We start from the raw sequence: 506,535 nt of genomic DNA on the forward strand, positions 1-506,535 counted from the left end.
CGAAAGAGACCGGCATAGTAGCAGCCGTAGCATCGGCCAAGAGCTGGGCATGAGTCATCAAACCGTTATAAACCATTTGAAAAAGCTTGGATTCAAAAAGAAGCTCGACGTATAGGTGCCACACGACTTGACGCAAAAAAACATTTTTGCCCGTATGGATGCATGCGAATCGCTTTTGAGTCGCAACAAAATCGACCCGTTTTTGAAGCGGATGGTGACTGGCGATGAAAAGTGGGTCACTTACGACAACGTGAAGCGCAAACGGTCGTGGTCGAAAAGCGGTGAAGCTGCCCAGAAGGTGGCCAAGCCTGGATTGACGGCCAGGAAGGTTCTTCTGTGTGTTTGGTGGGATTGGCAGGGAATCATCCACTATGAGCTGCTCCCCTATGACCAAACGCTCAATTCGGACCTGTACTGCCAACAACTGGACCGCTTAAATGCAGCACTAATGCAGAAGAGGCCATCTTTGATCAACAGAGGCCGTATTGTCTTCCATCAGGACAACGCCAGGCCACACACATCTTTGGTGACGCGCCAGAAGCTCCGGGAGCTCGGATTCGAGGTTCTTTTGCATCCACCGTATAGTCCGGATCTCGCACCAAGTAATTACCACCTATTTCTGTCCATGGCGAACGAGCTTGGTAGTCGGAAGTTGTCCTCAAGAGAGTCCTGTGAAAATTGGCTCTCCGAGTTTTTTGACAATAGGGAAGCGAGCTTCTATAAGAGGGGCATTATGAAGTTGGCATCTCGTTGGGAACTCGTCATCGAACAAAACGGCGCATATTTGACTTAAATCGCATTATTATAACCAATTTTATGAACAATTGAAAATTCAATAAAAATACCGCAAGACTTTTTTGACAACCTTATACTTCAACAAAGACAACAATATGATGCTCATACTAATCCATTGAATTCAAGAACTCAGCAAAAAATGCTGTCACAAATTCACCAAAAGTTCGTTTCTTAACAAAAGCGGTGTATGTATAGGGTTGTTCAATAGGTGCGCTTCAACTTTTTTCCGATAGGAAGGGCGAACGACGCAATATTTTTCTATTTTTCGCTTGTCATTTGTTAACTTCATTAGTATACATTTCATCATGGAACGCTACACACTTGAGCAACGATTGCAAATCGTGCAAATTTTTTATGAAAATAATCGTTCTGTTGCTGCTACTTTAAGAGCACTACGGCCATTTTACGGTCCATTTAACAAGCCGTCCCGTTTTGGGGTTATGTAAAGCCATTGGTCTACAGTAACAAGCCGGCGACGATTTGTGAGCTCAGAGCCAATATTGAACGCGAAATTGCTGGAATTTCGGCCGATTTATGCAAAAGAGTGGTCGAAAATTCGGTTCAACGATTGGACTTCGTAAAACGTGCACGCAGTGGTCACGCAAAAGCAATCGAATTTCATACTTAAATGTATATGTTCAAACTCGATAATAAAAAAAAAATTAGTTAAAAAAGTCAAACCGTTTGTGTTTTATTCAAAAAAGTTCAAAAGTTGAAGCGCTCTTACTGAAAAACCCCGTATGAAAATCAAGCAATTTTTTTCACAAATTTACTGGCATACTAAATATTGGCATGTAGATTTTTTTTTTTAATTTTTTTTCATTTTTTTCTTTATTTTTATTTTTTTTTTAGCTTTCTCAATTTGTACACATAAATGAGTTAATGCCGGCATTTCTATAGTTTATGCACTTAATCAGCCATGAAATTATCAGCATGGAACATATTTAGGCATTTGTTGTGGTTGATTGGCGTCAAACAATTTGGTAAATGCCACTTTTAATTACATTCACAAATATGCATTTATGACATACAATTATGTGCATACATACATACACACAAATGTACATTCATTTACTCTTAATCGTCTATTGGTCTGCTATGTTGATCAACACGGTCTCACATACCTACACACATACAAAGCCACATATAAGCCAGTTTGGCTTCAGAAAAGGAAGGTCCACCGTTGACGCGGTGAATACCGCCAAAAAAATTGCACAACAGGCAATAAGTGGTACCCGATGGCTCGAAGGTGCCAAAGAGTACTGCTTAATAGTAACATTGGATGTAAGAAATGCATTCAACACCGCAAACTGGGCCAAAATATTGGACGCACTGGACGATTCCGAGGTTCCCCCTATCTGCGTGCAATGATACGAACCTACTTCGAAGACCGCGTACTGGATTACGACACAGCAGTAGGCAGAAAAAGTTATAAGGTTTCAGGTGGGGTCCCTCAAGGTTCAGTCCTTGGACCACTGCTCTGGAACATCATGTACGATGGTGTTTTGCGCCTCAAAATACCCAATGGTGCCAACATTATCGGATTTGCGGACGATATAGCAGTAGTTATTACGGCGAAGAAACTGAGCGACATCTGCGAAAAAGCAAATCGAACCATAGCGTCCGTTAATTCATGGCTGATGCAAAACGGCCTTCAACTCGCCGAGCAAAAAACGGAGTCCGTTCTCATATCAAGCCGGAAAAAAGTAGAAGTGGCAACTATACAAGTTGGCAATCACAGCATCACGGCAGTACCAGAAGTTAAATATCTGGGAATAATGATAGATAGGAGATTATCCTTTAAAACTCACCTGGAGTATACGACCAAAAAAGCATCAGTAACAGTAGCAGCCTTATCGCGAATAATGCTAAACGCCCGCGGGCCAAAACAACGGCGACGTCAACTCCTAGCAAGCGTGGTGAAGAACCAAATATTATATGGTGCTCCGGTTTGGCACATGGCTACGCAACATCCTTCCTATTTCCGCGGTATAAAGGCAGCGTATCGTTTATGTGCGCTTCGAGTCTGTTCCGCATTTAAAACGGTTTCAGAAGAAGCAGCGCTGGTTATAGCTGGGATGTATCCAATAGAGATATTGGCAAACGAAGCTGCAGTATTGGCTGACCGTGAAACGCAACGCATCGTAGCACGGGAAACCAGTACCCAAACTTGGCAGCAAAAGTGGAATAATACAACGAAAGGCCGCTGGACACATCGCTGCATTCCAGACTTGCGAAGCTGGATTGAAAGAAAACACGGAGAAGTGGATTTCTATCTGGCGCAATTCTTAACCGGGCATGGATGCTTCAAAGCATACCTGCATCGGTTCAAACATGAATCGGATCCCATTTGCGATTACTGTGGCGTAAACGCGATAGAAGACGTTCACCACGTATTCTTCGAATGTAAGCGTTTTTATGGCTCTAGAACGAAGCTTCGGCGCATATTTGATGGAAACTACGATCCAGATACATTCGTGCAATCCATGCTACAAAGCAGGGAGAAATGGACGGCAGCATGCGATGTCATAGCAGAGACCATGAAAAAATTAAGGACCCTCGAAAGATTTCGACGTATGACCGGCGACTAATTTGCCTTTCCCCCCCACGAAGTAATGCTTGACAGTTGTCCCGTGGGGTGTGGAGTTTCGACGAAACAACAGGCTTGTCCTGGTTTCAAAGGGCCACTTGAGGGTACCGCGCTACCACAACGCCCGTGAATATAAAAAAAAAAAAAAAACATATAAGCCTGTGTGTGTACAGATACATTTATACTTAAGAGCTCTATAAAAATTGAGGTATGCTCGTTGTTTTTTATTAATTTCGCAGTTAACTGTGAATAATAGCACTTACACACACACACAAACACACTCACATGGCAGAAGGTCACAGCGATCATTTCATTATTATTTATAGTAGGTGTTTCCTATATGATTTCCATAAATTTTTCATAACCTTTTCGAACTAATCTAGGCAGGCGCGCAACCAAGGGGGTTTAGAGGTGCCAGAACATGTTTTTTTTCTTTTCTTTTATGTGCATGTGAATTTTCGTTTCTATTCGCCTGACTATTCCTGTATTTGTCTCTAAATTTATTTAAATTTCAAGTATAGTTTACTCTAATGAGAAGATTTCATACAAACCCCCCTCGAAAAAAATCCAGGTACCGGCGCCTGAACATATCCGCATACCTACGAGTATAAGTCTGTGCTTAAGTATGCCACATCCAGCAATTCTTATGGACATCACACATTCGAAGGTCGAAATTTGAATGGTTTTTTATTCCTCTTGTTTTAATCAATGCACCGCAATCTCTATTTTGTATACTTGGCAAATTTTCTATACTTTTAATGAATTTCAGTTGCGTCGCATAAAGCGATTTGTCTCATTAAATCATTGTGCGCTGCAATTAAAGGTTGGGCGCCTCTAGTGATTTTTTTTCGTATGTATGTATGTGTGTATGTATGTTTAACATAAGTAATATCGAACGTGTGGAAAAGCGTGGCCAATGAAATACAAAGCACGTATTTGTTGCACGACACATGTGGCAGACGCGTTACGAACGCAAAATGTAAATGCACACAATTACATATATGTGTAGTTGTTGTTGTATGGAGCAATGGAACAGCTCCCCATATGCCTGCTTGATTTACAAATGTGTAACAATTTTTCATTATTTTCATTTTTCACACGTTGATTTTATTAATGAGCGCGAAGAAACACGAAAAGCCAAACAGGCGCACACATACATACCCACATACATACGTACATTTGGGGTGCGGCCTGGGGGCAAACAACAGATCGCAAATCGCAGACTTCAGACTGTTCGTCCGCTCGAAGCCTGCAGCTGTTACCCCAACTGATGTGAGATTCTCCTATATCCATTACATATTCATTAATATGCATTCGCACTTATGCACATACACACACACACATGCATACATATGCGCGTATACGAGAACAGCGGCGATGTGTGCTTGCATTGTTGGATTGATATACATGCGAGTGCGCATTTCAGTTCATTTCAATTCCAATTCCATTAAATCCAATTCAATTCAAATTGTGCGCAGTTCTATGACGAATGCACGCCTTAGAATACGAAATGTGGCGACTCACGCGCCTTTTGGTCTGTCTGAGGTGTATGCAAATAATCGGTAGCATTTGTGTAATAAAAATGTCTACACGTAATTTCACACTTACAGGCAATTACGAGTGCTGAAATACTAAATTAAAATGTATTGATGTACCCGGCCTAAATATGCAGATGTTAAGGAAAAAAGGGGAAACTAGGGAAACTGGGCGAGTGGAGCGACGAATACGAGCAGTATTAAGAGCTGAAAATTGTGTGGATGTATGTTTGTATTCCAGTACTCGTGAAAATACGAAAATTAGCAGCTACATTAACCGCTAAATTGGCAATTCATGTTGCACCTTAAACTTGGTATTTGGACATTTTCTGCTGAAGCCACTGCAACAACATGGCAAGCATATGTATGTAAATGTACCTAATGCATGTGAAGGGAGTTTCTTAACTGTAGCACAGTGACTTATTAGCAAATTGGGGCCGTTTATGTGTTTTTTTTAATGATTGTTCGATTTTTTGTTTGTTTTATATGAAAAAATTAAAAAATTGTCAAAAACCAATGCGAATTTTGAGCCACTTGAAACTTGCCTGTGATAGCACTAAATTCAAGGGCCTATAAAACTGCATACTCTAAATTTTTATGAAAATTTTCTTATAAAAAGTTTTGAAATTTTGAAATTTTGATTTTTGTTTGTCAATTTGCACAAGGTTTGAAACTTGAATTTATATGGTTTTATAGTGGAATTATAATACATATCTTTTTAGTAAAAAATTAAATAATGAATAGATAAAAAAGTTTAAATTTTAATGAGAATTCGTTGCATTTTTTCTGTGTTATTAAAATTTTGATTTTTGTTGCGAAGAGCAATGTGATTTTTGAGCCACCAAACTTTCACTGTGTTATACCAAAATTCCGCAGGCTGCTCGAAATGCTTATAAAAATTCTAATTAAATATTTAATATTTTTTCCAATATTCACAAGGTTTGAAACTTGGATTTATATGGTTTTTATAGTAGAATTAACTCAGAAGAAAATTAAATAAGAAATAAGTAAAAAAGTTACAAGTTTGATGAAATTTTTATTTACGGCAAAATTAAAACTAAATTAACTGAAATTGATTATATTTCCCATTAAAAAAATTTCAAATTAAATTCGAAATAATTTAAGAAGATAAAATTTTGATCAAAATTTGCGTTTTTTTCGTGTTTTTGCAATTTGGGTGAAACTTAAACTAAATTAACTGAAATTAATTATATTTTTCATAAAAAAAGTATAAAAAATTAAATACAAAAATGCGGCTATAATATCACTTAAGTGGGAAGGGGGCAAAAGACGGCATATGATGGCATCACCGGAGCATGTGGAACTCAGCCCCGTGCTGCCCTGAATCTCTTTTGCACTTACTTCCCATTGACTTTTACGTTATTTCCAACGCTGCTCAAAATGCAATCAAGTTAAACGAGGTTGGGCTTTGAAGGCAATCTCTCAAGGGGCACGGTATCATTTTCAAGCAGTTAACACCAAATTTCTCTGAATTTCGGACCGATCTCTCTGTCGGCAAACTCAAGTTTGAGGGTCGTGACAGAGGAATCTTTCCAAGTACGCAGGATTGGAACGAAGGCAAAATCTGCATCGAAGCGGGTAACTCCGTCTTCACTGATGGAATCGGGAGTCGGACCAGGAGTTTCCTCTAAGTCAGCCAATTTATGTAAATAAAAAATAAAAATAAATAATTGGCGCGTACACTTCTGTTAGGTGTTTGGCCGAGCTCCGAGGATCTTTTTCATGGCAGAAATACGCTCGGAGGTTTGCCATTGCCTGCCGAGGGGCGACCGCTATTAGAAATGTTTTTTTTATTAATTTTGCTTTCACCGATATTCGAACCAACGACCTCTCTGTGAATTCCGAATGGTAATCACGCACCAACGAATTCGGCTACGGCGGCTGCCAATTTATGTATTTCCCTAAAATTCCAGAATGCTACATACAAAATGCTTAGGGGACGGTGGGAGCGAGGGAGATGTTGACATTTTTTCCGATAGTCAAGCCGCGATCGAGGCGCTGACGACGCCATGATGCAGATCCTAACTAGTCAACTCCTGTAAGGCGGAGATCAGGGGGAGAGATGGGGCTGCATTTATGTACTATTTCGAAAGCTCTTTGGCTTCAGTACAATAGACGTCGGACGCAGAAAGTCTCAGGGGCTTCGTGCCATTCAATTTCCAAACTCGTAGTGTTTACCGGCAAAAGCTAGGTTTACCATTTACTCCTCAGTGCAGAATCTTTTGGGACTTTTCAGAGAGGAAGACTATTGAGCACTTTTTCTATAAATGTCCGGGTTTGGTAGCATTGAATCCAACCTAAATTTCCTCAACCTTCTCGATTAAATCAACAGCTCTGGCTAGTTGTAAATATTGCTTGTTGGAATTCTTTAGTGCTACTTGGGATTACCAGAAAGGTACTTCAACCATTTCACTTACCTACCCACATCATTAATATCCTAGAAGAAATCAAGTACCCAAATGAATGGCAAATCAATGCCGAAACAAAAAGCGAATGGCGTTATGTCATGAAAGTATCCAGCACCGTGAGCAATAAACATAGAAAGACTCCACCACCAAAAATGCCAAGAAATAACTCTTATACCTTTATTAATGCAAGGGATAAATCAAGCACTATTATTGATTGTACGAAAAAACATATATATACTTATATATCATATGCCTTCGTTCATGTCATGGAATATATCGAATATCATAATCGCTATCATAGCAGAAATCACGCACCACCATTAATGGCTCGAAAGGAATCATAAAATAAATCACACCTTATCCCTTACTCGCATTAATATCATGGGAGAAAGTATGGGCCATAATTAATATCATGGGAGATATTATACTCATGCCATATAGCATAATCCATGTCATGAAAAATTACGTACCGTTAGTGTCAAGCATGGAAAAAATCATATGTGATCATAAATGTCTGGAAAGAAATATCTAATATGTCATCAATAATTTCGGGAAGAAATCACCTACCATTATTGATCCCGGCAAACTCAGAAGCCTATATTGGTTACTACATCGAAATTCTCGTATTTCTCTCGGAAGTAAGCTCACTTTCTTTAATTTAGAGAGAGAGTAAACACTCGCCTTTCCTCTCAGTCACACTAACTTCCCCAGCATCACTAATCATGAAACGTCTTCCATTCAAATAAGCTATGCATAAATTATTGCTCACACAAAGCACCGATTAACTGCTAGTGACCACTTATGTATGCATGAATATGATGATACGATTAGCAGAGGTTTTCAGCAATCTCACATATTTCAATTAACAAAATTCTCTGCTAATGCCACAGAAGAATTCCTGAAATATTTTAGATTAATTATAAATAAATATTTACTAATTCGAGCACACATTTTGAGTAAACAAACAGCGTTCACACAAATTTTGATTAAGTACTTTATTTTCGGACAATCAAAAATTTTGTATTATCCCACCGCATATGCATTTTTCACAGAATCGTTGCTCAACCCCATACGAATTCTACAAATAATTAACAATGAACCACATTTACATTGAAGTGTACTCGTTAGACTCGCAATCAAGTCCACACAAATACATACATACATATGTATGTGCATGTGTATATAGTAGACGGAGCTTCGGGTACGCCCTTATTAGCTATCAGCATGCTTAAGGGGATGTGCATGTGTGAGAGTGTGTGGACGATCGCGGCATGCAACCACAGAATCCTAATTAAGCCAGCAGCATAATTAGCGAAATTACTCTTTCATAACTGTGGACTCACCAACATCTATGTTTATACGTATATGTGTGTGTGCATACGTTGGTGGACCGTTGAACGCCCAACAAAAAACAAAAACTATTCAAACAAATGCAAAATGCAAGCTTCCCACTTCCCCACTGTAGCTACATAAATGCAAAGGTTCCAGAGTCTATACATGGAAATGTATGCGAAAGTATAGGTAGGGTGGGATACACACTGTTAACTAGATGGCATTGTTCGCTTAGTACTTACATATGTACATGATAGATACATACGGTTGCATGTACATATGCATGTGTGCAAGTGTACAAGCACCCGTTGCAATGGTGTTTAGGGACGAATAATTGTAATTTCCGATTGCATTTACTGACAAACCCACCACAGCACCACAGGCTTAACAACCCCCTCTCTAACTTATTCACTCACGACATCTGTCACCATCCACCTGCGTAAATGCGCACAGACACACCGGCGAGCCGTTATTGCGCGGATTATGTTTGTGTGTATAAGTAGTCGTTTGTATATTTCCCCTAAATTCCTAAAGAATGAGAGTGTTTGAATTTTTAAATATTTTACGAAGCAGTGGCAAGCCGTGGGGAACCTCAACAGTATAACGAGACTCATATGGGTGCAGTAAGCTCACCGAATGCACCCAGTGTTGGGCTGCTCATACACACACTCACATGCCTTCGTTCTCATATTGTAAATTGCAAAGTATCAATTCCAAATTGTTTTAATGGCATCATTAGTAAACGTAAGCCGCATAGGCGATCAGATAGACAATTAAACAAACCGACAATTAAACAAATAAGGAGGTATTTATGTGAGGTACTGTGTGGGAGAGGCAACAACTATGGTAGGAAAGCTTTTAGCACACTGTTAGTATTGTATCCATGTGATTGAAGCTAACAAATAGTACTTAATGAAGGTGCTTATAGATTTTCATACGCGCATACATAAATGTGAATGTATGTGCATATACACGGGAATGAGTATATTTGCGCTGAAATATTTTTACATAGTTTTCAAAAAATTAAATAAGCGAAAATAGTTTCATCAGGAAATTTGTCTGGCGTTTGGTGTTTGCACTGCGATTAAAAGTTTTGTAACAACAATTTATTGGGGAAATTCATGTTGAGTAAAGAATTTGTGAATGATTTGGTATGTGAGTGCACATACATGCATACATAGATATGCAACTAATTCATCGAAACGGGTCTCGGTAGAAATATTTTTATGCCGCATGGAAATGCAAACAAATTTCGTTAATTTTTTCCTTATTTTTTTAATGCACTTTAAAATCCACCATTTTTCCTAATAAATTTCAATATTTTTACTTCCTTGCTCTATCGTGTAAAATTGTACATCTATCTACTACCAAATGTCAATGGTGGCATACAAAACAGGTGCCGTCTAGGTTTTCCTTCAACACCAAGGCGTCACTTTTGAAAGGCCCTTTACCTGTGTTTTGAAGTTTCGCGCAGCCAATCTCAGTTCACTGCACTTCGCACCGAAAAATGTAAACGCGTTCTTCTCAAAACTACACTACATTACAAGCCAGCCAGGCTCATAACTCGAAAAAATAGAGGCCCATTAATTTGAAATTTTATCCGTAAATATACGTATGAAATACTAATTTTTGACAAAATATTTTGTTACAAACAAAAAGTTAAATACCTAGTAAAACAAAATATTTAAATATATAATTAAAAAAGTGTTTAAATAATAGTATAAAATATTTTTCATAAAAAACATATTAAACAATTTTATGGAAATTTTAACTTTCTGTTTTCAAAATCGATATGAGGTATTTTTGTTTTTGCCAAAATATTCTTTATAAAAAAATTTTAAATAATAATACAAACTATTTTTTATAAAAAAAAATACTAAAACACCAAATTTTTATTATAAAAAATATTAAAAAGAAATGTTTTTTGTAGAAATTTAATTTGATTAATTTTTTATAAAAAAAATTTTTAAAATAATACCAAATATTTTTTATAAAAATTTTTTAAAACAATAATACATAAAAAAATAAAAATATTAAAAAAATTACTGATTATACAACTTTTTGGAAAAATATTTTGATAGGAAAACTTTTAAATAATAATACAAAATTTATAAAAAAAAAATACTGATTATACTACTACTATTTTTATAAAAAATATTTAAAAACAATTTTAATTTTTTTTTTCAAAGCCAATATGTAAAAATTCCACGTACTTCTACAGCCATTCAGCTTCATAATTGAAAAAATATTTTATTTATTCACTGTCAATTAAAAACTACAGATGCAATTAAATAGTCCGGCCGCGTGCCGTTCCAAAAACAAACTTCGTGAAAGGAAACCTGTGCAGCCACAATAATTTAATGATAAAAGGTTTGCTCAGTAAGCAGCTTTCTCGTTCTCTCTTGACAAATCGGCTCCCTTAGCAAGACACTGGGTTGCTTGCTCTAGAAATTTTGAGTAAAAGTGGAGGAAAAGTAAAATTTGTAGAAAACACATTTCATTTTCAAAATGGGCTGCTTACGAGCAACAGCTCGCCAAAGAGTTTTCATCGGTATGTTCAGGACTTTGGTAGTATGACATGGAATACATACCACTAAAGTCAGGACATGATAGAGTAATTGACGTAATCCGAGATCGATGAGTGGTGAGTTTACAAAGTTGTATTTCTTATGATGTGGTGATTTAGACGGTATTCATGTTTTGCAAAGAGCTCGCATTTCCCAAAGAGTTACGACAGGGAGAATAATTGGATAGTCCCGACGCGATGATCGATAACATTGCATACCACATTATAAAAAGTTGGGATTAACGGAACTTATTTCCAATGCACCCACCTTCCCACGGATGGATGAAGTGTCCAGAGGAGACTTAGCAAAGCACAGTACCAACATGAAAAAGCTTCTCACAAAAAACCATCTACCGGAATCGGCTTAAAAGTGTAGGTCCTTCCATTTGTGGAACGCGCTACGAATAGGAGGTGGATCTCGGCTTAACACCTAACAGAATTGTGCGTGCAAATTATTTTTAACAAAATAGTTTCATATTGGCGAAACTTCTATTTGTACCATTACTTACATTCAAATATTAATTAAAATTGATTTTTTCAATCAGCAGTTTTTTCCATTTAAGTAAGAAAATACTTTTTTGCTACCATTTTTGCCAAAATGGATTTAATATTTTCCACTTTATTTACCTTCTTAAACACAACCTTTTGTAAGGGAGTGTCAAAAATTGAATGTCACTAGTGAGCAAACCTTTAATGATTGAATCATGTGCAGCCACCATAATTTTTGAAAAGAAAAACAATAATAATAATGTAAAAAGTTTATGACAAGTAAAGCAAAGTACCTTTTTCAGAATTTCGATTTATTTTATTGTTCCGCTGAAAAAAGGCCATATATGCTTCTTCTTTCCGCCACTACAGTGGCTTAATAACTTGGAACATTTTTTATAACTTTGACATTTACCTATAAACTCGAGTTCTGTTTTGTGTCCCATTTTGTTATCACAATTGTAGGCCTGATGGAGGTAAAATCATCTCAGCACCTTCTTCTCAGCTTCCTGCACGGATATTGCGGTTTTAAACCCAAAGTACGACAGACAAATCCAAATCCCAGTAAGTACGACAAGAAACCTCACAACGTATAGCCTGGACCTCGCTAGCAGATCGGATGTTACCTCGATTATACATATTTGGGAACAAGAAATCTGGTGGCTCTGCCGTTTGACGACATATGCCCTTGATTAGCAGAGAAAGTGGCCTGACAATAGAGCCTTATTGGGGTGGAACCGATTCGATTGAAGTCGTCAATGAACTCCTTTGTTTCTCAGTGTTGGATTGATACTCAAAAGGTGTGCACATAGCTTAGTGTAACCACAACTAAATATTTGGCGACCATCCTGCGATTGGCGTTACCAAATACTTCTGTCCGATCTCGACAGTCCTCCTTGGGGTCGCCAACGTGTAAGAAATGAATCTAGACAGACATATCAAAGCCCCGTTCCAATGAAATCCGGATGGAGTAAGGATCCTCTGTTGGAGCGAAATGAGTCAGTAGCGATTGAAGAGTCGAAGGAGACGGTGTAAATTAAGGAGAGTCGAAGTTAATAATAAAACAAACTTTAACTGAATATAATCTAACTGGCGGTAAACATGTGGACCTTCGAGCCAGATGGCTGAATGATTTACATCCTCCAGGCACAGAATTGCATATCTATGCAAAATAGTAAATATTTTATAATCACAGGAAATTTCAGTGATCTTTAGATTCCATCGCATTTTAGTTACGTTTTCGATGCACTCCTTTCTTTAAACGGCAAGGAAAATTCGTAATCGGTATTTCGTATAATTAACACGAGCCCAAGCGGAAATTGCATATCGCAACAAAAGCGCCTTTTCTGTTGCCCATTTGTTATTTCTTGCAGTAAAAATTCAGTATATGCAAGCATATTTAGAGCCGCGCCAACATAGAATTTCCTGCCGCCCTGAAACTACATCCTGCGGCCATCCGCGGTGGCTCTAGGCACTCGCGCATAGGTTTTTGTAAACTCATTTCATGTGAATGGAGAAAAATTCAAATTGAATCGCCGTGCGGAGGGCAGTAGACGCACGGAATGGGGCAGGTGTGATGGAAAACGTGTGCGATTTTTTTGTTATGCAGGAGGACCATATACCTATATACAAGTATAGTACATATGTACGTATGTTAGCAGCTTTATCACCTTACCGCATAAAAAGGGTGTGTTGCATGCAACATAGCGCCCGGGTGCGCACACAATTCAGCGTCATAAATGCTTGATAATCTCATCGTTACATGGAAAAAATGGCGTGGCACGTGAGCGGTGTGCAGCACACACTTGCCACCGTTGTTGCTGTCAACGCCAAAATGTTTTTGTATGTAAACAAAGCACACAACAAAGCGCTGCCATTGTTGTTGCAACTGTGCAATTGTTAATGTAACAACGATGGCTGCTGTTGGTGTTGTTATTGTTGCGGCTGTGGTGGTTGTTGCTTGCCGCAATAGCAGAATTTAAATTATGTTGCACGAACGTGCTGCGACAAGCACTGTTGCGTTGTTGTGGTGAGCAGCGCTGCGCTACGCGGTCACTGAGTTAACCGATATAAGTATGTATGAGTTTGTGTGCACTTGCGCCGCGTATTCAGCTTGCAACATATCCTGCCAACGACGCTGTGTGCGTGTGCGCATTGACTTGTGCCACTTTTGTGACGTTGCTACGCGTTGCACAGCCACACATGTTGGTGGTGGTTAGCTTGCTTCGATGTTGTAGGCTCGCTCGTTTGTGCGCTTAGTTGACTGACTCACTTCTCGACTGGCTAACTGTCGCTTTCACCGGCGCCCTAGCGTTCACCTCGTTCGGCTCGTCCTTGCACGCGAATGTAAACTGGAGCGCTCCAATTTGCTTTTTCCATTTTCTGCTTTCCAGCCGAGTTTTTGGTTTGTAGTCTCTTTGGCTTTTATTGTTTTGACGTTTTTGTGGCATGCACCTCACCACCATGCCACACCATGCAGCGTTGTTGTCGACATTACTTTCACAGCGAATGCGCCTTTCCACTGCTGCTGGTTTTTTAGTTTTTTTGTTTTGCTGTTATTCTTCGTGCCATAAACGTGCAACGTGCAACGCGTAACGCGGAACGTGTTCAATTGAATAGCTGCCAACTAAATACTTATTTCTACTGCCACGGACCGAACGCTGATGTATGAAAGTATATGGACAAAACCACGCACAAACAGACATGCTTCATTCTCTCCTTTATGTGCATTTGTATGTATGGATGAGCCCAAACGTGCAACATTGTACTTTTATGTGCATTGGAGGCAGATTTATAATTGCAACGCGAATCACAGCCGCGGTTGTCTTTGGGATATTTACGTTGCTATTGCGCCGGCGATAAAAGCTGTGGGTTTTACATACAAACACTCGCATCGCCACATGTTGTATGCAACAAATTAGCTGTGGAAACCTTAGAACAACTTGTCTCGCGATAAATATCCAACTAGCATGTGTATGTACATATTTATGTATGTGTTATGTGATCTACGTGTGCGTATGTATGTGTTTGTGTTTATAACGATTTCTTATTTTCCTTGCATGGGTCACATTTTATGCGACAATGGCAGCTTTTTCGCACCCAATTACTCGGCGGCACCTTCATTGGCACATAGACACTTGCCTGCACACATACATACATACCATCAGAAGTGACCCTGCAAAAATTTCCCCGACTAATCTCTAAAAAAATATCCGGAGACTGGCGGCCGCCGTAGCCGAATGGGTTGGTGCTTGATTGCCATTCGGAATTCACAGAGAGGTTGTTGGTTCGAATCTCGGTGAAAGCAAAATTAATAAAAACATTTTTTCTAATAGCGGTCGCCCCTCGGCAGGCAATGGCAAACCTCCGAGTGTATTTCTGCCATGAAAAAGCTCCTCATAAAAATATCTGCCGTTCGGAGTCGGCTTGAAATTGTAGGTCCCTCCATTTGTGGAGCAACATCAAGACGCACACCACAAAGGAGGAGGAGCTCGGCCAAACACCTAACAGAAGTGTATGCGCCAATTATTTATTTTTTTTTTTAGTTTCCATAAGGTACAGATTTCCAGATCTCCAGACCAGTACAGGTTGCCAGATTTGGTCCAAGGTTGATAGATTTACAAGGTTTTTCCAATCTGCTATGGTTAAAAACCAAAATTGTGTTAGCAACTTCGGCCCCCACATCACCGGATGCTCGGCAGCCGAAGAATGATGGAATAAGAGGTTGCGCCTTTCGAATTCGCTGTATTGTCTGACTCCGAGAATATACTAGGTTGCCCAATAAATTTTGTGGTGCGATAATAAAAATACAATTTTTATAGTTTGAACCAGATTCCGATTTTTCAATTCCATCCCTGATGTGAGAATCTTGAAGGGCTACAAAATATGTTTCCGCAGCTGTTATGACCTCATCATTTGATAAAAATCGCTTTCCGTATATGAATTTTTTAAGGTGATGGCAGATGGAAGTCGCTGAGAGTCAAATCTGGTGAATTCAGGCGATGCTCCAACAATTCGAACTTTAAATTATGGATTTTAGCCATTATCAAAATGCTCTTGTGATGATGGAAAAGATGACTTTTCTTTTACAAACTGTGTCTCCCCTCACGAATTTTTTCTTTCAGCTGATCTAAAAGGTTGCAATAATATTCAGAATTTGTTGTTTTACAAGTTTCAAGGTAACCCACCCAGAAAATTCCTTTCGCATCCCCAAAAAAACTGATGTTAACAACTTCTTGGCCGATTTTTGGACACGAACCGCAGAACCAGATTCCCACCATACTTTTTCCTCTTGTTTTTATTTAGAATCATGGTGATAGACCCAGGTCTCATCCATAGTGATTAATAGACGCAAAAACTTTACTTTATCCTTTCGAAAATGCTCTAAATGTTGCCCAATGAAATGCTTATCGCTTCTACCACATCTCTTTCACTCGGTCGACGATTTTCCAATACGATATTCTGGGTTCTTTTCTACGATTTCTGGTGTTGTTGCTATTTTGGGCGTCCTTGACGTGGATAATTGATATCAAAAAGTCCTTATACGCTTTCAATATTCGTTCATAAATTCCCTCTGCTTTTAAACCGTCCTAAAATTCAAATTCTATCACTGCACGATATTTGCAGAAATTATACACACTTTCCTGCCACGCATCATTCGCATAAAAACACACAAAAACAAACAACTTTTCCGCCTCCTTTTGTTTATTGGTAAGGGACCTGACGTCGAACTGGTCAAAATGCGAAAAATAAAGTAACAGTTTTGTGAAGACACCACCTTCTGCATTTAATTCGCCTTGCGGCAGCCGAATTCTGCCCGCTCATTTCAAAGGTATTCATTGTACAAAAACAATAGTAAAAATACTCTTCTTCTTCCAATTTTTTGACAGGAACTCTTTGTGTGAGTGTAACAGGCAGTCAAGAGTTTCATGGGGTGAAGGCTTGGTCTTTTCGCTTGAACATATTGGTGGGGTTGCTGCAAGGTAAATATATTAAAGGTGGTATCGGTAAGTCAGCTGATTTGTTTTTTTTTTTATTTCGCCGTGTCCATTTGGCTGTTAGCCCAGAATGAAACAAGGCGAATTCATTCTTTGTTTTCTACGTTGCCAATACTTTTCGTTGACAATCAAAGGTACAAAATATTATTGTTGGTCTAGTGCCACCATCTGAAATGAATTTGCCTTCGGTTGCTGGTTGTTACATGAAATTAGAAATTTTATGGTAACATTAAAAACAATGAAATATCCCTTAAAATACAAAATAATATCTTTGACTTTGAAAAATTACTATAACAAATATTTTTAATATGTTGCTTAGCTGTAATAATGTTTTTTTTTAATGGGAAATATCTAAATTTGCACGAAACTTTTTCGACTCTTTGATACGATTTTCTATGAAGTATAATCATTTGTTACGCAACCATATTACATAAAATAGCGTTTTGAAATCGGGTGACCTCAGCAGTGGGCATTTTTTGACAACCAGTTGAGAGTGGTTTGACTTATGGATCTGTACAATGGACGCATTCACACACTCGTCCAATCAGTCGTTTTTCAGACGGCAACGAAGCAACTGGAGCGGGAGCTGTGTTAATATTTTTCGTATAACACCAACATAATCTCATTTGTTTCTTATACAAACCGCTGTCATGACCCCGATGACGTCAACTATAAACAGCCACTCCACTCGCACATGACGGCCATAGCATAGAGTGAAGACTGCAGCTGGCGATTCTGAAGGCTAGAACCATCGCCTTGTGGATGTTGATTTTTAAAATTAAATAAATACAAAGTTATTTGGTAATATTTAAATTAAAAGTAAAAAATTAAAATTTATTAAACACTTAGAACGAAAAAATAATTAATGCAATTTGTTTCGCCTGTGCCAAGATTTGAGTTCTGCTGCGTCAATGATCTACTCTAACGGCTATCGCGTTGCCAATAATTTCAATTTTGTTTAGCCAAAGAAAATGTTCGAAAACCACTAGTCTCAGGACATGCCCATTCGGGTACAGAAATGTACAATTGGTCCCTTTATAGGACATGCGCTAACAAAAGGAAACAATTCATTCCATTTGCAAAGGTCAAAAGTGGCAGTAGTCGCATGTTCCTTTGCGACTAGTCCGCATTTTTTGGTGGGCAGTGCAATGTGTCTGTGTGTGTGTGTTTTGTTTTGATTTTCTTTCTGTTTTTTTCTTTTTTTTTTGTGTTTTGCTGCTGCGCTCAGTGACACAGTTCAGCGACGCAGTGTCAAGTGTCGCATGCGCGCGCCAAGTGCACTCGCCGCTTGTAATCCAATTAACAAATGTGCTGTGACAGGTGGCAACACTTGGCGATATTTGAAACTTTAAAAGCAATTAAATTTGCATTTCAAGCGGCTGAATATAATATATTCACGAGTACATAGTATATATATTAGTATGTGTGTGAGTATTTTTATATAGCAGGAATCTCATATGGACGCATAAAAAAACTTAAATATTAGGCTTAGAAATATAAAACCATTCTAAAGTCAAAGGCTCTACTTGCTTTTTTATGCGACATTTCATTTCAAAATTTATTGATCCACACAACCTAAACCTGTTATATGTCATCTCTCTTGTGCGTTCTCAGCTAGAAAACCTTGCATCAACTGGATAAAATTTGTTCCTCATTGCATAGCTTTTACATTAGGAAATAAATAAAAGTCACATAGCGCATAATTTGGGTCATAAGATGTACCTTACTTATCTAGAAACCTCTTGAGAGACCAGGTGGAAAGAGTTGACGCATTACTTTAGAGGAGTATACCCAGGACTTTTATTCACTCTTTCAGGAACCCCAGTAAAGCTGCAAGATCCCATGAATGTCGAAAAGAAGCCTTTGAGCCGGAACGTAATGTACTGACCTTGGCGTGGATCCTCTTCAACGCCTTCTTGGACATTTTGAAGAAATAGTCTTGAGCTAACTCGTCATATCTCGGCTGCTGTCTGCGCGCAATCGTCACTTTCCTCGTTTCATAGAGAACCCATCCATGAATAATAAATGAAAATGAAATTAACTTCGATGAAAATAAATTAACTTCGAAAAGTTCTGAAATACTAAATTATAAATGAAATTAACTAAAAACGTGGTACCACAGCGCAAACTTGGCATGATCATCATTGTTGGGTCGGTTTCTTCGCCTGCTGCAGCATAAACCTTGCATTCTCCACGCCCGAAATCCCAAAAAACTTGTGTCTTCAACTCACCGTCAAACTATAGTATCTGAGCGTCATTCTTCTACCCAACTTGGCATATTCACGTAAATATTTTCCGAAGAATTCACATCATCAAACTTCTCTATTGTTTCGTTGCACTTTTGGCTAACTGATTTCACTTCACTCAACAATTATTTTATTACAGAGTTTTCTTTTCCAAAATATGCGGCATGAAAGGGAAAGACGTGCACGCTCCGTATATGTATAAAAGTGTGTGTGTGCGAAGGTTTAAAGTTGCCGCGCTGCTACCTCTAGAATTTATTTTTGATACAAAAATATAAGCTTTGCATGTATTCATTACCCTTATGTTCCCCGCCCTGCTTTGTCAGCACTTTTTAGCATCAGTGAGCGCTTCGCTGTGCCCTCGAAACTTTACCAAATGCCTAACCTCAAAGAGAGAAGCGATTACTTCAACGAACGAATGCACAAATAACCGCAAACGATTGCAATAAAGTTGATAAAGAAAATGAAATTAGGAAGCCACGAACAATTCGATCTCCGATGCGTTGCATTGATCCAAATCGCTCCCCTTCACCACTACTCCAGCGCTCTTGTACTGCCTGCATTGGCTTTCACTAGCCGTTGCAAAGGATAAAACAGCAGGCAACTCACTAGCAACATTAGCCAAGTTTCCACAAAAGTAGACAGAGAAAAAAACTATGTCGTGCCTGCCCCTAAATTCCTCAGTTCCTCTGCTCTCACATCTTTGCAGCACGATTGTCCTTGTTCATCGGCTGCCCGCACGCTTGCACGTTTGCACGTTTCCACTTTGCAACGTTGCACATGATTTTGCTTTCTATTGGCGACCGAATGTCTGAAATAGTAGTCGAATAAAGAAATGCGCATAAAAAGTGCAAAGAATGAAAAGAAGAAAAAAAACAGGATTCCTACTTCGACCACAAAATACTTGCATTTTTCATATGTTGTACTCGCAACAATAGCAACAACTATAATCAAATTGAAAGCAGATTCAGATACAGATGCCAATGTCATTACTGTTGTTGCTGGTGCTGGTGCTGGTGCTGCTGTAGTTGCTGTAACCGATATATTCGATAGAGTATAGCAGGTAGAAGCGAATTGAGTTATAAAACACAAACTACAGATCCGATTGCAAATGGCAATTGCAAAGAAATTTCGAAATTCAATTCAAATGTCATGTTTTATGTGGCGACGATTGCTAAATGTCGACCCTGACACGCCGGACCAACGAAATAGCCAAGCTACCACAGCAAATAGCCAAATAGTCAGTGTTGGTGTATAGCCTCCACACACACACACGCACACTCACAGATATGTGCTGCACGTGACAGCCAGTGTGTCGCATGAACGTCCCACGACTTCGTTTCTCCCAGCGTACGAGCTTTCAATTCACATGGGCTGACAAGCGAAAGAGACTTTCACATGAGCTGGACAGCTTCACTGGCTCCTCAATAATGTAGTAAATGCAAATCCTCGTATCCCACAAAAAATGCATGTTGCGGCAGACATGCCACAAATGCTGAAAACAGGCTGTACTTGAAAAGGTAAAATGTACGTCGTACAGAGCAGAGGACAGGTTGGCATAGACATCTAAAACTCATTGATCGTCGTATCAAATTTGAAGTAGAATTTACAATTGGCAAGCTCTTCGGTCTTGTTTTCTGAGATTCTAGGACATTTGAAAAACTCGTGAGAAATCAAGCAGCCTTACCAAAGTTGTGTCATGCGGCGCTACTATTGGTCGCCTCTCACTTTGATGGCATTATGCACACAGGTGGTATTTCAAAAAGAAGAACAAGCAATACTTAAAGACATAGCCGAGAATGTGGAGGCATTGTTGAAGTACCATGGACAACCAAGTTGTCCCAAAATAATTGGTGGGTACTCTAATTGTGGCTTCTCAACTGGTTGTCAGTGTTTTCGTCGCTGAAGACTTCACCCACCACACATCAAATGCAAATAGGTTCATCTATCTGGCACCCTCGCTGAGTCCACAATATCATTTTTCACAATAACAACTCCTTCGCATGGTCTAAAGCTAGTCATTTTTGATGGTATCACTGCAGGTTTATAAGTAGACAAAGTCTTTCGCAACTTCAAAGTTAAGCCTGCCAAAAGCAACTTGTGTTTCAAAACGTGGGAGCTCTTTGTGTTTGCGCTTACCGCAAGATCAACCTCTTTCACCTCCTCTTAACTGAATAAAGCGACTCCTTCTGCTGTGCTCATGAAATAAGTGATGCTGATAACGAAACGAAATTGAGCCGTCTTGTCTAAAATTAGGCCTCGGGAAAGCGCGCCATGTAAGGTGAGAAAAATGCTCACGCGCCCTTAAACGAGTTTCATATCCTGACGTTCTTTCTGAAAGACTAAAAACTGCAAATATATTGTAAAATATAAAGGTCCTGTTCTACTCTGGATCCCAAATAGTAAATCAAAGTAATGAGACATTCTAAAAAAAGTGGGTTCTGCTCCATTTTTGTTTCTGATAAAAGTTTCTGAGGTGAACCAGGCAGAGGTATGACTTAGGCGCGTATGGCTTGCTAACACATACTCGTAAGTCAACCATTATTTTCGTAATTCCGATGATAATTGTAGATATAAAAGCAGACTCAAGAAACGCTATCGCAGGGTGAGGTACTCATAAGCTATTAAAATCTGCTAAACTGCATAGGTAAATTCGCAAGCCGGCAAACAAAAAGCTATTGCCCTTACTTGACTATATTTGGTGAAATAACACATAGTTCGGCAACACCAACGACTAACGGATCGGTTAGATCGCTTAACGGATTCTTTATATGTTATAAATTTTTATAGTCTACCTTTTTTTCTTTAATACAAACCCGTTATTTGGCGATATCTATCCTACATGACAGACAAAATATTTTAAGGAGAAACTGTCCTATACGCCAACAGCAACAGGGGACGGTGGCGGGAAAGGGAGCAAGCCTCTCATCTCTCACTCCGATGAGAGGACATAAGCTGCCATTTTCAAAAATGTGACTCAACCATCGATTTCCTTTTTGAGTCCCTAGGCGGATACTTAGAAAAAGTACCATGAAGCACAATTTTTTTACCTTCGCTTGTTTTGAGTAAATGAAGGCACCGAATTTAATGAATTCCTATCGGAAACTTGCAATTTAGCTAAAATATATCGTTTTATTTAATATAAAAAAACTATTTTTAATCTCTACAAAACTCAAACTCAATATCGCTATTAATATGTTCGTAAAGAAAGATTCAATCGCTTAGACGTCACCCCAGACGATTTGGTTACGTCAGATTCACATTTTTTAATAAAATTAGGTAGTATTAAATAACTAAGTTATTTTTAAATAAAAGTGTGATCTTTTGGCAAGGTGAAAATGTGAAAAACTTTCATTTCCACTCACCCATTTCGACTCAATAAGCGAAACACAATCGGCCATATAGGAAGGCCAACCCGATTTATGGACTCAGCGAACAATTTTATAGGTAACAAATTTCTTGGGTAAAAAATCATTACTTGTTTTTAAACCCATGTTATTAAAAAATTAAAAATATATGTATGTAAATTGGATTCCTGCCCCTATTGCAAACTTAAATTCACTTAAATGAAATGAAATGAAGCCTTAATCCACTGACGCAAACGTGCGAACTCGCATTCCTCAGTCATTCTCCCGGCCAAGGTTAAGTGCTTGCTGCCATTTATTATTTACGCCTCTCCGACTTTTCATTCAGTGTTGTTTTTCTTTTTTGCACTTTGCTCTGAATTTACCGAAAATTGCAACGTGATGGTCATGTTGCAACACAAGTGGGCGCAGCCTTGCATGTAGAGACACTTTTGAGCAAATCATGCAAATCTCACAAAGGACTCTACAGCAATTCGATGTCATTTGGGCTATTTTTGTTGTTCCTTTCCTTATTGTCGTGCATGGCATTAGGAAACCAGCCTATGCGCCTTTATATATGCCAGAGTAGTGAAAAGCAGCGCCTTGTGTCACATACTGCAGTGACATTTGGAAATACTCCAAAAAATTGTGGCAACTCATAAGTTAAAAGCGTTGCAGTTGAAGTGACGCCACATGTGCCAAGCACACACATGCACATGCACTTCTGACAACTACGCGCATCACCTCATAAATGGAAAAACACTCGCCCACAAGCGCACAACAGTCGCATAAACGCACCTTGACACCGATTGGCGCCAGGCAGCAGACACTTTTGCGCGCCACTTTTCCCATTTTTCAACTTTTTTCTTAAAAACTTAAATCTTTCCCTTGTCGGGGTGTGTGTGTTCTTGTATGTATATGCAGTTTATTTGAACGCTGTTTCATGAATTTTTCAATTTGCGAACAAATAGTTGAGTCGCCCTACGCCCCCTTCGAACCAGCAGCACCCAAATGGGAGAGTGATGAAGGTTACATTTTGTTATTTTTGCTGGATTTTAATGTGCAACACGGCTTGCCATCGTCTGGCTGTCATTGGAGCGTAAAACATATCATTTTGCCTCAGATTTTATTTTTGTTCCTGTGCGCACGAAATTTATGCCCCACTCACACTTTGGTGGGAAATTAGGGGCTGCGCTTCTTTTTGCGCTAAAGTTAGTGATTTTTTTATTTAATCAGATTTAATCTACGAATGTGAAAAGAGCTCTAATGTGACACATTCGTCATTCAGCGCTAAATACTTCACGAGGTGAAGAACCTCTCTAATTTTTCCGATTTTCCCACTTTTATTACGTTTTTAAAGAAGTCACTTATGGCTTATTAGGCCACTAAAACCAGTAATAACCACCTCAAGAACTTATACAGTCTCATCAAAAAGCTCAGAGGAAATCGCTCTATGGTTTGAACTTTTCATTTTATAAAATTTTTATTTCATAAGCCAATTGAGAATTGCCTGACGTAGGCAGTACGCGAATGAAACACGAAGCATACTCTTAGGACGGCTAGCCCAAGCACTACCTCTTCTTTTCTGACCTAACTTTACAATTACAGTGTAATATATAAGTATAACGGGTGTTTTTAGAGGCACAAAGCTTTTCTTTTTTAGTAAATCGAGAAATTACCATTGCTTTGATTTTAAAAGTTTGTAAATTTTATAACCGTTTAAGCGATTTTGGCCGAGTGTAACAACGCACGCCAATCGTTTCTTTCTCGTCTTCCTCTCTTGTGCTACCACAAGTTGGCACCGCATCGAATACTTTCAGAGTCGGAGCGTTTGGATCCAATCGGACGACATGAACCAGCCGAGGTAGCCGCTGGTTCTTTATTCGTTACATTATGTCTATGTCGACGTAAAGCTTATAGAGCTCACTGTTCCATCGGTAACGTGCAAAGGTCCAAAAATCTTGCGCAGAATCTTTTTCTCCAAGGAATGCTTCATCGAATGTTGCCAACGTTCAAGCTTCTGCGCCATATAATAGCGCGGGCATGATGAGAGCCTTGTAGAGAGAGGACTTTACTTCTCACTCGGGTGTTTAGTCACCTCAAATGCAACTCGCGAAAACCATCCAGTCATATTTTATTCCACGAAACTTTCCTTCTAGGTTATCACTCGTAGTTGCTTTAAAGGCCCAATCCAGTGAATTTAGTTCAGTTTTATTGGGTAATAGTGCATTGCGTCCTATAAGAGGAGGCTTCTAGTCAATTTAAGCACCTCTTCAGGGCTTTTGTTTTTTATCATCAATGGATTTAGGGTCACCCGATCTATATGAGTGAATATTCGTCTTGCGAGGGCTAGTGAGTATATAAATATTGGCGCTTACACCCGTTTTTGGGTGTTTAGTCGAGCTCCTCCCTCTATTTGTAGTGTGCGTCTTGATGTTGTTCCACAAATGGAGAGCCCTACAGTTTTAATCGACTCCGAATACCGAATGGCAGATATTTGCAGGGGTTTTCCATTGCATGCCGAGGAGCGACCTCTATTAGAAAAACCATTTTCTTTCTTTAGGTGCTCCATTCCAAGGGTCTCGAACTTGGACTCTACCGAATGGTGGTCATCCACCCCAACAAATTCATCAATGGTGGCCGCCCCATCAAAAATTAGTCCATAGGAGTCACTTCCGAAGAAAGTAAAACTAAATCCATTAAGAGTAAAATTTTTGCACATCGGATTTTCAAGGCTCTCAGTGGTCATGGATCAATTGGGTGATCCAAACGTGAAAAATGAGTTTTACTTGGCCAGCTGCTTTCACAGATATATATTTTAAGCAATTTTTTTACTTTTAAAGAAAAGCACCCGTTACACATAGTAGTCCGCCAGAGATGTGTAAACATCTTTCCAACTTCAACGCATTGCAGGCATGAATTCTGCAAATCAAGCAAATTCCATATTTTCGTTTTTTTGTAAGCACTTCAGTTGTAAATTGAAGTGTGCGAGTGCGCAGTTCGGCGAAAGGGAGTTACGACTAGGCATTGCACTCAATGGCATTGCCTCGTGAATTCCAAAAGTGTGTAGCATTGAATGCATATCAATTAGAGAGGAGCGCACGCAAGAATTTCATTTAAAATTTTGGAAATTTAACCAATTTAGGCAATTATTTATTGCGTCCAATAGCTCTGCGAATTTGGTTATATAAAATTGCTTGTTTATGATTTTGATTCACAACTAATCAATTCTTATTGTCATTTCATTTCCAGGTCATATTTGTGGCGGCCAGTGCTGCACGAACGCGACTGAATTGGAGCTGAGACAGAAGTCCACCGCCGTATTTGAACGTCTGTTGCATCACCACACCAAAAGTCTAAGCGGCATACTCGTCTCCACGGCGAATTTGTTTCAAAGTGAGTGTTTTTTCCTTTTTGTCAATACTTGCACATGTAAATTGTTTTAACAACATAGAGTATTTTTTGGATGAATTAAAATTCATGTCAGCTGCCGTTTTTATAAATCAGAATCTTTACGAACACACAAAACCTCAAATACCTTCTGTTTAAGCAGTAACCGAAATTTGTCAATTAAATTAAAAATGCTCAGCTACACATACGAGGATACGAAGTAGTCCCCCTAGGTATAATATACATACAATACTTGTGGCAATACTTTTGACTATTCTCGAACCACCTCTGACTAGAAAACGCTTTGGTATGGCCTGAGCTCCTCCAGTTTGTAACCTGATCTGCACGAGATTTGCAATTTTCCGTCTTTTCATAAGTATTTACGATTTCCAAGAAATCCAAAAAATCCTTCAATTGAAAAAATTTCAAATTTTATTACAATTTTTTTTTTTTTGGAAGTAGCAAATTACAAATCTTTTTGATTATGCCAAATAGTGCCAACTCAATAAAAAATAAAACAATACGTTGGCCGAGAAGTTTTAAGTCGCCTTACCTTTGAACGCTCTTCGTATATTGATATTTATTTCACTCTCTTTAAAGGAATCTTCATGGTAACCCTGGTAACATATATTTCAACACATTTTCCAGTCTACCTTTCAATTCTCTTTTAACGCTTCGAAGCACTTTCTATGTACGAAGTATTAACTCGGGTCGTTAGAACAAAAAAATTCAAACGGACCCATCTCAGCTAAAAAATAGCTTCTGATAGCTTGAATAGGTTGTTTTCGTAAAACCACGACTTCAAGTAGCCCCAAAGAAAGAAGTCTGGGTTGGTTAAATCGGGTCGCCAAAATGGGAGATGGCGCGATCAGGAAACATTTCTTTCACAATATCCATTGTGGCCCGTGTTGTGCGTGCTGTTGCACCGTCTTGTTAAAACCACATATTCACCAAACCTCGCTCATCCAATTCTAACAGCAAAAAGTCGTTTTTCATGGTGCTGTAGCGTCAGTAACAGTGGTCGCATTGCCGATGTCGTCCTGCGTCACACGCGTATTTTCAGTACCCCAAAAGTGAAGATATTGGCGTAACCGCTTAAGTGGAAATGGACCTTGTGCCTCTTGATGATTTTTGACTCAAAATCGCCTTCATCGTTGTTGAGGTCGAGGGTGGCTTGACTGCAATTCACACACACTGGCGGTTAACAGACGTTAACTGATGCACCGTTTACACCTAGTACGTGAACAAGTGTAAGTCTTTCACTACAATTCGCTGTTGAGTCCGTCCGCTGATGCCCCTTTCTGTGGCCTGTCGTCTAGTTGATATTTCTTCGTTCTCAGCGACATCGGTAAACACAGCTGCGTTATTCTCAGCCGAACTACCATTCTGCTGACAGTCACGTCCTGCAAGGTCTCACGTACTTATAGTTCCAGTCTGTTTGAGTTGAGCAGCTAAGAGCCGGACTGTTTATTCACGCTGCGCTAAAACCACCGAACCACTGTGTAGTTCACAAATATCAAATATAACACCATTTGCAAAATTACAACATCTTCCAATAGGGTGATTAATTTTATGCCACCGTGTGCTCATACAATATTCAAACTTGTATGATTTTACAAAATCTCAAGCACAGTTCAGCTACTTTTTGAACACAGTTTAAAAACCAAATAAATTCCCATAAGAAACATAGTGAAAAAAGAGTCAAGTTTTGGTTAGTTATGCAAACTTTAAGCGCAAAATTCTGGGCAATAAATCAATTCAACCAATGCCAGCAAAACGTAAAATTATGACTTCCTTTCCTGGATATGCGCGCTTTGAATAGCGCATTCGACACCCCTCGCCACAATTCCCCGCAGAGTTGGTGAACTTTTTTTTTTAAATATATGCAATGTTCGCACTTGCCATACAAATTCAAATAATTATGCTAATTTTGTGCGTCTGGCCTCTTTTAGTGTTTTTTTTTTTGATTTTCTGTTTGCAAAAATATTAAATCATAATATATTATGGTAATGCTAAACAAAAACAACATTGAAAATAAAACATTCGCATTTTATTTTCTACTTAAAAAAGAGTTATGAAGCGAAATGCAACGCTTTGTCCGGTTTGTGATTTGAATAAATAAAAAGTTTGTGATTTGCTTTGATGAATAGAGATTTTCGCTGCAATCGCCGATATTTATAGCATTTTGGCCGAATTATCATAGCCATTAACATTTTGCTCACTACGACTTGATTGCATACATACATACATACATACATACCTACATACACTTACACTCAATCTTATGGACGCAATAATTCCATAAATAAATAATTTTGGTCTTGCTTTCGCCATAAAGCAGTCATTAGATGTTTTAAAAACCCATTTGGAATAAGAACTGAGGGGGAAGAAGAATGTGAATATGAGTAATTGAATGAAGCCGTAGCAGAAGTTATTGAGTGAATTTCAAAACAAAAAGTATACTGGGCACGTTGAATGAACAAAATGAATGAAAATAAAAAATTTTGGTAACAACTTTCAGGCTATAAGAATTCATGGAGTTGACTGTAGAACAGAGGCTTACTTACTGTGCGATGCAACACCGTGAATTCCAATTGGCTATTGATATAATTTCAACACTACCCATTTTGATAAAAAGAATCTTGGCACAGCACCTCCGCTGTGAATGTCCTGCACTTCAAAGAAGCCGTGCTAAATATGATATGTTGGCGATTATTTCTTTAAAGACCTGGGAAATTTTCACAATGTCTCACTAGAAAGTCTAGTTACCTTCTTAAAAAGATCCAGGTGGTTTAAAAAACTTAGTTAGGAGATGAAAAACAAATGCAGGTATCACTACAGAGCTTAAGGCCACCGAGTGTCTTGTCTTAAACAAGCAACCTAACCTACCGCTTATCAGAGTCTGTAACTGGCTTTTCTGCAGTTGTAGTAATCAAGTCAAGCCCAACATTTTTTTTAAAGTAGCATATACTTCGGTATCGGAAAACTTACTCAAACTTACTTTCTGGATCTGGTGATGAACGAGGACTAAACTTCTGTTATCAAACAAACAGGCGGCGCTCTTCCCTATCGGCACCCTTGTCACTGCTGACAGTTATGATTTCGAGGTTCTCTCTTGCCAACAAGTACTACTTTGAACTAAGAAGGCAATTGATTGGTAAAGTCCTCTTTCGGCAAACGAAACTAACACTTTATAGGGCTCTCATCATGCACGTCCTGTCGTATGGCGAGTTTCAAACTGGCGCCGATTAGCACGAGAAAAAAACTATTGGCGCGCTTTGTTAAACTCGGCCAAAAACGCGTAAGCATTTATCGTGCCAATCAAGAAGAAAAAAAAATTACATGTCGTGAAACATGGGAAACCCACGATATTCTTTCATTACTTACTCTGTGTTTGTTGTGCTCCCTTTACCAATTCCCGAGCACTTTTCGACACTATCAAGCCATTGATACTAAATGGTTTCGAAATCATGCAATATTTAAAAATAGGTTTGTGTGAGAGGTGCCGCGCCCTATTTACCTTCTTATTAAGGCATTGATATTTTATGCATCACTGCAAAATCATAATACTCTGCCATGAGTGGTATACAATAACAAGGAATCGGTTTATATGGGGACTTCCACGCCTGCTTTACCGATTCCCCCCACTTGTCTGAATTGTCAAGGTATTATAATAATATTTCATGCTCTTGTACCAAATTTCAGTACTCAGGCATGAACGGTTCCGAAAATATGTAATATTCAAAAATCGACTTGTATGTCAGGTGCCACGCCCCCTTACTTTAAATTAATTTTACTATGCCTATAACCTTCTGGAAATTGTACGTAATAAGTTGACGAAGTTTCAGTGCAATCCGATGATTGGTTTGGCAGCTTTTAAAATACGAACAAACAAACAAATATTCATTTTTATGTATTAAAATATATAAGATATGCCCATACGAACATGTGTAGACACATACATACATACTTTCCTATAAAATCTCTTTCGCGCATTAGAATGTGCCGAGGCTTTCTCGGTATTGAAGCTAGAGTTGTGTTTTTAAGAAGTACATTTTTACACCCATTGCCAGCTAATATTCATAGTTTTATATGTATGTATGTATGTATGAGAGTCGCGCATTGTTTCGAGGCTTTGATACAAAAAATGCTTTGTCAGCCCAAAGTTCCACGAATTCTGAGGCGTGCACACAGAAATATTAACAGTCATGCATCTGTTGTGAACTGTACACCGCTCTTACTGTGCGCTGAAAGTATACTCCGCCTCAATCCGTTTATTAGTCGTAATACATGAAAATAATATATTTCAATTGACTTCTTTGCATTTTAGATTCTTAAGTTTATTTCCCAAAGAAGATAAATTCCACTATGCGAGTGCTTCCAAGTCTTTAAACTCAAAAAGTGATACAAACTTTAGACTTATCTAGAAGTTGCTACTATAAAATAAAAAAAACGCTATTTGATTGTTTTTACTTTTACTTTTTTTATTTTTTTTTTTTTGGCTTTGTCAAAAATTGATTTCGCACTGGCCTCTGTCGATTACTCCACATAATTGAACACTTAATCATACTGCTACTCCTCCAATTACCACATCTGTGTGCATAAATATTACGCTGCTGGCAGCACTCACATACATAGAAGATATAGAAGTATAGTATTTGCCTCACAGCCATCTGCTCATCTGCTGTTTGTTGTCTTTTATTGCAGGCATTGCTATTTTAGGTAACCGTCTTCTATTTTGAGTGCGCTCGCATACATAAATATCTACGGGCATGTATGTATGTGTATATACATTGGCGGACATACAATTGTTAACACCTGATCGCATTTTTTGTAGTTTTTCTAGAATTTCCCAAACGAAAGCTCTTTTTATATGAAAATCAGTGGGAATATAAAAATAAAGGCAGATAAAAATATTTTTAATAAAACAGAAATTTTTTAAATGGTATAGATTATAAAAAATGGGTTTTATTACTTTAGTTGCATAGTCATGATTTATTTTATAATAACTGCATTTATTACAGAAATTATTAATTTTGTCAATTGTGTTTATATATATATATAGTAAATAATGACTCAGTATTTCAATACTAGCTCCGAATGGTAGTCACGCACCAACCCATTCGGCTACAGCGGTCGTATTTCAGCCAGTATTTACCTCTTTTAATTTTTACGACCGCCCAAATTTTAGACTACTACACTTTGTCCAATTCAAAAACAGTTTTGGGTTTCTGATTCTTACCTACTGCGTACCTATATATTTGTGATAACGAAAATTTTTCACTAGCGTTCATATCATAACTGTTTCCAGGCCGATCCATCTTAGGAATACCAACTTCTGCGAAGCAGTCTTTTACCCACAAAATGCAAAATAAATACTCGTATTAGACTTTTTGTAACTTTTTTTGATTATCTAATAAATAAAAAATAAATAGAAACAAATCAACACATATACTGCAGGGTGCTTACGCTATTTGAGGATAACTTGAGAGTAAAACTAATTAGCTTTTATTTTCAACAAAATTTAATGAAACTTCACCAATCCGGATGCCGAAACGATTGCATGCCCGAATCAAATTCTCCTTATACATTTTGACCATAAAGGTATTCATTGCAGCCTTCAGAGAAGAAATGGATGTTTTTTGGTTTTACGCTCAACTACGCCCTATACGTACTCATCCAGAGAATTAAAATATGGAGGTCAAGGAAATTTTCAGGATCATTTAAAGGATCAGAGGCGTCATGAAAGATGTATGGATTGTCACCGCATACACTTTCAACCTAGTTGTTCAGAACCTGTCTCTAGAACCTGGATATATGCAACAGATCCCCTCGGAACTCGAAATTCTAGGGTAAAAAAGTGTGATGGCATGATCATCCTTTGTTGCTCACAACACCTAAAATCACAACAGTGACTGGAAGCTTCATGTGCATGGCAGGAACTTGAAGATTCTGTCATTCTCCTCATTTTACGGTTGGTCTTTTGGTTTTTGTTGAACTTTTTTTCCTCAAAAAAACATCTCAGACGCTTCAGGGTGTTTAATTTTGCTTAGAATGCGTTTTAATCGGATGACTCGGTAGTCTCGTGTTTGCTCCGCCGTAACCTGTCTTCTGCGCATAACTGAGGACTTATACCGAAGATCTTCATGGACAACTCGACAGATAAGTCTTTCAGAAACATTAAGCTCTCTCACAAGGGTCCTTACTTGCAAATTGACTGCTTGCACTGATTGTCCGGTAAAAAAACCATTAATTATTTATAAACCTGTGATATCAGCTTAAAATTTGTATGACATATTCATATTTTGATGGTCGTCACTGTACGTAGTGGAATGGGTCGTGCTTCAATTGTAATCATCATCTCAGATGATGTCATTCTTAAATAAATTAATTAATGGAATTGAAAACTGATTGATGCCTTATATGACAACACACATACAAATCTCTTTACTCCCCCTTCACCAATTTAAGGCAGCGGTTTTGTAATGTAAAATGTGCTGAGCGCGTGAATTGTCTTATTTCAAATCCACTTCAACAGAATTCTAAGGCAACACATTTCTTTAAGTCATTGATGCCATTATTTTGTTTTTGTAACAGATTGTTTTCAAGCAGTTTTTGTTCGTTTTAGTAATAGAGAAGACTAAAGCGGATTATTTGCAAAATACGTGGCAACGGCAAATTTAAAAGTTCCACATAGAATTTCAGTAGAAGAATTGCTTTGAGATGGCAAATAATTTCACAAAGTCGAGGCTTGAGATACAACTGCCGGCCGAGCAGGCGCAAGCAGCGGTGGGTTAAAATGTTATGGCTGTCTTTGTTTGTAAAGAAGTGGTTAATGTGCTGAGATAGTGGAAGAAAGAATGTTTACGCTCTACTTATGCCATCCCCGGAAAACTGTGATGTTCGCTGCACTGACCAATCCTACATGGCATCACTAATTTCCACTTACAGCAACTGTAAATGGAAATGAGAAAATGAGAAAAAACTCGGGCAGATATTCTGTAGTTATTTGATGAGTTCTTGCCCGCATGTTCAGTTCTTCTGATACTTTCATTCAGAATATACCTTAAACAGTAGATTTCTGCATTTTGTAAAACAAAAGTTAACTCGTAAAATTTTAAACAAAAACGCAGATATTGCGGTATTTTTGGGTTCGCTAATCTATACATTTAAATTATTTTCTACCTCTTGTGCTGCATATATTTGATTTGCATTTTGTTGTTTTGCAACCAACGCAGAATCCTAAAACATTCGTGGAAGAGATGCACTCCGTTGCTCATCTCCTTGGAGAGAACTTTGCCATTATGAAACGCCATGTACGATTACATAAATATAAAAAATATGGTGTCTGTGGTTTTTGTAGAAAAGACTTTAGGTAATAGCACATTAACCGTCCTCAGACGGAGCATTACACCAAGCAGCTTCCAGCCGATGTAAGAGTGGGAGAGAATTCTCACTTTCCTCATTTTGCAGCTACTAAGTTGCAAGTACAGGCTCGCGCTTCAAGGCTAAGCCAAACACCTTTCGCCGCCCATAAGTCTTACGCTTGTTAACAATAACTCCATGGTATGCGCCGCATAACTTGCAAAGCTGCAGCCACAAAGAAATGTTTGGTCAGCCAAACTCTACTATAATACGGTAAAGCTAATCTTTTAATACCTCAAAAGCAACTAAAATATAAAAAAAGTAAGTAAGCGTATAGGAGAATGCAACATAGAGTGTGTGCTAACCCTGTAGGGAAAATTGTACTTGTGATTAAAATTTTTGTCACTATTTTGTAAGCGCATAAATTTTTCAATTCCTTAGATGTCCGCTTAAGAGGAAGTACAATGAATAAGCCAAAACACTCAGAATGATGGGAACAGTCGATTTAGCCAAATCTGTTCGTCTATCCGTCCGTCCGTTCAAGCAATAACTGGAGCAAAAATGTTTACATTTCAATAAAACTCGGCACTCGGATGTCTGGTATTGAAAACCAGCCAATCGACCAATAGCCACGCCTAGCGCTTTTTTAATGATAATTTTCAAAAAAGGGAACTAATGTGAAATGTCTGGGATAGATAAAGCAAAATTACCCAAATTTGTCACAAGTGATGAGTCTGAGAAATACAAGGCAAGTAAATTTTTGAAAAATTGACAACATCACGCTATCTTTTGCGATTATTGCTATTGAAACTCGCCAAAACCTGGTACACGTATTGCGCCCTACCTCATTTACATTAGACCAAAAAATGATTGAGATTAACGAAAAACCACGCCCATTTTTTGTATGTTAATACAAAACCTCCGTCCATTCCTCTTTAGTTACAAGCTATAACTATCACTGTCAACGACTTTGGTTCGTTCCAAAAATTAACAGCCAGCTCAAATTAAATTTTACTAAAAAGTGGGCTCACGCGGGTATATGCAGTTCGGTCCGGACAGAAGTTAGCTCTCTCTTAATTTTTTCCAGCTATCCGCGGTCGACTCTGATTTGATACCCTTCAGCTCGGCACCAATCGATTTTCCTGCAGAACTCTTTTGCGTCCACAGCAGGCACACATACGTGCGCACATATGTTCTGCTCGCACTAGCAAAAACTAAATCCATTTGAAAATGTTAACAATATTTACTAAAATATTTGCTTTACTGAAAGATTTTAACAAATACTTGGCTATAAAAGACCCACAAACGGCATACGAACTTACGCTGGAGAACACTCTGTAAACTGGATGCTGGAGCATAAAAATGAAAGCCCACAAATAAATGCAAACTCAAGTGGCAGCAGCAAAAGGTAGCCAGAACACATCGTATGGCATCAACTCAGGCGGCAATCGAGTTGGCTGGAAAGGCTACGCGCACAGCATCTGTACGCGTATAGAGCCTGGGTGGGACAATAGTTTTAGAATAATTTGTATTTTATTGCAATTGTTACACATTCACCCATCACACCATTAAATAATTGGTGTGCATGGATGGCTGTATGTATGTTTGGGTTTGTGGCAGTAAGTCCAGCAACGACGCATAAAAAAATGTATTACAAAACTGAGAAAAACGAAAACTGGTTGTATGGCGAGACTTAAGTTGAAGTTGCATGTGTAAGTATGTGTGTGTATGTATGTATGTATGCGTGCACACGCATATATAAGAGTTGCGTACTACTACACCCTCTCCCACGCCTCCTCTTACGCTCTATGTGCAACTTTCCACGCATAAAATATGCAACGAAATGGTACAGTCAAAGATGAGAATACAATGCTGACACACGCCTATTTTAGTACTCAAATACATACATAATACATATATACGAGTATATAAGTACCTAAGTAGTAAAAAGCCTTGCTTTTGCTTTAAAGCTTTTTCTTTGTGTCCCCATACAAAGTGAAACTTTTTTATAAACTCCGCGTGAGGCTTCCATAGGGGCATTCAACAACTCTTTCGTGCACTCACTTTAAACCGAAAAGCCGAAAGCGGAACAGAAAAAGAAGGAAAAACAAAATAATAGTAAAGGCGTGGAAAACTTTTGCAAATGTTGCCTTCCGCTTAAGCCGCGAAACGTGTTGGAAAGCTAAAACTTCTGCTTTAAGCGCCTCCATCGCTCACTCACACTCGACCGCCATCCATATTTCGCGCACTTAATGTGCAATTCTCTGAGTACAAGAATAATAATAATCATTACAAAGTGTGCGTACAGCTGCAGTGTGGCAAAAAACAAAACGAAGTCAGAAATGCAAAACGAGAATTATGCAAAACCGGAAACACTTTGTACCAAAAGGCTCCGCTACTGTTGAGTAACGTAATCCAATGCTTGCTAGCAAATATAGGCGACCCTTTGTAATCTTCAAAAAAAAATTATAATGCAAGTATACCAATAAGCGGGAAAAATAATAAGGCAACTTTGGATGCTAACGCATATACAAAACACTTACATACCTACATACATTTACAGTTATACCTACACTTACATACTAATGTACATTTGAATAATTTAAGAATTTGCGAACTACACACCCACTTACACATTCTGCTCATGTATTTAACTTGTAACGCTTGTACTTTATGTGGCTGCTTTGGCGCGCCAGGCGTGTGTATGTAAGGGAAGTCCCGCAATGATTTTTGCTGCAACGTAAAATATGCAAAAATATTAGCATTAAGTGTATGAAATGTGCAATTTCCTGCTTGAATTTAGTATACATTTCTCGACTTGCTACTGTTTAGACGCGTGTGTATGTGGAGGTAGTTGTGTGCATCGCTCAATATTGTTGGTACTTTATTCCACATGGCATTACGTATACGCCGTGAAGACCCATTTATTTACTACTTGTAATACTTATTTGCATCTGAAATTGCAGTGCTTTGAAATCTTCACTGCATTGGATTAGTGTGCATTTGAGATTTTTTACTGAAAAGTTTGTAGTTTTTTTATACTAAGGGAACATATACTATTACGAGTATAATCATATCCTGTATGTGTGTGCGCCCGACCGATTACCAGCAAAGTGTGAGATTTTTTCAGGCACAAAAGTAATTATATTTCTGACTGGAATATGATTTTTAAGTTTTGTAATAACCTTCGCGTCAATAGGGGTTTTCGTTGTTTTTATTGTTCTTCTTATATCAGAATTTTTCAAAGCTTAAAGCTGTTGCATATTACCATTGAAGTCAACGGAAGATATGCTATAAAATTTTTATGTAAGAGAGAGTGAGAGGGAGTGTTCGATAAGTTGCATGGTGAAAAGATTTTTAGTGGTATTCTCTTTTACATACCGTTATTCTTATTTCACTGAATCAGCTGATGGCCCGACGTCACTTGGGATGTGTTTACAAAAAAACTAAGATTGTGTTGGTGATATAAGAAAAAAATCAACCAATGACACTTCGTTGCCGTTTGAACAGCGACTGATTGCACGCGTGTGTGAATATATGTTAAATAATCGTGCAGAATTCAGTTGCCAAATCTCCCAAGTGACGTGGCAGCCGAAAGCTCCCCTCACAACTTGCTTGGCCGCCATAATTAAAAAGCAAACCTTGTAAAATATTTATTCCATCATTTGGTGTTTCATGTCTCTAGTTCGGAACGCGAGCAAGCACCAACCTATTCGGCTACGACGGTCGCAACAACAATTCCTCGCTTAGAAATTCATACTCTAAAAAGTTCACATATAATCTCCATGTGTTCACATTGATATGTATGTATGGGTGCGTATTCTCTCATTTGCATTCATTTCCAAATATCTACTGGCCTTAGTCGAGTGGAAATTGGCTATTCAAAATATAATAATCCACAAGTGTAAGTTCTCTTTCCACAATTTAATTATATCTGATTGCCAGGACCCATCTTGACTTAATCCTATTTAAGCAAACTGTGCGAAATATGCAAATGTCGATTAGAACATTTGGTGCGGCAATTCGGGGCCCATAGCAGACACAGCTATGGCGATATTTGTGTTCATGTTGTTTTTGTGGCACTTCACAAGTGTTTAGCTTATTAAATTTTTAATGGCGACGCTGTATGTGCCTATGTACTATGAAACACTTGGAATTAGGGTGAAAGTGTGTGTGCTCACTCCTTACACATACATTTGTATATTCAAATGCATGTGATATTAACGGTGCTTACCCTAAGCGCTATTCGTTTGTACCCCTTCGATTTCCTTTCATTTGCACCTATCTGCAAAATTTTAAAAACGTCACTCTTTCTTTATAAAATATAGTTCTTAGGGCCACGTCTTTTATTCCATACAAAGTACTGTCTGGAATATTTTTACATGGAAGCAAATATTCAACTCCGTCAACAAAAAAAAATTATCAAAAATCAATGAAAATTTTTAACACTTCAAAAAAGCGCTTTATTGTACTAGAATTTAATGAAATATAGGTAAAACTGTATGCCCAAATTTTTTTTAAACTCTCCATAAAAAACTTTGGAATTTTAATGAAAATTTGTTGGATTATTTAAACATTTGTTGGATTATTTAAAACTTTGTAATTTACATGTTTTGTGTTATTTAAAAATTTTCAAAAATTGATGTACAGTGTATTCTCTGTTAAGCGGTCACCTAAGGGACTGAAAAATTTGTCCACTTATAAGAAAAGTGTAAAAAATTTGATAGTATATTCCGGGAGGGTTGTCTGCTCAAGGGAAAGACATTTAAAAAAATTCTTAAGGACTTGTAGTATGCACTGTATATAGTTTTGGTTGCGGAATAAACTATTTTTTCATAAAGAACTACTTAATATATATATATATTATATATATATATATATATATAATTGGCGCGTACACCCTTTTTGGGTACACCTATTTTTTTTTAAATAATTGTACATAATGGTATACAAATTTTCACCGCCAGGGGCTTCACATTACTATGTAACATAAAACAGCCAGAGATTTTTATAAATGGTTTTGAAGTTGTAATTTGTATGAGAGACTTCTTAAGAAATTGGAAAATAAATATGTGTTTGGCGGCTCCTCTAATTTGTGATGCGCGTTTTGATGTTGTGCTAGAAATAGAGAGGCCTACAGTTTTATGCTACTTCAGGACTGCGAAACCTTTTCGGAGAAGTTTTTTCAAGGCAGAGATATGGTCAAAAGGCTGTCATTACAATTTTAAATGTCCTCACATCGATAGATGATTTCAGTGAGAAACTTTACCACAACAGCAATGCGCCATAGAGTAATTATGGCCGGATAAGATGCCATTTTTGTGTTGGAGTACCATAACCAGCGATGGGATAAGAAATTGCAATGTACGCCAAACTTAATGTTATTCCTCAAATTAATGTTACCGTTAATAAAGCCAGAGATAATTTTTACGGCATTATTACGACTGATAGTCTTAACAGGTTTATTCAGGTAGACTAGGACATATTTTAAAACAGTTTTTACTTTCCTCCAGAAGAAATTTTAGATGGGATTCTCTGCATTCTGGGATTCTCTGCCCGTTAAAGTAATCTTTTGAAACCTACTCAATCATGCCTTGTAGAGAAATTCTGGATAATATAGGTGAACTGTACGGAAGACTGATTTCTAGCCCGATTCTTCCGACCTTAATGAACCCTCTCGCGCATTTATCACTTTAGGACTGTACTTTTTAAATAAAATTAAGTAAATTACGAACTAAATTAACTCTTTTGATTCTTGTAACAAGACTTTAACTCTCATTCGAAAGCTTTTAATTATCGAACTCGTTTTTCTCGATGGTCGTTCATGTCCGGCCCGTTTTTTATGAAACTACTGCATGTTGCATGTTTGTTTTGTAAAATATTATTGTTTGTTAAAATATTATTGTATTAAAATAAAAAATGTGAAAAAAATCTCTTTGGATATGTTTAGTTAAAGCTTAGAAGATACCTTATGAATTTTTTCTAATTCTCTGTTGGCGCCATATAGTAGAAATAAACGCCGATCCATCGACAAGATATTAGGGTTGAGAAAATGGTACTATTTTCTTTCTATAAACGATTCACAATTGCATTCCTCTAACTTTTTTACTCAGTTGACAAATTATTTCTTTAGCTAAACAATTTTAGATATCACCACTTAAAATTTCTTTCTTAAATCAGAATTTGCGAATCGAAATCAGAGTTCTTGTGTCGGTTGCGCGCTAATAGTGTCCGAAGCCGGTATTAGTCTGGATGGTTGAAGTTTTGTTTACGAATGGTTAAAATTTTGAAATTTTAGAAGGAAGTGCAAATAGTTTATAGAAAATATTATACATATATAAAACGACTTCAAATACGATACAGACTTTCTATGTAAGAAATATTTTTGTTCATTTCAATGAGTGTTGTGAGTAAAAAAATGTACTATTACATATGTAAGTATGAGGGTAATTTTATTTCAAAAAAGATACGTAATCTCTCTCTTTGACATCTTTCTTTATTTTAGTAAGCAGCCAGATTTTATCTTTATAATTTTTTATTTTACTTGCTTTTATAAAATAAAAGAGCTTTTCAGGTGATACATAAATACATATGTATTTCAAATTTATTTGAAAATGTCTCCATAATTTGCTAATAGTATATAGACACACACACATACATGCTTACAAACATCCATACTTTATATACCACAGCCTAATGAGTGACAACATTCCAAATGGATTTTGCCATTAATTACTGCAACACAAACAAAAGACAAAAACATAGATGCTAATTATGATTATTTTCCCATATTCGTACGTAATCTATTTATATTATTATGTAATTATAGATTGGGGAATTTCAAATATGATAATATCACGTTTGTTGTTTTTGCATCAGAATCACTTGCATCTATGTGAATGTTTGTAGTGTAAAAACAAATCCAATTATTCACACACATACACACACACTAATGAATATACATAAATATGTTTCTCTGATAATACCCTGCAGGAACAAAATACTAGTTGTGAACAAAAAAGCTACCAGTTCCCCTCGCAGCTCAATCAGTTTGCATTCCTTTTTTTTCTATGTTACTAGGTGGTAATTGTATCACGGCGTTGTCGTACGAAATTTCAATTGTGCGGTCATGCATCAGTAAAATATCACTTGAAATATCAGAAAACCCACAAAAACATGTTTAGTCTAACGTTTTTTTATACCAGTTAAAATACAAAAACTAAACATCCATTCCATTTCATTTCAACACTTTAAAATATTCTACATATTTCAAATTAAAAGGGTATACAGAATTTGTGTTTTCTTAAAATTAAATTAAGCTTGAGAAACCTATACTAGTTTGGCTTTGCTCTGCAGGGTAATTATTTCGCACCAAATGTTTTTATTTTGACAGCTGTGTTTTCCTATGGTGTACTTTGATTTAAATCCGCGCATATGGCGTGGGCATGAAAATCGTCACACCTCTTTAATGCAATTGGCCTTCGTTTTTATGATGAATCAGTGAATTTTAGTTTTGTCATTTATTTTTAAATTGCTTTTTAGACATCCATCCCTGGCAGTTCTGAACCAGTTGGCGTTATCAATCATATTACATTTTTTTAAGAATAAAGTTCATGCTAACAAACCAAAGACTATAGAAGAGCCGAAATGGCAGCGATACCTTTCGATGGAAAATATTAAAAAAGTGCTCGTGGCCACCTAATTCAGGTTGTTTTTTAAAATTGGGTGGGATGACTCGAAAAAGCGTAAGCGGAATAATGAAAAAGCATAACTTATCCTAATCTATTGAGCTTTGCGAAAAATATTCAATAATTTCATTCCCCAGATTAACATCTCGCACCCATATGTGGGTGTGTGCATGTATGCTATTGTGCACAAGTTTTTTTGAGAGCGTACGTGCGTATCTTTAATACTTCCACATACATAAAATCAATTGTTTTGTCTAGTTTTCTGTAATTTAGGTCGCTTTTGCGCACAATTAGTTTTGACCAGTGATATGCATCGCTAAAAGTTGCTTACTTAAATTGTATTCCACTAAAATGAAGCGACAGTATGTATATGGCACTTTTTTTATACTTTCATTAAGAGTGCATACTTACTTGAATGACATGAAAAGCTTTACGCTGTTGCATTTAGAGAAATCAAAAGCAAATTGGGATCTATATTAAAAACTGTAATTCTTCGAAAATGTTATGCGTATTAGAAATTATACGTATGAGAAATAATATGAAACATCGAAGCTTTCTGAAAACACAAACACTTTTCTTTGAATGCAGCTCTAAGCAACTCCAAATTTAAATTTGATATTATTTCTTCGCATTCATAATCAACGTTCATATGATGAGCGTCAAATATTTATGCGTTTGAAAATTTGAAAATTTTGATTGAAATTTGTTAGTAGTTATCATCAGAGTGAGCAGACTGAAGGATTACTTATGTAAAAAAAAAAGATTATTCTTAATTGAAATTCGTTTAATTGTGCATATTTGTGTTCCAAGAAAATCTCTTTAAAAGCAGGTCTGCCAAAAGTTAGTTGGAAAAAGTCCACTCCATCCTAATATATACTATGTACGAGATGTGTTCAAAAAGTATCGCGAATTTTTAATTTTCGCAGGTTACGTATATTCGAATTTCGATTTTTTTGTGGCGATATGTTGGTACTCATGTTTCTCACTCCTGCCGACGAGTTCGGTCATTTTGAGTGTTCAGTTTATTGTTGACAGCTGCTTTGCTTGCACGTGTTTCGGCTCGTCTTCGATTTTTACCTATTCAAAAAGATGGATCAAAGAACTTGTATCAAATTTTGTGTGAAAAACGAAATTACGTGCGTGCATGCATCCCGGATGTTGACTGTGTCATACGGAGAAACTACTTTGGACCAAAGCAACGTTTATCGATGGTACAAAATGTTCTCAGACCGCCGAGAAGATGTGAACGACGAAAAGCGTGCCGGACGCCCCAGCACTTCAACAACAGACAAAAAAATTGATGAGGTGAAGAAAATGGTATTGGCCAATCGCGAAATCACCATTAGAGAAGTTGTTGAGGACCTAGACATATCGATTGGCTCGTGCCATTCGATTTTTTTAATGATTTTCGCATGAGATGGGTCGCCGCGAAATTCGTACCAAAACTGCTCGATTGACGAAATAAAGATGGCATCGAAGGAGGAGCTGAACAAGATAAAAAAAAAATTATTTTTTGAACTGCTTCTCATGGGAATTACTTTGAAGGGGACAAAATAGATATAAATGAATAAATAAACAGTTTTTGAAAAAACACAAAATCCGCGATACTTTTTGAACACACCTCGTATGTACCATATATTTATATAGTTTAGTTTAAGTAATGGAAATCGTTAAAGGAACTACCTCAGATACTGAAAATTTATTGATTTCAATAATTTTCCGCATGGAATTCTGCTCACCTTTTACCTCTGAACATTGCAAGCATTTTAAAAATTTACGTTTTGAAAACTTTTTGTGTCTGATTTGAACAAGTTCTAAATCAATCCAATTTCTCTAAGAATATGCAGTTGTAATATTCCACATTAGTGCACGTGATTACCGATTCTATATAAGATTGCAATTTTTTCTATGAATCCAGCTTTAGAGAAGGGCAGTAGACAGAGAAGTAAATAGAAAAATGAAAGAAAAGGACAAATAGAAAAAGATAGAGAAAGAGGAAGAGAATTAGAAGGGGGGCAAAAGAAAAATAAAACAGGATACGACAAAAAAAGAAAAACGGAATCGAAAAAATGATTACAAAGTAAAAAAAAAATTAAATAAAAACCACAGAAAAATAAATAAAAATAAAAAGGAAAAGGAAAAGGAAAAGAAGATCCAGCTTAGGAGGAGATGATGAGGTGATTCCAGCCAAAGTTAGGTTAGGTTAGGTATTCTGGCTGATCTGAATAGTGCTCACACAGGCCACAAGGATCCGTAGTGTTACCAGTATTGTTGGGGTCGTGTTAAACACAGTCTCGTGATACATGTCTTGGCGATTTTTAAAAAACAGCTTAAACGTTTGTCAGCAATACCCTTCAGAAATGAAAAGTATCCCAGGCAGTTGTAACGAGTTAGCTTAGAGCATAGCAGTGGCAAAGGAGGTGTTCTGACGTACCCCTTTCTTCTTCGCATAAGTTACACCCGTCGTTCTGGACCACTCCCATTTTATCTGCGTGGTATAGAGTGAGACAATGTCCCGTCAGTACTCCAGGCAATATTTTACATTCCTTTCTTGGGAGTGATAAAATAAAATTGGTAGTTTTCGTGTTGCAAGTTTTTAGCATTATTTTGGCAATCCTGTGGGAGGTCGAGGCTTCCGATATAGACTGTGCTCCCGTCTTCAAAACTGAGAGTGAGTGAACTACGTTCGACGTACTCATCCTAGGCAAGCGGGTACCTGCCTTAGCAAGCTCAACTCGCTCATTTCCTTCTCTTCCCTTGTGTCCTGGTACCCAGTAAATTGTGATCTGTCTATTTTCGCAGAGCTCGTCCATTTCGGATCTGCACTGTTGCACGCATTCCGAGCTATTCATAACAGCCATTACGGCCATTATTGATTTAATAGCAGGTTGACTATCCATGAAGATGTTTGTGCGGGTGTCGAGAGGAATTAATTCCAACGCTAATTCAGCTGCTTTGGTTACGGCATACCTGTAGATCTCAACTTGAAATATGCTGCAGTGCTTACTCCTTCCGTCATTTGCATACATCTCTCAAGAAATTGTATGCGTGGTGATCGGATTCTAAACCCCTCTGTCATCCATTCTGTTCTATGATATTACAAAACCAGGCCTAGCTCTTTATGAAATTCGTTAAAAAGTCAGATCACAACTCATTTAGGCATTCTCTAACTTGATTTCTAGAATAAAAGAATATACAAATCCTATTCAGAGGGAAGCACTCACATTTCGCTTACCTGAAATGAATTCTTATATTTAAATTGGTGATGTGACTAATTTCAAAACGATTGCCAATTAAAAGCCATAATTACATGAGCAGTGGAAAATACAAAGGAAATAAGCAAGAAATAGGGGATTGGCATCGAAGCAAAATATTTTAATATTGAAAACACTACACCACGCACATACACACACATGCGCGCATAAAGAGCATCATCAACGGCATTCATTCTTTTGACGACTGGCGAAAATTCAATTAATTTCACTATTCTAAATGTACGCTCAACTTGATTTGCATCCATAAAATCCATGCCGACTCACTTAAATGGAATATAGAATAGAAGTAGCGCAGCTGTAAGATGCTCTTCAGCCGCTTCTTGGTGCGCTCGGGGTGTTGCAAACTTGCCTGCCGCCGCGGACAATGCCACACAGCTGCCTTTTGCACAACGTCTTTTGCCACAATGGCATTTCCACGCTTTTGTGCACTCAAAGAGTCAATGCCGACTACTTAACTTGGCTAACAATATGCAATGAGTAGCAACTGGACTTGCACCATGGAAAGACGGATAGGAGGATAACAGGTTGGGAGCAGCAGTCAGAGCGGCATTAGTATTTGTAAGAGTACGTGTGCTTGTGTTGCAAATTCATTTTGAATTGTGGAATTTTTATGAGAATCGCAAAACGGAATTGGTTGCAGAAAACTCGCGAAGAGAAGAACGAAAGAAGCTGTAGTGGTGGGGTGGCAAACGGCAAAGAAGAGTAACTCTAAAAAGTAAAAATGTAGTTACTAGTTCCAAATAGACCACTGGACGACTCAAATGAATACCTGCATACATACGTACGTAGATTTGTATTGTATATTGCAACACTGGTGAGTCAAAGGTTTGACTGGTTTTGAATGCGGGTAAAGGCACATAGAATGGACTGTCTAAGGAAGCACTTATGATGGGAATCCCAAATACCTCACTGTACACCAGCGCGCAGCGCATCGAAAGTAACGTGCAGCTATAGAAAATTCGAATGAAAGAAAACGAGAACAAAGCAACATTTCGAAAATTTAATATCAGCGGCGCAGTGAGAAATACGATTGCATACCAGTAAGTGAGTCTTTGGCGTGGGCGATGGAGCGCAGGAGTTGGAGTGGAGCATGTACGAAGACACATATCAAGTGTGCAAGTCTGTGTGGCAAAGGAGTGCCTCGCGCACAGCTACGGCTTTAGTAACTCGACATGCATGGGTTGGGGCTGTGCAAAGAATGCAAAAACCTATGGGTCGCCTGCGAATCGATGCTCCTGCGCGTACTTGTGTCTGAGCTGGACAGCCAGTTGGTCGGCCGCCGATCGGTCATTATAGCGTGGGAATCAGAAAATATTCTTGCACATATTCGACTAAGAGCGTAAGCGGCGGACGGCAGAAGGAAGGGCTTCGTAGGAGCTGAGTTTGTGGCAGTGCCCGTTCATGTGAAGCTAAACACTGAAGCGTTCAAGTTTTTCGTTGAATGACTAAACTTCCATTACCAAACAAACACCGCAAATAAACAAAAACGAGGAGAAGAGAAATAAATAAAGAATACTCTTCGAACAGACAAGAAGTGCTGCAGCCAAGGAAAATGAAGAAATTACGAAAAAAAATTCCAGAACAAGCGCACAACCAAGAACACTGCAACACAAAAAGTCAAGAAAAAAGGCAATATTAAAAGTAAGGAAGCAAAAGGAAACAAAAAACAAGAGCAACGCAGAAATAAAAGCGGCCAAATGAAATTGAAATGCGAATAATGAAGTTGAGATGCCTCGCACGAATTCTAATCCGCTGCAGCAGAAGTAGGCACTTTACGCCGCTACGGTAATACAACGAGCGCGACAGAGTGCCACGGTGCCTTTGTTGCATGCCACACAGCCGCCTAACTGGCGGACTTGACAGGCAATGGCTGGCGCAGCACCAGGCAGGCTCTCCAGGCTCCAGGCTACAGCGCTGGCTCCGCTGTCGGTAAGGTTCTTCAAAGCACAACTATTTTTTTTGTGCCCTTTTTCTTCGTTTTCCTCTCTACTATAATATTTGTTTTTCTCCTTTTCGGAAAGATGTGGCAGCGTCAATGGTGTTGCATATATTGTTGTAGTTCACATCTTAGACGCTGTGGCATTTTGGCCTTCTCAGCGCTATATTTATTTTTATTCCTGTTGTATTCTTTTGTGTCCATGCCATCGACATAAGTGCGCTTGCATGTGTGTGTATGGGTGAGTGGTGTTGCTTGTAAAACTGGTTTAGGTATTTAAATTTGTAGGCTGTCCAGACATTCCATAGGGGGCATTTGCACTTCGTACTTGATAGTTGGTAGCTCGGTCGCCTGGTGGCTTGGTGGCAAGCAGTTGTGGCAGGCACTTTGCTGTTTTAGCTGCGCTATGTGTTTGCCATTGAAATTGCTTGGCTGTGGTGAAATTTCTCAGCAATTCAATTAGATTTTATGTTTAATACTGCCAAGCAAGCACCGTGTGTTAGTGGCACCAGCAACAACAAAACATGGCACTATTCGGAATTGTGCACAGGCGCTTTGCATTTGCAGCACACGTTGCACCGCAGCTCACTCAACAAGCCCATCTTAGCTGCATGCGACCACCAGTGCAGCGTCGCTTCGTTGAACGGTGTACTTGTTCTATGTGCAAATGATTGGTAGTTGAATGGAAATTCCATGCCATTAAATTTTACACTGTGCGGAATTCCGGCTTAGCCTAAGTTTTTCCACAGCTCCATTTCTTTTTTTCGCACTTGCGTCATGGGCTATCGCCGTTGTCATATGCTGGGCATAGTTAAGAACAGTTAGCAAATAAATATAAATTCTTCTTAGTGTTCATTATGTTTTATCACCACAGCTCAGAAATCTTTTAATAGGCACCCACAACAGGCTAAATCCCCCCACAGACAGTTCAAAGTTTATTGGAATTTATCTCCTTGTCAGCTCACCCACTTTAATCCATTATTTATTTATTATTTATTTTAGTGTGGGTATTGTAAATTTCTATGTTTTCGTTGAAAATTGAAAATTTTCCCATTTTGGCTAAAACAATATTTAAGTGTGTTAAGTAAAAGCGCCACAAAGCTGGCCATTTCTGCTGCAAGGCTGATGGTGCTTTGGTGGCAAGCGCCTGCTTCTTTATATGTGTGTGTGCGCATATACATGCATGTGTAAGTGTAGATTGGAGAGCCACGTATGCTTGTACAAATAACATACGCTTAATTGGTCGTTCATTTTGTGGCATTTTGACCCGAAAGATTGCGGATTTTACTGTTCTTTGTGGACTCAGTAAATTTTAATGATACCTGGAGGTGTACGAGCAGAGATGCTTAGTTGGTAACGATATTTCAATATTGCTAAACAAATGTCTGCATTTCAAAAAATTTTAATAGGTCAGCATAAACCGTCAGCATTTGAAGGACTAAGATTTTTTCATTGCACTAAAGTAAATTATGATGGAAAGTAGTTTAGTTCATGTAGAATATAATTTACAATGGTTGTTGTTGTAATAACATCAAATATTTTCTATACACTTTTGAAAAATGCTGCGACAATGACCGCCCTTTATGGGCTTAAAATTGAGTTAGTTTCGATATTGGTGTTGTTGTTGTAGCAGCATAAACATTCCTCATACATTTACGGAGAATACTGCTTAGGTGACAGTCCTTCCCCGGATATAAATCCGGGTCGTTCCACTTGCGGAGAATCAACTGCAATAGTGACATCTTTACTCTTCTTTAGTTCCTTTAACCATTTGCTTGGTTGGGGTTCGAATGCCCAAATTTAAATACATGGGCATAATGCATCAAATAGTTGATAAAGTCTATTCAGGCATTGCCTACCCTCAGAGTGCATTGCTGTCATGTAGAAGCTTTCATAAAAAACCATCTGCCAACAAGAAATAATCTGCAGGTATCGACATTATAGACCAACTTAAATTGGAAGGGAAAATCAGTCAAATACCTAACAAAAATGTGCATGCCGTTTATGTATCGGCTTTTTTTTATGACTTTAGAACTTAAAATCATAATGCAAAACAGAAATATTGTTGGAATGATTTTTTTTCATAATCTTGTAGATAATTTCATTCCATGTATTTTCTATCTATCGGCGCGGCTACGAGTTACATAGTCAATTCGATCAGCCCAATTTTTGACTACTTTTTCCAATAAATCTGGCCGTATGGTCAATGGTGGCAACCGAATGTCGTCGATGTTTTTCAGATTAATTTTTGGCAAATTCAGTCAGCATGGCGTTCCCCATTCAATGAAGAATAAAAATATAAAAATAAATAAGAATATGAGTATGAATGGGAAAATGTATGAAAGTGAATTATTAGGTGGGGGAATAAGTTCGTAGCGTTTTTAACGATGTCTTTTGCTTAAACAAGAAACAATGATTATATCAATAAGTTAATAAATCATATATTCGACATTGCTATTTACAACCTCTTCCCACCTCTCGCCTGGTCTGGTGTCAAAGAAGTTGTTGAGCCAGTTTTTAAGGACCTCTTTGTTATCCAAGGTAACGCCCTTTATATGGCTTGACAGGGAGCGGAAAAAATGTTAATCGGTTGGTGCAAAATAGGGACCTTCTTGGAGTGCGGCTTTAACGACTTGTGCAACAGGGAGTCTGACGTTGTCGTGAAGGCGTATGGTTTGACCATGTCGATCAGGTCTTTCCAGTCGACTAGCCTCATTCACGCGGTGTAGCAGGACAATTTAGATCTCCTTGTTGAGCGTGACATTCTTTTCGAGCATTTCCCAGTGCATCATGCCCTCCCAGTCCCACCAAATACTTATCACGATATTCTTTCGATGAAGATCGGGCTTGCATATCGGCTTTGGCGTATCTCCTGGAGACACCCACTCCTTTCTTTGCTTCGTATTGATGTATAGGCACCATTTCTCATCTCCTGTGACGACGGTACAAAATACTTTGTTTATGCCCGCGTCTTTCTTTGTTCTTTTCGTTGAGCTCGTGAGGCACCCAGGCTCCTATTGAATGAAGGTGATTGCGAATCGTTTTAAGATCGCAGTTCATTTTTTCAGCCACAAACGACTGGTTTTCCAACCATTCTCCTTCAAAAGTGATTTGAGACGTTCTTCATCGAATTCGGAAGACCTTCCGCTGCGAGGCGTATCATCGACGTCAAAGTCACCATTTTTGAACTTTGCAAACAATTTCCATGTTGTAAACTCGCCCACGACACCTTCTCCATACACGTTGCAAATCTCCATCGGCAACTTTTTGACCTCGACGAAAAGCAAAGAAGGGCAGGTGTCGAAAATGTTGATTTTCGAATTCTGGGTATTCCATTTCTAAACCACAATTAACCTAGTTTTTTAGAGCAGAAAGAGTTCTTTCTAAAAGAAAAGAAAATATAAAAATAAATATGAACAAAAATACGAATATGAATATGAATATGAATATGAATATGAATATGAATATGAATATGAATATGAATATGAATATGAATATGAATATGAATATGAATATGAATATGAATATGAATATGAATATGAATATAGATATGAAAATGAATATGAATATGATATTTGAATTTTGAATTTTGCAAAAAATATACTCAAAGTTTCAGTGAATTATACCAGTGCCTTCCCTGTCAAAAAAACTTATTTCTGAACTAACCTTACTATCCTAGGGGAGACCCAGGAAGAAGTAAGCGAATGTTAATTCAGGATTATGTGCTTTAGAGACTCCGGCGGTAGTTATATACTCAAAATCATTTTCTATCGTAAATATCAAGGAGCTTTCTGTCTTTGTATACAAATTTTCTGTTCAGATTCTCTTGAAAATTCTCATTTGGTGGCACGCCGATTTGAATCTTACTTATAAAAAAAACCTAAGTATGCATATAATAAAAAAAATAAATAGAATATAAAAATACAAATATATCTACTACGCACACACGTGAACGTATGTATGCACAAATACATATAAAAATGTCAGAAGTTTTAAAATATCATAAATTAACATGTCCAAATTCATTAAATTTTATCTTTGCGCCAAATATTTGTCAATCTTTATTATGTATATAAATAAAAGTATAGAAGTACTCATAAAAATTCCTGTATACTACCACCGAACCGATTTTCCTCTCTCTCTCCACATGCATTTTTATATCCTCAAGTTGCACGTTAATTAATTAATTTACACGAAACGGTTTCCACTCGTCCGCAATGTAATTTAAATATTTTTGTATAGATGCTATGGAAACGTCATAACCATGGAATTGGCCACTTCATTGGCAACACTAATGCATGGACAGCATAAAAGCCTGAACAAGTTACTCTACATGCAAATGGCAACAACAACCAATGGCCATATCATTTCATTTCATGTCATGGCTCACAGAATTGAAAAGGAAGTAACAAAGTGAAAAGACTGCAAATTAAAGCATAAAAATAAAACGAATTACCAGCATCGTCAGAGCGCTGCGAAATGTTGCTGTTGGCGTTGCCGCTGCTATTGCTTTTGCTTTCACGCTTCATATTCTTGTTGTTGCTTTTGCTATCTTAGTACATTATCTGTTAGAATTTTTTCAACCGTTTCGAGCAATCCTCAAAACAGAATTTGTTTCTACGGCAACAAAACCAAGTACGATGTATTGCAACGACCAGTTCGGCGATGGTTTGCATGTTGCATAAGCAGATGCATTTGCAAGGCTAACAGCAAATGCACAGATGGGCTCTACACTACTAACTATGACAGTGTTGCCATACGAAATTATTGGTTGTCTAACAAATTTGCGAAAAGTGTTTACGGTATTCAGGCTTTGCACATTCCACAGTTAAAAACAAAAAGAGCATCTTGAACTGGCCGCAACCAACCCTTGAATCGAAACAGTTGCCGCAAGGCTCTCTAACGCCTCTTTTATGTGATGTTTTCCAAATTTCATGAACCCAAAAACTGTTCTGCCGGACCTCTTTAATAGCTATTTTCTGTTAGGAAAATCGAAGTAAAAGTTAATAACAGGGCAGTGGAGCCCCATGGCTCCTCCTCTGCGACCATTACTACATCTCCGTCTACAGATTCTTATATAAGAATTATATTTTATACTAAGAATCGAGTGTACAATAGACATTGAATTTCCAAACTCGTATCTGTGTTTACGGGCGATTGGACGATCGACACACACGCGAAAAAGCTAGATTCACAATTTAACCCCCATTGCAGAAGCTGTGGGGCTCCTTCAGAAAAGGCGACGGGTGGGCACTTTCTCTGTAAACGTCCGGGTTTGGCAGCTAGCCAATTAAGGTGACTAGTACTATTTTTTTCGACAGCCTGAGGCACTGCGCCAACCTAAATCCCATCAATCTTCGCAGTTACATCAACAGCTCTGGCTTCCTGTAGATATCGGCTTGTTGGAGGCCTTTCATGGTTCCAAAAACTTTAGGGGGCAGCAAAAAAAGCTGGCGTAAATATTTTAATTTTTTATATTGTAAAATCTCACTCTTTCATTTGAAACTACCATTTAAACCACCACTCAACCAAGCGGAAAAAATTGGCAACACAGAACAACGGCAAAGCCATTCTAAGCACACACACATACGCACGCACTACCTCTGCATTCATTGGCCACCTCACTGTCAATGGCCAGCGTACTCCCTCTTGGCGTACATTAGTCGGAGCACTCGCAAATCGGCTGTATGCATCACTGCTCGTCTCTGGTCCATACTCGACTTTGCTCGAGTGGCTATCACCGCTGAACAAAACACGGAATCCAGAACACGGAGCGCAGAGTACTCGTTCAGCTCATAATCATTGGCAATTTGAATTTGCATTTAATTTGCAGTTGAAAGCAATGCCATAGAATTCCATAGAAAATTGGCCAAACACACACAGGCACACTCGCATTTCCCACTCATTTCCCCTGGTTATTGTAATAAAATTTATATTTTAATACAATTTTCAACTTATGAACCATCATGAAATTGCAAATAAATGAGCTGGCCTGATTTGGCTCTGCTGCTCTGTCGCTAAGCGGGCAGCACGTACTTGACGGCTAAAAGCTTTCTGTGTTTATTACAAGTGCACATCTGTAGATATTCGTGTGTGTGGATAAGTTTAATGGTATTTCTCATGTAAGTATTCGTTAGTGCAACCAATTTCATTAGATGCGTGGCAATGTCTTCATTTAAAAACTAATTTATCGCGATTTTTCATATCTCTGAATGGCTTTATAATAAATTTTTATTAAAAGATACTTAACCTAGGCACGAGACTCTAGCCGCCGGTCATTAATGTCTATTGTATCTTTCCCATCATGGATTCAATTGTCATGAGCAAGGGATGTACGTAATGGAAGCTGAATGATCTCCAAGGAAAACTTAGAGCGAGACAAACTACGTAGCTTTCGGAAATTCCACCGGACAGCCGTCAATCATTATAGGGTGGCTAGTCTGTCCGTCTTCGCTTTCATGTCAGTGAATTTGTAAGAGCGGAGCCAGATGTCATTGGCAAATTCCGGGTCCTCAAGATGTCTGGTGAAACTCCATACGATGCCTCTTTTGTGCAGGGCCAATTGTCTCATAACGTCGCCTAAAACGGTGGCGAAGAGAAAAAGTGACAAGGGACAACGGCATGTAAAGCGGGAAGCGCCCCTCAACTGATTATTCTACTATGAGGCGAAGAGTGTTTGCTTGGTCAACATATCTTCGGTGAGGGCGAAATCTAGCTTATTCGTCCCTTAAGGAGCGTTCGATACATTGGAAAATGTACGTCACTGGCAGTAGCATACGTTCTCTTCCTCTCAAGTCCTCTTCATCTTCATCTAAACAGCTTCTGCAGCCCTGGGCGTGTCTACATAGTAGACAGTGGACCACAATAAACTTCCTCCATTCACTTATAACAGACGTCAGCCACTTCAATTCGTTCCAACTTTTGACTCCAAGGCTCTGGTTTGTAATGGCATTCCTCTGCGTCGGCTTCCATGCGGTTTCAAATTGATTGAATTACGGGTGATGTCGTTCGGCTCTTTTCTTAAAATTTGACCAAACGACCCCCACTTTCTTTTGAATATTTCCATTTGTATTGGGCTTTGTGCTAACCCATACGTTTTGGTTGGATACGGTGTTGGGCCAAAAGGTGCAATTTGGCGTTACAAAAGAGCCTTCAGCCTACGCTTGAAGATGTAATACTATGCAAGCTTGTAGCCAATTCTCCCTCTGCTCCAGTCATCGCTCCAGGGATTTTATCACGAAACGCTAATAAACCTGAAGTTTCGTACGTTTTGGTTTCCCTCCTTTGGGAATGAAAACTTACCTGAGCCCAATTTCTTCGGGATATAATTAAGTAGGATTGCTGCCTCAATGGTTTAACAGTTAATAAAGAAAGAAAGTATTGATTTTCCTTTCTAGAATATCCTTGTACTGAAAATCCAAAACTACTTCCAGTTCATGAACTGGTGTTTTGATGGAAGCAGTCAAACTAGTTCGAGAGTGACTAGATTTGTACCAGTTGTAATGCACCAGTTGTAATGCAAAAGAAATAGTACGTATTTAATTGGCTCTTATACCTTTTTGGGCAATTGGCCGAGCTCGTCCTATAATTTATGGTGTTCAACTTGATGTTTTAACCCAAATAGAGAGACCTATAGTTTAAAGCCGTAGTTACGCCCTGGCTACAGCGGACGCCAATAATAAAATATGCTTGCATTAAATAACAATGATTCAAATGTTAAAGATGCAAATAAATGTTGATGAAGTCAATTTAATACCCTTTTTGTCCATTATGGACTAGTTCACTGGCAATTGATATTTCATAGGGCATCTCCATTCAAAAAATACCATTTGCAAGCTTTGAAAAAATTTAGAAGTCATGACACTTCAGCTACAAAGTAAACTGGTCCTCAGGTGCATCTACCAAAGTGGGTTTGACTGCAGGGACTTTGCCTATATTACATATATGTATGTATGTGTGTGTATGTGTCTATATGAAAGAAGAATATTGCAAATAAATACAAAATTGCATCACTTACTGAAATGATGCGCATAATTATTGTAGAAACATTCCCTCGCCCCACTGGTTTACGCACAAGGCATCGGTGTGATTCAAAGCGAGCACGAATGGAAAAACTTGTAAATGTGTGTAAACGCACTGCAAATATACTTCTGTATGGGAAAAGCGAGTTTCTCACATTTTACTGCAATAATTTGTGGTGTCGTTTGCTTCTAACTAATTAATCGCTTCCGCCAAATGTTAATAATCCATTTAAGAGCGCAACAACAAAAGCCATCGATGCTATGTTTGCATGTGTGTACTATTATTCGTAGCCTTTCATTGAGTGTAACATTAATTTAACGCGATTGAACGATTAGTTAGAAATTCCTTTGCAACCATTTATGAGAAAAAACTAATAATTGCAATTATTTGCACTTCCGTTGCAGCGGAACGCATCTTTTCATTGAGCAAACCATCGGTAATTCTCCTAATGCATTCTGCAAAACTAGTAAAGCAGCATCTGCAAATTGATTGCTTCTGCTACACAATTTTTTATTTTTTTTTATTTTTTTTGATTTGAAAATCTCGTTTCAATTAAGCGCAGTTCTGGTTTATCTTCACAGGCCAGGTGATGACATCATTAGAACGCGTTCAGCATGACAATTTCATGTATAGAGACTCATTAACTGATTGAAATGCGTGAATGTCAATATTTGATTTCGAAATCGATTTCTAATATGCAAAGGCATATGTATTATATAAATACTTACAAATATAGTGTGTGTGCATGTGGGTATAATAGAAACATTTCAGTTCTCTAAAGTGTTTTTGTGATGAGCTTTTATTTCTCTTTAAAGAGCGTTAGCAATTTTTTCCACATGAGTCATCGCTGTCATAGCTTCAACACTGATAATTGGCCTTATAATAACTCGGCCTGTCTCTAGACTATTGTGAAACTAACCCATTTGGAGATGGTACCAGTCCGTGTTTTCAACCTTCAACTTTTACACGACTAATGGGTACAGTTTCACGCACCAACCCATTCGGCTACGGCGGCCGCCGTTCGGAATTCACAGAGAGAACGTAGGTTCGAATCTCGGTGAAACACCAAAATGAAGAAAAGGTTTTTTCTAATAGCGGTCACCCCACGGCAGGCAATGGCAAGTCTCCGAGTGCATTTCTGTCATGGAAAAGCTCCTCATAAAAATCATTTGCCGTTCGCAGTCGGCTTTAAACTGTAGGTCCTTTGCTTTGTGGAACAACATCAAGACGCATTAGCAAAATTTAAAAAAAAAAAATAATAATAATTGTAATATTTCGATCTGTTTGTGTGGAGCCCGTTTCTCCAGAACTCCCTTGCGGTGATCATCACAAGCTCTTGGAGATTCATCGAAAATCAATCGGACAAGAGAAATTATTATAGTTTTATTAATATTATAGATAATCTTGTGCCTGATCGAAGCTTTTTTTCAAAATTAACAATTTGGAAATCCGGAAATATTTTTCAGATTTTCGTGGAAAAACCAACAATTAATTATTTAAAAAAATCGAAATTTTTGAAAAAAAAAATCCTTCGATTAGGCACGAGCTTTTATTGTTTTTCAAAAGCAGTTTTTCAAAAGTAAGTTACCGTGATCACCAGTTCAAAAAACATAGTTTTGGGAAAAACGCATTTAAAGTTTTGCTATCGATTTATGTACTCCGTTTGTTAATTGTTGAATAACTCAAAAAGTTCTAGTCGGACTTACTTCAAATTTTCACACAATATTTTTAGGATATTATACTTTAAGAAAATGCAAAAATCCTATGTTTTAAAAATTCTGACTACTTCTAACCTCTTAAAGAGCGGAACAAGAAAAATTCAACACTTCCGCAAGTTATATATTTAATACAATAATGAGATAGAGCCATTTACTTCCAATTTTTTACAACTATTTTGACGAATTTTTGTACACAGATAAACTAAAATCCGCTGAATAATACTCACCCTGCCTTTTCGTAGATAAAAAAACGAAAATTTGACTACTCTGGCACAAGCCGAAATGAATGCGGTATTATTGCAAGAAAATAAAACAATGTATGTATGTCTTTCGAAGAGTCCGAGCAAAAAAAAAACTACTTAATTGCTTGGGGTAAACCCCTTTTTATTTTTAAACGCCATCTCCTTTTAGGCTTATACACTTCGTTCCACACTGTTCTAGTTTTTTTTTTAACTCTTCCCAATAATAGGATTTGTCCAAGTCTGAAAAATATCCATTCGTTTCTACAGTCACCTCCTCGTTTGAATAAAATCTTATTCCCACCAGCCAGTTCTTCAAATTGGGGTCAAATAGTAGTCCCAGAAAACCACGTCTGGATAATAGGCAGGATATGCAACGAGCTGGCATCCCATTTCCACAGCTACTGCGACGTGAGCTGGTGCGTTGTCGTGATGGAGAAATAGCATCACCCGACTTCCCCGATTGAAACGAATGCGAAAGACAAAGATTTCTTCACCGACCTGGCTGAACTTGGTGTGTGTTTTTCCAAGAGATGCTACTAACTAAATATAGCCTCGATACACGCCAGTAGTGCCATTTCTCTGACTTTTGCACGCACTTTTCAAACGGCCCTCGTATGCATACACCCTCGTACATGCATACATACATATGTACGTATCGACAAATTCTCTTAAAGAGCCTATTTTGCATTAACTAGCAAGAACACAATACAAACTGAAATTGCCAATACCACAAACCCCCACAGCCATTCGCGGCCGCTGAGTGTGCATAGGCCATCGTTAAAAATAGCATCTGCAGCTGATCAACTGCACGAATCGCGCGAAACGCGGGGGAAAAGAAAAAAATCTGGGCGTAAGTAAAGTGAAAACATTGATTTTCACATGTAAATTGACTAAAGACAAGCCTTACAACTGCATACATACATGCATACATACATATGTACATCCCAGTATAGTATAAATAGAAGTGCTGCCTATTCACTTAAGCCCAACGCCAGTTCAACAGGCAACATTTATCATGCAAAAATGGCTCAGCATCCAGTCGTTGCTTGTCGATCAGTAGCGATCACCGAGCAAATTCAACAGATGATCAACAGTCCAGGCGGTGTAGATTGGCAATTTTATAAATATACAAAACTGGTTGGCTGCGATCGATCACCGCATGCTCGCGCACAGCTGACATGAAGCCCGTAACAAGGCGACTGGCGCATTTGAGGGACGAATTGACGGCACATCGATCGTGCCGCACACATTTGTTTAATTAAGTGCTGCAAAACTGCTGGCGTATTTTTGTATGTATGCATGTTTTGATTTGTTTATTATGCCAGGCGTAAGCCGATAAATCGACGATAAGCAAATATAGGAGGTGCATACATACACACTTACATACTCATTTGAGATTTCATATTCATTTGAGATGTGCGAGCATGAGCAAATCAGTCGCATTTCTAACTTCGTCATTTACATATACATATATATATATATATATATGTTGTATATATATATATGTATGTATGTATGTATTTCGCAATTGCTTTTATGTGCCACACAAAGTAATAAAGTAAACAGTCATTTCAAAGAATTCACATAAATATTTAGCAAAATAACTTTTCAAACGCATAAACTAAGTGCGAATGAGTCATTTGAGCCGCCAAAGCCTCCAAAGCGACCGAATCTTTAAGTACGCTTTAACACCCGTCATTCATGTTAAAAAGGTTGCCATTCCAAATGAAGCCGTGATTCCGCATAAATCACACGGCATTCATTCACAAACTGACACTCATACATACACACCTAATCTGCATATCCCAAATTGGGTTCGACATTCTTGTCGTTCTCATATCTCTACCTAATTTACCTCCATCACCCAATTAGCATTTTCAATATACCGCAGCGTAACGGAAATCGTTCACAAGCTTTGTGGCGCTTTACTGGAAATAAACTCAGATTTGTCGTCTTTGGATACCTGAAAAGTTACGACTCGGCTCAGGAGGGTTTAACGGATTCAAGGTGTTGAAAATTGCCGTGGAATGCCAAAGTTGGAGCTTTTTTACATTTTAATACTTAATTAGTCGCAAGGGATTTGCAGTGCACAAATTCTTAAGAAACAAGCTGACAGCAGGAAGCTGACTGATGGCCATGATCGCTACTTAGCAGCCTGATTGGCAAGACCTTTTTGAAGCGTTATCGGCGATGATGTCATATCTGTGGCTTACCAGCTCAGCACGCTCCCAAAAAAACATATACATAAATTTCTGAAGCACCGGAACGTCTTCGGACACTAATTTCCGTATTTTACTTGTGTAAGTGTACATACATAACACATGGCCTGGAAAAAGCTGGTCGTAACAACAATGATGCACAACGCTGTGGACGTCTAAATGAGGCGATAACACCAGAAAACTTCAAAAAAATCCACAAAATCGTTTTGAATGAACCAAAAGTGAAGTTGCGTGGGTTAGCTGGCATCGTAAAGATATCAAAAGAACAATCTGGCTTTATATTGTATGAACATTTGACTATGAGAAAGCTCTGTTCAAAGTGGGTGCCGCGTTTGATCGCTGTTGACCAAAACCAAGTCAGTCACAAGTCGATCAAAACTACATGAATTGAACATCGAATTGCTCCCACATCCTCCGTATTCGCCGGTAAGAAATTTCGCTCAAATAAGGAGATTATCGCTGAAACTGAAGTCTATTTTTCTACAAAAGGGGTATTGAAATGTTAGAGCGGCGCTGGAATGATTGCGTTGATCTTGATGGAAATTACGTCGATGAATAAAGCTAATTTTGAACAAAAAAACGTGCAGTCTGTTTCATCCCATCTATTATGTATGTATGTACTTATATACTAATATATAATATATGTAATACATTAAAATAAGCTGGATGCATTTTTGATAAAGTATCAATTATTATATGGTAATGGGTGGACAGAAATTTCAGCTACTTTTATAACAATTTTCCTCGCGTTCGTCAAGATTTTGTGTTTTTTTGCGTATGCTGTATCAGATTGGTTAATCTGGGTGGCTGTGCAAAAACTTCTACTAAGCGAGGAAATCAAGTGTCCAGAATAAGTGCTTATCAAATGTTTTTCGACAAGATCAGGCATTTTGTAACCTTTGATTGCACTCTACATGGGTTTAAAGCATCTCTACATGGGTTTAAAGCATCTCGGTTGACAGCATCTCTTGAAAAATTTGCAGACGTGCAAAAGTTTTCAGAGGATTATCGACTATCGCTGGACCATTACAAATTTGCTTAACCGCGATGTAAGGATCTCTAATGCGAACGAAGGCTATGGCTACAGAAACTATGCTTACAGAAACTGGAGTTACTACGTTCAAATTCTACATTCAAATGATATTGTGGAATTGGATGAATGACATATGGGATTTCCATCATGTCCAACGTGACCATGGCTCCCATTCAACCTGTCATCTAAAACAGTCAAACGACTAATAAGTTTTACTTAGAGCTCTTAGTTAGTCCTATAATTGATGACTACCATTCGGGAGTACGGAGATTCGAATCTTTTTTGGACAAAACAGCAAAATGATACAAAAAGTTTTTTCTAAAAGCTGTTCCCCCTCGACAGGCAGTGGCAAGCCTACGAGTGTAATTTTGGCTTGAAAAAGTTCCTCATAAAGAACCATTTACCGTTCGAGGTTGGCTTGCAACTGTAGGCGCCTCAATTTATCGAATATCGTCAAGACACACACCACAAATAGGCGGAGCAGCTCGGCCAAATACCTAACAGAAATGGCGCGTACAATCATTTATTTTATATTTATTTTACAACTACATTCAATTTCAACAAAATGGTGCCGAAGTGCTAGTTGGATTCTGGAAGAATCACCACTCAAACCAATATTCAATTTTTCTCTCCTACTAACGCAATAAGCCTTTTGCTGTCACAAGCATTTAATTGATTTTTATTTTAATTTCGTTTTCAGGTCATGTGCTTGAGCTTGCGGAGCAGTCTGAAAACAAAACGTTGGCGGTATTTTCTCAAGTGTACCGACGTATGGTGCCTCAATCAAGCGAATTAATCCACCAGCTTTATTCCGAAATCATGAAGTAAGTCGATTAGAATAAATTTTAATCTCCAATAAGAAATCTCGCAAAACACTTATTCCATAACACTCTATCTTTTTTTATAAAATTATAATCCACTACAATGCCTTCTGTACATTTATAGCCACCTGAGGAATGCTAACAACAATAACCTCAATACCGGCAGCAACCTAAGCGATCTGGAAGATGCCATACAGAAATTCTTTGTAAATCTCTTTCCGGTCGCCTATCACCAGGCGGTGCACTTGAGCAAGGACAATTACGGCGAGTTACACGAGGATTACATCAATTGCTTGAAGCACACATTCGACGATCTACTACCATTTGGCAGCATACCCAAAGAGATCAAACAGAATCTGCTACAAAGCGTGCAAACGGCGACAATCTTCTTAAATTCGCTACAGCAAAGTGCCGAAGTGCTTAGCGAGACTGATGATTTGTATGCAATGTATCTGACCAATACCTGTCAAAACCATTTACTCAAAATGAATTTCTGTCCGAGTTGTATGGGACTGCAGAAGAGCCACGTGAAGACGTGCTACAGCTTCTGCATGAATGTACTGCGGTAAGTAGAAAGGGAGAAGTGCATAATGGCATATACAGGGTGTCTTATTACCGAGTTTGTTAAGGTTATATTCTGTGTATTTTCGGCCAGCCATATATTTTTCTTTCTTTTTGCAAAGTGATAAATAATTTATTTTCAAGTCCTACTCGATTGTCTCGCTGATAAAAACCACAAATCTCAAGGAACTTTGCAAAGCAAATTTTTGGTGCTGTTCTTAAGACTATGTAACTGACTGTCGATAAATGTCAAAATAATTGCTGGTTAAAACTTTGGGGTTTTCAATAAACAGCCTAACAGGAATATTTTATTTTTATTTTTTATTTTTTGCTTTGCTTGGTCGTTTTAAGTTTTTGATGAAAAAAATTAAAAACAGCTTTGATCGTTATCTCATTGATAATCTTATTGGGCTTCGAATGAACCTAATTACGTAAGTATAAGATTTATATACAGTGTACTCTCTCTTAAGCAGACACCTAAGGGACTGAAAAATATGCTTTCTTATAGGAGGCGCCCGCTTATGAGAAAAGTGTAAAAAAAAGTTGAAATGGAAGTCAACTGATCGTCGCTCTCGTTTTCTAGCTCATCTTCAGAAGATTTGACCAGCGAGAGTTGCCACTTCAGTTTGATATTTTTTGTGTCTTGATCATTTACGGAGACTTGATTATCTAAATTAAGACACTTTTTACGTTAATTTCAATTTTTTTCTGAGCTATATTAATAATGTTAGTGAATGGAGCAACTGCTGATATTAGAAGCTCATCCTCTGCGGTATAACCGTCCTGTCGTCATAACGGAAGTTTATCTTCTCATAATCAGCTTTCTCTAAATAAAATTTCATTGCGGACTCACTTGCTCCCACTCTTTGTGAATGAAATAAACAACATTTAAGAAATTTATTGATTTTGACAACTCCAACTTGAGAGAACTAAAATGGTACTGAGTCCGTTATGGGAGGGGTCCATTGGAGAAGTCCGAGATGTTAGGAGAGAGATGTCCAGTAGGAGGGAGTTCACTGTACTTTTAGAAGTGTTTGTAAATGTAAATGAGATCGATTTATTTATTTGAACTCAAGCGAAGTTTGTACGGATATATTTTATTCAATTAAGTTCATAGTTAATGGAACTGTTCGACGTTAATAGTTTTCCACTTAAAAAAAATTAGTCTTTTTAGACATACCTTCATGGTGAGGTAAGATACAAGTGAAAATTGCTGCCCATCCTAGATCGTTTAAGTTGAACTCCAACTTTTAGGTGTCTTTCCTCATGAAATTACCACAAAATGTAGCCTTAAAATATTTATAGTCGGTAACAAAACATCCCACATACATGCATACATAAATACACATACATCCATAAATGTGTCAATACTCATGCATTGCCTTTATCTAATCACAGCGGCTGTTCGGCTCAATACGCTGGCGTATTGGATAGCCCTTGGTCGAATGTCGTGGATGCCATTCAAAACCTAGTTACGACGCACATACGTTCGGACAGCGGCATTGTAACAACAATCAAGCAACTGGATATCAAATTATCTGAAACAATCATGCGGGCTATGGAAAATGGACCTGACCTAGAAATGAAGGTGAGTTAGAAGTTACGGAAATAGCTGGTATTAGAGATCGTTGAATATGTACATATATAAATATTATTTAGGGAAAACAGTAATGTCACGAGTGCGCGGTTACATAAAAATGCACTGCATACATAAATACATACATACATGCATACATATATGAATGTGCGTTTAGTATTGGTCATAAAAAACTATTCAGTAATCGCATACAGTTATTTATTCCAAGCCCAAAATTGTAAAAAAATACATATATACACGCGTGCATATATATGAGTATGTGCCCTGATCGCTTGCCTCACGCGCTGCCAGCTTTCATAAAATATTCACTGCCACATTTTAATTGCTGCAATTCCTCGTTTCCACGTTGAGCGCTACTCGGCATTTTGTACCTGAATTCCATCTTCCTACTGCATCTCCATATCTGAAGAACCATCAAGTTTTGTAAGCGCTTATGCGCTGGCAAAAAAATGCATAAATCTACATTAGGGTAAGCACATTTTTAGTGAACTTTTTTTAAATGGCAGCTAGTTTACGGAAGAGTTGTACAAGTAGGAGTATTACGCCAGCAGACAAATTTGTGATAGGTAGAATGTAAAATCAAAAAAAATAAAAAGTGAAATATAATATACAAAACATACAACATCCATTCACTAAATGTTGCTGCAGTGATATTCCGTATAATTATAATTATATTAATAGGGAAATCCGCGGGAGTTGCAGTCTGCGCTCTGCATATAAATGTATGGAAATCTGGGTCGTTCCCATAATGTAAGCTCTATTGCCATGGAAGAGGGTAACACAAACCATTCAGCTTGGCTGCGCAATATCGACTGCCTTACCTCGTCGCTAAAATCTCGCTCTTCCCTTGCACATTTGGCATATGAAATGTCAGTTTGCAAAAATTAAGGATTTAAAAATTAGTTTATTCTGCAAAATTACATGAATAATAATATTTTCCGACTTTTCCACTTTTCAAATATAAAGAAAAGTATGTACTAAATGGCTTCAGCCCATGCGCACTAATATACGAAGGCATCATAATTTTTTTCACTTTACATTTATTTGTAAAAGGATAATGAAATCGAATTAGATACAGATATATGTCCTAAAACTCGTTCGGATTTAGTTTTAAATAAATTAAAGAATAGCTGTAGCCTACTCTATCATCAATGGCTCGAAAAAGTAAAAATTAAAATACTTTCTTACAGTCAATCAAAGTCACAGTCCTCAAAGCCTTAAATAGCTTTATATTCAATTCAAAAGTCCTTATAGAGTATAAGAATGCACTCAACAAGCCGGCGACTCTGAATCAGGTTTCCCTGATTGGGGTAGCAGGACATGAGGGATACGAAGGAAACGATAAGGCAGACTTTTATGCCAAAAAAGGGTCGGAAGAGCCATTTATTGGACCAATCTCATTTTTCAGCTTTAACAAAAACTACCTAAGAGGAGAAACCAAAGAATGGGCTCAAATAAAAACCAAGTTCTTAAATTTAATAATACCAACAGAGCCAAATCTGCTCTAACCCTTGACAGAAAGGAACACTCTGTGGAGCACTTACAGGCCATTTTGCCTCTAATAAACATTTCAATACAATACAACTGTCTAACACTAGTTTATGCGGGTTCTGCTGTGATGAAGACGAGTCCATAGAACACTTAATCGCCAATTGTGTGACCTAATATGAGACACAGAATTCTGGGTTCCTACCTACTGTAGGATGAAGACTTACAAACGATTCCTTCTAAGGAGCTGATTCGATTCCTCGCAACTCTAAATAATTCAAATTAAGTACTTAAGAGCGCGCAATAGATCAAACTGGTCGCAGTATAAATATCCAAAATATAGGCACTTTGGATAAATATGTTGGGAATATCTGATGTAACGTTCGTGAGGCGATGAGATGCCGAGGAATACCATCCAGGTTTTGTGGCGCCCAGTGTTAAGCATGGGGGTGGCAGCATTATGATCTGAGCCTGTATGCTTACTTAGAGCACGTGTGGGCTATTTTAAAACATAAGAAAAATGACCATAGCATAACATCGCAAACAGCCCTCAAAAATGTTTTAATTCTCGAGCGGAGTGCCATAAGGACAGCCGAATGGGCAAAGCTTGCACACAGCATGCCCCACAGGACTGCTGCTGCTGTTATCAAAGCAAAAGGGAAACTCACTAAAAATTTATGTTTTTATCGCTAATTCCATTTATTTGTACTGATTTATTAATAAAAGATAATTACTTCACTTTTTAAAACGAAAAATTCAGTAATTAATACTTTTGTTCAAGCCTAAATTTATTTGATATTTCAGTTTCATTGAATGCTAAATATTTAGTGTTCATTGACCATTTACCGTTAATTGTTTGGCAGCAAGAAATGTATTTTTAAATATATTTAGAGTTCAGTACCGTCCGAATTTAGACACTTCTCGATATGTTTGTATCCAGTTAAACACTTGGAAGAGCGCATCAAATTTGTAAACTACTTATAGATGGATCACCCTAGTCGACGCACACATTCACATACTCACCTTTGTATTTTTCGCCTTTCTACATTCACAGAGTGGCGACCAGCATGCGGAATTGTCGTTTCTTGCTTTAATTAAATCTCCAGCTTTGCCAATATTATCATTCGATAATGTAGTTGAAAGTGCAGGGAATGCAGAAAAAAGTGGTCGCCCCAGTTCCTTTTTGTCTTCGGATTTTTTCGTTCCCGCTTTAGCCTTGCCGAAATTGCAAATATAGAAATGGAGCAAATGCTTCAGTTTTTATCTCTCATTCGATTGTTGATTTTTCAATGCAAGTATTTTACACATAAAAAGCGAAAAGCCGTCGGCCGGCAGAGAGGAATAAGAAGAGAGGCATACGGGCGGAATACTTTTAGAAGTGCTTGTAAATGTAAATGAGATCGATTTAATTATTTGAACCCAAGCGAAGGTTGTAAGGGAATATTTTATTCAAGCCAGTTCGACGTAAATGTAAAAAATAATTTGTATAATGGGTCAACAGATTTTTTTATAATGCGAATGTACTAATTCGAGTGTTTAGCCGCTAACAGTTAAAGAATACACATAACTATTTACATATATATATACAGGGCCCGCCATCTATCGTTACGGATTTGAACTAGGTATTATTTCAAGAATGAAGAACGAAAATGTGTATACGCTCAAAGAACGCTGGGAAATATTGCGACATTACTTTGAAAATAATGGCAATGTTGCAGAATGTGTACGAAAATTACGTACGGCAATGGGAAGAAGAAAAGCACCGAATTGATACACAGCAACAATTAATGCACTGAAGACCAACATACGTGATGTCATAGCTGAAATACAGCCGCATACAATCGAAAATGTGTTGAAAAATTGGACCGATCGTATGGGTTGGTGCATGGCTAGCTGCGGCAGCCATATGAATGAAGTTGTGTTCCATCATTAACCGAAAGGATTGTACTTCAAAATAAAAAAAAAATTGGAAAAATATTCAGTAGTTTCTTTTTTATAGCATTTTTAATTCCGTAAAGTTATATGGCGGACCCTATATGTATGTAAAAGTTTGAGTAGTGAAAAATTAGTGATTGTCCAGGAGGTCGATTCCCGTTTTGTGTAAACGTGAAATGAAAAGTTTTTTCCTCCGTCTTCATTATATTTTCGATTCGCGTTGCGTGAAAAAATGAAAAGAAGCGTTAAAATATTTTCATGTGAAAATTTTCTTTGTGTGTGAAAGAATGAAGGAGTGCAAGTACGAGTATAGTTGCGTGGCTACAAACATTTTGTTTAAAAAATGTAATAATTTTATTAAAATTTGAGATGTTTTTTTAACTTGCGCAAAATTTATAACTAAACTTCTTGTGTTTGCGACTTGACTTGCAAAAGTTTCATGGCCACAGTAGAAACGGAACACTTTTATCTTGGCGAAACGAGAATCGCCAAATAATCGCAAAGAACGTTAATGTATGATGTATTAATGTTCTCTGATATTCGTTTGTGAAAAGACAACGTGAAAAGTGTCTGTGAAAACGAAAATGAAATACTTTTTTACAATTCACGTTTACACAAAACGAGAGTTGACCCCAACACTAGGAATCGTTTCCAAATTTTGGTTTAGGAATTCAACATTGGGTAATGAGTAGCAATGGAGTTTATATGCATACGTATGTATGTATGTAAATGTGTATATGGTTCGATAGGAATCGTCAGCCCATTTTCAGCGCGGCGTTCCTGAAACATTTTTTTACTATTTTTAAGTGAGAGAAAACGTGGTTCTCTCGTAAGATAATTGAATATTTCTTAATTGATTCACATTCATTTTTGTCAAGCCCATCTAATTTTCTTTCAACTTCATAAAAGCAAGCAATTAAGCGCGCTGCTATGCATAATTCCTCACATATTTACATAACATTTCATACAAGCCTCCCATTTAATTTTTATAAATACGCATTAAAAAATCTCAATAATTGCTTTAGTTTTCGCCGTAGGCAAATTAAGGCGCCCGTTGCTGGGGGAGCAAAAGGCGTTTATAAGTATATGTAGGTGTGTATCGATATGCATACATATGTACTTATCTTCGCCAGCCCTCTCAAAAACGCCTGCGGGTTGCGGATTTATTGCCACTTTGATAAATTATGAAAGCGCCTCGACAATGATGGATTAGTGCACATTAATTTGACCTTTCGTCATTCGGGCATGTCGTTCGTGTTGCAAGTAAACTGCTTGTAAATATTATATGTACTAGGTGCATACAAACTAATCCTCAAACCTGGTACCACATTGTGTCACTACTTTTTGACGCCGGCGAAAAATGTTGCCGTAAATTGCAAAAGAGAGAAAAGTGGAGGCACATCGCGGAATTGTTGCATTTCGTTACCCATTTGATTTTTTGATGTAATTGAAAATAATTGCACCAAACTGTGTGTATTTCTTCAGCGGCATGAGAAATAGAATTGCACGGCTAAATTGTTTGCATGTTTGCCGGTTTAGTTCATCTATTGTACATAACTCAGCTTTATTAAAGTGGCACCCACTGGGTTGCATGTGGCATGGTGTCTTTTTCATGAGTTGTAGTGGGGCTCTGATTGCCAGCAATGCAATGTATAAGTAGTATATTTTATTGTCTTTTAGTTTCCCACTACTAATGTACATTAGGTTGGGTCCACAGTCTTTTAATTCGCCAATAGAATTGGAATAATGCATATTTGGCACTGCTGAGAATCAAAACTAAACTAAATCAAATCAAATGAAAATAAATACAAAATTCGAATAAAATTTTGGAAAATAAAATTAATGTATTAGGATTAAAATATCAGTCGTCGTATGTCTAAATTGAAATTTCAAAGGTCGAGCCAGCAAACACCGAGGGATTTGTTAACTCCTAAAACACTCGGGCTAAAGCACCCATTGTATTTAAAGCTCTGGAAAGTGAAATGTTATATGGTCAAACAGGAAAGGAGAGATGAAAAAAGATAGGCCAGAATAGAGAAATAGAGGTTGTTAGACCTGAGAGAAATTTTCCAGATTCTTTTGTAAATCTGAAAATATCCTCCAGTTTGAGAGAACGAATTTTACTCGTTCTCACGACATCAGAACTCAAACTTCGCAGCCTCGCTCTAGACACTCGCAGAGAAAATGCTCAATGCTATCCGCCTCCTCTAAGCAAGACAGGCAAATCGGGTTCTCAATGATTCCAATGGTGGTCATTTGCTGACCCCATGGATTGTGTCCACCAGGCCTGATTTAAATATCCATCATAAATGATGCATTTTTTACTCTTGAAATTATTGAACACTCTGAATGGCGATTAGAAAAAAATCTCTTAGCATGTGTGTGGAATTTAAACGTGTAAACATACATTCACGGTCGCCGTAGCCGAATGGGTTGGTGCTTGACTACCATTCGGAATTCAGAGAGAACGTAGGTTCGAATCTCGGTGAAAGACCAAAAATGAAAAAAAAGTTTTTTCCAATAGCGGTCGCCCTTCGGCAGGCAATGGCAAACCTCCGAGTGTATTTCTGCCATGAAAAAGCTCCTCATAAAAAATATCTGCCGTTCGGAATCGGCTTAAAACTGTAGGCCCCTTCATTTGTGGAACAACATCAATAGGAAGGAGGAGAAAAACAGGAGGAGAAGCTCGACCAAACACCCAAAAAGGGATGTTCGCACCAATTACATATACATAGATATATATAAACGTACATTTATTCAGGCAAATAACACATGCATACATACAGACATACACAGAGACACATATGTGCACTGGTATATACTCGTATTTGGTAAGCGAGACCGATGGGGGTGTGGTAAACTTAACTGCATTGCAGACAGCTTAAACTTGTGGCACGTTGCACCGAAAGTGCATCCAATTTACTCGTAAGTTGCATGAGCAAACGATCTAGAGTGTTTCCTGTTCTTATAAGCTTTTAAGTATGCTTTAGTGTTGAGTAGATCGTATTGTTGAAATTATTTGTTTTCATTTCTTTTTCATTGTCTGAATGTCAAGTTTGAATTAAATTTATAATGTTTATTGTCAGTCATCGCTTTAATGCCGGAAAGTGTGCTTAATCATAAACTTGAGTGCTTTTGTGGTGCTCATGCACGTATGTATGTATGTATATATGTGCATTCAAAAGTGCTTGTGGGGTACTGTAATGATTGCATTTACTTGATAATACTTAATAAAATAGTTTTTGTAATGCATTTAATTGTGCCTCGCAGAGAAATGCAAGCTTCAAAGATTTGCACGAGTACCTAATAGCATGTTTACATAGTGCTATTGAATGGGCGCAACTCTGAGATTACGAGGATCGTTTGAAAAAATCGTGCAAAACATAAACTAAAGGGTTTTCCAATAAGAGATGTTATTTTGATAAAAGATCAATGGTTTCGTTGCTTGTGTGGCACGTAGCGCCGTCTTGTTGAAAATAAACGTTGCTCAGATCAATACCATCCAAATCCGGCCATTAAAAATCGTTAATTATATCTCTATAGCGCAATCCATTCACCGTAACTGTTGTTCCAGCTTCATTTTCGAAAAAGTAAGGTTCAATGACTCCGCCGGACCATAAACCGCACCAAACAGTCACACGTTGAGGATAGAGAGGCTTTTCAACAATAACTCTTGGATTTTCTGAGCCCCAGATCCGACAATTTTGCTTGTTGACTAAGCCACCGAGATGGAAATGGGCCTCATCACTCAAGATGATTTTTCGATGGAATTCCGGATAATTTTCATGCATTTCAACGACCCAATCCGAAAATACACGACGATGTTGGTGATCGGCCGGCTTGAGTTCTTATGTTAACTGGATTTAGGATAAGCCTTAAGACCCAAATCTTTGTGCAAAATACGGTGTAATGACGTTTGGGGAATGCCTAGTACCAAAGAACGACGAGGAATGGACAAACCTGGGTTTTCTTCAACACTTTCGGCTACAACAGCAATATTTTCGGCTGTTCTTGAGCGACGTGCACGAGTTTTATTCTTCACATCACTAACTTGTCCCAACGGCTCGAATTTTTTCACCAATTTCTGTATTGCGGTCCGACAAGGTGCTTCACGATGACTCAAAAATGTTTGAGTTTTACGAACCGTCTCTGCCAAATTTTCAAAATTTGTATAGTGAATTTTAATAATTTCAATGCGTTGTTTAAGCGTGTATCATTCCATTTTTATTAATGGCGTAGTTTGTACTTTTCAAATATCAAAAAATGACAGCGTCAAAAGTGACATCTACCGAAATAGCGGGCTATTCAAAATAACACCTGTTATTGGAAAACCCTTTATTTAATTGTTCGGAGTAAACCTTTTTTATTCTTCAACATAGTCTCCTTTTAGGCCTATGCTCTTCATCCAATGCTATTCTAATTTGTTGATCCCTTCCGTATAAAATCTTATTCCTGCCAGCCATTTCTTCACTTTTTAAACAAAGTTTGTGAGTAGTCCCTCAATCAACCGACCTGAGCGCTAATCGTCTTCAGTTGACTTTTTTGCTTGTTTAAATAGACTTTAGCACTTTTTTGTTATTGTATTTGATAGGCAAAGAGGCTCTGGCATCTATTACATAATAATAATTTTTGATATTTTCTTCTTCCTGCTTGATATATCTGAGTGTTTTCAATGTCCGATATTTCTTTTACATGCAGACGTTGTAAAAATTGTTTTTAAGTATTTATATATCCAACTCGTATTAGCTCCAGTTAGGTCTCAGTAATATCGTCGCCTTCACTTAAATTTTAGGAATTGTTTTTAGCAATCCATGTGGATTTTTGCCTTATTAACAGTGCCCCTATATGTGCCTCGTTACTGGGTTCTTTATTACTATCTTTCATGGTATTTTTGTTTGCAAAGCTTTAATTTAGTAATGTCTTCCAAATTTGCTATGATTTTTTTAGGTTCTAGAAAGATTAATATCTTAAATATTATCAATTATGATAACAGAAACCATGCCGAAATAAATTTGCCAGAAAAAAGAAATTTTGCTTATTCTCAGAAGACCTATGATAATCCATGTATGAGTTAGCCATATCTGCTCAAGCCCAATGAATTGTTTTGGTTGCATTTTCCAACTTTTTAAGCTGCTCCTCAGAAAGTATTTGACTGGCATTGGATGTGAATTTATCCAGCCTCACAAGTCGGGCCATAGACAGACCAATTTTTTCCAAGTTAAACATACCATAATCAGTATATGCTCTAAATCAGAATTCGTTTAAATAAAACTTCACTTTTTAAATAAACAAGGATTTACTCTGTTTGGGTAGTCAACCAAATGATGGGCCGTCTCGAGCTCAATCCAGCAATGCAAAATTTCGATAGGCATCGGAAGAGCATCGCTAGACAACTTCGCCTTCTTCCGATCTCGAAATTCGTTGCCAAAAAATTGTATACGCAATTTTTTCTTTTCATTTTGTCTTTTGGGACATAAAGAAACTCGACGCCCCCTATTTTGGCACAACAAAAACAGCATTACCTACTAAATTTTTCAACAAAAGTTTTCATTTCCATGCTTTTGAGTACTTTTTCTTTAGAATTTGCTCAGAAATAAAAAGCTGTTTTTCCGAGAACACATCAGGGATTTATTAAGCAAGGTAAAATTAGACATCTTACATCATCTTTAATTATTCCTGCAAGGAGTATGAACTATTTTCGATAAGGATACTAAGAATAAGTAATAATAAAAATAAAAATATCTCAAAGGCTAGTGAACCGATGTGACTGAAAGTTTGTGTTTATAGTTATATTGAGACTTAATGTAGTACCAAGCGAAAACAATTCCCCCCTGCCCACTTCGGTGCATTCTTGGGCTTGGTACGAAGTAAGCTTCCTTTACTCTAAATGAACTAATTAACATCATACATATTTGTGGGTATACCTACGTACATACATACAATTTAGAAAGCATTCCCTATTATTCACCCGTGATTTTTGAATGAAACTATTCCCTTGTACAATAAGATTTCATTACCTTGCTTTCTGTGAAGCTTCACAAACCATTGTAAAAGCTCATAATTTTTTGCATTTATGAGGCATTGCTCTTCATTCCCTCAGTTGCTGAAGCCTGTGCGTACTCGTTCTTACTTACATATTCGTATATGCAACAATGGACATTTCATACTTAGAAGCAGTCAATTACAAGGAAAGTAAGAGAACGCCGTATGCGTTCGAATCTGAAAGAGCATATGTTTCCATTACATCTACTCATAAGTTCGTTTGCATACACACACACACACACAAGTCTATGTACTCATGCACGAATGTAACGAGTAATTGTTATGCACCAGACATCGTCATTACCCGTACCTGGGCGATGTTTACTTTTTTGTAAATTACACCAAACTACAGCAATCACTGCAGCCGGACCAGCCTTCGTACGAATTCACCAAATGCTGTTCGTCTAACTTCACTAGTGCCCATAGGATTTTCATATTATAAAGGGTATTTCAAAAGGCACGCTTAGATGTTGTTTTAAAGTAAAAGATGTAAAAATTTGAATTCACAATTTTTTTTTTTATTCAAAATACGGCGTTTAACAATTGCATTACGAAAAATGGCATTATTTAAATGTCCACCAGGAGTACGTCTACAGGCTGTCATACGCGAAATAAAATTGTCAAGGACTCGCTCATACATTAGCTCCAGTCACATGAAATAACCAATCTCAATCCGAATGTTGTGTTTCAGCTCTGGAATTATTATTAACTTATCCACATAGGCTTAACTTTTTGACGAAAAACCTCAAAAATAGTAGTCTAGTGGAGTTAGATCACATAATCTAGGCGGCCATATATGTCACCATTACATGAAATTAATCGAACTGGAAACTTAGATCTCAATAATGCAATATTTCGCCGTGCTCGGTGACCTGTGACTTCATCCTGCTGAAATAAATATCATCTATGACTGTTCCTTCAAGTTCAGGCCACAAAAAATCTTCAATCAGTTGTCTATAGCCCCTTGACAGTAAGACGTCCTTCATTTTCATCTTCGAAGAAAAACCGACCAATTATTCCATCACGGCCCAAAAACCACACAAAACAGTATATTTTATTAGTGGATGCAATGATTTCTCTGAAATTACACGAATGTTTTCTTTCCTCCAGATACTGCAACTTTGTTTGTTGAAACTACTCGGGGGATTTCTTTTCTCCAAATGCGGCAGATTTGTTTGTTAACATATGCAACCAGTGTGAAATGAGCTTCATCATTAAAGATGATTTTGCGTGTAACACCAGCATCATATTTAAAGAGCCAATTCACGAAATATCTGAGTTGCTAATTATCTGTTGGCTTTAACTTATTTTAATTTAGTAAGGATCCAGTTGCAAATTCGTATGTAAAATCCGTCGATGTAAAAACAGTCGATTCATGGATGCCTAATTGGCTAATTGTTGCGAACGTTGAGATTTCGACGGTAGACATAATAGCCTGATGCAACCGCGGGTAGCGAGATCTCTAACTCTTTAGCCAGAATGAGCAACTTTCTTGGCCCGGAGCCCGTTCTGCCACTCCCTTCTGCAGCCATCAAGGTCCCGATTAGCAAACGGGTTACTCTAACCCACAAGCGAGCTTGACAGACTGAGATGGATGACTGCAGATGGACAAAACTAATTTTACCTGTCATGCTCCACCGACTGTCGCGTTTCCTCCTGTCACTAAGCAGAGAGGACTCTTGGAGGCTGGTTAGACTGATGACGGGCGCCTTTCTATGGGCAAAGCACATGGAAAAAGTGGGCATCTCAGACAGTGCACTCTGCCCATCATGCGGAGAGGAGGATGAGACGGCGGACCACTTTCTGTGCATCTGCCTCGCCTTCGCTCGAATCAGGCTTGAGATCTTTGGCACTGATGTGTTAAGAAGCGCCAACCTTGGCTCCTTGGCCCCACAAGTTCTACTCAGATTTCTTCGGAGGTCGAGTAGATTTAAAGAAAATTAAAAAGGGAATGCGAGTGCAGTACAATGGATTTAATTGTATCTGAGTGCTGTACTTGCTAGTAACACTTTGCGCTACAGCAACAATATTCTACATATAACGTTCAGTTTTTGGTCTGCTAGTCCTTTTTCTATCCTCGACAGAGCCAGTTTCTAGACATTTTTTTACCAACTTTTGAATTGTTGGCTCTTTCGGATGATTATTTCCACTAATAAAATCACGAATTTTGCGATATGTTGTTCTTACAGATCTACCATTTTCATAATGATTTTCAATGATTTTGACGCGTTCTTCTATCGAGTAAAACTGTATGCCTAATTGTCTGTGCAGCTTAGTCAACTTATTGACTTATTCTAATATTAAGACAAAAAATATTTAAAATAATTTGACGGCAATGTCATGAGCCGTCTGTCGCTTTATTTTTCATGCAAAACAATTATCCAATTTTCGGTTTTTAAAACCTCTTAAAATCTTTTATTAACCAGTTCAGACCTGAATTATTGTTAATGGATAATAAAATTATTTTTTTACTAATTATTAGTAAGAAGGACATCATAAAAACAAATGTGTGAAAAATCATACATATTTATTAAGTTTTCCGAATTTTGCGGCAATTCTGCACATGAGGTCCGAAGGGATTAAGCAATCTCTGTATCTAAAACGCGAAAGTGTATGTCAACCATTATTTGCCCCATTGGGGATCTCAATCAGTTGTGAACCATTTAATGTATAATAAATTTTCCGAAAAAGGTGTTGGACACAGAAAATAAAACTTGCTCAAGGTTAGGCCTAATAATCGCCTAAATTACACCTTGAGCAAGTTTTGTTTTCTGTGTCCAACCTGTTACTATTTAAAATTATCATATCACCTCTTGCCCTCATTATCCATATGCTGGATTCTAAATCATATTTTTTAAATAAACCAGGCCTTTTGACCAGTCTAATTCTTAAGGTTTTTTGTATGTGCTCAGGGCCGTAGAGAGCATATCCGGGCCCTGGGGGAAAATTGCAAATGCGGGCCCTTTCCAATTATGTCTAATTCATATAATTCGAATTACTCTGGAGCCCGGGTCCCTCTGAGAACTCCGGGCCCCCAGAAAAAGTCCTAAGCTTCAGAATTCGCTTGACAAAATAATTTTGCTGCATGTCAACCCGAAACCCGAAACCCCACACCTGTGTTGCATATAACTGTATTGAACGACAAACTGCATGAAAAAGTTGTCATTTAAATAGCTTCAATTGAAGTTTCTTTCATTTATTAAAAGACAAATCCATGAAGCATTAATACCATTTTTGCTGCAACTGTTATTTTCACTGAATTATTCACCTCTGATATCTAGACGTCCCTTTTGAAAGACCCTTCATATTTAAGAATGACCGTACGTTGCACATCCATACAATCACATGCACATGCATGAATGTACCAAAAACCGATTGAAAACTATCCCATTCCACTCGAAGAGTTCGTTTATGATCTGCTGCTGGCGTTCGAATGTCATTGCTTGCATTCATATTTATTAGATTTTAATTGTCTGCGTGTTGAATACCAATGCTTCGACCTGTGAATTTTCATTACAACAATACAAGGCCATGCCATAGGTTTCCACAAGCACTTTGACTACCATTATTCTCTACAATGTATTCATACATGCAGGCATGTGTATGTACGTATAGTATGTGCGTATGGACTCATGTTCGAATGTCGCCAGAACTCCCTTATTGCACGTGCTGGCAGAGCTTGAAAGTGGCAATTTTCTCAAATTAAACATGTGAAGCCATTATTCGGTTGTCGCCTCTCCCCTTGTTCATAGTTGCGCTTTCGAGTTATTAGATCAACGACATTGAAGTTGAGAACATTCACACGTAGTACGATGAGTAGGAGCACGGCGTACATCGTTTAGCATGAAAACTCATCAGCTTTGCGGGTACCTTGTAAATTTTATTAAAATATTTGAATGCTTTTGTAGCAATTCTATTTGTAAGTATGCAACTTTGTAGGTAAGACAAAGTTTGGTTAAATTTGTTGTCAATCGACTTTGGCTATCTTGGTGTCTATTTACAATATTCACGTAAAATTTTTATATTTATTGTATACCAATTAGTGGCTGGCGTACTTCCGCCAAGAACTTAACTGCAGTTAAGAGCTCAAAAATAAGAAGAATTTCGAGATGGGGGAATAGTAAAAGTAAAAGTCTGATCTTCAGTTATTTCTTCGCCAGTAATTATTCTAGAGTCGAATCATTCAGTTAACTCAGTGATATGGCTTGCAGTAGCGCATTTTTCTTCTCCAAGCAGCAAACTCCCTTGTGGATATTTTTTAATCAGACCAATAATATAGTTTATGCTTACAAACTTACATTTTTCTTAATTTTTCTTTCAGGTTAAGAAAACATGTGGCACACCCAAATTATTGCCCTCACTGACCGCAGACAACGAGCTGCGTTCTCCGCAACCGCACAACATTAAATGGGCCACCCCACCGGATGCGGAAATCCTGCACTTCCAATCCACCATAGACAAATCCAAAGAATTCTACTCAAACATCATCAACAAGTGAGTACCGCCATAAGAATTTAAAGAACTAACGTCGTAATTAAAAGATAATCCATATTTTACAAAAACAAATTACACTACTTTCGCATGTGAAGAAAATTAAACCAAATGAGAGATTTACTAAACTTAGAACCTTATTAGACCGGTGTAGCCGAATGGATTTGTGCGAGATTACCATTTGGTAGGGCACGGGCTTAAAACCCAATGTACGGAAGAAGCATCAAAGGAAAGAAAAGGTTTTTTCTAATAGAAAGTGCAGATAAGGAGTTGAAAAAATTCACAAAAAAAAGTATTAGCCAATTAACGTACATAAATGAAAATTAAAAAAAAAAAACAATGTGTAAAATATTTCTGATTTTTTACAAAAACAAAAAAAATATAATGGCGTCGTGCACTTCTATTAGGTGTATGGCCAAGCTCCTCCTCCTATTTACGACGTGCGTCTTCATGTTGCAAAGCAAAGGACCTACAGTTTAAAGCCGACTCCGAACGGCAATGATTTTTATGAGAAGCTTTTTCATGGCAGAAATACACTCGGAGGTTTGCCATTGCCTGCCGAGGGGTGGCCGCCATTAGAAAAAAAACGTGAAATTAAAAACAAAAATATCTAGTTATAGCTTTTACATCACACTTCTGTGTCTTCCGTCGCATGTGAGTCAGTATGGATGTAACGCTTAGGTAGATAGGTAGGTATATAAAAGCGCCATTCGGTCTCTAAACTATTTCACATAGAGCTTTGGCGATCTATTGTGATACCACAGTAGCAGTTTATCCGCCACTCCTCGTTAAACCATTTTGTTTTCAATGTGAACCCATTTATCTGGATGGCACATATATCCCTATCATCAGTAGCGTTGAAGAACCCTGAGCTAAACTATCTAAACCTACTGGCGTGCCACGCAGAACAAAGACAGAGAAGATGTCTGCTAGACTCTACCTCCTCTTCATTCTTCAGCTTCTGCAATATTCGAAATGGGGTACATTCAAATTTTGAGCATGTCCACCTAGGAGACAGTAGCATGTGACCAAAGCAACTAACACAGAGACGTTTTTCCTTGACTGACTATCAACCCATCTCGTGTTGGCTAAAGTGAAAATGCTACTTGTACCATGCAGTTTGTAGGCTGAGAGGGGTATTCCTAAGATCTCCATACCAAAAGGGAGGCCTTACAATATCCCTTGCACTCATATCCAATATATCGGCAAATATTCCGCCATCTCGTTAAGAGATGCCCGGCATTTGCGAGCAATGATGGAAGAGACTTGTTCGCCACCAAGAGATTTAATTGCCGCTTGGTTATCAAAATAAAAATGGATTTCTCTAAAGCTGGTCACATTTTTGCCTAACCAGACAACTTCCTCATTAGTGGCTAGAATTTCAGTCTGAAAAATGCTACAGTGATTAGGAAGACAACCCGAAACGTACGGATGTAACGCTTACGGTGAACAGTTTTTCTCGAAGGAAAATAATATGAAGTTGAAAAAGCGTAAAACTCCCGAATGAAGGTACTTTTTTGCCACTGCCGCGATAAAAAATACTGGCTGAGAATAAATAAATAAAACACAAAAGTTATATAGCTTTTTTTTGTTACAAATCCATTACTGCTCACTTTTTATTACTGTTGCGAGCCATGGATTTGTGAACCGAGTATCGAAACTTAATTTTGTACACGGACTATTTTGTAATTTACATTCTGAATCTTTCGAAGAATATCGCGCAATATTGTGTAGTAGAGGGGCGCTAAAATAGCCGCACTGAAAAATATGACGTTACAGATCATCTCCTTGTTGGACATGGATAGGCATGGCTGCATCGTAGTAGCACAGAGGAGCGAAGTGCACAGAGAAATGGCCAGGCGTTGATGCAACGATGATGGACATGAAATTATTAAATCACAGTTCTAGTTTTAGATTATTAATGCATACAGCAATAATTTCCATACATACACGCGGCTTTGTATGCTTGTATGTGTGTACTTACCACTTTCATGGGGGGCGACGGTTTGGGCCGAAACACGCTGTGTACCGCCTCGCGGGTGCCGCGGACAAAAGATGTTAACATTTGGGCTTTAGGATTTTGTGCTTCTGGCAGAATTTTGACGAAATATAACTATGAGCGATATTTATTTAGAAAGCTATGAAAACCATAAATGACAACGAAGAAAATTTCTGACTTACATTTCAATGTAAATGTATATAAATGTATACACACGAATTTCATTTTCTATTTTGTTATTTTTCTTTTACTTTCTTCGTTTTCCACTTGTTATGTTTTGGGTACAGTGTTTGCGAAGATGAAGATATCCAACGGAGTGATCATAACTGCTGGACAGGCGATCGTGTCGGCGACTACACCCAACTGGTAATGGCTCAAGGTTCGGATACGCAACGTTACAATCCTGAAGTGCCGCTGGTGTCTAATTCGCATTCAACGAAATTGAATGAACTGGCGGACAAATTGATAAAAGTGCGCAAAAACATTGGAACAGCGGTGAGTTCATGAGTTGGAAGAAGAAAATTTAAAATTTATTTTAATAATGCACCGTTATTTTCTACACCTTAGATACCATCCACAACACGTTCATACTCAGACATACAAAGCGACATGGCGCGCCATGATGAGGAAGGTTCGGGTCACATGCCTGACGACATGGATGATGAGGAATACGGTAACCAGAATGGCTCCGGCGACGGCTCTGGCGATGGTAGGCCACACCATTACAAAATCGAAAATCTGTTATTGTTTGCTTATTTCTTGCGTTTCACTACGTTTTTCAGGTGCAACTTCATCGCCATTCGATCCGTTGGGTCCAACCGAAATCATCAACAATGAGATTGAAACACGTCAAGACTCGGCGGCGACGGCGCTCACAGCCGCGTGCCCCAGTCGCATCAGCACACTGATTGCCGGCGCAGCAGTACTAGTCACATACGCAGCCCTTTTGCGAAGCAGAAGCTAAACACAAGCAATGCACCACAGCGCAGCTCGCCAGCAATAAACGTATGGGGAATGCAAACTAATTTTGTTGCACTTTAGAAATACTATGTATAATTAATTGATATATGTATGTATGTATGTGAACGACAAAGTAAAATGGAAAAAATTACTTATATAAAAATTTAATTTAAGTATACATATGTATGTGTATAAGATACTTGGTGGACACACAAAGGTGTCATAAGTGTTGTATTGTTGTATGTTGTAAATTTTTAAGCGGCTAAAAGTGTATTTGAAGGATACGCAAGGCATCGCACAAGTCATATTATGAATTTTTTCAAAGTAAAAAAATAGCTGGTTTGGGTTTCTAGGCCTTTAAACCGTTATTTAAACGTTAAGAACTTTAGGATATACGAGAATATGACACTTACGACACCTTGTGAATCTCCCAACTGCATGCACTTGTGTATGAGTATACGTGCATGAGGTGTAATTAGTGATCGAACATAGCAAGCATGTAAGTGTGTGCGAATGCATAACAATTGTATGTGGAGTGCAACTGTAACTAACAACATTGTACACATACATATACACATATATTGCGCACTTACACTAAGTTTTATACACATACATATCTATACATAAATTTACTGAAAGCCACACGCATGACACACAGGTGCAAGGTAGACAAGAAGAGCGAGTGAGAGAGAGAAAGCAGGCAAAGCATTAAGCCTTGGCGCAGCACACTTTCAGGCGCATAGTTGCGCGCGCATTCAATTCAACTCAACTTAAGGAATTTACTGCTTTACAAATACTGTTCTGCTTTCGAAGGAAAAAATGTGTACGCAAAAGTTAACTAAAGAGGCCAAAATTATTGAGAGTGTAGTTTATGCAACGGCAAAGTGTGGGCGCTGTTTTATAAATTGTTTTATGTAAGTAGTAATTAAATTTTGCAGCTACCACAATTCGTATATGTGTAGGTAATAGTTTGCGAAAGTATTTGTGAATTGGTGCCTGTGACGAAATATTTGTAAAGATATCCTTTTGGAGAAAATTATGAAATATTTATATTAAGAAAAACTAAAAAAAAAATTAATTATTGGTCGACAGAATTTTGCGAATAACGGTCAGTTTTTCAATGTGAGTTTGACTTGCTGCACTGTGGTGAAGTTTCTAATTAACCATGGCGCTGCGTTTTACTAAACAGCAGTTAAACTTGCACCAAATGGCTGATGCTAAGGATTTCAAACTCCAATTCTCCATTTCTCCATTTCTTGAAAATGTAAAATAATTTCAAAAAAATGTTGAATCTTTGCGTACGCCTTAGCCAACATTTAGTGCAGCAGAACATAGACTAATATATCAAAAGTGTGTTTCTTTGGTATCTAGAAGAAAAAAATATTACAGCAACTAAAATAGACTAACCAACATCATTAACTTCCTAGCAGCTATACATAATGACAAAACAATGTTTCTATAGTTCAGCAACTTATGTACATGTAAACTTAGAGTAAATGGCAGATATTAGCACTTAAAAGCTATGTAAAAACTAAACAAGCAAATATGGAAGAGTTATTGAACTCACCGAGCGTTTTGATTGCAGCGCGCGCCTACTTATCTACTTATCTATTATTGGGCTGCTGAAAGTTAGTCACTATAAATGATTTACTAAGCACCGTTGTGACTTTGAACTGTAAATATTAAGTTTAATTAAGGCATAAATATTTGTGGAATGATTGTCTGTTCATGTATTTGAGGAGGTGAGGAAATGTTTCAATTGGCTTTAACTTGAAATGCGTGTGGACAAACTATTGCCGTAAATTGCATTGCACAACAAGAACAAAGTGTCACAAAACACTGAAACTTTTTTTTGCTGTATTGTACAATAATTTATGTAATTTAAAGCAATTAGTTATTTGCCCGAAGTGCAGGAATAGGTTGAACTTTTACGTTGAATGTTAACCGTCAACGAAATTAGGAATCACTTTTTAATTTAAAGAAATTGTATATTTAACTTTTCTATTTTTACATATTTGTTTATGATTTTTAGAAATTATTAGAATTAACTTTTTCCGTAAAAAATGCTATATTTAACTTTTCTATCATTTAATATTTATTTATGGCTTCCAGAATTTTTTTAGAATTTATAAATTACTTTTACGATATTAGAAATCACTTTTTCAATAAGAAAAAAAGTATATTTAACTTATCTATTTTTTACATATTTGTTTATGATTTTTAAAATTTTTTAAAAAGCACTTTTTCTGTAAAAAATGTGTATTTATGACTTTGTGTATATCAAAAATTATTAAACACAAATATTTATGACTAAATGAAGTTTACTTGAATAATAACGGTGCTGGCTCGCTGCCACGACCGTCAGTTCTGCATTACCGTAAAGAGCCGGATTTATATCCGGTCAAGGACTGTCACTCCAGCAACATTCTCCAAACATTTAAGCGGAATTTGTATGCTGTTCTAACAACAGCAGCGGAGCTAGCTAATAAGCATTAATTATGACTACTAACTGTTATTTCAATACCGTTATAAATTCTCGTTTTTATCTCTTATTCTATTATTTATCGTTAAATATGGAAATTGAGCGTTGCAAGCATTAACAAACTATTTTTAATCCGTTACTGGTATTTTCGTAAGTTTAAGTTTTCACTCCAATTTGCCCAAATTTTTTAAGAAAAAAAACTTCTTTTTCTTTCAAATAGTACAGCTCAATTAATTTAATTTTGAATGCGCGGCATGCTCTAGCAGCATTTGATGCACAAACAATATGACTAAAAATCAGTGCTAATATTTGCAACAAATAAATTCGGACATAAAATAACTGTATTTAATCAGGTAACAACCATCACAATAAAATGGCCAGAATTAAGAAGAAAATTTCACTTCTTACAAACATAACTGCATATCTACATGCATTAAAACTTACATAACTACATCATGCACGCATACTTAGTCACCTTTTTTATATACATAAATAGTACTGCTTAACCAACAAACTTGAATGTGCCATAGAATTTAAATGCTACAGCCAACTGTTAATAAATATTCACACCTACGAGTACGAGTGTGTCGTTAAGCGCTTTTCATGTGCATGCACGTCATCTTAAGCGGCAACATGCGCACACATACATGCACATACACAGATTTGTAATTCTTTGCTCAACCAGCTTTTTGCATAAAAGCCGAAAACACAAAATTTACTATCAGAGACAGGGAGCTGCTACGCATTTGTACAACACGCGAAACAAAATATACCAGCTCAACATTTTGACAAGTTTTGGCTATTTATTTAATTTTTTTCAATTTAAATTATTTTCTTATAAAAATATAGCTCATTATGCAATAAATACCATAATTTCAAATCTTGCACAAAATTTTAAAAAATTCGACAAATATGTCATAAAAATTTTCAAATTTTTCAATCAAAATTTCCAGAAAATCTTCTAATACCCAGTTTTATATCCTAATCAATTTTCGTATAACAAAAGGCAACTTTGAACGACTCAAAATTCTTATAAGTGTTTAATAATTTCTTCTTCTTTGTAATAAAACTTAATGTGATATAAAACTTTTTCTATACATCCTAATTGAAAATGCTGAAGTTTTAATGAGAATTTGTCCAATTTATTATCTTTGTACTTTTTTAAAGAATGAATGAATGAGTGACTCAAAATTCTTATTGAATTTTGATAAATTTTCCTTCAGACGTTACTGCGTATTTTCTTCATATCAAAAATGCTCATAGATTTGCTATATGGAAAAAATGCGCAACCTTCTCATAAAAAAGCTACAAAAATTTTCTAACAACTTAAAATTTTTGGTTTATTATAATAAAATTTAATGGGATATGAAACTAGATTCGAAAATTTTCGAAAAATTCTGATTAAAATTTTATTGATTATTTTATTTTATTTATTTTTTTATTAAAATTTTTATTTTATTATTAAAAATTTTTTATTTGAAGTTTCTATGAATATTTCTCGAATTTTTTATCAACTTTGTACGAAGTGTGAAACTTAGTTTAATATGGTATTTATTAAAGGATGAAGTATGTTTTTATAAAAAATAATTTTAACTAAAAAGTAATTAAATAAATAGGCTGCGCTCAAAATTTGGAGGTGCTATATTTTTGTGCGAACTCCATGTAAATATGTACGATTTAAAATAAAATCAGTTTTCTAATTTACTACTTTCGCTTTAACTAAAGACTTTCCGAAAAATTTCTTATTCGAAAAAATTTCTTTTTCTACATAAAAAAATTTTCTCTAAAAAATGTATTTTTCTGAAAAATTTATTTTTCTAAAAAATTTATTTTTTCCAAAAAGTTTATTTTTCTAAAAACATTTTCTAAAAAACTTCTTTTTCTAAAAAATTTATTTTTCTACAAAATTTAATTGTTTTTAAGTTTATTTTTCTCAAAAATTTCTTTTTCTGAAAAATTTCTTTTTCTAAAAAAATTATTTTTCTGAAAAATTTCTTTTTCTAAAAAATTTATTTTTCTGAAAAATTTCTTTTAAAATTTCTAAATTTCTAAAAATGTATTTCCTGAAATATTTCATTTTCTAAAAAATGTATTTTTCTGAAAAATTTCTTTTTCTAAAAAATTTATTTTTCTACAAAATTTAATTGTTTTTAAGTTTATTTTTCTCAAAAATTTCTTTTTCTAAAAAAATTATTTTTCTGAAAAATTTCTTTTTCTAAAAAATTTATTTTTCTGAAAAATTTCTCTTAAAATTTCTAAATTTCTAAAAATGTATTTCCTGAAATATTTCATTTTCTAAAAAATTTATTTTTCTGAAAAATTTCATTTTCTAAAAAATTTATTTTTCTGAAAAATTTCTTTTTCTAAAAAATTTAGTTTTCTAAAAAATTTATTTTTCTGAAAAATTTATTTCTCTAAAAAAATTTTTTTCTGAAAAATTTATTTCTCTAAAAAACTATTTTTCTGAAAAATTTCTTTTTCTAAAAAGTTTATTTTCCCGAAAAATTTCTTTTTCTCAAAAATTTATTTTTTTCAAAATTTTATTTTTCTGAAAATACTTATTCAAAATGCTTATTTAGCATTAATTTTCAAAGCAATATCCGTTACTGACATTATTCAGGAAAATACTCAACGCCCGAATACTCACACACTCGTATCTGCATAAACACAGCGCGTACTTGCACAACACATTGCATACTCGTATACGCACATACATCATATAACATTTACATATATAACATCCATCATTTGGCTAGCCAAGATCGTTAACGATAAAAGTACATGTTGTGCTCACCTAATGCCTAGGGAATTAAAAAACGTATACATATTTCTTCCAAAAAATGAGAATTAAAAATAAACCCTAGTATACTTATTCCAACACTTGTATATGAAAAGCAAAAATACTTAGCTAACCTCGAAGTCTCAAAATGATGCTACCTAAGTTACATATACCGTTTTGTGTAAGGATATAAGTGTCAACTGAATAGATATGTAAACACATACGCACACCGGAACCTTAGATGTTGTACCCATAATTTAAGCAGGCGCACAATCAGTGTTCGAAATACAGTAACTTGTTCCTTTTATGTGGTTTGCGTACTAGCAATATTTAATAGGCAGGCATGCAAGCATACTTACAAGTGCATACATAAGTGTTAACATATGTGTGTATTTCCGTAAAGCCTGTCCAATGCCCATTAAACAAACACAACTCGCACTAATAGGCTTTAATCGAAGCTTGAACACGAAAATAGTTAAAAAAACATTTTGTATGTAGTTAAAATCGTTGTAAACGTTAGAAAAGTAGTTAAAATGCACATCGTTTTTTACAAAAATTAAAAATCCAAAAACTAAATTTAAAAGTGGCGGAACATAAGAAGAATGAAACTATCTACTTTACTTCGAGCAGAGAAAATGTAATTATTATTGAAATTTTATTACATTTTAACACAAAAATCTAGACTCTGTATGCTTCTGGGCACTTTTGCCCGCATATTTTACTACCGGATGTTGTTACTCGTAACCTTTCTATTAAACGATATTCTGGCGCACTCTTTCGTGTCGAAATATTGGTTTTGATCTTTGTATTAATAACGGATATCAAGTTTTTCAGTGCCAGTGAAATTGTGGTGAACTCGTAAGCTGGGTTTAGCTCTAAGCTTGCACTGAAAAACTGGGCCTCGAAACTTGTAGAACTCTAGAAAAGTGCAATTTATGCGAAACGGTTAAAATTTGAATATATTTGCAAATAAAAAATATGCAGTTGGCGGCGCAATAAGGCTATCAATTCACCTAAAGCCTAAATGCAAACACAGTATTTATATTCATCTTCTTGATTTGGGCGCTAGCCGCCTAAGCGATCTGGGCCACCAGCATCAATAGAAATCACATATTGATAGATGAGGTTAGGTTGATCTGGCTGGCTGACATACATATTTGACGACATATTGATAAGTTTTGACTATTTATTAGTTTATTTTGTAATTTCAATCATTTTTTTATAAAAATATAATTCATACTGCAGCAAGAAACATATAAAGCAAAGTTTCGAACTTTGTATAGAATTTGTAAGTATTCGGCAAGTTTTCAACAATTTCAAATTTATTACTCAGCATTTTTATAAAAATTGCGGGTATGTAGTTTTATAGCTCATTGAATTTTGGTACAATAAAATGCAAGTTTCAAGTGGTTCAAAAGACGCATTGATTTATGACAATTGTTTCTGCTGATGGTATTGGATATTTTCTTCCATGTAAAAAAATGTGGAGTAGGGGTAAAATGGAGAGAATGCGCAAGAATGCGACCGAAAAAAATTCTCAAAATATGTGTGATTTTTAGCCTACTTGAAACTTGCACTTTACCAACATTTAATGCGCTGCTATAAAATTGCATACTTCAAATTTTTTCAGAAATTCTGCGTAAAAAGTTTGAAATCTTACTGAAAATTTGCCGAATTCTTACAAATTGGGCACAAAGTTTGATAATTTGCTTCATTTGATTGGTATTCTAGTATAAACTGTGTTTTTACCTATAAAGCATAATTGATATTAAAGAGTAAATAAAAAATAGTCAAAACTTGTCAGTATAAGGCGCACACTTTCGATTGACGTTGATTGCATATTCGATTTCCAAAATACCGTTGTTAAGTGAATTCATCACTGTGCGCAGTATACGAAAGTTACAGAGCTTTTATTTACCGTTAAGAAAATTTGCAGAATTTACCTAACTATTTTGTTTTCGTTTTTAAGAATAGAGTCTCTCTGCAATTATGGAAATTTATGCGCAAAATAAACTATTTATGTTGAAAATTTTTGTAGATCAAGAAACACACTGCGCGAAAAAAGCAAAAAAAAGTTAAGCTATAAATACTAAAATGGGAAGTAAGCTTTTAAAAGTATGAAATACACACAAACCAAGTAGGAAACGCAAAATGTAAAATTAAAATAAGCAAAGCAATTCTTTTTGCATAAATTACAAATTACGTTCGGAGATATGCTACCAAACTACAAATACACACATGAATATGTATATATAAATGTTTTGCATAAATGATGCGCATATTTATGGTAATTGTAATTGTAATATGTAGTGAACACAATTCAAATGTTACACACATACATACATACATACCCGTATATGTATAGCAGCCTGTATGCATAGGTACATGCAAGCGTAAGGGCAACCCTATTTGTGTTAGGTTAGTGACCAAATACTGCGTAGCTATAGAAGAAGAAGCAAACGATTATTAAATAAATTTAATGTAATTCAAATTATAAATATATTTACTTGTACAATAAGTCAACTAATAAACAACAACAATAATAATATGAATATAAATAAATAATACAAAAAAATGAAAAAAATGAATTATAGCAAAACACACTAATTTAGTTAGTAGCAAATTAACAATTAGTAACTAGTAATTGTAATAAAATTCTATGCATATATTAAGCGTTTTTTTAATATTATTTTTTTTTTTTAATTTTTTATTATTTCCCCCTACATATTTTTATGAAAAAATTTGTGTGTGAAATATATTTATAAGAGTTTTTGTTTATTACTAACGCCTACATATAACTACAACTACTTGATTGCAAATAAGCCTATTTTTATTTACCTACATACACACACACACAAATACATATGTATATGTACATACATATTTACGCAAATAAATATGAATGAAATAATGAGTTTTGAAAGCAATTGTGAAGTACGTTTATCAAAGTTAATTATTCGAATAAATATTTTGTATATTTACAAGCACACGCACATACATGCATATATGGATGCATGAAAGCTGAGAGCCATAACGGCCGCAAAGTGCATAAAAGAGATGTAAAGAGTTTGTGTTGAAACTTGGTGCACATACATTCATACATGCATACACACACATATGTGCGCATTGCAAAAGTACGGCAGCGCTCAGATTCCGCAAAGAACTTTTAAATACAGTTTGGATGTGTTTCACGTGCGTTAATTGTTGTGTAGAGTGCAACACCCATACAAGTGACTTTACTCTTGAGCGCCGCTGTGTTATGCACACCTATTTACATATATACATATATACATTTACTGAGATGTGTGTATTTAGTATGTGTGCCAAGCATCGCTCTCAAACTCTTATTTAACTTTGCATGTGATTAATAATATTTAAGTTGCATATGTGTACCCATATACATATGTACATACATACATATGCGTATATGTAATTGCAAGTGTTTAAGGATTTGTATATTCGCTTAAAACATATAATTATTTTTATTTATGTACAATATTAAATTTAAAAATACGATTGGTTAAAATTATTGGAGAAGAAAGCAAGTTAAATTTAAAAATAACCTTACAAATATATAATCCATATAAACTAAATACTTATATATAAAAAAACAAGCGAATGCAAAAACAAATAAAACAATTACAATCTATGAATACCGACTACAGAAATAGACAGAAAAATAAAGAAAAACGTATACCCAACTTGCCCATATATGTACGTGGAAGCAAGCATTGTAAAGCCAAGTTGCATACCAGCCTAAATGTATGTTACAAAAATCGAAGTAGAGAAAGTGTTTAATTTTACTTTACTTTTTAGATGTTACAAAAAGCACAAAATAATTTTTTAAATTCGTTATTTCTTTTCAGTTAAAAAAAAAATGGTTTGGTTTAAATTCTGTAAATTTCGTTTTAGTTTTTTCAATAATAAATGCAATTTATGTAAAATGAATGCAAATAAATAAAACATTATATTTTAAACCCAAAATATACAAAAATCAAAATGTGAAGATATTTGGTGCGGTTTGCGAGGTGAGTAGCGTACAAAAATAAATAAACTGCTATACTTTTAAAGCAAAGGATCTTTTGAAAGTAGACGTTACCGTTTTTATATGCATTTATATACAAGATGAAGTCCAAAATAAACAAGACTGGTGTCATAAAAAAGTTTTTGTTGGCGCCATCTTTTTAATGCATTAGTGCGTTGGTAGCTACTTCCCTAGCTGACTTCCAGTGAAAGCTTGGTGACATTCGGTTCAGTGGAAGCGAAGTTATTGCGTCTAAAGAGTCAGTATGTTTGTGTCATCGGTACAAAAATGATTTTCAAACAAAGAGCTAATATCAATTTTTTTTTTAATCGATAAAACGTTTACCGAAACATTTGAATTGATGAAAAAGTTTATGGCGATGGTTGTACATCTCGTGCCAGAGTTCATGAGTGATTCACACGTTTCAGAGATGGTTGTGAGGACATAAATGGCAATGAACATATGGATCCATACGCCCTAAATCAGTAATCACCGAAAACTCCATCGAAATTGTTCGTAGATTTATCAAAAACGAACCGAAATCATAGTTGAAATTCAAGCCCAAAATAAACAAGACAGAGCTAAAATAGAAACATATGGTAATCCGAAGGTGTAATGTCTAGGGAATACGACGGGGGGGGGGCTGGATTTTCCAATTCCGTCACTCTAAATATTTGTGGACCGATTCAGCAACGTGTGGCCTGGCGGTGTTGTCGGCAGCAAAATCAGTTTGTCATGTCTACCGTCCCATTCCGGCCGCTTTTCTTTGAGAACTCGATTCAAACGCATTAGCTGTAGTTGGTAACGATCGCCAGTGGTGGTTTCAGATGGTTTAAACATGAATATTTTTTTTTCGCTGTCGATGGTTCACCTGGCAGGATCCCACATTTTCGCTCCACGCTTTGGGTTATCTTAATAGATCCATTTTGCTTCGCCAGTGATGATGCGATGTAGAAAACCTTTTCTTTTCTGCCGTTCTGCTGTTCAAGAAGCATATTACACGTCACCAAACTTCTCTCGATATTCCTCTCCTTCAGTTGATGTGGCACCCAGTTACCTGCTTTCTGGACCATTCCCATCGCATGCAAACGTTTACCGACGGTTGATCTGGCAACATCCAACTCTTTAGGCATATTATTGTATCAAGCGCTCGACATGCGGCTTCATCCAATAATTTTTGCAGACTAGTATCAATTTTTTTGGGACGAAAGTGGACACTTTTGAAAATCTCAAGAAACTGCTTTTGTCGAGGATAGAAAAAGAACTGGCAGACCAAAAACTGAAACTTAAATACTGCTGCTGCAACATACAACATCGATGTCTCGACGTTCTAAACAATTAGGCATTCAGGAATCAACAATTTGGTGGCTTTTAACTATAGACGTGCTCTTGGTGGACGTTTGGATTATGTCATTATTCACATATAAATGCTAAAAGCCTTGAATAAAAATGATCATTAAAAATTCTAAAACCTGAAAGAGCCTAATTTTGTACATGTTTTATTTTAAAACAACATTTAGGCAGCCTTTTGAAAGACTCTTTATAAGTAGAGATGCAATACAATCGGGATTGATTCTTTTGTACTGGGTAGAGTGAATAAATATTCCTACGAAATTTTTTCGCTTTTATCCAAAGAAAACGTCTCGCAATAATTCCCCTCAATTCGATCACTGGATTGTTAAGTAAAAACTCACAAACTAATAGCAACAAAAGTTGCTTTATTAAATTTCAACACTTATTCGCTTTACTTTACGTTTACACGTTCACATGCTTAACTTACGACTGAATGCCTTCTCATATAAAGGGTGATCAGATTAGAGGTACTTTTTCCAATAAGATTTTCTGACAGATCTCGTGCGGCTACTGTCAAAGTAAATATATAATTTTTTCAGTATTCATTGACATTTCATCATGGAAAGACTTATGTCTCAACAACCTTTACAAATCGTGCATTTAATCGTACGTATTACGAAAACCGAAGCTCTGTAAAAAGTGTGCATCGCGCGCCCAGGTCAACTTTATGGTGTACAACAATGAGGCCCATTTTTGGCTTAATGACTACTTCAATAAGCAAAGTTGCCGTATTTGAGGTGAATAGTTGAAGCCATTCAAAAACAGCCTTTACATCCATTGAAAACAACTGTTTGGTGCGGCCTATGGGCTGGATGAATCATCATTGCCCACATTTCTTCAAAGACAGGGCCATTGTAGCAGTGAACGCTATCGCGCCATAATACGCGACTTTTTGATGCCGCAAAATGAAGTCCGTGATCTTAACGACATTTGGTTCCAACAAGACGGTGCTACTTGCCATAGAACCCGTGAAGCAAATGATTTACTGGCTTGTCGTTTCATGAGCAATTTACCTCTCGTTTCGGACCAGTAGATTGGCCACCAAGATCGAGTGGTATCACACCTTTGGACTTTTATTTGTGTAAATTTCGACCGAAGTCCTCCAGCGGGGTTTACCGATGGCCGAACAGTTGCGGCCAACATTTGAGAGGGATAATTTTTAAAATATGAATGGCATGATTGGTTCTACACAAAAATAATAAAGACTACCCAATCAATAAGAATTTTCGTTGTTTTATTTTAATTTAAAATCCGATACCTCTAAATTGATCACTCTTTGTATTGTGAAACTTTAATATTTACAACGATAATATTTGCTTTAAAATAGCAGTCAACTCAGTTTTTTGTGCTCCTGATAAATTGCTTTTTTGTAGGGGAAAGGTATCGAATATAAGCCCTCGCTATGTTCTATCGTTTGCGAAAAACAACATCGTAAACAATAAAAAAGCATTTGAAGTCTTGGCGGAAGCTTACATTGGCATTTTTAAGCTTACAGTGCTAACGACTTTCATGTTTTGTTCTCATCAGCAACATTTCAAATATGTTCTTTGATGCTTTGATTCCCAATTTCTTATTAATCATTACCGCTCTCATTTTTAATTATTTCAACAAACAATCTACGAATAGTAACGCAATTTACTGCAAGAAACGTAATTCGGAAAAACCCAGAAGTATTTAATATTCCAATGCATTGTCGACCTCCCATTACTTTCGGAATTTGTAAATGCAACTCTACGAGTTCTAACATCATAGATGCCAACTCACAGATGTCGCTTAGGCATATTGTCATAGGTGCATGAGCGGCTTTTGGCGCCAAATAAACAAACCAATTGGACAAAAAGTGTGTTTGGCTGGCGAAGAATATATTTGATTACACCGATTCGTTTTATTTAATTATAAACAGCAAAAATATAACTGAAAAATATGCCACGACGTGATTATGCACAAGATAAGGGTGAGTACACTGGAAATTCCTTTAAACACAATTTTTAGACATCCAAACAAATTTACAGAATCGGTCAAGACTTTTCTGTCTGAGTTTTGCAAGGAAGACAATACGGGCAAGAAACACTTTGTTTACGCAAATCAGCTTGTAAAGATTGCTCATCGCGAACAGATACTCATTACCATAGATCTTGATCATATATCGGAGTTCAATGAAGAGCTTGCAGAAGCCATCATTTCCAATAGTCGTCGCTATGCGGCCATGTTCAGCGACGCCATAGCCGAATTGCTGCCCAGCTTCAAAGAGCGCGAGGTTACTGCCAAAGATGCATTGGATGTGTACATTGAGCATCGTTTGCTGATGGAGTCGCGCACACGCAATCCAATGGAACAACATGATCAACGTAACAACTTTCCACCTGAGTTGATGAAGCGATTGTAAGCGGGGAATTAGTTAATTTAAGCGCGCACATATTCTGATGTTATTGTTAATTCATATTTGCAGTGAAGTGGCGTTTAAGCCACACTCCAATGAGAAGGCGCAATCCATACGGGAAATTAAAGCGGAACATATCGGTAGATTGGTAACGGTACGTGGCATTGTGACTCGCTGCACTGAAGTCAAGCCAATGATGGTTGTGGCTACGTACACTTGTGATCGTTGCGGCTCGGAGACCTACCAGCCTGTGAATTCACTTTCTTTCATTCCTGTGCAAGATTGCCCCTCTGATGATTGCCGGGTGAACAAAGCTGGCGGTCGTTTGTATTTGCAAACTCGAGGTTCAAAATTTGTCAAGTTTCAAGAAATAAAAATACAAGAGCATAGCGATCAAGTGCCCGTTGGGCACATACCACGCACCATGACTATTATGTGCCGTGGAGAAGTGACGCGCATGGCACAACCTGGTGATCATGTTTTGATTTCGGGAGTTTTTTTGCCATTAATTCGATCTGGATTCCGACAAATAATTCAAGGCCTCCTATCGGAGACCTTCCTACAGGCTTATGTAAGTATATTGCGTTGTTATATGTACAGGGTATTCCATCTATACGTGACACATAAGACTACAGATAATTTAGTGAAAATGCATGAGTTTCGATTTCGATTAAATATAATAGAAATCATTGGGTCAATGACGGGAAGCAAGATCGGAAAACTGGTCACCATTTCCAGTGACGCACGTATCTGCTCTTTTTTCTGCGATTTTCATGACATTTTGAAGCCTTTTTGGAGTAGTGGCGTCCATTTCCTCGCGAATATTGCCATTAAAAAGAGTCGAGTGTTTAAGGTTTAGTAGTGTACAGCTTTCCCTTTGAGAAGCCTAATAGGAATAAGTCTGGCGTTGTCGAGGAGTCAATCGAAACTAATGAGGGGCATTAAAAAATAAAAAAATAAATAATTGGCGCGTACACTTCTGTTAGGTGTTTGGCCGAGCTCCTCCTCCTATTTGTGGTGTGCGTTTTGATGTTGGTCCACAAATGGAGGGACCTACAGTTTCAAACCGACTCCGAACGGCAAATATTTTTATGAGGAGCTTTTTCATGGCAGGAATACACTCGGAGGTTTGCCATTGCCTGCCGAGGGGCGACCGCTATTAAAAAAATGTTTTTATAAATTTTGCTTTCACCGAGATTCGAACCAACGACCTCTCTGTGAATTCCGAATGGTAGCCACGCACCAACCCATTCGGCTACGGCGGCCGACATTATCTCGAGTAAATTCATCGTGCGTACGCCGTACGACATTGTGTGGCATCCTACGAAAACCTGTAATCTTGCCAACTGGTTTTCTTCGATTAATGGCTGCAAAAATTCTGTGATCATTGTTAGAAATCATACCATTGATAGTTACATTATGGCCTTCAACATCCTCACACTCCAAATATTAGGGCAATGGGTAAATTCGTAGCGCACACAAAACACCAACAAACAGTGACTTAAACATCATGCAGAGGTTGTATTTCGCCGGTGCATAGAATAAAATTTCACGATTTGTGCACTTCTGCGGCTGTGTACCGCTCCATGGTTAAAATGTTATTGCGGAGACGTTTCTAAAATAAACCAAATTTGTTCAATATTCTGTTGTTATTGTTGTAGCATCATAAACATTCCCCATACATATACATATATGGGGAATACTGCTCAAGTGACAGTCCTTGACCGAATATAAATCCGGGTCGTTCTGGTTACGTAGAACCGACTGTCGCGGAAACGAAAATTCTCGTGTCACAAGTTTGATGGAGTATCCTGAATATACGTATATATTTCCTTATATTTATACAGATAATTTTTTATATAGCGCATTGTTTCCATAAATAAAAATGACGAGGAAAGTGACCAAGAATCTGAACTTACGGCTGAAGAGATGCAAGAGCTGGCTCAGGATGATTTCTATGAGCGTCTCGCTACCAGTTTAGCGCCTGAAATCTATGGTCATTTGGATGTGAAGAAGGCGTTGCTGCTACTTTTAGTAGGCGGTGTTGATAAGCGTCCAGATGGTATGCGTATACGTGGTAATATAAACATCTGCCTAATGGGCGACCCCGGTGTGGCCAAATCACAACTTCTCAGCTATATAAGTCGTCTTGCAATACGATCGCAATACACCACCGGCCGTGGGTCGTCCGGTGTTGGTTTGACGGCTGCCGTTATGAAAGATCCACTAACGGGCGAAATGATGCTCGAGGGAGGCGCACTCGTACTTGCCGATCAAGGTGTGTGCTGCATCGACGAGTTCGACAAAATGGCAGACCACGACCGGACAGCTATACACGAAGTCATGGAACAACAAACGATTTCTATTGCCAAAGCTGGCATTATGACTACATTGAATGCGCGCGTCTCAATATTGGCAGCTGCCAATCCAGCTTTTGGTCGCTACAATCCACGTCGCACAGTTGAACAAAACATACAATTGCCAGCCGCGCTTTTATCGCGTTTCGACTTGCTTTGGCTAATGCAGGATAAACCGGACCGGGACAATGATTTACGTTTAGCTAAGCACATAACTTACGTGCATAGCCACAATAAGCAGCCACCGACACGTGTCAAAGCGCTCGACATGAATCTTATGCGTCGTTACATTAATCTTTGCAAGCGCAAAAATCCCACTATACCCGATGAGTTGACAGAATACATTGTTGGTGCGTATGTGGAATTGCGTCGTGAAGCGAGAAATCAAAAGGATATGACCTTTACATCGGCTCGTAATCTGTTGGGAATTTTACGTCTGTCTACTGCACTGGCACGCCTACGTTTATCGGATAAGGTGGAGAAGGATGACGTGGCAGAAGCGCTACGCCTCTTGGAAATGTCAAAGGATTCTTTGAATCAGTTACATGAGCACCAAAAAGGACAGTAAGTATTGAAAAAAATTGGTGCCTGTGAAATTCACACCAAAAATAGGCATATCACTAATATGTATAGTGTCATTGTTAAAAACATTTTGAGTGGGGTTGCAATTTTAAATGCATTTTTGTGGGATTGATATTCCCAGGTGCTATAACGTCTTCAAACCCTTTGTACATATTTGTGTACCCTTTTGCTCTGTAAAAGCGTAGTGTAGATAAAATAAAAGTTTGATAGGCAATGATTTATAATTTAACTACAGGCAACCACTTCAGTTCAGTAAAAACCTTTCAAGTATTGCGTATTTTCGGAACTACCTTGAAATTAATAGTTGGAAGTTAACTTATTGTGTGGTTAACACAATACATAACTGGGATATTAGCAAAGGTGAGGAACGTGTTGTTGTTATATGTATATGGTAAACTTTAAACGGCTCAATACTTAGGGTGTTCACAAGGTATCATCCAATCATTTTATTAGTTCTCACATAGTTAAAAAAAGAAGGTTGTGATTTCAGGTTCTCTAATCATTCATTTAGCCGACTTGCGACTTAAAATAACGTGACAGCGCACAGTGCGGCCGATTCCCGAAAAGCTGGCCAAAACTCAAAAAATTAAGTAATTGATTCAAAATTTCTTACTCGGGGGTTGTCGGGGTCGCTGATTACGAATTTGATCTTAAAATTTTGAAAATCCACCCCCTTGCACCCCTATTGGCCACCCCCTCACGTGAAATAGCGTATATTCAAGAACACAATCAAGATGCATGTAAATTTATATGTTTTCGGGGTCGCAAGGTAGCAAGTGGTAGCAGCTGAATCTTGTTTTATTCAGTAACCATTACTTTTTTGAGTAACCTTTAATAGGTTTCAAAGCAGCATATGACGGCGTTGTATTACTATACAGTTTGAAAACTCAAATTTTATAAAAAAAATTGCAAAAACTGTATCTACGTATTGCTGCAGCTAAAAATTTTGTGTCGAGGATTGATATGTACTAAAGATTTCTCGTATTTTACTAACCTTCCGAAGATGATTCCATTTGGTTTTGTTCAATTTACTCCATTACAAAATCTTTCAAATGTGTACAACTTTCACTATTCATCGACAGTAATACGATGCTCAAACGAAGGTCACGTTGCGACTGAAAATACAGAGGATACTTAGGGTGCAGGACGTTGCTATGAACGGTTTTCACTACTCAAGGCATAACTGTAGCCAACCCAAAGACCAAAAAAACTCTATCTAGAAACTTTTTTTTTTCGACTTTTGGCCAGCTTTTTGGGAATCGGCCGCACTGTGCAGCGGCACCTTTATGATCCATCTAAATATAATTTTCATACTACTTGAATCATAATTCAAACGTTCTCTCTCTGCAGTGTCCCTAACACGTCGGACAAAATATTCGCTGTTGTACGTGAGCTGGCCGGCTCTAATAATACCGTTAAAATCGCAGATGTCATTGATCGCTGCACAACCAAAGGCTTCAAACCGGATCAAGTGGACAAATGCATTGGGGACTACGAGGAGCTGAACGTGTGGCAAGTCAACATGGCGCGCACTAAAATCACCTTCATGTAATAACAATGGCGCGCAATTCGCAAGCCAGTCGCACCTGGAGTACACACATAGTTCGATTTGCATATATCCAATTCGCTTACCATCTTCATTACTTGTATTACATGTTTCTTTCTTTGATTTCAACGTTCGTATATTGTTTTCTATAACATATGGAAGTGTTATTTTTGTAATTTTAAATAAATAAATATTGTGAAACAACGGACGGGTATTATTTATTTCCAATATATTTATTTGAAATAAACGCTCAGTGCTTGTAATTACGTTCACAATACACACTCATATAGATAATAGTAAAAACAATTATGTTGATTGTATTTGGTTTGTGGAACAGATATAGAGTGGACACTAGAAATTTATTAATCAACTATATAATCGCAAAGGTTACAAAACGTTTAAAGTAAAATTCTTATAAAATGGCATCTTAAGTACCTCCAGTGCTAAAATACTACTACCAATTGTGAGGAAATGCAGACAACACGAAGGCGTCTGCTTTCGTTATAATTATTTTCTGCTGCTCGTGCGTGTACAAAAACTGATTTACAAAAATACGATCCATAATTTTTGTAATTTCTGCGTTAGAAGCGATAAATTAATTTCCTTTTCTCAAGACTTCAGAAGGTGCGCGTTTTTAAAACATTTACCTGCGTTGCATAGTAAAATTTCAAACGAAATGTTGGATAAAAAAAATTGCCAAATATTTATATTTTTCGCGTGCAATTTCGACTCTCATATCTCTATGCAAAACTCTACATATGCATATTTTTGACAACGTCTCTAACCTATAAACATATAACCCCATTATTATTAATTTTTTTTATATTATATACAAATATTCTACGTTGCAAAAAGAACAAAAACAAGCTAATTGAAAGTAAGCAAAAAAAAAAGAGTAAACGTCTTTGCATGCTTTATTGCAAGCACCACAAATGTATTGCACCATTGACGCCCTCCTTCTAATAGAAGAAAAGCAAACGCTCCTGCGCCGAAGTCGAGAGCAATCGCCAAGTGCGTTTGATGGACACGTACTGAATAAGCGCGCGCACACAAATTAAGAAGCCAAACGCCATGATAAGCCACCACAGCCAGGAGTTCTCATGCGATGCCAGTTCGGTGGAGTTCTTAACAATGAGCGTCCACTTAGCCAGCGACAAGCCGAACCCGGATAGTGCACCATATCGTGCAGCGATAGTGTGACAAAAGCAGGTGAGCATCAAGAAGCCGATCCAGTTGAAGAGAAATGCCACCATAAAGGCCATTATAAACATAATATCGGTGCCAAGCAGACTGTTGTCGGTGGTGCTAGTCAAATTCTCAGCCTCAGACGCATCGATGGCGATGAATGTAAGAGCTGGCGATGTGCCAACAGAGTTTGTGCCGGCACCCGGCATATTGCCAACGCCGTCACGTATATGAGCCAGCAGCGGATTTGGTGGAGGCAAAGGCGGTGGTTGCAGCACGTGTGCGTTCATAAATGGGGGTGGCAGCTCCCCATTCAGCGATTTCTCCATCTGCACCTCTTCATATGTGGGCAGTTTTGCCGCGTGCTGCATTATTGGCACATCGCTAGTGACCATCATTACGCCACCTGGCGTTGATGCGTTGATTGGCGGTAGCGACACCTGTAGCACGGGCGGTGGCTGCTGTGGTGATGAATTTTGCTGTTGTAATTGCTGTTGTGGAGTGCCGATGACCGTACCCCCATTGTTGGTAAGCTCATAGGGAGGAGGGGCGCTAAAGTCTGCTTTAGGCGGGCCAAGCTCCTCTCCGTGCGACGAAGGTGGGGCCTGTTGATTATCCGGCATCCTGTCGACCGATTGCGTGAGTCGGATGGATGTTGACGAATTCAAGCTGCAAGGAAATTTCGTAGTGAGTGCAAGGAAATATAATCAACTATGAAGAAACAGTTTTAAACTATTTAAGAATTTTGCAAAAAGCCAAAGTAAATATTTATGCGACCATTTCAGTTGCATAAATTGAAAATAATGAAACAATCAAACTACTCTATTTTAAGTGTTTATCTAATATTTATTACAATTTAATACTTTTTATGTGATACGTCAGTAGAATTAATAATAAATAGTAGTCGTTGTAAATTATTAAAATAGCAATTTTTGCTTTTCGTAAACTAACTGTTTGATGTCAACAATGCATGTCAATTTCCATGTTCATTTACAATAAGTCTTCTATTAATCGGTTGTAATCGGGTTTTTCTTTAAACATTAAAAAGGCAACATTTGGCGAGTAAACTACGCGCGTATACTTAACACTTGATTGAGATATTTTTTACTTAGCATACATTAATATAAGTTTACTTATCAGCGATAATTAGACGCAAACTTTTCCTCAGAGGATTTGTGCATACTGTGACGAAGTCATTTTTCTATTCTATTATTTCTAATATTTGATGGTCATATTTAGTAATTACATGCACATACATACATATATGTATTGACATTTTGACATATGGAGATTTATGTATGTATGTATATGAAACATTGCGTCAGCATGTATATACATAGGTATATTAGGGCACACCCGAAACAAAATTGGGATTTTTCGACCGGAATTTGGAGATTTATTATATTTTAATATTTTTGCCAAAATATATCGAAAAAAAATACTTAAATATTTTATTTAAAAAAGATTTACGTGAACTAAACCGATTTGAAAATAGCTCAAAATAACGCATTTTATTAATAAAATTAGTTTTTAAAAATATTTTTGCCAAAAAAATAATTTAGATAATAGAAACTTACACAGCTTTAAGCATAAAAATCCTAAAAAGTGTTAAATTAAAAAACGTTAGCAAAATAATAGGACTTTTGTAGGTACATATGCTCCTGCGACGGTCGGTTCTACGTAATCGGAACAACACGGATTTATATCCGGTCAAGGACTGTCACTTCAGCAGCATTCCCCGTAAATGTAGGGGGAATGTTTATGTTGTTACAACAACAACAACAACAACCACTTTTGTAGGTACTCGCAGCTCAGTCCAGCTCACGTGAATCTTAACATTTTTCGGCATTTTTTGGCAGAAGTCTTAAAATATAATACAATACATTTTATAGTTCCGGTGGAAAAATAGTACCAATTTTTTCGTATGGATAGTAAAGCACCCTAATGTACATATACGTATTTTCAGTCAATGCAACCTCTTTATTATCGATGTGTGTGCAAGTTCATTAAAATCTGGTACACAAATCTTCTGAGGAATTTGTGGTTGCCATCGGTTTGATTATAAAAGAAACAAACATATAACTAGATTTGGGTGAATCAAAGGGTATTAAAAAGCGGCGCAATGTCTTTCATTGTATTTCTCTGTCTTTTTTGCGCTTGTCGTCATTATTCTTAGTAATCCTAGTAGCCATTAGCGTAGTAATCTGGAATTTGAATTTCCAACAATTCGTTGAGACGCCAGTTTTCCAGTTAGCTGCCCATCATATTTGGACTATACTTCATCCTTAATCGACTATTTATGTAAGTTATCGTTTAAAGGCAGCCGCCAGTGGAAGCGTTTTGTAGTGATGTTCACCGAAGGGTCGACGTTCCGGCAAACGCGTCATACCATCCACTTCGTCCAGGCCTTCGTTGTCGTGAGCCATCTCGGCGCTCTCATTCAGCTTTTGGCGTTGTTTGTCGTAGCGAATATACCACATCAGACACAGTATAACAACCACGAGCAAAGCCAATGTGGCACCACTCGCAATGCTGGCGGTTTCGAGCATGGCACGCTGCCTTGTCGGCAAATATGAACCGTCGATTTCTTTGTACTCACAACGTGGACCCATAAAGCCAGCTGCGCACTCGCAGTTGTAGAGAATTTCATTGTGGATTTCAACGGTAAAGCAGGTGGCGTCATTCAAGCAGTACCAGGCGGCATAGGTGGGCGGGCAACTGTAAATGGGGAATGTGATGTTGGGGCGTGATGTGGTGGGAACTTCAACTGCTCCTGCAGTTGGCAAAGGCGGCGAAGGTGGCTTCTGTATGGCACGGCTGGAGCAGGCTGCCGCAAAAGGTGCGAGCACGATAAGCGCTAGAAAAATGCCGAGCAGTCGCTCCGCATCCAACGGATGTAGACTTGTTGGCCGTCGATCGGGCATTCTAACACTAAATGCTTTCGGGTGCATCCACTTATTGACGTTTGTTGACGGTACTCTTACGGATAACAGTTGTTCATGCAACACGTGCTAGCAGCATTTCAACCGCGATGTCTGACAAAATAGTCGGAGCGCTGAAAATTAACGCAATGCCATTAATTAAGAATATAAAGAAAACTAATGAAAATTATTAGCAAAAGCAACCGAACTTTATTATAAAAGAAAAATTACAGAGCAAAATAACGTTTTTTTTTTGTTTTGATTTTTTTGTTTTCAATTTTGGCGCTTATGGTGAGCAATGTGGACAAAACTTTCGAGACGATGCATTTAAGGTGTGTTTAAGAAACAAAATGTAAATACGAAAAAAACATAGACATATAAACAAATTAATTAAGCAAAAATCAATACAGTAGTACAAGAGTGAAAAGTGCTTTAAATAAGACAGACAAATATGAGGCACCAGGGGCAGCAAGCAGCGCTTTGTGTGGCCCCCCTCCACTTGATTTGTCCTTTAGCTAAGCATTGTTCGTTGTACTAGAGTTCTCTTCTTGCGTTGGTTAATGGTGGCGCTCCTTAAAGCTTAAGAAAGGCGAGCGTGTGAGTGCATTAAGTTTGATTTTTAAAGCCCGAGTTGAGTGCGAAAGAGTGTATGCGAGCGTCCTATAGCGAAAGATAAGCAACTTATTGATTAGTTAAGATAGTTGAAAAAAAATTATATATTCACAGGCAAACACATAAAAAATAATTGTCACTGACTTACTTAATTACCTCTTTTTTACTAAAATTCACATTCCAGTATTCGTTCCCACTAAACTTAATTTTGAAACTGATATAAAAATGTTCTTTAATTTCACAACTTTTTGTAATCACTACAAACTTTCACTTCTTGGCACTTCTTTTGTATTTTTGGGATGGCACTCACACGTCTATAATTTTGGTCTTCACATACATAAATACACGCGCGGTTCCCTCTACTCGTTTAGGGCTTCCACACTCTCAATGCGCGTCACACTTTAATGTTAGTTCCGCTGGCGCTTAGTTCATACACCAGTTTGTACGAGCAAATAAAAGTTAAATAAATAAAAGTCAACGACGAATTGAAGAGGCAGCGGTCGCTGCTGAAAAACGACAACGCCTACAACGCTCACAAATATTAGACTCGATTTAGTTAACTCGTCTAGTTACAAGCGCAAATATTTGAATAATGGAATAGATACTTAAATTTCTTAAGTCAAGACGCAGACACACAAACGCGCAAACACTTACAAATATGCATGTATGTATGTGAATGATGCTATGCAGCGCTTGATGCTATGATGTAACTTCCTGCTGATGCGCATTTGTCTTTAAATTCAGTTACGAGGTGTAGCTCCTCAAGATCTGCATCTGAAAGATCTTTGCCCATACCCTACGCCTGCATATTTTAATTGTACCCATCCAAATGCATGGCCACATCTGGGAAAAGGTGCTTAACGAACAAGATAAACTTTTCTCATCAAAGTTCGCTAGATTTCCTGAAACGTTTTTTATTTAAAATTAACCACATAAATATTTTCAAAAATAAATCATTCGAAATATTTTTTTTTAATTTCTTTGAGCAATTGCAAATAAGTTTTCTTCACCTGAGACTGATGGCATTACAGTTTTAGGATCTGAAACTATGTGAAGCCGTCAAAAACTCATAATCGTTTGTTTAGTCATTAACCAACTTTCCCCAGACGTGGTCATTATATACTCGTATGCGATTAGGTATCTAATGTTGCTACATCACAACGCAATAAAGTCAGTCGAAAATTTTAGTTCGATATTTTTTACTTAAATAAAAATAATATTTATTAAAACGATCACGATCGACAGATTTGAGACTGATGACGATGTGGAACACTTTATTTTGATTTCTTGTTAAACTATGGGGTGTTTTTTAAGAGCTTGAGAACTGAAAATGATAATAGAAAAGAGAAATTTTATCGGAATGACTTTTTTATTATAATCTGGTTGATAATTTCATGACATTTATTTTTTGAATATTATATCCGGCATATGTCCGAGTTGCATGGCCCTTCGGTCAATCCAATTTTTGACTACTTTTTCCAATAAATCGATTTTTAAGCGCGCTAGTTGCGCCGTCTTTTTGGAACCAAATGTCGTCGTTGTTTAGCCGATTCATTTTTGGAAACAAAAATTCGATTGCGTTCACCTTTCACCGTAACGGCAGCTACTTCCTCATTTCGAAAGAAATCAGGACCGATGATACCGCCAGAGATCTATAAACTTCGCGAACAGATTTTTTTTTTTTCAAAGTCAATTTCCGCAATTTGGAAGCGAAGCGAATTATGCGGGCAACGGCCCACACAAAAATTAAAGATACTGCTTTTGGTTTGGAAGGTTTTACGCGAAACAACTGGCGGCCGCGATTGCGTACTCCTATAGCAGCTCAATCTGCTTATTTAATAGACATACCTCGTCCACAAAGCGTTACTTGAATATAGAAAAGTTTAAGCAAATTCTCTGAAAACATCAAATGATAGAAATAGTTTTTTCTAATAGTGGAAACTTCTCAGTAGGCAATAATGGCAAATCTGCATCCGAGTGCATTTTTACCAAATAACTGTTGATCACTGAATTTATGGGGATTGAAGATTCACACGGCAAATTATTATTTGCTGATGAACCACAAACCCCATCGAGCCATTTTCGTATGTAAGAATCGAGAGAGTGGCTGCTCTGAACTCTGCGTGTTCTATCGATAAAAAAAATCTGGTAATTAGATGGAACTAGGCCTGACGAATAAGCCGCATGAAGCAGCACTTGCCAACTTACTGTCACTAGCGCATCCTTAGTACACTTTGCTCGGTAGGATTATGCATTGCTATCAATAATAACCACTTCGCGTTCCCTTTTTTGGTATTCCCTAGGGCAACACACAATCCAATCAGATTATTCTGGCACATAACAAATAGTTTATAACCAATATATACGGCTTCATAGCTAGCACAATTTGGGGTTATTCCTATATTGGCCTTAGACACACATACTTATCATTTTTTACCTCTTTCGAATGCTTTTTATATGACACTACTGGTTGAGCTTTTCCCGATGCCATCATTAATTTTCAAACAATACTTAGATGATGCCAAAGAAAAAGTTGGTACAAGCTTTGCTCTGCTTAATTATACAAAAGCGCAAAAACAATTAAAAATCTGCTGTATAATTGGAACAATGAGGACAATTTTTTAAACATTGGAAAGTCGGAAAGGTCATATCCACCCTTACGTAAATGGGCGTATCATTAAAATCAGGTTACCAACTCTATCAGGTATCCAAATGTACCAAATTTACCAAGCATGAATTTAGAAAATACTGCAATCGAGCGAAAAAACCGCTCCCACTTCCGATATTATCAACTATTGACTTCCACTGCTGCATTTTCTAGTAAAACTTATAGAAACGAGTTCGACGTTTAAATGTATATATGAATTAAACAGAGCCGCTTTGTGGACTAGACTTGGAATCTGCCACGGGAAAATCCTTTCCAATGAAAACAAAACCAAAGGCTTCGGATGAGAGTAGTCTGCAGCACCGGATTCCAGCTGCAAAAAGATTCATCAAGCTACGTGGCAGTATCCTGATCGAAAAACCCGAAACCAAATTCATCGTAGAAGACAACATCAGCTCATCATCTTATTGCAGCTAACGTATAGCGAAACCCGTACAACTGCACAAGAAAAGCTCGACAAGATTCGCAACTCGACTTTCTCTCCGGCTTTCAGAGAATAGTGGTGCCTATAGGGCCACGCTGCGATCGGGAGCAACGATCGAAACTGAAATAAGTACAGCGAATAAAAATCTGAAGGATCAATAAATCAAAATATTCGATACGATGCCTGCTGGTGGTCGTAGCGGAAAGAGAAAAACAAGGTCAAGTTGGATATATCAGGTGGAGAAAGACTTGGCTTCACTTGGTGTGCCCAAGTATCGCCGGTTAGTACAAGGAAAAAACGACTGGCGCGTTTTGTTAAATTTGGTCCAAATCGCTTAAGCGGAGGGAAGTTAAATTACAAATGTTTAGCTTTTGTGAAAATAAGTCGCCCTAAAAGCAAGTCCCATTTGCGTGATGATATGAATACGTTTTTTCATTAAAATAGTACCTACACCGACAAGTTGTTTCAGAAAAATAATTAAGATCAGCGACCTTGAATTCAACTCGCAAGTGAGCGCACGTCGTGAAAGTGTGTCGCCGTGAGTTGCACAGTTAGCGTTGGAAAGTAAGAATTATATGAAGTGCAATATCATGAAATCCATACATACTCGTATGTATGTGCATACGTAAGTACATTTGTAAACCCAAAGGGGATTTCACTTGTAATCTAACAGTAAATTACACACTACTTACATGAGAAAAGCACCAAAAACTTCTCTGTGTGTTGTCTATATTCAAATGAATAATAAACTCTGTTTTGTTTTCGCTTTCTAATTACCTACTAGAGTACATATGGGCATTTTCACAAAAAGGTCAACCACGAGTGCAAAACTCAAACTGTTCCTGAAAACTTTTTGTTGATGAATAATAAATCTCAAATGTGTTTACTTTATAAATATAAAAGAATTTTTCTTTTCTTTTAATTTTGAGCCGAAATATACAACAAATATACAAAATTTACAAAAATCTAGCTCTTTTGACCGAATATACCAACTTTTTTCCTGGTAATATTCCCTTATTCAAAACAATACTATGATGTTTTTATAATTTTAAAATCTTCTACTGATAGTAACATAATGTTTAACAAGCAGAGAGACTTAGTGGAGATCGATTAACGGTAGTTTTTTTTTTTGATTACTTCTGCTTATATTCGTATGTCGCGTCCGCTACCGAAAAATAGCATTTATTGTTCTCATTAGTGCAAAAAGTGTTGAAGTATAAATTGCTTTCAGACTTTAAGCAAATAACTTATTTCACTTAAGAAAAGTAGCCATTGACCCTCGACAAAACCGATTAATAAAATTTATTGGTGTTTGAAATTTGTCGCGTCCGTTACCGCGAACCTTAAATTTTAAATAAAGTCGTAGAAATTGCACAAGATTAAAATTTTATAGATGGCAAAAACGACAAAAGAAACAAGAAAAGCAATAACAACGAAATATAGAGAGAAAATGAAAGAAGACGTCGAGAAATGGCAGGAATACAAGAAGAAAGAAGCTAAACGAAAGCAAGAGTATCGAAAAAGATTATCGCAAAAAATTAAAAGTGATAGCAATTTATTAGAAAAGAAGAAAGAAAAGGACCGTGTTAGGCAGCAAGTTTTGCGTCAAAAAAAGTTGAGCGTGCGTTACCTAAAAACCTGAATAGAAAAATAGCTATCCTCAAATCTTAATGCAATAAATATCTTAGGCCAACAGAAACGATGGATGAAAATACTACCAAGTCATCAAAAAGCCTGATGCGTGAAAAATTAATTGAAAAATTCTTTTTGTAAGATGGAATCAGCGTTCAAGCTCCTGGGAGAACGGATACAATGCTAATCTATGGGAAAGTAGTCTCAAAACGTTTTATGCTTATGACCTTAACAGAAGCATATCAACTCTTCAAAGCCGAATATACCGAGGAAAAAGTCTGCAAAACTATTTTTAGTTTCGTTCTAAGCCGACTTACATTCAGTTAATCAATAATTTACGACACAATATGTGTATCTGTAAGTACCATGCAAATTTTATTTTCTTACTAGAAGGCTGTGCAAAGATTATACCGCAGATTCCTGCCAAAGCTGATTTATTTCTTACAAGAGTTTGCTGCGACGTTATGAATGAAAAGTGCATGGCTAATACTTGTGACAGCTGTGTACGCGATATTAAAGACGATCTAGTTCCAATACAGTTTATTAATCAATTTGATACGCAAATCAAATGGAAACAGTGGAGAAAAGTAGACGATCGCATAACTTTAAACTACACTATAGGTCCTTTAAGCGACTTAATTCATGATGTAGAGATGCAGCTACCAGCTTTTAAAATGCATTGTTTTATTAAACGCCACCAACAAAATTACTTTGAAATTAAAAAGAAAAATTTAGCAGCTAATGAAACTGTTATTCAAGTTGATTTTGCTCAAAATGATCGCTTGACATGCCAAAACGAAATTCAAGATGCCCACTTTAGCTATTCCCAAGTAACAGTGTTTACGTGCGTAGCTTGGGTTCTTGGTGAAACCAACTCCTATGCTGCAATCAGTGATAGATTGACTCACAGTAAATTCGACGTTTACTGCTTTATTTCCAAAATGATCAATATCTTACAAAACCAGTACAAAGGAGTTACCAGCATTTATATTTTCTCTGATGAAAGCACTTCCCAATTCAAAAATAAATTTATTCTTTCTAGTATTCCAAGACTTGCAGCTGAATTTCATTGCGGAATCTTAGAGTGGAATTTTTTCGCCACTTCACATGGCAAAGGTGCTGTAGACGGAATAGGTGCCGTAGTTAAACGAAAAGTCTAGCAAATCGTTAAAGCAAGAAATATCATTCTCGGTGATGCCTTATGCTTCTACGAATGTGCTAAGAACAACATTGATGGAGTTAAAATTTTGTATATCTCTGGAACACAAATTGATAGTTTTTCTAATCAACTGTCAGAGTTATGGCAAAATGTTCCAAATATCAAAGGAGTTAAAAGTATGCATTGGTTTTCATATTTCGACAGTAAATGTATTGAAGTTGCTCGGACGGCCTATTCATTAAAGAAAATAATTAAAATAGACCATCCTAAAAACTAATAACTTTCTTCTTAATTTTTTAAGTCGTTTTTACTGTAATATTACTTAAGTTTTTATTTTCAATAAAATTGAAGTGTTATAATGAAAAAAATTTTATTTCTTAGCTCTTGGAAAATTTTGTCGCGTCCGCTATGTCGCGTCCGTATTTCTTCTATACTCAATTAAAAAAAACGAAGAGAAAATTATCATATTTCATAAACATACGAATAACAGTCAACTGTTTGCATTTACTAACATATATATTGTATATATATAAAAATCCTTAATTTGCTGAATTTTGTATATTTCTGAATGCGCCTCAAAAAAACTTCTATTTTTTGTCGCGTCCGTATCACTTTATAATTGCTTATAACTACGTACTTATTTGTAAAAGATCTTTCCCGTATATATTAAAATCTAGCACTCCGTCAGCCCTTTAAAACAATATCAATATATATAAACTTTTACTTTGCCTTCATTGTTTTGGACGCACTTAAAAGCGTACAAATATCGCGTCCGTTACCGTGAAAATGCCCATATGTATGGATATATTTACACACATATGTATGTAGTATGAAAAGAGACTAGATAAAAGCTTTGCATAAAAAATAATAAAAACATTGTTTTAAGTTTGCTTTCGAGATAAACACATTATGCAATTACTATACTTATCTCGATTTATGCATACGTATGAATGTATGTTTGGTTGAACACATGTTTGTAGGTATGTATGAATAAAATAATATCTTTTGACAAAACAACAGAAGTCGGCTTTGCACTTTTTCTCTGTTAGGGGTCCCGGTGGTCTATAATTTTCAAAAACATCGATATTCCTAGTATTTTCGATTCTTCAGCCGTTTTAGAGTCAGACCGTTTTCTACAGGTAAAGTCAGATTCGTCATACGGCCACTCTCAAAACTTTAAACTCAATTATGTCGAAGCTACTTTTTTCGGCCGGGTGTTGTCAAAAAACAAAAAACAAAAAAAAAACGATTCAACCGAATCGTCTGAAATTTTAATATGTTGTTCACAACATCAATCGCCCGTACTAGAATCGTATTATTATTTCAATTATTTCGTATTTTTTTGAATAAAAATCTAAAAAACAAAAGATTTTTAGAGTGTCAAATTTGTTTTTTCTAGTACGGGACATAGCTACAGACATACCGGTTTTTGGTTTCAGATAAATAGAAGAGCCAAAATGGACAACGCCATCCATATCCAATTTTTTGGGAGGGTCAACTTCAACGTCATTTTTTAAATTATTAAAATTTTTTTCTTTTGTATATAAAAGAAGTTAAATGAAAGCCTAAATAATTTAAATATCGTTTTTCATTTTTTACTGTAAAAAATTCTTGAAAATCCCCTAAATTTTCGCCTTAAGCAGTAAAAAGCTGAGTTCCAATGCAATAAGTATTTATAAGTTAAGTAATAATTATTTAGAATCCACTTTGTTAAAATTTCTCTGTGAAAGATTGCCTCTATCATTTTTAGCGCTAAGATACTCAATTCGCCTTGCTAAGTAATCAACAAAGCAGCAATTGTCAACATTGCACCACACATCTCACGGTCAAACATTCATACCTCGCATGTCCGCTGGTTCACAGAATTAGAATATACTTCTTAAACCACCACCATATAAACTTCTATTTTTACACTATCGACACAGCCAATAGCACTGGTAGCTAGCGCTGTAACTTAGCTATTAAATTTTATAATTGATTATACTCGTAGATTTAATTCAATAAATAAATAATTCCACATAACATTTTAGGTGTCTGCAACTGCAAATAGGTATATGCGAACAACTGTTAAATCAACCTAATTGGGTTCACTTACAACGCTTACTTGTCATTCTCAAGGAAAGAGTTACTTTGCAACCTTGACCATAAGACGTTTTACGCTTAAAGAGAATTGCTATTACATACCTACATACAGTTTTTAAATAATAATATTGCATGCTTCTGTTTCCTAGGCAACTGAATTCATTATCAATAAATCAAGACTATAATTAAATTCACATAAATCTGTTTGTATGTATTCAAAAATATTTGTGTGTACGTAAATTAAACGAGTTAAGTGTACAAAGAACAAATACACATTTAATACGAACCTTATCAACCTTTAATTGCTTATGAGCTTGCCAGGGAGGGGACTGAATTTTCCTCAGAGACTTCCTACCCGGTCATTGGCATCCCCCCGACAGTTATTAAAGGGGAACTGCACAACGTATTTCTCAGGTAAGCGCAGAAAAGACGGAGCTCCATTTCTTCATATGCTTTTTCGAAAACCCTTTAGCCCAGTACAATATATGGAGGACTCAGAAAGTCCTTTGTACTCCTCGCTATTCAATTTCCAAACTCGTAGCTGTGTTTACCGGTCACTGGACGATCGGCACATACCCGGAAAAGCTAGCCATTTAATCCCCATTGCAGAAGCTGTGGGAGCCTTTCAGAGAAGAGACTATTGAGCATGACTATATGTCCGGGTTTGGCAGCTAGACGATTAAGGTCACTGGGTGCTCCTGCGGATAGCGTGGGGCAGTGCGCCAACCTAAATCCCATCAATCTTCTCCATTATATCAACAGTTCTGGCTGGCTGTAGATATCTTCCTGTTGGAGATATAATGGTATCAAAACGGCGTTTTAGCGCTACTTGGGAGGGCCTGGCACTTCAACTATTTCACCTACCTAACCTTACATCGATTCTGCGCAAGATTTTTGGACCTTTGTACGTGACAACGGCGAATATCGCAAGCGATGGAACGATGAGCTGTATGAGCTTTGCGACAACATAGACATAGCGCAGCGAATAAAGATCCAGCGGCTACGTTGGCTGGGTCATGCCGTCCGAATGGATATAAACGCTCCGGCTCTGAAAGTATTCGATGCGGTACCAACTGGTGGTAGCACAGGAAGACGAAGGCCTCCTCTGCGTTGAAATCGCGTAAGCGGTTATCGCGCCAATTAAGAAAAAGAGCCTTATATCTATAGAACGTAAATTTCTAAAGAAAAAGCAAGTAATGAAGTTGTAATTTCTGTCAAGACCGAACTTAATATATTTGCGCACATTTTAGTGAAATTGAATTTGGGCTGGCTGTAAATTTCTGGTATCAAACTCATAAACAATGAGAGTTTTAGCTTGTATATTAACATCAAACGGAAGGGCGGAAATTAGACTTCACATACAAAAAGTTGGCATACAAAGTTGTTGTCCGATTTTATTAATATTTAAGTCGAATCTAACTGAGTGTGAAGGAATGTATGTACAAAGTTTGGGCGAGTTTTTTCCAAGTCCCGCCGTAAATTTTTATAATTTTTCTCTCATCGTTTATCGCTTTTAGATTTATGACATTTACTGAATTTAAATAATTTTACTTCAATTATAACAGAGATATCAGGTTTTTTTTATTAGAATTATAAGTAAGGCATGGGTTATTGACTAATTTCGCTCATATTGAATCTAAAATTAGCTTGTGTCGAATTTCGTAAATATCTGTACGCCAAGTTGCATTGGAATGCAATAATTTTTTCTCAAGTTAACGTAAAGTCGGACAAATCGATTCCTCCCATCATTCTGACATTTTTGGTTTATATACAGTTATGGCCAGAGAAATAGCACCCTTATAGTGGCTTCTATACGAATTGTTGTTTCTTAGAAGATTAACTGATATTCGTACATATTTTAAGGCTAATGTTATGCTGTGAATCACTTCCCTCTAACGGAACTTAACTTTTTTAATACTTCTTTTTGTCATGTTTCCCTGCATATTTTTGCGATGGTCAACGAAATAGCAAGGTTCTATTTCAATCATTAGTTAGGATCATTATTATTTTTTGTACACTGTAGTTTGTTATAATTGTAAATATAATTGTTTCCTTTAAAATTGTTATTGGGCACGAAAATGGGAAGTGGACCTCACGCTCACTTGCAGAAAAACATTATTTGGAGACCTTTACGAAAAAGATATAAAACAAATAAAATTGCAGAAATAACGAGTTCTTGACGTAAAGTAAAGACGAAATATGTTTAAAAGAGAAACACGCCAGCGCGAAAAAACACAATTCAGAAGGGCAAGGCCACCGTCAAAAAAAGTAGGACTTACCTTTTTTACCGATACCGCTGAAAATAAAAGAGGAATATTGCCTAAAAATATCAAGCAGACTTGTCCGAAGACGCCTTAATGAAAATAAATTGTATTGGCGTGTCAGAAGCAATAGAAGCAAATACGTTAAATTCTGGAAACGAATACTTTTTGCGGACGAAACTAAAATTAATATAATTGGCCCTGATGCGAGGATTTTTGTTTAACGTAAACAAAGACTAAGAGTTCAATCCTGGTACACAACGAAGGCCGTAAATCATGGGGGAGGTAACTTGAAAGTATGGGGTTCATTTTCTGGGAATGAGTTTCTTGGAACCGGTTATTCATACATGTTAATCTCAAGCATACAGTAAAAGTAGTGGAAAATTGGTTTTCCAAAATAAAGTTGCAATTCTAGATTGGCCAGCACATAGCCCCGAACTTAACCCCATTGAAAATACGCAGAACGATATTAAGGTTAATGTCGGGCAAAAAAATATATGTATATAAATGCCAATAAACTGCGGCAAGGAGTACAGGAAGTGATGGACTCTATTCCACTGGAGAGATGCCAAAAGTTAATGGAAAGTTTACCTCGCAGGTGTGAAGCAGTTTTAAAAAATAATGGATACTCAACAAAATACTAAACACGTAAGAAATAAATAAACAAATTTAATCTATTTGAAATAACTAATTTCTATTTTTCTTGCAGATCGATAAAAGTGCGCTATTTCAGTATCCAGTTCGAAATGAGATAAATTCCCATTTTTCGCACTACATATAATTTTAAATATGTATTTATTTTTATTTATTTTGCGTTTTTTTTTCTGTTTTGAGATAATCTTAAATAACTGAATAGATTGGCGCAAAAATAACTGATTCACAGGTCCTCCAGTAAAAATAATCATCATTACATGTTATTGTGAGGAAGTGGCTATTTCTCTGTCTATATCTATCCCGATTCCTTTGTGCTGTTACATACAACCGTTAAATTAACTAAATTATAATACCCTCGTGCATAACTGTGCGGGTAAAAAAAGGTTAGATTTAAACATGGAACAAAAAGATCCTTTGTTGAACTTCACAAAACTCACTTATAACGCAGAAAATTCCCCATGAGTAGAATATGTAAACAAATATAGGTACATATGCACTATGTACATACAAACATTCACAGGTGAATGCTTTCGAGTTCATTATAACGGCAAGAAAGTCATTCTTATGCCTACTACTCGGTATCTTTTATCTGTAAACGTATGGACTTACAGTACGTAAGACTAAAACAACCGTTATTTGAACAATTATCTGAGACAAGAATTACCTGAAATAGCAAATAATTTGCTGTTTTCACAATGTTTTTTTCAAACTACATATGTACATACCTACAAGTGCGAAAACTGGTTATTTAACGACAAGTAAATAGCAGGCACTTTCCTAGTAAAAGCCGCAAAACAGTTGTTAAGAAATACAAATTCGATAAGGTAAGCTTTCGGTAAATCCCATGAGTGAACAATTGATACACATACATGTGCACAAGTCTAAAATTGAAAAACAAAAACTAGATATTACAAAAACAAATTTTTACTTACAGATAAAAATACCAACTCGAATTATTTATTCAAATAAAATCTAAAATTATCTAATCTAAAGTTAAAACGTGAAAAAATAAAAGCAATGACCAATCAATATTGATTTTCCCATTACATGGCACAAGAATTGAGGTGTTCCATTCAAGTAGACAACTTGATATTCTAACTACCGGCCGATCAATACTTGAAAGCAACATGCACTGAAAAGTTAAAGCAAATATTTCGAGTGCGAGAACTTGTACTCGTGCTAATCATTTATTAAGGGTACGAGTATGGCTGCTCAAAGAACACTCGTACTACTTCACCCTCAAGACTACTTATAAGCCCGTCACAATAGGACCGTTGCGTCTGCTACGGCAATGAATTTGACTGAGAGCAAAATAGTTATGTGTATTTGAATCGAAGGCACCACATACCTACCGTGCGCCATGCCGGAATACACAAAAACTGGCAACTTTCTACTTTTGCCATACGGCAGATGTGTCGAAAATGACAACTGTTTAAAGAATAACAACTTTGCAACGCGCACATTTTTATGGATGGTGTTTTTTTATTATATCAAATAAAATGCATTAAATTAAATCAAATAAATGGAATTTAAATGAATTGAGTCAATTCAACGACACCTTTATCCTTCCAATAAAAGCTTGAAAAGGTAGAGAAAAGGCCAGGCTTAACCTATTGTATTTGTCCTGAAAAATGATTGTCCGTTCCGATCTCGAAGTTATGGTGCCTTCCAACGTCTACGACTATTATAAATTCTAATAAAACCCTCTTCGCTTCAATAAGCATTAATTTTATAATATATAATTCACAACCAACAAACACCTGTTTATACACATCGAAATATAATACTTGCTTTCACGCAGATACATCTGTTTTTTGTTTATATACGACAGTGCTTTGGCACCACAGCACGTTTTGCACGTCCCGTCAGTCAAATTCGTTGGCGCTACGGACGCTTTGTGATATCCCTATTAAACAGCGCTTTTTATTGCACTTGTATATACAATGTGTAAATACATACATACATAAGCCATGAATAGAATTGTAATTTAAACACATGCCAATTGGCGTTTCTGTTTTAAGAAATTCTGTCCGGAGTCTAAAATATTAAGCAGAGGCCAATATACGGTTACTCATACAAACATACAAATTACCAGTCTATTTGCTATAAATTATTGCAGAGGCCAATATACGGTTACTCATACAAACATACAAATTACCAGTCTATTTGCTATAAATTATTGCTCAAGGTTCCCATTATAAGCTCTATTTTTGCGTTCAATAAATTTTATGAGTTCATAAAAATGTAAATGGGTCAGCAATTATCCTTCTAATTTACCTGTACCTTGAGACGTTATACTTATTTGTGCCGTAAAGAGACGAAAGTACATCCTACCCGTCAGAAACTGTTGTATGTTTGCATACACTATACCTGGTTCGCCCCGTAATTGACACACGCAGTTATAAACTGTTGCATGATATTTAAGTCTGGAAAATATTTAAATTATTTTTGGAAAACTGGTATTATTGAAATGATATATACCACGGCATTTCAACCCTTAAAGAAAAACATTGCAAAATTTGTGAATATACATATGTCAGTATATGTATGTATATATAACTATGTAGTGTATATAAAAGTACACATGCGTACGTGCAGCTGTTCTGCGCATCCATGACGTGCAGCTTTACACAAATGCGCTCCTTTCCACATTTGTGCATTGGTAGTAGCCGCATAGTGACATACATACATACATATGTATGTACATAGTATGGCGCGCACTTGTGTCCAAGGGTATTCTAATTTTATCCACATAACGTCTGTCCGTCCGTCTGGCTGATCTCAGCAGCTATAACTCGAGAAAAAATTTAGATGTTTTTGCAAAACTCTGCAAGGATATTGTTCTTGTTACAAGATAAGGTTAATTTGAAAACTGTAACTGTACATACCCCCCACATAACGGTAATTTTTAAGTAAGTAAAAATTGCTTAAATTCGGAAGGAGACAAACATTATACATACATACATACATACATACAACTCGAATAGTATTTTTCAAGCAGAAGTTTTCGGGATAAGAGAGAAGCTTGCAGAATGATTAAAAACCATCCGCAACATCTATGGGATGTACGTATATTTTCGGATAGTCAAGTAGCCATCTTAGCTTTAAAGTCACCTATAACCAATTCAAAAATCGTCAGATAATGCAAAGAAGAACTTAATGCTTTATCACACACGATAGACATCACTCTCATCTGGGTACCTGGCCATAGGAACATAGAAGGAAATGAGAAAGCTGATCTTATAACGAATCAGAAGCAGTAGAAATAGGCTGTCCCCAAGGAGTGCGCAGAAGGTAGAACTTCTCTCTATTCCAAAAGCAGGCCGTTAACAGGTGGGCTTACACCGATACCTGCAAAATAGCTTAACAAACGTGGCCCAATTTCAAGAAATCGAGAACTGACGAATTGTTAAGAAAGCCACGGGCAGACATTTTCAAAATTACGTCAACAATAACTGGTCACTGGCCTTTTAGAGACCATGCCAGGAAGTTGGGGTGATCGTTCCACAACAAATGTAAAAGCTGCAATCAAGAACAATCTAGAGAAACAATTTTTCACTATCTATGTGAGTGTCCAAGTCTGGGTGCTCTACGACATAGAACGCTGGGGTATTCTCTATGGCCAACTTGAAAGAAATTGCAGAAAAAAAAAAAAATTGACGGCATGGACAGATTTATAGTATATTCAAATCAAGACTAATAAAAAAAAACAGTGATTCTACAAGTGGTGCATCAAAATGGCATCTTTTATGCTACTTGGGTCTGGACAGTGTCGCTCAGACAACACCTACACCAACCAACCATACATATACCCATGCACTTACATCCGTTGTTCGGTGCTTAGATAAATTTCGAACAAAAAAAGATACAAGAGATGAAAATAACAAAACAGGCTACTTAACCTGTTAACCGTGGGGGACGTATAAATACGTCCAACGTAAACAGAAAACGTCCTCGAAATACATACATATATGTATGTTGTGCCCTGGGACTGGTGGGGACACTATTCATACATATGTGTGTATATATAAATAAATAAAAAATGGGTTGGTGTCGAAATTCTGTATGTACAAAATTCTAAAAACAAAATTCTGCTTTTTAAAAGTCTGCTTTTTAAAATTCTGTTTTTTTAAAATTCTGCTTTTTTAAAATTCTGCTTTCTAAAATTCTGCTTTCAAAATTCTGTATTACAAAATTCTGTATTGCAAAATTCTGTATTAAAATATTATGTTAACAATGTGAAAGAGGTAATGTAATTATTTAATTTATTATTATTATTTTTTTTTATTATTATTCGAGATATTAAATAAAAAATAATAATAATAATAATAATAATAATTTTTTCTTCAGTTTCGATAGAATCCACAGTATTTTTGTGTAGAACTTCTTTTCGCGTGGGCGGCCTTCGGCCGCGCTTCAAAAAAATAACCCTCATCAGTCCGACTCCGGCTACGCAATCCACAGTATTTTTGCGTAGAACTCCTTTCGGTGTTAAAACCATTGAGGCCTTCCATCCTTTTTTTTTATTCAATATCTCGAAAACTAAGCGAGATATCAAAAAATTTTACTCTTTCGTTTCGTTTTCTTTTGTCGAGTTCTATAAGAATCCGCCATAAGATTGCGGCGCCACGGAAACAGCAGAATCCCCTCGTACATATGTACATACCTACATTAATTATAGTTAATAACAGTTATACATTGGTATGTACATATGTTTGCAATCAAATATTACCTGGAGATGAGAACTTTGACTCTCTTCTTGTATGACGTAAATCACAAAACTTGAATAAAGCAGAATTTTTCGCATTAAACATGCAGAATTTTGAAAAAGCAGAATTTTAGAAGCAGAATTTTAAAAAGCAGAATTTAAAAAAAACAGAATTTTTTTGCAATTTACAGAATTTTGTCACCCAGAATTTTGTAATACAGAATAATGACACGCTCCCATAAAAAATTATAATATGAAGTCAAATTACTCCGGGCGTGACACGTCCTAGTGTAAGAGTTTGCGTCCGTTGTATGCTGCGTACTTAAAAAGGCAACTTCCCGGTTAACAGATTAATATGTTCCGAGTCGAACAGCAAACCAAAAGGTTAAATTGGCTGATTCCCATGGCAGCCGATTCTACATTAGCGGAATGACTCGGGATTTTCCCGACCAAGCGCTGCCGCCCCAGTAAACTAGCCCTGTCTAGTATGCCGTATCCCCTGTTATATTGGCTGACACAATAGCTTCTTTTAAGTGTGAAAACTGAATAATATAACAGTTTAACCTCAATTATTATCAAAAAACTAAAAAAATAGTAGCTCTTCTTCTGGAGCTTACCAAATGTTCTGCTAATTTTCATGTGGAATAGTCGATTAAAAAGGATCGATATTCTTTCTATAATTCACTGCTTAACATATAGAATAGTGCTGTTTTATTACATTAGAACATATCGCGTATGTTTTTTCTTTCAAATTTAAATTTTAAAATTTAAACCACCATTTTATGAAATATTATAGATATTATATATACTATGTATATATATATATATGGTTGTATAAAAAAAATTGGGTATTATAACTTCCAATAGAAATCTCTATATATATGAAGTACATATCTACGCCTTCATATTAAAACTAATTATTATTGGTGGGCATTTAAAAACACATCAATCAAAAAACTTTTAACCCAATTTGTGCAAGAACGTAACACCTTTGCGTTTTTTGTTTAATTATTTTGAATATTTATATTTCAATACCTAAATGCGCTATGTTTGCTCTTTTCCCTTTTTTGCTTGTGTGTATGTATGTACATACATATATTCGTAAACGATCATAAATTTTAAACGTGAAGATAAGAAAATGTCTAAATTGTTTACTTTAATACATACACATGTATATTTAATTAGTGGGCATTCGCAATATTTGCGAATGCTTGTATATTTGCGCCACAGCTTCATACATACACATACATTAGTAACACTAATTTATTAGTTATTGAAAAGAGCTACATTTTTGTTTTCTTCTAAATACTCTGTATTTGAATACGTGCATACATATGTATGTATATACAAATGTGAGTAAAAATGCATAGCATCAATGGGAACTTTCATAACGGAACCGGATAGATAGTCCTTTTTCCCAATACCGATTTCTTTGCGTAGAATAAGGAAAAGTCAATAAAAAAAAACTACAAAACATGGAGCGCAATGATTCATTCACAATTACCCCACACAAGGATATTTCTATTTTTATCATTTAATTTGTGACTATGTAGCACTGTATTGATAAATCAATTAACTTTACTGTACCACAGCGGTACTATTACAATTGACTAAACATTAACAGAAATTGGAACAGCTGCTGACTTACACCAGCTTATACATAAAACTAATGTTTCCCATTTTCAAACAAAATAGTTTTCATAATTTGTCCTTCCGTACAATTCTTACAATTTGTACAGATATTTGTAGCATCAGTTTACGTAAGAATAAATAATCAAGAATCACAGTCACAGCCACAATCATTAGCTTAAGTCGTTGAACGAAAGCTTAACGCGAACCCATGATTTTTTTATACACTGGCTGCGTTGGCCATTTTTCTTCCATCGATCAATTAGATTTCTAATATGACTTCATAGTTTTCATTTACCTTTATAAACAGTTTTTCCAAAATTTCCGCACAATTTCTCTTCACCCACTTTTATTAAATGTTTCACTGCTTGATCTAAAAATTATTCTACTTTTTTATAATCAAACGAATTTATTAATGAACAAAAACAATTGCCAATCAACTTTTTTTCGTTCCTCTTTCGTTGCCAATCATCAATGAAGTAAATCTTTTTCAGTTCCTTCTTTCCAAAACTTTCAAATGTCAAAAATTCATTGAGTAAAATGTCAAAAGATGAGGTTTCAAACCTAACATGAAAAGGTTTGCAACTTTGCTTGCCACTTTACAGTGGCACAAAAATATAAAATTACCGGTGCATTTAGGATGTGTATAAAATAATCGACTTGTAAGGTATATATGTCTAGAATGCAGGAGCACCACGGGTTCGCTACAAGTAGAATGTACATACATATGTCTAGCGCGGCTTCTTTATTTTTATTATAATAGTAACATAACTCCGATTGCGAAGAGTCGTAAGTAAACGAACAGAAGAAGGAGACTTACAGCATTAATTGCATTCCGCGTAGTTGAATTTCAATTTAGAATGTATGTATGTATATACATACGTATATGTAGTTTTGCTGAATTCATTTGTGCATACGCAAATATTAATCCTCTAATAAATAAATTAGACGCATTTGTTTCTCTTCGGGCATGTAAGCAATTTTTCCAAAGAATCAAAGCGATTTACGGTGATTGAAACGTTCTCTCGACAGTCGGTTCTACGTATCTATCCACTACCAGAATGACATGGATTTATATACGGTCAAAACCTATCACTCCAGCAGCACTCCCTATTCCTGTGTATGGAATGTTTATGGTGCTACAACAACAAAAACAACGACAATTCAAATAGTTCAAAATAATTTATTTTAATATCATTTTGTAGGAATTCCATTTGCTAAATACTTACATAATTCATGAGTTTCACTCGAACATGAATTCCTCAACCAATATTGGATCGTTAACTTTTACGCTTTCTGATGTTGAAGATGGAATTCGGCAACTCAAAACATCAACAAAATCTGATGTAGGTGGGCTATCTTCGTATCTTTTTAAAAACTGTGCACAACCATTAATCCAGTATTCAAAAGTGGGAATAAAAACAATATTGCTAATTATAGACCAATTGCCAAATTATGCACGGTTTCAAAATTATTTGAATTAATAGTGAAAGAAAAAATTTATTTCACAGTTAATCGTTATATTTGAGCAGACCAACACGGCTTCATGAAAGGTAGATCTACTGTTTCAAATCTTCATGTGTTCTCTGAATATTGTATATCATCGTTTAAAAAAAACTCAAGCTGATGCTGTTTACACAGACTTTTCAAAAGGTTAAACACAGGGTTTTAATTTCCAAATTGAGTGCTATAGGATTCCATTTCACTCTTTTAAAATGGATTAAATCTTATCTCTCCTCTCGGAAATGTGTTGTTAATGCTGATGGAGCGTCATCTATTTATTTTATTGCGTCCTCTGGTGTTCCTCAGGGAAGTATACTGGGTCCCCTACTTTTTATACTTTTTGTTAATGACATTTCTAGTTCTTTTAATTACGCAAATTTTCTCTTGCATGCCGATGATTTAAAGAAATACTCGGGGATTGCAAGTACAGTGGACTCTTTAAACCTTCAATCTGATTTAGATAACGTTGTTGCTTGGTGTAAAATAGATAAGTTAGATTTAAATATAAGCAATTGTTTTTATATTTCTTATTCTAAATCTTGTTCTCTTTTACCCACTTTCTACCACATTTATGGTTCTAGTTTATCCAATCGAAGTGAAATTACTGATCTTGGTGTGGTATTTGTTCCAAAGTGAACAACTACCTCACCGACCTTTCTCGCTTTTTCACTGCGAGGAATCTCCAACTTCCCCCCACCAAGTCCACGGCGACCCTTTTCACCACCTGGACAAAGGAGGTCAAGCTGTCCCTTAAGGTAAAAGTCGACGACACACCAATACCGACTGTGAATAACCCCAAAATTTTGGGTGTAACCTTTGACAGCTTGCTCTCCTTCTCTGCGCATACAACCGCAATTGCCACTAAAGTCCAAAATCGCAACAAGGTCCTCAAATCGCTGGCCGGCAGCACTTGGGGCAAAGACAAAGAACTGTTGCTTTCGACATTTAAGGCAATTGGCCGGCCGGTTCTAAACTATGATTCGCCTGGTACTAGTGATTCGCAGTGGACAAAGCTTCAGACATGTCAGAATACCGCCATTCGGACAGCGACCGGGTGCCTCCTGATGTCACCTATACAACACCTGCACAACGAGGCACAAATGCTCCCAGTCGCGGAGCACAACAAATTGCTCAGCAAGCAGTTCCTGCTGGGGTGTTACCGCAGGTTTCACCCCTGCAGACACCTGCTTGAGCCTGAGCCGCCTCCCAGGCACGTCAGGAGACACCTCCTCGACTACGCTGACGAACTCCAGGACAAAACTGACCGAAACCAACTGGACCGGACAGTATTCAGACAGTCAATAAACGACATTCACCGGGAGACCGTTACCACCTTCATGAACTCCCGTACTGTGAATGCCGTAATCGGAGTCCAACCACCACCTATCGCAGATGAAGAGCTCCAGCTTCCTCGTGAGACTCGTGTAACATTGGCACAATTACGTTCTGGATATTGTAGCAGGTTAAACTCCTACTTATCCAGAATTGACCCCGACATACCAAACACATGTCCGGCATGTGAAGGTACCCCGCACGACACTAACCACCTCTTCACATGCCCCCTTAATCAGACTCATCTAACCCCCCTCTCCCTCTGGACCCAACCCGTCGAAACAGCATGTTTCCTGGGCCTACCCCTAGATGAGCTAGACGAAGACGACCGATGATATACCTACACTGACAGGACTAACTATGCTGTTAAAACAACAACAAGTAGGCTTGAACGTGCCCAAAAAGCTTTTGTGCGTTATGCTTTGCGTTCTTTAAATTTCACTGATCCAATTCCATCCTATAAAAGTCGGTGCTAGCTCATAAATCTAAACTCACTAGATATTAGAAGGACTATTCTCTCCATTACTTTCCTTTTCGATTTGATAAATGGGGTTATTGACTCCCCATCGCTACTCGAGAAAATCAATTTCAATATTCCATAGCGAAGTTTACGGAATCATAATTTTTTCTGGTAAGAGATGGTAAGAACTAATTATGCTTCCAATGCTCCGATTTCTAGAACTCTGGGAGAATTTAATTCGCTTTCAAATCATACTGTCCTGGATTTCTCTTCCACAAAGAACCACTTCAAATTGGTACTAAATGAATTGTTGAACTAAATTCTTAGTATTATCTAATAATCTTCCTCTGGAAATTATAAGAAATGTTATCTTTTCCTTTCACTCATTACAATTGAAACTAGTTTACTTTTACTTTGATTAATTTATTTAGCGTTAATTTGTTTTCATAGTCTGTACGAAATACTGTATTTTTTAGACTATTAATTAAATAAATACATTTGAATTTTTATTAGTAATAAGCCATAATCAATCATTTTTAAGTCCATATGTAATAACCTTTTTCCCCTAGTGTAGGATGAGTGTTACTGGAGTCTCTCGGATTTATATACGGCCAAAGTTTCTACATAGATCGGTGGGTTCAAGTCGGTTTCTAACCCAACTCATTTAGAACATTGGCGATCCATTGTGATGCCCAGTAGCAGTTTATCTATACTCCTTGTTGAACAATTTTGTTTTAACAGTAAACCTATTGATCTGCCTGGCACTTATATCCCAACGGCCGTATCATACAAATACGAAGAGCCAAACTATCTAAGCCTATTGACATGCCACGCGGGACATTAACAAAGAAGTTGTCTGCAATTGTCGAGGGAGGTACGTGCAATCTTTGAGCATTTCGACCTAGGAGACTACGGCCTGCAATCAAAGCAACTTACATAGAGACGTTTTTCCTTAACTGATTAAGCAACACCTTTCAGTTTCTATATATAATAGTCGGTTTTAGATTACTAGTTGTTAACTGACAAGACTGTTACTTCATCTCCTCCATCCTCAAAAATGTATGGGAAAAGTTACTTTCACAGCAGAACTACGTGTCCGAAAGACAATGTTAATAACTTCGAAATATTGATTGTAACCAACTAATCATTAAGAATACAAAATAATTAATTTTTTAGAATAAAAATTATTTTTATTTTTACTGTGTAAAGGTGATTCCGTCCCAATTTGTTTAAATTCACCAGCATAAACACAAACTCTTCAATTCTACAATATTTGCTCCCTACAACAATGCACACATTGTGATCATCTTTCAGCTTATTTGTCCTTGGTGTCACCCTTGCCACCACGTATTCTACCGGTACGACGGGCAGCGATAAGACCGACCTTACGACCAGCTGATGTACCACGCTTAACGGTCGAAGCTTTACCAATATGTTGATGGTTACCACCACCGTGAGGATGCTCAACGGGGTTCATAGCCACACCACGAACCTTGGGCCAGCTGTTACGTTTCACCTTGTACTTATGGTATGCACGACCTGCCTTCAAGATAGGCTTATCAATACGACCACCACCGGCAACAATACCGACCATAGCACGATTGGCAGAGGGCACCACCTTTTTGGCGCCAGACGGCAGTTTAACACGGGTCTTTTTGGTGTCGGGATTGTGGGCAATTACTGTAGCATAGTTACCAGATGTACGCGCCAAACGGCCACGATCACCAGTTTTCTCCTCCAAATTGCAAATGATGGTACCTTCAGGCATGACTGATAAGGGCATCACATTGCCGATTTGCAAAGTAGCTTTACGGCCACAGTACACGAATTGGCCGGTATGCATACCTTCAGGTGCGATAAACAACTCCTTGCGTACCTTGTAGCGGTAGGGGTCACGGAAGTGTACAACAGCCAGAGGAGCACCACGGCCAGGATCATGGATGACTTCCTACAAACAAAACATGGAGTATTTAATACAAATTGCATATAGTTAACTTTAAACAAAATACCTTAACCACACCACGAATGTATCCATTACGTTCAGAAAAATCTAGAGGCCTCAATTTAGCGGCTCCCTTACGCCTCTTCACATGGGCCTTGAAGACGGACCCAGCGCCCTTACGTTGTGCACGAATAACACGACCCATTTTTGGCTTTCAATACCTAGATAGAATAAAAATCACAACATTATTTGCTATAGTTATCTATGCGTGGCAGTGTGCATCTACAATGAAAAAACCGTCGCCATCACAAAAACTTCGTGTGGTTTAAAAATATTTAAGACGCTACAAAATGACAAAATATTTTATTCTCCACAGATTTAATCATTTTCATTTCACTTTATGATCGAAATTTTTTGGCGATGGTTTAAAGAAATTAAAATATTTGAAGATAATATTGCAACGCAAACACCCACCGAGCCAGAAAAATTACAAAAGAAAGAGGAAAGGAATAAGAAACAAGGAACATGGAAGAGGAAGAAAAGTGCAAAACACAAGAATTTGACATTTGACAGTCAATGCCGCCAACTTAAGTGTAAGAACGTGAGCAGTCCGCTATTGTGAACGAAGCGCACTTCCTTTCGTTACTGTTATTCACAATCACGCTATTCTAAAAAGTTATGTAAATAAGGTTCAGAATAACGAAGTTTTATTATATAAACGGGGTTCGTTTTTTCTATTTTGTTTTTTAACTTGTTTTCTTACTCAATCATTTATTTCTTCAAAAGGGTTAGAAGGAGAGGGTTCAGTATTTGTTAGCCGCTTTAAGCTGCTGATGAAGTTCATCAGATTTTTGATATCAAGGCCTGCTATATCAGCAGGCGTAGGAAAGAAGTGAATACCAAGATGTTTAAATCTTAGTCCCGCGAGAGTAGCGCAGCTAAGGAGAAAGTGCTGAGATGATTCCACCTCAACCTCCATACAACTGGCGCAAAAAGGACTCGAAGTAATACCAAGGCCCACGGTATGCATACCTCGCGGATAGTGCGCGTAAGGACCCTCAGAATATCCCTCGAACGCCTCGATCTTCGCGTGGCCAGAACGTTTCGTGACCCTAGAAGTTTGTGTACTTTCCCAGCGCTCGCTGAGTTGACGCGAAGCTCATCGTTCCAGGAGTAGAGCGCAGGTCGTCAAGTGGATCCCAGTCCTCTCCTTGCGCGGGGAAATTACCTCACAGGCTACTTGTCTGGCCGCTTCGCAGTTTCCCGCAATGGCGCTATATCTCGGTACCCAGATTAGACTTATGTCAAAGAATTTGGATGCAATCGACAGTGAAACCACGCAATGATGAAAGGACAAGCGAGGTTTTTAAGGGGTTATTACAGTATAGAGTTTTGACCGAAAAAAAGGGAATTTTCCAGAATTTTTTCTGAGAAAACTTTTAAATCTATTAATCTAAGAATTTGTACACATATTATGTTACCGTTTAACTTTATTTTATGATTTAGTATAAGTAAAAATATTTATTTGGAAAGGGGCTGCAGCTGATCTCCGGGAGCTCCTCTCAAAAATAAAACGTTTTGCGGTGACCACTAAATCTCTGAACTGGATCGTCTGAAATTAAAAAACCAAAGAAGTTTCGTTAAAGTAATGTTAAATCTAGTAATTAAACGAAGGAATATGCAAAATAAATTTGTTTGACAAAATGGCGGTTTCTCAAAAAATAAAATTGATTTTTTACCAAAATTTCGACCTTAATTTCTTTATAAAAAAAAGGATATTTATCGATGCGAAAAAATCTTCGATTATGTACTAAAAAATATGTTTTAGAAGCTCGTGTTAAAATTTGAGACTAATCGGTGTAGCCGACTTTGAAAAAACCATTTTGAGAAAAACGCGTTTAAAGTTTGAAAAGCTCTTTAGAAGCACTCTGAAACGCCTTTTCAAATTTCCGTGTAACTTCGAAAATATTCACCGGTACGATATTATTCTTAAATAAAGGGTGGTTAAGTTTCAAGGGCCGGTGTTGATTTTGAATAAAATACAATTTTTTAGGAAATCATTGTCATTGTCTCTTTATTATGATAATATTGGTATGGCTCAATTATATATGGAACAAAATAACGGCCAAATGGCCGCCGCGGCCTCGGCGGCACACCTCCATCAATTTGATGGTCCAAATTTTCGATGACGTTGAGGCATAATTGAGGTTCTATGCGGTTAAAGTTCCGAATTATCTCATCCTTTAGCTCGCGAATTGTTGCTGGCTTATCGACGTACACCTTTTCTTTCAAATAACCCCAAAGAAAGAAGTCCAACGGTGTCGTTGACGTTTAGGTGTGGTTCACATTCAACATCGGCCCTTGAACTTTAACCACCGTTTACATGAACATTAAGAAAATAAAATTAAAAATAACGATTTCTTGAAAATTCTAACTGTCTATAACCCCTTAAAGTATTATGTACATACTTAAGTACTTACTTCTGGTGCCACAGGATAGCATTTTCCCAAACCATTCCATTGAAATCGAAAGCATTACCTTACTAATAAAATTGAATTTGCCAAACACAAGAATTTATACACACCTACAGCCTTGGCTAAAAATATTAGGCACCACACTAAAATACAAGTATGTAATTCAAATGTGGCAGCTGTTTTTTGTAAATGTGTCACTGGTGTGTTTAACCTTTGATTGCAACAATAAATTAAATTATGGGCACATTTGGTGCGTGAATACTAAGAAGTTGAATTTTTAAAGGTATACTTAAAATATTTTGGAATTATAAATTTTGTAATCAATATATGAATAACCTTTAGTGCAAAATTATCAAGCGGATATAATAATTTCTTTTTATCGAAATGCCTAAACGAGAGGTTGAGTCTGTCAATTTGATGGGATGTTTACGGTGCACAGTGGAAGAAAACGCCTCACTAGTGTAGGGGAAGACCGAAAGCTTATAAGCGAGTCTTTAAAGAATCGTAAAAAGTCCTCTTCTGCCCTTGCAGCTGACTTGTCGGAAGAAATTGGAAAATCCATTAGTGCTGGAATAGCTAGAAGACTACTTCTGGAAACAGATTTAAAAGGATGCAAGCCCTAAGAGTACATGTAGGCTATTTTGTAACGCAAGATAAAGGAACACAGCATAGTAACAGCCCTGAAAAATGCTTCAATTCACGAGTGTAGCGCCGTAAGTAAAACCGAAAGTATTAAGTTTACTATCCAAGTAAAGAGTGAAACTACTAAATATTATTTGTATCACTATCTCCTTTTATTTGTACTGATTTATTAATAAAAGATCATTACCTCACTTTATAAAACAAAAATTTAGTAATTAATGGGGTGCCAAATACTTTTGGCTAAGGCTGTACATACACTTTCTTTCCACGGCGTCATCGGCAAGAAATGCAAAAACACTGCATTTGGAGGTGTTTTTATAATTCGTGACTTTATAATTTAAAACGGGGCATTTTATATTTATTAGTTTGTTTCATTTAAAAATCACAAATCTTACATTCATAATATTACCGAGGCATTCACCCGCAGACTCCAGGACACCTTCTGTGATGAGTAGAGGACATAGAAGGCCATGAGGTCGCAGTGCAAATCTTATTTTCATTCGAGTCCAGTAATTTCTAGACCTTTTGCTTGTTCATCTGCACCGCTGTCAAAATCACGAAAAATAAAGTAGCGGCTTTCGGAACGCGCCACCTTCTCTGCTTCTGTATATATGTATTTATGTGCTCATACGCTTGCAACTTAAACCAGCTACAATATCTACTCAAGGACCATTCTTGCTCAAGGACGATATTTCGTGTTGTTGTTTTCCACGTAATTCGTTGTTGTTTTTCAATTAAATAAAAATTAATAAATCCATTTAACACATCATCATGCAAGGGAGCGAAAACGCACTAAAATATACAAAATATGAGTTAAGGCCTATTGATGAGATGGTTCTAGAAAAAGTTAATAAATTTGTGAAGAAAAACCGGGTTAAAAAAATGTAATAAAATATCATTACACCCAAAGAGGTCGTACCTTTAGCCCCACTCAAGGCATATTGATTCAGTAGTAGCAATAGAGCAAAAACAAGGGGCATGTAATTTGTTCTTGTTTTGGGTTCCTAAAACGTCAAAACCTGTATGCGTATTGACAGTTTAGAGTAAAATTTGGAAATTAAAAAAAAAAAAAATAGAAAAAAATTAAATCAAACGTTTTTTATGCTACCTGTTCAATGTGGCTTGGCGTGTAGAAGGCCCAAGACATTAGTGATCCCGTTTTTGTTTAGCGAATTATTAATCGCTTGCCCTTCAAATAAATAATAATATAACCTAAAGCATCTCAAAAGCAAGCAAAATCCATTTCATTGGTCGTAGAACTATTTGTCAGTTATCCTATACAAAAATGCAGTTTATGTGATTTTTAGGGGTTATGAGAAATTTGTTCACAAAAGGATTGCACCAACCTTATTTTGGGTATATACAGTTACGGTAATACGAGAGGAGTGCCTATATCAGCATACAATGAATGCCACCTTTAGCAACTTGTTTCCTATAAATTTTATGGTGTGTGGCATCAATTTGTAGACCGACAATTCACTTTGAATTTATCCTCAAAATTTAAAATCATATCAAAAGTATTAAACTCTTCCGATCCGGGAGAAAGGTCGAAAGCCTTCGATAAATCTAAGTACTAAGAAAGTCCCCTCGAAGGTACGGTTTTGGATAATTCTTAATGCCCTGTGTTTATTTCGGTAAGTGCTGTGGTGGTACAGTGGACTTCGCGGTGTTTCGTAAAGAGAGAGAGTTAGAGGGGTTCGAATGTTTTCAGTATTGGGGAAATTAGAGTTATTGGACGATCCCTCACTCTCCCTGTTTTCCACTTGTCAAGTATGATGAGAGTGATCAAGGACAAATTGAAGACCCTTGGGAGAGGGGCCCGAATAATTCAGCATCAACATGTTGATACCGGCGGGGCAATGGCTTTGGAAGTTTTAACTTTCTTGATGGCTACCTGCACTTCATCTCTGGATAAAGCAAGCGGCGCACTGTCATCGGCAATTCATACAACCGCCTGGTGGCATGAGTCTAGGAAATGTCGCCCGGACAAAATAAATTGTCAACTAAAGTACCTCACGCATATCTTCAGTGTGCTTCGTAGAGTTTGACAAGCACCTTACGGTGCGCCAGAACCTGCTCACACCAGAGGTGAAGTTGCAGTTCTTTAGGTACTCTACCCATCAAGTCCGCTCATGTGGGATTACAAGTTGCCGAATCTCCAAATTAGGATCCTCTATCCGAGCATCACCGAGATCTGATAAGTGCACCAACCTCAGGGTGATATTAAACGGGGCAGCAGCTGACAGAGGGTATATTAATTTTTAATATTTCGAGCTCGACATTGGCTAACCTATCTATTCATTGACATTCTAAGGTGTTGTCCCTGCGGTCGAGAGGAACTACCATAAAGTTTTGCTTTTTGCACTGCACCGTTGCTTTTAAATGTAGAAGCTTAGAGTTTCTCGGAATAAGAGTCGCGTTTCGGGATGTGAGAGACACGTGGCGTCGTCTGCGTTGGTCCTGAGATGTCTCAAAATTTCTGCAACAATGCCAATGTCACGCGTTCTGTCAAATGTAGATAATCTGATGCTCATCTCTAGCTAATCAAGTGCAAATAGAAGTTTTTACTGCGGTATCGAAATGGAATTCCAAATTAAGTTTTTATCTATTATATAAAAATGTTTACTTATTGCTTTTAGCACAAAATTAAGTTCAAATCGAATGAAGTTATTTAACCATATTTCCATATTTTCAGACAACAGATACGACCCCTGTAATATTACTGTAGCTAATCGAATACACTCATACTCACGGTATAAGTGAAGATTTTTGCCAGGGCGAATTCATAAAAGGTGATTTCGCTAAAGCAACTACACTTAAATTTTTTTTTTGCACTTTGGTTAAGTTGTCAAAATTTTAATGAATGAGAATAAGGCAACAAGAGAGAAGCAGGGCACTTTGACATTCAAAATAACAAATCGCAAGAAAAACAAATCAACTGCGAAGTCACCTTACAGGTATGCGCATTTGCCTTGGCTCTAGCGTAATTGCATTCAAGGCTCTCTACGCCTTTCTAAAAGTTTCGTATAATACAAAAAGTGAAAATAGTTCATGAAGCAGATAATTTGTAACAAATAATTTAAATTATCAAGTTTTGGTGTTGATGCATCCAAAAAACTCAGGGAGGTTGCAAGTTTTTATAGGATATATTTTTACTTGTAAGAATTTGCAAGTGAGAAAAACAGCTGATCGCAAATTAAAAATAAATACGAATTGAAATTTGCGAATTGAGTCAAAATTCCAAATTTAAATAAAAGTGGTGATTAAAATGGAGAATGTTAGTAAATATAATTTAGATAAAATTTACAAAGCTTATTGAAGTCATAGGTATATGATGTAGAGGTGTCCTTCTAACCACAGCTTCCAGCCACCGTTGCTGCAATTTCCGATACACAAATTGAAAGCACTGAAGTTATATTTCGAGTTTAATGCTTGCGCTTCTTGTTTATTAACTTATTTTGCGGTATATAAATGTACATTAGACTGGGCCGAAAAAAACGTTTCGATATTTGAGGCCTCTGCTGGCGACAGAAAATATCGTTCGATTGGGTTGAAATTTGGCACACACTTTATTATTATTATGCAATTTTCGCACTATTAGAATTCGATCCTAAAAAAAATTTTTTTCGGCCCACTCTAATGTATGTACATTCATGCATAGATGGAAGCAAGGAAAATATGAAGAAAGCTGTGATTGCCACAACAATAAAATTGCTAATGGAATGCTGTTCATCTGCAGCGATGATAAATGGAACAAATTATTGTGGACAAAATAAAATCATGTGACGCTAAGCTCTTTATTTTGTTTATTTTTTTTAATTGAATACGAGGTAGCTTAACTAAAAAAATGTTAACTTTTTGCGATTGCAACTTAAACAGCTGTGCGTAAAACTTGCAAATTGTTACTGGTTTTGCGTTCATTTTTTTTTTATATTTTTCTCTTTGTGAGCGAACTCTCTGAAACTAAGTTACTGGATAATTTTCACATGAACAAGACTAATGTGTGATCCTATACTGACGTATGCATGTATACCTATATGTATGTATGTTCCAACTAAAGAATAAATGAGTGGATTAGGGAAAAAGCTATCAAGCAACAATTATAGCAGTTATTTGAAAAATTAAAATTTTTTTTTAAAGAAAATTAACATTGTGTGAAAAATCTGAACGTTATTTCTTTTTATTGTGTGCAATTTTTGAATTTTCGCTCAACAGAATAATCCAGCTAAAGCATTCGTCGTCTGTAAGTAGCATTTGGTAAAGTTAACGCACTAGAAAAAATACACAATTTTTTATTTTTGCCATTTTAAGTTTGAGATTATATATATATATATTTCATATTTATTTCAATTAATATTAAAGATATATGCGCTTTACAGGTTACTGATAAGACGATAAACTGTTCAAATCAATATCGGTCTATCAATTTAAACTGACAAATAATATATCAATAGGGAAAATGAAGAAGAAGGGATTCATAGGGTAGGGATTGGCATTTTAAGGGTATCCAGTAGACTTTATCAATACGCCAAATAACACAAATCCAAATATTAATAATAATAATAACTTATGCGTTAAACGAACAAACAAACAATTATACATCGATTGAAGTAACTTCCAATGCTTCTTAAAATTTATAAATTTTTATTAACTTTTGTTGACTTTATTAAAAACACGAAAAAGCAAAAACAGCTAATTAAAAATCTGCAAATATTGTATTTGAAAATGTTTCAGCTAAAAAACAAAGATTATCAAGTGTTGCACACATACAAATACATAAAAGTTGACTTGGCCACCTTAATATGAAGATCCAACTTTGTACGTCGACAAGAGAAAATTTAGTAAATCAGCATTTTACATAAGCGCCGTAATAGGAAAAACAGCATTTAAAAAAAAGTAAAAACAATCGGCCATAAAATGACGATTGGCTAGACTGATTTGACTCTGCATTCTCTGCTAATCGAGCTACAAATTGGATGCGTATTTAAGCGTACATTGAAAATGTTGTACTCGACATTCATTTAGGGGACACGTAAGAGAGTGAGGTGAAGTACGAACACATTTATCTATCATTTATTCCAGCGATCATTGAAAAAGAAAAAAAACAAAAACCAAAAACACATTACAAACAAAAATTACAAAATTCAACTTTTGCAGATCCTTTTTCTTATTTGATTTTTTTATGATTGCATGTGTTAACTCTTAATTTGTTGCTTTGCTTTCTTTTTTAATTAATACACCGCCAACGCATATACATATCTACATACATATATGTATATGTATTAAATTTTTAACTCATTTGTGTGAGTGTATGCATTTGTTTTTATCGCGAGAGCCCTCTTCAAGACTCCTTATAAAAAGTTCAGTAAAAAATGCTTAACTAGGCCGTTTAGTATTCTTATGTATGTATATAAACAGCTTTCTTTTGTTTATTTCATATAAATTATTTACTTTCAATGTTTATTTTTGTTTAAATGTGTCTATTTGTGTGTGGGTGCGCGTGTGTGTGTTTATCTGGCTATATGAATCTCTTAAATTTCTTTTCTTTTCACGCTATGTTTATGTATTTATAATAATATTTCCTCAATGAACGACACCCCACTTCACTCCTTGATGGATTATTTCATATGCACAGTTCGAATTCCATACAATTTCTATGCATTCATTACACTTTCAAAGATTTTTCCACTCAATTTTATATTCCTTGTTATATATATACTTTTTCATTTGTATTTATGTACTATCACTTATATTTTTACAAATGGCGATTCAATTTTTATAGAAAAAAAAAACAAAAAAAAACAAGAGTAAACTAAAAATTTTACAACATTCAACAAAACTAAGACAAACTAAAGTATGCCCAAGAAATGGTGGTGCATCGATAGGGGTGTCATTTGCACCGCATCGACTGGGCCAGCAAAATGTAAACTACATATTTTTTTATGTAAAGAGTAAATGTATTTGTGTATATATTTAATAGTATGTAATAAATTCATTACCGAAAAAAATTATATTCCAGCATATAAGATAAATAAAAAATAATACGACAGCTTTCGTATAATTTTTTGTTATTTGTGGCTTTTGAATATTGCAAGGACATATTGGCTTAGCTTAAAAATACGATTTTAATATAAAATACAAAAAAGAAAAAAAAAAATAGAAGAAATAGCAAATATAAGTGGAGCTAGCGCCGATTGCAGCGACCCAAGGCAAGTCGCATTTGCAATTGAAACGTTACAAGTTGAGCTCTCCAAATGTAAAATGTGCGCTTTCACAGCACAAAACGAGCACCCAAGTATAAAAGCTAGAATATTACTCGAAATTTGTTGCCAAATTATCAATTTATGTGCATTTACGCGCAGGCATTCCTTCAATTAATGTTAAAACACACCGTTCAAGTTAATATTTTGCAGTTTTCGAAAGTTTACTTATAAAGAAATTAAGTCAAATACAAACTATTTGATCAAATAAAAAAGTTGGCACTCATTGTGAGTAAAGCTCACATACGTTTTGTTTTAGCAAAAATCAGATTGATCGAATTACCGAATCTCTTAAATCAGATTTGGCAAAGATAAGAGACGTTGGTGCAGTGAAATGCAGCAAAAAGTTCCAACGGAAATTGTTAAATAATGATCTACATCGTAATGGAACGTAAATAGACGACTTTCAAAAAATTATATACACAAGCAGTTGCCCACACTTAAAATCAGCCACAACGTATGCGAACATAAAATTCGAATTTAAAGTTTACCTACTCATGCAAATATTACAAAAATTTAAAACGACAGTAAAGAGAGAATGCATTGGAATGCAACTATTGACATGTCGGAAGCACAAAATAAATATTCACTTTTCAATTCGTGAACTCCTCTCGTCAAAGGTCTAATGAAATTAGGAGTCATAACAGAGTTTTTCAACTTTAAATTCCATAGTAGAAAGAGAATGCTTTCGAATGCAACTATTGACTTATCGGAAGCCCAAAATTGATATTTAATTTTCAATTCGTGAACTGCTCTCGTCAAAGGTCTAATGAAATTAGGAGTCATAACATAATTTTGTAACTTTAAATCCGAAATATATGCCCGCAAGGGAGGTGAGTGTAGCTGTGCATAAGTATGTATGATATATTGAAATTTCGTCTGTATACGATGTCTATGCTTTGTTTCAACTGAATTTTCCTTCAATTTCCTTTTCTATATAAATTATCAATAACACAACTAAGTAATAACATTAATTTAAACTCATGTTTTCAACTCGATTCACTATTGCTTCTCTGCCTGTGCAAATTCAATTTTGCGTATCCCGCATCAACATATTTTTAGATATACTTTAGTACCGTTCTAGGGTACAAAACTCTCAATTTGATTCTCATTCGTGTGTCGGTATATATATCTCCAATTAAATGGCTGATATTCCATTTCATTGCTTCTTCTTCTTCTTCTTCTTTGTATCGTAAGTCTGCTAATGCTTAATGTAATACGGGTTTTCAGCAGTATCAAGCAGCAACTTAGCGTTTTATTTTTTGTATTCTATTTTTGTTTTTTTATCTCTCGTTATTGGGTTTATAATATACTTTAATTTAAAATTCACTTATAATTACGAGAAACAAACTGTCGTCGATTGCGTCGTAATCAATCAGCATTTCTATTTGTTTCGTTTCAATATTTTCTACGCTCATTATAATCGTACGTTGCTACGTTGCGCATTTATCACTTCGAATTCCATGAATTCACTGACTGATTACCAATTGGCCATGCCTGGCTTGTTGAGTGTCATAAAATATATTTGACACGATGAAGCACCTTTGGCACTGCTAAAGAACACCTTGTCATTACGCTCGCACAGGAATTTCAAGCGCTGAGCTTTTTTGTGCATAAACACGCCATCCAAATGACCACTTTCCACCGAACGAATCTGCATAAAAACAAATATTTATACATATAGACGATACTTTTGGTCCGATTTAAGACATTCGATTCTTACTTCTATTGCTTTGTTACCCCAGCCCATGATTTGTCCAGTGCCGATGTAGGCCACGGATGTCGGCATTTCACCCCACTGCAAAAGCGCACCGATAACAGAATTAAAAATTAACGAATAAACAAATTACTGAATTTGCGACAATATACCTGCAAGACAATATTCTTGGAAACTCGTCCAACCGTATTTACATAGACACCTTCGTTATCGTAACAGAGCAAGAGTTGCATACCATTCGAATTCGGAAGCGCCACTATACAATGCGGAATGATTGCATCATGAGTCTGTATATGGAAGAGAAGCAGAAATTTATAAACAAAATATTACATAAAAAGGCACATGCACTTACATGTTTAGGAAGATAAATATCGTATACTTCAGCGGAGTCCAAGTCGACCGCGTGGAAACCTTCTGCAGAACCATAAATCACTTTAAGACGTGACTGATCCTCTATGGTGAGATCTACTAAAAGCGGGCGATGTTCCAAATCGCCGAAATTCTAAGAAAGCGCAAAAAACAACGTTAACTCATGTCAGGGTTGATGGTATCGGTCAACATTACCTTAAATGCCATAAATTTGTGGTATGGCTTGGGGGCCCATGCATAAATTTCAATTGAGTCTTTTAATGCGATCACTAGGAACTTAATCCTTTCGTATTTCACAATCTTAAAATGTACAGCACCTTGTAAATCACCCACATTTATCCAGCCATTGCGACGCTCCACTTGCTGCAGAAAGGAAAATTATATAACTCAAACAAAAGGCTCCATTTTAGGCGCAATTTAGTTTTACTTACATCAGAAAGTCCATCAGTTCGTAGGATTTTCGATTTTAGCCATGACAAATAGTAAACGCGCACACGATTCTTCTTTCCAGATATGGTAACTAAGATATTTTGACCTTCTAGCACCTCCATTTGCTGGAAACGACGGCGCGAGATCAACTGATACACCTGGAAGCAACACACATCCCAGAGGTACATTAAAAATAATGAATTAAAAAATTGTATATGCTATTTTGAGAACTTTCTACCACATACTTTTCCTTGTCCAGAGCGATCCAGCAACATTAGGCCATTTTCGGTGCCAATCAATAGGTTAACACCCCATAAAGCCGCACATAGAATCTCCGAGTTGAAGCGTTTCTTATATTTTCGTATTTCCGGTGTGTCGCTGGTCGCCTCGTGCGACGTTGGCGTCACATTCACATTTATGTGCGACTCACGACGTGTCGGTCCCGAGCCACCAGCACCAAAGCCAAACGTGAGGAAACTACGCTGTTTCTGTTGTAGCGCATACGCATGCGGCGGCAAATTGGCAGACAATTGCGGCGATGAGATATTGGAAGATGAAATATTGTGCAATAGATTAGTAATACTGCTGGTAGACCTAGTTTTGCTAATTGAATTTTTCGGACTATTCTGTCGCGATGACGACGACAATGAAATTGTCGACTGCGGCGAATTGTTCGAACTAATAAACGACTTTGACGGCGTGGAATGCACTGATGAGTTGATGGCCGCTTGATACTGAAGAGCAACAAAGTCGAAGGTCAATAGCGCGGATAAAATTAACGATGAGATTTATTACAGATTTTTTTTGTTTTTTGTTTTTTAAGAGAGAAGAGAATAAAAATACTTCGTTAATTTTCTTGCTGACTCGATGAATTGGTATGATAACATTTTTATGAATATTTACACATATGAGTTTCAAAAGCTTAGTTTTAGTTTCAAGAAGAAATATTCACCAGTTGCTTGTATGCTTAACATGCCAGAGAATAGGGAAACAAGTGTTTTACGAGTACTTATTATATAGAACTTATCACCAGCGAAGAAAGTTGAATGAAATGTAAGAGTAAATTGACACAGTTACCCCTTTGGCTTTGCGAGATAGCAAAAGGCACAAATGACAACATAAAATGATTTTGTGTTAGTTACAAAGAAAAAGAAGCTATTTTTTATAGTTATAGACACTAACAGCTAATAGGTGCAGCAAAAGAATTGTAGGTATAATGATAGAATGTGTTAAGTCTTTCCCAGACGCCATGGAAACCGCGGTACAAAAGAAAACAAACGGGTCGAACATATTTGCATTCATTTAGAAGCTGTGGTCGTATTTATTGTGAGTGTATAATCTGTGTATGTATATATGTATGCATGTATGATTTTGGTGATTTGCTTTTATTTAAATATTACTTAATGGCGTATTGTAATAAATTTCCGAAACAAGGAATATGAAAGTGAACGGATTTTGGTTTTGAAAGCTGCGAGTCCATACATACGCACACGTGAGAGTTATATTGTAAGTTAAATTTATATGGAAAGTTTAGAAGAAATGGGAGTTGGCTTAATTTCGGAATATTAAAAAATCGTTATTGATGTTAACGATATTTCGCTCTTACGTTTCTATATATTTCTGAAGATTTTCTATGAACTCCATACATAATCCTAATCGAACTTATTGAGAAATCTAACAATTACATATTTTTCACACCGACATTTGCTACCGCTTTGACATAAGGTGCGTGGGTATACGAAAAAAAACTGGTTGTACAGGAAGTTCGCAGAGAAAACTGAACTCAGTATAAAGTCCCATTGGGCCTGAATAACCAACAAAGCCAATGAACACAAAATTGCAATAACCTGCAAAAACAGTTAGAAGACAAATCAGCTGATTTTGTTTTTGGTTTGCTATTATGTAAATATAGGTCTCTTCTTTTCGCCAAGCGTTAGCAACTGGCTAATAGATGTAGCAAATGGTATACATGAAAATATCTCGGCAGGAATATCATAGCTAGAATAGAGCTATCTAAAATAGCATTTGTTTGTAAAATAGTGAGTTATACCAGTTTTATGAGCTACATAAAGAGTACGCGCTAGCGGCGAATCTTGCTCGATAACTTTGTTCTTGCTTTCACATGCCCATTTTTCGTCAAGTTAGGCGAATAGAAAAGGCCTTATATTTAAAAGTATCGCCATGGAAGGAAAAATGCCACGACGTTGAAAATGATAAGCGCCGAAAGGGCCGATTATTATATTAAGGGGACCGAAAAGTAATGTCGTTTCTTCGCATCCCAATGCTCTTAGTTTATGAGTTCATTGCCTAATTGAAGATCGCGCCAAAGAGAGACATTTCAAAGTTATAGTGACTTGTTTAGTTGAGAAAACTACAACTCTTAATTTTCTGTCGCTATTTTGAGTGAAATGGCTAGCCAAATACCAGAACATATTCATATCCATATCCGCCGTTGCACTCTGTTTGGCACTCCTCAAGTAGCACTAAAGCGGCGTTTTGATACCATTATGAGACCTCCAACAGTTAGATATCTACAGCCAGCCAGAGCTTGATGGGACTTAGGTTGGAACACTGCCTCAGGCTGTCGAAGAAAGGAGCGCCCAGTGACCTTAATCGTCTAGCTGCCAAACCCGGACATTTGCAGAGAAAGTGCTCAACAGTTTCCTTCTCTGAAAGGTCCCCACAGTTTCTGCAATGGGGGTTAAATGATAACATTAGTTTTTCCACGCCTGTGCCGATCGTCCAGTGACCGGTAAACACAGCTACGAGTTTGGGAATTGAATGACGAGGAGTTCTGAGTTCTTCGTATATCGAATTGGGGCCAAAGGGTTTTCGAAATAGCACATGAAGAAATGGAGCTCCATATTTTCAGCGCTTTCCTGAGAAATAATTTGTGCAATTCCCCTTTAACAACTGTCAGGGGGATTCCGATGTCCGAGTAAGAGGTCTCTGAGGCCAATTTAGTCCCCTTCCTGGCAAGCTCATCAGCGATTTCATTTCCCTCTATGTTCCTATGTCATGGAACCCAGATCAGAGAAATGTTACCTGCACACCCAAGAGATTTGTTCTCCTCCTTACAGGAGTTTACTAATTTCGTTCTGCACCATAGCAGCGTGAGAGCCTTGATCGCCGCTGGAAAATGTTAATAGCTCCCTCGCTCCCGCGTTCCCTAAGCATTTTGTATGCCTGCAAGATCGCAAAAACTTCTGCTTGAAAAACACTAGCAGTATTCGGCAGTTTAAAGGTGATAGATATTTTGGCTGATTTAAAGAAAATCCCTGCCCTGACTCCCGTTTCTATCTTGGAACCACAAGGGTAGTTATGCAACAAAAACATTCGCGATGTTACCCGAGTGCCGTAGATGCTCGGTGGTTTTCTAAGTTCCGATTCGGCAATTTCGATCTCTCCGACTCACATCGATCAGGAAGACCAACAGAGCTTTAGTTTTGCTTCAATTTGTAAATGATTTTTTTTTTTCGAAAATCAGAACTTTATTATTTTACTTATTTGTTTTTGAGACAACTGATTTTTGTCAGTGTACCGAATTCTGTGTTGTATACGAGGGTGAAATATTTCTGAGAGTCGAAATGCACCTACATACTATATGTATGTGTATTAAAACAAAATATAACGCGAAATCTGTGCTTCGTTTAGTAATTTAAAAACTCGTGTTAGTCACAATTTGTAAAAATTCCTTTTATGTAATGAATAGATGTATGTATTGATTTCGTTTTTTGCGTTTTTTTTAAGTCAACCTTGCTTAGATAACAGTCTCTAACATGCCACACAGACTATAGCAAACATATGAAAGATGTACAAGAAGTAAAAATATAAGAAAATTCCACTCAAAACAAAACATATTTTCTACAAGAGAATTTTGTTTGAAGATGTTATTCATAATTTACATATTTTGTTTTAATTGCATGTACAAACATACATCCACATATATCTTCATAAATTGTGTATACTATCCGTTTGAAATAAGAAGATCGGTAGAGACCTGGCGGCAGCAACTAAGACTTTGTACACATAAATTTGCTAATCTCAATCGGAAAACTATTTCGATGCAACTATGTAACTATGCAATAAAACATAATACATACATACATATGATACAAAAGGGGTGTAATAAAAGGTAGGAGAAAAAATTAAAATTATTGTGCTAATACGTTAAAAAAAGTATGTAGTTCAAAGTAGAAAGAAAACATTTAGAAACTTGCGAGTGGTTTTTACTTATAGATTTTAATGTATATATATTTTTCTATATTTGCATAAATGTATAAACATCATATAGTATTTTGTTTTTTTTTACAGACACTATCAACTTTGTTACTCATATTGTTATTTATTTGCGAATGCTTGCTAATTTAAAACTGCTATTATTGTGGTTTGTATGTTTTTATTGGTTGTTGTTGTATGGAAATACTTACTATTTGTTTTAATTGCAATTTGGCATATTGATAATTTGTTAAAAATTTCGTTGTGGCCATCAGCTCAAACACAAACGTCGCGGAAAGACAAAGCACAATGAAGAAAAATTTTATTTTGTTATAATCATAATAAAAAACGTTTATTTGTATTTGGTTGGTAAAGGAAAATCTATCAAGCATGCCAACAGAAATTTTTTTAATCAATTACGCTAGCCACAATTCGAAATTTCATCATCGTCGCCGTCATCATCATCATCATCGTCATTATCAACAAAACATTAACTAATCTACGTATCTGCTAAATTAACTAGAAAAGCTTGGTTAACTACACTGAGATGCCCACAAATCAACAAATCAAAACAAACAAACGAAATTTGTCAGATTTGTCCGAAATTGATCAGTGTTGGCGAGCAGGCCAGTCGTTTTGGTTTTTGTTTTTCTAAATGTATTGTTGTTCTTATTGTTGTGGTTGTTGTTGCTGTTTATTTGCATGTTAATAAAAATGTATGTAAAACGTAAAGGGAGTTTTAGTTGTATGAAATTGTAAACAGTACACGCCACGCCAAACAAATGATTTTCATTGCCATCAACTCGTAGGTATTAGTCACACATAAGAAGAGAGATCTATTAATTTATTTGTTTAGATTGAGTTCCACACCTACACAAATACGTGTTTTATGATATTAGTGAGCCAAACATAGACTACAAACAAATCAATTCTAATGGATTTCGCTAGTTTATAAGCCCCAACGGAAGAATGAAAAGCTCTAAGCACGGCAGCTTAAAAGCTCTAGGCTACTAAGCCTCATAAAAATTTAACTACTTTTTTGAGCCACTGTTTTAAAAAGCGGAACTAGTAGAATTTCATCTGAAATAAGTTTCGTTTTTTGCTCTCACAGCTGGGAAATAATCCATATATTTTATAATCTAAATTTATTTACGATACACTGCAGCTATCATCGTCAACTGAATAATACAAGTCAACTGCAAGTCAAAGAAAATTTAATTTTGTTAAAAACAATTTATCGAATTCAAATGTATACTCTTGAAACCATTTTTTACACAAATGGTTTAGGTGGATCATCGGTTAGTTTCTTTTCGAATCAGATGCTATTTTGGCACTGCAGACACCCAGCATCACATCATTGCGGTACGAAATAGAAGATCGCTTTGGGCTTGAAAATTTTGAAATATTAAAAAATTGCTTTCAAAAAAAGTTTTGTGTTGCCCAAAATGTAGGTATTAAATGAGAGCTAAGCGGAGGTTCTGGAGGTTAGGTTAGAATGTAACGGTTAGAGTGTAGCGGTCCCATAGTGTCCCAATGGACACACTTAGGCTCGTAGCCTATTGTGATTCCGCATGGAGAGTTTGTCCTAATCTCTGCTAAAATCAATGTGTGCTGATCAAGAAGTTTAGAAGATTCCCGATTTCTACAGAGTTTAGAATTCTCAACTTGTTGAAGAATTTTTCACCTAGAATGCCGAACCTTCGTATAGACTGAGCAGGAGAGCGGCACAGAAGGAGCGAAATCGTATCTTCCTTCTTTTCATCTAGACATCTTCATGTGTTTGCGGGTGTTGCCCCTGGGCGTGTCTGCCAATTAGACAGCGACGCATTGTAACATAAATTAGTGCGCTAAGACTCTGTCTATTTTACCCAAACAGGGAACCTGCACGTTTAACATTGAGCGAAAGCCACAATTGCCTGGCGATTCTGTAGGTGGATTCGCTACGCCATTTTCTGACCGCAATTTTTGCGAACTTCTGAAAAATAGGTAACTTGCCTGTTTGTAAGAAAATACCATATCATTGTTTGTGTATTCGTTAGGAAGTTTTGTTGATCTTGTTGTAACAGGTCTTGCCAGTGCGGCGTAGTCACCGATCGTAATCGGCTAATTCATCTAACGGTACGTCCAGGAAACGTGCTGTTTCAATTGGTTGGGTTCGGCGAAGAGGTGTGTTAGGTTAGTGAGTTTAAGAGGGCTGGTGAATAAGTAGTTAATATCAAGTGGGGCACCTTCATATTCAGGCGCCTTACTATGGCAGCCGGCTCTTCGTTTCTGGCTGACTCGAGCTTTTACCGACCAAGGGCTGCCGCCGCAGCAAAGTAGCCATAACTAGTGCGCTAAACCTCACCCCTCGTTTAGGAAGTTTGGTGCTGAATCTCGCTAGTTTATCTGCCTAAAATTTCCTCGATGTCGCAATCGCCAAGAGCCCATGTTGTATCTGGGCGAAATTAATCTCAGCCATTTCGTTCAGAGACGTGGTGCATTTCATGGCTACCTTGCAGGTTGTCGACTACTTTGTGTGGGATTTTGTTGCTGTCAGTGAAAATGTGGTATGGCATCTCAATGCACAAAAGCCAAAACTTAATTATGAACATTCGCGCCGAAAACATTACAATATCAGGGGAGCTGAAAGCTGAATGAGATCCTCAAATGTGCCCTTGAGGGTGGGAAATCGCACATTTTGGTGGTAAATAAATGGAGTTCACCAGGGCGGGAAGCTCCGAAGCACCAAATAGGATCTCCGAAATACCGGTTAATATCCTAACCGTGAACGTAACTCATATTTTACCACTTTCTTAACGAACTCAATCTTATTGCCGCACTGCTCACGACATATTTTTCAGGGTTGGGTATTTTTTAATTAGTGGTAGTTAAAATAAGGATTTCATGATCAATAATCTTCAATGCGGTGTTTTAACTATCCGCTTATTGCATTAATTATTTAGTGCACTATTCCAACCCTGATATTTTATCTGCGGTTGTACTGAAAGATTCAGTGTCACATATAATGCTTTTGATGGCATGGTTGACATTGCACTTGGCACGTTATGAAAACACATGCGAACCTTAGAACCTTGTCAACTACGAGTACATATGTATATTAATGTCCACACACTTTGCAAGGCGGTTCCCCGCACTACAATGCCATAGTAGACAATTGGCCTGACTAACTCTGTAAAGATTGCCTGCAGTTCAAAGCTGTCGCTTCTTTGCGCACCCTACTATGAACTATGAGTTTCCAATTTAGCTTCCTCAGCTATGACAAGAAACAAAGTTACAGCAACTGGCAGTTAAAAAACCAGGTGCGAGGACAAGATGGGCCATCACTGCAGGCACAAACAAGGTAGACATTTAAATAAAGTTACATTCCACAATTCATTTGAAGCTTCGCAATTTCCTGAAGCAAATATCCTTGAAAAACTTTCTACGTCGATTTAGTTTATAGCATTTTCTTAAAGAAACCAACTAACGATCCACCCTATGTAAAACATTATACTCGTTTATTCAAGTAAGCTGCTTTAATGCACAAGAGATTAGCGATCGAAGCGGACTATGAAATAATTAATAAAGAAATTTGGTGGGATAACATTCAACAGGCATTTCCTTTAGAATTGTCAAGATATATAAATTTAAACTCAATTTGTAAGTACAATATTTGCAACAGGAAAGCAGTCAGTTTAATTAAATGAAATAATTTGTATGTAAGCATAGGAAGTGGGCCTTTCTCAAGAAACTAGATTTCCTTTGTAGAAGCAATAACGCAATGAGTTCCGTTTAAAGAAAATAGTTTTGCGCGAGTATTTCACTGCTACAACTAAATCTCCGATTTCGGAGCTGAAAATTATATTCGAAATTTGTTGTTGTTATATCATGAAATATTTCTCCTCCCTCCATTTGACAAACACTATTTCACGTGCCTGGTCAACTAAAGTTCTTTATCATTTATCTGTCAAGCTTTCAGTGATAGGTATTTCGGCCAGCCAATACATCCATTGCAAACAACCGTCTCATGCAGCGCCTATGGGCTGGATGAATCATCGGCCCATTTTTCTTGAAAGACGTGAGACAATGGATTTACGGCGTCGTCGTTTCGGTGAGCAATTTACCTCTCGTCTCGGACCAGAGGATTGGGCACCAAGATCGTGTGATATCACACCTTTGGACTTTTATTTGTAAAGTCTTAATGCTTTGTGGATAAACCAGCTTCGATTGAGGTATAGAAAGCCAACATTACTAAAGTTATTCACGAGACACCGACCGAAGTCCTCCAGCGAGTCATTCAAAATTGGTGCTTAGGGATGGCCAAATTACAGCGCAGTTGTGGCCAACTTTCGAAAGCGATTATCTTTAAAAAGTAAATTATATGAATGGTTCAACACAAAAATAAAAGAATTGATTTTCCAATCAATTTGAGTTTTCGTTGTTTCTCAATTTCAATTTAAAATCCGATACCTGTAAATTGATCACCTTTTATATCGGAACAATTTAGGGGTGAAGAACAAAGATTTGATAATTCCTATCATAATTGAATAGCAGCTTCACAGCCAAAATAGACCGCCAAGGAACGTCTGGCACTAACTGATAAGTGGTTCAGATCAGAAAGTTGCGATTGGGTGTTCGAGAAGGCAACGATTCTTTTGAAACTACAAGAAAAAAATATAAAAAATCGCAGGATCCACTGCTCCTCCTCCTATTTGTGGCTTGCATCTTGATGTTGTTCCACAAATGGAAGGACCTACAGTTCCAAGCCGACTCCGAACGGCAGATATTTTATGAGGAGCTTTTTCATGACAGAAATACACTCGGAGGTTTGCCATTGCCTGCCGAGGGGCGACCACTATTAGAAAAATGTTTTTTTTAATTTTGGTGTTGCACCGAGATTCGAACCTACGCTCTCACGCACCAACCCATTCGGCTACGGTGGCCGCCTATACTGCTAAGCAATTGTGTACTACCCCAAATCGATATTATTTTGCAATAAATTAAAGGATCCTCAAGAATGTTGACTTTTTAAAAAATATTGTTTTTTTAAGAATTCAAGCCGACTGCTTTCTTGTTGCCACTGTTGTACATTTGTATGCCTAAATTTACAATTAATCAAGGCAAAACTAAGCAAATTTTAAAAGGGACCTAGAATTCTATGCTAGAATCAGCTGGACGAGTTCCAATTCTTGGGTTCGGCGGAGTTGATGCCTTCAAAATTCAAAGTATGAGTTTGTTACGTATATATGTACCTACATACATACTATCTATATGCACATAAATATATTTTGTTATCGCAATTAGAGAAATAAATGAGGACAACAAAACGCAACTATAGCTAACAACAATAATTTCAATAAATTGACATAACTTACAATAAATTAAATGAACGCTCGTAAAAATTCAAATTAAAACTGATATACGTATGTACGAACATAAGATGTGACGGAAAACAAATCGCACAACAAATGGATAGACTCGGTTCGAGTATAGAACGTATGACTCACCTCCTCGCTGGATGATTTATCATGGCGCGGTGGCGTTGCCGGTGAAGCTTGACTAAGCAAATCGGGTAAGACGCTGCTTGTGCGAGTTCCTGGAGTGCCGAGACCGCTATTCTCACTGCTACGATTCTGTATAATGCGATGGTAGAAGAAATGGAGAGTACAAAAATGTTTAGTAGTTCGCACCCAGCCACAGGCAATATTCATACAAAAAACAAGTATGTAGACAAATATGTAAAATTATAAACGCAATACAACACATAATAGAGTACGAGTATAAGTTCTGAATTTATAGTATGAATCTCACACAGATCGTTTCTTGTCTGCAAAAGGTATGTATATGAATGCCAATGAGTTACAAATTAATTATAAATACATACATACATACACATGTACTTACAAGCGAATATTAATGAAATTTTTTCTTAACGATTTTTATTTTATTTTTCACATGAAATTGAGACCAATAAGCTACCATGACAGGCGTATGAATACAATAAATGTATAATAATTTATGGCTTTGAATTGCAGCATTTTTTACAATATTTTGAATGTTTTATACTTTTTTATAGAAAATTTTCAAAATTGTCTTAAAGCAGATAAAATACATAAATTACTTTTTTATATTTAATTGAGGGTAAAGAGCCATATCCCCCTACAGCAGCAGGTAAGTATCACATTTCACTTTTTTTTTTTGTTTCTTCTTTTGTTTTGTTTTTATATAATAAAAAACATTTTAATTAACCAGAAAAGCGTGTCTGCACGCAGTCTCAAATACAGCCTTAAAACAATTTTGATAATGCCTATGAAACCCTATGGGCGTATAAAAAAAGTATCTGTTTTTCATGTTTCATGTGGATTCCAGTAAACGTAGTGTGGCAAGGGCAAGCTAAAACGGATATTATGAGCATTCAGACTTTGTTTAAGTTTACTTAACTAAGACAGACTATACAAAAGTTTTAAAGATTTTACCACAACCAGCAAGAGAAAACTTTCGACTTCACTTCATTGTTTTACCGTAACCTCATTAGCATTCAGATACAACATCGAACTGCAGTTCAAATAACTGTGAGATTTTGATTGAGAAAAAAAATAGCGATAGCTCAACAATAAACCATACAAATTAATATAAATATTTAATAAATAAGTTAGTAAAAGTAAGCGTTTGGTTAGAGTGGCAGGAGGCTGCAACCATTCGTGAGAAATTACTTTTTATTTTGTTAATTTTTTTTTAGTCTTGGTAAGCTTTTTTAGTAACTAATAAACCAGACAGATGGCGGCGTTAATCGGGATTAACGACTTAATTCGAAATTATCTCAGGTATTAAGTGCAACTAATGCGTATTGACAAGTAAACTCATTCCCATAACTTAAGCCGATTAGGGGAATTTGCGATGGCAACATTGCCGAAAAGTGACTGTTAAAAACTATGGTGAATCAAAAATTATCCAACTTTTTATAGAGAAAGACTGGATGCAATGCTGGTTTGCACTAACTCGTTCGAAATTACATTAAAGGGACAGATACATGTAAAATTTCGAATTTTTTTTCATAAAATGTTAATATAATCCTTTAAGAATGTGCCACAAAAAATTTTTAGAACGTAAATTTAAGTATTTCTTATATTATAGATCGTCAACCGTAGCGACTCTATTCTTTGCGTTCGAGCGCTGGGAGAGGTACAGTTACGTTGCCGACTTTAGACGCGTTTTTCTCAAAACTATGTTTTTCGAATTGGCATACACGATAACTCGAAAAGTTATTGACCGATCTCCCCGAAATTTTGCACACATATTTTTTATGATATTACTTTCTATGTGAATTTACAAGTTTTCGAAAATTTTTCGAAAAAATAATTTTTTCGTAGCAAAAATAGTAGGAAAATTCGCCCCAAAGTAATTTTTTTCAGGCATTTTAATCCGCGAATTTTTTTTTTTTTTTTTTTTATTCATATAAAAATTATGACATTAATAAACAAAAAAAATGTTGGTTTTTTGTATTCAGGTGACTGACGCCAATGCTACAATGCCTGCCGATTGAGAAGCCCCGCTGCGACCTTCCTGAAAGAATTGAGTATACATCCGCCATTTTAAATGATTCCAACAAATAATTTTTTTTTTATATTATTTTAATGTATAAATAAACTGTATGCCAATTCTGAAAAAAATATGTCTACTTCTTCATTTTAAATAATTTTTATGAAAATCAGGGAAAATATGGCTGTTTACAGTATCTGTCCCCTTAATTGTTTTGATATTTCGGAGCAGTTTGAGAAATTGCAACTTAAGCTTTTTTTAAATTAATTATTATTTTTTAGTATCAGGGCAGCTAACACCCGTATTTGTTGCCGGAGGTCCATATTTTACTGGCAGAACTATTCAATAAACAAATCAGTTATTTCGTGTAACAACCGTCTGTCAGCAATAAATTTTAATCAGTATTAACTGCGCCGCACATCTCCATTAACACCGCCGTCTGTCTAGGCTTTAAGCCACTTGAAGCAATCTGTGGACTTTTAATGAAACAACCAATTCGATGCTAGCAATTTTTGCCTTCGGATAAATAAATTCTGATCTCTCACGGAATTGTCTCATATTTTCGTAAAACTTTTTTATATTTTGAAAACGACAATTGTGATTCACTGATAGTTTGAATATACATAGTAAATTAGCACTTGACAGTTAAACAATGCAATAAGCCGATTTGAGTTGTTTCGCCAAAAGTTCACAAATATGAAATCATAGATTCATTTATTGGTTTGTTACTTAAGGGGAAAAGCGTTAGGGTAAATTTAAGGCAAAAATGATTGTATGTAGAATAAGAGCTGTTTTGAGATTATGCTGACTGAAGATTACCACAAACTTTCGAAATAGCGAATTTAAATATTATACAAGTGCACTCATAAGTAAGTAAAGCGAGTTTTGTTAGAAATTTGATTTGGATCTCTAAATTATTTTCAAATTTGATTGGCAAAAAATTTTTCTTGAATAAAGCTTTATTAAAAAAAATTTCCTTTTAGAGAGTTTAGCTTTTTAATTGTTGAATTTTTTTTCGAAAAACTGTTTCTATCTGCTTAATTATTTTTCAGCCAAGAAGAGTTTAAGCGACGGAAAGAAAATTAAATATTATATTTGCGCTCTAAAATTAACTAATAATTAATAATCATGCCATTTGGTTTTGTAAAAAATTCAGTTTTTTTTTTTTCGAATTAAGAAATCAAATTTATTTTACTGATAAAAAATTTAGCATTTTATATGCTATAAGTTTATAATAAATAACTTTATGTCAGTGTAGAAATGAAAAAAAGATTAAATAAAATTTTAAGCAAATCAAATTATAAAATGAATTAATTGAAAAATTTACATTACCAAGGCGAATCTATAAGAGGTTATATAGCAGAGCAGCTGCATTTGTTTGGCTTCGTACACAAATGTCAAAAATATGTATTTTGTGTACATATTTCATGGCTTCGTGAAATTTGTGAATCGAAGTGAAAATATTATTAGTTTGGAGAAAAAGAAATCCGTTAATTTTACATAAAATTTTTGCGCAAATGGCTTAAAACTGTTTTATAGTCGATCTTTTGCTCCTGGGCCCAATTCGATTATTTCTGTGATTTTATCGACATTTTCGACTATTTCTTTAACATCAAAAATGCCTGATTGCCTTCGAATTGCAAAATTGCACCTAATTAACTGTTACTCGCTACCATAAGCACCATTCAAACTTCAGCGGCGTGGCTTACATTCTCGCCTTTTTGAAAGAAAAATACTGTAAAATGTACAGAATTTTCCCTTTGTTTACTTCCATTGTTAACACCCTGTAACTCACAACTGAAGCACACAGAAAACACCAAAGGAATTTTTTTAGTGTGAAATGTCACCTTGGCAATAAGCATAAACTTTAAATAGTTTGATCGATACTTTACAAGATATCGATCACTACAGCCATCTACCGAGAAAATAGTGGATTTATTTTTCCCCAAACTAATATTTTGAATAAACTTTAAAATAAAGCTGAAAACAATGGCAAATTTTGATTTGGCTGGAAAAGGAAAAGGTTGAAATGCGTTTAGTGTGGGACCAGTAGAGCTGGTTGTATGGCGTAAGACATTTGTGTACTAAAAGCAAAAAAATACATGTAACTTTTGGTTTTTTACCACCGCTACCACCCTGAATGAATTAGTTTTGTAAGTTCCCAGAACAAACGCCAGGTGACGCTCTAAGTGAACTGATTTGTACTGTGTTTTTTTTTGCTGTTTGCTAGGTTGCCACATCTGTGATTAAATTTAATCGCTATGGCTTGACATTTAGAAAAGTTACACTGTCTTGTGAAAATCTGCTTCTACAAGCGTTTTCGATTTTTTACAGCTTTAAAAATGGTTTTGAATTTGCAACAAGTTTGTATTCAATTTTGGTGCGGAAACCTTAGAAATGTTGGGAAACTATTTCGGTACTGATACTCTAAAGAAAACAGCCCTTTACGAGTGGCATGAACGCTTCAGAAGATATCGTGAGTCCATCGAGGATGAGGAATGTAGTGACAGGCCGTCAACATCGAAAACTGATGAAAACATGAATAAAGTGAAAGAAAAGTTCATCAATAAGCGCAGATTAACCATCAGAGAGCTGGCCACAGACAGAGTATTTGAACATTGCTTATGGATCCGTTCAGGACATTGTAGTTAATGATTTGGGTTGGCGCAGTGTTGCTGCATAGTTGGTCCCAGCAGTTGGTTGGATCTGAATTTAATGCTTTGATATCACCAACGGCAAGATTTCCAAGGCCGTATCCGACGCAACATTCGTCAAAAACACATCATTACTGGAGACAAGCCGTGGGTTTATGAGTACAACATGCAATCCAGACATTAGCCGAGTGAGCGGAGAGCTCCAAATGAACCAAGAACAAAAAAGGAAGTCGTTTTCAGTCAAAAAAAGAAAGCGATGCTCACGGTATTGTACACCACGAATTTTTGTCAGAAGGTCAGACAGTTAGTAAGTACTATTATTTGGGCTTTTTGAGAAGTTAACGTGAAGCAGTTCCCAAAAAAAAAAAGGATTTGTGGGAAAACAACTCGTGGATTTTGCAACGCCGCACAGAGCCATCATTAATCGTGAATGTTTGAGCAAGAACGAAACGAGTACCATCTAAAAGTCATAGGATTGTCCTGATATGGCTCCCAGCGATTGCTGTTTTTTGGTTTAGCCAAAAAACCACTATGGGGAATTTGTTGAACAGTTGAAAGGAAGTAATGGAAAAAGCGGAGACGGCTCTGTTGGCTATACCGAAAATGGAGTTCCAGAAAATTTTCAAGAGTTGGATTAAACGAGTGGCTTAAGTGCGTTGCAGTTTATAGGGAGTATTTCCTCACTATAGAGGAATAAAGGAATAAACTTTTATTTTGAATTTTCTGTTAAATTCCGCGAACTTTTTGATCAAGATGGTATTCCTAAAAACAAAAAACAATTTTTATTTGCTCTTTTTCAGAAAAAAAAAACCACGTTGTCAAGTGTTGATTGATTATACGGATGTATTTTTTTATGTCGAATGTGCTCGACTATAAGCGAAAACTGTGTCATAATCCATAATCCGTTAAAGGGTTAATGGACACAGATGATGTTCTGCCTTAAATGGATACCCTTTAAATTCGTGGACGATATAGTTATTACTGTTCAAAAACTAGCACAAATGGTGGAGGCTCTTTATGCCGTAGTTTTTAAGGCTATTTTAATCTAATTCAAAACAAGGATTAATAGCAAATAGCATAGGCTGGGCAAGCAAACAGTAGAAATTAGTTTTAGTAAGAGGAAAAACGACATGCGTATCTAAATAAGTTAAGTTAAAAACGGAATATTGGCGCAAGAGTTTTTATTTTGGGTTTGTTTTACTAAAGAAAGTATGTTTTTCGACAGAGCGCTTGAACTCTTAATAGCTTTGTACATACATAAACACTTGCAACAAGAAAAAAAACTTTGCTTGGTTTTATATACAGTTACATATTAGAAAAACTCTTTATACAAAATTAACATTCACATAAAGTATAACATATTTTTATGACTATGATTAAATATTATATTGTATATTAAAACATACATACATACACACATACATATAAGCGTGCAATTCGCGTCTATTTTCTTTCAATTGGTGATTTTTGATTTATATATTTTTAATGAATTTTCAATCCAAAGCAAAAGTGTTAATTACTTTTGAATGTATTTGCTTATTAAATACTTATAATTATTATTGGAATTAATGCGGCGGTAGTAGGCGCTAGGGCAGCGTTATTTACTTTCGAAGCAATACGAGTATGAAATGATTTTGGTTACCTTGTTGTTAGCGGTTATTTACATACATATTTACAATTAGTTCAAGTCAGTAGTTAAGCTGGTTAATTTCGCTGAGCGTACGCAGTTACATTTTTTTATTTTTAAATAAGCATTAGGCCTTTAATTGGTCTATTTATTTCAATGACTTCAACCAAAGTTCAACAAATTTTTACACGTTGCGATTTGCTATATGAACTGAGTTGGAATAGAGTTTCATGTGCGCAAACTTTCATTTTAATCGCAAGTGATCGACAGTTTATCGTTTTTTAACTACAAGAAATTTCATCCAAACCAGACAGTACCAGAAAAATGCAGTCAAGTTCTAGTTAAAAATGGCACGTGATTGTTAGCAATACAAGTCCCACAGTCCCTTCGATTCAAGCATTTAGGTAATAAAGCAAATAAATGAACACAAAAATGTACTTCAAACCACATCCAAAAAAGCATTTAAAACATAAATAATGATTAATTAAAAACTTACTAAAATGTGAAAGCAAATATGAATACTCGTAAAAGCAAATTGACAAAATGTTTGTTTTTTAGCAGAGAGCCGAGAAGATTAAAAATACGCAGCGAGAAAAATAGTGAGAATAGACGGAGCGGGAGAGCTTAGAAAGAAAATGCTTTAGTTTGTGTTTTTCAATTCATATAGAAATGCGAGTCAATTTACGACGCAATCAAAGTAGTTGCACGATGGTGGAATATGGTTTCATTGTTAAATGAGGAAAATAGATTTCAGCTTGATCAGCACTTTCGATTTCTCAACCGTTGCGCATTCAAAATGGTTACTTTCAAAACTGGACAACAAGTGGACAATAGACAGATGAAGGACTGCTTTTATTTTATTATATTCAATTTTCATACTCTTTAACAATTTTGAGCAATAGTTCAAAATATGTGATTGACTATGTTATGTGAGTGTGTGTATGTGTGTTTACCTGCTGCTGTAGTAGTTGTTGCGCCAGGAATGACTGCTGTCTAGCTGCGGAGTTTTGCAACACAATTACCGATTCAGTCTTTTCGCGTCTAGGCCGTAGGAAATCTAATTTACCCGGAGTCAAATTATTTGTCCAGCTTGTTTTGGTTTGTGGCTGCGCCGTTATTGCCGGCGTGCTCGCTTTGCTAGCACTTGGAGTGCTGATTGGCTTTGGCGTCGTCGTTTGTTGCTGCTCCGATGGCGTTTGCTGCTTGGCAGCATTGGAAGCACTAGTCGCTGTTGTGGCTGTAGAAGTAGTGGTCGCACTACATGTTTTCATTTCCTTTGGCTTATTGTCGGTGGCAGCTATATCGCCCTTGTTGTTGTACATGCTGCTGCGAGGTAGCATGACGCTCGCCCGCTGCGCCTGCACTAATTGCGGCGAGCTTAGATTGCTGCTATTGCTGCTCAGCACGGCAGAGTAGCGCTTCATTTGTGGGAAGAAGTCCGAGTTTTCACGCCTAAAGCTGCGCATGAAATTGGGCAACTTCGAATCGGACTCCTGGCGTTTGTGCACTTGCTGCTGGGGCTGTGCTTTTTGTGCGCCGGCGGAGCTGCTGACACTGAGCGCGTTAGTGCAACTGCTGCTGATGCGGTTAGAGCCGCTCGACTTTTGTGCACCTGCACTGGTGGTGCTCGCATTGCTACTGCTGCTGCTGCTGTTGCTGCTAGCGTTACCGCCAGCGGTGTGACTTGGCCGAACCGGAAGTTGCTGTTGTGTTTTTTGTGACGTTTCTTTGGGTCCTTTTAGAGGCTGGAAGCCTTGTGGCACGGGTGGTGGCTGTTGTTGTTGTTGTAATTGTTGTCGCGTCGTTGGCGAATTATGATGGGAATTGCGACGCGACATCTCGGAAACACTGCTGCGTTGCAGCTTTTGTTCAACCTTCAGTGTGCTCGAATTGGAGATTGCAGCGGCATTACTGTTGGCGTTGCCATTACTGCCGCCTTCGCGGTTCGGAAAGAATTTCTCGATGTCCCATTCGCGCATGAGTACAACTTCATCTCGGGATGGGCGATTGGCACAGGTTGTGGAGGCAGACTTTTGGATTTTGTTTTGGTTTTCGAGTTTCTGTGTGAAATTTTAGTTGTGGCACATAAAATCTCATTCTCAACGACTTAAGAAAGACTGATGAAATATAGCGATAGATAGTGGGGAATTTGGAAAACGGAAATCGGGAGTGTGTGACGGTTTGGCTAAGTATTGCAAACGTTTTCATGAATTTTCGCTTCTTTCTGAATTTCCTATTGCGCTTTTTTGCGCTCATTTGAAAAATGAAAATGTTGCTGTTTCGAGCATTCGACTGTTATTTGCAATGGAATGATGAGATTGTGTTTGCTTGTATGCACGTAAATGATACATACCGAGTATTTACAGATTTACAGAGGTGTGTGCATTTGTTTGTACGAGCATTTATGTATATCGGATATATATATATATATATGCGTGCATAGAATATGCATTTGGATTAAGACAGTGCGCGTTTAACACACAAAATATGCACCAGCGTGTTTGGCAGTTCTAACACATATTTTTCAGTTATAAAAATAATAAAACGGAAAGATAAGACGGAAATTTGCTATAATTTCTGATTTGATTTGTTTCTGATTTTTGAACCGATTTTCGTACGAAGATATATAAATAATAATGCAATAAATTATCAGATAAGATGTAGTAAAGTGTAAAAATGCAAAGTTAAATAGAAAAATAAAAAGATTTTTGTTTTGTTCCAAAGAAAAATTCACGAAAAATATTTGCACAGTTCATAGAATAAATGTATAAGTAATTGTAAATTAGGCAGACACTGCATAGCTTTCCCATTGCGCACGTAAAAGCAGCAACAGGTTACTTGCATTTGAAAATTAACTTATAGTTTAAAGTAAGTATATATGTATATGATTAAGGCGTTAAAATTATAAAACTATTACAACTAATTACAAACTATAATAAAAGAATTTGTTAAACAGAAAATATATATTTACGCATTTGTAAAGAAGGTGTGACACGTCTACGGCACGTTTAGGATGCGACGCACGCGTTGGGTCAGTTACTTGAAAAAATTTGAATTTATCCTACAATTTTACAGTAAGAACCACAACCACTCGTTTATTGCTTTTTCTGTTTTTTCGTTTTTTTTGTTTTGATTTTTGTTGTGAAATGCAAAATTAATAAGTACGAATAGTCAATCAATATTGTATTAGGTCTTCGTCAACGTTGTTATTAATAATCTATATAAATAATATTGTAAATATTTACTATCACAGTTTACACACCATCAACCCTAAGCGATTTACCATGAAATATTTAGATAATTTACAATAATAATTACAATAGTCGTAAAACGGTTTTAGTTCAAAATCCAGCTTGGAATTCGCTGCGGCTTAGTCCTTAACTAAACTTTAATTAACCTAACCCAGCTAAGCGATTTTTTAACATACTTTGTTGTTCCTTTACTCAATTTTCATCAAATTTTCAATTCAAAAAATCACCAATTTTCTTCAATTTTTCTTTTGAACTTATTTATAAACTAAACATACGATATGAAAAAAATAAAATAAAATTCTAGACGCACTTGGGTTTAGATTCTCACTTACCCTCTTCATGATTAATGTGCGATCGCCAGCCTGATCTTCGTCGTCCGGTGTGGGAGGCAATGGACGATTTGGTGGTCCGCCGCCGCTGCTGCTGCCATGGCTGATGGGAGTGGTCGTTGTGTCCTCGGAAACGGGTCCAAGCCCAGGCCTATATGAAAATTCAGGACTGTACCATAAAAACATACACAAAAACAAAAGAGCAGGGAGCGAAACGGGGGTAAATAATACGCGATGATTGTAAAAAAAAGGCGCATTAAATTAAAAAAAAAAAAAAAAAAAAAAAACACAAAAAAACATGAATTTAAGAATGGCGAAGAAGAAATAGAAGAAAATATAACAAAATGTTGATTAGTTTGCAACGTAACGGTTTGCGTGATATTAAATACATGAATATGTGGATTAAAAACTAAATCTTTAGAAATTCAAACGGCAGTAGAACAGTATTCAAGTTCAGATCTAATAATTTTTTTATCGAGAAAATAAAACTTTATATTTGGCTACAAATTAGCTTTGTGAATAGACAAATTTAAATAATTTTAATGATAATAATGATATGTGTGGTCATAAGACTTTAAGCAATGAAATGACGAAACGCTCATTCAACAAATAATGCATATATCGGGTGTTTTTTTAGCTGCATGAGAACTATCCATATAGATAACTATGGTTTGACAGCTGAGTATGGCAAACTGTGTTGACATTTATGGTAAGTAAAGTTTGGCAAGTCATCATGAATCGTTTAATAACGATCTATGCTTCCAAATTGTGGAAATTTAATTTGCAAATAAAAAAAAAAAATATTGTTTGGGGGAAAAAGAAATGCATTATTTTCTCGGTAGATAACTGCCGTAAAGTTTCGATCAAACAATTTAAAATGTATGCTCGTTGTCAAGGAGACATTTCACACTCAAAAAATTATTTTGCGGCGTTTTGTTTGTTCCATACATTTGTGAGTTACAGGGTGTTAACAATGGATGTCAACAAAGAGCAAATTCGGTACATTTTACAGTTTTTCTTTGATAAAGGATGAGAATGCAAGCCATGCCGCTGAAGTTGGGAATGGTGTTTATGGTGCCAATACTGTAAAAGCTAATTACGTGCAATTTTGGTGTCGTTGATTCCGTTCAGGCATTTTTGATGTTAAAGAAATTGTCGAAAATGTCGATCAAATGACAGAAATAATCGGAGTTGACCGGCACGTTAGTAGTCGTAGCAGTCGCCCAGGAGCTAAAGATCGACCATGAAACAGTCTTAAACCATTTGCTCAAAAATTACTGGACTTTTTTCCCTTTCATACAGCACGGGCGGCATCATCGATCCTTATTTCATTCGAAATGAGGAAGAAGCGCTATCGAACCAATTTGAATTGAATTTTTGTTTCCAAAAACTTATCAGCTAAAGATCGAAGACATTTTGTTCCAAAAACGGCGCAATTTGCTTAATAATAGATTTATTGCCATATATATATTGCCTCCATTGACGCCATACGGCCCGATTTATTGAAAAAAAAAAAATTGTCAAAAATTGGACTGATCGAATGGGCCATGTAATTCGTAGCCGCGGCGGACATATGACAGAGGTCATATTGAGTGCGCTTTTGCTCCCTCGCAAAACCATAGAAAATGATTTACATATATACATATATTCAAAAAATAAATCCCATGACATTATCTTCTTTTTCTAGAAGCAGATATCTACCAGATTATAATAAAAAAATAAAAAAAATCATTCAAACAATATTTCTGTTTTATATTATCATTTTAAGTTCTCAAGCTCTTAAAAAATCACCCGATATGTATGTACATTTTATCCATCATCATTGTTACCCTCGCAATCAGTTTTTATTTTTTATTTTCTACTTACAGTGGCTTCGGTGGATCACTAGCTAACAAGGTGCCATCATTGCGTCCACGTTCGTTGGGCTCATCGGGCTCACTATCTGTATCGCTGCTATCCAGCGGGTCTAATGGATTTATTGGCTGCGCATGATGATGATTGTTCGATATCGGTGGTACAGCTGGAGCCGATTTCATCTGCGATGAAGAAGGTGGCACCGATTGGCGATTATTACGTGGTGGCGCCTCCGGTTGGGCCTGCTGCTGCAATTGTGATTGTGGCTGTCCGAAAGTGGTCTGCGGTTGCGACTGCGGCTGCGGCTGTTGAGAGACGCCCAATTCATTAAGTTGTGCTGCTATCATGTCCAAATCCTAGTTTTTGTTTTTTGGTTTTTTTTTTATTTGTATGGTGGATTTGGGTATATGGTGGTGCAGATATTTTGATTTTAAAGAGGTGGTGGTTTGGTGATGTGGTAATATATTTTTGGAGGATGTTTCGGTACGATTACGATTGTTCACGTGTACGGGTGATGTAGATTTTTTTGTTTTTGATTTTTAACGGTGATGAAACGTCAATTTACCAATTCAATTGATAGATTTCATTTTTGGTGAAAAAATTGTGAAAAATAGTAAAAGTAGAATTAGAGTGGTTATATGAAATACTTTACTATTCTCAGCATATCTGGGGATGCAGTTACAAGCAAGCAGTTAAAAAAATAATAAAGGCAAAGCTGGATAAAGCTATGGCATTATTCCGATTATTTAAATTTTCTTATTGAGGTGTTGCTAGAAATAACGGTATGCATGCCAATTGTAGTAATGAAATGTCATTGGAAATTGTATGGAGTCCTACGAAATCGTCTTCAATATCGCGGTAAGATAAAAACTTAAATTGATAGACTGACGCATACAGATTTGATGAGGTTTCCACTGAGCTTCTCCTTCAATTCTTGGTAGCAGGTTTTACGAAAATATTTTGAAGGTAGAAATACATTTTCATTACGCTCTGAGAGGTGACTCTTAGAAAAAACATTTTTGATGACTTTGTTTTCTCTGCATATCGCGGCACAGCTCTTAACCCTCCGTGGGACGCCCGGGTCTGGCCAAACTGGCTCTTTCGACTTTGGACGTGAATTTAACATATTTCTATCTTAGCTAACGCCTTGAGCTTTATTTTCTATCGAAGGTTTAAAAAAAGGTGTCCAACGTAGGGTTAAAATCTAACGTATCAGGTGTATTTTTTTATTATTAAAATAGATTGTGAGAAACTGTTTATTTCATACAGTCCGGTTCACTTGATTAGATGAAATCATTTTTATGGAATGAAAGAGTTATTAAAGCAACCGTTGGTTCACTTGAATAGTGGAACTCAGTTAGCCTACATTATTTGCGCATTAAAGCTGTGAAAAGGGATCGTTTTTTCAGCATTCATGGTGTTCGGTCACAAACTCTTAATAAAAAGTAAAAAAGAACAAATCGATGTCCTGACTTCAGAGGGGCTTACAAATCGCCAATTTGCCAAAAAGATTGGTCAAAGTCCAAATGTTTTGGATATTTATATGAAACAATGTGCCTCCTATGGTAAGACCTGCAAAGGCAGATCTGCGTTGGCTTTAACACCGAAGTAAACCAGCAAAATCCTTAAGAATGCATCAAATTTCCCCCTTTCAATAGCGAAAATTCAAGATATGACAAATGCTGCAGCCAGCCAAAGTTCGAAGGGCTATTCTAAAAGCGCCATATCTGAAGCATAAAAAATTAAAGAAAAAAAAAACACCTTGCAAAAATTCTCACAAGAACGCCGCCACGATTTTGCAAGCGACCACATGGCTTGGACTTCTGTTACAAATAACGATCTCGGTGAATGGAAAAAGGTAGTATTAAAAGACAAAAAGAAGTTCAATTTGGAAGGGCGGGATGAATTACAATTATATTCCATAATTTAAGAAAGCCGTCAAGTACCTTGACTCGACATAGCATCCACCGTGAAGGTGGTTTTATGGTATGGGGAGTAATATCGAGCTATGGCCCGTTCGAATTGAAAATTGTAGACTACAAAATAACGTCAAACAGCCAAAAAGCTCTGTTGAAATCATCTTTTCCCGAGATGCAAGAAAAATTTGGACCAATTAATTAGATCTTTCAACAGGATAATGCACCTGTACACACTTCAAATACGCCAATTATTTCTGCGATTGGTGTATTGTTCAAAACTACCTCTTTCGGAATAAATAGTTTCACTTTTTGGGCGATGCTTAAATCGTCCGAGCAGATAACTTATAGCCTCTCTAGTCTGCTTCAATATACTACGTCAATATTATAAATTCTTGTTTCTTCTGGGCAAGAGTCCCTACAGGCAGGTTAGGTTAGGTTATAGTGGTAGTCGGTCTGTAAGACTAACTCATTTAGACCTTTAAGGTCCATGGTGATGCTACTGTGCGACGCGGGGGCCGCATTTATTTTTCTTCGTGAAACCATTTTGTGGCTCTTATGAGACGCACACAGTTCCGTAAAAGAATTGAAAATATATTTACCTAGAAAACCTGCTCTGATTTTAGGTAAGGCTGGACAATTGCAAAGGAAGCCTATTGCAACAGCTTCTTTCTCTTCCCTATCTCATTTTTTCCCATAAGCAATCAAGGAAAATATTTCCGTAATTGTCTGCGAAGTATTTCTTTTCTTAGTGCGAAATTTTATCCATCCCCCACCTCCTAATTCAGAAACCTTTTGAACTTCCCTCAGATATATAAATTGATCCGACTTTTATAGTTGAAGTTTGCTCGACCTAATTTTTGGGTTTTCTTTGCTCTCACAAACTATACTAAAATCCTTAAATGGCATTTACGTTTCAGCCTTAAAAGCATATGGTTCCCTATACAGCAGTTCTGCATATTAATTTAGTCTACTAAAAGCCATAAGCAGCGCTATAAAAAAAAGCGGTTGCATTTAAAAAAAAAAATCGTTAATTGTTGGTGAAATTGTAAGCTTTTTAAAAAGTAAGCAAATTTTTGTTAGCATAGAGAATCTGTTGGTCTATTAACCGCCTACTACGAAGGAATTGGAGCGCTTGAATGCAACCATCCATCCTACATAAATCGTACATAAATGCATTTAATCAGACGGAGGTAACCACTCTAATAATCTACTAATACCAAGCAATTCCAAATTAATAGTGTTAAGCCCTTTCATGCAGCGTTAACGGAATTACAGATAAAGAGGTTATTGCGATAAAACTAAGACATTTTGTGGCACCTCCAACGGTAATATTTTATAGGAATGAACATATAAATACGATATCACTTACAGTTAAAATATGAATATTAAAAAAAAAAAAATTAACGGTATATGAAGGCATACAAAAAGTGAGTGTGCTTATGTGTGTGTGCGTATTTAATTTGGTGAATTTTGTGTATGAAATAAACGAAAATGGGGAAACATACCTCAGGTCTCCTTGGTGGCAACTGTTTGGTGTTTCATGATGGATGACGGTAATGAAATGCGTGTTCGTTGTGTTCATAGTTTTCATGTGAAGTGTGTGGTATGAGTTTCCAATGTTGCAGAGATAATAAGTTTGGGCGTCGTTGAATGTAGAGGACGGGCAACAAACATTTAATGTGGTACCAAAACAATTATTTGTTATTGGTTTTATGTTCCGTATCCAAAGCAAAAAACAAACATGTATGACGGGGACAACGGAAAACATGAAAATAAAAATTCGAACGTCAATTCAAAAACAGTATAATTTAGTACATTCTTTGGAAATCACTATTTACAGTACATTTCATTTTTTTTGCTAGTTTTTTTTTTGTTTTTTTTTTGGTTTTTGGTATGAACATCAAAGACACACTTTTCGATATAAGCTTTTGGGTATCTATATAAACATAACAGCAACAACTATTTTACTGGCATATACATATACATAAACAGAGTGGCATGCACTACACACATACGTACCGATGGTTTGAAATTGTTTTGAGAATTGCGCTGCTGTTGCTGTGGCGTTTGAGCAGTGGGTTCTGAGCTTTTCGGAGTCGGTGGCAACGGGCGATTGGCATGTGGTGGATTTGCAAGTGGTGGATCGGGAACCACAATAACGCGTTGAGGCAAGGCCGGACGTGATGGCGGTCCTGGTTCTTCGATTTGTTGCCTTTGTTCGCGCTTTAAATAGTTCAAAATACATAGTGCAATTTAATTATATTTCAAGTTCTCACTTTTTGATACATACCGATTGCGGTTTCTGGTTGCGATTAGCTTGCGGCTGTTGGGCTTGTGCCTGCACCTGTGCTTGGGCTTGTGCAGCTGCAGCAGCCGCTGCAATTTGTTGCTGCTGCTGTTGCTCGGCAGCAATACGTCCTTCCTGAATCTGTTGAAAGTTGCGACGCAAAGTATCCCCGCCCGGTGCCTGTATGATGGAGCTTGGCTCACCAGCAATCTGCGGCTCATCGTCATCATTATCTGAACCGGAATAGTGAAAGTCATCACGATCCTTCTCCTGCTTCCGCTTCTTGCAACGATCGATGTGATCCTTCAGCTGTATCCGCACCTGACGATCTGTGGGCTGATCCTTAATGAATGCGTGCTTTAATAATTGCTCTGTGTAAGGCCGCTGGTGGTAGTCTTTCACTGGATAGCGCGAAATTTCGATGGAATAAAATTTTAAATTTAGTTCATACTGCGGCCAATTTAATAAATACTAAGAGTTTACCAAGAACTGTGTCAATGAATCCGTGGAATTTCTTTGACCACTTCTTCGATTTTAGACGTGGCGGAGAATTGCGTGGAATCAAAAATAATGCACGCATCGGATGCAGATCACACAGCGGTGGCTGAGATTCAGCCATTTCCAGTGCTGTTATACCCAACGACCACAAGTCCGAGCGGTTATCGTATGTGGCTTCCGGATTTTCATCGCAGGCAATCACTTCCGGTGCCATCCAATATGGAGTGCCTGCAACATAAAAAACAAATCGATTACAATTTCTTAGTGAAGCTTAAAATTCGGCTGCAAATCTATGTATGCGTGTAGTTGCAGTGCGTACCTATGAATGTGTTTCGCCGACCTATCGTGCGATCCAGTTGTGCGGACACACCAAAGTCAACTAGTTTCACTTCGGCATTATCTGTGAGCAACACATTTTGCCCCTTGATATCACGATGTATAACTTTGTTTGAGTGCAAGTAGCTGAGACCACGCAATATTTCGCGACAAATGTACGCAATCCATTCCTCCTTAAGGCTCTGACCCTTTGTCGACTTGACGAGGTCGGTCACAGACCCGGCACCACAATACTCCATTACCAGCCATAATTGATCGTCTTTACCAGGGGGAGATTTCTTTATGAAAGCTCCATAATAAGTTGCAATATTACGATGATTTGAGTATTTCTTAAGCACATTGATTTCTAATTTAATTTCCTCCTCCTCGTCCTCGGTGACATCCATCACCTTTATGGCAGCCAATTGACCAGTCTTCGTATGGCGACCCTAAAACGAAACACACCGTTAAATCTATGTAAAATCTATTCAGTTCAGTTAAAAATTAGGTCTTAAATGTATTTAGGTAAATGCTAAACTTATAGATAAAAGCATATTTGTTCAGGTTTGTCCCCAAATGCGTGCTGTGCGTTTTGATTTGCTCTGGAAGCGCAGTCGATATGAGAACACTCAACCTCGTACAAAACTGCCAAAATTATGCTAAGGAATTGGAATACAAAAACTGCAAACTTTTTTTTTTATTTATCTTTTTACTGTCTAGGGAAAACTGCAAAGTATTGGTTGGAGTACTGATGGGACACTGCCTCACCCGGAGCGTTGCGTGAACACATGCAATGAACGAATGCTGGGGTTACTTGGAACACCCACTTTGCCACTGCCTTACTCCTTGTAGGACTTGACAAACGTGCCTGGGATCAACATATTTTTCATCCTTTAAGGATATTGCTTACGAAAGGCTGGAGGGTTTGCTAAAACTCGCGAAGACGTGTATTGATAATTATTGAGTTGGGGAAAAAGTTAATAGCGAACACGTCTCGCATTGGAAGGTCTTCTGAATTCGATGAAGAACGTCTCAAATCACTTTTGAAGGAGAACGGTCGGGAAACCAGTCGTTCGTATCAGAAAACATGAACTGCGATCATAAAACGATTCTCACCTTCATTCAACGGGATTTACTAAAAAATTGGGAGCCTGGGTGCCTCACGAACTTAACGCAAAAAACAAAGAAAGTCGCCTTCAAGTTGCTTCTCAGCATCTCGCCCGCCATCGAGCAACACGCGGCCACAAACAGCACTTTTTGTGTTGAATTGTCACAGGAGATGAGAAATGGCGCCTCTACATCAATATGATGTAAAGAGAGGAGTGAGTGGCTACAGGAAATACGCCAAAGCCAAGAGTTACGCCGGATCTTCAACCAAAGAAGATCGATATATGTATTTGGTGGGACTGGGAGGGGAAGGTGCGCTGGGGAGTGGTCGAAAGGAATGACACGTGAACAAGAAGCTCTACATTGCCCAGCTACACCGCGTGAATGAGGCTATTCGACTCAAAAGACCTGATCGACATGGTCAAACCATACGCCTTCACGACAACGCCAGACTTAATGTTGCACAAGTCGTCAAAGCCGCACTCCAAGAGCTCGAATGAGGGGTCCTTCAGTATCCTCCATCCTCCGTTTTCTCCGGACCTTGCACCGACCGACTACCATCTTTTCCGTTCCCTGTCAAACCATATGGATGGCGTTACCTTCGATAACAAAGAGGTCCTTAAGAACTGGCTCAACAACTTCTTTGACACTAGACCAGGCGATTTTTGGCGGAACGGCATCAACAAACTGGTCGAGAGGTGGCAAGAGGTTGTAAACAACGGCGAATATATAATTGATTAGCTTATTGATATAACTATTGGTGTTTGTTTAAATAAAAGTCTTCGGCAAAAACGCTACAAACTTATTCCCCAAGCTAATAATTTTATTGTATACTCGGTTTTGGTTTATATAAATATATAATTGGCGTGTACACCCTTTTTGGGTGTTTGGTCGAGCTCCTCCTCCTATTTGTGGCGTGCGTCTTGATGTTGCTCCACAAATGGAGAGGCCTACAGTTTCAAGCCGACTCCGAACGGCAGATATTTTTATGAGGAGCTTTTTCATGGCAGAAATACACTTGGAGGTTTGCCATTGCCTGCCGAGGGGCGACCACTATTAGAAAAAATGTTTTTCTTAATTTTGGTGGTTCACCGAGATTCGAACCTACGTTCTCTCTGTGAATTACGAATGGCAGTTGTTAACTATTTTTATGAAAGTTATAATATAAAAAATTAAAGATAATCTGCTTTAACTTATTCTGTTCGTTGTTTCAAATAATTTTTTGTTTTTTTTTTTGTACCCTCTTTTTATGCTATAATATATTAAAAAATGCAACATTTTATGTGTTTATTTATATGGGGTTTTCCAATAACAGGTGTTATTTAAATTTATAAAAGGCTATCGAGAGATGATTAACGATTTTTTATGGCCGGAATTGGATGGTACGTGCCACACAAGCAACGAAACCATTGATCTTTTACGGGAAAAGTTTCCGGGTCTCTCGAAGAGGTGATCACAATTGGCCACGGAGATCTTGTGATTTAACACCTTGTGACTTTTTTCTTTGGAGCCACGTGAAAGAGAAGGTCTACGCCAACAGCCAAGGGTCGATTCAAGACCTCAAAGATGGCATTCGTGAGGCTATCGAGGACATGGGGCAGCCACATTGCAATTTGTTTATGGAAAATTTCATGAAAAGGATATTGTCCTGTAAGCTTGGCCGTGGTGGTTATTTGCCTGATGTTAATTTTCACTATTAACGGCATACCTTCCTCTTTATAATGAAATAAACATCCTATCATTTATAAATGATAAAATAACCCCTCTTATTGGAAAACCGTTGACTTATGCTTTTCTGTTCATCAGTTTATTACTTTTGTATGTCAATTTTGATAAATTTCATATGAATATTTTTTTTTATTTATGTACATATTTTATACTGGTTGTGCTTATTTTCATTATATGTTGGTCTATACGGGCGATACAAACCTACTGAACAACCGCGCACTAAATACTAATCTCAATGGTGGTGTGGAAATTGAAAATTCCCAATTTTTGTTTAAAAAATACCCATTCAATATTTCTTCCGGTGTGGCAATACTGACAAATTTTCTAAAAAATGCACATCTTACAGCGCTCTCACTAGAACAAGAGTTTCGCATCTAGCCATCGGTGGCGTAGATTGCATCAGACTGAAGGCCGTCAGCACCACGTTCCCATGACAGTCAGTTCTACGTTACGGGAACGATATTACATCAAAAACTAATCTGTTCCAAACTTTGCAATGCAGAACCAAATCTAAATCTGAATTTTGATGCGATTTCTTTAATCTTAATATAAATTAGAAGGTCAATCATGCATGCATGCATACGCGTAGGTATGTGTAAGTGGCGGTTGGTTATTTAGAAATGAATTGATATGTTTTTATCAGTCAGCCATTCACTTAAGAGCAATCTCCTTTTATTTAAGGACACTGTTGTTGTCGACTGTTTTCATCATCTGCCAGTCAGAGTCATTGAATCTCGTCTCAGTGTCTCGTTTCAAAGACTATTCACGCTAAATCTGTAAGCGCGTGTGCAAGCATCTATGCACACATAGCCGCACACATGCATTTTCTGTACATGTGCATGTGGGTATGTATGTGTGTGCGTATGGCTGAGTGTATGCCAGTGTGACTGCTGCTTTGTATTATCTTGAACTTTTACAAGGAGTGCAAGTACGCTGGGGTGCCGACACCCTGTCAGTTTTTTTATAGCACGAAACAGGCCATACACTGACAAAGGTGCATACACACATAAATAGGTATGTATTAGAGTTAGTAATAGTACAAGTCGGTGCAATCGCATTGAGGAGATTCTTTCAGTTCCGTCATGGAGACGCAGGCAAAAAGTCGACAAGCTTCGAATAAATGACTGAGTGATTAAATAAACAAAGCAAAGTTGAGAAAGAGCAAGAAGCAAACAAAACAACAACAACAACAACCAAAAACAATGTGTAACAGAAAGAAGGCAAAAAATGTGCATAAGCGCTAAATAATCGAACTGCTATGTGCCCATATGCAGTTGATGCTGACGCCGACGTAGACGCTGCAGCGGCAGAGGTGAACGGGTGTGGCTGGGCATGCTCGCTGGTGGCAATAAATACCCCGACGTTTGCTTCGAATGATTTTTGAATAATATAGTGTGCGTGTGTGTGCGTGTGTTTGTGCGCAATCACACACATGAAAAAAAAACACATTCATACTCCTTACATATCTACATACAAAGTGGCTGATATGCTCTTTAAGCGCGCGTATATGTATGTGTGTTTGTATGTCAACCTTGATATGCGGTTACCAGAAATAATATTTACGTTTCAGACAGAATTATTACGCTGCCACCGTTCAGTTTGGAGCTTTTAAAGTCACTGCACTCGCATGCCTCCAACTACGGGCAACGCATGGCCGTTTAAGTTTAAGTGCGTCTTCCAGCTATTCCTGCATTGAATTGTATCTTTGCAATCGGCTGTGATTATGTATTATTTCGATATCCGGTTTGATTATTAAGCGAAAATTGTCAGCAATCGCACCGCCACTATTGTCTTTGCACGCTTCATTGTGCACTTACAGCGCAGACTCGACGCTAACTGCGGAGATTAGCGTCAAAATCAGCAATGCCGTTGGGGTATTACCGGCAGCAGCTAGCCGATGAAAAACAATACCTCTTAATATATTATAAATATTTATACCGTTGGCACTACGATCAAGTGGCTGGAAATTGTATAAACATAATCACATTTAAAAGTCATTCAGATTCCATTCCATTACCATAAAGTTAGCCTAAAATCGCTAGCGAGTTGATAGTTTATCTCTCCTAAACGAAGGCAAGGAACGTCGAGACAGCGAACTTTCTCAAAGCCAGTGTCAGGTAGGCTGGCTGATCATTTTCCTCCTCTGCGATGCATCTGCAAAAACTAATCGCTTGGCTAATTAAGCAGTAACTTCTAATGCAGGTCGCATTTCACTTTATGGGCCGCATCAGCCAGTCTCCATTCCCTTCTCGTGTCATATCACCCTAGGAACCATTTTCTATGCGGATATGTGAAGCACCTGGTCTACGTCGATAAACCAAGGGTGTTACAGATCCTGAGCACCGTATTATTATCGAATATGTGGCCGAGAAATGGGTTTTCAGATAAAGATTCTTTGTAGCCAACCGCGATGCTAATCATAGGCCAGATATTTCCCATGTGTGAGATCAAACTGAACATCCTTGTCGGCTTTAGAAGCTCTTTCTTTCGATAAAGAGCGGGCCCGTAGCCGAATGGGTTGGTGCGTGACTACCATTTCGAAGTGCAGAGGTTCCAATATCCTTGCATGAAACACCAAAATAACAGAAAAAGCAGTTCTAATAGCAGTGACCCCTCGACAGGCAATGACGAATACCCGAGTGTATTCCTGAGATGAAAATCTCCTTATAAAAAACCATTTGCCATTTGAAGGCAGCATAAAGCTGTAAGTGCCTCCATTTGCGGAGGACAAACAACCCCTAAAAGTGCAAAGGAATTGATTGCTTCTTAAATTCTTAGAAGTAATTTTAATGTATAATAATTTTTTTCTGGAAGTAATTGAGAATGTAATCATTTTTTTTAACTCCGTAGAATTGAATTGAAAAATATATTTTTTGTTTCCAATTCCATTTACGATCCTTCAAAGTAATTTAAAATGTAATCGAAAAAATTCATTAAAAAAATTTGTTAACTGAAATCGCTTTCCTCAAATTCTTAGTTATAAACACGAATGGAACTGTCACGCTAGAATTTATATATTTATTTTATTGCAACTACGAGTAAATAGGTCATTGCAGACTGCGCAGTCGTCTGCACAAGATCAGGGTATGATCCGCTGACTCTTGTCATTTCTGCGACCAATCCCTGCAGACTCCAATGCACCTTCTTAGCTGGGACGGTATAGCGTGGAGAAGATTGAGATATCTCGGCCATTTGCAACCAGTCCAACCGAGGACTGCCTAAATTTAATAAGGGAACTGGGTCTGGATGAGGTACTGTGATGAGTAAAGAGCACAAAAGACCATGAGGTCGTGCAAATGGTTTGGGGGCTCCAAGACGAGCTTAGGTTAGGTTAGGTTGAAGCGATTGTCCTGTGGGACACTCTCTGGCTCATAGCCTATTGTGAAGACGCGTGGGGGCTTGTCCCTATCTCTCATAAAACCAGTGCGTGCTTTTCAAAAATTTTAGAATATCTCTGATTTATGCAGAACTTCAAACTCCTTAAAAAAAATATTTACCCAGAATAGTAAGCCCAGGATAGAGCACAGTAGGTGCGAGATTGTTTCTTTCTCGTCCTCATCTGGACAAATTCCAAAAAAGTCATGTGTTTGCACACCCATCCTTTGGGCGTGCCTACCTATTAGGCAGTGCCCCGTTATAACTGAGATCAGTGTGCTAAGACTGTGTTTATTTTGGCTTAGCGGAGATTCTGTGCGTTAGCATTTAGAGTCGGCCACAAGCCGCCTCATTACGCCATATTTCCTTGCTTTCCTTACGATTTCTTCAAGGATGCGTAGCTTACATGTTTGTAAAGGTATCCCTATGTCATTGTCTATGTACTAATCGGTCAATTTGGTGCCGAGTCTCGCTAGTTAATCAGCTCTACAGTTACCCTCAATGTCGCGATAGCCAGGAAAATAAGTTACCTTTAGGTGGTGAGCTTAATCAAACAAAAGTTGTTCGCGGAAGAAGCACTTCACAGCAAATGTTTTTCAGAAATTCTGGCCATGTCGCAACCGTATCACTAGAGAAACTTAAAACAGTAAATTCGCAGTGTCTCTCAACCAAACTAAAGAAAACCTAACGTCGAAGACGCATAAACACTCAACAAGATTATACGGGCTCTCACGTATCGAGCGTTTTTGAGCATTCAAGAGATCGAATTAATGGACCATCCGCTTTACAGCTCTGAGTTGCTACCTAATGATTTCTTTTTGTTCCCGAACATCAAAAACCGAATGCGAGGTCAACGCCTTTCAACGCCTGAAGAAGCCTGTTGAAGGCTTTAACCGTTTGAGTGCTAAGCGATTTTCTTTAATATATACGAAAATTGCGAAGCAAAATTTGGTCTAAGAAAACTGAAATATGATGGCTTTACAAATATAAGCATAGAGAACACAAAAAATTACATATTTCAATAATTTTATTTTTATTTTGTAGACTAAACTATTAGTTATGATTATAAGAAAAACTTATTTACATTTTTTTAATATCATCTTCTTTTTTTTTTTACAACAAGTTCCGGCATTATTATTCAAATTTTGGCACATTTGTGGTTCCCCACACATGTACCATATGCACACCTTTTTTGCAAATGTTGCATATTAGCCGGGAACGCTTTGGATTTTTAGATCCTTTTACACTACATACTACACATTTGCGCAATTTATTTTCAAAATATCGATATTGAACGAAAAATAAAAATTGTTTTTAACGGTCTCAACTAATTTATACTTTCATATGACATAAATTTTTTATAAATATCGCAAAATAATATTCAACACGTTCCTAGCCGAACGCCAAATGCACAGTGATGCAATCGTCGCTATAGCAACGCGCCGCAAATTTGGAGTAATTAGTTATCGTCGCTATATCGACGAATCGCACTCAAACGGTTAAACAGCTCGTTTCGGAGTTATCCAATTTCGATTGGCAAAAGTGCTTTGAAAATTGGTTCAAGCCAGTGCCAAGTGTATTGACAGCCCAGGAGAATATTTCGAAAAACAACAAAGCAATAAATCCATTATTATTTTAGTGTGCTTTCATTATTGGGAGCAAAGTACAAAAGGCCACCCTCGTAATTGTCTTCATTTTTATTAAAATAATAGCCAGTGAGGAAGTGTTCGAAACAAATGCACCTGGATATGTGGTTAGTTTAAAGGCATTTAATGCAAAGGGTGAAAAACAATGATCATTTTAAAAAGGTGAGCACGTATTCGTAAAAGAACTTTCAGCTTTTCAATTGCTTTTACAATTCCTTAGATAAATTGAAAGAGTAAAATTACTTTTGCAATTCCTTTACAAAGTATACTTGGAAAAAAATTTCATTAAATATAAGTAATATAACTCCTTTACTAAAATTAATTACTTACTTAAAATTAATAAGTAATCCCTTACTCAATATTACTAAAAAAGATATACATAAGTAATTCCTTGTAATGGAAATGACAAAAATAGCTCTTGAAGTTAATAATAAAGGGTGTTTTTTTTAGAGGTTAAGTTTTCAAGATGAAATAAAACATATATAATTTAATGTTATGGCCGAGAATTTAGCTTTATTATAAAGATAAGGGTTTGCCATTATGTTTTAAAAATGATTTCGGGCAAGTGGCCGCCGCGGCTGGCTCGAATAAATTCCAGCCGAGAGGCCTAATTTTCGACCACTTTTTGCAGCAATTGGGGCCGTCAGCAATAACGCGCCGAATATTCTCTTCCAAGACGTCAATCGTCTCGGGCTTATCTGCGTAGACAAGCGACTTCACATAGCCCCACAAGAAATAGTCCAGCGGTGTTATATCGCACGATCTTGGAGGCCACGCCACAGGTCCACGGCGCGAGATAATGCGCTCACCAAAAGTTTCCTTCAATAAACCGATTGTTGCGTTGGCTGTATGACATGTAGCGCCGTCTTGTTGGAACCAAAGGTCGTCCATATCAACATCGTCCAATTCAGGCACGAAAAAGTCATTAATCATGGCTCTATAGCGCTCTCCATTGACTGTAACATTATGGCCGGCTTCATTTTTAAGGAAATATGGACCAATGATTCCTTCTGCCCATAGAGCACACCAAACAGTGACTTTTTGAGGATGTAACGGCGTCTCAGCAATGGCTTGTGGATTATGTTCACTCCAAATGCGACAATTTTGCTTATGGACATACCCATTCAACCAAAAGTGAGCTTCATCGCTGAACAAAATTTTCTTATGATGCGTCGCGCGAACCGAACCATTATTTTCGTAATAAATTTGCACGATTTGCAAACGTTGTTCAGGTGTAAGTCTATTCATTATGAAATGGCAAATCAAACTGAGCATAAATCAAGTGACAGCTGTCAAAAAGACCATCTACGAAAAAAGTAGTGCCAACTTGAAAACCTAACCTCTAAAAAAAACACCCTTTAATTTCGAATCTGTAGTGTACCCGATGGCCGACACTTCGACCTAAAAAATCTTGTGTCCTGCTTTTGAAGTTGCTTCTATAGAATTGAGAAAGTAATCAAACCTTTTGCTGTGGACTGAACGAATTGATTAACAACTACAACTACTGAGAAACTAATTGACATTGCATTCACCCAGCTCTGTTTGTGCCGCCCTTGCAGAATTTAATATAACTTCTATAACTCAATAGCGGCAGGCTATTCACCTACCCTGCTAGAAAGCAAAATAGATTAACGAAACCAACGCAAGACTGAGGGAAAAACAAAAATTAAAATAAAAACTCAATTGCTTTATCAAACTTGAAAAAGACCTCCCAGAGTTGTTTGGCAAAAAACTTGACATTTTAAGAGAGATAATTTCGAGATGCTTAACTGAACAATAAATAAGGAAGAGAATGGCGTGAGGATATTATTTCACATACATACATATGTCTGTATGTATGCATATACTGATGACGCATTAGTCGAGCATACGAACGTAATTTATGCTACAGAAATTGTTCTAATATGTAAATGAAATATGAAAGTAATTTATTTTGCAAATAATCCTATACAAATTTACCCAGACAGAATTGAATCACACGGACTTATTTGTAGTAAATATCCACACACATACGTACAGGCAAACATATGCCCATATATGTATGTATGTAAGTGTTTTAAGCATTCATGCGTGTGTAGAGAAAGTGCGTGCAATAACAACAAATAAGGCATCAATTGCTTGCTTAATCATCGTTTCTCAATGACAAATGAGATAAAGAAAATACACAAACAATTATTATTTAAGTACATATTAATTCACACATACACACATCCATATGCACGTATGTGTGTACGCAGCAGCTAAGCGAATGAATGTGAAATAACAAATCAAATACAACCGTCATTTTATATAATCTTTTCCCGTTATGAGTGTAAAACGAAATAAGGCATAAAAAACGCCCACAAACGAAAGCGCGTACTTGTTTTGGCAATTAGGAAATCGAGCACTGAAACATATACACACCTGCTCAGAAACCAATAAGAGGCCTGATTTCCAATTCGTAATAAAATGTTGTAGCAAATGTGTAGCCACACATACACACATGCATACCACATTGTATTATATCGGGTGTTTTTTAGCTGCATGAGAACTACCGATATCGATAACTATGGTTTGACAGATGAGCATGGCAAACTGTGTTGACATTTCTGCTCAGTAAAGTTTGGCAAATCACGAATTGCTAACGCCAGAACAACGCTTCCAAATTGTGGAAATTTACTTTGAAAAAAAAAAAATAATAATAAATTTAAAAAAATAATAATAAATTAAAAAAAATAATAATAAATAAATAAATCTGTTCGCCCTTATTTCTTTCGAAATGAGGAAGGAGTTGGCGTTACGGTGTATTGGCGAGCGCCATCGAGCCATGCGACTGAATTTTTGTTTTCAAAAATTACTCAGCTAGACATCGACGACATTTGGTTCGAACAACACGCGGCAACAACTGGTCATACAGCGCGCTTAACAATCGATTTATTGAAATTTTCACGCCACCATTGACGCCATACGGCCAGATTTATTGGAAAAAGTAGTCAAAAATTGGACAAATTGGTGCGTGGATCATGTAACTCGTAGCCACGGTGAACATATGCCGGATATCATATTTAGGAAATATATGGAATAAAATGACCTACCAAATTATAATACAAAAAAAAAGCACCAACAATATTTTTGTTTTGCTCTTAAAAAAACACCCGATATATTACACCAATAGGCATTTGTTTTTTCTACTTTTAGCCTGATAATTAAAAAAACGGCAACTCCATATATTCAAAATTTGTGCATATTTATTAATTGTAGAAAATGTTCTAGATTTCAGTTTGTACTGGCAGGCAATAATCATTGCACAAGCTTGGAAGTATATATTATCCACGAAATTTTTGGCACGTATACTGCGAAAACGTGGTTGGTGAGGCCCTATACACCAATTGGTGGTAAAGGAAACTATGATGATGATAGTTGGAACACAAGATCGCTGATAAGGTTGAAAACAGGGACATAGGCCATAGGATGACATGATAATTCAAGAAATTCACAATTTCGACAAAGCGGGCATATTTACATACATACATCTGTTTAAAAAATAGTTTTGCGCCGCCTTTGATAATATGCCCCTTCACCAGAGCACTACCGCTATTCGCTCTACCTATATTCCCCTGCGCTGCCCCCAAAACTGTTACGCTCTGACACAATTCATTCCTGTAACTGTTCAACTCATTCAATTGTCAATTGTGAGCAAATGGAAGCAAAATTCCACGGACACTTTTTTATTTTTTCTTAAAAAAGTAAGTTACTGCATATGGCATTCTGACTAGTGATCAGGTGTTCAGTTAAACACAAGTGTAAGATTTGGATTGTTAACCTATTAATTATACAATTTTTTTAACCAAAAGGGAAAATTCATTTTAGTGAATTTCGCACAATAAGTACATTAAAGTGCGGTTTTTCATTTCGCACGCGCCTTCACAATTATCAAAACTATTGAATTTTGTGGAAATGATTTTAATAACTTTTTAATTTTAATTTCAAAATGCTTAATGCAAATAATTCCATAACTTATTTCTAAGATTTTTAGTTTGCGTGGTATTTTTTTTTTTCAACATTGCAGCAGACAGTGCCCGCTTAAGGGGTTAGGGGTAGTCAGAATTTTCAAAAAATCGATTTTTTTTTTTGCATTTTCTTAAAGTATAATGTTTTAAAAATATTGTGTAAAAATTTGAAGTGAATCCGACAAATACTTTTCAAGTTATTCAACAATTAACAAAGGGCGCTCGGCCGCTCCGGAGCCGATAGCAAAACTTTAAATGCCTTTTTCTCAAAACTATGTTTTTCAAACTGGTGAACACTGTAACTTAAAAACCGCTACGTAGATTTCAATAAAATTTATACAGCTTTTGAAAAACATAAAAAACTTGTGCCTGATCGAAGGATTTTTTTTTTTTTTTTCAAAAATTTCGATTTTTTTTTAACAATTAACTCTTGGTTTTTTCCCGAAAATCTGAAAAATATTTCCTGAGGCCGCCATTTTGTTCATTTTGAAAAAAAAAAAAAGCTTCGATCCGGCTCGAGATTATCTATCAATAAAAATAATTTTTCTCATCCGATTGGTTTTAGATGAATCTGCAAGGACTTGTGATGTTCACCGCAAGGGACTTCTGGAGAAACGGGCTTCACACAAACAGCGATAACTTTTGCAATTATTAATTTTTTTTTTTTTTGAAATTTTGGTGAAGGCAAGTTAAAACATGATGTTTTTATGCTATGTTTTTATTTTTGTTAAATAAATTAATTAAGTAGCAAAAAAAAATTCGTGAAAATCATCATTTTTTCGGGCCTCTGACTACCCCTAACCCCTTAAGAACCGCACCACTAATGGGAGCTTGGCTTTGTTAGACCCAGCATCCGATCCGGACCGCCAGTGGCCAGAAGAAATTTTCAGTTTTTAAACTTAAAATTTATTGATGAAGTTTTACTCTTTTATTATGTAAATATTTCACTGTTTTTAGCTTCTCTGAATTTTAAGCAAAATTTTGTTTCATAAAAAAATTCAGCCCTTTCATTTTACTTTCTGGCAAATTAATACGATTTAAGGTAACATTTGAGCTCCAGAAAAATTAGTATGAAATGTGGCTTAATTATAATTTCTTCCGACTTTTGACAAAGGCTTCGTAGCATCAAAACTAATATTTCTCGTTTAGCTATGCAATTGCATTTTCGGTCTACTTACATTATATTTTAAAGACATTTCGTAAGAAATATCCATTAAAAGACCTTTTAGACTAATGCCTTCATCCAACGCAGTCGAACATAATTGCCACGTTCTACGTTACCGCAGCGACCCGAATTTGTACCTGGTCACACACTGCCACCCCAGGCAGTATTCCGCGTTCATGTATGGGGAATGTTTATGATGCTACAACATCAACAACAACAACAGAATTGTCAAGTGAGACCCGCAAGTATTGGCGCTATTGGTATACTGTAACACTGCTAACTTTTATTTATCTAAAATACATCCTGACACACCAAACATTTGTTCGGCATAATACACCTCTCCTCATGCCCCTGAGGTTGAATCATCTAACAACCATCAGCATTGCCATCAACATCAGTAAGTTTCCTGGACCCACTGCACATGCGCGAGATGACAACACTAAACGTGCTCAGGCAAGGCTTAGTAAAGCGGTCACAATAACAACCACATTATAAGATATCTGTTATTGACGGAAGTTGAAATAATCGCACTTCAATTAATGATACACAAAGACTATAAAATGAGCCGCAGTTCTTTGTTCATTTTGTCTAGAATATTTAGATACTGCGGTTAACACATTCAGTAGGCAGTAAAATTTTCAGCAAAATTTTGCTTTATTGGTGTATTATTCGATGTATGATTTAGACATACTTTGTAAAAAATAATCAGAATTTCTAATATTTACCGTTATCTAAAATATAAAAATGAACGTTTGCTTGCCTGTCCAGTAAACTCTTCTATACCACTCAATTTGGTGTGGCGGAATGCTTATAAGTCTGTAGTGAGTCAAAAAAGTATTGGCACACTCGAAAAATCAAACTTTTCACTGCTATAACCTCTCTTCTAATGAAAGCATAAAAAATAGAAAATGGCATTTTCTGAAAGTACATATTTATTTATAACGTATCTGAACAAAAAAAAAAATTCATATCGACATAGGTATACAAGCTCAACCTTGAAAGGTAAAATAAGGCACAAATTCACATCAAAAAAAGTATTGGCACATTCTTTATGCTTTAGCTTATGCTTTTGGCGTCATAACGGTAAACTCCCGTTATTTTCACTCTTGCTTTTTACTTATTCGTACGATTTAGGAATTGCCTACCGTCGCAATCATTTTTGATCGCGATTTCAACGGACATAGACCAAAATGGGTTGTGGTGTTGAAATTTCCCTAGAACTACGTCAATTAATGATAAGACTGTATTTTGAAAAAAAAAAAAAAAAAAAAAAAAAAAAAAACCTATCGCGAAATTGGCAAACTTGCCGATAAATCATGGTCCAGCGTTCGAAACATCGTGCATTATTGCAATACTGGAAAAATAGCTCCGGAGAGCAGATTAACTGAACGACGGGAGCGAACTGTGGTGCCCACGGTGGCACAAAAACCAAAAAATTCGGCTGTCAAATTGTGCGAGACCCTGCGAAATTCATTTGAAATCAATTTCAACCCCCAAACTGTTCGGAATACCCTGTATAAGGCTGTGTATCATGGCCGAATTCCTCGACGCAAGCCCTTCATTTCGAAGGTAAATAAGAAAAGGAGGCTAGAATTTGCTAAAATAAGCCCGACGCTTTTTGGAACACCACCATATTTAGTGATGAATCAAAATTCAATTTATTTGGGTCAGATGGAGCACAAAAGATTTGCCGAAAGCCAAATAAAGAGCTTCAATAGAACAACCTGCTCAAAACAGTTAAACACGGTGGAGGAAATGTGATGGCTTCGGGGTGTTTCGCGGCCTTTGGTGTCCGAAAGGTTATGTTCATATATGAGACAATGGATAAGCATGTGCATCGCGACATTCTTAAAGAAAATTTAAGTCCAAGTGTCGAAAAACTGGGCCTTAATGGGATCACTTGGCCATTTCAACAAGATTATGACTAAAACATTCGTCTTATCTTGTGTAGAAGTGGTTGATATACCATTGCAAACAGCTTAAAACGTTCGTCCATACAAATGTTGCACTAACGCATTAAGTAAATGGGAATGCAGTACTTGTGGTATATGAGGAAGTCACAAATTTGGCAAAGTGAAGTTTAGAAGAAAATTTAGTAAAAGGTGCTAAACTATCGTGAAGTTACTAAAGGCACTTTGAAGGCAAATAATTGCAAAACTATCATTTTCGGAATGTTGGGAGTTATAAACGTTGTTCAGGAACCCTACCCAACATCTTCTCCAAGTTTCATTTAACAAATCACTAAACTTTGCCTAAAATTGCTCATGCGGCATTACACTAAACCCAAATTTCACGGCAACATTTCATTCAAGCCTTTTTTATTTTTTTGGTAAAAGCTCTGCATAATTGAAAACCTTACTTTCATGGGCAGTTTTGCGCCCTCAGGTCTCAAGAGAGAAGTCCAGAAATAAAACAAAAAAAAACTTTATAAAAAAAGTACGGTCTAGGAAATATTCACCACTGACATCGTGACGTCACTTTTGAAAGACCATAGTGAACTGCTACAACAACAACAACAAAATTCCAGACTGACGGTTTCAAATTCGAAATCTGCATGGATGTTATGCCACTTTGCTTCGCATTGAAAATCTAAATTCTAGCATCCACGGCTGCGAACGGGTTAAGTAGAGAACATTATGAGTGCAACTATTTCTCCATGTTTTAATATCTAATGCCAGTCACACATACACACTCGTATATGATTTGAAAAGTGCAGTTATAGGCGAGAAATTATATCTTTATAACGTAGAATTTGTATGTAAGCGAGTAAATGTTGAGAGATAAAATAAATAACACTTTTTTCCCCTATTTGTATATGTACACACTCACATTCAAACATACATAGTACATAAAGAGCACTACCTGATATATACATACACACATATACATGCACACATTTAGTATTAACACTCGCATGGACCCTCCCCCAAATGACTGTTAGCTGCTGATAAATTCAAATTCTTGAAATTATAACTCCCTTGTGAAATTTCCGAAATACGTATGTATGTATATGCTCGTACTTGATTAAGTTAATGACATTCTGTAGTTCCCGCTACCGTATGAATCACAAAAATTGATTTTGAATAATTTAAAGCGTCTAAAATACGCTGAGAATTGAAAAACCAGTTTAAGGTGAAATCAACACAAACAAAAAGTCAAACTGCGAATGGCAGCAAAAAAGGCACAAAAGTATGAGGAGACAGTCAAACAGATGTTATGACAATGCGCCATATCGCAGCAAACAATTCAGCTGACGTTTTTTAATTTGACTTTGTGCAGAAACTATGTAAAATGCATTGTTTTGAAGTGCAAGCACACATACCTACACACACACAAGTATGCAGTAAAATTACTTTGCACGGCGTTGGGCCACAGCCAACGCAAAGTCAGCAAACCGGAGCGATAATAGCAGGTGGAAGTTTTATCTGGCGAAGCAAGCAAAAACATCATTTAAAATTTGTAAAAATTTGTGAATTTAATTTATTAATAATAGATGCACATATCATCCTGCGCTTAATTAGTGTTAACTCAAAAAATAGAAATGTGAAAACTATGAAGAGGCCGCCCAACCAACCTAAATCGCAATGTTGTTTATCCGAATGGCGGTTGGGCAGAGGTGGCAATTTTTATACTATATATTCACATATGTACGTATATATTCCTATACAGTTAAGATTAGTTGCATTGGCAGTACGCTTTTTGCCTGATTGTCGTTGGTTTTGAGGTTTAACAACATCTTTGCCGCCGAGGCTGTTTAATTTCAATGCAAACAATGGAAATGCATAATCAGTCAATTATTTTTTTATTTATATTTTGTTGTTGTTGTTGTTGTGTGCATACATACCATACCCTCTGCGCTGCTGAGTTGATGAACAAAAATAAAAATATTAAAAAGAAAATAAAATAATGCTGACAATGGGCAAATCAGCCACAAAGCCACAACGCAGGCAGCAGCGTGTCTTTTGAAACCAGCAAAAATATTCCGAGTTGCATAAGACAAGTTGTTGCAGGTGCAACTGGAGAATTATAAATATGAGGCAAAAAAACAAAAAAAAGAAAAAAGAAGACAAGGTAAGCAACGCAATAGCCATCTAAGCATCTCAACTATTTCTGTGAAAATGCAAAAAAAAACTAAATATGGTACGTTACACATGGGCTGAAAAGTCACGGGCCTAACACGTAGACGGTACTAATTTTATTGCATTCACCTCTTTGTCAGTTAGTACAAACCTTAAAAAGACAGCTGTTTAAATTTCATGATATTCTATTCATTAGTTCGTGAGTTATTGTGCTAAGAGCGGCGCCACTTCTGCTATTTTCAAAACAAGGGATCAAAAAGAATTTCATGTTTAAATTTTACCCTGCTTCTTGATGGGAAAAAATCCCGTACAAGCGAAGCAATGGCTTAAAAAATGTTATGGGGGACTCCGCTCCAGCAGAAACAACAATAAAGCGATGATTTGCTGACTTCAAACATGGTCGTAGAGACACCGATGATGCACAACGCAGTGGACCTCCAAATGAGGTGGTAACACCAGAAAACATCAAAAAATCTACAAAATCGTTTTGAATGATCGAAAAGTGAAGTTGCGTGAATTAGCAGACATCGTAAATATATCAAAACAACGAGCTGGCGGCTTTATATTGCATGAGCATTTGACTATGAAAAAGCTCTGTTCAAGGTGCGTGCCGTGGTTGATCAAAAACAAGAACGTGTTGATGATTCTGAGCAGTGTTTGGCCATGTTTAAATGTAATAAGCCGCAGTTTTGGCGTCGATGTGTGACAACGGATGAAACATGGATCCATCAAAACGATCATCCTCTGAGTGAACAACAACTGGTGAGCCTCGTCTAAAGCGCTTGAAAGCACAACAATCGGCTTGAAAGGTTATGGCCTCGGTATTTTGGGATGTGCGTAGTGTAATATTCATCGACTATCTTGAGAAGGGAAATACCATCAACAATGAATATTATAAAGGGTTTTCCAATAAGAGGTGTTATTTTAATATTCAATCAATGGTTTCGTTGCTTGTGTGGCACGTAGCGCCGTCTTGTTGAAAATAATCAGATCAATACTATCCAATTCCGGCCATAAAAAATGGTTAATCATCTCTCGATACGGAAAGAAAAAAAAATGTGTTTCATCAAGGCAACGCACCGCACCACAAGTCAATCAAAACTACGGCAAAACTACATGAATTGAACTTCGAATCGCTCCCATATGCGCTGTATTCGCCAGATTTGAATCCGAATTTTTCGACCCGACTACTGGCTGTTCGCAGACCTAAAAAACTGCTCGCCGGAAAGAAATTTCGCTCGAGTGAAGAGGTTATAGTTGAAACTGAGGCCTATTTTGGGGCAAAAGATAAATCTTTCTACAAAAGTGGTATTGAAATGTTAGAGCGGCGCTGGAATGATTGCGTTGTTCTTGATAGAAATTAAATAAAAAAACTGTTTTCTTTCTTAGGCCCGGATCTTTTTAGCACATGTGTTATGTATATATGCTTTAATGTATTTGCGTGTATGCATATATAATATGTATATACGGGTATGTTTATATAGAATGCGGACAACTTTCTGGCTGATGTAGCTCCCCAATTGCCACCCTCGTTCTTGGTAGAGCACCGCTCAAAGGTGGTGTTAAAGGTAATAGGTAATAAAAGTATCAACTACAAAGCGTGTCCAAAAAACTAGCAATGAAGAGTGAATACTCGTATATTGTCGTGACTTGTCACATCCAATTCAAATATTTCCTTTGTTATTTATTATTATTATTTTATTTTTTATTATTATTCTTTTATCATTTTTTTATTATTATTTTTGTTTTTATTATTATTTTATGTTTTTATTATTAATTTTGTTTTTATAATTTTTTTTTTATTATTATTATCGGTTCTACGAGATCGGAACGACCCGGATTTATATTCGGCCAAGGAATGTCGCTTCAGTATACGTTTGGGGAATAGTTATGTTGCTACAACAACAACTAGTTACTCTCATCCTGACACGAAACTTTATGCTTAATGTTTATTTCAACCAACAGGGTGCCAAGCTTAAGGTCATTTTATTTGCTCATTCCTAGCGCTACGGGTCGTTTCATTGTGTCGGCGATGAATTTTCAAGTCAAAAAGCGTTTCCGAAATAATCGGACCAATATATTTTTAGTTATGCTTAATCTAACTATCTTCTAGATCAGATATGCCTTCTGCCGGTCTCTCTGTTTTAGTCAAAAATTAAATAAATAATAATTTAAAATACAGATTTTATTGGACACCATACATTACACCCAAAAGAGTGCTAATTTTCAATATTTGGTTTGCCTTCAATACGACTTTTGCACTTCATTCAATCTTCTGGGCATTGATTTCAGAAGATTGCCCGTTATGTTTGAAGAGATCTTGTCCTATTCTTGAATTAAAGGCTTTTTAGGTAGTCCTTGTTGGAAATGGTTCGCTTTTTAATTTTTCTAACAAAGCGTTCCCAAAGATTTAAGCTGACTTTGAACGGCAAATGTTTTTTTTTGTTCATGGGGAGCTTTTTCATGGCAAAAATACACTCGGAGGTTTGTCATTGCTGGCCGAACAAATTATTATGAATTCGCACCAAAAAGTAAGAAAAAAATATAGGGTGCCCCGTGACGAGGTCATATTTTGAGACTTCAACACAAAAAAAAAGTTGAACAGATCCCTACCTAAGTCCCTTATTATTTCGAAAGTAAATTTGCAATTTCTATGTTCAAAAAAAAAAAAAAAACAGCGCTAAACTAAAAATACTAAATAAAGTTTAACCCTCCGTTGGACACTCTGGTGTGGCCAGACTTTTTCGACTTTAGACGTGAATTAAACATATTTCTATTTTAGCTAACGATTTGAGTTTCCAGGGAGCTTCCTAAAATTAAATTTTTTATCGATTGTTGGAAATAACCTTTAAAAAGAGTCCTCGAACAGGACGAAAAAAGGCCAGAAAGTGTGTTAAAAAAGGTGTCCTACGGAGGGTTAATTAAAATCGAAAAGAAAAACAAAATTAAAGCAGTAGGAACAGGTGGGGAATAATTATTTGGCCAAATTCATGAAACCAAAATTTTGATGGTTGGAAAACTTTAGGGAAACTTTGAATTTGTTTTCATTGCCAGAAATCGATTAGAGTTGTATTCTATATAATGCAAACAATAAGCGAAAAGTGTGCTTACCTCACAATAAGGTGTTTAGAAATATAATAATAATAATAATAAAATATTATAATAATACTAAAAAAATATAATTTTATTATTTATTAGAACTAATTTTAAATTACTTAATAGAAAAAATAAAGCGAAACAAAATTTTGCTTATTCTGGAATTCAATTTTTATGTTAACACTACTTTTGAAAACTATCTGGCCACCCTAATTCCCATAAGTCCCACATCGGCAACTGTTGCATTTACCAATCAACTGCCAACAGGCCACACACTGAATATGCGTCATACGCATGCACATACACACACACATTTAAGTAAAAGTAGGCACATGCAACGACAGACGGCACAGCCGATAGATGTCATAGCGGGTCAATGGATCATTAAAAAATTGTGGACAAAGACCTACCACTTGCACAAATACAAAATTAGACTTCCAACTTTAAAGCAAATTTAACTCGCATACACATGTACATATGTGTATATGTATGTATGTACGTTCGATGCCCCTTAGCCTTTGCAAGGGAATGGCTTAGAATAGCAGCGGGTAAATGCAATAAAACAACGAAAAAGTGAAATTATGCTCATTAAAATGTAACTTTTACGAGTGAGTGCACACATACATACAAACATATTTGTTTTAAATAGTCAGAATGTCGTGAATTCAATTAAAAATCCATCGATATTAGCCTAAAATAACCGCACCCTGCTCGCGTTACGAAACTGAATCTCTTGCTGCGTTTTTGGATTTGTTTTAATTCTTCTTTCTAAATTAAGAATGTTAATTATGCCAGTTAAATGACGCCCGTGGTGTTACGTAAAAAACGAAACGACCGAACCCGAAAAAATCCAACCCCAATCAAATGCCACAGAGCAGTCATGTTAATGCGCCCGAATTAAAGCCACACAACTCATCAGCTTTTACTTTCTCCTCTATTGTAACTGCGAAATTCCAATAAATCGTTTAGTGTGGGGGCAAAATATCTAAAACAAAAAACATAAAAAAGAAACCCGAAAAAAGATATGCCAAATGTTATCGAGAAGCGTCGCAAATGCAATGAAAAAAAAAACGCATAACAACCAAATGTGATATCTAAAAATAAAATAAACAACAAATACAAAAAAAAAAAAAAAAACAGATAAATAAACCAGTGCTACACAGCCGCGTCTCAATAACAAAAAAAAATCCATAAGGCAATAAATGTGCGCGTAACGCATATGCAAATAAACATCGGCCCGATATCAACGATATGCATATTTTTACCTAGTGCGACCGCTGTTGCACGGCAAGCGCTATTTAGTCAGTCCACTCCGACCATTCGTCGATCTGTCGCGTGGCAGCCACTCACACTCTCACTTATATTCAAATAAACGAAATTATCGCATGAATTGTGATATTTTTTGTCGCTTATCAAATACTCCGCATGAATTTATGCCAACATACACGCATACACACATACCGACGCATATGTAAATATGTAAATTGTTTAGCGCCGAGTACAACCCTGCGCCGCCACTGACTCATTTCCAATTCACGCTAATCATTGGCCACAAAAAACTCGGCTCTCCAGCGTGCCAATAAATATCTCGCGAGCATAGCGGACGGAGACGAGCGGCGGCAGATCGAACGAATGAGTTCTTTTTTTTATTTTTCAAGCATGATAAATCATTTCAGAAAAATATGCAAATTGAGTTTCATTTAATACCACGTAAATATCTGAGAAACTTATCTGTAAATATTTTAGTCTCTTTCATTGGGAAACTCCGATTACAAGGTAAAAAAACATTTCGCCTCAGAGGGGAAACTTTTTTAATACCACTATAGTGGATAGTTTATGTGCACATGAAAGGTCAGTTTACTAACTAACAAAAGTAACGTAAGTTTATTCGCTGCCTGTTCAGATGTCCACAACTGACTGCGTTGAGCACATTTTATGTGAATAACCGGCCTTGGCCATCCAAAGATTAATACGCTTTAAATCTGATATAGTCGACCCCTTAGCAATTATAAATTCGGCTGCCTAGGAGCTTCTGGCCTTAATTGGGTGGTCTGAATGAAGCACGGGAATTCATATTTAAGGACTTATGACGGGAATATAAAAGGTATTGTTGTTGCTGTAGCAGCATAAACATTTCTCATACAATTACGGGGAATGCTGGTTGAGTGACAGTCGTTGGTCGGATGTAAATCGGGGCCGGTCCAGTAACGTAGCACCGACTGCCGTGGGAACGAGATGTTTTAGGTTGAAAACATGCATTTTTGCACCTACATATGTGACTATACTTTGAAATTGCAGACAACAAGAAAATGAAAAGGCTCGGATCCAAGATTTTTGCCTATAAATCTTTAAATGTACGCCACTAATGAAGAAGGAAGATATGACTTTTCAAAACCTTAGCTGCATTTAGATTCTGTTGTTTCCGTGGTAAATTTAAGAAGTTCTGCCTAGGTGGATGTTTTCCTACATGTTGACATTGAAGACATTTAACAATAGACCTAGGAAACCTTTTTTTTCGACGCGATGGGACCGAATGGCGATGAGCGGTTGGTGTTGGTTTGGATGAGCCCGTGAAAAGATGGTTAATATCGTGTGCGAATTCCTCACATATAGAACATACCATCTATCGAGGTATATCCTTGGTATGTAGGTGCTTTATGCCGGTATTCACTAAGCAGTCTCTAGTCACAAGTAGAGACTTTCAGCAAGCGAACTTTTGGCAGGCCCCAAAAAGAAAAATATGAAGGAAGAACTTATTTCATAAAAAAACGCGAAAATGAAGCAAGGTAATGTTTTGCTGAATACGAATAAAAATAATTTCGAAAGTTTTTATAGATCCCCATTGTGGGGGAAACCGATTCTTCTTACTATCAGCAAAGGTAGCCAGGTTCAAGCGTGTTGCTATATAAAAAGATGCCAGTATAAAAAAAGAAGAGAAAATAGAAAGAATCTATTTCTAAATGTATGTATCTCTTCAAGATCTATTTTTTAGTCTAGAAGCTAATTCTTCGGATACCTATAAACCATTAAGGGTATACGATGACGAGTTTTGCAGACCATCGATCGATTGATAAGCAACAAGAGGCTGCCTGTGACAAATCTAAAAGTAATGAGGCAATGAATCGCGGAGTAGCAATACAATTCAGAAACTTCAACACTTCAAAAAATGTTCTGAGAGCGCTTAAGTACTTTTATTTTTGTATTGGCAGCTGCATTCTATACGTATATTTAAAAAAGAATCCTATGTGTGCGATCGGTCAGCCGAAATAGGTCAAAGTGTTCAGTTTTTTCGCTCCAAAATTAGTTTTATTACAAAGAGAGCTTGTGTAAACATGCAACACACAACCACACAAATACATGTTGCCTATGTATGTGTGCAAGCGAACGTTCTTGCGATCGCTTTCAGTGAGCTGCCCACAGTAGAAAACTGGGGCAGTCTCTTACAGCGCTGGTCCCGTACAACACACCCCGTGACTAGCTTCAAACTAGTGCAAAATGGCTGCAGAGTGGGGCAGTTAGTGCTCGATTTGGTGCGAACGACGCCCTAGTCTGCATGCAGGACTCATTTTGTGCCTGTGAAAACCGAATAGTAAAAGGAGAAAATCGCGGTCGTATGAATGCATTCGAAATTGATTTAGCCTTTGATGCGCAAAGTTGCTAGTCTAATGGTGGTGAAGAAAGGTATGCTGTGGTTCAAAATTGATAAATTCTCAAACATAAAATGCACGTATATAACGCGCATTGGTTGTCAAAAAATTATTAAAAATTGTGCGAAGAATCGACTAATTATGCAACGACGCAGCAAGGATGTAAAATCGAATGTAAAGATTTAAAACGGAACCAGTTCAGAAGCTGTTCCAAGACTCTGCAGCGGCCGACCATTGCTCACTCTCTTACTGCTCACCACGAGGCCGTAGACAATTTAAAGTATTGCGTGGGAATAAAGTGAGAGCCACTATCAGTCGTTGATGAGTTAGTTCCGTACTAATTCTATACTCGTTCGATTGACTGCAGGGCCTATTTACCAATGTTACCAATGCTTGTGTAAAAGCATATTTATATACAAATGTTTGTATGTGCATACGTTTTATGTATGTATGTATGTAGGTACGCGTCCGCATTCCAAGGCACTGAAATTTGGTAAGCGAAGAAGAATGACTGATACGACGGACATAAAAGATTAAAAAAGTGCATATTGATGACTCACACTCCGTATCTTGGAAGTTCAGCTGTAAAATAATACTGCCATTTTATTCACAAAAGAAAATTCCCATTTATTGAATTCATCGATTCATATTTAAATGCAAAAGATAATCAATAATAAACAATTCTACAGAACTAAATGATGGAAAGGCGATATTTGGACCAGTTTTTACTACTTTTCTTCTGTTTTATTAATTTTCATAAATTTTCTATAAAAATATAGCACAAATTCTAAATAAATAAAAGCTTTAAACTTTGTAAACGGATTATAAAAATTCGACAAATTTATGCAACAGCAGTGCAATGAACCCAACCATCCCAGTAAGAGAGCCAAGAATCTTTTTTTACTTTAACCCTTGTGTTGCCACTTGGGTACTCGGGAGCCCATCGGCGTACATTTTGTTGAATAACTTTTTTCCTATGAGTAAATAAACCATTGTTTATGGAATGTATACAACTATTTCGGGATATAGAGGACTTATACCTATCGGGATACCCGGGTACCCGGGTGGCAGAGTATGTAGATTTTTTGGGTGCCAACATAAGGGTTAACACTAATAAATATTAGTTGAGTATAACTAAATTTCTAAGTACATTCGTAGGTATGTTTATTATATGCGAATACTTCTTTTAGGAGTGGCATGAACTATTTGGTGCACTTGGCAAGCTCTCTCGGTTTACTTAACAAAAAGCCTATTTTTAAAATGCACATGGCAAACGACAATTTATTATATGAATACTAAAGATAGGATTTTTTTTACGATCCCGGGACTGTTATAAAGAGATCACGAAAATTCTGGGGTCCCTCGATTTACTATAGATATTAATAATTTTACAAACAACTTAATTCGAAAATAAGTATTTTTTGAGAAGCCCCCTACCATGTGATAGGTACTAAATAAAGTATTGAAAGTATATAAATACATTTTTTATTTAAAGTCAAAACTATTTCATTAATCACAAAACAAAAGGCAAATGTTAAATTTATGTCCACTTAATCATACTTTTTCGTGTGCAAAAAACGCTTTATGCAAAAAAAAACAACAAAAACTTAATTAGTAAACAAATGTATTTTGTGGTTGAAGAAGCTCCAGCCAGCGTGCAAATCCACGTTAAAATAAAAAGCTAAGCAAGACAATCTAACTTTTTACAACAGAAACACACAAATAACAGGTGGCGCTAAAGTAATCATCCTATCAGAAAATGCTATAAATTTTGCGATTGGCCCCTAATGTCAGTTCTGTTTTGACATTTGTGTAGTAAACACATGCGAAATACATGCTAATAAACAATGTTATGCTACACTGCTCCAGAACGCGGAATATTGCTGACTATTTATTTGACCAATAATCGGTAGGTGACTTTGGCACAACGTGAATTTCGTCGCAGATTTCCTCCCCGTCCAACGCCTACTGGTGAAACACTGCGACGTTTAGCCGCTCGCCTCGAAGAGACTGGCATAACACGAGATGCTGCCAGGCGTGGCAGACCCCGGAGTAGCCGTTCTGCAGAAAATATTGCTGCTGTAGCCGAGGATGTCATGGAAGCGCCGTCGACATCGACCAGACGACGTGCCACGCAAATGGGTATCAGTCGACGGTCTTTACAGCGAATTTTGGTACAAGATTTGAAGATGTTTCCGTACAAAGTCCAGACGGTGCATCAGCTGTTAGCTGCTGACCGCCAATCGCGTCTAACATACGCTCAAGCCATCCTTAATCACCACCAAGAGAAAGATGATTTTTCATCAAGCATAGTCATGAGTGATGAGGTCCATTTCCATCTTAGCGGGTACGTAAATAAGCAAAATTTAAGGTTCTGGGGCACTGAAAATCCGCGTGTAACCCACGAAGACCCATTACACCCGCTCAAAGTCACTGTATGGTGTGCTGTTTTCGCTGGAGGAGTCATCGGACCTTTTTTCTTCGAAGACGTCGCGGGCCAAACGGTTACTGTGAATGGTGAGCGCTACAGAGCAATGATCAACGAGTTCTTTTTGCCGCAACTTGATGAATTGGGATTGGAAAACATGTGGTTCCAACAGGACGGTGCAACGGCACACACTGCACGTGCCACAACCGATATGCTGAAGGATGCATTTCCCGGGCGCTTAATCTCCCGTTTTGGCGATTTGCACTGGCCAGCAAGATCGCCTGATTTGACCGCTCCAGACTTCTTTTTGTGGGGCTTTTTGAAGTCGCGGGTTTATGTCAACAAGCCTCAGACTCTTGCAGCTCTTAAAGACAGTATCCGTCAAGAATGTGAGGACCTATCGCCGGAAGTTTTGGCCAAAGTGATGGAAAATGCCATAAAAACGGCTCAAATGGCAATCAACTGTGGCGGCGGCCCATTTACATGACATCATATTCTCGACTTGATGTAAAAAAAATTAAAAGACCAAATAAAAATAATCCACAAGAAGAATCAAAGTTTTTCTTTTTTTTTTTTAAATTACAGCCAAAAAACATCGCTAGGTTACTTTTGCGCCACCTTGTACGTAGGTTTTACTTGTTCCATAAAAAAAAAAGCGAAAACAAAAACAAAAAATATATCAATATTTGCTAAAAAGTAAAAGTTATTTTTGCTATAAAGGGGATGTTTTTTGTCTTAGTGCCACATGATTCGTAAGATATTCCAAATCGCGAAAATCTTACGACTGTTGGCCACTAATCCCAAGATGTTTTGGCTTTAAAAAGACCGTGATTGGCATCTCTAATATATTTTAATTTATATGTATTGTATACTATGGTGAAAAGATTTTTAAAGTTGTGCTATTTAGCAGACCGTTATTGGGCTCTCAGCGAATTTTACAGAATCAGCTGATGGGCTGGCGTCACTCGGGATGTGTTTATAAAAAACTGAGTTTGTGTTGGTGATATGCGAAAAAAATCAACCAATGACATTTCGTTGCCGTTTGAACAACGACTGATTGGACGAGTGTGTGAATATGTGAGAAATGATTGTGCAAAGTCCGCCTGGCGATCCGATTGAGTTAGTGATATATGAAAAAAAAAATCAACACAGTCTTCGCTAATGTTGCTTCGTTACCATCTGAACAACGAGTATGAAAGACCGAGTGCTTGTGAAATGATCGTGCAGAATAGGGCTGCCAAATCCCCAAGTGACGTGGCAACCAAAGCTACCCTCACAATTTTGTTTTCCACTATAGTTAAATAGCAAACCTGATAAAACTATCATCCTTGCGTCTGACATAAGTAGGCAGGCGAAGAAAATATGAAATGTAGATAAAGTTCAGAAAATATGAATTAAAATTATAAAGTATAAAAGAAATTATAAAATTTTGGAAACATTTATAAAATGTAACAAATGTATGGTTAAATGTAAACATTTATAAGTATTTAAAAATTACACAAACACACAACAAATAAAAATTATATAAGACCATATAACTAAAACTTTTAAGGAAAAAAGACAAAAAAAAAAATAAAAATGAAAAAAATACGCAAATCAAAACAAAAAATATAAATAAAGATTATAAAATATAAATAAAACAATACAAATAAATAAAAAATTATTAATGTGTGAAAAATTATGAAATATAAATAAAAATGATGACAAATTAAAAAATCTAAAAAAATATATGAAAAATTAGAAAATCTAAATAAAAAATACTAAAAGAAAAAAAAAAATTAATAAACAAAGTACAAATAAAAATTATCAAATATAAATAAAAATTGTAAAATATAAAGAAAAATTAGAAAATCTAAATAAAACAAAACAAAATGAAATAAAAAGAAAAAAAATAAATAAAAATAATAAAACATAAATAAAAATTATGAAAAATTGCAAAATCTAAATAAGAAATCCCATATTCAAAAAAAAAAAAATAAAAAAGTACAAATAAAAATTATAAATAAATATAAATGAAAATTAGAAAGAAAATTATAGAAAGTAAATAAAGAAAAAATGTACAAATAAGTACATGAAACATTTAAAAATCTAAATAAAAAAGTACAAACAAAAATTATAAAATACAAATAAAAATTACGAAAATTTGCAAATTTAAATAAAAATACGATACGAAAAAAAAAATAAATAAAAAAAGTACAAACAAAAATTATAAAATATAATAAAAATTATAGAATATAATAAAAATTATAACATTTAAATAAAATGATGAAAAATTGTGATATTATGATAAATATGATAGATGAAATTATGAAAAATATGATAGAAATTGTGAATATGATGTTGGTAATGGAAACTTTGAACAAAAAAATAATAAATAAATAAATAAATGGAAAACAGGGGGTCAGAAATTTCTCGTATCACTTGCACACTAATTAGTAAGTTAAAAGTGAGAGCCTGCCAAGTGAATTTGTCAGTGAGTTCTATTGCTAGCCCCCCATCAAGAAATCAGTGGTGCAATGATGCATAGGACACGAGTACATTTTCGTTATTAATACTTGAAAATCATTCTATTTGTATATAGGAAAAGAGTATCAAGTACAATTAAAATTAAAGGAGCGGCTGTTTATCAGGGCTGTAGTTGCCACTACTTGATTATAATTCAATTAAACTACTACAAGCCGTGTGATAAAATACTTAAGAGAACGTGCCACTTTTTACCGGAATATTTGACGACGTTTCAAGGCTTAACACCATTGAAACGACAGACTTGAGGTTTAAGATTCTAATCGCAAAAATTTAAAAAAATAACAGTCAAATTACAGTTTAAAATATTCGAAAATTTATATGTTTGTATGTACATAATAAATAAAACAAGTTTTGGAGGTCTACAGAAAATTAGTACATAAATAACTCCAGGCCTGAAAACGTGATTTGAATGAGAAAATTGTACAATACAGCAAACTAATTATTTTAATGCCTAATAAGCCTACTGCATACATACATACACTGTACGTACGCACTTATATACATATAAGTATGTATCATACACAAATAAACGTAATTTGCGCGTACATCCTTTGTTAGGTGTTTGGACGCACTTTTCATCTAATTTATTTCTTGTATATTGAAGTTTTCCTACAAATTGAGAATCCGGCATTTTAATATCGTCTTCGAACGGCAGATAGTTTTTTACGGAAAGCTTTTTCATGGCAAAAATAGAGAGAGAGAGAGAAAGAGAGAAGGGGAGTTGCCATTCCTGCTGAGGGGCGACCGCTATTATCAACTGGTTCATAATTTTATGACCACAGTGGGATTCGAACCCAGGCAGTGATGTATAAACGCTCTTGACTTTCTATAGTTAGCAGAATTTCCATAGCATTTTCGAAAAAGCACCAGAATATAATTAACTCCCATGATACGAGAGAGCGTCCGGTACATCTTTATTTCATGCGTGCGTATGTGTGTATGTTGTTGAGTGCTGTGTGCCGCCGAATGACACACAATGGAGCCGTGAGTAATGCATAACAAACGGCAAACCTCTCAGTTAGGCAGGCCTAGTTAGTTATGCCATTTGATAAACGCATTGAATTGAAAATATATTTAAAAGGAATGAATGAGTCGAGACAAGAAGTGGCAACAAAAAGTTTAATTTGTATTTACGACTAGAGCGAGTGAGTATCTTACAGCTATGGCGCGGCGACACATGATTCTGTTTGACTGTTTATATGCATGTGTGAATGTGTGCGATAGTGCGTTCATGTATTTGTCAATTTTCACTTTGGCGAGTGTCGAATGCCTTAAAGTTGATAGTCATGTACAAAAATACTCGCTATGTACAAAAGCAAATTATGACCATGCCTGGGTATGCGTATATGTGTGTGTGTACTTGCAAGGGGTACAACACACATGTCAATGACTCTTTATGAATTGTTATTTGCCATTTATTTTTGTACTATTGTGAATAATTTGCGTAATAATTGTTGTGCGCGAGTGTGTCAGCGCTAATGCGACCAAGAGTACGTACACACACACATACTCGTATTTACATGCATATAAACATTGGTACAAGCAAGTGTATGGTGCAAGCGGGTGCAACTATGCGTATGATTTTTAAAAAACATGTTTTTGTGTGATCCAACTAATTTGCTCGGCAGCTGCGGCCAAAATGGTTTTGACATTGGCAATGCTATGCAAAAACAAAAGTAAAAACATTCCACATCACATCACAACAATACACCGCCAATTACAGTTGAGCGTTAAGCCGAACAACTGAATCTATTAAATCAAGTCGTTGATTTTAATTTCTGACAATCACGTAATGAACTTCAATTTACCTTTTACGCGGTCCAACAGTCAACCAGCGCAAATACTCGTATGTATGTATGTGTTTGTGTACAGTGAATGGCTGTTAGAGGAATGGAAAGAGGTTCGAGTTTTTATTATTTACAACTGAGTCAATATTCAATACTTTTCAAGTGGGTTTTAAACTGGACGGCCACGTGAGTTGATGAAGATGAAAGATTTAGAACAGGTTGAACAAAAGGTAGCTAAGAGTAAACAAAATGAAACTGGAAATTTTAAATATTTTCGAAAAAAAAATGTCTGTCCTTTGACTTATTAACCAAATTTTATTTGTAACCACACCTTTATTATCTTCCTCCTTGTTTATTCTATTCTAGTGCTTATTTCTCTACTCACTGCGAATTGACACGACCTACAAGTCATATTGATGCAATTTCTAATCCAATTTTGAGCAGGACGATTCAAGGGTGATGCAGATCTTTGACAGCAATTATTTGTGGTATGTAATTTTTTTTTTTATCACCTGCAATTTTCAATTCTGTATTTCCTACATGCCTGCCTGTGTTAGCAATCAATCATGTGGTGTATTATAGCAGTACTATAGGTGCATACAGGGTGGACAGACCATATGGTGTATTTTTTGTGCTGTCACAAAGTATGAGATCAGATATGAGACATCTCACCTCCCTCCTTGAATCTCCCCCAATCTTCTTACATGGAACTGTTAACCTAATCCGAGATTGGGTACCCAACCCCAGTGGAAATAAAAGGGACTAACTGGAAAGAGTGATCTTGTCCTCCTCCAACCCTCTGGGTAGGCACGATGATGGCAACCTTGTCCCAAAAAAAAACTTGTCACGGAAGCCCAGCAAGCCAACATCCGGACCGGGATTTCTTCCCAATGAAAATAAAAAGAACTAACTGGAAAAGGCGATCTGGCCCTTCTAGAGGGGGTAGGCACGAGGATGGCAATCTCTCAAACAATTAACTTGTCATGGAAGCCCAGCAAGCTAAGATCCAGACCGGGTTATTGAGCTTACAGTGAAGATGATGTTATTTTGACAATGACAATTTTCCCCCAGTTGAAAATCAGTATTAATCTACGCTGAACGAAATAAATTACTTCACAGTGGAACAACGTTCGGAAATGTTGCAAATTTAGTCAATGTTGTGAAGCTACAACCGTGGGTTCATATAAAAGAAGTCAAAATCAGAATTTCTATCGGGGGATCGGAAAACCGGCACATGCTCGTCGAGGAGCCAAGGTATCTTAAGAGAGTGACAGTTTGGTGCTGATTTAGGAGCGGTGGCAACATTGACTATTTTTTCTTTGAAAATGCTGCCATTTCGGTAAAATGTGAGCGCTACGGAGGCATGATAAAGGATTTTTTGTGTGCGGAAATCGAAGAAATGGGCTTGCACGATCTTCGGTTTCAGCAGAATTGTGCTTCATACCACGGAAGGGAAAATTTTCACTGTTGAAGAATTTTTGTAATAACAAAAACGACAAAATCTATGCTAAAACTTCTAACTTCTAAAGATGCAATAAATGTTGGGTTCTGCGTGGCCAGCATCCAGCCTCCGTAATTGTTTGGTGGGGAGTGTCTTGTAAGGCGTTACATTTCTTCATTTGTGCGAAAAAGGGATTAAGACCGAGACAAAAGTGTACCAGGAGGATGTTTTAGAAGGCGTGGAAAGCAGTTGAGCAGTGCTCTCTTCAATGGAGTGCGTTGGATCTTTCAGCAAGATTACGCTCCAGCCAATAAACAAAAACCATCCAACAAAAAATATTTCTCGGTTCATAGCCGCAAAAGATTGACCGTCTGAATCCTTTATACAACAGTTTGTGGTCAGAATTGGGGAACTTCGACAGGCAAGACCTCGCAGGAATTTAGAGAGGCTCAAACAATCTTTGGTTCGAGCAGCGACGTCAATATCTATGGAAGCTGTGCGTGCTGCAATAGCTGAATGGCTTGTGTAAAAGCAAATGGTGACTATTACGCATGGAAATTTAAAATTTCGTTTTTGCTAAATATTTATATGGTTAAATAAAACTAACTTCATTAAAAAAAAGTATTATAATTTCATATGTATAAACGGACTTAACTTGTAACACAACATATGGCAGGACTATGTATAAACCCAAAGAAGCCTAAGAGAATTTCTCCAGGAATTGAAATAAATAAATAAATGCATTTTACGTTCAGATTTTTGTTTGCTCTGGTGTCCATTTATGGTTTTGTAATCTTCTGGCCCCTACTGGTCAGTGGTCAGCTCGGGCATTTTCATGTCCAAGCCTTACTTGCTATCGTACACTATATTTCTTAAATTACACCCCACACAAGAAGTGACATTTAAAACTTATCTAAAACTAAAAGCCTTACTTTGTTCTTCAAATATATTATAAACTAGGTATCTACTAAGAAAAAAAAGTTGAAATAAAAAAATTGATTTTTTTTAAGAATCCACTAAGGACCCCACCCTGTATGATTTTAGCTATGTATGCAGCTCGAACTTGAGCTCGCTTAGAAATTTTAATATAATTTAACCACACAATAAACGAGCTCATTTGGCTTTTATTATTATAACTATTAAAATTTGGTACACAATACAAAGTTTTTTCTAAAAATAGTTAAGTAGTAGAACAAATATTGCGCAGAGCAGCTGACTTATGGTTTGCGTCATGACGACCATTGTGATGCTACTGGCGATGAATGAATGCCGAAGCACTTCTGATTACCAAACAAAAACAAATACAGCAAATAGTTAAAAATAAATTCACAATATATTTGATGTATATGAATTTGAATTCTAACGCGCAATGAAGCAGCCACAATGGTGAAGTTAGCTAACCAAACCCACCGCCACTGGTTGAGAGCACCAGTAGCACTCATCGAAAAATGCTCAGCTCTGGCGCTTATCTGTATCGGATATGTAAAATGAAGTGCTTTCAATGGCTGCTCAGATATATTTAAGTTTTTTTGTTTGCTTTTGGACATTCTTTGTTTGCTTACTCAGAAGTTACGGAAATAAATTTGCAGGTAGACAAGTATTGTACCTTAAGTGGACCTTCGTCAAATGAGTAAAAAATAATTCATATGCTCGAGGCGATTCACTGCCCTATTGTGCATGTAGGAAGTATGCAATATACCATATTGAATAATTTTTTTCGTTATCGGTAAATTTTTGTGCCAGGCAACTGTAGCTGATAAAAAATTGTTTTAGTATATGAAATTTTTGTTTATCAGTAACAGCAAAGAATTCGAAATAAATGAAAATAAGAGGCATGACGAATTCCATAAATGAATCAGATGTGATTTTGTGATTCTTTGCTATTTTCATTTGATGGTTGAATGCAAGGCATTTGCTTGTTTTAAACGTTTTCTTCATACGCAAAGTTTTAAACGGATTTTTGTGAGCAAAATTAGATGCACACACATACATATGTACGCTTATACAATATCTGAGGGGAGATGTATACCTACATATTAAGAAATAAAATTCCAAAAAATTTTAAACTTTTTAGTCAGAATTTTGAAAAAACAAAAAAAATAATTGAAAAAAATTTGGAGATGCAGTTCTATAATACATGACATTTTTAGCGCAATTACAGTGTCTATTAAAAGTGGATAAATATTTGCGTTGAATTTTTAATTTTTTTTTATATTTTTGAATTTTTTTATTTTATTTTCATTAATTTTTTAATTTTTTCTTTATTTTTATTTTATTACTATTATTTTTTTTTTTTAATTTTTTACTTTTGTTTTAATTTTTGTTTTTCGAAATTTGTGTCTACTCCAGCATTGCGTGAATGTATTAGCACAGGTTTTAACATATATTTTTAAGATAAGTCTGGAGTTAGGCAGAGTGCCTAAAAATAGGGTAGCTTTCATTCCGAAAGCTTGCAAAAAGGCAGGCCATACCACAAAAGCCCTTCGACCCATAAGCCCAACTTCTTTCCTACTCAAAGCCATGGAAAAAATAATTGATCAATACATCATATATACATATATAAGTGGCGCGTACACCCTTTTTTGGTGTTTGGCCGAGCTCCTCCTCGTATTTGTGGCGTGCGTCTTGATGTTCCACAAATGGAGGGACCTATAGTTTCAAGCCGACTCCGAACGGCAGATATTTTATGAGGAGCTTTTTCATGGCAGAAATACACTCGGAGGTTTGCCATTGCCTGCCGAGGAGCGACCGCTATTAGAAAAAATGTTTTTCATAATTTTGGTGTTTTCACCGAGATTCGAACCAACGTTCTCTCTGTGAATTCCCAATGGTAGTCATGCACCAACCCATTCGGCTACGGCGGCCGCGATCAATACATTAGAGATGCTTATATTAGAGATTCGCCCCTCCATGTTGAACGCTTACCATTCAGGCAAGTCGACTGAGATTGCTATACATAGCCGTTCGCCTGAGACCCAAAAGGCGTCGGCTGGCAAAGAAATTACCCTCTGTACGTCGGTTGATTTTACGCATTATGGCATTATGCTTCTTTTAGCTCAATTGAGGAAGGGATGGTTAGGAAGAAAATAGGTAAGACTACTCATAACGTAAGTTCTCAACATGCTGAAGAATAGGACAATTTTTAAAACTGGGCCGAAAAGATTACGGATACCCCAAGGAGGCGTTTTATCACCACTCCTTTGGTTATTGGTCATTGATGAATAAACTGAAAGGCTACACTGCTATTATTTTGATCGCCACTGTGTGGAGAAGTTATCACCAGCTCTAGGTTCATGCTGCGTAAAAAATTCATGGCGAACCCTATAAAAAAATTTGTGTTTGCTTTTACTTAGGGAGGCATAGTAAATTGAGAATTTCCAAGACTTTTTCTCCGATTTTTCGATTTTCTACAAAGCGCGCCATATATGTATGTATGCCCATGCATACATATGACATATGTATACCAAAGATGCGTCAAAGATGACCTCATAAAATAACTCGCAAACGGGGGGATGCTGTTTAATTGCCTGTTGATTCATATCTCCTTTTCAAAGTAGATGACAATCCAATTAGACGCTAATCAATTACTAATGTTTTGACTTGCCACAGATTCACAACCAATTAGCGGCTTCATTCGCGCTCGCAACACAGGTTTTTTGTAACAAACAGTTATAAAAATGTCATTAGCAAGTCTAAATTGGAAAAGCGCAAATACAAACAGCTAATCAGAAAGTAGTGCCACAATTTTATTCTCCACCGTCTGGTTTGCTCATATCCATACACTTACAAACCCACACACATACGTACGCATATTTGTAGTAGTGAGTATTTAAATACAGTCTTGTGACCCCATTATAAAACTGGTCCTTCCCACTAACCAGCAATAGCTGTTGCGTGTGTATGTGTGTGTGGGTGAGTAAACATGTCGCCAACATTATCAGTAGCCGATGGTAATTATCATGTCAGCCAATATCGTTCGCCTCGTGCCCACCATTATGCATCGCTCGAGCAAAATACAATATTTGCAACAGCACATGCGCCATTCCGTGTGCCAGCTACTGAGCAACTGTAACTGCAACTGCGACTACGTCAAATTATGTGACCAACGATAAATGGGCAAAAAACACGAGTGGACGAGCTGGTATAACTACTCAATTGATGCATGGTTGAGCTAACAAAAAACTGTAAAATTTTTAATGAGAAAATGTATTAAAATTCCTGGAAGCAGACGATGACGCTGAAGACCACGATGACTGCAGGACGATGCCGCTCACAGCGCCAAATGAAAATGTTGAGTCACTTGCGTCAAAAAAACAAAAGCTTTTGGATTTATCGAAACCGGATTTCAGCAAGACTCTACGAATGTGCAACGGTTATTTGTCTACTGCGCAGGGTATGAATGATGTGGCACGCAATACAAAACTATGCTGGAGATGGCAACTCTTGCAAATATTTCAATGTTAATCAAGTTTTCAGATAGTGTTCAAATAGCGAACATTTTTAAGCAAATTGAAAAGTTAGGTTAGATCAATGTAAACAAGGAAGATAATGGAAATAGAAATATTAGAAGGGAAAAAATTTCTTACATGTAAACATTTTTTAATAAAACTCTAGAATTAAGTAGATACGTCAGCTCAACAGCCGATTTTGCCAAATTCGCAGAGAGCCGAGTAGCAGAAGCGCCTGTATTCTCTCAATAATGTCTGAGATTACTATTTTTCCATTGCCACTGTGATTACGATGAATTCAACGAATTAGTTTTTCTGATGAACTTCAACCCTTTGGGGTCGAGTTTGGGCATATAGCCGCCAAGCCGTTTTACCATTCCGGGCGAGTGTCGGAATAAAACTCATCGGATGTTGTCATCGTCCATCGTCCATGCCCAACTGTGCTTCCTAAATCCGGCAGTGGCCAGTGGAATACTGCAGTATACTTCCTTAGGAAAACGGATCCTTATTTTTCTCAACATGGCTTTCAGATTCAAGCATTTTTAGGGATAACCTCCTTAAGGTATAGAAAATAACTACATTTTGAAATTATCTGCGCTTTCAGGGGTAGAACCTCTGTTAAAAAATGGTGACAATCAATATTTATGAATTTTACGGCTCTTCTACCGCTCACTTGCACGCTAACAATAAATATTCATGAATTAAGTGAATGCTTTTTTTTTTTTACTTTTACCTTTGCCCACATCGAAGATGAATCGACGACATCTTTGCGGAAACTTTCAGTTGTGCATACAAGCCGTTGATGTGACTGTGACACTTTATCGACTTTCGTAAAGTCTTGTCTTTGTCTGGCTGTGTTAATAGATTTTTTCCTTTCTTTTTTTTTTTTGGAGAAAAAACTAAACAATTTTCCGCAGTGTTTTTCTTGACCACCGTGTTAGGCCGAAGAGATTAGCACCGCACTGTTGTTGCTGTTGCTGTAGCACACTCTGTTTACCTGCTTATTTTTCTTCATACTTGTTGTTGCGCTCAATTTGTGAAGAAAGTCCAAAATATTGTGGCCATTTTCTGTGCGCACAGCACAACGCAGATTCCTGAATCATCATTGGCCATGACAGGCAAACTGCAAATGCGCCACCGACATCGGTTATTTGTCGAACTTCAGCACTGCTGGCGAACAAATACACATTAACTGTGAATTCGTCGCATAGCAAATGCGATGATACGCTTTCGGACTGCTTAGCAGAAGAATGCTAACGCCAGATTGACAGCCAATTTCCCGTCTAAAAACATGAATAAGCTAGTTATTAAAAATTACCCCTGCAGCCGCGCGCCTCCCCATCGCCTTATTCGTCTATTCATCGCCACTCCTTTCTTAGCTTTTATTTCTTTTCTTTTCTTTTCTTTTCTTTACTTTATACAACTTTATACGTTAATTGTTATCTTTCGAATTGGAAGTATCTCTTTAGTCTGTTTGGTCTGCTTCATTGTGTCGCAGTTGAATATTATTTTATTATACTTATTATTTACGTTTTACTATGATAAGAATACAAACCAGTTTTTCTTTTCATGACAATGGAGCAATGGATCGTGCGCACGGTGCGCGACGAAGCGGGTGATCGCTGTACCCCGACCGCGAATGCGCGTGCGCCTTTTGTGGTTTCCTACAAGTCCAATCAAGTGCGCCACATTAATGCAACCACTTTCGCAAGCCAGCCAATGCATCTAACACTAGTCAACAACACCAGCCAACCAGCCAGCCACTCAGCCGTTTACTTTGTTACAATTTGCTCTGTCGTATAATACTCGTACGCTTGTACAGCCAGCAGCAGCAGCAGGCACCTCCAACACTGAATGCCGCGGCTGAACGTGCACACGCCGCCGATACGTCTTTGGATGCTTGTGGATTATTGCAGCTTGGTTGTTCGGCGTTTGTGTGTACACATTTTGTTGTACGTGACGGAGGCAGCAGCCAGTTGAAACAGCTGGGTATTAACGCGAACAAGTCAACTGCAGCTGGCTTACTTGTAAATGGGGTCGTTGTGGCGGACGAAGGCGTGAAGTGCTCGTACATTTGCTGGCTGCCTGGCTGGCTAGCTTACGCCTGTACTTTGATGGCTGGTTTGTTTGTACTCTTCGTACTCGTGTACCTATTCGCCTAAATTACTGATGCTAATTTTTGTGTGGGCTTCTGCGGAATTGTCCCACAACCACAGATAGCGGAGCGCACGAGAACGGGCGCTGGAGCGGTGTAGCAGCAACAAGAACACGCGAAAAATGACAACGGAACGAAATCATGAACTAGTTAAGGTGAAACAATGCAAAAAAACATAGAAAACTTGGCGCAGCGGTGTGTGCACCTCCGTCACTTGCCCGACAGAGTTTTTCTCGTCTTGCCGTTTGTCGGTTATTTTTGTAGCTTTATGCAAATACTTCATTTTCATAATAAAGTTTTATACCCAAATATTAGTTTGCGAAAAGAAACCCACTATTTTAGCTTAAAATTTTTGCGCAAATGGTTTTAAACGGCTTTATGATCGGTCTCTAGCTCCTGGGCCATGTTACGACTACTAACATGGCGGTCAACTGCGGTTATTTCTTTTTACTTTTGACGTGATAACGTCTTATAATTCGATTTAGCCGGCTGCACGCACGAAAAAATGTGTCGTTACCTTGCTCATTAGTGTTACCTTGCTCATTTGTCGTTACCTTGCTCATTGCCGTTACCTTGAATGAACTGCAAGCGAAAGCGCGGAACGAACAAAGCAAACGAACGGCAACGTTCGACATCTTGCTCTCTCCTACTTAAGTGAGCGTATATATGTATGTATATGCGCATATGTACATATATAAATTCACGTATTTGTATTTGCATATGCCTTCTTATTGATTATTATTAATTTGATTCACTTGAAGAATTTAAAATAAAACCAAGTTTGTTAATAATACCTGTTGTTTTAATGTTATTATTATTAATTTTTTTATTATATATGAAGGAAAAAATGTATGGTAATATTTACCATATACCTTATAAGATATGTTGTATACTAATATATGTGCATATATAAACATGCATATACATATACAATTTCGCGCAATTTTCAAAAAGAACAAATCTATATGTAAAGATGCATACAAATCATATGGACATATCAAATATACGAATCTATTCCGTACGCAAGCAAATGTAAGCTAATGTGCTTGAACTGCAAGCGAGAGCGCGGAACGAACGACAAAGAGCACAATCGGCCCCCGCGTTCGGCAACGTTCGACATCTGGCTCTGTCCTACTTGAGTGAGCATATATATGTATGTATATGCGCATATGTAGGTATATAAATTCACATACTTGTATTTGCATATGCCTTCTTCCTGTGTGCATGGTAATGAACCATTTCTCTGTTGAGAATAGGACTGATAGAAAAAGTAGGAAATGAAAGGGAGTGTTTCAAGTGAAAAGTGTTTTGAAAAAGGCAAATCGATGATGGTGCCTCTTAGTGTTGTTGACTTATTAACGTCTGATGCACAATCGAAATTGAAGATATCTTTCATGAATTTGATAAATGTTTCGTCATTTTTCACGTTTGTGTAAATGTAACTTGACCTTTTCCATTGCAATTCCATTTACCTCCTCCTCTATATCCATACAAAATATCTATCAAACAAATAAAATTAAAATTTTGTTTTGAAAATTGCAACGATTCCATCAATATTTTCTTATGACGTTGTCACGTTAAACTATCGTCAGTAAACCGACTTTACAGACAACCTCTTTTTTTAGTCAGAATTTTTGGGAGTATATGGTTATATGTTATATATATTGAATTTTTTTGTAAAAAGGTGCAAGTTTCAGAATACCGCTAATTTTTAATTTGTTTTTGTACAAAGCTATTACGCCTTTTCTTTTTCCACACAAAGTACACGCGCGAATTTCTGTTTGATGTCGTCGCACAAATGCTAGAGTAACTCTTATAAAGGGTGGTTAAATTACAAGGGCCGATGTTGAATGTGAACCACACCTAAACGTCAAGTTTCTTTCTGCATTTCATTTCCCATTTTTCAATTTCAGACTAACTCAATTTGAACCAGGGAAAAATACATAATCGATCAACGCGTTAAAGTTATTCAGGCTTATTATGAAATCGGGCGTTCAAATCAAAATGCACATCGCGCACTTCGTGAAGAAAATCATCTTCAGTGATGAGACACATTTTCACCTCAGTGGCTTCGTCAATAAGCAGAATTGCCGCATTTGGGCGAATGATAATCCAAGAGTGATTGCCGAAAAACCAATGCACCCACAAAGAGTGCCTGTTTGGTGCGGTTTATAGGCTGGCGGCATCACTGGGCCGTATTTTTTCCAAAATGAGGCCGGTCAAGCAGTTACTGTGAATAGTGTTCGCTATCGTGAGATGATAACAAACTTTTTATGGCTCGTATTGGAAGATATGGATGTGGACGACATGTGGTTTCAACAGGACGGTGCCACTTGTCACACAGCTAACAAAACAATGGCCCTTTTGTGCGAAAAATTTGATGGCCGAATAATCTCACGTCGCGGCGATGTCAATTGGCCGCCAAGATAATGTGATTTGACACTGTTGAATTTTTTTCTTTGGGGTTACTTGAAAGAAAAGGTGGACGTCGATTAGCCAGCAACACTTCAAGAGCTAAAGGATGAGATAATTCGGCACATTAACGGCATAGAACCTCAAATATGCCTCAGCGTCATCGAAAATTTGAACCATCGGATCTATGTGTGCCCCCGAGGCGGCGGCGGCCATTTGGCCGATATTTTGTTCCATACGTAATTGAGCCATACCAATATTATCATAATAAAGAGAAATGACAATGATTTCCTAAAAAATTGTATTTTATTCAAAATCAACACCGGCCCTTGAAACTTAACCACCCCTTAGTTTATATGAGAAGCTTATTTCGGGCAAAAATACACTCGCTGGTTTGCCATAGGCTGGAAAAACGTGTTCGCTATTAAATAAAATATTTTTTGTAGTATATAATTTGACATTTCATATCCATAGAGCAGCTAACACCGAATGATCTGCTACGGCAGGAGGCCATACTTTTTATGAAGAAGCCATAATTCACCGAAAAAAGAATGATTTTTGTTCATTTTATGTTTAAGAAATAACATTTAATGGACTCTCGTCTGTTTAACAAGCTTTAAAGATTCCTGCAACCTCCGCTTGCAGTGCGTATTTAAATTTATGTAGTTTGCATATTAAAAGATTATAAAAATGATTGTTATTTCTTGTAGATCTTAAATAAAGATGCGAATTAAACATGGTTTAATAAAAGCTGCAGAAAGTACCAACAGCGACTAAAAATTCCATACGCATACTTCAATATGTACAGGGTCCTTCAAGTTTCTTTTTAGCAGAGTCTTGTTTTGACACAAGGCGAATAGAATACAGCAGGTGGCGCCTTCCGAAAACCGTTACTTTATTTTTCGCGCTTTCGACAACCGGCCGACGTAATCCTCTATAATAATAAAAAACAAATAAACAAAGCAAAAAAAAGGAAGAAACATTGCATGTTTGTAAAACTGCAGTGAATGTCATATTGTGATATCTAACATTTAAACTAAATAAACTAATGGAAACGAGGTGTCGCGTATTTAATTATGAAGGAAAGGCGCATCATTCTTGATTTTGACAGTTGTTACAATTCGGTGGATTCTCTTTTTTAACAAATGCTAAGAATAAAACAAGAATCTACAAAGAATCTTCTAAAACGTTTTAATTTCGATTAACAACCAACCACTGAAAAATCTATTAACGGTGGTCGTTTTTGGGCATTGGAAAATCTGCTTCACTATTTATGAGAACGTTGCACAATACTATTGCGGTTTGGTGATGTCATTCGATATACTCATGTTTCTCTTTAAATTAAAAAAAAATGTATTCAAGCCAGTTACTCTAAATCTCGTGATATTCAACAATCCTCATATAATACCTCTAATAATGTCCTCCAATCGGTGGGTGATATCAAAGATCTTGGAGTCATTTTTCTTTTTTTGACTCTTAATTCTTTTTTCTCAAGTCATATCACTTATATTGTTTCAAAATCATATACGTCCTTGGGCTTTGTTGGAGAAGTTTGCATTGTTCCCAGTTTGCATTATTCCAAGTTTTCACTGTTCTTAGATCGTTACACGATTAAATTACTGTTTACAGCATTTTTTCGGTATATATTATCACCAATTTGCTCTCACAAGAATAGAACGGGCATAAAAGGCGTTTCTTAAATTTGCCCTAAGATCTTTAAGATTTTCTGTTCCTTTTCCCTCTTATGGCTCCCGTTTATTATTAATTAAATTAAAGTCGCTTGGCTGCAGAAGGTTGCTGTTGTTTTAGCACTTCACTAAACTCGATTCGTCTAATTCATCTAACGGAACGCACTGAAAACGTGCTATTTCGGCAGGTTGGGTTCAGAAGAGGGAGATAAGTGTTAGGTGAGTGAGTTTAAGAGGGCATGTGAATAGGCGGTTAGTATCGTGCGATGTGTTATATTCTGTCCGATCCAGTAGTCGCAGTTGTGTTTTGCCCTGGATCTCGCCAGTATTGTTAAAGAGATGTCTTCTAATTCACCAGGCGGTGGCTCACGCTCTAGTAAATGTTTTCTGGGGTTTCCTACAGTAACACCCAAACTTGCTGCGCATTTTGTTGTGGTCCTTGACCGCGAGCATGGAAGCCGCGTTCTGAAGGTGAATTAGGCGGAACATTAGGATGCGTCCCGTGACGGTCCCATGGCAGCCGGTTTTACGTACCAGAATGACTTGGGTTTTTTTCTCGACCAATGGCTGGTCGCCCCAGTAAACTAGCCCTGTATAGTGCGCTGAATCTCACGAGTGCAGATGATTATTCTATTTACTCTTTTTATCTCAAGATATTCAAAACGCATTTCGAGTCCAATTCACCTATTGCTCATTTCGTTACATTTTATAATTTCTAAAATTAAATTCTCTTATTTGTTGAAGGCAATTCATTTAATTCGCTAATATAATTGTTGCTGTATCGATCAAGTGATATTTTAGTTTTAGCTGTTTTTATTTGTTGTTTTATTATTCAATGGTTTGTATTAGCACTAAGTCAACAGTTAGTAAGAACTTTTGTGTTTTTGACTAAAACTTAAATAAAAAAATAAACAAACATGTCACGCAACCAGCGGGCAATCAATTTATTCCAAACATTTTATTCCAAAAAGCAATAATTAGCAACCATTTAGCCCCCAGCTTTAAAAGAAAATTAATGTGAGAGCCTCGGGCCAAATATACAAGCTAGTATACATCTGCTTGTCACAACGTGCATGGTGAGGTGTATTTGAAAAATATCTTCTACCATTCGTATATTTTATACTTCTCCTAAATATAAACATTTAGTCCCGATTTATACACAGAGACATCTGGAAGGAAGACACTGGAGATTCTCTTTTGATGTTTCATTCGCGGTCACACGATCAAAATTGCTTTCGGCAACATTCGTTGCTTTTGACGTTCACTTCTTTAAGTTTAAAAATACGAGTAAGGAGCACAAATCGTGTACGAGAAAAAAACCGCTCTCTCTTCCCCGTCCGTCCTTCTCCCACGAAAAAAAAAGTTTATCTATATAAATCAGGATATAGAGAATTCCCCATCAAAATATATGTTTAATTTGAATTTAAAATAAGAAGAAACTCGAGCTTGGAAGACCCTGCTGACAAGCAAGTACATACGGGTTCGCTTGCCAACTTTTAAGATTGCGCAGCAAATAACTCAGGTATTTTAAAACCCTAAGGCACTAGGCAAAGACTAGCCTACCATCCTAAGCTCTGTAATATTTTGACGAAAATTAAAAGACGCTAAACCATTTGGCTCTTTATTTATGTTTATTCTTCACATCTGCATATCTTCATACGTATGACTGTTTGCTTATAGACCCTGCAGGGAAGAACTAGTGAACCATTTCACTAAAATCTAGTTCACAACTGGTACAATTTTGACCAATACTAACTAATTTTGTACCATTCCAATTATTGTTCTCCTGGGGGGAGAATACAACGGACTTTAATCAAATAATAATACAAAAAATGTTATGGCTCGATTTATTTTGATTAAACCTCGTTTTTATGAATTTCTGACTAACTAAGTGTTGAGGGGAAACGAAATCTAATTTGACGAATATAGTCACTTACCCGTTATGTACTCAGAGATTGACCGAACGTTTATAGGGGTTTTAAACGTCTTAGTTAGTTAGTTAGGAAGCAGTCGATTTCTCTACAGGGAATATCTACTCACTAAACGCACACGAACCAGATACAAATGCATACATACATATGTACATATGTAAATATAATTGTACTCGTATGCATATTAAAAAAATAATTGAGTTCATAAGGCCAAGGGGCCGTTGATGATGCTGCTGGAAGGAGACGAACAGGGGCAATTGGCATAAGACAGCAACAAACATTAGGCTGAATAGTTCGTAGGTTTTTTTGTCAGTTCAATATTGAGAATATTAAGAGCGGTACAAAAACAAAATTGCGTTTGTAAGCGCAAGATTTTCTTTCGTGTTCGCAACGGTTTAGGCGCGTACCTGTACACGAGTGAGTGTGCGTGTGTATGCGAGTGTAAACGATGCGAAGGTTGCGCTCAAAGTTCTCACCACGGCTGTAGGCAATAATAAAAATTAACTACAACTCGAGGCGAAGCAAGGTAAAGTGTATTTATGTATGTATGTATGTATGTATATGTATGTCAAATTGTTTATTGACAAAATGTGGTGCTGTTCCAAGCCATTTTATTGCCAAATTACTTACAAGGCGTGTACTAAAAGTTAAATAAGTTTAAATGAAACTACCAGGAAGCGATTTAGCTGACTTTAACTATAAGCTGATATATGGCTGTACGTGAAGCAAGTGTATACATACATACACGCATTCATATGGAATATGAAACTCCGATTCCTTGCGCGCGTAAAGCTATTGTCAATTTTGGATTTAAATATTGGGTTGGGGAACAAGAAATGTCGTATTTGTGATCGAAATTTGACGCTTTATTTAACGACTTAGAATTATCCGATTGAAGTCAAATATGCCCCGTTTTGCTCGCAAACTTGTTGTCGTTTAGAAGGCAACTTCATTATCCCCCCTTTAACCCCCTTTTTATTTGCAAAAAACTTAGACAACCAGTTTTCGCAAGCCCCCCAACTTGGTATCACCAAGAGCGTTTTGCATGGACCGGAAGAGATGATAGTCACTTGGTGGCAGGTCTGGACTATATGGTGGGTGCGATAGGACATCCCATCCGAACTCCCGTAGCTTCTGGGGGGGGTCATCAAAGATGTGTGAGGACGAGCGTTGTCCTGGTGGAACACAACACCATTCCTATTGACCAGTTCTGGTCGCTTCTGGTCAATCGCCTGCTTCAAACGGTCAAGTTGCTCACAGTAGAGGACCGAATTAAGGGTCTGTCCATAATTGAGCAGCTCATAGTGGATAATTCCCTTCCAATCTCACCAAACACACAGCAAAACCTTCCTGGCGGTCAATCCGGGCTTGGCGATGGTTTGGGCCGGCTCGACGCTTCTCGACGACGATATTTTTTGCTTGGCGTTGTCGTACGTGATCCACTTTTCATCGCCAGTCACCATCCGCTTCAAAAATGGGTCAAGTTCGTTCCGTTTTAGCAGAGAATCGCAAGCGTTGATTCGGTCCAAGAGATGTTTTTGCGTCAACACGTGTGGCACCCTAACATCCAGCTTTTTTTGGAATCCAATCTTCTGCAAATGGTACCAAACGGTTTTGTGGTCTACACCTAGTTTCTGAATAATCGAGCGAATGCCCACATGCCGGTCTCTTTGGATAATTTCAACGATTTTATCAGTCTCTACGTCGATTGGCCTACCGTACGGGGTGCATCTTCGACATCTACTACACCAGAACGAAATCGATCGAACCAACGCTGTGCTCTGCGAATCGTTACAGTATCAGACCCATAAACTTCACAAATTTTTGCCGCCGCCTTCGTTGAATTGTTACCTCTAACGCGCTATAACTTAAGACTGAAACGTACGATCACAACACTGTCAAAGAGACACTTGTAGTATAGATTGTCGTCTTCAAATCGCCGTTTAGTGTGCCCCAATGCAATAAGTACAACGCAAGATATGTTTAAATGTCGCGCTCAATTGACAAAATACGACATTACTTTTTCCCCAACCCAATATAAATTCAATGCCCTTCCGAAACCAGTAAGGAAAATTAAGAAGATTATTAAGAACTTTAAGCACTAGTAGTTTGTGAATGAAGGAATTCTTTGTAAAAACTAGCGAAGAGCGCAAAGATAACTTCAACGTGTTTGGAATAATAGGGGCGCGACGAACTAACAAGTTTTAACTTTTTTCCTACAAAATTTGTTTTTGATGTTTTTGTAGGAGCATAGTGCACTCCACAAAAAAAAAATTGCATATTTTGGTACAAAAGCCAGAAAAAATTTAACAATTTTCAAAAAAAAAAAGGAATGCATCACACACAATACATTTTTATTCAGAATTAAAAAACAATGTCGGTGTGCAAGTTTGAAGTGGCTCAAAATTCTTTTTGATTTTCGACAATTTTTTTTTGCTGATGTGTTGAGCATTTGCTCTCATATAGTACATATCGCCGCATCTTGCTGACAGAAGAACATATCCAACAATATTTCGTACAGTGAAAGAAACGAATGGAACATTCAGAGGTTAAAGGAGGGGTGTAAATAAGTTGAGAATTTTCGTCCATATAAAGAATAAATTCGCAAGTCTTTTATAAGAAAAAATTTTAAAAGGCATATAAAACAAATTGCGAAAAATAAATGCGATTTTGAGCGACTTCAAATTTATATTTTATTATACCAGAATTGAAGTGGCTATACCTTAAAGTTGTTAAAGGTTCTAATTGAAGAGTTGAAAACTTTGAGAAAATTTTGTATTTAAGGCTTTGCGGCATAAGGGTTTTATTGTGCTGCTTTTCTAAAAAAGTTAAAAAAAAAATTGTGAGATAAAAGTTAAAATCTCGTCGCGCTCCTATTATTTCGAACACAGCTGTATGTAGCATCAACAGCAGAATTTTTGGCAGTTGACGCATCATCAACGAAATAAGAGTAATTAATGCTTTAGCCCTTTGCACTGAAGGCCTCACCACAAATCGAAACGTTTCGTAGCGCTTTTGGTAACACATAGAACTTTTATATTTTAATATCTAACGTATGTTTACATCTTTACGAAGATAAATTCTTCAACATTTTCTTTGTATGATATTTGACGAACAACTGCCTAGATGTATTCCGCTCCAAACAAAGTGGTGAGCGAGACTCACCTCTCGAGTTGAAAGGGTTAATACAAAAGCAATTTTTTGTAAGAAAATTCTACCCCACGAAACTCAACTTACATAACCTCTACGTAGAATATCTTTCTAGTCTGGTATTGGTGAATATAATAAAAAATATTTGCCATATACCTATTTTCCCAAACGCTTATCATCTGCTGGTGTGAAGCTTAAAATTTATTTCTCCCTCTAAACTCTGTACAGAAATTTTTAACATTGAATAAATCCTTTTTTTTATTTTTTTTTTTAATTATATTATATATATTTTTTATTATTAAATGCGTTTTTTTAAATTATAGTTATAATTTTTTTTATTTGAAATATATTTTTTTGAGTATATTGTCTTAAAAAATTAAGATAAATCTACCACTTTAAAAAGCTCTATACCAAAATTTTTAACATTGAATAAATCTCAAAATTATAATTTTTTTCAATTTACTTCTTATAATACTCAAGTCTACAAATAAACCAATTTTTATCAGAATTTACGACAATATCCAAAATGCTTTATTCACTTAATTCTCCATGACTCATCTTATGTTCTTAAGAGTATATGAGAGCTGCGCCTGGGGTGCTATAGGAACACCACAAAAAATTACGCTAACTTCCAAATAAGCACTCTTAATGGGACACCCTATAGTTCACTGCTTTTAAAAAGCTAAGTCTCCACTCTTAAATAGATTCTTAAATACATTTTATTGCTTATTAGGTAGGTATAAAATAGTTATTTACCTTGTAGACTTGCCCATAGGTGCCATTGCCGACGACCTCGATTAGCTCGAAGATACCAGCGGGATCCTGAAATATGAAATAGACAAATAAACGTTAAGTTACTGAAATCCTCTTGTAATATAAAATATTATAAATTCGAAAAAAGTTCAAAATAGGCGAAAAATATCCTGACGAAGCACACATGCCAATCACTTTGTTTACAAATCACTTCAAAGATACACAGGTCAATGACATGGAGAAAAAATAAACAAATACAAAAATAAAGAGGTAAGAATGAGGGCGAGCGAAAAATTCTCTAGAAAAAAACACTAAACAGAATTGAACAATAGATTTATTCTATGTATTTGAATCTTGTTTACTACAATCTCACTATTTTCGGATATTCTGGACGAGTACACACTCGTCCAACCAATTTCAACAGGTACACTTCGATTACAACAATTACAAAACAAAGTACAAACAAACAACAAATGAGGCTACAGATGGATATCAAAGGCAGGCATACGAATAAAAATGTGTGCTTTACTATTGTTATTGTGCAGTAAACACACAACTGCCGCACCCACACAGTCAAGTCGTCAATGGAGGAAAGCAAAGGTAAAAACAATTAGAACGCCTGCACCAGAAGCCAAAGGAAGGATGCAAAACAATGATATGGCATGTAATCCGACAAGCAAAACAACAAAAATGCACAATGAGGTGGTGAGTAGTGTAAAGTAGCACGAAGAGGTTTAAAAAAGAAATGAGGCGAGCAAAAATAGTGTTGAAAAATCCGGCAGAAGTGCCAATGAATGCAAATGGCTAGCGGAATGACGGAGGAGGGGTATAGTGTGGAAAGCGGTAACTGCCTCCCACTCGCGACGTCAATGTGAAGGAATCGAACGATTCGGAAAACCCGAATGATAGGCGTGCATGCTTATACACGTTTACTTTTCTATCACACTTTTCTTGCACATATAATATAATATGTACGTATGTATATGAACGTACACAAATATTTTGGGCTTTGGCTTTGTTTTACCTTTTTGTCACTTTGATTGGGTGTTGTTTTCATTTTGCGGTAAGTACTTTTTTTTGCGGTTTGCGGTTTAAGTCAACGAAGAAAATATGTGTCATATGCACACAAACACTCACAAATGCGCACACAAATATACGCACGCATTCCTGCAACTACTACTACCCAGCAGGGAAAGCCCTTCGGTCGAACGAATGCGATTCCAGAGAAATGGAAACCATGACTAGCTTACGCTGATTCTTTCGCTGGGCAATTTTACAAAATGAAATACTAGGGTGGACCAATTTTACTACCGACGGCGTACAGAATGGCGCGAAGACGCCTTAATGAAAATAAGTTCTATGGGCGTGTCATAAGAAAAAAACCATTACTGTTGAGAAAAGCAAATACGTAAAATTGTGGAAACGAACACTTTTTACGGACAAAACTAAAATTAATATGTTTGATCGTGATGCGAATATTTTTGTTTATCGTAAAACAAAAAGCAAAAAGTTCAATCCCCGGTTTACAACAACGCCCTTAAAGCATTGTGGGGGCAACTTGAAAATTTTAGGATCATTCCATTGGAACGGAGTTAGCCTAATAGTGAGATTGAAAGGCAATTTTTAGCTTAGCTCAAAAATGCGATGTAGACATATTCCTTTGAGTTCAAACCACTAAACTAGTTATTCATGCATGATAACGAACCCAATTATTCAGCAAAAGTGATGAAATATTGGTTTTCCAAGGAAAAAATTGACGATAAATGTTTGGGGAATGCTGCTGGAGTGACAGTCCCTGGACTGGATATAAATCCATGTTGTTTCGGTAATGTAGAAACGACTGTCGTGATGGTATAGTCAGTTTAGTAGCGACATATTGGATAGTAGTTTTTCCTAGTTACATATAAATTTTTTCTAGTATCAACGAATAGTAATGTTTTTTGACAATAAGCATCTTCTTCATGGCGAAACGAAAAATCTTGGTCGAATTCCGCTGATGGAGCTGGCAAGTTGCTTCACGTGATTGCCTAAGGACGTTGTGGAAGCAGAAGACTGCATCACAAGTGGAACAAGTAACTTGGCTACAGGCGGAATTTAAAAAAATCCTCAACTCAACTCACTTTTTTTCTGCGCATTTTAAAAATTTATAAATTGAAATACCGCAAGTAACTAACGCTACGATCAGACTTTCGAATTATAACAAGTATTCGATTATTCGAGTAATTGAAAAGCTGCAACTATTCGAATAGTAGCATTCGATTGAAGATCGGCCGTTCCAACATTTTTAAGAGCCATAGTAAATAGCATTGGCGTCGAGCAAGAAATTTTTTCCACTAGTTCAGAGTTTCCTACAGGGTCATAAGTATAAGTACATAGTTGTTCTCTCTTTTTAGTGTTGAAGTAACAACGGTCATTTAACCAACAACAAACAATGAACACTTCCACACTCGGCCAATTCTGCCGCACTAGTACGGTGAAGTGTGAGCGTGTGTGGGTGGGTGTAGATGTAGAAACGCTTGGAGCGTGCATTTGCAGATATGTATGTATGTATGTATGGAAGAGCGTCAGCTCGTATATGTGTATGTGCAATTAGAAATATTTATGGTGATTACTTCATCAGTTTCACCGGACTCAGGTGTTAGATTCTCCAACACCGTTGTTTACCGACGTTCCGCATAAAACATATGTATGTACAAATGTAGATGTAGAACTAATCTCCAACAGCTTGTACGTACCCTGAATTCTCCATAACTCCATGCGCAGTCCCAAAAAAAAAGACCAAAACACAGATAAAGTTCAAATGAAAAGTATTTAACAATTATGGGACGCTATATGAATTTTCGAGCTCTGGTAATCTGAGCATACGTTTGTGTTTGTGCTGTTCCCTTTTTACCGACAGTCGAACAGCTGGAGACAGACCGATAATGCTAATGTTTAAAGTAACAAAAACTATAAAAAGAATCGAAAACAGAAGACAGACGAGCAGCACAAAAGTAGAAATAGAAGAAGGAAACAATCGAGCAAAGGCGTGGAAGCCGTAGATAATGCAGTGTATATTATAAAACAAAGAGAAGGTGGAGTTTTTAAGTTGCACGAGTTAGAAGATGAAGACCCAGCAAAAAGTGTTCGATAGTTTAGTTATATGTATACGTAGTATGTACATACATACATACATACATACGTGTATATATATATGTTCACATGTGTGTATGTATGAATGAAAGAACTCGAATTCCCAACCGTATTTGGAAAAAATATGTCGCCAATAATAAATTTGTATAAAACAAAATATTCCGTTAGATCGCTCACTGCACTGCACTGCACCTTATTTTGTGCAGAATTGACTTAAAATATAAATATAAACGTATTTTTATATGTTAATTTTTTTACAAAATAAAAAATTTTGTAAATATCAAATCGTCATTAAGAAAAGTATCCCAAACAGACATACTCAGAGAATCTTAAATTTTTAACAGAAGCATGAAATAGTATTTGAAGCAATTCATAGGCGAAAATTTAGCGAATGTACATTCATAATACTTCACCCATCTAACACCCGGCCCACCCAATCGAAACAGCATGTTCCTTGCGTCTACCGCTAAGCTCTATACTAAACAGCTACAAAAACAACAACCTTATCATGGAAACTTACTTCCAAAGTTGAGTGTTGTGTCGCTCAAATGGTGCGCTTTATTTAACCCTTTTGCATCACCGCTCGAAATGCGCGATGTACCCAAAATACTTTGCGCCAATAAGACTTTTACTGTTTGTTCTAATGAAAAATAATGTTACAGGATTACCGAAATTATTCATTTCTCTAACTTTAAAAAAAACGTAATTTATTGCGGATTATTCCGCTCTTGGTGATAAGAGACTTTTTCTTCGCGTGGACTATTTCGATCTTGGTGATAAGAGGAATTTTTTGTTGAGGGATTATTCCGTTAAATGATTCAAAAACAGTGCGCTCTGGAACAAGTTTTTTTTTAGTTTGGCGGCTATATTGACAAACAAAATTGTCAAGAAACCAATGTAACCGATGAAAATGGCAATTTGACAGTTATCTTAAATTTCAAGTTGAAAACATTGCCGGAATTCTGGAGTTTAACAACAAAAAAGTTGTTTCATAAGTGGTTGCGGCGGTTTTTTCTGCTTTGAAGGCACTTAAATTCACAATTAAATCCGTTGAAAGAAAAACTAAAATTTATTTAATACAATGATTTATTTAGATAGAGAGTTGACATCCGAGTTGACTGACGAACAATGCGTAAGAGAGATAAAAGAATAATGAAATGCAAATATGTATAGCGATGAAAAAGGTATATCGATGTTGTTGAAGTGAACTCAACAAGAGGTATATCGATGTTGTCGAAATGAACCCAACAATAAGAGTTGTTAGATGGGCAATATTTTTTTCGTTGCCTGATAACTAACATAATACACAAGAGTAATATAATTTTTATATTTAAATTAAAGCTTAGATCACAATGAAATGACTGAATTATTTAGTTTTTGAGCAACAAATAAAAAGTGAAAGGAGTTTCTGATATTTTATAACCGGGAAAAAATATTTCCGAATTCTTTTGTGATACACTGTATACATACAGTGGCGGACAGAAGTCTACATACGGGAGGGGTGTATTTTCGTTGTTTACAAAGTACAAACACTTTGCTTAAAAAAGTGTTTATGCAATTTCATTTGAAATCTTTTTCTAATCGACTTAACTAAAACAAATCCATTCTTTAACATAAAACAACACATTTATCTGTTTGTCTATTTCTTTCCTTTTCTTATGTTTGTTGCTTTGCTAATGTTGATTTTAGTTGCAATTTGAATACTTAAGCATCTACAATGGCTTCTCGAAAAGAAATATCAGGTGACGTTAGTAACCTAGTTATTCAGCACAAGAAAGAAAAAAATCATACGGTGAAATTTCAAAAATCTTAAACTTAAGTCGTGCAGACCATTGAAAAAAACTTTAAAAATAGTGGTTTCACCGAAAATAAGCCGCGCAGTGGCCGCCCGAGCAAACTACTTCGCAGAGATTGATTCTAAAAGAAGTGGGCAAAAATCCAAAAGTTTCTGCTCCGAAGTTGGCCGAGGATATAGCAAGCTCATCCAACAACTGTGTTCATCCAAGAGCAATTCAAAGAGCTCAGAACAAAAACGGCTTTCATAGTAGAACACCACGAAAAAAGCCTCTTATTTCTGAAAAAACCCGTAAACTTCGCCTGCAGTTCGCCAAAGCAAAAAGTTTTGTTTACAGACGAGTCGAAGTTTAAAATATTCGGTAGCGATGGAAGAGCAAAAGTGTGGAGGAAAAAAATACTGCATTGAGTCCGAAGAATTTGGTATAAACAGTGAAGCATGGTGGCGGCAATGTAATGGTTTGGGGAGCTGTTGCTGCATCTGGAGTTTGGAAGATTAGTATTTATTGGAGGTAATATGGATCGTTATAAATACAAATCACTATTGGAAGTCAATCTGAAATCTTCGGTGGATGATTTGGAGGTTTGGTTGGTTCTTTCAACAGGATAACGATCCAAAGCACACAGCACACATTGCTAAGGATTGGCTGCTTTACCATGTTCCAAGGCAATTAATACACCACCGCAAAACCCAGATTTGAATATTATTGAATATGTCTGGGAAATTTTAGATCGAAAAATTAGAAAAAAACGAATTTCAAGCGCTTCAGTACTCAAAGAACGACCAATTGAAGTTTGGAACAATATAACTTCTGCAGGCTTCAAGCTGTAATTGATGCTAATGCAGGACCAACTAAATACTAAGAAGCAATATTACTTAGAGTTAAGTGAAGTTTTCCACACTGAAGTGAGATATTTGTGTACTGTATGTAGACTTTTGTCAACGTTGGTTTTAGGTTTTCTTGCCATAGCTTTGCTATTTTATGTTAATGTATGGATTTTTTTAAGTTTATAATGATTAGAAAAAGCTTTCAAATAAAACTGTGTAAACACATTTTTCAGTAAAGTTTTTGAACTTTCAATCCAGTGGAAATAGGGGGTGTATGTAGACTTTTGTCGGTCACGGTACATATGTGCATATCTGGCAAGGATTGTTATTTCAGCAACATTCCTCTAACATTTATGCTGTTACAACAAGAACAATAATAAAAATAATTCGCTGCCGATTTAGTGGCATAATCGAAACTCCATTTTAATTACTAAGCTACAATTACCTACTTTTTGTGAGCTGAAAATGAAAGGCTCATTTTGGACAATCTACACCCTCAGCAGTCTACCAAAAATGCAAAATCGCTATTTCATCCGCTAAGCACGACAACCACGTTTTGAGCCGTCTTGATGATGTGAACTGGCCGACCACAAGTTACTATTAGACCCTACTAGACTCTTGTTTGTAGATCAATGTTATATGAATAGTCCAGAAGTAAAATATTTTCTTGTTTTAAATATTTTTGCGATACATTTTCTTCTCTTCAGCATTATGCTTCTTGTTAATCGAAGCCAATCGGAAATACCCAGTGAGTAGTCGCCAAACAAATCTTATAACAGCTTCTTTCGATTCACCAACCACCCAGCGAGTAGTGAATAAAGCCAAAAAAAAAAGTCGTTTTAGTACAACGTCGCAGATGAAATGGCTACTGCATTATTATCGTTTTGACAAACACTTAAGTAATCTCGTTCTTTTTCCTGCTTTGCATGCTTTAAAATTGTAAAAAATGAAATATCTCTACTTATACTTGGAAGCACTGGCCGGCTATAAACAGAGTCCAAGCACTGCTTGTGCTTTCACATACTAATTTTTCACTTAGCGAGCAGAAAAATGGTGAATCGGAAACAACTAATCTCGCCTAGCTTTCCAAGCACTTAGCGCTATTTTTTGGTGTTCGGGTCGAGGCGATCAGTGTTGGTGGTAGAATATGAAATATGTTGTCGCTGAATTCAATCCTGTAATTTAAATTCCCACCAAACTTTGTTCTTTACAAAATGTCCAGATTTGTATTGTAAAACCCAATTTCCATCGGTGGATTGATAGTCAGTTGGGTGTTTTCCGTTCAAAAATGTCGACCTCAAAAACTGTCGCACCATATGCCTTTGGTGTTTACATACTTATTAGTCGAGCATTTATGTATAAATATGTGCATATGATGGATAAACGTTTATACTTTTTTGCATTGATATAATACTTCCTCGACTCCAACAGCGATAGCACCAACATACCCAAGCCTCTCTCCAGCTGAACGCATTTACTTATAATACTAAACTCATAAACAGACCGAAACATTTGATGTCGTCACCGTTGCTGTTACTCCTGCGCGACGTTGTGGAAGCGAGCATGCACACATACATATGTAAATAGCAACCCGCAGACTGTGTATGGCCAGCAAATCTGTTTACTCGGGCCATTTCATGCCAGAGGTAGATATCAAAACCCTGTAGGGGGATTTGATGCAGTTTGTTCGGGCGGTAACACTGCCACACGACTACATACATACATATGTACATATACGCGTATCTCGTCGCCACTGCGCTGTTGTATTATAGCTGTAGATTTCTAGTATTTTCACTATTGCCACTGTTCGAATTTGTGGTGGGCGAACGTGTTTACCTTACTGCCAAAAAATATTAACAAATTGAGGCGAGTGAATGTGGGTTAATATGAAAATTAAATAAAGTAAAACGACACAATGCATACAATTCAATTTCAAGTAATTCGAAAGCAACTAGCAAAATATTCAACAAATATAACGGTTGTTTTTATATACAAAAATGTGTATCTAAATTCGCATTAAATCAACTTCACTGGTTATCCAAACTAAAGTGTAACCGTAACCGTAGCAATCAGCTGTTCTGATCGAACACATGGGCATCAATGTAAACGTAAGCGTAACCGTAAGCAACTGTGAAATACTTTATATTTGTTTTGTCATTTGAGATAAAAACATTTAATATTAGAAATAAACGACGAAAAATTAATTGATTTAGCGGAAAATTCTCCCTGTTTTTATGGCAAAATGCAAATGTTGTCATTAATTCTACTTCAACATCAGCTGTTTACGGTTACGGCATGACTAATCGACAAATGCTGTAATGTTGGGTCTATGGTGATGGTTTGGGCTATGGCGTATGGCTATACGGCACCACTAAAATCAAACAGCCATACATAGTTTATTTTATAAAATTCAACAAGTAAACATTTCATTTTTGTTTTAGTTAATCGATTCAAGCCAATTTTTCTATTAAGATCAGTGAACAGTTTCTTGGTGGAACCGTACTTTGCCAGGACCTATGCTTTCTGTGCACTCAAACACAAATAAAGGGTCCTTCCAAAGTGACGCCTAGATATCAGTAGGGAATAATTCCTAGACGGCAGATGAATAATTTTACACGAAAGAATAACTCGTTAAAATTATTGAAACTGATTGAGGAAATAATCGATCTTTCAGAACATATCGCAAAATTGGTGATTTTTTAAGTGGAAATAATCGTTCGTTGAATTAGTCGATAATTCAAAGTCTGGTGAAAAAATTTCAACAATAGAAAAGGGAGTGGCATACCGAAAACTGGATGTTCTGTTGAGAATATTGCTGCTGTAATGCAAAGTGTTGCTGAAAAATCTTCAACGTCGATATCACGACGTTCTCCACAAGTAGGCATTGATGAATCGACTTTGTGGCGGATTCACCTCTAGACGTGCCATGGAGAACGTTTAAATCATTTCATTTTTCATATATATGTTGTTTGAATAACAATAGAGAAACCTGAAAGAACCTACATTTGTAATGTTTTATTTTAAAACAACATCTAGACACATCTTTTGGAAGACCCTTTAAGGAGAAATTATGATATTCATCGAATATTTACTTAAAAATTCAACCTGTAATTAATCATTTCCAAAGTAAATTAAATATTTTGAATCGCTTTTCTTTCACAATTCAGAAAAAAATAGAACTGAATTTTTAATTGTTTTAAATTTTTTTTTTTTTAATCCTTATTTTTTTTAATTTTTAATGAGTTGTGTTTTAATTTTAAATTTTTTTAATTCCAAGGAACAAATTTCATTCAATAACCGTATTTCTTAAAAAAGGAAACAAGTTTTATAATTATTTCGGAATATTTTTTTTTTTGTTTGTAAATATGAATTTGTTGTAATTTTTGTTTAAGAAATGAGTAACAAATGAAATTTTTATTTTTTTTTTTCATTTAATGATAAAATTTGTAAGTGAGAAATAATGAAATTTTTTATAAAAAAAATTTGTATACGAAAATGTAATTAAAAAATGTTAAATATAAAAGTTTTAATTATACAAAAAAAAATGTTTTTTCTATAAAAAATTTCATTAGTTACTCATTTCTTAAAAAAAAAATTTAAGTAAATTCATATTTATAAGTACAAACGAAAAAAAATATTCAGAATCTGAGCTAGCAGATCACTTTCCAGCTACCTTTTTAAAGTCAAGCGCATATTTCTTGCAGAGCAAGGACTGTTAGAAGGGCTATAAGACAATAAAAAGTGCGTTTAGGGTACCCTCCTGGAATTTCTTCATATGCTGTCTTCGGGTAAGTATCGATAATTCTCGTTACTAACTTCAAGCGTTTCCTCATACATCATACCAATTTGAGCAGAAATGTGGACTATAGTGTCTGTTCCATGAAACGGCAGACTGTGCATAGATACTAAATACAAGGGGGCACTTTATCTACTTGGTGGTTACTAGAAAGCTCTGAAAGATCTCTTTCTGTACGTCCGACTTTTACAGTGGTTTAATTTTAATGAACTGCAGTGGGCTTTTCAGCGCTGCGCCGTGCCAAAACAGCTTGTTTACTTTACATACCGTTAGACGAGATTGACGACAACGATGATATGAGCACTCATTTATTTTTTTCTTTTTTTCGTTACTCAGAACCAATTTGGTGCATCAATTTTCGTAAAAATCGAATAAAGCTGGCAAAAATTTATATAAATTAATTCCCTCACACTTTGGCCCGTTTTGTACTCCGGACAAGTGCAAGATTTGAAAAAACTCACTTGTCTCCTTTAATTATTTTCATATTCTCGCACATTTTGTTTCACCTTCTTTGTGTGCCACAGCGACGGCAACTTTTGTTTCTTGACCTTTGGAGCACATTACCCTCTGCGTGCGCCATCTCAGTGTGAACATTTGAACGCACATCAAAAGCCGTAAAGTACCTACTTATGTGCGTATTAAATACAGTATTGATAAGCCCAGCAGCTGTCGAGACGATTTTACATGGAGGTTGTTGCCACACAGTCATTGCTCTCCGAGGCTTCACCACTCCGCACACCAAGAGTTGACAAAATTTGGTCTTTTGTGGCACATTAATGGAGCTTACTTAAACGCGTGCAATTCGATTTTTTTGCTTTTCGTTATTTTTTTTCTCAGGCTAGGCAAACATTCCTAATTTCCAGCTCTGTTTGGTTTTCACTCTCCCAACGCCTCCAGCAGTGGTACAATGCCATTCGGACAGCGCAGACGCAGCAAATGTTAAGAGTTACGAATAGCATAAAGCCGAAAAAGCTTAACGACACCGGCTGGGCTAATGCCATGTGATGGGCACACATCCCCTCCCCTTCTGACCGATTTCGTATTCTTACGCGCACTGGCACGCACTGTCGCGCGCTTTACAGACAGATTGTTAAAGAGAACAAACAGCCCACCATGCTGAAACATGCCGGGTCATGTGTTTTTTTTTTGTCAATTCTTTCAGACATTTTGATGCCGTGTAGGTGAGTATGTTGTGGGGATAGAGCCGATATGCAATGAAATAAAACATTTAGTGTAACACTGTGGATTGTCTGCACATACTTAAGTGGTAATAATTATTGACAAAAAATAAATTGGATGTATCTTCCAAAAATTTGCGATGTTTTTTGTTTTTTTGGGTATTGGAGTAATTGAGATTTCAGCAAACAAAAAAGAAAAAAAAAATCCTAAATTAAGTTGTTGCTGAGTGACAGTCCTTGGCCGGATGTCGGCTCGTTTCGGTAACGTGGAACAGACTGTCGTGGGAACGCCCAAAATTTAGTAAAATTCTTTGACGAGCACTACTGCAATTAATTTCAGCAACTTAACCTCTAAACCTCCGTACCCAGGATTTATTTGACAAAATATTTGCATGTGGTTCGCATTTAATTTTTGGTTGCTCGGAGTAGTATGTAAAGCAGTACATTTTACGTATGAATTCATTTATTTCTAAAATATTAGGGAAATATGTAGTATTACGATGACTTCAGGTTATTAGATTTGCAAAACAAAAATAAATTAATAAATTCTGAGAGCAACTCACTTCTCTACCGCCTCATATGAGTATTAACATTGTTAATGTTATGTCACAGCATAAAATATTTCTGAACTGCAAAGTCTTAGTCGGAGTTTTTCGATGGCACTATCATAACCATTAAATATGTTTGACTAACGGAAAACCATCGACAAATATCTTTATAATTTATACTCTCCAAATTAACAATGGGAACATTGTATTGTTGTTTTGTTAGTTCTTTACAGATCTTAAAATATTTAACATAAATATTAAACTAAGCCATACTTGCATAACTGCAAAGGTGCATTATGTCAATGTCAACATAAGGTATAGTGGGAGCGTATAAGAGAACATAGCTATGTTATGTTTACAGTTTGCATGTAATGCACAAGTACACTAGTAGGCCCGCGCAGATGTTAACCTCTCAGGCAGTCGCTTTTTTTGTAGTTCATATTTTATTTCGTTTCATTATTATCGGATATTTGACGTATTTGAGATGCAGCGGGCACATGAGCAGCTCACTTGCATCGTTGTTATTGTTTGAACTTCACCTTTTTTTATCACACTTTACAAAAGATATGTACAATACATATAATTTAATTTTATTAAGATCAAGCCTAGTCTTTGCAAACGTTTTATTTTTTATTTTTTGGCTTACAGTTTTTAGTTTCTAGTTTACAGCTTTTAAAGAGTCTCAGGCTCTCTACTCTTTCTAAAGGGTGATTTTTTAGCTATTATCTTTTTAAACACTTGGTTTAAACAGCTGACGCACGTTTCGTGTTTTGTTCCACTGTCAAACATCTTCAGTTTGGTCTATAATTTAACCATAATCGTCTTACAAACGAACAACGCTTGCAAATCATTGCATTTTATTATAAAAATGCGTGTTCTGTTAAGAAAGTTTAAAGTCGAAAAATTGTGTTCAGCGACGAAGCTCATTTTTGGATCAATGGGTACGTAAATAAGCAGAATTGTCGATTGGAGTGAAGATCAGCCAGAAGAATTGCAAGAGCAACCAATGTATCCAGAAAAGGCCACAGTTTGGTGTGGTTTTCGGGCTGGAGGTATCATCGGACCGTACTTCTTCAAAGATGCTGCGAATCGTAACGTAACTGTGAATGTCAACTTTTTTTTTGCCCAAAATACAAGTGCTTGACTTGCATGACATGTGGTTTCAGCAAGACGGTGCCACATGCCACACAGCACGCGTAACAATGAGAGAGGCGAGTGCGGTGAACATTTTATTTCACGTTCGGGACCTGTCAATTGGCCACCCAGGTCGTGCGATATAACACCTTTAGACTAGATTTTTGTGGGGCTATGTTAAAGCTCATGTCTATTCAGACAAACTTGCTTCAATTAACGCATTGGAAGACAACATTAAGGGGTTATACGCAGTTATGACTTTCAAAAAAATCGATTTTTTTTATTGCATTTTTGTAATGTACATATGGGCATTTCTCCAATGTCGAATGCGACATTCGTACGCATTCAAACTGAAAAAAAACATATACCAATACATTATTTTTTTTCTTTGACAAAAGGCGAAAGCTATAGCACTTGATTAGCACTATGATTGGTGCCAAGGTTGATTTTGGGAAATTGTTCGTTTTCAAGATAATTACTAAAAATCAAGCCATTCGCATGCGACAAAAACAGAAGTCGCTTTCAAAGCAAAAAAATCAAACAGTTTTTTCAGCGAAACCTGAAGAAATATATTAATGTGACTAATTTTTAAATGTTATGCATTGATGTATCTTAATAATGCTTTTTATTTTATTCAAAAATATTAAGTAGTTTATTTTTTATTTAATTTTAATCACTGTCGCACGCGACATATCCATCATACTTTTTATATTTATTTTTTTACTTTTTATGTAATTAGACATGCAAAAGATGATTATAAATGATTTTTAATATATTCAATATATTTATTTTAACAACCAAAATTATAAACTTAACAAAATATCTTCAATAAAGAAAAACAAAAATAAGTATATTAATCTTATATACTATGTAAAAGCAAAGAACGGAAACTAACTTAACTGAGAATAGTATTACTAATGTCAAATAAAGTTCTTTTAATGGAATATGCAGTCCTAGCTGCTTCTAACTGTTGGCCATCGCAACAAAACGAATGCAACTAGGATATACCTGGAATATTTTTCACTTCCTTCCATTTTTCGTCCAACTTATAATGAAGAGACAAATTTTCAATTTGAGCAGATGGCATAAAATACATTTTAATTCCATTTGTGTTGTTTTGTGCACATTGATAAAACGATAGTGCATCCGGTAAAACAACGTTTTTAGATTTTGTTATTTGCCACACTTTTCTTTTAATGACGGCTCCAACTCCATCAACGGCTCCCTTTCCGTGAGAACTGGCATTACTAGTCATTAACATAAAGCGCTTAGCTACTAATTTGCCTTCAATTATAATGGCGTCTTTCTTTCCTGAAGCTTGCACACTAATATTATAATTCTGATAAAAAGCATTGAGGCATTAATTAGGCTTTCTGGTACGGTTCTGTTGGATTGGTTAACGTTTTTCTTTTCTTCAAACTGCTTATATTTTTTTACCAGGACTTCAAGAACTTTTAGCCTTCTGTGCATGTCTTTTGGCATCGCTTTCTCCACTTTTTTAACAGCTTTCGCCAAGGTTTGTCTACATTCGTAAGGTGCGTTTCGGCTTTGACGTGCATATGACATTCCATTTTCTAAGAGTTTTTGGCGCCTCTCTCGTTGTCGTATGCGATTATACTTCCGTTTTTCTTGAATTATATCTTCTTTGCCTTCAGCCAGTGCTCTCCACGTTTGTCTAGCTTTCCGCATTCTTTCCTTGTTTCTTAATTTATAGTTTTGTAATTTTGTTTCATCATCCTTTAACCTTTCTCTCCACCGTTTACAGTTCGCCTTATTTTTCTCGCCACCGTTTTTACTCATCTACATTCAAAAATTTTATATTCTGTATTTACATATACTAATAAAGATATTTTCGAACGAAAATTTATTTTGAATCTGTACATTTTACACTTACGATGTCGCACGCTACAAGTTTGAAATAAGTTAAAAGAGCAAAGGGCTGATTATTTTCCAGCAAAGTTTTGTTTATTAAATTAGCAATAAAAATATCTATTTGCTACTAATATTTGATGCAAATTGTACAACTACCTTCGACTCACTGATAACAAATGTTCTTTTTCAATGTCGCACGCGACATCGAGTTATACGGTAAATCAAAGAAAAATTTACCATAATTGGCAATCGCATCGTTCCTTTTACATTTTTCTTACATTCTTTACATATAAACCGAGATTTAGAAAAGTAAATGTCACGGCATAATATATCTTATCAAGATCATTAATCAAAACAAAACATGCAACAGAAATGTTTAAAATGGAACTTTTGCACTGGTTCGACTTTGCATTCGAATATTTCAAAATGTGGTTTGTACAAATGTAAAATTTGTTTACATTAGTTACATTTGATAGATTCCCTATAAAAATATGTTAAAACAACATAATTTTATAGACTTTGAATTTTTTGGCTTCGGTTGACATTTCTGTGGAAATGCCCATATGTATATTCAAAAGTATACGCACGAAATTTGAAGTAGGTCTAAGCAATACTTTCGGAGTTATACCTAAATATGTAGAGATGCCTCGGCACGTTTTAAGGTAGGTATTGAAACTTTAAACGTGTTTTTTCAAAACGGCATTTTTCAAGTCGGTGTACACGATATCTCGAAAACGGCTTGTTTGATCGGTCAACCGTTTTAACTCAATCTTTAAAGATACATTTTCTAGTAATTAATCGTTCCTTTTGTAAATCTGATACTTATTTTCCATTTTATAATAAATTTACGGTCAAATTTTAACGTAAAAATCGAAATCATTTCTTTTAAAAGCTGCCATTTTGTGAAAATTCACTATTTTGATTAGCCGAACGATTAATTACTAGATAATCTAATATATTTACAAAATTTGTTTGGTTTTTTGATCTCAGATAATCCAATCCTGAGTTACGATGTACACCGTAAATCGCCTTTTTTTTAAAGGAGGTTCCAGAAATCACCTGCACCGCGCTCTATAATCAACATTTTCATAAATAAAAAATTTTGTTACGTTCTTGAAGGATGCTTTTATAACCGCCAAAAATTTTCAAATTAAAATATTCTGAAGTTTCTTCAGGATAAATCCTTGACAACCCGTCTTTTATTTGCTTCATAACTGCGTATAACCCCTTAAAGCATTTATATCTGAGATACCGGCCGAAACATTGGAAAGAGTATGCCAGAATTGGACCAAGCGCATGGAAAGAAAGTACAACTTCTGATTTCGGTTGGAACATCAACCAGGGCAATGGATAACATTGAATGGTGTCAAATTGATCACATATCTGTTGACGTCACTTTACCGTAAAGATGTAAACTGAATATATAGAGTATGTGTGATTGTTTAATACGGAGGCAGAAAAACATTTTCTTAACACTTTTCCCTTGAGGAAGTCTGAGAGATTTCCGTATGAATACAATCCAGAGACAACACTTTTGATATACCATTTTTATTTCATATTTCATTCTTATCATATTCTGGTGTTAAAACTGAAATAAAATTGTTTAAATTAAAATAAATTTCATAAAAGAATAGCCATTTCCTTCATATAGTTCACGTTGAAAGCAAAAACAGCAGGCATGTGAAAAGGTGGTTAGCATCGTGCGGAGTGCCTTCACATGCTGGATATACAGTTGTGGTCAGAATCTTAGTAGTGCTTATGTCTCGTTATATTTAAGTGGCCACGTTTTTTTTTTTTTTTTATTACAACAATTTTTCGCCATCCACTGTAAAATCGAATAGAATAAGAAGTCGACTTCAAGTTATGCAATCACTTGTTAAACTTAACCTATTGGTTTCGTTAATTTTGCCTGAAATTTTAGTTGCAACGGCTTTTTAGTCAGTCAAAATCTTAGTGGTGCGTGAAAAAATGTGTGAAGAATTAATATTATCGTGACTATTTTTTGAGAAAATTAAAAAAAAACGGTGAGATAAGATTATTTAATTGATATTCTGTAGCTAATGGTCAAATTTTTATTATTATCATTCAATAAAGTCCAGAAGGAAAAATTGCACACCCGAGAAACGCGCCCTCATAAAAAAATTGATTGCTGATGGAAAAACTTATATGGATGTGCAAAATATCATTGGTTGCTCACCAACAATGGTACGTAATACAAAACAAGTGGCAAAAAGTGTGGAAGAAAGCTAGCAATGTCGGCAAGAGAAGTTAAGTCTATCGTGAAATACTTAAAGCAGTTTCCATTTGCGGCTGCCACTGAGATAAAAGATGCCTTAAAAGTGTTTTCGAGCGTTGAGACTGTTCGTCGGCGTTTGCGTGAGCACGACCTGGGTGCCCACAGTCCAAGAAAAGTACCGTTGTTGACAAAAACGCATGTAGAAAAGAAGCTTCGATTCACCAAAGAACATAAAAATTCGCCTTCGACCGAATGGCGCAACATTTTATGATCGGACGAGTCGAAAATTGTCTTGTATGGTGGAAAGGGATCGCGCCAATATGTAAGACGACCACCTAACACCGAATACCAGCCAAAGTATACAACAAAAACAATAAAGCATGGTGGTTCTAAATTTATGGTCTGGGCATTCTTTTCTTGACTAGGCGTGGGACCCATTCATTGGGTTAAGGAAATGATGACTGGCGTTTCATATGTTGATATACTCAAGGACATATGCCATATGCCAGAGACGAAATGCCGCTTGTTTGGACGTTCCAGCAAGACAACGACCCCAAACACACGTGCAGAGTTGCTAAAAGATGGTTTGAGGAGAGTCAGATCAACGATGGATGTAATGACTACCACAGTCACCAGACACAAGCCCCATTGAAAATTTCTGTTGATGATGATGGGAAGCCAACATCTAATACGCAACTATGGGAAGCTGTAAAGGGCGCATGGGAGTCGATTTCGATTGAAAGATGCCAAAAACTTGTTGACTCAATGCAACGCCGTTGTGCTGCAATTCTAAAGAGTTTGACCGCAGCTGTATGTCGGGTATGTCGAGGTTGATTCTGCATATGTAGGAGTTTAGACTGCTACAGCATCCACAATGTAATTGTGCCAAAGTTACGCGGAACTCGCGGGGTAGCTGAAGCTCTTCGTCTGCAATAGGTGGTGGTTGGACTCCGATGAAGGCGTTCAGAGGTAGTGATACTATGTGGTGGTTTTCAAAACGTGTGACCTATCCATCGGCACTTTCTGCGTTTGATTTGCCAAAGGATGGCTTCCTTATTCTTTGATCTTCAAAGCGCGTCGTTGCTGATAGTGTGCAACCAGATAATTCTGCAGATGAAGTGGAGACGAAAAATTGTAGTTTCTATGTGGTGGTGTTAGACACCTGCCATGTTTCACTTCCGTACGATAAAACTGACTTCATAAGACATAGCTTATTTAAATACTATTGCTGTACAAAATACTAATTTTTCATTCGCGTCGCTTTGCAGAGTAAACTGCCATCTACTTACTATATTAATTGAATTTAATTTAATATTTTACTACTTCGTTTTCATCCACCCTCAGTGTCGATTTATTTGAAATAAATCAGCATCAGGAAGTTTTCTCTTCAACATCAACATTTTCGTTGCGAAAATAGCACGTTGACAGAGGCAATTAGCTTGTAGCTCATAAAAAGTGGGCATTGTTTAGTCAGATGAAGTTTCCTTTTTCCATGGACAAAACGTAATACATACAGATGTGTACCAAGTTTCATTAAAAAAAAATAATAATAATTGGCGAGTACACTTCTGTTAGGTGTTTGGCCGAGCTCCTCCTCCTATTTGTGGTGTGCGTCTTGATGTTGTTCCACAAATGGAGGGACCTACAGTTTCAAACCGACTCCGAACGGCAGATATTTTTATGAGGAGCTTTTTCATGGCAGAAATACACTCGGAGGTTTGCCATTGCCTGCCGAGGGCGACCACTATTAGAAAAATGTTTTTATTAATTTTGCTTTCACCGAGATTCGAACCAACGACCTCTCTGTGAATTCCGAATGGTAATCACGCACCAACCCATTCGGCTACGGCGGCCGCACCAAGTTTCATTGGCATATATAAATATTTGCTTGAGTTTTCGTGAGCACGGACAGATAAGATTATATCGACTCCTCTCATTACTCTGAGCCGTTTGCTGCATATATGTACATATGTATGTCTACATACATATATTTCGATTCTTTTATGATGTTACATGCAAGCGGTATGTGAACAAAACTATAATTGTGCGCAGGTACAAAAAGTGGCGGAATCTTCCAAAGACTATGGCAAACGCATTTGCCTGCATTGCCTCTGCTAACCACAAAGATGCAGCTAATAACATAAATTTGAGTTTCAATAACTTAAATCATCTTCTTCCTCCTCTTGGTCGACGAATCCATGCTGGATGTTCGCGATTACATACTAATGTTATTTGGATCTCAGTCATACGTTGGCAGGTCAATGATATCATTGAATTTGTGTATGTTTCTCGCTACCTCGGTTAGTTCGCAAATTGTTTGAAGACCTGCCCACTTACTCTTCGTCCTTCGATTTTTCCTTATATCGGCCGTTTCAAAACATCGCATTTGTTGCCTGATTTTAAATGTCCGAAATAAGCGACTTTTCTTCTTTTTATGTCCATCAGCATGTTCTTAGAAGTTTGCATCCAATTTAGCGTGATGTCATTTGATTCTTTATCAATCCATTCCATAATTTTTCTATAGCACCACATTGCAAAGGCTTTTAGTCGGTCTATGATTACATATTTCATCATTCAAATCTTAAGAAATTTAAAATTTAGGCTGAAATATTTAGATTCCATGAATAAATAAACGACCCTAAATTTTAAGGTTATAGTACAGCTGCAGAACTAATCACTGAATTATAGTACAAATCGCGCTGTACAAACACCAATGCGCGCACTATGTTTGAGCCAATTTAGTTGTAGCAGCATAAACATTTCCCGTACATGTCTGGGGATTGCTGCTGGAGTTTGAGTGCTTAGGCGGATATATCTAAATGCGGCTAGTTCCGATAACTTATAACAGACTGTCGTGACGTCGACTCTATTTTGAGTTGTTTATTCAAATTCAAGAGTTTGTTCGAAGAAAGTCGTCCAGTAAATTCAGTAACATTTCAACTTTAATGTATTTTACATTCGTAAAGGAAATAAAAATAGTTTAAAAATTAAAAAAGACGAACGTTCGATGATTTCATATTTACATGATTTTATTTTAAATCTTACAGCTAAGTTAGTAACAGCCGAACAAACAACTTTTTGCAGCGATTTCCGGACCGCTGACACGGCTTACTGACGACGTTATATTTAAATAAATACTTAATTAAGTTATTTCTGCGTAATTAATGAAAAAAAACGCACACTGGTGTATTTTACAATTCAAAATAAAGTTTGTAAAACAGAATCTTGTACAGCCTTTGGCAAAAACCGCTACCACCAGACATCGTTTGGGCATGGATGCGGGTACACAACATCTTTCAACCCTAATTGCCAATTGCAGCCGCTTCAGTATGAAGCACCAATAACAAGAGTAGTGTCACTCAGCCAGTGGGTGGAGGAGGAGGGGTCGACAGTTCACTTCAACCAGTCTAGCTGCATTATTAACATGTGCATGTGTGTGTACATTCGCGTGCGCGTAATTGAAAGTGAATTTGTCAATTTGATGGATTCGGCTCCAATTGAAATGCAACCGAATGAAGTGCCGAAGTGGAAAACAAAAGGGTGCATACCCAGAAAATGTAAGTAAAAGAGGAAACAAAATGTGGAAGGTAGGTATATAATTGGCTATTCGCCACTGTGCACAAAGTGCATTAGTAATTATACACTATGCAAAAGTGTGTAGACCAGCAGGAAACAATAATTACGAAGGAAGAAGAGACGTGAATGTGAAAAACAAAAACAAAGAGAAAAGGAAGTTGTAGGAGAAGCCAACAAACCAGAATATGATTGCAATAAGACAGCCAGCGAAGATGACGGCAACTGCAGTGTGCAGTGTCAGCAAAACCAACCAGGCAGCAAGACAGCCGGCCACACCTATTCCAGCAGAGCAATCACACGAAAAATTATTGAGCTGCAATGTGCAGCAAGCTCGCAGTGACACAATAGGCAATAGGCGAGATGTGTGAGAGCGGGTGAAGGCAGTTGCAGCTAAAAAGGTGGAATCTCATAAACTTTGAATATAATTTTTCGATATATTGAAGAGTCATGCTTGCACAGTCACAAAGAATTCTTTGGATTTCGAAGAGCTCAACTGCTTACATATAATTACATTTATACATCTGTACATTTGTACGTTCTTTCAACAAGTCAATTTTAAATCCCATCAAAGCGGTCCAATTCGTTTTTCATTAAACTTCAATAAATATGTAGCTGATAAGTTTTTGTAAACATATATCGAGAAGAAAATACCAGTGAATACTGGTTACTAACCTTCAATGCATTCAAATCGATATCATCCAATGAACAGTTCACAGATGGGGCAAGTTGCTGCTGGTGCGCCATTTTGATTTGCTATTTTCTGCTATTTCCTTTCGTTTTGTTCACTATATACCTTCTAAAGAAATAATTCTCGTTTATTTTTATTTTATGTTTGTCTTTTATTACTGTTATTCACTTCTTCTATTTAGTTTAATTCTATTCTTTTGTAATTTACTCCAGTCTCCCACTTTGCACTTTTCGCTTCACTTCATTATCTGTTCTTCTCTTCTTATTCATTTATGATATTCATCGTTAGTTTAATCACTTCATGACATCTACTTCTCCTTATTATCTTTGTTGTATTTGTGTTTGGAATTTTTCTCAAGTTTCTAAATGCAAAAATGTGGAATTATTTTAATTGAATCGAATTACATGCATACACACACATATATTTGAACTTTTACGTTAATAAATTTATGAAACTTGATTGTTACATTTATAAATTCTATTTCGAATTCACACCTATTTTTGCTGTGAGGAACAACACCAACAGCGGCTTCTCTCTTTTTCGCTTTCGTGTACTCCTTTTCTTTTGCTGCTTTCACTATTCTCCTAATCTTCTCACGAATTTTTCATTTTTCACCGAACTTTTTTTCTTTGTTTTATGCTTGAGTAAAATTTTCTTTTAAAAATTAGCGATTTTCCACGTCTCAGCCATTTGGGAGGCGGCACTAACTCTGATGGCGACGATGACGGCAGCACCCAACAACCACACAGGTCGAATGGAGTTTGGAGCAGATATGTTGTTGTTGCTCGCGCTACCGCTAAAGTATTTATTGGTGCTCTTGTTGTTGCCGCCGTTATTGGTAGCGGCTGCGGCAGGTAGACAACTGAAAACTGCCACAAGAAAATATCTCTAATTTTCTACTTCATCCGACGCGACGAATACCAGTACACCGTTTTTATTAATTTCCGCTGCGACATTTAACTGCACTCAGTAAATTAAAACTTTTCCACCGCCTGCACTTTTCCTCATAAGTTCCGGTTTGTAATTTTTTCTTTCACTGAAGAAAAAACCAATTTGAAAAAGACTTTTTCTCCACGCCCGATCCAATTATTACACCTCTCATATGAACTAATGAAGAATGAATGAAAATTTCGTTGGTCAAATTCGGTGGTGCACAAGGCGAAGTTGGTAATGACGGCGAAGAATCAGAAGATGTAAGGAATGCTCAAAACCTACAGCGGTGACATCTACAAGTGAAGTCTATGGCGCGTGAAAGCCGGATGAGTCAAAGTTGGCATTATTGTAAGTACTCGGCGCACAAAGAATACCAAAAACAGTGCTGCCAGGCAATTTCTGTAAAATCCTTATTTGAGCACATTTCAGTTTTTTGCCGTTTTTCATTGCAATTTTTAGGTGATGGCTATGACTACCGTTACGATATGGTAACACTAATCGTATATGGTGTTGCCCAGAAGGCTGGTTGGATCAGCTGTTTCATATGGTAATGGTTATGTCACCTCTACTTTGAGCTTTTCAGGTTTAGCTAATTTTTAAAAATTTGTGAAACTATTTACCACACTGTCTGTAGTTGCCGCATTTTAATAATTGTTTTAATAATTGTCAGTATTATAATAACATCGCTTTAAAGAGGATAATTATTAACCCGATAAAATAGAAAGTTTGTTCGGTTAGTCTATTATTCAGTAGGGGAATTTTGGCGAATCGCAAACTCCCTCAAAGAGGACGGTTTTGAAAAAGAAATAAACGAAAAGAAACCAGTTAAAACTTTCAAAGTTCATGATCAGTTTGTTTAAATTAAAAATTAAAAGGAAAATTTGAAAATAGAAAATTCAAAAAAGTTGGACGTTGTGTGTTCTTCAAGCACATTCCATAGATGTACTCCAAAGAAGATTTACTTATAATACGTTCACATATCCATTAATCTCCTAAAAAATCCACCAAATTAATCTACCCGTTCACATATGGCAATTTACCTGCAAAATTGACAATCAGCTGTCAAGGCTGCTTTGAGAGGTTTTTCTTCATAGAAATTATTTTGATGGAACATTTCGGTGTTTTTGGTTTCTTTCATTATTATTAACGTTATGAAGAAAATACAAGGAGAAGGAATAGCTAATTTAATTGGAAATTGGCTGCTAATAATAAACAGTTGGAGGAAATCCGTATGCGACGTTTACTGAGGTTGCAAAAAATTATGGCACCAATACGTATGGGAAATTCTATATTACATTTTATAATAAGTAATAAGAGGACAAAACGTTTATGGGCACACGCTTTTTTCTGTAAAATGAATCCTATTAATAATATTTAACAACAATTTTATTAGAATTATGTTTGCAGGCCTATTTTCATTGCCGGCATCCAGTTCATTCAGTTTTTATTTTTATGTTTCTCCTTACATTCGTAATAATAATTATCGATAAAACAGAAAACACAGGGTTGTATGTCAAAAGTATCGTTATTATCTAGGATTATTTTATAATCTCAGATTTTGGGAGAGAAATTTTGTATGGGAAATCGCGCTTTTTAATTACGGATTTTGACTTAAGCGCGAAAAATTAGATCATCTACTTATATGTGAACGTATTATTACTTATTCTTCAATATTAAAATTTTGCATATTTACCGCCTCCAAATTAAATTTTCAGATTTGAATATATTGTAACCAGCTGCTTTTCTATGCTAATAAAAATCTTTCGAGCAAAAATTATCAGTGCCCGCTCAACATGAAATGTCATATTGCTCTCTTAATTTTCTCTAATGTTGCTAGAGTTTTGCGCAGGCCCACACCAATAGCTGATAGTTTTTGGTAATCATTCGTGAATATCTATGTTTTTTTTTTAACAAATCGGAAAATTTAAAAAGGATCTGCTTATTATTCTCATTTTTTAGATTTAATAAAAACTTGTTTAGGACTTTCATCTACCACTTTAACGAATTATGGCTTAACATATGTATGTATGTACGCACACTTGTGGATATAAAAATTTATGATTAACTTTTTAGTTTAATTTTAACTAATTTCCAATAAAAAATATAGTTCGTTCTTAATAAATATTGTATACAACTAAATCTTTGAAAAAATTGTTGAAACTGAAATATTTTTTTTTTAAAGTATAATTGATGCATTCCTGAGAACTTCACATGTCAGCGTCGCCGAAGAGCCTAGTAAGTCAAAGGCGATCTTCTGCACTATTAAGCCTTACGTGCACAAAGGAGCCTCTGTGCGAGTAGACCTTCGCTTGCTCTACACTCGTGGGACCAAAAATGAAATACTTTTTTAAAAACACTAAAAGTGCAGCGTCCGGTTGTCTTAAAACCTAGAAGGAGGTAACCCTTCCAGTTCAGCTGAGCAGTCAAAAGCGTCAGGGTCGACTACTTCTGCTCTTAGTTTTAACAGACCGACTTTAGTTCTGCCATGACAGCAGAGACCGAAGAGGCACATTTTGCTAAACAAAGGTCTATATAAATAAGCGGTCAGCCGCTTACATTTTAGCCAGATCTTTGGTTGAATGGTTGAAGTAGTGATTCATCCACAGTCCAACTCGCGCTTCCGCACCATTTTGTTGCCACATCCTCATTAACAACTAGTTGCATGGTTATTTACCGCATGAATATATCCAGTCTGTGCGGTTTAAAAACCTTTTTAGATTGTTGCCACCTAAGCCAGACAGTTGTTCGAGACTCTCGAACAGCGGTTTGCCCAGGGTTGACATTCTCTCCTTCCATAAGGCAGGGCATTCACAGCGGAAGTAGAAAATCGTTTCCTTTTTCTTCGGTTGTGACAGAGTCTGTTGTGAGAGTATCCATTTTAGCTGCTTGTTCTTCTCGAGACCAAAAACCAGTTGCGACTACCAGGCGTCTCGTCGTTTCCTGTTTATTAATGTTGACGTTGGTTTGAGGTTCTGCTAATTTTTAATGCCGTTTGGTCTCTCCATCTACAGTCCACCATTCGAAGGTATTGTGAGAAAATTGTGTTCTTGATTGCACCAAGTGGTTTGAACGTTATTCATGGCAGATTCCCCTCTTGTCAGATCTACTCTTGATATGTATATCCATTTTATCAAATCTTAGTAAAAGCGATCTGGTAGGAGCTAGCCTTGAGCTCAACAATTCTAGTTGCTGGTGATGCCAAACCATGTTGAATGACCGCAAAACATTTTTAAACAAGGAAAACAAGAAGCTAATAGCCTTAAATTGGGGCGGCTTGCAGCATGAGGCGCTACCGCTCACCACTTTTTGTGGGAAGTAGCGCTATAAATTAATGATGAAGGGGTGAATTACCTACAAAATGTGTCCTGGGTACTAGGTACTCTTTGCTATTTAACTATGGTGAAAAACAATCTTGTGAGGGGAACTTCCGCTGCCACGTCACTTGAAAGAATCAGCAGCCTACGATCATTTTACATGTATTCGCACACTCGTCCAATCAGTCTTCGTTCGGACGACAAAAAAGTGTCATTGGTTCACATCTAAAAATATCTAAAAATATTTTCACCATGCATTTGCCATATAGGTCAGCAACCGACTTTTGCCACGCGAGAGAGCTTTTCCTTTTTAGGTTTTAGATATCACATTGACCTCAGATGTTATCTTCACCTTAATATCTAGATTGTTAGAGAGTTAGTGAAGAGAATTCCCTCTCAGATCATAGGTATATTAGGTTTTAATCGGATCTTCTATTAGATACTCGCTTTCCTGGCAGCTCAGACGGCAGATCCAGTATCTGTCAGCCCAGCGTCACGTCATAACGAGCAGAATAACGATGAATATCGGAACAGACGCTTTGAGGAAATCGTATTTGAAACTAATATTACAAAGGTGGTTAATAGTTTCACGTCTTATAAATAGCCTTGCTCCGACGGTTTAAATCTAATAGAGCTTCAACGAATGCTTGATCCAGCGATATCATGGCTCTTGGTAGGTTTTTAATTGTGTCTGAGCGATTAAGTTCTGCGGCTCGTACGATCCTCTCCAACATCAGGTTAAAAAAGTCACACGCAATGGAGTCACCCTGTCTGAAACCTCGTTTGGTATCAAACGGCTCGGAGAGATCCTTCCCAATTCTGACGGCGCTGCTCGTATTGAGCAACGTCATCTTGCATAGCCGTATTAGTTTTGCGGGGATACCAAATTCAGGCATCGCGACATATAGGCAATTCCTTTCCGTACTGTCGAATACTGCTTTGAAGTCGACGAAAAGATGGTGTTGTTGATTCTTCTTTTAATGGGTATTTTCCAAGATTTGGCGTATTGTGAATATTTGGTCGATGGATTTTTAAGTGGCGGTTCCCAAACCCAGTGCACAACCAGATATCCACGTTGTGAGAATGGCGATCAGTAACTTTCCCCACTTGCGCGGACTTCTACATATGGAACCATCCTCCAATTGGAGGAAGCATTTTGGAATGCAATTGGAATAATACATAAGGACGAGGTGTGTTCCAAAAGTATCGCGAATTTTCAATTTTCGCAGGTTACGTGGCAAAATGTTTCTCACTCCTGCCGACGACTTCGGCCATTTTGAATTCTCAGTTAATTGCTGACAGCTGCTTTGCTTGCACGTGTTTCGGTTCGTTTTTGATTTTTACCTATTCAAAAAGATGGATCGAAAAACCTGTATCAAATTTTGTGTGAAACGAAATTAAGTGCGCGGATGCATTACGCAGAAGCTACTTTGGACCAAAGCAACGTTTATCGGTGGTACAAAATGTTCTCAGAAGGCCGAGAAGATGTGAACGAGGAAAAGCGTGCCGTACGCCCGAGCGCTTCAACAACAGACGGAAAAGTGGATGAAGTGAAGAAAATGGTATTGGCCAATCGCCGAATCACCTTTAGAGAAGTTGCTGAGGCCCTAGACATATCGATTGGCTCGTGCCATTTGATTTTTTTCGTACCAAAACTGGTTATGACGTGGAAAGCAAAGCTCTATCATCTCATTGGAAGCTGCCGCACGAACCAATACCGAAAAAAGCGAGCCAAGTTCGGTCAAATGTAAAAGTTTTGCTTACCGTTTTCTTCGATTGCAGGAACGTTCTACATCATGAAGGTAAAGGATTACATATTCGTCCTTTTTAAAGTGAGATGTATGCAAATTGATACTTAGACTTTTTAATAAATAATATAGCAATTGTATAAGCGTTTTCGTTGCATACAATATCGAAATTTCTATGATCGGCGTCGTTTCGCCGCATTGTTTAAAATATTTGCTATTACAAATTTAATTTAGAAATATACGAAAATAATTAAAAATGGGATTATACCAAATAAGTGTACTTTATTGAAAATTATGCCACGTTTTTTGGATATGCAAAATTATTAATTTAGCGCAAAATATGCTGAAATATGTTCTAAGAATTAGAAATATTCTTTTTGGCTATTCGGCTCGACTTAAAACGCCAATATATATTGACGATCTCAAAGATAACCACATTTTCACCCCACGAACACACTTAAACTCACTGATGTAAATACAAATATATTTACTTTAAACATTCAATCGAACCTTGAAAAGTGACTCATTCACAGTTTTGTCTGGATGGCCCTGTTCGCATAAGATAGATAGGCAACACTTCAATTTTAAATTTCATTAAGTCGGACGTTATTTTTGAATTCTTTTTTCATTTAGCTGTGAGATATTTTTTGTGCCCGTTTGCGCCAACCCATTGTGTGGTGATGTTTGGAGCGGTGTAACGCAGAGATCAATGCTGGCAAAAGTACTGCTCTCCATCAAAATCCGGTCGCAGTTTCAGTTTTCATTTCAGTTACAAGTTGATTTCCGTCGCGAACAAACGTGCATTTAGTGGATTACGGACAGCGCGATTATCAATTCGACACTTTAGAGAATTCAAGAAGTATAGTGATGAAAGAGAGGCAAATTTAAATGATTTTAGGAAACCAAAAGCAAGTTGATTATTTTCGCGAAAAGCAAGTAAAAAACAAAGATTGAGCTGAAAACAAACACTTCTAACATTAGCACAAGTAAAAACGTAGGCTAATTGGAATACTGAGAGTAGTGAGAGAGCTTTAAGTGAGAATTTGTGAAGTGTATTCGACTTGCTAAATTTGAATAGCATGGATATTTTCAATTACCTGCATGTGAGCGTTTCTCTAAAACTAGTTTTATGCGCACACGACACAAAGCAGCAGGAACTGAGCGAGAATTCAGCGAGGAGCTCTACGTATTGGAATTTGTTGTTGACGCAGTCACCGACTTGCCGGCATGCTCTGCGTCTGCTAGCGTAGCTGGTGTGCTGCTGCGACTTTTGTTGTGGTATTGGCTTAGTAAACACAATACAACGCAAAGCAATGTGTAAAAGAATGTCCATAACACAGAAGAGCAAACCAAATAACGCTGCTGTCAGCAAAAAATAAGGTAACTGCGCAGCAACACTGAGCTATATTGGCTTTAACAGCGGCGCAGCGCCGAATCAACAAGCCAAAAACTCATACAGAGGCAGATACAGAAACAGAGACCGTCAGTAGCAGCGTAGAGGCAGCAACAACGCCATAGACAACATTCTCTTCTTTGCCGTCGTGAAGCCAACAACGAAGTTTTTATAAGAGCGCAGCGTTGAAAAATTCCAAATTTACACAGTATTCTTTCGGGTTCAGAGTTAAATTATTATGTTAAAATAAATATTTTTCAATGTTAAAACTGCAAATTATTATAAACAAGTGTGAGTCATAGAGTAAATTGCTTGTGAAGGTACTTATTTACACAAATATAAATATTTGTGATTAAGTGAAATTCATATTTACCGCCATCTTGCATTTCCGCCGCGTCGTGCCATTACCAGTTGCTTGCTATTTTTGCGGCTGAATGTATTCAATGACAAAAAGTAGATCGCCGAAAAGTCTTTGCCAACGAAGCGATGCGCTAAGGAAAACTATATAAAAAAACAGACTAAGTGAAATTCGAGTCGAAATCGGTAAAATGCATTTTTATTGCATCGATTTTAAGTGAGATTTATTTATACAATCATGCACATATTACCCTTTTCTCAGTAATTTCTTGAGCATTAGCAAATTAGCAAAAATTAATTACAAAAAATATGTCAACATTCAGCTGTTTAATTTTTAAAGGTCTCTGAGCTTTACTATTAATTCGTACCTATTTTAATTATTACTTAGGCAGATTATAAAATATCAACAAAGCGTGGAAGGAATAACCTCTGTTTTCGCAAGTCGTGCTTACACCTATGGGTACACATACATTCGTACATATAGGTACTTTTACTCCGCTTTTGGAGGAGTAGCTTAGAAATTCCTCAAGCTATCGACTTGTTCACTGGCTTGTTGGCTGATTCGCTCGCTGCTATGTGGCAATGGCAATGTTCAGAAGCAAAAATAGCAACGTCGCGTTTAAATTATCGTTCGCGTGTTTATAAAATTTACTCCATGTTGTGCCACTTTCGTTTAAAAACATAGCAAATTGCAAAACTCAACTTTCGATTCAAATCTTACTGAATCGCGATCTAACTACAAGAAATTGGTGAACTGAAACTTCTATGTAAAGTAGTTTTTGCCCCGAAATGAAAGCTGTGCAATAAAAAATTGTTAATCGTTATTTTGTGAATTGATTGCTATTGTTGTGTAGAATTACAGGTGCAGTTGTAAGCGTGAAAGTAATCTCTAGTATATTTAGTTACAGCAGAAATAATAGGAGCTTATGTACATGCATGCATACATACATATGTAGTTAAAAGCCGAAGTGAGTAGATAACTGCTTAAGCAAAAGTTGTATTGGAGTAGTTTTACCAACAGTCCGCAGTTCAACGACAAAAGCAATCACCAGCACAAGTCGGAAAGCTCCATACCAAGAGGAATAATAAAACACCAGTGCCAAAGAAAATAGTGAAAACGCATAAGAGGAGTAAGGGCATAGAGAACAGAATCAGAGAAGATCGTAATAAGAAAAGTAGAAAAGTTAAAAGGCTGAGTGGAAGAAACTGCCGCGCACAAAAAAAAAAAAACAAAAACAAAAATAATAATCTTGTTTTTCGGGTCCGTCTCAAATTCTTTTCATTGATTTAACAACCCGTTCGCCTGTGTGCTCTCCCAGCAGACAACTTCTTGATCAATTGCTATTTCATTTTCAGCACCACACGCTCGGTTCGTTCGCTTCTTATTTGCCGGTTTTACTTACTTTCGGACAACGTCGGCGAAAACGGGGAAAACGAAATACACAAACCAAAAAAGTAGGAGAAAAATATAAAACAAAAGCAGCAAAAAGTAAAAAGTAATATAAAAAACAAGAAACAACCAAAATCCAAAATTATCAGCAACAATAATAATAACATCGCTCATAGCCTTCAGTTAGGTGCTCAGCATCTCAACTTGACTTTTTTCGGTATTTTCGTTTAAGACACAGCAACCAACATTCGGCCGCCAGCAGTTATCAACACAAGCGAAGCCAGTTAGAAAGTTACCAGTAGCACAGCAGAAGATTATTAACCAAAAAATTTTTGCCGCTGCACGGATTAAAACAAAGCATTCACGCTGGATTTGGGATACTACGAGGCTGTTAAAGGTAAACAATTACATTCATACCCATATATGTATATATAGCACATACATACATATTGTATGTATATATCCATAAGTACATATGGAGGCTACTTACGCAGTTATGCAAAGCAGTAGATCTGTATTTCAATTTTTATATCTAAAAAAATGTTAAAGCATTTATTAGAATTTTATAGAAAATCGCTATTATTCCAACACCAGTACTTTCAAGTTTTAGGTTAGAAAAGTCAATCACGCAGACTTATTGGGGATTAATTTGCCAAAACCTATAACTCCACAGGGTCTACACTTAGGCTTTTCGATTGACATAGTAACTACCTTTAGACTACATTTGCTTCGTGTTTCATTTGTCAAGTGTCAATTCTCAGGCCGATAGCCCCAGCTGCTGGTTGCCGTACTATTTCATATAAATATGTAGATAAAATAAATACATAAAACACTATTTTTAATGTTTTAAATTTTAAAGATATTAGTCTCGAGCCTCAAGCTTCAGTTACGATGCAGCTGCCAAGCAGATCAAAAACAGGTGACTGATTATAAGATAATTATCTTTCAGTTATCATTAGCGCAAAAACCACAGACTTTGTTGTCACATGCAGATGTCAGCATTTCTATTATTATTTTTATCACATGCATATATGTATGTATGTATATTATATAAATGTATGAACACAAATGCACACTATTGTTAAATACTAATTAATATAATATATATATTTATATACATATGTATGTATAATGCATATTTATTTGCGAACGAGCTCCCTTGCTTCAGATTCGTTTTCAGTGACTGCTCTAATTGAACACAAAAACTAACTACATACAAACAAATGTAATTATATAACACAAAATCGACGCCAATCGATTAACACTTTCACGAATGTTGCATAATCGCATTAAAAGTAACTTCACCTGCGCAAACTCCAGCGATCTCGCTCTGCGAATTTATTTCTACGGTGATTGTTGGTGGCATTGTTTATTTATTTATTTATTTTTGACAATTTGCCGTATCAGATAGTGATCATAATTGCGTGTTCCAACGTAATAAAATACTTACATACATACCTATGCACGGCGTCCAACAATAGCAGCAGAGCGCAAGCGGCAAAGCCAACACCACTACATGGGCAATAGTATGAACCAACAAACCAAGTCAGTGTTAAAATCAAAAGAATTGAGAATTAAACACTGATGGGGCTGACTGGTCCCTGCTTGACGCACACGGACAATAGACAATTGTGTTGGTGTTGTGTTGCTTATTTGTTGGTGCTGGATTCAGTATTGTGTTTGTTTAACTGGCATTGGCATCACACAAATGGTCGCTTGGTTGGCTGTTGGGCTGTTAGGTTGTTGGCTTGATGGTTTGATAGCTTGTTGGCTTATTTGGAATGCGGTGGAAGTGACATTCAGCCAACAACAATCCGCGCTCAACCCGCTCGGCCGGTTTGAAGAGAATTAACAGTAACAAAAGTATCGTGGAAACCTCATAATTGCACGACGTCGCGAAACAGCAGGGCATACAAACGCGCACAGCTTCGTCCCCATTCAGCTAGTCTGCAGCAGTTGCGGTGGGGCAAGGTGCACAATGTCCAGCTAGTAAGTCAGTCACAGGTGTTGTGCGGCTACATGTGACCATGTTGGCTGTGCTTTCTGGCTGATGCTTTATCATATCTGTGTATATGGCATATTGTTCGTGAATGTCCATGTAGATGTGCAGGTAATAATGTTGGTAGACGAACTCGGCGCTGACAGTACTTTGCCAGGTGCAGTGCAATAAGACTCGCTACGAACGCGCTTCTATTATATGTATGTATGTATGTACTAGATACAGTGTTTGGAAAAATTTAAGCAACTTTTTTCGCCGACTTATATACGTGAATTTCTTCTAACAAATCCTGGGATAATTTCCACTTTGAAGTCTAGGTATCATATAAATAATTTCATATATGAACATACATATGCAAATAAAATTTATTATTTTAATTCGAAATTGCGAAAAAGTTAGTCTCTCGCAACTTAGATATGTATTTCTAAACTAAAATATAATATTTCTTCTTCAAAGATCTGCTAATGCTTTAGTTGCTTTGGCAACCCTTTTTATCTACGATATTCTTTCTTGAAATACGTACCTTAAAAACTAAATTTCTTAAAAATTTAATAGTTTGCTACCGGTAGATTCGGTTGTACCGAAATTCAACTGATAGAATAATAAAATGATATGTATGAAATCTTATTTTTTTACTTTTATTTTTTATTTTAAAAAGCTTGCATGGAAATAAAATTATTTGGTAAACCGAAGCAAGCGCAGCACTAGTAACAGAGGCTTTCGGCTGCCTGATGGCGTGTGATTTTCTGATATTGTCATCAGCGGCGTCTTCTAAAAGTAGGAATCGAACCTTGTTGTCGAAGTGGTGATGTCTTTGAAAAGCAAGTTCTGGGTAGGATAACAGTAGGTGCTAGATATAAATACATGAATATATATAAGTGGCGCGTACACCCCTTTTTGAGTGTTTGGTCGAGCTCCTCCTACTTGTGGCGTGCGTCTAGATGTTTATTTATTTATTTATTTATTTATTTATTGTCTTTGAATGGATACATTCTTACAGACTATATTAAGCTAATGTACAATAGTTTATTAGTTACTAAGAAAAGAACGATTTAAGATGATTGACTAAGATGCCATACGGCCATGTAAAATCAGCACCAGAAGAATTGAAAAACATATTTAAATCTGAACATGCCCTAGGAATCGGAGCATTCATCCCATAGTTGGTTCTCGAGAAGCCAATTTTAAAGGTTTCGTACTGTCGGAGCCTCATATTGGGTATATTAAATTGAATTTTACTTAAGAGGGAAGGACAATCAATAGATCCAGAAATAATACGAATAATAAATGAGCACGATAGAATAGACCGTCTGCTATCAAGTGGTTTTAAGTCAATTAGTAAACATCGAGAGCGGTACGATGGTACAGGTTCAGAAAAGTTTAAAGATCGGAGCGCAAAACGAAGAAAGACTTTCTGCACTCTCTCAATCCGATTAGACAGACCTATTTGGTACGGTCTCCAAATAATAGCGGCATACTCTAATCTTGATCTAACAAAAGCACAATACAATGTTTTGAGAGTGTGTGGGTTGGTAAATGCAGAACAATTTCGGCGAACGAATGCTAGCATCGCATATGATCGTCTTATGACGTGGTTAACATGACTGGTGAAATTCAGCTTAGAGTCGAAAATAACGCCTAAGTCTTTAATTTCCTCAACGGATTGCAAAGGTAAGCCAGCAATATTATACGAAGTATGCAAAGTGTTGTTTGATTTAGCATATTTTACGTGAAAGCATTTGCTAATATTTAGTGACAGATGGTTTAAATAGCACCAGTTCCGGACATTGTGCAAGTCGGTTTGCAACTTTTCAGAGTCCCTAACACTGTTAATCACCGCAAATATTTTAAGATCATCAGCATACAACAAGTGTTCTGCAAATGAAAAGCAAGAACCAATATCGTTAATAAAGAGTATAAAGAGGAGGGGTCCTAGAATACTTCCCTGTGGGACACCGGAGGATGCAATAAATGCACGGGATGTCGTATTATCGACGGCTACAACGCTGTGTCTGTTGGACAAATATGATTTGATCCAAGACAAAAACGTGGAGTGTATACCCAATGATGCAAGCTTCGACAAGAGTATTCGGTGGGATACTTTGTCAAACGCTTTAGAGAAGTCTGTATAAATTGCATCAACTTGAGATCTGTTCTGGAAGGCTGAAATGCAGTAATCATTGAAAATAGACAAGTTAGTGACAGTGGAGCGACTTGCAACGAAACCATGTTGGTTGGTAGATATTAGGCCTTTGACAGCAAAATATAACTTATCATTTACTGTTATCTCAAAAAGTTTTGAGACAGACGAAAGCTTCGAAATCGGTCTGTAATTGCTAACATCGTTTTTATTTCCACTCTTAAATATAGGCGTAATGGAAGTAAATTTCCAGTCGTCAACAAAGATACCACAAATGGAGGGACCTACAGTTTTAAGCCGACTCCGAATGGCATATATTTTTTATTAGAAGCTTTTTCATGGCAGAAATAGCAGAAATACACTCGGAGGTTTGCCATTGCCTGCCGAGGAGCGACCGCTATTAGAAACAACTTTTTCTTCATTTTGGTGTTTCACCGAGATTCGAACCTACGTTCTCTCTGAATTCCGAATGGTAGTCACACACCAACCCATTCGACTACGGCGGCCACCATGGATATAAATACTACCCTGTACCAAGTGTGCACTGGTGATTACGGTGTGCCCAATACGGAGACGTGTGTATGAGGTAATGTTGTTGGTGGTACTGGTGTTGGATAGGCGAGATTTATTTGGTTGGGGTTAATGTCCCAAATGGTATTTACAATGCGACAATTCGCGTAGTAACTTTGTTTGCCTCTGTCGATAAATAAGTCGGCATACGAGTATGTCGCTAGATAGGAGGACTTCGGATGTATGTAACTGTTGGTGTGGCGGAAATGTCCTTGGCAATTGTGTCTGGAAGTGTGTTACCCTGGAGGCCGGACTGCCAGATATCCGCATGGTTTTGGTACTGCTCCGATGGGAAATAAGTGTGTTTTTAATACAATCGATGATGATGTTGTTTGACCTGTTGTGGTTTTTGAAGGCTTGGAAGCAAGACAATTTGTTGTAGGAGGAAATTATGTGTTTGCCCTTGCTTTTGGCACAGTATTGAACGGCTTGGAATATAGCGTTTGCCTCTGCGTTGAAAACCGAGCAGAATGAAAAAAGGAGGCCGTGCACGATAACTTCCTAATTTTCCTTTACCACAGCGTAGGAAGTGTGGGATCGTTTCGACCCGTCAGTGAAACCCAATTGTTACCTTTCCGTAAGGAAGTTAGGTCATTGATGAAGGATTTTTTGCTAACTAAATTACCGTATCGCAGAGTGTGTGGTTTAGACGGCAGTTCCGCATATTTCTCAACTAAGGCGCAGGTTTATATAGAGAGAGCATTTTAGGGGTAGATACACGTGAGGTGGTAGATTGGAAGTTTTGCCAATAAGGAGGTTGGGGCTTGGAGTGAGCTTTGGATAGAGTCTGAATATTTTGTCCTCCATGTTGTCGTGTAGAGACGGAAAGCCGATTTCGCCAAGAATAACTTTTAGGGGCGAAGTCAGAAATGCGTTGTTTGGCGTGTATGAGATCTGATAGCTTTATTTTCTAATACTACAATCAAATTGATATAATTTTGATTCATATTTCGACAAATGGACTTTTGGATTGTCTTTTCTTAAGGCAAAATTTGTTGAAGATCTCATTAGCTGTACTCAGTAAATTTTAGATTTATTTCACATGTGGAGTTTATGTACACCATCACCATCACAGATACCATACCATACTATGGATCACCCTTTTTTTAGCCGCCAAAGTTGTGTTGCGTCTTAAATAGAATTTAAATATTTCGAACATTTACAAAGCTCGATTGGAAAATTTATTTTATTACAAATTTCAAATTAAATGCAGTTGTGTCCAGATATTGTGAACTAATTATTGCAAGTTCTGTTCACAGGATCATAGTCGGTCTCTATATAATATTTTTTGTTTAAAAACTTGCTCTATTTGTCTAAACTACATATACTATATGTACGCATATATACATATGTAGAAAGGCAAGAGATCATTAGACGAAATACTCATATTTTCTAAGTCTTCCCCTTAGATGTTCAATTATCTGATGAAAGATGCCATTACGTCCCTTTCTGTTTATCTCCGAATCTGTTGATTTGCATAGCTAGTCCAAATATGTTTGCCAAAAATGATATACTAACACTTTACCCGATTTTTTCAATCATTTCAGGTTTTTCTTTAACAAAAGAAATTTTCTCGAAGCAATGATGGCAGTACCAGTTCATTAGTCTTCAGAAACTTGAAATACATGCAAAACAGGACCTTTCCCTTCTAACCCACTTCCCTTGGGTGGAATCTCAATACAAATCATTTCGAGCTATCGCTATAATGATAATAATAAAAAACATACTCAGACTGCTATTAATTTTGAGACATTTTTAATAACATAAATTATAGTTAAATACACACCGCATTTGCGACGCACCACCAAAATTAAGGAATATTATAAGAAATGCATAAAAGTCGCCGCAAAAGTTTTGCATGCCCTCCTATATTTATTTGAAAAAAGTGCATTTATTTTTCTCATGACTGTATATACTCGATTCACGCACATACATATGTACTTGTTTATGTTTAGCTACTCGTACAATTGGATTCACGTAAATGTATTTGTTTGTATGTACTTAACGTTGTTAACTAGGCTAAGTACGGCCTGGTGAGTCGTCCGACAGAATGACACTAACTAAGTTGGAGATTTGTTTAGCTGCTCTGCTATTCCACTCAGGCCGATAATCGTGCTCACTTGCACCCTCTAAGTTACGCTTGGCAGCCCAATATTTTTCTGCCATGGTATTTATCTATGCCTGCGCTATTTTTTGTTTTTGCCATTTAATCTGCAAAATAGTTTTCGGTTTTGTGTTTGCTTTATTTTACACTGAAAAACAGTTAAGCACAACAAACGCAAAACATAAAATGCCTTCATAAAAATTCATTCATACATACACACTCATAGGTTACATGGGCAAATGAGCGCATGTGTGTATGTGCATATGTATGGTAGCGCATTCTTGCTCGCCGCTCAGATGCCTTGAGCTGGTATTGAATGCAGAAACAATACTTGAATGCGATCTTGGGCACTACGCTTCGGTTCGCACGTTGTGGTCGCACACAAATTTAGTAGTGAAAGGCGCGGTTGCCGTCCAAAGGGCAGACAATATCTTGTCTTTTGATTAGCTGTTTTTGGTGTGCTTATGTTCGACACTAACAAGTTCTCTTGCATATCATATTTTTCACACTACTGTTGTGCTTTGGACTTTCCAACGAACTGTAAAGTATGAAAATTTGATGAATCCCCTTAAGAAGTACCATACACTTTACCAACGTGTTTGGGAGTGAATTGGAGCCAAGCAGATTTGTGATTATGATTGGAATAGAAATGTGAGAAACATTTACATATAAAAAACAGGTCCTTATGTTTTGGAATACGAATTATGTTATGTCACATATGTACGTGTAGGTAAACAAGGTGAAGTCCAAAATAAACAAGGAGCTTTGTTCTGATAACTTCGAGTTTATTTATTCAAAATAGGTCATTGTTCGGAATGTCCTTCAGGATGTCGCTACAAGCCTTTTGGGTGGCCTTTACGGACGAAAAACGTTTTCCTTTCATGACCAAATACAATTTTCCGAATAGGTAGAAGTCACAGGGAGCCATATAAGGCGAATACAGAGAGTGATTGATGGTTAAAATGCGATTTCTAGTCAAAAAATCAGTCCCAAGAGTTGATCGATGAGATAGTGCATTATCATGCAATAAGCGTCAGCTTCCTCCTTCGCGGTATTCAGCGCGAATTCGACGAGTGCGATGCAACAAACGTTTCAAAACGCCAAGATAGAAAATTGCATTGACGGTTTGGCCCGTTTGGGTGGTGGCTCATCTGGGGCCATCCATTCGGCACTTTGACGCATAGTTTCAGGTTCTCGTCTTTTCTCGCCTCTTTAAAGAGGTCCTTCGAATGCTGAATTCTGAGCAATTTTTGGTCCTCAGTTAATTTGTGCGGAATGAAACGTGCACAGACCTTTCGTAAGCCCAAATGATCAGTTAAAATGCGATAAATCGATGTTTTGGAGATATTCAACTCAGATTCCATGAATTTCAATTATGATTTCGGTTTATTTTGGATAAATTCACGAACAACCTCGCCATTTATTTCCTCACAACCATCTCTGAAATGTGTAGGTCACTCATGAACGCTGGCACGAGATAGACAATCATCGCCATAAACTTTTTTCATCAATTCAAATGTTTCAATTGTTTTACCGATTTTAAAACAAAATTTGTGATTAGCTTTTTGTTCGAAACTCATTTTTGTATCGATGACAAAAACATACTGACACTTTAGACGCAATAACTTCGCTTCCACTGAACCGAATGTCACCAAGCTTTCTCTGGAAGTCAGGTAGGGATGTAACTTCTAACGCACTAACTCATTAAAAAGATGGTGCCATCAAAAATATTTTTATGACGCCAGTCTTGTTTATTTTGGACTTCACTTTGATTGCTTTAGAAGAAAGGATCTGTCAAAATTATATTAAAAAAAAATTTAAGAGGTAAAAAAATAATTATTATTAACTGCGCTTTATGCGGTGCTAAGAGACAGAACAAATTTGTCCAATTTCACCACAGGTGGAAAAAAGATTCTCTTCGAAATACCGTGTGTTTTTTAAGAGCTTGAGAACTTAAAATGATAATAAAAACAGAAAATTTCATGGCATTTATTTTTTCAATATTTATATGCATATGCAATATCCTATGGATCCGCAAGGGAGTATAGGGTCACTGAATATGATATACGGTATATAGTATACTCTCCGCGGTTACGAGTTGTATGGCCTTTTCGATCAGTCCAACTTTTGACTACTCTTTCCAATAAATCTGGCCACGCTGTATGGCAAGTTACGTCGTCTTTTTGAAATGTCGAATCGAAATGTCGTTAGAAGCAAAAATTCAGTCAGCATGGCTCGATAACGCTTGCTATTAACTGTAACGGCAGCAGAGAAGTCTTATAGCTAAATAAAGCGCTGAAAGCTGTAATGTCTGGAACGCAATGTATGGAGTTCGAGCGTTAAAGAGCAAAGTTGGGTCTTAAATTGCACCACAAATTCAACAGCTTCTGGTAGCTTTTTAGTGAATATTTTTAATGAATTGAAACGAACAAAGTTACCTTGGAGTTATAGAATGGTTTCTTAATTAGGTTATGTTAGGTTGACCTAACTGGCTGAAAGCCATCACTTAGACCTATTGGTTTTTAGTGGTACCAGATGGAGCTAGACCCTTACGTTTCCTTGTAGTAGGCTTCTTGTAATAAGTCTGCGTCTTTTGAGAATCTAAGTAAGCTATGAAGCTCTGACCCCGAGAAGCATTCTAACCTCTCATATTGTAGAGCTCCTAAACATTTCATTCGGGTTCTAGCTAATACAGGGCAATAACATAGAAGGTGTTCAAGAGTTTCCCTCTATTCTAGTTCATTGCAAAATCTGCAGCTAACATTGTTTGCAATTCCCATCTTGTATGCGTGTGCCGCTAACAAATTGTGGCCTGTCAGTATACCTACGATAGTTCTGCTTTTCTTTCTAGATATGGCCAGTACGAATCTGGCGTATTTATCTGCATTACACATAATTTTCGCAGTTTTGCAAGTGGGTAGATTATTTCACCCCCTGCCTATCCGTGTTTTCATGCCCGCAGCGATGTCATTGTATGCCGTATTTAAAGGTTTCAGTATCTCGTTTTCTTGTTCGAATTGTATGTAAACAGCGCTTTCGGCAATTTCATCTACAATTTCGTTTCCTGGCCGCTTGATGTCTAGCTCTATATATAATAATCCGTACTGGTCCAATAACTTATACCTATTGAGTTATGTGCGAATATTTTACATGTAAATTCACCCGTTGCGTTAAGTCTTGCGGCAGATCTAACTGCTAGATCTTCTGCCGCAATATCAATCGGTGGTAGGTTGAGTATTCTTTCAAGTGCTGCCGCAGGAGTAGTTTCAATTGCCCCCGTCGTGCAAAGTGCACTAAGACGTTGAATAATTTCCATAGGTGCTTTGTGTGTCGTTTTTCTCAAAGCAGTCCACCATAGAGTAATATTGGCTTTACTACAGCTGAGTAGCACCAATACATTATTGAAGGGGTAGAATGGGGTCTGTAACTCCTAGCATTCTTTTACATGCATATAGTCCTCCCCAATATATTGCGCTTCCATGATAGTTTGCTATCCCAAATTACCCCAAGGTACTTTGTGTGGTCTTTCAGAGTCAGTTCTATGTCGTTTTGCTTCAGGCGGTGCTAACTCGGGATCTTGTACCTTCTAGTAAAAAGTATTGTATCTTATCCGTTTTATGGCAGTTTATACCCAAGCTTGCCTGAGTTGCCCATTGATGCACTATTGAGTGTATTATTCATTATGTCGCTCACGGTATCTATTAGTTTAGATTCCAGATTATTGAAGCATACTCCAATTTTGAGCGAACTAAAGAATTATAAAGCGTTTAGTGTTTCCGCACCATTTTGTTGCCACATCCTCGCTACCAACAAGTTATACGGTTATTCCTTCACTGCTACATATAATATATCCAGTCTGTACGCTTGAGCAACCTTGCAAGGTTGTTTACGTCTGTATCAGCCAGTTCTTCGAGGCTTTCAAAAAGTGGTTTGCCAAGGTTTAACATCCCCGTCTTCCTTAGGGCAGGGCATTCACAGAGGAAGTGGAAGATAGTTTCGCTTTTCTCCGGTTGATTACGACTATGGAAGTATATATTGTAAGGGATACACATTTTGGCTACCTGCCCTCCTATGGACTAGAGGTCAGGTCACTTCGTTTCATATTTGTCAATGTTGACTCGTGTTTGTGGTTGTAGGTGAGCCATGACGTTCTGCTGATTTTGCATGTCATCTGATCTCTCCATCTACCATCCACGTTTCGTAGATTGCGGATTGCGTCCTGGGGTGGGAATACCGATTCTGCAGATTCTCCTCTTCCCAATTCATCCGCTTTTTCGTTTCCTTCAATGTTCCAATGTCCCGAGACCCAGCTTAAGGTAACGTTATGGTTTACGCTCAAAGTGGTATGGAACTCTTGAAGTCATTCGCGTAGCGCAGGTTTTAGGAATCACTCAATTCATATGATGAATAAGAGTAAAACATGAATCAAATAAGACCCCTAACCCAAAAATTATATACATAATATAACTTTAGAAAGCTCGAAATTTAAGACCGAAGGAATAGGATTATGAAATTTTGAGAGGGTCATATGGAAATATTTTTTAATATTGAGCGCGATTTTATTTCTGCTACTCGACTTAGTTAGCAATTTCATCATTCATCGTTTTCACAGTTCAAAATTAGCTACAAATATTTCCCAAATTGGATATCAAATTTTACGCAAGGCCATTTGTTACAAAACTAAAAAAGTACTGCAACTGCGCCCAAAAGCAGTGAAAAAACAACAGAAACAAAATGTAGCGAGCGAAAACAATCATGAAATATATAAACAATCCCGTAGAATTAAAACGAAAAAAAATCTGTTGCAACCAGAGGGGAGCACTGAAAATAAACACACCAGCCATCCATCTGCAACATCAGCAACAATTGCAACAACTGCAACAATAACATTCGAGTGGTGCCAATAGTGATTGCTGATTGCTGTTGGCGGCTGAAGTCAAGCAGTTTTTATAAGGAATTACGCGCGCACCGATCGGCAAGGGCAACAACAAAGCAATATGCCACTAATATGAATGCAACAAACGGCGGCGTTGAAGTTATCTGAGTGACTTGACTTCGCAACCTTTTTTCTCTCTGCTGTACACATTGCTGTACAGCGTACGTTTGCACCTACATACATACATACATGAAAAATGTATGCGCATACAAATGTGCTATAATGCGTCTTCGCCTTTGGTGGTGGTATTGATGTGCACAACACGTTGATCACGCACAAGGAGGTGTCTATACGTTGTGCAACAGTTGCAGCAGGGACAAAATATGTGTGTATATGCATACATCCATGCATACATACATATGTACACAACAATATGTAGGTATGCGTGAAAGTAAATTCATATGTTGCACATACCGCATGCATACTTGTGCGTCTATTTTTGATTTCGTGGTACACTACTGGCAGCTGAAAGTCGCTGGCTCTGAGTCTGTTGCAATATGAGTCTTGGAGGCAAATTGAAATAAAAAGATGGAAGATGCAATTGCACAAAGTGCACATAAAGTATTCGTAAACATGGATGATGCTGACACGTATAGGGTTTTTCAGTAAGAGCGCTTCAACTTTAGAACTTTTTTGAATAAAACACAAACGGTTTGACTTTTTTAACTAATTTTTTTTTTATTATCGAGTTTGAACATATACACTTAAGTATGAAATTCGATTTCTTTTGCATGACCACCGCGTGCACGTTTTACGAAGTCCAATCGTTGAACCCAATTTTCGACCACTCTTTTGCATAAATCGGCCGAAATTCCAGCAATTTCGCGTTCAATATTGGCTCTGAGCTCACAAATCGTCGCCGGCTTGTTACTGTAGACCAATGACTTCACATAACCCCAAAACGGGACGGCTTGTTAAATGGACCGTAAAATGGCCGTAATGCTCTTAAAGTAGCAGCAACAGAACGATTATTTTCATAAAAAATTTGCACGATTTGCAATCGTTGCTCAAGTGTGTAGCGTTCCATGATGAAATGTATACTAATGAAGTTTACAAATGACAAGCGAAAAATAAAAAATATTCGGTCGTTCGCCCTCCCTATCGGAAAAAAGTTGAAGCCCACCTATTGAACAACCCTATACGTACGTACATATGTTTGTGTGTGAATATATATGTATGATCTCATTGTACAAGTGTGTGTACAAACATATAAACACGTGAATTAGTAACTATTTAGTATACATTAATACATACTAATATATGTAATATATGTATGTATGTATGTATCGCAAATTATTTGAGAAAATATAGAATATCCTATATTTAATCAAAAAGTTCTCAGAATATATTCAGAAAATTCAAAGGCAAGTTTAATCCTCAAAAATGATATTATAACCTTTAAATTACTTTCCATCAACTGCCACGCACTTATGCCAGCTTTTGGTCCAGCTCTTGAAACATTTCTGGATCCCTATTTTCGGTATAGCCATCAGAGCCATCTTCGATTTTCCCCATTACTTCTTTTCGGCTGTTAAAATGGCGCAGTGGTTCCTCGTAGTGGGTTTTTGACTCGATCAAACAGAAAACAATCGCAGGGAGCCATATCAGGTGAACCCAATGTCTTTTCGGTGGTATTCATTTGGTTCTTGGTAAAAAATTTACGGATAATGATGGCAATGCATGGCGTTGCATTGTGATAAATCCACAAGCTGTTTTCCAACAAAACCAAACAAAAAAGTCCCATAATGTCCAAATGTCCTTGTTAATTGTTTGACCTTCTGGCAAAAATTCGTGGTATGCAATACAGTTGTAATCCATAAAAACTTTTTTGTAGGAAAACGGCGTGGTATTGATTCATTCGGAGCTCTCCACTCACTTGCCTGCACCAGTAAAAGACCGAAGAAATGTTTCGCTTAAACTTGAAAAATACGCATAGAAAGCGGTAAAAAAGGGCATTGTGTAAATGATCGAATATTTTTGAAGACTTCTTTATGCGCAGGGTGGAAAGTCAGCGTGTAAATTTGCTCTTATTCAATCAGAGAGCTCCGAAATGCGCTCAATGCTTCAAGTATTCAAAAATCATATGACGACGATTATATAAATTTATGAGTGGCATACGCGATTTCAATCGGGTAGAGAGACGTTTAGTGACCATTTCATTAAAAGTGATAAAAAATTATCTCTTGATCGAGTCGGTAGCGACAAAAAAAAAATAAAACTTCATCGAAATGTGCCTCGTAAGGGATCATTAAATGTGATCGCAAGAGCTCAACCTTTTTCAATCATCTGATTTTGCACGCAGTAACTATTATCTATTGTCCATTCGATACGGTACCAGATGTTAGTAGTAGAGGAAGAGGAAAGCCACTTCTGCTTCGGAAAGATCAGGTAGAGAAGGACTTGACTTCACTTGGTGTGTCCAACTGGCGCCGGTTAGTACGAGAAAATCGCGTAAGCGGTCATTGTGCCATTCAAGAAAAATAATACTATTATCTATTCCCAAAATGGCATTTGGCGGTGAAAGGAAAGCGAAATGAAGCGATTGCAGCCATTCGAGCCGTTGTGAGTGACCACCATTCTAAATAATATTATGAATATAAGGGTACCTATGCCCTCTTTGAAAACTTGGAAAAATGTGCGAAATTTTGCATCGAATCACAAGGCCAACAAATTATAATTAATTATAAATATTTTTCACAAAATGTGCTCTGGCTGTTTCTGTTGATGAAAAGTTTGGGCTTCTTTTAAATAGAGGGTGTAAGCCATGAAGCTCACTTCTGTTTCTCCAAACTCTCGAATCTCGCTGATCATAGCCAATTTCTGATGCGGGAGTTGTCAAGTCTCTGACTTTTCATTGTCTTTTAATTGGTAATTAACTTAAAATACACTGTTTACATGAATGTGGCATGCGGGAACAAAAAAAAACAAAACGAACAATAGCAAAAATTGTTGTTTACAGCCTTAGCTGGTTGGAGCAGTAATTTGCTTGAACTGAGTTAAGTTGAACTTTTAATTTTATTACTTCAAAGCAGCAGTGCTTTAATGAAGTACTGGCATTCGCATTTACATACATACATACATACATATATTGCATCCAGTATACGTGTACATATGTATGTGTGTATATTCGATTATTTTTTTTTGAAATCAATTTGCGCAAAGGTTAAATGGCAGCTGTAACTCTACGCCCACAGCCTTACTAAGTGACGCATTGAGTAGAAGTGAGGCTTTATTCTAACGACGTCGGTCAAACATTCTTGACAGCTTAATGTGCCGGCCATATTAACTCATACATATATACAAAACATACATCGCTCGTTTGCTGGAAGAACGTCATAAGCCAAAAAAGTAAAAGCTCGAGAAAAACGGCTCCAAAGTTTTCAAATTATTGTGCCACCCTAAGTAATGTAATGTAAAGTCACATTTTCATCTAATAACATGCAGTTGATTGATATCGCCGTAAATTTTTTAAACAGTATAAAAGCAGTTACCACAACCTCTCCCTTCTACATACTTAGCTTAAAATTATTATTTTTGGAGTTATGACCTGCTCCTCGTAAACGAGCGTTGTGTACTGTATGCACTTATAAAATTTATACGTATTTATACGTATATGAAACTAAATTTGTGTGTGTGTGCGACTATCTGCAACAGTTAATATTTAAACAACGAAACACTCAGGTGCGCAATATTAATTTTTAGCCTTGAAATATTCAAGTTCTACTTCTTGCCGCACTTATGCCCTCACCGTTATTAGCCTGCTACATTCACATATGTGTGTGTGTATGAGAGCACGATATTTTCATACAATATATTTTTTTTTTTTAATTTTTGCAAATATTATTTTTGAAATTATTGTTGACTTTGTCTGTTGCATGTTTTGCCTTTTGCTGCCTTTTGTTTAAAAATTTTACATATTTTTAATTTGTTGTCTTGTTTGTTTTTATTAACATTAGCACGAAATGCAAGTAAACAAAAATAACAAAACAAAACAAGTTCGAAACGCGCGCAAATTGATCGTCACTGGATTTCGATCTCAATCTCGTTCGGCGGCTCAGTTAGTTTTTTTTTTAACTGGTTTTGCCTTAAAAGCGCTGTGGTTGGTTAAATTCATTTTTTATTCACTTACGGCTTTATTGCACTTACATATGTATGTGTCTGCATGTATGTGCATATGTAAAAAGGCAACACCGCAATTATTCGTGTAAACTTTGGACGTACGCCCTGTAGCGAAATCAGCTGAGAGCTGATAAATGTGAAATCTTAACTTTCTCGCGTTTATTTTCATCTCAAGCCATCAACTAATGATTCTTACACAGTGCGTTAGAAAATAAGAGTTTCCCAGAAATGCAATGCTGAGTGCCCCGATAACGATAAATTTTGGGCAAAATCTTAAAATAACCATTATTTATAAGTTCATTATAAAAAAAGTATTATATTAGGAGAAACAAGTAAATAAATCCGCCCTTGAATATTCGTAGCCCGAATTGCCTAATTAACCTAAGTGGAAAAGCTGTGGACCAAAATATCTTCATAAAAACGAAGTGGTTTTGTGTTTCTCTTTTCGTTTCCGACGTCACATTCAAACAGTTGACTGTCAAGCTCAACGAAGGTAACTAAATAGTAGCGGCAGGATAATCACCTACCCTGTCAGAAATAAAATATATTAACGCAAACAACGCAACACAGATGTCTTGTCAAGGCCCTATACATCCAAGAGAAATGAATAAGGAAAAATAAACTAAATAGTACCTCCAGTGTGACATTTTGCAAATTCCCCCGGTCTTCAAAGAAATAATCGCCAAGACATTTAGCACGACTTCTTTAAAGTGCAGGACATTCACAGAGAAGATGTTGTACCAGCTCAGTTTCTTCTTGTTCTCCACAACTCCTGCAGAAGTCATTGTGAGGTACACCCGTTCTACTGGCTCGAATGCCAAAAGTGCAGTGACCCGTTATAACACCCGTGAGGGTGGTGGTAGTTAATTTGTTGAATCAAAGCAGATATTTTGCCCTTTTAAGGTTCAGTTTTGGCCGGGGCGCTTTGGAGACTCTGCAGTTAGTAGTCAGAGACCACTTTCTATTGGTTTCCGTGATTACGATGAAGTCAATCGCAGTGCATAGTTCATTTAGACGATTGCTAATGTCCTCTACCACTCGCTGAATGTCAAGCTCAGAGCCTTTCCTTGCACACATTTCTTCAAATTAAGTGAAAGCTTGATTCGGTCGCCGTAGCCGAATGGATTAGTGTGTGACTACCATTCGGGAATGCGTAGGCTCGAATCTCCGTACATGAAGCAAGAAAATGAAGGAAAAAGTTGTTTGTCGAATAGCGGTCGCTACTTGGCAGACAATGGCCAACGAGTGTATTTCTACAATGAGAAAGCTCCTCATAAAAAAAAAAACCATTTGCCAGCGTAAAACTGCAATTTTCAATAATATTTAAATATGGGCTATGGTAGTAAAGCAGCCAGTATATAAAAATGTGTGCGGTGTGTCTTGGCTCGTTATCTTGTTGAAAGATCTAACCTGCGCCAAAGCTCTAAATCATCTACAGAAGTCTTCAAATTGTATTCCAGTAAAGATTTGTATCCAGACATGCTTGACAGGTGATACAAAACTCTTCGGATAAAGTACAGTATTTTTTCCTCCAACCTTTTATCCTTCTATCGCTGCTAAATATTTTAAATTTTGACTCATCTGTAAACAAGGCTTTTTGCCAAAAATCCATACTCTTTATTCAAGTTCTTCCAAACTCCAAACGAAGTTTACGGCTTGTTTTCAGAAATAATAGAGGCTTTTTGCGTGGTGTTCTGCTGCGAAAACTGTTGGTATTCACAGTTATCTAGAGATCCTTTATGAATACAATTTTTTCCTGATGTGCTCGCTACTTGTTCGTCTAATTTTTAATCCTTAACTTTGGATTTTTATCCACTTCTTTGAGAATACAACTTTCTGCATCATCCGTCTTTCTCGTATGGCCATTGCGCGGTTTATTTTCTGTTGAACTATATTACAATAATATTTCTAAAGATTTTTTTACAATGGGCTGTACTGTTGACCGACTTAAGTTTAAAATTTTTGGAATTTCACCATGAATCAAAAATCATATTTCTCACATTTCTTTTCGCGGAGCCATTTTTTTGATGCTAAGCGTCTGAACATTGAATTTAATATTAGTAAAGCAGCAAATTTAGTAAAAAGAATTAAAAAAAAACGGTACCTTACCTTATCAGAACACAACATACGAGTTTACATACAAGCTTGGAACTTCGTTCGGTATGCAGATTTTGTCAACGCTGTTTTTCACATTTTTTCCAAAACGCTTTGTGCTTTTATATTAAAGAATGGATTTTTCTTTAATTTATTGTGATTGGAAAAAGTTTTAAAATAAAACTGTATCAACATAATTTTCAATGAACTTTATAGACGTTAAAACCAATGAAAATAGTTAGTGTATGTAGACTTTTGTTCATCACTGTACACATTGCTCCATATGTCCACCAAATTCAAAATTATATGTAAACCGTAAGAGAATGTTGCATAAATGTTTCAATAAATTTCTTTATAAATGAAAAAATTGTGCTTTTAATAAAAAAAATTCATAACTTTTTTAATAAATTTCTTTATAAATTGTATCAATAAATTCAATAAAGGAAGAAAAAATCAGCAATGTTATAGTCATGAAAACTATGCCGCCCACATTTTGACCAATTTTCACGATTTTTCTTTTTCTCTTCTTATTGAATGTTCAATATTTCTCTTTATAAAAGTATGGCCGAAGAGAAACCATGTTAACCCAAGTTTCAAACTTTAAACAAAGCGCAAAGTGGAAAAAGTTCACAAACTTTTAATTTCATTAGAATTTACAGAAAATTTTTGCTAAACAGTTTTATAGCTTTTTAAATTTTAATAAAAAAAGTGCAAGTTTGACATTGCTGAAAAATGCATTCGATTTTTTATAATTTTTCACCTTTACGATGTTCCGTATTTTCTCCATATAAAAAAGTGTCCTGCATTTGTTGCCACATTTCTTTTACTTTTGATCTGTTGCATTGCCTTTGGCGAATTGAACCAGACATTTTTATTAATCTAGTTCAGGTTTTCCCAACAGGGCTCACACGTATCTACTTACACATGCATATTTACTCATACGTACGTACCTGTGCATGTGTGTTTGTATGTTCGTGAGCAGTTTAAAATGAAACCAACGACCTGGTTTGACCAGTACTCGCTGCTGTGACCAATGCAGCAGACATACGGAATTTGGAAAACAGCATTCCTCAGAAATGGTTTTTGACAGAAGCACAGATGTAGTTGTAGTTGTAGTTGGTTTGTTTTAAATTACATGTAACTTTAAAGTACTGATATTTACTTACTTATATACCTGCATGTGTGTGTGTGACTCAAGATCAGTAATTATGCGTTTTCTCATACGACTATTAATTGAAGGAAATCGTTTTCTCTTATTACGATTTTTACGAGCATTTCAATTAATTGTTTTTATCGTATTAATTACTTTACAATTGACTACTGACTATTATTTAGTATTGAGTGCAACATGACTCGATAAAGTTAATCAATAACAGTTAAGTGACAGTTGAATTAAATATAAAAGATTTATTTAAAAACTTCTTTCGCTACATAAATTGCACGCGCACTTAAATTCAATACAATCACAGCTAAAACACAAATAAATGAGGCTAATCATGGGTGCAAGGTCACGAGGTCAGAAGCCTCGCATTTAATGGAATCATATGAAATGGAAACTACGATGGGTAATAATAACAAAACTTCGAGAAAGTGTCTTCTTTGGAGAAATACATTGGGGCGTTGCCCTTCGAAATAGGTCTATTAGAGAGCAGGTCAGTGGCTTAAACCGCAATTTGAAGCGAGTAGCTCGGCCTAAGCAGTCAAAGTTTTACTAATAATAACGATTTACAGAGAGAATATCTCTTAAGCGGTAACACCACTGTAGAAATTTCAAAAAAATGATTTTATTTTTATAAGCTTAAAAAGTTCTTTGAACCTTTTAAAATACAGAACAAAAAGTTTTATACGTTACCGAAGTTTATTTCATAAATATTTTAAACTTTTAACCAAGCGTTAGTGACTGCTACCTAACGACTTCTCCAAATTTCCAAACTTTAATCGCGTTTTTCTCAAAACACGTTTTCTGAAATTGGCACGCAGCATAACTCAAACAATTTTAAATATTTTTAATCAGGTTTTTCACTACGTCTGTATAATAATAACCTTCTTAAGAGAAGAGCGTAGGGGATTTTCGATAGATTAATTTAAACGATTGTTATAATTATTTAAGTGCCGCTTTTTCGTCCAAAATAGAGTTTTTTCCTTCAAATGCTTGCTAATTCCACAAAAATAAATATTTTTTAAATCCCCTACGTGTTTCTCTACCTATTCTTATCTAGATTAAGAAAAAAAATGTTTCTTTGTTCCAGATTAAAATTTGCACCCTCTGTGCTGCGTGCCGCGGAGCTCCTTCAAGAGAAACCACATTACACAAATGTCTCCAATGCCGCCGTTTTGTAAAATTTTTCGATCAAACTTTGTAGTTTTGTATTTTAGTATATAAGTAATAACTTCCCAAATCAGAGTGATTGTTTTCCCTTTCCTTCTTTCCAAAAAAATTCTTTAAAAATCGTGTTTATTTTACGCGTGTACAGTGGTGTTACCCCTTAAGTCGACACCTAAGGAACTGAAAAATATGTCCGCTTATGAGAAAAGTGTAAAATAAGTTAATAATTTGCTATAGGAGGGTTAACGTGTTACGGGAGGGTTGTCCGCTCAAGAAAAAATTTAAATAAAGTTCTTAAGGATTTGTAGTATGTACTGAAAAAATTTCCGCTTAGAAAAGGTGTCCGTTAGGAGAGAGTGCACTGTATATTATTCTGTACCTATTATATAACGGGTGATTTTTTAGATGTATAGAAATTTCGATAAGGGTATCTGTCAAAGCTGTTGGCTAAGAAAAAACGAACTTCTGACGTTTCTGTGCAGTATAACATTGTATCGGGTGTTTTTATGACCTTGAGAACTTAAAATGATAATACAAAACAGAAATATTGTTGGAATAAGTTTTTATTATAATCTGGTAAATAATTTTCAAGGCATTAATTTTTTGAATATATTTATGTACTAGCTTGGAGAAAAAGGAGTCCATTGCTTTCTTGGTAGATGATTGTAGTAATCGATAACTCGTAAAGTATCGATCCAACAATTTAAAGTTTATGCTCCCTTCCATCAAACCAATTTTTGACTACTTCTTCCGAAAAATCTGGCCGTATGACATCTATGGTGGCTTGAATATTTGTTTCCAATACTTCAAGAGTGGCTGATTTGTCGGCATAAACCAATGACTATCATAAACTATCAGGCTAGATTTTAAAAAGTAATCGGGAGGGCCAGGGAACCAGTGAAGAGGACAACATTTCGAAAGTAAGTTGTCACCAAATTGATTTTGCAATAAATCGATTGTTAAGCTGATGAATTTATGTGCTTCGTGAACAGATTAATTTTTTTCAAAGCAAATTTCCACAATTTGGAAGCGTTGCTTTGGCGCTAAACGATTTATAATGCCTTGTCAGTCTCTGCTGTCAAACCCTGGTTACCCATGTTGATAGTTCTCCTGCAGCTAACAAAAAAAACACCCGATATAAGCGTGAAAGCAACATTAATATCAGCTGTCAAAAATTTTCAGGTTTCACTCTCAGTTTCCACAGGAACCATATTTCGTTTTATTGAATTATTTCATTGTAAAGTTGGCCTTATATCCTAAGGTTGGCTAGTTCTTCAAAATACTTTCGCAGCTGATGGCAATGATGCGTTTTGGTAAATTTTATTCATCAAACCTGTGATCAAATTGACGGTAAACATAAAGAAACGGTCAAATTCTTTTTCGGAGAAGCAGCCCCAAACTTGAAGCTTAACTGGATATTTAGCAGTTCGTTGAAGTTGTTGATTATCAGCAGCTTATCAGGATCCGATATACGTAGTTATTCATCCGAAACCAGGATTCATCAGTTAATATTACGTTTGCGCAATTTCGTTCTGAATTTGCGTTAGTCCATGCAAGTCCATTTTCAATGTATGACAGTGAGAACAACGGTTTTTTCAATGTGCTCCGGAATTTGAGATCTTCTGCATGTAAACATCGTGGAATAGAATTTTTGGAACATCCACAACACTTTTCCTTAAAACTGCTTCAGCTTCACCCATAGATAAATTCCACTTTGTCACAAGCAAATCAATGATCTTCTTATTTTGCATTGGAGAGATATATTTTTTGGGCCTCGTTCGACGAAGTCGTCAACCTTTCTAACTTGGGTATGCCATGGCATCCCCTTACTTATGATCGTCATCGACTTCTTCAAATATTTTGCTGCAGATACATTTTTGGACCTATAGGGTGTGCTTCAAATCGTTTTTCATGTGCGTAACTCATTTACTAAAAACAACGTCGTACGCTTTCCAAATTGATCACAAAACTAACAAATTGCCCAACGCCTATTGCGAAAAGGATACGCCTACTTAGCAGGAACTCATTTTTTTTATAACGAAACTCTATTTTTAAATTTTGCCAAGCCAAGATCGGAAATTTTTGCAGTAGTGCAGGGGATACTAAATTAGCGTAGTAAATTTACTGCAATTACAGTAAGGTTCGAACACTGCTCGTATGCACATTTGTACATATGTACAGCTATGCATGCACTCATACCTAAATATTCACACATACATAAGTACATTCTACGTACCGCTATTTGTCTACTAATCAGTTTTCTTTGTCACTTGCTGAAATCCTTATCATGTTTGCAAAAGTAGTCGCAAGAATAGCATGAGCTCATTCTGATTTGATGTGAACTGATTGCATTATTTTCACGCTTGTGAAACCTACATTGAATTTATATTTTTTTTTTTTTTTATAATTTATTAACAACACTTTGACTGACACATATAGATACCAAAGCATTTAGCGCCAAGGTCTGAAAAACAAAGGGAAGTAATGCATTTCATCAAGTACTCAGCACTTCTGCAAAAAGGCAATTTTCGATTATTGCTCGGTTATCTATGACTTGTTTGTGGCAATTATTGCTTACAACCTTCGCGACGGACAAATCGGCAAACACCGTTTTTCATTAAGGTTCCAAGTTAAGAAGGTTTTCCTTAAATAACTGCTGACAACATTTTTGATAAAAATCTTACATGAACTTAAACTTTTTTGCTGTTGCTGTACTTCTCAATGTTTTCGACACCCCATTATGAAATTTAGGGAGAAGTTTCTATTTTCAGCATGAACCTGACTGAAGTTAAGAGTCATCGCACCAACCCATTCGGCTACCGCGACTGAAGAATATGTGAATACGAACAGAATACTGACAGAAAATTCAACTGAGTAAGAATCTTTACAAGAATACGTAATGTTCTGCTGGCCTTCACGCTACTTGTTCTTCTTCTTAATTGGTGCGATAATCGCTTACGTGATTTTGGCCGAGTTTAACAAAGCGCGCCAGTTCTAACCAACGCCACTTGGACACATCAAGTGAAGCCAAGTTCTTCTCCACCTGCTCTTTCCAACGCAGAGGAGGTCTTACTCTTCCTCTGCTACCACCAGCTGGCACCGGAGCGTTTGTATCCATTCGCACGACATGACCCAGGCAACGTAGCCGCTGGATCTTTATTCGCCGCGCTATGTTATGTCGTCGTAAGGTTCATACAGCTCATCGTTTCGCGTTGCCTACACGCTGCTACACTGATCAAAAGTTGTTTTCAAAATTGTGTCGGAAAGATTAATCGCACTCGCAGTATTCACCAGACCTGGTCGCTTCTGACTTGCACCTATTTTGATCAATGGCAAATGCTCTTCAACAAAAGGGAGGCCGCCGTGGTCGAATGGTTTTTGCATGACTACCATTCTTTGGAACCCAATTCAAAATCGACACCGCGGAAAAGAAACACGAAATGATGGAAAAGGTGTTTCATAAAAGCGGCCACCTTTCGGCAGGTAAGAAGCAAGTCTACGAGTGCCTTTCGGCCATGAAAAAGCTTTTCATAAAAATCAATCTGACAGTCGGAGGAGGCACAAAACTATAGGTCCTTCAATTGGTACGACAACGACAAGACGACCGTTACAGAATTGTTGGAGGCGCTGAATGTGCCATTAAATTAAATGTGGGATGACAAAAAGCTATCGATTTTAAGAAACAATGCTTTTTATTCCATAATCTACTCCTACTCATTTATGCGAAATTGAATTATGGCCATATTTTTGAGGAAAAACAATCCGTCATTTCTAATGAAAGAAATGCAAGAATGAAAAAGAACCGGATGTGAGTGCATTGAAATTTGCGACTAAAAATAATAAATTAAATGGAAAATTGGGTTTATAATAAGCATGAAAAATCGGGGTTTATCAGTATAAAAACGAAAACTGCCAAAGTCCAATAAGTCGTTTTCAACCCCAAGTGGAGGCCAAATTGTTTGTGTGCAATATTTGTGCAAATTATTTCGCCAATTGCATTTCCATTACATTCGATTAAACACCCAACCAAATACACTGATATCTGAGTCATTTTAATCTCTGAGTAATTTGGAAATCATAAAAATTCGCATGCAATCTGTGTATGTATGTGTGTATGCAAGTTAATATGATTCGTAAATTGCCAAGTCTCCAAAGCGCAATTTCACCGTCTCGCATGTTAATTAAATAAACTCAGCTCGGCGCGTAGTGTTTTATGATTTCACATCTGTGTTTATTGTCTCAATTTAAAGGTTTTGGAGCGGATATGTGTCCTCCGCTAATTCGATGCACTTGGGAAACAAATGTATGCATGAAAGTAGAGAATGTTTACAATAAAGCAATTCAAAAATCGTCAACTACGAAATGTTGAAAAAGTTAATTAAACTCGTGCCAGTTCCATAATGCGAAATTAGTTTTGCTCATTCGATATGTGGCATGGGCCAACCGAGCCGTGCCAAACAATCTGATACCCGACCATTTTTAATCACACTTTTTCGCATGGGTGATGATGATCGGCCTACCGTGTGCGCCTAATCGTCCGTCACCTCGTTGCTTGTTTGCTGTAAAGCGAAATTATTAATTAAGATTTTTTGTTTAATTAACTTTAAGGTGTAGTTACAAATCAGCGAATAGGCGACTAACGTGTGCGGCGACGGCGGCGGTGGCAGCTTTGGGGCTGGTGGTCTCTGCCCAGTTGTTGTTGAAAATTGAATTTGCGGGGCAAAAAATAATAACAACTACTCTACTCGTAAGCTTAAGCACAAAAATGATTAATCGAATTATTTCGCAGCAAATTCTAAAACTCCGAACGGTGATATGACTTGGTGTGCTGTTTTTGTTGTTGTTGTTCGAGTTAAGCATAGTTGTTTAACATACTCGTTTTAAATGGTGCCACGGCTGTCAGAGGGTATCCACTTGCCAATCAGTGTTTGACCTTTTGATGAGCTGTTTACTACTTTATTCAAGCAGGTACTTCGAACTGGTTGAAAGCTAACGGCGCACACTCGTAAATGGTTGGTCAATGGTAGTCAAGCGTGTTAGGCGGGCTGGGCAGAAGTGAGTGAAGTGAATGAAGTTTGAAGATTAGTTTGCTGAATGAAAACACATTTGTACGGACCGTTATTACAATTTATTGTTTTGTGCTTCCGGTTCTTGGATGCTATATTACATAAATAAATGCACGTCGAATTGGCTTCGTATTTTGAGCTGTGATCTTGGATGCCATTGCTGCATTGCGAGCAAGCAAAGAAAATGATTCCTTACTGTTATTCTGCTTTATAATAAGCGCAAAGAAAGCCCTTCAATTACTTTCCACTTCACGGCTTTCTGCATGTGCAGTGCATTTTTCTCTCCCCTCTAGTCTTTTCTTGAGATTCATACTCGTAAAATAAATTATTTTGCATGCCAGTGCCACCCATACTTTGTTGTGCTTCGCTCGCGATGCTAATAAATTCACAAAAGAATGAAATCGATAATCAAAAAGCGTAACGAACCACAAAAGGCGAATTGCTCAAAGTAGACACAAATGAAACTCGCAGTTGAGCCAGAAATATACGAGAACTGCGACACGTTTCGTTCTTCGAAGAATGCTCAGTCAAACTTGGAAGGGTAGAATACAAGATTGCGCCTTCCCAAGTGCCGTGACGTCAGTAATGAAAAATAAACAAGCGAAAAGAAGCGGAAGCATAAGCGAAATTGGGGAGAAAGCCAAGAATATAGAATACATCGTGCGCACAAACACCTTCACGTGCATTAATTTGCACACTGGCGTCACTCAATTGTCAAATTCACCAAAAATAAAGCAGCAGCCACTTTCTTCGTCTGACCTGTAATGTTACCAAAAGTATTTGGCCTTAATTGGTTAAGGAAAAACGTCTCTATGTTAATTGCTTTCATCGCAGGTCATTGTCTCCTGGTTCGACATGCTGAAAGATTGCAGAAGCTGCAAGAATAAGGAGGAGGAAGAGTATAGTATATCAGACATTTTCTTTGTTACTGCCCTACGTGACATGTCAGTAGGTTTAGATACTTTTTCACGGCCTTAGAGATATAAGTGTCAGCCAGATTAATGGGTATGTACTTAAAACGAAATGGTTTATCGAGGAGAAACGGATAAACTCCTGTGGTATCACAATGAATCGACAAAAGTCTAAGTGATTTGGTTTAGAGGGCGACTGTCATTCCTACCTACAACCTAACTACTTATGTACCTTCCGTGAGTCTGACATTCTTTGGAAATTAAAGTAATTTCGTTGTTTGCTCTTACGAATTTCCAATAGTAGAAACAATTATTCATTAAGGCCTTACCTCAATACCTGTATACGTTAGCCATTACTTGTCACCTATGCTACATATATAACAAGTCTGTTCGTTCATCTCCTCTGGGCTTCGGATAGTGTTATGAAATTTTATGAGCTCGTTGACCTTGGCAAGATGGAGTTTATTCACGATGAAATCTAAAATTTACAAATTTCGTTTACAAATCTTGAGTAGAGCCACTTTCAACCTCTATATTTAAGCAATTTACTAAGGCATTAAGGGGTTTTTCGATAGGGACGTCGGTGCATCAAATGATCTTGACTTTATTTCATCGTATTGGTAGGTACGGGCTAAGATTTTTAGGAACGTCGGATAGTCGACTGATTTAACTTATTTTGAAATGAAGCTCTTACAGCTACTACTCTGTACCTCTGTACTTCAAAGTTGCATTGTATCACCACCACAGGAACTTTCAATCGTGAATACGAATTTGTCGTGGCAGTAATTTTTCGTTCGTGAAGAATAACGAAGTGTGAATATTTAATCCACAAAATAACGTTTTGAAATTGTCAGACTAGAAATGGATTTGTGTCGAAATTTCTATGGCTGTCCGGGTGTCGAGTAGAGGGCAAATAAAGATTTACCAGTCTACTACAACTGTAGAATGAACTACAACTGTAGATCAGAATGCATTCTTGACATTCTTCAAAACTTAAATTCTACAAGTTTTTAGTATCTGTCCCCTCTGCCAGAGACATTTACACAACACCGAAGGTAATACTTGTGGCCGTACCAGGTCCAAAAGGAAATGCTGGAAATTTGAAAGGAACAAAAGAAACCACTAATTTCTAAGTAATCGGTTCTGCAGGCTATCTCACTGCAGAAGTTGATTTAACTCAGAGTTTTCATAAAGTTTACTTACAAATGTAAACAACTCCTACATAAACAACAACAACAACAATAGGAAAGTGTTTTTTCCAAAGCAGTGTAAGTTGAAGTCTTAGCGAAATTGCTACATAAATATTGTACCAGATTCCTGTGCAACTTTCTTGGTGGATTGCGATCGCTCTGCAAATGCACGTACGATCACTTCTGCCACCTACCAACCGTCCGCTCGCCTTCGTTTTCATGCTGCCTGCTGTCATTTTTCGTGTGCGCAGTTTGTTCACGTTCTTGCAAACTCGTTTGCGTTCCCCCGACACGAGCAGCGCACAATTACACTTTCGTGCCGAAGATTTTCAACGTGTTTTGCATATGGAAAATGAAAATGTGCCATAATACAACAATAAATAAATGCCATAATTTTGCATTCGCGTTTCAACTCACACTTGCTGCAGAATAATTTTCAATGTGCTAAATAACAACGCGGCCAATTGCTGAAGCAACTCGATCTTTGGCAACTGATCAACCGACCCGACCGTTCGAGCGGTGAGCGATGAATGCGCCTGGCCATAGCTTGTAGATAAACTTCAACATTGCTATGTATGTGTGTATGTAAATAGGCACTTACGTACTCTTATGGAGTTCATTTGCACTCCATTGATCGCATTCTTTTGCTTCGTCTCCTCTCTCCGCCCCTTGATAACATACTTGAAAGAAATGGGACCTGATGTCAGCGATTTTCAAATATTTACCAAGTTAATGAAATGAATGCAAATACACAAAAAATACACATACATACGAATTCCTACGTATGTTTGAATAAACTCTGCTTTCCAATTTTTGCCCCATGCTGTTGTTCCTACTTTTATTGTCATTGGTTTGCATGCGATTTGCTGCTAATTTGCATAACATACTTGTAATAAAAAAACCTAATTTCGTATCTAACAAATGTATAGAACTATTTATATAATGCATACATACATACATACGTATTTACATACATTTACACGTATTTAGCTGTGAACGTTCACATACGGCGCTTATTTCCAATGCAACTGGAGCGGGCAAAATTTACTTAAAATGAATAAAATGGAAATTATCTTATCTTGTATATGAAATGATTCGTATGCATGCATGAATAAAGGGTGTTTCATTAACATCGATAATTTTGAATTTGCGATAAATCTGCGTGTGGCTATTAAATTATTAAACTGACGGTGCTATAGTAGAAATACGCATGCGAGAGATGCTTAGCAAGGATGATAGATTTACAAGATTTGCTCCTTAACTATGGTGAAAATGAAAATTGTGGGGAAGCCACGTCCATAGAGGGCTGTCTCGTCCAGCTGCTTTATTCATCATACAATACAAGAAACGACCGATACAAAACGAAAGGAAACTAAATTCGAAGTAGTGGTGGCCTTAATGGGACACCCTATATGACAATACAAAGAGTAAAGCTTGAGGCGTTTTTGTTAATAAAGCAAAATGAGATACCTGTTTGTTTTGTGAATAATGTTTATGTGCATATATTAAGTCATCTGCGACAATTTTTAGTCGCTTATTGCTCAGAAATAAAATTTATTCTCAATGAAGCAAATGCCACATAATTTTTTATATTCTGAAACACAAAATTCAAAAAGCAGTTTGAAGTGAAAGGTTTTTCAAGTGGGTAACAACAGCCGTTAGTAAAAAAATCTATCTTCGCATTTACGCCACATGAAAGAATTATAAGAGCAACAAAATTTCTTATATTTTTATTATCAGTTTAGGGCAAATAATTTTTGCTTTTAATATTTAAACTTTTAATGATAAATGTTTTAAAATATTCAAAAATAAGCCCTAATTTCACAAAATTTAAATTAATTAAATATTAAGAAAAGTAAAATCTATAGAACGAAAAAAGTATAACACGAACGGTATTTTATTTAAAATAAACCAATACAATTCTTGGGGTTAATTTCTAATACGGAATTTGGTAATTTGTGCAGGATCCCCCTTTGATTTAAACTTTTTGAAGTTGTTGTGACATCAATTTGATTAAGAGGTTTATAATATTCGTTGGCAACTAAGTAATTGCGGATTTTTTTTAGAAAATCAAAGACAATTTCTTAACTTTATTCTGTAATGTATTGCCCATTTGATCAATGACCTTTTGCCATCTTTCAGGCAGCATCATAATCCCACGTTCATAAAACTTCTGGCTTTTATTAGCAAAAAACTGAATCAGGTACGATTTAACATCGTCATCATTATTGAAATTTTTACCATTCAAGGAGTTTTGTAAAGATCGAAACAAAAAGTAATCAGATGGTGCAGGGCCATGACTCTATGGTGGATGTAGCAAAACATCCCAACCAAGCTCCAATAATTTTTTCAAAGTGGCCAAAGATGTGAGCGGCCTTGCAGTGTCATGATGGAATACAATACTTTTTCGATTTGCCAATTCGGGCCGCTTTTCTTCAACTGCATTGTTTAATTTAGTTAGTTGTTCAATGTAGACATCAGAATTGATCGTTCGATTGGGTGGTAAGAGTTCAAAGTAGACAATTCCTTTGTAATCCCACCAAACTGATAACAAAACCTTCTTTTGATGAATATCAGCTTTTGATGTTGTTTGAGTTGGTTCGCCTGGCCTGCTCCACGATCTTTTCCGCTTGATATTGTTGTAACCAACCTATTTTTCATCGCCAGTTATCAGCCGCTTTAAAAATAGAGCATTTTTAACAAATCGCAGCTGTTAATGCGTTGCGTTAAATGCGTTTCTTTCAGTTCGTGAATCCATGTATCGAGTTTTTGAACATAGCCAAGTTATTTTAAATGATTTTCAATGCATGTATGTGAAACATGAAGCTTCTCTGCCATCTGACGTGTTGTACTGTGACGATCCGAATCGATTATTGCTTTGATTAGAGCGTCATCAACTTCAACTGGACGACCAGATCGTTTTTTATCTTTGAGTGAAAAATCATCAGAACGAAATTTGGCAAAAAAATTTTGAGAATGCCGTTCTTTTAAGACTTCGTCACCTTTCCCTTTGCGGAAATAAAAAAGCGAAATGTTCCTTTTGATTTTCCATTTTTCAACGTACGCCAAACGAAAACTACGCAACCGATCAAAAACCTTTTTATACTGATTGACAGCTGAATTGCCAACTATCAAATAACAAAATGTGTTTTACATTTGTACTACGCCTGCAAACCTAAAAATTCAACTGAGTATGAGTGAAATCCGCAATTACTTAGTTGCCGACCTATATTTTAATAAATTTTAGAACACCCGACATTAATCTCAATTCTAAAGCTTTTATTGTTATCAAACTGTCCTCCATTTTTGAAAACATCTTGAGAAAGGTATTGCCCATATATTTTCTATTGGGTTAAGGTCAAGGCTGTAGGCAGGCTATTCTAAAACTTATAATTATTTCGCCGCCAAAAACTCTTTTCTTGCTTTGCAAGCATGAGGGGCTGCCTTGACATGTAGGAAACTCCACTCCTTATAGAAATTCTCATCAAAAAAGGTAATAAGTACTTCGCCCAGAAGTTCAGACAAAGCTTTTCCGCACGGCATATTTTTTGTTTCTAAACCAAAGCAAGCACATAAACATGAGAACCAGATAAAGCCCTTAAAATCACTTAGAATATAATAATTTTAACGTGATAACGTGCTTCTAAATTAAAAGCAAACTATTTTGTTCTTATAATTATTTCGTTTAGCACAGAACAAGAATTTGCGCGTTACTATTCTAAAACACATGCAATCCACGAAACGATATTGGAACATTTTTCTGTTATTTCATTAGTAGATATCGTCACAGACATCTTGGCCTAATAATTTTTTTCGTACGGTGTATAAGGTCCGATCCATACCATCCACTTTACCAGACCGAAAACGGACCGAGAACCGTACCGTGACGGGCACGATGGTGTGGATCGGGCCTTTACTCTCATTGCTTATGAGTTTGTTTGCGTGGGTATAAAAAGTTCGGCCCCGACCGAGCTCAGCTCTTCCTTACTTGTTATTTCACTTTTAATTCATTTTTTATTCATTTATTCGTTTGTGTGACTATTTATCTTGTATTTCAGTAGAATTGAAAACTTACTCATAATTAATTATTCACCATTGTTTTAATAATACACACAAACATGCATACAATACTCGTACCACCTGTGTGCGGATTAGATCAGCCGTGCAATAAAGCTTGCAGCGGGGCTACTTACCTGCATGCAACTATTCTTAATAATTAAGAATAATCGGGCTTTAATAAATTATAAACATTTAATAACTGCATACCACATTTCTTACCCCGAGTCAAAGCCACTTAATTCAAGGAAACTGTACACATACATACATACCTACACATACATATATGTATGTTGTATATGTATGTACATACATACATACCTACACATACATATATGTTGTATATGTATGTATGTATCAAACTGCTTGGCATATATCCGCTTTGCTTCCCCAAACTCGCTTACTTTTCTTAGTTACTAAATAAATAAATTTTTATCGAATATTTCTTAATTCCTCCAAAATAAATGTTATACTCTAAGGCAGTTTGATTTTAAATTGACACCAATTTGTGGTAATTAAAATCGCATTAAATTGTTTGTAAAGCAAATAAACAAAAAAATTAAAAAAACAATGTGCCTTGATAAAAATGTACGCACAATCAGTGCTTTCGTTCCCTTTTTCTCGGCTTGTCGGCACATTTGTGTATATGTTTGCATGTGTGTATGTATGTATGTGCCAAGGAAAGGGCGAAAAGTCATGGTGGCGCGTGCAAGTGGCATTGGCACTATCGTCGTCATGGTCTCATCATTGGAATCCAATTAATTTTTAATAACAATAATGCACAACGCACAACCCACAAACAATTCTTCGACTTACACTTTTTTATTGGACTGCGTGTTTCGAAGGAAAGGGGCTCGCTGGTACATTTTTCTTTGATGTTGTCAGTCACTGGTTTGACTGATATAAAAAAATTTAATTTGACAAAACGTGTTCGAAATTCTTTCCTTTCCATAAACATTATAACTCACTTGCGACATAAATGAGAATACAAACGACTATAGCTGTGCATTTTCGAAGAAAACAACTTCAATTTAATTTGGCACTTTTTACCTGTCAAGCACTAAATTGCCGAGCTTTAAAGTAATATTTTTTATTATAATGATTCATAACTGAGCTTAAGATATCATTTACATGTTAGCTGAATTAAAATACCAGATATTTTTTCGATTTATTGAGCTGAAGCTAAAACTTTTTAAACCAAGTGGTTTTTGGCTAAATCGTTAGATATTGGCAGATAGACAAATATGTTTTTTTAATAACTTTTTTTCTAAAAAAGGATTTGCATCACTCCAATTTTTATTTGAACTTTATCAATTTCGTTTGATATCCGTCAAGTGGCTGCCGTCAGTATTGATACCCATTTGTGCCCGTTTTATCGAATTTTCCATGACTTCTTGCATGGTGTCCGGTGAAATGGAATATTATCCGTAAGGGCTGCGATTATTTGAGGTACATTGGCATACACCCGCGGCTTCAAGTGACCCCGAAGAATGAAGTCTGGGATGGTTAAATCGGGAAATTATGCGACCAGGAAACGCTTCATTCACAATATCCATTATAGTCCGTGCTGTGTGCGCAGTTACAATGTCTTGTTGAAACCACATGTTTACCAAGCCTCGCTCATCCGATTCCGGCAGTAAGTGGGTTCGTGAATTCGGCGCCACACAGCAGCTTTGAGTGGATGTAATAGCTTTTCTTGCACAACATTTGGATTTTCAGTGTGAAGATTTTGCTTATTGACGTAAACATTGACATGTGCCAAGTCGACACAAAATCCTCATTTTCATTATTGAGATAGAGGATGGCTTGACAGTAATTCACACGCGACTGCCGTTCAGCAGACATTAACTGCAGCACTGTTTACACTTTGTACGAGAATATGTGTGAGTATTTCACGCAAATTTGTTGTACGGTCGACCAGTCCGGTGGCGTACGCTATTGGAAACAACTTTTTCTATCAATTGATGCTTCATGTTCGGGATTCCGAACCTACGCACTCCCGAATGGTAGTCACGCGACAACAATTCGGCTACGGATACCGCCATTAACTATTAATAGCAGTTCTCTAGAGACGAGTTCTGCCCGCTCATTTCATATCTCACTCGACCAATCAGTCGAGTTTAGACGGCAACGAAGGAACATAGGCCAAGGTTACGTTGATTTTTTTCGTATGTCACCTACACTATCTAAGTTTTTTTTTTAATTCGTTGAAAGCCGGTTAATGTCCTGTTATTGACCTATACAAATCTTTCCCACATGTGGCTAATCTGCTATAGGGAAAAATAAAATTGTGGCGACATTGGCTGCCACGTCACAAGATACTCGGCAGCCAATTTCTGCGCTCCCATTTCACACGTATTTATGCACTCGTCCAATCGTTTTGCAACCAAGCAACACGACAACGAAAGTTACGTTTATTTTTTCGTATATCCCCAACACAATCTCAGTTTTTTCATAAACAAACTGCTGTCATAACACCGGTGACGCCAGCCAATCAGCTGATTCTTTCAAATTCGCTGAGAGTCGTTTAACGGTCTGATCTCGGCCACATCTTCTGAATTCTTTTCACCATGGTTGACAACGTTACCAATACGCCTGAAATCCGGTTGCTAAAATCGTTCACAGCATTCGGTAATAAAATTCACCGCTAAAATATAGACATTTGACAGAATAGAAGTGTTAACAGCCAGCTTCCAATATTTTTATCTTTGCGTTGTCAAATAAAAGCATAAAATGCAACAAATTTACAAAAGGAGAACACACAGAGTGCTTAAAAAAAACCTGTGACATGAATCTATCAGACAATTGTGTTCATTAAAAATTGGTGAAGCGAGTAGTGAAGCTATCGTTTATAAAATTCACTTATGTCTTCAAATAAAATATTATCGCAAAGAGGTAAATTATCATTATTGTTCAAATACAGCGTTTTTCTTATTGCATAACGCACAACCGATTCAACAATTATAAAAGTAATTGAAAAATAATTTATGTACATATACCTAACTACCGAATGTCTTCTTATTGCTTCAACAATTTTTGTATTTTTTTTTTTTTCATGGGACTTTGTTTACCCAACTGCTGGTAACGATTTTAATTGGAATTGTTTCGAAAGTGACAAATGAATTCAGTTCACTAATACATTCATACACATACACACATACACTAGCTTACCAAAATGTTGAAGCAGAAAAATAACTCTTCTTTTCTTCTTCTCTCCGCTTGCGCTTGTTATAGATCGAAAAAAAAGGTTTGAAAAAATACTCGAAGTTCTTACCGATTTCAAAGGGTGAAATTGAAGGCTATTTACATCGTACACATCACATGCCTATATTTGCTTAACCGCAGCAACAACAACATATCTACTGCTGGTTAGAACGTTTAATTGTTGTTCAAACTGGCACATTTGAAAAATACATAATATACATATTTTAATTATTGTATTTCGCTTTCGCAAGTGTTCACCAGCTCATTCAAGATAAAAAATATTACTTCCTTCGAAGTACACATTGAAACTCAAAAATAGCAAACACAAGCAGCGGAAATTTCACACTCAAATATGCCTACATAGCATGACTTAAAGTAAATATCCAATAGTCGTAAGCTAGGTAATCTATTCCACAAGCTTTGGCCATGCCGAACTGTTAAAGGAAGTGAGCCATTAATGCGACACAAGCAAATACCAAATTCCTAATTTATAGGAAGTTTTGAAGGGGGCCAACATTGCTGCGATTGTTGTTCAAATAATGAATCATCTGTCGTAGGTTCTACTACTCAATAACTAATGACTACATGCATGTATGTGGGTATGTGTATGTATTATTTTTAACCACACATGTTGATCAATTTTAGGATTATGACTAATACTATAATAAGCGCGTTAAATACTATTAGGTTGCTCAATCTAAAAAACGATCATTTGTTTCAGAAATAAAATGATGAATGCACAAGTGAATGAAGCGAACAAAAAAAAAAATGTTCAAGCTTAAAGCGACTGTTTTCGAGTTTAAATGCTTTTAGAATTGGCATGCAAAAGATAGCAGTAGAAAAAAATATTCGTATAAAGAAAATAAGCTTGTTTGCTGCAGAAAAAGCTTAGATCATGTTGAAGTCGCTTCTTTTAAAATCCTGTGTGTAATTTTTTTTTAATTGATTATTATTCCAAAAATTTCACTGCAAAATTTTCTAGAACGTAGCGAAAAGACAGCGACAATAAATCACTTTCATTTGTGTGAGAAATCGATTACGCGCTTATTAAGAGAGTGAGAAATCGAAGCTTACCTACATAGCGTAATTAAGGGGTAATGCTACTCAGAGAGGATTTTGCAAGCATCGATAATTTACATTGTAACTGATTAACAAATTATAAACTAACGAATAATTGGGATTTAATTAAGTGTAATATAAATAAATTTAACAAAATTTAAAATAAATTTAACAATGATCTGTACAAAGCTTTTAGAGAAGTGGGGTACTGCGTCAGATGGTGCGGCTTTTTTCATTTCAGCCTTTCTGTGCATCTACCTGGGTCAATTAGGGCTGCGAATCGAAGTTGTTCGAATAATAGCTGAGGGTCTTGAAAACAATATCCAGTTAGAGTTGTATTAAAAAAATATTTTGTAAAATGTTCAATTATCGATTTTTCCATTATCGATAAGTGCTTGGAAAGCTATTTCGACGAATTCACAATAACATTTTATTTAACTTTATTATTGGCTTGGCATTTTCTTTGTGCTTTCTGTTTTTACACATTTATCTACTCACTCATTGGTCAAAAATATTTTTTTTCCAAAGTAAACTATTTTAATAAAACTTGATTAGAAAAACCCGACCAAAGGCATATTCAGATTATACAGGCGAACACAAATTTTTTTCAAAACATTCAGTCTACATTATTCAGTTTTTTAACTTGTCGGAGTATCGACTGAAAAGTATAAAAATTCCGATTTTTGGTTATATTTGAGGTTATGTGGCATCCTAAAATATTTGTTTAAGTCGTATCAATATCTTAAAATAGAACTATTCACCTTTTAAACTAATTGGTATATGTATGTAAAAAAAATGCTATTTATCTCTAAGATACTTATGGTCCGTTGATTCGAATAAAGCGGCTCAAAGAAGAGCTGGAGTATGAAATCTGGTTTAAAAGGGAAAGCACACATTTTTTACACACTTTTTCGGATGCGTGCCTTGCTGTTATCCACAAATGAAGGTATCTATGGAAGGAATTTTTCATGGCCGAAATACACTCTGAGGTTTGCTGTCATCTGCCCAGGAGCGACCGCTATTAGAAACATTTTTTCTATCAATTGGTGCTTCGTGTCCGGTTTTTCGAGCTTGTGCACTTCCGAATGGTAGTGATGCACCATTCGACATCTTATGTCGTTAAATAACCTCAAACATAACCAAAAATATTATTTTTCGCAATTTTATTTCGGAATATCTCGAAAAGCTGCTGAAGATTCTCTGATGCTAGATTTGGATTCGGCACGCCAAGAACCTTTAAAAAATTGCAGTCTGGTTCTTGGTTCTGAAAGTCAAAGCTCGTCAGCCTGTGCTATATTTTTGTTTTTGTTGTTCCAAGTCTTAGGTAGGTAAGTGAAAAGGTTGAAGTACCACTCAGGCACTCTCCAAGTAACACGAAAGGATCGTTTTGATATTATTATGACACCTCCAACAGGCAAATAGCTACAGCCAGCCCGAACTGTTGATGGAATGGAAAAAATTGATGGGTTTTAGGTTGGCGAATTGCCGAATTCTGTCGAAGAAAGGAGCGCCCAGTGACCTTAATCGTGTAGCTGCCAAGCTCGGACATTTACAGAGAAAGTTTCCTTCTCTGAAAGGTCCCCACAGCTTCTGCAATGGGCGTTAGCTTTTCCGTGTGTATGCCGATCGTCCAGTGACCAGTAAACACCGCTAGAAGTTTGGAAATTTAATGACGAGGAGTCCAAAGGACTCAAAGGGTTCTCGAAATAGCACATGGGGAAATGGAGCTCCATATTTTCTGCGCTTTCCTGAGAAAGAAGTTGTGTAATTCCGCTTTAACAATTTGTCAGGGAATGCCGATGACCGGGTAGGAGGTCTCTGAGGCCAATTTAGTCCCCTCCCTGGCAAGCTCATCAGCAATTTCACTTTCCTCTATGTTCCTATGTCCTGGAACCCAGATCAGTGAAATGTTACATTCACACCCACGAGATTTGATCTCTTCTTTACATATTTCAGTATATCTGTCGTCACAAGCGATTAAATTTTTTTTTCACTTATAAAACTGATATATACTGTATATAACAATACTGGTTTTAAAAACTATTAATTTTAATTAATTTTTTATTAAAATCAATTTTTGTGCAATTTTTCTTAAAAAAGTGATTTTCGACTTAGGCTGTTATTGCCACGGATGTATTAAACAAAACTCTGAAAACAGGCTCTAATATTTTATTTTAACTATTTTTACTGCATCCTTTTTTCGGCCGCTTCCCCTTAACTATTGAATGGATTCAATTTTCTTACCCAGTAATTTTCAGCAGTTAGATGATCTTAAAACAATAAACCATATTTATACCCATATGCATCATTGTAAATGATGACGCAAGAAATGTGTCGAAAATTTTTGTTATTGAAATTGAAGGACAATTAACTGTCCGTATGCAAATAAAATCTTTATTAATATTTCCTTCTAAGAATGCCCGATGAAGTAACCGCCATGAAATGTAATCTCCTCCCTCTCTCAGCTATCATTCGAACGAGCGCTTCAAGTGGGTGTAATGGGTTTCAAGTTCAATTTAATCGTCATCCAAGAAATATGTAATATTTGCCATTGGAACGTCATTAAAAGCGAAAAAAGGGTGATGAGACATAATGTACGACGCACAGTGTATCACACTTGCACGAAACTAGGAAAGAAATAGAAGAACCGCCTTCCAATTTTAATAAATTGTGTAAGGCATAAAATTGGTGTGCGAATTAAAAAATAATAAATATTAATTTACTCAGTTAAGATTGTGAGTTCATGACGTTAAATGGGCGTATTTAACCTTAGTTATGATTTCATTTTTCGATGAATTGTAAGAGTGAAGAAAAAATTTAAAGGAAAATCAGTTTTGAATAGTATATTCGGCTTCTTTGGCGCAACCTCCTAAGTAAATACATATATAGAAGAAATAAAAGGCGTAGTCAGAGAGTTGGAATTATAAATTCCTATTCCCTTTAAAACTCACCGGCTCGCTGAGTCTCGCAGAATATTTCTTCCAAATAACTAAAGTCGACCTCTCACTTTCTACCTACATAACATACATATGTATTAAGCGCTAAATTACTGTTTTCTAATGCAATTTTTAAAGCCCTACGCTCCACCCGGAGTGAGAGGATATTATATGATAAATGTAGGAACATATGTATGTATGTGTGTATATTTTTGTTTAAAACCGCCATTTTCACTTATTACGAAATCTCGTCAACAGTTTATTTTGTCGACATTAAAAGATTTTCAAATTTTATTTTGGGTATGTATTTGTTTTTACTGAATCTAAACAGTGGAAGCACCATAGTGGCGACGTCATTTCTGCAACGCCAATTTAAATTTTCTACATAATAATTTACAACGACCTAATCTCATCTAGCACAGTTTGAAATGTGTGTAAATAGGTAAAGCGAAAGTGTTTGTAATTGAAAAAACATAATTCATTAAAACTAATGAACGATGGGTGTAAACGGTTGCTACCGCGGTCGTCTCTATGACGCTCGTTTGCGTTCAAATGAAGTGGTCAGCGGTGTGGCCAAAGCTGCAATGTGAGACCAAATAAATGCTTTTATAATTAGCTAGATTTTTAAATATTTTCAAAGATAACGTTTTAAATTTTCACATACATACATACATACACATACACACATATTTATGTATGTATTTGCATATATTTCTGCAAAATCACACTGCCAAATGCTTTTTACGACTATTTGGTCGCTACCAATAATTTGGTTTGCTTTGACTGTCGCCGGTAAAAAATCACGCTGTTAGATACATACAGACATATATAAGTATGTATGTATGTACTTGCATACGCACTCACATAGAGTTGATTGCATACCCAGCATGACTCGCGACACGAAAAAATATTCACTTGAAGTTTAACTATTAAAAATTGTCTATTGCAAAATAATGACATCACCATTAAAAAATCTCTACAACGCTATTCTTGTTGCTACTATTGTTATTCGCATGTTTGCTATTGTTTTCATTTGTTTTATTGTCTGTAAGGTTTGTTAAACTGAAGCCCAGAGTTATTTGCAAAAATTTGTTAAAAACACTCAACTTGATTGAATTTCGTATGCAGAGGAGATATGAACAAAAATTCAACAATTCAACTTTTACCTCTCCTTGACACCCCATGGCGTGTGCTTGTTCAAACTGGGGGACTGATGTTCGCCAAAGCACAGAGTGAGAACACACGAATTGGCGATGGTTTAGAAGATTTATGACATCATCAGCAATGAGTGCGATCATTGCTGTTGATCGCGGCTTGCCGGCTCTGAGCTTCGCTATGCGTGCGTATGTTTGGGTGTATGTATAGTGGAGGCGGCAGTGACGGTGGCGGTGACGGTGATGGCGATGTTAACGAATGACAGTGACAGTGACTGCGCACGCGCACCAAATGCTTATACACATACATACATACATGCACGATATATGCATTAGTGTGCATGTATTAATACATGATTATATTCATTTGCTCATAGTAAATAGATTCACAATATTTACGAGTGTATTCGTTCGCAGTACATTGTGACTTGCAAGCGAATGAATCGAGTGAGTTAGTACGAGTATTTACACAGGCCGTTAGAGGTATTCGCATGTGTTTGTCAATATGCTGGGAGTAAGTTTTCTCGTGCTCATTTATTAGCTAGCTTTGATCGTGTTTAGACACATACATACGTACATACCTACATATGTATGACGTGAAATGCCGGTGTGGTTGTCTGCTGTCATTATTGCTACTGTTTCGTGGTCACAAATGATGAGCTTAGATGATAGCTGGAGTAATCAAGCGGTGCGGTGCCAAGCAAAGTAAACACAAATGAACTGTATTGAATGAATGGGTTACTTACATACATATGTACATATGGAGGTGCACGACATTAATGTACCAACATACATATATGGGCATACGTATAAACAAATACACCTAAAGGTATTTACAAATAGATAAATGCATGACCAGGTATATTTGCGATAAATAAGTGAAAAAAATCCGCTTGTCAAGTGAGAGTTATTGTTTTGAACAATTGTCGGTTTGCGCTGCACTGCATTGTAAGTATGTAATTAACTAAATAAACTCGCTGCTTTGTTTTCAAGCATTCCACGTTTTCTTTGTCCTTAAATATTGTATATATATTAAGTAAATTTCTATTTTAGGCATTGGTATATATTTTCACTTTGTGTGGAATCGATCTTAGGCAATCAGCAAATGTAAATTTATCCTTTGGAATTGACCAAAATATTTATGCTCCAAATATTTGCGCACGAACACATACATATGTACATAAGTACATGCATACGTGCATATAAATAAATTTTTTGTGTGCATAGTCTAAACCGGGGTTTTAAATAAGTTTGTTGATTTTAAACAAAAATTAATGGGGAGATATTATTGACTAGGAATGCTACCTCACACCATGGCGTTTCTTATTGTGCTGAACAAAAGATTATTGTTACTTTTAAATAAATTATAGCCGAAAGAAGCAGAGTATTTTATAGATTAGTGAAAAAAATGTATGTTAAATAATACACTTTGTAAAAAAATTATTCGTACAGCGGCAAAAATTTAATAGCTCCATAAATATTTTCTTAAGGAAACCAATTTAGAAAATGAAACAAAAATTTTCTCATTTATTTTAACGTTTAACATTATTTTAACTCTTTAGGTACATGTGACGTAACAGAACGCCAGGCATTTATTTGCCCAAATTTTGGCATACAAGGTTCTGATAAGTCATTGAAATGGAGGCAATATTTGAGAGCAATTGTGTATCAGTTGCAGCAGAACAAATAATTTCAGTAAATTACTTTTGAAAGACATTAGACGCTTCAGAATTATTAATAATTTGCTTTTTGTTATAAATTGGATTTATTTGTTTCGCTTTTTTTTTTGTAATATTAAAGCCTAAAGTTAGCTAAATAGTATATAATCCAGAAGTATGTATCATGAATTATATGAAATAATTGAATTGTGACATAAAAACTACTGCTTTTAATTTGTGGGCAAATATAAATACGCCTCAAACGCAAAATTTCTATCAAATAAATAGAATAAAAATGTATGTAACCTACAGAAAGGATGAAAGAAAATCTTATCTATGAAATTTTAAGCCTTCCAAAACAAATATTTTATATCTTAAAGTCAAAAACTGACTGTGTGTAAAAGAGATAAACAAATTATAAACTGAGAAAAAATAAACTAATAATATTCCTTAAAAACTAGAGGAAATTTCGAGAAGTGAATGTCGTGAATGGTCCCCTTTGGAATTTTTTATAACATTTAGCCTGTATTTATGTATAAATTAAGCCAAAATTCGATTCATATAATTTTAGGCTTTCATTTGCTGATGATGAGAGGGACTCTATCAATTTTTCTTCACTAACGAGCATACATTTTCCATGCGATTGAGCTCTGCTCTTTGCGGGGCTGCGAAATTTTATAATCATCATCAATTCCTAGAGTTCCTAGGTGGAGCATAGGGCATGGGGAATTGTCACTTTAAGGAATGCATATTTTGAGTCGTTTCCTTAAATGAAAGCAAACTGTCCTCTTAAATGCAATTCAATAAATTGTGAACATTGTTTTTTACACTCAGGTGATTCACAACTTGTTATAAATGCCGTATTGTCATATTCACTCAAATGCTTAGCGGTTAAATAAATGCTTAGATAACTCAAAACTACAATCAACTAATTGTTAGCTGAATTAAATTTCATAATATTTCTTGTGCAGGTAACTCGGGAACCCCTAAATCTATTTTTGGCCGTTTAAAGGCTGTGACATACAACAATACAACTCTAACGACACCCACTCACATTTCTACCGTCGAGTCATGTAATGAAGCTACCTCTTCCGTGGTCTGTTACGATTGCCCTTCTTGTTTTCGCCAAACAAATCGCCTTCCGTTTGATCTAAAAGTGTTACATTTTGAATAATCTGTGCTTCAACAAGAGCAAAGCTCTCTTTCTAGGTGTAAATGCAATGTGGATTTTGAAATGCAAACAATTTTCGCATTCTTGGGCATTTTTCGTTTCATTTATCGTATAATACTGGGTGATAAGTTAGTTGGTTATTAGAAATTTTGTTTTTCCGCCATTCCTTAAACTTATCCACAGATTTGGTTGTTTTTTATACATTTTCTTCCCAACTCTTTATTTTCTTGCCGCAAATTAACGAGAAGATTTTTACTATCCTTAGAAATCCTTTTATGCGCTGTTTCACTCATTTAAAAACTCAAAATATTCGCTTAAACTGCTTCTTCGTTAATTCTTTGTCACTTTCAGTGAACTTCACAATATAACGGTATTTACATATGTATGTATTACACTGTTGCCAAATTATGAGTTCATACACAATATTTTCTTCAAAATAAAACTTTTTCAAGGTTAATATACAAAAAATTGCATTTCATTCGACATGGAATTTATTTCGATCCAAAAAGTACTTATGGAGCTGTTCACTTATGTACATACTTTGCCACGTTGATCAGCTGCGCAGTGTAATGATTGAATGACCGGTTTTAAAACCGCCGTTTTTTGAAATCAGCAAATACCACAAGAGTGTAAGAAACTTTTCACTTTTTATTTGGCAACCCTAGGGCATTTAAAGTCTAAAGCCTGCATATTTTATACATATGTAAATAGGAATTCGATTGTAATTACTTTACTTATTGGCTACTCCATTAGAGATTTGGTGCCAGCGTTCCTGTCCACTATTTGCTAAATGCATACAAACATACCAAACGAGTATGCAGCTAAGCTGTTGCTTAAATATTTGCTAATCGTACTGCTAAGTAATAAAGCTATTCCTATTGTGTACCTCTAACACTTAGTAACCACCAAAAATCAACGCTTGCCAAGTAATCAAGACTTGAGCGCTAATATGAGCAGTCATTGGTTTGTTGATTTATTTGCTCAATAGCTGGAGCGTTTCTAAACGGACTAATTATTTTTAGTGCTGACACTTCGGCATATAATATACTTTTACTCAATTTGCACAAAGCTGAAAGCTGATAGCCGCATATCTCATATTTTCATCTCTTCAGATTTGGAAATAAATGGTACTGTTATTTTGTCTTAAAACGTTTTGGAAGTGAACTCATTTTTAATATTGTACATAAACGTCTTTATCATGCAAACAACATTATAATAATACTTTTAAGTTTTATAATTAGCTGGCTATTCGCTTATTCTAGCCTATAAAACAGAAACAAAAATATTTCGGCCAATTAAAATTCAAACACGTTTGCAATTCGGAATAGATGCTACACTACCAACTTGAATCATAGAATTTTAAATGCTTGAGTTCGTGATGAGGTAATTTATGTGTTTTTTGCATACGTTCCTACCAACATACATACATACATACCCACATGCGTACATACTTAAAAGCGAATTATTATTGGTGGCGAAGAACTCGAGCTCTGCATATTTGCATAATTTTGCAAGAAGCTGATTATTGTTTACAGGCCGAATGGTCTGCCAAAATTCAAGCTGTCGCTAGATTCGTTTCTTCTACCTGATATTTACTACCTTCTCCATGGGTTTTAAGACATTAATGTCTTATGCTATGAATTTTAAATTTGGCAGAAATTATGTTGTTGGGATTTTTTAGTTGTATACCAGGTATGCTCAGTGAGTATCAATTCATGCAACATGGATAGCTGTATGTATGTGCATATATAATGCCCGTTTAATTTTTTGTAATTTAAATGGGACCATCATTTGCATATTTAAGTAGACACACTTACATGCTTACTTGTATACTTAATATTAGTTTTAATTTAAGTCCACGCCCTCTGCTCTTTGAAATTCATTTTCTTATGGTATACATTTTTAAACAGAGATTCATACCTTGAATTTCACTGAATTTCATGAATACAGACCAGTTGAGTCTTTATAGGTAGGTCGGTATAGTGGTTGTCGTTTGACACACCTAGGCCTGCTGTAGGCCCGTTGAGATACCACCGGGGATGTCCCCTCTCCTCACTCTACATTGTCCTCATTGAACCAACCTGTGGCTTTGATATATCCAACAAGACTTGTTATTTTTATATTGGCTACTTCTGCCAAGTTATTCAGGGTGCTTTTTCCTAAAATATTGAACCTTCTTCTATTCAGAGCCATGCACCCGCATAGCAAGTGTTCTATAGTCTCTTCTTCTTCAATGTCGTTGCAGCTTCTGCAATAGTCGTTATAGGGCGCTCCCAGTCTACTGGCATGCCTGCCAATCAGACCATGCCCCGTTAGGACCCCGAGAAGATTTCTCATGTTTTTACTGTTTAGTTTCAACAGTCGGTTTGTGCGGCCCATTTTCCATTCCGGCCACGTCATTCTACTAGTTGCACAGGTCAGAGACTGAGACCATAGCCTGTTGGCACCACTGATAGTGTGTTTATCTATAAGCATCTTGCAAGTTGCTAAAAGCCTTGGTATATTCGCTTTGTCTGGTTGGATAGGTAATGTGGTACCCAATCTCGCCAGTTCATCTGCTTTGCAGTTGCCTTCTATGCCTCTATGACCCGGCACCCAGAGCAGGATTATTGCAAAGTACTGTGATAGTTCTGTCAAAACGTCGATACATTATTTTACTGTATTCGAATTAATATTAGGCGATTTTAAAGCTTTCAGGGCCGATTGACTATCTGAATAAATGTATATATGTCTTGTGGTGAGGGCACTTATATTTAGGGCTAGCATGCCTTCCCTGGTTGCCAATATTTCAGCTTGAAATACGCTGCAGTGATCCGGAAACCGGAATGAGATGTTGGCATTCACTCCTTCAGAATGAAGGCCTCCGCCTACTTGATCATTTAGCTTGGAACCATCAGTATAGATGCTGATTCCGCTTCTATTGTCCATTACCCCATTGTCCCAATCTTCTCTCGTTGGGAAAGTTGTGGTAAAGGATGTGTGTAAATGCAATTCCACTGAGCTACAAAAGTCTGTCGTTTGATGTAGGAAGGGGTATTCATCTAGTATTCTTGCGGGACCTCTTCTGTTAGTGGCTAAGTTGGAAGATTCTCTTAACCTAAGTGCCGATTTCGCCGCCAGCTGTTTGCTGTAGGCCTCAATTGGTAATAGGTGCAGCATGGCATTCATCGCTGCCGTGGGCATAGTCTTTAGTGCCCCGCTTATGCAGAGACTAGCACCCCATTGAATACTTTCTAGGCATTTTACTGTTGTTCTTTTCTCGAGTGTTGGCCACCAGGCTAAGATACCGTATGTCATGATAGGCCTTACCACTGCTGTATATAGCCAGTGTACTATTCGCCGTCTGTCTAGGCAATTGCATCGATTACTGTAAGAGTTGTAGAGGGAAGAGAAGGATAGAGCTTATTCAACACATCTTGGTCTAACTTATCGTCTAATAGAGCGATTCTCTCCTCACGTCACACTTTAGATGTTGTATTTTTTCGTAAAGGATTGAGCTCATGAAATTTTGGCCCGAACTAAACTTTATTTAGTTGCACAATCTTTTTGTTGTTAAACAAATTTTGTTTGTCGACTCTCGGTGCATGAAGCTCACGTTTGGAAAATTATAGTTTTGTGCATTTCTTTGCAAATACAGTATGTCAGGAATGAGTTTTGACATTGAAACTAAATTAAATTTTTCGACTTCAATAACAAAAAATAGCACTTTTTATTTATCTTTGATTTCTTTTTGGTACTGATTCATATTTATTCACAGCATTTAATGGGAGTTAATAAAAAAACTTCAAATTCTTTGGAAATACAACAACTAAAGCAAGAAAAAAATAGCGCACTATTTCGACACTGTCAATAAAGTGTTTTTAGACACCTTAATACAGGCTTTTTTTATTAAATACATAATGCGAATACGTAATTTTTTGATTAATTTAATATTTGGTATGATAACCGGTAGCTTCAATAACATTTGGGTAAGGCTTTCTCAAGTGGGCCACAAAATTACCAAAGTGAATATTTTGCGATGAAATTCAGCCAGGGCTGAGTTCTATCATCCAGAAGCACACTCAGAAAATTTTGTTGTAAAATTCTAAATAGTTTTTTTTTATTAACTATCGAAGTTTTTTTTAGCGCTTGAATAATTATCACATTTCTCGTAAAGTAAGTATCCGATTACAACGATTTTTCAACTGCAGATTGATAAAGGATGATATTTTCCAAAAACGTTATTTTTGTTCCGAAACTTGATGTTTTGTTGTTGTAAATAATTTTTTTTTAATAAACAATTAAAAATTTAACTAATTTCTGCGCCTCTGGGATGCAAATTTTTTAAGGATATTAACATAATAAACATCTGTGCATTTATGTATGGAAAAAAATGCGTGCAATTCGAAAAGGATTAATTACAATTAATTTTTTTGTGCCAGAATGCGCACTTCGACTTACGCGGACGCGCACGAACACACAAACGGCGACTCGCGGGCGGCTTGCGAAAAACCGTGTTTCGGACACATCTCAACGCGATATGCTTCGGTAAGATCAGTTTTGCCGACAATGTCATTAGTTGTGTCTAGTCTCCTTCCGACTGCTGTGGTTATGTGTCTCGGTGATAATAAAAACTGTGATTTGATGTAAATCGCGTACGTTAATGTGTACAAAACTAAGTATAGACTAATATAATGCCACATGTTGCCATAAATCGTTGTTGTAACCCTTTCGGAAAACAAAACCATAGTCGTGTTTACACAAATCTAGTTCGAATAAGTGACCAAAATGCGAAATTTAGTGTCGTGTTCAAAATTCTGTGCAATCAGAATACTGGAACACAACGCAGGCAACAATACGTCCTTACGTTGTGCATTACAAAGAAAACGGCGTAGAACAGCATAAGAATTTTGTGATAATTCAGTCAATTTGTTCAATTCTAAATTGATTCAATATTTGATTAAATAGTTTGGTAAACGAAATGTGAAGAAAATCTATTATTTTTCCGACGGGGCGGCCTCACAGTACAAAAACAAGTACAATTTTATAAATTTACTATTTCACAAAAAGGATTTTGGCATCGATGCCGAGTGGCATTTTTTTGCCTGCTTGCGAGATAAAATCCCGGTGAAAATTACGGGACCGAAACAGTTGTATGATTGGGCAAAAGTCAATTCTAAGAAAATTAAATTTGATTACTGTAATAAACAAGAACATGAAAATCACTCTAGTAAGTTGAAAAAGCGCTATTCCAAAGCGCAAACTTTGAAAAATACGAGGCAGTTCCATTCTTTTATTCCAAAAGATAAAAACTCCATCGAGTGCAAAATATTTTCAGCCCACGATCAATCTAAAATTATACCCATTATGTAAAAACAAACTACATGAAAAGTGTAAAAAGCGTGAATGATTTTCATTTTTCCTCGAAATAACAAATGAATATGCGATATCTGTATAACTTTCTATATCTGTTTCACTTTTTGTAACCGTCCGTGCATTGTTGTTGTTTTTCAGCGAGAAATTTTAAGGGCATTTGCTGACTGAACTTACAATGTATAGATCTGATATGTAAACATAAACGTTAGTAATAAAGAAGTATATACATATGAAACTTTGCATGACAGCTTATACATTCCTTTGAATACATTTGATTTAATTATCATTACGCATTTCCGCGACAGTCAAAGCGCAAATTCTGTTATACGTAAATTATTTATATGGCCAATCTTTAAAAACAAGTAAACACCAGTAACGGAAAAGTCGGCAAAACTGATCTACGGAAGCATATCGCGTTGAGATGTGTCCGAAACACGGTTTTTCGCAAGCCGCCCGCGAGTCGCCGTTTGTGTGTTCGTGCGCGTCCGCAGAAATTAGTTAAATTTTTAATTGTTTATTAAAAAAAAATTATTTACAACAACAAAACATCAAGTTTCGGAACAAAAATAACGTTTTTGGAAAATATCATCCTTTATCAATCTGCAGTTGAAAAATCGTTGTAATCGGATACTTACTTTACGAGAAATGTGATAATTATTCAAGCGCTACAAAAAACTTGGACAGTTAATAAAAAAAAACTATTTGGAATTTTACAACAAAATTTTCTAAGTGTGCTTCTGGATGATAGAACTCAGCCCTGGCAGAATTTCATCGCAAAATATTCACTTTGGTAATTTTGTGGCCCACTTGAGAAAGCCTTACCCATTTAGCAGGTGCTTGCTTTTTCATGGAATGGACGGACCAACTTGTTTACGTCGTATACGTTCGGTATATTCTGCCATTCCTCTATTATTGCAGTTTTTAATGCCCAAACCAGAACAGATTTTTTTCCAAGTTTAACCGAGTGAATTATATTTCGATTTATCGTCCTAATAATCTTCTGGTTCACAAATGTGGTCCAAAGCAAAAGACAAACGATTTTTTTTTATATTTTGTGTAGATAGCACAGATCGTCCTATATCCGTATGTGAGAAATATTTAGTATTAGCTGTTCCTTGAAATCTTTCCTCTAGCTGTTTAAATATTTTTATGCTTGATTGCCTTTTTTCCATTTACTAAACAAAAAGTATAAATAATGTACATACATACATATTAACTATTTAACAATTCTTCTGAAGTTTTGATGGCTTCTCTTGAAAATGCACAAGCGTCAATATCTGCATATCCTACTACCCCGTAAGGTTGTAAGAATTTCTTTGGCCCAAGTCATAAAAGTGGCACACATTGCACACTCAGTGAAACAGGAACTGCGCAAGTGCAAAGCATCGCCACGCATCTGTGTCGCATGTGTGCGTGTATGTATAACTGCGTTTACATATCTACGCGCGTATGCATGTATATATCCCCATTTAGAGAAGCACTACACAGTGCAATTGTGCTTATGAGTGCACATGCAAGTACGTGTGTATATGTATGTATGTAAGTATGTAAGTAGGCACCATAGTATTTCAACTGACTTGCAGTTTATTTTTCTGTTGCATTTTATGGTTCTTTGTGTAGAATACACTTTTCCAACCATGCATACTTATGTACATACAGACATATGCATACATAAAATATAAATAAATACAAATAAAAAAACACATGCAAGTACATAAATACGCGCACACTCCTGCGTTGAAAGTCTCTGTTTATTTACAATACCCAAGTTAAAACATTTGCCATGTGCTCCGTTAACGGATGAAGTTATTACTTTCTCTTTCTGTTTGTCTCTGCTTGAATGATTTCTAAAAATACTTCAAGGTGCATGCACACTCGCTTAAATAGATACATTGTTTACATCAATAAAATGGCAATTGCGCTGAAATGGGTATGGATGCAGAGCTGCCTACAGCTGCGTGCCCATAAATATATTTAATAGGCAGACTCTTATGTAAGTACATACATACATACATACATGCATACATATTCAAAGAATCACATGTAAATGCATCTGCGTCTTTCAAAAATTATTTTCGAAAAACCAGAATGATACTTACCCACGCGCCTAAAAATAGGCAGTAACTATGGTATAAGAGTGCATTGGCCTGCTTTTGATCACTTCTTGATAACAAACGGCAAGACTTTGCCAAAGAGATAAGAATGTAGTGGCCAATAAAAGAACTGACACACTGAAAGAAAGCGATGCCTATTAACTGTTATTCAATTTTAAATTGTAAAGTATATTAATACCAGTATTTATTACTTACGTATTTTTGAATATTTAGTTTGATAAATTTCTATGAAAATAGTAGTTTTGACGCTGCATAGACCTGGTAAAGTGGACGTGGAATTGGAATTAAAAGTTTGAGGAATTTCTCAAATTTTAACAAAAAATCTGAAAATTCGATTTACATTTTTACACAAAAATAATGAACATTCAAAATGAAAAAAAAAAACTAAACCTAGACCTACATACATTCGCATGTTCGCTATTGCCTGCCGAGAGGCAGTCGCTGTTGGAAAAAAAACGTTTCCCCTCATTTGTTCTTTCATGAACAGAGTGGCTAAGCAGCATAATTTCCTTGTATGTTTGTGCAATAGAGCCTAAAATTAAAAAAATGGTTTCAAAAACTAGCATTTTCCTAATTGTAGAAACCAAATTATTGCCACAAAATGTCTATTTTTGTATAGAATCCTATTATCGGGTGCTTTTTAGCTGCATGACAACTATCGATATCGATAACTATGGCCAACTGTGTTGCCATTTCTGTTCAGTAAGGTTTGACAAGTCATTATCATCGACTAACATTCGTAGCATACGGTTGTGTTTCGATAGTGTTCTCTGAGTTCCTTCATCCGCGGTGCAGTTATATCCCAACAACTACACTCTTACGTTTGGTTTTTTCCATTTGCTTATTTTCAAGTATACCACGTGCTTAATTTATTTCTAATATATTAAACAGTGACAGAATGCCCCCCGGGGCGCATAATTTAGGCGATAATAGGTTCGCTACCTTAGCGTCCTCCCCCAAACGGAAGAAAAAACGTCCAATTAAATTCGACGATTTTCCTGATCTTCCAGATCTTAACAAAACAATATCCACCCCAAAATACATTGTTGTTTCTTCTACTAATTATCAGAAGCCCCTATCGCATTATTCATGCTTCGCAGTGCAAAAATCGTTAAACGTGTTAAGCAAAAACATAGAAAAAATTTCAGAACTGAGAGAAGGAAACCTTTTACTACTGGTCAAAGACAAGCATACTGCAGAAAAATTTATAGCTGCCAAACAACTTCCAGGAATATGCGATATCACATGCAAATACCACGATAACCTCAACTTCGTGAAAGGGACGGTCTTCGCTCCTTTTCTCAAGTCTCTTCCTGATGAGGAAATCGTAAAAGAACTATCAACGGAGGGTGTAGTAAGTTGTTTCAAATTCACTAGGATAGTTGATAACAAAGCAACACCAAGCGGAGTCATCCTTCTTACTTTTGATGCTTTCAGAATTCCAGAAACCATCAACATATCTTGGTATAAAGTTAAGGTGAGGGAATATTTCCCGAATCCGATGCGTTGTAAGTCTTGCCAGTATTTAGGTCATACTAAAAAACATTGCAATAATGCTCCATTGTGTCAAGTATGTAGCCTCCCCCCTCATCCAGACTTAGAGTGTTCACGCATAAGGTGCGCAAACTGCCATGAAGAACATCCATCCAGCTACAATAAATGCCCAAAATTTTTGCAACAAAAGGAAATCCTTAAAATAAAAACCCAACGTAAATGCACATTGAAGCAAGCGAGAGAGTTTCACTCTTCTCAACTTCCCTCTACCTCAGCTCACTTTTCTTTCGCTGGTGTCACATCCAGCAACAAAATCATTCAACCAGTAACAGAAACAAACACTAGCAAGAACGTATTACTACTCCAGCAAGAACATACCACTTCGAGTTCAAGCAAAAATATCGTTAAGCCAGCAAATACCAATGATCAAACGAACTACAACTCATCTTCTCTCTCCCTACAATCAAGTCAATCATCTAATGTTGATCAATCTTCAACTTCCATTAATCTAACAGCTTCATCAAGCAACACCACTTCTAACTCACCTACTTTCTCCCCATCACCAAGTAAATCATCCAACATATCTCAACCTTCAACTTCCATTAATATAACAACTACTTCAAGCAACAGTGTGCAATCACAACCGATCTCTAATTCTGCAATCTCTTCGCCTATCACTCGTTTAACCCAGGAACTTTTAAATCAAAACCGCTATTTCTCTTCAAAACGGATGACCTCTGACTCTGAAAGCGAAAGATCAGATAGGTTTAGTAACTCCATTGATTACCTTTGATATACTTCATTGGAATATCCATGGACTTTATAACAATTTAAATGAATTAAAACTACTAATTAAAGACTTATCTCCATCTATAGTTTGCCTGCAGGAAACTCACATCCCCTTCAATAGGTCTGCGCCTATTTCGAATTCGTTTCATAGCTACTTTCATAACCTGCCCCATAACTCTACCTCAAAGCAAGGCATATGCGTCATGGTAAAAAAAGGAACGCCCCACAAATTATTAGACATTATATCCCCGTTGTCAGTCGTTGCCGTCGAAGTCAATTTAGGTTTCAAATTTACTGTCGTGTCTGTTTATATTCCTCCGCAACAACCTTTTAATCTAAAAATGCTTCTAGACATAACCTCTAGTATTACTACAGATATACTCTTGATCGGTGACTTGAACGCGTGGAGCCCCCTTTGGGGATCCCCTTCGGATAACTCCAGGGGCAAAATAGTAGAGGATTGCATCCTTCTAAATAACTACATAGTGTTAAACGACTTGGCGCCAACTCATTTCTCAACTCACCAGACATTTACCCATGTAGACGTTAGCATGTGCTCGGCGAGCTTGGCCCCAAAACTCTCTTGTTCCACTTCGCCTTTTCTCCACGGCAGTGATCATTTCTACCTTCTCACTAAAGTTGTAGCCGCCTTGTCCAATCCAGGGACCCCTAAACCAAAGTTTATAACACAAAAGGCGAACTGGGAACTTTTCCAACGTACGGCAACTGTAACGTCGTTTAAGTACAACCAATCATCTACGATCAGCAAAGAGGCCAACAATATAACTAAAACTATTCGTACAGCTGCTCACCTATCTATTCCCCAAACACAAAACAAATTTCACAAAACCATGGTGCCTTATTGGTCTCAATTTCTTTCTTCTTTACGTAACAAAAAACAAACCCTTTGGCATAATTATAAAAAGGCATCGTTCCCTTTCCAATCTATTGGAATACAAAAAAAGTAACGCTTATTTCAAAAAAAAAACTGAAAGACGCAAAGAGACAAAGCTTAGAGGTGTTAACTAGTACAATAACCCCAGATTGCAGCCCCAGAAAAATTTGGTCTAATATAAAGATGCTTTCGGGTACTTTCTCCCCCTTATCCATAAAAGTATTAGACACCCCTCATGGCCCTATCAACTCGTCTGCGGACATGGCAAATCATTTTGGCTCAGTTTGGTCAAGCTGTTCAAAGGACTCCAATTTCCACCCTAATTTTATTGCCGAGAAAAATCTAACTCTAATAGAAAAGTACGTTAATAACTCTCCATCGCCTTCAGCCCAAAAAATTGAGTCCCCTATTACCATTTTCGAGTTTGAAGTTACTATTAATTCCATGTCAGGTAAAACCCCAGGCCGTGACCGTATTTCATATTCATTGCTGCAAAACTTACCATCGGTAGTCAAAACTCGATTAGTCAACCTGTACAACGCCATCCTAAGCCAAGGCACCCTCCCACACACGTGGAAGAATGCACTAGTACTTCCCATTCCAAAATCGTCTCAATGCGGAACTTCTGCTTCTGATTATAGACCTATATCACTTTTGTCATGTTTAAGCAAAACACTAGAGAAGATTGTTGCTAACCGCATTGTATGGTTCGCACTTTCAAACAAACTATTTGATGTCCATCAAGTAGCGTTCAAGGAAGGCCAGGGAACGATGGACGCCTTACTTATTTTTGAACATTTTGTCACTTCTGCCCTTTCCACAAAAAACCACGTATCTGTTCTTAGTATTGATTTCGAGAAAGCCTACGAAAGAATCGGTCCGCATGCCATTCTTCGAAATCTTGCGTCTTGGAAAATCGGTAAAAAGATATATAACTTTGTCAAAAACTTCCTTACTTGCCGTCTATTTTCAGTCAAAGTTAATAATAAATATTCAAACACATACAAACTTTTTAATGGTATCCCACAGGGGTCACCACTATCAGTGATCCTCTTCATTATTGCATTTGACGACATAAACAAAATTATATCGACGCATAAAAGAATTAACCACATAATATATGCCGACGACTTACTTCTCTCCTCTAAATGTAAAGATTTATCGGTGGTACAGAATGATTTCATACAAATTTTATCGGAATTAACAAACTGGTCAAATACGTCTGGGGCCAAAATATCGTTTAATAAATGCAGAAACTTTCATATATGCAATAAGAAAATGTGTCCACCGATGAACCTATCTTTCAATAATGTTAACCTATTGTTATGTAGCACTTTAAAAATTCTTGGTATTATATTTGATTCTAAGCTAACTTTCAAAAGTCATTGTAAATACCTTAGACTAGCTCTAGTTAAAAGATTAGATATAATCAAATACTTATCGTCGAAACACTGTCTTGTCCATCCAGCATCGCTCATCAATGCGACCAAAGCGCTACTCTTATCTAAAATCGACTATGGCCTACCGATCTATGGGCACTGTGCGAAAAACAATGTTAAGCTCATTCTCCCTCCATACCACACCGCAGCCAGGAGAAGCATACGTGCCTTCCCGACCTCACCGGTTATTTGCACTTTGACAGAAGCTGGTCTTCCAACCATCGAAGAGAGAGCTACTGCCAACACCATCAAATTGATCCCAAAGCTCCTTCGGTGCAAGAATGCAGTATTGCTCAAGGCGGTTTATTCGGCAAGCAGAAGGAAAAAACACGGATATCGACCGTCAACGATTATGAGATGTTTAAATGCTGCGAATGAACTAGGTATTCCTATCAAACCAGAGAAATTCGATTACAAACGTCCTGTGCCATGGTTCCAGTTGAATAGTCTGCTGTACCTAGACATGCATTCTTTTAAGAAAAGTACAACTCCTCCTACAGTTTACCGTCAAGCCTTCGAACAACTTGCCTCAAATCTAAAAGAACAAGGATGGAAATTTTTGTATACGGACGGGACTAAAACTGTTTCCACCACAGCCTTTGCGGTAGTAGACTCCGACCATAACACAATTTCAGCTGGTCATCTACTAAACTTCTGCTCGGTTTTTACTGCAGAAGCAAACGCCGTTCTGCTGGCAACGCAGTATGCTCTTCGAACTGGTGAAAAATACGTTGTATGTACTGACAGCATGTCCACCATTCGTTCAGTAACCAACATACCAAAAAGCAACTTTATCATCTCAACGATCCGCAACGTTTTTTTTTTTTTTAGCTGGTGGAAATAATTTAATCAAAATCATGTGGGTTCCAAGCCACGTAGGAATACCTGGCAATGAAGCCGCTGATGAAAGAGCAAGACTGGCAGCAAATCAACCACTTATCGCCTTGAACGTGATTCTCAAAGAAGATGTTTTTAGGCTTTCAGAAGCAAAATTTTTCAAAGCCAAACTTTCTGAGTGGAATAATTTCCGGCATCACTACTCAGCATTAAACTCGGTAAGGCAGTCACCCACCTTCCCGAGGGGAATAAACTGTAACCATCTTAGAAATTTCTCCCGCCTACGAATTGGTCATACGACAGCGACGCATAACCATCTCCTTAAGGGTCTTCCACCTCCACAGTGTCCATTTTGCAACAGCGGTTCAATCTCGGTCATCCACTTGCTCGATAATTGTCAACATTTTTCAACAATAAGATTCAACGTCTTCGGTTGCAACACTCCTTCCGATGCCCTGAAAAGCTATGACTCCGAATCCATCAAGAACATCAACAAGTACCTTACGTTAGCTGAGCTTAGGAAGTTAATTTAGAGTTAATTGTCTAATAGCGTATAATGTAAGATATTAATACTATTTATTGTTACTCTGGTAAACTCATTAACAAGCGAGCCGAAGGTATTTACACTAGTGCTCCATTTAAATGTAAAGTAGTGGATCTCCTCTACTTTTCTTATATATAATAATATAATATAAATCGTTTAACGGTAGAACAGTCATCCGAATTGTGGCCATTTACTTTGAAAAAAATGTATCTGTTCACGAAGTTCATATAGCGAAGCGTTGCAGAAGATGCCGAAAGTAAACTCGTCGTCGTTCTCAACTTGTTGGCCTTTGTCCTTCGACTACGTAGAAAATTTTACGTAAGGAGCTTGGCTTATGTGCCTATAAAATATAGCTCGTGCAAGAATTAAAGCCAAACGAGCAACGTTTGTGTCGCATTTTTGCTGATTGGGCTCATTCAAAAGATTTATTATTCAAATTCATTGAAAAATGAAGTCCAAAATTGGACTGAGCGAATGGACCATGTAACTCGTAGCTGTGGCGGATATATGCCGGCTATCATAATCCGAAAACAAATTCCATGGAATCCCGTTGAATACCAAGTCTAAATGACTACTGGGTCGAAAACTTTATGAAATGTCCCACTGTCCTTTCTTCCAATATGTTCGTTCTCTGTTGAATTATGAGAAACTCTTTCTATCAATTTTACTGTTTTATCTTTCCAGTAGGTCGCCGTCACTTTTTCATTTACACCCCATTTATTTAGAAGCTTATTTGGCAAAAATTCTCTCTAAGAGCGCAGGATTTAATGCTTTGTGTCTATAACTGTATTTATTACTCATTTTTGTTAATAATACTTGAGACTTTGGTTTTATTATTTGCAAAATTTCTTAAATTCCTCAATATATCTACTCTGTTTTAGAATTCAATAGGAATTAAGAAAATAAGTGCATACAATTACACACAGACATACACACGTGTGAGTTATTAATATTGCGGAATCAAGCTTCCCTGTGGGGAAAACCTAAGCCAGTAAAACGAATTTCTGGCTCTTTATGTAAAATCAGTTGATGAATACGAATTTGCAAGGTATATGGTATTGCGAAATCGTCTTCTCGTTGATACCCACATTCTGGTTGTTCTTGAAGAAAAAATTTAAGATGGTGTTTATATGTAGCTTTATAATTACATTTATTACCCTAAGTAATTTCTTAATTTACGTGGCACGTAAAGCACGGTCCTCGCACTTTTCCACTTTTCCACATTTACCTATTTTACCTGTTTCCGAAAAACAAAAACAAAAATAAAATAAAAAAAACTCAAATTCCATTTCTCAACCAAAAAAAATTTTTCTCTCCATCATTACTCCCGCATAATATTCTGCGTATTATTTGCATTGTGACTGCTAAAACAAGCAAAAAACAAAGAAAAACACACAGTTACACATTGCATCAGTGGCGCCAGCAAAAGGAAGCAAGCGGCCGCAGTAATAGCGCAGACACACGAAATTTAGCGAAGTCCTCAACCATCTGTGCGATCCTTCTGCCAGAAAAATGTGAAACGCAGATGGCGCTTCAAGCAATAAGAAGGCGTTGTACCCAAGCAACGACAGGTTGGCATTGCCACTACTTAGTACTGGTAGCGGCAGGCTAATCACCTACCCTGTCGAAGTCAAAACAGATTAACGAAACCAACGCAAGACTGAATCTTGTCGAGGCCCTCTGCTTCCGAGAGGAGTGAAAAAGGAAAAACAAAAAACAGATTTGTTATTAAAAAAGAAAGCTGTTGACATCCCAAAAATCGACTCTCTGTTTTTTTCATTTATTTTTAACTCTGGGCACCCGGGTCTAGACTTTTCTGACCAGACTTTTCTATTATAGCTAACGACTTGAGCTTTCAAGTAGCTTCCTAAAAATTATTTTTCTATCGATTTATATATTGTATATAACCGGGTGCCCAACCGAAGGTTTTAAAAAAGTGTCCAACGGAGGGTTAAACTTTTAAACAGATTTTTTCGAAAATCCTTTTTAATATACATATTTCTCCCAATTTAAACTCAATTTTTCATATTTTTGGATAAAAAATAATAATTTTTTTTAAACTTTGTGAATATCTTGAAAACGTACAATATAATTTTAATGAAAAATAGAGCATGACGAAAGATAGCAAATTTAATTACCTTCAGTTGGATATATCACAGATTATCCAGATATTAGAATTTTTCTTCAATCCAAAACCATTATTTGGTGATATCTCGAAAACTGCATAACAGAAAAATTATGTAGGTTTTCGGACTCCACGACCGATTTTACATACGTACATAGGTATTGGATGACTTGGTTCTTTGATAAATAATTATGAATAATTTGTTAACCAGTGTAGTCGCCATTCCCACACATTTGCATTATTACATAGTGTGATTAATATGGCTGGCGATGCAGTTAATTAATGGTTTGAGTAGGACTGGAAAAAGATGCGATGTGTCAAATTTTAATTTTAATAAAATGTAAATTATTGGAATTATAAATGGAACTAATAATTAATCATCCAATTTATCTTTGTTTTTGTTTTTTTAACATTTGCTACAATGATTTTGAGTGATGGAAATATTTATTTTAACCTTTAAGCGCTATATTGCTTGTCTGTTTGTTATACTGCAGCTGCCTACGTCACTAGTATCAAATATGATTGACGTACGATGTCACTTGCCAAAATTGGAAATTTTCATTTAGGGTGATTAATTTTGTACCACCTTGCAATACGAAATCAGCTAGAAGTTGTTGTTGTGGTTTTTTTTGTAACAGCATAAAAATCTCCCCACTATGGAGATAATAATGCTTTCCTTGTGTGTTACATTTCTTCGCCTTCTTTCCAAATTCGTTCTTCTTCGGGCAGTCTCTCTCTCGCAACTGCAGTGTTGCCTAGTTTTGGATATAAAAACGCACTAAAATACCAATTTAAAGAAAGGAAAATACCAAATTTTTCGTGACTTACTTAAGTACTTTAAGTAAGTTGTATGCGTGACAAATTGTCTTTACTGTGTGCGTTTTTTTTTTTAATTTGTTGTGGTTAGGTTAATAAACTATTTTGAAAACGAAAACACGCTTTTCAAAAATCATCCTTGCATTTAAAACTTATGTTAAGACAATTTCTTTTCAAGAAGGAGAAAAACACTTGTTTGCTGTATTTGAGGTGATGTAACGAGATAAGGTACTACTTTTTCAAAACGGTCGTTATGGTTTCTTTAGTAAATACTATCGGGTATTTTTCTGTTTTTTACTATGAACTCCCTCCATGGCTTTAGTACGTATTCAGTGAATTCAAAGGCTTTTTAAAATTTTTAAAAAGGTTTTAAATGTTAAGAAGAGTTGAGAGAAGAAGATCCAATATTCTAGAATAACCTGAAAATGAGCACAAAATTAGAATTTCACTTGAAAAATATCAAATTTTAAAAGAAACAACAAATTTGTAATAGCACTGAAATCTTCTTAACACAAGCTTTAAAAGCAAGAGTGAAGTTTTTTGGCCGCTTTTTTAATTATAAATTTTCTTTTTTAACTTACAGTTTTAGTAGCTTCAAATTAAAAGAAAAAAAAGCAAGCACCAAACTCAAAAATCCTCGCCTTTGGGTATAAAAAAGCACCAAATTTATTGCGCAGAGCAAAGGGTTGGCAGCAGCTTTGCACAACTAGTCTATAGTGTGACGTCACGCACTCTCTGATGGGCGCAATGTTTTTTCTATCATTCTTGGCATTCCCCCATAAAGGTTTTGTTCTTTAATTTTTGTTTATTTTATATACAATTTGGTATGCTGTTTGAGTGACAGACCTCTGCTAACTAAAAGTGAAGAAGTTCGGTTATAGCGAGTTTCTCTGTAGGGTTTTATATGACTTTACTTGCAAATCTATGAACGTCAACATATTCTACATACATAGACATACTATTATAAATACATACATATTTACATATATGCATATTTATTATCTTCATAAAGCGTCTTACTCGCTTGCGTTTCAATTGAGTCTCCCCCACTCCACTCTCGCCCCACTCTGGCATACTGATCACACCGCTGATAAGATAACCGTAACTATTTTCATTGGGTTTTATTGATAAAATTTTCCCGTTGACATTGTTTGGCGAAAGAACGAGTAGATAACAATTTTTTATTGAAATAAAAATTCGCTAACTTGCGACAAGCGTATAACGAATTTTATATCTTAGCATAAGAAGCAGTTAAACATTTTTTGTTTGTTTCTTAAATCTTTCACATTCCACACACTTTTATAGTATTTTCGTCGAATTCTTTGACGCTAAGAAGCAAGCGAAAATTTTTCGTACCTTCAGCTCTTACGGCTTTGCTGATAAGCTAAGGACAGTTGGGAGCTTGTGTGCGTGGATAGTTAAGTGGTGGAATGTATGTATGTATGTAAATATGTGTAATACATTGGTTAACTCTATGGGGTGGTCGGCTGAATCTTACGTGAAACCGCCGTCAACAACCTGTCAGTAATATTAGTGGTTCTACGGCGCGCACACCTTTAACTACGTTGCAACGAACGAAACGACGGGCAATAAACGGCATTGACGGCGTATTTAAATGTATTACTATTTTTTGTTTTCTAAATATATATTGGACTTTACACTGATAACTCATCAGAAGTAAATATAACGAAAATACTAACTTGTACCAGCGTCCGTGAAATCTAAACAAATGCTTGGATCGTAAATTTTTGAAAAGCACTACCTGGAAATATGTACTCGAACTTCACAAAATATCAGTACAAACGGTACATATCGTTCGATAGACAGATATTTGGTAGGTTAAAACAATGCCGCATTATTTAAAAGTAAATTTTGATATACAAATGGACTGAAGGTTATTGACTTATGCAATTCTTCATCGCAGTGCTGGCCTTTAGTGAACTTGAAACTGCTTTGAAATTCACCTTAAAGTGCCGTAAAAAATGTAATCATGTGCTATGCCAAAATTAGAAGTAATCACTTTCAACAACGACACCTGTTGTGGCAAAAATTAGTAGCCATAGCATGACAAATTCGTCTGTGTCGCGGCTCTTATCAGTTTCCGTTTACAGCACCGCCAGAGAGTCGAAAATATAGAAAATATTGAGTATAGTATAGCAGGAAATAATTATGACATAAGCACTTTAAATATGTATGAACTACTTGTACAAATAATCGAGAGAGAGAGAGAGCGAAAGAGAGAGGTTATTGCGATAAGAAGTGGCCAAAAGTTTCAACCATAAATATCCATTGAAATATTTTTGATGAAATATTAATGTTGCGTACACATTTTTGACAAACTTTCGCCTCTATCCTTCGAATGAAAATAAACAAGCATAGTTTTATACCCGACTCGAGCAAAAGCTACGACCAGTTTTTACACAAGCCAACGATTTCTAACAGCAGTTCTTAGTTGTAATATAGTAATTAAAACATCCTCCAAAGCACAAAAACGTCATCTTTTTACTAATTTTCTTTATTCTAAAAACAGCTCCTAAAATAGAACTTGATGTTGTTGTTGTTGTTGTAGCAGCACCTTGACAACGAGCATAAACTTAAAATTGTTTGATCGATACTGATCGAGACATCGATCACTACAGCCATCTACCGAAAAAATAATGTATTTCTTTTTCCCCAAAGTCAGATAAAAGTCGTCAATGAACATATCTGTCCTATTGCTCTACCTAATCGCCGACATTTAAGCTTCTCTCGGCCGTAGCCATCAACTTTCTCGCCATGAGTCAGCTTTAACTTCCAAAGTGAAAAAACAGCATCTATTTTATAATTTTGTTCGACCAAAATAGCTGTGCTACAATAATATGGGATAATTTTTTAAGAGCTTGAGAACTTTAATGAAGAATGAATGAATTTTTTTTATTAGAACTCCGGCTCATTCGATCAGTCCAATTTTTGACTACTTTTTCCAATAATTCTGGCTGTATGACATCAATGGTGACCTGAATATCAGATGCCGGGAGGCGACCGTTATTATAAAATCATTTCCCATCACAAGCTGTTTTAAACCCACTAAATTTGGTTGACGAGCTACGATCGGTGCTATAAAATGCAAACGATTTTCGCCGGTTTGATACACATCCACATACTCGACTACAGCAGCCGCAATGGAGGTTATAGGGACCACCTGCTTTCTTCTATTTAGAGTAAATTTTTTCTACCGTAATAGGATTAGGATCCAACGATATTTAAACACCGTAGCATTTAGCCACAGCAGCTTTTAAAGTACATTTATTCGTCTAAAACTTTTAAAAAATTTTCGCTGTTTTCTTAAGTGAAAAATCAACACTAAATTGAAAGGGGATTGAATTAAGGGCAAAATAGTTTTGATTTTAAATCCAAATGCAAGATCAAAATGTCAGTCAAGGTTTATATTTTGTCAAGGCAAAGTTCTTTATGAAGCAAATTTTGAAGATTAGAAAAATCGCTAACGCAATTCTGAGTATTTAAGAGCGCTACCTCTAAATTTCGGCCATAATAATCGACCCGCCATCTATTATAGAGACTATAAATGCTTTATTGTATAAATTCGAGTTGAATGGTCCGACAACGCACCGAAAATATCTCAGCTGTAAGTGCTACCTACAGCTTTAAATGCGCGAAATCAGCCGATTCCTCCCCGATGCACTCAGGGACTGGCGACGATGTGGCGAATTTTAAGTAAATCTATTGGCCTACACCGCGACAAGAGCCTTTGAAGTCAAGAAGTGGCTTCACTACTGATCATTTCAAGCACCGAAGCTTCTGCAACTGGGTTCTGCAAAAGAAAATGTTATATCCCTGTAGGTCCTGTTTATCTTAGCAATCTTTAGTGTATTTTTGTTTAGCTTGTCATAATTAATTAGCAATGAAATGAGAAATCAAATTAATGAGCAAAACTGATATGAAATTATATTCCTGAGTTCGCGTTGCATCCGTTGACTCCAGAAGGAAGGAAGAAGAAAGGGAATGAAAAGAAACGAAACCAATCGAATCGAAAGCAGGGTTGCATTTTCTTCTTCTACTTGATTCGATTTTGGTCGAGTTTAACAAAGCGCGCCAGTCGTTTCTTACTCGTGCTAACCGGCGCCTATTGGGCACTTCAAGTAAAGCTAAGTGCTTCTCCACCTGATCTTTCCAACGCAGAGGAGGTATCCCCCTTCCTCTGATATCAGGGTTGCATTTTACTTTTAGTAAATTCGGCGTTGAAGCAACCCTATTGAAAAACCCTGTATGTTTACAAGCACTCGCTTTCGCCCTTAACGCTTATCGGTGCTGATTTCGTCATTTATTTTTTATTTACTTCAATTATACGCGCATATATTTTTCTTCAATGCCTTACAGTTGTTACGCAAGAATGTGAAATTGCTCATTTGATTCACTCAAAAACAAAGTACGTCAGTTGGTAATTTTTGTGTATTTTTTACGCCAACTCTGCACTGTCAACCGACAAAAACATTTGAAAAATTTCTTCACTAAAAACTAGAAGGTCGTTCTTGAGCTCGACAATACAAAGTTTGTTTTATAAATAAAAAGCTTTTAATTCGGTTACTCATTCGTTTTTAAAATATATGTATGCGCATGTGTGTATGCATGTTTATATGTATTTTACGTATTTGAGTTAGCGATTAAGTAGTGGACGATTGACAGTCAAGTTATTGTTATTTGATTTCGATTGATTTAGTGGTTTGGGTGTGATGTTTGTCGATTTCCTATTCAAAATAAAATAGCTAAATATATGTATATACTTGTGTGTATGTAAGTACACTACCCTGCAGGAAAACCGAAATTGATGAAGCAAATTTAGTGCTAACTGCGCAAAAATTTATGATGCACACAAAATTACGCAGTTTGAAATGGAAAAAAGAAAATAATTTTATCGTGACATAAATGTAGATGACGTGCGCAAGAGAACTAAGAAGTGAGCATAAAAATATTGAAGATCCATAAACAAAAATTAAAAGTTGGGTAAAATTAAAAAGTTATGGATTTGTAAACAAGAATCTATAAATACGTCAGCTCGCGCCGGCTAATTCTGTTGAATTCACCGAGAACCAAGTAGCGACAGGTAGCCTCTGTCTAATATTGAAGTTCACACGGGGCATAAAGGCATAGAGGAAAATGAGACAGTGTATGGAATAGCTAAAGAAGACGCGAGACTGGCTGGGGTGCAAATAAGTTAGGTACTTAAACCTCTGCGCGCAATTCAAAAAGAATTAGATCAGGCGAAAGAAAGGCGAAAGGCAGATGGCTTAGCTTAACCAATTGCAAAGTTGCCAGAATCATGTGAAAACACGCATATGATGACCAGTATACTAAATCGGTTATATATCGTTCGACAGAAGGAACTGTAGAACTCTAGTTGGTGTACTAACAAAGCACTGCCTAGTTGCTTTGGGCTCTGTGTGGCTATGGCCAGCCAATATAACCTAACCTAACCTTATGAACGCAATTATTTTGATGACCGCCCGGCTTCAGGCTACAAACTTAAATCTATTTCTGATTTTGCTGGCGACAACTCACAGTGAAAATGTTCATACAGAGCTTTCACACAGAGAGTCTTTTGTTGTTTCAGCTCTCTTTTGGTGTTGCCCGTCTTGTGCACATACTTTGCAGTTATTAGCTTTTAGTCTAAAGTCAATAACAACATTGAGAAGAACGAGAACACAATCAAGGATTACAATTACCAGGTTTGAGCGAGTACCTTCGACTACCACTTCATCGCGGACTCGGCAGGAGAATTCTGCCCGCTCATTTCAAACGTATTCACACACTCGTCCAATCAGTCCAATCAGTCGCTGTTCACCAACACAATCTCTGTTTTTTCGTAAGCAAACCGCTGTCATAACTCCTATTAGCGAATCAGTGGATTCCTTCAAAATCGCTGAGAGCCGGTTAACAATCTGATGTTAGTCTCTAAAACTCTTTTCTTTGACATTTCCTAAGATATCACTTAATACTCCTATTGCTGGAAAATAACTAGTCATGATTTTTAATTAAGTAGAAGTGAATCAATTGGGTATTAGCGGATTTTCCTGTAGAGTAGCTAATTTTCCTAATATATAATGAGCAAAAGCGTGGAATTCCCTGCAAAGCATAATTTTGTATGTATGCATGTACATATAACACACACATATATAAGTATGGTAGTATTAACAATTCATATTTTTACCATATATTGCAATTTGGAGTCAAAGCAATATTATTTCAATGTATGTGTATGTACTTATATATGAATTATCAGCTATACCATTGATTCAAGCCTTTAATGGATTAGTATTGAGTGTAAATTCTATATTTGCAAAATTTCTCTATAAATCGTGAAATGGAATAATGACGGCATTAAATAAAATAACTTAAATTATCATTAAAATCGTTCTGTTACTAAGTTAATTTTTTCTAAGGGACTTCACTAAGTATATTTACATACAAGCGTATATAGCGATATTTGACGAACCTACTTTAATATGTTTAAGTTATTTCGCTTTGAGGAAATTTTTATTACGAGACAACACACCATAAAACCAAAATGTCGAGATAAATGGCTTTAAAGTTTTCATTTTACTATATCGAGTGTTGCAGCGATACTAGGAACTAAATGTAAATACCCTATACTTTGCTAAAGTACTGAGTACTTTTTGTAAGCGAGTCCTTCTACGTGGTTAAAGTGTGTACTTGCTTTTTTTCAACAATTTTTGTGAAAATACGTGAATGCTGTAGTTGTTTAGTAACTTGTTCATCGGATCAGGACACGAGTGTGGACAAGAGATTCAAATGCATTTATTTCAAGCCCTTAAGGTTAGAGCGCTTGTTAAGTTTGAAGCTCTCAATGCTTCAAGCAGTGCTTAGTCGGATTTTTTTTTTTTTTGTGAGCAGCGCAGACATCTTGTGCTTGGGCAGGAAAAAAAAGATCTTGAAGAATTTTTATGGGTTACACGACGAATGAAGAAGAACGGGCAGGTCTTAAAGGCACGCTTCCAATCCTTTATAAAATAGCAAAGAGGTTTTTCTATGTGATGGCAACATCTATTCTCTAAGGTCGGCGGAATTGTTTCACAAAAGCGTTTCAAAATTTGTCTTCCACCAAATTACTTATCTCTACATTAGCTATGTTTGTAAAATATTTAAAATATTGAAATATTTATTACAAATATTTTATGATCGAACTCAATCCTTCTGGGAGGCAGACCGTTAGCATGTTGATGAACGTTTCTTTATAGTAATTTTCAGATGTGCCGAAATTTTTTTTATAAATTGTACGGATTATAAAATAAAGTAAAATCTTAATTTTTACTTACTTTGTTGGTTCATCACAGATATTCACAGCAAATAATGGTAAAAAAAGGTAAATCATAAGAAGGAGAGCTGTCCAAGTGAATTACGACGAACGCGCCATGGAAAAAGAGCAATTTGCAAATTACTTAGAGAGGGACTTACGTGTCGTGGGGATATAGCATACATTTTACGGTCACAGTACTGGTTTTAAGTAAGTTCTACCGAATTTTAAAATGAGTCTGATACGAAAAAGTATCGAGTACTTCTCTCCAATACTTTTGTAGCACCGATACTCGCCTTCGATATTTTTAACAAGTACAGATATCGACTACATGGCGGTATCGGGAAAACACTAACTATGCAAAGACACATTTTTACCTAATGAGTATCTGTTAATACATAAATATGGCCATGAATTTTTTACGCTGCGTAAAAGAATAAGTTGTGGTAATTTCTGCTTGTTTAGCTTAAACTCTTCTTTTTTTGAATTAAGACAGCCTTGCAGCAAATGAGCTATATGATACATACATATTTTTGTTTTTTACCTTCTCATATGTACATACATACATATTAGTATCTGCATAAGAATATTTCTTTTTTAAGCATCTTCGAAACCCGATTAGCCTCAAATCGATCGCACAATACAGGCGCACATGCATATTCTCGCACCGCGTAAATGTGTTTAAACATTTAATTCAATTTTCTGTCTACTTTTTTCGTTTATTTATAAAATAGCTTTACTTCTTGTCTCTGTTTTTTTCTTACTTTGCTGCCTTAATTGTGTACTTAATCCATTTATTGCATTTAAATTGCATTCAGAGTTTTCGAAAGTGAAAAGGTGTTTGCCTCGAAAACCCTGTTTTGGCAATAAAAGTAATTTGAGTTCAAAAGAGAATAGAAAACTAAATTTAATATACTTATTAGGTGCGCAACTAAGTTATCGCTGTTTTTTGATGAAAATACAACTTTGTTCTGAAAAAAAGGTTACAAATGAATCTTTAAAAGTATTGCGAATCCCTGGCTACTACATTTCCCATCTTTATGGTAGATCTCGTATACCGTCCCGGTAAAACTGTTCATCTTTTGAGGCTATCCACGGATCAAGCCTTTTATTGATGTCTTCATATTAATGGAACTGCTGGTCCGCTAGTCCATGTGCCATCGATCGGAACAGGTGATAATCGAACGACGCAACATCTGGAGAATATCGCGGGTGGGATAGGATTTCCCATTTCAGTGTTTCCAGGTAGGTTTTAACGGGTTTGGCAACGAGAGGCCGAGCGTTGTCATGCTGTAGAATAAACTTTTCATGCCTCTCCGCGTATTGCGGCCGCTTCTCGCGCAGTGCTCGGCTCAATCCCATCAATTGAAGTCTATCCCAACCCCTGGTAATGGTTTTGCTTGGTTTTCAGTTCATAATAATAACAACAACTTGATCCCACCAAATACATAGCATAACTTTCGCAGCGTGCTTATTCGGCCGAGGCGACGACGTAGACGCATGACCGGGCAGCCCCCATGACTTTCTTTTCTTTGGAATGCTGTAATGAATCCATTCTTCATCACCCGTCACGATGCGATGAAGAAAACCATTCCTTTTTTGCCGCTGGAGCAGTTGCTCACAGGCGAAAAAATGACGTTTAACATCCCTTGGTTCGAACTCATAAGGAACGCAAGTCCCCTGTTTCTGAATCATTCCCAAAGCATGCAATCGCTTGGAAATGGATTGGCGGGTAACTCCTAATACTGAAGCAAGATCTTCTTGCGTTTGACACGGATGCTCATTGCGCAATGCCTCCCATTCAGCGTGTTCGAAGGTTTTTGCCTTCCTTCCTCGGCACGTTGTTTCACTTAAAGCAGCATCTCCATAAACTTTTTGTAGCTCTCAATGCGCTTCAGCTGCCGTTTTTTTCGAATGAAAGAGGAAAATCAACACTTCCCGCAAATGACGATTATTCTGCACAAAATCAGACATTTTCACAATACCAAAAGTGTATGATAATAAAACAAAATCACTAATGTGTCGAAGCAGTTTGTTTACCATATGTCTAAGCTTGGTTTATGATGTTTAGGTTATGTTAGAATTGACTGGCACACACTACTGGCGGCATCTATTGACAAACAGCGGGAGCTGAGTTTTGGTCTAATCGCCGAATTTCACATCGTCCAAGTAGCTATGCGGTTGTGTTAGACACGTTCCAAATGGAAATTTTTGCCATTCTGAAAGTAGCAGAATGGACAATTGAGAGGAGTTGGAGCAGGAAACAGATTGGAGTCTTCAGTGACCGTCAGGCTGCACTGAAAAGGCCCTGGAGAATGCAAAGCAAACCTCAAAGATTATTCAAGAATGTAAGAAGAAGCTTCAATCTGTTGCAAGACGGAATAAGCTTGTAATTATATGGGTTCCAGGACACCGTGGGGTTGAAGGATTCTCGATGAATTGGATCAGCGGAATCATGATTCTGCAGGAATCAGCTATTAGGTATGATATTTACATAAAGATCGATGGTCCAGTCTAGAACGCTCCAGAACTGCAAAGTGTTTTATGACATGCTCGAACAGAAAACTGTCGTACTTCCTTCTAAAACTTGGTAGAAAACACGTTCGGTTGATGGTCAGTATTATTACAGGACACAACCTTTGCGTCAGCATATGACCACCATTAATATCACCGATGTTATGAGAATAAGTTAAATTCGTTCTCTCATTCTCAGATTTACCAAAGGATCTGAAAAATTCTCACAGCACTTATTATCTCTGTCTCTGTCTATCCTATCTCTTTCTCTCTGTCACTTCTCTCCTTTCCTCCTTAACAGTCAATCCTTTTACTTTCCAGAGCTTCGAATGCAATGAGCTTTTTAGCCTGAGTGTTTTAAGAGTTACCATTCTCCAGGGGCTTCTTCGCTCGTCTCCTTTCTAATTTCAATTTCATCTCTAAGCTCACTAGTAAGATTTCTTGTACAAATCTGCGGGTTTGTGGCTACTTCCCTCAACAAAATGCGTTTGGCGCGGTGAGATATTTTCCGTGGTTCTTATTTTCATTTTTTGCACGATCTATTATGTTATAATAGTTTACCGGGTTAAATAAAACATTTCTGATAACTGTTGCACACTTTTTCCTATTGCATAATTATAATAAACCGACTGAATCACCTCAAACCATGTCCATTTTCCAAGCAGCTTTGCGTTCTTTATAATTTTTTTTATTTAATATTTTGATCAACAAGTCACTCTGGCATTCATCTGATGACTAACTCGTGTGTAATAACTCACTGAGATAACGGATTATCAAATCATCTTAGCAAACGATGCTGAAAATAGTCATCTATGTAAAAATACTTTCTTGACAGTTGAGAGGAGCATTTGTTTTGTTTTTGTATTTTTGCTTGCTTTGGTAAATTCAAAAAGTTTCCCCTTACGATTTATTGGTAACTATGTAAGTTAAAGAAATCATTTTGAGGGGCTCTCTAATTCAATAAGTAGCGATGGTTTTAAATAAAGAAGTGAAAATAACGTGAATACTTTACTATGACAAAACAATTTTTTGGCAAACTGTGTATATCCATGCACATTTTTATGCTTAACATAGCTGCTATAAGTTTACTACTTCTGCATTGATAATCACCATTATTGCTGCCATTGCGTACCTCATAAATGGGTTATCCAACAGTACGGGAGTATTGGTGCGATACGTTTTTTTTGGATGACCAAGATAGCAAAATCCAATACTTATAACAAGTTTGAAATATTTATGTATTTGATTATATGCACATATGTATGTTTTGTTCGCAGACGCGAGCTTATGTGTGCATACATACATACAAATATAATAGTACATATATGAATATACGCTTGGTGCCACAAAGTCGGTCAAATTTTCGATTGTGGTAGTTGCATCTCCCCTTGAATGTGAATGACATACAAATACATATGCACACACATACACATATAGATGATCAGAAAGTACTTAAGAACTTGCTCTACGAGTATACTGAACTCAACTTTCGATGGAGCCATTTTCATAAATTTTTTGGGGTTTGGCAAAAAATTTTACCTCACAAACGTCCTATAAAGACGAGGGTAGCTGTGAATTTACACATTCAAGCTTTTCTCTTCAATTTCTTCTCATCTATAACTTATTATTAATCACATGAAGTGACAGCTATGATGAAGACTGCAAGGAATTCGATAGGTCATTTCGTTTATAAGAAGACATCGTCAAGGAAACAACTGAAAATGTTCATTTCCCTCAAAGTTTTGTTTCTTAAAGTTGTTCTGAGCTGTTTCAGAACTGTTTCAGCTGAAAAATTGCCTTTCGTCTTAAAGTAAATTATTTTTCTAGTTTCACTTTCAGTTCTTTAGACTTCAGCAAAGGTGTGAGTGCATTGGTAAAAGAAAGTGAGAGTGCTGGAAACTGAAAGGCAAATAGTTTGATAACTTGTTTGTGTAAGCCTCAAGAAATATTAAATGGATTGAAGACAGTTTTTCCAAATAGTGATTTCACCTCAGCAGCAAATAACAAGAAGATCTTCAAATATGTAATGTATGTAAAGGGTGATCAGTTTGAAGGTACTTTTGCCAATAGGGGTTTTTTACAGATCACGAGCGACTATAAGTAAGTCAAACTAACTATATACATAATTTTTTTCAATATTCATTGGCATTTCACCATGAAAAGACTTTCGCCTCAACAACGTTTAAAAATCGTACAGTTTTATTACGAAAAAGTGTTCATCGCGCGCGTTGGAACTCGAGTTTTGTTCAACGATGAGGCCCATTTTTGGCTTAATGGCTACGTGAATAAGCAAAATTGCAGTATTTGGACCGAAAAGCAACCCGAAGCCATTACAACCATTGAAAACAACCGTTTGGTGCGGCTTATGGACTGGAGGAATCATCCGCCAATACATAGTTCTTCAAAGGCGAGGCTGGCGCCAATGTAACACTGAATGGCGAATGCTATCGCGCCATGATAAATAACTTTTTATGCCGGAAATTGAAGCCCATGACCTCTACAACACACAGCTCGTAAAACAATGGATTTACTGCGGCGTCTTTTTGGTGAGCAATTTATCTCTCGTCTCGGATCAGTGGATTGACTACCAAGATCGTGTAATATCCCGCCTTTGGACTTTCATTTGTGGGGTTTGTAAAGTTTAAATGCTTTGTGGATAAACCAGCTTCGATTGAGGCATTGGAAGCCAACATCACTAAAGTTATTCACGAGATACCGACCGAAGTCCTCCAGCGAATCATTCAAAATTGATGCGTACGTATGGCCGAATTACGACGCAGTTGCGGCCAACATTTGAAAGGGATAATTTTGAAAAATAAGTGACATGATTGGTGCTACACAAAAATAATAAAGATTGTCCAATCAATTTGAATTTTCGTTGTTTTATTTAATTTTAAAGTCCGATACCTCAAAATTGGTCACCTTTTACATGATTTGGATTTCTGCATGAAACTCTAAAGCTCCATAGTTGTCGTAGCAATTTTTTTATATGCTACTCTAACCCTACTTTCTAGCTTCACTCCTATAAAGCTAAATGTCAAGCTTCGTTTGAAATATCGATCTATGACGTAAGCGGTATGCCACAATTTCAGAATTGTAGGCGTTAAATAATCATTATTACTCCTACTAATTTTGTATGGAAAACTTGAGTTTTATGAAAAATTGTGTATCTGGTCAATACATTTGATATTTTGTAGGTCATTAATTTCAATTGTAAGCCTCTGAAGCGATAATTTTGTGAAACACTGTATGTGTATACGTGAGCTTAGTTGTTGAAATCCATCAAACTTTCAGTCATATATTTTTGGTCATTTTTGCTGAAGAAAGTGAAGTGAAAGAAATGTTGCGATAGTCCATAATGAATCGCTTCCATTACATAATCACATTCAACTACACACAACTTCACTTTTATGATTTTTTGGTGCCACTTACTTTTATAATACACCTTAACTAAGGTGTTGTACATAACCTGCAGGCCAATGAACTAGTAACGAACTGGTGCGTTTCTATTGGATTTAGAGTCATTACTGGTCGACGTTTCTTCTCAATTGCATTTAGGCAATTGGTGACTTTTATATGGCGATGTCCTACAAAGAGGCAACTATTAAGCGTTGCATCCTGCTTCCGGAGTTCCGAAGTAGTATTAAATTTGAGATAGATGAGATAAAAGTATAAAAGAGATGAGAGACACTGTGTTCTGTATTTTATGTTATTTCTTAAAGTATTTTTCAGTATTCTTTTCAGTATTTTATGTTATTTCTTAAATCACTGGGCATTAATTTATAACATAAATATTTTAAATTGAATTGAGGGTCAAATGTGCCCCATCACACATATAATTTTCCCAAGAATGATGGAATACAAGATGGCGCTTTCCCAAAAGCCGTGACGTAAGTTCACAAAATAAGCCAACAAAAAGAAGAGGAAGAATAAGCGAAAGTGAATGGGAAGCGAAGCCAAGTGCACACATACACCTGCACGTGCTTACATTTGCATACAAACATTTGTTTATTTTCTGTACCGTCGTCACTCAATTGTCAAATTTGTCAAAAATAAATTGGCGATTTTCGGAGGGTGCCACTTTCTGCATTCTCTAAGTCGTGTAATTCTTCCGTTGGACTCGAAACATGGCACAACACTGTAAAAAGCGTAAATAGCGATATTTTGCATTACCTTTCGGCTTTAACAGTTTGGTATGATAGATACAAAGGGTTGCGCACACGCGGATCGCTACTCAGCACTCGATGAATTGCGCTGACGTAAATGTAGATGTTTGTTTACGTTTTTGTGTTGGCCAACAACAGTTTTCTTTTTATTCTCTTCTTTGTTTACATTAACCTAACCTAACTTTTATTTTTTATTTACAAATCTTCGCTACTTCAACAGTCTCTCACATTGATTTAAAAATTTCGTTTCACCAGCTCAGGTGTTCCCTGCAGGGTTTACGTATCCATATTTGAAATAAAAACATGAATCCGGCGTGTAGGTATGCATTGATTTTTTGACGCTTCCGCAAACGCTCTATTGTTCACTTTGCAGGCGCAACGATTTGGCTCTTGTATGGCTTCCGAAGAGATTTTAAGTGTGCATTTTAAGAGTACATAAACATCCATTGAATGGTGGAATTATTTCTATACGAAATGCCACACCAAGATTGCTTTTGTTATTGTTGTTGAATGCAGAGTCGACTTGGTTGAATGATTGTTGTATTTAATTTTTTTTTTGCATTGCTTTTTTCATTCATTTAAAAAAAATAAATAAAATTTAAGCAAAGCACAAAATAGTTTTTAACTTCATACATATATGAGGAATGGAAACATTTACATGTGTAAGTGTACTCGTTTGTTTTAATGCGAGGGATGTTCAAAAACAATCGGGTTTCCAAACAAAAACGGATTTATGCATTTGCTTAATCACTTTTCTCGACCTTTTTGTTAATTTCTGTGTTGATCTTTTTTTCAACACAAAAACCGGCCACATTACAGTATTGATTTTTTTATTTTTAGTAAAGTTAACATCAATTTGTGTTATTACTAATTTGCAATAAAGTTTTAAGTTTTAATTGCGTATAAAAATCTTTAAGTGGCTACCTTGTATTTTTGATGGATGTGGAAGCTACAAACCTTTATGTGAATACCAACTTTGACAACCCCGAAAAATAATAATCAGTTCTGAAGAGCTAACTGTACAATGCTATAAAACGATCAAAGGAAAAAATCATAGTCTATCGAACTTCCAAAGCCTCAGAAATAAACAGATTTTGCTAAAATTCGATTTACCCAAACAGAGTAACAACTTGGCTTAAGTTAAGAGGTGGTTCCACAAATTCGAAAGTAGACCACACTGGGTGGAGCAATAGAAGAGAGAACTATGTACATATAAGCCAAGGATGATAGATTTACCGGGTTTGCTCATTAACTATGGTGAAAACCAAAATTGAAAACCAACTTCGACTGTCACGTCACAGGGCTCCTGGCAGCCGGTTTCCGAAAAAAATCAACCAATGACAACACTTCGTTGCGATTGGAACGACAACTGATTGGACGAGTGTGTGAATACATGTGAAATGAGCGTGCAGAATTGGGCTGCAGAATCTTTCAAGTGAGGTGGCAGCCAAAGTTCCCCTCACAATTTTTTTTCCCCCATAGCTGAAAAGCAAACCTGGTAATCTATCAACATTAGATTAACAGTCTGATATTGGCCAGAGCTCTAAAATATTTGACGATGCATATAAACTATTGTGATTTTCCTCTTTAATCTGATAAGTGCAGATATTTTTTTTAAGTTTAGCCTTTGTTTCCCTAACTCTTTCGTTTTATAAATAAAATATCAGGACAGTTTTTAAAAGTCTGAATGGAAAAGCCGCGATCAAGCACAATCCGATCTCTACTGATCGTTCCCAGTAAAGACGATTCCAAAGAACTATCCGAGATTCTAAAATACATTTCGAAAGTTTTAAATAGCAGTAGATAGAAGAAATGCATACTTATTCTTGAAATAACAACTGGATTTATGTATAATTATATAGAGGCCGTATGCTCCTCAAAAGAGTAATCAGGAGAAAAAAATAAAGCCTATAACGAATCAGCAATTAAAAATATGAATAACTCCTTCTCGCAGAGTTTCTGAACGACTTCTAGAACACATTTGTGTAAGAAGGTATTTTATGAAGAAATGCACAAAAAATTGCTTCTCGGCCTTATGGCTAAGATCAAAGAGCTTAGCTTCTGTTTATAAACAAATGGGCGGCAAGTTTTTTGGGTTGTAGGAAGAAATGCTTGACTGTATCCTATTAAGAGATTATTCACGTGTTATGGGTCATTGTACTGACATATGCGTACATTCAATAGTCAATCGGGTCTTAGATGTCTAGAGTCTTAGACCTCGAGAAGATTAAGTTTGCAATAAACAAATATTTATATTGTTGATTATTTATGTTGTGGACAATTAATGACTTACTCCTTCTGTCTTTGTTTTACAGCATCACAATATGAACCGGGCGGTTACTCGTTGCAGGCACAAAATCGCAAAGATGCCACCATGAACCAGCGTGATGGCATCACCAAATTCGAGAATGAGCGCATCAAAACGCTACAGGAGGAGCGGCTACACATACAAAAGAAAACGTTTACAAAATGGATGAATTCATTTTTGATAAAAGTGAGTAAAACATTCTAGCATTAAAGTCAAAAAATTAGCTCAGGTGCCTAGAGATACATACATACATTAATGCAGATATATAGCTTGGAGTGAAAACAAAAACAACTGGGCGTGCTTTGTAGCACCCTGTACTTAAAAGGTGCAGAATTTACCTTAATTTGAGGGGATAAACTATGATGAATGTGAAATGTGCAAAATTCAACAGGATTAGAACAAAATGTGGTATTTGCAATCTCCAGAGCATCCAATATGGAAGAGAGTAAAAAGTTGTACCAAGATTATGTACTAACTTTTATCGTTTAAGGGAGCCACTTGTAATTGTTTTAAGCTCAAGTGCTCAGACAGGCGGCGATATTGGTAATATCATTTAAATTTCACTAAGAAATAGAGATGGGAACGCCACTTTTGAAATACGCTTTGCTATAATAAATACGGCCTTTCGAAAAGTTTTAAAGTTTGTCGAAACCTTTGATACTCTCTGAGAAGCCTCCTATCCGTTAGATAAATTTGATTCAGGCTTTTGGAAGATAACAAACAGATACAAAAAGGTACAGCCCTCGGATTTTTCCTTGACAGGGTTGCACATTTTTGTCATACAATAAACACACGAAAGTTGACTGCAAGTTTATGCAATTTATGTAAGAATAAACACCTTCCAGGAAAGGTTAGTTTCAAAATACAAAAAAATCGAGTGCAAATCGGAGTTATCAGCGTCAGTGGGACTCTTTTTATAATATCAGATGGTTTTGTAAGACCTTGAGAACTTAAAATGATAATGCAATGCAAAAATATTGTTGGAATGAATTATTTTTTTTTTTATAATTTTTTATTAAAATCTGGTAGATAATTTCAAGGAATTTATTTTTTCAATATGATATATGCCGGATATGTTCACCGCGGGTACATATTACGTAGTTCATTCGATCAGTCCAATTTGGTCTACTTTTTTCAATAAATTTGGCCGTATGGCGTCAATGGTGGCTTGAATATTGCAATAAAGCGATTGTTAAGTTCGCTGTCTGGCAAGTTGCGCCGTCTTTTGGAACCAAATGTCGCCGATGTTAGCTGATTAATTTTTGGAAACGGAAATTCAGTCGTCATTATTCTGTAGCGCTTGCCAATGCACCGTAACGGCAGCTCCTTCTCATTTCGAAAACTAAGCGTAGAATAGACGAAGAATAAACTTCGCGAACAGATTTTTTTTTTTTTTTTTCAAGTAAATTTCTACGATTTGGCAGTGTGGTTTTGGCGTTAAACGGTTCACAATGACTTTCCAAACCTTACTGAATAAAAATGGCAACCCAGTTTGCCATTCATGGCTTTCAAACTATAGTTATCGATATCTGCAGTTCGCATGCTGCTAAAAAACACCCTACACGTAGATTTTTTATAATATGAAGAGATTCTCCTCGACGCATTTAGAGCCATTCTAAAGCTATGAGTTCCAACAGCCAAGCGAGGTGCAATGAAGATTGGCCTTAATTCCTTTGACGCCTTCTTCTCTGGCTTAATTCGAAAGTTTTGGGCAACACGAGAGCTTATAAGCTTCATTTATGGTAAAAAATTTCAATATTTTTAAATCTTGTTTAGGAGAGTTCTTTGTGCTCATTGTACTATAAAATCTAAATGAATAGTCGTACTTTTCACTCCAAGCTTCACTAGCGATTTGTATGTAGGTGTGAGTCGTCATATGTATGTGTATAAGTATACAAGTATGGATATAAGTTTATTGTACTATATCTTCATTACACTTTAATTATGAATATATTTTTGTCTTTGTTGTTGTTGCATACTTATCAACACAGCGGCTAAGAATCTTCAACTGTTATTTAAATACCCAAACAAATAAGGCAGAAAAATATTTTTTACTTCTTAATTTTCTTAATAACCAATAATTTATGTATGTATATGTTGATTTGTTTGTTACAGGCAAAAATGGAGGTCGAAGACCTATTCACAGATCTAGCCGATGGCATCAAATTACTTAAGCTGCTGGAGATCATATCGTCGGAGAAACTGGGAAAGCCAAATAACGGTCGCATGCGTGTTCATAAAATCGAAAATGTCAACAAGAGTCTGGCATTCTTGCACACCAAGGTAAGCAACAGCAACAGAAACAGCCAGCAACTGCGAAAGTAAACCAGCAACAATAGCAGTGAACAGTGAACAGCAAAAAGTTGTGGCAGCAACTGCGGCTAAGATCGTTGATTTGTTTTGCAGATGCGTTTGCTCTTATAGAATAGCTGCGCATAGCATAGCACTTTTCTCTATGGACGTCACTGCATACACTCTATTAAAAAAACGAACTTTTTATAAATAGGAGCAAATATTTTTAAACAATCAATATATTCACCTTCTGCTTCGATACAAAATTTTACAAATTTTTCCAAGTTACCAAATAAGCTGCAAATATACAATACATATATCCTTTGCAGGAGTTTTGCCTCGGATGGTGTCCACTGCGACTTAAATAGCTTCAATAGATTCAGATGTTATACTTATTTCACAGTATGGGACCGATTGACTAGTATATTGAATTAAAAAAGAATATCTTAAAAATGGTGCCATGAATTTTTTATTTATAATAAAGTTTGGTTTTTTTTAATAGAGGGTGTATAAATACCATGCTTATATATGTATATGTACGCATTTAGGTTCGAGTATGTATGAAACCCGCTATAAATAATACTATTTAAGGTTAGCGCAGAACTAGTCCATTTCAGACCAATTGACGTTCAATGCTATCAATTGCTCTCGATTTTTGAACTGGCCAACTTTTCTACGCCAATTTTCTTGCGAATATTCATATTGGACTTCAGAGAGTTGAGTGTTTAAGGTTTATTTGTGTACACCTATCGTTTTAAGTAGCATCACAAGAGTACGGTTAATATAGTAAGTCCGGCGGTGTCAAATCAAGCGAGCGAGTGGCTAGTCCAAATCGCCGTTTTCGTAGATGAGTCGCTGAGGGAACGTTGTCACGTTACTCAACGGCAGTCGGGCATGTTCTGCTGAAACCTGCAATGCTCTAACTGATTTTCCTCGATTTTCGAAATATTGAATTGCATCGAACGCTGGCGAAAGGAGGTCTTGAGGTTCTCACGGACATCCTTACGAGCAGCCTCCACAGTACACAGTTGAAATATTCCCGCAAGATTTAGATTTCCGCGCAAGTTGCTTTTTTGTATTCACTTAATGTTAAGATATTCGTTTCAGTCGAAGAGTTATTTTCAAACTAAAATGTCACTTTATCTGCGCGTTCTGCGGATGTGTACCGCTCCATGGTCAAGATTATGCTGTACATGCCTTTCTAAAACACATGGTAAAAAGATTTCATAGGTCTAAAATCTTGAAAGAAAGAGCTGATTTTCTGACATAACCGTGGTTATGACAACGGCATGATGAAATGATGTTAGATGTCTGGCCAATATCAGACTGTTAACAGGCTCCACAAAAAATTTTGTTGGTGATATATGAAAAAAATCAACACAGTCTTCGTTTATGTCCCTTCGTTGCCACCTGAATACCTACTGTTTGTACGACTGCGTGAATGCGTGTGGAATGAGCGGGCAAAATCCTGCTGCTGAATCCCCGATGTCGTGGCAGCCCATGGTGAAAATATTTATATGGTGTGGCCAATATTAGACCGTTATTCGGCTATCAGGCTCTTAGGCTGACGTAGCAAGAGCCATGAATCGCTTTGTATACGAAAAAACTAAGAATGTGTTTGTGATATTCGGAAAAAATTAACACATTGTCTTTTCGTTGCCGTCTGAAGAACAACTGATTGGGCGAGTATGTGAAGTTATCGTGCAGATTTTGGCTGGCGAATCACTCCCGTGGCGTGGCAGCCGAAGTTCCACGCACAATTTTGTTTTTCACCATAATTATTGACCAATCATCCTTTCCTAAAAGCTATAGAAGAAGCACGATGAGCAACAACTGTTAAAATTATTTAAGATTCTCATGTGTCAAGTATAGATGGAACACCCGTGAGGGTTTGGACTTCTACATAGACTGAAGCATACATCACTGAAAATTGTTTAGGTCAAGCTTCTCCTCCAATTTGCGGTGAGCATCTGGCTGTTTTCCTATAAATTTAGGACCTTATAGTTTGAGAAGCTTTCCCAATCGCAGCAAGACCTCTAAGAGATCTGGCAATACTTGCAGAGATGGCGCCGCTGTTTATAGACATCAGCTTGTACCATAAGTTCGAATACAGTTATGAGTAGAGGACTAATCTATGGAGAATAGATCTAGTTCTGTTGTGATACTAGTCCGATATCGTTTTAACCACAGGGTTTACGCAGAAAATTAAATCTCTGAGGTTTGCTAATAAAAACTAATAATCCGCGCTTGTTGTCGCACACACTGTTCGTGCCGCGGCATGTGGCAACTGCTGCATACGTACGAATGCATTCCAAAGGTCGATTGATACACCAATGCAAGCCATTTGGCAGCGAAACACATTTTCGAGAAGTGCTCTACGCATGCGCAGCTGTCGCGCAAATGCTAACGTGTGGCTGCGCAATAAAGGAGTTTGCGCTCGCAACTGCATTCATGGCGCTGAGTATTTTGTATGCTTAAAAGCGTGTTGCTGCCTTTCCCCAACTAAATGTAAACCATAAATAAACGCGTAACATAACAACACATACACTCACACATATGGTATGTGCGATTGCACATTTGTATGTGTAGGCATGTAAGTTTACACGCGCTTATATGTGTGCTGGTATGTATGTATATGTATTGTATGTCGTTTGGTACGTCGGTGCCACTTACACACCATTTGCCATTGCTTTTGTTTGTTTGTTATTTGTTGGCTTGACTGTCTTGAGTGTATTTTGCATTATTTTAGATATTTGTTTATTTGCCTGCCATTCGAAAGTTCACATTCACCGATGCCATCATGACAAGCGGCAAGCGCCAAAAGCCAAGATGTTTCAGTTACGAGTATTTGTGCTGCAAACTCGTACTCCCAGAAAATATTTAATTACACTCGCATTTGGGTGCAATACTGCACACATACTCAGGCGCAATAGTGGCATATGATACATATGTACATACACCCATACTTATAGTACGTGCATACCAAATAGAATGGCAACCATGTACTCATGTAAATATGTAGGTTTTGTTGACGTAAATTAAAATTGAATTGCTCGTATTTTTAATGCGCAATGCTTGCACATTTCTCATTACTGTCATTGAAACAATTGTCGACGTCGTTGGCAGTGATGAAAGAAAAACCTGCCCACTGCACACCGTCCAGACTAACTAAATAATTTGTGAGTTCTTTTAAAATCTACTCAGCAGGAATAGTGAGAGTATCAATTAAAACTAACTAACAACTACAGCTCGAGCGGAACGAAATTGTCAATAGGGGCATATTTTAGCAAAATGTCATTGTCGTACGTTGACAAGTATAGCTGCTTTTCAATTTCTACAAATTTTCTCATTTTCCGTTTCCGATGAAATATTGAAATTCAATAGAGTATTAGAATGGAAGACATCGAGAAGATCTTACTCGGATTTCAAGAGATCAACTGGAAATGGAGGAGGGACTTAATGGCTTATGTAGTGCTTTTCCAACCGAGTCCGTTTGCAAAATAGGCCTGATTGTGGTATGAACCTGAGCATTTCTAAAAATATTATATACAATTGGAGTACTACAAATTTATATGTATGTTTAAGACGAACTAAATTTTAAATGAAATATGTCGGTTTAGAAATAGCAACCAAAACCAATAGCCTCTCTGTCAAGATTCTTAAATACATCTCAAATGTATCCATATGTATAGGCAGACATCTCTTCTTCTTCTTAATTGGCGCGGTAACCGCTTACGTGATTTTGGTCGAGTTTAACAAAGCGCGCCAGTCGTTTCTTTCTCGTGCTAACCGGCGCCAGTTGAACACACCAAACCAAGTCCTTCTCCACCTGATCTTTCCAACGCAGAGGAGGCCTTCCTCTTCCTCTGCTACCACCAGCTGGTACCGCATCGAATACTTTCAGAGCCGAAGCATTCGGGCGACATGACCCAGCCAGCGTAGCCGCTGGATCTCTATTCGCTGCGCTACTTCTATGTCGTAGTAAAGCTCATACAGCTTATCGTTCCATCGCCTGCGATATTCGTCGTTGCCAACGTGCGAAGGGCCAAAAATCTTGAGCAGAATCTTTCTCTCAAACACTCCAAGTGTCGCTTCATCGGATATTGTCATTGTCCCCGCTTCTGCGCCATACGTTAGGACGGGCATGATGAGAGCCTTGTAGAGTATTAGTTTTGATCTTCTAGAGATGACTTGACTACTCATTTGCCTACTTAGTCCAAAGTAGCACTTGTTGGCAAGAGAGATTCTACGTAGGCAAACATACAGACGGGAATAAATGTTTCGTTAAATTTTACTAGTTGGTTGGTTGAATAAAGTGGTGATTCATCCAGAATCCAACTAGCGCTTCTGCGCCATTTTATTATTGCATCCTCGCTATTAACTTGCTTAATAGTTTTTTACCATACAGCTATATCCAGTCTGCGCGGCTTAAGAACGTTATCAGGTTGTTGACGTCTTAGCCAGCCAGTTGTCCGAAACCCTTGAACGGTGGTATGCCAAGAGATGGCATTCTCTTCTTCCATTCATTCAATTCCAAGGTAACGTTATGGTTTTCGCTCAAGCTGGTTATGGTTTTCGCTCAAGCTGGTAAGGCTATTTCTGCTTTGTTCCACCAGTTTGGAGGTTGTTTTAACTAAATCCAGCGCCTGGATTGCAGATTGGCTATCCGAAAGAATAGCGATTTTGCACTTAAAAGAGAAGTCTGCAATGAGTAGCCAGTTACTAGTTTATTCAGGAAAACCTTTCAGGGAACAGACCCTTATAGGGGGAATTCGAGAAGAAGTAGAGTAAATGAAGAAAACTGCATTGCCATCCCCGAAGATTCCTGAACACTGCCGTACCGGCAGAGGTGGGTGTTCTATGAAATGCTATATGTATCCTTCTCATCCCATTTACCTAACTTCACCAGAATTTTTTGAGTTAAAAAAGGTCTAGCGACAGAACTTGGCTATGGAGTATTGGGAAGCAACTGCAACGCATTAAAAAAGCAGGCTTCAGATATTCAAGTAGCACTAGTTTTTCATATCAAGTGCAAATAGGTTGATTTGAATTTTATACAATATAATATATACATACTTCCCTTGTAGATTTGCGCGCCCTTGCGTTCGTTATGAACTCACTCGTCGAAAGATCTTCTTACTTGAACTTCGTCGTTAATACGTTCCTGCTCTATATAAAAGGATGAGCGAGATAAGAAACTTGTAGGGTGTAGTTTTAGTTCGTCGAACAAGAGCTGGTGGTCTATTGGGCCCAAAATAATACCTGTGGAGCAGGTTGTTTTGAACTCTAATCACAACAATTTAGTACATACAAAGTGGACTAGATTTTCACTAGTCTGGAGACATTCCACATTTGTTGCCGGGCTCCTACTAATATACGACTATTCACAACTGCCCCATAATAGTCGCCTTGAAGCGGTGGCGCATAGCGTGCGACACACTTCTTACCATGCCAGTCTCCCCCATTTATACCTACATAAATACTTATATAGATATGTACGCGTGTATGTCGGCATGTTGCTTGTTCACTTCTGCAACACTCAGCTGTTGTGGCAAATTGTGTGGCCCCAATTTTTGTTGCGCTAACTTGCAACGGATTTTTTACTTAACTTAATCTAATTAAAACAGTGCTTCGATTCGTGTTTATTGCTGTGTGGGGAGGTACTTTGCCGGTTAGCAATTTGAGTGGCAGTGTCTGGATAGAGAGATGAGAGATGCGAGAGTGCATATGTTCGTATGTGTGTATGTGAAAATAGCTTGTTTGCTGTTCGTAGACGCGATTCTTGAAGACTGCAATTTGTTATCAAAGCTGTTAGTAAATATACATGCACACATATGTTTGTACATAAGTACTGACACATGTGTAAATACGTGTAAATTATCCATGTCTCTCTGTGTTTTAGTGAAAGTTTTTTACTTAACGGTTTATCTACTGCTCGCTTGCTTTCTGCCTATTTGGCTGTCATCAGCAAGGTGCACTGTGCCGCCATCACGTCAGTTTTCACTTTACTTCATTTGTTGCTCATGTTTGTGTATTCACCCAGCGTATGGACCTGCCGCACACAGTGTTTGCTGGCTTGCTTATTTTCAAGAAAGTATCGAGGTTTTACTTTGAAAAATATATAATAAAAACATTTGTCACTTACTGCTATGGGCCATTTGCGCACAATGATTAATGAACTTGACTCGAGCCCAACCTGTACATACTAAATATTTGTTGAATTCTTGGTATCTTCGAGGGAAAAATCATTCATATTAGTTTTCTGATTTTTGTGGGACACTTCAATTATGTCCATTTTGGTTTTTTGTTTTCAATACATGTCTCCAGGGACAGACTCATAAGCGATCGATCTGCATCTGATTGTAAGATGTACGAAAATGTAAAAGCAAAACTGTTAAATAAACAGATTTTAATGATATGAATATCAACTGGAAGTGGTAAAAGAACTGATAAGATGCCTACAATTTCAACCTAATCCACCCATAAATTGTTACGGTTTTTCAAAAAATAGAAGCAGCTTACACAAATTCAGTGATATCATTAATAATATGACCTGGTAATCGTATGGCTAAGATCAAAATAACGTTTGTGTGTAATCGCAAACATCCAACATGGGTACGCAAACCAAGAAAAATAACATTCAAAATAACTTTTTTTTCATTACATTATCCATGGGATTACAAAATTCATGGAATATATTGGCGATCGACGCAGCCGCGGGGGTTTATGCGTGACTGCCATTCAATGGGCTATGGGCTCAAAAATTATGGCGGGCAAGGCACATCAAATTATAGAAAAAGTTTTTGCTAATAGCGATCTTCCCGCAATAGGAAAAACAACCCTACGAGGGCATTTCTGCATTGAAAAAGGTTATTTTGGAAAAGAAATCTGCCTTTCGAAACAGGCATAAAACTGTGAGTTCCTTCATTTGTAGTAGAACATAAAGAAATCTAACACATCTTCGAAGAGAAGCTCGACAAAAGGCCTAATAAAGGATTTGCATGACAATTAAAATGTGACCAGATTAGAGGTACCCCAGACAGATCACGCGTGACAACTGTCGAACTAAATACATAATTTCTTTCAGTATTAATTGATATTTCATCATGGAGAGACTTAGGCCTCAACAAAGTTTAAAAATCGTGCAATTGTATTACAAAAGTCGACGCTCTGTGAAAAGTGTTCATCGCTCGCGTTAGGAATAGAATTTTATTTAGCGATGAGACCCATTTTTGGCTGAATGGCTACGTCATTCAAGAACAGGCATTACATCCATTGAAAACAACGCACCTTTGGACGTTTATTTGAGGGTTATGTAAATGCTTTGTGGGTAAACCCACTTCGACTGAGGCTTTGGAAGCCAACATCACTAAAGTTATTCACGAGATACCGACCGAAATCCTCCAGCGAGTCATTCAAAATTGGCATTTACAGATGACCGAATTATGGTGCAGTTGCGGCCAACATTTGAAAGGGATTACCTCTAAATTGATCATCCTTTACGTATATACAAGAAGTTAGTTATTGCATATTGGTAACTTATAGAAACCGCCAAAAACCAAGAAAATACCACCTTGATCAAAAAATTCCCAGAACAAACCCCAGGTAACGCTCTAAGTCAACCGATTCGAGTTCTGTTTTTTTTTTTGTTAGGTCGTTACACCTGTGATTAACATTCCTATCAAAATTTAATCACCATTACTTGGCATTTGTAAAAGTTACGCCGTCTTGAGTAAATCTATCTTTGCACGTATTTTCGCTTTTTACAATTTTAAAAATGATTCGAATTTCCATTAAAGACTTTATATTAAATTTCACGTTAAAAATGAATTCAATGGTGCAAAAAACTTATAAATGTTGGGAAACTGTTTTTGTAATGATACTCCAAAGAAAACGGCCGTTTACGAGGGTTCAGAAGAGTTCGTGAGTTCTTCGAGGATGACGAACGTAGTAAGAGGCCTTCAACATACAAAACTGATGAAAACATGAATAAAATGAGAGACGAGTAGATCAATAAGCGCAAATTAACAGACAGAGGACTTGAACATTGCTTATGAATCCGTTCACAAAATTGTAGTTAATGATTTGGGTTTGCGCCTCGGTGCTGCAAAGTTGGTCCCAAAGTACCTTAATTCCATACAAAAAGGGCGCCGCATTGATATCATCAAATACATAATTTCCCAGGCTTCGACCGACCCAAAATTCATCAAACGCATCATAACTGGAGACGAGACGTGGGTTTATGAGTATAACACGCAACCCAGACATCAGGCGAGTGAGTGAAAAGCTCCGAATAAAACAAAAAATGAAGAGATGCTCGCAATGGATTACAACGGTGTACAGGGTACGGCACTCGAAGTGTAACCAATTAAAAAGGTCATACATTTAGTTTGGAAAATTAATGTTATTCAATTCAAAATAAAAAATGTGTGAAAATAATAGAAAATTAAGAATAAATTTACTTTTGCTCGATATGATCACCTTTTGCCCTGACTATGGCCTTGAGACTGTCCAGGAACGAATCTCAAGCTGCCCGAATGTGACTAGCAGGTATTTTGGCCCACTCGCTGACAATGGCTTTTTTCAGCGCCTCGAGACTGGGGAATCTTTTAGTTCGGAATGTCCCAAAGAGAATAATCCGTGGGATTCGCGTCTGGTGAATTTGAGAGCCATTGCGTGGGCGTTATGAAGTTCGGAACGTTGTTTTTTTAGCCATTCTTGGTTCACTCGAGCTTTGTTAGACGGTGCCGAGTCTTCCACAAATTCTCGTATCAACGGTCGGTCAAATAAGCCCTATCGTTTTGGGAGTTTACCTATTGCTCAATTTGAAAAATTTTCTCGTCAGAAAACACAATGTGCGGAAATTTACCGCTTTCGGCCAAGCGAAGTAACTCCTTCGCTCTCTCAAGTCTGACTTGTTGCTGCTTTGGTGTGAGGTCATGCGCCTTTTGGATCTTGTGAGGCTTGACTTTGAGATAATTTTTCAGTGTGCGGCGGATGCTACGGTCAGATATTTTCCGATGGCTATAGAGTTTCAGAAATGTTCAAGAATCAGATCAAACGCTGTCATAACTGCGTTGGAGTTGATGGGAAGTAATTTAAAGGTTATACAACTTTTGGGGAATAAATTTGTAATTGAATTTTCTGAAAATATTTCGGGAACTTTTTGATCAAGTTTGAAGATATGCAGCTGCTGTGGAAGAAATAAATCTGCTTAAAAACCTGAATGAACTCAATGCTATATTCGTGAATACGAATATTTTTAGAAATATCTCGGCTACTGCGCCATTAAACGAATCCAAAGAAGTTTGAAAATCTTTGTGGGCATATTTAAAAATTCTTACACAAAAATAAATAATTTTTTTTATATTAAATAACCAAAAATGCAATTTTGAAAAATGAGGTACATTTACAGAAGCTACATAGAAACACGCTCCATGCTCAGCTGGAGTTCGCGTGAAAATTTCATAAAAACCGGTTCAACAGTTTTGTACTCTATGGAAAACATGCAAACTCATACAGATATGCATCAAGTTTTATGTCGAGTCTACACATTCAAGATGGATAGGTACTTGTAGATGTGTCATCTCCTTTGAAGTGCTGGTGTCGTGTCAAATTAGAATAGGTGCTCACTTTTTCCTCTCAAAAGTACCAAAAATCTTTTCACTGGGTTGAACGCCTTTTTTTATTATTTATAAATAAAATATAAATAAATATTTTTTATTTTATATTTAAAAAGCAAAATATCTCATATTCCAGGTTCGTTTAGAATCAATCGGTGCTGAGGACATCGTCGACGGAAATCCCAGATTAATTTTAGGTTTGATTTGGACCATCATTTTGCGGTTTCAAATACAAGAAATTGAAATTGATGTGGTGAGTTTGCGCCCCGTTTGGTATTATTCATTTATTTCAAAAGTTATATTTAACTCGAATTTTTCTGCCTTCTAGGATGAAGAGAATGAATCATCCGAGAAACGTTCGGCCAAGGATGCGCTGCTATTGTGGTGTCAACGTAAAACGCACGGTTACCCTGGCGTTAATATACAAGATTTCACATCGTCCTGGCGTTCTGGTCTGGGCTTCAATGCGCTTATACATTCACACCGGCCCGATCTTTTTGAGTACAGCACAATTGTCAACTCGAAAAACTCAAATATTGACAATCTGAACCACGCATTCGATTTGGCTGCCTCAGAGCTGGGCATACCAAGGTAAGCATCGATGCATTTATGCCATACCTGGGATGCAATTATTTACATACAATTTGTTTACAGTTTATTGGATGCTGAAGACGTTGACTCTGCGCGTCCCGACGAAAAGTCCATTTTGACATACGTGGCTTCGTACTATCACACATTTGCTCGCATGAAAAATGAGCAAAAGAGCGGTAAACGTATTGCCAATGTAAGTGAAAGAAGAAATCAATACATACTATAGATGAAATATTATATGAAGCGTTCGCCTCACCCGAATCTATTTGCATAGACATTTACTTATACGAGTAGTGGACTGAAACTCTATCCGTTGTTCTATTATGTACGCAACTCAATACTAATGCTACAAACCCAACAATTAAAATGTTTTACGCTCTAATTGTTGCTTCAGTGAGGTTCAATGACTAGCCCATAGAATGGGCATACCTAAGCATAATTGATTTTTACTCACCTTATTGTCTATGGTGAGCAGTCAAACGAAAATGCTTCATAAAATAATTCTTTCTTTTTTTTTTGTTGTTTAATTTATTTTGTACATTTGTACATAATTAAGCACTTTCTTAAGTGTCAAGCCCAGATCGCATTGCTCCGCCAATGATTGAAAGTTTCTTATCATTTCATTGATTTTTTTTCAGATTGTGGGACAGTTGATGGATGCTGACCGCAAAAAAATCTATTACGAGCGCCTCACAACAAATCTCCTAAGCTGGATCAGACTCAAAACGCTGGAATTACAGCAAAGAGATTTTCCCAATTCGTTGGAGGGTATACAGCGTGAATTGCTGGCGTTCAAGGAGTACCGAACAATTGAAAAGCCGCCAAAGTAAGTAACAAAAATAAAAGTATGTATAAATTGCAGTATAACTGAAGTGATCTAACCAAAAAGTGTATAATTGAATCAACATATTTACGTGCATATGAATGTAAGACAGAAAAATCTCCTTAATATTTGATTGTTTTTCATCACTGCCTCGATTAGGTATAAGGAACGCAGTGAAATCGAAGCGCTTTACTTTACCATTAATACGCTGTTAAAAGCTCTAAACCAACCGCCCTACAACCCACAAGAGGGACAATTGGTAAATGATATTGAAAAGGCGTGGCAACTGCTCGAATATGCTGAGCACAATCGTGAGGTTGCACTCCGCGAGGAACTTTTGCGCCAAGAGAAGCTCGAACAACTCAATTACAAATTTGAAAAGAAGTCCGTACTGCGTGAGGGATACCTGAAGGAGATGATTCAAGTGCTATCCGATCCCCGTTACTTGCGGCAAGTGGACGCTACTCTGAAGAAGCACGAAGCCATTTCGGCGGACATATTGGCACGTGTGGAACGTTTTAACGATCTGACCGCTATGGCCAATGAATTGGAGCGTGAAAACTATCATGGCAAAGAGCGTGTGAAGAAACGCGAGACAGAAGTAATGGATAAGTGGCGAAAATTACTGGAACTGCTTGAGAATCAACGTTTGAATTTGTCTCAAATGAGCACACTCATGAATTTGTTACGCGAAATCGCCAGCACAACTGAAGCGGTAAAGGAATTGCAAACACAGTTTGCATCCGAGGATGTTGGCCCGCATTTGTTGGGTGTAGAAGAGCTGCTGCAGGCGCATTCGTTACAGGAACTTCAAGTGAACACATTTGGCGAAACATTGAAACGTTTCAACCGCCAAGCACAACCATACAGAACGTCTGAGCAAAAAGATGCCGCGCTACTTGTGCAGCGTCTCGCTGAGCTGGAAGAGGCTTATGCCATGTGAGTATAACGGAAAATGTCAAACATATCGACCATACCTATTGATAATCGAATTGCTTTTACCTTTGCAGTTTGCTGAAGTTATGTGCAAAGCGACGCGCATGTCTGGAGGAAGCAAGAAACTTTTACCATTTCATGGAAGATTATGACAATGAGGAAGGTTGGCTAGTTGACAAACAACGCATCTGCAAGACGGGTATAACAGCTAAAGACTTGCGCGCGGTACTTTCGCTGCAGCAGAAGCACAAAGCTCTCGAGGATGAAATAAAGGTGCGAAAACCGAAATCGGCGCAAATGTCAGACGCTGCCAAGAAGTTGATTGGCGAAAAACATCCACGTTCGTTAGACATCAAAAGTCGTATTGAGTCTTTGGCAGAGCATTGGAAGGCTTTGGAAGAGTTGGTGGAGCTGCGTCGTCGCCAGCTTGAAGATGCTGCCGAGGCGTATCAATTCTACACTGATGCCAACGAAGCAGAATCGTGGTTAAATGAAAAAATGGCTTTGGTGAAGTCAAATGATTACGGCACCGATGAACCTTCAGCACAGGCGCTTCTACAGCGGCATCGCGATTTGCAGGGCGAATTGAATGCCTACTCTGGTGATATACTTAATTTGAACCAACAGGCCGACAAGCTAATTAAAGCCGGCATCTGTACACTTGAGGTATGTAGGTCGTTTCCTCTGGGAGATATCAGTACTAAAATTGTTGATTATTTGGTTTGTTTGGGTTTAGCTTTCAGCTGCTGAGCCAGAAATGCCCGAAATTGAACAGGAAGAATGGGTTAACGAGACCCGCCTTGTGCCAAAAGAGGTGTGGGAGGATGAGTGGGTAGAGAAGCTGGAACATAAGAAAGTTACGGAAATGAAATTATTGCCACACGTCCGTTCAATGTTTCCATTCGAGGGTCAAGGCATGAAAATGGATAAGAGTGAGGTGATGCTGCTGAAGTCGAAAACCAACGACGATTGGTGGTGTGTACGTAAAGAAAATGGCTTGGAAGGCTTTGTTCCGGCCAATTATGTGCGTGAAATTGATCCTCGCCCGGTGGCGTGCATTGTGCCGAAAGCAGAAAAGGTCAAAACATTGCAGAAGGTGAAAAAGACTATCTTGGTGCGTCAAGTCGTACCAGTCAAGCGTATCAAACCAATTGCAGCGCCTCCAAAACCACTAATCAAGCGACGCGTTTCCTCGAACAGTATTAACGAGAATGCCGATAGTGTAGAGAAGCGGCAAAAACGTATAAACAGCACCTACGATGAATTACAGGATACCGCACAGAAACGTCATGCGCTACTCGAAGACTCTATACATCTTTTCGGGTTTTATCGGGAGTGTGACGATTTTGAGAAATGGATGAAAGAAAAAGAGCGCATAATTAATTCGGACGATGGTGAAGGTGTGGAGAATGCAAAACGAAAGTTCGAAAAATTCCTTACTGACTTATCGGCGGCCTCGAAGCGCATTGAGGAAATCGATGGTGCTGTTGATAACTTCCGCCGCCAAGGGCATTCCCAACTGGACAAAATAATTGCACGTCAACGACAGATACATCAAATCTGGCAACGCCTGAATAACGCAAAAGCGCAACGTGAAAAGAGTTTAGAAGGAGCATCAAGTGTGGATCTCTTCAATCGTACATGTGATGAGGCTAAGGTTTGGATGAACGAGAAGATGATCCAGCTGGATACGGCTGTAATTAGTCCAGATTTGAAGACGGTGCAAGCGTTGCAGCGACGACACCAGAATTTGGAACGTGAGCTAGCGCCTGTGGAGGAGAAAGTGAATCGTGTCAACTATCTGGGAAATTCGTAAGTTCTTTACATATACGAAACCCTCAGCCCTAAATCTAATCTAATTATATTTCCAGAGTAAAGAATGCATATCCTGCGGAACGAAATAATGTAACGGCGCGACAACAGGAGGTGTTGGATATGTGGAAGCAGGTCCATGGCAAAGGCAGTGAGTTGCGGGCGCGCATTGAGAGCGCAGTTGGTCAACAAATTTTCAACAACAGGTATTAGCCATTCTTACTTGTTTTGATTAATTTTTGTTGTTTAACTCCTTTGTCGTTTAGTGCAAAAACGTTGCTCGCGTGGATCGATTCCGTAAAAGATCAGTTGAATGCCGATGAGTCAGCACGTGACGTTGAAACGGCCAACAACCTACTGAAGAAACACAACGATTTAGGCGACGATATCAAGGCTCATGACAATGAATTTGTTGAGGTCATTAATTTAGGAAAGCAACTGTCCGATGGAAAACCAAATATGGAAGAGACCGTAAAAATCATTGATCGTCTAAAGGCCGAACAAGATGCTATACACCGCGGTTGGGTGGAGAAACAGAAATGGTTACAACAATGCGTTGAACTACAAATATTTAATAGAGAAGCAGACAAAATCGATGCAACCACAAAAAGTCATGAAGCTTTTCTCGAATACAATAATTTGGGTGTAAGTTGACGGCTAAATGCACACGAAAATTCCTATAAATAGATTACCTTATTCAATTTCATTCTAGAATTCTCTCGATGAAGTGGAAGCTATACTGAAGAGACATCTTGATTTTGAGAAGAGCCTAATGGCTCAGGATAAAATTCTCAAAGGTTTTTCTGACAATGCCGACAAATTGATTGCCAACGACCACTACGATAAAAAATAGTAACTATACCAACTCTATACATAGAACAAATATTGGTTAACTTTATAAAAATAATTTTTCGTGCATTTTTCCAGCATCGATGATAGACGCAACCAAGTTTTGGGCAAGAGGAAAGCGGTGGAAGATCGTGCCTTTGAGCGCAGGCGTTCACTTCAAGCCTCGAAAGACTACCACAAATTCGCTGCTGAGGCTGACGACCTTGCCGTGTGGTTGAGCGACAAAACCAAGATCGCCGGCGATGAAAGTTATCGTGATCTTACCAACCTGCCACGTAAGCTGCAGAAGCACAAAGCTTTCGAGCGTGAATTAAGAGCAAATGAAGGTCAATTGCGCAACATAAATAAGGACGGAAAGGCACTGATAGCCGCAAATAATCGTGTGACTGCAGTGGAGAGTAGAATGGTCGATTTGAATCAAAAGTGGAAAGACTTATTATTGCTCTCAGAAGATAAGGGACGCAAGTTGGAGCAAGCCGTGTCACAGCGTGAACACAACCGTGCTATTGATGATGCTAAACAGAAAGTGGCCGAATTAGATGCTGCCTTGAAAAGTAGGGACGTTGGTAGCGATTTACGTAGCTGTAAGGATTTGATCAACAAACATCAGTTACTCGAGTCCGAGATAACGGTATGGGAGCATAAGATCGTCGAACTGGTTAGTACTGGAGACGAGATGGCCCATGAAGGTCATTTTAATGCAGTCCATATCAAAGACGAAACAAAGGATGTTCAAAATCGCTTTAAATTATTGCGCGGACCAGTACAGAAGCGTCGTGAAGAACTTGAAGAGAGCTTGAACTACCACAAATTCGTCTTTGAATTGGACGCCGAATTCCAGTGGATCAATGATCACATGCCAGCAGCTAAGTCTAAGGAATTAGGACAAAATCTGCACCAAGCACAGACTCTTTCGAAGAAACATAAAAAACTCGAAGCCGAAATTAAAGGGCATCAGCCCATGATCAACAAAGCTTTGCAATCAGGACAAAGGCTGATTGCACAAAGTCACCCTGAAAAAGAGAACGTAAAGGCATTGTGTGCAAAGTTAGAAGATGCCTGGGCAGACTTAGAGAGTAACTCAAGTGATCGCGGTAAGAAGCTGGAGATGTCACTGAAGGCGCAGCAGTACTTGTCCGACGCCGGGGAGATTGAATCATGGTTGGGTGAGAGAAGCAATGCACTGCGCTCCACTGAGTATGGGCGCGATCGCGATTCAGCCGCTAAATTGCTGACCAAACACAAGACAATCGAACTGGAGCTGGACACGTACTCTGGTATTGTTACCGAAATGGGGCACAATTGTGCCGCCATGGTAGCCGCCGGACATCCGGACAGTAAAATTCTTACTGCGAAACAACAACTTATCGACAAAATGTTAAAGTCACTGCATAAGTTAGCTTCACAACGCCAAATGCGTCTAATGGAGAGCCTCTATATGCACGAATACTTCTTGGAATCCGATGAGGTAGAGCAATGGATTAGGGAGCAAGAACAAGCAGCATCATCCGAGGACTATGGACAAGACTATGAACATCTTCAGCTGCTTCAAAACAAGTTTGACGACCTAAAACATCGTGTTGAAATAGGTTCTGATCGTGTGAACCAGTGTGAAGTATTGGCCAAGAAACTTATCGACACCGAGAGTCCATACGCTACAGATGTTGAGAAGCGCCAGGAACAACTAAGGTGAGTAAAAATTTAGTATAATGCATATGTATGTGAATAAATAAATTATCCAACTATGCTTATATTTCGTTGTAGGGAATCTTGGGATAATCTGCTGAAATTACTAAATCAACGGGAGCAAAAGTTGCATGCTGCGGGTGAAATTCATCGTTTCCATCGCGATGTTGCCGAGGCACTTTTCCGTATTCAAGACAAAAATGCAGCACTCTCCTCGGAGCTGGGCAAAGACTTGAACTCAGCTTTGGCACTTTTACGAAAGCATGAAGGTTTCGAAAATGACCTCGTCGCTTTGGAAGCGCAACTACAGGTTTTGGTTGAAGATTCTGTTCGTCTTCAAGCAAAATATCCCTCGAACGCTGCTGCCATAGCTCAACAACAAGACAAGGTTGTGGCAGCTTGGAATGATTTGAAAGAGCGCTCAGGAGCTCGCAGCGATCGATTAGCCGCTAGTTCGGATCTACAATCCTTCTTAACAGATGTGCGTGACATTATGTCTTGGTCGTCCAATCTACGTGCTGCTCTCCAGGCTGAAGAGCATGTCAGCGATGCTGCTGGTGCTACAGCGTTGAAGATTCAGCATGATGCTATATATGGTGAAATTGAGGCACGAGAAGATAAATTCCGTTACTTGAATGAATTGAGCGATTCTATGGTGCAAACTGGCCATTATGCTGCCGCAGAAGTAGAGGAAAAGTGCGCCGCTATGTTGGACGAACGTCAGAAGTTGCATGCGGCGTGGAACAAGAAGAAGATAATGTTGGAGCAGAAAATTGATTTGTTCTGTTTCTTACGCGATGCGAAGCAGATCGACAATCTTTCTAGTTCCCAACAGGCAGCGCTCAGCAGTTCCGATTTTGGTCAAACCGTCGAAGACGTTCAGAACCAGATAAAGAAGCACGATGAATTCGAACGTCTCATTCAGACGCAGGAAGAAAAAGTGGCCTTGTTGCAGGAGCATGGCCGCAAACTTATTGAGCAACGCCATTACGATAGCGCAAATATTCAAACCATCCTACAAGGTGTTTTAGCGCGCCGACAAAAAGTAAAAGACCTTTGCGCAGTACGTCGATACAAATTGGAAGACGCGCTCTTGTACGCCCAATTCGTACGTGATTGCGCCGAAGCTGAATCGTGGATAAATGAAAAGGAGAAGAAACTTGAAGCTGATGCAGCCAGTTACGCTGAAGTGTCCAATCTAGATGAGAAGATAAAGAAACTCCAAAAACACCAGGCCTTCCAAGCCGAAGTTGCTGCCAATCAAGGTCGAATACAAGAAATACAGGAAACTGGCATGATTCTTTTGACGAAACAACACGAATCTTCGCTGGAAATCAAACAAGCAGTGGAACGAGTCGTGGTCGCCTGGAAGAACCTACTCGAGGAGTTGGACAACCGGGGACGAGGTCTCGAAGAAGCTCAAGACATATTGGAGTTCAATAATCAGCTAGACAAGATTTCCGCCTGGATTCGGGACAAAGAAATGATGATTCAAGCTAGTGACACCGGTCGGGATTTGGAGCACTGCAATGCTCTGGAACGCAAATTGGATGATGTAGATTCAGATATGCGGGTCGATGATCAACGAGTGAAGCACATCAATAACTTAGCTGATAAGCTTATTAGTCAAGGTGAAGTACCAGCAGAAACTAAGCGTATTGATAAACGACGTCGCGACTTTAACAGCAAATGGCGTGACCTCCAAGGAGCACTAAGCGCCTATAGGGCTCTTCTTGGCGAAGCCAATGAAATTCACGTTTTCAACCGCGATGTCGACGATACAGCAGATCGTATTGCCGAAAAAGCACTGGCCATGAGTTCCGATGATACTGGTCGAGATTTAGCAGCCGTTGAAACTCTTATTCGTCGAGAGGATGCACTGGAGCGCGATATGTCGGCGGTGAAACAGAAGATCGGCGAGCACGAACTAGTTGCGCAGACTCTACTGAAGCGTTATCCCGATCGTGTCAAAGACATTGAGCAGAAAATTGACGAGCTGCGTACATCATGGCAAAATCTACAAGATTTATCAATTAAACGACGCGCTATTCTCAATGATGCTTATCTGGTGCATAAATTCGTATCTGACATAAAGGAGTTGGAGCTCTGGGTGAACGATATGATAAAGAAAATGAAAGCCGCACAAGCGCCGATGACAATAAGCGATTGCGAGACGCAATTAGAGTTACACCAAGAACGCAAAGTGGAAATTGACGGACGCGATAAGGCATTTAATGACTTAAAGGCACATGGAGAAACACTCAGCGGTATGAAGAAACCAGCAAACGTCAAACAGTACTTGACGATACTTGAGGATTTACATAGCACATTGCACGAGGCATGGAATGAACGAGCCAGAGATTTGACCGAAGCACATCAACTGCATTTGTTCAAGGCTCAGGTGGAGCAAGTGGAAATCTGGTTGGCTAACAAAGAAGCCTTCCTAAACAATGATGACCTAGGTGATTCATATCCCGCCGTGGAACGTCTGATTAAAAAGCACGACGCATTTGAAAAATTGTTGGACTCAGACAACGTAACGGAACTGCAGAAGTTCGCCAAAAGCATTTTGGAGGGTGAGCCGAAAGATGCAGATGTCATAACAGAGAAATTGAATTATGTGCTGCGACGAAAAGAGAAGCTAAACGGGTTGGCACGGGAACGTAAGCAAAAGCTGATACAATCACTACAACTGCACGAGTTTCTCCGTAGCTTATACGAAATCGATCGTTGGCTGGTGCAAAAGATGCAAGTTGCGCTAGACGAAAACTACCGCGAACCGAACAATTTGCAAAGCAAAATACAGAAGCACACCACATTCGACAGTGAATTGTTGACAAATGCATCGCGTGTTAACGACGTAATAAATGAAGGGGAACGCCTCATCAAGGACGAACACTTTGCGAAGGAGGAAATAGCCCAGCAGCTGAAGATGCTTGAAAGTGATTGGAACAAACTGAAAGCAGCATCTAAAGAAAAAAAAGAAAAACTCAATCAAGCGTACGAAGCGCAAGCATTCAATCGCAGCCTGGACGAGTTCAATAACTGGATGGACGAAGTTGAGTCGCATTTGTCGAGTGAAGATTACGGCAAAGATTTGGCCACAGTAAATCATTTAATTAAGAAACATGAGCGCCTTGAAGCCGATGTAGCCCACCATAACGACCTGGCTGATCAAATCAAACAAACCGATGAAAAATTCTTCCAAGCCGATCATTTCCTTAAAGAGGAAATTCACGAGCGCGCTATGGCAACAATCAAGCGCTATCGTACAATGCATGAACCCATTACTATACGCCGCGAAAATCTCGAAGATTCTTTGAGTCTTCAACAATTTCTTCGAGATGCTGAAGATGAACTGCAATGGTTAACCGAAAAGGAGGCAATAGCCAATTCTCAAGATTTGGGCAGTAGCCTAATAGCTGTGCAAGTACTTCAAAAGAAACATCAGGGACTTGAGGCTGAGATTATCTCTCAAGAACCACTAATTAAGGCGCTGATACAGCGTGGGCAACAGATGATACGCGACGACCATTTCGCTAGTGAACAGGTGCAATACAAATGCGACTTGCTACAAAAGAAACTAGTAAATCTTCGAGACGTCGCCAGTATACGCAGATTGCGACTTTTGGATGCGGTGGAGAGTCAAATGTTTTATGTGGAGGCGAACGAAGCAGAAGCATGGATACGCGAAAAACGACCAATACTTGCTTCCAGCGACTACGGTCGTGATGAGACCTCAGTGCAATCACATCAAAAGAAGCTCGAAGTTTTGCAACGTGAGCTGATCGCGTTTAAGAGTTCGATAGAGAAGGTCAACAAACTTGCCACCGGCCTTGTTGAACGTAATCACTTCGATAGTGATAATATCTCCACAAAGAATGATACAGTGACTAAACAATACGAAGAATTGTTGCGATTGGCTAAAGACCGTGAAGTGCGTTTAACCGAATGCAAGAAATTGTTCGAGTACTTGCGTGAGGTGGAAGATTTGCATGAATGGATTGGAGATCAGATGGCAGTCACCGCGTCCGAGGATTATGGAGAGGACGTTGAGCATGTTGAACAATTAATTTTGGCGTTCGAGTCTTTCGTATCTAATCTAAATGCTAACGAAGGACGCGTCCAAGCTTGTTTAGAGCATGGTGATGAACTTATAAAAGAAAACAATCCTTACCGTAATTCAATTAAAACCAAACGCGGTGAGACCAAACAGTTATGGGAAGAGCTGAAGGATCTAGTCAATGCACGTCAGGATGCACTGGCTGGTGCAAAGCAAGTACATGTCTACGATCGCGTGGCCGATGAAACGATTTCCTTGATCAACGAGAAGGAGGCTTCACTTATATCTGAGGATTACGGGCAGGATTTGGAGAGCATCCAAGCTTTGAGCCGCAAACACTCAGTTTTTGAAGGCGAACTTGTCGCAATCAAGGAACAGGTGGATACAGTGCTTATTGAGGCAACAAAATTAGGAGAAATCTATCCCGACGCAAGGGAGCACATCGAAGTGAAACGCGATGAGACTGTGGAGGCATGGACCGACCTGATGGAGAAGACGAATGCACGCAAAGAAAAATTGCAACAGGCAGAGCATTTACAGTCCTACTTTGATGAGTATCGCGACTTAATTGCCTGGATCAACGAAATGCTGGCTAAGATTACAGCGCCAGATCTGGCGACAACAGTTGCGGGCGCAGAATCGCTGTTGGCAAGTGTGAAAGAACACCACGCTGAAATACATGCGCGAGATGAGACCTTCGCTAACTTCACTGCAAATGGGAAGAAATTAATTAACGAAAAGCATTTCCTGGCGCATGAAATTGAAGAGAAGATTCAGGTACTGCAGCAACGACACGAACTTTTGAAAAATACGCTGCAACAACGCAAAGAAATTTACGAACTTAACTTGGATACACAAATCTTTCTTAAGGACGCAGAGATCCTCGAGAACTGGATAATAAGTCGCGAGCCCCTATTAAAAGATGCCAAGCTGGGTGATTCGATACCACAAGTTGAAGACTTATTGCGCCGTCATCAAGATTTCGAAAAGACCGTCGCCGCGCAGGAGGAGAAGTTCCAAGCCATCAAGCGCATTACATTGCTCGAACAGCGATTCCGCAAACAAGTCGAAAGCGAGAAATTAGCAAAACAGAAAGAGAAAGAACGCTTGGAGAAGGAGCGTCTAGAGATGCTGAAGCAGAAAGAATTGCAACGACTCAACGATGAGCGAAGACGCGCCGAAAAGCAATTAGAAAACCGCCAAAATGCTGCTGCACAAGAAAAGACACCTATCTTCTCGACGCCCATGGTCACTGTGAACACCAACAATGCACCACAATCACCGGCCGTTTCTGTCACATCGCCATTGCGTTCACCCTTCGACGAGGATCAGTATTCATTGCAGAAAAGCAGCTCCAGTGGCATGTTCGGTGATCGCTTACGTCGCGGCTCGGACACAAATGTGAAGCGTGCCGAAAGTATGAAGGTACAACAGAAGCCACCAAAGCGCACACCATCATTCACCACACGTCGTCGTGCTCAATCGTTCCGCAAGAATCAGAAAGGTGAAGGATTCGATCTACCACCTGTCGAAATACAGGGAATGCTGGAACGTAAACATGGCTTGCAATCGGGTGGTAAGAAGGCACCAGTGAGATCCTGGAAACAATTCCATACAGTGCTGTGTGGCCAACTCTTGTGCTTCTTCAAGGATGAAAATGATTTCCTACAACAGAAAACAGCGAATGCACCAGTCAATATTCTCGGCGCCAAATGTGAGCGTGCCGAAGACTACACCAAGAAGAAGTACGTATTCAGGTTGAAGTTGCCCGATGGATCCGAATTCCTGTTCGAAGCGCCGTCATTGGAAATAATGAACGACTGGGTGCGTAAGATATCTTTCCATGCTAGTCTGCCACCAAATCTACAACTGCTGAGTTACGACGAATCAATGAAGGTACGTATACACATGCATACATATACATATACAACTGTGTGTAAGATCGGAAACGCAGATACTACTATATTCATATGTTTTTGTATTTACAGCAACAGTCGAACAGTTTCCCAGATATTAAAATTGCCAGTAGTCAGATAGAATCGCCGGTAAGCTCGCGAACATCGTCACCGGACTCGCAAAGACGTGCCATCTCACGCAACGACTCGATCAACAGCGGCATGTCGGCAAGCTCCGCGACGCCACAAATGAATTTCCTGCAAAAACAAATGCAACAGCAGCAGTTGCAACAACAGCAACAAAGGGTAAGCGCTACTATTTTGCGGATGAATAAAACAGTTTAATCTTAATTTGGAAAATGTTCCAGCAGACATCACCATCCTCACCTACGGCATCATATGGTTTTGAGCAGAAGCCACCAATACCACCCAGAGGTGCACCACCACCAGTGCCACACCGTCAAAGTACCGAGAATCTAGTAGTACTGAGAAATCGCAACAACTCCAGCAATGGTAACATTTTGCTGTAACTTTTAATTGTGCATTATATTCCTGTAATAAATCGTATTTGAACAGATTTGAGTGAAGCTAATTACGGCGGCAGCTCTTCGCGATTGCAATCCTCTACTTTACCCGCAGGCATTTCCGGCTTCCAAAACGGTTCAAATGACGACAATGTTGTGCTTAAACGCAATAGTGAGGCCAGACAATCAGGTACATGCGAAATGTAGATTTGAATTGATTTCCTGTCCCAAAACACGTTCCCTTCTGTTAAACACAAACCCCCGTGTCCTTGTACATATCAAGAGATATGAATAAAGTCCATAGTTGTTAGAATATTAGCTTTCATTTAAAGTATGTGTAAACCAAATCATTCATATGTTCATTCTTGATCAATCCACCCCAACAAACGTAAATTAGAAAATCCTCCACCTTTGCCTACAACTATGCCACCTGTGGGAAGTACCCATTCGCACCATCCGCAAATTCAACAGCGTATAAATGCTTTAAACGCGGCAGCAATGCAGCATCCGCATCACCACCACCAGCAGCAGCAGCAGCAGCAACAACAACAACCGGAACTGCACTCGTCACAAGGCAACTACATGCGCACTCAACAGCACCTAATATCGCGCACACCCGTTGCAAGTGGACGCATGGACCCCTCGCGCAAGTTCATAGAGGTGGAGTCGAGCGGTATCGGCAGTCCGCCGACCGTTAAGGCCGCCAAGCGCACTATACACACGACAATTTCGACCAGCTCGAATTCGAGTGGCGGTAGTAACAGCAACACCAACGTTAACAACAATAACAACAACAATGGTAAACACATGTTACATACGAACAACACTGGGTCGCCAACAACGGCCACATCAACAACAACAACAACATCATCTACGACGACTAGTCGCACTGTGTGGCATTTTACTACCGATAACAACTCCATAAATAATCCAAGTTACATGGGCTTGAGCAATAACGATGGAACCGGTTAGCCATAACCTACCCATTATTCATACACCTGCACTTAAACCCGCTATGCCTGCTTACACATTTAACTGCATCTTAATTAGTTAGATAACGCAAAGATATTTGGTTACTTGCCGCTATTTTTGACTTTATAGATTCTACATATTTTATTTTTACTTTGTATGTCATTTATACTAACATTTTCAATCGCAAAGGTAACCGATACAAGAAGACAAATTCGAATATGGAATAATTTCTTACATAGTTTCCCAACTTCGCACTAATTTTCTTACAAGCTTGGGAACTGTTATGAAAATTTAAAAATTTTAATGAACTACTACAATTTTGCTGTATAAAATATCAAGTTTCGACATTTTTTTGTCCATATGTATAGATAGAGCTTGTCTACTATAGATATATAATATATACGCACTGTTGTCCAACCCTTCTTGTCTGTGTAAATTCAGTTCATTGGGTAGTTCTTGATTTTGTCGTGCATGTGGGGAGAGGATATGGCGTATCCGACGTATCCTTTTCTATGAGAAGCTTTCTCATGGCAAAATTATACTCTGGTTTTATGTTCATAGTAAAGATCGAACTCCACAATGTGTGAAGCCAACATTGAATGGTATAAGACTAAAAGTAGGAGATAGCGCCAAATATTTGGATCTAATTCACGACAAGAAACTAAATTGGAACATGACTGTGGAGCACAGAATAAGAAAAGTGCTGTAGCTCTATTCTAATGCAAACGACAATAGGACGCCATTATCAGACCTATCCTACTTTACGGAACTATAATCTGGTGGTCAGCTCTCGATAAGACTATGATTAGGCTTCAGAAGGTTCAACGTTATATAAGTATGTATCAGTAGCACTCTTGGAACTACACCCTCTGATACTCAGAATACTCTTTTCTTCCTACCTCCCCGAGAATTGGTTGGTAAACGGAATGCAGGTAACATTGCTGTTCGGCTTACCGCAACTAATAGCGAGCTTTATGTGTTGGACACTCGTCTGGATCCAACTAATCCTGACTAGATAATTTTTGTTTGGATGAACCATATTTTAGTAGGTTATTTAGTACTGTCAAAGAATTCTAGCTAGACGTGAAAAGATTGATAATATACCTGGTCGTAAAAACTGCTAGCGGCACTTTACTGATGGCTCAAAGCTTGACTATAAAGTTGGTTTCGGTGGCTACTGTAAGAAGTCAAAAATTTGCTTTTGGGCTCGTCTACCTAATCACTGTAGCGTATTTCAGACTGAAATTCTCGCCATTAATGAGGTTAAGCAAAAATGTAGGTACCTTTAGAGAAATCTTTATTCGTTCTGATAGCCAAGTGGCGATTAAATCTCCTGGTGAGGTTGTCATTAATTCCATCATTGCTCGCAAATGCCGGACGTCTCTTAACTAGTTGGCGGAATATTTCGGTATCCACTTGATATGGATACTAGAGCATAGTGACATACCAGGGAATTGTAAGGCAGACAAATTAGCGAGAGAGTGCACTACCACTCGCCTCTCTCTTGGTATGGCAATTGTAGGTGTACCCCTCTCGACCTACAAAATGCGTGGTGCAAGTAGCAGTGTCACTTCAGTCAACACGAGATGGGTTGATAATCTGGCTACAATGGGACTTCTGGCGCTCAAAGGCGCTCAAAAATTTAATGTACCTCATTTCGACTATTGCAGAAGCTGCAAGAATGAAGAGGAGGAAGAGTCTAGCAGACGTCTTCTCTGTCATTGTTCTGCGTGGCATCCTAGTGGCATAAATGATACTTTGGTTCATCGTTCTTGAATTATACTGATAACCTTAGGGATGGGATCACAATGGATCGGCAACGGTCTAAGTGAGTTGGTTTAGAGCCCGACTGCCACTTCTACCTACTTAAGGATCGAACTCAGGATTTTCTGTCGGTGTGCCACTCAGACCACCGCACATACCGGTATTTAGATAATCTAGGTGGCCAAAACTATTTTAACGTTTTTTATAGTCTTAAATACTTTTATTCATCATCATTTAGACAATGGACTTTGTTTATTGAACTATTATATTATTAACCCTTAAATGACCGTGGTATCTTTAAAGATACAACCATTTTGTACTAGAATAAATAGAAAATGAATTTTTTTTTGGGTATTTATAGGTTAAATTATATAAAATAGAAATCATTATTAATGTTTTAATTATTTATTATCAAATGCCAAGTTTCACAGAAGGTGTCAAATAAAATACATTATGGAACAAAACAGGTCTGGAAGATATTTGAATCACAATCAGTATCACTTTCTTGTTTTTGTTTAAACTGTCACTGCTGCGAGCCATCGCATCCCCATTTACAAATAAGTTTCAGGGACAATCTTTCTTGTTCTTTAAGGGCTGAAAGAACTACTTCCAAATAAGTTAATAAGCGTTTCACTGTAACATCGACCAAGGGCTGTAAATCACATTCGGCACTAGTGCATGTAATTCTGATAGATTCAGTAGGCGGATACAATTCATTTTTTGCTTTTTGAATAAGTGTGTAGCAGGGAAAAATTTTTTTGCATGTGTTCCTTATAACTTCGTACTGAGCACTTGTTAGATCAGCATCAATCATCATTTTCAATGCTTGCATTGGTGATAAAGAGTGGATTTCTTTTTTCCTAGTGTTTGAAAATACCTTTTTGCATTATATCGCGCGTATCGGAGAGTTTTGAATGTCTTTTAATACTTTAGAAGCATCTCTCTTTCCACTTTTGATTAACTCTACTGAAGCAGCATGCTCAAGTTTTTGTCCTTTACTGTAGATCTGAGTTCTGCAGTTTTGCGTCTTTTAGATCTTTCACCTGAGTCACTGAAATGTTTCTGAGGACGGCCACATCGTTTCGGTATTGCTGCAACAGTTAATTCAAAACCTCCTTCCAACCAACACTTGTACTTTGATGGGAAAACATCTTCATTTTTATGTACTTGTAGCCACTTTTTCTTGATTTGTGGTTTAAAATGTGAAAAATTGTGCTTAGGAGCTGATATCTGTTCGTCAGAGTATTTTTCACTTGACAAAAGCTCCTGTTGTAAACGGTTTAATTTTTCGTCCAAATTTGGTAAATTCTGAGCTTGCATGCGGTCGAATAGGTATTTTCGAGTCACAATTCGAACCCCTGAAGTGCCTTGGGAACCTTAAACAAAGCAAAAAATAACAAGTATAGAAAACGCTTTTAAAAAAACTGTTCCATGATACTTTTGAAATTCCACAATTAATTAATCTGCGGTTTTCTGCGGTTAATGCTACTTTATTCTACATCCCAAAGCATATGTACACAATCCGAAAAAAAATTCAAGCTTGGACGGACTCGGAAGTATAACTTTCAGCTTAACAAATAAAAAAATATGTGTAAAAAATGCACTATTTCTCCTTGTACGGAATTCAATAAATTACGTTATTAATGAACAAAATCTATAAAATATTTATTAAATTTGGAAAAAACATACCTGAAGCTTCAATTTCCATCATTAAAACGAGACATATAACTTTAAATAAGTTAATTTTACTTTTTTGAAGATCTGTTGCTTGCCGAACGCCGATCGAGATATGTGTAGTGTGATAAGCAATGAACTTTTGACTGCCAATACGCCGGTAGCGCACGCGACGAAAAAGCGCGAGAGGGGGTGGAGTGAATACTCTATTGTGTTATCTTTCTATTTTATTCATTATTAAAATCAATTAATACATTTTACAAAATTGACTTTTGGCCGCCTAGATTATCAAAATACCGGTATGTGCACTGGATCACTTAAATATTCGTCGTGCTGAAGTAGAAGGTGGCACAAAATAAATCGTCCATTTTTGTTTTTGAATAACATTTTTACGAAACAAAAGGAATGGAAATCTGTATTTTGATCTTTGTGCGCTCCATAGTGTCCAAGGGTTAAATATAATTGGCGTGCGACGCCATTTGCAGAAAGTATAAATCTGTAGGCTGATTAATTTTGCGCCACTATTCGGCTACGGTGGCCCGTAAATAAAACAAAATAAAAATAAATGAAAAAACATATTTTGAATGATGGGAAGCTTTATTTTTACCTCTAAGCGCGCCATTGCTTGTCTATTTATACTCATAGACTCCAGCTGTCCACTAGTGACCTAGTGTCAAATATGATTGACGTACGACGCCATTTGCATTAAGAAATAACATCAGACACTGAAACAATCACTGTCTGTTCCAATTATAAATCTTTTTTCAAAATACAGGAAAAATGCGCCGTTCACATTTTGCTCTTTTCCACTCCAACTTGGACACTACTTTATATACATATATATATATATATAATTGGCGCGTACACCCCTTTTGTTTGGCCGAGCTCCTCCTCCTATTTGTGGTGTGCGTCTTAATGTTGTTCCACTAATGGAGGGACCTACAGTTTCAAGCCGACTCCGAACGGCAGATATTTTTATGAGGAGCTTTTTCATGGCAGAAATACACTCGGAGGTTTGCCATTGCCTGCCGAGGGGCGACCGCTATTAGACAATTTTTTTTATTAATTTTGCTTTCACCGAGATTCGAACCAACTTTCTCTCTGTGAATTCCGAATGGAATCACGCACCATCCCATTCGGCTACTACTTTTTACTGATAGAATTAAAATAAGATAACCTCAAAATTTGAGTATTTCGGGTTGGTTCTTGCTTCCTTAAAAAATAATTGTTCGATTCATTCTAAAGCTAAAATTTTTTTAAATTGCACATATTTTAAGATTAGTAACCGTTTTTTCGAAAGCATTTTAGGTTAGAAATATAATTATTGTAAAATCTAAGTTTTTGTATATTAGTTAATTTTCAAAAATGTATTCGCTGTCAATTCGCTACGCATGTGCGAGTATACTACTTCTCTGTTGTTGTTTATTGCATGTCTTATACATTTGTAATTAAGGACCAGCACTTAAGTCGGTGAAACTTAGCCGTTCTTATCTACGCAACAGTCTTCAAAGTAAATATGGTTTTGGTTAAAGTTAACTATTAATTAATATGCTAATTATCTGGTAGCCGTAGTGACTCGAAAAGGCTGCGCATCCTTTTCTGCATTTCCTTGTCTACTTTCTCTTGGCTTTTAATGCATGCGCTATTATTTGATTTATCCGTATTTGCTTGTTTTATCTTATTAACCGATTCGAACTACAAAATGGAATATGCAACTTTCAGTGTATTAATTTCAGTTTCGATTCACGTTTATTTTCTTAGGTTGGGGCACATCACGTTTCGATGGCAATCGTCCAGTCTCTCTGCAGCCAGACTCTATAAGTTTCTCCCGCGTGTCTGCGGAAAGTTCCAGCGAAAGTGAAGCTCAGTCCATTTCTTCCGCATCTGGTGTGAAGGGAAGCAAAAGCAAAGAGGAGCGCCGCAGTGGCATGTTCCGAATATTTGGCCGCAAAGGTGGCGACAAAGAAAAAGAAAAGGAGAAACGCCGCTCAAGCCAAACACCACAATAGTTGGACGAAATTTCTATTTGAAAAGTTGCAATACGATGCAAATTATCAAAACGAACGAACGTTGCAAAAATTAAATGACGAAATGATACGCAAATGTACCAATTTGAAGCGTAATTTACGAGCGAGCGAAATTTACAACCGGCATTGATTTGCAATAGAAAAACATGTTTAGAATATGGCTGAGCCAGCCAAATTGCCGGTGTAGAGAAGAAAATTTATTTATTTTATTACTATTAACTTTTATGAAAAAATATTCACGTTGTTATTTTATATATAAATATATATATACATACATGCATGCCTACTTACATATTTTCTAATTAATAAAACCTATTAAGTCAGCAAGTTTTCTATTCTTTTATTAAAAGTATGCAAAAAGCAAAAACAAAAAAATATGAGATATGTAGTTGAAATAAGTGCTTATAAACTTTGTCGTATTGTACACTTGTTGCGTACTTTGGCTTCCCACTAAGAAAATAAAGCAATTTCCGAAAACTAAAAATTGTGAAAAATGTTAAGTATAAATTACATTTAAATGTTTTGCTTGTAAAAGTTTAATTATTTGATTTAAGCCACTTAAATGTCGATTATTTATGTTTGAAACAATATATATCTGAAAACGTACTGTAATTACAATCAAACAACGAGTTTTTATTAAAACCAAAGCCGGGGAAAGCATTGGAAGACACAATCAATTTTCGTTAAATACGATTTCCAAAAAGTAACAGGTGTCTCATTAACCTTTCGCCTATTTTGAATCGCAAAATTCGTTATTGTTTTAGTGGAAATAATTGTCCGAATGAGTCGGCAATACAAAGGTTGGTGAAAAATTTGTTCGAGGATAGAAAAGGGCTGGCAGACCAAAGACCAAAACCTGGACGTTATGTATCGCACAATATTGCAGAACAACCTTCAGCATCGATATCTCGACAATTAGGCATTCACGAATCGACTGTTTGGCGGCTGTTACCTGTAGACGTGCTCTTGATGGACCTCTAAATGATGTCATTTTTCACATATAACCGGTAAAAGCCGTATTTTGAAGAAAAATAATGAAACCAGAAAGAATCTGAACTTTTACATGTTTTTTAATTAACACATAAACATATAAACGCATTTTTTGAAAGACCCTTTATTTACACTGAGGCTCAGAGGCTCGCCGCCCTCAATACTTACAACAATATAGCGACCCTGTTACTCTTTTCATGGCTGATTAACTGCCGCAATATTGCAGGAATCGCTTCGCGCCGGACGTGTCGTTCGAAAATATGGAAATGACTGCCTTTCATTTCAACTTAATTTTGGGCTAAAAACAATAAATAAGCAATAAAAAAACTTCAAAGTAAATAAAAACTTAATTTTCCTCTTCCATTAACAATCCGCGTGAAGATTAGAATGGGGGAATTTTATTTCTCAAAGATCAATGGTTTCGTTGCTTGTGTGGCACGTAGCGCCGTCTTGTTAAAAATAAACGTTGTCCAGATCAACACCATCCAATTCCGGCCATAAAAAATCGTTAATCATCACTCGATAGCGCAATCCATTCACAAATAACACCTGTTATTGGAAAACCCTTCATATATATAAATGGCGCTTACACCCTTTTGGGGTGTTTGGCCGAGCTTCTCCTCCTTTTCGAGTACGGCGCTACAATTTAAAGCCGACTCCGAACGGTAGATATGAGGAGCTTTTTCATGGCAGAAATACACTCGGAGGTTTGCCATTGCCTGCCGATGGGCGACCGCTATTAGAAAAAAATGTTTCTTCATTTTGGCCTTTCACCGAGATTCGAACCTACGTTCCCTCTGTGAAATCCTTTTACGCACCAACCCATTCAACCACGGCAGCCGCCAGTTCTGCTATATGGCATGGAAAAACGGACCATAAAACTCTCCGACATGAATAGCCTGGAAGCTTTTGAAATGTGGCTTCTCCGGAGATTGCTCAAGATAGCATGCACCGACCACGTTTCTAATGAAGAACAGCTGCGAAGAGTTCACAGCGACAGACAACTAATCAAGTGCGTCAAACGAAGAAAAACTTTATATTTGGACCATATTCTACGAAACCCGAAATATGAACAGTTGCAACTCATATTGCAGGGCAAGATTGAAGAAAGAAGAGGTGTCGGGCGTAAGCAGTTTTCTTGGTTGAGAAACCAAGAGCTAAGAAACAGGCCCATCTAATAAGATAGAGCTTACCGGAAATGATAAACCCACATGTGCATGTATATACAGTTTTCCACTACTTATACATTTAAAACAAACTATGATTTCCGGTGCGCTGCTCTACATCTTTCACCGCCTACCCCCGGTTGATCCATCGGGCTGTTAAATTGTTGCATTTAATTAACAATGTTGCGACTCGAAAGTCAATATTTAAAGAGAGATCTTTAGAAACTTGCCACTTAAATGTAAATTTGCGCTTAATGCATCTCAGATCGCATTTCCCCGCGATAAGAAAGCGCATTTATTTACACTTGGCGGAGGTATTTAACGGCAGCTACCAGCAGTTTTCGAAGGTATTCTATTTACGGTTAACAAAGAGGTATTTCGCCCGGCAATGGATGTACTGCTGCTTTTATTAGTCAAACTGGTGTTCCTGCATCAAGTGCTGGCACAAGGCAACAATGGGTTGGAAAGAGATAAACAAGAATTGGGCAATAATTCAACTCTGCTTCAGCGGGATTGGATGCCTAAGGATACAGTGGATAGCAGGCAACCTAGCAGTGCCAACAAAGGACAGAGTGGCGCAAGTGAACTAGAGAATATATTGTGGCGAGCGGTCGACAACAACGAATGGCCATTGGCGCTATATCTTATGAATGAATTCACGGCTAACACAAAAAATGGAACAGTGCATTACATTGCCTACAAAGTGTTGTGGCGGAAATTGAAAGCGAATAAGTTGCACTACGACCCCAAAAATATTATAGATTTGTATTTGGCTATGAAGAATGTAACCCTCTCTCAACATGATATTTGCCGCTCAGAACAATTTAGCTCACTTGGGCTAGAAATTCGTGCATATCTCATCGAGCGAAGTGCACAATTATTTGAGGTGCCATTGCATCCCGTCAATTATAACGCTACAAATTCCATCTGTAATAACGAAACCAGTTACCCAGTGGTACGCCAAGTTCTCAGCCAATTGGAGCGATTGGATGAAGATATTTTCGATGAAATTTTGAACGTGGCATTTGACGCTGTGGAATTATTAGAAAGCAATAGGAGTGTTGCAGCGGCACTCAATTGCTTGGGTTTGAACGCCAACCAACGTTTAGTAACACATTTGGCTTTTTTGAATAGGAACAAAGACTTTCACTCGCTACTCTACAATGATGTTCAACAACTTCTAACCGAATGCGATATGGGCAAGTTGCCACCAAAGTATTTGGAGCAAATCAGTATTTTCCTGCCGGCATCTATGGTGGCGCTGCAAAATGCCAGCGCTGTTTGTATTCGCAACACTACGGGAAATTTCGCTTATCTAAGCGAATGCGCACAAACTACCTTGATGTGCACGTATTCCAGTGCCTATAAGTATCGCTCAGTCTTCGAAGTGGAGCGCCTGCTGGGCAACAAGTATACATTCCATAGTACGTTTTGGAAACGTTTCATCAAATTGGAGACCAACTATCCAAATGGCAATGGCTCTGTGCCGGCATTTATTAAAAACGTGTACAGCTCAGCACCGCCAAGTGTATGGCAAGTATTATTCGTGGGCAATAACGTCGCTCTTGTGGACCCCAATATGCGTCAATATTTGTGTGGCGGCAATCAGACAATGTGGAGCCAATCGGAGCAGCATGCGTACACACGTCGGGCGGAGGACTTTCAGCTGTATCAAAACGAATGCCTATGGCTGATAGAGGACTGCAGTTATTTGATCTGAATTATGACGAAAAAAAGTTGATTTTATGAAGTTTAATGAAATAAATATTTTGCATACCACAATTACGATAATTAGACTGTTGCAGTTGCACAAAAATGCATGGGCGGAGAGGATGGTTTCACCATATTTGGGTACAGGGAATCGAACTGCATACAATCGAGTTTTCATACATAGTCTTGTTTTTTTTTTTTAACTTTGCACCCAAGGGAAATTGTTCAGGTATTATATCCTATTATAGCATTACAACTATTTTATAGGGGGTTTCTAACTTTTATCTGGTAGGATTTTTCGACAAAATTTCTTTAGCAAAGTTATTTACAAGAACGGCCAAGTTGCACTCGGTGAATTCCGCGAAGGCGGCCCAATCAGCTTTATTAAAATTAACGTAGGATCGGTGAATCGCGGAAACAAGGTCGGCATGGGTAAATGGTCTGATAGCATAGGTCGCAAGGTTATGCTATTGATCACACCAGCGCTAGTAATTGTTAGGTCAGACGAGCCGCTGCAGTTACTCACTGTCCTGGGCGTCGTCTTTCACTGATCTGAATCGTCTATCTGATCTGCCAGTAGCCATTCCCCACAAACTTTTAGCAGGCTTTAATGTCAGAGGTCGTGGTGCGCATTAAAATCATCTACAACTATTCGGTTGTTATTTTTGTTGTTGTTGTATCAGTAATACAAGCCCTGTTAGTGTAGTGTATATCACCGATCGTCTTCATCTAACTCATCTAAAGGTAGGCCCAGGAAACATGCTGTTTCGATAGGTTGGGTCCAGAGAGAGAGAGGGGTGTTAGATGAGTGGGTTTTGAGGAGTATATGAAAAGATGGTTAGTGTCGTGCGTGCGGGGTGCCTTCACATGCAGGACATTTGTTTGGTTTGTCCGGGTCAATTCTGAATAAGTAGGAGTTTAACCTGCTATAGTATCCAGAATGTAAGTGTGCCAATGTTACGCGGGTCTCAACGGGAAGCTGGAGCTCTTCATCTGCTGTAAGTGGTGGTTGGACTCCGATTACGGCATTCGGTGGTCGGGAGCTTAGGAAGGTGGTGACGGTCTCCCGATGAATGTCATTTATTGTCTGTCTAAACACTGTCCGTTCCAATAGATGTCTGTTCGTTTTGTCCTGGATCTCGTACAACCAATCGGTTTTCATTTCTGATGAGCACACCAATTTCAGGGTGATATCCAACAGGGCAGCAGGTAACAGGCGGAATGTAAATGTAAAAATTCGAACTCGGCATCGCCTGGCCCGACTGATATTCTTTGACATTGTAAAGTGCTGTCCCTGCGGTCGATGCCTTCATCGAAAACACGACACTGCACAGTCTGGTGGACTATAAACGCTAGGCATCCACCACTGTGTCGCTCGCATTATTTTCGGTGCACTTTGTAGCCCTCTCTGATCAGGGCAAAACTAATGTGCAGTTTTTTCACTTGGTCCGCAGCTTTTACCATGCCACGTCGATGCATAAAATCGATTATCTCGTCAATCTTACTCAAGAGTCCGTTGCAGTTCAGTTGTAGGAGCTTAAAACTTCTCGCGATGAGAGTCGTGATTCGGGGTGTGAGGGACGCGTGGAGTTGTCTACGGTGGCCTGGCCGTACATCGTATTGTTGTGGCCTGGTGGGGGTAGTCGGCCGCGCCACAGTGGACGCTTGCAAGTGCAGAGCTCTACAGCAGGGGGCAACGAAGTCACGTATTCAAGCTCGAATGGTGTGCAAGCCAGAGCATCTCGGAAAGTGGCACCAGCCATTGCAACTTTCATTTGACTGATGTCAAGGTCCGAGCTCCTCTGGTGTGACACACGTAATAGACTGTGTGGGGGACCAAGCGCTGCTGGTTGGCCCTAGCACGTGGATTGGATCGGGAAGTTAGAGGAGGTTGGGGTTCAGAACGAGGGAGCGCCGTTGCTCGAGTGAGCTCGGTAGAACCGTGGATGTCCTATTTGTGGTGCTGGTTGGTTCCGCCAACACATTGCGTAAGGGTGCAGAGGGTGCAAAATCTCGGGAGCAACATGTGGCCACATACCGTGCGAACCACTCCCTGTATGTCTTAAAGCCTGAGCAGGTCTTAAGGTGGCAGTACCACCTATTGCACTGGTTGCATCTAACCGATGTGAAATTTCGGTTGAGCCGTCTTTAAAAAAGCAGAAATGCACTTCGGGTCCAGAATTACACTCAATGCCAGCTCTGAGGAGAAGTATAGAGAACAGTATTGCTTTATCGTCCTTAATTTGGTTGTTTGGTCCAAGCTGTAAATAGAGTCGCCGCGGAATTAATGGTAGAAAGTTGTAGATCCTTTACATTCGAAAAGATACCATGACGTCACATGCAAATATTGAACAATCATCAGCGCATAAGAACAAGGAAACAGGGAAAAACATTCCCATGGCAGCCGGTTCTACGTTACCGGAATGACTCGGGTTTTTCCCGACCAAGGGCTGCCGTCCCAGTAAACTAGCCCTGTCTAGTGTACCGTATCTCAACAAGAAAACTCGCTTTGATATTCGAGGAAGCTTTGAGATGAAGAAATTGAAAGCAAGGCCGAAAAGGTTTCACCCTGTAGCACCCTTGCCTTATCCTCCTCTGTTCAGGGATTTGATCTGGAAATATCACTGACAAGTGACGAGAGGGGGAGTTACACTACTCTGATTAGCTCCGAGGAACCGTAAGTATTCCATTTTGGGTCCTTTGGGGAAGCATCGCCACGTTCCACCGAATAGAACCCGTGCAGGATGAAGACACCTGTTGGCGTTAGCATCATGGGGTCACATACCGTGTGGTGGGGGTCTGAAGGTGGCCTTAACAGGTCTTAAGCCTGTAGCCTTAAGACTTAAGGTGACTCCACTCGCTCGTCTAATTGCATCTAACCGAAGCTGAGTTCGGATGCAGGGTTAGGCTCGATGCCAGCACTGATCAGAAGTATAGGACATTCCCATGGCAGCCGGTTCTACGTTACCGGAATGGTCCACACGGTATGTGGCCACGTGTTGCTCCCGCCAACAGGCGTCTGATGCCTCCACGGCTACCACTCCCCCTGATAGGCCGGCACTACCAACCGCCACCACAACCCACACCTCCACGGTGAGGAGCCTACCGGAGCAACACAACTCCCCTTCAACCCCTCCCATCCCTTCCTGCTCCAACCCCAGTGCGGGGACAAACCAGCAGCTCCTGGTCCCCCGTACAGTCTGTTCCGTGTGTCAGACCGTAATACCTCGGAATCTGGTATCAGTCCAATGCAATTCCTGCAGTGGCTGGTGCCATTTTCGGAGATGTTCCGGCCTGCGCACCACCCGTGAGTGGACAACTGCCTACGTTGCCCCCTGCTGCAGAGCTCTGCACCCACTACCGCCCCCGGAGGCGCGGCCGCCCACCACCATCAGGCCGCAACAAACACAGTGGATTGCGCAGCAGGTCCAACGTAGACAATCCCACGCGTCCCTCACCCCCCGGATTACACTGACCTCACCGAGATGCTTCAAGCTTGTCCAGTTTAACTGCAACGGACTTACGAGTAAGGTCGACGAGATAGTCGACTTTATGAGCCGGCACAGTATCAAAATAGCTGCGGTCCAGGAAACAAAGTTGCACGCTAGGTCATCTCTGATCACCAGGGATGGCTATAACGTTCACAGACACGATCGCGAGCGAGACAATGGTGGTGGCCTAGCGTTCATAGTCCACCACACAGTGCAGTATCGTCTCATCGATGAAGGAATCGACCGCAGGGACAGCACCTTAGAATGTCAAGGCATAGCTGTCCGGTCAGGCGATTCCGAGCTCGAAATCTTTAATATATACATACCCCCTGTCACCTGCTGCCCGGCAGGATATCACCCTGATTTAGGTGCACTCATCAGAGGTGAAAACCGATTGGTTGTAGGTGACTTTAATGCGCATCACGATCTTTGGCATTCAAGCCTGCCAAATGATCGTAGGGGACAGCAATTGGCAGAGCAGATAGACGACTCGACATTCAGCACTGTGAACGACGACGCCCCCACCAGGGTAGGGGGCAATTGTAGCAGCTCGCCTGACCTAACAATAGCTAGCGCGGGTCTGATAAATAGCATAACGTGGCGACCTATGCTATCGCTTGCATCAGACCACTTGCCCATTATCGTCTCGATTGAGAGACCTGCCGACTTCGTTTCCGCGAATCACCGGTCCTATTGTAACTTTAAAAAAGCTAATTGGGCCGGCTTCGCGGAATTCACCGAGGACACCTTCGCCGCTCTTCCCATCCCCACTGATGTGCGCGTAGGCGAACGCGCATTCCGCAAGGTGCTCACAGCTGCTGCGGCTCGCTTCATACCAGCTGGATGCTATAAGGACATCCGTCCTCATTTCCCAGCAGAAGCAGCCAGTTTAGCAAACGAGCGTGACCACCTACGCCAGGCCGATCCCGGGGATCCCCGCATAAGGGATCTCAATTTGGAGATCCGGCAACTGGTAAATCAACACAAGCGGACTAAATGGGTTGAGCACCTGAAGACTTGTAACCTCACCTCCGGAGTGAGTAAGCTCTGGTCCACCGTTAGGTCCCTGTCGAACCCGACGAAACACAACGACAAGGTGGCTATCACCTTCAACGGTTGTACTTCGTCGGACCCGAAGAGATGCGCGAGCTATTTTAGCCGGCTGTTTACACTGCATCCTCCGGGCGACAAAACCAAACGTCGTGTTACCAGAAGGCTGCACAAACTGACGAACGACAGTGCGCCACTTACTTTCTCCGGTGATGAGGTTCAGGGGGCCATCAACAAGTCGAAATCATCGAAAGCCATTGGCCCTGACGGACTAAACGCGCTGATGCTGAAGCATCTGGGACCCCTGGGAGTAGGATACCTCACAAGGGTCTTCAATTTGTCTCTGGCCACTCTCATCATCCCTGACAAGTGGAAAGCAGGGAGAGTGGTCCCACTATTGAAACCTGGGAAACCCGCCAACCAAGGGGAGTCTTATCGGCCGATAACTCTCCTTTCCCCAGTAGTGAAGACACTTGAAGCCCTCCTACTCCCACTCTACACGACACACCTGGCCCCAGCCCCACATCAGCACGGATTCCGACGAGTGCACAGCACCACCACGGCACTCACCGCCATAAACGCCCAGGTAAATCGCGGGCTTAACCAAAACCGCCCCTGCGAGAGGACTGTCCTAGTAGCGTTGGACCTAAAGAAGGCTTTCGATACAGTCAGCCATTCCACGCTACTAGATGATATTTATCAGTCGACACTCCCGCCAGGGCTGAAGAGGTGGTCCGCGAACTACCTGAGCGGTCGGCACTCGTCAGTGATTTTTCGAGATCAAATGTCAAAGCAGAGGAAGATTAAGCAAGGTGTACCGCAGAGTGGTGTCCTTTCACCCTTGCTTTTTAACTTCTACATCTCGAAGCTCCCCCAACCACCAGCGGGAGTTTCCCTGATCTCATACGCTGACGATTGCACGATAATGGCGTCGGGCAATGACATCGATGGCCTGTGTTCCAAAGTGAACAACTACCTCACCGACCTTTCTCGCTTTTTCACTGCGAGGAATCTCCAACTTTCCCCCACCAAGTCCACGGCGACCCTATTCACCACCTGGACAAAGGAGGTCAAGCTGTCCCTTAAGGTAAAAGTCGACGACACACCAATTCCGACTGTGAATAACCCCAAAATTTTGGGTGTAACCTTTGACAGATTGCTCTCCTTCTCTGCACATACAACCGCAATTGCCACTAAAGTCCAAAATCGCAACAAGGTCCTCAAATCGCTGGCCGGCAGCACTTGGGGCAAAGACAAAGAACTGTTGCTTTCGACATTTAAGGCAATTGGCCGGCCGGTTCTAAACTATGCTGCGCCTGTCTGGTCGCCTGGTACTAGTGATTCGCAGTGGACAAAGCTTCAGACATGTCAAAATACCGCCATTCGGACAGCGACCGAGTGCCTCCTGATGTCACCCATACAACACCTACACAACGAGGCACAAATGCTCCCAGTTGCGGAGCACAACAAATTGCTCAGCAAGCAGTTCCTGCTGGGGTGTTACCGCAGGTTTCACCCCTGCAGACACCTGCTTGAGCCTGAGCCGCCTCCCAGGCACGTCAGGAGACACCTCCTCAACTACGCTGACGAACTCCAGGACAAAACTGACCGAAACCTACTGGACCGGACAGTATTTAGACAGTCAATAAACGATGATTATCAATGAACTCCCGTCCTGTGAATGCCGTAATCGGAGTCCAACCACCACCTATTGCAGATGAAGAGCTCCAGCTTCCCCGTGAGACTCGTGTAACATTGGCACAATTACGTTCTGGATATTGTAGCAGGTTAAACTCCTACTTATCCAGAATCGACCCCGACATACCAAACACATGTCCGGCATGTGAAGGTACCCCGCACGACACTAACCACCTCTTCACATGCCCCCTCAATCAGACTCATCTAACCCCCCTCTCCCTCTGGACCCAACCTGTCGAAACAGCATGTTTCCTGGGTCTACCCCTAGATGAGCTAGACGAAGACGACCGATGATATACTTACACTGACAGGGCAAACTATGCTGTTAAAACAACAACAACAAAAGAAGTATAGGCGTAACATAGCTGCATAGAGATGCTGCAGTGACGAAGGACAAGGGGTGAATTATGCTGCACTTTACCAGGTTAGTTTATTACTCCTAATGTATAAGTAGATGATTTATGCTGCATAAGCATTATATCATCCGATTTGGCGTTCATTGGAGTGTTGGAGATTTTTGGATCATCTCATTAGCAATGCCAAATACCATGGACGATGGAACGATGAGCTGTTTGATCTTTTCAGCGACATAATGTTACCAAGTAAGTTTCGCGGTTCCGCTGTTTAGGTGACGGCACGCTGCAGCCTGAAGTATCCGATGCGATACGCACTGGAGGCATAAAGAAGAGAGAGGTCATGTGGAGGAGATCTATCTGAATTAATTGAATTGAATTGCTGTTACAGCGCCAATTTGAAAAAAACTTATTAAACGCATTGTAAATTTCTGTTACTTATACTAATATTTTTGTTTTTATTTGGGCGTAGTCGTCGTATTCTAGAATTACAAAAAGTATATGTATATTGAAAAAACATGGATGTATTATATACTATTTGCAAGAGCTAATAATCACTATAGAAAATATTAAATATTTTCTACCTCTTCATTACGCAAAATTCGTATGCTACCTTGGTTCAAAGTCCCAGGGTATGCAAACAATCCCATCCGTCAGTACAGAGTAATAGTTCGTTATGTGCAGATTCAATTCCCGGAAGCGTATATCTTTATATGTTAGTAGTTTATTCATTGTTTCTATCATTTTGTCAGGTGTTACGGAGTCATCTTTGGTCAAGGTCTGTAATCGCAACTGCTGTATACATTGCGCGTTTAATTTCCGCTCTATTGTCTTTTGTGTTTGATATTTTTCTGTACGTTCTTTGGCTATATCCAAGTTGGCGGTAATGAAATCGATTAACATGAACCCGGGGCATGTTGCTGGTGCTATTAGCTGACCTGTAGGATTCACCATTAACGGACCAGCCTCCGATTCAATGACTATTTCATAGTTTTCCAGCGTGGGTGGCCAGGACTTTGGAAACTTGTTTACAGTAAGGTAATCACCAAGTGTCGTTGTCACTTTTATCAAATGTGCCGCATATTCGCGCGCTTGTTGTTTAGGCATAAACTTCCTACGCCCAATTTTTATGTTGCGCAGTACCTGCGACAGTGTATTCTCATAGAAGGGGACTCTTTTTAAAAACTCGTCGTGTTTTGGAATGTTCTTTATGAAATCAATCCAACTTGTCAGCACATCCCCAGTAAATAACATAATGTGCCCTTCTAAGCTAACACCAGTGAACGGCGCAAAAACTAGAATACGATTTTTCAGCGCACCCATATCGTCACCATGCAGATCTGTCATGCGTTCCAAGGATTTCAGGCACCCCCGAAAATGTTCATAATTCCAACCGCAGTCATAACGAATATCTCTCAGATCCAAACGCTTCGTTACTGCTTGTTGCAACTTTTTTACCTCCTCTTTTAAGTCATCCAACTCAGCAGTGCGCAATTTTGCCAATGGTGCATTCTTTTTTAACCAAGAATCCAGTGTTTTCTTTTGCTCTTTCTTTGTCTGCAATTAAGTAAAAAATAGAAATCTTAAAACGTTGATTTACACTCTTTAATTAAAAGACGTTCATAGTAACTAATTAACGATAAATTCATAGTATATATTCATTAAATCTGGGACCGGCGTACGTGAAGAATCATGCCTTTTTAAAAGCTAACCTTCAGTGAGCTTGTGCCACCAAAAACGCATTAAAGCCACTTGCCATTGAAAGGTGACTAACGTTGAAGTAAAGACAATCCACAAATTACCGAGGATTTAGGTATTCGATTGAAATGAGCTGTGTATAAAGCTCACCATGGCGTGATATGGAGTATAAATATATGTAAAACCAAATAAATATTTTCATATTGCATGAACGAAGCTTACCCTTTGAAAAAAAAAAATCGTTTACACATATGCATAAGTAGTAGTAAACTTACATTATAAAAAGCACTTTCGAAGGCCGAGAACTGAGATCCGTAGTTGTAATCGGTTCCGACTTTAAAAGAACTTGCGGCATTCGCGAAACCCGCAGCTGTTGCTGTTGCACTCGTGGCTGCCGTCACAGGCATTGATTTAATAGATTTAACATAATCCGTAGGAAGGTTGCATAATTCCAACAAACGTTGTACTACCAACTTTGGATCGTTTGTACTTCGGTCCAGTGTTACCTTGATTAATTTGAAGGTATCTCGCGAACTGGCATTTCCATCTCGTATGTAGAACTGTAATGTTTTAGTTTCGTACAATGATTGATACTTCCGCTCATATAAAGATTCCATATGCGCACTTAAAAGCTTCAAAGAGTTCTCATTGACATTCCTCTGTATTGGATGCTGACCAAAGAAATCAGGGTGCACCGCAAAGTAAAATGGTCGCAAGGCGTTTGTCAATTCGGTACTTATGTCCCGCAATAAAATATATGACCAAGTTAAAGGTGGCAGCTGATGTTTACTTTTAACAATAACTGAATTAAAACGGAGCAGCATATTTGCCTACTACAAAAAAATTATATAAGTACGTTTTACGAAGGATTAAGGAAATACACACATACGTCTTACTAGCTAAAAATTGATGTTGATCCCAAAATCGATTAAATATCCATCGCTTCAAATAAATTTTGTTCTGATTTATGCAATGAAATACAATTTAGACGCTTACTTCTTTTTGCAATTCTGAATTTGCATAGAAATAACTAAAACTAAAAAATATATAGAAACAAAACAGATAACAGCTGGTAAACAAATATATCCACAGACATGATTGCCAATGTCACTCAATATTAATTTGTGCTAAATTTCTAATTTTACAGCCATACATCTATGTATCTCGAAGTGAACGTCTGGCAAACAAATCGTTCGCGTGTGAATTGAGCAATTCGCGCCTTGATTCTATATTTGAAAGAAATAAGTTTAGGACAAATTTCATAGTTTGATAGCTTACGTCATACGTACCAAGGCGAATCTATATATATAGTATAGCTATATAGAGTGATATGATCTACCACGATAAAACAAAATGATATTTTTATTTATTATTTGTTTTGTTGTTGTAATTTTTCAAACATCTGGCGAAGATTTGAAATATTTTCATTACCTAGCAGCCGGCTCTACGTTACCGGAATGACTCGGGTTTTTCCCGACCAAGGGCTGCTGCCCCAGTAAACTAGCCCTGCCTAGCGTACCGCACCCCAACCCAATCTACCGTCACGGAAGCAATTCTACGCAGCATGTTTGATCCAAATACTTCTCTTAGGGATGGTATTGAACCCAACCCTGAACCAGAAGTATTCTACTGCTGTATGTGCCACAAACGGCTCCACCCGAACTTCACCTGGTTTGGTGCAATAAGTGCAACGGGTGGTGCCATCTTTAGACCTGCTTAGGCCGTAAGACACAAAAGGAGTGGTCCACACGGTTTGTGGCCACGTGTTGTTCCCGCCACTAGGCGACGTTTACCTCAGCGGCGTCATCGTTGGCAACTAAAACTGCCGCCACTAATCAAACCTCAACGGTTAGTAGCAGACCGGTGCAATACAACTCCCTCTCTGACCCACAAACCTCCTGCTCCAATCCCAGTGCAGGGACAAACCAGCAGCTCTTGGTCTCCCGCACAATCTGTCCCGTGTGTCACACCAGGGTTCCTCGGAACCTGACATCAGTCAAGTGCAAGTCTTGCAATGGTTTCGTTGCCCCATGCTGCAGAGTTCTGCCACCCGGAACCGCCCCCTTGGTGCAGCCGCCCATCAACATCAGGCCGAAACAACAACTGCGAAACGCACAGCAGGACCAACGGAGATAACCTTACGCATCCCTCACATCCGGAGTTATGAAAATACTCCCGAGGAGCTTCAAGCTCCTCCAACTTAACTACAATGGACTAACGATCAAGTTAGACGAGATAGTCAACTTCACGAGCCGACATGGAATCAAAATAGCTGCTGTCCAAGAGACAAAACTGCACGCTAGCTCCTCCCCGATTACCAGGGATGGTTATAACGTGCGCAGAAAGGATTTATAGCGTTTATAGTCCGACCACTTCTCACCTGTTGCCCAGCAGGATGTCACCCTGAAATTCGGGGGCTTAACAGAGGTGAAACCCGTTTAGTAATAGGTGACTTTAATGCGCATCACGATCTTTGGCACTCAAGCCTACCAAACGATCGTAAGGGATAGCATTTGGCAGAGCAGTTAAACGATTCGACATTTAGCACAGTAAACGACGACGCCCCCACCAGGGTAGTGGGCAATTGCAGCAGCATGCCCACAATTGCTAGCACTGGTCTGGCCTGGCGACCTATGCTATCGCTAGCATCAGGCCACTTGCCCATTATCATCTCGATCGAGAGACCTGCCGACTTTGTTTCCGCGGATCACCGGTCATATATTAACAAAGCTAATTTGGCCAGCTGCTGCGGTTCGCTTCATACCCGCTGGAAGAACCCGGGACCTACGTCCCAATTTCCCAACTGAAGCACCTGTTCTGGCAAACGAGCGTGACCACTTACGCCAGGTCGATCCCGGGGATCCTTGCATAATGGATCTCAATTTGCAGATCCGGGAACTGGTAATCTAACATAACCGGACTAAATGGAAAGAACATCTGAAGACCTGCAACTTCACCTCTGGTGTGAGTAAGCTCTGGTCCACTGTAAGGTCAATGTCAAACCCAACGAAACACAAGACAAGGAGGATATCAACTTCAACGGTTGCACTTCGTCGGACCCAAAGAGATGCGCGAGCTATTTCAGCCGGCAATTCATACTGCGTCCTCGGACTGATAGATCCAAGCGTTGTGCATTAAACGGCTGCACAAACTGACGAACAACAGTGCGCCAATTGCTTTCTCCAGTGATCAGGTTCAGGAGGCTATCAACAAAATCAATCAAACGAAATCATCTAAAGCCATTGTCCCTGACGGACTAAAAAAGCTGGCTTCATTGGGAGTAGAGAACCTCTCAAGGGTTTTCAATATGCCCATAGCCACTCTCGTAATTCCTGACAAGTGGAAATCAGGGAGAGTGGTTCCACTACTGCAACCTGGGAAACCCGCCAACCAAGGGGATCCTTATCAGCTGATAACTCTCCTTTCCCCAGTAGGGAAGACTCTTGAAGCCCTTCTACTCCCACTCTACACGAAATACCTGACAACACTGTCACCCACGCCACGCTACCACACACTCCCGCCACGGCTGAAGAGGTGGACCGCGAACTATCTGAGTAGTCGACATTCGTCGGTGCTGTTTCGAGGCCAAATGTCTAAACAGAGGGAAATAAAGCAACGAGTTCCTCAGGGTGGTGTCCTTTCACCCTTGCTTTTTAACTTCTACATCTCGAAACTCCCCAGCCACCAGATGGAGTTTCCTCGGTCTCCTACGCCGAAGACTGCACGATAATGGCGTCGGACAATGACATTGATGGCCTGTGCGCCAAAGTAAACGACTACCTCCCCTGCCTTTCTCGCTTCTTCACTGCGAGGAACCTACAACTTTCCCCCACGAAGTCCTCTTTAACACCTGGACAAAGGAGGTCAAACTGCAACTTAAGCAAAAAGTCGACGCCACACCAATACCGACTGTTAACAACCCCAAAATCTTGAGAGTTACCCAAAAGTTCAAAATCGCAACAAGGTCCTCAAATCGCTTGCCGGCAGCACTTTGGGTAAAGACAAAGAAATGTTCGTTCCCACGACAGTCGGTTCTACGTTATCGGAACGGCCCGGATTTATACCCGGCCAAGGACTGTCACTTCAGCAGCATTCTCCATATATGTATGGGGAATGTTTTTGCTGCTACAACAACAACAACAAAGAAATGTTGCTATCGACATTTAAGGCAATAGGCCGGCCGGTTCTAAACTATGCTGCGCTTGACTGGTCGCCTGGAACTAGTGATTTGCAGTGGATAAAGCTTCATGCCAAAACTCTGCCATTCGGACAACACCTACACGACAAGGCTCATATGCTCTCTGTGAGGGAGCACAACAAAATGGTCAGCAAGCAGTTTCTGTTATAGTGCTACCGCACGTCCCACCCATGCAGACACCTGCTTGAGCCTGAGCCGTCTCTCAAGCAATTCTGGAGCCACCTCATCAATTACGTCGACGAGATCCAGGACAAAACAGACCGATACTTACTAGACCGGTAGTATACAGACAGACAATTAACGACATTCAGCGGGAGACATTTACCACCTTCTTAAGATCCCGGTACCTGAATGCCGTTATCGGAGTCCAACCACCACCCATTGCAGACGAATAGCTTCAGCTTCCCCGAGAGTGTAACATTAGCACAATTACGTTCTGGATACTGTAGCAGGTTGAACTCCTACCTATCCAGAATTGACCCCGACATACTAAACATATGTCCGACATGTGAAGGCACCCCGCACGACACTAACCACCTTTTCACATGCCCCATCAAACCCACTCATCTAACACCCCTCTCCCTCTGGACCCAACCTGCCGAAACAGCTAGTTTCCTGGGCCTATCGTTAGATGAGCTTGACGATGCACACTACACTGACAGAGCAAAGTATACTGCTACAACATCAGCAGTAGAAACATTTTCCACAGTGATCCATTTACAAGAAAACGCGTTTCCAACGTAATCGACATAAAAACAAGCCGTAGACGAACAATTGAGATGCAAAATTGCTTGCAGAAACGACATCGTTTGCAGACGAATTGGTCGTGCAGTCCTTCGTTTGAGTTAGATTAATAGACTTTTTATTTTACATATTTGACTGAATATATTTATTATTTTAAAAATAGCTAGCATTACATGTATATGCCTTAGTGCAGTTGGTTTGTTTATTACAATATTATTTTTTGATAAACAAAATATTCTAAACAGAGCCAATAATTTTAATAAAATAATTACACGATCGGTTGTGTCCAAGTACCAAATGCCATAACAAAACCTCGTGGAAAAATCATACTACCATAGCTGTATACTCCACATTTTCAAAGATCAAGCCTATGCAAATCGCTTGCCAACATTGGACCAACTCGAACAAATTTTTACTAGTGAGATTATTCATGGATAATCTAGAAAAAATTCAACGCATATTACAAGCATTCAATGTTTCAAAAGAGCTGGGCACTACTGTATGTCAGAATTCTTAAATATGTATATTATCTTAGTAGACATATCTCCTTTGCGACATTACATAAATATTTGCAATTTTGTATATGCATTACAGTATCTAATAAGCTCATATTTTGTTTACGAAATCCGATTACTAATCCAGTGCGGATTACTAATCCTTCGCGAATTTTTAAAATTGTGATTATGTAGGAAAGTAAAATCGTATAAAAATACAAAAATATAAATAACAACATATAATAAAAATAAAAATTTACAGCTAAAAATCAAAACAAACTATTTCATTTGATATTTCGGATAAGGATTGGCGGGAACAACTGAAAATTGTTTTGTTTTTAATAAATAGAAGAAAAGAAAGAAATAATAGATAAATTATTATACTACAGCAAATGTGTCAGTTTGTTTACATATCGCGTAAATTATAAATAAATATGATTGACGTAGTTGCATGCTTATTTTTCACATTTTCTGAAAGAATAAATATGAAATAACATTTATTAGCCGAACTAATACTCATGTATTACAGCTTAACTTTTACTGCAAGGGATTTTTTTATTTAATTATTTATTTTATTTAAGTAATTAAGTATTTTACCATTTAAATTCCTTATATTTTTGTGTTGAGACTACATCAACCATATATAAGTTTAGTTTTCAAATTAAAGTTTTACGACGTGAGAAAATATGCTTGACTTCGAAATTTAGCCATCCCTTAACACAAACAAAAATATAAAAGGAAACATAAATTATGAACAAGGACTATTAAGCGTTTCTCAACAAACACAAAACCCTTTTAAAGTAGGTATTGAGATGTGTCCTCTCATCTGATTTGGATCAATTGAACATCTGAGAGACCGTCCGCCGTATATGTTCGTTATTTATCCCCGATGCGGGCTTTTCGTGTATTTCTTCCCTGCTAATCAATTCATTGTTTTTGCGTAAAATAAATTCGAATGCTTCTTCATCCAGTTCAATAGGTTTGATTGTTGATACCTTTTTATACTTATCGGCCTTGTATTTTTCTTGTATGGCCTGTTGCGCTAGTTTTGTAGCACCATTATGTGATTTGCAGAGGTGCAAGAGTACTTCTTTAAGGTCTTCTAAAGAGTACGTTGTTAATTCTTCCAATTCAACTGTCCAAACCGTGTAATCCAACAGATGTCTTGCCAATGCATGGGCAGCAGCAGATATCAACGACGGTACGAAACGCAAATAGGGATCAGCTTCCAGAAGTGACAACTCACAAATATATTGAGTCAGAAATTTGAGCCTATCTGTCATGTCTAGCAGCGTAGCATAAGTGTTGACAAACACGTAAGCCGTCGGTGTGCACAAGTCAAATGCTAAAATTTTTAAAATAATCTGTTCCATTCGTAAAACTTGTGCTTTGTTGTAGGTATCATCTGTAATGAACACGAATTCGCCGACATCTGGTGGGTAAATTTCCTCATATTTGGATGCAATAAACATGGCTGCTGTACCAACCAGCTGCAATTTGCTGCGCACTACTGACATTTGACTAAGGAAACGGTCAATATACGATACGGAAAGATATAAAGTTTCTGTATCCAAATTGTACTCCTCGGACACTTCTACCAGCCAATCCACGAGAATTGTGCGCATTGAATGATTAATATCAGCCTGGCGACGCATATAGTACGGTTTAGGTCGACGTTTCTTCTCACTTTCAAGGAAATATTCCAAGATATTTCTTTGGTATTCCACAACCTCATAGAAACGTTGTCGATTATTACAAGGAATGAGGAGGCGTCGTTCTCGTTCCTCCGCTTCGGTAGTTAAATCAGCGACTTTTCTGTCGTCATTGTTATCCTCCAACACTTCGGATTGTTGAGTAATATCAGCTAGGGAACGATCTACGGACATCGGCGACAGCACTTCGGACACAGACATTGGCGTAGATTCAAAGGCGCATTCATCGTCGTCGTAAACCCTTCCTTTTTGTGAAGCATCACTAAAGTTATTTTTGTTAAGACAATTTTGCTGGACTATATAATTATTTTCTTTTTCTTCTTGTGTAACCGCTGTATGCGCAGTTGCCGCTGTTGCTAATATTGCGGTATTATCATTGTGTATTTTTGCATTCCCAACCTCTCGAAACGCCACTTTGCTACCCACCATACCACCAGCTGCCTTGCGTCCATGACCGTTATTTGAATTTGCATTTAGAACTGCCATGTTAGCGCGCCCCATACCGTCAGTCTGCTTGCCCTTACCTGGCAGAAAGGCACCTCCAAGTACAGAAGGCTGAAAGGGATTCCCTCTATTGCCGCCGGCACCCAGGGTTTTTTCCTTTAATACCGTAGGAATTTGTGGATTCTCCTTCTCCGCATCTTCATGTATGTAGAAAGTCGCCATTGTCAAATGATCCTTTTTTATGTAGTGCTCGTTTTTGTCTCTCTTTCCCACTTACGATCGATTCAAAGCGGTATTCGTGTTTTCGGAAAAATTTCGTATACAGGCACGATTTAATTTACGTCGATTGGTTAAATTTCTGGTACCACACTTAACTCCTTAATTTAATAAAGTAATTTTTTAAATTCTATGGTCACCACGCTATTTTTGGAAATCCAGTTAAATAAATGGAAATTTCATTCGGCTCTGTGCTGCTTTATTATTTAAGTAAAACTTGCGGTGACCAGTCAGTTTAATTAACATCTATACACCCGTGAATTTCTCACTCCACAAACTTAATTCTTTCTTCTTTATTTCTTCATTCGGCAGTGAAATTATTTTTAAAATTTGCGCCGTCGTTCTCAGCTCAAAGCGTCGTTTAATTCAGTCATAGATAATAACATAGATAAAAAGATGCGAAACTCCTACATTTTGAGTGAGAGCGCGCCCATGAGCTCGTTTCAAAACTTGGCAGCATTCGCAGATCATGGGATATTGAACAGCTAATAGGCAAAATGGCGGGCTGATAGAAAAAAATGCTCCGAAAATAACTCAGGAAAAGAGTTCGTTTTTGCTTATTGGAAAAATACCACGATTGAAATATTTATAATTATTTGTCTTAAAATTAATAATTAATAATTTAAACTGAAGTGAGGTTATACAATTTCCTTTTCGGCTTCTATTTTTAATATTTCATGGTTGAAAAGCGTAGGTAAGGGAATTGAATTTGAATTTGAGAAATTTTACAAAGATTATAGGTTGTCTGCTTTAACTTATTCTGTTCGTTGTTTCAGATTTTTTTGTAACCCACTTTTTATGTTATAATAAAAAATCGCAATATTTTATGTATTTAATTATACTTATGTTTTTCTTATTACTTTATTATCATTATATTACTTTTGTATTTCATTATTGAATAATTTCATTTACACACCAATTTTTGAATTTTCTGCTTATTTATGTTAACATTTCTTATGGGCTGAGCTTATTTTTATTATATGTAGTTGTATACGGGTAATAAAAGGCAACTGGGCTACCGCATACTAAATACTAATCTCAATGATGGTGTGGAAACTAAAATTTCCCAATTTTTTTTTTAAATACCCATTCAATGTTTCTTCCGGTGTGGCATTACTGACAAATGTTATAAAAAATGCACATTTCTCAGTGCTCTCACGAAATAAGAGTTTCGTAGCTAGTCATCTATGCTTTATCTATGATTTATGCAGTTATGTTCAACATAGACCCGATTTACACGAGGAGACATCTGGAAGGGAGACACTGGAAATTCTCTTTTGAAGTTTCATTCGCGTTCACACGGGCAAAAATGTTTCTGCGACATTTTGACATTTAACACTTTAGCATCGTCTGGTTCGGATGTATTCTAGCACGCGCTTACATGTAAAGCAGAGAGCGTTCGACAACAGTTTCTTAAATATATGAATGAAAAATGCAAACTGGTTAAATAATAAATCATTTGTTGTTTTTTTATTGAACTATATTTATAAATTCTTATACTTGAATAAAAAAAATTAAATTAAAAATACTTCATATGTAAATAATTAACTTAAAATTAACTTGAGTAACTAGAAATGCGAGGAAAATTAGAATTCAACATAAACATGCCCCATAATATATTTTAAATTATACCTACTTTACTAGCAAAAATAATCGTGCATTTCCCAAGCAGTGTTCGGATGTTTGTCATCTTTGTTATCTTCCGTTTGCTTGAAAACCAACACATAACTCAGAACCTTCTCCCACAAAAGAAAAAAACGAATGAAGCAACTGTCAAAAATTGGAAAGATTGGAAATACGAATAAGAAGAGCAAAGCGTGTCGCCGAGTACGGGAGACAAAATCCCTTCTCTCTTCCCCGACCGTCCTTCGCCACCGAACAAAATGTTTCCCTTCCAGATGTCTCCTCGTGTAAATCGGGTCATACATAATAAGATGAGAAACTGTTTCATTTTGAGTGAGAACGGCCCCATGAGCTTGTTTCAAACTTGGTAGCATTCACACATCATGGGATGATGAACAGCTAATAGGCAAAATGGCGAGCTGACAGAAAAAAAACTCCGAAAATAACTGACGAAAAGAGTTCCTTAGTGGAAAAATTCCACGATTGCACATTTTTCAGCGCTCTAACAAGATGGTATCTACATATATAAGGTGATATCCAAGGCGTGTCTATACAAGGTGATAGCAGTTGTACAAAGACACAAAGTTAGACGTATTTTAGATAATCTACTTGTATGTGGACATACTATAACGACTTGGTGGGCGGGTGGTCAATTTGCAAAAGTGTGTACATATATGATAGAACGTAGAAAATTACTTAAAATCCGAGCCGTGTAAGCCTCAAGTTTGCATAGAGATGCCAAGGGTTAAATTTTCAATATTTTGCAACAATGATAGAATAGCGATTGCGCCTTTCGAATTCGCCGTGTCGTAAGAACAGATGAATAAACAAGCAAAAGGAAGGGGAATAACTTTCTTGCAACGGCGTCTTCCGCATTAAAATGCGAAAAACTGCATTTGGAGGTCTTATATTAATTTGTGTTTTCACAATGTAACGCACAGCATTTCGTTTTAATTACACTGTGCGACAATTTTGGGGTCATCAAAATCAAACCACACCGGACCTTTTTTTTCTGAAAATATACCTATTCAATAGCAAAACCCTCGCTGGGTTTTTAAAAGTTAGCTCGATTTTTTTTTTTATTGCGTTTTGAAGTTTTCTATTTTCATGAGATTTTGGAGTTTTACCTGTACGCTAAATTTGACTTATAAATGGACCTTTGTTTGATTTAATCGATTTATTTTGTCATAGCTTGATGCAGAAATTTCGTACATGTACAAATAAACTTATTTTGAGAAGAACCTATATCTCAATACGGAATTTTGAATACCAAAATTTCGAAAAATTTTATGTTTTTACCATTTTTTACTGTAATTATGAAAATAATTAAAATTTCTCACTATTTCTTCTATCAAAAATGTTGCAAAATGTACTAAAAAAGTCATTTATAAGATAAAAACATAAAACTGAACTTTAAGTTTGTTATTTTCTAAAAAAATAAATTTTTAACAAGATTTTTCTTCATAAAAATAATTTTTTTATACTCTGTTGTGAAACGTCCACAACAATAGCAGAAAACGTTAATATTTGCAGGACAATTGTACATTTTTTATTTTCTTAATTCATAAAAAAATCACGTAAATGAAATTAATAAATTCAAAAATGTTAACAAAAACCGTATTGTTCACAAAATATTTAGCGCGTCAAATGTGTTTTAGGAGTTGTTATGCACGAACCTGATCTCGCAAGACTGCTGCGATCTTAGAACAGGTAAAATCGTTGGGAACAAATTTTGGAATTTCTAAAACAAACATTTCCTGATAAGACAGACTACAACCTTCTTTATACTTTTTATTTTGGAATGTGTGCTAGCCACTTTTCTATGTACTTAACAGGCTAAAAGTCTTGTGAGACCAATCTTGCTTTTCACTACTCACGATCACATTTTGTTACATCCAATATTCATTGGAAAACCGTATCTGGAAAAAATACTAGCAAAAATAGAAAAATCTGAAAATGTGTATAACGGGTGGTTACGTATAAAATTATTTTCATAATTACAGTAAAAAATGGTAAAAACATACAATTTTTCGAAATTTTGGTATTGAAAATTCCGTATTGAGATATAGGTTCTTCTCAAAATAAGTTTATTTGTACATGTACGAAATTTCTGCATCAAGCTATGACAAAATAAATCGATTAAATCAAACAAAGGTCCATTTATAAGTCAAATTTAGCGTACAGGTAAAACTCCAAAATCTCATGAAAATAGAAAACTTCAAAACGCAATAAAAAAAAAAGTCGAGCTAACTTTTAAAAACCCAGCGAGGGTTTTGCTATTGAATAGGTATATTTTCAGAAAAAAAAGGTCCGGTGCGGTTTGATTTTTGATGTCGCACTGTGTTAGTTGAATTATTTTAAATCTTACAAATCGCAATACTACCATTCCCTGAATTTTCACAATCATGTAATTTTTCCTACTTATGTTTGTTTTGTATTGCGAACCGGGCTGACATCAGACTTGTCAATATCGCGAAAAATGAAGTAGCTGTTTTTAATGGCGCCACCGTAGAAACTCAATTCGCCTTGATTATTTTGCTACAAGTCGAGAAGCAGCTGGTTTGTTGTTGTACAGCTTTACAAATAATTAAATTCGAATTGTTTGGAAAATTTTAGCTTTGTTTATATCGGATTTTCAACAAATTAAATATCGTAATAACGATGTCGAGCCATATAAGAGGTATTATTAAAATGTGCATTATTTATTTATTTTGAAAATGTTTCTCTTCAAATTTTTACACCTAGGCACTTGTGAGCTTTTTTGTCCAGAAGGGGAAGCAAAACTGTAAGTGATATTCATTGAATGCTTAAACTGAAAGTCACCAAAGATATAAGTCAATTATATAAATTTGCAGTCGAATTAAAGAGAGACTTTTACATTTTTATGAACTAAAAAACGGCGAAAAGAATGTGCCAGGCAAGTTGGTGAAAGCCTTTGCGCGTTCAGCTGCTGGCGTAAAAGCGCCCAGAGCAAAGGATTTGCGCACGGAACTCTGCTTACAAAAAACTGTCGAGTACTTATTAAAGGAGTAAGTTAACAATTAACAAATTAATTTTTAGATTTAGCCTCTTAAACAACTTTCTAGTATAATCTTAGATAAACGAAAGCCGTATAATTTTATATATGATTTCGTATTCGATCGGTTACGTTCAGTCCGTCAGGAGGTGGTGATGCAGAATTACAATGCACAACAGACTTTGAAGTTGCTTGAGCCAATGGTGATGTTTTTAGCTTACAGCCGATATAGGCTTTGTGAGGAGCATATAGATAATTTCGATCCAAAAATTTGCGATCAACACCTGCAAGAATGCCTGAAACGCGCTTTATGTTGCTATGATGATTCTAATAATGTAAGCAGTCTCAATTTAAACGAGTTAAATAGACGCAATTTCGTCGAAGCGATGTATCTTCTATTCAATTTAGAGACGACCGAGGCGCTAAATCGCGCAATGAGTCTGCCTGATGAAGTAAGGTAAATCAACTATTGACGATTTCGAAGCAATTAGAAATCTTATTTCCTAACTCAAATTTTCAGAAAAAGCGAACGGTTTGATTTGGCTTATCAAATAGCTATAAGTTATTATCAGGGAAATTTCTACAGAGTACTTGCGGGGATCCAGAAACTCCCACATATTTTAAGTGCAATAACTGCTTTGAAGTTGCAAATATTAAGACGGTATATACTATAGTAATTTTTCAAATGGTCCATTATTTTCACATATTGCCTTTTATAGCAAAGTTTATTTGGTATTTGCTCACGCTTATAATAGTAAGCAATTGGTTGTTCCTGCCAGATTTTTAAGCAAACTGGTATTATATGAACGCGCAGATGATCTGTTAGCTGACTGCGAATACTATAATATCAAAGTAAACGAAGACAAGTCGAGTTTTCAGTTCGTGAAATCAGATTTTAAATTGAATGCTGCTATATTAAGAGAAAAGCGTGAACGATTTGTCGAGGAAAAAATTGAGAAAATCTATCTGCCGGAGACTTTGCTTTTAAAACGTATTTAATATGTAGATAATTATTATAGAATAAATCTTAAAAACGTTTATACTATGAAATGCAATATTATGGAAATTGATATAAAATAAAATTTAAAGTTTTTATCAAGACTTAGCAGACGCATACTTCTTCATAGACACTGTTTTCTTTCATAGTTTTCGTGCTTATATAACTGTTTGCATCAACGATGAAAAATATGAAATCAATTAATTTTCTATACCGAAATCCCCCAAGACATTATAGATATAAATACATTTGCTTTGTTCAACCTCATTCACGTACGTAAATGAGTCTCACAAAATATTGTTGCGACTTAAACACTTGCACCGAGAGGTAATTACCACTAACTCTTACCCAGTAATAATGTAATCGTAGACCAATCACCACCTGTTGTCAGGGGAAAATTCGCGTTCTGTATATTGTAGCGGGTTTACGCTTACCTCTGATCCGACGTACTCCACATATCTACTACCACAAATCTCGTTCGCTCTAGCCCATCTCATTGCAGCGGAGCATTTATTCCGTTTACAGCATAATGAACGAAGTTTTCTATTTAGCATATTGTCTATACATATATAACAAAATTACTGTTTTTTGATGATTCTACTTACAACAACATACTATTTAAGCAGGACAAAAAGTAAATAAAAAAGTGAATTTGGTTATGTTTCAAGGATCAGTGCCCTTTATGAAATATAACGTTCGCTATTTTGTCTTTGTTAGGATGCGGCATTATGAGTTACCTTCAATAACTTTATTTTTCTAATAAATATTTTGGTTATTCAGTGGCTCCATCTTCACTTTAAAACACTTATTATGACTACGGTTTCCATTACATTTTCAGATATGGAATATTTCACTATTATTGATTGACCAATGTTGAATGGAACTGCTATAGTTACAAAATTTTGCTACTATGTTGCTCGACGATGCTGGAGATAGGTGTAATACCAAGTACACTACCCGTGAACGATAAAAGCACCGAATAATTAAAGTACCAAAATAGGCAAAAGAGTACCGCAAAAATCACATCTATTGAAAATTAAATAGATTTAAATTATGAATTTGTTACTATAAGGAACATAAGATTACTTACGAATGGTAACACGTTCCCATTTTTCGACCATATACAGCTCAGTGACCATAAGATAGCGAAACCACCAGTAATTGCAGAAGTCAATTATGTTTTGAATCATTTTACGCGTTACTGTGTGTATGCTCTGAATCACTCAGTGTAAAAAAGAAATATTAAGAATCCAATAAATAATTGGAAAGTGATAACACAAATTTAATGGTAAAATTCGCCCTTTATTGACGGCGAATTCTAAATAGTGTTGCCAGAGAATTAATTTTTTTTAAGAAGCTGCTAGTACACTATGTTTCTGCAAGCCAAATTTTTTTGTTTCGTGAGCACTGGTCATGTAATATGTACAATTAGAATTGAGAATGATTACACACGCTTGCTACAGAAATCAGAGAGCGGAAGTTTTTAAAAGTCAGAAAATATTTTGTCGCAACGCACATAACAAATTTTTATATTGAATAAATGGCAGTTATTATGGATTTATAAAAAATAAATTGTGATGCATATATTTTATTGTTTTCAAACATTTAAAAAGTACTAAATTTACTTTTCAATAAATAGTACTATATAAAAAAGAATGTTTCTACACTGGCGCGGCGAAATCGTTACTGTCAAATGTCTTGCCGAAATTAGTAATTGCAACCAGACGCAAATTTACCGAGAAGATTTGCTGTTTCCTTACATCTGTTACAAAAATCACAGAAAACAATGGCCAGCGAACAAGCTAAAGAAGCCAAATTGAACGAGAAGATTATTGGGGAATTCCAACAGCTCAGAAATGAACAACGAAACCTCGTAAACAATTTAAATACGCTGGAGATGGACTTGAAAGAGCACAAGTATGTATGCAGACATAACCTCAATTACTGCCTAATTTTGATTTGAGTATCAAATCATTTTCCATATTCTATAGTTAGAATTATTTATTGAATCTCTTTTAGAACTGTGATAGAAACCCTCAAAACAGTAGATCCAGAGCGCAAATGCTTTCGATTGATTGGCGGCGTGCTAGCAGAACGGACCGTCAAGGATGTGTTACCGCAACTAATTGAAAATAAAGACTTTATCGAGAAAACGATCACACGCGTGAACGAAGATCTCACCGCTAAAGGACAACAGATCAACAAATTTAAAGAGGAACACAATATTAAGATACGGGGAGAACAAATGTCCAATGAAACACCAAAAAGTGAGGAAGACGAAAAAAAATCGGAAAACAGAAATGTTTTAGTGTCGAATTAATCAAATTGGGGGGAAATGAATGTGTAATGCGATCAATAACTACGCGTACTGTGCCCATTCGACTCCCGTCCATGTTTCTAGAGATTGGGAGTTCGCAATAATCAAAGATAACACTTACAATTAATTTCGGTAATAAGACTAACTTTCAATTAAAAAGAAAAGGCTATAGTTCAGTTGTCTACAATTGCCGGTTCAGCTTGCTTCCATCGCAGTTTGAAATATGGGCCGATGAAAATAAGTACATGCATTGATTAAAATTATATATGTATATTTAATTAAAATACTTTTTTAAAATAATAATGTTTATCAGAAATAGTATATAAATAGAACTGTAAATCCCTTCTTCACAATATTTTTGAAACAAAATTAAATTGTCTAAGAGCTACTTAAAGAACTGAACAAACATTGGCTAACAGAAATAGTAAACTGATATTCTAACAGAATAGTTCAAGAAATTTATGGAATATATCGCTTCTTTTAAGATGAGCAATCATCATATTTCATCCTACTAAAATGCAAATAACATTTAAATTTATTTGTCTTTTTATTACAAAATATTTCACTTCATACTGCTAGCAGTACCTAATAAATATAGTTCGTATTCAAATATGATACATAATACAAATTCGTATTTTCTAAAATGTATTGGATTTGTCCATATTGCGATCAAAACTCCGTTTACCACCTGTTTTCTGCCAGAGCTTTATATCTGTGATTGTTATATCATGCGAGACGGCTTTACACATGTCGTAAATAGTAAGAGCCGCCACGGTGACAGCAGTAAGTGCTTCCATTTCCACACCAGTTTGGCCTGTACACTTTACACGACCATATATTTCTACACTGTTTGTTGGCAGACTTAATTTAACTTCCACCTTTACTGAGGTTAACGTAATGTTGTGACAAAGCGGTATTAGTTCTGAAGTTCGTTTGGCGCCCATTATCCCAGCCAGCTGGGCCACACTAAGGACATCGCCCTTAATCATGGTGTTCTTGTTTATAAGTTGAGCAATGTGCGATCCAACTACCACTCTAGCGCGTGCCTCGGCTTCTCGCTGGTTGCTTTGCTTCTTTGTGACATCAACCATTTGAGCTTTTCCAGCTTCATCTACATGAGTCAAATTAGAATCGCTACTGCCAACAAAAGAGTCGCTTTTTATGCTCGTCGTACCAAATCCACGTGTTTGCGCATATTTGGTTATTGGTTGTATGCTTACGCGACTAGCAATAACAGGAAAAGTAACTGGCAATGACACATGGTCGCTAAAGTTCTGAGATTTTGTCCAATGGTACTGCTGGTTCTCAAAAATTTTATTATGTTTGTGATGTATTCGTGCTGTGGCAATGTCGTTATGAATGAATCTTTCTAGAAAAGAAAAAATAGAAACGGGAATGAATAATATGCAAAAGTTAAATACATATATTTTTGTAATACTTTCATAGCGGTGGTTAATTTTACTTTACACTGACCTTACTCGTATTTTAAGCCATTGTCGTAGGTTGTGAGTTTACATATTTGATCATATGATATAAAACTATCCACCGATTAGTATCATTGGACGATTTTCCATTTGTGACAAGTTCAACATGCCTGCAATTATGCAAATAAAATGGATTAATCACCCAATGATTATAAATGTGAAATTAAAACGTGTGTTTTAAAAAGTTTAGATAAACCGACTTTCACTTAAATTGAAAAGAAATTAACAGTTTTAGCATCTGGCCCCTGAAGGCATACTGCTTTTATGGTTTACTCACGTCTACTTTGGTTAAGAGATTTGAAAAACAGGACGTAATAACTTACCAGCATGCTGCTTTTTCTTCCGACTAACTGCTGCTCCAATCAATGCAATCAGATCGTCTTCGGAGCACTTGGCACGTATAGCATCACGCAGAGAAAATTCTTTATTGCCAAATAAGCAAACTTTAATATTCCCGTCGGCGGTAAGTCGTAATCGATTGCAGGTGCCACAGAAATGTTCAGTCATAGAAGTGATAAAACCCACTTGTCCTTTGAAGCCGGGTACGCCGTATGCCTTTGAGGTATCATTTGGGCCATTTGGCAAGGCTCGAAAATCAGGCCACCTATTTTTGATAATCTCCAAAGTTTCTCTGTAATGAAAACATAGCACTTAAATTTTAGACTACGTTAGAGGTCACAGTCTATAATAATAAAAATGGCACTTGACTTGTACACATTAAAAATACATATTGAGCACATGCATCCCCTATAAACATAGATTTTTATTTTAAATTTAGGTTTTAAGTGTACTTCCTACTGCCACCTCACACTTAGGCTAAACGGTTTATTGCATTAGTAAGTGTTATGAAGCAAAGACCACAAAGGGGACAATCGAGCATCGACTATTTAAACATAATTGTGTAGCAATGCAAAAAACACGGTAAAAAATAAATAATTGGCGCGTACATTCCTGTTAGGGGTTTTGCCGAGCTCCTCCTATTTGTGGCGTGCGTCTTGATGTTGTTCCAAAAATGGAGGGACACCTACAGTTTTAAGCCGACTCCGAACGGCCAATTATTTTTATGAGGATCTTCTTCATGGCAGAAATACACCCGGAGGTTTGCCATTGCCTGCCGCGGGGCGAGCGGTATTAGAAATAACTTTTTCTATCATTGTAGTGTTTCATGCACTGTAACCTTAAATTGATGCATATATATATATATGTACATACGTACGTACTTATAAGAAACCAATCGATCGGTTTGCCATTTATTGCCAGTGAATGGCATATACTCTATGAATCGAACGTCCACAGCACGATCTTTGGTGAACTCGATAAAATCACAAATCTCATCTTCGTTGAAATTGCGCATGAGTACACAGTTCAATTTCGGCTTATAACCCAATTGCAGGGCCAAGTCAATCCCAGCTATAACCCGTTCCCAACCCTTTCGTCGTGTGACTTCTTCGAAACGTTTCGGGCGCAAAGTGTCCAAACTAATATTTACCGCATCGAGTCCAGCGCGTTGCATTGGCAATAGTAGACGTGTTAATACCAGCCCATTCGTGGTGATACCCACAGTTTCAAGTTTAGGTATAGATTTAATTTTGGCTGTAATTCAAAAATGCGAGAGGCGAGATTAGTAAGAAGTTTAATACCCAAATGTATGCACTTACCAATGATATCTACTATATCTCTACGCACCGTAGGCTCGCCGCCAGTTAATCGAATTTTACGCACGCCCTGTTCAACAAAAATTCGTGCTAAATAGATGATTTCTTCGGTCGTTAGAAGATTTGTTTTCGGTTGTAATTGCACACCTTCCTCTGGCATGCAGTATTGACCTAAAAATACATATATCAAGGGTTGGGAATTATTCCTAAGTGGGAATATTACATATGAAGCTGATAACTTGCATCATGACTTGTCAAAACAATTTAATTTCGCTGCTGTCCAATTGGAAAATAATGTAATATCTTATCTAAGATCAATTGCATTTAGATAGTAATAAGTTGAAGTAGTTTTTTCAGGGGGAACACCACTGTGAAGCGTGAGAATTAAGTGATTTTCATGAATTGTTTTTTATAAGTAGGGATGATTATTTGAGGTTCGGACAAATTATAATTTATTTAAGATATATTCAACTATACTGACATAAATGTACCTTAAAAAATATTAAAAACTACAATTGTTATTAATATCAATGCAATGACGTCATAAAAAACTGATGCACCCTCGTGGCCACGATACAGCGGTGAAAAATCATCTGAAAGCAAAAAACTAAAAAAAATTCTTAATCTATACATCAATGGCTATCGTCATACATGGCGGTTTTTTTTATTTTATTTTTTTTTTAGAAAATGGTGCAGGTTTGAAAAATGAATTTGTGTTTTTACGCTTTTTTTGTTTTCGAAAGGCTTGAAAAAATGTTAATCTTTGGAATTTTTAAAAACGGCTATGTACGACTGTAACCAATACATGTACAAAAATTAAAAAAAAAATTAAAATCGGTTCATAAGTCTTCGAGAAATCGAGGCCACCATGTTCAGAAAAGTCGTTTTGAGAAAAACGCGTTTAATGTTTTCATTGGCCGTTGTAACTGACTACATGCACTTATTATTGGGTATAACTTCGTCAATTTTCAAGATTTTAAGTTAAATTTTTTTACATATTTTATATAATTATGTATATATCTACTTTAAGAAAATGCAAAAAAAAAACGATTTTTTTGTAAAATCACAGTCGTGTTCCCCCTTAAGTTTTAACATATAAATTAAAATCTGCAAATTCAATTTTTCTACAAAGTGTCAGAAATACGCTTCCTATTTACATGTATGTGTGTATGCATATATTCGCCCAGTCTTTTATACATCCCATTTTGGACATGATTTCAGTTGCATTGAGATAATTATTATTTTGTATTGTTTTCTTCTTACTCACAACGCAAATTACAACGTTCGGTCAATGAGATCCGCAGATATGTGTGGTGGCGTCCAAAAGTATCTGTTAGTGGCTCAATGCTTATCGGCTCAACCTTTGACTAAAAGTATAAAAAATACAAATTAAAAAAATTGTTATATTTCTCATCGAACTCAGAAATCGCGGTACCTAGTCACAACAAATCAAACATGACACACACATACTGCGTTGAAAAATTAATTAATTTATTTTATTAATTACATTAATACTGATGAAATAAGCAATAGAAGAGCATCGGTAAACAATAGCCAATGCTCATATTCAAAATGTATGCACATACATATGTATGTGCGCTTTCCTTTGAAATGTTTCCTGAATTTTTAGTTTTGAAAGGTTAACTTTAATTCAACGAAAAATAAACAGCTCATACAAAAATATATCGCCATCAAAGGAGCTGGCATCTTGTAAGGATTGTGTAGATCTTAAAGTGGATCGTATTGAAGCGTCTAAGACTTTCAGCGTGGTGAAAAAACAACAACAACCCCCAAAATCTTTAGAGCTAAGGCCATTTGAACTTTCGAAATTATTTTAACACATTACTTACCGCTAATGTTTACAAAAGAAGTTTCTCTGGTGCCGGGGAAAATTAAAAAGAATAAAAAACAAGATGTACCGTTTTCATGGGGCTGTGTATGTGGGAAGATAGAGAATGGCTATAGGAATAAAAAATCATATGGGAGTGGAAGGGTGAAATGCTTCGTTTCGGAGGTAGGGAGGATTCGGCAATTGTATGTACCTTTTTCCTTGGAGTACCTTGAAAATCCTGTTGATTTCTTGGCATATCAGTTTCTGACCAATCAGAATTTCCATTGGCAACTTTATCTTCACAATCACTTGAATACCGTAGAACTGTCTGAAAGGATATTCTCAAAGTTCTCTTCTGAATATATGTATGCACTTTTATCCATGTTTCACTCTATAATGTTATTTGATTCAAAATTAAAATTAACGGTTATCAGCGCACTCAAATGTACCTATGCACACGGGAGTTTGGTGAAGTTTAACGAAAAGCACAAATATGTGCATGCGGTAGTAATGTGTTAATAATGTCCTCGTTTATGGCATTTCGTGCTTCCAAAATTTTTACGTCTACCTGCATATGTATATATATGTATGTACATGTGTATGTAGATATGCGTAAGAGATAATTACACAGTTATCATAATTAAGCTTTATAAATTACTAGCTTTATCATCATTTGTGGTGAAATTTCATGGAAATTGCCTGTACCAACTTTTAGCATTTCATACTAATATCACTATAATAGTCATACTTTCATGGTCAGTGAATTGAAATTGTTGCCCACCAATTTTTTTGTTGTTTAAGAGTCTTAACATCTAATTATTTAAAGCTTTTTACATGGATATTTATATGTAAGTACGTATTTAAGTGTGTGTAAGTCCACACGTATTAAGGCAAGCACCTAATGTTAAGACGCTTTTAATTGCCCTACATTTATTACCATTTTGGAATCACGCTTTACATAGCTAGGAGAGGAGACAGTAGCTATGTTTGTTCCCGCTCCGGTGGTTGTTGTTGGCGCTGGTGTTCCATCTGATGGTTGATGCTTTGACTCAGTAACACCTGTTGCGACGCTCGAATAATTATAACAACTACTTGATCTGCTATAATACGACGTTGTTATTGCCGTTACATTTTTTACTAAAATGCCCACTCTCATTATTGAATTCATGGCAAAAACGTCCTCTTGTTTTAATTGTTAGTTATTCTGATGCTAGAAAATATCCGTCCACGTATTCATTTAAATGCTTTCCAACATTGTATGATAACCAATTAATTGCTACAAATGAAATTGTTTAGTTGTAAACACATAACCTAAAGCACACCAGCGACCGAATGATAGAATATTGAATTCGCGTTGCTACTCAACGACGCCTAGTTGTAGCAACAATTCACCTGACCAATTTTAAAACAACAATGATAATCATCAAAACAATTGATATATTTGCACATGTAAATATTATTAAATTTATTGTTATCTTCACCACGACACCTTTAGTTTGTTTGGAAGCAACCGGCTATGTGGAACTCTTACTGAATACTGAAAACGAGTGTAGGCAAACCCGCGGAAAGCAATTGGTTATTGAAAAACGTCAACATGCTCTTCATAGCTCTCAGATGGCAACTCGCTGCAGAGCAAACCAAATACACACTCGCTCAAAGCTTACTTCTCGCGCACATGTCTCTGCCTTAATTTTATTCCACTTCAAGTGATATAACACCACCTAATTCTCAGACTGAAATATCATAACAGTTGTGCCGTTTGTTTTTAACTGGGAAAATAGAGTGAAGTGGTTGCATGAGATTACCAACTGAGCTATTAGCGTATGAGCTAGTGGAGAGAGCAATTGCGTTGGTGCACATCTGGCCATTTGCGTATGCATGTATGTATGTTCGGATGTGTAAATTCAAGTGAGTTTATGGGAAACACGTCAACTGAATAATTAACAGTCAGTTATTGGAAAAACAAATAAAAATACCTATGTCCTAAAGAAAAATTACACGATCTTCCATCCCAACTACACGTTAATGGTTAGCTGCTTCATATAGTTCACACTTTTTCTTCATGGTTAAACATCAATAATCTGCCAGCAATTGGCAAGCTTTAGTGAATAAAAGCCGAAAAAATATGCAGCAGAAAATTTCAAAATTAAGAATTATTTAATTTTACTTGTGTGTAACGGTATATTAGAATAGTTAAGCCTAAGCTGAAAAAATCTTTTTAAGTTATTTTACAATATAATAATTAATATTCTCAATAAACGAGTTAATGCCTTTTTGGATGAGTAGTCTGAAGCGTCTCATTTTCAAAGTCAAATAACTTAGACAGAAACTTAGGACGTACTTCCTTTTCTTATTTGATAAAGCGCTTCATTTGATGTGCAATAGAAACTCTATAAATCTAATCTCGATACCGAATGCCTTTATAATTGGTATAAGAGCTCGGTCTCGTCATAAAAGTCACAAACAAGTCATTTCGATATTCTCTACAATTCAAATTATTTTCATGACAAAGCTTTAGAAAGACTATAACTCGAAATTGTATTGCCTGTGTTTCGTAATTGAGAGATTTTGCTGAAATAGTTATCAGTGGCCCTTGAGTTCGAATTAAGAAACAACTTGAAATTGTTCTTGCTGCTAAAGTTGGAGAAAAAATTTGCAATCGCCAAAAGAGAGCGATACAAAATTTTTTTTCCGTAATCAGTAAAAAAATATTTTTACTAAAATTTTTTTCAATAATCGAAAAAAAATACTTTTACTAAAACTTTTTTCATTAATCAGTAAAAAAATATTTTTATTGCAATTTTTTTAAATAATCAGTAAACAATATTTTTATCGCAATTTTTTCCAGTAATCAGTAAACAAATCTTTATACTGCAATTTGTTTCAGTAAACAGTAAAAAAATATTTTTCTGGAATTTTTTTCAGTAATCATTAAAAAATATTTTTACTGCAATGTTTTTCAGTAAACAATAAAAAATAAATTTTCTGGAACTTTTTCAGTAATCAGAAAAAAATATTTTTATTGTAAATTTTTTTCAGTAAATGTAAAAAAATATTTTTCTGAAATTTTTTTCAGTAATCATAAAAAATATTTTTATTGTAAACTTTTTTCAGTAAATAGTAAAAACATATTTCTCTGGAATTTTTTTCAGTAATCTGTAAAAAAAATTGTTATTGCAATTTTTTCCAGTAATCAGTGGTCAAAGCTTCACCAATCACCAGAGGGAGCTTCATATATGACTCATTTAAATGCATTGCCTATGTATCTTTCGCGAAATCTTTTTAAGCCACCTCCTCATTTAGACGTCTCTAAATCAAAAGTGCCACAAACTTCTGCTGGATAGGTTGTATGCAGATCGTACGTTTTTTCTGTAAAAACTTGTCTCATTTATTACAAACAATAATGTGCGAAAAGTAAAAAGTTCTCATCACTCTATGGCCAAGGTAAAATGGCTTAGTATGCGCCAAAATGATTTGTACTGGTAGACCAATCGTTATAGAAATCGTGGAGTATAAAATCCATGTAGAAGCCTCAAATTGGTAATTTTTTAAACATATTTTTAAAGGTGATAATTTAATTATATTATTTTGAAGCTTTAACACAACTTTATTTAACCTTTCGAGAGTACAAAAAAAGCGAGGTTCTAAACTGCTCTATTTATTGCTCTCAATCTACCGATCTGAAACACAATAATGAAATTGGGTTTTTATAACATATTAATGGAAAGGATGAACCTATAAAATTAAAAAACAAGTATAAAATTAATTATAAAAAATAAGCCTTTGCAAAAAATCAGAATTTAGGGCTATTTTATTGACCTTTTTAACCCCCAAAAAGTAATTTATCAACGCGAAACATCTGGTATTTTAGGTTTATCCTTCCGATAGTAATGTACAGAAAGGCCTCACCAAACTTCAAACAAATCGGTCGATAACTTTTTGAGTTACAACACGAGCAGTTTTTAAAAATACAGTTTTGACATAAATGAGTTCAAAGTTTGAGGTACAGGAGCGCGCGGACCGCTCTCTACATAGTTATTGGGCTATAGAAGCTATAATATTAGTAATTTCCGCATGAAAATTTCACAGTACATATATTCTTAAGATACTATACTTTCGAAAAATCGATAACAAAATCGAGTTTTTGAAATTTTTACATGGACTTCCCCCTTAAAAAAAAAAATTTCATTAAACTTTTAAGCAACGATGCAAAGTAATAACGTTCGATTCGTACGACTATCGGTCTGTAACAAAGTTACTATTAAATGAAAATATTCCCTGGTACAGCTATGAGGATAAAAAAAAATAGACCTATCAAAGTAATAATAAAAAACCTTCACCATTCCTGCGACAGCGAACTAATAGTGAGTGACTTAAAGTCACAAGTCCTAAATGCTTTAAGGGGTTATATACAGTTAGAAGGCTGAAAAAAGGGAACTTTCCAGATTTTTTTCTGAGAAAACGTTTAAATTTATTGATCTAAAAATTTGTACACCTATTATGTTATCTTTTAACTATATTTTAAGACTTAGTATGTATTAGTAAAAATATTTATTTGGAAAGGAGCTACAGCTGATCTCCGGAAGCTCCTCTCAAACAAGACGTTTTGCGGTGGCCACTATATCTCTGAATTGGATATTTTGAAATTAAAAAAAACAAAACAGATTTAGTTAAAGTAATGTTAAATCTAGTAAATAATCGAAGGAATAAGCAAAATAGATATTTTGACCAAAATTTCGGCCTTCAATTGTTTATAAAAAAAATATATTTATCTCTGAAACGCCTTTTCAAACTTGCGTGAAGCTTCGAAAATATTCACCAGAACGATATTAAGTTTTCTATGTGTATTCTTAAATATATGTACATTAAGAAAAAAAAATCAAATCAAAAATCATCAAATCAAACCTTAATAATAAAACAAAAAAAAAAAAAGAATCATTGCCAGTAACTGAGAAGCAGTCACAAACCTCTACAAACTATTTACACAGAAATGTTCTTAAAAAGAAGCTCGATGTATGGGTGCCACGCGCATTGCCGCTCAAAAAACATTTTAATTCGAACTAACGCCTGCGATTCTTTCTTAAAACGTAATGAAGTTGACTTATTTTTTAAGTGGATAAAAAGTGGGTCACATATGAAGTCGTGTCATAACATCATGCTGAGCCAGTCCATACGATCGCCTAGCCGGGATTAATAGCCAAGAATATTTTGCTGGGTGCTTGGTGAGATGAGAAGAGTTTTTTCCATTATAAGCTGCTATCATCGAGCTATACGCAGGAGTTCCAACTTCCACAGAAAGCATATAACTAGATTGACGCAAGTGTTCGACTAGAGTTGGGAAATTGGAAACGCGTTATGTTTCGCCTGAAGCTCCGAGAGTGTTGATGGGAGGTTTTATTGCTCCCAGCGATTATCAACGTTTTAAGCATTTGCAAAACTTTCTGAATGATACAAAACTGACCTCAAGAGGCGTCTCAAAATTAACAATTTACCAATATTTACTACCTTAAGAATGGCTAAAAGTTATTGAGCAAAAATTAGCATACTATATTTGCTCAAAATCGGCTAATCCTAACTAAAAAAGCTCAGAACTTTTTACTTGGCATTGTATTTTTTCATAAGTATTGTATGGATATTAAAAAAATACTTGGATCGAGCTATAGTAAACGCTTATATTGGGGACATTTATGTCTTTGGTATCCCCAACTGAAATTTCCTTACAAATACAGGGTGGCTGATGAATTTTGCTACATTAAGAAACTCAAATAACTTTTTTTTTAGTGTATGGAATTCATTTATTTTTTTTTTCAAGTTGAAGGTCATTAAATTTTATTAAATGTAGCTTAACTATTTTTAAAAATAATTGAATTTAAATGCCCCCCATGCTCGTTGACACAAGTGCGGCATCTTAGTAAAAAGTTGTTCATTGCTGCTTTGAGAGTTGCGACAGGAATAGCCGCAATTGTTGCCCGAATGGATTGTTTTAGTTCATCCAAATTTGTTGGCTTTGTTTTATAAACTTCTTGTTTACATAAACTCCACAAGAAAAAGTCAGGTGCAGTAAGGTCAGGCGACCTGGGGGGCCAACGAAATTCGGAGTTTCTTGAAATCAGTTTATTGGGAAATTTTCGTCGCAACTCTGTCATAACAGTCTGGGCTATGTGAGACGTTGCCCCATCTTGTTGAAACCACACAGAGTTGAAAGGAATTCTCTTTCGGCGTAGTTCTGGATAGAAAAATTCTTTCAGCATTTTCAAATAACGGTCTCCAGGAACCGTAACGGTGTGACCATTTTCTTCAAAAAAATAAGGCCCGACAATACAGCGTGAAGAAACCGCACACCACACTCTCACTCGAAGAGGATGCAATTCCGTCTCGTGGAGTATCTGTGGGTTAGAAGTACTCCATATTCGACAATTTTGTTTGTTCACATTGCCGTTTAAATCGAAATGGGCCTCATCAGACATGAAAAGGCAGTTTAACATGTTTTGGTCTTCTTCCACCATTTGCAGGATCTTCTGGCAAAATTCCAAGCGAATCGGCAAGTCTGCTGCATTCAGTTTGTTAACCATTTGAATTTTGTAGGGAAATAAGTCTAAACCTTTGTGCATTATTGTTTGCAAAGACTGTCCGCTGACACCAAGTTGAGCAGATAAGCTTCTTGTTGAAACCCTTGGATTGCTTTGTATAGCTGCAGCTACAGCAGCGATCGTTTCCTCCGTCCGAACTGGTGGGTTTCGATGATAAGGCCTTCTTGCGACCGTTCCTTGCTCAGCAAAATTATTCACCAGTCTCATTATGGTCCATCTGCTCGGGGGATCGCCGCCAAACATCCGCCTGTACTCTCTCTGTACCAAAACTACGGACTCCAGTGCGTGATAGCGGCGGACTATCCAAATTCTTGTTTGCGTGTCCCAGTTATCCATTTTAATAAATTTTAAAGATCAATCTGCAAATTAAAACAAAAATGGAACAGATAACTTAAAAAGAAAAAAAGTTATTCAATTTTTTTTTGGTAGCGGCTTTCATCAGCCACCCTGTATTTACGATAAACTTTGTGGTCTTGTCTAAATGACTTGTGGGCTTTTTTGTAAAATAGGTTTTAAAATTTGGGAAAAAAATTATTCTGTTGTTGAAGCACTCCATTAGGCCCTGTCAGTACGGCGTAGTCGCCGATAGTCGCCGATAGTCACCTCTAACTCATCGAACGGTAGGCCCAGAATATCTCTGTCTCTAAACTATTCGATCCAGTAGCAATAGTCGTGTTAGGTTCTGGATCTCGTCGGTGTAGTCAAAGAGATGCCTCCTGGCTCGCCTGGGAGGTCGCACAAGCTCTGGCAAATGTCTGCAGGGGAGACTTCTGCGGTAACACCCAAGCAGGAATTGGTTGCTGAGCATTTTACTGCGCTCCTTGGAAGCATGGAAGTCTCGTTGTGAAGGTGTTGCAGAGCAGACATTAGAAGGCATCCCGTGGCTGTCATGTAGGAAGCATTTTTACAAGTCTGGAGTTCGTCACTAGCACCAGGCGACCAAAAATGTTTCTCACAGAAATTAACTTTTAATACTTTTAACGCGTTATATAAATATTTCTATGACCAAAATTTAGAAACTTTGACCCACTGGTAAAAAAATTCCGACGTGTTGGACTATAACACCGTTCTACAAAAGTAGTCCGTTTATGATGTACTTTCAAGTCTTTTTGGTGGCTTTTATGCACCACAAATACTACTGGACTTATCATAAAATTGAGGTTTTGCTTTGAGCGAAAAGTCACTCATTGAAATGGTATTGGCAGTAAAAGCGCAGAAATAATTCACCACATTTCCCTTTGGATAAACAAAGAAGTACATATGGGTATATACTTATACATACAGTGGTCCACACAAATATTTGGAAAAAACCTCTCAGCATATTGGCAGAGATTCTACCAACTTTCGACGAAATTCGGCAGATATTTTCCTCCATTCCTCCATTCCAACTTTAAGGTTATATTATTAATATCTAGTGTGCTAACTCCAGTCCAACTAAAAATAAATAACTAAGCGAAACTTTTTCTATGAGCACATAATCGCATTGCCATACGCATTTAAACATAAGCAATTTGAAAGTTGTGCGTAGGAGGGACTATGCAAAATACTTCTGTGACCCACTGTATGTATGAATTTATACATGGTGTATGTATGTATATACAGATGCGTGCAATCAACTAATAACGGAAGGTCCCTATGAATTATAGTACTATTTAAAACTTGAAAAAAGTAAATATTTTGATTATTTTATGAAAAGTATAGTGCATTGAAAAAGATGTACAAACAGAAGTAAAGCTTCTTTCAAGTTTAGTTGTAGTTTTTATGCAAATTCGAGTATAAAAGTCGTGCATATAATTAGCAACGCACTTACATTCCTTAAGAAAACTTATGAATTAGTTAGTACGACTTGGGATTTTCTTAAGGCCGGCGGGCCAATTAGATGTCCTAAATTCAGTAGTTTTCGCGAAGCGTTGTAGGATGAGAAAAAAAACAATTAGCCAAATGAAGTTTTGGGGATAGTTTAATATATATTTGAACTAAAAAAAAAAATTTGTACAATCTCCAACAATATATTGTAAGCCGAGTTATCAATAGAATCCCAGAGCGCCTTGCCACTGAAGTATCCAACTTCTGTACAAGATACAACTTGCAATTTTCATCTGAAAACAAAAAAAAAAAAAGATTATTAATTTTGATGTAATTATCTTCGATGTGAACTAAGAAAATTGGGAGAAACACGTAAAATTCGAATTTTTGGGGAAGGTAGAAAAAAAAAGTGGGTTTTCAAGGAAAAAAAACTCTTCAACTGGGTAAAAAAGTCGCTTAAAAAAAGTTTTTGGATGTTTTTTTAGTTCACATAGAAGAGGAAACAATACTGAAGATAACGCATTTTGAATGAAATGGATAGCTCGTTTAGTTTTTTTGCAATCGTGTACATAAATTAGGTAAAATCGTGAAAATGAAAAGCCGAGAAAACGCGCTTCAAAGTACAACAATAAGCGCACGGTTGCTCGACGCCGCACTACGCTCGGCTCTGTAGCTCTGCAAATACTAGGAATTTAACTCTGAAAATTTGTGTCTCATGTTCTTGAATATCTAAGCTATTGATTTCAGGAAAAAAAAACGATTTTTTTGACCTTTTAATTGGCCCGCCGGCCTTAAAATTGTCATTGAAGTTTTTTATATTCAATCAGTTCAGCTTAAAAAATCTCCAAATAGATAGTTTTTAAGGTGATAAGAACTTAAAATAAAAAAAAACCACAAACCGAGTCCAAGGAAGCGAAAGAGTGCGTAAAACCAATAGGAATGAGGGTGAACTGAGTGACTGCGAATGGAAAAATAATTCACGTACATAAGATAAGATCGAAATATGAGTAGCGATTTTGTTTTTTTAAGAGAGGACACCAGCGGTATACACCATACAAAACGTTCCCACGCAGTCGGTTCTAAGGACTGTCACTTCAGCAGCATTCCCCGTATATGCATGGGGAATGTTTATGCTGCTAGAACAACAACCATACAAAAATGATAAGATGTAGCAGGCCTTATATAAGTGCTTCCAGGAAGATGTCATTGCTTTCTGAATGGTACAAAAGGAATCGTTTGAAGTTGAGAGCAAATATCGCCACTGAATAGCAGACAAGTGGAAACAAATATTGTTTTCTGATAAAACAAAAATAAATAAGGATGTGATGGGAAAACCCATTTTTGCTATCCACATTGTAAAGGACAGAAATCCAAATATTCTAGGCCAAAATTAAAAAATGATGGTGAGTATATAATTTGGCAATGCATTGGTCCTATTCTCAAAAATGATAAAAAACATGGACCATTTTAAATATGGGCAGCATTTTGTTGGCGTCTGCATGTGCAACCCAGCACGTTACATGAGCACAGAGCTCAGTAGTTTCAAAACAATATAGTGACTTCGTTAGACGTGTCCTCGTCCAGTTTTTACCTACACCTATAGAAAACTCTTGGCTATACTTAAGGGGTTACATGAGTTTCGTCGGGTAAAAGAAGGCATATTTTCAATATTTTTTTTTCTATGTAAAAAATTATTTAATTCAAACTTTTTTCTGTCTTATAGATACATATTTAAAGAATAATTTCTGAAAATTTCAAAAAAAAAAAAAAATTAAAACGCCTCCATTGTGACGTCATTTCCGGTGACCCTCGAAAATAAGGTGCGTCCGCGTTGTCAGCATAACTCCTAACAGGCTCATCAAAAATGAAAAAACAAAAATTGGTGTTTTAGTTAAGACCATAAACTCGAGCTTGAACGAAGGAAAGAAAAAAAGTAAAAATTGGAATTTTGGCAGACATTTTTGCAAAAAAATGAAAATTTCGATCAAATTTGCTTGACATTTTGTTTTTTTTTTTTAAATAGTTATAATCGAAAAAAAATCCTTCGTCCAAGCACGAGTAAATTGTATCTCGAACACCTGTGTAAAATTTCATCAAAATCGGTTGAGTAGTTTTCGAGTTTGACAACCGACTTTGAAAATACGGTTCCGAGAAAAACGCGTTTTAAGTTTTGAGTAACCATAAAAGTGGCTTGGAGCGCAAACCTTCCAAGGCTGTATCTCCGAATCTATTATTCGGATCGACTTGAAAATTTAGGATAATGTTCCTGAGATGTTGTAGAAATTAATAAGCCAAAAAAAAATAAATCGATTTTTTGAACCAACGAAACCCATGTAACCCCTTAAAGAACAAATTTTTAATTTAAAATATAGGAAATTTCAATGCTTAGTACGACAGCGTCAAACGGAATGTGGAGACGATTGCACAGATTATTTGTAAACGATGGAGTCCATATTCGACATATATTCTATTATAGTCTTAAGAATTGTGCAGAATATTTTCAAACAAACATAATTTAAAATATAGGAAATTTCAATGCTTAGTACGAAAGCGTCAAACGGAATGTGGAGACGATTCCACAGATTATTTGTAAACGATGGAGTCCATATTCGACATATATTCTATTATAGTCTTAAGAATTGTGCAGAATATTTTCAAACAAACATGAAATATACTAAAAACTAAGGGAATTTATATATTTTTGTTTGAAAATTAGTTAATTGTATTGTACATTGAAATAGAAGTCAGTTCTCTAACCGCAAGCAATTGTTGATGTTTTAGCAGCTCATTCGGTCCTGTCAGTGCGGTGTAGTCATCGATCGTCACCGTCTAACTCATCTAACGGTGGACCCAGGAAACGTGTTGTTCGAGTCTAGAGGGAGTGAGGTGTTAGATGAGTGGCTTTAAGACGGCATGTAAATGGTTGATATCGTGCGATGTACCTTCACATGCCGGATATTTAAGTAGAATGGCGGGGTCAATTCTGGATAGATAGTAGTTTAACCTGCTACAATATCCAGACCGCAATTGAGCCAGAGTTATGCGGGTCTCACGAGGCAGCTGGAGAAGCTATTCGTCTGCAACGGGTGGTGGTAGGAGGTGATAAGAGACTCCCGATTATTCTCGCTTAATTCTGTCAGTATACTGTCCGATCCAGTAGTTGTAGTTGTGTTTGGTCCTGGATCTCGTCGGTGTAGTTGAAGGGATGTCTCCTGATTCCAGCAAATGTCTACAGGTAACACTCTAGCAGAATAGTCGGTTCTTGAATGCCTAATTGTTGAGCACGTCGAGATATCGGCGTTGAAGTTTGTTCAGCAACACTTTGCGCTACAGCAGCAATATTCAAAACAGAGAGTCCAGTTTTTGGTCTGCCTGTCCTTTTTCTTTCCTCGACGGAACCAGTTTATTGAAATTTTTTCACCAACCTTCGAATTGCCGACTCATTCGGAAGATTATTTCCAATAATTTTGCGATCTGCCGTTTTTGAAGATCGACCCTTTTCATACCCTAGCGTGTAAAACTGCACATCTATCAACTTGACAAATGTTTTAAGATGACATAAATAAGGTACCGTCTAGGAATCATTCACTATTGGCATTTGGCGTCACTTTACAAAGACCCTTTACCTAGAAATTTTTTTATTTGGGAGGTAAAATCTCAACCTTTGGAACAACATAAATGTCAACAAATTTGTTTTGACTTGTCGTTGTTCTTAATTATTTTCTCCCAACCGTAAATACATACATACTTAGATAGGGATGCTTACATACATGCCCACATGCGCAAGAGTATAGCGCATATTAAAAGTCCAGTGCGGCTCACATGTGTTGAGTTTCTTATTTTGTTTATCCCAGCTTCTGCGCCCATATTACGGCGAGGCGCAACAGTTTTCAAATTTCATTCAAGTAATATACTCGATTGAGGCATATCGAAAAGCGAACGCAGCGTTTTTGTTGGTGTGCTATTATTTCCTTTTGATATTCTTGGTTGTTAGAGGAATACAAAATGCTTGTGAAACGTTGGAATATAAAAAGATTAGCCCTTTACGGTTGTGTCGTACTGATTCTCTATATTTTGATGACGAGTGGATCTCGAAAATATAAAATTGATGTGCTGATCGACAATAGTAAACCGGAAGAGGTGTGGGAATATGTGGCAGATTTTAGTAAAATGCGTTTACTCAACCCGACAATGTAAGTAAAATATGTGTATGCTCTACATACTCTGCTTATACAATTAAATACTAATACATACATACATACATATGCACATAAGTACATACATATATTAATGCTCTTTAGGCTAATGTGGAGATGATGTGGCGTGCAATATAAGGATATATCGAGGCAAATAAAAAAATTTTTAAACAAATGTTAAAATGCATATAGGTATACTAAGTAGGTAGCGTTGGTAGAGCAACAACACCAAATCTCAGGAATAAAGAAACAAATCTGCTGCTATACCGAAGTCACCTTGTGTGCAATTCATTGAAACGTGCGCGCATTTGCACATACAACTCGCTAGGTTCAATAGCGCCACGACTCAAAATCGGGAATATACTTGCCACACACCCACATGCCCTTGTACATATACAAGGGTATTATAACATTGTTCACATAACGGTGATGTGTGAGTTGAGAAGAGAGAAGTCGATTTAGCCATGCCCCTTCGTTTTCGCAATAACTGGAGCAAATATTCATCTATTTCAATGAAACTAGGTGCACATACATATATGTATGTAACTTTTTGTCCAAGGCAGTTTCGTGTTGAAAATGGGCGGTATCGACTACTAACCAAGTCCATCTGCCATATAAGCGTAATTTTCAATCAAAAAAAAAAAAAAAATACCGTAATACTTCTGTTATAAACGAATTAAAATTATTCAGTTTCCTTCAAAAATTTTGTGAAATGGGCGGTGATACGTCCCATAAATAAATGCTTGTATCTTGATAACGACATATTAAAACTCTCCCAAAGCTAGTACACGTGTTGCTCTCCATCTCATTTAGATTTGATATAAATACGAAACCACGCCCAGTATTTTTTATATGCCAAGACTAAATTTCCGTCCGTCTGTCTACTTGAAAAGCTATAACTCTCATTGTCAATGAGTTTGTTTGATTCCAAAAATTGACAGCCAGCCCAAATTAAATTTTACTAAAATATGCGCAAACACGTCCCCACTGTTTGTTTTGACACTTTTGCAAAAAAGGAGCGATATGATGTGGCAGCGTAAAAAATACACTTCTATCTGCTAATTTCAATTGTTTCAACATTCTTTTGAAATTTTAATTTGTTGTTGCGAGGTTATGACGCTTCTTAGTTGTAATGTTTGGAGCTTATCGAGCTAGATTTACGAATGAACTCATAAGCAAAGCGAATGTGTCTGTATATGTACTATGTGTATGTGTAGGTATGTATGTATGTATGTATATTTGTATTTATATACATTCATGCATGTGCACATATTTATGTAGAATAGTTAGTAGATAAACAATAATTTTTAGAATATAAAACTGCATATTTTGTTCTACATAACTAAATGGTAATTTGTTTGGCCTCCCTAGCTTGGACTTCAAAATTATCACCGATAGTGGGCATGCACACGATTGGCGTTATACAGTCGAATATACGGAGCGTTTATCGCATTGGCCCTACTGGCTGAATAAGGCGAAAGCGGATTATATTGTGACTAAGACCATGCCAGGAGTGGATCCCGCCGTATATGCGATCGAGTCGAAACATAAGACTTGCTTCTTTAAAGGCACCTATTGTTGTAAGTTCCAATAAACGTGCCAATATTTAATATTTATAAATTCTATGGCATAACATATGTGCATACATACATACAGATTATGCTTTTGAGTTGTATAATAAACAATATATACAGGGGCACCGAGATAAATGTGGAAAACATTTAGGTAGCAGTTGCGTTAGAATCAACATCATTGTGAAGATGTTGCAGGGAAGACATCAGGAGAGCATCACTTGTGCCAGGCGACTAGACGGGCATATCGTAATTCAGAACCTAATAGGCCGGACTTGATAAGTGTTATGCTGGTACTGTGGACCTTGCGGAAGCCATGCTGATGTGTTGCTAGGGTTAGGTGTTTCGAGAATAGCGGGCGTAGAAGGGCTTCAAATGTCTTCACTATTGTACTATTGAGGAAAGGAGGAGGTCTCAAGACCTGATCAGGTTGCACTGATTACATCTAACCGAAGAAGAGTTGGTGTAAAGCCGTCTTAGGCAAACGCAGCAGAAATAAACCTCGGGTCCACGGTTAGGCTCAATGCCAGAAAGAATAAGAAGAAGTATTGGTAGCAGCCATGCCGCATGTAGCTGTTCCAGTGATGATAGGCAAGGGGCGAGGTTCAGCGCACTAGGCAGGGCTGGTTTACCGCGGCGGGAGACCATGATCAGTAAAACCAAAGTCATTCCACTACGTAGAACAGCCTGCTATTGGAATGAACAGAGGGCGCTAACTCGTAGTAGTTCAACAAAGTGTCAAAGCAGGACAGAAGAACTCTAAATATCAAAACAGAGGAAAATAAAGCAAGGAGTTTTGCAGGATGGTGTCCTTTCACCCTTGATTTTTAATTCTACATCTCGAAACTCCCCCAGCCACCAGAGGGAGTCTCCCTCGTCTCCTACGCCGACGACTGCACGATAATGGCGTCGGGCAATGACATTGATGGCCTGTGCGCCAAAGTAAACGACTACCTCCCCTGCCTTTCTCGCTTCTTCACTGCGAAGAACCTACAACTTTCCCCCACGAAGTCCTCTTTAACACCTGGACAAAGGAGGTCAAGCTGCAAGTTAAGGTGAAAGTCGATGATACCAATTCCGACTGTAAGCAACCCCACAATATTGGGAGTTACCATTGACTGCTTTCTCTCCTTCTCAGCGCACACAACCGCTATTGAAACTAAAGTACAGAATCGCAACAAGGTCTTCAAGTCGCTTGCCGGCAGCACTTGGGGCAAAGATAAGGAAATGTTGCTGTCGACTTTCAAAGCAATCGGCCGACCGATTCCAAACTATGCTGCGCCTATCTGGTCGCCTGGAAGCAGTGATTCGCAATGGACGAAGCTTCAGACCTGCCAAAACACTGCAATAAGGACCGCGACAGGATGTCTCTTGATGTCCCTGATACAACATCTTCACGACGAGGCTCATATGCTACCTGTAAAGGAGCATAATAAACTCCTCAGCAAGCAGTTGCTGCTTGAGCCTGAGCCACCTCCCAGATATGTCAGGAGGCACTTCCTCAATTACGCGGACGAGATCCAGGACAAAACAGACCGACAGCTACTGGATCGGACAGTGTACAGACAGACAATCAATGACATTCATCGGGAGACCCTTACCACCTTCTTAAGCTCCCGACCTCCGAATGCCGTTATCGGAGTCCAACCACCACTCATCGCAGATGAAGAGCTCCAGCTTCCCCGTGCGACCCACGTAACACGACACAATTACGCTCTGGATACTGTAGCAGACTAAACCTGTTTATGCTACTGCAACAACAACGACTTAATTTAGTTAATTTTAATGTTTCGCCAATCCATTTGAACAAAATTCATATGCATATATGCATGTATGCATGTGTATACGTATGCATGTCTTTATATGGGCAAACAGACGATAATATCGTTTCTTTTTTATCATTTTATTACAGTACACTCGATAAGCGAATTTAAGTGCACCGCCGCGGGCAAGGACACCTACTGCAGCGAGCATATACAGTACCAGTGCCCACCATTCTTGGGTGAAGCTTGCCGTCGCGAGTTGGAATACCAACGCCAAGCAGTCATACACAATTTAACCGTTATTTTCAGTAAAAAACCACATTCTTACTGACGAAATTCAATTCATTTATAATTCCATTTATTTCAATCACTTTCAGTTTCTTGTTTTTTGTTTTTTTTTTTGTTGCGGTTTTTGGCAAATATTTCAATTTAAACATTTGATTTTAATTTACACGGGAGTGTAAACACATAATTGTAAAACATTAAACTACTGTAATAATATATTTAGCTCTCTATATGTATGTAAAACTTTCAACTAGTTCAATTTGATTTTAAATGTATTACATTCTCAGCATACGTGGGTGCATATGGATGCCAAAAACTTGTACTCAGCAGTTGCATACGTTCATACTTATTTATACAATATTGTACTGACAATGGGGTATTTCAAATTCCAATGTGTTGTCTCTACTTTGAACTAAGAGTTGTGTATGGATGTGTTTAATTAGTTTCTAATAACTATAAAAATCTGTGGGCATTTGCGATAAAATTTAATAAAGGTACATAAAAACTGTCTAAATTATAATTTTAGATTTAAATACATGCAGATAAAATTGTTTAATGTGCATATAGTACACACATGCAATATATACATTTAGCGTATCAAATCACTTCTCAATTCACTTGCTGAAGGATAACTCTAGGCAACGTCTTTTAAGTCGCTTAGCAATCGCACTCCTGGTATGCTTCCTAGAACGCATTTCATTCTGTTCTGCATTCGAATGAGCGGCATTCAGCGTTGCACCATTTTTCTGAAACCATTTTGTGAGCTTTGTCGATTGTGTTGATCTAGTTTTTGGAGATCTGCGCGCCACTGTGCCTGACAGCTGCATTTGTGCGCGTTTACTTGGCGTACGTTCTTCCAGTGTTGCTTCTGTTGGCGTCAGTTGAGACGTGCCAATAAGATAATTAGTAATTTTGTTGTGTTGCGTCGTTTGTTGGCTCCGAGTTGTCTGCACGGGAGATATTTCGCCATTAGCATTTATCCGCATCATACTGCCAAATGCTTCATTATTTGTAATTTCAAAGATCTCCTCGTCCACCATTGGACCACTTATCATTTGATTGGCGGTGTTATTGCTCTGCGTTTGTTTATGTTTATTGTTGTTTTGCGTCTGTTGCAGCTGAGTGACGGAAACGGTATTTGGTAATGACGGCACTACTGGTTGACTACCTCTGGTCGTTCTCTTTACCAATTTATCATCTGGCGACTTTTTCGACGATTGCTGAGGATTTTTTGTCTGTTTTCTTTGAGCTTTATCTGTGGCCTCTGTATTAGGTGGCTCAAACATATTCTCTAGAATATTTAAACACGACCGACCACGACTTAGAACTTGCTTCGATTTACTTTGCTTTCCACTTGAATTAAGTGCGTGCTGCTGCTGCATTTGTTTTACCTCAGAGCCAAATATCTTGAAACCTTGAAAGGTTTCAGCTTCCTCAAGCCCATCTGCAGCTACTGGTTGTGTGCACGTTAAGCCCAGATCTGTGCTTGCACTGAATATATCGGGTGATTTCCGATGTATTCGTTGTTTAGCAAGCAATTCGCCGAAAGTTGGTGTTGATGATAATTCCGCTAAACGTTCACGGTCCGTTGTAAGACGCTTCACCGACTTTTTTTGTTTGAGTGCACGTGTGCGTCGACTCTGTACAAATTGCTGAGATGATAGAGAGCCCTCATCCGTTGAACTGGATAATACAACAATCTGTTGGGTTTTATTAGGCGCGTCAGGCGGTGGTACGAATACTACATCGGATTCAGTAAAACTACTTGGAGTAGGTAAAAATTGCTTAGGTTCAGAATTTCGTATAGCACGGATCGGTGTTGGAGGTCGTAGAAAACCGTTATCTGAATGTGTGTCTGCAATTATTTTTTGACCACATTGCATATCTTCCGTCGTATCGGAACATGGGAGTATGGCTAAGTCCGTTACCTTTGCTATTTCTTCCGAAGTAGCTAATGTTTTTTGCCTCTTTGAATCCTTAGCTTCATTCTTTCGCGGCTCTTTACGAACGTCATTTTCGAATTCCATATTGCTGTTTTTGTTTTTCTTACTACTGTTTGCCTTGTTTGCCTCTGCTGATTTACCAACATCTTCTTGTTTGTCTTTGGTTGCAACCCTGTCGCAATTATTAGTAAGTGCACCTCTCCCGTTTCGTCTTCTTGGACTACCCACTAAGGTAAGTGGCTCCGTCATATACTTCCTTCTGGATCGGGTTACGCGCTGCATGCTTCGCGTAAATCGTGAAGTGCGTATAGTTGGAACTTCTACACATGGTTTATTTTTTGGATCGTCTTTACGGTTTCGCTTTTCTGTATCATATTTTGTTGAATTACTTGAGGATTTAGTTCTTCCGACCACGTCATATTTGGATGAATTTTTTTTTGGAGTTGTAGCCGAAACCGATTTTGAGGCAGCCGCTTTATCAGACATAACAGAACATTTATCATTGTGAATGTCTGCTTTATCTCTTGCATGTCTCAATCGCCTTGGGGAAATCTCACTTATATTTTTAGTGGATTTAGTTGCTTTTATCTTAATTTCGGCATTTTTCTCCTGATCAGTTTTGCGTTTTTCAATCGATGCATTAAAATGCTGCGTAGCTTCGTGTAAGGAGTCACGCTTTGCTGCAGAAAAAGTTGTCTCTTTAAGAGGATTAGCTTCTTTATCAGTCGTTTTTGGCTTCTTACACGCCTTTTTGTTTATCTCTTTTGCCTGGTCTAATGCCTGGCGTTTGGTTTTCATAGCATCTCTATCGTTATCAGTAGATCTTAATTTTTTTGAAGTTTCTTTTGAGTTATTTTCCCCCTGCTTTAATCCTCCACGCTTGATTAGTTTTACACCATCAGAGTTAGACTGCATATCGACTGACTTCTGTTTTTTAGCAACTTCGTCTAGTTTTTTTTCGTATTTTGTTTTGATATGGCGTTTGGACGAAGAAGCATTTTTATTATCGTTTATATTTACATTTGTTTTCACTTTCAAGGTGCTATCTTTGTATTCTTCTTTCCGTTCATCAATTGTCTTTTTTTCCAAAGTTTCCTTACAACATTGAGGATTTGTCTTTTTTCCACTTACTCCATTTTCTTCCAAATCTTTTGAGTTTTCAATTCCTTGTTCCTCTTGTATTACGGATGTCTTTTGATTATTGCCTTTCTTTGTGAGAGATCTTGAATTTGACTGCCATTCAGTCGATTTAATTGTGATATGTAGTCTTTCTGAGTTCTCAGTACGAATATACTCTTCCGAACCTTGTTCATTTGAAAGGTCCACAAACTCGTACACGTCAGGCTCCGTTCGAGTACTTTGAGCCATTATTGCCTGATGATTTGGCACCTCTACTACTTCTTCTGCTTCGCCACTACTGCACGACTCCGAATCTATTAGAAGCGGTGACATATTGTCTGCATCCTCCGATGTTTCATTGTTTTGCAAATCCACACCGTGACTCTGTCGTGATTCTACTATCCCGCATATCTCGCGATCTAGAGCTTGCGCCTGGTTGAAAAGTTCTTCTGTCGCCGTTTCAGAATTTGCGTTCAAGTTATTCGAATTGTCGTTAGACTTTTGTGAACTGTTTGAACTGCTTATAGTATGCCACAACTCTAAACTTATTCTATATCTTTCCGCATCCACAAGAGGCAACTGATCTTCAAATTGATGTATGTAACGGCGTAATCGAACATCTCTAAACAGGGCAATTTAAGCAGAGGTTAATATAAAAGAGGTTCATACCTAATTTATAGAAATTTTTAAAAGAAGCTAAGGGTTTTCAAGAAAAAGTATGGAGGGGTGTGCAGTGATTTTCTTACTTGCAATAGTCACTAATCATTTCCCTTTTCAGGAAATATTGTTCCAAATCAGCTGTTTTGTTAAGTACATCTTTGAACTCTGGGAGTTTATACTTTGCTTCAAAAAATTTGAACTGCTCGTACTGATGGTCCAAGTGGCCTCCCAATCGAAGCGAATTATGCAACAATTTTAAATCAGACTATAATTTAAATCAGATAATAATTTAAATAAAATTAAGTTTCAAATTCAATATAATCAACTAATAGGTGGCACTCACCGTTACATCAACACTTGAAATAAGTAAGTTGACTTTACGTTCGTAGTTACTCAAAAGCATGGACATGCAGAAGTTATTACTCATCATTTGGCCTCTGTTATCGATAATAATGTAATCAAAGTTATATTTGTTTCCATCAAACACCGAACGTAGAGTAGCCCATTTTGCAATAATAACATTGGGAAGAGGATCCAAGGAGCCTACATACATATATATGAAATGAAATATGGATTGCTTTGGCATACAATGTGGAATTTGTAAGTGTTAAGTATGTGTGTAACTAATTGTAACTGATAAGAGTGCAGTGATAATAAAATATGCATGCGAACATTGAATGCCAATGCAGCAAATAGAAATTGATTAAAAGTTTTACTAAAGAAACATAGGAACATTTATTCTAATGGTAAACTTACTCATATTCGGGCCTAAAACTCCAACGGATAGTTTGGTAAGTACATCGAAATGAAATTGCCAACCCGCTACAAGTTCATCATCGTTTTGAACAACAATAAGACATTTATTGTTCTTGGCTATTGCGCCTAGGTATACTGCAGTTGCTACACATTTGCCTAACCCACTCTCGTCATTCAGTATGCAAAAATCCCGATTAGCTAAATGTCTGTGTAAAAAACGAAGTGTATCAACTTGGAAATCCTTCAGGTATTGTCGTATGTGACCAGGTATTTGCACCCTTTCCGATAACTTCAATGGCTCAGGCGCACATGTGGCCAAAAAATGATACATTTCTGTATTATAAACCCCCACCACGATTCTCCCGGCCCTCCCTTACGTCGCCACTCGCACCTGTATACACGTATTAGTCGCCGATCGTGTTGATGTAATGCAATGATATATATAATGCAACCAATATGTACAATAGCTTGATGTAAAAGAATATCACAAACATAGAGAATGGCCCAAGAGGCAGCGTATTTGGCGTATCAAAGTATTCCTGAGTAACTCTGGCACTTGTGAAATATTGCATGTGTGTAATTTGCTAGCTTTCAATATATTCAAGATTTCTATATCGCCCGAATTCTGTTTCCGCTACAGGTAATTTGCCTTATTGGGTTAGCGTGACAGGGTCACTGAACTTTAATGTAGTCCATGGACAAGTCAATTTCGAGTTATGATATGAAACTATGTCACTATGTTGCGGTATGTTTAGATCATTATAAACTTTGTTTTTGTGTACACAAACTTTTGAGCTTAGTTTTGTTTTGAAAAACGAAAAATGCACCCAAAACGAGAAAAGTCCAATAAAGAAATCAACTCGTTGGCGGGGTTAGTAATAGTGCCACTTTGACAGCTAGAACCAACTAAAACTATCCATCAAAAATACGCGGCAAGCAAGTGTAGCCATATCTATTGAAAAATAAATACCATTTAATAAAATAAATCATATAAATGAATATTGGCACGGAGGAATATTCAGTATAATGCTGGACGCTATGAAAAAAAAAATTAAATTATAAAAAGGGAGATAGAGGGTTGTATTCCTATCCTATAAACCACCTCCGGAAACTAAGGTTTTGAATAATTAATTGTTAAAATTGGGTAACTAAGCGAAAGGTTAGTGCAGCCAGATACCTCAAAACAGAACAAAATGCATAAGTAGGTAGAATTTTGTAGAGACATTAGCTAAAAGCATGTTGTTAGGTTAGGTTGTATACCAAAAAATAATTCTTTTTTTTGTATTAGCGAAAATATGCATCACGCTAAATGCGCGGTTCGCGAGAGAGCACCCAGGAAGCATAGTCTAGTTTTCGAGTGAGTTTCGATTTTCGGACAGTAGCATAGAAGATGTTCCAGGGCTTCTCTTGTAGCCGGCTCGTTACATTTTCTGCAAGCATCGTTAAAAGTTAGATTTAACTTGTAAACATGTACGGCAACTAGGCAGTGCCCTGTTAGTATACCAACGAAAGCTCTGCAGATCCTTCTATCGAACGATAAAGCCGATTTAGTATACGTGTTAACACATGATTCTGGCAACTTAACAATTGGTTGAGCTAATCCATATGCCTTCCGCCTTTCTTAACATGTGCTCCTTTGATTCCCAGCAAGTCTCGAGCCTTCTTTAGCTGTCCACTATCTCATTTCTCTCTATGCGCTTATGACCCGGAACCCAAAATATACAAGGCCTGCGGTTAAGAACAAATATGTTAACTGCTTCTTTGCATCCATGGAGATATTTGGAGGATAGACAGTATGATTTTATCGCTTTTATAGCCGCTTAGCTATCCACCTAGAAGTTTATTGCGCAATTAGTTGTTGCGTCTGTACATACAAGCTCTGCTGCTTTCTTTACAGCAAATATCTCAGCTTGAGACACAGCATAATAGTTAAGAAGTTTAAATGACTTTGCCAGCTCCAGTGCTGTAAATCTGTAGAAATTTTTCGCAGAATTACTTCCCGTTTAAGCGGTCTTTGGCCGCGCATCAAAAAAATAACCCTAATGATTCCAACTACGGATATGCTATCCACATGATATTTGCATAGAACTCCTTTTCGCTTTCGAGCGCTCTTCAAAAAAATAACCCACCGTCCAAATCCGATTACGCGGTTTATGAAGTATGTTTGCGTAAAATTCCTTGCCGCGAAGGCAGACTTCGGCCACACTTAAAAAAGCATAGCTCCAATAAATTAAACGTAATTTGTGTGTGCGTGGTATGGGGACACGATAACCACCATCTCTGTCATCATTGACCCGATTTACACGAGGAGACATCTGGAAGGGAGACACTGGAAATTCTCTTTTGATGTTTCATTCGCGTACACACGGGCAAAAATGTTTCCGCGACATTTTGACATTTAATACTCTAGCATCGTCTGGTTCGGATGTATTCTAGCACGCGCTTACATGTAAAGCAGAGAGCGTTCGACAACAGTTTCTTAAATATATGAATGAAAAATGCAAACTGGTTAAATAATAAATAATTTGTTGTTTTTTTTATTGAAATATATTTATAAATTCTTATACTTGAATAAAAAAAATTAAATTAAAAATACTTCATATGTAAATAATTAACGTATCTAGAAATGCAGGGAAAAATTAGAAATCAACATAAACATGTCCCATAACTATTTTAAATTATACCTAATTTACTAGCAAAAATAATCGTGCATTTCCCAAGCAGCGTTCGGATGTTTGTCATCGTTGTTATCTTCCGTTTGTATGAAAACCAACACATAACTTAGAACTTTCTTCCACAAAAGAAGAAAACGAATGAAGCAACTGTCAAAAATTGCTTTAAGATAAGAAATACGAATAAGAAGAGCAAAGCGTGTCGCCGAGTACGGGAGACAAAATCCCTTCTCTCTTCCCCGACCGTCCTTCGCCTCTGAACAAAATGTTTCCCTTCCAGATGTCTCCTCGTGTAAATCGGGTAAATACTAAACTGAGATACTTCAATTTTGTTCGTATTTTTTATTTTTATTTGAATGCATCCGGCAACCCAAATTCTTGTTAATTCCAATGAATAGTTTTATTCTCGCTTAAAATTGGATAGTAATAGTAATGATGATAGTGCATTTGTATTTAATTTTCATTGAAATATTTTGAATACGAGAATAAAAACATACGAGTATGTGCAACTGTATTATGAATTGAAGTGAAGTTTAGAAGGAAATATAGTATAAAGTTGCTGAAGGCACTTTTAAGACAAATAATTGCAAAACTATTGTATCATTCCCGGAATGTTGGGAGATATAAAGGTTGTTCAGGAAGCACTGTCTAATATCTCCACCAAGTTTCATTAAATAAATCATTACGTTTTGCCTAAAATGGCTGATGCGGCATTACACTAAAACCAACCAAAAACTGTTAGGTTTTCTTTACTTTGCTCTTTATTTATACAAAAAAAAAAAAAAAAATATAAACATTTCATTTAATTTGCACTCTGTGAAATAGCAAGAATTGTTCGAATTCGGCAGCGAACGAACGCAGCGCCAGATGGTAGCAAAAGAAAAGCATACATGAAAATAAAAATGCTAGCACAGGTAATAGATGAACTGCTTGTAATTATATATATTCAATCGCTTCAACTGCATTTTCAAATGGTAGTTGATATACCTGCAGCGCTCTTTTGTTTTTTCTAAAAAAATACTTTTTTAAAATATTGCAAACTTTTTCTGTTGCGTTTCTATATTTCGATTTGTCTGTCTGTCTGCCAGGGGCTTATATCTAGGAAGGATTTAATTATACATATGAGGCTTTCATTTAAATCCATATGATATATATAAATTTTAGGGTAAGCAAGGGTTTAATACATACTGAGTTGTTTAATGTTTTCTATTATTTTTATATAAAATAATAGGCCATTATGATTTATTTTAGTATAAAATAATAGATGCAGAATAAATGAAACAGAAATTAGCAATAATTTCAAACTTCCATCTTTCCCAACGCAAAATCTAAAGCAAGATTTGTACTATAAAGGTTTAACAGGCGATCAGGCCACATGTAAAAGAAACTCCAACAGCTTACAAAAATTTAAAAGTCAATTATACCACCACTGCAAAATATATATTTAGCGTAAAATGGACAAGTATTACTATTTCAAGAGATGCAGTTTGATTAGTGAAGAACACTGGTGGGGTTCTGTATGGAAACTAGTTCTTTCCACTATCGCTGTGGAACTGTCCTTTCAGACCGCAATTAAGTTGTAATTGGACTGCTCAGGATTATGTCCAGCCTGAGTAGCATTAGCCTGATTTATAATAAATGTTTATACATACATAATCTATGCGGTACTGGGATGTTATGAATATGCATATATATGCATCCAAGTCAAAATTGTACCAAAGACAAATAAGCGAAAATTGTAATTTCCTGAATGCATTATAGGTCTTATAGGACATTAAATAAATAGAAAAAAATTTGATGCATAATTTTTATAAGAAATTCCACTCCACTAAATAAATGCTTAATTATTATTATTTTTTTTAATACTATGTGGCAACACGTTCTTTCCCTATCAATTTCGAACAATTTTTCGCACTTAGGAGCGGACAAATTAAAACAACTTTGTTATTGTATTTTAATAATCTTTTTTAAAAATAATGATCAAAATAATTGGTAGCAGTTTAAATAATATATTCTTTGAGAATGAAAGCTTTCCAGATAAGTGCTTATCTTCTTAGAGAAATACCTTTGTGTGGATAACAACTCTTTAACTTGAAATAACCCGAAAACTATAGCTTCCAGCTTTCCATCACAATCAGTTGTCCTAATTTATAAGTTTCCCCATTTGCTTGCTTCAATTATCTAGCAAAGATGGGTCAATTGTGCACAGATAAGATTTTGTTGGAGATTTTCAAAGAGCAAAAAACGCTAGACAAATTTATTGAGACCATTTTCGGATTTCTGGTACGCAAGTATGTATGAAAAAACTTACATTCTGGTTTTACATTGAATGGTTGCTAAATAAATATTTTATTAGCACGAATTTCGGTTTAATAGACACTTCAGAAAGAGCGCGAATACAGCGACATATATGTGATGCATTGACGTTTTGGTGCCCTGTACAACAAACAGGGACGAAAAATGTCACCACCGAATGCGAACCACCTACAACAACAGAGGCTGGAATTGGAGCAGAATCTGGCAACGTAGGATCGGAGTTGCAATGGACATATTTAGCACAAGCACGAAACGCGACTTCGGAGGGTCATCTGGTTCTTAATTCAGATCACGGAATATTTAATGCAGTTAATGTTGATGCGGAATGCCATCGAGTAAAAATATATAACATATTTCTAATTTTAGGTACAAAAGAACGAACCCAATATCAAGTATCGGGCAATCCTACCCAAAGAGCAGCATTTAGTGCTAAGTAATATGCCCACGATTTTCCATAAAACGAATGATGAAAAATTAAAAAACAATTCGAAAAGATTGTATAAATGCAGCGAATGTTCGGACATATTTATTTCGTTTCGCCAGCTGAAAGTGCACGAAGCGCTTCACACCTCCGTGACAGACAGGGTTATCAGTATTTGTGTTTATTGCTGCAGCTTGTACGCCAACGCGGAAACTTTAGAAAAACATATCAGTGAGAGCCATGCAAATGGACGATACCTCTGTGCACCGTGTGCAAAAACATATAAGAGTCGTGGGCAGTTGCTTAGGCACGTGCACTCTAGTGCACACAATGCCAAAGCACTTCTGTTCTATTGCAGTCTATGTCCCCGCACCGGAAACTCGCATATAGAGTTTCCCTCAAGGGCAGCACTACAGCAACACTACCAAGAAATGCATTTACTTATGCCTGCGAGCCAAGATGAAGACGATGTCGAAATTGAAATGAACGAAGAATTTCTTGATGAATTTCTTCTAAATAATGTTAATGAGAACTCGTTTAATTTTTCCGAATGCTGGGATGCATTAGATTTAAATTTGCCAGATATGTTGCATTTGGCGAATTCCGATGAAAATTACTCACATAACAAAAATAGCATAATTCAAAATAACGAATTTCCCTTCAAATGTCCAATATGTTATGACGGCTTTTTGACCCAAAAGCTTCTATTGCTGCATATTGCTTCCAAACATGGACTGAAGGTGTTAATTTGCAATAAATGTGACTCGAGTTTCAAGGATTACACACAATGGGTTCATCATAAAAGGACTCATCGGGTTCAATTTGATGCAATGCGAAAAGCTAAAGATGATTTGATGAAGTGTGAGATATGCGACAAAATATTTCGAAGCAATGCCGCACTCAACTACCATGTAAAGACGCATTTGCGTAATTACTTACAAGTGCCGCAGGAATGTCCATACTGCAAAAGGAACTTTTACTCCGATGTTAATTTTAAACAACATATTCGTATCGTACATTCACTGAATAAACGACACAAATGTGAGCTTTGTGACAAACCGTTTGCTACGCAGGATCATTTAAAAAAACATGTTTTGAGCCAACATCAAAATGAACGCAAACATATTTGCCATGTCTGCTCCAAATCCTTTACACAATTGTGCCACCTTAAGCAACATCTGGCCATACACACTACCGGCAAAGCACACCAATGTATAAAATGCAAACTGAAATTTTGGCGTAAAATCGATCTGCAGCGGCATATGTTAAAAAAACATTCATAAGTTCATTAAATAATCTATTTTGTGAATCTATAAGGAAGGAAGTATCGAAAAACTTTGCATAAAACTTATTTATAATGTATTACTTGCGTGCATTACAATAAAATAAATTATGTTATTAAGCACTCTTAAACAATATTCTCCGAATTCATACATGCTTTTCTTAGACAGCTCCCAGAAAGCTTTTTAATGCTGTGCAAAATCGTGTGGTGCCATCGACCAACTTCTCTTTGCTGTGAAAAGAAATACTTAAACGCAGGCAATTGTTTGCCACTGTACTTTCGTGTGCAAAACGATATCCTGGTAGAAAAAATATTTTTTCACTTTTCATGCAGTATTCCAAGAATTCGCCGGCGTTTGTATGTGGCGGTAAGGAAATCCAAATGAAATATCCACCTGATGGTCTTATCCACTCACAACTAGTCGGTAAATTGTGTTCGAGCACCTCGCAAGTGGCTAACATGCGCTCCTTGTATGCAAGTGATACTTTATGAATATGTTCTTGTGCCAATTTCAGCTCGAAAAGGCTGGCTAATATGCCAGAAGTATAATTATTAAAACATCCACTGCTATTCAATACTCCACTATAAAAATTTTGTTTTTAATTTATGCAATTAAGAAAAAACTAAAATTCTTCAAACTTACGATCTTTCCAAAATAGGTTTTAAGCGCGCAGATACCTCCAACCATCCTACACGAACACCTGGTCCAATTATTTTTGAGAAAGTTCCATTCGAAATTATATTTCCAGATCCCTTATCGTACGCAAATAAGCGTTTTGGTGGTCGGGGACTTGTGTAGTTGAGAATATTGTAAACGTCATCACAGAGTATTAAGAAATCATACTTTTGGGCTAGGTCAACCAGACTTTGACAAACAGCTAGATTTGATTTGAAGAAAAAAGTAAAAATATAAATATATGTGAAGCTACTCCAGGAGTACTTAGTGACTTCATTTTACCTTCAGAAAATACTATTCCAGTTGGATTATGATAGGCGGGAATTGCATAGTACATCGCCCAAAACGATTTGGAATTGGACGGAAAACGTTTTGTCTGTAAAATATCCTCAAATTTCTTCACGTTCACGCCTTCTTTATTAAGACTTACTACAATTTGCGAAAATTAACTTTTAGATATGTATACGTATTTTTCTGGCATACCTATAAAGAATGCCGTAAAATAGAGCTGAACATCAGTCAAAATTTATAATTATCTAAAAGGCTTTTCAATACGCCAGCTTCTTAATTTTACATACTAACTTTCTATTTCCTTTGACAATATTACTACTTAAAAATGTTATATAATATAGTTAGTCATAATTACTGATTTTACAACTGAAAGTGTAGCTCTATTTTAGGGCTCAACTGTATAGTTTTAATTTTTTAATTACGTGGTATGACAGTTAGCGTTGTGAATTGCTTAATAACATCAAGTGCAATCATATAAGTAACTTCGTCAACGAAAATTATCCCATTTAAATCAACCAGAGTAGATAAGACAAAGTGCAATCCCTGTGATGCGCCGGTTGTAATGATAAGATCTTCACTGCAAAGCATATGTATATATGTATATACAAATATAAGTATTTCACCAGTGTCAAGATATATATGATCATAGTGCACATATTCTTGCATACCTTTTCATAGGAGTATCACCACCATACTGAGCGCTAAAGTATTCAGCGATGGCATTTCGTACCTCTACCGGTCCACTAGTAGGTCCGTATTGAAAAAGATAAGATAAATTTATTTGTTTTTCGTATTTCTAAATTATAAAAAAAGTAAATAATAAGAAGCTAAATTATGAAATATGAATTTAAACTAATAAAATACTCACTAGACGGTGCTTTGTTGCCTCTTCAAATATATCGCAACAATTTTCGAGCAAATCTGGACCTGGAGCTCCTACGCCCAAATTTAGGATGTCGTTGTCGTAAACATTCCAATCAGTACCATCAAACAAATGCCTCAACTTTCGGTCGACGTTGGTTTGTGACATTTTACTACCAATTGCATCCAAAGAAGTGGAATCAGTAACTGTTTAGCAGTGCGATTTGCTATGAATAGACTTTGCAATCTAGAGTTCAAGTACGCTATATTACCATATTGCTAGATTAATTGAAAATTTTAATGAAATTTAATATTCACTCAATTGTAACGCTAGTTTTGCGGAAGAATGTAGAATGTTGGTGCGTAACTACCACAGAAGTGCAGGAAGTGCACAGATTCAAATGTTTTCTCTTTTTCAAAATGTTTTTTCTAATAGCGGTTGCTCCTTGACAGGCAATAGCAAGCCTGCGAGTGTATTTCTGCCTTGAAAAAGCTTCTCAAAAGTCTCCCACATTTGTGGAATATCAAGACGCATTTCATAAATGAGATGAGGAGCTCGACTAAACACCCAAAAGGGGTACCCCCCTTGCACCAATTATATACAGTGGCTCACAGCTATTTCATGCAGTTTCAGTTTATGAATTTAAATTATTGCAGAATGAAAAATGGTCGCTATTTAAAAATAATTTTAATGTAAAGATTTAGTTAAATGATTTGCTAACATAATGAGTAGAGCAGAATTCGTGGAAATATAGTCCACGCACACTACGGGATGAAATGCAACCACAATGCGGTATCTTTGTTCACAGCTTATTTCATACAAGCACTTGTTTATGTTAGTTTTAATTTCTAGTTTACATATGTATAAAAACACTAAAATATTCAACCAAACCAAGTTCTATTCAGAAAAACCTTTCTAAACAGTTTGACAGCTAATTGTCAGTTTTCTCCCATATGTGAAAGGGTATATAAATAGTTCTAGATTATTGCTAATCACTGCATATGTGAACGTGCCCTAAAAGCAATTTACTCTTCGTAATTCGCAAACACAAATTTTTGAAATTACCCGAAAATTTATGAAAGAGTAAGCACTGTCCAGTGCACTGAACCTCACCGCAAAACAGTTTTTCCACGACAGTCGGATCTACGTTGCTGGATCGAAACGGATTTACATTCGGCCAAAGATCGCATTTTCAAAATATGTGTGTTGCTGTTACAACAACAACAGTATACCAAAACAAAACTAGCAAACGTTGAATAATAACTAGTAAAAGGCAAATTGAAGCAAAAAACAAGAAATAAAAAAGATATTTTGAAAGAAATTATTGCCGTGGAGGGCGTGGAATACCCTTACTTACTTTCTTTCTCCATCTTATACACTAACCCATAATTAATTAATGCAAGTTCGGACTGAGTGTTGAGTCTATGTAAATTTTAATTTTTTGTAATGTATATAACATTTTATACATTGTTTTTGTTGAAAATGTACATACATATGTACTAGCAAAAGTCACATGTACTTATATGTATATTTTCGACATCAACTTATATGTATATTTTCGACATCAACAACGGGACTTTTCCCGTTAATGCTCGCCTGCTACTTTGTCGCTCGTGTGAGCGTCAGTAGAAGTTCGGTTAATCAGTTGAGTTTTGACTGCGAGTGCGTGTGGTGTTATTTTCAAAAGACTTGTGGTGTATTATTTTCAAAAGTATTATTTCAAAGAGTATTATTTTCAAAAGGTTATGGGCACAGTTAGCGCAAGATAAATCTCATTGTTCATATATGAATTGATAATGTTATAAACAATCATAATTAAAGTTTTATTTGTTTCAGCATTGTGAAATTTTATTGATGTACGTACATTATGTATCAAGTGTTTATGTGTATATGTGTGTGTGCATTGAATCCCGTTTTTTAGTTTTCTCTTCTTTTGCCTAAATGCGTGTGTACGTCGCAATTTGCTTAAAAGTTTTTTTCCGTGATTGTGATATTCTTTATTCTTGCATCCATGCATACGTACATACATGCATAACGCAAACTTCAAATTATATGTGCATACATGTGTGAATAATAATTATTGGTGTATATAAATTTTCAGAGAAAAAAATGGATAAAGGGAAGAGAAACATAAAACCGTTTGACGGCGAGAGGTATTCTATATGGAAATTAAGAGTAAGGGGACTATTAGAAGAACAAGATTTATTAAGAGTAGTTGATGAGGAACCAGAAAAGGTGACAAATGAAATAATAAAGGCACAGAGAAATGCAAAGAATATTGTAATAGAATATTTAAGCGATTCGTTTGTTGTTCTTGCGAGCAGAGAAAATACTGCCAGACAGATTTTTGCAAATTTAGATGCACTATATGAGAGGAAAAGTTTAGCTTCTCAGCTATCTTTGCGCAAACAGTTGTTTGCTTTAAAATTAAAGGGTGATACTCCACTTCTAAATCATTTTAAGATTTTTGATGACCTTATAACTGAACTCATTTCGTCAGGAGGCAGGTTGGATGAAATGGATAAAATTGCACAGTTACTTTTAAGCCTTCCACCAAGTTACGAAGGAGTAATCACGGCAATTGAAACCCTGTCAGAGGAAAACCTGACATTAGAATTTGTAAAAACACGACTTTTAGACCAGGAAATTAAATTAAAAAGTGTCAGCAAGGACACAAGTGCTAAGGTGTTGCAGGCCATTGGAAATAACGTTTTTAAATTCAATAAATACAAAAATAAACATAATAATAATCAATTTAAGAAGCCTTTTAAAAACAAGTTTAAATCACCTCTAAAATGTTTTCACTGTGGCGAATTGGGGCATTTAAAGAAAGATTGTTTCATTTTGAAAAGGCGGGCAGGGAATCAGACTAACGAAAATAATGGCAAAGAGAGACAAGCTCAAATAGCTACAACTACACAGTTAGATCGCGGATTTGCATTCATGATAAGAAATACACAAAATAATGCAATTGCAAGTGAGGTAGATTTTATTCTTGACTCTGGGGCTTCGGACCATCTAATCAAAGACATAGCGTTGTTTTCGGAGTATGAGCACTTGGAGTCCAATATTGCAATTGAGATTGCAAAGCGCGGAGAATATATCAATGCTACCGCCAAAGGAGTGGTCAACCTAAGCAATGCTGGAAACAAAATCTCACTGAAAGATGTGCTATATAGCAAGGAAATTCCACACAATCTATTATCAGTAAAGAGGATGCAGGATGCTGGCCTAACAACTGAATTTAGTCCTGAAGGCATAAAAGTCACTAAAAACGGTAAATTAGTGCTTAAAGGGAAGAGTGAGTATAATATACCAATTATAACATTTCAATTAAATGCAAAGGTATACACGTCTAATAAATTAAAGAGTGCAGAGTATCTCTTGTGGCATAGAAGATTAGGTCATATAAGTTTAGGAAAATTTTCGGAAATAAAACGAAATAACTTGTTTGAAGATATCAATCTTTTAAGTCGTATTGAGTCAAACAGTGATATATGTGAGGCTTGTATTAGCGGCAAACAATCTAGATTAAAATTTGAAAAAAGTAAAAATAAAGAGCATATCCAGCGACCATTGTTTGTAGTCCATTCTGATGTCTGTGGTCCAATCACACCCACTACAATTGATAACAAAAACTATTATGTGGTTTTTATTGACCAGTTCACACATTATTGTGTTACATACCTAATAACTTATAAGTCGGATGTATTTTCTGTTTTTAAAGATTTCATTGCAAAAAGTGAAGCTCACTTTAATTTGAAAATAGTGAATCTATATATCGATAATGGCAGGGAATATCTATCTAATGAAATGCGTGAGTTTTGTGTCGAAAAAGGCATCAGTTATCATCTTACAGTTCCTCATACTCCACAATTGAATGGTGTTTCAGAACGGATGATTAGAACAATCACCGAGAAGGCTCGTTCCATGATTTGTTGTGCTAAACTTAGCAAACAATTTTGGGGTGAAGCTGTTCTAACAGCAACATATTTAATTAATAGGTCCCGAAGTAGAGCCTTGAAAGATATAAAGAAAACACCTTATGAGATTTGGCATAATAAAAAAGCCTGTTTTAAAATATCTCAGGATATTTGGCTCGACAGTATATGCACTTAATAAAGTTCAAAAAAGGAAGTTTGACGATAAGTCAATTAAAACTATACTTGTCGGTTATGAGCCAAATGGGTATAAATTGTGGAACATGAACTCGAGGAAGTTTATGATAGCAAGGGATGTTGTGGTGGATGAAGTTAACATCATAGAAAATAGTGATGTTCATAAAGAAGACTCTAATGTTAAACTAGATAAAGTTGATTCTAGTAATGATTCTGTAACTACAGAGTTGGAAGAGTTGGTTGTTCCATTGGTGGAAAATTATGAATCTGTTCATAAAGGATCAGATGTGCACCCTAAAGAAAATTCCACATGTCTCGAGAATGCCGATCCAGTTATTGAAACTGGTGATAAATTAAAAGAGGTTGCAATTGAAAAGAAAACTAGATGCAGTGAAAGAATTAAAGACAAACCCAAATTGTCATATCGATTTTTAGAAAAATGTCTTATGAATGCTCAAATATGTTTGAATGACGTCCCGAATACTTATGACGAAATTCAATTTCGTGAAGATAGAGTTCAATGAAAAAAAAAGCCGTTGAAGATGAACTTAACTCTCATACCCAAAACAATACTTGGTGCTTAGTGCAAAGGGAAAAACATAGTTGATTGCAAGTGGGTATTTAGTATAAAACAAGATGAATTTGGCAATTTAAAAAGTTATAAAGCAAGACTCGTAGCAAGAGGTTTTACTCAGGAATATATGACAGATTATGATGAGACATTTGCACCAGTTGCACGAATTTCAAGCTTCAGATTTCTTTTAGCACTCTCAAATCAATATAACCTACAAATTCATCACATGGATGTAAAAACCCCATTTTTAAACGGAACTCTAAAAGATGAAATTTACATGACGATTCCAAAAGGCTTAGTCCATGGAGATGAGGATAAAGTATGTAAACTCAATGAAGCAATTTATGGCCTTAAGCAAGCTACAAGATGTTGGTTTGAAGTTTTTGAATTGGTTTAAAGGAGGCTGGATTTGAAAATTTAGGAGCTGAGTATTGTATATATATTTTAGATAAAGGAGATATTTCTAAAAATATTTATATCCTTCTATATGTCGATGTTGTAGTAATTGCTACAAATGACTCTTGTACAATGTCTAAATTTAAATCTTACCTACTAAGTAAATTTCAAATGACTGACTTACAGGAAATTCGATTCTATATTGGTATAAAAATTGACAGGAAGAACGATAGGTTATGTCTCAGTCAGTCAGCATATATTAGCAATGTTTTAAGAAAATTTAACATGGAAGATTGTCATGCAGTTAGTACACCTCTCCCAAGCAAACTAAACTATGAGGCATTACAATCAGAAGAATCATATGATGCACCTTGTAGAAACTTGATTGGTTGTTTAATGTACATTATGTTATGTACACGTCCCGACTTGAGTACATCGATAAGCATTTTAAGTCGATATACAAATAACAACAATAAGGAACTCTGGCAATGTCTTAAACGGGTCTTAAGGTACCTGAAAGGCACTATTAATTTGAAATTGACATTTCATAAAAATATAAATATTAATAGTATTCTGATGGGATATGTTGATTCTGATTGGGCTGGAAACGAGACTGACAGAAAAAGCACTACTGGATTCGTGTTTAAAATGTTTGAAAATTGTTTAATTTCATGGAGCACTATGAAACAAAATTCCGTTGCTGCTTCGTCAACTGAATCGGAATACATGGCTCTATTTGAAGGTGTCAGAGAAGCATTATGGCTTAAGTCATTAATAAATGAAGTTAAACTAGAATTAAATGGTCCAATAGATATATTTGAAGACAACCAAGGTTGTATTAGTATTGCTAATAATCCTACTTCCCACAAGAGAACAAAGCACATAGATATTAAATATCATTTCAGTAGGGAACAAGTTCAGAAGAAATTAATTTGTATTAAGTATATTCCAACAGATTCTCAATTGGCCGATATAATGACGAAACCGTTACCAGCAGCACGATTCATCACCTTGAGAAGCCAACTGCGGCTGACAGAATAAATTAATGAGACAATTTATTCATACCAAACCTAATTAAACTAAAAGAAGGACAACTTTATTTCTGATTACACTCTGAACTTAATCTAAAAGGCTTATGAAGCTTTTTATATATAATTGATTTCATATTACTATTCAAACTTAATCTAAAACTTTTGAAACTGAAAATTGAATAATGATATATTATTAATTTCATATTACTTACTTAATTTAAAAGGCTTATGAAGCTTCTTATATATAATTGATTTCATATTACTATTCAAACTTAATCTAAAACTTTTGAAACTGAAAATTGAATAATGATATTAATTTCATATTACTTACTTAATCTAAAAGCTTATGAAAGTGAAAAACTGAATTATTGTATTAATTTCTTTATGTTTTTGTTAATTGAAAATGAATTTTGTTAACTATAAATATTAATTGATCCGGATTAAGTTTTACTGGGTTTCCTTAATCCCATGAGCGAATGCTGGATCAAAATTGTTATCCCCAGAAATAGAAAAATTAAAAAGGAAAATAAATAAAAAAGAATCGCACAAGCTCGTCAGTGAATATATTAATATTTTAAAAATTTGTTAATGTAACTTTTGAGGTGGCGTGTTGAAAATGTACATACAAATGTACTAGCAAAAGTCACATGTACTTATATGTATATTTTCGACATCAATATTGACAACGGGACTTTTCCCGTTAATGCTCGCCTGCTACTTTGTCGCTCGTGTGAGCGTCAGTAGAAGTTCGGTTAATCAGTTGAGTTTTGACTGCGAGTGCGTGTGGTGTTATTTTCAAAAGACTTGTGGTGTATTATTTTCAAAAGTATTATTTCAAAGAGTATTATTTTCAAAAGTTTTAAATAAAATTTGAGTTGTGATCCCATTAGTTTGACATATTTTATAAACATACTTTTGCTAACTATTTTTAAGTTGTAATATGAATCTATTTTGTTTTGTTTTTTATTTGTTGTTTTACAAATTTATTTTTGTTATGTTGTATTTAGAAACTTCATATTTTTGTATTTCTTTATACTTATATTTTGCGTCTTCATTATTTGTGTGTTTAAATTTTGGATAATTTCATTTACATGTTAGTTTTGGAATATTTTTGGTTATTTATGCATTTTATAGTAATTGTGCTTTTTTATTGTACGTATGGATATATGAGTTGTTGTTGTTGTAGCAAATAAACATTCCCCATACATATACGGGGATTCCTGCTGAAGTGAAAGCCCTTGGCCGGATATAGATTCTGGTTGTTCCGGTGAGGTAGACTGAATGTCGTGGGAACGGCTAAAGTGACAGACCTGCTGGGGAACCGAACACCCTATACTAACTTCCGTAATGCGACGTTTGCATACATCAATGGTAGTGTGGAAACCGGAAATTGACAATTTTTGTTTAAAAAATACAAAATTACAGTATTTCTTAACTGACAAAAGTTATAAAAACGTTGATTTTGACTGCTCCTTCACCAAAATTCAGTCATCTATGGTATTGTTGTCAGATGCTTCGCCAATGTTCATAAGTCGTCACAGTATAATGCAAAGGGAGTAAAGAGTTTTTCGGATTATTGGCATCACTGTCTGCTTTCGCATCAGCTGTTTGCTTGTTTACCAATCGACAAAGGTGGTTGTAGCTTTGTTTCAATACTAATTATATTATTGAATAAGGTTTCCCCATTGAAGCAAAGTATTATTGATATCGGCAATATTGAAAATCTTCACAAGTGAATGAAGATATTTTCCTTATTATCAAAACTTGAGCAATTTCAAATGGCTCTCTTTATTAGCTAGGTAAATATCTGTGGAAAGAGCATTTATTTTACTCACAAGTGAAAGGTTAAACTTAAATAATAAGACTGAATCTTATGGTTACTTGTAAAGCTATATACTATACTTATTGTGTTTAAAGAGTATAGCAGCATGTAACAGCATAAATATTGCCCATAAATGTTTGGGGAGTGATGCTGAAGTGACAATCCTTTTAGGAAGAAAACTTTTGAATGGATACCTCCGATTTTGGGGATAAAAGTGATAGCGTCGGAGTGCTCATTTCTTCAGACAAATATTTTTGTTTGAATTGGTTTATATATTTGGTTATATTATTGGTTTATGATTAACTTCAATTTCACTCTTTTCAGATAGAAAAGTAAAGAAACAAACCTAAGAGTTTGTCAATACGTGGAAAGTTTGAGTTAGAATTATTGCAAAATATTTATACTTCATTTACGATGGATAAAAATGAAGAAATTATTGTCGACGCAACTGCGTCTCAAATTTCACAGGAACATAACGCATTACTTGATTCCCCGATTCGAGGTCCCACACTGTCAACAAGTACATCAAGTTTCGAAGCATTGGATCCGCATGATCCTAATTTAAGCAAATTAGCAACAAAAATGTTTCGAAAAACGGAGGAATATATTAGCAACGAATTGAATGCGCCCCTTGAAGACTACAAGTTATTGGAGGAAATGAATAAAGCTACTGTGGCTAAATATTCAGATATGCAGCAAATAGCTGAAAACCTCAGTGTGTCTACTAATGAATTAAGCATAAAATTTCAACTATTGGTAATTTTTTATAATTTAATATACGATTTTCTAAATGTAATGCAATTTGTACTTTTAAGGTCCCTCTTATGAAGCAAATTGATGAAATATCAGATACAGTGGATAAGTTGGAAGCTGCCGCTTACAAATTGGATGCTTACAGTATTGCACTTGAAAATCGGGTAAAATCAGTACTCCACCGAAAATCAACAATACATTAAAACTTTATTGTAATTAATATAAATATTTAGATTTATTAAAGAAATTAAAGCAAAATAAATGTTTACGTTATCCAAGTATTAACTTTATCAGTATCGCAAGCACATTAAGGAATATAAGCGGAACTAGAAGAAAACATGTGAGTAGTTGAAATACAATTCATAGATCCATTAACTTACTTTTTGCTACGGTACGAATAGAACGGATCAGATTTAGAATCTGAGCCTTCGCCGTTGGCTGGCCAAAATCCTGCATGTTGGCGGCTTGTGCACCCCAACCAACTATAAAAATTCATTAAGAAACATCTTACAATTTTGTAATTTACTTACATTTTGCAAGGAAGCGCTCCTCATGTAAAACACATACTGCATTCAGGCACAACAAAGACGCCTCCACAAGTGTCCACAATGTAAACATTTTGATAAATAAATATTTTTAGAAAACGATGACCTATTGCAATACCTCGTTTCCAAATCACCATCAGATTTCGAGCTACCAGACTTAAAAATTTTTCATATTTCTCAAAGCCGTAAATATAATGACGCATAATCAAGAATAAGTGATAAGTGCACTTATTGTATCAAAATTTAGTGAAGGTAAGAGACAAATTTTATCAACAAATAACTTAAAAACTATTATTAACTGAATAGTGTTGGTGCTAGTTTTAGCAAAATAAGCACGAAATCAACATCTCCTGTAAATTTCATTGGAAAATTCGTAATATTTCTCTCAAAACAAGTGAGGGGGGCAATGCAAAGTGTCCTAGCCTAAAAAACTACACCCAGTTCTAAATGCTTAGTCCCACTTTAACTGAACCCTAACGCAAGATTATGATTATACGCCAATAGTACCAAGGCACTCAAAAACTTTTATTTTAATATTTCAATCCGTCATCTATTTATATAACTTATTACTTATCCTTAAAATTGTTAGTCTTATTTAATAAAATTCTAATCAAAGTTATTATTAAGTGATTTGGTAAAAAATGTTCAACATTATTCCACTTGGCACCACCATCGAATGTAAACTGTAAACTAACTGAAAGTGTTTATATGAGGCGATTTTTAAGGCGATTAGTTGAAACAAAAATAGGACAGAAACTGAATGTGAAAAATTTACCTACCATGTTTATACGAGAGACAGGGCTAACACGCCCTTAAAATACCAAAACAAATTTGTAATATGATTTCTTCAATTTATTATATATTATATTAATATCAATCACAAACAAAGCTAGCTTTGTTACTTTAATCTGCTTAGTGAAGCAGCTGGTTGCCCTAAAATTTTCAAACGTAAAAAATAATAATAGCTACCGTACTTTCTAATAAGTTGAAGACCACTAATGAGCAGCGTTTTAGGACTTATTTTATCGTATAAAAATCAATTCAACAAGTTAAACAAGTCATTCTATTGGATGTATATTCGTAATTTTGAGCTGGATATAAAAAACAACACAAAAAATGTCTGGTGATATATAAAATCTAAGAAAAAGTCATCAAGCACTGCTACTTCGGGGAAAGAATTACTTACGATTTACTTTTTGATTTATTTTCATCTAATTTCGCATCTGATGATGATGTGTCCGGTGTTGATCTGGGTGATATTAGACTGAACTTCTATCGCGTCTTTAGGCATTGATTTCTGCTCTCTTGTTCTCTGAGATGATGAGATCATTGAAGGGATAAATAAAGTTCGAAAATTATAACTAAGGCAGTTGGTCTTGGTATTAATTGAGTCTTTATAGAGTATTGCATCTCAACGTTAAGAAATGTCACGAAGCATTGTTTTATGTCACGCTCACATGTCATGCTCATAACAGTGCTAACTTTTTTCTTAATTCTATTAGTGAGTTTATTGACTTGAGAGTGTATTTTGTTATTACGCTCCCCTTTGCTACACATTTTAATTCTGCAGTAACAAACTCGCTTTCAATGCACGCGCATTTGAAAGAATTTATCAATTCTTCCTCAGACCCACAAACGCGTTTGTATGAATGGTTTATTTGGAGACCATTCTTCGCAATTCGTATAAAAAGTTTAGAAAGAGTTTAATGTTTTCGCAAATCCGTTAGACGTTTACTTATCTGAATTTAAATTATACTTAAACTTAAATGGAAATATTTGCTTATTTGCAATTACTACGTTACTACTTAATTTCAAAGTTGGCTGGTGATCAATTCTGTTAAAAACGATTTGTTGAGACGCGCTTACACCAAGCGATAATCGTTCTGAACTAAAAGTTGCCTCGTGTAAACTCCCTATCAATAGGTACCTGTTCTTTGTCTCTACTAATCAACTTGGCATCACCCTCTATTGAAACTCGTTAGAAACCAACGTTATATTCGACAACGAGTTGTGTCTTTCATGCACGCTTTATACTAATAAATAATTCGTTAGTATTGAACAAACGAAAAAGACAAATAGTACAGACGATTCCTGGTATTGAAAACAATATTGCCACCAAATAGGTCATTGTATAAAAATTATTTTTTTCTTCCTATTTTGTGACGACACTATTGGTGTGTTTTTGACAGGCAGTCAAGTGTGTGATGGGGTGTGTGCTTGATATTTTTCCTTGAGCGTATTGGCGAGGTTACTAAACCAAAGTACAATTTTTCTGGTAACATTAATAATAATAAAATATCGACCAGAGAAGAATACAAAATAGTATCTTTGACGTGGAAAATTTACAATAACAAATATTTTGAATATATTTCTTAGCTATAATAATGCTTTTTATTGAGGAATATCTAAATTTTTACTCCAATTTTTAGATTTTTTGATAGATTTTCTGTGATTTTTAATAATTTTTTATGCAACCATTTACATAAAAGAGCGTTTTGGAATCAGGTGATCTCAGCTGGGGGTATTCTTTGACAACCAGTTGAGAGTGTTTTTACTTACGAATCACTACAATAAAATATACTTAGCATGAATTCTGAAATAACAGTTAGTTAAACTCACTACACTAACCAACTTGCCACCACCATCTGGGAAAACTCGTTAGAAACTAACGATTTTTGATGAAAAGGCTGTGCTCCTCACACTCGCTTATACTTATAAATAATTCGTTAGTACTTAACAAGCGACAAGGACAAAGAGTACAGACGCTTCCTGCTATTAAAAACAATATTGCCACCAAATAGGTTTCACATGAATTCTAAAATAACAAGGAAATATTAGTTAAACTCATAATTTATTTTAAAGTTTGGAAGCAGAATTTTAACTGTGTGAATTAAAAAAAAATTATGATTGAAAGAATATTTGGAAGCGCATGCATATGTTTACAAAAAGTTGGTGGCAGTGCTTTTCAGTTTGATATGGCAACACGAAAAAACGAAATGGCTATTACATACACAGAATTCAGCGCGGTCGTTCTTGGCTTTATACGGTAGAGAAAAATTGGTAAAAATAAATATTTCATTCATGCTTTTAAGAATAATATTGCTTATACATGACTAATGTTCAATTTTGATCACGAGGAATAAAAAGTGTTTGCTATTTTTCGCGTGTTAATATAAGGATAAAAGTGCAGTAAAGGCGATACAAGCACTTAAAACTGAAGTACGCTTCACCGTGTGCAGCAACAAAGAACTTTGGAAAAGAAAATTTATGGAATTTCGTTTCGACGACATAGGAGAGCGCTTATCAACATTTTAAGCGATTAAGGTCTGAACGCTGTTATTGAGCAAAAGCCGTTGTTTGTGTTTGTTTAATTTGGTGAATAATATTTTCTGGGGAAAACGATTTGGTAGTAACGAAAGCTATTTGCACATTTTACGAATATTTGATAAAAAGGATTCTAGTTAAAAAAAAAAGCAAAATGTACCAACATATTCAATTACGGAGGTTGTCGAACATGTCGTCCCCAAAAGCTAAGGGTAAAGAAGCGTCAAAACAAAAGGAGCCGAGCAATTTTTTTAATGACGATGGCGAATTGGCTTTAAAGGAACTATCTAATGAAATTGGTGAACTCGAGGAAGTGATCCTGGTTGAAGATGAACCGGCTTTAAAGTTACCACAGCTGAGTAATGAGTGTTGGAGCAATTTCGTTGAAGAACTAACCGAAAGGTATGAACGCGGTAATCACTCGAATGCACATAAAATCAGCTCGGAAAGTGAATTAGGCAATAGATTTGGAAATACCGAGAATACAAGCAAAGTTGCAACTACCGATACGGATATAGTTGTGAGTATTAGCAGTGATGAAGATGAACGTTGTAGCCCTGGTATAAGTACAGGTAAGATAATAAAAACAATAATAGTTATTCAGAAGCAGTTCGTTATTATTAAAATGATTACAATATAAATGCTTCCAACAAACGTTAAGATTCTCGTGTGAGCAACCAAAAATTTGGTGAACAAAAAAATATGGACAGTGGACAGCTAAGCGATGATTGCAAAACATCAGCCAATGAACCCCTCGACAGTGACAAGCAACAAGACTTATCAGGTAATTACTTTATTCTCAAAGCTGATAGGTATACCATCTAGAAAACTTTTCCCATTAAATTTTTAGGAACCAACAAAAGATATCAGGACATCAAGCGCCAAGCATATAAATTGACATTTCATCAAATTTTAAATCTGTTCGACAAGGAGAGGCCGGTTGCAGTAGCAGTTCCCGCCACAGCGTTAAATGCAATGTCTGGGTATCCATATGAGCAGGATTTCCCGGCTATCGATATGAAAGAATTTGTAAAAGCAGTAAAGCATTTCCAAGAGTCAGAATCCTCAGAAGATGTAAAACACTTATGGGACGTGGTCAAAATTTGGTTTAGTGCAATGAAGCCTCCTTATGGCACTACAAACTATGTAAGTTGTAGAAATGAAACAAGCAAAATACGAATGTTCAAATTAATTGCTATCTTCATTTTAGACAAAATATTACAAAAAACTTAACTGGTATTTAACTGAATTAATGACTTATTACATAAATTACGAAATTGAAAATATCGTACAAAATGAGTATAACTATAAGATGAAAGTAGAATCACTGATGAACACGGTATCGTCGTTGTTAAATGACGACGTTAAGCTAAAAATTTTGACTTTGCTACGTATAGATTTTCCAGAAAAAATGGGCAATTTGTTGGATGATATGTTCAGGTACCTTATATTGGGTTATTTATATGTACTTTATACGTCAGTTAACTTATTATTATTATTGTAGGAAATTCCTAACTAATCCGAAAGTTCGATTGGAGAACAGTGACTATGCCACCTACCGTTTAAAAACTTTAGCTTTTCAAAAATGGATTCATTACTCAAATAGGAGAAAACAAGACATCGTAGATCTCGCTATTCGAGATGGTTCTGCCTATCTACCGAAGCTTGTACCGAAAAATGTTCAGGATCCATTTTATAAAGAGGATTATAATGTTCATATTATTGATGAGTCCGACAAGCAGGGAACAAGGTGATAATCGTTTTACCTAAACATTTGAGTTGGCATGACAAAGATTTATAATTTGAAATTTTAGAAAATTACTGGAAGAGGATTTAAGCCTGGATATACTGAAAACTACAATTGATAAATATCTTCAAGTGTATGAAAACCAGCTGAATGAAGATTTTGGCTTTGGAGTATTCTGTCGAATAGATTTGGAGAAAGTAAGTTTAAAACACTAACGATATAGAAATTATGGAAAGAGTGATCTCTATGATGAATAATAATTAAAACCTGCACATTGCCTTGTGCAAAACCATGTTCTATTACAGTTGTTAAAGTCCGAAGTGTATATCAACTATTGTATGTACAGGAATATTTCCTGAAACTCTACAACATTTGTGATTTTTTTGTTTCAGTACTGAAACTACTGAACTCGCTCCATATTTCAGTAATTTTGCATAGAAGTCTTGACTTTATTCAACAATATAATTATAAAGTTTTACCTATAAATTAGAGAGCACCGTGCCTAAAGAAAAAGTAATTCACAATAATATTTATGGGTCATTGTTTGCAAAGACTGAAGTTAATTTAGAAGAGGCAACACACAGTATCTTAATTATACGGCAACAAAAAATGTTGGAAAATTGCAATCTATTTCGACTTCTTTCTTCGGATGCCGGAGTATATTAATCCAATCACGTTATGGACAAAATACTGATGTTCTTGAATTTAAGACAGTCTAGAATATAGTATTTGCTCCTATTTGGACTTATGTGAGGGTTATAAACATGACTTTCCTTTGTGTTTTGCCCTTGCATTTTCGAATGTACCTCATTTGTAGAGTTCCTAAATTTTATGCAAGACTGATTTTTTTTTATACTCGTGTGTTTGTTATGTAAAAGTACAACAATGTATTATAAATTATGAAAACTATGTAGAGATAGAAACTAGCGCTGATATAACGGGTTGGGCTGAATACCAAATTAAAAATAATACCCAAACGAGCCAGGCTCAGATATGCATTCAACAGTCAACACAAAATTTTATTTGAATCAACATTTCACCATTCAACAAAATTATATTTGAAACAACATTTCGCCATTCAACAATAAACTATCTACAATCAACGCTCTCTTGTAAAATGTCTACAATCAACATTCCCTTGTAAAATATCTACAATCAACAATCAACTTTAAACTATCTTCAATCAACATTAGCTAAAACTCCTCTATAAGACTTGGAAACTCTACACCAACCCCACAGGAAATCAACATATGGAAGGAGACTCTTGCTTCAATCAACATTTTTGGCGTTCCCCCTAATCTTCAATCAACAATAGTCCATTATTAATAAATCAATCAACTACTAACGGCTTAAAAACTTAGGATAAACATAGGCAGAAACATAGGCAGAAAATGAAAAACTTTAACTCTATTAACTTCATTTAAATAGTTTCGAGAATATTCTATTGAAATATCAGTTTATTTAATGATGAGATTAGAAAATCTGCTACATCGAACTGAACTATGAACTGAAAGAAGCTGAAGTATATTCAAAAGAAATATTTGTGTATCTTAATTTAAACATATTTAATGTGTTTTGTTTTTCATTTAGAGCAAATCACAACGTAAACCATATATCACTCCAAGGGAACACCCCAAGACCCCAAGGACGCCGCTGAGTTTATTTCGGAACTACACCAACAAGACATTTCGGGCGGCGGAGGCCAAATTGTTCAAATTCTTGCAGCAGTAGCAGTAGAACAACGCATTTAACAGTCGGATACGATGTACAGAGAAATAAGCTAAGTAGTCCCTTAAAATGTAATAGACTTAATCGTAAGTTGTTAGGACCTAAGAACCAAAGTAGTACTAGTTTAAGTTGCACCGTTAGTGATAATGGTATTATTTCGCTCGATTCAACCGATGACGAAGATGAAAATGAGAAAAAGAGTATCGAAAAGTCAAATTCAATAACTGAAAAAATCTACCAAAGCTCACAACAACAAATAGTGAGAACTAAAAGACAGTCAATAGCTCGGCGCCATATAGGGCGCTCAAGAACTATATCAAAATATGTCAAACCAGACGTATCACATTTATCAGGAATAGAAGCCACACAACCAAGAGAATCGGACACAATTGTATTAGATTCGTCATCCGATGGCGAAGAAAAATCGTTGGCTGGGGACGCTAAAGGAAATGAAAATAAAATAAGCAACACAGTAGCCCAACAAGCTGTACCCACTGCTGAACCACAACGAGCACAACGTTCACAACGAATGGTCTCCATGCCCTTACGATGCTCTCTAATAGGAAGTGTGGCGATAAAGCCTGTACGAAAAGAAAAACATTGCATTCCAGGTGAGGTCTCCAGCACCACTTCACATGATGTGCTCGAATCGGAGAGCAATAATAACGCTCCTGCAATTACCAGTAGAGCGAGCTTAGAGGTAAATAATGCAAGTGCTTATGAAAATGCGCGTGAAGTCGGTACTGTAGAGATACTAGAATGTCGTAATGTACGCCAGCCAATTGTAATGGCAGAAAGCTGTTTCCAGCCTGGCAAATTACTGTTGGGCATTGACTACAGTGGTGATGAAAACGATGATGATGATGCCTTCGAGAGATCCCGCGACGATGTCACTGTTGGCAGTGATGCCGGCGATGATGATGAAATTTCGAATGGCTGCGTTGTGCCAGTACCAGGTTATTCCAAAGTAGTCGAAGAGGCTACTTCATCGACCGAAATTTTCCCCAAAATACAGACGCCTGAAAGCGTAGCGTTACCGACAGCTTTGAGAGTAGTCGAAGCAGCTCCTCTAGTGGCGCATGCCACAGACAGACTTAGCGTAGCGCCCATCAACGAAGAAGCACCGACATGCTCCAGATATGCCTACAACATTGTGTCAACACCGACGGAACCAAATATGTCTACTAAAGATCCAGTGCCGAAGGTAACGCCGCACTTAACTGATGCTAGGCAAAATGAAATAAATGTGGGCGACGAAAGTAATGGCGATAGCAGTAATACCAATGCAGAAAAATGTTCGCTTTCGAATAAGGATTTGAATGCCGAGGTCTGCACAACCGAGGAGCGAACTGCACGTGAAACCTCTGTTGAAACCGCAGAAAATAGGAAAGAAACTAGAAAAATTGAAATTGATAATGACGAGTCAAACATGGAAATGTTGTCGACATTCGAAAAAATTACTATTTCAGTTGATAACGGAATCACAGATACAGAACAAAAGAGTCTAACAGAAAGTTTAGTGGGAAACAATGACGTGGATGTAGCTAATGAGAGTTGTGGAATTATTAACAATGATGATGAAAACGCTGAAATCGACCAAATTTTGGCGGATATAGATGAGAATTTGCGAAAATCTTCCGAAATCAACTTGACATACTTGAAAGAGAAAAATAGGGCTTATACGAATTGCGGGTTCGCTATGCACTCGTCAAGTGAAAAAAGTGAGGGTGAGAAGGTACAGGAAGTTCTCCTTGTACCAGACCATTCATCTGATGACTTAGATCAAAATAATAAAGTTGGTAGTTGTGAAACCCTTGAAGCTACCCGAACAAGTCCAGATCTGGCGGGCGTAGATAATCGGAATTCGTCGATAAAACAAGGTAGTGAAGGCTGTGAAGTAGTCAGACGAGACGAAATAAGTTTGGACATCGAAGAAAGGACCGATGAAAAGAAAGTTTTTAAATCAAAATCAGAAGACGCTAATGATGTTCTAAGTAGCCAGTGTGGTGAAAAAGAACCTTTAGAAATGTCATGCGAAGCGGCAGAAAAAGACAGTTCTGTCAGCGACTGCATTGAAATATCGAATGAATCTACAGCAGAGAATAGGGTGGAAGAACAAGATTCGCACAATAGAAGAGAGTCTGTTATTAATATTGAAAACCCAGAAAAAACGAACGTAACGGATAAAGTCGAAAGTGGATTTAATAAATCGGGAGGACTATTGAATATAGACGCTGTGACGCCTAATAATGAAGAAGTAGGTGAATGCCTTAAAACCGAAGAGATCAGCAGAAGCAGTGACTCTTTCAAAACTTTTGAGCTAAGCGGAAATGAAGTATGTTCAAGCCGAATTAGCAAACCCGATCAACTCAACGAAGAAGAAGAATCCCGTCGTGGTAATACAGGCCCACTATCGGAAAACTATATCTCAATAGATGAAGATGTACAAGTCAACACGACTAACGATGCATTAAATAAGCTCTGCTCTAGCGAGACCAATACATCAATGAGTTTCCAGGATGAAATAAAAAAAACAGCCGAAGAAGAAGTTACTGAAGAACCCAGCGCAACCAGCTGCGTCGGGCCAAATTCCCATGCCTTAATTGAGTCAGAAGTGAAAGTAGCCATCAATGAAAATGAACGCAAAGTTTCTGAATTAAGTGAAGATAATCTAATTAAGGAAACCTATTTGCCGACCGATAGTGGAATCGATAACCTAACAGAGCTTCACCCAATGGAATTGCAAGCGCCAGCGGCGCTTCATAAGGACACCACCTCAGCAGAAGAAATACAAAGCTTAGATCAACTAAACGACTGTCACAACCAAGATGGCAATGAGACTTTCCATCTAGATGTTGAAGCACCAGTGGAGAAACCAAAGGCTCCGCCTACGAACGTTGAGAACGCAACAGATAACAACGAAAAACATCAAGCTGATGAAGACAACACACGTTGTCTTAGCGAGGTAAAATTATCCTGTAATAGTCAAGAGGACTTACCCACAAATGTCTCTTCAATAAGTAAAGTTAGCGAAATCAAACCACGTGGCACTGAAAGCTCTGATTCGTTGAAAGAAGTCGAAGTTTTATACAAACCAAAGGAAAGTAAAGTCGATCAAGTGAATGTTTCTAATACACCATCCACTACTAATGAGGACCTATCAGCGGGCATAAACGCGTCAGAAAAAGAACCATGCAAGCAGCTTTGCGCAGGTGATCAAATAAATGAGGATAAAGAAGCAGCGATTAAAATCGCTGATCCTCTAATAGAAGTTGAACCAAATAAAGCTAAAAAAGATCCAAATGAACACAGTGAGGACCGTCTTCAAAAGGCTAAAACCGTAACAATTTTTCATCATGATTTACTTGAAAATAGTACAATAAACGAAAATGTATTTCGTCAGGAATCGCCATTAAGTAGTAATTCAAATGAAAACGAACGGCAAGCCGATATAATGGATGATTCATTTCATCAAATACTCGAGTCAATATCTAGAGAGGTATCACCCATTATAATAGAAAGAGCAGAAGAGCCTCAGCTGGAAGAGTCTCTTCCAAGCGATGTTAAAGCAATATCGCTAATAGTTCAGGATTCGCTTACAACGTCTGATGGTGCAATTGACGAAGATGTGCTTGATGAACCAAATGAAACCAAAACGGATAACAGTATTACATCTCGTCCTGCATCTGAAACTCCAATTGAAGAAGAAATCGTTGGTACATCAAATGAAACCAAAACGGATAGGAGTATAGAATCTCGGCCTGCATCTGAAACTCCACTAGAAGAGGAAATGGTTAGTATTCCAAATGAAACCAAAACGGATAACCAACGGATTGCATCTCGTCCTGTATCTGAAACTCCTATTGACGAAGAAATGGTTGGTATTCCAAATGAAACCAAAACGGATAACAGTATTTCATCTCGTCCTGCATCTGAAACTCCAATTGAAGAAGAAATGGTTGGTACATCAAATGAAACCAAAACGGATAGGAGTATAGAATCTCGGCCTGCATCTGAAACTCCACTAGAAGAGGAAATGGTTGGTATTCCAAATGAAACCAAAACGGATAACAGTATTTCATCTCGTCCTGCATCTGAAACTCCAATTGAAGAAGAAATCGTTGGTACATCAAATGAAACCAAAACGGATAGGAGTATTTCATCTCGTCCTGCATCTGAAACTCCAATTGAAGAAGAAATCGTTGGTCCATCAAATGAAATCAAAACGGATAGGAGTATATCATCTCGGCCTGCATCTGAAACTCCACTAGAAGAGGAAATGGTTGGTATTCCAAATGAAACCAAAACGGATAAGAGTATTGCATCTCGTCCTGTATCTGAAACTCCTATTGACGAAGAAATGGTTGGTATTCCAAATGAAACCAAAACGGATAACAGTATTTCATCTCGTCCTGCATCTGAAACTCCAATTGAAGAGGAAATGGTTTGTATTCCAAATGAAACCAAAACGGATAAGAGTATTGCAACTCGTCCTGTATCTGAAACTCCTATTGACGAAGAAATGGTTGGTATTCCAAATGAAACCAAAACGGATAACAGTATTTCATCTTGTCATGCATCTGAAACTCCAATTGAAGAAGAAATGGTTGGTACTCCAAATGAAACCAAAACGGATAGGAGTATTTCATCTCGTCCTGCACCTGAAACTCCAATTGACGAAGAAATGGATGGTGCACCAAATGAAACCAAAATGGATTGCACTATTGTATCAGATTCTACTAACGTTGTGGCATTATCTTTAGGCACTGGAAGCTCGCATACATCGGCAGAACAAATTGAGAAAACTGTCCACATAACTGAAGAAAAAGTTCATGAAATAATGTGTCACATTAATATAGAAGTATTACCGAACAGTGTTAAGGATTCTATTAAAAACTACAGCGCTTCTCAGGATACTGAAAACTCGTTACTTAATAAAAAAATTTATGATAAATCTTCGAAAGGCGACGGTGAGATAATTCAAGCTGTGAATATAAATAAAGACTTGTGCTCTTCAGTAGAAGAAGAATCTAAACATTCTAACAAATTAAAAATTAAAGAAACTGCTACTGATGATGAGAAAACATCAGCAACTAACTCGTTGGAGTCTGCTGAGTCTGAGCTAGAAAGGCATAAATCCTCGTGCGAAGATGTGGAATCAGCGAGTGAAATACAAGCTTCACTTACAAATACTGGTTCTACCGAAAAAGTAATAGAATGTGATGAAATGAACGCGACATGCTCCGTTCGCGCTGAGGCTACATCGAACACCATTGAGGAGCTACATACCAGCACTGAACCATTAGTACAAAAAGAGGTGCATGAATTCTGTTCTGAGGTTATTGAAGAAACAGAAACTTTGGTCCAGACTGTCCACACAAACGATAGTTCTATTGATGTGGCGATACAAGAACACAACGAATGTATAGACAAAAAAATGGGTGATCTTAAAGCTTCAATGACACGTCGACAGCAATCGCATACTATCACTAACCCGCTGGGGGAGTTGTTAACGCTGGAAAGTGAACGAGAAAAGGGTATAAAATGTGATGCAATAACTGAGCCCTGTACCAAAGTTGCAGAAATTCCCACATGCCCAAAAGAACAACCAAACGCAAATACTAATCTGGAAGCATCCACAAAAGTATCTGAGGGGACAGATAAACATGCCGACTTCTCAATGGAAGTAAAAGAATCTTCAGAGTTGACTTCATTTAAGGCTGATGAAATCATAGATTCATCTTCTAGTAGCTTGAATGAATCTGTCTCTGGAAATCCTGATATCGCAATAGAAATAGTACACAAATCTGATCAATCAGAAGAATCGGGAGGAGAGGCAAGTGTGAATGCAATTAATTCACAATCCACAGCTAATTCTTCAACAAAAATGCAGGAAGCTATATCAGCTAAGGATAACCAAGTCGACCAGATTGATGACCAAACATCAGATAAACCAATTCTACCTTCAAGTAGTGACTGCTCAATGGTGGAGCAACAAAAAAGTGAAATTACTACAACTAACGCACCTGAAGTGGTTTTATCATGTCACAGTCCAGAGTCAACCAAATTGAGTGTATCCGAGCAAAATGATGCTTCAACCAATTCTAAAGATCAAATTGCGTTGACTTTATTAGAGCGAAACGAATGTGACGTGCACAAAGAGTGCGAGAAACCTAGTCTAATAGAGTCCTCCTGCTCTTCGAAATCCTCTTCCAGCATAGCTGATCCCAATCAAGTAACAGGGGAAGTCCAAGCTGGAGTGCAAGCTACAGCTGAAATGACTGTAAATTCTTGTTACGAAAGCGAGCAAGATAAAAAAAAATGTGATGCATCAGAACATTTAACTGCAGGCTCGGAATTAGAGAATTTAACTATTGGTATGGAGCAAAGGGATGCTACGCGAAGTTCTATCTTGCCAACGATTTCTGGAGATAAATCGGCCATAAACGGGGCAACGTCAAACAAGGAAACTGGTCCAATATCCAACGATAAAGAATTAGTTGACGATAGAGTTATTGCATTAAGTACATTGATTGAATGTTTTGATATTAAAGATGATGATACAGCGTCTCCAGAAATTCTCTCAAAACGTAATGAGGAAGAAAAACAATATAGCGCCAGTATATGCAGTTCTTTAGAGGAAACAATTGCGTTTGAAAATGAGCAAGAACAAACAAAGGATGTTATTACTGATACGTGGAAAATCAGTACTGCATTGCCCAAGGGTGATTCTGAGAAAAATGAGGAATCAGAACTACAAAAGGAACTGGAAGAATGCTTACCTTCAGAGTATAATTCGGAGGAAATATTGGCTGTGACGACACTGATCAATATGCGTAATAAATTCTCTGGTGTTTGTCCAGTGCCCCAGTATACTGACGACAATGCCGGTTTTGATAAAGTGACGTTGACTGTAGATCAAGAGGAGCATAGAAATGTGGTTAACTTCATTAAACCGATTTTAAAATCTGCTTTCAAGGAGGTCGATGCAAAGAACAGTTTAGTGAAAAAGAAAGTGCATTACGATGAAGAAAACTTAAAGGAGCTAATGATTGAAAAACAGAAAGCTTTAGCGGGTACTTCGAAATTTCAGAAAAAAGAAAAGAAGCTCCGTTCAGCTGACTGTGTATTACGCAAAGGCGGTAATAAAATTGTAAAACGAAGATTACTGGAATTAAATGCAAATTGGAATGTAGAGGAAGAAGTTGACACGAAGGATACGGCGGAAGTAATGCCGGAGGTAAAGAAGAGACGCGGTCGTAAGAAAATTGAGCATTTAGCAATTGAGAATGTACAAGAAGAACAGTTAGTGGCCACAAAAGTAAATGAGTCGAAAGATGTGGCGAAAGTCGTAAATGCTGAAGACAATATTCCTATCTATCCGGTGAGTCTTATTTCGCGGCGAAAGGATGAGCGCGCTAAAAAGAAAAGGCGGACTAAAGGTGATCATAGGGAAAATGCCGAAGTTGAAGATGGTGGATCGGATTTCATAGTTCCCGATGAGAAGGTCACACCATTACCCGCAGAAAATCTAGGAAAAACGGTGCCATCTAAAGTAAATATTGCGACTGTAAGTCGAATAACTGCTGGTGTGGCGAAACTAAAATTGAATACCACACAAATGGATGCGATGGAAAAACATGAAGCTCTCACGATCGAGAAACAGGACGGCAAGCCGTGCAATTACATTGAAAAAGAAATACCTACGGAGAAGCCATCTTCACAGTTGGAGTTAGCCAAACCAAAAAAGGCAGTTGTAAGAATTAAACGAATGAAACCTTCTATGTATAACCCTGTGAAGCCAAGCCCAAATATTGACACGCATGTTTCAACTCAGCCTGAACCTGCAACAGCAATGAGCGTAGACTCAGTTTGTAAAGACCTTCTACCATCTTGCCACGAACATCCAGTTAAGCCGACAATTCCTATTTTAGAATCAAATGATTCTTCAAATAAAGCACCATCTCCGTTGGTGAAGTCTTCGACATCTTTAATGAGCGTAGACTCAGTTTGTAAAGACCTTCTACCATCTTGCCACGAACATCCAGTTAAGCCGACAATTCCTGTTTTAGAATCAAATGATTCTTCAAATAAAGCACCATCTCCGTTGGTGAAGTCTTCGACACCTTTAAAATCTAAAAAAGGACGCGTGACTAAATCTGCCAGAAAAGTAAAAAAGCCAACTTTATCTTCGGTCCAAAATATTTCCCTGCTAAATACCGTTCTGCCAGCAGTACAATCAGCCTCCTCAGAAGAAAATCATATTACAAAAACTACTGATGAGGTGAAAACTCAGGATACTAATTTATCTTTGAATGTGTCGGAAGTTTTGCCAGTGATTGGTAAAATTCTAGAGACACAAAATCACCCTGTGTCAGATACCGAGATGAAAACAGAACCATTAGAGGAGAGTGAAAATGTTGAATTCGCGACGGATAACATCGATATTAAAGAAGAAGAAGTATCTGTAGACGCTCTTGATACTCAAGTGTTTTTAAATTATGATTCAACGGCCCATTCGAAAGAGATAATTTTAAAGCCTTCCGATGTCATATTGACTGAAGAAAAGATAAACAAACAGGCGGCAGCGTTTCGAGGCCATAAGAAAAGGCAAACAATTAGGAAACTCAGACAAAGAAGAGACAAACAAGTTTCAAAAGATACAAGGATTCAAACAAGACTCAAAGGCAAACAACCTAGTTCGTCGAATATAGAAAGTGACATTTCAACAGCACAACAAGCCAGTAATATTGAGGAACCAAACGTGATCTCTGTCGCACTTAAAAGTCCAAAAATTGAAGAAAATTCTTCGGAAGCTTCGTTCGTTGATCAAGAGAAATCCAAAGTCGGCTTCGATTTTGAATCTGAGGGTGTAGTTGAACAGAAGCAACAGAATGCAACCATTTCAGAAACTATCAAGACAGCGGTTGATATTGAGACTGAAGATATCACGAACAAGATTGCCAAAAATGTAATTGTTGAACTTAAATTACTATCGCTCGAAAATCTACAAAACACCGAAGCTGGCAAAGAACAGAAAGCTGCTGGTAATATTGAGAAGAGTAGTGAGTCCCAAACCCTTACAGAGATAAATGACTGCGCCGTGGAAAAGTCTGATGAGGAACAAAAGACAACAGAGCTCTTAGATTCATCGATTGATATAGTTTTAGGCAACTTCACTTTTACGAAAAATACGAAGGAAGAGAGCTCTGTTTCCACTGCAATTACAGGGCAGTTGGAGAAGGAGGATCAAAGGCACGTAACTGAAAAAATCAGAAGACAAACCATCAAAGAAGACGAATGCCTTCGAAAACCTTCCAGTCGAAATTCGTTGAATAGCGTAAAGGAAATTTCGGCCAAAGTTCCCGAGGCCCTGTTTGCGGACGATGAAAGTGAAGGCAGCAATGCTGATGACAGTGCAAATGAGCAGTTCTTTGCACCAATATTAAGTCTTGAAGATTTGCTAATCAAAAAAGCTGAAACAGCTGATGATATAACCGATACGTACGATCATCAAGAATCTACTGAGCGTACAGAAGCTGAACATCCCCATGATGGTTTGCGAACTCCTAGTTTTACTCTCGAACTTCGAGCGAAAAGTCCGATTAAAAGCGGTGAGCAATTAAAAAGAGAACGGGAAAACGCTAAAAAAGCATTAAAATGTGGTGGCGGAGGAAATGATGGATTAGGGGAAACTGATACTGGTTTCCCATTATCGGATATTACTGACATTAGTGCAATTGACATTCCAAATGACCTAACTATAAACAACGAGTATTCCGATCTCCTGAACGCAATGCTCTTCGAACAAGTGCGTGAATCTATTGACTGTATGATATCCGTAACGGATCCCCCTATCTCGAGCACGCAAGCCAAATTTGATCAGGCAAAGACTGTTGTTAGAGTAAAAGATCAGCGCGACCTGCCACTCCCTCAAGAGAAAGCCACAATTACCATCGATGGTAAATCGGCAACTGCAAGTGAGGATGCTCTTGGTATTAGTCAAGAAAGCTTTCTCAGCGCCATTAGCCCACTCGATGAGGTAGAAGTTCCAACCACAGGATTTGATTTGGTTGGAAGTTTTACCATTTCGGACTTCCTGTCGGATGCAGGTAGTGACTTGTTTCCATTTTCAGAGCTGGACAAAACTCAAAGTAGAAATAATTCGTTTTTGACAGACTCGAATGCTTGTAATACACCACCACCAAGACCTCTCCATGCAGCCGATGAGCCTGAGCTAAGGGCTGATCAAAAAGATGCGAGTACAACACATCAGCATCATCAAAATACAACTTCTGTTGAGGCTGAAAAGCCCGGACCAAAAGTTCGCAAAAAGTCAACTTCATCTAATCCATCGATATTCCCAGTTGTGCCGTCACCTCAGAAGATTGTTGCTTCTTCGACAAAGAGTCCGGCAGCGTTGAATACATTTTCAAGGTCCAAATGCCATCCAAAACCCTTTTGGAAAGTGATAAAGACAGACAAAATAAAAACTCCAACACCGATGAAAGAAGAAGGGCCAACATCCAACACGCAAAACATTCAAGAAATATCTTCCCCAGCAAAAATTAATACCAAAGCTTCACAGTTAGACGAGAAGAGCACAAAAAGCGACGAAAAGAAACTTACTGCAATCAATATGCCGGCCCTCGAATCAGACAAGGCTGCAAAAGTAGCAGGCGATAACATTACAGCATCGAAATTTAAAGATGCCGAAAGTAAGAACGCAATTGTCACTGAAACTGCAGAAAAGGCAAAAAGCGTTCAGTCCACTGAAATACCTAATTTAAACGAAAACATATTGAAAGTACCCTTCGCACCTGAGGACGGATGTGGTTCTGAAATTTTAAAAGCAAATGTTTTGGAAAAAGTAACGTTAAAAAATATGACTGATGACACTCTGACAGAAGTAATAAATCCAGTCACAATAGGGCCGAAGCGTTCCTCAACTCCTATAGAAATAACCGAAATTATAACAATTCCGGCACCCGTGATGCAGCCGATTATCAGATTAGATAGCCAAACTAATCGGTTGGAACGTATAAACCCAGAACCGAGTATTTCACCGCAAGTTTTTTCGCATACGTCCCATGAAAATCTGTCTAAACAAGTTGTTACTCCAAATGCAAGTAAAATCGAAACTGATATCATTCAGCCGCCCAGAAATTCTACACCGACACTGGATGAACCGATCAAAGATGAATTCGAGCTTATTTCACCGAATAACTCATTTATAGTTGGGGAAATACCGAGCACTTCTAAAGCTAGAAAGTCACTCCAACAACTGGAGGGCCCACCCGCTAAGCGAGTATGTACTGAATCTGTCAACAAGCCTGTATCAACCAATGATTTATTCGATATTCTGAATAATGATCCAGCTTCGCCGGCTTTAAGCAATAAAATGGAATTATCGAGTACAGTTTTAGGTAATGACCACGTAGCGAAAAGCCTAGGAACAGAATTGAATGCCGTGAAAGATTCTGACAATAATGAATTGGAGAAAAATGCAGAAAATATAAAAGAAGCTGTTCAGGCCCATAAAAGTACTTGTAAAAATGGCACACAAAGCCAAAAAGAAATGGAAATTCCACCAACTCATTCAACTAAACAATCGTGCACCGTAATATCGAACGAACAGAAATTAGTTCAGATCGATGATGGCAAGTCAATTGAAATGAAAATTCAAGGTGAGCCAGGAGTAAATGCTTCTAAGTCTATTGTGCACAATCAACCGACATCCATTAAATGCACCGTAGACAACTATCCAAACAAGGCTGCAGCTTCAAAAGGTGAGTTAAAAACATTAGAAAAACCCGATGTTAAGAATGTAGCGGGGCCGCCTGAGCAATGTGCAGGAACTTGCGAAAAGCAAAGGAACGTTCCGTTAAATTCGGACTCACCGAAAGATTTACCCCCAAAACCAATTCCTACTATAATACTTGGTAATAAATTAGGCACAAAGCAAAGTAGTGTTTCCTCTGTCGTTTTATCTTCACCGCAGAAATATTACATCCTACGCAGAAACTTAGTGCAAATCAAAACACAAACTGCTACTACTATGGGCCTAAGCTTACCGAAAAAAGCAAATCTCTTAACCAATATAAATCTAAATATTAATAAGAGAGATGAAAATGATCTCAAAACCTGCAGTGTAATATCATTGGAAGAAAAAGTGATCAATTCTCCACAACCGGCGTCAGTTAAATTAAACACTGATATTAAATCTCAAGAAGTAAGCAACTCTTCACAGCAGGCGGCTGTTAAATCAAGCACTGATATTAAAGCTACAGAAATAAGCAACTCTCCACAGCAGGTGCCTGTTAAATCGAACACTGATATTAAGGTTAAAGAAATGAGCAACTCTCCACAGCAGGTAGCTTTTCAATCAAACACTGGTATAAAATCTAAAGAAGTGGCAAACACGCCACAAAAGGTGGCCGATAAATCAGGCACTGATATTAAATCTAAAGTAGAAATCTCTCGCCATCAAGGCAAAGTTAAATCAATCTGTGGTATCAAAGCTGAGGTACATAATTCTCTACAACCTCTGGCTGTTAAATCAAACACTGGTATTAAATCTAAAGAAGTAGACAATTCTCCACAATTGGTGGCTGTTAAATCAGACATTGATGTAAAATCTAAAGATGTGGAAAACTCTGCACAACAGCTCACAGTTAGACCACACCGTGGTATTAAAGTTGAAGCGCACAATTCTTCAAAACCTCTGGCTGTAAAATCAAATAGTGGTATTAAAACTAAAGAAGTAGGCAATTCTCCACAACAGGTGACTATTAAATCAAACACTGATAATAAATCTAAAGAAGTAGGCAATTCTCCACAACAGGTGGCTATTCAATCAGACATTGATGTAAAATCTAAAGATGTGGAAAATTCTCCACAACAGCTCACAGTTAGACCACACAGTGGCATTCAAGTTGAAGTGCACAATTCTCCAAAACCTCTGGCTGTAAAATCAAACAGTGGTATTAAAACTAAAGAAGTAGGCAATTCTCCACAACAGGTGGCTATTAAATCAAATACTGATATTAAATGTAAAGAAGTAGGCAGCTCTCTACAACAGGTGGCTATTAAATTCACTGATATAAAATCTAAAGTAGAAAACTCTTCACAACAGGTCACAGTTAGATCACATAGTGATATTAAAGCTGAAGTACACAATTCTCCAAAACTTCTGGCTGTTAAATCAAGCACTAGTATTAAATCTAAAGAAGTGGGCCATTCTCCACAACAGGTGGCTATTAAATCAAACACTGTTATAAAATCTAAAGAAGTAGAAAACTCTCCACAAAAGGTCCCAGTTAGGTCACACAGTGGTATTAAAGCTGAAGTGCACAATTCGCCACAACTTTGTGCTGTTAAATCAAGCACTGGTACCAAATCTAAAGAAATAGGAAACTCTCCTCAACTATTGGCTGTAAAATCAAACAGTGATATCAAAGCTACAAATGTTTCCCCATACCAAACTCCTTCTATATCCCCACGCACAACAGCGCCGCCAAAACAAACATTGTTGGCTGCATCGGCATTACCCTCCAGTAAAACTAATCGTTTCCATCCATACCAAAAGTCTCAAACAATGCTCAATAGTCCAAACCCTGAAAAAAATAAACCAACCCATTCAAAGCAAATCATTTCTGCAGCAGCAGAAAGTGTCGCTCACCGAAAGAAGGAAACTACAAGACCCGATAAGGCAGTTTTGCAACGTCCCACCTCAACCGCGACAACACTGCCTGCAATGCAATCTCGTCCAACACCAAATCATCCATCTTCGTTTGTTACCAACTCGACTCATACCGATGCAGCGATTAAAAAGCTATCGGCTGAAGATGAAGCTGAATTAGCCGAAAAGCTACGACGGTATCGTGCCACATTATCGTTCGCCAAAACCTATGGTGAGCATAAAGAAAATCAGCGGCTAATAAAAGCACAAGAAGAAAAATTGCGTTTCGAACTTTTGGAGAGAGCAAATCGTCGCAAAGGGCAACAATTACGTGCCGAAGCGCAACGTCTTAAACGTAAATCAAATACGGAATTATATGAGACGTATTGCAAAAAGATGTCGATACAATCTGTAAAATCTGATGCCACAACTACTAGCAGAAGTGGTAGTAGTCATCAGCACAGATCTAAGCAATACCCACCACAGCACCATAAAACGCGACCAAGATCTCACTACGAGTATGTAAACAAATTTGGAGAAATCGAAAAACTGATCGAAAAAGAAAAAGTAATTAAACATGTTGAACCCAAAAGTTCCGTTCCGCTGACTACATCCACAGCTTGGGAACCAAAAATGCCAACCAGTGACGAATTGATTGAACTATTCAGTAAAACAAGGAAATCGTAGAGTAAAAAATAAAGGATATGAAAATGCGTAAGTTGGACAGACAGATTTTAATATTACAACCCCTTTAATGATTAAAAAAATATTAATGCTAATATTTGCATTAATGATTGACCTACTGAAAGTAGTTTTTGGGTAAGCAATGCACGCATATATGCATGTGTATATGTATGGTATGTATAACTTAACACAACTACTTGAGCACTTTCGTTATGCAGAAATCTATGAATCGGTTGAATGAGCTACGAAAGGAATTTTATTTTTTATTGTCTGCGCTTTAACAACGATTTATTAAAATTGCTTAATAAGTCCGTTAATCACCTTTACGACTCTATTATGCAATGGTATAGTAAGTACCTAGATAATTATGCTCAAAACGTACGTAAATATATGTATATCAATTGAAATTATATTTATACATATTTACATTGATTAAGATTTAGCAGAGCCCCTATTTTTATTCAAATTTATTGCACAATTTTAGTAAATGCGCTCGCATATAAGTTACAGATTTAATATGGACCAGAGATGAATGCATGAACTAAATGTAAATGTGAAGAGGTTCTTTTTAAATGATAAAGAAGAAGTCGCCTCTTTTTCTGGCAACTGAATTCGAAACTTTTTAACTTAACGCCAAGAATGCCATGAGCACAACGTGGTTAAAAGCTGTTGACAAGTCATCAATTCATTTGCCTGCAAAACTAAGAAACTGGGTCTCTCGCTCGAGCGTGTCGAACCTACGCTTATTCATTAAAAAGCCTATACTAATCCTCTTTATGTATTTTATAGCAAGATTTTGAAGTTTACAATCATGAAGTTTGACACGATTACTTGCGCTTGAGTCTACGGCAAGGCTTGTATTGCTTGTCCCGTGGACAAAAATGTTGCAATGATGCACTTTTTGTGGTTATGCCATAAATCGAATACTTCACAGAAGAGTTGGGTTTCTTACTCTCAACAGAAATGTTTTTAAGAACGTCTAATCTGACAATTTGGCGCAGCTGAACATTTAACAACAACAATACATTGGTTTATGCCCCATCTACAAGAACATCGAATTGTATTATTTGACTCGCTAAAAAGTTGTAGATCTGGCTAAAGTTAAGTAATTATATGTAACAATTTAAATATCTGCTTAAATGCACTAGCCATAGGGATCTAATAATTAATGAATTTTATTGAAAGCGCAGTTGCGTATTTAAGCACTATAGCGACACAACAACCTCTTTTATTGTCATAATTATTTTTATTAATTTTACGAGTATATAAACATACATACATATATACTGGATTTACTTGCTTTTTCAACAAAAAAAATATATATACAATATATATACATATAATAGATGATAATATTGCGTACATATACAACCGATGCTGGTTTTCTATATTTTATATTATTTTTCGCCACAACTAGAAGTTTTGGAACTAAAAACTAAAACTCACTCCCGCACTTAAAATATGTAAGTACCAACTAGAATGTGGCTTAGGTTAGCTTACTTGTAGGATTACAGTCAAATTTGATTTATTTTCTATACTCGAGCGTATTAGTATAACGGTTGTTTGTACGAGCATAGCGGAGTTGAGTTGGATGTGAACATATAGTACATATATAACCTAAAATGTTTAAATGATGGGCAGAATCGCTCAAGCCAGGTATGTTCGTTCGGCCGTCCTTCAGTCCGTCTGTGTGTGCACCCGAAAACTCGAGTAAAAATTTACTATATAATTTTAATAAAGCTTAGTACACTTGTCGTGGTACCGACCGCTAGTAAGTGCAATAACAAGACATAGAAACAAAAACAAACATTTCATTTCCGTCCGTCTATAAAGTATACGGTATACATATATGTACACATATAAATATGTGTTGAACCGTGCATTGAAATTGGTAGAAATATCAACTTGGCATGCGGCCTCTATGACATTAAACGGCTGTTTAGAAGTTTTGAAAAATTTGCGCCGAGTATATAATTAAAGTTCGGTTCTGTCCGACCTTAGTATTTCTTTGCTATTTTTAATGGAATCAATTCAAATAAAATAAAATTGCATTTGTAAGATTGTAAATACAAACTAAGAGGATATATATATACGAGTATGTATGTAATTGACACCGATAAATTAATATAAATGTAAATGTAAGCATTTTATTGCACGTAAACAAATTTTGTCGTGAATTGGAGTTGAAAGTAATTGAATAAGTAATCAAGAAAATACAACTTAAATACGAGCTATAATGCAAACATATACGAGTGTATTTTAAAACTACGCGTATATGAATGGTTTTAAGATTGAGAAAATATGTATAGAACTAAGTTGCAATTTTAAATTTTACATACATATGTATTGTACATTTTGACTAAAATTAAATTTATGTATACATACTTTGAAATAAAATAAAATTAGTGTTTGTGCAAAATTTATTTTTGATTTATCAACACCAAAAAGAATGTTCCATCCAGAGGCACCGGTTGATCGGAGAGAAAGGCGCCCCTGTCCGGCATACTTTCAAACATTTCTTCAATATAAAGTCTGCGTTGTTCGTCTGAAGTTGCATCAACACTGCGAATTTTGTGGTCGGGTGGCTGAAGAAAAAAAAATGCATACGTACTTATGTCAATGGTTTGCTTACGCAATTAATGGGCGAACGAATTCGCGAATGATAAGTAAAAAATTACGGAGATCGAAATGGAGAAAAGAGCATACAATTTTGCTGTCACGTAATTGTAGATAAAGTGAGTTGAAATACTAAGAAGAAAGCGTCAGAATAGTATTTTTGTAAACATAAATGATATGTTGTTGTTGTTGTTGTAGCAGCATAAACATTCCCCATATTGACATACGGGGAATGCTGCTGAAGTCACAGTCCTTGGCCGGATATAAATCCGGGTCGTTTCAGTAACGTAGAACCGACTGTCGTGAAAACGTTCATACTCTTCCGGATCTCTTAAGATTCATCAATGAATTCAAGAGATTTGTGGAAGAGTGACCTCAAACTAATTTTTTCGTCTTACCACCCACATGTTATCTTTCCTACCTCTCTATTCTTTCTACTGAAATCTATCCGAGTTTAGTACAATGGTCTCCTGACTGAGTACTTGGACTTGTCCAACCCCCCATAAATCTAATGTTAGGTTAAGTTGATGAAAAGGAAGGGAGTAGAGTGGGGAAAAAGTTGTTTGTAAACAAAACTGACGAAATTGTGCGTCAGCTTAGCAGCTGATTTTTTTTTTAATTTACTAAATATTAGTTTGGGGAAAAAGAAATCCATTATTTTCTCGGTAGATGGCTCTAGTGATCGATATCTCGTAAAGTATCGATTTTCTTTAAATTTATGCTCGGTGTCAGCGCGACATTTCACACTAAGAAAATTATTGTTTTTTGTTTGTTCCATTCAGTTGTGAGTTGCAGGGTGTTAACAATGAAGGTCAACAAAGAGAAAATTCGGTGCATTTGACAATTTTTCTTTGATAAAGGCGAAAATGCAAGCCAGGCCGCTGAAATTGTGAATTGTGTTTATGGTGCCTGGTACTTTAACAGCTAATTACGTGCAATTTTGGTTTCGTCGATTCCGTTCAGGCATTTTTGATGTTAAAGAAAATGTCGAGGATGTTGAAAATTTCCATAAAATCACAGGAATAATCGGAGTTGGCCGGCATGTTAGTAGTAGTAGCGTCGCCGAGGAGCTAAAGATCGACCATAAAACAGTTTTGAACCATTTGCGCAAAAATTATACACGAAAATAATGGATTTCTTTTTATCCAAACTTGAGAATTTGATTTAATACAAAACAGAAATGTCGTTAGAATGAATTTTTGTGTATTATAATCTGGTAGATAATGTGATGGCATTTATTTTTTGAATATGATATCTGACATATGTATGTCCGATGCGGCTACGAGTTACATAGTCCCTTCCATCAGTCCAATTTTTGACTACTTTTTCCAATAAAGCTACCGTATTAGGTCAATGGTGGCTTGAATATCTCAATAAATCGATTGTTAAGCGCGCTGTATGACAAGTTGCGCCATCTTGTCTGTGATAGATCTATGCGAACTTCTTATCGAGCAGCCATTTTGCGACGGTCGTCGATGTTTAGCTGATTAATTTTTGAGGAAGGTTCTATGACCATCGCGAACAGATTTTTTTTTTTTTTTTTCAAAGTAAATTTCAATTCGAAAGCGTTTTTCTGGCGTTAGACTATTAATGATGCCTTGCCAAATCCTACTGAACAGAAATGACAACACAGTTTTCCATTCTCAGCTGTCAAACCTTAAATCGATAGTTGCCATGCAGCTAAAAAAACACCCGACAGATATGCAAAACTTACAAGTATGGAGCTTTCCAATAACAGGTGTTATTGGGGAATGGATTGCGCTATCGAGAGATGATTAACGATTTTTTATGGCCGGAATTGGATGGCATTGATCTGGACAACGTTTATTTTCAACAAGGAGGCGCTACGTGCCACACAAGCAACGAAACCATTGATCTTTTACGGGAAAAGTTTCCGGACCGTGTTATCTCTCGAAAAGGTGATCACAATTGGCCACCGAGGTTTTGTGGTTTAACACCTTGTGACTTTTTTCTTTGGGGCCACGTCAAAAAGAAGGTCTACGCCACCAGCCCAGGGTCGATTCAAGACCTCAAAGATGGAATTCGTGAGGCTATCGAGAACATAGGGCAGCCACTTTGCAATTCGGTTATGGAAAATTCCATGAAGAGGATATTGTCCTGTAAGCGTTGTCGTGGTGGTCATTTGCCTGATGTTATTTTCCACTATTAACGGCGTACCTTCCTCTTTATAATGAAATAAACATCCGATCATTTATATTAAGAAATAGCATTTTTCTTTGAATATCAAAATAACACCTCTGTTTGGCAAACCCTATATTTTTTTATTGCAATTTGATGGTTTGAATATCAAAACTAAAATCAGAATCTATACAAAAAACAAAACCACAAAAAACAGATCACTTTGACATTCAAACCACCAAGTTGCAAGAAAAAAATCAATCAGTTGTTTTACTGCTGAATTCTCTGTGATAGCAACATAAAACAGGGTGAATTTCTTTTAAAGTTATTTCAGTTTAACAAATGTATAAGAATATGTTCCAAGGTGTTCCCACGACAGTCGAACCTACGTTACCAGAACGAGACGGATTTATATCCGGTCAAGGACTTTCACTCCAGCAACCTTCTCCATGCGTGTATGGTGAATATTTATGCTGCTACAACAACAAGAACAAGTATGCCCCACGGCAAATATTTAGAAATTATTTTCAATTTCATTCCTAAAAATAGTTTCTACTAACATTTGATAAAGTGTTTTAAGGGCCTGTATTTGCGCAAGAGAAATCCTTTTTGATTTGTCGAATTATCTTTCTAAACACAGCAGTCCTTATTCTGTCCCTGTGTTTTATTTTTTAATTTCGGACATATGCTAGGACAATTTCCCATCATATGCAATGCACAGTTAGCTATCCTTAAATTACTAACATAGCAACATGCATACCTACTTACAAAATCACATTAGAGTGACGTGCATACATACATACCAACATATATCGCAACTTGTGCAACGGGGTGTTCGGCTGTGGCACTTTATTGAAGGGCTCCGAGCTAAAGATGCCACATTTCCAGCAGTTGATAAAATATTCAATAAAATCTAAACGCAGTTTCAGTTCGTCCAAAGTTTCATTCGACTTCTTTAGCTTTTTTATCCATTCGGTAACAATGGACTTTTCGCGGAAATTCAAATGTTGATGAATACATTCCAGTTTCTCCAGCAAGCAATCGAATTCATTATTTAGCTCACTGACTTCGCCCATTTTTGCAAATAGCGGTATATAAATAAAATTTTTCGGGGTATGTAATTTATGTATGTATGACAATTTAAAAAATAATTTTGGAGTTCGTTACGTTATTTGTGATAATTTTTTTTTGTACATACACATGATTCATGGCACATACATACATAAATATGTCAATTGACTTTGATTTAAGAATCGTTCTAAAATCATTGTACGAGGATTACCTTTTATGCTTTGCGCCCAATAATGAAAATACAGTAAATTAATAATGAAAAGTGCTTTATTGCTTTTCAAAATATTCTCCTTGGAAGTCAATATACTTTTACACTCGCTCCAATTTCCAAAGCACTTTTGTCACTCGGAAGTGGACACTTCTAAAAGGAGCTGTTTAAAGTTTCAGCAGCTGCTTCAAGTGTTGAAAAAACAGTGGAGCCCACATTTTGTTTTTGATATTTGGAAGTAAACGGAAATTATTAGGCGGGTGATCCATTAATTCGATATTTTGAGTGCTCAAAAACTCTCTTGTGTGCGCTGATACGCGAAGCCTTGCCTTGTCGGGGCAAAGAATCATTTGTCTTCGGTGGTTGGTTTTGTACCGATCAGAATATACTGTTTTAAGTTTCTCCAGTATAAAAGTTGCGACATGACCAGATTCTCTGAAAAAACATCCGATCGTATTTTAAGGTGTTTCTTTAGCGAACAATTTTTGTTGGATTAAGCTCGTCTTGAAACACCCATACTGTCGATGGCTGTTTTGTTCTGGGTCATGTTCGTAGATCCAAGATTTGTCATGCATGCCATTATGTACTAAATGTAATATCGTTCAAATCAACACCTATAGGAAAGAGGTCAAATTACAACTGAAGGTTAAATCCGATGACTCGCTAACACTGACTGGCAATAACCCCCAAGTTACTAAGTGTTACCCTTCATAGTTTGCTCACATTCTCAGCCCGGATAACCGCTATTTAAGTTCAAAATCGCAACAACGTCCTCAAATCGCTAGCCGGTAGCACATAGGGAAAAATCAAAGAATTGTTGCTGGCAACATTTAAGGCAATTGACCGTTCTGTTTTGAATCATGCGGAGCCAAGGCGAATTTATTACAGGTGACAGCAAACACATATAAGTAAAACCCTACATGTATTTGTTGTTGCGTTTGGTGCAAGCATCATGTCAAAATCAGCAAGCAAATGTAAACATACGAATGTAGACATACCAATACATACAAACAAAGCATATCATTTTGACATAAGCCATACCTACGGCGAAAAATTCAGCTGGGTGAATGCTGTCACCTTATTAAATCCACCTTGTGGGGAGCCCATCTGATCACCTAGAACTAGTGACACGCAGTGTCTTATAGCCTAGACAGTCGGCGGAGTTAGTTTGGATTAACGGCGCAGTTAATTCGAATTAAAATTGTAGTGTGACAGACGGTTGTTACGCGGATTAGTGAGCAACTGATTTGTGTATTGAGAAGTTGTGTCAGTAAAAAATGGACCGCCGGCAACAAATACAGGTATTAGCTGCTTTGATACTAAGAAATAATTATTTATTTAAAAAAATCTTAAATTGCAATTTTTCAAACTGCTACGAAATATCAAAATAATTAATGCTTGCATTCAGTCTTTCTTGTTCTTCTCGTTAAGGCCGGCGGGCCAATTAGATGCCCTAAATTCAGTAGTTTTCGCGAAGCGTTGTAGGATGAGAAAAAAAACAATTAGCCAAATGAAGTTCTGGGGATAGTTTAATATATATTTGAACTAAAAAAAAAAAATTTGTACAATCTCCAACAATATATTGTAAGCCGAGTTATCAATAGATTCCCAGAGCGCCTGTATCCAACTTTTGTACTAGATACAACTTGCAATTTTCATCTGAAAACAAAAAAAAAAAAAAAGATTATTAATTTTGATGTAATTATCTTCGATGTGAACTAAGAAAATTGGGAGAAACACGTAAAATTCGAATTTTTGTGGAAGGTAGAAAAAAAAGTGGTTTTTCAAGGAAAAAAAAAAACTCTTCAACTGGGTAAAAAAGTCGCTTAAAAAAGTTTTTGGATGTTTTTTTTAGTTCACATAGAAGAGAAAACAATACTGAAGATAACGCATTTTGAATGAAATGGATAGCTCGTTTAGTTTTTTTGCAATCGTGTACATAAATTAGGTAAAATCGTGAAAATGAAAAGCCGAGAAAACGCGCTTCAAACTACAACAATAAGCGCACGGTTGCTCGACGCCGCACTACGCTCGGCTCTGTAGCTCTGCAAATACTTGGAATTTAGCTCTGAAAATTTGTGTCTCATGTTCTTGAATATCTAAGCTATTGATTTCAGAAAAAAAAAATCGATTTTTTTGACCTTTTAATTGGCCCGCCGGCCTTAAAAGTTTCAATATTTTTCTTTCATAATAGGTATTAACTGTTATTTCGGTAATGTTGCCATCGAAAATTTCCCTAATCTGCTTAAATTATCAGAATTAAGTCTCTACATTAGTTGCCCTTAATTCCTTAAATCGTTAATCCCGATTAACGTCACCGTTTGTCTAGGCTATTACTTACTTTTTGTTTGGGCTGACAGCAAATTTTGATAAGTTTCCGATAAAATAAAATTAATTAATTAAGACTACGATTTGTTCGCAGTCTGCAAAGTAATTGAGACTGAATTACTTACAAATGAACTAACTCCTTCTAAAAATTTTGTATGCCGAGTGAAGTAATTCGAAGGATAATTGGGAAACGAATTACGAATGAGATACCCCATTACGAATGGGAGAGTAATTTAAGAACCGCGGAGACACAGCATAAGAGCACGAGATCGGTGTAAGAAAACGTGTATTAGGAACATGAACAATGGAAAGCACGCAAATGGTAAGTCTATTTTTTTACCACCAGACGTCAAGACTATATCATTCCCATAAAATTTAATAATACGTTCCAATATGCATTAATCACCTATAAATCCACCAAATTAATCTACCCGTTCACATATGGCAGATTACCTGCAAAATTGACAATCAGCTGTTAAGACTGCTTTGAGAGGTTTTTCTTCATAGAAATTATTGTGGTGGAATATTTCCGTGTTTTTGGTTTCTTTAGTTATTATTAACGATATGAAGAAAATACAAGCAGAAGGAATTGCTAATTTAATTGCGCAATTGGCTGCTAATAATAAACAGTTGGAGGAAATGCGTATACGACGTTTGCTGAGGTTGCAAAAAATTTAGGCAGCAATGCGCATGGGATATTTTATATTACATTTTATAATAAGTAATAAGAGGACAATTTGTGGAACAACATCAAGACGCACGCTACAAATAGGAGGAGGAGCTCGGCCAAACACCCAAAAAGGGTGTACGCGCCAATTATATATGTATATATATAATAAGAGGACAAAACGTTTATGGACCCACGCATTTTTCTCTAAAATGAATCCCTAATTAATAATATTTAACAAAAATTTTATTCGAATTATGTTTAAAGACCTGTTTTCTTTGCCGGCATCTATCATATTTCATTTAGTTTTTATTTTGATGTTTCTCCTTACATTCGTAATAATAATTATCGATAACACCGAAAACACAGGGTTGCATGTCAAAAAGTATCGTTATTATCTAGGATTGTTTTATAATTTCAGATTTTGGGAGAGAAATTTTGTATGGGAATCGCGCCTTTTAATTACGGATTTTGAGTTAAGTGCGAAAAAGTAGATCATCTACTATATGTGAACGTATTATAAGTTATATATATAAATCGTGCGTACAGAAATACAATCAGAGGTACAAAGAGTTTTTTTTTCAGTGTTGCTTGTGTAAGTGAGTTTTAAATTTCAACGTAAAACATTTGCTAGTCGACTTTTCATAATCGACAATTTGTGAAGTTAAGGCAACTCTATGAAAACCAAAATAGCTTGAATTTTGTTTACATTTTTCACGTCGTTGAAGTGCTGTGTATACGCGAGGCTCGATTATATTTTTGATTCAACCACCTACAAATAAATTTAGGACCATGGTGTCATTAAAACAATTACTGGTCTTCCTAATATCCTTGGTGGCTTTTGTATATACATTTTATGTGGTCGGATCGTTTATGCTTTTCTTGTCGCGTCCTCGAAATGTACCAAAAATTTATGTGTGGGTGTTTAATTTGCTGGACAACAAATCTCGCTTGGAAACTAGTTACGGTCCAATGGTGTTTGACACCCTCTACATAATTGGATTTATATTACAACATAGTTGTATGAAGTCTGCGTTCGTAAAAGGCATTATGGAAAAGATGGGACTGGCAGCAGCTGAGCGATCAATATATTGCCTTACGTCATCGTTAAGTTTACATGTACTAATAATCACTTGTTTATTTTTGTTGTTGGCACTAATACGTATTTGTTTACAAATTGTATACGCAGTATCTTCTACGACATTGGTTACCTGCTCAGTCCATAGTAATTTGGCAGGTGGATGTGGCGTCTAGTAATGTGTTGTGGTGGACGTTTTCTTTGGTACATGCATTTGCTTGGATGATAATTTATGGAGGCAGTATTATCATGGATCTGCCAGAAATACTGGGAGTAAAACAGGTATTGCTGCATGTTCATACATATTTTAGATGTTCGCAGCTGTCAGTTCTACCTTTTTTTTATCGCTTCCTAGGCTTATTATGACATGAAGGATTATGCGCAACCGTCCGCTTACAAATCATTTAGGCTGCGTCAACTCTATAGTCATGTACGTCATCCGTCTTTTGTCGGTTTAAGTGTAATCTTATGGGCTACGAACCTAATGACTATAGACAGATTGTTGCTGGCACTGTTACTGACGACTTACATGTTCTTCGCTTGGTCAACGGATCGTAGTGATGTAGCATATCAACGTAATCAATTTCAACGCAAAGTGCAGGAACTCAAAATCGAATAGAGATTTGCCAACACAATATGCGCAAGATCAACGCAATCTCAACACACAAAGCATTAATTAAAATACATCTTTCATTGCAATAAGTTTTAGTGCTTAAGATTTATATAATATCCACAGTTTTGTACTAATATACTAATAAAAAAGTTTAGAAAATATCATTAGCTGAATTTTACAACGGATGGATCAAATGGTTGTCCTCTGAATGGTGATCCTTCTGCATCCCACGCTGTGCGTAATCTCTCAAGAGTGCTGTCTTTGCTGTCGAAGTCAGTCGATGCATGCTCCGTATTCATACCATCTTGCTCTAATTGTTGAGTACGGAGTTTATGTATTGCAGCCTGAGAATCTTCTGGCAATTCATCAATGTACCGCTCGCAATCAATTTTCTTCACATCTATCGGATCTTCTGTAGTGAAGAATTTCTCCCACCATATTTCTTTCCTTTTGTCTGACAAAATGTAAGAAAATATTCCATTTTATTTAACTATACATATATAAATGCAATCCAATTATTAAAATTGGGGTGAAATGCCAGTTTCTCTTATTTATAAACATAATAATCGAGCATAAGCGCAATTGGCGATATGTTAATTCTAAATAAAGATGAGTAGCTTGTACATTTTCATTGTGGTTTGTAAATAAAGCGCCGGAGTTTGTTATATTTTCGATATGATATTTACCCAGACTTATTGATAGTTTTCCATCCGTTATCGTCCATACTGCGTCGTGGTGTTTGCATCTATTACTGATCTGGCCATTTACAAGAATATCATTGGGATTAAGTCGACTCTGCACCGAAATCTGTTCGGGTTTAACATCAATGCTAATCGATTTTGCACTTTTTAAATCACTAGGCAATTTAACATGTAACTCTACTTCGCTCAATGTTTGTGACCAACAGTAATTTTTAAAACATGAGCCGTTTTTATAATCTGCTGCTGTGAAATAGGTGCCTTGCGATTTTGGCGGTGTAGCTGTACTCAAGTCTTTGGATTGTTGTGAAGAATTGGCATCTTTTCCGAGGTCCGTATCCATCTCTTCTGTTTCTACTTCAACTTCTTCCACAGCAGGGGGCGCATAAATACCATCGTCTTCCGTACTTTCGGCGACTAGATTATTCAATTTGCATTCCGGATCATAGCGCTGCATCGCACCGAATAGAATCTGCTCACGTACGCCCTTACCAAACCCAATTTTTTCACTGGGATCTTTTTTAATGTAATAGAAATCCGTTCTAATAGAAAGAGAAATATATAATTTTCATTTGTATTTTGAATAATGAAGGCGAACATAAACATATCGGCATACTTTCTTCGAAGGAATCCAAAAACGGCATCAAGGAAACCTGTTATTGTTTTGCGTTCTTCTAGAATTTCCATAAAAATCGCGTCTGTGCGTAAGCAACCCATCATAGATAGTTCGTAATAAAAGTGGTTTTATTAATGTGTTTTGGAACTTACGAATTAAGTTTCTTTAGCAAAATTGACAAGCAATTGATGTGTTAACTTTTTGATGTAATATAAATAAATACTCCCAGTGTTGCCAGAGGTTTCAGCTGATTTTCATTTAGCTCTGTATTGTTACGTTTTTCTCCAATAAAACGCTTCTCTATAATTTTATAATTTGTCTGAGTTCGATCGCCGGATTGCTAAATAAAAGTCAAAGACCAATATTAACACAATTTGCTTGTTAATTGAATTTCAATGTTAAATTATTTTACTTTACATTCACACGCTCCCACGTTCAACTTAAGACTGAATACTGTGTGAGCATACGCAGGAATTATAGAGAGACTATTTATTTCGAGAAAAATATAACAGTTGGTAACAGAATTGCTGAATAAAGTCCCATAAATTAGGTTCCTATAGTTGGTAAAGTTGAGTGAATTTAAGAATTCCCAACATAAGAATGAGGTGGAACAGCACGGCTTACTAACTTCAGGAAACAAAACAGAGCTGCCAGTACGACTGCGCGAGGCTATGGAGGCAGAAGAGGACAATGTAGACACATTTATCTCCCAGTTGAGATTTTTCAACATCTCGCTCATTTGCAGCCCCGCCCTGATGGAAGAGAAGGACGATGTGACCAAAGATTCCTTCTATGAGCGCCTGGAACGTTTCTATGAGCGCTGCCCCCGCTACGACATAAAAATCGTGCTGGACGACTTCAATGCCAGGGTGGACAAGGGGGGAAACATCCGGTAGCGGACAGAGGCTGATCGACTTCACCGAGGCTTGAAATATGGTAGTTTTTAGAACCAGATTCCAGCATAAAAATATACACCAAGCTGCCTGGCTGTCTACTGATTGAAAAACGCGAAACCAGATCGATCATGTTGTGATAGAGGAGCCAACATCGACTCGGATCATTATCTTGTAGCAGCCAAAATATTAACACGCCTTTGTGCAACAAAAAACGTACATCTAACTGTTAAGAATGTACGATATCGGGAGGCTGCAATCGCAACAGACAGAAGACACTCTTGCTCTCTGAGAGTACTGCCCACCAATCCGTCATGCAGGAACACTGGAGCAGGAAGAGAGACGTATTATCAGAAGGAAGAAACGAGAGGCGGAAATACATGAGTGCGAGGAGCTTGAGATACTGGCCAAACGCCCAAAACCTATACCACAAAGTTAGACGGCTTACAGAAGGTTTCTTCGTCGGGGCGATTTCCTGTTAAAAAAAGACAGCGATCTGGTGACTGAAATCTAGAGCGTGCTTGAATTATGCAAGGAAGACTTCTTAAACCTGCTAAATAGTGACAACTGGAATATAAGTGTGCTCTGCTCAATCCACAAGAAGGGTGATACAGCAATCTGTGCCTATCGCCTGTAAGGTTCTAGCGAGCATATTGTGTGAAAGACTAAAGTCCACCATCTACCAACTAATTGGATCTTATCAGTGTGGTTTTAGACATGAAAAATCTACAATCGATCAGATGCTGCATGCGACAGCACGAGAAGGAGTTGCTTATTTGCCGGGATGTCTGAATTTGCGAAACTAATACGGCTATGCAAGATTGCGTACCAGCAGCGTCATCAGAATTGGGAAAGACCTCTAACAACCGCTTGATACCAAACGACGTTTCGGATAGGGTGACACGTTGTACCGTAATTTCTTTAATCTGATGCTGGAAAAGATCATGCGAGCTATAAAACTTAATCACTCAAAGATGATTTTTATAAGAGCGTACAATTATTGGTATGCCCATGATATTACCATCCTCGGCCTTAACAATCGCGCTGTTAGTTCTCCCTTTTCCAAACTGGATAAAAAAGAAAAGCAAATGGGTCTGGTGGTAAACGAAGAACCACCTAATATAAAAAAACAGTCGGCGCACTCGCCTATCGGTACCCATGACACTGTTGACAGTTATGATTTCGCGGTTGTAAGAGACTTCGTTTATTTAGAACCCAGCATTAACACCGATAACAATGTCAGCCTTGTAATCCAACGGAGAGTCACTCTTTTCAACAAGTGCTACTTTGGACTAAGTAGGCAACTGAGCAGTAAGAAAGATTCTGCGCAAGATTTTTGGACCTTCGCACGTTGGCAGCGGCGAATATCGCAGGCGATGGAACGATGAGCTGTATGAGCTTTCCGACGACATAGACATAGAGCAGCAAATAAAGATCCAGCGGCTACGTTGGCTGGGTCATGTTGTCCGAATGGATACAAACGCTCCGGCTCTGAAAGTATTTGATGCGGTACCAGCTGGTGGTAGTCGGGGACGAGGAAGACGTCCTCTGCGTTAGATAGATCAGGGGGGGGGGGGGGAAAGGACTTGGCTTCACTTGGTATTTCAAACTGGCGCTGGTTAGCACGCGAACTAAACGACTGGTGCGCTTTGTTAACCTCGGCCAAAATCGCGTAAGCGGTTATCGCGTTGGCGGTATTAATGTAACAGAGAGTTCAAGAAACGAAAATGTGTTTCAATACCTAGTCTCTATTCGAAAACTGAAAAAAATTCAGGAGTAACTATTTGAGAGTAAAATTAAACGCATGTTTCTTAATATTTTTTTCTAAGATTTCGAATTTTGAAAACTTTTATTTTATCATAAATAATTTGTACATTAATTTTAAGATATATTTAAAATACTTTATACACAACGATAAAATGTTAACGATTCTCGAAGGCACTCTTTTTGGAAAGATTGTGATTTAGTATTTTATTTGATACTAAAGTATGGTTTCTGTTTTACGAGTATTCTATTTACTATTTATTTACATACTATTTTATATAAAATGGCAACAATTTTGCTTAATAAATTAAATATTCTAACGGTTTCAGTGTTATTAACAAGAAGTGGAATTACCTTTTTGGCAATTCGTTTGAGCACTTTCCATTACATTTTCAGGCTTACACAATTTTTTTTTTATTTAACAATATTGAAAATATTCATTTATGCGTATATTCGCATTTGCTTTATATTAATTGTCTTAGGAATAAAATTAATATTGTTGGAACAGTAACTTAAAATATCACGGATTCAATTAGAATGTTTGTGTAATATTATTAGTGTAGCACCTTCATTTACTTGGAGAAGGTGGCGATGATCTCTGAGAGCGAGGTTGATGTTCCAATTACCAGGCCGAGTATGCCGACAATTATAAGCACAAAATTGCTAGACAGGAGCCATATTCTGGCAATACCTTCCGTATGATACCAATGGACACAAATTTGAATCATTGCTGGGAACGCTAATCCGAGCGCCGAAAGGCAAAGCGCGCCGAATAGGGAAATGAAGAGTTCCAAATTTGGTATGGCGACGGCTAAAAGAACTGTGAAAGGAAAAAAATAATTTTCTAAATATTAGATTTTGTTTTTTATAACTTGTTTAGTATAAATATATGTACATATGCGGGTATATAAATAATTGGGTAGTGCATCCTTTCTTGGGTGTTTGGCCGAGCTCCTACTCCAATTTGTGGTGCACGTTTTGAAGTTGTTCCACAAATGGAGAGATGGTTTTTTATGAGTAGCTTTTTTGTGAAAGAAATGCAGTGAGAGGTTTGGCATTGCCTACCGAGAAGCGACCGCTATTAGAAACAACTTTTTTCCCTTATTAGATGGTTCATGCTTACTGTGGGTTTCGAACCTGAGACAAACGAATGACAGTAACGCAAATATGATTGCATTTAGAGAAATCTGTATTTATTCTGATGGCCAAGTAGCAATTAAATCTCTTGGAGGGTTGTTGCTAATTTCAACATTGCTCGCAAATGCCGAGCATCTCTTAACAAGATGACGACATATTTCCGCCCCCATTTGACATGGGAGCCAGGGCATAGTGACATACAAGGGCATTGTAAGGCATGCAAATTAGCGAGAGAGGGAACTACTACTCGCCTTCCTCCTGATACAGAGAGCTTTTTCACTTCGGCCAACACAGAAACCCGTGTCAGAAAAAAGGAACTGCGATTATTCATGACGTATAAAAGGTTTATATTTAAAATTTTTTTACACGATAGTATGTACACAACTACGAACAGCAGTTACTCAATAAGCCGTGTAGTCTTCATCGTTGTCGAGTATAGCCTGGCAACTTCTTCCTGTTTTGAACCAGCTTTTCTGCGTAGCTCGTCAACAAACAAGACTAGATTTTGCGAACTTGACGGACGAGTTGCTTTAAATCATGGACTAGCTTTCCGACAAGATGCGTTTTCATAATTCCCCACACATTTTCAATGGGGTTGGCGTCTGGGGACTGGTAAGGCCAGTCCAATATTGTCATTTGCTTTTTTTTTTGTTTTGTGGTTTTGATGATGTGGGACGGTAGGATCTGTTTGCCTCCTCCAGTCGACGTTTGATGGTGTTGATACTGACACTCTGTTCCCTTTTTAGCAAGAACTGATTGTGCTTGGCGTAGTCACAAAGAAGAGTCCCGCTTAAAAAGTTGAACGATCACTTTATCCTGCTTTTTTGTCGTCACTCGCTTCAAGCCGCGCTCGAAAAAGTCATCAATATTTTTGTACACCTTATACCATTGATTCCACATCACAACAACCTTTTTGATTTTTTAATAATTTTTGCAGCCGCGGCCTAAGATAATTTCGGCCCTTTCGAATACGTGCATAAAAATACCGCGTTAAAACGCTTCGTGTACTTCTCACTCCTTTTTTTTGGTTGCGTTTACGGAAAAGTTTCGAACGACACTAACCTCAGTTAGCATTGGCGTTGTAGTCTTTCAGTGGGACTATTATGCAGCAAAACGAAATATATCCTGAAGTTACAAGAAAAAAACCGGTTTCTTTCTTCTGATACAGACTGTAGTCTGAAAAAGAATTTGGTCGGGAATGGGACGTCAGGCGCTACTTAACCGGTTAAAGAAAAATATTTCTATGTTAGTTGTTTTGATTACAGCCCATTGTCTCCTAGGCCGACATGTTCAAATAGTGAATGCACCTCATTTCGACTATTTCAGAAGCTACAAGAATGAGGAAGCCTCTGTCATCTTCTTTGTCATTGTCCTGCATGGTATGCCACACTGTTTAGATACTTTGGCTCATCGTTCTTGAATGATACTCATGAGCTAAGGGATATAAATGTCAACCAGATAAATGGGTTTGCATTCAAAACAAAATGATTTAACGAGACGTAGCATTGTGTATCACAATGGATCGGCAACCGTTGCCGACTTCTACCTACCTAACGCACAGCCCACTCGACTACGAGGCTATCATATACCTTTACTTTACTTACTTCATTTTTTCACTAGCGGTACTTACATGTCACCAGAACCATAGACGTCCGCACTACATATTCCCAGAAAAGTTTCTTTCGCTGCGGACCCAACTTCTCCGCCACATAATCATTCCATGTGATGTCAATGGCTACATAGCACGCCAAGCCATGAGTTATGTATATCGCAAACGCCAGCATACCCTTCACACATTGCGCTAAGCTGTAGACGACACAAGTTGTACATTTAGCTCGCAAACAAACTAAATTCGCTTACATATCTTTCGATGGTAGATTGAGCGTAATTGATCCCTCAACTTCACTTCCATAATTCAAATAGCCAAAGAGACCCATTCCCGAATATAGAAATACAATTAATACCATAGATACGTTGAGTACACCGCAGCTGCCCCCAAACTTTTTTGGCGATTTCATTTCATTTTCCAATGGAAGTATAATACCGATGGCCTCGAGGGCAAAGAGCACTGTACCAAAGAAGAGCGGAAAGCCGGAAAGAGGCGCCATGGCTACCTTGTCATCGGTGGTGAAGGGCTCACGGAATATGTAGTAGCAGATGATGCCAAATGAAACCATTGTAATGCCATTGGCAATGGTTGAAAATGGAGCCAGGTACTTCAGATTGCGGACCTGCAAAGTAAAGGAAAACCGATTGAGGTAATACACGTATGCATTTTCATTTCAATATGCAGGTATAAATTCCTTTCGGATACTTACCCAATTGATAAGAATCAGTGGCAGAAGAATGATCAGCATGCATAGGCGTACATCAACGGGTTCTTCTAGATAGAAATCGACAACCGACTTGATGTTTGACGCTACGAAAACCACATAGACACAACAGCAGCCCAATTGATAGATTAGCAAGAATGTATTAACGACGTGTCCAATATAGGGCGCACATTTACGAAAGAAGGAAGGGCCCTCCATAAATGCATTCTCTGCAACGGCCGGATAATTCATGCTAGGCACCTTGACGTGAAAAACAAAAAAATGTTTAAAAGTGCTTGGACAGCGATTCAAATGTTTTCAAACCTTTTTCCGTCGACAAAGTTCATATTCGGCTTTAACGAGCTGATGAATGCAATAGGTACAGATGAACCCAATGATAACGGTACCTATACTACCTGTTACATAGCCAGCATTGCGAAAAGCGTTTGGCATAGCCAGAATGCCTGTGCCCAAAGAACTCTTCAGCAGATGAAATAGTGTTTCCGAATTGCTGAGGAGTAAGTAAAATTGTGTGACAAAAAATTTACTTGAGCAAATGAAATTTTATTTAAAGAACTATAATATTACACTATGTAATATAAATAAAATAAATACAATTAATACCCTAGACGTAAACCATTATCAGGAAATCGTTATCTTCAGCTTCAAGGGCACTATATCTTTTCACCATTTGGTTTTTAGGGGTCTCTTATGATTTAAGTACAGTTTTTTGTTAATTATTTGACGACTGAATGGGCTTCAAAATATATAATAATAATAGAAATTAAAATTAAATTTTGAAAATTATTTGTTGCTACGGGTTTTACGTATATTTTGAGGCAATGCATTCTGCCAAAAAGCACAAGTACTTGATGATTCAAAAAGCCCTCTTAAAAGGTTCGCCACAATTCAAAAACAAAGGTCAGATGGTCTGGGAAAAGCAGATTTGTATAAAACTTTGTGGGGTAAAAATTAATGGATTTTTGGGGCACCACAGCTCACCGGCAGCCAAGGCTATTAACGTGTACGAGTTTCTAGCAAAGAACTCAACAAATAGCATCGAACAATCACTTGAACTCACGACTTTATTCTCTTTCAAAGGTAAAATAATCAATTTGCAAATGATTCCCCAAACTTTTTTGATGATTGAATTGATATTCATTACTTATACCAACACTTTATTTCGGAATGCGATACTAAAAATTGGGAGCGGTATAAAAAATTTGAGCGAATCGTAAAAATGTTGTGTTTTATTGCCCAATTCATGTTAATTTTTTGACAGAATGTAATTTCATATGTGTTTTGAGCATTTAATTCAAATCTTTGGCTTTTTTTTTCATTCTGACAAACAATCATTCCTAGCTCGCAAACAAAGGTTCCCTTCTATTCGATTGATTAATCGAACTCTGTTGGTACAATATGGCATATTTACTCTACTTACGTAGTTGGATGTTCTACTTCACGATTGTCATAGGGTTCATATTCATATCCAGGATCCTTCGCAACCATACCCACCGTCGTGCCACCCTTTTCAGCCAACTCCAGTGAATATTTGTTGGTCGCTTTGTCGCTGACAATATTGTCGCCAATGAATGTAGGATTGCTGTGCCCATTTTTGCTCATCATAAAATCGCTGGTTCAACGTTCGAGCTCAGTGTACTAGACGATTCACAAATCTTCGCTCCTCTTTCGCCAGATTCAATTAGTTTAGTAGCTAAAAATAGTAGACTAGAGAAATAAGATGAGAAGTAAAGATGAGAAATTCATAAGCAGAAATTAATTTAACTTAAAACTGTTGGCGCGTCTGCTCATTTTTAATTGTTGTCACGAAAACCTAAAATATAGCAGACAACAATTCTTGTATGTACATATGTATGGATGTGACTTTTATATGGATAAGTACATACACAACAGCCAGATATATGTTGCCTCACGGCGTTGAAGAGTAATAAAAGAAAGGAATTGTAATTGCAAAAAATATAAAAATAGTATATATATTTAGTAATTTATGTTAGCACTCGCATGTGCGATCATTGGCATTGCGGAGTGAAGCAAAAATAATGCATGTAAATTTCAAGCCAACGACAATTGTCCTACGCTGAGTATGAGTAACAAACAACGGGTGATTCAAGTGAAAAACATAAACCAATGAAATGGCTTTATCAGCTCGGAAATTAGAAATCGTTTGATATTTATAAATAATTTCAAGTATATGACAAGCTCGATTGTACCATCCTGTCGTTTCGATGAGGTACTAAGTTTCCCAGCATCCAGGTCGTCAATCGTAGTTAGTTTATCAGCGGCTCTCAAGTTGTTGCTCCTAGCGCGTTTTTCAATATAAATGCATGAAGGCATATTCACACAAAAAGTAGTCCAAAAAAGTCAATGGACTAGGTGGCTCATGTTTGAGATGATACCGTCACCTGACGCGCACCATCTCGACTCCACCATCTGGAATCATTTAACACTCAGACAACTTGTATTGACATGGAATGCCATAAAGCCGAATATCTCTCTTGTGTAGGCTATCGTTATGAAAAAAGTGTGGTTCAATGTTGCCTCTGCCATGCAAACCACACCAACTAGTGACTTTTTTATCTTTTTGGTTCTTAATTCGTGTCGCTCCAAATGCGATAATTTTGCGCCTTCACAAAGCCACTAAGGCAGAAGACCGCCTCGTCTTTGTCAATTATAAATTTTTTGTTGAACAATGATTTTGTGAAATAATTTCCACGATTTGTGACCTTTAAAGTCTACTTTTGGAAATTTACTGCCAAAGAATATTGAATATATATAAATGTGAGTCATAGAAATGTGTTTACTTGGGTGGGTGATGAACACCTCCCTCGAATAACTCTGTAGAAAGTTCTGTGCGCCTGAAAAACACCCATTATTTTCGCACATACACAAAGTGGCCTGCGTGGCTCGCGTCAGAGTCAAAGTCCATGTAAAGAAAAGTAGTGTTGAGTGAGTGAGGAAAATTGAGAATTCGGTAAAAAATATTTTTACTTTAGATTCGATTCGATTGGATTCGCATTTTAGGTTCAAAATCTAAGAAAGTGAAAAATCTTAGAAAGTATTTCAATTCGAAGTGCATATTAGTCTATTTTCATAAAGACTTTAATTGCAGTTAAGAGCTCTGTTGAGTTTCAGAAATATCAAACTTCTCCACCGCATCAAGTTAACTGATTTTTGTTCACATTTTAGATGGCTGACAGTGCTGTTTATATATATTTTTCTATAAAGAGAGTAAGTTTCGCATTTTCGTAACAATCTTGGGGAGGTTTGAACATTGAAATGCGATGCTTAATTCTAAATTCTATAAACTCTGAATTAAATGAAAATATCTGTGTTTAGGCATTTATTAGGAAATACATAAAATCAGATTTTATTTTCGTGAGCTATTGAAAAGGAAAACGAGGCGAAATTAGTGATTTTCCTACAGACTATTGATGGGCTTTTATGTACACTTTGTTCGAAAAAATAGCAGTGGCTTATAACAAAAAATATTTCGATTGATTTTAAATTTAAATAGCGACTGCTAGTGAAACTTTTTCGTGCCAGACGGTAGATCTATGCAGGTAGATGATAGACCTGGTAGTCCGGCGGGAATAGTCTGTGTTCTATTTAAAAAATGACACACTCAGCGAAGGTCAAGGAGGAACATTTTAACCCTTTCGAAGCTTTTTCAGTGAAGTTGGTTGCCCTAAAAATCAGCAGACTACTTAAAACGTTAATACTAAAAAATGCATAGGCCGTTCGTGGAAATAAATATTAATATCTTATGTTTTATTTGGGGTTTATAATTAAACTAGCAAACCCGGCTCCCTTCAGTTCAGTTCCGCCCCAAGCGTTAAAAAAGTAAGCGACATTATGGCTGGCTCAAAAGAACGCTGTACCCGTTGCCACTGCTCCGAATTACAACCAAACTTTACGAAACCCATTTTCAATACTTACTTAATAATGTGCATAAGTTTGGTTTAATTCGGTGCAAAGACATGGCGGGTCCACGTTTTGGCATATATTTCGAGACCCTAGTCATCAATAGGTATGAAAATTACCCCGTATTAAAGCACTTATTAACAGCTTTCATTTGATACCCATATTGTACATACACAACCAAAGGTTACCCGGGTCCACGTTTTGACTTATATCTCGAGACCCCAGTCACGTAGCGGCATGAAAAATACTCTGTACTAAGGCATTCACCAACAGCTTCAATTTGATATCCATATTGTACATACACACCCGAAGGTTACCCGGGTCCACGTTTTGACCTATATCTCGAGCCCTATCCACCAATAGGTATCCAAACTATACGGAAACCATCTTCAATACCTTCTTAACAATGTGTGTAAGTTTGGTTTAATTCGGTGCAGACACGGCCGGTTAGCGAACACACACAAAAAGTTGACTTTATTTTATATATAAGATTTTTTTCAGTTTGGGTCCGAAAAATCCAAATATCTTACGGAACCCTATTTTTTTCCAAAATAAAATGTAATCCATGTTACTCTTGGATAATGTAGTTTTCGAATGGTGAAAGAATTTTTAAAATCGGTCCAGTAGTTTTTGAGCCTATTCGTTACAAACAAACAAACAAGCAAACAAAGTTTTCCTCTTTATAATATTAGTATAGATAATTCTTATAAGTTTTGTTTTTGATGTTCTGCCTAGAGCTACTTATATCACAACTCAGAATGTTTTTTTTTCAGAATGTTTTTTTAATAAAAAATTGAGTGGTGTATTTTACGTTGATAACTGTTTTTTTAACTAAAATAAAGCAATAATAAATCGTAGTTACAAATAAAAATATAATAACAACTGAAACAATTTTGCAAAAACTCTTCTCAGGATTAACCAAAAAATTTATAAAAAAAAAAATTTCGAAAAAAAATCTTCACAGACAGTTCAAAAAGCTCAAAGCAAACAAGTTCAGTGTTATTTTGAACGAGTTTTACCTTAAGAGCACAAATTTTGAAATTTTGCTGCGGAAAGGATGGCCATATTTGAAGCAGTAAAATATTCCAGCCAATCCACTGGAAAATTTGCAATTTGTTCCGATTACTTAAACTCATTAAAAATGGTAAAAATATAAAAAAGAATAATGTATAATAGTTATATCTAGAACTGCTACACTACATTAGAAGCTGCTTAATAAAATACCAAAGCAAAATCGAACTTATATGGATACCAGGTCACGCAAAAATCAAGGACAACAAACCAGCAGATTTAGCAGCAAAATACTTGTAAGCACAAAACCGTCTTCTAACTATGCCTCTAAACTTCCTACACACAGATATAAGAAATCGCATAGCAAGAAAATTCAAAAATGAACAATAATCCCTATTCGAGCAAACAACAAGCTGGTATAAATTTGCTAACCCAATGAGGCAAGTAATCGATGAACGCACAATACTAAACATAACTAGAAGGGAAATTACAAAAATAACAAAAATAAATAGACTACGACTTGGATAGCCAAGCCTAATAAACGAATATCGAATAAAAAGATATTTGTATATCTGCAATTACTGTAATACCTCAGCTCCAAGCATCAAACACATCCTAGAGAAAACACAGAAAATCTTTTAACAACACAAAACCTACAAATCTGCTCTTAAACGACTCTACAGACAACATTATTAAACTTATGAGATATTTAAAATATTGCAATATCCTAAATGAAATTCAACTAACGCTTGACGGGCACATATATAACATACATACATACATATACAGTAATTGACCATCCTCAGTCTAGCTTAAGGCCACAGTAGCCATGGTTTATAAGCTAATTGTATTTTATTATATAACTGTAAATACAATCGTCCATAAAAAAATTATAGGTGAAATATTGATTTGAGATATTTTTTCTTTAGTTATCTGTTATTATTTCGAACAGTGGGGTATGTAAAATAATAATAAAGATGTGTTGTATCCTACTACACGTTTAGAAGTAGTTAGTAGTTAATACCAGCCCTATGACTGGTACTACTGCCTTGAATGTTATCATATTGCATCCGGTTTTTCTAACCTAGTTGTTCTCTGCCTCTTGTTTTTTCCAAGGCAATACAGTTGCACCACATATGCTCTGTGGTTTCAACATCCTCCAGACAAACTCGGCACTCTGTCTCATTCCCAATGTGAGTTTTTAAGAAATGGTAATTTAAGTAATCTGTCAAAAAACCAACTATTTTCTTTGGTCGCAATTTTGACTATGCCAAATGCCACTGCTATTATATCGAAAAGCGGTGTATGTATGTATGTACTTACATACAGGCATAGCAGTGTAGGATAGCAGTGTAGCGTTGAGATTTCTCAACTCTTGGCGTTCATATTCACTCGAAAAATTGACGCACAAAAGCGTTTAAGCTAAAGGGTCGTCCACATATAGCATCTTTACTGCGCTGCCTTTGCGTTAGCAGCTGAGAGAGCAGCTCTGAAAATTTCACATATCTTGATGTAAATATTTATATATGTAGATGCATATATAAATATATATATTTCTTTAATTTTAAGAAATAAATATTTGAAATAAAGTATGGGTACGTGTAAATTTCATAAATACTATTAGTATTTATTTCACGTATATTTTGTATGCAATTTGTTCATAGCGACGAACGTCCTGCCTGCCATTCGGCTACCCTAAGGTTCAATAAACAAGACTTTTCAAATATCTGTTCCTCTTCGTTAATCATCATTGGCGTGACGGCTCTCGTTGAACCTTAGCCTCCCTCAATAACTTCGATCAAGAATCGCGATCCTTACCTGCAGTTTTTTCAGCGACGATCTTGGATCATCTTGGATGAGATTAAGATGTTGAAGCTTGTTGTAGACGGCGATTTGGAAGTCGTTTAGCTCAGCTAGGCATTCATCGTTGTAGCGTAGGCGATAGTTGACGTAATCTATTCGCACCGATTCAAGAATGCGGCGTAGATTCTTTCGCTCAAATAGGTTAAGCGTCACACCTCGTTAGGTAATGGCAAACCTCCGAGTATAATTCTATTAAAAAATTTCAACTGACGTTCGGAGGAGGTATAAACATCTGGGCACCTCCTTTTGAAGGGCTAAAGGTTAAATTGAAAGCCACTTAAGACCTGAACGATGTTTACGGACTTTCATTAATGGTGCTATAACAATAAACAGCTGATATTTATATACCTAGTCATTTAACTGTTCATTTTGAAAGAGCAGAAACTAAATAAAAGATGCCAAAAGGGAGAAATTGAAGCGCAGAAGACGACGGCGTGCCCATCCCATTAATATAGATTTATTTGCCATACAATAACTAGCAGCTTCGCATCAAGTCATATTTAAAAAATGTTCAAAATAAATAAAACCAAATAACACGAGAAGAAGCGCACCTGAAAATTGCAAATTTAAACTCACCGAAACAGGGTGAAGTGAACGCGAAAAATGAAATTATAATAAATGCAACAAAATGGCAATCAGCTGTTTATGGTTATGGCGACAAACAAAAATTCAATTTATAGCTATGTTTACGGTTACGGTTATGGTTATGGCAATGTGGTATGGAGTTACTAATCGAATGCAGTGTTGCCCATAAAGCAGCTTTAACTTAAACTTAAATCAAAGGGCGTAAATATAATACTAACTACACACTTACATTTCGATAAAAAATGTATTCATTTGCGTACGCAATGGGAAAGTTGTATGTGGATGGCCCTTAAGTGTCTAAATAAAATCAAATTCTGCCAGACAAGCGTTTGTGTAATGACGCTGATGTTATGTCGCAGACAGGAAATAGTAATCAAAATTTTTGTAGATCAACGCGCAACATATACAGATATAAATATATGCGCATATGTATGTATCTAAGGGCAGACGAGTACATACTTTCATATAGGTATGTAAATTTATGGTTTTAAAAATAGATTATTCGCACGGCGTGCCAGCTGATATTTTTACAAATGGCTACAACAATGTCAAGTTCAATCATTAGTCTCAAATAAGTAATTACATACATATGTATGGTGTATAGTTGCATTTACTTTGCCAGAGCTACGCAGCCACTGATGTGCATTCGCCCAAAGTTATATTCATATAAATGTAAATGAATACATCTACATATGTATATATGCAAGTCTGTATGCGCTTAGAAGAAGTTAAAAGCACGTGTTTGCATTCCGTTATTAACTCCCCGTGGCAGCCTTTTTCTATGACATACCAAGTGCCAGAAATTCCTTCAGTGCCACGTAGCCTAGCGCACATATGAACTTATTTTAGCATGTATGTACGTACTTACATATGTATGTATGTATATATTTTTGATTTATATGGTTTATGTTATTGAATGCACCACATTTTTATAAAAAAATAACATATACATATATTATATTTAAAAAAAAAAAATCATTGTGAGTATTGTAAAAATATGAATGCTTTGCACTAAACTGTGGAACGTGTTTGTATTACAAAAGTGATCTATCATCACTGCTCTACAAAATTACTAACAAAATTTCGTGACTTTGGCCACCACATTTAGAGAAGCCAAATGTTGATCATATTTTTGGAATGAATGCATTAAGTAAGTTGCCGTCATTTTGCTTGGCGTTCAATAAAAAAATTTCCACTATTTTCAAAAGCATTCAATTGCTTTGCTTGGTGTATGCAAATTTACTATATCGGAATAGGTGAATTGTCGATGAGTGCGAAAATGGATTTTAGATTTAGTGGTATGCGATTGAAAATATTTATATAGTTTTAGATTGATCAACATCCATAACCAAAATATTCTGGCACGATTTATTTATTTTTTCTTGTATTTTTTTTTATCAAATATAGCAAACATGCGCTAGAAAGTCATTATGACAATGACTAAATGGAAATATAAAAATGACTTTGAAATTACAACAAAAAAAAAAAAACGAAAAAGAAGATGAAGATATACCCATAATTTCGCAGCCAAGTATGCTTTACTGGGTGTTAAAAAAAATTAGACAATTAAGGAAGCAAGTATGGACTAGAAGAATGGACCAAAGGAATCAAAAAGAGATTTTGGAGGTATACATATAGGCACGTTACAAATGTCAAGAAAGATACGACGTTAATGCCTATTTGACAAATGTCAAAGATGACTTAACAAAAAGGTACAGTCTAGGAATTATTCACTGCTGACATCCAGGCGTCACTTTTGAAAGATCCTTTATACTTTGAAATTTAATTCTAAGCTCCTACTAAGCAAAGATACACAATTCAAATCTAATGCAATTTCTTTCGACTATGATGATAATTTAAGGGTTTTTAGTGCTTTAAAAGTCATATAAATATTAATAATTAAAATATTATAAATTAAAAATGTCGCAGTCACCTACTTCTATTATATATTGTATAAATATGTATGTGATACGATATCTGAAATCTTTTTTAACTTGAGCTGCTGTGCCAAGTCACTTTTTATTCCAACAAAAACGGAACTCTTTATAAATACATGTAAAAAGCGCAAATTAGTTTGTTAGATTAGTTGTGGGGGGAGACCTCGTCGCCAAGTACTTATGCTCTCTCTGGTGGACGAGCGTAACGCAATAATCCGTATCAAAGCGATGTTCTTTAACCTCTCCCTCATTTGCGCTCAGGCTCCGACTGCAAGAAAGGACGATGCGGCCAATGATTTCTTCTATAAAACGTTCCTTTGAGTGGTGTCCCCGGCACGATGTAAAAATCGTGCTTGGCGAATTCAATGACAGGGTGGCCAACAAGTAAATTTTTGGTCGGGAAATTCAACATCGACTCGGACCATTACCTCGGTACCAGAGAGTACTGCCCAACAATCTGTCATGCACGAGCAATGGATCAACGTACGATTGACGTACTGCCGTCGAAGAAGAAATCTGATTCCGGCGACCCTGAAAAAACAATTGGTGCGACTAAGAATGTTATGCTACCGCGCAAAGAAAGGATGCCATGTGCGATCGCTACCTCGAGCTGAAAAAGGAAATTAGATATATGATCAGAATGAAGAAACAAGAGGCCGAAATACGTGAGTGCGAGGAGCAACGGGCCTGTCGTCCGCTATCCGAGCATGACGAGGCAAGAATAGATAACGCGGCTAAGTTATTCAAACATAGCGGCGCGCAGCTCCTAAGGTGCATGCATCAGCTCCTATGCGAAATATGGTCGGATGAAAGCACGTCTGCGATAGGAATTCAAGTGAGCTGCCCAATCCATACGTAGGGTGATCCTGGAATATGTGACAATTATCGCTGGATTAGTCTTCTAAATATGGCCTATAAGGTTCTAGCAAGCGTATTCTGGGAAAGGCTGAAACTTGCCATCAACCAACTGATTGGATCTTATCAGTGTGTCTTTAGACATGGAAAATCTACAATCGATCAGATATTCAAAAAACACCAAGTCTTTTAAAATACTCATGAAAGGAGAATCGACACACACCATCTTCTTGTTGATTTTAAAGCCGCATTCGACAGTACGAAAAGTAGTTGCCTTATGCCGCGATGTCTGAAATGGCGTTGCTCAATACTTGCAGCGCCGTCAGAATTGGGAAGAACCTCTCCGAGCCGTTTGATACCATAGGAGGTTTCAGACAGGGTGACTCGCTGTCGAGTGACTTCTTTAACCTGATGCTGGAAAAGATCGTGCCAGCGGCGGAATTAACCGCTCAGGCACAATGTTTTATAAGGTCGCACAATTGTTGGCGTACTATATGTCTATGATATTGATATCGTCTGCTATGACGTCAAAGCATGCTTTAAATGTAAGCTTTGTAAGAAAATGGTATTTGCTTGACGAGTGGCGAAAGTTTTTGCTCTGACCCACATTCATTGAACTTCAACAAAACCCACTATAATGACAATTTGTATTGGAGCATAAAAATTAAGACAGAAGCAAAGAAACCGCAACAAACTACTTTGCCTATTAGAATATAAGCGAATTGATTTAAAATACATTTAGTTGACAACTAAATTCTTTATGCTATTTTAAATGATTTTATTTTATTTATTTTTAGTTCCAAGGCTTTTTTGCACTATATAAGGCTATAATTTAAAATTTTTTAGACTATCGCCGTTAAATTATGTATTTATGCTACTCACAAATATTTGTAAGCTGATAGATAAGATTTACGCCAAGCCCACAGCCATCAAAGAGTTCAGTGTTCTTGGCTAACCTTCGTCTACGGCTAATCAATACAAATTAATTGAAAACGATCAAAACATGCCATGGAGGGTACAAAGGCCACAAATCAGCGCTGAGATATAATAACTCATATTTCATGAATGAAAAAGTAGCTTGCATCGCCTTATTGGTATTTAAATGTATTCATACGTAGCACACTTATACACACGCGCATTCAAATTACTTGCATGCACGCCAGTTGGCCCGTGCGATGGAGGTTAGTATCAATGCGGATTATTTTTACGGTATTCGCGAAAAATTACCAGCGGAAACTTACATAAAGTAAACTAATTTATCATAATATAATATTAATCATAGATTGGCGGTGACATTTTCGAGAGGTATTTAGCGTTGTGTGCCCCTTTATGTAGAAATCTTTCGTTTTTAGCCACTATCGAATGTCTTATCATAAGACTTCATGAAACTTGGTGTTATTTAATATATTATTAAGCAATCGAGCCTTATGTAGAATTGATTCACAAACAACTTGTCTTATATTGAATTTAGTGAGTTTCTTATGGTCTCGGATGCTTGACGGGGGGTAGGAGAAATTGTAACCAAGTTGACATTCGACTCGCCTACCTTAGAAGCATGGGAATCAACGTCAATGTAGGAATGAAAATAAAATGGAAGCACCTGAGAACTTCTAAATAGATGCAAAACTCTCTCACTTAGGGGCGCTCGAATAGAAATTTCCGCAGGACGTCTTCGAACAATAGCTTAATTCATTTTGTCAATTGCTCTTGTAGGTAGGGTCTTCTTAATTGCGGCACTTGGCATAGCCGTTATGTGTTTGGCCGAATATTTCTTAGTTTTAAAGATTTAATTTATACATTAAAAATCCCATCCTTAACGAAGCACGCCACACCACTCATTGTACAACCGATGCGGCACTTCTTATCCATGTGGCGCAAAGTTATCCCCGGCGCACGAACGTAGACATAAGAATATTAAGCATGCACAGTTTTTCTGTTTGCATTTCCAATTTTTTCAAATATATTATTATTGAAGTTCTCAATGAAACCTATTATATAGTATGCCTTGAAGGCCCCGGCTAAATTAGTTACTTCAGTTGTGCCTAATGGCACTCACTTAGACTTCAGACTTTTGCGGTACCGTAGGAGATATCGTACGCAGCCGAATGAGTTTTTGTGCATGACTACCTTTCGGTAGTGCGCACAGGCCAACCTTCGAACATAGTTATTTCTGCTATGAAAAAGATCATCTTCCGTTCGGAGTCGACTCAAAACTGTACTCCCCTCTATTTGTGAAACAAAATTAAACGCACGCCACAATTACGAGGAAGCGCTCGGCTTAACATTAAAAAAAAGTGTAAGAACCGATTATACACATATATACATAAAAGGACCTACACATATATACAACAGGACCTCTATTCCTCTAAACTCAATTGATACTCACTTTGCATTTATCTCGGCTGGTTCCTAAGTTTTGTAGACATGATATCAAGTTTCTAAAAGAAATATCTACGAAGCGCTTAAGCCCTGTAACTAGTCAATACCAGACGGTGGCAGAGGAGGTGTTGTATGATCTTCTACTCCTCTACTTTTCGACAACTTCCACAGAAATCGTCGAAGGGAGCCCTTAATCTGACTGGATGTAAGCACAACAATGAATCTCAAGTAGCGGTTGTTCATCGAATGGCTCACCCACTGAGATTGAAGACTGATTTTGTCAGTTGAATACTCATTGATGGTTAAAGGGCTAGCAACAACTCTCATTTTGTAAAAGCAGATAATCTTTCATTTCTGCAACAGACAGGCTTGCTCAACAGCTGTGAAGTTGCTCTCTCAAACAGTGTCTGCGCAAAATAGGAAAATAGGAAAAATAAATCCATCATTTTCCTGCTGTAGTTATCGATATCTCGTAAAGTATCGATCAACCAATCTAAAGAGTATGCTCGTTGTCGAGGTGACATTTAATACTAAGAAAATTCTTTTGTTGTTTTTGTTTGTTCATTCAGTTGGGAGTTACAGGGTGTTAACAGAGAAAGCCAACAAAGAGAAAAATAGGTAAATTTTACAGTTTCTCTTTGATAAAAGCGAAAAAGTAAGCCAAGCCGCTGAAATTGTGAATTGTGTTTATGATGCCGATGCTGTAACAGCAAATTACGTGCAATTTTAGTTTCGTGGATTCCGTTCAGGCATTTTTGACGTTAAAGAAAATGTTGCTAATGTCCATAAAATCACAGAAATAATCGAACTTGAACGGCACGTTAGTAGTCGTAGCATCGCCGAGAAGCTAAAGATCAACCATAAAATAGTTTTGAACCATTTGCCCAAAAGTTTTACACGAAAATAATGGATACCTTTTTCCCCCAGACTAAAATTCCAGTCTTCTTAGAGATCTGCGGCAATTTATAACAACTCTTGAAGTCAGCAAACCAATCAAATTGAAACCAATTTGTGAAAACAAAGTGTGGTGGGTTGGGTTTGTGAGTTTTATCAGGTGATCGCACCGAGAGTGAAATTTTGAATGATTTCAGGGGCTCTTAAGATAGACGCTGGTAAGACGCTGTAAGATGTGCAGTCTTAACCCACACATATCGTAAAAATGTTTTGGCTATTCTTATTAATTGGATTTATAAACCACATCAGTTTTCATTGAAAAATAAAAATAAAATACTGTTATCCCAAATGCTGCTTTTGCTTTGATGTAAACAATTTTTCTATGCTTCTATCCATTATTATTATGTTTTAATTGTTTTATCTATTGTACATAAGTATGAACAAGGTAAATATAGAGAAGATAAACATTGGCCAATGAGCAAAGAAAACACGCAGCAAAATAAATGAGAAAACGGGAAACCGGTTAAAGTTTTGCATAATTCAGTCGGAATTAATCTTGTCAACTCAGTCTGTCGCATTAGCTACCAAAATCAATTTCATTGCCAAAATGGTCATTAGTTTGGCGAATTATGTAGTAAGTTTTGCTTTTAGCGAATTGTATTTTTTATTATAATTTTTTTTTACAGTTTGCGAATAAGTGTGTGAAGCGTCACTGGGCTTGATATATGAATATGCATGCTCGTACATACCTACATATATGAATGTCTTATTAAGCACTTGTGTAAATAACGGTAAGTATTGTAGTTTGTTTTGATTTCTTTTCAAAGCAAATTAATATGCGGGCTACATACCTATGCACAAGTATTTGACTTGGACTGGGTCAATCACGTTTGTTGCTCCATTAATGAAGCTCGTATGAAATAGTTAAATATGCGCATGTGTAAGTATGTAAGTCTGTATGTGTTAGGTATGCCAATATTAGCGGTGATTGTTGAACTCGAGATTTTGGGATATTTTTAATGTAATCCCGATATTGTCGAGACTCATACCGAATAATAATTTTGCTAAATTCAGTAAAAATGCAATGCAAAGTGAAATGATTTTAATAAAATTAAGTAAAAAAAAATTAAACTATTTAAATTGTATTTTAAAAAATATAAAACCAATAGAAACAACCTATGTTTATTTGAGGGGGGAAACCGGTTTAGGAGGCCAACATTTTGATGTTTTTCGAGAATTTTTTGAACAAAGAAGGAATAATCAGAAATTGTTTAAGTTTAGAGAATATTTTATTTATATTTTTAGGTACACTTTTAAATTTTTTTTGAAGCTGCTTCCGTGGGAGTGGCGTTAGAGCGTGCTGTTCATGGACGATCGCCATCCGAGTGTTTTGCTGGTGGGAATTCCTGAAGTTGCAATTTTTCTTTGAAATCAACAGCAATTTTTTTATTAACAGCATGTTTCCTAAGAATTGTGGTAATTGTGGTAAAAAAATATTGAAAATTGCATGCTTTAGATGCGTTTGAACACAAAGTAGTTTTTTTATACCATATTTTCATCTATTTTGCTTAAAAACAAAATATTTTTAATTATAATATAATCCCAAAATTAAGGATTGAATAATGAATACTCCGAAAAAAGTTTATAACGATTGGTCCATAACTTTTTGAGCTAGAGTGCCCACCAGCTGAAAAACGTCGTTCTAACTAACGCGCGCTATGGTGCGGAACCGACGGGCAGTCACTTAATTGCTCATAGAATCGGGAATAATGCGAATTTCGCTTTACAATTTCTTGAGTAATTATACTAACGATTTATGCAATAAAAAAAATCGATTTTTTGAACGATCTAAACCGGTTCCCCCCCTTAACAAAAATAAAAAAGGCTCTTACAATTCTTACAAATAAAACATATACGAACAAAGGACCTTCAAAAAGAAAACTTCTATACTCATAAATATTCCATAGAAGACATCGAAGAAATCGTTTAAAAGACACTTTAAAGGGTATTTCAAAAGACGCGCCTAGATATTGTTTTAAAATGAGGCATGTAAAATTTATATTATTTCCGAATTTGTATGGAAAACAAGGCTCTTCGAAATTATGTGTGAAAAATTACATCATTTAAATGCCCACTATGGCTGTCATTCATCTCATCATCATCACATCTATAGGCTGTCATTCGAGAATTAAAACATTTCAAGGACGCAATCTCGATCCCAATATTACATTTCAGCTCTGATTTATTCATGAAGACCTTATATACATATATTATATATATAATTGGCGCGTACACCATTTCTGGGTATTTGGCCGAGCTCCTCCTCCTATTTGTGGTGTGTGCCTTGATGAAGAAATACACTCGGAGGTTTGCCATTGTCTGCCGAGGGGCGACCGCTATTAGAAAAATGTTTTTCTTAATTTTGCTATTTCACCGATATTTGAACCAACGTTCTCTCTGTGAATTCCGAATGGTAATCATGCACCAACCCATTCAGCTACGGCGGCCGGACCTTACTTTTCAAAAAAACCGTAAAAGTTAAAACAGGCAAATTATTTCACCAACCTAAAACCCACACCGAGATATCGATATTGAAGGTGGTTCCGCAAAACTTTTGCGCTATAGCAGCAATATTCTCAGCAGAACGTCCAGTTTTTGGTCTGCCAGTCCTTTTTCTATTCTCGAGAGAACCAGTTTCTTCAATTTTTTCCACTAACCTTTGAATTGTCGACTCATTTGAACAATCATTTCCACCAAAAAAATCACGAATTTTTTGTTAAAGATCAACCATTTTCATAATAAGTTTTAATAATTTTAACGCGTTTTTTAAAAGATGAAGTCAAAATAAACAAGACTGGCGTCATAAAAATGTTTTTGATGGGACCGTCTTTTTTATTAATTTAGGGCGTTGGAAGCTACATCCCTAGCTGACTTCCAATGAATGCTTGGTGACATTCGGTTCAGTGGAAGCGAAGTTATTGCGTCTAAAGTGTCAGTATGTTTGTGTCATCGGTACAAAAATGAGTTTCGAACAAAGAGCTAATAATCAAATTTTGTTTTAAAATCGATAAAAGGTTTACCGAAACATTTGAATTGATAAAAAAAAATTTATGGTGATGATTGTCAATCTCGTGTCAGAGTTCACGAGTGGCTTACACGTTTCAGAGATGTAAATGACAATGAACATACGAGTCACCCAAAATCAGTAAATTTATCCAATATGAACCGAAATCATCGTTGAAATTCATGGAATGGGAGTTGAATATCTCTAAAACATCGGCTCATCGCTTTTTACCTGCTAATTTGCGCTTCCGAAAGGCCTGTGCACATTTCATTCCGCACAAGTTAACTGAGGACCAAAAATTGCTCAGAATTCAGCATTCGAAAGACCTCATTAAAGAGGCGAGAAAAGACGAGAACTTCCTTTACAACATTGTAACTGATGATGAAATGTGGTGTTTCCAACATGAACCTGAAACTAAAAATCAAAGTGCCGAATGGAAGGCCCCAGACGAGGTACCTCCCAAGAAATCGCGTTTGGAGAAGTCAAAAATCAAGTCGATGCTCATTTGTTTTTACAATTCCAAGGGAATTGTCCACAACGAGTTCGAGCCAACCGTCAATGTAATTTTCCATCTTGGCGAAGGAGGAAGCTGGCGCTTATTGCATGATAATGCACCATCTCATCGATCCACTCTTGTGACTGAATCGCATTTTAACCATCAATCACTCACCGTATTCGCCCGATATGGCTTCCTGTGACTTCTACCTATTCGGAAAATTGCATTTGACCATGAAAGGAAAACATTTTGCCGCCGTAGATGCCATCAAAAAGGTTTGTTCGTACATCCTAAAGGGCATTCCGGTCAATGACCTGAAACACTCTTTCGAAAGGCTTTTAGCTCGCGCAAAACAGTGTATCGAGGCCAGAGGGGACTATTTTGAATAAATAAACTAGAAGTTATCGGAACAAAGCTCCTGTCGTTTCTATTCTTGTCTTGTCAGTCTAGTTTATTTTGGACTTCACCTTGTACATATAGTGTAAAATTGTACAACTGTCTACGTGGCAAATGTCAAAGATAACATAAAAAAGGTACCGTCTAGGAATTATTCACTACCGGCATCTAGGCGCCACTTTTGAAAGACCCAGCGGTTGGTCATCTAGAATTCCTCACTATTTCGTTGCCACATTCTCGTTACCAACTTGTTTAACGGTTATTTACAGCATGATTCTCTGTGCGGCTTAAAATCCTTCTTAGGTGGTTGACGTCTAACCCAGACAGTTGTTCTAGACTCTCGGACAGTGGTTTGCCCAGTGTTAACATTCTCTCTTTCCACAATGCTCTTCACAGAGAAAATTAAAAATCGTTTCTTTTCCGCCGGTTGTTTGGGACTGTGACAGTGTGTGTTGTGAGTCTCCAGTCGTCCCGTCGTTTCATATTTGTCAATTTTGCCGTTTATTAGAGGTTTAAGGTGTGCTAATTTTGCATGCCGTTTGGTCTCTCCATCAAATCTCTCCATCCAAATTGGATACTTGATTGCATCCAGTGATGTGAATACCGATTGTTCAATAATGTTATTCATGGCAGATTCACTTTTCGTTTGGTTCGTTCACTTTTTTGTTTGCTTCAATGTTTTGATATCCCAAGACCCAGATTAAGATAGTGTTATGATTTTCACTCAAGGTGGTAACGTTATTCCAACTTTGTTCCACCAGTTTAGAGATGTAGTCGAGTCTAGTGTCTGGATTGCAATTTTTTTTTAAATGGAATTTATTCTAAATTCGAATATTTTTGGAGAAATCAACTTTCTTTCATTAAGTTTTTTTTCCTGAATCTTCTTGAATAAAATTAAAAAACTATTTCGAGATTTACAACAACTAATAGCAGGGTCTTCTGTTCTAAAAACAAACTGAGATCAACGATTACCGAGATTGGCATCCCTAGTATTTATATATTTAAATAAAGCGGCTGGGCCTATTGTACCGGCTGTAGGACTTGAGCAGCTACAAGATGCCTACATTATTATATAAAAATTATGGAAATAATTTGTCTCATAACTGATACGCCGTTAAAAGCTCTTTATTAATAAGCCATTTGCCGTGGAAAGAGGAAAAATAATAATAAAACTATTGAACCTTTAATTTCTAACACAACAAAGATGCGCATTTGAAATTGGCAGAGGAGCTCGGCTTAAATACCTGCCAGAGATGTGTGCACAAATAGCCGTCATATGTGTGTGTATATGTCAATGTATGCGTATATGCATTAGGGATGCTTATCTCTTTTCCTTTTTAAGTGCCTTTCTCTTTCCAATTTCTTACGAAGCATATGAAATGGTGACAGAAAAATCGCCTTGTTTAGCAATTCCATAATGCACAACAAATGGATTAAATTTTGACGCCATAGATCATTATTTACCAGTAGCTCTGATGCTTTATCATTTTTGGAATTCTGATGAAATTATGCGTGTTTATATATTTATTTGTACTTTACTGCCAGTGTTGCCAACGCCAATAAATCTGAGTCGCTAGGGCCAATATCAAAAGTCGCTAGAAAGTCGCTAACTCCCTCAGGGGCGGATCCTAAATTTCATTCTGAGAGATGCACAAGAAGCCAGCTGCGGACTTAAAATTTTTAGATGAATAATAATTAAACCAGTAATACCAACTCTACTGAAATTTTGAGATCAACGGAAGTTAGTTTCAATATCGTGAAATACTGCTTTTTTTCAGAGGTAAATCCATTATTTAAGCAACCTCGAGATAGATTTAAATATTTTATATTTACTTAAAATGAATTAAAAAGTAAGTAAGCTAGAGGATAGTAAACAATCAACTGAGTCGATATCAATTCAATTGTTTCACGTACAGAACATAATAAAATTCGGGGATTCCCCGACCGCTTTGCTCTTATGTGATCAGTGGTAAAAATAATTTGGTTACTGATTACAATTGTGTGAAACAACGTGTAATTGAATTGGAATATATTTTATTATTTCTTAATACAACGTATGATTTTTGTTAATTTCATAACAAATTTTAAGGTAAAAATAAATTTAAAATTTCAATTATAGATCGATAATTTATCAACGATAACACACCAATAGGTAGTGCTTTATTTTATCTATAGTCAGTAAATTGTTACTCTAGAGTGTGGAAGGTAAAGGGCATTCACGGGTAACCAAGTTGACTGAAAAGTATCTATTGCCTAAAAAAATATCTATTGCCAAAAGCCGCCAGATAAGTCGCTAAATCATTTTTGTCGTCAAAACTTTATTTTTGTCGCCAAGACTCAAGCAAAAGTCGTCAGTTCTAGCGACAAAGTCGCTAAATGTGCAACACTGTTTACTGCTTTTTTTAACTGCTGCGTGCCTTATCTAGTTGACAGCTGTTTTTCCATTGTTGACTATTAGCGTTTTGCTGGGTAGAACAGATGTTTCAATTTAAAGGGCAGCGGAGCTCACCATTTTTGAATGACTTAATTGAGTATCGCAACAACCTCAAAAGTTGAGTAAATGAGTTAAGGCCATGTAAATAAGTAAAGAATATAAAATTATATATTAAAAACGGACAAAAGCTTAAATGTATTAAATGCTTAAAACCCATATCCGTAATGTTATCATAACTGGAGTTAATTAATAAAAGAGTTGTAAAAATTATCTTACATTTAAATGTAAAAAATGGTCTGCATACCAAAAGTATATAATAAAATATTAAAACAAAAAAAAACAATCAAACATACTTTATATGCGGATATACATACGAGTATATACACACATACATATGTCCATGTATACTTTGTTTACATATATCGGTATGCGCAGGTGTATCATACACGGAAGTGAATGCAGCAACTGGAAGCCCAATTAAAATAACTTTTAAAAAGCTGTTCGAAGCGGCCAATAATTAGAAACAAATTAATTGAAACAAAGAAGAACATAAATCTTTAGTTAGAATGGCATTGACTCAAATATTTTTTAGAGGCAAAAAAACAACGTTTGGTTTTTAGAAGAGAAGATTGTTGTACTTTGGTTGCGAATAGTTTGATTTACAGTAAGAGTTCGATAAGTGGAATCGCATACAAATTACTAATTTTAATAATATATAATACCGAAAAATTCGGGACTGGTTGCGGGATTTAATTTTCATTCATTCATGAGTGTATTGGTATTGATATTTTATTGACCAACCCATCGAAAGCATGAAAATTTACACCATTTTTTCAAAGACATCCATCAAATCAGAACTATGCTTGGTTTATCGTGATGAAAAGTTGTGAAGAAAAAAAAAAATTTATTTGCTCATAATACAGTAAAAGCTCTATTCTTGTGCGTAATGAAAAACGGGCTCGGTGTTAGTTTCGAGGTTGTCGCGGATTTTTCCACACAACAGGCAGATATCCACAGCCAGCCAGCCAGAGCTGTTGATGAAATGGAGAAGATTGATTGGACTTAGGTTGGCGTACTGCCCCAGGCTGTCGAAGAAAAGAAACTCAGTGACCTTAGTCGTCTAGCTGCCAAACCTGGACATTTACAGAGAAAGTGCTCGACAGTCTTCTTCTATGAAGGCAATATTCTATTTTGGTTTGTTTTGTACACATTCGCTTGTTCAGTGCCATACTGTTTCGGAGCCTCCGCAATGGTATAACATCGTTTAAGCAAGTATTGTTTTGCTCTGCCCAATCCAAGTATATACTAAATGCTGGTATTGCCTTCTCCGATGTAATTTTATCAGTTAGTTCCTTCACCGACTTTTTCGTCGTTTTCAATAAAGAATTATTCATTCTTCTCGTGGGTTCTGAATGAGGTGAACAATCCATTGCTGGATTAAAGATTGGGAGACTTGAGGCAATGTTTCTACTTTCCGAAGCAAATTTGCAATGAATTGAATATTAGATGCATCATCAGCTATCTGCAATCGCAACTCCGAAAGGGACTCACAGTACCAGTCAGAGTTTTTGAAACGATTACTTTATGATTTCCAGCAGCATTGGAAGAAGCAACCAACGATATTCTCTCCTTACTGGTCTTGTGCCCCGGAGCCGAGGTTTCTTTTGAGCGCAGAATGGTTTTATCGGGCAAAAGCTTCCAAAATAAGCCAGACTCATTGCCATTGTATATCTGCTCTTTTGTCAAGCTTAAATCTATAATGGATTTGTTAAATTTATCCATAAATGTGTTGAAGGAGTCACTCTTATTTGATAATTTATCTCCGCAAATTATTAGCCATCGAAGTTTTTGCTGTGGGGTGAGCCGCGGAGCTAGCCTACACAAGAACAGGAACAATTAAAAAGCAATAAGCTCATATTCTATTAAGTCCAAAAATATTCAACGTAGCAGGGAGGCCATTAAAAGGCTAGCCGCAAACAGTAGGCTGCATATCTATTGGGTGCCTGGTCACAAAGGCATTATGGGGAACGAAATAGTAGATGAGATAGCAAAAAGTGCTGTTAACTACCATTTGAAAAAGAGAACGACATACCAAAGCCGCTAAAAACTATATACAATGAAATGGACGACTACATGAAAAAGCGAGTGGAAGCTGGGTGGACTAATCTGACCACATGCAAAACAGCAAAAGTCATGTGCAGAACTAACGACAAAAAACTGACTCAATTCGTACGTACGCTCTCGCGAAAGGACTGCAGAACTATCATAGGTATGCTAACAGGTCATAATTGGCTGCACATGCGTACAAGATAAGGATTGCTAACACGGACGAATGCAGGAAATGCAGAGAGGATGTTGAGGACACTTTATAACACCTTCTGTGCATCTGCCCGGCATTGTTAAAAACGCGTTTAAAATGCATTGTTTGAGGGTCTGGAGGACGTCTCAAAAGCGGATCTCCCAGCTCTGCTTAGATTCGCCAAAAGCGCTGACATCCTACATGATGTCTACTTTCGGTATTCATAGAGGTCGGTCTCCATCTGGTATCGCTAGGGACCAAAAGGTCTATGCGTGGCTTATTGGCACCCAGGCTAACCTAACCTAACCTATTAGCCATCGTATTGGATGTCACCCAACCATTGCTAGCGTGGAAGCCTTCAGGTTTTTCCTGAATTTTGGCATGCTATAACTTGGCTTGGTAAGTTTTTCGCCCTTTGATCCGCAAATCAGTTGAACAACGCACACACGTTTTACGAACTGTTAATTTTCTTTAATACGAGTTATTGTTGCTCTATGGACGTGAAAGTTTTTACCTAACGCATTAATGGAAAATCACGTTATTAATTTCTTCAGAATGTCTTTCATTGTAAGTAGCGTAAATTTTCTCTTTTAGCGCAAAACTGTCATTTCACCAGCAAATAAATGCATTCAACTGATTCAATTCAAAAATTGTCATTCCAGAATGACATTGACGGTAAAAGAATAAAAAACAAGAGAAAGACAAAACAAAAAATGTTGCAAGTGTCGAGGTAAACATTTTCCAATGCCGCAAGTATTGAATACGTAATGAAAAAAAAAAGTTGTCGCAAGTATCGAGGTGTGCAAGAATCGAATTTCTGCTGTACTAATTAAGTACAAGTAAAGTTTCAAGTCCATAGTAGATTTTGCACGCGGACCAACCGAATGGTTTTCATACGCAAGGTACAGCGGCCAACAAGATTAATTTGTGGAATAAAATATAAATCTGGCATCAGATTCGTATTTTTCGTGCCAATATTATACAAGGTGGCATAAAATTAATTACCCTATCGGAAGATTTACAATTGTTTGCAAACGGCGTCATGCGTCAATCATATTTGACGCTTGTGAACTGGAGAGCTGCAAAATACAAACAGACGAGCAATGGAGCGCGTGAAGATCAAAATAAAGATTTCCAACAAACACTCAAAATATTTGTTTTTCTTCAGTAAAACAAATTTGAATGATTATTTTGCGTTTATTTCTATAACTGGCGCTTACACCGTTTGCTAGTTGCTTGGCCGGGCTCCTCCCGGAAACTAAATTCGTAAGTAATGCATTTATTGGCGCGCGGGATTCGAGACTATACTTTATTATTCAATTCCAGCCTGCTTGATATCATTTTATCTAGATATAATTTTGTAAAAAATTGAGATTTAGTTGCTTAAAACTGAATTTAAATTGATTGCTAATATTTTAGTTGCCAAATTTGGCTTGCTTTTCTTTACATTTTTGTCTAGTCTGTAAGATAATTTGTATTGTAGATTATTAAAATGAATAAATGAACAAACAATATGTGTTGAAATAATTTGAATAAATAGTGGTGACCACCAATATCTCTCAGTGGATAGGCAATTGAAGAAGTCATTCCCATTCTTCTCATTTTTTTATCATATTTCAATCATAGAAAAAAAGGAAGAATAAGACATACACATATACGTATACAGTGCACTCGCGGTAACTCGAATAGCCGCTAAGTCGAACGACGTGCTAACTCGAACACATTTTTTCCCCTATTGACTTCTTTGTAACTCGAACAATAAAAAAGCGCTATAACTCGAACAAAAAAACAAATTTATTTGTACACACATTCTTTTCAAACATGTACATTTTGTACATACATACATATGTAATAGTATATGTATATAAATTATATGTATACTAGTGTATTGTCCATATGAATATTTCGGCGTTAATATCCCGTTAGTTTTCTGGGAACAACATCTTGCATTGACCAAATTGCTTTAAATTTGTCATTTGTAGGATATCAGTGCACGTGAGTAATGGATCGTAAAAGGTTGAAGTGTTTAACATTAAAAGAGAGGGCTGAAGTCCTTAACAAAATTAAACGTGGACGTAGTGTTACTTCTCTAGCGAAGGAATATGGGGTAGCCAAGTCCACCATAAGTCTTATAAAAAAGAAAGATAAGGCAATTTATGGCTTGCACTAACGCTACCGGCAACCATAAGCTTAAACTTCTCGTTATTGACAAAGCAAGAAATCATCGTGTTTTCAAAAATTTTAACTGTCCGGTGGAGTACAAAAATTCCAAATCAGCCTGGATGACTTCGGCGATTTTCAAAGACTGGTTTCATAATTCGTTCGTGCCGCAGGTAAAATCCAGATTCATTAAAACAATTTTTTTAACCAAATTAAATGACTTTAATATTTAGGTAAGAAAATATTTGAAAGATGGGGGACTACCTGAGAAGGCTCTTCTTCTAATTGATAATGCCCCATCACATCCCAACGAAATCGAATTAAAGTCCGAGGATGGTTTAATTTTAACTATGTTTATGCCGCCGAATGTGACACCATTGATCCAGCCAATGGACCAAAATGTAATTCGTATAACGAAACTATACTACAGAAATTTTCTACTGGCTTTCATTTTCAACAATCGATCGAAAAATCGATATCGATGACTGTTTTTTTAACATAGCACACTCAATTGATAAGTCGAACAAATTCGATAAATCGAACAGCGCCTGTTTTAATTAGTTCGAGTTATCGCGAGTGCACTGTATTTGTAATATAAATCCACATTTGCCTCATTTGAAAAGACGTCAAAGCAAACCCTGTAAGATTTATGTATGTGTGTGAATGTTGAGAGATAAGGGGAACATTTTTTGGCAATGTGCCGCTTAGCGCTGTTGCTTGATATATAACATGTCTCTGTAAGATTAGCAGCTCCCTGAGAATGAGCGGCTTGTCTGAGAGTAATAAATGTTAATATATTACAGATTAAATTTTAACACCCTCCGTGTATTTAATAGTAGCCAGATAGTGTTAAGCTAATAAATAGTTTTATTACTCAACTCCAGCCGAATCTACAGCTTTTACTACCTTTACTACTATGTTAAATAGTTATTTGCTCAGATTTATTTATTTGAATAATTTATTCCGTCAAACTTTTCACCCAACCTTAAGTTATTTTTACAATGTTTGCTGTATTTTAAGCTTCTAGTCGTTCCGTTCTTGGCGAAATGATAAGATTTAGTTAATCGCACGTCAAAAAAAAAAAGAAAAAAATTGCATAATGATAAAAACTTCACATGACGGTAATTAGCGGCATATTTTATTAAAATATCTATATGTGAACTTTGCTTAACTTCACTTTTCTGCATGTATGTACATATGTAGATGTACGTATGTATATCTGCAATGAAAATCTCTAATCACAAATCGTGACCGAGCGAAAACGTGAATTAAAGCAAAATAACCCTTTTTTGAACAGATAAATAATCGCACTTAGCGCTTGAAATGACACGAGCGGCTAACTGCCTGACCACCTACATACACAAACAATCTGCTTGTATGTAGATTTGTGAAAATTTGTACAGATGAACGCGTGTGTTTGCGAACCTATATGAGTTGACTGCCATTTAATCGCAGCTCTGCATCATTTAGCTTAAATTGCGGATAATTTAATGGCGTCACTAATGTGCACATTGATAAACATCACAGAATAAAGCGCGAAATATACTGCTATGATCCGTTGGTGGTTGTTGTCGTTCTATATGAACTGGTTATTTACGCGCTGTTTCCGTTTCCGTTAATTTTTTGTTCTTCATTGCGCTAAAATACACAACCAAAGTATTCGCCTTAGCGAAAGACGAGCAATTGAAACTTTATTGTTTACAATTTATTTGTAATATTTCTTAATCTTCGCGTTTAAGAAAAAAGAGGACAACGGATCGCCACAAGTGACGGACGCAGCGATTGCGTTGGATGTCGCGTATACGCACTGGTGCGACGGCTGAACGCCAAATTTTGCATAGACCCTATTTATGGTCTATGATATCTCGGTGTTTTATTGTACTCTTTGCAATGTATGAGCTGAGCCCGTTCTCAGTTTTGAAATTTGAGAGATTTACTGTGTGCTAGTAAATCGCTTCATTGCTAATTGGTGTCAGACGGGTATATACAGCGCACCGGCACTCTTCGACAATTTATTTGCTACTTAATTAATTTTAATAATTTTATTTATAAAAACATAGTTCATTCTCCTCCAAAAACTATATAACTTGAGGTTTAAAACTTTGTGCAAAGTAAAAAAGAAAATTCAGCAAATTCTTATCAAAATTTTAAACCTTTTAATGAAAAACTTTGGTAAAATTTGGGGTATGCCCTTTTATAGCTCAATGAGTTTCGGTATAATAAAGTGCAAGCTTGAAGTGGCTGAAAAATTGCTTTAACTTTTGGAAATTTTATTTTGCTGGAATTTTTGCGCAGAAAATACATCAAGGGAAAAAATTAACAAGAAATTAACGATAAGTTTGAGCTGCTTCAAACTTGCATTAAATTATATTGGGCAGTCAAACTGTTTATTTTTTCCTCTAAACTTTGTTTAAAAAGTTCGCAATTTTCAAGAAAATTTGGTGAGTTTTTGTAAATGTTCTACTGGCATTTATTTGATATTTGTTCAAGAAGAGAATTTTTGTATTCCTATACAAAATTATTGCAAATTAAAAACTTACAGTAGTGCGAATACATATATTTACAGACATACATACTTATACACTAAATGCTGAAACTTGGTATTTACTTGCATAGCTTAATTCTGATTTAATAAAATTTAAATGGACTACTATTTCTGTTGTTATTGTTGCTCTTCGGCATCGTTAATATCTGCGCTATGCACTATGAAGACGAAATAAAATCTGATGCAGCAAAAAATATTTAAACAAATAAAATAAAAATAAAAAAAATAAAAATAAGTAAAATAAAAATAAATTAAATTAAAAAAAATAAAAATTAGCATCCCAACAATAAATACTGAAATTCCGCAAATTCTTTCTTCATCTTGTGTTTCAAATGGCAAACTTCGCAACTGCTGCGCGCTAAACCTTCGAAGGCCTTGTAACAATGCTGAGCTGCAAGCAGCTGCGGTCGCTGTGCACTGGCGCGTAATTAATGCTTTGAGATGCCAATTTTAATTGCGGGCAATAATTAGCCGATGTTTTGCTTTAGCTCGTTTTTCATTACAGCTTTGAAATTTAATGGCTGAGAGATTGTAGATATTGCAGAGATTGCTGCTTTTCCTACTCTGTTTTCGCATTTTCAAAACAAACGTTAAGTTTTTCGGCAAATGCCACACAGTTTTTGCATTTATTGCATATTTTCCATTTATTTACCTTTCGAAAAATGTTGTTTAAGATTTTTCTATATTTTTTTGCTGTTTGCGCAGTTGGCCTTTTTTTGTGCTGTACTCCACTGCTCACTTGTTTGCTTTTATTTTATTTACTTTGTTTTCACCACACTTTTGTGCTCGTTTTTTGCAATGCTTTTGTATAAATTAACTAATTGTTATTGCTGGTTATTATCACACACCGATCTCAGATTTTTCTCTCTATGTATATATGTATGTAGGCTTATATACATTGACAAATATGCTCGTATGCAGAGAGACGTATGTTTGTATGTACACAGATATCAGATAAAATTAACCAAAACTGAATCACCGAATTTGATCTGATCTTGTTGGCCGCTCGTTAACGACTAAATCCCATTCACATTGAGCCACCGGGTTTTAAGTGACGACTTGCAAGCTGCCGCAAAAAAGCAGCGCAAGCGCTTCGGCTCGTTTTGCTCTTACTTTGGTTTGGTGGGTAGTTAAGTACACTTTTGTGTGTCGGATTTGTACGTATGCATACTCGTCTGCATGTGTATGTGTGTAATGTATTTAATGGTCGTAGGTATTGTTGTGCATGGGGATAAGTGGTTGAATATATCCACACAAACACACATACATACATACATCTATGCATGCGCATATTTGGCACTTATACGCCTGTATGTTTGTATGTATGTATGGATGTGTGCATTTGTAGGTATATTTCAAAGGTGCAATTTTCGTGAATTTGCACTGACTTCTTTGCTAATGTCGATCCATTTTTTTAACTTGCATTAGGAGTTTTTTTACTAAAGTACATACGGCTAGGTACACACATATGTACATATGTATACGAGTATGTATGCACATTGTTTGAATATGTACTTTGCGTGGTTCGTGGCCGAATCTCGACAGATCGCACTTTGGGTAATGTGAAAATTGTGCCCTGTGATTGCAATATTTTATTTCTACATATATTTATATACAAATCTAAATATTCTCATACATACTCATTTATGTGTGCGTGTATTAATCGTGCCATGATTTTCTCGCTTATTTTTCTCATTAAATGCATTAAACCAATTAGCATCTCGATAGGATACGTCTTCATATGTATGAAATTTTCAATGGTTGACAACTGAAAATTTTCCTCTATTTGTACGAGAGGTATAAAAATTAAAAAAAAAAAAAATTTTTTTTATTGGAATATTTCACGATGTTAAAACTAATTACGAGTATCTGCTATTATTAGAAGTTACAATAGGAATAGCGTGGCGCAAAAAACTGTTGTAAGATTTTATTATCAGATAAGGTCTGATTGATCGTTGTTACTTTGGCTTCAGATTTCGTTTTGAGTTACTTTCCCTTAACGCTTAAATGCCCAACTTCATCTCTTCCATAGAAACAAATATATTTGGTGCCTATTTAAATTTAGACATTTCACAGAGAGCTTTGATAATTGGTCTCTTAGAGGATGGAAGTCGTTTAGGCAACTCAGAACCATAAAATTTTAAATTTGTCGAGGCATACATAAGATTGAGAAAAACACCCCCGCTCATATATATATTTATGTTATAGCCTACTAAGAATGATATGAAAGTAGGTACCGCGCAACACTTTAAGCTGAAACAACTGCTCTCTAAGGATGTGAACGGCACTAGGCGTTTGAGGGCTAAATATAAAACACCGAATCCAAAAGAATTGAAAACGTTTTTGCAATTTCCAGTTACTCTTTTGTAAGCCAAATGTTTACTTTTGTATTTTGCGTCACTTACATTAACTAAGGCCGAAGATTCGATCAATAAAAATCACCAATACCTGTCTTTGCCTGTCCTATCTACCTATCAACTTTCATTACCGTTTGCAGTTCTGGATAAAAGCGATTTAGATATTTCAGCTTATATGGAAGGCGCCACACCTCCTTTTAAAATATCTACCATTTTTCACCTTAAGTACGGCATTTACAATTTATGCCTTCGTGCCGATTTTCAGTTGTTGTTCAAGGTTGTAGAGATACATACTGTCAAAAAAATCGGTAATTGTTCATTTGAAAAGCGCGCGTTACGCGCGTGATAACGTCTTATAATACGATGTAACCGGCTGCACGCACCAAAAAAGGCGTCTTTATCTTGCTCAATCGTCGTTACCTTGCTTGAACTGCAAGCGAGAGCGCGGAACGAACGACAAAGAGGCAACGCGTTCGGCTACGTTTGACATCTGGCTCTCTCCTAGTTGAGTGAACATTTATATGTATGTATATGTATGTATATGCGCATGTGTATATAAATTCACATATTTGTATTTGCATATGCCTTCTTCCTGTGTGCATGGTAATGAACCATTTCTCTGTTGAGAATAGGACGATGATAGGAAAGGTAGGAAATGAAAGGTACCTCTTAGTGTTGTTGACTTATTAACGTCGGATGCACAATCGAAATTGAACGTTTCGTAATTTTTCACGTTTGTGTAAATGTAACTTGGCCTATTCCATTGCGATGCCATTTACCTCCTCCTCTATATCTATACAAAATATCTATCAAACAAATAAAATTAAAATTTTGTTTTGAAAATTGCAACCATTCCATCAATATTTTCTTATGACGTTGTCACGTTAAACTATCGTCAGTAAACCGACTTTACAGACAACCTCTTTTTTGCTGGAATGCTGGTACAACTGTCTTCTATAGTGTCGCAGAGTATGAGCGTGATGTGTTAATTAGCTTGCATTTAATTATATCAGTCAACCGCAGGAGTGGTCTGCGATTTTCAATATGGATAAAAATATCGAACAAAGAGTTTGTCTTAAATTTTTGATCGCTAAGTTTTGAACAGGATTTCGTTTGCCGAACCGTTGAAGATATTGCAGAAAGTCTAGCGCGTGTGTGCTTTATAAAAAACACGGGTCTACGAATGGTATAAGGCTTTTGCAAAGGGCCGAGAAGTCGTGGAAGATTTGCCCCGATCTGGTCGCGCATCGACGTCTTCAACGGATGAAAACGTCCACAAAGTCAACGAAATGGTGCTGGAAAAACATCATTTAAGTTTGAGGGAGGTAGCTTATGGCCTTAGCGTGTCTCACAAATCAGTTCGCAACATTTTACACCATCAGCTGGGCATGAGACGAGTGGCTGGTCGACTCGTTCCAAGAGAGTTGAATTTCTTTCAACAAATTCAACACTTGTTGGCAAGAGAGATTCTCCGTTGGATTTCAAGACTGACATTGTTGTCGGCGTTAATGCTGGGTTCTAAGTAAACGAAGTCTCTTACGACTTCGAAACCAACAGTGACGTGGGTGCCGATGCGCGAGTGCACCGAATGTTTGTTTGAGATAGGAGATACTTCGTCTTGTCCTCGTTCATCAATAGACACATTCGCTTTTCTTCTTTATCCAGAACTAAAAGGGCGATTGTTAAAGCCGATGATGTCAATATCATCCTGTGCTTCTTTGCTCTATTAATCCGCAACTCGTCAAGTTATCGCGTCCATTCCTGAGAACTAGGCCATACAGGCCAGCAAAGCAAAAGAACCTTCATTGAAAGTTTATGCTACTACATTGGCAGAAATTTAAATAATTGTAGAAGCGCCACCCGCTGACTTTGGAGAGATTCTTCAAATAAACTAATTGAGACCCTTATGCAAAGAACAGGTGTGGAAACCCGACCGGGAGCAACGGTGCGCAAATACTTATAATTTTATTGATTTTGCTCCGATCGACATGAGATTTTTGACATCATTTTCTTGAGGTACAAGGTGCACACGGATTTTGAGGACTTCGCGAAACTATTATTTTTTGTTTTGCTCCTTTTCGGAAAAGGCATAGAGGACTACAACTTACCTCAAAAGATTAAAAGCCATGCAGTTATCGTCGCTTCGATTTAGAAATTATGAGCCATGAATCGGAAGAATCAGGATGCGATGCAGAATCTGTTGCAAAAGGCAGAATATACGAGGAATGATCTGCAGAATTTATTCAACAAGTCCAAGTGACCATTGACGAGGATCCTTCAAAATCAATGAGGCCCTCGCGAGGGAGCTTAATGTTTCTGAGGGTCTTATCCGTCGAGTTGTTAATGCAGATCTCCGATATAAGTCCTTCGTCATTCGCAGAAGACATCTTATTTGTGGGCAAACACGAGAACCGCTAAACGCCTTGCGCCTGAGATGTTATGATGTCTCACGAAAAAAATGTTGGCCAAGGCAGAAATTAAAAAAAAGGCATATGGCTAAGTTCCAATTCTACAGAAGTTCCCGTTGTCATGCACATGAAGTTTCTAGCCGCTGTTATGGTTTTGAAGGTTGTGAGCAACAAATGACTTGTCATGCGTCACACTTCCTTACTCAAGGATTTCGAGTGAATTCTGCTGCATACGAGTATATCGATGTTCTAGAGACCTGGAGACCGAGTGATGGCGACACAAGATTGGATGGCTGAAAATTTCCATGCCCAATTTTAACCGAGCTGATGGCCGCCTAACTCCCCAGACCTTACTCCCCTGGATTGCTACGTGCGGGACGTTGGTGAGGGTGAAACCAATAAACATCCTCATAACACCATTTCTTCTCTGAAGGCTACAATTAATACCATTATGGGCAATATGAATAAGGAGAATTTGATTCGGGCATGCAACCCTTTCCGAAGCCGGTTCGAGGATGTTATTGAAGCTAATGGAAATTTTATTGCATAATTTTATAGATATTTAATAAATTAATGTTGTATAAAAAATGCGTGATGTTTCATTAAATTCTGCCTCAAATAAAAACTAATTAGTCTTATTCTCAAGTTGTGCTGTAGTACTGAACGCACCCTGTATTATACATTCTTAAAAAATGCATAATTAAATAACACCTCATTTGTATGCATCGTTTTTTTCGTCATATTATAGTAAATATTGCATTTCACTTTTCTTTCGCTGTCTTTAATGTTTTTTGTTCATGCAAATAAGTTTACAGATGTGAGATTTAGGTCATAAATTAAACGCCAGGCGGCGTTAGCATTGAAATGTATCGAAATAAAATTTTGGAAAATTTAAGTTTTCATAAATCCAATGATTATAAAAATGTGCCATTAGAATTCACAAGTTGTCACATGTACATATATGTATACAGATACGAGTATATACGCCATACAATGACTTTATGCCTTCTCCAAAAAGCAGATGTCACTTTAAAGGAATTTTTTTTTCATGGTGGAAATTCTTATACACTCCGCTGTTTGCCTCTACTTGCCGAGGGGCGACTGCTATTTGACAAAAACAAACAAAATTTCTAACACGCTTCTTTCGGCACCGGTGAAGTAACACAGATTCGTCCCTTGCAGTAAATAGCCGCACTTCAACAGACCTTTTATCTAAAAATCGAGTCTCTTATAAACAGAATTTTTCCATTGGCTTACTGCGCAAGCCGAGAGCAACAGGATTAAGAGATGAGCCACATACGTATACACACCGTAGAAAAGAGTTGGATTGCAGCAACTAGTAGTGTAGGTGAAATCTGACAACAATCATATACATCCATGCATACATACATACATACATACAGCAGTGAGATTAAATTAAGTTGCCAAAAATTTCACCGCGTGAGTGGTGACAAAAAAAACAACAATTTAGGGACTCAAATGAGTATACGAGTATATGCAGGGTATGTGTGTATACATATTTGTTGGCGTGTAAGTGCACATCTCTTTTGAGTAGGTAATAAAGCTTAAGAAAATGTCATAAAAATTTTTGTTGATGTCGTAAATGTTTATAAAAGTATGCAGTTATCGCGCCGGTTAGCAAACGCAATTGTGAGAGAATGCAAATGCAAAAGTTCATATAAATGTTAACACTTACACACAGCCACATATAGACCTGTGTATGTGGAAATGCAAGCAGTTAAAAGGCTTTTGCATGCGAATGTACTAACGGGAGGAGGAGGTGTGTTCGAGGATTGTATTGATTTCACCACTAATCAGCACAATGCATATTGAATAATGCAACAACAACAAGTAAACAAATGTGTTCGGACAAGAAGCTTTTTGGCAGCTATTAATTTAAAAATTAATAAAAACACTTTTATTTTCAAACAACTTTATAATTTATTTTCCGATTTAAGATTTACGCGATCGTGCGTTTGTTCACCGGTCCCAGCTGATGTCGAAATTCAAGTCTCGAAATGTTTGCTTAGCACAGCTTATATATATATAATATATGTACATATATAAGAATGTAAGTCAATACGAACGTTAGGAAATGACAAATATGGGATAATGTGTATTAATATAATATAATGCAAGTACAAGTACAGGGTGGGCCATGTAAAATTTGCTTTTTGAATCGGCTATAAAAAAAACTAATCCATATTTTTTCAAACTTTTTTTTTATTTTGAAGATTGAACATTGTCATTTATGAATGAAAAAAATTAATCGTTCAAATGACTCCCACGACTGGCTTTACAGTAGGCCATTCGATCAACCCAATTTTTAACCACATTTTCGATTTTTTGGGCTCCAATTTCATGAATAGCAACTTCGATTTCGTATTTTAAAGCATCAATCATCTCTGGATGATTCGCATAGCATTTGTCCTTAACGGCTCCCCACAAAAAATAGTCCAACGGGCTTAAGTCACAGCTCCGAGGTGGCCAACTGATATCGGAATTCCGGCTGATTATTCGGTTTTCAAAAACGGTAGCCAAAAGTTCGAGTGTAACTTTGGCAGTGTGACAAGTTGCACCGTCCTGTTTAAACCAAATGTCGTCCATGTCATCTTCTTCAATTTTTGGAAGCAAAAACTCGTTGAGCATGTCACGGTAACGCTCGCCCTTTACTGTAACCGCGGCTCCTTGCTCATTTTCGAAAAAAAATGGCCCGATGATGCCGCCAGACCAAAAACCGCACCAAACAGTGACTCGTTGTGGATGCATTTGCTTCTCTACAGTAACGTGTGGATTTTCTGAGCCCCAAATCCGACAATTTTGCTTATTGACGTAGCCACCGATGTGAAAATGAGCTTAATCAGAAAAGATGATTTTTCGGTAAAAATGCTCATCTTCGGTCAAACGATTTTCTGCCCATTGAGCGAACCGAAAACGCATTGGATGGTCATTAGGCTTCAGTTCTTGCGCCATATAGCGTCCCATTTCGTAAATGTCAAACCTTTAAGTAATATAAATTATGAACACATTTGACATCTCATTTGTGTTACCATTCTCAAAAAATTAGGTGGTTCAAAAAGCAAACGCTATATGGCCCACCCTATACAAGAATTAGGGTGACCAGACGTAACGAGTAAAAAATATTACAATATTATAAATCAGACTACAATACTAAATTATGATATTAAAACTATACAATTAAGCTATCATTAAACTATATCCTGTAAATCAGGTGCTGCTCCCATTAGAAAGCTTTCAATAATTTACTGTTCAAAATTTAAGTTTGGTTTTTTACAAATAGTTTTTTCGCATTCTTTACTATTTGTAAGCCTTTTCAATATTTTTACCAGTGTAATAACAACTATGCACCTTTTGTGTGTGCAACGGTAAATGTTGATGAATTTTAATTGAAATTACTAAATTCCCTTGCTTTTATCGTGATTTTAAACATTTTTTTCTTGCCGCTATACCAAACTGAAATTTTTTGGTGCAGTGTTCCTTTTAGGGAATTGCATCTTCGTTTTCTTTTTCGCTGCTTCTTCTGCGTCTTTGGCGATTTTTTTCAAAAAGCGCACTACCTAGGGTGTAGAAACCTGTAATTTTGCGCCGTACTTGCCAATGAGTTCACAGCGAGCCTCATAAATACATCATTACGTACATATGCACATGCATGCACACTTGCACCCATCCATAGAAACCATGAAAAAAAACTTGAATGAATACCTGAACCACATGGCATCATTGTTTGGCGCACTTGCTCATCATCAATTGGTCGTAATCACTAGCCGCTTTTGTTGTTGTACACTAACTTTTTGCTGCATAATCAATTGTTTCTCTTTGCTTTTGTTTTTGCGACGCTCTTGGCGTATCATTCATGAGAAGAATTTATGGTCTTCATCAAATTGCGGATACGGAATACTCACAAGTAGTCATACTATTGCAGACAAGTGCTTGGGAATGTGTATTGAAATGCCAACAAGCAACAGGTTGGTGCTGGCTAAAGCGACATCGAGATGCCTTACATTTAAGCGGGCATTCAGTGTGATTGGCAACTTTGGCGCATAATGGACAATTTATGCGAGCCTGCTTCTTAAAGCAAAATCTATACCACATCTTCAAGTGCACTACCGATTAACATAAATAGATCTATAAACAGACACATCAGAGCCTCCACGCGAATTCGGCATTCAAAAGACGCTCCATTTTCGAATAGCGTACTTAGCTAAACGCCTAGGCGACACTATTACCAACGAAACAAGCGGTAAAAAATTCCGCACACCCACCTTGCATTGCTAATTTTTGCCCTTCAGCTGGTCTCCTAAAAAACTTTCATTCATGATTTAGCGAAGAGATTCCAAAATACACTTCTGACAATAAGTTCTGTTAGGCGGCGAGATTGGTCCTTATTTCTTTTGAAATAAAGTGACTGGCGAGCACTATCGAGCCATACGACTGAATTTTTGTTTCTGATAGTTATTCAGCTAAACATCGATGACATTCGGTTCCAACAAGACGGCACAACTTGCCATACAGCACACTTAACAAACGATTTATTGCAATATTCAAGCCACTATTGACGTCATGCGAAAACATTGTCAAAAATTGCACTGATCGAATGGGCCGTGTAACTGGTAGGGGCGGCGGACATATGCCGGATATCAATTCGAAAATTAAATGCCATAAAATTATCTACCAGATTATACTAATAAGCAATATTTCTGTTTTATATTATCATTTTATATTCTCAAGCTCTTAAAAAAATACCCCATACATGTGTAAAAATAAAATTAAACTGTTGTTATGAAATTTGGTGCCATAAAGTAACTGCTTTATTTATTCAGTTTCAAAATTATATTGCAGGCCGATATGTACGAAATAATTTACTTGGAACGAAGGCCTTAGCAGCCAGTTTCCTAAGTAAAAGTTATTTGTAAATTTATTTACACTTAATTTCTTAAGGGGTTATATACCTTGTGAGCCCGAAAAAATGGACGATTGATAAATGAGGTGTATATCATACTAAAGGGTAACTCTCGAATAATACATTTTGGAGTTTTTATTTTAAAAAATATTATTATTTATTGTTGATATCGCCCCTCCCCCGAAACGCAGTTCGTTTGATCACGGTAGCGCATGAGCAGCTCAACTGAAATCAAAATAAATTAAATGATTATTGTAGAAAAATGTTTTTTTAGTGAATCTGAACGGTTTATTTACCCAAAAAATGTTTCTCGATTTTTGAGGGGTTGAAAAATTCAAAAAAAAAAAAAATATTTCCAGCGAACTATGCAAATATTTATTAAAAGTGAACCGTTCAGATTCACGAAGTTATAACTTCGAATAATTAAATAAAAAGTTTATGCAAATCGGTCTAATAGGTTTTGATAAATAATGATCACCGCGACGGTAATTTTCAAAAAACACGACTTCGAGATAATCGCGTCTAAAGTTTTGTGAGCACTTCTCGTTCCAAGAAAGGTCGCGCGCTTCCACGGTCTAGAACTTTCGTTCTAGTGCTCCGATCTTTATGATTTTTTGAATTTATATTTTTAAGATGATGTACCTACTTTTAGAATATGTCATAAACATATTTTCGATTTTTTAGTCCAACAGAAGGTATGTATATAAGCCCTTAAATCAGTCTGTTATTAACAGCAGCCAAAGCCTCTTGCCATATATTTGATTCATCGTAAAAAAAATAATATGATAAAGAGCTCATATATATTCTAGAAGCTAATGGCAGCTACCTTTGAACTACCTGACAAGCGGCCATTATCCTACTTAGGTAATGTTCTGCTCTATAGAGTAAACGCAATCGCTCTTCCGCCATTTATACCATATACGAGGTATGACTATTAAATAACGAGACTAGCGCTGCTATAGAAGAAGTGTTAAACCGTTATTCGGTTCTCGGCGAATTTCACCTCAGGAACTCGTTTGAATACTTGGCAGCACTGCCAATCCTTGGGTTGATGAGGAATCGGTAGACAAAATGGCGGGCTGCTAAAAACAAGGCACCAAAAATAATTCACGAAATCAATTCGTGTTTACGTTAATGGAAAAGTGTCGCAATTTACATATATGTATGTATTTAATTATTTGTTTCAAAATTGAATTGAGTCGAAATAATTTAACCGAAAGTTGGAATCAAAGATTGTTATAAAAATTTATTTGCATTATATAAGTAATACGAGGGGATGTTCAATAAGTACCCGTGTTCGAAATGAGGACTCCATTTTGTTCAAATTTTTCTTTTTTCAACGCAGTCCCCTTTTAGAATGATATACTTCTCCCAACGCTTCGGTAATTTTTTAACTCCTACAAAAAATAGAATTTGCCGAACTCTCCAAAATACACCTCTGTCTCGGCGATGACTTCTTCGTTTGTACTAAATACATATTTTCCCGCGAGCCATTTCTTCATGTTAGGGAACAAGAAAAAGTCGTAGCGAGCCAGATTTCGTAAATACGGGGGGTGCGGCAGCAATTCATAGCGCAATTCATGCAGTTTGGCGGCGACAATTCCTGATGCATTGGCGGGTGCGTTGTCGTGGTGAAACAGCACCTTCTTTTTCGCCAAATGCGGCTGTGTCTCATTCAATTTTTTGAGAAATCGGTCCAATAACTCGCTTTAGTATTGCCCTGTGATCATTTTCCCTTTTTCTAAAAATTCCATGAGAATGACGCCGTCCGCAGCTCATAAAATCGTCGCCATGACCTTTCCGGCCGACGGGACTGTCTTCGTCTTCTTTGGAGCAGATTCACCGGTAGAAATCCATTGTTTTGATTATTGCTTAATTTCTGGTGTGTAATAATGAATCCAGGTTTCATTAACGGTGACAACTCGATGCAAAAATTCCTTCGGATCTCGCTTAAATTGCTCCAAATACTACTTCGAAGTTAACAGCCGCATCCGCTTGTTTTTGCTTGTGAACAATCACGGCACCCATCCGGCCGACAGTTTTTCGTCGCTAACTTATATTATACTACTGTGGGCAAAAAGTAAGGTGAATTTGGTTGTAAAATAAAAAATCTTTATTAATTCTTGCAAATCAATTTCATCCCCTTCAAAATAATCCCCTCTCGGTGAAATACACTTATGCCAACGATTTTTACAATCCCCGAAACATGCCAAATAGTCCATTTCCGGTATAGCCATCAGCACCTTCTTCGATTCAGCTTTAATCTCCTCAATCGACTCGAAACGCGTTCCCCGGAGTGGTCTCTTGAGTTTTGGGAATAGCCAGAAGTCACACGGAGCCAAACCAGGCGAATACGGTGGTTGCGGAACGATATGCGTGGAATTTTTGGCGAAATGGTCACGAAGAACGAGTGCAGTGTGAGACGGTGCATTATCGTGATGCAAAAACCAAGAGTTGTTGGCCCATAATTCTGGTCTTAGACGAATTGCTTCACGTAAACGACGCATAACGTTCAAATAATATTCCTTATTTACAGTTTGGCCAGGTGGAAGGAATTCATAGTGCACCACACCACGAAAATCGAAAAAAAATGTCATCATGACCTTTATTTTTGAACGACTTTGACGTGCTCTTTTCGGTCTGGCCTCGCCTTTAGCACGATATTCGCTTGATTGGTCGGTTGTTTCAGGGTCGTAAGCATAAATTCAAGTCTCATCTCACGTAATGATGCATTTGAGCTTGTCCTGATAGTCTGAAAACATTGTTTCACACACATCAACGCGACGACTTTTTTCCAAGAAATTGAGAGTTTGAGGTACCAAACGAGATTTGACTTTTCGTAGGCCCAAATGGTCTTTCAAAATGATTTTCACAGTTCCTTCTGATATTCCGATCATATCAGTAAGGACTTTAACAGTCAACCGACGATTTTTGAGCACTAACTCCTTCACTTTATTGACGTGTTGGTCATCTGTTGACGTCGATGGTCATCCGGAGCGCTCCAAGTCATCAACACGTTCTCGACCCTCTTTGAAGTCTTTGTACCACTTATAAACATTTTTCTGCAACATGGTCGAATCACCAAATGCCTTCTGCAACATGCTAAACGTTTTCGCAGCCGAAATTTCATTCCGCAAACAAAATTTGATGGCACTTCTCTGCTCAATCAAATCAGACAATGTAAAAATCGAAAAATGCACTCTTGGTCGTTTGGTAAACACAAGCGTAAATATATTACTTATAATGACATTCACATAAAAGTTGACCCAGATGTTATTAACAGTGATGCCAACTCATGAAAAAAATAACTAGAGCGAAATTTTAATCCCGCGAAGTTTGACAAATAGATTCACCTTACTTTTTGCCCACATTAGTATATAAATATTGTATTAACTGCCGTTCCGGTCGACACTCCTATAGGCTCTGTTGCTTCGCGCACTTTCGTTCGTCGATCGAGTACTCGATACTTTGTTCTGGTTGGAGAAACTAGTAAAAGTATCGATATCACTCTGTTGCAGTCAATTGGAAAGGTAGCTCTTCATTAATTTAACTAATGCTTCAGTAAAGCCAAAGAAATGTTTTAATTTTAATAGTGAAATAGTATAATTGACAGCATTTCAAACTTTAGAGAAGTCTAAGAGTACTAAAATAGTTAAATATTTGCTATCGAATGCAGGACGAATTTGGCCCATTACCTTTAGCATTGCAGTGGAGCAACCGTAACTAAATCTAAATCCAGATTGAAACCCACTCAAGAGTTGGTACTTGTTCAAATGCAGTATTATTTGATTGGAAATAGTTTTCATAACATTTTAAAATACGTGGTTGCCTTTTAACAGGGTCACATTTGCAAAAATTTGGTATTTTTGATGCGGATTATCGAGCCAGGAGTGCAGAGGTCAACTTATTTCGACTTTTAGCGTTGAAGCACCATACTTAGCCATTGTGAAATGCTAATACAACGAGTTCCAACGTGTCCGTTGATCCATGCAGGATGAGTTTCGTGAAGGCCGTCCGAAAATGGTTGTTATATCCGAAACAATCGGTGCTGTGAGCCAATTGAAAGCGCAAATTCGTCATGTGACATATTGCGGTATGGAGGTATCCTTGGACAGTAATAGGACCCACATACATTCAACTAATTAATTTCGTATTTTTTTGATAAAAAAAAAACCATTTATTTAAGTATAAAAGTGAACAAATATTTTATTCAAAATATTGTCCATCGGAAGCGGCAAGTTTTTCCCATCTTTCGGGCAATTTATGGATTCCATCCCAAAAAACTTCTCATCTTTTGAGCCGGGAAAGTCATCAAGCCATTTTTTAATACCTTCAACATTGGTGAACCGTATTCCAGAACGGTGATTCTGCATCGACCGAAACAAGTGGTAATCAGAAGGAGCTATGTCTGGGCAATAAGGCGGGTGAGGTAGAATTTCCCATCCGGCTTTTTCCAAATAATGTTTAACCGGTACTGCAACATGTGGCCGAGCATTGTCATGATGGTTAAATCAATATCTCGTGTCTGGTCGCCCATTCTGGCCGTTTTTCAGCTATTGCTTGCTTCAAACGTATCAACTGTTGCCTGTATAGCTCTCCCGTGATCATCTGGCCCGATTTGAAAAGCTCATAGTACAGCACACCCTTCTGATCCCACCAAATACAGAGCATTACCTCCAAACCATGAATATTCGGCTTTGGTGTCGATTTGCCTGGTTGGCCTGGCTTCACATATGATCTTTTACGCCAGTGACAATACGCTGCAAAAACGATTTCTTTTTGTGGCGATTAAGCAGCATTTCAGACATGTAAAATCGTCTCTCAACGTCTCTCGGTTTCAATTCGTGTGCCACCCAATTCCCTTGTTTGTGAATGCGTCCAGCTGCTTTTAAACGTTTAGAAATGGCTTGTTGAGCGACTTCCAATGTTTTTCCAAGTTCTTCTTGAGTTTGACATGGGTCTTGATCGAGTAATGCCTCCAATTCTTCGTCTTCAAACTTGTTTGATGAACCTGATCGCTCTTAGTCTTCTGTGTCAAAATCACCACTTTTAAATCGTGCAAACCACTGCTGACATACTCTAATCTCTGGAGCATATTCAGGATAAGCAGCTGAGAGTAAATGTTTGTGTGTTTACTAATATTCACTGTGACATATCAAATTTACTTGATTTTTTGGCGTGCTTTAACATAAAATAGCTGTCACTGTCAAAATATTGACTACATAAATAGATATGAAGTTAGTAACAAATACGAAATTAATTTGTTGTACACCCAATACATAAATGTTTGGTCGTCAAATAGATTTGTACTTGCATAATTCGAGAATTGCCCAAAAAGGACTCATCTTAATTGGCGTAAAGAAATGTTGAAGAAATTCAGCCGCCGTCTATGACATCATAACAGATGATAACAACAGATGGCAACAAAGCATTTGACAGTATGGGTATTCCACGACGCGCTTAATGCAACAAAAGTTGTTCGCGGAAGAAACACCTAACAAAAATGGTTGGCTTTTTTTTGGAACTTGTGGTCATGTTGCAACTCTTTCACCGAAGAAACTTAAAATAGTCAATTCTGAGTGGTGTACAACCATTTGTTTACCAGAAATTTTCGGAATATTAAGGAAAACCAACGGCCGAAGACGAATCAGCCGCCACCAAGCCAATGCGAGCTCTTACGTATCGGTTCATACAAGAAACTTGCGTTATCATGGTGCAAAATCTTCTTCAGTAGCGCTCAAATATAAGTTCCTATTAACTGTCTGACCTTCTGGCAAAACATAGCACCGTTGTAATCCATAAACCACGCGAGTATAGCCGTTTGTTTTGACTGAAAACGATGTGTTTTTTTGGTCTTGGTTCATTCGGAGCTTTGCACTCACCCTCCTGATGCCTGGATTGCGTATCGGTGAATGCGTCTGAACTTACCACACGGAACCCGTACTCAATTTTATAAAGAGATACAAGGTTATCTTCCCGTCTAGGGAAGAGTGGAACACTAACCCAACATGGATAAACGATTACCCACAAAAATGGTACATAGATGGGCCCAAAACGTTCCAAGGAGTAGGAGCAGGAATAGGGGGGCCTAGAGCACACAAATCCCTAACACTAAGTACAGATACTACAATTTTCCATGCGGAGCTCTTCGCCATATTGGCAACAGTGGACAACATATCCAAAAGAAGGTTCAAGAAAGTAAAAATTAAACTATTATCGGACAGCCAATCGGTTCTCAAAGCCTTGAATAGCTTCACATTCAAGTCAAATGTCCCAATAGAGTGTACCAATGCACTCAACAAACTGGCCACTCATAATCAGGTCTCACTGATTTGGGTACCAGGACATGAGGGACGCGAAGGAAACCTGTAGGAGGCAGACTTTTATGTGAAAAAAGTGGCTATTTATTGGGCCAACCCCATTTTTCGGCTTTAACAAAAATAATATAAAACAGGAAACCAAAAAATGGATCTAAACTAAAATCAGGGAACACTGGAATGGCACAAGCGGCCTTAATCACTCCAAAAAGTTTTTGAGCTTCGATGACAACAGGCAAAATCTGCACTAACCCTAGATAAAAAGGGCCTCAGACTACTCTGTGGAGCACTTACAGGTCACTTTGCTTGTAATAAACACTTTAACACAATAGAATTACCTAGTACAAAATTATGCAAGTTCTGCTGTGATGAAGAGGAGTCTATGGAACACTAAATCACAAACTGTGAGGCATTAGGTCACAGGAGACACAGCCTCCTGGGTTCGTACCTACTAGAGGAGGAAGACCTACAATTGCTGCCTCCTAAGGAGCTGGTTCGATGCCTCGGTATACTATTAATTATAATTAAGTAATAATTAAGGGGCGTACAGTAGATCAATCTGGTCGCAGTGCATAAAGGCCTTAGCCTAACACGTACAACCATTACCATTACCATGCGTCTGATGAATGTTTGGTCAGATTCAGCCTTGGAAATCATGTATTTGGCGATATTAACGCGGTTCTTCTTTGCAATCGAAAAGACGTGCAGAGGCAGATTTACTCCTGACGTCATAACTTTTACAAATATCAAGAAATGACCATAAAGTTTGGATAGGAACGTTAAACACGGATGTGGCAACACTTAGAGTGTCACCTGGCTTTAGTTCCGAGAACTTTTTGATCAAGGTGGTATTCGGCTAATCCTCATTGCGTGCATTCTTAGTGTTTAAAATATTCTTATTTAATACAAGACTATTTGTATACATGCACTTCCATTTGGTCAATTTCCAACTGGTGCAATTCTGGTCACTATCGAACTAGTATGATTTCTTTCATTAAATACCAGTTCATAGCCGCGTAGCTTGGCTTGGTACTGCAGGGAAATTCTCGCAAATTATCTACACTCGGAAAAGCAATATTTAACTTACAATTAAACGCCCTACTGTCGTAATGGATACTCTGATACTTGGGCATATGATGAATATCAGTTCAAAACAGAATAATAGCGCATCGTAAACGCTGTCAACAATTTAATGAGATTCCATGAAATCCGCTCCGAACAATGCGAACAAAGCGATTTTGCGCTCTTCCTATTTCAATTGTAACAAAATTGATTTTCACACATTCAAGTCAGTTGACTGCATAACGTTACTCATTTACATATACAAACACATACATACTCGCAGGTAACTAATAGACTGGGTCAATAAATTGAATCTGTGTGACGTCCGTTGTGGGATGAAAGTAAATATGTACGTAAATAGCCGGCAGAGCGTAGACTATTGATCACCAACGAATTTCCAGCATTACTCGTGAAAAAGGCGTAAATTAGGCAAACGAACTAACAAAATGAGCAAATATTTATTAGTGGGCTGGTATGCAAGTAAATTAATTGTAGCAACTAGAGCCAGTTTACTTGTTATGGTCCACAGATCACAAATTATCGAGTTATCACATATTAGCAAATGTAATTCGTTGGAAAGGCAACAACAACTGATAACAGCTGGAGTAGAGAAATTGACTTTAATTTTATGTTAACTCATTTCCTGGTGGCCGATGGACTTCAACTTCGACAACATAGAGACAATCATCCTTAGCACTGAGGCCGTCGTAGGAAAGTTACGAATATAACCCATAAATTCGTGTGAATTTGAAAAAACAGAAATACAGCAAAATTCAAGTGCAAAATGTTTCGACACCAGCTGACATGCAGCCAAGTAAACAAACAAATATAAGCTTAAACTAAATATTTCTTTGGCGATTATTTTACAATTATTTACATTTTCTGCTGAATAATATTAATTTTATTGGCACAGCAGTAATATTTGGTTTTACGAAGAAAGACAGCAAATGTTAAGAGTACTTTAAATGCAGCGGAAAACCTTGAGAGGTGCTTTTAATGCTTAGGAAGTGGAAGGCATTTTTTTAAGAAAAAATCTTCAATGCTAAAATATCAAGTCAAGTTTGTATAGAAATATATTAAACATATATACTTTAATATACATATATAATTGGCGCTAACACCCTTTATTGGGTGTTTGTCCGACCTCCTCCTCCGACTCCCCCCGGGGGAGTTCCAGGGAGTATGCCACTGGCATGGGTGGATCGGCCGTCCTAAGTTAGTGGGGGTCGGTCATACATTTGGACTCGATTGGAGCACTCTAAATGGGTCAAAGTGGGATTTTTCGTTCGACCCAAATTGGGGGACATCAGAATTCGTTTTAGAGGTATGGTGCCTTCGGCAGAGTTTCTTATTTTGATCCCTAGAATACGATTTTCTCAGAGAAATGAGCGATTTTTAAATCGACCCGTCCTAATATATGAGTCAAACCACGTCAAGTGGGCCCCGAATTTTCCATCAAATTCCCGATTTTAAAATCAAATGCATTTTTGGATAGAGAATTTGTCACATAATAATTGCTGTGAATAGTTTTTTTTATTTCGCTTTTTGTTTATGTTATTAACAATTGAATTTTTTTGCATGATATTCTTGTAAAATCAATATCTCAGAAACTACAATTGATAATTTGATGAAATTTATATCGGTCACCGAAAAATGTTTACTCTACCGATTTAACGTCCAAAGACTGTGTATTTGTTGAAACAATAATTTTTAACAATAATTTTTATGAAAAATCGCAATTATTTTTACGTTCTTCGCGCTCTAAATGGACATTATTACAGTCAGACTAAGCGCACAATGCTCACCTTTAATAATCTGTAAAAAAAACTTTGTTCATCCAATCCGTTCTGAAGATATCGAATTTTTTGTCAGTCGAGGCACTACGCACGAAAACGAACTTGCATGAACATGGCTTTGCAGAGTCATACAGGATTAAGGATTCAAAAATGAGGTGTTTCATTACTAGAATTTTTATTACATACATCCATATCTACATGAAAACATACAAAATTTAATTAGTAATAATAATCTCGAAAAAAGATGTGTCCTCGGAGAAGATTTTACTTCGAATCTTTTTGTTACTTGCAGGTTCGAAGTGATGAAATTGCCGCGTTTTTTTATAGATATTGCCTCATTGAAGCGTTTGGAAATTTTTTTTTTCATGTGCATCATGATCTTTTTGCGAACAAAAAACAAAATCTGTCGATTTAAACGCACCTTTTTTTCGTTGATGATTTCTGCTATTATCTCTTTGACATTCATATCACTTAATTTTGAAAAACGTCGTTTTTTTATTGGCTTTTTTAATTTTAGGTCATTCTGAATTTCCTGGTTTTCAAAATTAGCTTCACTATCCGAACATTCTTCTGCATCAGAAGAAACTTCAGACTCATAGTTTTCTGCTCCTTGGTCAGCACTAGAATAAATTAATCAAAATTTTCTGTCACAAATTTTGAGAACTAATTGACTTTATTTGCTTAAATAATAACTATTCAATGCACAATATATGTATATAAATATGAAGATTATACCCACTGTGGACTTGGACGTATATACGCTGCACTTTCAGTAACACTTCCATCTCTATATATCTTCATACGACATGATTTGCAAACGTACTTACCGATATATTGTTTGAATTTTACATCCCAGTGAGCGGTTATTTGGAATAAATTATGACGTACGCAATTATGACCCTTTTTCCCCAACGGACTGCAACACTCATCAGGTCGAACCATTTTCATAACAATACATAATCATTTTTTCTAACCTCAAAGCATAGACAACATACTAGGAATCACAGCACACAGACACTAGAAGCTGCGGCGACTGTATGACTCTGCAAAGCCATTGGATGAACAAAGTTTTTTTTACAGATTATTAAAGGTGAGCATTGTGCGCTTAATCTGACTGTAATAATGTCCATTTAGAGCGTGAAGAACGCAAAAATAATTGCTATTTTTCATAAAAATTATTGTTAAAAATTATTGTTTCAACAAATACACAGTCTTTGGACGTTAAATCGGTAGAGTAAACATTTTTCGGTAACCGATATAAATTTCATCAAATTATCAATTGTAGTTTCTGAGATATTGATTTTACAAGAATATCATGCAAAAAAATTCAATTGTTAATAACATAAACAAAAAGCGAAATAAAAAAAACTATTCACAGCAATTATTATGTGACAAATTCTCTATCCAAAAATGCATTTGATTTTAAAATCGGGAATTTGATGGAAAATTCGGGGCCCACTTGACGTGGTTTGACTCATATATATATATATATATATATAGGGTTGTTCAATAGGTGCGCTTCAATAAATACTTTTTATTTTTCGCTTGTCATTTGTAAACTTCATTAGTATACATTTCATCATGGAACGCTACACACTTGAGCAACGATTGCAAATCGTGCAAATTTTTTATGAAAATAATCGTTCTGTTGCTGCTACTTTAAGAGCTCTACGGCCATTTTACGGTCCATTTAACAAGTCGTCCCGTTTTGGGGTTATGTGAAGTCATTGGTCTACAGTAACAAGCCAGCGACGATTTGTGAGCTCAGAGCCAATATTGAATGCGAAATTGCTGGAATTTCGGCCGATTTATGCAAAAGAGTGGTCGAAAATTGGGTTCAACGATTGGACTTCGTAAAACGTGCACACGGTGGTCATGCAAAAGAAATCGAATTTCATACTTAAATGTATATGTTCAAACTCGATAATAAAAAAAATTAGTTAAAAAAGTCAAACCGTTTGTGTTTTATTCAAAAAAGTTCAAAAGTTGAAGCGCTCTTACTGAAAAACCTATAATAATTATTTATTTCCACTTTCTACTCCCTCTTGTAAGGAAGTGTCAAAACTCAAATAATTGAATCATGCTTCAGGCCTATATCCAATCACATTACTGTAGTAACGTCGAATGCCATCTCCCAAGGCGCATTCATTAAAGGTGGTGGCACTAGACCAACAGCAATGTTTTGTACTAGAAAATAAATAATGAATTCGCCTTGTTTCATTCTGAGGTGACAACAGCACCTTTGCCTTGTCATCTTCTAAGATAATATATTTTCAATAAAACCAATCACTAATTTGAATTAAAGAAAGTGCTGAGGTGTCATATTTCTAATCCCGTACTGACATAATATTTTTTCTTTTAATGTGCTTACATTTAGTAAAAGCGCAATATTAAATGCACTTTTTTCTGATTTTTATATTTTTTTATTTTACTGCGATATGCAGGTTTTGAAATTTTAATATGTCGTGTGAAAATTATTAAAGTGATCTCCCACATTGAAATGCTACAACGTTCAAATTTAATTAGCTACGGAAATGACAACTACACAACAGTAAAATGTGGCGCGTATCAAATGAAGGCAG

The 506,535-nt window shown here is 37.0% G+C and overlaps 25 protein-coding genes and 1 long non-coding RNA gene across 68 annotated transcripts; 11 read left to right on the forward strand and 15 right to left on the reverse strand.

Annotated features, from left to right (window-relative positions):
• The first annotated feature begins 2,285 nt into the window (after nucleotides 1-2,285).
• On the forward strand, nucleotides 2,286-83,337 carry LOC128860814 (division abnormally delayed protein). Its single transcript, XM_054098571.1, has 11 exons — nucleotides 2,286-3,201; nucleotides 19,912-20,027; nucleotides 20,724-20,826; nucleotides 25,570-25,713; nucleotides 59,906-60,029; nucleotides 60,151-60,591; nucleotides 61,986-62,175; nucleotides 75,971-76,143; nucleotides 78,427-78,634; nucleotides 78,707-78,848; nucleotides 78,922-83,337. Exons 1-11 carry the CDS (start codon nucleotides 2,286-2,288, stop codon nucleotides 79,101-79,103), a joined length of 2,739 nt encoding a protein of 912 aa, XP_053954546.1. The 3' UTR covers nucleotides 79,104-83,337.
• An 8,190-nt stretch (nucleotides 83,338-91,527) lies between these two features.
• On the forward strand, nucleotides 91,528-96,806 carry LOC128862232 (DNA replication licensing factor Mcm7). The gene is made up of 5 exons (XM_054100740.1): nucleotides 91,528-91,691; nucleotides 91,750-92,119; nucleotides 92,187-92,688; nucleotides 93,981-95,038; nucleotides 96,407-96,806. The coding sequence occupies exons 1-5, from the start codon at nucleotides 91,661-91,663 to the stop codon at nucleotides 96,606-96,608; spliced, it is 2,163 nt and encodes a 720-aa protein (XP_053956715.1). The 5' UTR covers nucleotides 91,528-91,660; the 3' UTR covers nucleotides 96,609-96,806.
• Nucleotides 96,807-96,814: 8 nt separating this feature from the next.
• LOC128862233 (NEDD4 family-interacting protein 1-like) lies at nucleotides 96,815-118,923 on the reverse strand. Of its 6 annotated transcripts, none has more exons than XM_054100744.1 (2): nucleotides 118,833-118,923; nucleotides 96,815-98,456 (listed from the first exon to the last, which is right to left on the reverse strand). In XM_054100744.1, exon 2 carries the CDS (start codon nucleotides 98,408-98,410, stop codon nucleotides 97,562-97,564), a length of 849 nt encoding a protein of 282 aa, XP_053956719.1. In that variant the 5' UTR covers nucleotides 98,411-98,456; nucleotides 118,833-118,923; the 3' UTR covers nucleotides 96,815-97,561. The 6 variants fall into 6 exon arrangements, with proteins under 6 accessions (XP_053956719.1, XP_053956721.1, XP_053956720.1 ...); XM_054100746.1 differs by lacking the exon at nucleotides 118,833-118,923 and adding an exon at nucleotides 112,923-112,943; XM_054100745.1 differs by lacking the exon at nucleotides 118,833-118,923 and adding an exon at nucleotides 98,905-98,990.
• LOC128862234 (protein spitz) lies at nucleotides 100,085-118,924 on the reverse strand. 5 transcript variants are annotated; one of them, XM_054100747.1, is made up of 2 exons: nucleotides 118,833-118,924; nucleotides 100,085-100,842 (listed from the first exon to the last, which is right to left on the reverse strand). In XM_054100747.1, exon 2 carries the CDS (start codon nucleotides 100,736-100,738, stop codon nucleotides 100,094-100,096), a length of 645 nt encoding a protein of 214 aa, XP_053956722.1. In that variant the 5' UTR covers nucleotides 100,739-100,842; nucleotides 118,833-118,924; the 3' UTR covers nucleotides 100,085-100,093. The 5 variants fall into 5 exon arrangements, with proteins under 5 accessions (XP_053956722.1, XP_053956726.1, XP_053956724.1 ...); XM_054100751.1 differs by lacking the exon at nucleotides 118,833-118,924 and adding an exon at nucleotides 112,923-112,978; XM_054100749.1 differs by lacking the exon at nucleotides 118,833-118,924 and adding an exon at nucleotides 101,975-101,993.
• A 4,069-nt stretch (nucleotides 118,925-122,993) lies between these two features.
• Nucleotides 122,994-124,312, reverse strand: LOC128861266 (60S ribosomal protein L8). Its single transcript, XM_054099260.1, has 3 exons — nucleotides 124,246-124,312; nucleotides 123,839-123,992; nucleotides 122,994-123,777 (listed from the first exon to the last, which is right to left on the reverse strand). Exons 2-3 carry the CDS (start codon nucleotides 123,974-123,976, stop codon nucleotides 123,145-123,147), a joined length of 771 nt encoding a protein of 256 aa, XP_053955235.1. The 5' UTR covers nucleotides 123,977-123,992; nucleotides 124,246-124,312; the 3' UTR covers nucleotides 122,994-123,144.
• Nucleotides 124,313-131,197: 6,885 nt separating this feature from the next.
• LOC128860863 (serine/threonine-protein kinase mig-15) lies at nucleotides 131,198-232,616 on the reverse strand. Of its 5 annotated transcripts, XM_054098637.1 has the most exons (19): nucleotides 231,964-232,616; nucleotides 231,454-231,830; nucleotides 210,690-210,755; nucleotides 162,140-162,584; nucleotides 161,806-162,048; nucleotides 161,326-161,723; nucleotides 161,055-161,258; nucleotides 160,541-160,561; nucleotides 157,129-157,472; nucleotides 155,266-155,413; nucleotides 152,636-153,742; nucleotides 145,370-145,495; nucleotides 135,908-136,396; nucleotides 135,665-135,820; nucleotides 135,429-135,596; nucleotides 135,217-135,366; nucleotides 135,017-135,151; nucleotides 134,871-134,945; nucleotides 131,198-134,801 (listed from the first exon to the last, which is right to left on the reverse strand). In XM_054098637.1, exons 2-19 carry the CDS (start codon nucleotides 231,523-231,525, stop codon nucleotides 134,628-134,630), a joined length of 4,521 nt encoding a protein of 1,506 aa, XP_053954612.1. In that variant the 5' UTR covers nucleotides 231,526-231,830; nucleotides 231,964-232,616; the 3' UTR covers nucleotides 131,198-134,627. The 5 variants fall into 5 exon arrangements, with proteins under 5 accessions (XP_053954612.1, XP_053954613.1, XP_053954614.1 ...); XM_054098638.1 differs by having other exon boundaries at nucleotides 157,129-157,421; nucleotides 231,454-232,615; XM_054098640.1 differs by having other exon boundaries at nucleotides 131,199-134,801; nucleotides 135,908-136,150; nucleotides 231,454-232,613.
• A 5,614-nt stretch (nucleotides 232,617-238,230) lies between these two features.
• On the forward strand, nucleotides 238,231-348,184 carry LOC128861185 (spectrin beta chain, non-erythrocytic 5). 21 transcript variants are annotated; one of them, XM_054099131.1, is made up of 21 exons: nucleotides 238,231-238,323; nucleotides 240,571-241,001; nucleotides 316,010-316,188; nucleotides 318,118-318,285; nucleotides 328,054-328,170; nucleotides 328,246-328,508; nucleotides 328,572-328,701; nucleotides 329,147-329,334; nucleotides 329,491-330,270; nucleotides 330,342-330,933; nucleotides 331,004-332,079; nucleotides 332,139-332,285; nucleotides 332,346-332,724; nucleotides 332,792-332,931; nucleotides 333,007-334,617; nucleotides 334,693-340,573; nucleotides 340,666-340,878; nucleotides 340,941-341,085; nucleotides 341,149-341,286; nucleotides 341,494-341,895; nucleotides 347,268-348,184. In XM_054099131.1, exons 3-21 carry the CDS (start codon nucleotides 316,069-316,071, stop codon nucleotides 347,513-347,515), a joined length of 12,738 nt encoding a protein of 4,245 aa, XP_053955106.1. In that variant the 5' UTR covers nucleotides 238,231-238,323; nucleotides 240,571-241,001; nucleotides 316,010-316,068; the 3' UTR covers nucleotides 347,516-348,184. The 21 variants fall into 21 exon arrangements, with proteins under 21 accessions (XP_053955106.1, XP_053955099.1, XP_053955107.1 ...); XM_054099124.1 differs by having other exon boundaries at nucleotides 238,243-238,323; nucleotides 240,117-241,001; XM_054099132.1 differs by lacking the exon at nucleotides 238,231-238,323 and adding an exon at nucleotides 238,347-238,450.
• Nucleotides 265,274-268,563, reverse strand: LOC128861188 (uncharacterized). Its single transcript, XR_008454349.1, has 2 exons — nucleotides 268,477-268,563; nucleotides 265,274-265,451 (listed from the first exon to the last, which is right to left on the reverse strand). It is a non-coding gene; the product is annotated as an uncharacterized LOC128861188 (long non-coding RNA).
• A 1,835-nt stretch (nucleotides 348,185-350,019) lies between the features above and the next one.
• On the forward strand, nucleotides 350,020-351,479 carry LOC128860131 (uncharacterized). The gene has a single exon (XM_054097406.1). The coding sequence runs from the start codon at nucleotides 350,078-350,080 to the stop codon at nucleotides 351,407-351,409; it is 1,332 nt and encodes a 443-aa protein (XP_053953381.1). The 5' UTR covers nucleotides 350,020-350,077; the 3' UTR covers nucleotides 351,410-351,479.
• A 6,946-nt stretch (nucleotides 351,480-358,425) lies between these two features.
• On the reverse strand, nucleotides 358,426-360,779 carry LOC128859640 (T-cell activation inhibitor, mitochondrial). Of its 4 annotated transcripts, none has more exons than XM_054096607.1 (3): nucleotides 360,586-360,779; nucleotides 359,965-360,519; nucleotides 358,426-359,548 (listed from the first exon to the last, which is right to left on the reverse strand). In XM_054096607.1, exons 2-3 carry the CDS (start codon nucleotides 360,511-360,513, stop codon nucleotides 358,601-358,603), a joined length of 1,497 nt encoding a protein of 498 aa, XP_053952582.1. In that variant the 5' UTR covers nucleotides 360,514-360,519; nucleotides 360,586-360,779; the 3' UTR covers nucleotides 358,426-358,600. The 4 variants fall into 4 exon arrangements, with proteins under 4 accessions (XP_053952582.1, XP_053952580.1, XP_053952581.1 ...); XM_054096605.1 differs by having other exon boundaries at nucleotides 359,965-360,522; nucleotides 360,586-360,778; XM_054096606.1 differs by having other exon boundaries at nucleotides 360,579-360,778.
• A 4,015-nt stretch (nucleotides 360,780-364,794) lies between these two features.
• On the reverse strand, nucleotides 364,795-367,942 carry LOC128861666 (G2/mitotic-specific cyclin-A-like). The gene has a single exon (XM_054099968.1). The coding sequence runs from the start codon at nucleotides 367,501-367,503 to the stop codon at nucleotides 365,962-365,964; it is 1,542 nt and encodes a 513-aa protein (XP_053955943.1). The 5' UTR covers nucleotides 367,504-367,942; the 3' UTR covers nucleotides 364,795-365,961.
• A 1,102-nt stretch (nucleotides 367,943-369,044) lies between these two features.
• LOC128861667 (germinal-center associated nuclear protein) lies at nucleotides 369,045-373,299 on the forward strand. Of its 3 annotated transcripts, none has more exons than XM_054099969.1 (7): nucleotides 369,045-369,737; nucleotides 371,640-371,860; nucleotides 371,926-371,965; nucleotides 372,036-372,209; nucleotides 372,267-372,653; nucleotides 372,717-372,857; nucleotides 372,916-373,299. In XM_054099969.1, the coding sequence occupies exons 2-7, from the start codon at nucleotides 371,842-371,844 to the stop codon at nucleotides 373,193-373,195; spliced, it is 1,041 nt and encodes a 346-aa protein (XP_053955944.1). In that variant the 5' UTR covers nucleotides 369,045-369,737; nucleotides 371,640-371,841; the 3' UTR covers nucleotides 373,196-373,299. The 3 variants fall into 3 exon arrangements, with proteins under 3 accessions (XP_053955944.1, XP_053955945.1, XP_053955946.1); XM_054099970.1 differs by having other exon boundaries at nucleotides 371,797-371,860; XM_054099971.1 differs by lacking the exon at nucleotides 369,045-369,737 and adding an exon at nucleotides 371,571-371,587 and having other exon boundaries at nucleotides 371,797-371,860.
• Nucleotides 373,300-373,665: 366 nt separating this feature from the next.
• LOC128861669 (uncharacterized) lies at nucleotides 373,666-374,502 on the reverse strand. The gene is made up of 2 exons (XM_054099973.1): nucleotides 374,284-374,502; nucleotides 373,666-374,219 (listed from the first exon to the last, which is right to left on the reverse strand). The coding sequence occupies exons 1-2, from the start codon at nucleotides 374,381-374,383 to the stop codon at nucleotides 374,086-374,088; spliced, it is 234 nt and encodes a 77-aa protein (XP_053955948.1). The 5' UTR covers nucleotides 374,384-374,502; the 3' UTR covers nucleotides 373,666-374,085.
• A 373-nt stretch (nucleotides 374,503-374,875) lies between these two features.
• LOC128861668 (probable prefoldin subunit 2) lies at nucleotides 374,876-376,044 on the forward strand. Its single transcript, XM_054099972.1, has 2 exons — nucleotides 374,876-375,110; nucleotides 375,213-376,044. The coding sequence occupies exons 1-2, from the start codon at nucleotides 374,980-374,982 to the stop codon at nucleotides 375,511-375,513; spliced, it is 432 nt and encodes a 143-aa protein (XP_053955947.1). The 5' UTR covers nucleotides 374,876-374,979; the 3' UTR covers nucleotides 375,514-376,044.
• Nucleotides 376,045-376,147: 103 nt separating this feature from the next.
• On the reverse strand, nucleotides 376,148-382,170 carry LOC128861665 (molybdenum cofactor biosynthesis protein 1). Of its 2 annotated transcripts, XR_008454398.1 has the most exons (7): nucleotides 381,418-382,170; nucleotides 379,917-380,016; nucleotides 378,653-378,820; nucleotides 378,215-378,587; nucleotides 377,318-377,625; nucleotides 376,984-377,104; nucleotides 376,791-376,879 (listed from the first exon to the last, which is right to left on the reverse strand). XR_008454398.1 is itself a non-coding variant. In XM_054099966.1 (6 exons), exons 1-6 carry the CDS (start codon nucleotides 381,646-381,648, stop codon nucleotides 376,149-376,151), a joined length of 1,911 nt encoding a protein of 636 aa, XP_053955941.1. In that variant the 5' UTR covers nucleotides 381,649-382,166; the 3' UTR covers nucleotide 376,148. The 2 variants fall into 2 exon arrangements, 1 of the variants encoding a protein (XP_053955941.1); XM_054099966.1 differs by lacking the exon at nucleotides 376,984-377,104 and having other exon boundaries at nucleotides 376,148-376,879; nucleotides 381,418-382,166.
• A 10,600-nt stretch (nucleotides 382,171-392,770) lies between these two features.
• LOC128859845 (uncharacterized) lies at nucleotides 392,771-396,749 on the forward strand. Its single transcript, XM_054096960.1, has 3 exons — nucleotides 392,771-393,069; nucleotides 394,444-394,652; nucleotides 396,556-396,749. The coding sequence occupies exons 1-3, from the start codon at nucleotides 392,882-392,884 to the stop codon at nucleotides 396,735-396,737; spliced, it is 579 nt and encodes a 192-aa protein (XP_053952935.1). The 5' UTR covers nucleotides 392,771-392,881; the 3' UTR covers nucleotides 396,738-396,749.
• Nucleotides 396,750-397,276: 527 nt separating this feature from the next.
• LOC128859844 (protein suppressor of underreplication) lies at nucleotides 397,277-401,594 on the reverse strand. The gene is made up of 4 exons (XM_054096959.1): nucleotides 401,170-401,594; nucleotides 400,757-400,956; nucleotides 400,500-400,678; nucleotides 397,277-400,375 (listed from the first exon to the last, which is right to left on the reverse strand). The coding sequence occupies exons 1-4, from the start codon at nucleotides 401,498-401,500 to the stop codon at nucleotides 397,306-397,308; spliced, it is 3,780 nt and encodes a 1,259-aa protein (XP_053952934.1). The 5' UTR covers nucleotides 401,501-401,594; the 3' UTR covers nucleotides 397,277-397,305.
• A 4,160-nt stretch (nucleotides 401,595-405,754) lies between these two features.
• On the forward strand, nucleotides 405,755-407,980 carry LOC128860529 (zinc finger protein 271-like). Of its 2 annotated transcripts, none has more exons than XM_054098115.1 (3): nucleotides 405,755-406,132; nucleotides 406,198-406,462; nucleotides 406,524-407,980. In XM_054098115.1, the coding sequence occupies exons 1-3, from the start codon at nucleotides 406,032-406,034 to the stop codon at nucleotides 407,859-407,861; spliced, it is 1,704 nt and encodes a 567-aa protein (XP_053954090.1). In that variant the 5' UTR covers nucleotides 405,755-406,031; the 3' UTR covers nucleotides 407,862-407,980. The 2 variants fall into 2 exon arrangements, with proteins under 2 accessions (XP_053954090.1, XP_053954089.1); XM_054098114.1 differs by having other exon boundaries at nucleotides 405,756-406,132; nucleotides 406,198-406,465.
• LOC128860530 (uncharacterized) lies at nucleotides 407,863-410,038 on the reverse strand. The gene is made up of 6 exons (XM_054098116.1): nucleotides 409,696-410,038; nucleotides 409,496-409,623; nucleotides 409,250-409,404; nucleotides 408,819-408,965; nucleotides 408,504-408,738; nucleotides 407,863-408,442 (listed from the first exon to the last, which is right to left on the reverse strand). The coding sequence occupies exons 1-6, from the start codon at nucleotides 409,855-409,857 to the stop codon at nucleotides 408,022-408,024; spliced, it is 1,248 nt and encodes a 415-aa protein (XP_053954091.1). The 5' UTR covers nucleotides 409,858-410,038; the 3' UTR covers nucleotides 407,863-408,021.
• Nucleotides 410,039-417,437: 7,399 nt separating this feature from the next.
• On the forward strand, nucleotides 417,438-418,664 carry LOC128861526 (biogenesis of lysosome-related organelles complex 1 subunit 2). 2 transcript variants are annotated; one of them, XM_054099719.1, is made up of 3 exons: nucleotides 417,438-417,652; nucleotides 417,955-418,386; nucleotides 418,446-418,664. In XM_054099719.1, the coding sequence occupies exons 2-3, from the start codon at nucleotides 418,045-418,047 to the stop codon at nucleotides 418,584-418,586; spliced, it is 483 nt and encodes a 160-aa protein (XP_053955694.1). In that variant the 5' UTR covers nucleotides 417,438-417,652; nucleotides 417,955-418,044; the 3' UTR covers nucleotides 418,587-418,664. The 2 variants fall into 2 exon arrangements, with proteins under 2 accessions (XP_053955694.1, XP_053955693.1); XM_054099718.1 differs by having other exon boundaries at nucleotides 417,438-417,607.
• LOC128861528 (immediate early response 3-interacting protein 1) lies at nucleotides 418,572-419,085 on the reverse strand. The gene is made up of 3 exons (XM_054099721.1): nucleotides 418,914-419,085; nucleotides 418,764-418,865; nucleotides 418,572-418,709 (listed from the first exon to the last, which is right to left on the reverse strand). Exons 1-3 carry the CDS (start codon nucleotides 418,999-419,001, stop codon nucleotides 418,654-418,656), a joined length of 246 nt encoding a protein of 81 aa, XP_053955696.1. The 5' UTR covers nucleotides 419,002-419,085; the 3' UTR covers nucleotides 418,572-418,653.
• A 2,597-nt stretch (nucleotides 419,086-421,682) lies between these two features.
• Nucleotides 421,683-441,114, forward strand: LOC128861529 (uncharacterized). The gene is given in 7 exon segments (XM_054099723.1): nucleotides 421,683-422,824; nucleotides 422,914-423,036; nucleotides 423,103-423,398; nucleotides 423,463-423,692; nucleotides 423,757-424,002; nucleotides 424,067-424,236; nucleotides 425,658-441,114. Coding segments are annotated over 7 exon segments (15,921 nt in total). The 5' UTR covers nucleotides 421,683-422,406; the 3' UTR covers nucleotides 440,096-441,114.
• Nucleotides 441,115-442,406: 1,292 nt separating this feature from the next.
• Nucleotides 442,407-446,007, reverse strand: LOC128861527 (uncharacterized). The gene is made up of 2 exons (XM_054099720.1): nucleotides 445,651-446,007; nucleotides 442,407-442,677 (listed from the first exon to the last, which is right to left on the reverse strand). The coding sequence occupies exons 1-2, from the start codon at nucleotides 445,921-445,923 to the stop codon at nucleotides 442,513-442,515; spliced, it is 438 nt and encodes a 145-aa protein (XP_053955695.1). The 5' UTR covers nucleotides 445,924-446,007; the 3' UTR covers nucleotides 442,407-442,512.
• A 3,758-nt stretch (nucleotides 446,008-449,765) lies between these two features.
• LOC128859607 (nurim homolog) lies at nucleotides 449,766-450,976 on the forward strand. Its single transcript, XM_054096552.1, has 3 exons — nucleotides 449,766-450,240; nucleotides 450,311-450,481; nucleotides 450,555-450,976. Exons 1-3 carry the CDS (start codon nucleotides 449,914-449,916, stop codon nucleotides 450,816-450,818), a joined length of 762 nt encoding a protein of 253 aa, XP_053952527.1. The 5' UTR covers nucleotides 449,766-449,913; the 3' UTR covers nucleotides 450,819-450,976.
• On the reverse strand, nucleotides 450,888-452,329 carry LOC128859606 (nudC domain-containing protein 3). The gene is made up of 3 exons (XM_054096551.1): nucleotides 452,127-452,329; nucleotides 451,499-452,052; nucleotides 450,888-451,266 (listed from the first exon to the last, which is right to left on the reverse strand). The coding sequence occupies exons 1-3, from the start codon at nucleotides 452,228-452,230 to the stop codon at nucleotides 450,977-450,979; spliced, it is 948 nt and encodes a 315-aa protein (XP_053952526.1). The 5' UTR covers nucleotides 452,231-452,329; the 3' UTR covers nucleotides 450,888-450,976.
• Nucleotides 452,330-454,901: 2,572 nt separating this feature from the next.
• LOC128860742 (proton-coupled amino acid transporter-like protein CG1139) lies at nucleotides 454,902-486,137 on the reverse strand. 2 transcript variants are annotated; one of them, XM_054098457.1, is made up of 7 exons: nucleotides 485,745-486,137; nucleotides 459,674-459,946; nucleotides 458,557-458,743; nucleotides 458,239-458,493; nucleotides 457,781-458,151; nucleotides 457,551-457,726; nucleotides 454,902-455,603 (listed from the first exon to the last, which is right to left on the reverse strand). In XM_054098457.1, the coding sequence occupies exons 2-7, from the start codon at nucleotides 459,856-459,858 to the stop codon at nucleotides 455,356-455,358; spliced, it is 1,422 nt and encodes a 473-aa protein (XP_053954432.1). In that variant the 5' UTR covers nucleotides 459,859-459,946; nucleotides 485,745-486,137; the 3' UTR covers nucleotides 454,902-455,355. The 2 variants fall into 2 exon arrangements, with proteins under 2 accessions (XP_053954432.1, XP_053954431.1); XM_054098456.1 differs by having other exon boundaries at nucleotides 459,674-459,960.
• Nucleotides 486,138-506,535: the final 20,398 nt, after the last annotated feature.

This window comes from Anastrepha ludens, chromosome 4 (assembly GCF_028408465.1).
Source record: "Anastrepha ludens isolate Willacy chromosome 4, idAnaLude1.1, whole genome shotgun sequence".
NCBI classification, from domain to species: Eukaryota; Metazoa; Arthropoda; class Insecta; order Diptera; family Tephritidae; genus Anastrepha; species Anastrepha ludens.

What these genes read in the sequence shown, in the direction of transcription:
- LOC128860814 (XM_054098571.1), top strand. Translation starts at nt 2,286, where the DNA reads ATGTACGATGGTGTTTTGCGCCTCAAAATACCCAATGGTGCCAACATT. An exon ending in TAACCGATATATTCGATAGA is followed by an intron (nt 20,028 to 20,723) that starts GTATAGCAGGTA and finishes TTATGCACACAG; the next exon opens with GTGGTATTTCAAAAAGAAGA. An exon ending in CGGCGACGGCTCTGGCGATG is followed by an intron (nt 78,849 to 78,921) that starts GTAGGCCACACC and finishes TACGTTTTTCAG; the next exon opens with GTGCAACTTCATCGCCATTC.
- LOC128862232 (XM_054100740.1), top strand. Translation starts at nt 91,661, where the DNA reads ATGCCACGACGTGATTATGCACAAGATAAGG. An exon ending in TGATTATGCACAAGATAAGG is followed by an intron (nt 91,692 to 91,749) that starts GTGAGTACACTG and finishes ACAAATTTACAG; the next exon opens with AATCGGTCAAGACTTTTCTG. An exon ending in CATGAGCACCAAAAAGGACA is followed by an intron (nt 95,039 to 96,406) that starts GTAAGTATTGAA and finishes CTCTCTCTGCAG; the next exon opens with TGTCCCTAACACGTCGGACA.
- LOC128862233 (XM_054100744.1), bottom strand. Translation starts at nt 98,410, where the DNA reads ATGCCGGATAATCAACAGGCCCCACCTTCGTCGCACGGAGAGGAGCTT.
- LOC128862234 (XM_054100747.1), bottom strand. Translation starts at nt 100,738, where the DNA reads ATGCACCCGAAAGCATTTAGTGTTAGAATGCCCGATCGACGGCCAACA.
- LOC128861266 (XM_054099260.1), bottom strand. Translation starts at nt 123,976, where the DNA reads ATGGGTCGTGTTATTCGTGCACAACGTAAGGGCGCTGGGTCCGTCTTC. An exon ending in ACATTCGTGGTGTGGTTAAG is followed by an intron (nt 123,778 to 123,838) that starts GTATTTTGTTTA and finishes TTTTGTTTGTAG; the next exon opens with GAAGTCATCCATGATCCTGG.
- LOC128860863 (XM_054098637.1), bottom strand. Translation starts at nt 231,525, where the DNA reads ATGGCGCACCAGCAGCAACTTGCCCCATCTGTGAACTGTTCATTGGAT. An exon ending in TCGGCGAAACACATTCATAG is followed by an intron (nt 162,049 to 162,139) that starts GTACGCACTGCA and finishes TTTATGTTGCAG; the next exon opens with GCACTCCATATTGGATGGCA. An exon ending in ATCGCTCTGGACAAGGAAAA is followed by an intron (nt 135,821 to 135,907) that starts GTATGTGGTAGA and finishes TGTTGCTTCCAG; the next exon opens with GTGTATCAGTTGATCTCGCG.
- LOC128861185 (XM_054099118.1), top strand. Translation starts at nt 301,476, where the DNA reads ATGTACTCGAACTTCACAAAATATCAGTACAAACGGTACATATCGTTC. An exon ending in TCGCAACAACTCCAGCAATG is followed by an intron (nt 341,086 to 341,148) that starts GTAACATTTTGC and finishes GTATTTGAACAG; the next exon opens with ATTTGAGTGAAGCTAATTAC. An exon ending in TAGTGAGGCCAGACAATCAG is followed by an intron (nt 341,287 to 341,493) that starts GTACATGCGAAA and finishes AACGTAAATTAG; the next exon opens with AAAATCCTCCACCTTTGCCT.
- LOC128860131 (XM_054097406.1), top strand. Translation starts at nt 350,078, where the DNA reads ATGGATGTACTGCTGCTTTTATTAGTCAAACTGGTGTTCCTGCATCAA.
- LOC128859640 (XM_054096607.1), bottom strand. Translation starts at nt 360,513, where the DNA reads ATGCTGCTCCGTTTTAATTCAGTTATTGTTAAAAGTAAACATCAGCTG. An exon ending in TCGAAAGTGCTTTTTATAAT is followed by an intron (nt 359,549 to 359,964) that starts GTAAGTTTACTA and finishes ACTTAATTGCAG; the next exon opens with ACAAAGAAAGAGCAAAAGAA.
- LOC128861666 (XM_054099968.1), bottom strand. Translation starts at nt 367,503, where the DNA reads ATGGCGACTTTCTACATACATGAAGATGCGGAGAAGGAGAATCCACAA.
- LOC128861667 (XM_054099969.1), top strand. An exon ending in AGTCTGCCTGATGAAGTAAG is followed by an intron (nt 372,654 to 372,716) that starts GTAAATCAACTA and finishes TCAAATTTTCAG; the next exon opens with AAAAAGCGAACGGTTTGATT. An exon ending in AAGTTGCAAATATTAAGACG is followed by an intron (nt 372,858 to 372,915) that starts GTATATACTATA and finishes TGCCTTTTATAG; the next exon opens with CAAAGTTTATTTGGTATTTG.
- LOC128861669 (XM_054099973.1), bottom strand. Translation starts at nt 374,383, where the DNA reads ATGATTCAAAACATAATTGACTTCTGCAATTACTGGTGGTTTCGCTAT. An exon ending in ATGGGAACGTGTTACCATTC is followed by an intron (nt 374,220 to 374,283) that starts GTAAGTAATCTT and finishes AATTTTCAATAG; the next exon opens with ATGTGATTTTTGCGGTACTC.
- LOC128861668 (XM_054099972.1), top strand. Translation starts at nt 374,980, where the DNA reads ATGGCCAGCGAACAAGCTAAAGAAGCCAAATTGAACGAGAAGATTATT. An exon ending in ATGGACTTGAAAGAGCACAA is followed by an intron (nt 375,111 to 375,212) that starts GTATGTATGCAG and finishes AATCTCTTTTAG; the next exon opens with AACTGTGATAGAAACCCTCA.
- LOC128861665 (XM_054099966.1), bottom strand. Translation starts at nt 381,648, where the DNA reads ATGAATTCAATAATGAGAGTGGGCATTTTAGTAAAAAATGTAACGGCA. An exon ending in TAAAGCGTGATTCCAAAATG is followed by an intron (nt 380,017 to 381,417) that starts GTAATAAATGTA and finishes TTATACTTTTAG; the next exon opens with TCAAAGGTTGAGCCGATAAG. An exon ending in GAAGAAAAAGCAGCATGCTG is followed by an intron (nt 376,880 to 377,317) that starts GTAAGTTATTAC and finishes TTTCTTTTCTAG; the next exon opens with AAAGATTCATTCATAACGAC.
- LOC128859845 (XM_054096960.1), top strand. Translation starts at nt 392,882, where the DNA reads ATGCTTGTGAAACGTTGGAATATAAAAAGATTAGCCCTTTACGGTTGT. An exon ending in CGTTTACTCAACCCGACAAT is followed by an intron (nt 393,070 to 394,443) that starts GTAAGTAAAATA and finishes TGGCCTCCCTAG; the next exon opens with CTTGGACTTCAAAATTATCA. An exon ending in CTTTAAAGGCACCTATTGTT is followed by an intron (nt 394,653 to 396,555) that starts GTAAGTTCCAAT and finishes ATTTTATTACAG; the next exon opens with TACACTCGATAAGCGAATTT.
- LOC128859844 (XM_054096959.1), bottom strand. Translation starts at nt 401,500, where the DNA reads ATGTATCATTTTTTGGCCACATGTGCGCCTGAGCCATTGAAGTTATCG. An exon ending in AGTTTTAGGCCCGAATATGA is followed by an intron (nt 400,957 to 401,169) that starts GTAAGTTTACCA and finishes ATATGTATGTAG; the next exon opens with GCTCCTTGGATCCTCTTCCC. An exon ending in TTTCAAGTGTTGATGTAACG is followed by an intron (nt 400,679 to 400,756) that starts GTGAGTGCCACC and finishes TTTAAATTATAG; the next exon opens with TCTGATTTAAAATTGTTGCA.
- LOC128860529 (XM_054098114.1), top strand. Translation starts at nt 406,032, where the DNA reads ATGGGTCAATTGTGCACAGATAAGATTTTGTTGGAGATTTTCAAAGAG. An exon ending in TTCGGATTTCTGGTACGCAA is followed by an intron (nt 406,133 to 406,197) that starts GTATGTATGAAA and finishes ATATTTTATTAG; the next exon opens with CACGAATTTCGGTTTAATAG. An exon ending in ATCACGGAATATTTAATGCA is followed by an intron (nt 406,466 to 406,523) that starts GTTAATGTTGAT and finishes TTCTAATTTTAG; the next exon opens with GTACAAAAGAACGAACCCAA.
- LOC128860530 (XM_054098116.1), bottom strand. Translation starts at nt 409,857, where the DNA reads ATGTCACAAACCAACGTCGACCGAAAGTTGAGGCATTTGTTTGATGGT. An exon ending in AACGCTAACTGTCATACCAC is followed by an intron (nt 408,966 to 409,249) that starts GTAATTAAAAAA and finishes CGCAAATTGTAG; the next exon opens with TAAGTCTTAATAAAGAAGGC. An exon ending in TGGAATAGTATTTTCTGAAG is followed by an intron (nt 408,739 to 408,818) that starts GTAAAATGAAGT and finishes AATCAAATCTAG; the next exon opens with CTGTTTGTCAAAGTCTGGTT.
- LOC128861526 (XM_054099719.1), top strand. Translation starts at nt 418,045, where the DNA reads ATGGATAAAAATGAAGAAATTATTGTCGACGCAACTGCGTCTCAAATT. An exon ending in GCATAAAATTTCAACTATTG is followed by an intron (nt 418,387 to 418,445) that starts GTAATTTTTTAT and finishes TGTACTTTTAAG; the next exon opens with GTCCCTCTTATGAAGCAAAT.
- LOC128861528 (XM_054099721.1), bottom strand. Translation starts at nt 419,001, where the DNA reads ATGTTTACATTGTGGACACTTGTGGAGGCGTCTTTGTTGTGCCTGAAT. An exon ending in GGAGCGCTTCCTTGCAAAAT is followed by an intron (nt 418,866 to 418,913) that starts GTAAGTAAATTA and finishes GAATTTTTATAG; the next exon opens with TTGGTTGGGGTGCACAAGCC. An exon ending in TATTCGTACCGTAGCAAAAA is followed by an intron (nt 418,710 to 418,763) that starts GTAAGTTAATGG and finishes GTTTTCTTCTAG; the next exon opens with TTCCGCTTATATTCCTTAAT.
- LOC128861527 (XM_054099720.1), bottom strand. Translation starts at nt 445,923, where the DNA reads ATGGGCGAAGTCAGTGAGCTAAATAATGAATTCGATTGCTTGCTGGAG. An exon ending in ACAAGTTGCGATATATGTTG is followed by an intron (nt 442,678 to 445,650) that starts GTATGTATGTAT and finishes TTTTTTCTTCAG; the next exon opens with CCACCCGACCACAAAATTCG.
- LOC128859607 (XM_054096552.1), top strand. Translation starts at nt 449,914, where the DNA reads ATGGTGTCATTAAAACAATTACTGGTCTTCCTAATATCCTTGGTGGCT. An exon ending in CGTCATCGTTAAGTTTACAT is followed by an intron (nt 450,241 to 450,310) that starts GTACTAATAATC and finishes TTGTATACGCAG; the next exon opens with TATCTTCTACGACATTGGTT. An exon ending in AAATACTGGGAGTAAAACAG is followed by an intron (nt 450,482 to 450,554) that starts GTATTGCTGCAT and finishes ATCGCTTCCTAG; the next exon opens with GCTTATTATGACATGAAGGA.
- LOC128859606 (XM_054096551.1), bottom strand. Translation starts at nt 452,230, where the DNA reads ATGATGGGTTGCTTACGCACAGACGCGATTTTTATGGAAATTCTAGAA. An exon ending in TTTGGATTCCTTCGAAGAAA is followed by an intron (nt 452,053 to 452,126) that starts GTATGCCGATAT and finishes TCTTTCTATTAG; the next exon opens with AACGGATTTCTATTACATTA. An exon ending in AAAACTATCAATAAGTCTGG is followed by an intron (nt 451,267 to 451,498) that starts GTAAATATCATA and finishes ACATTTTGTCAG; the next exon opens with ACAAAAGGAAAGAAATATGG.
- LOC128860742 (XM_054098457.1), bottom strand. Translation starts at nt 459,858, where the DNA reads ATGATGAGCAAAAATGGGCACAGCAATCCTACATTCATTGGCGACAAT. An exon ending in AACTTTGTCGACGGAAAAAG is followed by an intron (nt 458,494 to 458,556) that starts GTTTGAAAACAT and finishes TTTCACGTCAAG; the next exon opens with GTGCCTAGCATGAATTATCC. An exon ending in GTCTATGGTTCTGGTGACAT is followed by an intron (nt 455,604 to 457,550) that starts GTAAGTACCGCT and finishes TTCCTTTCACAG; the next exon opens with TTCTTTTAGCCGTCGCCATA.